The sequence below is a fragment of the Micrasema longulum genome, unplaced genomic scaffold (assembly GCF_059751315.1).
Source record: "Micrasema longulum isolate JH-2025_06_02 unplaced genomic scaffold, ASM5975131v1 h1tg000678l, whole genome shotgun sequence".
Taxonomy (NCBI): Eukaryota; Metazoa; Arthropoda; class Insecta; order Trichoptera; family Brachycentridae; genus Micrasema; species Micrasema longulum.
In genome coordinates this window covers 752254-1328969 of record NW_028277874.1, presented here as the reverse complement: position 1 = coordinate 1328969, position 576716 = coordinate 752254, and the positions used below count along the sequence as shown (strand labels likewise).

Sequence of the window (576716 nt, the reverse complement as noted above, 5' to 3'; positions counted from 1 at the left end):
TTTTTATATTCCTAGCTTTCACCAGCGGCTATGCTCGCGTGTTATTAGGAAGAAATTAGTAAATCAATTAGTTTTGTTGTTGAACATTACAAATATTCCTGATGAAATGATATTTTTTTTCACGATAAAAATAGCCTGTATCGATTGTCGATCGTTCAACTACCACTATGAAAAAAATATAATCCGTTAGTCAATGGCGACGTAGCATCGTAATTTTGTTTTGATGTTTAATGACAAGGATCCTCAGAACAGTTAAAAAAAATTCACTTAACAGTACTGGTCGATTATTTAAGCTGGCGCGTTCGCAAAATTTACACAAACGCATTGTGTAGTATCTGTAATTAAGCGTATGATATGACATCGCACGGCATACGCATTATGAAAATAATCTCTGTTTCTCTCGCGTTCAGACTCACTTATGAGCGTGACATAGACTACTATTGCTTTGTTAGTTGCCAATGATATTGTAGTAAAATATACACAGGTTGCTTCTGCATTCGTCTGGATTTCTCTGGGATTTTAAATAGTAAAATATAATAATATTTATTCAAATCAAAATCACCGGTTTATATATATATTTTTTCTTTTAATCTAATCATGCATAGGTCGATTATCTAATGCTAGCGCGTTCGCAAAACTTAAACAATCACATATTTAATGTACAGAACATTGATTTAAAAAACTTTCATATTCAATTTTAGTCAAATGTGGTATGTTTTTTTTATCATCCCTTTTGAGTTGAAGCAACAAAAAAAACAATCAGTTTGGAAAGTTTGTTAAATTTATTTAATAACGTGTCGCTTCCAAAAAAAAAATCTGGCCAAAATGGCAGCAGAAAACTAGCCTTGTTACGATTCATTTTGTCGAGAATGATAAACATAAAATATTATTCTAAATAAAAAAGCAGGTTGTGTTGAAATAGATTTATTTTTTGCATTTTCTTAATCCATTGTATTATTTTTCATCTACACAACCCTCCAATCCAAAACGGATTTTTTGGAAAAAATATCACATTTGGTTCTACAATATAACCTTTTTAAAATCTACATCCTGTAGATTTTTAATGCGTTTGTGTAAATTTTGCGAACGCGACAGCTCTCATTAATCGACCAGTACTGTTGATGTGTTCCTACAGCAAAGGCAAGCATCCAAGAAGCAAGCAGTGTTATCGTTCCTTTCAAGATTAAACACTTTCCATGTCTGCCTAGATCTTGCCATGAACATGCCTACTGTACTTTAAAATTGTTTCTTTGATATTTTCTAAGATTCCAAGAATGTTTAGATTAAGATTGTTTAGGTAAAGTTTAAATCAATATGCTATCAATAATGCCAATCTATAAGGGCTTCCATAAGCCTGTTGATTGGCTCAGAAAAAATGTCGATCAACTTTCCACAACGAATTTTCCCCAAGCGATGATTTTTTATCGGGATGAAAAGTAAAAAATTCACATCTCAGTTTTTCAGCTATTTTTATGGAAAAAAATCAAATCGATCGGTTGCTCCGTTGCGACGTGAAGAGCACACAAACAAACAGATAAACACACTTTCATTTTTATAATATTAGTATAAATGTCCGTAAAAAGCCACTTAGCAAGAAAAATAAAATAAAATGAAATTTGAAAAATAAAACTCGCCATATTTATGTGTATAAATTAATGAATGTCGAAATTAGACTTTAATTATTGTATAAGGGAGAGGAAAAGAGAAGAGATTTAGGGAGAGAAATGCAAAGTTTATGAAAGAAAGGAGATGAAAAGTATTTTGTCAAAAAAATATACGGGGTCCCGGGTTCAATTACTTGGAAGGTCGTATGAAATTTTGGTTTAAAATATGATTTTACACTGCAGTGTTTTGTACCTGAAACGTAAGGCTGATCAACTGGTTGGCGAACCCACCAACCACTTCACTTTATAAATAAAAGTATATATTGTGACACTATAAACAGTGTCTCCGTAATCAACCAATGTATGTTTTATGTTTTATTAATTTATTTTATACATTTATATATACATTGATATTTTTACTATTATTATTTGTATGTAAAAACAGATGGCTAAGTTCTACGAGAAATAGAATTCTCGTATACAGAGAAATATTAGAATTTACTAGTTTTAAGTAATGGCTGCTAAAAGTTTTAATAGATCTCAATTGATAGATCTAAACGAATAATTGTTTTTATCACCTTAAGTATAGCATATACATAAGTATATTTTATGTAAAGCTAGTACGGTATCTAGCATTGCTAACACAATGATTACTAGTTTTAGGATTAAAGTTGTTTTGCAAATTCTTTTAAAACAACGATTTTATTAGTTATGGAGCTGAGAGATTGTTAAGTTTATTTATTTCCATTTAAAAACATCTGTCGAACAAGATAAAACCGATAATGTTTAAGAGGTATACCTGTGTAGACTTGAAAGGGGGTGTTTCTTAAAAATATCTTTACCTTAAAGCTGAAATGCTGGAAGTCACATTTGGCAAATTGTTCAGGAGAGCGGTTTGAAGTTGTAAAAATGTTTTAAATGTATCTCTCCAAGAAAAAACACAATTTATTGCTGTTTTTCTTGGATTTATATGCTTTTGATAAAAATGTTCAAGAAAAAAACATTTAAAATAGGAACCATCAAATGACCAAGGGACTTTAATGTTTTTTGTTCTAACCGCCCGGCCCGTGCCCTAAAGAAACCTCCTCGGATTTAGATATAAAAAGTAATGTAGAATATTGAATAAAAATCAATGTATAAAAAAAAATATTTGGGCAAAAACATTAAATAACGTGCCATTAATTATGTATGAAAATATTGGGTAAATATAAATTTAATGACACGGTATTCATAGCAATACAACAGTGTTTGAAAGTAAACAGTGGGTGAAAAAAAAGAGAGTAAAATAAAAAAATTACGGCAAAAAAAATGTCATAGTGGTTGAGTATGGTTGATTATGACAATAAGACTTAATCTTGTGCAAAATCCCTCGCTGCGTCAGAGGTAGTTTGTTATAAAAAATATGGAATTTATTCGGTATCCACTGCTTTGATACCACCAAACCGTAGAATTTTATTGAAAGCATAAGTTTATTAATATTGATGTTTTTTGTGGAGATTTCTTGATAAAACTCCATAGTTAATGATTATGATAAAATTATAAATAAACTTATCAACGAAACTTCTCGGTTTCGGTCCGAAAACTCCCAAAAATGAACTGTTTAGCAAACTAGTTGTAAATATTTATGTTTCTGTCCCCTGTTAAAATACTTATTTGATCTTATCTCCAAAATATGTTAAGAATAGGATAAAAACTGTAAATGTTGTAAAAAATTCACCAGTCTTGAAGATCCCTACCAGGCGAAAGCGCTCGTTGGTCAAAATAATAAAAAGTAAAACTAAACCAAGAAGCTTTATTGATGAGTTTATTTATAATTTTATCATAATCATCAAAAAGTATTATTACTGCACTACTGGTATTTTAGAACAAGCTATTTCAGTAGTGGTATACAGGAAGACTCCAATGTTTTAGCATTAATAAAATTTGAATATAAAATTAACAAAATGACATTCATAACTCAATTTTGCAAAAAAGGTGACTTCCAGCCTTACAACTTTAAGGTACAGATATAATGTACTAGTATAAATCAAAAATTCATTTTTTTAGTTATGACTCCATGAAAACGGAGCCATCAGTATACGTATTATAATATAACGCAACAGTTCCATACAAAGAACTAGCCTAGAGATTAAAAAAAATCAAAACATTTTGATTATATGAAATTAAAAAATTAGAAAAAAGATATTTTTTTATTTAAACAATACATACATAATATGTAGATTTAATAAGAAAACTATGCAAAATTTAATTATATTAAATAAAAAGAGAACAATTTTTTCAATGTTTTAAAAAATAAAAATACACAAAAATATACAAAAAGTACAAAAAAGTAAACATAGAATGCAAAAAATTGGATGTTTATTCCCACATACGTAAAAATATAAATTTAAATGTTTGGGTACATAACAATAACCAAACAAATGTAAATTACCGTTCTCCCTTTTTTAAATTATTATATATAGTTGATAATATAATCATATCCAAGACTATGTTTTTCTTAAGTGTGCAGTACGTAGGTACCTATAATTATTTAGATATGCTCACAGGGGGGTCTCTTCTCGTAGTAGAGGGGTGCTGTGTTGTGGAGAGGGGGTTAGAAAGTGGAGGGGGGTCGGCGTCGCAATGCGTCGTCATCTACTGCGCATGTGCAAAAGCCAAGCGTTCCCTTGACCCTAAACCTACATCCAGACCGCACAATCGATACACATCCACGACGACAAAACACACCCCCACATAAAAAAAACCAAACCACCCCTTGAACCAATAAAACAAATTTGTCATTTCGCTACATAATACCATTTTTCCTTTTAATTATTCGCTCGGCGGGAATCAAAGTGCTATCTTGATTCTTTCGAGGATTTATGAAAAGATTGGCGCGGCGCAAAAAAGAATTAAAAAGTCTTTGGAAATAAAGATGCCGTGTTTACGGCGCGTGTTTTTTTCTGCTTATTGGATTTTTTTATCGCCCTTTTCCAAGGGATAAATTGTCAAAGGTGGGGTTTATGAGAAAAGGGGACGAGATAAGAAAACGGCATATTATTTAAGCTCACAAACGACTCGACGTTTTGAAATTAATCCTTTTACTAAGATTTTTTTAATTGTTTTTTAATGTAAATGTTTAATTTATTTGAAACTACGATATTCTAACTTTCATTCTTTGTACAAAATAATTCTTATGGGCTTGTTTAAAGTATTCTATTAAATTAATTATCGTTTAAAATATATTTTACTACATGTGCTTTTGAATACAAAGTTCTTTTTTTTATTTTTCTAATGTTATTTATAAACGGTTTAGTTGAATTACTTATCTTTTCTTTATAAATAGATCCAGAACCCTGAACCAGGTTATTAGTATTGGATTACAAACGCTATGTCCATTGGTACACATCGAGACGGTATAAAGTAAAATCGATATTAATGCACGAAAATAGGTATTTATTTTTTAAAGAATTTTCGGCGATAAACTGTAATGGAATATTTAAAAAAAAAATGGTTTTCACATTTTATTTTGAATAAATGTTAACATCCCATTGTTATACGGACGGAATGTATATAAAATGACGATGATGTAAATTTTCACTTGTAGTTTGATGATCATGCTCACTGTGATTTTAAATAATATATATTTGGTTAGTAGTTCATTAATTGATTTATTTCGCATTTACTAAATTATTTTGGGTTTTTAGATATTTGACCATGTTAAACTATATTGATTCTCAAGGAAAAAAAATACTGCGACTTGAAATAAATCATTTAATTATGATAATAATAGCAATATTTAGAATAACAATCCAAAAAATGAAACAACATCAAATAATAAAATATAACAATTCTGTTTTTAGACACTTTTTTTACAGTTTCAAAGCTATACAAGCTTATTTATCAAGGTATACTTAACTAATGAACTTTATTCTATCAATATTGTGCTTCGTATTGAACTAAATCAAGTCTCTTTGTCTTGTAAGGATGGGAAGCGTAATTTGTGATGGATACGCTCAAAACTAGACAAGAGTAGACTAAAGGAAATATTGTTTATTTGTTTTTTTATTATTTCTTTCTTATTATGAATCACTTTTTTAATTTCTAAGATTTTCAAGTTGTCTAATTTTATTATTTTTATTTTCAACATGAGGAACTTTTAATCCGATGTCTTTATTGCAATTATGATTATTTTCTATCAGATGGATTGCGAATTCAGAAATATTACTATTATTTAGCCACCTTAAGTGTTATTTTACTCTAATATTAAAGATTTTTTTAGTTTTTTCCAATTTAGATTGAATCGAAATTATTACAATTTAATTTATATATGCCAGATTTATATTTGATGTATATTTTATTGTAAAGAATAACCACAAAGTTATTGCTTCAAATAAAAAAAAATATATTTAGCATCAAATACTTTAAAAACAAGAAAAGTTTGCATTTTAGGAACATATGAATTTACAATCGTTATCCAGTGATAAAACAATACGATTCTCCATATAACTATTGTCGTTACGAAAACAAATGTACTTGATCTTATTTTTGTAGTGTATTTTTTATATACACGTTTGACTTTACGTTGATTGGTGTAGTCTATAGCAAATGATTTTATCTTAATTGTGAACATTTTGTCAGCATTTACCGGTTAATGGGGTAGATTCAACCCATCCTTTAATGTTTAACTCCCCACCCGCACTAGCGTGGGGTTGAGCAAGGCATTTAGAGGTGTTTTCACTAATGAATTCCCGTCTTACCAGAAGAAACTTTTCTTTTCATTTTGTTTACGCAAGTGAAAACTGTGAGAGATTGTTTTTTAAAGACATTTAAATACAGACCTTTGTCCGGGAGGAACTAAAAATACAATTCAGCGAGTGAAACAGAACCAGATCCCTGGAAAACCTTTTTTCTCTCTTAGGTAAAAATCGCGAAAAAGTAAATAAATAAATGTTAGTGCGCATCGCTGTCTAGCGGTTGGCTCTTGTGTGTAATATGCATAAGGTTCGGTTCTCGATAAAGTTGTCATTATTGTTTCAATCAAATGTGTTTTCAAATGGTAATATTTTTTTAGTCGCAGGACCGGCACCAAAAATGTATTACTGATTGCCTTCAAAGATTAAAAAAATACCAAGATATGCTGAGATTCCAATTCAATGCCCGATGGTGAATTAAACCTAAAAATTTTACAAGATTTATATTTAAAAATTAACCCAAAAATTATACAGCATATTCAGTAGAAAGTTTGAACAATTCAAGAATAAATATAAAAAACAAAATTGAATAAAAAAACATTCTAAAGTAATACAACAAGAAAATCGAAAAAAAAAATAGCTCAAAAATAACATGTAAGTGCATGTTTAACTTGTTTTCTCAAATTTTTACATTTAGATGGTTTTATCAGTACCTATAGCAACGAACGCTAATGTTAGTTTCTTCCATCTGAAACCATTTTGATTATTATTATCCTTTACTTCTATGCCCATGGGTAGGTGCGTCTCGAAACCAGTAGACAAAGAAAAGTAATTCAGTGGTTAAATACAAATATTAGAGTATTGTAGACATTCAATTTTCTACATCTCGGTTGAGATATGACATTTATAAATTTTAACCTCATCGACGAAGAAACAGAAAAAAAAATACATTTTACCCACAGAAAATACATTTATATGATTTTTTCATTCCGATCATTGTTTTTTTATTATAAATTTTGATAAATCATTGTTACCTATTACTGATGATCATACAACCAGGGTGTATAGTCTATTCAGCGCAACCAAGCCTTAATTTTTAAAAAATGTTTGGGCTATATTCCAAAGCTTTTTTATTTTGTGACTAAAAAACGAATGGGACTATCTCCATTGAAAATAAAACTGATTACATCAACTTTTTTGCCTTTGATTTAATTTTTTTTAATTTTTTTAATTTTTTTTTTATTTCGGAAACATACAGTACAGTTACAAAGTTTAATATTTTATACAATTAGACTTAATTCTAATGGACTAGTGAAGTTTCCATATTATAAAGCTATTATATGTAAGGTTAATTATGAACGTATAAAAAAGAGAAGGAAAAATAAAAACATAAATGAAAGTTTAAAAATGAAAATTTAAGTGAAAAAAAGATATTTTAAAGTTTGTAGTTCGTAGTGAGTATTTACAAATGGAAATAATATTAAAAATGAAGAAAATTTGTAAGAGTAATTAAAAATTAAGAATTGAAATAAAGAATGAAAAACATGCTCAGATGTAAAAATAAAATAAAATAGTAATAACATTTAAAAAAAAAAAAGAAAAACATAAATATACACATTTATTGAAATCAATGAGTTTCTATTGTTTATAAACAAATGTTCCCTGAACATAGACTTAGTAGTCTTTGAACATTTTATTTTTGAATTATGTTATTTATATCTTGAAACGATTAGGGATTTTTATTTATTTTAAGTAGTGGTACACCGTCGGGGAATAATAGAAACATAAATTACACAAAAATAAATCAAAAACTCTCATTTGAATCAAACCACAAAAATATTTATAAAATACTATTACATTTTTATATATATATTTTTTTTTACATTTTTTTTTTTTTTTTTAGCACCACAACAGGCCAGGAGGCCTAACTACAGTGGTGAATTACATCACAGAGCACCCAGGCTTGAGAAAAATCACATTTTAATTTTTGTGTTCTCACCGGGAATCGAACCCGGAACCTTCCGTGCGTGAGTCAAGCGTCTTGACCACTACACCACGGAGGCCACTGTTACTTACTTTCCATCATAATTATAATAGTTTGTGAAGATGCAGTAATTTTAAATAACCGAAAGTGTGACAGCTCTACACAAAACTGATTCCTAGGAGTACTTTTTTTGGGCTTATTACTTAAAAATGGCCGAAAGTACTTAAAATGTCCAAATATGCACTGACAGTGATTAGTTACATTAAATGCATTGGCATATAAGAGACATATAAGTTATTTTACATTTGGAGAAATTTGTACCGCCAGGGATCAAAGGGATTAACTGTTTTCTTGGCAATGATAAAGGAGATGTTGAAACAGAATATTATTTAAAAAATCAATACATTGACAGTCACATGTCAACAAATCTATGAAAACTTAACGTATATACTCAAAAATATTGTTGATTTTCGAAGAAATTGAAATTTCCATAGGTTCAACACTAGAAATAAAGATATGCTAGTTGTGCCCACTACTAGACTGAAAAAAAAAATTCTTTTTTATCGAACTGCATACGATTCTACGATAAGGTACCTCTTGAAATCAGGCTTTGCCAACAAAGAAATTTAAGGATTTTGTAAAACACAGCCTGTTTGGAAAGGGCTACTATAGAGTCGAAGAATATTTGCAGAACAAGACAGCTTGGCATAAGATTCGTGATTATTGAATTTAGTTTTTTGATCTAAATTAAGTTTAACAATATTTTAAGTTTGTCCAAATTTTTGTAGACAAGGACTGGATTCAACTCCCTGGGGAGCTGTAAACATTAACATATTACAACAGAGATAAAGAACATTTTAGAGAAGGTAATATAGAAGTCTAGGCATCTACAGTGCTTATGACCTGTCATTTACTAGTTTAAGTGGCCACTTTACACACTGTGTAACATTCACCATTCTGCCCATATTTGAAAATCTACATTCCTTCAATTATTTCTTCTGTTGATGTTTGTGAAGTTATAGAGCTAAAACCTTTAGTTGAATACAGTCCTTGTCTACAAAAATTTGGACAAACTCAAAATATTGTTGATAAATCCACCTGGTCCATGAAGAAGTATAGAAATTGAAAAAAATATAAATTTTCAGGCGTTGCCTAGTATGTAGGTGAAATAATTTAATTAGATGAATCTCACCCGCATTAATAAAGGTTTGAGCTATTTAACTTCACAAACATCAACAGATGAAATAATTAAAGGAATGTAGATGTCCAATCAAATATGGGCAGAATGGTGAATGTTACACAGTGTGTAAAGTGGCCACTAAAACTAGCCAATTACAGGTCATAAGCCCTGTAGATGCCTAGACTTCTATATTATCTTCTCTAAAATGTTCTTTATCTCTGTTGTAATATGTTAAATTGTGTTGTTGATTTAAATTTTATTCGTTTGATATGTTTAATTTACTTATTATTAATTTATATTTTAAAGTTATAATTTTATTGACGATTATAAGAGATTCGATGAATCCCATGTAAAGAATAATAATAATTTTTATTATTTTTCACAACACAAGCTTAATCAAAAACCTAAAAAATTACGGTGGGTGGAGATAGCCACATTTGTTTTTTAGCTTCGCATTTATATTTTCTTCAATCTTTTATATCAGAAGTTTAGCTCAGCTTAGGTCGCGATTAACGAACGGTGATGAAAACGGCCCGGAAAATGTCGCAAAGCCTCGCGGTTGTTGACAAGACCCTTTTTTATATGTCATACCACAGCGCCATCCGAAGTCGCCGTGACAGTAACGAATATAGATGGGACTGTTATGAATAATGACGTATATAAAAGTCGAGATAAAAGCACAGGAAAAGAACCGTAACAAATAATATATTATGTTTGTAATTAGTTCGAAACAAAACAATTCGCCATAATTGACAGCGTGGCATTGTCGTGGAATTGATCATTTATAATCCTGTCAATTTTACTTTTATAGTGCTGTCAATCATAGTTCTCGCTAGAAATATATTTTAAATTAATTGGTAGATGTATTTTTAATAAAACAACGTAATTTTCAATTAATCAATTTTTTTCCTGTATCGGTAATAAAATCAAACTCTATTTATTTATTTATTTATTTTATAAACATATATGGCAAATCTGCCTTTTACAAACATTTATTATATAAACACATTTGGCTTTATATATATATTTTTTTTTAAACATGAATTTCCTGACACCCAAGATATATAAAAAAAAAAATTAAAAAAAATTATACAAGATTTATATTTTTAAAATTAACCTAAAAATTGTACAGCATATTCAGTAGAAAGATTAAATAATAAAACGTTGTACCGTAAAACAACAAGAAAATCATAAGTACCGTTTCACACGCTAGGCAAAGTGAACAAAAAACTGTATTTATATATATTATGAAATGCATAAATAAAAAAATATAATTACCATTCACCATCTTTGAAAAAGTTCAAAAGGTTTGTTCTATAGGAACAATAACCTACATTAAATATATCAGATACGTGGGAATAACTATTGCCGAGTTCATGAAGTTTATTTAATACGGCATTATAAGTATATACTGTCCGTGAATTGTTGCTACAAAACGGTGGCACCTGTCTAGTCATTCTTCCAGGCACCCTGAAGTTGATGAGAGATAATAGTTCAGGTTAATGTCCGAATATCGAATATTCGGACACATTCTCTGACGAAGCGCCGAATGTTCGGAAAAAGATGTGTGTTTTTCGCGCGTGACAGTACGATAGGTCTCATTATGGTGCGTGTGAGGTGACAGGGCAGGCGCATGTGTTTCTGAAAACTGAAAGCCGAATAATCTACTCATAAATGAGTTGTTTTACGTTTTGGTCTTCAGTTATTCTGTAGATATCGCTAAGTACGTAACTCCGATTTAAATTCAATTACGCCATGTTATGTCGTTTGTTAATACGTCAGTTTAATTTTTATAGAATAGACCAATGTCTGTGGTAATAACTTTTCCTTTAAATTTGTACAGTGATTTGTCACTATTATACAAAATATATTCCTGACACATGCGGGCCAAAAGTTTTAACTTCCCACCGTAATAACCATTATTTTAAAATTTGATTATGTCCTTGAAAGCTTAATATGCTCTTCAAAAATATTAAATACTCTCTGTGAGATAATAAAGAGGTGCCTCTGAGCACACGTCATGCGGGTTTTAAGTATTGCGTAATTAATTTACTGGGAAAACCAAAAAGTAGTCTTCTTATTAAATAAAAAAACGGTTTTTTTTTATATGGTCCTATTCCATATTATACTAAAATATATCGCTAAATAGTATATTGTATTTTTGCGCATTGGCGTAGCGATTGCGTGAAGATAAAATTAAAACGATAAGATTTTAAAATTTAAGTACTTTACTATTAGTTTCTGTGAGTTTATTTTTATCGCCTTTTCTCCGTAAAACACGTTTTCGTTTTTTGATAGGCATAAATATATAATGATAACATTTCAAGTGAAATAGAAAACACGAAGTACTTTAAACAAATAATTGAATGACTTATAGAATAAACGTATTATGTAACTTTACCTAATTTTTATAGGATTTAGTTTGCTGTTGGGGATTGGAGCTTCTACTTCAGTTGGAGATTAATGAAGACGCGAGGTTGGTGTTAAAAGGTGTATTTATTACTTGACGAATACTAATCTTTGTTGTGAAGTATGAAAGTAACGGCGATGAGAAGTTGAACCGGCTGCACTTGGTTCACATGCAGGAACTGAGTGACAGCGTTGAGTTGACTTGATTGATCTGACTCTTCGGGCTGACTTGCATGAGCTGACTGACGTCACCACGCCCTGTGGTCTCATTATAAGCTGCGTGCCTTTGTTCTTCATGTCTTCCTGGTAGGCACAAAGTGCAGGATGTAGCTATTATGTAGACGGATGTTTTAGGTGCAATACTGTTAGTCTTGCAGATATGTTGCAAAAAAAATATTTGGCCTGCAAATAATAAATATGGTTGGATCAAATTTTCTGCAAATATTATGATATTCGGATATAATATATTATGTAGGATTTTTTTAAATGAGTGTTGGTGATGCTTTCCCATTTTGACGAGTGTTGCAGGTGGATATAAGAAATGATGTTTATGTTCCATGGTGTATTAATAACATGGCGAATAAATATACGTAACTGAAGCACGAGCGTAGCAAGGATGATTTGTTGAACTAACTTCACTTGGTCTACATGCTGGGACTAAGTGACTGCGTTGAGATGACTAGGTTCAACTGACTCTTTGGGCTGACTTGCTTGGGCTGACTGGGCGTTATCATGCCCTGTGGTCTCTTAGTAAGCCACGTTCCTTCATTTTTCCATGGCGTGAATATACTGCAGGACGATGCTCTTATGCAGATGTACGTTTAATGTGCTATACTGTTAGTATTGCAGAATACGTTGTATTATATTCAATATAAAATGATGACTTGCTTTATCGGTCGTTGCTCTATATTTCAGGTGAAATCATTTTACGTGTGTGCGTCGTCGATCAATGAACTATGACTCCTTCATACGTAATCGTTTCGATCCATTATCCTTAAACTCGATAACTGCTATCAGGTAAAAACTCCAAAGAAGAGAATCAAGTGATGATATGGTTGGTGCTTTTGTCTACCAATCAGGAAGTTCAGTAGTTTTTAACCAAGCCGGACCAAAGAGGGGGATTAGAATCCCCCATAGACTGATTTTAATTCGATAATTCAAGTATTATTTAAGCTATTTGCCGCATATTTTTTGTAATCGTGAAATTGATAGAAAGAAGCAGTCTCCTGTTAATATTTTTAAATTTTGAAAAAGTTTTTTTTAAAAATAATAAAACAAAAAAAGACGTTAACAATACAAAGGTCAATTTTACTTTATGAACATAAGCATTCGGCAAACTAACAAAAATGAATAAAATACACGAATGAGTAAAATATGTGTAAACGAAAACATTAATAAATTATTGCACGGTCATAAACACTTCCAACGTTTTTTCTCCTGACGCCATATACAAGTAGGCGCTGGAGTCGTTTGATCCCCCCGTTCGGATCATGTGTAATTTTTGGATGTTGGATGAAGAAAAGGTTAATGAAAAGAGCAAACGCGTTCCCACTTTTCCGTAGTTCCTAGTTTCGTACACTATAGATATTTACCATTGGCGTGTATATAATTTTACTATTTTGATAAATTGTTTCTTTCGTAGCCATTCAAAATCAGAGAGGGATTTAAAATTCCATAATAGCGCCCACTTGTATCTCCCGTCTTTAGACGTAAGGTGGTATGATCAATAATTTTGAAAAACGGAAAATGTACTGACAGAAGATTTTAGTCTGACTCTTTCTCAAAAATAAAAATCGGTTCAGTTTGGGGGTGCGGAAAACGGAACAACTCGGAACTTGGGACTACTCGTTAAACATTTCAACCATCACCCTAAAGCCAGACATACTGATTTGAAATGGGTTCAGGACGCACTGGTCACAGGTGCTAATGAAGATTCATCGTCGTTTGATGATACTCCAATAGTGATTTATGTTTTGCAATTTTCCTTAAATTATAAATATTACATTAACACGACCAAATGAGGGGGCTAAGTGATTTTTATTAATTTAATAATAGACTATCGAACCAAGCCATTTTTTTTAAAATATCATTTTGATGCATCGCATCATCAGCGAATTATAATTTTTTAGTTTTGGAATTTTGAAATTACTCCACCTGTGGCGTCACAAGTTCTCTATGGTGAGTTCTGCTAATTGGTCAATTGGCTTCCCGTAATACAGGAATTTTTTATCACGACACTTTACCATTGTTTGATTCACAAGAACTCGTGACGTCATTAAAAGTAGTTAATTTTCATGAATTTTTAAATACATTTTTGTGAAACTTCGCCGTACAAAGAAATGCTTTAATTTAACCTCGTTTGAGGAAATATTTTTTATATCCAATTTCCTGTAACACAAAACTTCCTAATTAAATCATATTTTTCTTTAGTACAAAATAAATATGACTTTTGGGTATATATTAGATATTTTGTTTTTTATGTAAATATCATGAAATTTTCCGAAAATAGCAAAGGCTGTTCAGGTAATAAATAGTACTGAAAAGGTCAAAATGATTTTCTTTTTTTTCAGGCACATTTCAGTACAGTGATATTTACTAAGGCATATTCGTTTTCAGGCAATATGCAAAGTTTGAAATAAATTAATAGGTTTTTCTTTTAACCCTCTTAAACCTGAATTAAATCTGAGAGTTGGGAGTTGTATTAGGTTACTAGGCAGTTGGCATTTAACCTTACATAATGCCAAAAATAACGGAAAAAATCAGGTGCTCCAACTTAAATCAAACTGTCAAAATGTGAATTCCATTTTGAGCGGAATTACGGAATTCAACCTAGCGGACAAAAATAGACGCCATTGCCAGCAATTAGAAAACATAAATACGAAATTAGAATTAGATTTAAATTTTTTGTACAAATTACAGAGTTTGTACAAATTTTTAACTCATGTGTGGCTATGTGGTAACGGATGTCTACCTCGGGTAAAAAACATTTAATAACTCTCTTATTTTTTTAAATAACCAACTCATATTTTTTGTAATCCTTATATGGACTTTTTTACACCAAAATAAGGAAACATTTTTATAAAAAATGCACGGGCTTTTTCTATAAAAAACAATTTCTTCATTTTGTAAAATAAATTAAAACAAACGAAAGAGATGCCAGTATTATAAGTGGTTTATTAAATTTTATAAGAAAGAGCACGAGAATATAGCATATCAGAAGACCGACAAGGACACTATTCGTTAGGGGCGGAGCTTGAGTGACCGAGAAAACAATTTAATTTACAACTGTACATTTACATATAAGTTATTAGTCAAAAATACTTGGTACACTTCCACTCATTTCCACACTTCAGATAATATTTTGATTTCTATAAATCATCCTTACATTGTATAATATTCGCCAGTCTGAAGATGTCCATTAGAGGATGAAAGCGCTAATTGGTCAAACAAATAAGTGGAAGTGTGCAAAGTTATTTCATTTAAAGTGTTCAAAAAATTTGTTCGTAACTAGTTTTAAAAAACGTGTTTACGTTGTCATTTTTGTGTATGTTTAATAATGATTTGATTATATCACGTATTACGTACTATTATTTTATTTCTTAAAGTTTTTATTGCTATTTTTTTAGGTTTTATTTCAATATTATTCTAAGAATATGTTTTAACAGCGTTTTTATTTATTCTAATAAAATCTAGTATTTATTTGCAATAAAAATTTGATATATTTTTTGCATTCAAATAAGAGTTGTATTAGCATAGCATACTTTCTAGTCTCCCGGTTGATCTATTTCCGCTAAATTCAGTCGTAAGTGTAATTCGGATTCGGAATTCAGTCGACAACCAGACGCGGGCGGCAGCGCTTGCTGGCGAGATTTTAAAAGGAATGAACACAATTTCTAACTTTATTTTGCATAAATATGCTTTAATTTTATATTTTTTATGTAACATCTTTGAATAAAGATCATTTTTAACACATACCATTGTAAATAATTTGGTATTTTAGCTTACATTTCAAAATATCTCGACTTATGCTTGTGGTCACATTGTGTTACACCACCGGCTGCAAAGGGATTATTCAGCACAGTCTTTTAAGAGTTAAATACAAGACAATTTTGTGAACAAGACTGTAGATGCCTATGTTCTGTGTTACTTTCTTTAAAAATATTCTTCATCTTTGTTGTAATATGTTAATATTAACAGCTCCCCAGGAAATTGAATCCAGCCTATGTCTACAAAAATTTGGAGAAACTCTAAATATTGATGATAAATCTACCTGGTCCATGAAGAACGATAGAAATTTAAAAAAAATATATTTTCCAGGCGTTGCCTAGTATGCAGGTGAAATAATTCGATTAGATGAATCTCACCCGCATAAATAAAGGTTTCAGCTTTTTAACCCCACTAACTTCAACAGATGAAAAAATTGAAGGAATAAAGATGTTCAAAAATGGGCAGAATGGTGAATGTTACACAGTATGTAAAGTGGCCACTTAAACCAGCCAGACTTCTATGTAACGTTCTTTAAAATGTTTCTCACCTTTGTTGTAATATGTTAATATTATTTGATTAATTATAGGAAAAAAAAATCGCAAAGTTAATGTTATTTTTTTTCATCCCCCCAAACATTAACTACAACAATAACAGTGGTAAATTACGGCACAATACACCCCGGTTAGAAAAAAATTACATTTTATTTTTGTGTTTTCCCCGTAATGTAAGTTTAAAACTAATAAGACCTTAAAGGGTAAAGCTGTGAAATAAAAACTGAATAATTAATCTAATTATTTAGCTTCATGTGCGTGTTTAGAAGGTAGAAGTTAGATAACGAATTTTAACTAGGAAAAAGGATCGATTTCAATTAAAATAAAAGCGGTCGTCTTGCTCCCTTAAAGATTAATGTCAAACAGAAGTCATTTTTTTTCCATACAATTATAAGGAATAGTCCAGAAATCGCAAACGCGCATAAAACAGAAGGCGACTAAATTACTCTCAAAATAATAGTTTTAGGTTTTGACCTATTAGTTTCTTTGTAGACGTCGCTCAGTACGCAACTCCCGATTTGAATTCAAGTATGCCGTGTTGTGTCGTTTTAAAGTGTAGAAATATTGCTGGAATGAGATCACAACAGGATAGGATCACATTTCATGTGTAATTAGCAAATGCATGTGTAAGTAGCAGATGCATTACTTAAAAATTTAAATATTTTTCCATCTGTCAGATTGTCGAAGAAAACAAAATGGACATTTCGTTAGCGTTGCCAGGGTAGTAAATTTGTTTACCCTACTTTGCTCATCTAATGAGAGAAATAATGAAAATTGGACCTCAGATTAATCAACAACGTGGTGGACATTTGACCGACATTATCACTAAAACATCAAATATTATTAAACATGAAATAAGAATATCCGTTTTATGTAAAATAAAATTTGTTTTATATTTTAAGTTCAAAGTTCACAAATTAAATTACTCTTATTAAATGACCCTTTATTTATCTACTCTGTTGTGTCAATAAATGTTTCCGCGTGCACAATAAAATTTCAGAGAAATAACAAATTGTTTTTTTTCCCTTACATTTGTGTTATGATTTTATGTTTTCCCATCTGGCAACATTACGCAGCGACTTCACGAATGCACGCGGCGAAAGTGGGAAGATTTTTCAACACAGTCCGACGTATTCAAATATGATTCTACGCTCTTTCTAGACTATTCTTAATTCTATGTTTTTTTTTGTTTGAACTATTTTTGGGGCGGATTGAAATTTCAAAGTGTTATTTGTTTAGAATAGTCTCCATCTAACATGGCTCAGCCTGATCTAAGATAGAGATTTTTTATTTTAAGTATAAGTAGTTCTTTACTAATATTTATAACAATAAAAAACAACTAAAACTACTTTATTATAAATGCCTAGCTAATTAAATGTAAGAACTTAATAATCGTGATTATACAAATATAAAGTATATATATATATATATGTGCCAAAAATCTCTCTCTCTTCAATCCGTGCCTCATGTCTGAGAATGGTTATTACGCCTGACTCCAGGCATGGCTCGTCTGTAAACAGTGTCCCTCCATCTGGAACGGTCTTGTGCTCTTCTGTAGGCATTCGTCAGTGATGATTCTGATAATTCAGTGACTGTGCCGCTCCATCTTGTCGGTTGACGTCCACGCGACCTTGTCCCTTCGACACTTCCCAGGAGAAAAGTTTTCTCCAAACTATTAGAGTTCCCCCTGGAAATATGCCCAAAGAACGCAGGATTCTTTTCTCGCACATGGATGTTAGTCTCTCTCCTATGTCCAGTTCCTGGAGTATTGATGTATTCGTACGTCTGGCCGTCCACGGAATCCACAGCATTCGCCACCAACACCACATTTCGAAAGCTTCGATTTTTTTTATTTTTAGATTTCTTCAGTGTCCACTCTACACCGTACATGAACACTGAGAAAACCAAGCCCTTCACCAGTCTCTTTTTGGTGTTAATGGTTATACTGCGATTCTTCCAAATCTTCACGAGCCGACTCATAGCACTTTTGGCAATACCTAAACGTCGCCGTATTTCACCTTCACACCCACCGCCCTCGCTTATAATAGAACCTAGATAAATGAAATTGTTGACTCTTTCTAAGTTGCGCAGTAATGATAATGGCGCTACTTTATTAGCTCGATCAATGACCATAAGCTTAGTTTTGCTTATATTCATTGAGAGTCCCAGGTTTAAACTAGCAGCATCTGTTCGGTCAATAAGTTCTTTCATTTCAATCTCTGACGATGCAATAAGTGTGGTGTCGTCAGCATATCTCAGGTTGGATAACTTTCTTCCTCCAATTGTAAACTTACTTGTTCAGCCGTTAAGTGCCTCCAGTCTTGTTTAACATATATGTTCACCATATATATTAAACAAGACTGGAGACAAAATGCAACCCTGTCCAACGCCTTTTCCAACTGGGAAGTGCCAAGAATACATGTTACTTAAACATAAATACAATAGTATGATATATAATAAAAAAAACAAATATGTGTACCAACTATATAAAGTACTACGTTTATTAATCTACATATATTTTTCAAAAAAAAATCTCTCGCTACACTATTTATCCGTGCAGTTATTTTTATTTTAAAACTTGTTTTACATTTTGAGACTTTTATATTTGGCATTAAATCATTAAAAATTATTGGTGCAATTACATAATATTGCTTTTTACTAAAGACGGTTGATGCAAATGGGACAATACAGTTAATTTGAGTTGCTGAATGAGTGTTTATATTTTATTGGGTTCTTAATGATAAATTGTACGTATACCATTATTTTATTGCCCTTGTTTATTTTTGCTGCATGTTTTCATTTTCTTTTATTCAGTTTTTTGTACAAATGTGCATAAGCGCATTTTTGTACATAAGCGGTGCGGCTCTGCAGTTGCTTATACTCGTAGTCATACGTAGTCATAGTTATTGTCTTAATAATCTTTAAAGGAGTACACTCTTTTTTAATACAGTTTTTGTGCACGAGAAGGTCGCATGACTTCGAAATTGTTAAAAAAAAGGTGGGTCAAACTATTAATAACTAATGAAAAATATGACAGATCGCATTCCAGGGCATATTTTTGTCGGATAAGCTATCGTGGCCGCCAAATGACACCGTTTTCCTAGAAAACCACTGTCTAGTCACCGTTACGACGGCTGGCCACCGCATCGTGTTCATTAAGGCCGTTAGATATCAGCATCCCTGTCCTGGAAATTATCTTAAGGGTCATATTTTGAGTATCCAAACTTTAAGGCTACTAAACCTTTTTAAACCCTTTTGTATCCAAATCAAAAAACATTTTACAAATGAAATAAATTTATTTGGATTCAATCTCAATTAAATTCGAAAGACTTTTGCCGTTTGTTTGAGAACATACATGAACCCCACATGAGGGGTCACTTAAAATTTCAATGGCAAAATTGATTATTTTCGATAGGTCACAGACAAGATCCCGGGGATTAGATAGGTTTTTTAGAGAATGGTCATCCTGGTGTGGTGGATCACCATTGACGATATTTTAAACTTTATTAGTGGGCATAATTTGTTATGATTTCAATAATAATAATCATAATTTAATAATAATATAAATACGACAATAGTTGTCTTTACCAATAATATCACTGTTATTTTTATTATTACATGTGAAGACTTTGAAGATAACGAACGGCCCGGACGCCCCAGCACATCAACAACCGATGAAAACGTGGAAAAAGTAAATGATATGGTTATGAACGATCACCGAATCACAATCAGCAAAGTCGCTGATGATGTTGGCATATCGATTGGCTCATGCCATGAAATTTTTCCGAATGTTTTGGGCATAGAATTAAGAATAGTCCAGAAGGAGCGTAGAATCATATTTGAATACATCGGACTGTGTCCAATAATTTCCTTACTTTGACCCAATTTTGCCGCGCGCATTCGTAATGCCACCGCGTAATGTTGCACGATGGGAAAAAAATATAATTATAACACAAATGCAAGGTAAAAAAATAAGCAATCTGTTAATTTCTCTAAAATTTTATTGTGCATGCGGGAATATTGATTGACACAACAGAGTAGATAAATAAAGGGTCATTTAATAAGAATAATTGAATTAATGAACTTTAAACTTAAAATGTAAAACCAATTTTACTTTACATAAAACGGATATTTTTATATCATGTTAAATAATATTTGATGTTTTAAAGATAATGTCGGTCAAATGTCAACGATAGAGTTGTTTAATCCGAGATCCAATTTTCATTAGTTCTCTCATTAGATGAGCAAAGTAGGGTAAAAAAAAATATTACCCTGGCAACACTAACGAAATTTAAATTTTGTTTCTTCGACAATCTAACAGATGGAAAAATAATTAAATTTCTAGTAATGCATTTATTACACATTTATTTGCTAATAACACATGAAATGTGATTGTATCCTGTTTCTTTAAGATCTTAGCAGTATTTTTACTCTTTAAAATCACACAACACGACCAGGGTTGAATTCAAATCACGAGTAGCATACTGAACGACGTCTACAAATAAACTAATGGGTCAAAACTTAAACCTAGTCATTTATGAGTAGTTTAGTCGCCTTCTGTTTGATGTGCGTATGCGGTTTCTGGAGTATTCTTAATTCTATGGTTTTGGGTATGAAACACGTGGCAGTAAAATTTGTTCCAAAATTGTTGAATTTCGAACAAAACCAGCCGCAAATGGAAGTTACTCAGGTGTCACTAAATGAAGTCAATGACTATGCTGATATACTGAAACGTGTTAAAACAGGTAACGAAACATGGTTTTACGGATGTGACGTCGAAACCAAGGCTCAATCGTCTCATTAGGGGCATTCTAGATCGCCAATAAGAAAATCGCCAAACACGCCGAATACGTCTTGCCTTGCGGCTGCCACAGTAAACAATAAATACAGCTGAAAATGTAAGCACACTTTAAAAAAAAATGACAATCAGTCTCCTCAAACCCGCGAAATTTTAAAATTCCCGTTGTTTCCTCTCACACCTCTTATTCGTATTTATAGAAACATTGATAAATATGTTTCCATCAATTTTAATTGACAGTTTCAAGCGAATAATTTGGATAACTTGTGATTAACGTGTTCAATGATACGGATTGAGGAATTTATGGCTTTGGCTGAATAACTAAATGAATGTTATCTTTTCCAAAGATAATATTAATTGAGGGCCATACTTCAGTTGTATTGAGCGCAAATAAATACTTCTAGAATGATGTCATTCTTTCATTACATGCAAAACGCACAGGATCCCTAAACGTTTGTTTCAGAATTAGTTTTGTTTAATTTACCTATGTTATATGTGAATATTACTGAACTGTGGTAACTGCAAATGACAGTAACAACTGCCGATGTCTGTAGCAACAGCAGATGTCTGTAATAACTACAAAGGTCTGTGACAATGTCAGTGACAACTCAAAATGTCGAATGAAAACAACAAATAATGTTTGTCTGTGGCAACAACAAATGTCGGTAACAACTGTAAATAACTGCGAAAACTGCAAATATCTATGGCAACTGCAAATTTCTTTAGCAACTACATAACATGTCTGTGGCAACGCAAATATCTATGAAAACTGCAAATGTCTCTTAATCTAGTCTATCAATCTAGAATCCACCGATCTGCCGAATTCGATTGAAATGCTCACGGCTACTAGATGGACAATATAGCTAGATATTTTAAGTTTGTCAAAATTTTTGTAGACATGGACTGGATTCAACTCCCTGGGGAGCTGTTTATATCAACATATTATATATATATATAGTTGAATAATTTATATAGCGCCATTTTTATGAAAATCACCTCAATATTACAACAGAGATGAAGAACATTTAAGAGAAGGTAATATAGAAGTCTAGGCATCTACAGGGGTTATGACCTGTCAATGGATGGTTTAATAAGTGGCCACTTTACACACTGTGTAACATTCACCATTCTGCCCATATTTGAACATCTATATTCCTTCAATTCTTTCATCTGTTGATGTTTGTGAAGTTAAAGAGCCGAAACCTTCATTTATGAGGGTGTGATCCCGACCGCGCTGCCTTGCTAAGGCTAAATTAAAGTCGTATCTGCTAAATTACAAATTTTACAGGATATTAACTTTATTCTTTGCCGATTTGATTTATTATTTTTTTAATTTTTGAAAAAATCTATCATATTTTAGAAGCAGAAATGACTTGTTAGCTTAGTAAATCTACGAGGATATCAAATATCCATTAGATTGAGTTTTTCTACTGACATTTCTTGGTCGAACTGCATTTTAATTTAACTAAAGGGAATTTTGCTTTCAGAGAGTCACTTTATTACCTCGGGCCCGGGAGACATAGCTGTCGGAGGAACTACCAACCAGCGGCCCCTGTTATAGTTTTTATTAAATGAAATACATATAATATTGTTAATTTAATCACTTCATTATAAATTATTATAAAAATAAAACTTTGTTTTTAGAGTTACACAATTTTTATTATGTTACAAGAACACTACTACAGTTTCGGGAGAGCACTCCTCCCATCGACGGGTGATATAAATAATGCACAGAATAATGTTCACAATGTCATAGAATTAAAACACAAAATAAACATGTTAATGAGTGAAACTTAAAGCAGGGGGGTTTTTTTCCACTTATCTAAGGTATTAGCATGTAAATGGATAGTTATCTAAAGTACAGATATGAAAACATGATCAATGAGGGAAAGGAAGTTAAGTAGAATTTATTAGAAGTAACACTAATAACAAAGTTTTATTTTCATGATAATTTAAATACATATAACTCAAATACATTTTCATTATGAAACTTCATAAAATTATATAATTTACACAAGTTTTTATTAAATACATTCAAACAAAACTTAAATGAATATAATTGTACCTGTGATTGATGATTTCAATTTTAACTGCGTCTTTCTTCAATACTTTCCTGTAGAATACGCATCTTTTTCTTCTTGTTCAATGGCGCTACAGCCCAAATCGAGCCTTGGCCTCCTTCAACTTTTGCCTCCAACTCCGCCTGTCCTCAGCGGCTATTTTCCAATTCGCAACTTGTAGAAGCTAACTACGTACGGTACATGTTGAAAATCTCAAGTCAATAATTCTTTCGCCTTGTCATTTCCGAGATTCGGTAGCAGTCTGAGGTCCTGTATTCGGTTTTGTAATAATGGTGTTATTAGCCTCTCGCCGAACCCCCTACTGGAGCTCAAGGGATTTTCGGTTAGACTTTTCCTTCCCTTAGCTGGTTAATTTTCGGTTTTATGGCGCCCAAAACTCGCCATTGCCCTTTCTCTACTGGCTGTGGCCTATACAGATCATATTTCCGGGGTTCGCGACGAGGACGCTAGAGAGTAGGACTTGATGGTAGTGCTGCTGATGTTATGCAACATGACGTATCTTGGCATTTTTTGACACCTGCCTATCTAGCAAAACAGGTATTCCCTGGACCCTACCAACCCTTTGAACCCTATATGTAAAAAACGCATACGTATTTTTATTTTATTTGCAATTTTCAAATTCCTAATATGTCTCAATTTTGAAATTACTTTTATTTTAACACTTTGTATCGCGGAGCCATGTAAACTCGTGATTATATAACCACGCGTTGTGTCCCGGTCCCGCGTTTTCACGGGATTTACCAGCTGTTCAAAAAAGTGCATTTTGTTGACATCTAGTGACTTTTATTAGTATTTTTTCTCTTCTGGTAAACTGTGTGAAAACACGGGACCGGGATACAACGCGTTGTTTTTATAATCACGTGTTTACCCGGCTCCGGGATACAATCACAAAAAAAGGAATGAGACGCTGTAGGTATATGTGCGAACATTGCAATGTGGTTCTACATAAAGGCCACTGTTGGCAAAACTATCATAGAAAAATGATTTATTAAAGTGTTTCAAATAAATTTGATTAGTTAAATTTGATTGAGCCTTGTATTTTCATAATTGTCACGTTTAAAAAACCCTTCAGAAAGCATGAAATTTCACAAAAATGGGCCGGGCACAGGGTAAATTCTATGTGTATTCGGCCGGTGCTCAAAGTGTTAATACCTATAATGTACTGAATCACACAGAGAAAAAATATTTTTTTTGGACTGTTTTAACAATTTTATTTTCTGTACATTCTTATTTTGTGTATGCACAAATAAATCAAATAAAAAATATGCAATGCAGTAAAAAATATATTATTGTTGCTATACGAATCCTGTTATAAGCAAACTTTTACTTTGAAATGATAAAAAGCTAATGTATTATTTATGTTGTAGGTAAAACGTATATGTATTATGTTTGACTTTATCGATTATAGCGATAGTGTGCCGACTTGGTGAATACGTTTACCCATGCACAAATAATGTTTCGCTAACATTTTTATCATGCAAAAGATAACAATGCGGAATTGTATATCGCAGAAATTATTACTGCAATGCAGCCACGTCATCTTTATTTATATTTTTAAAAGTTGATTCATGTTCATTTATTTAAAACTTCAAATACAAATAATTAGTACTTTGGCGGACTTATTGCTAAAAGCTATTTCTTCCAGCCAACCAAAAAACAGACTGGTCACAAGAAGAAATTGATCAATTTTTTTTGCTAAAAAACCAAAAATATATATCAAAAGATACAAATATATTAAAATAAAATAAATAAAACCTAAATTATTAAAAATTACAGCTGTTTTTTTAATTGGGAGATAAGGCTTGCACATATTAACATTAATATGTTTTTTTTTAAGTACATGTTATACGTATTAAATTATGAGGAAAATGTAGGATCAGAAAATGAGTTTGGAAAGTGAGAGAAAGAGGAACCAGGGAAAGAAAAAGGGATAAAAAAAATATATTTGAGAAAAAAAAATCAGCAAAAACTCAAGGAGTTTAGGACTCTGGGGATATAATAATATCATTACGTTATTTAATAAATGAAACAATCGAAAAGGCTTTTATAAATTATTGTTTTATGTACAGTTTGTCAAATAATGAAATATTGCAGTGTATAGTATTTGTACCTTTGTGGTGTAGTGGTTAAGACGCTTGACTCACACACGGAAGGTTTTGATTCGCGGTAAGAGCGCAACAATTCAATGTAATTCACCACTGTAATTGGGCCTCCTGACCAGATGTGGTGCAAAAAAAAAACAGTATTTCATGCCGACCTTACCAGAAATCGAACCCGGGAAATAGAACACGGCAGCTTCACGAGGCCGACCCTTCTCCATTTGACCCTTTTCGGGATTTTTTACTTGAGAATAGTTATTGATCTAGAATATTTCATAGTTTCTGGACTGGTACCTAAAGCGTAAGACTTGATCATCTTACCTTCATGTAGCAAAAATGATCAAGATACGCAGCGATTGATTACCAATGCAGTGTCGGATGCACCATTAGGTGCGGAAAGGGAATGATGATGATGAGTCATCAATTCCTTGATTCCTCGATTCCAAGTTCAGGGTTCTGATTCTAGTTTACGCACAGAACCCCGACAAGGACGCATATACGTAAATATTCGACTCGTTATCGTTTATCGTTTCGGAATGCACACGAAGGGGCATCGCAAATAGCAGACGTGTCGGATTGAGATACCTGAAGCTTTATCCAACCCAGTAATAGCTGAAACAAACCAAATGATTGTTTTAGATATTTATGGGGTAGCCGATATATTTTTATTTTATTCATTTTTCACGCCTATAAGGCTTTAACATACATGGAAGTTATATAAAACATCAGTATATAAACAACATAAAATTTTGAAAATAAAATATAAAGCAATAACAGGTAGAACAGTGTTTAAAAGTAAAGCTGGTATAAAAAAAGAAAATAAGTGTATAAACAACATAAATTTTAAAAAATCCAATAAAATGAAATAAAATATAGAACTGTGTTTAGAAGTAAAGTTGGTTTAAAAAAAAAGAAAGAAGCTATAGAAGCTGGATATTAAAAATTTAAAAAATAGTTAAACAAATAAATAAAACATATTAAAGATATACATATTAAAGCAGCTAGTTGCATAATATTACAATACAATATAAACAGAATATTAAGTTTAATTTGATATGGAACATATACATTGATTTTTAATTTTTTTTAGTTAGCATATTGGTTCATAAGTACATGCATTCGTACTACTGGTGAATTCGCCATGAAATTGACATACTACAAAAAAACTATGATTTTTATGTTGAGTGACGTTAGCAGGCGCTACACAAGGGGCGATTTCGTGGCGTTAGAAAATAAACAGTGCTTATTATAAACAAGGGCTCGAGTGATTCTTAAACATCCCGTACGGCAGACTTAATAAATAGCGCGTCGGGTATTTACGTATAGGTATGCGGGACATACAAATCATTATAAATACGAGTATATGCCTAAAGAGACGCTGAGGATAACTTCAGAGAGAATAAGATAAAAGTGGTTGCGTTTGCTACAAACTTTCCGATCTCGTGTATCAGAAGAAGAAGATGCATTGATTTAAGTATTTCATTAAAACCCTATCTTGATTATCAATGTCAAGTTGTCAAGTGTTTCCACTTTTCATTTTAATTATCTGTGTTGTTACACAGGCGGTTATCATATTATCTTTTTATAATACATGCAAAATATCATTTTTATATTTCGTAATGGAGAGATACGTAATATGAACACGTAGATCAAGACAATCGTTACATTATGTATGTGCAAAGTGCTAAATTAGACAGAACTGGAATCATTATCAGCACGGATATAAAAAAAGAATATCAGTTGATTATCATATCAATTTATTTATGACCTCGAAATAAAAGTATCTGTTTGTAAAAAAATATAAATGAAAAATTGTTTTTTTGACAAGTTTTTAAACACACTGAACTTCTAAAAACATGGCTATCCTGGAAACTGGAAATCTATTGCCGTTTGCTACCCTTACATAACAGATTTTGCCTGTTCACAACGGAGTCTTGGTCCCGACCCTGATGTAAGGGAGCGAAGTATGGACTTGAAAAAACTGGGATGAAAGTAGGCTGAATGCTATCAAAATGCGATATCTCAAGGCAAATGTGTGGTAAAACTATGTACGATAGATGCACAAATGTTGAGATCCGTACCGTATGTAAGCTGAGACAAGCATTATTGACAAAATCAAGAAAGGAGCTCTGCATTGGTTTGGACCCATAGAACGAATGGACAGCGAAAGAACGGCTATAAATATTTACAATTCGAATGTTGATGGATGCAGAAAGAGAGGAAGACCGAGAAAGACATGGCATGACCAAATCCAACAAATACTTGAAGATGAACTTGTCAAAAGTCGGAATAATCAGCGCGTGCACGAGAAGATGTATGTAGATGTAGAGGAAGCGAGATCTGTATGCAAAGATAGAGTGATGTGTTCATCCTCTCTGCCTACCCTTACGGGAAAACGGCGTGATGGTTTGTTGTTTTTGTTGTATAAAGACCTTGCAAAAAACGCCATGACTCAACTGATCAAAATTTGGCAAGATCGAGAAATCCCGAAGGAAACGAAAATGTTCATATTGCAGACGCTTGTTACTAATATTACCTTATGAGTAGAAGAGAATAGATGCCTTTAAAATGTGTTGCTAGCGTTAAATGCTGAGAATTCTAAGAACAGCCAGAAGAACAAACATTTCTATACTAGAGAACCTCAACGTGAAAGTTCGTCTATCGGCCGTATGCTGCTAACGATTTCTGCAGTTTTTCGGGCACATAGCCAGACGTGTCCTAGAAAATCTGGAGAAAATAATGATCACGGGCAATGTGCCAGGATAAAGAAGCAAAGGCACAGCTGCATCTCGATGGGTCGACCAGGTGAAAACAATGTCACAGGCGACTCTACGTGGAGCTGTGGAGAGGGCGCAGAGCCGCGAAGGTTGGAGACGCATTGTCAATGGAATGGCTGGGGAAAGGACCAACGATCGTGACCCTCAAAATTGAGAAACGACAGAGAAGAAGATAAGTACTTGGTCACTCAAATCTGTGACGGCGCAAAGTAGTTCCTTTTCATTTAAACATTTTTTTTTCATAAATTTTCGAGTAACTACGCCGTACAATTAAATGCTATATTTTTTACCACGTGTAAGAAACCATTTTTTTATTCAGTTTACTGTAATACATCATCATCATCATTATCATTCCACGTCCACTCCCTAGTTGGAGTATATGGTATTCACAAAGTGCTTCCATGCATCTCTATCGGCTGTCAACTTCTTTGCATCCTCCCAAGTCAGGTTTTTGACCCGAAGTTCTGACATAAACTGCCGATGAACGTCCAGGACGTCGAGAACATGATGCCTTGTAAAGTAGGCAGGCGTGGTTAAGGCCCTCGGGAGGCATCCGCAGTATGTGGCTTAGCCAACCGTATAGCCTCCGCTTGACGACAGTTGTCACCGGAGTTTCTCGGTCTCTTATTACTTCATTCCTCACAAAGTCAAACAATTCTGGAGTACGGAGCGGTGTAAATGGATAGGTTGGTGCAAGTGACACAGCGTCAAATTATATATTTGTTCCGCCTGTTTTATTAAAATTCAAAGTTGTATCTCTTTTTAAAAAAATACTACTATTATAATAAAATACATTATGACGAAATTAGTTATACGTAAACACAAGTTCGCTGATAATATTAATAATGTAATTGCTTGACTGTTTTTACGTGACAAACAGAGATAATTCCAGTTTCACGACATCAGTACCACGCCCTAAAATTCAGCAACATTTTGCTCATCATTAAACACATTTTAAGGCAACAAAGCGGTCGCAATGCACAAAATGTAAAGAATATAATATATACATGAAAATAATACTTTATATGTACATATGTATACATGTTCATGCGTTCTGCGTGCAAAGTGTTGCTTGTCGGTGTACTGATAAAACCCTCTATGTAGATAAAGTATGAGAATATTAGAGCTTACTTTTATTATGTGGTCTCCCATTTACGATATGCATAAAAGATAATTGAATCCGTGCAACTGAAATTTCTTAGAACAATTATCTATCGAAACAGTTTAATCAATATTTTAGATAATTACTTCGATAGACTTGAAAATTTTCATACTTTTATCCTGAAATTCATGAGAGCTTCATTAATTGTTTTTTATAAAATTTTATCTGGTAAGATGGATGCTGGTACTAACACTTTATTTGCTGTGGGAAATTATAGAATTGACGCTGGCTTCTTTTCACAAATGCCAAGAATGCTTAGGCTTTACAATAAAGTTATCAATTATTGCTTGGTTGATGTATTCCTACAGCAAAGGGAGTTAAACAAAAGATAAATAATTAGCCCCGTTTCGAAAGATGAAACTTACCGACAGACAAAAATTTCTTGTCTCTTGTCTTCCAAAAATATTTTTTCCTCAGATTATGTTGATTACAATACATTATGTAGTTTTTTCATTATTTTCATAGATTTATTTATTGAACTGTTAATATACTTGTTATACCTATACATGAGTGTTTATTTAACAACCTGTCGAAGGGTTTGAATAAAAATATGTAAATATATATTTTTTTTAAAACCCTCAAAATTCCCCCAGGTTCAAAGTTATCGTGGATAAAAACCCACTAAAAGTACTGTTTTTTTAAAGTACTTTTATTTATTTATTTATCAATATACAAGGCACATAGTACCTTTTACTTTACGAAAAATACGTATTGTGTAGAAATAAACACTTACATCACAATAGTTTCATTCAATGAACACGCTAACATATTGTGTAAAAAATAAAAAGTCATTAAAAGGAATAAAAAAAATCATTAAAAGGAATGTAAAAATTAAAAAGTGCGTCTAATGTTTTTAAAAATAAAAATAAAAAGTTATTGTTAAAAAAAAAGGACAGGTATATCTTTAATCATAATTATATTGAACAAAAAAAATTCAGGTTAAAAAAAAAAATCTTAGACTTTTATCACAGAAATATCAATTGGGTTCCATGCTAAATAATTATGAAAATAGCCTCCAACACTTTAACTTCAAAACTTTAGAAACTAGAAGAAAGGTAAATGACTTGTTATATTTATAAAAGATTGTTAATGGTAGATTGGAAAATTCAAGCTGTTCAAGTACGATAAAAATGTGTGTTCCTAATGGTCATACCTTAAGGAACCCAAAAACATTCCACAGATTCATTTAAGAATAATGCGTCCTTCTTCAATCCAGTGTCAAGAATGTGCAGATTATACAACACCATTGAAAACGTAGAGATCGACATTTTTGACGCTGGGTTGTTTTGGTTTAAGAAGTGTATACAGAATGCGTTTTGATATTTGCGTCTACAGAGAGGAGTCAATACTTTTTTGGCTCAAAGGCAGCAATATTATATAGGCCCGAGGGTATATAACCTTATCCCAGTTTCGTGGAAATGTGGTGAGATTGCCAGGCTTAGGAAGGTGTTGACTGCATTCTTAATCCATATTGGTCGGAGGGAGTCATATAATTTGTTGTCCGATGTAGAAGGACGTAAGCTGGTTGCTTGTTTTACTAGTAATGAATTGGGACTTAGGATATAGAGATTTTGGTATTATTTATGTTTTCTCTGGATATTCATTGTTTACCTTTAAGACTGAAAAAGCACACATTATGATAAAACTGTAAATACTTTTAAATATTATTATAAAATACATAATTTACTGCCTTAGAACGGGGAAGCTATTCCTAGTTAGGCAGTTTAGATGAACCAACAGCAAAAATAAAAAATATGTTTACTTACTTTTACTACTGAATTAATTTGTTGTATAAATAATTACTTGTGTATTGCTGTAATAAATATGTAAAATAATAAAAAAATAAATATAAATAAATAAAATAAATATTGATATATTAATTTTGCACATTCAATTTCGATGGATTACATTGCTGGTTTTGTTTCGATGCATATTTTATTTATTGTTTTTATTAGTATTTTATGAATTGTTTTTATTAGTTTTATATTAATGAATGGTTTTTTTAAAATAATTTAATTTTGATAATTTTTATGGTTAATTTTATTTAAATACGTATTTTATTCATGTTTGTTTTATTATTAATTCGTACAATTTTTGCAATTTTATTTCAATTTTTACAATAATTTATATTTAATTTTATCATTTAATTTGCTCAATTTAAAATAAATAAATATTTAGTTAGTGTTTACATGTAATTGATGAAAAATAAGTAGTGTTTTTATTTATTATAATAAGTAGTGTTATTTTTTAATGGTTTGTAAACAAAATAAATAAATAAATTTAAAAAAAACATTATTTTCGTTTTGCTGATATTGTTTCAAAATCTTACATATTAAAACAATTTAAATGGACTTAGATGGTTTCATGGGTATGTGTCAGTTAGTCTGATTTGAAAAATAACATTAGCTAGCTTTATTTATTCGTAATACACGGATGTTTACTGGAAGTTTTGAATAATGTTTAACTTCACATACCTACCACGTTATAGAATTTATAAAATAAATTGATTTACCCCGTGGTACATTAAGCAACCCGTTTACTTCACTAATTTCATTTCAGTAATGAGATTTGAAGCTTTAAATTACATGCATAGGTCTAAATTGGGTTCTGATAAAACCTCTAAAGCATCACCTTTTCATATAGTTCTGTTTTATTAATGGTTGGAAAAGATTTTAAATAATAATAGTTATTAAAAATATTAATATTAATCACCTTAAATATATCGACGGTCCCTACATATACTATCGAATCTGCATTTTGCGAGGTTTACAGGAGAGTGAAAACAAAGCTTAATATTTTTTAAGAACCTATCAGATACTGTAGAATTGCCAAACATACGTATATTGAAATACGATCATGATTTAAGTCAAACATTCAAGTAGATTTTTCTGAACTTACGCAATAATGCATTTAGATTTAGAGGGTTTTATCAGTTCACCGACGAGATAGGGTTGTATTTATACATTACAAGGGTAGCAACCCGCCTACGTATCACGCAACAGGTTGAATCACTTTACCCTGTGTAACATACTTAATATTGTTGGTAATATATAATACGGTTTTCGAATTCCAGGCCTTTAATCTAATAAATTTCGTGGATTTTCACCACATTATTTTCCAACAATCTAAAGAAAATTCACCTGGAAAATTATGTAACCTTATAGAGATGTTTTAAAAACCTCACGATAAGTTCCTCCATTGTGGGAATCTCTCGGAGAAGTAATCCATTATGTGGTTAATGTTTTCAAAGGTAGTGTGGCGTTTTGCTTACCTGTTGGGGTCTCTCTGTACACGCTGTGTGTAACTTTTGTACTCACCGGCGTGTGCGTGAGGTAGGATTAGGCTATCTTCCTTTTTACCTGCATCCATCTGTTCGGGGCCTCGCGTCCCTGTTGGAGCCTGCAATCGGTCCCGTCGGTACCTTATGACCCCTCGTTCAACACCCTACTACGTTCTTTTCAGAAGGTGGTGGGGAAAAGGATTCATATATATATTTTATCACACAAGAAATAAGAACGGCTTACTTACATGGATAACACTATTTATTGTATAAGAAACTGGCGCGTAATGCAAAGATATTTTATTATACATTCAATAAAATCTAACTTAATTCATCTTTACATCTAACACGTGTTTTATAGAAGACTAATTTTATGTGAGGAAGCACTGCAGTCGAATTTCGGAGAAGGAGAGAAGAACGGACCTTGAACTTCGCGCTTTTTATAGTCTTTGTACTTGTCTCCCTCTACTTCCGGCTGGGTATCGAACCGCAGGCTGGTAACTTAACGAGCTGCGTTCGCTTGTGTGGTTTCGCTCCTCGGTAGGTCCTTGAGGATTGTCTATGACGGAGGCGCCACAGTAGGTAATTATTTTCAATAATTAGTTGTACGAGTATTATGTCGCCGTTGTTGTATTACATAAAACATATTTTTAATGATATAATAACTTAGATTGAAATATAAGTTACAAATTAAAAATACTTGGTACACGTGTTTTCAACAACTCTGTCCCACTAACCTAAATATAGAAATCTATTTTTTTAATTGGTGGCGTTTAGAAGCAATAAGTTGTTTTTTAATGCTTAACTTTTTGGATGTCCTAATTGACGATCATGATGATTAGATAATCAGGAACTTAATAAAAGAAGAGCCACGATAATACTGTCTTACAGTGGTTGGAATGTCAAATCTGACTAATTATAAATAATAATTTTCAAAATATTTTTTAACGTCCATTTGATTAGTTGTTTAATCCAACAATGTTTGAGTATGTCCAAATACTCGCAGACTGGCTGGATTTCCTCCCTAGGAGTTATTCATGCCAGTCTGCAAGCATTTGGACATACTCAGACATTGTTGAATAACCTACCTGGTAAAAGATGAAGTATAAAAATTCATATTCCCTTCTCAAAAAACTTTTTCCTCTCTGTTAAAATAAATTTAAAGTTTTTTAATCAATTACCGATTTGTAATCAGCTTTTAATTAACTATAAATGGATATAACCTTTTTTGCTGCGATAACTGGATGGTTTAAAATTAAATACTTATCCATGCAGTAACATAGAGTTTTTAGCCCATAAATATTAAAAATACTTACTAAAATGCTGTTATGAAAAAAAAATCGCTTGATTATGTTGCATATTTTTATTTGTCAAAAATAAATTGTTTGTTAAATAAATTAAGTTTTTGAATAAAATACTGTTGGTTTTAATTCAAACTGCTTATTATCAAAAGAAGTTAAGAAAGACTAATTCTCGAGTATCTGATATCAGTTTTCTCCAAAAAACAAACAAATAAACCGTATAAAATACTGCATTTTAGGCTGTAATTTATTTATTTATTTATTTATTTATTAATGAAATCATACAGTCTTTATATTACATTTTACATTACATTTACATTACATTTTTTTTGCACCACAACAGGCCAGGAGGCCTAATTACAGTGGTGAATTACATCACAGAGCACCCAGGCTTGAGAAAAATCACATTTTAATTTTTTGTGTTCTCACCGGGAATCGAACCCGGAACCTTCCGTGCGTGAGTCAAGCGTCTTGACCACTACACCATGGAGGCCGCCAATATATAAAACAAGGTGCAAAAGAACAATTTAAAAAAGAGGAACCAATTACAGATTTCACACTAATGAATGCAGGAGGAGAGGGGAAAAATAATTTAATTCTAAAAAAGTAAAAATGAAAATATTACATAAAAAGTTCATAAAAAGGAGAAGACATTGTAAAGTTACTCTACTTTCCTCCCCTTCTCTCTGCTTCCATGAACATTTCAATTTAATTGTAAAAAAATCACAACTAACAATAAATTATTCGATGCAGGTAGTAGATGTAGGTAAGTATAAATTAAGAGTTGAAATCAAATGATTAAAATTAAAAGTAAAACTTAAAATTAAAATGAAAAGTTTAAATTAAATTTAAGTTAAAAGTTTAAATTAAAAGTTAAAATTAAGAATTAAAATTAAAAAGTTAAAATTGAAAGACAAAATTAAAAATCAAATTAAAAGTTAAAAGTCAAGCAGGAGATAAGTATAATAATGAATTTGTCACTATATTTTTTTGTTTGCTGAATCAAATTTTAATACTACATTTTAACTAGTTTTGTAGGTTAGGTAAAATTTTTTTGGTTAAAAATGTACTAAAAAACATAAATAGTTATCTGCTTATCTTCACTCACTTACAAACTTGAATGATCTCCTTACTCTAACGATAAATTTCTAAGACGCATTAACTACACGCTGAATATCCCAAAGGATATGATTAACCGTAAATAATTACAAGCAGAACTAAAACTTCATAGTATGACAAAAGAAAAATGTTTAGTACCATGTTACTGTATACAAAAAGTCATCTCTGTATTGGATTCTCCGGAAATTGTACAATTAATGAGGTTTTATGTACAAAGACGTACAAGGCAACAAATGTTATTCCTGGAAGAAAACTGCCGAAACACGTCATTAGCAACAACATTATTAAGAGTAATAAATAAAATTATACATTTGGATTGTATATATTTACGATTGAAACGATACAAATTTACAACTGGACTGCAATTCAATCATTTTCTCATCACATGCGGCAGCAGTATTCTTTTCCAAAATTCCAATAGAGAATGAGGTCACAGAAGGCAATTACCCACGAATTGAAACGCCATTTTTTCGCACGTGTAACGTATCTTTTAAATTATACGTCACTGCATAATACCAACTGCGGATATGCGGCGAAGAGCTGTTTGACGAATAGATATTTGGAAATCACCATCTCGCAGATGCAGAACAATATTTTCAGGAATATAGAAGGTTGATCATGTGTGCTGTTGATTGAGAACACAACTTTTTAGGAAATCGACCAATTTAACATAGATCCAAGTAAACAGAGTAGACTTATTACAATAACGTGATGGAACGTGTTATGTCAAAGAGTCTCAGAAGAATAAAAGACAGAGAGACAGCATCAATTGAGGCTACGTGATTCGGCTGTATAGGGCCGCGATTATATACAGCTATCTTCATCGGTAAATACTCAGACGGTATAAACTAACATCGATATTTATGTACGAAAATGTGTATATTTGTACGCAAATTTAAAGTATCTGTATAAAAGTGAACATATTCTATATTTCATGCCGAAAACTTAATTTTAATTTATAGATAAACTTGACGATAAATTTTAACTTACCATCAGAATACGTACCCAGGTTAGACGCCGCGTTAGGAGAGACGCCGCACTCGATGTAACTTAGAAACAACGATAGTATTATATTATGACGACCTCATCTCAGCCATATGTCTGCGTCAGTGCCGCTGCGGTTGTCGGTTGTAGTGGATTTTTATATGATTTTTTTGCTAAAATTCTGCGCGTTAAGTCACGACCAAATTTGTGATATACTTGCTTATTTGAATAAATCCAAATAGGGACCAATGTAAACTAAAGTACGTTCTGCTTTTATAGGGGTAAGGGATTTATTATAAGCACATTAAAATTTTATTTTTGTACGTTTTAAATTTCGAACATAAAATGTACAGTGCGGCGTCTATCCCACAAAAATAGGAGAGACGCCGCATTCTATTTCCAATGTGTTTTTTTTACACATTTTTTATATGAGTAAGTGCTCCAGGAGGATAACAAAGCATAATTAACTAAGTTTTGCTGATGAAATGTCACGAAGGTCCGATACCTAAAGATTCCAATGTTTAAGTTGGGAAAGTTACTTTTTTTTTAAATATAAAATTCACTGCACTTTTTATAAAAAATTGAAAATACGCAGTCAGTATAGTGATAAAGAAATCAGAATTAAGATTATTTAATGTATAAATATTCTAAGTCTCCCAGATAACGCGGCGTCTCTCCCTCGGAGTGTAGGAGAGACGCCTTTTTGCACTTTTGCAGTGGTCTGGATTTTATTTCTTTTCATTTTTTATTGTTTAATTTTTTAAAAATATTTATTTGATTTAATAGCATAATTATACATTTTTACAATTTAAAAAATTCACTAGTTATATTTTTACTAAAACTAAAATCCCACCAAGCCACTTTTTGTAGCTTGTTGGTGAAGATTATATTTATACTGACTTAATAATATTATTTACATTTATAAAAACAATGAATAACATATAAAAATTAACAGCCGGAAAGATCAGAATAAACATGTTTATACAAATAATAATATATAAATTTATTTTTTAAATACAAGAAAATACATGAAAAAATAAAATATTTACACCTAAGCTACTATTCATATATAAACTCTTGTTCGAGTAGCCACTCTCTTATTTTGCTCTTGTTACAATGTGAGTTAAATTTAAGTTCTTTTGGTAATAAATTAAAAATTCTAGGTACTAAATATTTGAGAGTTCTATTTCCATATTTATTGCATACTTTTGGTACTACCAAGCCATCATTAGACGTGAAGCGTGTATTATGGTTATGTTTGAGAGGAAACTTGAATGTATTACTATGAAATTGTTCCAAAATGATGCAAAGCCACAGTAGTCCTCGAACAGGCAGAGTTTTGATTGTTTTGTACAGGAGAACATTATTACTTCTTTGTTCGTAAATCTCTGCAGGTACAATTCGCTTAACTATAGAATACTGTAGACCCTGGCTCATTTTAATATTAGTTTTAGTCGAATGTCCCCACGACTTTATATTATATCTTATTATTGATTCTACTAAAGAAAAATAAATAATTTTAAGAGTGATTTTAGGCAAAATAAAAGATAACTACTAGAAAGTACTCACAAGAGTCCGCAATCGATCACAAAGTTTAAATATATGACGATCCCATTTAAAATTATGATCAATAAAAATACCCAAATACTTATACTCCTCCACAAATTCTATGAGTTCACAATTACATGTGTTAGAAATACCACCATGCAAGCAATCTGTGCAATGAGCAATAATATTAGGCAAAACATATTTTTTGGCATGAGGAGATTTTATGTATAAGCATTTAGTCTTTTTTGCATTTATAATGAGACCATAGTCATGAGCCCATTTTAACAATTTATTGAAATCACTTTGCAATATCTCTTGTGATTCTAATGGGTTTTTATTGGAAATAACTAGTGCGGTGTCATCTGCAAAAATCTGCAAAAAATTAATAAATCTTATAGTTTAATTTAATCCCTTTTGTAAAAAGTGTTTAATTTAATCAAATTATTTAACATTTTTTAAATTAAAATATTAACTGAAATGGGCGGCATCTAACCCTTTCAGTTAATATTTAGATTTATTATCAAAAGAACAAAATGACGTAATGCGGTTTCTTATTCATTTCGCACATCCTTTAGGTTTGTCTTATCTTTATAAAATATATTAACTAAAATATCATTTGTGGTTTTCATAAATTCCTTCTAGAATTTACCAGTTGTTTGAGGTTATTTGGTAATTGACCGAAAATTACTTGATCACTAAATACAAAGCTTTATAACGATACGTCCGAAGACCCAGATAAAGCTAAGCGTTTTAAGGAGAACATATTTGGATGGTTCTAGTTCATATAACTAATAATTTATTTAAAAAACTAGCAATAGAACTACGCTAATACTGAATATCTATAGTGTGTAAAAACATCATCTAGTAGATGGTACCACAATTCAGGGATAAAATACGGGAATATGTTTTTAGGAAGAAAAGTCTTTTCCATTAAAATAACATAAGAATACAGTCATGAGCCACGTGTCTATCCTTATCCATTGTGTCAGATAGTCGAAGTAAAAATGTCCCGAACCCCTTTCAATTTTATGACCCTTGACATTTGTAGGGGTTATTCACATATTCCCTGTGGTACGCCGGTCAACAGATCAAAATGTTTCCATGTTGATACAGTCCAACAAGGTAGCGCACAGAACGCTAGTAGAAATAACTATATTGCCCTAGGTAAATATTCAGATTGTTCAAATTTTATTTGTTTCTCTGGGCTGCGTTTGTTTTGGCGTGACTAAATAGTAGAATAATAATAATTTTATCAATGTAAAAAAAATGTATGACAACTATAGCAACAATTTTCTACTACTACTACTTTTCGATTGAGTAAAAACGCTTATAATATAAAACCGGGACGTGTATTATCTGAAAAACACGTAGGGTATATTTCTTTCTTGTTTTTTGTAAATGATTGTAAATGGGAAAAGCATATTTACAAATCACTCAAAACTCTGCCAGTGCAAGGAATTTTGTGGTTCTGCTTCATTTTTAAAGCAGTCTATTTCTAATGTTGTTAAAATTTATCAAAATCATTATCATAAAACTCGCTTTACTTATAACGATGATTTATTTATCCCTAAAATTAGTAATTAATATGGAAGTAGAACATGGAACATATGGAAGTAGAACATGGAACATATGGAAGTAGAACATGAAATGGCTCAAAATTAGACAGCGGAGAGACTATCACTCCCTCTCACTTCTGTTCAATGTACTTCATAGTCCTAACGCTCCTATATACCTGCGTGAAAAATTTCAACGCTTATCAGTTCATGGTTTACCTCTTCGTTCTAATTCTCAAGGCACTCTCTTAATACCCATCCACAATTTCTCTTTTTTCTCTAACTCATATAGTGTCCATGCGGCTCGACTGTGGAATCATCTCCCACCCACCATCAAAGATGTTACTACATTATCTCGATTTAAATCACGTCTGAAAAAACATCTCCTTGCTCTTCCTTAATCTCTCCTCCTTTCTTTTTTCCTCTTTCCTCTTTCCTCTTTTTTCCTTTTTCCCATTGAGTAATAGTTTTGATTTAAGGTAATTTATAAACAAATACGTTTATTTATATTTTTATATACTTTTAGCTTTTTAATCTTTTTTTTCTATTGAATATGTTCTGTAACTTGAATTATAAAAATAAAACTTTTATTTTATTGGTTGGTTGGAAGAAATTACCATTTGGCAATAAGCCCGCCAATGTACAAATAACATTATGTACAAAAAGTTAAATAAATAAAAACACTGAATTATATTGTACCTTACATTTTTATTTATTATGGAAATAACGAACGGGTGATACTTTAATCCACAAATTTGGAATATCCAGTGACCGGTTTCATCGGTTTCGCGACATCTTCGAGGCTGGTATCTTTATTAAGGAGTTCAATGTATGTAAATCAAAACACGTAGTACTTTATATAATTGGTACACATATTATTTATATTTTTATGTATTTCATTGCTTTATATTGTTTTTTTTTATTTTTTGTTATACCATATTATTTATGCTTAAGTAACATGTATTCTCAGCACATATATATACTTTATAGCTGAATAATAACCATTTTTAATTTCTTACATTTGATTAGCTAAGCTAATAATATTGTTATTGTAAATGTTGTCACATAAAAATTATACATAACATATTACTAGAAATGTAAATGAATATTGGTCACACAGTTGCACATTACAATAAATAATACAACTATAGTTGACCATACAGTGTTCATTTATTATGTGCCTACATACAGAACTGCACATCACCTGCATAATATAGGCTGCGGATTCAAGGCGCAACATCATAACTTGAATTATTTTTGGAAATTTCACTTTTAAAGGAAGTTAAAGATATGTTATTAATATCAATACAATTTAATTTCTGATTACACATATTGCAGGTTCTATTTACAAATGAATTTCGAAAAGATTTAGTTTTACATTTAAAAAATTTAAAAAGAGATTGGTTTCTGGTCTGCGTTACTGGGACTCTAAAATTAATAAGTGACAGAATCTTAGGGCAATCTATCATGTTATTCAAAGATTTATACATAAAAATGGCATCAGCAATGTTCCTTCGAGTTTGGAGAGTTTAGAGCATAAGTAGTCATATACTTATACAATTACATAAAAGAAAAACTAAAACTGCTTAATTGTAAATGCCTAGCTAATCAAATGCAAGAAATGAAAAATCGTTATTATACAAATATAAAGTATATATATGTGCCAAGAATACATGTTACTTAAACACAAATAATACAGTAAATAATGAGAAAAAATGGATAGTGCAGGTGGGTTGCACACAGATCGATGAGTGGATCGAGCCAAATAGGTAAAATGTGTTTACTGTTAATGAAATTTGTTCTATTGGTCTATATAAATTGGTTTTGTTTTTTATGATTATTTTAGTTAATATTATTTATTACGTTAATGATAACTAGGTTAATTGGATTAATTACGTTTTTTATTGTTATTATTATGTTAACTTTCTTAAATAGCTAATTTAAGGCATGTTTCACATTTTGTAAAATGTTTCCTCGGCACGGGACACCCCAGTGAGGGAAAATTATTCTGTATAAAAAAAAGAATACAAACAATGTAAAAGTATAAATATAATAAAAAACAAATATAAAGCAATGAAATATATAAAAAATTTAATAATATGTGTACCAATTATATAAAGTACTAAGTTTTTTTATTTAAATATATTTTTCAAAAAAATCTCTCGCTACACTATTTATATGTGCAGTTATTTTTATTTTAAAATTTGTCGAGTCTTTTATATTTGGCAATAAATCATTAAATATTAAATATATTGTGGGCGAGTACTTTTGCTGAGTTTGTATTTGCACAGAACTAGAATCCAGGTAAGAACTTAGAGCTTAATACCTATGTTCCCTTAATGTGACCATATATTTTCCCCTCAAAACGGGACGTCTAGTAAGTTTCAAGTAATAATTTGTATAAATAATATAACTTCGCATTTCCTTTGCGAACTGTCATTTGCTATCTTCCTCCGTACATACCAAGACGGTATATTTAACTTATGTACTAACCCTGACTACCTCGATATGGTCTTGACGTGACTGTCATCCCGACATCATATGATCGAATCCAACCAATGAATGTCCCCGAAAATTTAGTCCGCGTTCCTTATTTAATTAAAATTTAAAATAGTTTTCATTTATTACAATATTTGAGTTTGTCCAAATGTTCGTAGACAAAATACTGGATTTCACCCCCTCGGGAGTCATTAAGATTAACAAATTACAACAGGGATGGAGAAAATCAAAATCAACAAATGGAAGAATTTAAGAAATATGGATGTTCAAACATAGGCAAATGGTGAATGTTACACAGTGTGTACCGTAAGTGTGTACTGTAAGTGGCCACTTAAACCAGCCAATGACAGGTCATAAACCCTGTAAATGCCTAGACTTCCATATTCCCTTATTTAAGGTATTCTCCATCCCTGTTGTAATTTGTTAGTTTTTATTTATATTTTAAATGGGCTTCTGTGATAAAAAAAGCTTCAAAGGGATTACAAACTATAATAAATCACAATTTAGGCAAAAGTTCTCGCTTGAACATAACTTTTATATGACTTTTGACATTTACCAAGATAATATGCTAGAGGATCGTCTGTTTTTTTCTGTCGGCCTCGTGGTGTAATGGTCAGCGCGTTTGTCTACCATGCATGAGGTCTTAAAAGGGTCTTTTACACTAGAATATTTCATAGTCCCTGGAATGGTACTTCAAGTAACAAAAATGATTAAGTTACGCTGTTATTGGTGTACCAATGTAGTGCCCTATGCATCATTGAGTACTGAAAGGGAATGGTGATGATGATGGTACTTACCGAGTGATATAAAAGCCAGCTCTTTTAAGGTCTCGATTCACTCAAATTAATATATATATATATATATATATATATATATATTAAACCAATCGACAGGTTGTTAGATTGGATGGATTTGACTTATGGATTGGTATATAAACAAGTATTTAAAAGTTAATTCGATTAAGATGTAAAAAGTATGATCGAAAAATTTGGTTTACCGATTTGGAATCCTCAATACAATACTTACAAAAATCGTATTGAACATATTCAAAACTATTTTCTTAGACAATTAGATTTCAAAAATAATGTTTTATTTTCAAATAGGACTGAGTCCGCTAATTTTCACATGGTTCAAAATCTCGCAACTCGGCGTACCATGTTGGATATGAGCTTTCTCTACGAAATTGTTAATAACCTAATTGATAGCCCAGAAATCGTTAGAGGCATTTTATATCGAGTCCCTGTCCGTAGAACTCGTCAATCTGTACTCTTCGACATTCCAATAAATAATTATAGGAAAATTAGCACTCTTCGAAGAATACAGACTACCTATATAGACAGTTTTATGACATATTACACTGTAAATCAGATTTGTTAGACATATTAAGTTTATCTCCTGCTTAACTTTTAACTTTTAATTTTAACTTTTATTTTTTTTCTTTCAATTTTAACTTTAACTTTTATTTAAACTTTTATTTTAACTCTTAATTTATACTTATTCATATGTACATCTATTACATGCATCTAATTAATTATTGCTATTCGTGAATTTTTACTAAGAAATATAATAATTGTTCATGGAAGCAGAGAGAGAGGGAGGAAAGTAAAGTTGGAGCTATACAATGTCTTCTCCCTTTTATGTACTTTTTTTTTTTTTTTCGATTGAATTATTTTCTCCCTCTCCTCCTGCATTCATAATAAATTAATGTGAAATCTGTAATTGGTCTTACTTTTTTAAATTGTTCTTTTGTACCTTGTATTTATATAAAGACTGTATGATTTCCTTAATAAATAAAAACATAAGTTACATACAGTAAACGGCATAATATAAATACAAAGAGATAATTACTATAACAGCAAACTTCCGTCATCATCACCAAAGTACTTTCGAAACGACCCAAATTTTTACCAGACACGGAGCTTTAAGAAACTATCTATATAGGTTTAAACTAAGGAACGGTGACTATTGTCCATGCGATGATATTTCTTCACAGAGTATCGAACATCTGTTCTTTCAATGCCCATTTTTCAGTTTACAACGCCATAATCTTGAAGCAGAATGCAAGAAAGATGAATATCCTTAACAGATATCCACATTGTAGTTAAAAGTAGTTATCACGCGCCATTGTTCTTGAACTTTGCAACAATGGTGATTGGACTCATAAAGGTAATAAACCAAAATCAGTGATCGAACATCCCATTTATAAGACAAACAAAAACGTTTTTTTCCGAGTATCTTAACCTAGTCTTCTTCGCAGTCTCAATCCTGGGGATTGGTTTGCAGCAAAGTCCTGCATCTCGTCCTCCATTGGTCTCTATTTTCTGCAGCCCTCTTCAGCTCGACATATGAGGCGCAGTTTAAATCTTCGCACACTTGCTCCAAATATACCCGTCGAGGGCACCCTCTATAATTTGTCCCCTCGGCCATTCCATCTATGATGTCGTGCAGGAGACCCTTATGGCGCATAATGTGGCCGATCCATCGGGCTCGCCTCTCTGAGATGGTTTTAATTAGGTGCCTACCTTCTTCGATTCTGTTGAGAACCTCGTCATTAGTGATGTGGTCTCTCCAGCAAATTCCTAATATTTTTCTGTAGCACCACATCTCGAAGGCCTCTAGTCTTTTTTTATCTCTTTTCTTGTACATGACACGTAAGGCTACTAAATACAGGGGTCCAAATACATAATAAAAAAATATTTAAAAATACTGTAACAAAGTGACAAGAGACGAGACATTATTGGCCTGTTGGCAAGTTTACATAAATTCCCTTAGAAACAAAATTCTAACAAAATTCTTCAATTTTGAGGGCACTCTAATCCGCTAGATGTGCCGTCATCGCCGCGCTACTAGGCGCTCCGTCAGGTGATATATTTATTTTTCGCACTTTAAAAAAAAAAATTACCATGGCTTGATTTTTTTCTGAAAGCGGGACATTTCGGCGTCCCGAAGCTGCGCTTGTGGGCAGCGGGACAGGCTACCTAAAAACGGGAAGATCCCTTTCAAAACGGGACGTGTTGTCACGTAATTTATGACCTATTAAACATTCAATGTTGCCTATGGATTAATGAGAAAGCACGCCTGCTTTAACACGTCCGTTTCTTTGACGTTTCTGTGACGTAAAGGCGCACAGTGGGCCCAAATTCACAAAACACCGTTTTAAGGTTCTGCCGTAAAAATAGGCAACAAAGTAAGTTTAAACAAAATATTTTTTGTCGTTTTTCTCATATTTTAATATGTATAACGTAACGCACTGTTTTTAAATTTTTGAAAGCCTTATCTCTCAATTAAAATACGGCTGTTATATTTTTTAATGTATGTAATTTTTTTATATATATTTTCGTTTTAAGTAGAAATTTTTGATCAACTCTTCTTTTGATCAGTCTGATTTTTGGTTGGCTGGAAGATATTATTATTGCTTTCAGCAATAATTTTTTGTACTTTGTACTAGAAGTTTTCAAATCAATTAATAAACATTATTGATATTGTATTAATTATTTATAAATAAATATTTATTCACTATTGGTTGAATAATGTTACAAACATTAGTCTCCATTTCGACATTTACATTTTTTTAATGTTCTATTATTATCTTCGTTTTTTGCTTTTTCTCCACAACTCTCTGTTTTATTTTGAAAATTTGGAAGTAAAAGCAGATCTGACGCTTCCGATGTATTTTTTTTAGTAAATCTTGCAGAAAAGATAAATAGAAATCCGATGATAAAAGAAGCATTTTCCAAATATATCCTCGTTGGATTCTTCTTGAATTCTCGAGGATTTTTTTGTTCTTCGCAAAACGTCTACGAAACCTTTTACGTCCTTATTTTTCGCCTCTTTCTTGCTTCTTCCGTAAGTTCTCTTAAAGCTTATTCTATTACCCAAAGATCATGAGAAAATATGTCGGTAAAAAAGATATAAAAAAAGACGAAGAAGAATTCTATCATAACCAAGGATAATTTTAATTATTTTGGCTGTTTTTTAGGCATGTATTTTGAACGTCTTTATCTCAATATGATTTACTTATTATTTGTGTATCGCATCTGTTTAGCATAAGCTGACTCATGTACTCACGTTTTATATTTCAGTTTTTTTAGATTGATCGCTAAGATCTAAAAAATCTGCTTTATTTGACCCTGCTTTATTCAAATTTGTACTTGTTGTTTTAGGAAAAAAATACTTTAGCTCCATTCTATATTTCAATCATTTTTCCTCTTTTTCTTTAAATATATTAAAACTGAAATGACTTACAATCCATTTTATCAGTTAATTACAATATAAATCGTGACGCATTATGATCAATATATAAAAATAATCACTGTGTAGACAATAAGTCCGTATCTCCAATTTTCTTCGTAAATACTTGCACTGCTTTCATCAATATAATTTTTTTATTTGTATTTTCTTTTATTATAAAGCTCTTCTCGAGATATGATATGATATTTGTGATATATAAAGCTGTAAGATAAAATGATTAAACTAAGTAAAAATTCATAAACTCTGATCCGATGAAAAATACGTGAGAAAACCAGACTGTCTCGTTTACGTAAAAAAAATATCTCAAAAAGCTGGATGAACATGGATATATTTTTAAAGGTTTTTCACTAGATGTATTTAGAAATATTTCTGCTAAATTAGTTGTCTAAATCAGGGAGTGGAGTGTATAATGAATCAACGCGATATATTTTTTTCGTAAAAAAAGGTACAAAAATTTGCCTGTATTGACTAGAATATTTCTTTATAAATATGTGTATTATATTTATTCAAAATATATAACTTGCTTCACAATTTAATAAAAAATACGCTTCCACTCACGATTGCAATATGACTGAAGCAACGGGCCAACGCATGATTTTACAGTGTCTCCTTCCACTCCATGACCGCCATTTTTTTGTTTTAAAAGTGCACTTAAATAAAAAATTTACCTGTATATAAATTAAAAATAATGAAAAACTCATTAAAAAAACCTAACGTTTTTTAACAATATTTTGAGTTTATCCAAATTTTTGTAGACAGGGACTGGATTCAACTCCCTGGGGAGCTGATAACATTAACATATTACAACACATTCAAATATGGGCAGAATGGTGAATGTTACACAGTGTGTAAAGTGGCCACTTAAACCAGCCAATGACAGGTCATAAGCCCTGTAGATGCCTAGACTTCTATATTACCTTTTCTGAAATGTTCTTCATCTCTGTTGTAATATGCTAACGTTTTTTACTTTTTATCTTAAATTCTGAATTTGCTTCCACTGTGCGGCATTGCAAATTGCGCTTAATTAATATCTCGGCAAGAACTACGAATATTACACCGATTTTTGTTCAAGTTAACCTAACACGTTAGAAAAAAAAGCATCACTTGTTTAGATATTTGATAGGTGATTTTCAATTAAATATTTTGTGCATCGAGGTCTCCGAAAATGACAAAATATCGAGTGCCCTGAAACAAATTAATATACCGGTTGTTCTTTAAACCCTGTCACATCCGAAACCACGATGTTCAGTATGACCAAGAAGACATATTGGCACATTAAAATAAATTTTTAGAACTAATAAAATTTACAAAAATAAAATATTTAAAAAACAAACGGTTGCTTACTTCTGCAAGGGAGAAGCGAGGAGAGGGGAGTCTGATTCACCGTCAATAACATAGCCCGGCCCCCTTTGCTTCTCCCCTGCAGAAGTAAGCAACCATTTTATTTTTAAAAAAGTTCTGCCTTCTAAATATTGTTTAAAATATGCTAGTTTGTCTTCTTGCCCATTGTGATCATCGTGGTTTCGGATGTGACAGGATTTAAAGAACATCCTGTATATTATAATGTGCAACTGTATGACCAATATTCAAAAGTAGATACATTTTCAATAATATGTATTACATTTACATTTTTAGTAATATTATAAGTTTTGTATGATTAGTTATTTTATGTAATGTATAATTTTTATGTAACAACATTTACAATTACAATATTATGTGGAAGCCTCTAATTGGAATTTATGACTACTACTACTACCATCACGCCATTTCCCCGTAGGGGTAGGCAGAGAGAATGGACCGCCACACACGTCTCTCCTGGCATACAATCCTAGCCTCTTCCACATTCATACATCTTGTCATACATGCCCTTCGGTTCTGTCTGCTTTTGACATGACCAGACTTAAGATTTTGGTTTATCTGATCATGCCACGTCTTCCTTGGTCGTCCTCGTCTAACGTTGCCGTTCATTTTCGCCATATATACTTGTTTTACCATTCTCTCGTCGTCCATTCGTTCTACGTGACCAAACCTTATAATATAATTGTATCCTATAAATTAATAAATGTCTGTTGGCTTTTCAATGAAATAAAATAAATAACCCCCAAGTCTTTTGCTACAATAATTTAGACATTGAAATATAGGTTTTTAACTTTTGAAAACTTGGGGCAACGGGATAGGCTCCTAAAATGGGACGGCACCGTTTAAAACGGGACGTTTGGTCACGTTATCAGTACCATTATGTACCTGGTTTTCGTGAAATAAATGTTTGCATAGCGAAATTCAAATCCCGGGATTAAGTACACAGTTTGTCGGGTACTCCCGCCATTTCTAAGGTTCTCGTTTATGGACTTATGAACGTTCAGTTCAGAAGCGAACTTTCAAATTCCAATGTTATAATATGCCTGAGAATGAAAGTGTTCCATCAAATACTGTTTTATCAAAACATTCTAATTAATGTATAACTTATGTTTTTTTTATTGTTTTTTAAATATATATATTTTTTACAATATACATAAGAGGTAAAACAGAATATTCAAAAACAAAGAATAGTTACATAGCAATGAAATACTAATTAATAGTAAAAATAGTTTTTAAAAAATCCCACAAAGGCATGGCCTGTTTGTAGGTATACAAGAAAACGTTAATGAATTTTTGCTCTAATAAATAGACAGTTATAATATTTTTGTGTAATATAAGAAAGAGAAAATAAAATATTGTGTAAAAGATTGTATGGTATTCTTTTCATAGTGATTAAAAGGAAATAAAATATATAAAAAAACATAAAAATATTCCTTTTTATTAAAGGGCAACAAAATACACCATAAAAAAAAGAGTTCAAATCTTTAGTTTGAATTCAGGATAGAGCGTGTTTTTTAAAAGAAGGAAAATTTTGAAAGTTTGGAATCAATGAAATGTTATCAGTAAAAAAAGATATTTTTTTGTTCTTTCGTGTGTTATCTGTTCATTGAGTAATTCTTATAATAATAACAAAGTAATCTACGCCGGGTTTATTTTTTAATCTATTAATTTCGAAAATTTAAAGTTACATTTTTAATTTAATTCCTACTGACATTAGATTTAATAATATATGTATTATAGTAGGTATTTGAAAGGGATAGTGAGGTTACTGCCTGCATTATAAATGTAAACAACGAATGTCTCGAGCAAGTAGAAGAATTTGTGTATCTTGGAAGCATGTTTTCAAGAGATGGAAGAGTAGAAAAATATGCTGAAAGAAGAGTGAATGCGGCTGACAAAATAAACGGCGCACTAAGCACAGTAATTGCTAACAAAAATATGTCAATCGAAACTAAACTGGCCAATGCACAACGGAGTTTTAGTCCTAATACTAATGTATGTAAGTGAAACATAAAACAGCAGAGGAAGGTTGAAATCTGAGTAAACGCGGTCAAAATGCGACCTCTTAGACGAATGTGTAAGAAATCAATGTATGAGAGGGTTACGAATGATGAAATCAGGCGATAATGTAAATCTGAGTCAGATATAATTGATAAGATTAAGTAAGGGTCTCTGAGATGGTTTGGTCATGTAGAACGAATGGATGACCAAATAATGGTAAAACAAGTATATATGGCTAAAATGAACGGTAACGTGAGACGAGGACGACCAAGGAAGACGTGGCATGATCAAATATACCGAAATCTTAAGTCTGTTAATGTCAAAAGCAGGCAGAACCGAAAGGCATGTATAACAAGATGTATCTATGAATGTGGAAGAAGCTACAAATGTATGCCAGGATAGATGTGTGTGGCGGTCCATTCTCTCTGCCTACCCCTACGGAGAAATGGCGTGATGCTAGCAGTAGTAGTAGTAGTAGTAGTAATAATATTTAATGTCTTATTTGCTATAAATCAAAACCGGGACCTCAAGCGTGGTAAGGGAACGCGCCAACCACTGCACAACGAGGCGGACTAATATTTTAAAGGTTTTTTATGTACAGGCGTACGAATAGCCATTAGCCGAATAACAGTCAAAGTCGTCTGGTTCTTTTTAACAGGCAGAGCTGTATTCTTCAGCCGCCGACACAGAAACATTTATTCCGATACTCTTTTTAAAAAAAAATAAAAACAACTAAATCGGTTCGGTTTTGGGGTACGGAAAATGGGACAGCGAAACGAAAAGACAGGCGCCGTGGCGCAGTTAGTTAGACGTCCAACTGTAAAACTGGCGTCGCAGATTCGATTCCCGCCAGTTGTAAGAAAAAAATACGAAAAATATTTTTTCTCAATCGGTCTTAGTTTTGTGGTGTATTCAATCCATCTAATCTTCATATTCGTTTAGAAATGCCCTGACAAGGCGAAACAATTGTCACGAAATTTTTGTTTTTATATTTGTAAAAATAAAATAAAGTGTTCAGTGGACTCAAATCAGTGTTTGATTTCTTATATTATAAATATAAACACATTATTAGTTATGTACAAACAAGATGCAGTATCGGGTTGTGGTCCCGTGGCAAGTGTCTTGGACACACGGATCAAAGCCTCGTGATTCGAATCCAACTCTATCCCAACTTGATTCCCATTTTAAATAGTGAGTTATTTACAACTCGTTGAAAATTGCCCTCTATATGAAATATTTGGATGAATCGTAAGAACGCAAATATTTTTTTTTTTTACAAAAATAATAAAATGTATCATAAATTCATTAAAAAAAACAGTTTTTAAAATATGTTAAAACCTTTAAACAAAAATCAGCCCGATGTGAAGTTGTCGTGTTTTCCCTTTAATATCGGGGAGGCATTTGCGAGATAGTGACAGAAAAACAATATTCAAATACTTATTCATCAAAATTCCCTGACGACGCCTATCCACTTAATCATTCATTGGCCGATCAACCAGTCATTCGTCTAAATAATTAGCCAATAGAATCGCTTTGCCACAAATCGTCAAATTCAAAACTAACGTACTTTATTGCGTATTGCGAGTTGTAACGGTCAAATTTAAAACCAGTTTTCCTACGCTTCTTTGTCCTATCCCGTCTTATTTGACTTAATTTTAAACAATTATTTGACTTGTCATTATATGACAACAAGTAACTATAAACAGTATTTTGATTTTGTCCAAATTTTTGTAGACAAGGACTGGATTCAACTCCCTGGGGAGCTGTTAAAATTAACATATTACAACAGAAATGAAGAACACTTTAGAGAAGGTAATAAATAAGTCTAGGCATCTACAGGGCTTATGACCTGTCATTGGCTAGTTTAAGTGGCCACTTTACACACTGTGTAACATTCACCTTTCTGCCCATATTTAACCATCTATTCAATTTTTTCATCTGTTAATGTTTGTGAAGTTAAAGAGATGAAACCTTTACTTATGCGGGTGAAATTCATCTAATTAAATTATTAGACCTACATACTAGGCAACGCCTGATTTATTTTTATTTTTATAAGCCCTGTAGATGCCGGTTAGATATGGTTCCATTTTGCCTTCTCAAAAATGTTTTCCTCTATGTTGCAACAAACCTAAATGTAACACTGCTTTAAGGAATACATTTTTTTTCCGTACATATATTTACATAGAAATATAATTACAAAAATATATCTTAAAATTAAGCTAAAACATGAATTGGAAAAAATGCCCCCAGAGATTTCAGCCTTTTGAGCGTAGTTTTTTTAATTATTAATAAGTGTATAGCATATAAATATGATACTTAAAATTAAGCTATAACATAAATTTGAAAAAATGCCCACAAAGACTTCATGGTCTGAGCGTGGGCCATTAATTTTTATATTATCAATAAGTTTATAGCATATAAATATGATACTATTGGTATTTACGCATTTTTACTTTAAGAAATAACATTATTCAAAACATTTTTGCGTTATTGTAGTAAGAAAGGTAATAGCATTCTCTCGCATTTTTAATATTTTTTTTAATTAAAAATTATGAATATGAAAATTCTTTCACCTTTTTTGGTCTTTTTAGTACTTTTTATACATCAAACTTAACAGCGAAGCTAAATAATTGATCTTATTATTTAAAAATACGCTTAGGGAAATATCACGCTCCATGAATACCGATTAAAATATGTGAAATGGTTTTACAAAAATTGATTGTATTTTCAAAATCAATATAGATATTGTGGAGAAATATTTTCATATTTAACTGTTTAAAAAAAAATGTTGAAAAAAATGCCTCCACAAAAACCTGAGGACGTTTTATTTAAATTATAACGGTCATGTTGAAAATTTAACCGAATCGCGAAGTTTTAAGGGCGTGGCAATGCAATGAACCGTTTTCCCGGAATTTAAAAAGTATAATTTAAATATATTTTTTAAGCTTCTTTTGAGTACAATTTTTTTATTTATTTGCAATCAACCTGCGAAAATAACAACATCAAAATTGTAAAAGCTTTCATTGTACCCATCACTGCAGCATTTATTTATTTATACTTTTACAACGTTTGTATTCTTTTTTTATACAGAATAATGTTCCCTCACTGGGATGTTCCGTGCCGAGGGAAACATTTTACAGTAAGTAAAACATGACTTAAATTAGTTATTTAACAAAGTTAACATAATAATAAAATCAAAAACGCAATTATTCAAATTAATCTAATAATCATTAACATAATAAGCAATATAAAATAAAACAATCATAAAAAACAAAACCAATTTACCTGTAGACCAAATTGCATAAACAGTAAACAAATTTTTACCTATTTGGCTTGATCCACTCATCGATCCGTGCGCAACCTAACTCCACTATCCAGTAGCAATATCAGTTTTATATTGTGAGTATTTTCAATCTGTGATTAATCAAATACACATGGTCAGTACAATTACCTTTTTATTAATTTCCCAGCATGACAGTGAAGGAATACAGTGTTAGTTCCAAATTAAAACCGCAGCCGCATGCTCCAGATCCCGTTTCGAAAAGGAAGAAGAACGTAGTAATAAAAACAAAAAAAATAACGACAGAAAACCCAAATACAATAGAAAACATCAGAAGAAATGAAAGAAAATTATGAAAAATACACTACAACACCCAGATCAGTCGAGGAAAAATCAACTGGCGAGAATCGAACGCGGGACGCCAGTTTCATTTAGTCTAACTAACTGTGCCACGATGCATGCCATATAAAATAAGAACAAATATTGCTTTTTTATACGTCATACACGAGTATAAAATACGAGTAGTTATTTTTATGATTTTCAAAAAGTGAAATCAATTGTTTTTTATGTCGGCCTCGTGGTGTAATGGTCAAGGCGTTTGCCTGCCAAGCAAAGGTTTCGGGATAGATTCCCGACATGGTTGATATGAAATTAACTAAAAATTTTTTTTTCACACCAGAATATTTCATAGTCCCTGGACTGGTACCTGAAACGTAAGACTGATCATCTTAGCGTCATGTCACAAAAAAAATAATCAAGACACGCTGCGATTGTTGTACCAATGCAGTGCCCTGTGCGGAAAGAGAATGATGATGATGATGGTGAACTAGTTTTTAATTTTATTAACAATATTTAAAAAGGAAGGCAACAAGTTTCGGGTACTCAGAATTACCCATCATCAGGTGTAGGCCAATTATTATCAGCACTTCTGAAAAATAGACTTGAAAATGAATGCTTTAAAAACTAAAGTAACGAGTGATGTAAATCAATTATGTCACGTATTGGTAAATGAAATCATAGAAAAAGTTAAAAGTTTGGGAAAGATAATCAAGAGGTGGAAATAGAAAGAAAGCGAGGTCTAGCATGGGCTGTTTTTGGTAAGCTCTCGTTTATCCTCAAGTCTCCGAAGTATCCATATTACTTAGAGAAGAAACTTTTTGGTGCGTACTGACATATGGCTGTGATTCTTTTGTGTTCACGAAAAAGAAATGGCACAAATTATCAGTGACACGAAGAGCTATGGAAAGGAGAATGCTGGGTATTTCGTTGAGAGACAGACGAACAAACACATGGATAAGAGCGAGATTAATGGTCACCGATATGGTTCACAGTGTTTCCGACTAGAAATGCAGCTGGGCTGGTCATACAGTCAGAACAAAAGACTCTAGATAGACTAAAAAAGTCGTGGAATGGCGATCCAGAACCGGCAGAAGAAGTGTCGGCAGGCCTCAGACAAGGTGGTCTAATGACGTGAGAAGGGTTGAAGGAAGTGGTTGGATGCGGTTGGCTAAGGATAGGGTGACACGGAAACTTAAAGAGAACGCCTGTGTTCGCCGTCGGTCAAGAGACGGCTGATGCTGATGATGAGGTGTAAATATATAATATAATTAGCGGACCTGACAGACGTTGTCCTGCCCGAACGTTGGCTTGCCTGCTATTAGCTTGGAAAAAGACTTTTCATTGATAAGAAGGTACCCAGTTACGGCAGTTCCTTGCTTATGATTGAATTCCAAAACTAAAAATTATTACTATTCAAATATTGCATTAAAGGTACCTAGGAACGTTTTTACAGTTGAGTTCCAAAACAAAAAATATTTTTTTTTTAAACATAGAATTGCTTTTGCAAATGTCAAACTCTGCTCTCCTTACAACAGGGGCGCACTTTATTTAGGATTACGTTTTTCAAAAATGTATTGAATGCCAATTAATATAATTTTAGTATTACCAAAAATTCAGTGAAAAGAAATAAATGGGAAGAAATTATACGGAATTTAAGGAAAAACTCTGACTGGGATCCATAAAAAGATGAAAAAAAGATTTATACTCCTAATTTTTTTTTACAGATTAGATTGAAAAATTTATATCTACGAAACATGCGCAGCGCAAAGACCTACATTTTGCTAAAAACCGCACCTAAATCGATTAAACCGTTTAGAAAGAGTTTCGTGAGATCACACGTACAAAATAATTATATATATAAAAATAAAGAAAGTAGGTACTTTGTAATTAAAAACAAAATACATATTGTGAGTAGTGATTTTTTTCTCCCCTGCTTTCAATATTGTTCGCATATGCGTTAAAACAAAACATAACACAAATATAATATGGCTTCTTAGTTACTTTAGAATCTCGTAACAATATTATAAAGAAGAAAATTGTATTGATTTATGATTAAAGGCTATGGCGATTCATAATATTGTGGTCGTAGACTATTTAAGTATCTGCTTTGTCTTAACAATAGATAATATCGTTATACCTAAATACAGTATAGAGTTGTCCATTATGTAGGTATAACTACTGAGCTCAATAAAATTAAATATCCCAACTAGAAACCTCAGACGAAACTTACTATTTCAAACCGATAACCATAGAACTAACTATGGTTTTTATTCCCCTATGCCCATAATTCTTAGGTCTGCCAACAAACAAACCAGTCTTGATTTCTTTGATAACAAGTTGTCTTCTTTCAAATGATCACTGAATCAAATTCAATTATAAACACCTCTCTCGCTTTTACTCCCACAAAGTCTACTATATACCATTGTGTCTATCTACTTTTCTTTATAATAATTTCCTATGTGTAAATATGCCCTTAAAAATTCCCATTGGGCATATATATAAATAAATATGAATTAAACATTATATTTATAATAATATTAAATTCTACATCGCTTGTTTATCTGAGAGAGCTCTTCCAACCTCTATCACAGCATGGGCTATCTCTTCGTTCAAGTAACGAAAGATCCTTTATTTTCCTATTCACCGCTCTATTTTTTGCCTTTTCTTTCGCAGTAGTAACTGCTCGATTGTGGAATAATCTACCCACTAATGCTAGAGACGCCTCTTCTATATTTACATTCAAATAACGTATGAAATGTCACTTCCTGAATATTTGAGTTTTCTGTTCTCCCCCTCTTTCTTTCCATTTTTACCCCCTCCGCTCTTCGTGGTATATTTGGTCAATTTTTATTTCTTAAATAAAAAATTGTACGTCAATGTTCTGTTTCATACTGAAAATATTATAGCATACCTACAATATGGTCATATGCCACTGATTTTTGAGCAATTAAACGGTTTGGGTAGGTAAGGTAGGAAGAAATTCCCTGAAGGCAATATCCCCACCCTTATGCATATGTATGTAAACTGTAAATGTATATAAAGTGTTTAAATGAATAAATAGAAATATGTATATTTTTTCCTTTGTTGAATTATTTTACGAAAACATGAGAATATCGAGGAAGAATGAGGAAGATCAGTATTTTTTAAAAGTTTATTTGTTTAGGCTATAGTCCTTTAAAACGCACGAAAAATTAGGAAATCATACGATTTTGCCATTTTAAAACGATTTTTTTTTTAAATCGCGCTATGATAAAAAAAAAACATAAATTAGATTAAAACAATATTTCTTAAAGGTATTTCTATTTAAAAAATATACTTCAAAGTTTTATATAACTAAAATATAATTACTTTTCGACAGGCAGATTACGCCTTTTATGCAGATTAGACTTTTTGCGTGGTAGGAAAACGCGCTGACCACTACACCACGAGGCCGACTAGTAATTTTAATCAAAATAAACTTTCTAAACTTTAGTAAAACTTATAAATCAACTTTATTTTGATTTACTTTGCATAGATTTATAAAGATCATCGCAAGGGACATGATCATTACTGATTTTAAAAATTAATTATATACGTATATTGCAAAATGCAAACACATGCAAAAATAGTAATTTTGTTTTTTTTACGGCGTTTAATTCGAAGGATTACAAACTTAGTGTTCACTATTAAGTAACCAATTAAAGGAGAAGAAAATATTCGTCGAAATTAAATAAGATTTTTTTTGTCTTTGATACATGGAATTAAGTATTTTATTAATGTATTTAATTAATTAAATGTCTCGTCAATCTGAAATGGAAGGAAATTAATTAAATTGTGCTGTTTAACCAATTATTATACGGCTACCTATGTGTACAGTAGATCTCCGTTTATCCACAGTCAAACGGATTGCCAAACTTCCGGATCCCTATCGGAAAATAAAAAATAAAGAAGATTTTGTTAAAACAAATAAAAAGGGTAAATAAGTTTCTTCGTTTGGACTTGTTTAAGCAAGTTTTAAATATGATTATAATTCATTGTATTATATTATATCGAAGCAAAAAAAAGTGACCTTAGAGTAATTTATCGTTTTTTTTTTTAGAAACGTAGCCTTCATTTAATGGTTAATCCAATTATTCGTCATATTACACATAATTATGACGTCATGTAACACAAATAATGACGTGGTGTAATCGTGTAATATATAAATAATATTAGATGAATTTGTCTTACGATTCATTTAAGAGTTTTTTTGCTGTAATATTATGTCAATATCCAAAATTCATCAGAAGATTATATCAATGTTTTCTACATTTTACTCGCTAAAGTAAAAATACAAAATTAATACAAAATTATTAGGCAATTCACGAGAATCGTGTATCGCAATTTACTATGTATGCAAAGAATCAACAGGTCAAAGGCCAAACCCAAATGCTTGCTTAGGTAATACCACTATTGCGAACAATAATGAAATAAAAATATCGATATATTGTTTTGATTCTCTAACAAATCTATTTATGATTAGATTTGGTTAATTTGTCAATAAATATTTTAATTGTACTTTATGTTGAACATTTTTACGCTGTTGTCTGATTTATATGTTGTTTCTTTAGGAGCTAATAAACCAAAAAGCTATATCATGCCCAACCGTGGCATTAACGTAATCCTTACGTGATCAGTTACGATGTTATGACGATTATATTATTTGCACAGCCCTAAACTTTTTGAAAAGCTCGGCAGTTGAATTTGCCGCATAATTTAACTTGTCAGGTTAGGAAGGAAATAGTTAGCTGCACGGCCGCCAGAGTGCTGCGCGACGCGCTAATGTTCGGATCGTTTGCCGCCATCTCTAGCGCCGGTTAGCGCTTGACGCATTGCAGGTGCGTGGCAGCCAATCAGCGAGCGAGATCCGCAGAGGAAGTCTTGTAAACAAGCCGCACCCAGACCCTATAAAACCGACTTACTTCCTCGGATTAAATTAATCCCCCGCGAATCTTCCTTGTCGATGCAGTGAAAAGTGTTTGCAAAATATTTTATTCAATTTTTTTAAAAATTGTTCAAAACGGTGCCTGGAAAGACATGAAAATCGAAAATAAAATTTAAAGTAGTTCGTGCGCCGGTCGCGGAGTAATACGTTTTCGGCTCGGACGGTCGTGTCAGGGACTGTCGGAGCTGCGGAGCGGCAGTAGTGTTTTACTCATCGGCCCGTACGTTCGGTTCAGTGCCGTGTCTCGCGATCTTAGTGTAGCTCCGGTTTATCCACCTTAATCTACCATGGTGAGTGTTATTTTTCGCCATCCGTGTCAAATAAGTGGTTTAGGGCATCATCGCTACAGGAATACATTAATATTTTTCGGATTGTTGTGAATTTTGTGCGCGTCCCAGAGAAGACCATTACCTCAACGGTCATTTCTCTTTGCCGCAATGCGGGGCATTATACCGCTCTTCTGTCTTCATTCTCAATCTGTGTTATCCGCAAATAACCCGGTTGGCGTATCTGTTTCTGTTATGTGTAACGAGTCTTTAATTCGGGGCGGAATGTATATTTTGACATTTGCGCAAAATGGAATTGTCCGCTTCGAGATATCGGAGTAACGGATTTTCTAGGAATCATTAGGTGGTACCGGTTAAATGACGTTGCTCAGCGGATCATCTCATTGCTTCGCAATGACGCATCCTTTATAAGTGTAATCCAATGTTCCATTCCTGCGTGTAACACCTTTACGTGTCTGCAATGCAGGCATCGGTGAAGACTGGACGAACGACCTAAGTGACCCGATCACTTAATCTGTTTTGGCGGTCTTGTGTCAAAATTCGCATTAGCGTCCTCCATTTTCCCATCGCATATTGTTTTAGCTGTTTGTTCATAATATTTGATTTTAACAGTTGTTCGCGTGACAATCCCGTAAAAACTACGCGCGTAATGTCAGTATTTAGTAAACATTACTCGCCTGTAGGGCAAACGTAACACGCAGGAGAGTTCTATTTATCGATTTTCCGCAAAATATAAATGGCTTTGCGTTTTCGTCATAATAATTCGTATCAGATAAATCTAGTTCCGTTGTTGCATACGGAAGTCAGGGAGTATAGCGACCAGCTGGGCTGGTATATTCTGAACGGTATAGCGCGCGAAGATATCGCTCTGTTAGCGCGTATTTCGTACGTAAATACGCGTTAAAAATGCGTTCTCTACGCGCGATTTTGCGTTCAGAATACCACCCCCGGTGCAGTACATATTATTGTTCACCGGGCGCTACACGGATGTAGAGATAGATTCCCTGTAATAATGTAACGCCGCCGGCGGACATACGATGTGAAAGCTATTCTAGAGAGTACGTGGATCAATCGAGGTGCCGCGTATTGATAGGGAAAAGTTATGTTTTCCGTTATCGGCGACCACCATAACTACTAACCTTGTTCCAGATAACAGTATTTTTACACGGGAAGTCGCAAGCCGCACTGATATTGTATCAACCAGAACCAGCGAATGGGCGTTGCGCGAATAACGCCGATGTCACCGCTATCACTTAAATCTTCCATTAACTTCGCCGTGTTATGTTCTGGCGCGCAATAAAATTGTGCTAATTTGTTTTCTCGGAGCCATTTCGTTTTGTTATTTTTTTATTGCTCTTATCTTATCGCGGTTTGAATACATTTACGATGTGTTCTTTTCTTATTGTGACTGTTAATTTCGTTGCCCCAATAAAGAAACAACTGTTCAAATATTTGGAACCGCCACTAGCCGCCACATCCTACTTACAATCCTTCCTTTTGGAGATTTAGTAAACCCAGTGGGAAGAACTATTAAACCAATTTGGTTACGCCTACGTCAGGTTCGATGCATTTACGTAAAGCGTTATGTGTCATTATCTGTCGTTAGCTCTATTAGTGTGTTAACTAACACTATCCACTTTTGTATCGAAAATGCGATACACTTCTCTGAAAAATTATAATTTTCTTGCATAATCTGAGAAAATGAAGGAAAATCGTAAGATTAAATATGATTGAATTGCGTCAATGAGTTATTTATTTTATAATTTATTCTATAAACGCGTATAAAATGCTCGTGATGACCTACCTACGTTATTTTACGATTTCCTCGATTATATTACTTATCGACAAAAAATACAACAGGAAATTGGTTTAACAAGAAGTCAATTTACATATAATGCTAAATGTAATTATATTCTAGAAACTGACGTCCAGTCTTTGTCTACAAGAATTTGGACAAACTCAAAATATTGTGTTGATTAAACCAACTAACCATTATCATCATTCCCTTCCGCACCTAATGGTGCATAGGGCACTGCATTGGTAACCAATCAATGAAGGTAAGATGATCAGTCTTACGCTTCAAGTACCAGTCCAGGGACTATGAAATATTCTAGTGTAAATACACACTTTTAAATAAATATTTTTCGTATCAACCATGTCGGGAATCAAATCCGAGACCTCTTGCATGGTAGGCGCTGGCCAGTACACCGCGAGGCCGACTAAAACCAACTAACCGGTCCAAGTATAAAAATTATTCAGTCAGATGAATCTCACCAGCATCAATAAAGGTTTCAGCTCTTTTACTTCACTAAAATCAACAGATAAAAGAAGTTAAGAAATATGGATATTCAAACATGGGCAAAATGATAAACGTTACACAGCGTGTAAATTGGCCACTTAACAATACAATGACCGGTCATAATCCCTGTAAATGCCTAGACTTCAAAATGTGTTAACATTATGTGCCTCTTTAGGGAGAAAAAAAAAAACTACAAAAGACATTTTGACACATTGCTACTCGTATTATATCCATGTTTTTAATTTTGTATATATGTATATTAATGGGGGGAAAATACACCCTCATTTTTGTCACAACTGCACACAATCAATAATTCAAACAAATAAAAAAATCGTTAATTTGAAATAACAATTATCTCGAACATTCTCAAATCGATTTTTAGCACATTTGAATAATGAATTATCATTTTTTAACAAAAATGCAGACGTAATTAAAGAGTTGAACAGATGCAAAAATGACTTAATTTTTAATGGGCACACAATTATGTCAATGGTAACACTGCATAATATCTATAGAAAAATATTTGAAATTCAAATGTGTTCCACTTCTTATTTCAGTGTTGTCAGTTATCTGAACATTTTTCTGTGTCAAACAATATTATTTTATTATGCAGGTTTTACCTGCATTCCTGCACATATTTTTTTATATTTCATACTAATTTTAAAGAGACACAATTATTTACAGCAAATTGGAATCACATTAAAAACTTACTCAAACATGTCCAGCAAAGTTAATTGCACAACTAAGTAAAAATTTAAAATTACTTTATTTTTTATTTCCTGGTAACAATTAGGATATTTGGTGAGAAAAGCTATGGAAGTCCAGGCATATACAGGGCTCACGATCTGTTATTGGCCACTTTGCGCACTGTGTAACATTCATCATTCTGACTGTATTTGAATATCCATATTCCATACATATTTTTTGTTTGTATTAATCTTAAATCCTGAACTGAACTCAATATTGCTTAAGGCACTAGGTTAAAACCTCAGAGTAATAGCGCTCTACCGCTTATAGAGCCGCCCTTATATGGACAATAACCATTCTAGGGTTATCAGTCATGAAGTTAGCTACAGTTTACAGCAAAACGATGGGCACTAGGTACTCAGGTTGAGAATCGCAAGCACAGCGACGAAACCGTCCATTACACGTCTGTTAAACCAAAAATTTGCCAGCTTTTGTTTTATGCAATAGAGCGAAATCACATTTTTATAAGCGGGTCGCGCATTTTTACCCCGGGGTTAAATAATTACTTTCCTAGTTGTCTTGCAGAAACAACTAACCACAAGAGGACATTAAGCACAAAAGGTATCCTCTTATGTGGTATTCATTCCGATTTCTTCATGTGTACTTTTTCCTTATCACGTATTTCTTTCGTGAGAAAATTGTATCCTATGAAACATTTCAAATAAACAAAATAGTTTTTGTAATCTGGGATTAGATATAAAATTTTGGGTGTATGATTTGCTATAGGCTGCCCTTTTTTAAACCTACATCATGTATTGTCTGAATCTCACCCGCAGCAATAAAGGTTCCAGCTCTTTTACTCGACAAAAATCAACAGATTAAAAATTTGAAGAAATATGTATTGTTAAATATAAGCAGAATTATTATTGTTACAAGGTGTGTAAAGTAACCACTAAACGAGATATTGACAATATAAAATGTAAAATCTGCCATGTTCTCTTAAAATGTAATTTTATTGAAATCATTGTATTATTATGGATAACTTATATAGCGCCATTTTCTCTAGGGCGCTTTACAAAGTGATTCTATAAAATCCATAATTCCATCATTTAAAATAAATTATAACGTAAATTATGTTTATACTCGAATATTACATTCTCATGAATTATGCAAAATAAATTTGCCATAAATATATTTATGAATATTTTTTTTACTATCAACAAATTACAATTTAAAAAAAAAGAATTCAATTATTCATGAAAACATGGCAATACAAGTTCAAAGCAAGTAAATTTTAAATTGCTTTTTTATTATCCCTTTAAATAAAAACCTATTATTGTACTGAAATAGACAAATATCTATACATTAACTCTTGCTTAATTTTATAAATTAAATCCTTAAATGCGGAAATGTGAAGTTAAATATCCCGATAAATATTGGTCTGTTGATTAAACATAGGATCACTGTGGTAGACAGGCGTAGACATTTGCCTCATACATTGGTGTTTTGGGTGAGATCACAATACTCAAAATGTATTTTTCTTGAGCCTTGGTCGTCTGTAATTTAGTTCACCACTTAAATTCAATCTTTTGACCGATTGTGGTGCTAAAAGTACTATGGTATGATTATAGCTTTATTTATTGTATTGGCAACTTAAAATCTTGTTATTTTCATATAAAACCCAACGCCTGTTTTTATTATATAAAAAAATGTACGTGCTACAAAAATACCTTCTTTTTTGCATGTTTATCTAGAAATGTCAATAAAATATATTCATTTCTTGTAATATTTAGACATACTAAAAATAATGTTAATTAAACTAGCTTCCTTGCTGAACCTAATGGTGCATAAAGGACTGCATTGGTACACCAATCGCAGCGTAACTTGATCATACAAATAAGTATACTTTGATGAAGAAGCTTATATAAATAAGAAATAAGTCATTAAAAACAAAGTTGTTTTGTTAGTTTTTTTTTTATATATATAAACGTAACAAACTCACTAATTTGCCGAAGTATGTGTGCTTCATATTGGAGTTCATTTCAAATGGTAATATTTTGGTTTCAATCCACGGGGGTTTGCAATAACACCCTTTAATTCTTCACAATCCTTTTTTACGGTCATATGATGATGAACCTTTCTCGATTCGATCAAGGTGCCCTCTACCATTCCTTCTAAAATAGTTGGGAGGAGATATTCATAGCATTTCGGAAATCGACAAGGGTTGTAGGTCTGTGTTAGTGTCGTGGACTCTGAATTAGGAGGTCCAAGGTTCAAACTCAGTCTAAAAAATTCAAATATATGTGAATATTTCATTGAATTCATTTTCAAATCTTTCTTGTATCAGGTTCTATGTCGCCTTATTCAATTTTGTATAATTTCCAGGCGGATCAACTCACAGAAGAACAAATCGCGGAATTCAAAGAGGCGTTCTCATTGTTCGACAAGGATGGAGACGGCACCATCACCACTAAAGAACTCGGCACAGTCATGAGATCACTCGGCCAGAATCCCACAGAGGCAGAGCTTCAAGACATGATCAATGAGGTGGACGCTGACGGTAAGCGCGCACTCTGGGACACAAAACAGAGATATAACATATCAAATATTTAATTTATTTATTATTTTACATCAATATGGCTATACCAAGCTCTCGCAGGTATGCAATAATAATATTTTTAATAGCATTTTATTTTAAAAACCTGCTGTTAAAATCGCCACTATTGATTTTAGCCTACATCAAATTATTATACATCCAAACTTTATTAGGTATTTCTTTTAACTGTAAATTGATAATTTTAACACCCTGAAGAAATTATTTGTTAAGATTAGGGATACTTTTAATTTAGGAGAACAATAACTATTGATTATGTAATGTAGCTATACAATCTGTTTTTAAACGTCAAAATCAGAATGCACGGGAACGCAGAGCGCATCATATATATAAGTATATATATTGACAGTTACCCTGGTTTGAATGCTGCAACAGATTTGATGTGCCTAACACCGAAACAATAGTCACAAATATTAATAAATAAATAATACCCTACTTGGTAAAAAAACATAAGCTTTCATCTTAATGTTTAATCTATCCTATCGGTATCTGAAATGAGTATACCTAGCTTAAAGTTGTTTTTTCTTAGTTATAAACCCAGCTCAATCGATACACCTTCGAATGACCTTATTCTCGAGTATTTTGCAATAGTATTTATAACCGCTGGGAAAATGGAATTTAATCTAAACTATTGTGTTCGCTGGTACCAGTTCATTACTATTCAGAAACATAGACATAAAAGCAGGGTGGTTTCAGACTGGAATAAATTGCCAAGCCTAGTTGTCCATTCCATTTCAGACAACCGGTTCAAAAACCGAATGCTTTTTGGAAGAAAGAAGAACTAAGTCAAAAAGCAGTACACGAGATATAGGCGCACCAGCAAAGGCTGCCTGCCTATAACGAATAATAATATCATATTTTTTTCCTAATATAATGTTAGTAGAAATCGGAAAAAAATCATATTTGTAATGTTACATTTTTATTTATAACCCAGTACAATAGAATAACCGCCTTTCAGTAAATAAGTTTCATTTCGTCGTTACGCCTGCAATATCTGTTAAGTGAACATTCTTTTTTAATTTTCGCCAAGATTATTAAATTTTCTCTCAACAAAATATCGACTCTGGAAAGAAAAAAGTTAACGGTTTATTTAATTGGCACATCCGTGATGTAGCGGTCAAGACGCTTGACTCGCGCACGGGAGGTTCCGGGTTCGATTCCCGGTGAGAACCTAAAAACTAAAATTTGACTTTTCTCAAGCCGGATGTTCTGTGATGTAATTCACCACTGTAATTGAACCTCCCGGCATGTGATGCAAAAATAAATGAAAAAAAGAAAAAGTAAATTAAGAATCTCGTATTTTAAATTTAAATTATGTAGGAATCACGCCAAAATAATACATACGTATGAATTTTTTTTGTTAATTAAAAATAAAAATGATTAATTGGTTCTTCTGTATAGTAACTATGTCGCTCGGTATAGTAACTATTCAGAAATAGTAATACATAGTATAGTAACTATACTATGTATTCCCCACTGTCGATATGTATACTTAAATATTTTCTTAAAATAAATCTACCATCGAAAGGTGCATTGTTTTATTGATCTCCTTAACATTCTTAAATGTTTTATAACAGATATTGCCATCGCAACGACAATTTTCTGGAAATTCATTTTTGGTTTTCGAATTTAAAAAAATCTGTTTGACAATTAAGTTTGGTCCATTTATCTTTATTGCGGTCCTTTAGCTTAGGGTAGGTCAAGTAAGAATGACTGTCGGAAATTTGCATGACAGAAACACCGAATAAATGAGTCTCGACTATGTAAATTTGCTACGGTCACTAAACAATAACTTACTGAAATAGAATTGTATTGAGATGTATTCATTAGACCTCAAAGGATGATTGTATCGGAAGACTGGGATGAATAAGTTTCCGTCTGCATGTGGCTAGTATTGTGTGTGAGGCAATTCCGCTGGTAAATATATATCCCGCTCGAGTTTGTTGTTATGTAGCCAATACGGGTGTTGTTTGATAAAGATTCTAGCGCTACATTTGTTTACACACCTGTTACACCAGTACAAACACCGAAAACCTTTTATTATCTTAAGTTTTCTTACTGGCGAATTTTTCAGTATAAATAAAGCCAAGGCTGCTTCAGTAGGAAACATTCCGCTTTTATTATTTACATTGTTCAATTTTAGAATTGAAAATGTACTGTTTATGTAAATCACAAACTTTTCTCTGTTTCAAATTTGTATCTGTTACATAAACAATCCGCTGTTTTCCGATGGTCAAACAATTATTTCTTATCACACTGTTTTACCCTTAATTTTTGGTCATAGATCTTAACCCTTTCACCCCGGGTGTTCATTCAAGTATACACAAATTTTAAGATGTTTTTACTCGTACCTACTGAAATTCAAAAGCGGCGGGTTTATTAATTAATTACTGGAACTTCTAAGGATGTCTCTGTTTTTTTTTGTATACGTCGGTAATCAGCATTACACAGAAAAATTTTGTTTTTACTTTTAACTTTTGCTGGTTTGTTTGTTTTGGAGCAAATTCCCATCGTCCTAATAAATGATACGTTATGCAAATTTTAAACATATTTCAGCAAAATTAAATTAATTGAATAAACGTATATTGTAAAATTTAATGCCAAACAACAACAAAAATCATTTAAACACACTTTAAATGATTTTTGTTGTATCGGTCTGAGACCCATTGTTTGTAAAAAATTATGAAATTTTCTGAATACTTTCAAATCATTTCCGTAGTACACCCAGAATAAAAAATATTTTTTATATCCGCGGGAATTGATTCAGGTCTGAAAGGGTTAACAGCAGATGGACTTAATTATTTTATTAATTTGATAAAAAACCTCATAACTTTTAGCTTATAATTGTAAGTCAACAATGACTTTAAGATATAATTATCATGGAATTTTTACGCTATTTAAATTTATTAATAACGTTTCTGTGTCCGGGCGGGTAAAGAATACAGTTATGAGTGTGAAAAAGAACCGGAACCCCGAATGAGTTTTTTTGACTGGATAGCTAAACTCAGCTAAAAATCCTCGAGGTCCTGGGTTTGATTCTCAGCAGGGCTGGCATGAAATACTGTTTTAAAAGGTGGTTCTAAGCTGCATTATTTTAATGTTCCCAGACCGGCATCCAAGCGTAAGACTGATCACCTTGCTTTCCGCGTAACAAAACTGATCCAGATACGCTGCAATTGCAGTGTCAATGCAGCGCCCTATGCTGCAATAGGTGATAAGGAAACGATAATGAAGAACGGCTTCCCTTGCTATTCCAAATTCAACATTGTTTAGATTATTGAGTCGTTAAGGCTGAAGGAAACACCATTTTTACTGCTAATAAACACTTTTTTAGCGTTCTTCGTGTTGCACATCGCTGTAACTGAATGAAGAATATTGTTTCCAGATAAATTACTGGATGATTGGATTTGAAAAAAAATAGTTAAAAAGTAATCTCACTTAACAGATCAGCGCAACTACGTGATGTGAATCAATTTCTTCTTGCTTGTCAATTATTTCTAGATAGTCTCCAACACAAATGTTTTCTGCCAAGCAAAGACGCTTTTCCGATTGCTATTCTTTTCACAGCGATGATTAGTTGCGCTTCAACAGTCGTTTATTCGTGATCTGAAGGTGACTTGAAGATTACACGAGGGATTCTGGTCATGACTGCAGTCCTATTCTTCCAACGGAATACATTCACGTATGCACATAAATATTTTAGCATCCATAATGGCCGTCACTTACTGCATTCATTAGTCCAGATCTATTTTTACCACTACTCATAATTAACGGCAACTTCCAGCTGTAGTAAATCTGTTGTTATCAAATAACTTTGAACACAAAATTTACATTAAATTACCATAAAACATTCCTGGGTTTATTATTAGGTATTGTTTTTAGTATACAAACAAAATCATGGTTATCACATGACAAACATTAAATAGGTTAATTTTTTAAAAGGTACCTATTTTAATAAAAAAACTATGAATATAAATTCTACTTTTTATTTTATTTAAACATACTTTTAGAGGTGTTTCATCTTAAGACATTTTCGAACTAACTTAAATTATTACATGTGAATCCTTATGTACTAAAAACCAACTCCACTTATATCTCAATTTTTTTAACAAAATTTACAATTGTATATTGATAATCTAAGTTTGTATGTGAAAATTCTTGATGGAAGTTTATTGTGATTTATTATAGAAATAAAAGGCGAGTCATACTTTATTCCGCAAATTTGGAATATCCAGTGACTAGTTTCATCGCTTTCGCGACATCTTCGAGACTGGTCGAAACCGGTCACTGGATATTCCAAATTAGTGGATAGTATCGCTCGTCTTTTATTTCTAGTAAAAATATATTGATCAAGTCAGTCTATGAACATCTGCTATAGGAAATATTTACATAATTAAAAAATTTATACTAACATAATACATCGCCATTGCTTTGACTTTAAACTTAAAATCAAAAGTGTACTAAATAGCAAAGCTACGAGTTTGTGTCTATGTAGAAACTTCAATTTTGATTTACCAACAAACAAGAACTATTTAGCCAGTTTTCATTGTATGCCCACGAAATATCAATCTAGTCGAACTAGCCAATTTGTATTATTGTTTTATTGTGAAATAATAAATTTGTAATTTATTAATCAAAGACGAACACAATAAATTAATTATGATAAATTTCCCTTTTTTCTGAACATTGCAGTAACTTGCTGATTTTAAATTATGTTCCGAATAAATTGTGAACAAGACAAGACCTCATTGGGTCTAGTAACACACTCAGTGAGCTTATTTCTAGCCAATATTTTATAACAAGTAAATGTCACTTGTTTATTTATCTCTTTACTACCTTTCAGGGCCTTTATTTAACTGTATTGCCTTTAGCGGACACTTGACATCAATCATATTGATGTCACCATGGAAGTGGAACACTTATAGCTTTTACCTAGCCATATATATTTTACAACTAATGCGTGATACGGTTTTATTTGTAATTTAAAAAGAACAAATTCCTAAAGTAACAAATATCTGAAACATTCACACGGTGTATCAGGTGTTTTCAATAATATAATTAAAACCATCATCTATATTAATTACCCACCAATTTGAATGCCATTTACTATGCACTTGTAATGTGTCTTATTTAATTATATCTTATTAGCTGAATCATTTAAATATTAAATAACACATTAAGTTCCTAAAAATTAATGAATCAATTAACTCAATGAAAGATGAATGCATTAAAACCCTATTAAATTTATTTAATTTGTAAGCTTCGATAACCTTGTCTGAAACAAATTATTTTCCGTAACGAATGTGATGAAAACAAGTATTTCCTGTTTTTGGAATGCCAATGATCAATATGTAAATTTTCCCATAGTTTTGTCTTCAGGCATATGTAGTAATGCCAACTTCACCCGAGCCTAGTATTGCAGAGTTTCATCCAATATCTCCAAATAATCTAATGTAATATATCTTATGATAATCTAATTAAATCAATGTAATACAACACAATTGTGCCAAAATTTACTTTATCAAATTAAATAAGTATGTATTGCGTCAATGATTTTGTTTGTGACAAAACTGCGGTTGAATTTTCTTAACTAATTTAACACTACACATTGTGTAAATAGATCTACATAGAATCCTAAATGAACGTTTTCTTGAATCCTAAATGAGGCTGCTCTCGGGTAAAAATCCTGATTTCGTTGAGGAAATCAAAATCGAGGACAGATAAGTCCGCCTTATTGAAAAGTGATTGTCGCGTTCGCATACTATTCTTGAGGTCCTGGGCTTAATTGCCAGGAGGGTGAATGTGAAACATTGATTTTAAAGGTTGTTTAAACTTTCGTTGTTTCTGAACTGGCATTTGAAGCATAAGACTGATGATTACTTTGTCCCCATGTAACAGATGATCAAATCTTATGCACCACTGAATGATGATGAAATAATGCATTTTAGTCGCATCCTATCTATAATAATGTCTTGAACAATAATTCTCGCATACAAAGTTAATAAATTCTTTAGAAATTTTAATGGAACCAATGGTCCGTGAAATTTTGTATTACAAAATTGCCTTAATTTATTTATTTCATTCATAAAACTACCTCTTAAAACTAATATAGTCAATTCTACCGTTGAATATATCGAGGTTATACTGACAGAATGATTAAGTCGACAGTCGTTGTATATTTCAAATATTTTTTTATATAGGTGCGAGATGTTGATTTCAAATTTTACGCTATGCCTAGAACAATGATGACTTTCAAAGCTTTAAAAATAAAATAAAAAAATCTAATTCTGGAAGAAATAATGCTTGGAAAAAATAAAAAAGCTTTAAATGCGATTATCTCGGAACTTGTTTTAATGACTTAATGCATTATGTCAGTGAAGCCTCGATATGTTAAAAATTACCATATTTTAAACAGTGCATCATATTTATTCTTTTGACACCATTTTTTTAATGCCCTCCAACTCAACAATGAGTTATGTCGATTCAGTAAACTTAATAAAGAGCTGTATTTTAATCTACACCAGCTGTCATTGGTATAATGAATAGTAAGCTAATAGTATTAGGTACAGGATTGCATACAAATGATGCATGCGCCATGCACCATACAAGGCAAGCAAATGGATTTACAGTTAGTAGGGACTTTGATTTATACAATGAAACAAGCGAGAAATTGCACAGCAGTTATTCAGTTTATGATTTGATCATAAATATATGCAAAATAAATTATATTGCTTATAGAATTACATGTTGCAAACAGTTACCCTGTCTTTTAACAAAATTCTTGATACAATGTAATGTATTATATATGAGGGTTATCAATCAAAATCGGATTACAACATTTATGTAGGATTGAAAAATGCTTATATTTAATTGAAATTCACAGGATAATTCACAATTGTTGAAAAATCTATTAATACATGTTATTGGGATATTAAAGTGCACTGAAATCTAATTTGGCAAACAAATGTTTGTCGCAGGAGGCAAAACCAGCGGTTCATAATGGAGTTCTGGTGCCGACCCTAATGTACGGGAGTGAAGTATGGAATTGGAAAAATAATTATGAAAGTAGGTTGAATGCTGCCAAAATGCAATCTCTCAGGCGAGTGTGTGGTAAATCGATATATGATAGGTTCACTATATAAGGCTGAGACGAGCATTATTGACAAAATCAAGAAAGGGGCGCCGCGTTGGTTTGGGCGTGTAGAGCAAATGGACAGTGATAGAACAGCTAAAGGGATGCGAATGTTGATGGATGCAGAAAATGAGGAAGACATGGCACGATCAAATCTAACAAATACTTGGAAGATTGACATGTCAAGAGTGGGAATAATCGGTGTAAAGATGCATGGATGTAGGGGAAGTGAGGTCTGTACGTAATACAGAATGATATGGCATTCTATCCTCTCTGCCTACCCCTATGGAGAAACGGCGTGATGGTTTTGGGTTGTTACATTATTTTTTAGAATAAGTAGCGATATTTTTTTTACCCTACATTATGCCGAATCATTCTTTTTATGTAAAATGGTGTCAACTCGTGGCTTGAGAATTTATGTTTGAGGAGTAGGACCCAATTATTTTCCTCAATCAATATAAACCTATAAATATTTTTTTTTTTTTTCCTTGATAAAGAAGCTTTTATAGCTTTGAAACCGGTCGGTAAAAAAATTAAGTCATTATAAACAAAGTTGTTTTTATTTATTTTATTACAATATATACCTATTTGATTTTTTATGTTATTTTTAAAATAAATTATTTGTATTAGACCAAGAACTATCATATCCCAATATTTTTGTTTGATTTGAAATGCAGTATCACTGTAATGTAAGTACATCAATATCTAGTTTCATAGCCTATTAAGCCTTTATAACTTAGCAGGGAATCAAACCCAATACTTTAATATGAAATCCTACCCAAAATTTAGGTTTGTGTACAATAATTAATTTACTTAGATTTTTTTTTAAATATTGAAGTGGTCTAGAGAGGAGTCTCTCAAATATCCATACTAAAATCGTTCATTGATAATGTTATAAAATATTTCCGATGCATTATTTATCATATTATTTATTATAATATGAATCGACAGATTCTGTTAACCGGTTCAAAGGCAAATACCTATCCCTGTCACTCGTGCGACATACGAGGTGTGTTGGGTTACACTTCATTGATCTCTCCTCCCGCTCTGGCCCGGCCCAAGGCTGACACGAGTAATAAGATATATTTGCATACATTTTCATCACAATCAGAGTGCCGCAGCTGTGAGAATATAGCGTATTTGGATATGCACAATTAATATACTCTTCAGGCTGAGAATTAATATAACTTATAGAAATTCAAGTTTACGGGACACATGTGTAATATTCTATTGAAACATCGCATTTATAAATTAGTTATTTAAACACATTTAATACGGATCTCAATCTAGAAGAGTGCAGTGCTTGCTTTAAAATTTAAATTGACTTAAAATTAAACAGTATACCAAACCCGTTTTACACAGATTTTTTTTTAACAGGGTCCTAACTAAGTGTAATAATTTACAAGAGAAACCCTATAGCTTTAATGCATAAAACAAGTGTTCCAAATTTTTTATTTGTTTTTAGTTTAACAACAAATGTGTAACGGACAGTTTCGTATGCGCTTGCATTCGCGGTTATGCCGGCTATAGCCATCCAAATCATGTTTCTTATTTAGGAAATGACGACTATTGCCGTCAGTTCAAAATACATTTGTCAGTGCTGTAAGATGGCTTTAGCCCATGTGAAACTGAAGTAATTATATTCATATTTTTTCTCTTATAAATTATAATTAATAATAAAAAAAAATATAATGTGACCTCCTGGGGTTACTCGTGCCGAGGACACTTAACGATATACTTTTAAAAAAAATATTTTTACATTTGAGAACAAACAAAGAATACTAACTTAATAAACAGAGATAATTAACAAAATGTTCAGGCAGTTTTAAACACTACGTATTTATGTACATCTACATTATTTATATTACAAAACGCACAACGAAAGAACAAAAACCTAACATAAGCTATACACTTGTGGAGCAGTTGATTCAATATTGGTTTGGGCGAATGTGACAATCCATTTTACTCCTACCTAGCTCCACTATCCATTTTTTTTATAGCCTTTTTGAACATTTTCTCGTTACTAATGGTTTTAATAGATAGTGGAAGTAGGTTGTGGTATGGATAACTGTAGGTTATATACGGTAGGAGATATTGACTGACCCCCACCTCTAAGAATATGAACAAGAATGTGTCCAATAAGTGTCCGCGAATATGTTAAGTTTTTTTCCGTTTTAAAATTAGCACAATAAGGAATGTTTCTGCAATTCTTCTGTCCAATAGCATGTTGCCAAGCGAGTTCTTCATCGTCGATTCATAAGTCAATATTTTATATTATGTACATTTTTCTGTTTAGAATTATAATCATACCATATTGAATTAACAATCTGTCATTCACATCTCTGAGTAGTGTGTGTGATATTGAGCGCACACTGAGCTTGATTGATTATATTTTATATTTATGGAGGTGCCTTGGTCCAGATTTAACTGATAATGTTGCGCCCGCACTTGTAAATTTAATTATTCAATAGAAGAATTAATCATTTGAGATGTGACCTGAAATAATAGCCGGTTTTTTAATGAAATTTAGTCTCTTGTAAAACCCACTAACCAAAGACGATGATTGAAACGTAAAAAATACAATTGCAGTAGATAAAATTGATGAAACTATATTATTCATTAGCATGCATACTGATATGTTTTTTCTTGCGACTATTGTAACTTGTCTTTCAAGATTTTTATATATATTTCAATAAAACACTATTTCTTTGTGAATTATCCTAAAAATGTTTTTTTTTAAGTATTCCTTACCGAGTACTGTAGTTCATTAAACAAAACGTTAATAATTGCCCTTTTAGAATCATTCTTTCATGGATTTTTATATTTAGTTATGGACTTATTCACTCCATTCAACAATGGCAAACACATCATTTTAATATTCACAAAACAATGTAAATTATACTTTTTATAATTCTTTATATATATATATTTACTCTTAACACTATTCACTATTAATTCACTAGTAACGTTTTTATCATTATTTAAACATTATTTTTAAAGTCAAAATAAGTACTTAAGAATAACCTATAATTGAACGTAGTTATGCAGAAAGCAGCTAGTCCACAATTTTTATAAAATTTGATATTGGTTTTATCGGGTGCAGTAAGGTCAATTCTATGTTCTTCTAAAAATAGCCCAACCGCTTTCATACAAAAAGCTGTAATAATCACGTTCCAAAAATAGTGTCGATCACATAAACGGCATTTCTCAATTCGCAGAAAACACCCATATCACAAAAAATCTTATGGTACAAAAATCATTAAAATTAGATTCTTGTTAAGCAAAAAAAAAATGTATTCATTGTTTATCATTTGTCAAAGTCAAAAACATTCCAACCACTGTGTAGATTAGATTATTCACTCTTTTCAGAAAGGTGCTATTATCTCAGTTTCACTTTTCTATTGTCTGCATAAAACTATTTTATAATTAGTGTATATTTTATTTTTGTTTAGCGAATTTTTGTTTTTCAAAACTCACCAAAGGATTTATACCAATATGCTGATATAAAGAATAAATTCTAAAGGTTCATTTGTAATATTATTTATTTTACAATAAATTCACTTTCAAGCCACCGAACAGGTTATACCAAGTATTCTTTCAATCGAACATCCTCGTTGAGATATAATACATTCGTTATCTCTTTATCACATAAAACCGGTGCGTATAATGCTACATCCCCTACACGGTCGTAAGTCAATCAGTTTTATTTTAAAGAATAACAGCCCTCATGAAGAAGTGTTGAAAGACTAAATTGCATTTAGGTAAGCTGCAAGATTTACCAGTAATCATAAAAGTAAATTTTCTAGCATAAATCTAAAGTCTGGGATTTAAGGACGTATTTAAATTAATATTTTATCTTTGGTCGCCCAAGCTCGTGTAATCCAGTATTAATGATTTTGGCCGACAGAGGCGCACTGGCTCGCTGTATGGAATGAAGTTTTAAACTAAATGTGATTTTAATTCACTAACCCAAGAAATACAAACGATGGCATGTGATGTATTTTTTCCCAACAATAATGTACCATAAGACATTACTTTCGCGTCTAGATTACTGTAATGGAATATACGCTAATCTCCCAAAATATCAAACTAATAAACTTCAATCTGTTTTCAATGCAGCAGCAAGGCTTATTACGGGAGTAAAAAAATATTCTCATATCTCACAACGTCTTCGAGATTTGCACTGGTTAAAAAGCCCAGAGATAATAAAATACAAGCTTTGCTGGACAGTATTCAAATCCCTTCATGAAATGGCTCCAAAATACCTATCGGACCTTTGTATTAGGGAAAATACATGTCAAAGAAAATCTACTCTTAGGTCAGCATTTGATTCAGGAAGAGGAAAACTTGTCGAAACCTGGCGCTCCCCAAACACTAGATTTGGAGATCGTGCTTTTGCCGCCGCCGGCCCATCTGCCTGGAACCAATTGCATTCAAACTTACGAATCATCGACAGTCCCTGTCAGTTCAGATCCCAACTAAAATCCCACTTCTTTAGACTATCATACCCTCAATTTTAAATCTGGAAATATAATATATCGCTCTAGTTTAGTTAGAATGTAAGTTTAGGTATATAATTGTAAACCGCCCTTGAGGTGATTTTTTACAAAAATGGCGCTATATAAATCACCCAAATATTATTATTATTACTTTCGATGTCAAAAAAAATATGTTGCGCAGTTACAAATGTTTGTTTTGTTAATTAACTCTTGGTATGAAATAACTTTGCTGCTTCATTGATTCGATGTTAGCATTCTTATCCAAGAATGTCCGTAGTTTTGAACTTGTTTGTAAACAGAGGAGGTCAACCTCAGTGTAGATTACGTGACCTTCGCAAGTACTAAGACCCCTGACAAACCACTTAGTGTAATCATTCTGAATTGGTTCAGAATACCTCACAAAGGTTGAAGACCCGGGTTCACTTATTAATACATCTGTTTGAGGCAATGGACTCCCATTTATTACATCATACGTACTGAACTAAGTAATTCATCATTTTGGATCCCTTTAAACATAGTGTATACTCCGTGTCCGGGCGGTTTAAGAATACAGTTCTGTGTCTGTAAAAAATAGAACCAGAACCCTGGTGGAGTGTTTTCTACTCGATGGCTGCTCTCGGGTAAAAATCCAGAGCAAGGAAATTATGTGGAGATAAATCTGCAATATTTCATTGTTTCTGGGCTGTCACCCGAAGCGCAAGACTGATCACCCTACCTTCAAATAACTAGATGGTCGGAATGGCTGTGGAACTGGCGTCGCGGGTTCGATTCCCGCCAGTTGCAAGAAAAAAAATCCTAGAAAGATTCTTTCTCAATTGGTCTGGGTGTTGTGGTGTATTTTTCATTACCTCCTTTCAAATACCCCCTATCCCACCTGCTGACAAGCCTCAAATAGAGGCTTACATTTCGTTTATCAATGGAGTGCCCTGGGTGCTGGGTGCAAAAAGGGTAACGATTGATAATAAATCTATTATTTTTCTTTTGGAATAGTAACTATGAGCCTTTAACCTTTATTCAGTGTATCTGATAATTGAGTTTTAAAATAGTAGGATTTGCAAGCTTTGGACATTTTGGATTTTAAATGCCTGCTTGTCAACTTTATGGTTGGTAAAGAAATCGGCAGGAAGTGATAAATTGTTGATTAAATTTTATGTTTATGGTAATAATGGTTATTTTTGCATTCTTGAATAACATGTATGCATCCACTTTCCATTATGTTATATCCCAACTCAACACGGGGCTCTTAGCCTCATGTAGTTAAGGAATACATTTTTTTTTGTAATATGTACCTTGGTATAAATAAATAAATTTGTGACTGAAAAGCGCCAAAGCGAAAACTATTATTTTATTTTTTGTACATTTAGAAGATATTCCTCGTGTACTTTTCTTTTTCATTTATGTTTAAAAAGAAATGTGACATTAGCTGTGGTCTTAGTCATTTAATATAAAAAACAAGCCATAAATGTTTGGAAGCCATTTTGCCAAAAACTCGGTAAACTTCTCTTCTGGCTCTCGGCATCTCAACTAAGGTACAGGGCGAGGTTCCGTTTTCTTCCAAAACTGGTACATTTATTTAAATTATTTTCAAATGTTTAATAATTTCTCTTTTCAGGCAACGGCACGATAGACTTCCCCGAGTTCCTCACGATGATGGCGCGCAAGATGAAAGACACTGATAGCGAGGAGGAGATCCGCGAGGCCTTCCGCGTCTTTGACAAGGACGGGAACGGCTTCATTTCGGCCGCTGAGCTGCGTCACGTCATGACCAACCTCGGAGAGAAACTCACCGATGAGGAAGTCGACGAGATGATCAGGGAGGCCGACATCGACGGAGATGGCCAGGTTAATTATGAAGGTGAGCCGACAGACTTGTTGATTCCCATTACTTGTGGAATGCACAAAAACATTTTATCACCATACCAGACATCGACACTTTACTTGTTGCTCTTGTAATATTTGCCGGCATTTTTAGATCAATAAGATTTAAATTCTAATAAAAAATATCGGGTTTTTAACCTCTAAACCATCAAATAATTACGCAATGTTATTAAGATGTCCGGTTTACGTGTTTGTATTCACCATTGACCGGGTTTAACTCATCCGCGGTAATGTCTGGAATAGCTGTCAAAATTGTGTCTCTCATTTAAGAAATGATGACTGGCTGTCAGTCCAAACCAAAAGAGTCCATTGGTAGTGAAGACTGCTATAGTCTACGTGAAACCGAAGTAATTATATGGTAGGAGGAGATATTGTGTCCCTATAACAAAACAGTCTGAACAAGAAATATAAGTGGATTCAGTGAGAAAAGTTTCAGACGGACAGACTAAATGCGGTTTTTTTATTAATTATAATTATCTTAAATAACTCAATGATTAATTATGGTTAGTCAATTTTTCAGAGATTTGCTGCTAGCCATTTTAGTCAATTTAAAGTTTAATGTGATTTTATTTTTCCTACACTTATTTTTTTATCAAAACAACCCATTTTATTACTTGCTTTTCAAGAAATTTCTAAGCATAACTTTTTTTAAAAATATATACCTTTAATATAATGTTTTTAATCATATCGAGTTTAAGTCGTTTTTAAGGTATTACAAGCGTAACAACAATCACAAATTTAATTAATGTAAGGGTATTCATATACTATATCACTAGTGGACATTACCGCTTCTATCAAAAATCTTAGCTGCGCAACTCTTAAAATTGTCTTTTTAATTCTCATTTTTAGAAGATAAACCAGTTGGTTTTAACATGTGTAGTAAATTATATAAAGCACCGATATATAAGAGCAGAGTATTGCCAAGCCTCTCGAGCGATGCGATTTCATTGATGCTATTTACAGTCACAACCGAACACTTCCTCTCTATGTCAACAACTTCACATTACAGTGTTGCCGTAATAGAATGTTTGTCCACCGCCGGTCTTTAACCGGTCTGTGTCACCTCAAACCACATATCTCACACTTCAAAAGGTTCCCTAACCGCAGTGGTGTACCGAGAACTAGCCAATACATCCCGCACTTGTTCATATTGTGTTCTTTTGTGTGATTAAAAGCTTTATCCCGTGGCCACTAGTTTGGCACTCTGCCATGTCATTTTTTGCATATCTTAAAATCCGCCGTAATCAAATATAAATATATGTAGTCTGGTTATAATTATTTATACTACGTTTCACTCGCTGTGCATGCAAAGCTATTACATCGAATGTAGAAGCTGTAGAGACGAGTCTTAGTAATGGTGTGTATTTACAAGTAAAAAGCTTAAGTTAATTATGATGCACTGGCATTGTATTTACACGCTATTGCACCGAGCGCTATCGGGAGGGGAACTCAACCAGTGTGCGACGCTTCCACATGTTGGCCACTAATCATCGTACCTTTACGAGTAAATGAATAAATATTGTATTTACAGGGGAAAATGATTTTCTTAAATTTAATGTTGATGCATGTATTTTTTTTACTTCGTTTTTATGAATTAATTGGGCTTTATCCAAAGCCGATTGTGGAGTGCACCACACTGAACGAAAATAAAGTCCATGAATGCAGTATGCATATTACTGTATCTGTGTTTGTAAATACCTTTCATTGTGTTTGAGTTTGGCAGAATGCCATCAACCTAATATATATCTCACCGTGCTGATATGTCGCTGCGTGACCCCCCCCTCCATCTTCCTTTTGCATTCTGAGGGGCAAGTGTCTGCGGATTCTTTCACCTCTTGTCACGGGTCATGGCCGCCCTTCCCCCCTTTTGACTTATTGTCCGACACTTGTGTTTTGTATTCTCTCAATGTGTTCTTAAGTATGGGCTGTGGCCAATTATTGTTTACGAGCTCCCGTCAGACAAATGGGTTTTCCGTCTGTCTACGGCTGTCCACATATATTTACCCCCGAGAGATATTTCTTTTCATTTCGTTGAGTAATCATCGATGTTAAATTAGTTTGACTTTTCTTTATATACAAATATTGTTTGATTTTAATTTTGATTCTGTTGTTTCCAGAATAAACTGTTTATTCTGGACACTAATTTATTTCTAAGTAAATGGTAATACAAATTATAATTCCTCTAGATCCATTTCTCATTATAACTCCATTGCCTCTGTGTTATCTAAACAATTAAAAAATATCCCAAATACACCCGTATACTTTTTGATTGTTTAATGTTTTGTTTTTTTTTTTTTTTTTAATAAATGTGATTTTTTCATTTTGCAAAATTGAATATCAATACAAGCTACTGATCTGACTAGAGTTGGTTCACTAGAGACTAGTCGCACCCGATGATCCAGCGGTTAAATGTAAGGCCGTATTGTGACTTGGTCCTCCTCTTCTTCCAGATTTCCATGCTCTAGCTAAATTAATTTTCTTGAGAAGTGACAGCGAGTGCTAGCGCCACCTAGGCCTGTCCTATGGCGATATAGGACATTATTAACAGGTTTATAGATCGGGGTTGGTAAGACCCACGGACCGTCGCGAGCTCCACTACTATAGGTACTCCATTCATTTATGTTGGATTATTATTTGCTGCTCGATCTGTTACTCACCCCCTCCCTCTAGTTGCCTTCGTTTCCCCTTCTTCGGTTCCATCTCCTCCTCGGACCGCTCCCCTGTTCACACCCGCGACCTAGTTGCGGCCCAGTCCGACTTCACTTTACACTCATCTGTGCATTTAGAGATATTCACCGAGCTCGCATCTGCCTGCTAATTCTTACTACACTCACTCTCGGTGTATGCCTCCCCCCTCGTTAGATGTTAAACCCCTCAAAGTTAGACGCAACTCAAACCGTAAATAGAGATGCAGTTTGATTTGGGCGTGCTTTGAAGGGAACGAAAACAGCTCTTCGCTGGTCCGGTTTGCGGAACATCCCTCGCAACAAGAACAGACTATACAGTGCACACTTGTAAATAACAATCCTCTCTAACCACTCGATGTGACCCGCTCCCTCTGTGTTGTCTAAGCGCGGCCCGGCCGGTCGGCGGGGAATGGAGACGAAGCCGGCGGCGATCGTGTATCGAGCAAGGAAATTTGGAAGTCGTAGATCGGGCGGATGCCCCGGTAGCCGTAGTAGCGGTGTACGGCATGTTGTGTAGTGTGCTAGTGTAGCGGCATGGGTAGTAGCAGGCTTCGCGAGTGGCCGACCGACTAATCTCCTTTTGTTTCCTTCCAGAATTCGTCACCATGATGACGTCGAAGTGAGTTAGCGACGCTTAGAATGTTGTAATAAAGAAAAACACATTTTTCATGACACACAGTACCACCATTGATTGGACCTGCATTTCTCTAGTGTTTGTGTGGGGAATCCAGAACAAGAACCAGACCTTTCCGACCTCGAGCCGTTCTATACATAGACCATAGACTCTAGACTGGCATTCCCCAGTGCAAACTGTAAGTGTATATTATAAGTGTGCGCGTTTCTCCCCCTCTGCTGTGAGTGCAGAATGAGTGATTCAACTACTTTATTAAAAGAATATTATAATTGTAAAAGATAATTTTAATTATTTTAACACCATTTTATCGATTAAGTATGATTAAAGGAAAGTACGAATAGGGAGGAGAGATGTAACCGTCAGTATCATCCTACTTGTGTAAATTTTTTGTAAGATAATGTGTTTCAGGGGTCGGGCATTGCCCCCCAGCTTATTCCCATATTTCTCTAATTGTTAATTTTAAATCCTACCTTTATATTTGGGGCCCATCGCCTTCTCCATTTATTGTATTGTAAATGTTCTTTTGATTTTCTAAAATATCCAAACATAGACTAATTAAGAAAAAAAAATATTCAAAAAAAACTTGAAAAAAATAAGATTGATGAAGAATAGGAGAACACACCTGTATTGTATTGTAATTTTTGGCATGGCAAGGTAAGGCTAGCAGATTGGATTACAGTGTTTACATTCTACAGAACTATAAACTGTACTCTTTATATTGTTGGTACTCTTCGCTCCACTCCTGCTCTGTTCACCTACCACACGGATTCATTCTGTTTATAAATTATACAAAAGACATACTGAAATAAATGTTTCTTCATTTTTAGGTCAATACATTTGTTGTTTTATTTTTCCCACTCAACTCAACCCGCCCTTTGATCCTGTCTGTCTAAGTTGCAAAACTATAAACTTAGTCTGAAGATGTTTAAACGGATGTTTTATTAGTAAAAACAAAAAGGAAATCAAGAAATTATATGATTACTCACTCTCTTATGTTTTTAGTTTTTGTATTTTCTTTAAAAATATTTAATTGATTTAAAACATGCGACCTTTGATTTCACGCAGCAAAAATGTGTTTTTATTTCTTTATCATCACAATGCATGCAATCATTATAAATGCAATATTCTTATACCCATACAAACAGTCGTCAATCTTAGTCAGCAAAATCGCAAAAACAATTACATCTTCACAGATCATTAATTGGCTGTTATGCTGCTAATGAAAATTTGCATTAAAAAATGTACAAAGATATGTTTCCGTCGTTTTATTCCCTGGTGGGATATATAATAGCATTCTGTAACCACTTCCTTTCAATGTGATATTATCTACGAATGATTGGACGATTGTTTCTGTTGCCATGGAAGAATAATCATTGTAAAATGATAATCAAAACTGCGTGATGATAAAATAAATCTATCGTAATCATTGACATCCTTTCGGGTTTGCAGGGATAGATGAGTTGCTCGCATGAGAAATAGGCCTTGCTTAATTTTTTTAAGTAAACCTTAACTAAAATGTATATGATGGCATTTGAGGTCCCTGCAAAATTTTAATCTAAGAAAAATGCATAAATTTATTAATGATCTACAAATTGGTTTCAATGCGGGCAATGCCTAGTCAAAGAGACAAATAGAAAATAAATGAAAATGTAATGATGTCAGATTTTTATAATAAAAAATGTACAAAATAAAAATATTAATCTTATTCGGAAGCAATGGTGGGTTTAAAAATAATTTAACTCTAAATAAACAAGTCAAGTTTTATTCTTCTACCTGTCCTGATTCTACGATTCTTTTTTTATTGTTGAAGACAACCTGCATAGCAAGCACAAGATTCAGTGTTTGTGAAAAACAAGAATGAAATCTAATTTTGAAAGAGTGAGAAAGTTGAAAATAAACTAAGTTATTCTTAAAATTAAAATAAAACAAAATTACTTTATTAGAATTATAATGAATAACCACAAAGTTAGTGCTTTAAATGTACATTTTATAAGTTATTCTTGCCCATATATTTAACCATCACTGGACCACAACCTGACTGGATTTGTTGCAACCGTTTATGAGAATTTTCAGTGGTTTTTTTTTTTGTTTGTTTATGGACTACCAAACTAACCCAAAAAAAAATTTATATTGTCGGCTGTATGATTTTTTTATGTTTTGAAATTTTGCGATTACTCCGCCCGTGACGTCACAAGTTCTCTACGGTGCTGACTGGTGAACTGGTTTCCCGTAAATCTATCAACCCACTATCATTGGTTGATTCACAAGAACTCATGACGTTCAGCCATTTTTATTACTTAATATTTCTTTATACGTTTTTGAGAAACTTTGCAGTACAATTAAATGCTCTAATTCTTATTGCATGTAAGAAAATGTTTTCTTATCCAATTTCCCAGTGCACTGAACTTCCTCACTATATTTTGTGGTACAAATCACCTTGGGATGGATTGCCTTTATAAAAGAAAAAAACTAATTTACAATTGACAAAAAAAGTCAGAGTTGAGTTGTAGTAAGTATTAATTGCATAAGACCAGAGAAATATACAATATTTTTAAAGGTAAAAGTATAAAGGATTGTATTCCTTATAATTCATGTCTATAAACCAGTGTTTACTTATATAACAAATTATTTTCAAATTGGATAAGAAATACAACAAAATTAAGACTTCTGTTTACAGCAGAGACAACATTTAAAAGAAAGAAATAAAGAGGTCTCTGTGGTGTGGTAGTACTCTTGACTCGCGCACAGAAGGTATGAGTTTGATTCCCGGTTAAAACAAATTAAATGTAATTTTTCTCGAGCCTGGGTGTTGCGTGCTATAATTCACCACCGTGTTGGGCCTCCTAGGCTATTCTGCAATATATATCGAAGTCTAGGCATTTACAGGGCTTATACCCGTTATTGACTGGTTTAATTGGCAACTCTGCACACTGTGTGACATTCACCATTCTGCCATGTTTTAATGTCAATATTTTGTTGATTTTGTGAAGTTAAAAAGCTGAAACCTTTATTTACGCTGGTGGAATTTTTTTTTTTACCAAATCATTTCTCATACACATTTTTTATTTATTTATTTTAGTTTATTTTTAATCTTGAAGTAGGGCACACCTAAACATATTCTTTTATGTGTTCTAATATATTAGGCAATCTGAAAATATTTATTTTTTTTGATACCACTTCTTTGACAAGTCGGTTGAATGGTCAATATTTTGAGTTTGTCCCGATGTTTGCAGACATGGACTATATTTCACCCTCGGGGAGTTTGAGAGAAAGAAGTAGGAAAACATTTACCGGACAGGAATAATTTGAAAGACTAGGCAAAACAGATTGAAGAATTGAAGAAATATGGATCTCCAAACATAGGCAAAGTAGTGAAAACGCCACTCAAACCAGCTAATGAAAGATGTTGAAAGAATGCTGAAAAAGGCTCTGTCAATGCCTAGACTTCCATATTCCCTTCCCTAAAATGTTCTCCAACTCTGTTGTAATATTTTAATTAACTCAGGGGGCTAAAATCCAGTCTGTAAACATATGGACAAACTCAAAACATTGCTGACTACAATCTTAAAAAGGTAATGTAAGACAGAAATTTTAAATGAGGATATAAATATTCAAAAGGATTATTTTTTTCAACCATTTTGTATTTGTGGGCTTACCTCGAAGTCTTATATGTTTATCGTGTTTACTGAAAATATTGTATACCATTATTTAATTGCCCTCGTTTGTCTTTGCTACATAGTTTTATGTTCATTTTCTTTTATACCTATATGTTTCTTCATGTAACTGTTGTAATTGGCGTAGGCCGTGTATGTAATAAATAAATAATTACACTGTCATTCCCTCATATTCATCTAATGGTGCATAGAGCCTTTTATAGACGGTCTACGTTCAAGGCATGCAAAAGAAATGCGGTATTGTTTTGTGATGCTGTCCGGTATTACGAATTCACGGATTTATTATTATATTCTCAAACAAATTAGTAATATATTTGTGATTATTAATGATCCAATTTTTATTAAAATTCAGTCAGACAGCGTCAAAACGCATTAATCGTAGATCCCATCTATAGGTAAGATGAGAATATGAAATATTACATTGCTAAAACATCTTATTGAATAAATATTTAAAGTCAACCTTACCGGGAATCAAACCTGAGACCTCATTCTAGTTAAGGAAATGGGTTAGCCACTAGAAAACGAGGCATCTCCACTGGAGGGTCCGATATCTTGCAGGGCACCCGCTGGTACAGCGCGGGTTTAAACTGTTCAACTCTGTTATAAGCTTAGACCCTGCGTAATCTATAAGTGTGAAAGCACTACAATAATTAATTATATAAATTATAAATGCATAAAACACTTTATTTTCTCTTTCAGGATTTTTACCTGAGAAAAGAAATCGAGTGGGAAGCACTCATCTATGATTCTGATTATATTTCACATATATTTTAAATTTTGTTTATTCATAAATATGTACATTACAAAATGGAATATCTTGATTCATACATATAGAAATAATGAAATGTAAAATAAGGTATGTATAAAAATAACACAGGTATACATAATATCCAGAGAATATGTTAAAAAAGTAGGATAATCTTGTAACGAAAAACTCCCTCAGAGACGTGAAAATGTCAATGTCCAATGTTATATTATTTTACATAGAGATAGCCCTTCCAACAGGCATAAACATTTGCAGGTTAGTACTGTATTTAAGAATGTGAAACAGTCTATGCTGACGCTGTCTAAGGAAATAATCGGGAACATAAAAGTTAATGCTCTGCATAATTTCATGGTTGTCAATAATACCGTATAACAATCGAAAGAAATGTGTAGTTGAATACACATTCCTTTTGGTCTTCAAACTGCTGTAACCGAGCATACCCTGGAAGAACTCAGTGGGATAAAGCCATGGATAATATCCGCACTCCCTGATGTAGAGAAACCGAAGAAATTTCTTCTGAACCCTCTCCACTTCAACTTACACTGTCCCCAAATCATCGAGCCACTCTTAAGTCTACTTCGCACCAACGAGTTACAAAGAATTCTCAGTACTCGTGTATTACCAAAAACCCTGGCAGTAGACTGGACGAATCCTAACATTTTTAAATATGTAGAACTATATTCTTTATTCCGCGTATGGGAGTCATAAATTTTTTATTCATTCACATAAATTAATTTTTTACATTATTCTAACTTTTTCCCCAAAGATCTAAAGATAATATGTAAGATAATATAATATACAAATATGTAAGATGGGATAAAATGAATATATTGTCGGTAATTTCTCCGAGATTGGACACGTGCGAACCACAAGCCCACTGGGTGATATCACAATATTGACCCATTTCACACCATGATAAAATAACATAGGGTGGATTGATATTTATTATATTGTCGTATTTTTTTTAATCATTAATTTTAATGCCAGGCAAACGCAATGTCACTTAAGTTTCTCCAAACCCGTCTTTGTCGTATTGTTAACTCAATACAAGATCTGGACTTTTTTGGTATAAGTTTACAACGATTTAAACGAGCACTAAATAAATAGTCTTTTCTTGGTGTCCCTTTTGTTTGTCAATGCTTCTTTTCTTCTTTTTTTAATGTTTTAAAGTATTCTTTTATTGTAATATTTAAACCCTATAAATTGTATACATGGACAATGTCCGTTAATAAATAAATAAGTTCATTTTTGTCCAACTGACCATTTTAACAAACGAAAAGAATATGTTTTTAAAATTGTTTAAGGGGTTTTTTTAAAAATAATTTGGCCTTAAGTTGTGGTAATTTTTTATGCCCATTTTGTAAAAAAAAAACTTTAAAGATCTATTTCTGCAGATTTGCGTTTTGGTTTGTTGGGTAAAAACGAATTGAAGCAACGAATAACCGGTACATCATGGAGCCGAGTCTCCACTCTCCTTTTGCAGGATTTTTACCTGTTCTCGGGGAATAGGCTCAGAATAAATATTTAATAAATGTAAATGCACTCTTATTATACCATGCCGTGTGGAATTGGCCAAGCTCTGTGTGATATCACGTGGGGAGTTTATTTTTTGGAAATTCTAGTAGTAATGAATTAACACCACCTAGATCTAGTAGGTATAGAATGAACGGACTTGTTGATCAAAATGCATACTAAAATGATTACTACTGCCATCTATTATTTATATTCACAAACATCACAACTAGAACTTTGAAAGCACACAAAGCATTTTCAACAGGGTTTTTTCGTTCCTATAAATATTTTACACAAATTAACCTCTAGGCAACTGCCCGTAATTTTGGTACCTCTCCCCCTGGAACGACGTAAATTTTTGATATCTGTCTAACTTTCTTTTTAATTTTTTTATGCATTAAAAAAACGTTACGAAATTGAAGAAAAAAATATCGATTGAACGTTTAAGCCATACCTTTAAAAATAAATTATTATAAATATGTTTTTACTTTAGTAAAAAAGATTTTAGAGCTATAAAACAAAAATAATTACCTTTATTATACATCATCCAGCGAAAGAAACACTCACATTAAGTTCAGGAAAAATATTATGGTAAAAATTCTTTGGTGTGATCTGAGAACAAACTATTTTCTAGCATAATAGATCCTCTGTTTCAAGAATTTTAAAGTCAATAATAAATAAAAACGATTTACACTAAACAATTCGATATTATTCCCGCGAGCACACACACAATCATAGTACGCCGTGTCAGCATATAAAACAGTGACCACATGTTTATATTGTTTTGTTGAACTAAATGTAAATATAATAAAATCTAAAATTTTTGGAGGGTATGATAATTTTCAAAACATGTATCTGGACATAAAGGAATTTGACAGTGTCTGCACCAAAATCTAGTTTGTACACGTCGTTTTGGTCGTAGTTTGGTTTTATTGCAAACGTGACATTCACGGAACGCGGATTTTCTTTTAGCATCAGGAGGCAGTGGTATAAATGGTGGAAAATGCCGAGCAGTAAGTCTTAGCGGATGATCGCTCGGTCTGCTGGTCCTCGGTTTATGAACGGGGTCATGGTATTTTTGCAAAAGTTGTCTAACGAGTTCTTTATGAAATTTTGTTAAACTTACTTTTTTATTCGTTTTCAACTTATACATTACATGCGCATTTAAAACTGTCACATCAATTGTCCGAAACGTAATTTTTTTATACCATTTTATGGTTTTTCGCACACATTCGATGAATGTAATAAGCATATCGGATCGATCGACTGAACCCATATGCTTATTATAGTTTATCACGCATGACGGTTTTAATCTCGGGGTCTTCGTCGTCCTATCCTCTTTGCCAGTACTTATTATTGACGTATCATGTGCAGTGGTCAGCATGTGAACCTCCCCTTTATCGTGCCATTTCATAGCAAGATTGCAACCTGATTGCTTCCACTCGATGTCTCCCTTTTTAACTGTTCCGAATTTCGGCATATTTTTCCGCGTTTTCTTCACCGTTCCGCAAGCATTTGTTTTATTACCATGAAGATAATTAAACAGCAGTGGACTACTGTACCAATTATCCACATATAGTATATGTCTTTTATTAAGATAATTGTTCAATAACGAAACTACTACTCTCCCAGATATACCTAATTGCGTCGGCACAGCTTCTTCTACATTATTTAGTTCTATATTAGTTTTTGCACCACTGTATATAACAAATTGGAGAATAAATCCGGTTTTAACATCACACAACATAAAAAGTTTTATACCAAATCGATGTCTTTTCATCGGAAGATACTGCTTTATTTGAAGCCTACCTTTGAATAAAACTAGGGACTCATCAATACACAGATTTTTGTACGGGTAAAAATATTTTTTTTAGTTATTGCAAACAGAATTTACTAAGTCCCTTATTTTGTATGTCGAGTCGCCCGCTACTTGTTTTTCGTTATCTGAAAAGTGTAACATGTTGAGAATTGATAAATATCGATCGCGCGGCATCGTTTTACCAAACATAGATGTAAACTCCAGTTTGTCTGTTGTCCAATAATCACTTATTTTACCTTTTTTAAGCCTAGCCATTAGCATGGTGAGAGCGATGAATATATATAATTCCTTAATATTTACATCTTTCCATTTTCGGTACGGAGAGTGTGCTGGAAATTCTTTAGTGGCTTTCACATTTTGAAAATATTTGTTTGTTTCTATAACAACCGTACTTATAATATCGTTGCTTAAAAAAAGTTCAAAAAAATCTAATTCACAACTTTCCTCATTCAACTCGCGATTTTTTAAACCCGATTGTTCGTCAAAATCAAATAAAATAGGATTAAATATATTGCCACATTCCCACTGAGGCGAATAAATGTCGCAGTGTAAGTCTTCTAAAGGTAGTAGATCACTCTGGAATTCTGTAAAGATTGAGGAACACTGTGTAAAGTTGCACTGTGTGAAGTTTGAGGATCATTACAAATATCTGTTAGAGATTGGAGCTCCGTAAATTCGGATTCATCAATTTCTCCGCCATAATCATGATTATCTTTATCTAAATCTACAACATTTTTGGGTAAATAATCTTCATCGTCACTCATGGAATAATCGGAATCTTCGTCTAATATGAAACTTTCAATTTCTTCTTCATTCATTATGGCGTGTGAAAATATAAATGTCTTTTTTTAATAAACACTACAGCCGTTCACAAACCAGCTTTGTTTTTTGAGTTTAATATGTGCAGTCAATTATTGAAAACGAAATGTTTACAACTAATAATTACAAAAACTATCTCACAGTTCTTCTAACAAATCAATCCGCACCCGTATAAACAAAACGTATGGGTACCCGAAAGATAAAACAAACATTGAAATCTGACTCGTACCGATAATCGACCGCGATATGCCGGATCCCGCGTGTGACTGTGTGTGTGCGCTCAGTCAGATGGACGATATCTGAATTATCCACGTCTCGGAAAAAATAATATTTAAAATAAATCCTGGAGTAAAAAAATATTTTGACTATACCAACATGCGAACAATACCCTGTTTGATAAAGTGACATTTTTACTTTTGTCTTTAAGTCACGAGGAGAGCTAATTATTAAGTTCAAAAGTACACACAACTCGGACACTGCAATCGCAGGGTATCGTTCTGTTGGCATGATTTTTTGCCACTGCTATTGCAGGGTATCGGGTCCTACGGGTTAATAATACGTATTTTTGTACGAACTATTATCAACACAAGATGTTAATAATTTAGAAAATTAGAAACCACTCTTTTGGCATTTAGGTATTTTTGGTTGTAAGACTAAGTAGGTAGGTTTTATGAAAAAATATTGAAATATAAATATTACACCTACCTTAGTACTGTTAAAATTAATTAGGTACGTTAAGCTCGGGTTTCCTAGGACAGCGGTGCCCGTATTTTAACGGCCGTAGTGAACATTAATGCGGTTGACAGCCGTCGTAACGGTGACTAGAGAGTGGTTTCCTATAAAAATGGTGTTGATAACACCGTTAAAAAATAAAACCACTCTCTAGTCACCACTACGACGGCTGTCCACCGCATCACCGTTCACTACGGCCGTTAAGATACGGGCACCGCTGTCCTAGGAAACCCTAGCTTTATTAAAGTCCTTAAAATATAGCTTGATTAGAATGACAGCTGTCAAACTAATTGTATTAGTCATGGAAATTACCGATCACTGATCAAATCGATTTTATCAGTTATTTCATGCAATCATGAAACTCTGTTTCCGAACATTGATATAAAAAAACGCAAAAACAAGCCTATTATTGTGGGTTTATCACAACTATTCACCAAAAAATGAGACATTTATACTTTTTTCATGAACAACATCAAATGAATTACCGCGAAACCGTCCAATTTTGCCCTGGATGGATATTTTGCAAAAAAACAGTCTAATCTATGATCAACCTTTAAAAACATATTTCCATTTGATTTCGGTAAATTTGGTATCAAATTTATTGTATATATTAAAGTATACAAATTTATTGTACGAATTTATGATATAGTAAATATATATTATATATTTAAAAGGTTGATCATAGATTAGACTGTTTGGGCAAAATATCCATCCAGGGCAAAATTGGACGGTTTTGCGGTATTGTTTTATTCGATCAATTTACATTCATCGCTTTGTCCCATCTCCAACGTTTTCGCAAAATTATGTAACGTCGTCAATAATTAGGTTTATTTTAGTTTTCTTTTAGTTTTAAAGCTGATTTTATGTATTAATGTTGATTTATGTTTCAAGCATTGTATTAAAAAAATACAGATACTAATGCTTTTTCGTGTGTCAATAATAATAACTCCTTTGACGTTACTACAAAGTTATGTCGTCACTTTTTCTGACAACTGTCATTCCAATCATGTTACATTTTAAGGACTATAATAAAAAGTATATTATAGATTGTTTGGTGAACATTTTTGACAATTATAAAATCAGGAAATGTTCCTGGCCCAAGCCTTCTTCTTCAAATTTTTTTATTTCACCCGATAATTTTATTTGGTATTGATTAGAGATTACTTATTTCTTTTTCGTTTTTTAAATAGGCTTCTGTGATAAAAAGTAGCCACCTCAAAACTTTTTAAATAAATCGGAATTAAAGCGCAAAGCTCACGCTTCAACATATTTTTGTCACTTCCAGCTTACGATAAATAGATATTGAATCATGTGTACCGTAAGGTAAGGGTGCAATCGCACTCGATGGCTATCGATACTTACCTCAAAACTCGAAGATACAGAATCTTAGTTTGTAGTAGGTATCTTTTTAATTGCTCTGGAGAATTTTTCTTAACTATGCCTACCGTTATAGTAAAGGTATGGCATATCGTATCTCCTGATTGTAATTGCCCCCCAGGCGTAGCTTTACTATAATTTATTATCTAACGAGGCATGCTTTATGAATCCCTGAACGTAAATAGAGCATCTTATCATTGTTAATTTGAATCAATAACTTCCGAAATTTGAATTATGTTAAATTTGAAAATTACTGTTTTGATTGTTTCTTTCTATTTATATTTTAGTCACTTAAATTTATTTAGGTAGGCAATTCCGTTTGTGTCTTATTATTTAATCTTCAGGTACATTTTCTTTCTAAATTCACTATCCGTATTGATATCGATATCGCCGATACGTTTCTATAAATATATGTATCGTATCGGCAGAAGCGCGTACCGATGTATCCTTGGTATCAATACACTATGTATAGAATATTATAGAAATACTAGAGATGGAACGGTATCCGACCTAATTTTACTGCCCGGCCGTATACCGGATAGTAACTCATCCAGCGGATACCTAATATTCATAAGATTGCGAAAAATTCATGAAATCACGCCACTAAATTGGTTTATTGAAATCGACCGTGTTTTAAAAAAAGGAAGTAACCATCATTATTTGAACAATTGTATTTTTTTTCATAAAATCGTTCGTCAATGTTCAGTATACAACTAAGAAAAATAATTTAACCCGCAAATTAAAAATGTTTGTCAAAAATAGTTTTTTAATTAATTAATTATTTGCTTGAAAAAAAACAATTGTATGGGATGAAACTACCCAAAACCGTTATAATTGTCGCTTTTTATTTTATGGACGATATTTTTTCTGTTTTTAACTATGAGAGAAATTCGTAGTAATGTATCGGGGTGTTTTTATTATTTTATTAGATAATGAGCCGGATATTTGGTATCCGGCCAATCCATTATCAGTTCATCACTAGTAAATACATTTACTGAGACTTGTATATCTGGATTATGCTTGTGCTAGCGTAAGCTTTTCTTAAAACTGGTCCTTACAATAAGTTGGTCCAGCATACTCAATCTAGATTTAGGATGTTTGTAACGGAATAATCTTGAGTTTTTGCATCGTTGCATACCCGCCGATCATGAGAAAGAATGAAAATATCCAACTTAATTTCATACAAACTTCTAAGCTCAAGGTGAAAGGGGAACAATGAAGGCAATTAGATTTAATTGAAATTGCGGTTTGAGATTTAAAAAAGCAACTCGATTTTGGCAAGGAATTGAAGATTTACCATAATTAAATATTTACATGAATAAATAGAAAGCTTTAAAATATTTAAAATTAATTTGAAATAATATGTTCATGAGAAATTTTGATAAAAATTGTAATGAATACATTGCTACAGAAATGAAGAACGTTTTAGATAATTTAATGTAGAAGTCTAGGCATCTACAGAGCTTATAACCTGTCATTAACTGGTTTAAGTGGCCACTTTACACACTTTGTTGTTGATAAATCCACCTGGTCCATAAAGAAGTATAGAATTTGAAAATTTTTCAGGCGTTGCCTAGTATGTAGGTGAAATAATTCAATTAGATGAATCTCACCCTCATAAATAAAGGTTTTAGCTCTTTACCTTCACAAACATCAACAGGTGAAAGAATTGAATGAATATAGATGTTAAGTGGCTACTTTAATCAGCCAATGACAGGTCATAAGCCATGTAGATGCCTAGACTTCTATATTATCTTCTCTAAAATGTTCTTCATCTATGTTGTAATGTGCTAATATTGACAGCTCCCTAGGGAGTTGAATCCAGTCCTTGTCTTCAAAAGTTTGGACAAACTCAAAATATTGTTGAAAAGTTGGTCTGTTATCAAAAATTTATATTAGTTCTTAAGATGTTATGAACTAACTTAATAAAGCATAAGTATTTTTTTTATTTTTTTATTCCGATGAAAAGACCCTCGATCTTTAAAGGGGATTTTCGGGTAAGTATGTGTATGTGATCGGCCAGCTCGTCGGCCTCGTGGTGTAATGGTCAGCGCGTTTGCCTCCCATGCAAGAGGTCTCGAGGTCGATTCCCAACATGGTTGATATGAAATATTTATTCAAAAGGGTACACACTAGAATATTCCAAAGTCCTTGGACTACAACCTGAAGCGTAAGACTGATAATATTTTATTCATGTAACAAAAATAATCAAGATACTCTGCGATTGATATACCAATGCAGTGCCCTACCCACCATATAATGCTGATGATGCGGATCTGAATGGAGTGCTTTCTCCGACTATTTGACAAGATTCTCTGATCTCATCTTTTCACCTGCACAAAAATTAAACGTTTCACCCACTCATTTTGCCTGCACCTTGTGACTAATTGTGACGTCATTTAATTTTAACAGGTAGATTACACAAATACAACATGAACCTACACATTATCAACTCCTTCATAAAGGAGCATCTTCTAAAAAATAAATGGTGAACGGAGGCACGCAAAATAATAAAAATAATAATTATCTTATGCAGGTACAATGTAAATATCGCTAGCCCAAAGCAACATTGGAATAAGCCAGACATTTCGGATTTTGAGATACGAATGCAGATAATATAATTTACTATATAATACAGATAATATAATATAAATAAAATATACGAATATTTTCAAACGATGAAATATTGAAGTAAGATAGTTAACTCTTTGAGTACCGGCCGAATTCACGTAGAACCTGTTCCCGGCCCATTTTTGTGAAGTTTTATGCTTTGTGGAGGGTTTCTTAAAAGTGTCATAATTATTCAAAAAAAAAAGTTCAATCAATTAAAACTTCTCATATTTATTTGACACAATTTAATAAGTCATGTTTGCATGATAGTTTTGACAACATTGGCCTTTATGGAGAGCCACATTGCAATGTTCGCACATATGCAGGGTCTCACTCGTTTTTATGTTCTTCGTATCCCGGAGACGTGTAAACACGTTATTATATAACCACGCGTTGTGTCCCGGTCCCGTGTTTTCACGTGGCTTACCAGCTGTCTAAAAAAGTGAATTTTATTGACATCTAGTGACTTTTATTAATTCTTTTTGCTGCTAGTAAACCACGTAAAAACACGGGACCGAAACACAACGCGTGGTTATTATAACCACGTGTTTACACGGCTCCAGGATACAAAGCACAAAAAAAGAGTGAGATGAGAAGTTTCAATCAATTTAACTCCGTATTTTTTTGTAAATATGACACTTTTAAGAAACCCTCCATAAAGCATGAAATTTCACAAAAATGGGCTGGGCACAGGGTAAATTCTATGTGTATTCGGCCGGTGATCAAAGTGTTAAGCAAAAAATCAATATATACGATTGAAAATATTATTTCCGCTTTTCCAATACCCATTTTATTTAACGATTTCATTAATTTGTTGTTTCCAAAACATTTTAAGATAATTACAAAATTTCACGATCGTTCATCATTTTCACTCGATCTACCCATTGACGTAACTTTAGAAATTATCTCCTACTCGTACAATATGAGCAATTTACTAATTTATTCGTCTGATCTCCTTGAAATGCTTAGTTTTCGATTGTTCTCAATTAATTTATGATGTTTTAATGAAGAAATGTAGTGCTAGATGCCGAAGTTTTATTTATAAAAAAATGCGCGTAGGCACCTATATTGTCATGATACCTAAATTACAAACATCGGTGACGGTGCCAAAAAAATCACAAATTTCGTAGAACAACATTTCAGACTCTTTCCGAATATAATAATACATAAATCATTATAATATTCTCTTTTCACGACTAAAGTCAGGGTTACATTGTTACGTCGTGTTGTGGAGTGGTGTGGAGGGAAGACTGGGAAGCTATCTGGCGCGTACCACTTCTATTTATTTATTATTTCACGTTTTACATAAAACTTTTTTTTAAATATGAATACCTCACTGGGCACAACCCGTGTCGAGGCATTCATTTACATGATTTAATATTTTATACTTATAGTGTCTAAAAATATATATAAATTACATATAAAATATTATATATTAACATTTAAATCCACACAGATATATATATACATATATAATAGTAAAAAAAAAATAAAAAAGAAAAAAAAAGAAAACAACATTATATTATTACTACAGCTCACACATTTAACTACTGTGCAGAGATTAGGTCAAGTAACAAGCTACTGTCAGCTCCCGGTGCCCCAATATCCGCACAAATGCCAAATATACGAGTATACGACATATAATCATAGAGACTGTGGATACAAATACAAAAACACGAAAAGCAACATGTAGGGGAAACGTGTACAAAATGATCCCTCGAGGTAAAACGATCAATTTGAGATTTTAGCGAAACCACTAATGCCATATACTGTATAATTCTATAAACATAATATACATAACAACGTTTTAAACATTTGACAGTAATGGTGGACAGACGCGTGCAGTGAGAAACAACATTATAAAATGATACCTATCTCCTTCATTATTCATATGTCAATTTTTTTAATATATAGTAATTTTATTAGTAACAATAACTCTTGAATGATCCTGTGAAATGATCCTCAAGGGATCATTTTGTTCACGTGGTAGGGCAAAATTATCCTTTGGTAGGGTTTCGCTAAAATCGGTATAAAAATAACACGTTGAATAAAAATACAATTTGATAAATTGTGGTAAATAAAAAATAATTACACCTTTTATATCTAGTCAAATTATCAACAAAAAAATATCGATTCTCCCTTAGAAGGGGTCATTTTGGACACGTTTTCCCTACGTATTTTATATGGTTAGAATTACACTGCTCTATAGTCCTTAAAATAAAGCATGATTAGAATGACAGTTGTCAGAAAAACTGACTACATAGCTTTGTAGTAACGTCTAAGGAGTGATTTATATTGACACACGAAAAATTATTCGTATTTGGTAAGTTAATTTATTTTTTTAATACAATGCTTGACATATAAATCAACATAAATATATAAAATCAGCTTTAAAAGTAAAAAAATACTTAAACAAACCTTATTATTAACGACGTTCTTACAAGGTTACATCATTTTGTAAAAACGTTAAAGATGTGACAAATCGATCAAATAAAAAAATAATTCGTTTTATAATATTCACGAAAAAAGTATAAATGTCTTATTTTTTGTGAATAATTGTATTCAACACAATATAATAGGCTTGTTTTTGCGTTTTTATATCAATTTTTGGAAACAGAGTTTCATGTTTGCATGAAAAAACTGATAAAATCGATTTGATCGGTACATGATCAACGATCAGTAATTTCTCATCACTATTGACATGAGTTTGACAGCTGTCATTTTAATCAAGCTAAATTTTAAGGACTATAGTAGTATGTATGTCGTGGCGCGCTACGATGCAGTCCCGATCCAACAATTTCTAAGTCTGCACCAGAGTGATGGAGGGGGTTATGGCGCGTCAAACACAGCACAACAATGTTTCTAGAAATGTTTCCTTAAAGGATTAAGTCACTGTTCACAGCTACGCGTGCACGTTAAGCTAGTTAACAAACACGATGAATGATCAATAAAAACGACAGAAAAGCCCTCAACACCTTTCCACTACACACTATGACACAACAATGAAATCATGCCTTAACTCGCCATCGGGACAGACCAAACCTAAACACAACACACGAGAACAGTGTATAAAATTTTCGCGTCTACATAGTTTCAGACTCGTTCACGGTAACATTTTGGGCAACACTTTTAGAGCGTCCTGTTTTTCAGATTATTTCAGGACAACAGTCATTGGACTTTCTCACTCTTTCAGAACAGCATTTAGAAGCATCTTAGAATTTATTCCATTTCGGACTCTTTTCAGGACTTACTAGTTTTGATCAAACGTTCTCTATTCTGATGACATTTGCTGGCGACATTTTGAACCATACTCGTATTTAACTCTTCTAGTACCAACATTATAAAATTCACTATAATTCGTTATCATCTTTTTAAACTTTATCTTTTTCAGGCTCTTTCAGTATTTTTCAGACTATTTCAGAACAACATTTATGGGACTTTCTAGTTTTGATCACACGATCTCTTTTCTGGCTCTTTTGGGACAACATTGCCGTATTCAGATGGCAGAAGACGCCAACTGTATTTTTTCCACTTGTTTTTTAGTTTTCATCTGTTCTAATTAATATTACAGTAAATACGCAGAGAAAAAAAACACCAACATTTAAAAAATAAATTAGTTATTGAAAACTTGATCAAACACAAAAATCTGTTACTAAATATTTGTACATAACCACTTAGCGACTTTTCTTTGTCTACCGGTTTCGAGACGTACCCGTCTCTTCGTCAGGAAACTAATTAAACCAACAAGCAAAACCCACTATACACCTTCACCATAGTTGTTTCACAAAAATATAAAACCAACACGACATGCATTTTTATAAGCATATGCACTGATTAGGACAAACATGCACTGATTCTATTATGAAAATATTTTATTTGGTTTGAGAAACTACATAGTTGTAAAAAAAGAGAGAGGGGATGAAGGGAGGAGCGGGAGTTTAATAGGTTTAGGGTGACCATTAAAATGGAACATTGCATCATTAGGCCCATTGGCCATATTGAAAGGTTGTTTGATTATTGATCAAAGGAACATTTTTTTTACAGCTTTCCAATGGGAAATATTACTATATTATTTACTTTCAACCCTTTATTATTTGTATGTAAGATTTTAAATTCTGTATTTTTATTAAAGTCATAATTTAAATTGTTTAGGTGATTTGCGAATTTAGAGAAATTGTTATTGTGATGACACCTCATATGTTTTTTAATACGAATATCTAAATATATTGACGTTCTTCCAACGTAAACTGAAATATTATGAGTTTTGCATGTTGATTTAATAAGTGTCCTGACGAAGAGACGGGTACGTCTCGAAACCGATCGACATAGAAAAGTCGGTAAGTGGTTATATACAAAAATTTAATAACATTTAGTGAATTTTTTTACCGCAAGGTTAATAATGCTTTGAATATGAAAAATATTTTAGTTTGTAGATTAAACCAAAGTCTTGAAAAATACAGGTAGCCATTTCAGCCATCTGACTGCCGATTTATTGGACTTAGTAGTTTATATAATGCGTTCTATTTTCTGTCTCTTTCAAAACAATGCTGACAGCAAAAAATGCTTTTCGGACTCTTTCAGGACTCTGCTAGTATTGATACTGCGTGCTTTGTTTTTTTGGCTCTTTCAGGACAACGTTTTCAAAAGAAACGCTTTTCAGACTCTTTAAAGACTAAATTTTTGGGACTTGTGTACTGTATAACCTTTTTTACTATACGGACTATCACTTTGTTCTAGTAACGAGAGAACCCTTTTAATACCCTGTCATCGCTCTAATTTTTTTGCCTCCTCTTTCACAGTAGTAGCCGCTTGACTGTGGAATAATCTACCCACTAATGTTAGAGACGGCCCCTTCTTTATTTACATTTAAGTCAAGATTGAAATGTCATTATCCAAATATTTAAATTGCTCCTTTATCCTTCTTCTTTCCTTCCCATCCCCTCTCCTCTCTTCATAGTATATTGTTAATTTTTTATAAATATTTTTATTTTGTTAATATTTGTTTTTAATTTGTGTATAAAATTGTAAGATTTAATATGTCCATGTGTTTATAATTTTCTCAAACTGAACGGTTTGGGTAGGTAGGAAGAAATTGCCTTAAGGCAATATGGCCGCCCTTATATGTATATGTATTGTATATGTATATAAAGTGTCAAATAAATAAATAAATATATATTCCGATTTATTAAAATACGTCATTGCACAAAATATTAATTGATATTTGCTAGAAAATGTTTTTTCAATGCACACTAAATAGATTATTTAGCTTGTTATCAAAGCGAAAATTGTGTATTTTTTATGAAAATTAAGAACAATAAAATGTTTTAGGCGAATAGAAAGAATTCAGACCTAAGTAACATAATATGCAAAGTACTTAGTTTGCATTTTATCAACAGTTGATCATGCATTACGGAACTATCCTCGATGCTTATAAAGTGCATTCGAATTTGAATCCTACTATCCATGGTATTAGGAACATTATTCTATCCAGCCTTAAATTGACGTACGACGTGGTAAACCTTCATGGCCATTGTGTAAATTGAGTGTACTTATATTGGTGAGGTTTTAAAGTAATAAGACTGAATTTTAGTTATAGTGGACGAAATTAATTATGAATATAACTGTCATTTGTATGCTGATGATGCCATGCCTCTTTATTTCATTTATTTATTTAAATCTTCTTGCCAAAAAAACTTAATCTTATTTCTAAAAACAATACCTTTTAGCCAGCCAAAAAACAGACCGGTCAAAAGAAGAGTAGGTCAAAAAATTATATTTAAAAAAAACAAAATATATAAGTTCTACGAAATAACCTTCTTCTTCACATACCTCTTGTTTCATCTAATTATAGGCAAAATTCATATTTATGGCGAACTTTTAATAATTGTAATGTAATAAATAAATCATTTAACATAGATTTATTTGCAAATAATCTTAATGACGTACGGCGTTTGCTTTTGAAATAATTGGTAGAATTTTTTCTTTTCTTTTGAATTTACATTAAATTACCATTCATTTTGGGTTCGGGAATCTTTTTTAACTTACTGTGATGCCACTTGTGAAAACCTGTAATTGGCTTTTTTGTAATAACAAATAACAAATAACAAATATGTTTTGTTATAAATATAAGATAATTATAGCTGTTGGTTATCCAAATAAATAAAATAAAATAACATAAAATAAAATAAAATAAAATATCAAACGATTCATACATGAAAACTACAAATTACAGTTCAGATAACAAAGAAGGTATTTTTGACAGATTACAATAGTGTTGTGGTAGTCTTTTTTCTATCTATATCGATTTTTAATTATTTTCCGTCAGATAGGTTTTCATGACTAAATATCTTAATACGTAATAGTTCAACGTCAAAACTACCGTCGCGACGATCAATTTTAATTAATCGTATTGCAAACTCCTTAAAATGAGCACGTACAATATAATTCAATATTCAATATAAAGCCGATATTGTCGATCGATAGTGAAGTTTCCTGGTGGTACGTCACAATTGCGGCGACTCAACAATAAAGTACGGCATTTGTTTCCTACACTAAACTGTCGATATTTACAGAACTTCATGAGCGTGCAAACGTCAAAAGTCTCTTCTTAAGTTGACTGTAGAATAACAAAAATACAGCTGTTTTTTAATGGGGTGATAAGGCTTGCACAAATAAACTGAAATAATTTGTTTAATTTATTTTTTTATTTTATTAGGTAATTCAACAGAGATACATACTAGAAAACATACAATTTGAATGCATTCGTCGATACAATTTTAGATGCATATTTATCTTCAATTATAGAATTACACAAAATAGATATATATATTAAGTTATAATACATATTTTTTTATACAGGATACAATGCAATAAAAAATAAGTTGTATGTGTGTACTTATTGAATAAGATTTATTCCTAAGAGATTATTTGCAAAAGCTGAGAGAGTATCATAAAAAATGACAACTTTATTGTTTCGGCAGTATATATTATATTCCCGACACATGCGAGCCATGGGTGTGTCGTATGTAGCATTATTTGAACACAAAGGCAGTTTAAATATTTCCCGATGTCTGAGTGTCCTCAATCCCGCATTTATTTGTATTTTATTTAGGAGGTTTTACATATTAAAGGATGAGAAATGAAGTGAGTTTGGAAGGAAAGAGTAAAAGGAACCAGGAAGAATTTTTTTTTAAAATAATGTACAGACGGGAATTTGGGGTTCTAAGAATATGTATAAAGCAATGTTTTAGGAATTTCATTGGCCAGAGAGGGTGCATGTTTTATATGAAGATCATTCTTGTTAGGAACAAAAAAAGACAAGCAATTATTGATTTCAAACGTCTATGGTGTAGGCAAGAAGAGCCTCTAGAATAGCTTTGTTTTGTTATTTTTGCGGTTTGGTTGTAAAGAAAGATTACATTTTCTCTTAGTAAGTTGAAAAAATAATATTGGATATGCGAAACTGAAGAAAGATATGACTTTAAAAACAGTTTCGGGAAAGGGGTGGGTGCTTAAAAAAGGTGCGAAAAACAATAATGAAAGTAGTCTGAATGCTGTCGAAATACGATCTCTTAGGCAAATGTGTTGTAAAATTATGTACGTTAGGTGTACAAATCTTCGCTTTAGTTCGTTTTTGTCCTACAGACCAGAAATAGGAACAAATATTGACCACTTCTTAGGACAAAATTCGTTAAAAAACCCCCTGTCAGCCTCGTGGTGTAATAGTCAGTGCGTTTGCTTACCATGCAAGAGGTCTCGGGTTCGATTCTCGGCATGGTTGGCATGAAATATGTACTATGAAAAGTTTTTAAACTAGATTATTTCATAGTCCCTGGACTTGTACCTGAAGCGTAAGAATGATCATCTTGCCTTCTTTTAACAAAAAATGGGATTCGCAGCGATTGGTGTACTAACGCAGTGCCCTTTGCACCATTAGGTGCGGAATGAGAATGATGATGAAACAATAAAATTTAAAAAAATCCTGAAGCGTAAGTCTGATCATCTTACCTTCGTGCAACAAAGAGAATGATGGTATTGATTTTTTATTAATTTAAGTTAGATAATAAAAACAGTTGATATTATTATCATAGCAAAGTATCGTTTTAAAGTGTTAAAAGAAAGATACACATCTTTACATTGGTAAATAATGTGATAGTACTCGTATTATGAGGAAGGAGATCTCGTGACATTAAACATTAGTTAGCTTCTAATATAGGAAAGCAGTGCAGTGCCTAAATAAATTCTTAAGTCGTTTGTTTTTATTTTTTAAATACATAAAGGCGTAAAACAAAAACCCGTGTCGAGCCATTACATTTACATGATTCAATACATACTTATGATGTCTAAATAATATATATAAAATAATACACTATGTATGTTTCTTTTTTTGGGTGATACCGTGGGTCTTACTCATAAACTCTGCGTAAAGTTGCACCTAAGTATAGTGGTATAATTCGGATAAGAATACCATCCTAATTCTACCACTATAATAAGGATCGTATTCCCATCCGAATTATACCACTATACTTAGGTGTAACTTTGTGCCAAGTTTATGAGTAAGGCCCCGTATGTGTTGGATTTGTTCCGACGTTCCAGCGATAAAAGTTCGGAAAAGAAAACCAAAATAAACGAAAATTTGAGAAGCTTCAAAAGGCGCAAACAAAGATCAACAAAACTTGGATCCAAATACGGTGGTTAAAAATTTATCTTATCATAAATTAAGCGCAAGTGCAATAGAAGTATTAACAAAGGGGTTAAATTTTGCCATAACCCCAAAATCTATCCCAGTTGTAGATATTATATGTGGAGTTGAAGCATCTCTACGTAAATTACCTACAGTTGTAGTGGAAGAAATTCGCCAAGATACGAGTATCATTCTACGACGAGCGAAGCCTCCAAAATCTAATTTATCAGCATCTCAACGACAAGCCCTGAAAGAATTACGAAGAAATGAAGACATAGTGATATTCCCAGCAGATAAGGGCAATGCAGCTGTAATATTGAAGAAAACAGATTATGTACATAAAATGCACGTACTAGTGTAAACACCTACTTACAGGAAAGTCAAAAAGAACCCAACGGATAAAGTTGATCGAAAAACAAGAGAATTAGGAAAAACAACAGAAATACCCAAAGAAGTGCAACAGACACTATTTGTTAAAGCCTCAAGGACACTTTCTATATACGGCTTCCCAAGATACATAAAAGGATATGCCTCTTAAGTCTATAGTAAGCACTAAAAGAATCTCCAACCTACAAACTAGCGCAGTATTTGTCGAAACATTTGCAATTGCATACTAGGAAGACTAGCTGAAAGATTCGGCTCATTTTGTAAGCCTTCTTAACAAAATATTAGTCGCAGAGAGGGATATTTTAGTAAGCTTTGACGTAGTCTCACTGTTTACAAATGTACCAATGGGAGACTCTATAACTCTTCTAAGTGAAATTTTTGATAAAGGCATGTGCGATATGTTTGAACATTGCCTTAAAAGTGCTATTTTACATTTCAAGGTGAAATTTATCAACAAATAGAAAGAGTAACCATGGGTTCTCCACTTTCACCAGTGATAGCGAACTTCTTGATGGAAATATTTAAAGATACAGCATTGGATACGGCAAATTTAGTACCCAAAGTGTGGCTGAGGTATGTAGACGATATCTTTGCAGTTTGGCCACATGGAATGAATGAACTGAATATTTTTCTAGAACATATAAATTCATTACATCCCCTGATAAAGTTTATAATGGAACTACAAACTAACGACTCTCTTCCATTCTTAGATGTTTAAGTAAAAAGAAAATCAAACGGCGTCTTGGGCATACAGTGTATAGAAAACCAACCCATACGAACCGATACCAACACGCTGATTCACATCATTTTTTTTTTTTTTTTTTTTATACGCCTCCACTCGTTTGCGAGTGATTTTGAATTCACATCATTATCCAGCCCAAAAACGAGGATTAATATATACATTGTTAACAAAAACGACACAAATATGCAAAGATTCCGATAAGGAAGAAGAGGTCAACAAAATTACAGATGCGTTGGAGCGTAATAGATATAAGAAGAAGAAAATTGACAACTTTATTAAATCGCAAGCTACCAAAAAGAACTAAAAAGAAGATATTACCAGAAAAACTGCATACCTACCATATATACATAATGGTTCTGACAGGATAGCCAAAGTGCTGAAGAAACATAATATTGGAACAACGTTTGGAACTGTGGGAAAAATAAGAACCATTTATTGAGCCCAAAAGCTTGTAAAAAGTAATCACCTCAATGAACTAATGCCAACCCTGTAAATCGCACCCGAGCGACAATAATGGCGCAAGTTCAAAATCTGACGTTTTTTTATTTAAGTTTCTAAAAATGTTCCTGAATTTGATATTTTCTATTTGCACAATCAACGGCATGGGTCTTAAAAGATAAGATGACAATTTTGTACCATATTTTTAATTCAAATTAACGAAATAACAATGGCATAATAATCATGATGCCATTGTTTTTTTCTGAAAATATTAAAAACAACGTGGCAGTGAAATTTAAGTTGTCAAAAATCAAAATTTTGTTTATTTTTGGTAACATGGGATGCCTAGCATACAAATTTGTGTATATTTTTGCTATTTTCTATGCAAAAACGTCAAATTTATTAGCATCAACGCTGTGACCGCTCGAAATCACTCCTAAGATAAATGATCCCCTTTGAAGCTAAAAGCTGTTCATTTTTTTTAATTGGCACTGAAAACACCTCAAAGCACAAATTCAATTTTTTTTTGTCATCCGGACATTTTGTCATTCCTACAAATTTTTCATCCATTTTTTTTCCTTTAAATTTTTTACAGATGTCAAATAATTCAGTTGGAGTAAATTTTTTAACAGTTTTTGAAGAATCTGCAGGAAAAAATAATAAAAATGACTTGATTGAAAAAATGTACCCTTTTCACGCATTAACTTTGGAGCAGAGTTTACCACGGTGAGGCAATTCAATTGCTTTTATTAAATGACTCTTTCCTTATCTACTCTGTTGTGTCAATCAATATTTCCGCGCGTACAATAAAATTTTAGAGAACTTAAAAAAATATGTAATTATCTTACATTTGTGTTATGATTATATTTTTCGCGATCTGGCAACATTACGCGGTGACTTCACACATGTGCGCGGTGAAAGTGGGGCAAAGTGAGGGGATTTTTGGACACAGTCCGATGTATTCAAATATGATTCTACGTTTCTTCTGGACTATTCTTAATTCTATGATTAAAAATCAGTCTGACGCCTTTAGTGTAGGTACGAGAGACGGTGTACCTGCGTTAGGAGTTGGGAGGTTGCGAGTTGCGACTGTTGCGAGTTACTCCCACAGATTGGCCTTTTGCGATCTGTCAATGCGCCGCCATTGCGCCGAGTAAATTTAGACTCTGATCTAAAATTTGATGTCAGAAGCAAACATCGCGGATTAGAGCCAACATTAATGGCTGACGGCAGTCTCCTAGTCTACTCCGCGCGGTTAGCGCGTCCCTTTCAACCGAACGTTTTATAATAATTTAATATAATAATTTTCACTTCCCGCTCAAATTGACGGGAAAACGATACGCTTTTGTTTCGCGAACGAAAGCGTGTTTGCGAGTTCGATTTTTTAAAATAGAGCATGAAAGTGACGCGCGTTCGTATCTTCAATTGTTTCGATTTTCAAAGGTGTTCGCTATATTAATATTTTCATTTCTTATCGCGATCGAGGAATATTTATGAACAAGTGAAGTTGTGAGCTTTGCCGCCAATTTAAGGCAATAGGAAAATTATTGTGATAATTGCGGTATTTATTTTGAGGTAAAATTTTTTAAATATCCATTTTTTTAAAAAGATATGCGTATATTTATTTTAATATAATTAATGTTTGATTACTACGGCCCGGTTGTGTGATCATTAGTAAAACAAATGAAAGCGATGTAACAGAATCTTTTTTGTATGAAAAGGGGACCAATTATTTCTGATGACTAATGATCAATGATCAAGCAACCGGCCCATACATTTTTATTTTCATTATTCTCACCTCTGCTATCTTGTGGTATTTTAAAACAATCATTAGCTACAAACCAAAAACATTATAATTATATAATTATGCCGGATTTAGAACACATTGACATCGGGACATGTTCAAAATTGCTTTCGTTTTCAAGTAATTCAAAATGCGACTAATTATATACCTTTAGCCCGCATGTGTCAGTAAGATAACATTTAATTTGCTGCCGTAATATTTAGGCATTTCAGGATCCTTTAACAACTTTTGTGAGTAATCTTTAAGCAAATATTCTAAAGTACACGTGTACATCTTTTAATACCCTGTCATCGCTCTAATTTTCTTTCCTCCTCTTTCACAGTAGTAGCCGCTCGATTGTGGAATAATCTACCCTTCTTTATTTACATTTAAGTCAAGATTGAAATGTCACTATCTAAATATTTAAATTGTTCCTTTATCCTTCTTATTTCCTTCCCATCCCCTCGCCTCTCTTCATAGTATAGTTATATATATTTTTTAATATTTTTATTTTGTTAATCTTTGTTTTTAATTTGTGTATAAAATTGTAAGATTTAATATGTCCATGTATTTATAATTTTCTCAAACTGAACGGTTTGGGTAGGTAGGAAGAAATTTCCTTGAGGCAATATGCCCGCCCTTATATGCATATATTTTGTATATGTATAAAAAGTGTCAAATAAAATACATTTTATTAAGATATATTTTTTTTATATCTTGTACAACGTTAAATGTACTAATGGGCTCATGGGTAAATGAGCTAATAATATCTACAATTTCAATTAATATCTGATAGCTCCATATAAAATAAAATTCACTGATAGGAATCAAATCATTTAAGTAGACCGGGGTTCAAAACCTTACTACGGGACTACAACCCCTTTTTATTTTCACAATTTTTTTTGCGTTATTTATACTTTTAAATCAGTTCTGGGAGTGTGCAAGTAAATAAATAAATAAAATACGGCTATTCGATTATTCTTTTTTATATCTTCGTTCAATTCCGAAAATTATTTTTAGGACTTAAAAGTATTTATTCTTTAATAAATTTATATTTATCTATGTGCACACAGTGCTGTTGATATTACATAGAAATTATTACTAATAAACATAAATAATACGGATGAAGAAGTTTAGTGCTACGGGCAATGGGGTATAAAGATGTTTTTTTACATGCAGTAAAAATTAGTGTTTAATTGTACCATAATTTTTTTCGAAAATGCATGAAAAATTAATAAAAATTAACTTCTTTGAAACGCAAGAGGTTCGAACAATAACGAATCAATGATAGCGCTATTACGTGTTGTGAAAGATTGCCTGTTAGCCATGTATTTCAACGTTTAGTGTGTTTTGACAGGTTCGGGGTTCTCCTTTAAAAAATCGCCGATTTGAGCTCGTGACGTCACGGGCGTCATTTAAAAAATAAAAATAAATGAAAAATTATAGTAATAATAAAAAGATACGTAAAAAAAATTGACTTAGTTCGATAATTTATAAAAGATTTTTTTTAAATATGTATATAGAACTATCTCATTACATACACAACTCAATATGCCTGTATCGATAATACAAATTTATCAAAATAACAAGAGATAATGAGAATATAAACAATTAATATATTACAACAGAGATGAAGAACATTTAAGAGAAGGTAATATGGAAGTCTAGGCATCTACAGAGCTTATGACCTGTCAATGGCTGGTTTAAGTGGCCACTTTACACACTGTGTAACATTCACCATTCTGCCTATATTTGAACATCCATATTCCTTCAATTCTTTCATCTGTTGATGTTTGTGAAGTTAAAGAGCTGAAACCTTTATTTATACGGGTGAGATTCATCTAATTGAATTATCTCACCTACATACTAGGCAACGCCTGAAAATATTATTTTTTCCATTTTTATACTTCTTCATGGACCAGGTAATTTATCAACAATATTTTGAGTTTGTCCAAATTTTTGTAGACAAGGACTGGATTGTAGGTGAGATAATTCAATTAGATGAATCTCACCCGTATAAATAAAGGTTTCAGCTCTTTAACTTCACAAACATCAACAGATGAAAGAATTGAAGGAATATGGATGTTCAAAATATAGGCAGAATGGTGAATGTTACACAGTGTGTAAAGTGGCCACTTAAACCAGCCATTGACAGGTCATAAGCTCTGTAGATGCCTAGACTTCCATATTACCTTCTCTTAAATGTTCTTCATCTCTGTTGTAATATATTAATATAAACAGCTCCTCAGGGAGTTGAATCCAGTCCTTGTCTACAAAAATTTGGACAAACTCAAAATATTGTTAATATAAACAATCATCATCATTCCCTTTCCGCACCTCGTGGTGCATAGGGTACTGCATTTGTACACCTATGTTTGTTACATGAAGGTAAAATAATCAGTCTGACGCTTCAGATACCAGTCCAGAAACTATGAAATATTCTAGTGTAAAAACACCCTTTTAAATAAATATTCCATTTCAACCATGTCGGAATCGAACCCGAAATCTCTCACGAGGCCGACGCATATGTACAAATGAGGTGTTTATTTAAATAGTTTATTTAATTTGTTTTATTTAAACGCCTTGTAGGCTTTTACATGTTTAAGATATATATATACATACAAAGACAGACATATATTTTAGACAAAAGTAACAAAAAATAAAGAAAAAAAATAAAGATGTTTGCATATTAGTAAAAAATATATAGGTTAACTATTTATATTTTATAGTACATACATATATTGCAGCGGAAAAAACAGAAGTGCATTGCTAAATATAAAGATAGACATGTATTTTACACAAAAGTAGCAAAAAAATAAATAAAAATGAATTAAGAAGAGTAAGAAAAATAAAAAATACAAGTAAATAATCATCTTTACATAATAAGACATACATATATTGCAGTGGAGAGAACAGAAGTGCATTTTTTCGTATCAGTTATATTAAAATAAATAATAATTTAGAATACTGATATAAGTCAATAAACGGTACACAATTAAAATCAACATAATATTATTTAGGTATTTCAATTTGAAGATAGTAAATTTATACACTGAATTTTAAAATTCACAGGTGTTACATTAAATATATCATTTGTGTATTCGTTTGCAAACGCATGAATTCTCCTTGCACTGTAGTTTGTCGTAGATACATTTACATAGAATAGTTTAATAAATCGGGTAACCCGATTGTGATGTTATTGTTTTGTGAGTTTGGAGTATGGTGTGTGAAGTGTGGTATATGAAGTAATGCGTGTGGAATGTGGTGTGAGTATTATTGTAGTTGATTCAGTTTTTTTTGGTCTAAATATTAAAACATTAATATTTCTCGGCGTCTGTTTGTAGTGGAGAGCGGAGTTGTCGAACAAGTCCGAACCGTACATCTATGAATCTTTTTTAGCGTACCTGGGCGTCCATGTCGGGCTAATTGAATTTTTCAAGCTAAACGACACCAGTTGTTGATGCCTGCCAATATGTTTTTGTCGGATGATGACACAATATTCGCTCAGTGGGCGTGTATCCACGTAAAGTACACAGTACCTACCTACCTACCTAGGCGCTGGCTGTGCGCCGATAGCACTGAATCACCATCATGAATGGGAGTTGCCTCTTACAGGATACAGACAAAAATAAAAACAAACAAAAATTATAAACAGCTGTTTCATCCAAAGATCTAAAATATGCCGTGTGCAATATTTTGAGTATTTCCAAATGTTAGTTGACAAGGCTGAATTTTAGGGAGTTATCAACTCTTAAAAAACTGTGGTAAATAATTCCGTTGCGCGCGGTGATCTAACATCGTGTTACCACAAGAAGCAAAAGGCGAAATATTCTAAAGTTCAGACCTTTTTTAAAAAATATTTATTGACTCTTAAAAGGCTGTGGTAAATAATCCCTTTGCGCGCGGTGATGTAGCATCGTGTTACCACTAGTAAAAGACGGAATATTCTAAAGTTCAGACATTTGAAAAAAAAACGTAGAGATATTCTGTTTAATAATTCCTTTTCCATAATTTATGTAAATAAACATATAATTTAGCCCTGTTATAGAAAAAAATAAATCATAAATAGATCGCTCATATAACGCGCGTGCGTTTCCCATCACTGTCTTCAACCGACTTAATCACAGAACACAGAACAGCGTCTCTGTCTTCCTTGTTTTGACTTCTATCTTCGTCCATTCTTTTTCTAATACAGATATGTTGCTGAATTAGCGGACATTCATTCTTCGCGAGGCAAGGATAAATATTTTTTCTATTAACATCTAGCATAGTTATACAAATTTTACTTTCAGTCCATGCCTAGCAAAGTCAACTGCATAATTAAATTACAATTAAAAGTTTTGCTTAATTTTAAATTTCCTGAAAACGATCTGGATATTTGGCTATCCGGATAACTTGAGCTCGGATAAACGGAGTTCTTCTGTATTTGTACCCAAATTTCAAGTTTTTTTTACTCTTGTACGTACCGAAATTCAAAAGCAGTGAGTTTACTTTTTAATTACTCGAACCCCTAGGTACATCTCTATTTTTTTGTATACGTCGGTAATCAGCATTACACAAAAAAGCTCGTTTTTAACGTTAACGGCTGACTTTTGTGTGTTTGTTTTTGGAGCGAATTCCTGTCGTACTTGTAAATGATATGTAAGGCAAGTTTTAAACAAATTTCAGTCAAATTAAATTAATTTCATTAAATAAACATGTATCGTAATATAATATATTACATATTTTTAATTCATGTTGTGGGTTGATTATCAGCTTGAGACCCATTATTTATGAAAAAAATAACGTTTAATAATTTCTAAAGTATAAAAGATAAAAAGACATTAAAAGTACCCTTTTTTATGAATGATTTGTTTTGTAAAGACAGATTTTTTTTTATATCCTCAGGAATTAACTGAGGTTTGAGAAGGGTAAAAAAAGAACTTGTTTATACAGGTTTAGATTTATATCTGGTTTTAGTAGGCACTTTGCAGACTGTATAACATTCACCATTCTGCTTATCTGATCATCCAAATTTCCTCATTTTTTCTATATGTCACTTAAAAAGAGTTGAAACCTTTATTTATGCCGATGAGATTCATCTGACTTAATTATTTCACATACTAGGCCACGCCTTAAAACACTTGAATTTTTTTTGCTACTTTTTATACTAGTTAGTTTAATAACAATATGTTGAGTAAATTTTTGTAGACAAGGCAGGATTTACTCCCTAAAGGATAATCAAGATTTAAATTCATTGCAACAGAGTGGAAAACATTATCAAATACAAATATCATTTTATTTATTAATTAAGTTACAGTTATATAAACTTTTTGTGGAATGCATGATACTTGTAAGATACATTTAAATATTATGCAAATATAATGTGCGTTTACGAATTCATACCCAAAAAATGTAATTTTTAGCAGTGACACCATTTTAAGGAGAAAGTTGAATCGAATCATTTTTCCTTTTATAGATTCCAGAATTTAGTTGCATGCAAAACGTCCATGATAAAATTTAGTGCTGTATGAGACAAACACCTGAAAATGAGATGTAACAAACGTCTTATTCAGTTTTAAGTGTGTTGCAACGAAGAGTATGGATGTTTTGGCATTTACATGGCTTATGACGTGTCATTGAATCGTTTAAGTGGCCTTTTTATTCACCGTGTAACATTCACCATTCTTCCATGTTTTAGCATGAATGTTTTGTTGATTTTTGTGAAGTTAAAGATTCCAGATCAAAAACTTCATTCGGTACCAAAATAACAACATTATTTAGCCTTTTAAAATCTAGTTGTTTCTTATTTTAGTGATTCGTCAATTGATTGTATTGAGCCATTAGAGGCCACGTTCTGACATCCACGTTCGAGTACCGGCGACTTAATTCTGTAGTGCGGGGGAGTATTTAAATGGATACAGTTACCGACCAACTGACTTGAAATAAAATCATAAAAAAGTCAACGGCCTACCTCATTATCATATGCCCATGTATTCAGCCATGTTTAAGTAGAGGTTTTCCTTTGAGAGCTGTCATTTCAAATATCAAAATACACGAAACACTCATCAATATAATTAATTCCAATCTTGACTCATCATTTTGCACAGAAAAAGCAAATCTGAATATTCCCACTAGGCGATTCAGAATGTACAACACGTTTTCCCTGACAGTATTTAATAGAAATATTGTGCATCGTAACTCAATATAAGAATCATGAGACATGTATAATGGTGTAAATGAATTTGATTTTGATGTATTTTGTGATAGCCACAGAAATTTAAAAAAAATCTTGATTAAAAAAATTAAATCATACCTCTAATAAAGAGCTATAAAACAAATACGGTATACCAATGGAAACGCGTGTCAAAGACATTACATGACAAACTTACTGACATTCTCTCATTTTTGGTCATACCGTATTATAGAGATTTCAAAAACGGTGCTTCAAGGCGTAAATGAAGACTCTTTCACCAATATTAACTATACCTTCAATCGTGACGTCCACCAGTATAATACGAGACAGAGTCAAAATATTCACGTACCTGGATCACGCACGACAAGGTATGGTCTAAGGTCTCTGCTGTACCTTGCTTGTAGTGAGCACAACAGGCTACCGGAGTCCTGTAGTCGCACTTATACAGGGCCTCACTCCTTTTTTTGTGTTTTGTATCTCGGAGCCGTGTAAACACGTGATTATAATAACCATGCGTTGAGTCCCGGTCCCGTGTTTTCACGTGGTTTACCAGCAGCGAAAAAGTACTAATAAAAGTTTATAGATGTCGATAAAATGCACTTTTTTAAACAGCTGGAAAACACGGGACCGAGACACAACGCATATTTATATAATCACGTGTTTACACGGCTCCGGAGTACAAAGTGTTAACTAAAAAAAACACAAATTTGCACTCAGAATTTGCTTCCAATCGATGTTTAAAATGTACTGACAATCTTCGCTAAACAAAGAAAAATCGTAATGAATAGTCTTCCTTATTACTAAGTGTGGATTATGGACCTCCCAGTACTAAACACAGTAAGCGAGTCAACAAAGTGGGCTGTTCGGAAACCACGCGAGTACAAATATTTATACTAACGGTCCAACAAACTATTTTATTGATCATCTTCTGCCATATGTGATTTTGAAACATGCCTTACTAAATAGGCAGCTGCATAGAATAAGGATGTCAAATAAAATCATCATCCCACTTCCTGAGAGGCTACAACCTTTTCAAGGACTCTTACTTAACTCTTTAAAGGCTGTTCTACAAAATTCCTTTACATCCGGTGATGTAACATCGTATTACCACAAGCAAAAGACAGAATATTCATAAACAGAGGTTCAGACATTTAAAAAAAAACGTAAAGAGATACTGTTATTTTTTTTCCATGATTAATTAAAATGATCATACAATTAAGGCATGTTATAGCAAAATAAATTCAAAATGATAAATACGCTGGTCATAAATTGATTTGAAAAAATATGTTATTGAGAAATTTTGATAAAAAAATTGTATTATTATTAAAAGTTTATATTAGTTCTTAAGATGTTGTGAATTAACTTAATAAAGCATAAATAAATAAATAAAACTAGTTTGCACTCTCGCCTACTGCCAATAACTGACTGATTGTACGAATATCTTTTTTGTCTCTTTCACACAAACACCGGCCACAGAACAGCGTCTCTGTCTTCCTTGTTATAAGTTATATTATCGTGTTCTTTCTTATAGAGTAAAATAGATTTATTGTGGTATCAGCACCATATTCATTCGTATAACTATTCTTCGCATAGAAAATGTCACAAATTCGATGAGAAAATGTCCATTTGAACTTCATCATTTACATAAATAAGAGAGATATATCAAGTCTTGTATATTATGTAGACTCGTGTTTCATAACAGTCACACAAGAGTTAATTTACTGAAATATTGTCTTTCAATGTGTTCAGATGTACGTGAAGACGATTTTCAGCCCATTAGAAAAATTTGCCAAAAAAAAAATGCTTCTAATTTTTCTTTTGGCAAAACTAAGGGGAAACTCGGCAAAATCAGGAGCTGTCTTTTTAAGCGTAGCTTCCCGAGCCTTTTCATCTGCTCTTTCATTACCTATAATTCCGCTATGTCCTTTTACCCCTCCAATATATACATTTTGAGATCTAATTCTTAATTTGAGGACTTCGGAATGGTTGACCATTACAACAGTGTTAACCGAATTCCGATCAGTTATTCCATGCACACCGGACATACAACCTGTGGGGATAGTTATTTGTTTTCATTAAATAGATGCCATCTATATTGTGTCTGTATTAAATTTTATTTATCAAACGTATTATTCAAAACTTGAGCTTTTAAAATAAAATTTTTACATACGTATAATGCAAAACGAATCGGTCTGATTTATGTACAATTTCATTATTTTGTTATTTCTATATAACGCGGTACGAATAACCTGATTTGTACTATTGTGCATGTTTAAAGCATGAACGTTGTGGTCATACATTTAAATTAAGAGATTAGTTAATTAGTTTCAAGACGTACCTGTCTCTTCGTCAGGATACTCACTACACACGCAAATACTAAAATACGCTTTTACCTTTACATAAGAAAATTATCCATCTTGAAACCGGTAGACATCAAAAATGTCGGTAACTTGTTATATACTAATATTTACTAACATTAATTATTTTTATTCATTTCGAGTTTCTTACAGCGCGGTTCCCATATAACGCAACGTTGATTTTTATTAAAAATGGTACGATTAATCTGATTAGTTTTATCAACAATGTTTTGAGTATGCCCAAATGTGTGTAGAAAAGCTGAATTTCCGGCCTAGGGAGTTTTTTAGATCTTTCTAATACTTACTTATCGGGCCCGTACTTTAGATCTTGCCACTCCAGTGTGCAGCGACGGATATCGCCTTGTCAGTGGCCATCCTCAAATCATTATCATCACAAGTTAACTGCATTTGTGGAAGATCATCCTGCACCCCTCCACAGTCGCAGTTCATGTCATCTCCCTCCAGAAATCCCCATCTCCGCTGGTTGTATTTGCACCTAGACACCCCTACCCTTAGTCTATCGAGAACTTTCCATGTTGAGAGGTCCAAACTGTGGGCGGTGTTTGTGCTTTTGGGTGGCTTTATCCAGAGCCCATCGCCGAGTTCCTCTCTCCACAAATCCTCTCAGCGTTTTTCTGCTGAGGTCTCCGAATCAGTTGTGACTTTGAGGAAACTCCTTCTCGATCTCAAAAGAGCCATTCGATGATCTTAAAGGTGGTGTTTAGGGTCATGTTTTGATTCAGGGTTTTTTATAGCGTGGTGTCCATATGATTAGGTACGAATTAATCACGTTATACGAGGGTTGAATGTACCACTATACCCGTATTTAATTAAAAACTGTATGAGCAAAAAAGCATAATACATACATACAGTTAAAGATGGATAAGACCAAAAGTTAATTCAGCTAATATAATTCACCGCCTACAATCCCAACAGGCTCTCTTTTTATATTTATTTTTATATCTTTCCATATCGTCTCCGAAGAAGATGTAGTATTTAAATTAATATTCAGGTGTACGAGATGACTCAACGTTATTACCTGTGGACGATAATGGGAGGAGGCCATAATATAATATAGTCAGATGAAGTAGCAAGCTATTTGCGAAATATGAACAAGACGAACCGTAGCGTTGTTGGTTATACGTTACAAGTAATAATACTTTAATCAACTGTTGTTGATTAAACTTACTGGTATGAGAAAAACAAAAAATTGAAAAATTATTTTCAAGCGTTGCCTAGTAGGTGATTTGGCTTAGTCGAATGAATCTTACCCACATAATAAAGCTCTTTTACTTCACAAAAGTCAACGGATTTTTATTTTATTTGTTTAAGCGTCTTGGAGGTTATTATTTAGTAGAATGGCCGAATACCGAAAGTTATTGTGTACGGAGAGTTTTATGATGCTAAAAGATCCCACGGTGGTCAGCGATTGCGATTTAAAGATGTCTGTAAACATGACATGAAGACTTTTCGCATTGACGTTTTGCATTGATCATTGGGAAGATCTTGCCAGGGATGGAGATGTGTTGAGAGGAGCCGTAAAGGAGGGAAAAGCGGCACACGACGACCTCTAGCTGGAAAATCTGAGGCTTAAAAGACTCCGGGAAAGACAGCTACCCACGGGAGCCCCCCTTACGACCTGGAAGTGTGATAAACGTAGCCGACTGTGCTGGTCCCGTATACTGCCGTCATAAGAAAGAAGGACGCATCTAACGTTTTTTCGAAAATTAGTCAATACATATTCGGAATCAAAAAAAAAATACGCATCTACTTGTACTTGAATTATCTTCCTAAAATAACCACAACCCTTTTATTTTTGCTAATAAATGAGACTAAACAAAAAGTCTTGAAGATTACTAAATATAAAAGGCTGTTCTGGCTTATATATTTAATAAAGACTGATTAAAACACTTATTTTTTCTTCTATTCCGTTTTCAAAACATCTTAAATGAATGTACCTACTCGTTTTCAATTAAATTAAGGATCTGCTGGTAATTTTGAAGTTGATTGATTATAAAGTCGGCGTTACTAGTTTGAAAAACAGTAAATGGCCAGTAACGTCTATTTTATTTAGTTGAGTAGAATAAATTGGCATATTAACACTAAAAAAGAAAGACGTTTACTTAATTACTAAATAAAAGGGGCGTTTTTAGCTAGAAATGTCTTTTCATTGAAGTATAACATATTTTCTTGTATTTTTTTTTACTAAAAACAAGATGGAAATGTTAATTTTTAAATACATGACGTAAAATTTATTAAAATCTACATATATATTCCGTTAGGGCAAACCATAAAACATATTGTCGCATAATAATATACTTATTTTTGTCGTATTTTTCATACAGCGAATTTTTCAGATTCCGAGTTACAAAATGTTTATTTTCTTCGTTTTTCGTTATATGTAGAAACGTCCTTCTTTCTTATGACGGCAGCATAAGACTAAACAGTCACCGGAAAAGCTGTTTTTCCCAGTCTTCAAAATAAGTATACGTCACCATCGTCTTTTGAAGACGGACGGTTGCCATATAGATAAATGTTTTTATCGATGTAAAATATTCCAGTTAATTTCTTCAAATATAGCAACACAATAATATGTTACATATGTGTAACAGTTTTTAATGTACGCTGTTGAAACATTAACTTATTCACTATGCAGGAATTACAATTTTTTTTTATATCTTAGAACTACAAGCTATAGTCAACAAATCACAAAATCAGTCTAGTTTTTATTTTTCATGTTGGACAATGGCAATACAATAACTAATTATTTGAATGGACAACAATCCAATATCTCTAATTGTGCTCGTTTTTCACCCCAGTACAGGCGAACCTCCGATACATCCCGACCGCAGGCTTCGACTGAGCCGAAGTTTCCCTAAATTTTTAACCGAAACCTAAACCGCAGCCGAAACTGTTCGAAACCGAAACTGAAACCAATACTTCGGTCGGTCACTATTAATTTCACTTCACCTTAAATTATGACGTGTGAAACGGCACATGTGCCAAAAATAACATATTACGAAGCAATGAATATGTTCGTCTTCGAAAAATTCATTAATTGAGAATTCACTCGTCATTGGAATTCGCTTTATATTTTTAGGAACTCACTCAATGCCCCATATATATTTTCCATTTATTAATCTTTGTTTTGTGCTAACCATAAAATTATATCTTCCAACTGCTGCCATATGTTAGAAACTTCTCTTTCTCTTGGTTATCGATCCAACTCAATCCATTTAGTGTCCAAAATTTAGGTATGATATTAGCGAGAATATCATATCTTCAATATTGATGTTTGTAGTTGATATTTCTTGATAAAACTCCATAGTTAATGATTATGATAAAATAATAAACAAACTTATCCATGAAACTTCTTAGTTTAGCTTTACTTTTTATTATTTTGACCAACGAGCGCTTTCGCCTAAGTAGACATCTTCAAGACTGGTGAATTGTTTACAACATTTACAGTTTTTATACTATTCTTAACATATTTTGGAGATAAGATCAAATAAGTATTTTAACAGGGGACAGAAACATAAATATTCACAACTAGTTTGCTAAACAGTTCATTTTTGGGAGTTTTTAGAAGGTGCGTCTCTAACATTAGTAGGTAGATTATACCACAATCGAGCAGCTACTACTGTAAAAGAGGAGGCAAGAAAATTAGAGCGATGAAAGGGTATTCAAACGGTTTTCTCGTTACTAGAACGAAAAGATAGTCCGTGTTGTGATAGATGTTGGAAAAGCTCTTTCAGATAAACAGGCGAAATGAAATTATTTAAAATATTGTGAAGAAGTGATAGAATATGAATGTTTCTTCTATGCCTGATACTGAGCCAGTGTAATTGCGTGCGATATTCGGTTACGTGGTTGAATTTGCGAAGATCAAAGATATATTAATTTATGTTTTGAGTAGTCAAAAAAATTTACTGTTAATAACATTGATGCACTCATATAAATCGCAAATTTATAGGAAAAATTGCGTACAAACTAGGAATCACAAGAGATCACTATAACTATACCGACATGGAACTTTTTCTAGATATATCCAGTCTCTCATAACGTCGATTTTATGCAGATTTAATTTGTATGTTTAAAATACTTAATAGTTTATTTGATGTCCCGACTATTTTCCAACAAATATCTTTTAATGTTCGTTCACGTAAACTCAGAAATAATGAAATTCTGTTCATCGGTCATCATAAGACTAATTATGGTTTCCATGCGCCTCTACCGAGAATGATTAGATTTGTAAATACAAATCAAGATCTCAATTATTTTGATTGTAAATTGAGTTTTTTTACAAATAGACTGAAGAAATATTCCCAATAAATTGACTGTATATTTGTAAAATTAACCTGGATTCCATTATGCCTGTCTAATGTCTTTGCTTTTCTTTGTTGTGTTGCTTCTATTATTTGTTACTGTATTATTATTGTTATTCTTTTTATGATTTGTTTAAATTAGACATTGTCCGTAAATTTGTTAAATAAAATAAATGTACTTGGAACATTTTCGCTTATAAATCACAAAATGCAGTGCATTCTTTTGTCCGCCCATCAAAGATTTATTTGTAAAGTTTACTGTAATTTTTTCTTCAATTGTGGTCTTATTTGTCAATAAATAAATGAATTTTAATGCAATCGATTTATGTAATAACAGCACTGTCTCATTCAAAGTGAAATTTATGGTTAAGATTGTTATTATATTACCAAGTAGGTGTTTCGAAGGATTCCTTGATCAGCTGCCTCCAATATCTAATATTTTACCGACAATACCAACAGCTGGTGTTTCCACATCATTTTTGGAAGTATGTTCGCTCATTAAATCTAGTAAAACACCGCCCTGGTGCTACGTTACCTGCATATTAGTTCAATGTACACATATCGACTCAATTAGGTCAATCCGGTGATGGAATGTATACATACACAAATTTGGGTTACCTAAACGAAACGAAACAAACGAATCTATTATTTATTTGTTAAAGCTCAAAGCAGCATGTAGCTATTATGCCGGTTTTAGGGAGCGCTCCAAATGATTTCATAGTGAAATAATGTCATTTATTTCTTTATGTTGACCCAGCTGGGAATATTCCTGCCAACTTTACAAGGTAGAACACACCTATAGACTTAGAGTATAGATATATATACTCTAAGCCTATAGATAGGCAGTTGGTATTATAATCATGTAGAGTGCCCGCCACTTAGCCTTTCCAACACTAATATTTGAACAAATCATTTGTGGAATACGCAGGTATGTAAATGTGTTGATTCACCATGACTGTATAGTTGAAAAAAAAATTCTCCAGCAATTACGAAGATACACTACCAATCCCCCCCCCCCCCCCCCCCACCTTCAAGTTTTGAAGTAGGTACATCAGTATGTATCGACGGGTCTAGTACCCCTCGGTACGCATTTCTAAGCATTAAAAGTGACCAAAATTTTGTTCTACCTAGCAATTTTTCCTATTATTACGTTTTTTTATCGTTCTGAGACTGGCACTTTTTTCTTAAAAGCCTATTTAAAATATGAGAGGGAAATAAGTAAATTTTGAATGATGTAATATTGATGTATGCAGAAATAGAGGAAGACCGAGAAAGACATGGCATGACCAAATCCAACAAATACTTGAAGATGGATATGGCAAAAGTCGGATTGATCGGCGCGCGTGCATGAGAAGATCTATGCATGTAGAGGAAGCGAGATCTGAATGCAAAGATAGAGTGATGTGGCGTTCTATTCACTCTCCTTACCTTTACGGGGAAACGGCGTGATAGCTTGTTGTTGTTATTGTAAAAAAAAAAAAATTCTAGTGTCATAATTCAGAGAGAAAATACGTGAATACGTTCGTATAAAGAAAAGTCGGACCGCGTTTCCTCTTAAGATTAAACATAATTAAGTATACTTACAAAACTTTACTACAAAATCTTTAGCAAAACCCATTCGGATAAATGTAAAAAAGACGTTGGAACTTTTCATTGGTAAGTAGGTACTTGTTTATGGTTAAATTCCAAATCTAAAAATAATAGCTATTTAAATATTTAATTTAAGTAGGTACCTAAGTACTTGTTTAAGTTTGAATTCCAGAATATAAAATAATCTATTATTTTCAAACAAAGAATTCTTTTGGCAAATGTCAAACTCTGGTCAGGGATGCACTCTATTCAGGAATGCAATTTTCGAAAATGTATAGAATGCCAGTTAATATTATTTTAGTGTAACCAAAAATCTAGTAAAAATAAATAAATTAGTAGAAATTATAAGGAGTTCAATGAAATAATCTGACTGGGGATCCATAAAAAAACGAATGTTGTTTGTAAACATTAAAAAACAAACTTTTTTTTATACACAAAAAATAACATCCATCCATTTTTTTGTATACGCATTCTCGGCGAATGCAACCCTGGTGATGAATAAAAAAAACATTTACGCTCGTATCTTTTTTTGTACTTAATAAATTGTAGATTTTGTGAGCTATAAACCTTCTCGTGGCAAAGATGTACATTTATCTGAAAACCGCACATAAATCGGTCCGGTAGTTATTCAGTCCATCGAGGACAACCATTTGAACATTGCCTTTTATATATATAGATAGAAGAAGATAGAAGATTGAGTAACGATTCTCTTTAGAGGCTTATTAATTAGTCAGTTGGTAATGAATATTATTAGTGTAACCAATCCAGGAGGACATTCATTCTTGACCATGCAACGCTAGCCCAGTATTTGGCGTAGTTCCAGTAAAAATATTTACATCTAGTTTCTTATACGCGTCAGAAGACTAATTTTACACGCTTCCATAAAAAAATTAGAGCAAATATTTCACAAAAATGTGTTACTGTTACAGTTTTGTACTATATATTTTTATGTGAATAATTGCCAAATGTCACAACACAACTTAAAGCAGAAAAAAACATAAATCTTTCCTCCAAAAAGATTAATGTATATGTATCGCTGTGGGTAAAACCAAAAACTAAAACTTACAGATTTACAATCTATACTATGCCTATACATACTTTGTTGTTGATAATAATATTTTGAACGCCTTTTAAAAAGTTCGTCTAAGTCTTTTGTTTAGTTTTGTCTGGTAGTTTGTTGTATAAAATTCAGTCCCTGATTTAACAGTCTAAATTTTTCTTGTTTTGTTTTGGAATATTGTATGTGATATTGTTCTGATATTCTTGTAGTATGTCCATGTTTATTACAATGAAGAGGTTCAGTGTCTTTTTTATATTTTTTTATTTGTTGATAGACTATTAAACTAAGCCCAAAGTTTTTTATTACATATCGTATTATCAGCGCAATGATTTTTTAAGTTTTGTATTTGTGAAATACCTCCGCGTGTGACGTCAGAGGTTGTTCACTATTAGTTCTTACCATTGGTCCATTTACGGTAAGCTAACCGGACATCGTTCACAGCTGTCACATCATTGGTTGGTTCATATGAACCAGTGACGTCAATCAAAGTAGTGCATTTTTATTGAAATTATTTTACTATTTTTTCGTACATTTTCAAGAAATTTTGCCGCACAATTTAATGCTTTACTTACTTTTTGTATCCAATTTCCCGTGGGGCTGAAGTTCCTAATTGTTTTCAAGTTTTAGTTCCATGTCTATGATGATATCAGTGGCTAACTTATGAATAAATTTTAAAGATTCTAGTTGAAAAAGTTCATTAGCAATTAATTGTTTAATTTTCTTAAAGAGTTCTTTAGTTGGTGTTAGGGGAGGTCATAGCCTAGATTCAATATTTTATTTTGCTGTCGTTGTAGTCTGTTTATGTCATTTTGGTTTCCAAGTTTATAAAGGCTATAAATTGCTATTTTCATTCATAAAATAATTAAGAGGATATGTGGCAAAGTTAGGTTTAATAAATAAGTATTTGAATATATATAGTTTTTGTCACTCTTTCGCTGATTCCTTCACGAAGGCTGTGCGAAAAAAGCAACTTTACAATGGGCCGATTACGCCTAACTAAAATCGAGGAGTCATTAAATGATATGCAAAAACAGCAATCAAGCAAAAGTAGCATCTTCATCGTACACTGAGCAAATATCGCGAGCAGCTTTGGCAGCTTTACGATTCGACCCTCGATTGAACGCGAACAGGACACCACTTTCGCCCACTTTACATTCAATTTTGAAGGATTGTAATCAAATAAAATAATATATTATGTAACGTAAAAGCAAAAACAATATTTAGATCAAAATTTAATTTGAATGACTTTTGCCATTTTGTTTTCCTTTTGGTACTCATTTTTCAATTTGAGAACAAATGGACACAATTTATGTTAACACATAGTACATATATGTATTATATGGACTGGTGACTGAAGCGTAAAACTGATCATATCATCTTACCTTCATGTAACAAAAATGATCAAGATGCACTGCGATTGGTGTACCAATGCAGTCCCCCATGCACTATTAGGTGTGGAAAAGAAATTATGTTATATTATGTGTGTCGTAAAAATATTAAGGCTATTTATTTATTTATTTAAATGCCTTGTAGGCTTTTACATGTTTACAAAATATATATTTATATTTAAAACAGACATGTATTTTACACAAAAATACCAAAAAATCAAAATTAAGTAATAAGAAAATAAAAATATATAAAAACTAATCTTACATATGTACATACATACATATACTCCATTAGAGAGAACAGAAGTTCATTTTTTCACATCGGTTATGTTAAAATAATCTTAAAATTAGAAGAACTTAGAAAAATAATAATTAAGAATACAGATATAAGTTAATAAAAAGTATACAATTTAAAACAACATAGTAATATTTAAGTTTTCAAATTTGAAGATAATAAATTAATACACTGCCTTTTAAAATTCAAAAGTGTTATTTTAAATATATTTATATAATTTGCGTATTCATTTGCAAACGCATGAATTCTCCTTATAGGCGAGTGTGCACTGTAGTTAGTTGTAGATACATTTATATAGAAGAGTTTATTGAATCGAGTAATCCGGCCGGGCATTCGCAAATTAATTAGTCTTAACAGTTCGGAACAGTCAAATATTGAATTTAATATTTTAAATAAAAATTACAAATTATTATGTCGGAAAAATACCAAAGATTTTTTTTTTTTATTATATTGAAAACATATTATACATAATTATATACAATATTCCCAAGGAGTTTTTTAAAAAAAAAACTCATTTAGGGACATACAGATAAAAAATTTTTAAAGACGTTTTTAAATTTTAAACTATAATATTATTTACAAAAGCAGAAAAATTAAAATTATGATATACTACAAATTAAAAAGGGTATAAAAAATACTTGAAAATAACAAAATAAAACAGAATACTAGGCATGGAAATAAATTCAAAATAATGTTTACATTATGCAATCTGGGAAAGAAAATTGAAAAAGTTTAAAAATTACATGTATGTATATATACATACTGAACTAGTACAAGATAAAATCATATTTTTTAATTAACAAAATATGCGCACACCCGCAGATCAGCTTTATTATAAATCTAAACGACTCAGGTGTCGGCTCATACGACGCAATTTAACTCTGTAAAAACTAGTATATGTGTACGACTCTGGTGCATAAGGCGCATAAGTCACCGCTTTTTACTGTCGATATTACAAATTTATACTGCAGAGAGTTAATACTGCATTCAAAGTGAATAATTATTTTTGCAAATGTTTGGAATGATTAACTCTAAGGTCAAATTTGCTAACACAAAAATGTAGCAAGGACGCATACTAGACATTAAACACAGAAGACAAAGGAAAAGTCAATTAAATGTTTGATCACCTTATTTCACGTAGGCTTTTTTAGCATTTACGTGGGATTTTTAAGGTCCAAAGAACGTAAAGACTATTTTATGAGATATTTATTATAATTTGAATTACTTTCTTTCTCTTTTTTATTTATTTAATATTTTATTTATTTATTAATCATATTATTTATTTATTACATCACGCAGTGTCTTTTACCCTAAAAAGATACATTTTTAAAATAATATAAACATTTCAATATAATGTGAAAAACTTAAAAATTAAATTGAAAAGTATTATTTTACATAAATTCTATATATATAACACAGCAGTTTTGTATAAAAAAAATATTTAGATATAAAAAAATAATTAAACAATGTGTGCAGATAAAATTTTAAAAAGAAAAGAATTTATTTATATTTTTCTTTAAAAGGTACAAAGTATAAGTATATTAAATTAAATTAAATTCGTTTGTCACAAAATTAAAAAAAAAACTGTTATAATAATGACAATTAAAGTAATTTAAAAAATAAGTATACACGTAAATATAGTACACAATAGCACTACAAAAGTTAACATAGAAAGCTCTATAATCTAAAAAATGAAAATTACTGTTGAAATCTTTGAAATGATTAAATAGAGTTGATTTATATAAGCCATACTTTATGTGAATGGAGTCGATTCAGAATATCATTATTATTATTATTTTTGTACGTAGTATAAATTTTACATTGGCATGCCTAAAACCAAATGCCAATTTCTTCGAACCAACCACTAGAATAAAGGTGTTGCCTATATATTTTAAGCTTCAAAACCTGATAAATAGTAATGAAAGTTGCGGACACAATTATAACTTCAAATTTTTGAAAAAAAAAACAAAGCAATAACCCTTTGAACTTGAGCTAAATTACTCTTTTGACAGAATACGTGCAACTGACTTGAAAAAAAAAAAGAAATTTTTTACCCTGGTGGCAACTTTTTAAAATAAATGATTATGGCTTATATATAATATGTATACAATATAATAAACTATTCGCCGGGTGATAAACATGTTTGAAATCACTTTTATACACCGATTATCGGAATGTAGCAGATCGTCTACATTGGACATTGTAGGGTTAAAAATTGTTCAAACTACAATATTTCATTGTTCTTGAACGGCATCTGAAGCGTACTCACCTTACCTTATAATACGCGGGCTTTGGTTTCCTAATGCGGTGCCTTATGCACCAGTGGGTGCGGTAAGAGAAATGATGATGAAACAATTATAATTACGCAAAATTGCGATACTTATTTTATATGAAAACATACAACTTTTAATTCCCGCTAATATAATAATAAATACGTCTGTTACCCGCCCACTAAGCTTTATAAATATAAATATTTTAATAGAGATGTCGGTGAATTTAGTTTTGATCATCAAATGAGTTACTATTTTTAAAATTGACGTAAAGGATGATACTAGAAAATTGCAAGATTTATTAACTGGCTGGCGTTATTTTTCCGAATGAGCGATAATTTCAATAAAATAATATTGCGAGTATTAAATTTCAAAAATGATTATTTATGTTAGTTTGCTAATTAGGTAGTTTTTATTCCCGAAAGAGACTAATAAGTTCATGTTGAAACAAGTTGATTTTTTATATGGTAGTAATTTTCTCAAAAGATGACAAATTCACGTGTTTACACTTGTAGTAATTATTTTTTTTGCACCTATTAGGGTGTGGACGGAGCCGACGGAGATAAAAAGTACTAACAACTTTTCTGATATCTGCAGTCAAATATTTACATAAATAGCTTTAAATAAATAGAATTCGTATAGTTGACCAAATAAATAAATACGCACATTATTATTTAAAAAAAAAAAAACAAGACACAGTCAAAGTATCCGATTTCAATTACCTATGTGTGTTGAATAATAAAAATACTACATTTTTTAAAATTAAACGCTTTGTTAACCTTTCCGATCTGGAGGTGTAAACAATCCTATAGTTTCTAAGGAATACCCCAGCTTAAATGCGTCTTGAAAAAAAAAAAAAATAATTGTCAAGGTAGTGTTCATAAAACTATTTCATGACATTCGCATCTCGCTGTTGTCTCTGTCACACGTTAAATAACACTGATCGAAAATCTCGCTACGTGTTAGCGCGGTGGTACGCGGGGAGTTGGAGCGGGAATGCATGTAAAATGTAGATCATCAAATCCGGTTTTTTGTGGTTATGGCTAAAAATTTGGGCTCAAATAACAAAAATACATAAAATGTTATTAAATTGTTAAGCGATAAATTGTAATGTTTGCTGTTTGCACGGGGGTAAAGCAAAGACGAATGTGTACTATAATTGAAAGAATTCGGAAGAAAAATGTTTTGAAATTTTGAAATATTCTTGGATAGGATTACTAATATTATAGGATAGGATTATGCAAAAAATGAAATAAATATTATGAAATGAAGATAAAATATGATTAACAAAAAAATTATTGAAAAAATCTAAGCTTTGTGGGATTTACATAATTAAATTTTAAAAATCAAATACTTTGTTATGAGACCGTTATTCAACTGGTATCTTAACCCTTCCTAACCTAAGGAAGGCATCTAGTGTAAAATCTTTTCTATCCTCTAGAAAGTAATTAATTTGAAATTTTTTATTTATTTATTTGCTTTATATAATGGCCACACTGATGATTAAACGTCAATCGAAGGATTAACCTGCTTCGAAAATGAGAAAAAAAACTAATAGTGTTTGGTCAATTTAACCTAATTAAGTGTTTTGGATCCATGCTTAAGGTCGCAATAATGGTCTAAATAAACATATTTTATCATATTTGTTTGACGTTCAATCATCAGTGTGGCCATTATATGAAGCAAACAAAAAAATCTTAAAATTAATCACTCTCTAGGGGATAGAAAAGATCCAGAATACCACCCCTGGGAGACCCTAGATACCAGTTGAATTATGGTCTCATAACAAAGAATTTCATTTTTAAAATTTAATTATGTAAATCCCACAAATTAAATCAATAATATAAAAATACAATATTGATGCGTTGTTCTTATGTATTTTTAAGTGTCTGAAACCAGAAACTGATTATTTTATTTTATTTCAGATTTTCCGATAAAATTTTCCGAAGAAATTGATCGAATAAAAAGAAGCGATCTAAAACAAAGTCAAGCTAAATTAAAGCTCGAACAGATCACAATATTAGCGAACGATCGAGAGAGATAGCGAATCCGAAGAAACGAACGAGAACCGCAGACTCGAGAGACCCATTAGTATTAAGAAAACGAATCCAAAAATGGCTTCTGCCAATCAAACGACCTCCAACGAAAAAATAGAAACAGATATGGCCGATTCTACAGAATCGAAGAGTTCGTCGCCAGTACCGCCAAAGCGAAAAATAAGGGCGAAGGGCGATGACATTACAGCAGCACAAGACAACGTACTCAAATCAGATCTGCAAACATCCGATACCTCAAGGGTGGTCTTCGTGGACAATGTGATTACCAAAAGTGAAGTTCTTATTTCAAACTCTAGTGATACCAAAGACTCGAGTAGTGAAGTGACGAATGCGGATAACGTAAAAGTTAGTGAATCCACTGACCAAAATATAAATCCTGACTGCCAAGTGGTTGCGGGAAACACGAAACTTAAGATAGCCAGCTTTTTAGAAAAGGTCCCGCCTAGCACCGGCGGATCACAAGTCAAAATCGTTCTATGTAAAATCAATGTTAGTAATCAAGCGTCTTCCACAGAAAACTATCAAAATGCGATTTCAAAAGAATCAAGCGCGTTTTCCGTTGAAGAAAAAAGTATTTCAACGTCAGAACAAAACAAAGAAAGCGTCAATGTTTCCGAAAAAATTGAGACAAGTTCTGAATCACAAACAAGTCATAAAACCGAAAATTCTGCATATGTTATACAAAATGTTCAAAATTTAATTCAGCAACCGCCCACTTTACCTGTTGGGGAAACTTCAAACATAAACGGATTGATTTTGGCGAAAATCTCAGCATCTGAAAATTCAGTTCACACCGTGACTAACAATGTGGTTGAAGTATCCAGAAATGAAGAAGTTTTTCAAAATAAGGACGTATCACAAATAGAAGGAAAGTGTATTTCTGTTTCTACTTCTACTTCTTCAATCCAGACAAATAATGTTGCAACAACTACAAATTTACACAATATGGAAACCACAGAAAATTCGGATCATAAGATCCTCAAAACTTCACTTAATCATGTAACAGAGGCAGTTTCAGCAGAAACTTCTTCACATGTTATATCAACAGAAACAGAAAGTGTTTTCGCAGAATTAAAAACAATCGAGTTTTCAAAAGACGAGTCATCGCAATTGAGCGTTGAAAAATTGACATCTCAAATAAATACAAATAACATTGATCAAAACTTAAAATCAACGGATACTTTTATCGAAAATATAAGCATTAGTAAAAGTCAAACGATTGCGACACAAACAGTTGATTCTACGCCAAAGCCGGCACAAGAAGTAACTCCTAATAAACATCCAACTGCAGTCAAACCATCACTGATGAAAAAACCGACCGTCATTTCACTAGACAAAGTATTGCCACCGACAAAAATACCTCCATCGTCACAAGAAAAAACAGAAAAAGCGGAAAAAGATAAATCAGAGGTGTTCAAAGTCAAGAAAGCCAAGGGTATTGATAGGAATCTCAGTTTCGATAATGAGCCCAAGCTGACGAAGAAGCAGCGCACTTCCAGCGAGCAGTGTCTCAGCCTATCCAAGTCAGATAGCGAGCAAGCAACCTCGAAGAAGTTGAGGAGTACGTTGGAGCAGCAGCAGCACGAGATTGCGACCTACAAGAGGCTTCTGGAGAGCGAGCGGAGCGCCTTCAGGGAGCACAGGGCCGTGTACGAGACGGAGGCGAGGAAGGAGAAGGCGGAAGCCAAGAGGAGAGAAGCCTCACTGGAGAGCCAGCTGAGGGTCGCCCTCAAGGGCCAGCCGGCCTTGTCGAGGAGCGCCAGCGCCGGAGACTCGGCATTCCCCGATATCGCGAAACTCGCCACCGCTCTGGAGAACGCCAAATCCGCGAACAAGAGTCTGCAGGAAAAGTTACAGGTGAGAATTGGATCGTAATTGTAATATGCATAATTTTGTTGGCTAAATAATTCAGCGATATGAATCTCAACTACATAAACGTACTGCCTAATTGCAACGGTGAGTGGTGAAATATAGGACGCGTTTGTTCAATAAAAGCCTTTTCAAACCTGCGATCCTCCCTTCACAAAACCATTCGCCACCGGCTAGGCCACAACGCTAGAGCATGATAGGCTCGAAGTTTACCATACAAAACACAGAAATTTATAGAGGCAAAATACTTTAAATAAAACACTTGCTTTAGAGTATGTGACTATAATATATACTCATAAAGGCCCGAAAACCGTTTTATAGACCGTGAATCTTCCAATGAGTTCGTTCATGCAAAAAATTCATGGTTAATTCTGTGAGTTTGTCAAATTATATGGAGGGGAGATCATTCTTCTTTATGATCATATTGCAATAACACGAATGCTAGCAAAAAATGTGTTTACTTGTATTAAATTCAATATAATTCCACTGCATATATTTAGATAATTATTTTCATTATTTTGAAAAATTCCTAACTGACGCCCTTCACACAAATCACAAACAGTTTAATTTCATAATCAGTCAACAGAGGGGAGATTTATGACAAAAATATTCAGTGTGTAAACCAGCTAATGTCAGGTCATAAGCTCTGTAACTGTCTAGACTTCCATATTTCCTTCTCTAAAATGTTTTTATTCCGTTGCAATAAATTACATTTTTATTGGTACCTAGATTAAGTTTGTTTTACACGACACGCCACATACATTAAAACTAGAACACGAATACTTAGTAAGTTTTAATTACTTTGTCCAACCGGCGGAAATCATCAGACACAATGTACCCACATAAAATAAAATATTCATCCGCAGATGCACCGGACAAATTAATATATTAATTAATTTTTCAGCACCGAGAAGACTATAATGTGTAATGTTGCTCAACTGAGTAGAGCAAAATCCAACAATGTTTTGAGTATGTCCAAATGTTTGCAGACTGGCTGGATGTCCTAGGGAGTTTTATTTTTATTTTTTACAATATGTATAAAAGGTACCTAGTAGAGGTAAAACAAGTATTAAAAAATAAAGGATAATTACACAACAATGAAATACATATTAACAGTAAAGTATAGTAAACAAAAAAAACCCACAACGGCATGGCCTGTTCGCGGGTATACAAGAAATGTTTATGAATTTTTGCGTTATATAAGAAAAAGAAAAGAAAATATTCCGTAAAAGATTATAAGGTACTTTTTTATTTTATGGTATTATTTTATGGGATAGCTGGCTGGGGGGGTTGTGCGGCATCCATTTTAAAGCCTCTCATAATTTCACAGAAATTATTATTGAGAATAATATTCCGGCACCATCCAACATACCCTTCAGAACAGTTGTTCCAATACATGAAGACGCTGGATCTGAGACAACTGTACCTAAAAGAAGCACTTACACACTTCTGGTCGAACAATAAGAAGAGGTCTCGGCAAAATGTCCATACAAGGTTTTCCCAGAGCATAAATTATGTCATACCCAAAACCTGTACGACTTTTGCTAAGAGACATATCTCGTTTATCGCACTGAGAGTGTTCAATATTTTGGGAGAGCGTATTAAGCTCTCAAGGACAAAAACTATTTTCAAGAAAGTAGTTAAGGACTAGATTTTCCTTAGTGGGAGGGATTTGAGTAGGAAACTCCTTGATGATTTTACAAATGTTTGAGCTTACTGTTTATCATATTGATGTGCCATATATATATGTTCAAAAAAAAAAATTGTGTTTCTCATCCTATATTTGTGGTGATATACTCATGTGTCTGTGTCAACTTATTGCTAGTCCCATCGCAACACAGGACTTTTTGTCCCATGGAGTTGGGACTTATGTTTAAAATAATGTACAATAAACTTATGTATGTAAATAAATAAATAAATACTAATTGAAAAAGGAAATAAAAAATATACAAAAACATAAAAATATTCCTTATTGTTAAAGGGCAACAAAATATATCATAGATAAAAGAGTTAATATCTTTAGTTTGAATCCAGGATAGTGCGTGTTTTTTAAAAGAAAGAAAATTTTGAAAGTTTGGGATTAATGAAATATTATGAGTAAAAAAAGAATTAAACATTTTTGGGCCTATAAAATATGCATGTCTCTGTGCTAGCCTCGTTTTACAATGTGATTTTTCTAGCACACGATTCCTTCTTTGACTTGATCAATTTGAATTACTTGTAAATACATTTTGGTTCTTAAATATATATTTTAAACATTGAAAATAATAATATGTTTGTCTTATTTCAAAAAGTTTAGCTCTAAGTTTATTTAGATCTAACTTTGTTGCAACAGAGAGGGAAAACATTTTTGAGAAGAGAATATGGAAATCTAGGCATTTACAGGGCTTATAACCTGCCATGGGCTGGTTTAAGTGGACACTTTACACTGCGTAACATTCACCATTCTGCCTATGTTTAAACATCCACATTTCCTCTACCTTCCATCTGTTGACTTTTGTAAAGTAAAAGAACTATCAAAAATATTCGTCTCTTGTTTTTTCCTGGTTCTGGGTTCCATTCCTGGGAGGATCAAAATGAAATATTTGTTTTAAAAGTTGTTTTACAGTGGCGTAGTGGTGGCTTCCTGTAACACGTGATTGAGATACACTGCATGGAATTTATAATGCAGGGGCCCCATGCATCATTTAGTGTTTGATGGTGGAGATATAATTCATAAACCATTGTTTTTTGTACACATGTATTCATTTATTTCAGAAATAACATTTTTATTAACAAGAGTTTACTTACTTCTTTTGGGAGATTTTTCAAAAAAAAAAATTGATTTTAAATAAATATTCATAAGTTATGTTACATTAATTTGTATAAATAAGTACCCTACATTATATTATTGATGTACAAATTTGAATGCTCAACATAAATACTACAGTGACTTACACTAACTTAAAATACAGTTCAAAATTATTTTAAACATGCAGCGTAGAGACATCTATGAACAAAATATAAATTAATTTTGGTTTGCGTCATGACTAAAAAGCTTCTTGTTTTGTCCGCTAGGTGGTGTCAGAGGCAGACAAGCGGAAGGCGGGAGAATTGCGCGCCCAACATGACGCGCACGCAATCGAAGTATCGCAAATGGAGCGAGATTCGCGCGCTCAAGCAGCAAAATTGGTATAATTATTTGTCGTATTTTTTATATCCGAATATCATCGTCTTGCCGGTAAAAAGAATTTAGACACAATATCACAGTTTTGACGAAAATGATTTTTGAGTTGGCAAAAATAAGACATTCCTTTGTGATATCGACATTTATTCAGCTAGATTTTTTATGGAAACGCTCAGAGAAAAAATCTTACTAAGCGCGTTTTATGTATTTTTCAATAAGGTCTTTTTGCAACCAAGATGTCGATATATACCTATATATGATTTACTTATTCGTTGGCATAAGCAGTTTGCAAAAACAGATAAACATAGTGTACCTACATATTCTAATTATAGATTAAGACTGCCTAACTGAAATGTATTAGCTTTTCAACTCTTAAAACTCTTTACTCTTACACTAAGCAAAAGGTGACGTGTTTTTTAAAAATCTGTTGGTATTTAAAAATATAAAAATAAATCATTTTTTTTAAATTCTTTCTGTTTTTCATAATTTAAAAAATAATAACATTATGGGAAAGTAAGATATGAAAAATGTATTTTTACGCGCGGTAAAAATAAGAGCAATCATTATTTTTGAAGCGATTTTTACGTTTAAGTCCCATATTACTAGCATTGTAAATAAATCTACTAAGATGCTTGGATTTATACTTCGAAACTCTAGATATTTCAATAATACTACAGCAATTTGCACATTGTATGATACACTGATATAGACATACACCAACTTTTGACTTCAAACAAGCATATGATAGCATAGATCTAGAATGTCTATACGAAATAATGCTACAGTTTCAAATTCCCCCAAAATTGATTAGACTCGTCAAATCAACCATGTCAGATTCAAGATGTCTACTGAGATGATACACTAGTCCGCAGCATACTAGAATATTGTTTCATAATTTAGGGCCCTTCTGAAACAAACCACATCCTTGAGATAGAGAAGGTTCAAAAGCGATTTTGGCGAAAATAATAATTATCCATTCTTGTATCCAGCATTATTTCTAGCAGAGATGCTGGATTACAACACCTTCGAATATTGTCGTCATTTTTTTTTTCGGAAACATTTCTATGAGCACATTTCTGGAATTATATACTCTGCAATACAAATATACTGAAAGGGATCAGTTTGTATGTTCCCAATAATTATATTAGAGCGAGATCTCATGTACTGTTTTACACACCCAGAAGCCGTACAAATGCAAGTTAGAATTCACCCACCAATAGAGCAATTCGCATATTAAATACGGCTTCTGCGGATAATAAGATGACGTGTTTTTAAAAACAAAACATTAGTCCAGAGCTTACTTCTTCCACTCCTTGACTATGCGGATAAATGTTATTCAGATGCTAACTCTGAAATACTTGATAAGTTAGAACGATTGCAGAATATTTGTATTCGTTATATCTTTGATCTTCGCAAATTTGACCACATAACCGAGTATTGCACGCAAGTACACTGGCTCAGTATCAGGCATAGAAAAAACATTAACATTTTATCACTTCTTCACAATATTTTTAATTATCCCACTTCGCCTGTTTATCTGAGAGAGCTCTTCCAACCTCTTTCACAACACGGACCATCTCTTCGTTCTAGTAACGAGAGAACCCTTTTAATACCCTGCCATCGCTCTAATTTTCTTGCCTCCTCTTTCACAGTAGTGGCCGCTCGATTGTGGAATAATCTACCCACTAATGTTAGAGACGCCTTTGACACCCTGTGATCCTTCACGGAACCCCAGAGTTCCGCAAAACACCTTGGCCGTATCGCTGTCCTGTGTCGTTGTAATATATCCTTGCCAAGAAAATGCTAAAATAAATAAATTTAAATATATAGATTACTCCTTTGAAATAATATTTAACCTAAAATGTACAGAGAAAAACGAAAAATTTTAATCATTCCCTACTTATTACCAAGCTGGTGTAATCTAAGAATCGGAAAGCTGAATAAAAAAATATTAAATATAATATGTATGTTGGTTGTGGTCCCGTGGCTAACGTCGCAAACTCACAGGTCAGAGGTCTAAGGTTCAAACCTCACTTTACCCCAACTTGATTACCATTTTCCACATACTTTGAATCAACTCATAAGATCATTTATTTTATTATTTTTGTGACTTTAGGTAGAGTAATATTGATGCATCCTTATTTGTCTGATGTCATAACAGTTGTAATGAGAGTGAAAATCTGGTACGCGTTTTTTATAATCTGAAAATTGAAAAAAAATATAAGTTAACATGGTATAGATAATAAAAAATTAAAGTTAACATCGATATAGACCAACTGTTATAAGAAGATGCCCTGAACTAGATAAAAGAAGGATCTCCTGTGCGGCTACAAAGATACACTATCGACCTCGTATCTTCGAGTTTTTATGTATATAAATCGATAGCTAGCGAGGTCATCTGCACCTCACAGCACACTTATCTACGAACTGAAGGCTCGCATAGATTCGTTCTTTTTTTGCTTCATTTGCAAATTATTTTAATCGTTTTCAGGTGGCTACTTTTTATCAAAGAAGTCAACTTAAAATACGAAAGAGAAATAAGTAAATATTAATTTGACATTTAGTGTGGAGTAAAGTTTGACAGTTAAGACAACAGTGAAAAAAACAGTTTGATATGACGTAATGCGCATGTGCCGTAATGTGCAATGGAAACACTTTGGAAAGCATATTGCTACAATGAAGTATAAATCTTTGATGGGCGGACATAAAAGTATAACTTCAAAAGTGAACTTTTCAGGAGAGCAAATGAACGTTATTATGAAACTGTGCCCACCAAATGTGCGGTTTGTTTGGTCCAGTAACTTTACCGAAAGGAATAGTCGGTTTGACATGGCTGCGAAGTTCCCAGCAGTCAGGAACACGGGACGTTGCGCCTTTTGGAGAAGAATGGACAAGAGGTTTGTCACCCTCTTGTCTGTAGAGTACCAGCGACACGCGTAGGCGCTGGAGGCCACCTTCTCTGCCTAGTAAAAAGCAATTGATAATATGTTATAATTTATTGTATATTACATTGCAAAACATTTGATAAACCGAACAATAACTTTCCTACATTCAAGTCTCAAAGAGGTTATCAGGGATTGATCATGTAAAGAGGATTAGATTTTTTGCACAAAATTCACGGATTTTTTTTGTATTGTTAGGATCTATATTTTACTGTCAGAGTTTTGTCAGTATTTTAACTTTTTTTTTCAGATTTGACGGTAAAAGTACCTTTTACATACATATATTTATGTAAAAATAATAATATTTTGCACATATAGATTACTGTAAAGTGTACCAATTCAATAACTTTAAATTAAATTAAAATGAACTTAAATTTGCGAAATACTGTATAAACCTAGAAACTACAAAATATGGGTTTATTTGAAGAAAAAGAGATTAAGAAATAAAAATCATAACATAATTTTCACTTTATTTTGTATTTATATCTTTTTATTTTTGTGTATATTCGAAATTACATAAGTTCAAGTTACTAAATAACTATAACCGTGTAATCTTCGCAAATTCGACCACATAACCGAATATTGCACCCAGCTACTGAGGCTCAGTATCAGGCATAAAAAAAACATTCACATTCTATCACTTCTTCACAATATTTATAATAATCCCACTTCACCGGCTTATCTGAGAGAGCTCTTCCAACCTCTATCACAACACGGACTATTTCTTCGTTCTAGTAATGAGAGAACCCTTTTACTACCCTTCCATCGCTCTAATTTTCTTGCCTCCTCTTTCACAGCAGTAGCCGCTCGATTGTGGAATAATCTACCCACTAATGTTAGAGAAGCCCCTTCTTTATTTACAATGAGGAAGTTCAGTGGTTTTTTTTATTTTTTTTATTTGTTAATAGACTGTTAAACTAAGTCAATATTTTTTTTTTTAATTTTTATATATCGCATTATCGGCGCTACGATTTTTCAAAGTTTTGTATTTCTGAAATAACTCCGCGTGTAACGTCAGAGGTTCATTTCCGCTTATTCTCATTCAGTTCTTCCCATTGGTCCAGAAGCGACAAGCAGACCGGAAATCTTCCATAGCTCTCAGATCATAGGTTGATTCACATGAACCAGTGACGTCATTTAAAGTAGTGCGTTTTTATCAAAATATTTTTTATTATTTTTTCTGTACATTTTCAAGAAACTTTGCAGTACAATTTAATGGTTTAATTTTTACCCCGCGTAAGAAAACATTTTTTGTATCCAATTTCCCGTAGGGCTGAAGTTCCTCATTTAGTCAAGATTGAAATGTCACTATCTAAATAATTTAGTTGTTCCTTTATCCTTCTTCTTTCCTTCCCACCCCTTCTCCTCTCTTCATAGTGTAGTGTTATTATTTTATTTTGTTAATCTTTGTTTTTAATTGTGTATAAAATCGTAAGACCCAATATGTCCATGTACTTGAAATTTTCTCAAATCGAACGGTTTGGGTAGGTAGAAAGAAATTGCCTTATGGCAATATGCCCGCTCTTATATGTATATAAAGTATTGAATAAATAAATAAGCCATTCTCCAAGTATAAGAGCTAGTCTCTTTTTTGGAAAGTTACAGTTTTAAGATTAACTAAATATATAAAAGCAGATTGAAATAGGAAAAAAAACATTTATCATTTTATGTAACTATATTAAATTTAAAAAATATGGTTATAATTCGCAATACAGAATCAAGAATGTGATAAAAATAATCAATAAAATTAGAAAATATATTCTGTTGATATAAATTAAATTCAAACCGTCATGCGTCAGTAGGGTCGCAGTGGGTCATATCTTGCTAGAGGGTGTGATTCAAGCTGCGAACGCCCAGTTGCATTCCACCGGCAACACTACTGACTAGTCCAACTCGTTAGCGTCCACGTCGCGAAGCCTGGGCAATGTGATCACACTCGTAGCTATGTGATCACACTCGTAGCTATGTGATCACAGCAGATAACAAGGGGATGAAAGGCGAGTTTCTGGCGCCTCCAAACCCGAACCAACCAGCTAAAGGAAGGTAACCCCGACAGAAAAATCCACCAGAGAAGGCAACGAAAAACCACTTAGGTCATATTTTCCCAGGAATCACTATGGCGAGTACATCCAATAAGCAGTTGTCCTGGCTGCGGAGTAGCGTAGGACCGAGATCTTTTATTTAGTAAAGATCGCCGCCATATTTATTGAATTGGCTACAAACACCAGCACACATTTTTCCAACACAGTAACAACATTTTCAGTGCTCACTGCTTACTAAGAACGTACTTAAAAGATTGATTCTACACTGAAATGTTTTGTAAGTAGGTAATTTGTTATAATATGCCTTAAATTAGTATAACTATATAACCGATTCAGTAAAGAATTGCAGGAATATATTTTGATATAATTGTTGCAGTTATAAGTTAAACATGCCTTATTACTCTCACAGGTACTTTAAAATTAATGAGAGCCAAAAGTTCACGGCTGTCAAATATAGAATTAACGATTTTTAATAAAATTAATACATCGTTAATAGTTCGTCTGTCACTTAATTTAATCAAAATCATAATTGTGAAATTCATTTCGCATTCCAAACCTAAAATTAGCATATCTCAAAAACTTATTCTTAACTCTTTCTTTAGTAATCTGGTGTAAGGCAAAAAGGGAGTACATTTGAAGAATTACACTCCAAGATACTTCTCACCAGAGAGGAGTAAAAAATCATTCAAAAGTTCACATATTAAAGTTCTTTTTGATACGCAAAATAAACCCAAATATCTTTCTAGCTTTGTCCTGATAATTTCGTCGGGTTTCTGGAACAAGTTGGTAACTACAAATTTTCTAAAGTGAGATCTCTTCATAACTAGCATCAAATAATCTTTGTTTAAATAGTAAATATAAATATTTCGTATTTTATAAATAGAAAAATACTTCCGGATGATATTCTACTACCGAATGAGGGAGTTCAGTGGTATTTGTTAATTGATAATTAAACTAAGACAAAAAAAAATACGTTTCATATTATCAGCGCTGTGACTATTCATATTTTTTTAATTACCCTCCGTGTGACGGCTTATGTTCTCTTCCTCTTCTTCTTGATGAGCTTTGCTTATTGGTCAGTTATCCTAAACCATAAACCGGTAATCTATTCTCTCATCATTGGTTGATTCGGAAGAATTAGTGACGTCATGCAAAGTAGTTCGTTTTCATTAAAAAAAAAATTTTCATACATTTTCAAGAAACTTCGCGGTACAATTAAATGCTCTAATTTTTTTTTAAATACATTTTTTATATATAATTTCCTGTTGGGCTAAACTTTCTCACTGTTGGTTTGAGATGAGCTTTTAACTTTAAAGCTGCAATATTTCACAACTAGTGAAATTTTAATTACCAACTTGTGCCAGAAACCCAAGGATTTGATTTATGTATTTTAGATTGAAAAAAGTGGTCCTTTTTTATTTGAGTGCATGTTATATTAAGCCAATCCTGTGAATGTTTAAAGTGTATAATAGGTAGTTGTTTGTTCGTTGGAATGAGGAAGTTCAGTGGTTTAAAATAATGTTAATATAATATTAAGCTAATTTAAAAATATATTTTTAAAAAGTCGATGTGAAAGTTTAGGGTCTAGAGGTTTACAGTGGGTACTTGTTTATCGGAAGTCAGAACTGTCATCGGCTGGTTTGAAGGATCACCTACTTTACACACAACTGTAACGTACGCGTTACCACGATGAAAGTTTCGCCGGTTCGTCACCCGCGTCTGCCGCAGTCAAGCTTCCCGGCGTAAGTGGGAAGCCGCCCTCCCAGACAGAGCCAAAGACAAAGTCGGAAGGTAGGAGCACAGCTGCGCCGACCGCAAGTCAACCTCAATAGCCCTGAAAAGGACTTTCCACCCGGTCCAAGTGGTGCAGAGAGGCGAAGGCAGTCAGCAGGCAGAGCGGAGCGAAGAGCGAAGTGCAGGAAGGCGAACAGGACGGAGAACGGAATAAAACACGTGTGAACTGTTCAGAGTTAGGAACTCAACTGATTTAATATCTCCAATTGACCGCCTTATAAAGCGGTGCGCGTCGGGCTCCGTGAGTCGGCCATCCCACCCGCGCCGGCTGCCTCGGAGTGGTGGGGGTAATCTTTCCCCGCCACTCGCTACATGCCGCCGGCCGCAGGTGGCGTAAATACGGGCGCTCAATGCCCGTACGGGCCATTTCGTCGGCAGCCGCGACGCGCGCAACATGACATTTACATAATATATTTTTGTACATTTTATTCATTTTAACCTAGCTATTTTTCCCCGGTAATACTGAGGCCAGGCTCGAAAGTGACCATTTTATCTTTATTGAGAGCCCAGCCATCAGTTCTATACATTTACCGGGGATCCTTTCTAATTAATGTATTATTTTAATTTATTCGATTTTACGCGTCCGGAACACTCCCCCCGTGCAGCTAGTCTGTACTATTTTCCTGCTGGGCGCGTTGTTCCTCTTCCTTCATTAGTACGGCGATCTTCACCGCTGGTCTGGTGTAGGTGCCGTTGGTGGTCCGCACCTCGACGACTCGTACTTGTCCGTCAGCTGCTGGTTCTGCACGGGTGACTCTGCCGCGAGGCCAAGAATTCCGCGGCAGATTTGGGTCCATGATGAGCGCGAGGTCCCCGACCTGTATTGGAGGCGCGGGCTCGCGCCATTTCTTCCTGTGCGCCAAGGTGGGAAGATACTCCCTCAGCCATCGGCGCCAAAACATGTCGGCCATTTTCTGGGCGATCCTCCATTGCTTATGAAGGCAGGCCCCTTCTTCCCTTTTGTTATAATATGCCAGAGTTGGCTGTGTGTTGGCTGACCCGAGCAAGAAGTGGTTCGGGGTCAGCGGTGCTTCGTCGTTGGGCTTGGTTGACACATGCGTGAGCGGGTGATTGTTCACGGTGTACTCTGCTTCAGCCAATATGGTTTTGAGGGTCTCCTCTCTTGGAGCCTGCTCGTTGAGGGTTGCGTGGAGGGCTCGTTTTACAGATCTCACGAGTCTTTCCCACGCTCCCCCCATATGAGGTGATGAGGGCGGAATGAATTTCCACTCAATTTTGCGAACTGTAAGTTCGGCGAGCATTCTGGGGTCCGCCAGGAGCTCGTCTACGGCCTGTTTCAGCTCTTTGTCCGCTCCCCTGAAGTTGGTAGCGTTGTCCGAGTATAACGTGTGTGGGCAGCCTCTGCGGGCGGCCATCCTTCTTATGGCCATTATGGCGGAGTCGCTTTCGAGGGACGACGCTAGCTCCAGGTGGATCGCGCGTGTGGTGAGGCAGGTGAACAGTGCCCCATAGCGCTTTTCTTTTCTTCGGCCGTTGGTGATCATCATCGGTCCGAAGAAGTCAAGCCCGCAGTGCGTGAACGGCGGCGTCCTGAAGGCCAGTCGGGCCTCAGGCAGTTGCCCCATCAGCGGGGGTTGGGGCCGGCTGCGCAGCATTTTACACAGCGGGCACCATCGTGTTATCTTCCTCACAGCCCCGCGGAGTCGCAGGATGAGGTAGCTGGCTCTCAGGTCGGCGATCGTCCTCTCGACTCCCGGGTGGCCACCCTTCCGGTGGCTGTGCGTGATCAGCAGCCGGGTGTATGGGCAGGTCCCGTCCATGATAGGCGGCGCGCTGCAGTCCTCTGCGAAGCTCTGTGCCGCTTGGATGCGCGTTCCCATCCGGATGACTCCCTCTTCGTCTAAGAAGGGTGCCGCTGCATGGAGGCGGCTGTGCGGCGGGATAGGCGCCTTTCGTCTCAGGAGCTCCAGCTCTTCTCCGAAAGCCGTCTCCTGGGACCGCTTCAGCAGCATGATTTCTGCGGCCCGTGTTTCTGAGGCGTGAAGTTCAAAGGTCCCCCCTGGGGACGGCAGGGACTCGTGGCGGCGGCATCGTGCGATGAATCGCAGCACCCATGCCGTCGCCCTGACGAGTCGGGTCCACGACGAGAAGCGCTGCACCTGGGGTAGGGCCTCCGTCCGTCTGATGTGGCCCACGAAGTGGCGGGGTTGTTTCCGCTCCAGCGTCTTCTCGTCCGGTTGTTGTAGTAACTTCTTCTCTTTCGGCCAGTCGGCTTCCCCTTTTCTCAGGAAGCCGGGGCCTCCGAACCATAGTCCCGACCTCGCAAGGTCGGGTGGGCCCTTGTCGCGGGTCCCTATGTCGGCTGGGTTGTCCTTGGTGGGGACCCATTTCCAGTCCCGTACGTCTGTGAGCTCGTCAATCTCGCCCAGCCTGTTTGCGACGAACGTGCTGTACCGCAGTGGGTCGGTTCGCAGCCAACACAGGACCGTGCTCGAGTCCGTCCAGAGCACGGTTTGGGTGATGAGAGCTCGACTCTCTTTTTTTATGGTGGCGGCCATCCTTGCCGCTAGTAGCGCTGCCTGGAGTTCTAGTCTAGGCACTGACAGAGGCTTTAGGGGGGCCACCTTGCACTTCGCCATTGCGAAACTTGTGGTATCGGCCCCCACAAAGTATGCCACTGTGCAGCATGCCTGCTCTGACGCGTCGCAGAACACGTGCAGTGTCACGGGTTCTTTCTGCCCTTGCAGCGAGCATCTCGGTATTGTACAGCCGTTCGCTGCCAGCAGGTCGCGCCATTCCAACCACTTTTCGGCGTGGTCCGGTTGCAGCGGTTGGTCCCAACCTGTGTTTGTCCTCCAGATGGCTTGCAGCAATATCTTCGCCCGTATCGTGAGGCACGCAATGAAGCCTACTGGGTCGAAGATACTCATGGCGGCGCTCAACATGCCGCGCTTGGTGGGTCGCTCCGGGATGGCTGCACTTTCGGCTCCGTGCCGAAATATAAATAGGTCGCTCTTGGGATCCCATACGATCCCGAGGACCCGCTCCGTCATTACTTCTTCCCCTATGGTGACTGCTGTATTGGCCCGGTCGTCGGCCTTTACTTCTTCCAGGACATCTGGTTTGTTTGAAGCCCACCCGGTGAGCCGGAACCCGCCATTGCCGAGTACGAGGGTAACATCGCGTACCAGGCTTGCAGCTGTTTCTTCGCTGTCTGTGGCGTCTAGGTAGTCATCCATGTACATATTGTGCTCGATCGCCTCTGCTGCGGCGGGAAATTCTTTCGCGTGTGCTCGTGCGACTGTGTTTCGCACGAATTGCGCGCTGCTGGGTGAGCACTTCGCTCCAAACATCATGGACGCGAAGACAAACGTGTCGGGCTCCTGCCCGTCCTGCGTCCGCCATAGGAACCGCTGCGATTGCTGGTCGGCTTCCCGGATTCTTATCCGCAGGAACATCTCCCGTATGTCGGCCGCGATGGCTACTCGTCCCTCTCTGAAGCGGATCACGTTTCCGAGGAGGGATGAAAGCAGGTCAGGTCCCGTCAGTAGATGGTCGTTCAACGCCGTCCTCTGGAACTGGGCGGCGGCGTCGAACACGACCCTTATCTTGCCAGGCTTGTTGGGGTTTGTCACCGCGAAGTGGGGCAGGTACCATTTGCGCGAATGGTGGGCGTCTACCTCCTCGCGGCTTAGTTTGACGGCGTATCCCTTTTCAATGTAGTCCGCCATCTTGGCGCGATATGCGATCGCCAGTATCGGATCCTTCCGTAGTTTATTTTCCAGGGAGTGCAGCCGCTTCATGGCTGCTTGCCGGTTGCAGGGCAAAGAATCTCCGTCTTTCGCCCACAGTAAACCGGTCTCCCATCGTCCGGATGGTAGTTGTGTGGTTGAGCTGCTCATGAGCTCCGCCGCTCGCACATCTGCGGCGCGGCAACGTTCCAGGGTGGTTACACCTAGCGAGTCAACGGCGAAGCTCTTCTTTACCAGTTCCGCTAAGTCCCTTTCACCCTGGCCGTCTGGGGGTAATTCAAAGGCGGGGTGCACAGCCCCGCCGTAGGTGACGGCTCCTAGGGCCGTCTCGATGGTTAGCCGCCCGTCCTCTTGTAGGACTGGCGGGCCTGTAGATACCATTAGGGTGGCGTAATCAAGACCGATTAACATCTTCGGCTTGATGCCTGGCCCGTGTGTCTTGGTGCTCTTTCGGTTGCGGTGCGGCAGATCCATGACCCGCACCGTCTGTGCCTGGACACCAAATTCTCTGTTTCCTTTAACGAGGATTACGGATACACGCTGTGATTGTAGCGTGTCCGTGTTCCCACTGGCACCGATGAGTCTCAACTCCTCGCAGGCCCCGGTGGCGCCCACTGCACGGGCGACATCCTCCTCGAGGAGAGTTACCGATGAACCCTCGTCTAGTAGTGCGTGGATCTCCATTGACCCACGCGGGCCCTTCAAGGTTACTGGCACTACCTTGAAGGTCACTGGGACTTCCGTTCGCCTTGTCAATAAGACTTGCTCGTTCGGCGTACTGTCCACTCTCTCGCGGTGTAGTGACCGATGATGCCGCCCGTGGCACTCGTCGCACTTCGCCGCTTCACAGGTGGTCGTTTTGTGTCCCGGTTCTAGGCATCCGTAGCACACGAACTTGGCACGCACAATTGTCCACCTCTCCTCTACCGTTTTCCGGAGAAACTTCCGGCATTGTCCGAATGCGTGTCCACTCATGTCGCAGAACAGGCATTTTTTGTCCTGAGTGAGAAACACGTGCCTTTCTTGGGTACGCCTTTTCTCCACTCGGGCGGGTTCCGTGCTGATCCCGATGCAACCCGCATTCGGTATTGCACCGGTCAGTCTCGCTAGCCACAGTGCCAGATCCCTGGGGGTAGCTTTTCTCACGGTATCCGCTCGTGACATAATCCACATCATCCTCTCGACTCGTGGCAGCTTCTGAGTCATCTCGGACAGAAGCTTCGGGGAGGAGAGGTGGCTTCCATCGAGGCCCTCTACGGTCGATACGACGTTTCTTATCGCGACCGCGTAGTCCGTCAGGGCCTCCAGGGATGCGTTGTCGGCCAGTTTAGGGAGTTTTCTTATCCGCTCCAGTACTCTGTCCACGACGATCTCCGGGTGTCCAAAGGCGGCCTCTAACATCTTCACAATGTCCGGCACATTTCGGGGATCTACCAGCAAAGACGACACTGTGGCCTTGGCCCGTCCTGTGAGGGCTCGTTGCAGACGGAGAATGTTCTCCGCGTTTGTAAGGGAGCACATCTGTGTCGATTGATCAAATTGTGCCTTAAATATTCGCCATTCTAGCGGGTCGCCGGAGAATTGCGGTAGATCCCTAGCGCCGGTTTGCCTCGCCATGAACGTGTGCCACTCCGGCGGCTGTCTGTATTTTGTCACAGGCTCGCCGGTGGCACCCGGCGGCATGTATTCCGTGGGTAGCCCCTCTTGTACCCACGCGCTCACCGGGTCACGAAACTCGTAGCCCCCCAGTGGTATAGTACGTGCCGCTACGGGCTCGCCTGGCCCGGCGGCGTAGCGTACGTCGGCGTCCTCCCTTCGGCTGTGTGCGGGTGGCGCCTCATTGTCCCGATGCCGCTCATTGTAGCGGCCTTGTAAATGTGCGTTTGTCGCTCCGGCGTAGGCCGGCTCAGCGGCGTAGCGTGTGTTGGCGGGCTCCTTCATCCTGGAGTCCGTCTCTGCGACCGGGTGCCTCCGTGGCACCCCGTCTCTCACCCGGCCGCTGTCGTAGTGGCTCGGCGGAAATGTGTACGCCGCTCCGGTGTCCTCCGGATCAGCGGCGTAGCGTGTGTTGGCGGCCTCCTTCGTCCTGGAGTCCGCCTCTGCGACCGGGTGCCTCCGTGGCACCCCGTCTCTCACCCGGCCGCTGTCGTAGTGGCTCGGCGGAAGTGTGTACGCCGCTCCGGTGTCCTCCGGATCAGCGGCGTAGCGTGTGTTGGCGGCCTCCTTCGTCCTGGAGTCCGCCTCTGCGACCGGGTGCCTCCGTGGCACCCCGTCTCTCACCCGGCCGCTGTCGTAGTGGCTCGGCGGAAGTGTGTACGCCGCTCCGGTGTCCTCCGGATCAGCGGCGTAGCGTGCGGTGGCGGCCTCCCTTGCTCTGAAGGCTGCTTCCGTGTCGGCGACAGGGCGCTTCCATGCGGCCCCGTCTCTCACCCGGCCGCTGTCGTAGTGGCTCGGTGGATGGATGTACGCCGCTCCGGTGTCCTCCGGATCAGCGGCGTAGCGTGTGGTGTGGCGTGCGGCGGCGGCCTCCCTTGTGCTGAAGGCTGCTTCCGCGTCGGTGACAGGGCGCTTCCAAGCGGCCCCGTCTCTCGCCCGGCTGCTGTCGTAGTGGCTCGGCTGCTGGATGTACGCCGCTCCGGTATCCTCCGGATCAGCGGCGTAGCGTGCGGCGTGGCGTGCGGCGGCAGCCTCCCTCGTACTGAGGGCTGCGTCGGTCCTAGACGCGTCTGACGTCAGCGGCAGCGGCTTGTGAGCCGGTTCCGACGTCCCGTGCGATGTGAGGTCCCTCTCGATGGTGGGCGTGAGGGGGGTTGCCATGTCTCGTCTGGCGTCCTCTCTCGCGTTGGCGGCCTTCAGCGCGGCGATGATCTCGTTGAGGCTGCTCACCTGCCTCTCGTGATGCGCCTCGCGTTCCTCCATCTGTCGGCGAAATGTCGCCGATGAGATGGACCGCTCCGAGGGTGCGGATCCCTCGTCCGAGTCCTTTTGTTCCTCCAGAAGTCCTTGATGAGGCTCCTCCTGGCAGTCGTGTGAAGGCCCTGGCTGGGGCTCCTCCTGATGTGCTCGTACAGACCCCGGTTGGGGCTCCTGAAGCTCCTCTTCGTGCTCCGTGCCGGCGTCTCGACGCGTTCCCGAACGCGTCGACACAGGCGATCTGTTGACCGGCATGCTGTAGGTGTGTTGTAGACTGGAGACCACTGGCGACGATCCTTAGCTCCGAAGGACCAAATGTAACGTACGCGTTACCACGATGAAAGTTTCGCCGGTTCGTCACCCGCGTCTGCCGCAGTCAAGCTTCCCGGCGTAAGTGGGAAGCCGCCCTCCCAGACAGAGCCAAAGACAAAGTCGGAAGGTAGGAGCACAGCTGCGCCGACCGCAAGTCAACCTCAATAGCCCTGAAAAGGACTTTCCACCCGGTCCAAGTGGTGCAGAGAGGCGAAGGCAGTCAGCAGGCAGAGCGGAGCGAAGAGCGAAGTGCAGGAAGGCGAACAGGACGGAGAACGGAATAAAACACGTGTGAACTGTTCAGAGTTAGGAACTCAACTGATTTAATATCTCCAATTGACCGCCTTATAAAGCGGTGCGCGTCGGGCTCCGTGAGTCGGCCATCCCACCCGCGCCGGCTGCCTCGGAGTGGTGGGGGTAATCTTTCCCCGCCACTCGCTACATGCCGCCGGCCGCAGGTGGCGTAAATACGGGCGCTCAATGCCCGTACGGGCCATTTCGTCGGCAGCCGCGACGCGCGCAACATGACATTTACATAATATATTTTTGTACATTTTATTCATTTTAACCTAGCTATTTTTCCCCGGTAATACTGAGGCCAGGCTCGAAAGTGACCATTTTATCTTTATTGAGAGCCCAGCCATCAGTTCTATACATTTACCGGGGATCCTTTCTAATTAATGTATTATTTTAATTTATTCGATTTTACGCGTCCGGAACACACAACATTGTTACATTAACTTTAAATAATAATTCCAGGCGAATTACCTCAGAAGTGATTTCGTTGGCGGTGTAAGTTTGAATAAAGAGTTGCCAAAGTATGGACATCAGAAATCCCAAAGTATTGAAAAACCGCAAGCTTTTGATGTTTGAAACGTCCTAGAAAAAAATCCATCGCTCATGAAGCAACAATAAATATGAATATAAGTAATGGCCTGATGTATGCTGGTCTTTTTAAGGAAATGAAGAGACGCCCCTTCTTTATTTACATTTAAATCAAGATTGAAATGTCACTATGTAAATATTCGAGTTTTTCCTTTCTCCTTCTTCTTGCCTTCCCATACCCTCTCCTCTCTTCATAGTATATAGTGTTAATTTTTCTAGTTAATTTTTGATTTCAATTTTGTATAAAATTTAATATTCAGTATAATTCCTTAGAATATATCCATGTGCATCTGATTTTATCAAACTAAACGGTTGGGTTAGGTAGGGAGAAATTGCCTTTTTGCCCGCTCTTTTATGTATAAATATTGTTTATTTATATAAAGTGTTAAAATAAATCAATAAATAAATTAATTCTTTCAGTCAAAAACCGCCCAGATTCATTTGTCACACACAATTAAAGCAAAAAGTCATTTTTTTGTAAAATTTCTTCCAGTATCTTAAAACGCTATTTCTCATTTGGTGATCCAGGCCCTTTTGCTTTTGCAAAAATCTAACCTCAGTAAGCTTAAACTGTAAGAACGGGTAGTAAAATAAAAATTCAAATCGAAAGATTGACCCTTGAATTGAACACTTTTAAACATATATGTAAACCAATATTATGTATCTTTTTTGGGTGATACCGTGTATGTTGGATTTGATGCGACGTTTCGGCTACCATTGCAGGAGCCATCTTCAGGGAAAACTCGCATCAAATCCAACATACACGGTATCACCCAAAAAAGATACATAATATTGATAACAGTGACCGTGAAAACCTTCGCACCTATATATGTAAACTATTTATTAGTCTTGTCGACGATTCCAAACTCAAGCTACGCTGTGATTAGTTATTATTTTTTGCGATTTGTGTTGATTTGATTTCAAGGTATTTTCAAATAAAAGTGAAGCAAAAAAACAAAAAAGGTAATAACCAAAAAGTAGCTAGACAGTAGAGCAAAATATATAACCTACTTCCACTATTAAAACAATTAGTAACGAGAAAATGTTCAAAAATTTCGAATTCAAAAATTTCGATTCGAGAAAATTAATAGTGGAGCTTGGTAGAAGTAAAATGGATCGTCTCATTTGCCCAAACCAATATTGAATCAACTGCTCCACAAGTGTGTAGCTTATGTTAGGTTTTTGTTCTTTCATTGTGCGTTTTGTAATATAAATAATATAGATGTACATAAATTCGTTATAAACTTATGTTCATATACACCTTTAAAACTGTCTGAACATTTTGTTAATTATCTCTGTTTATTAGATTAGTCTTCTTTGTTTATTCTCAAATGTAAATATATTAAAAAAAAAGTATATTGTTCAGTGTCCTCGGCACGGGTAACCCCAGTGAGGTCACGTTATTTTTATTATTAATTATAGTTTGAAAGAGAAAAAATATGAATCAGTAAACAAATATCATCAGAGAATAATGCATTGTGAGAAATGTTTGATGTGATAAATTCAAAAGTATCTCTACCATTGCTGTTTGTACGAGAATAAGTCCTATGACGTAGAAGCTTGATAGTGTTTGGCACAGGAAGGCTTGGCTGTACGCACTTTGTAGGTCTTCAGTAATCCTGTAAAATAAAAGGGTAATCAATCAAATTAAATAATATTTACTCGTATTCACATATACGTCCAATCAAAGAAGAAGTAACATATAATAAAAATGTGTTTTTAGTTCTCGAAAATATTATTTAAAATATGAAGAGGGCGTATCTCTTGGTTTAAAAACTTGAAGAGAGTTGTTCTACTGTAAATCTTAGAGCGGGAGCGTTTGTTTTTTTTAAGGAATAACCCGCTAAGGCTCTTGGCAGTATGTTATATGTATTAATATAATATATGTACAAATAAGAATAATCACAAATAACCAACCTACCTGCCCTGTTCATTTGATCTGAAATATAAAATCGCTAAGGAAATTTTTCGTCTGCAAAAATGGTACCAAGCTAGTGCGAAAGGTTATATGTTCTTAATTAATAGAGCTTTCAAAATATTACACTTAATGTTATTTAATGGTGCAGAGTTTTAACAAATGTAAATATATAATATGAGTTTATGTATTTATTTATTTATTTATTTGTTAAATCCTAATTACACAAAACACTTTATTTTCTAATTACCTGGCTCACTAGGTAACTTAGTATTGAGGCAGGAATTACACCTTTTTTTAGTTAACTCTGAAAAGACTGTGGTAAATATACCTTTTGCGCGCGGTGATGTGACATCGTGTTACCACAAGCAAAAAACGGAATATTCTAAAGCTTTGAAAAAAAATATTGAAAAAAAAAACATGGAGACATACAGTTCAATAATTCCTTTTCCATAATTTATAAAAATAAACATAATTAATCCCTGTTATAGCAAAAAAATACAAATCATAAATTCGCCGCTCATCATTCACGCGTGCGTCCCTCATTACTGTCAACAACCGACTGAGTTTGTTTCACACAGAACCGGCTATAGCGGCTTCAGAATAGCGTATCTGTCTTCCTTCTTATGTGTTCTATTTTCGTGCTCTCTCTAAACAGATGGATCACTGTATTTGCGGACATCTTTCTTCGGGTGGCAAGGTTGAATATTTTTTGTATTAATATCCAGCATAGTTGTACAAATTTTACTTTCCGAATCCGATGTGAAAATGTCCATTTGAAGATTGTAAAAAATACGATTTCATCATTAAAAAAAATAAGAAAGATATTTCAAGTCTTGTATCGTATGTTAACTTATGTGGTATCACAGCCACACAAGAGTTAAATCAGTGAGTATCACAATACAAATAACAGTTATAATATTTTTGATAGATAAATAAAATAAATTTGGTTTATGAACCACTTTATTCATTTACACAACCGACTAGTTTCGGTAACAAAACTTTGCTTATATTTTGAAATGTAAAATACCAGAATGATTATCTGTGCAAAAAATGCGGCCTGACTTTTCATCATACTAGACAATGACACCAGAGCAGTGATTTTTTATACACTGTGGATATTTACCATTGGCATGCCGCTATTGCTTTGCACTTTTGATAAATTGTTTCTTACGGGAGCAAAGACCATCCAAAAACCCATGAAAGCGCTCTTTGTCGTCTAACCAACTCCGCCACGGCGCCTGCCAAATGGGCCAACCTCCACCGTGGAGTGGCACCATAAGAAGAAGAATAAGAAACATAATTTATAATGACCACACACCACACTATACGAAGAATTAATATTTTAATTTGTGATCCAAATACTCGGCTCGCATGCGTTACGGAAGAAGAAATATGATGAAATAACTGTTTCTGTTCTAGACACACGAAGTCATTTTAACCGGTCATAAAGTCATGTCGTTGGGTCTAGTAAATTTCATGACTGATATGCAGGTTAAAGATCTTTCTTGAACCGCGTTCACGAGAATTTAAACGACTTTTCCGTGATGCAACATCGTGTAATTCTCTGATATAGTCTCTAATGACAAGACAGGCTTAAGGAGGCGGTACTAATGGGGTTAGAGCGTCGCGGACCTAAATATATTACGATTCTCGTACGCATGTGGCGCGTCATTTTATGGATGGTTTTAGAGCACTGCATTATTAATTTGTTGCGTCACACCGCCATGCCATCGTGATTTACACAATGAAAGGGAAAGGCTCCAAAAATAAAAAAAACAATAATGCAGGATTTTTGTACGGACATAAACGTAAAAACACATGCGGGATCTCGCAATTCCACGATTGAGGATTGCGGCGAAGAACGATACAATTTTTCCGAGGCAAAAAATTATCTACGCAGGTAAAAAAGGATTGTCTCGCTTGCAGTTGTTATTTCATTTCATGTGTTTTTTTTAGTTACATTGAGAACATTTCAGAGTATCCAATCTATTCTCGACACATTACAAAATATACATATCAGATTTATTAAATAGAAAAGAGAAAAAAAGTCATGTAAAATGCACATACATATTACAATTTGGAAATTGCTCTCCTATGAGAAATCCCACTGTCATGAAATATATCAACATCCAAGGCGATACGATTGAATAACGCGATTGCTCTCCCTACCGGCATAACCAATGGCAGGTTGGTTGTGCATCGTGGTATGTAGAACAACCTGTGTTGCCTTTGTCGGAGATAATTATCGGAGACAAATTGACCGAAGTCATTCAGAATATCGGAATTATGTATGCGACCACCAATGAGTTAAAACAAGTGAACACCCAAATGAATATCCCCTCTCCCCAACAATGATTGGTAGCCCAGCATTCCTAGTAAGAAGTCAGTCGGGAAAAGCTACGGGTAAAATCCATACTCCCTGAGATACAGATAACCCCTCTCTATCATTAAGGCTGTAGTCGGGTAAAACGCATGCTAAATGAAGAGATCATACGATTTTATTGTTTTAATGTTTCTCAAAAATCGTGCAATAATGAAAAAATAAAAAAACATGAATTAGATAAGAACAATAAATTTTAAAGGTATTTCTATTAAAAAATACAATTAAAGTTTTATACAACTAAAATATACCTAATTACTTTTAGACCGGCAGATTACGCAATTTAAATTTAGACTAAACTTAGGTATCTGGATTATCATATAAAGACTAAGTATTGAACTAAAATATTGTAATCATTTAAAGATAATAAATTGAACATGAAAGTGACCGAAGCAAAATCTTAATTTGAAATGGCGTAATCTCCCGGTCTAAAAGCAATTATATTGTTGTTTTATAAAACGTTTAACTATATTTTTTTCCCTTTAAATTTTTTTTTTTTTAAAAATTTTTTTTTTAAAAAAAAAAAAAAAAAAACATTTTTTTACATTTTTTTTTGCACCACAACAGGCCAGGAGGCCTAATTACAGTGGTGTTTTACATCACAGAGCACCCAGGCTTAAGAAAAATCACATTTTAATTTTTGTGTTCTCACCGGGAATCGAACCCGGAACCTTCCGTGCGTGAATCGAAAAATTGACACTGTCTCGCAGATGCCTCTCTGAATACTACGTGAAAAAGACAACTGTACGCTGGACTGATTACGCCTAGCTAAAATCGACAAAATCGAGATCTCACATTCCCGTTTCCACTCCCCAAAAAAAATCATTTTGATTTTTGTAAAGAAAGAATTTTTTATGTTGCCAGGTTTCGCTTTTTTATATTTTTTTATCATATTTGTATTAGAGATGGTAAAAAAATTAAAACAGTTATTTTTTAAACAGTTGCTCTTCTAAAACAACAGAGACAGTTTCACAAAAAAATTACTATTATTTGTTAAATAAATAGATAAATAGTAAGCCTCATAAGAAACTGAAACTGTCTAAAATGACAGTTGAGTAAAATTTTGTAAAACTGTTCCAGCAGTTGCTGAATTTTTTAACTGGACAATATTTTATGGACCTTTATTACGTTAGAAATATAAAAAAGTGATATTTCTTTATTGTGATGTCAAGATTCGTGGCGACGTTTTATTTTAATTTGAACCGTCACAAAGTTCAAAATTCAACCAAATCATGACGTATTAGAGGCGTGACCAATGAAATGAACCGTTTTCGCGGGATTTAAAAAATATTTTTTATGCTACTGAAAAGTACAAAAAAAAAATTCTCCATAGTTTTTCATAGACCCTTATTAATTTACTAATCGTAAAAGAAAAACCCAATATTTCCCTATTCCGGGAGCTGATTTTATGCAATATGGTGGAAAGGTCACAAAATTTGCACTCTGCGCGACGAGTAAATTAACATCACTAAATTAGTTCGCCCGCACCCGTACTTTTGATAATATAATCAATAATGAACTACTAATATCTTGTAATGAGTGAAATGTTCGTGTAATGAGTTTTTGATGCGATATATAATAATATATTAACTTGATGTAATTTGTAAGATCATGTTTTAAATAAATTGTAGCTTTCTCGGTGTAGTTTATTAAATTAAATTAATGTTATCGTGTAAGGGCCGGTTGCATCAAAGTTGGTATAAATTTAGTTTAAAGTTAAATATTTAAACTTAGTTAAGGCTCAAAATCTGGTTACTGAAAAATTTCATTGCATCAACAATATTTTAGTTAAGTTAAAGTTAAGAATGTTGCCACTGTAAAGGTTCAAGTTTCACCCTAAAAATTGTTGGGATTTTTGCGCAAGCGCGTACTTTTTTATTTACATGTAGCAATACACATGCCCCGCGACGGCGACGCGTCTTTAGGTACAAACTTTTAAATTTCATTTCAATTTCGTGTGTGCGAAAGGGCGAAGCAACACTGCGCATTCGAAGAAGAAAAGAACAAAAGGGACATCGTCTTTTTTGTTCTAGATAAAAAATTAAAAGAGCAAAAGCTAAAACAAAATGAAGAACTTTTTACTCTAGAAATAGAGCAAAAAAATGACATTTTTCGGGCAACTATGGCAGCCTTAAATGCTCAGAAAGAGTTGGCTGAGCTCAATCTATCTATATTTAAAAATAAATAAACAGCATTTTAATACGGTGATGATTTAAATTTATTTTACACCACGCCGCTGATGATCAAGTCCTGTGAGTCCTGTGTTTTGAAAAATAATTAACAATTAAAAATTCAAATAATTATTTGTTCTTTACTTTTTTGACATTCGAAATCTTGCGATAAAGTCGGACTCTTCCCACAAAAAATGGTCCGTTCGTGGTTTGAACAGTTTTATTTTCGGTTTAGAATATACTCGATGATAAATTCGTCATCGGAAGACGAAAAATCAGATAAAATTGACATTTTGTGAATTTTTTCACAGATCGATCAATAGATTTCAACACTCACGACGCTTTTTTGACAGATGGCAGATCGCATTTAACTTTAAATTTAACTTTAAACGGTCCCCTGGCGGCCGGTCAAATAAAAATAACTTTTTTGTGAATATTTAGTTAACTTTTTTTGAAGCAACGCATTTTGACATACAAGTAACTTTTATTTGACTTTAGCCCTGACTTTAACTTAACTTTTGTCGATGCAACCGGCCCTTAGTCGTGTAAGTATCACCGCTTCGAAAGTAGTTCGTGGCAGTAGATACACCGAAGATGTACTCCATGTTAATATAATGAGACGTTATAAATAATTGGGTTTGAATGAAGGCTTTGTCGAGAAGTCACATCGCAAGAATGACATGGAATAGAAATTATTATGATAGAAATGAATAAATATGCGAACTATCAACAAATTATATGGAGAAAAGCTGGACTGTAATGGATTGGGCGTGTATAAAAAGAGAAATGAGCGGGAAAGGAAGTTAGAATGGAAAACAAAATGAGAATCATTAGAAATATATAGAAATATTAAAGCACCCTCAAAAAGATATTTAAATAATCTTAACACTTTGTATCCCGAAGCCGTGTAAACGTGATTATATAACCGCGCGTTGTGTCCCGGTCCAGTGTTTTTACGTGGTTTACCAGCCGTCCAAAAAAGTGCATTTTATTGACATGTAGGGACTTTAATTAGTACTTTTTCGCTGTTGGTAAACTACCTTGAGGTGATTTTCACAAAAATGGCACCATATTAATTATCCAACCATAACAATACGTGAAAACACGGGCCTGGGACACAATGCGTGGTTATTATATTCACGTGTTTACACGGCGCCGGGATACAAAGCACAAAAAGGAGTGAGACCCTGTATAGGTGCAAACGTTGCAATGTGGCTTTCCATAAAGGTGAATTTTATCAAAACTATCAACCTCAAATGAGTGATTGAATTGTTTTAAATAAATATGAGAAGTTTCAATTGATTTAACTGAGTATTTTCATAATTATGACCCTTTTAAGAAACCCTTCACAAAGCATAAAATTTCACAAAAATGGGCCGGGCACAGGGTTAATTCTATGTGTATTCGGCCGCTGCTCAAAGTGTAAACGAAGAATTTCTGTGAATATTTTGAAGTCTGTCGTCTGTCTCGGAAAATTGTTATTCGTTAAAAAATTAGATCTTCCTGTGGAAAACTTAATTGAGTAAAACGTGTCTATGAAAAATGTATACAGTGAAATACATTTCTCCGAAAAAAGATGAACAATGAAAAATGATATAATTTGTATTATGATTAGTCGTAAAATATTGCAATACGGGTACAGGACTTTCATTACCATAAAAACTTTTTTTTTTGGATGGTTACGTTTTTATACTGACCAGAAAAATGAGTATTTTTACTGTTAAGGACTACAAGTCATTAATGATGTCTTGGAATAATTTATAGAAAAAAACCCTTGATATTGGGATTATTGTGGATTTGCATCATTTAAGAAAAATTTAATAGTAATACATTCAAGTTTCCTCTTAAACATAACCATTATACACGCTTCACGTATAGTGATGGTTTGGTAGTACCAAAAGTATGTAATAAGTGTGGTAATAGAACTCTCAAATAATCAGTACCTATCATTTTTAATTTATTGCCGATTTAACTCACATTGTAACAAGAGCAAAATAAGAGAGTGGCTACTCGATCAAATGTTTACATATAAATAGTAGCTTATGTGGAGATGTTTTAATTTTTCATATATTTTATTGTATCCAAAAATAAAATTTATATATTATTCTTTGTATATACATGTTTATTCTGATCTTTCCGGCTGTTAATATATATATGTTATTAATTGTTTTTATAAATGTAAATAATATTATTAAGTTAGTATAAATATAATCTCCACCGACAAGCTACAGAAAGTGGCTTGGTGGGATTTTAGTTTTAGTATATATATAACAATTGTTTTTTTTTAATTGTAAAAATGTATGATAATCTAATTTAAATATAAAAAAATAACTTCAAAAGATGTAACGTTACAAGTAAAAGCTTACTCAATTATAAGCTGATGATACTGTATCGCTTCCTTAAGGCTTTTCGTCATAGCTAAATTAAAATCTTCTTCGTTGAAGTAATACATCAAGCGTCGTTTTCTTAGAAAAAAATCATCCATTTCATTAATTACGTCTTCAAAACATTCAAAAATCACTCTGTGTTTGAGTTTCTTCCTGATCATAAGCGAATGTTTCTTTCCCGGTTTATTTTTGTCAAAGCGCTGTTCCAGGTCTTCCAAAGCTTTGTTTCCCGTTTCTATCATCACCTTTTGAACCATTTTGAACTGACCGCTGATATGGGTCATTATTGAAGCCACCATCGTGTCGCACACCATCAGCGTGGTACCCATCCAGTACATCCCAAAAACAGAATAGACAAACCCAGCTAAGTAAGGCAAGTCTTCTTCGGTGCTCCACGGCACATAAGCGGTAAAGGGAATATCTCTTCGGATGGACTCTGTGTAATTTCGCATCCGAAGTTGTTGCTTCCTCGTGATGTCTTCAATCATGCTGTAGATACTCATGCATGATATTGTCACTGTTCCCATGATCAAAAAACCATACGTGAGTAATTTTGTGAAGTTTTGGGATTTTAACAAAGTTTTTTCGTCGACCTTGTATTTCTTCGATTCTATTTCCAGAACGCGCACGATTTTTTGTATCTTCTTATTGTTCTTGATCAGGATTAAGGTTTTTATTGTTGCGAAGCCGTGGACTCCTACCATTGTCAGGGCGAAGAACTGAACGTTTCTGTCTCTGTCGCCTCCCCATTCCTTGTAAGCGTAAAAAGTCTCGGAGACTGTATAGCCAATTATATTAATGGTGGTACATAAAAAGGCGTAGATGGAATACACCGGAGGATAGTTATTGAAATTGTTCTCTTCGGAGTAGTGGAACTTTCCTATTCCCAAGAAACACAACAGCCTGTAGTGAATACCAAAATAATGGACATTGTCGTTGACAGAACCCATATCTTTGTTCGTGTATACCTTCTCAACTAACATATCACCGATCACTAAATTCTAAACGTAATATCCTAGCACCTTTAAGGCAAACGTCGTAATTATCTCAACTGAATTATTCAATCAACTTTTCGAAGGTAGTTCAATCGGTTTGATAGCACATGTTCGTTGGTTGAGATTTCCCAAATATGCCTTTGTTATGCGCGATAATTACATACTAAGATTTCACAGAAATACCTAACAAATCAATCGAATATTCAAGACGTAAATATTTTATGAAACCAAAAAACTTTTCGCGAAGACACTTGATTACTGTGATTAAGTGTAATGCATAAATAATTAAAAACAGTTTCAGGAGGATTTTATAGTTTATAAATTTATTTCAGAATTTTTGTATTGGTTTAATTAATCAAATTGGTACGATGGAATAAACACAATAAATGAATATGGCTGCACACCGATAGCGACGAGGTTGTGGATTTTTTCAAAGTTCAAGACTAATAAAAATTTACTTTCATTATTTAATTAAATAAAATAATTTATTTTAATAAACATAATGATTTGGTGGGTGTTTAAGTAAATGTTATTTGAAATGAATAAATAAGTAATTTGAACAAACCAATGAAAATCATTTTAGTTGAATTTAAATAATAAGTATATGAGCCTATAAAATAAATTGTGATGTAGTTATGTTTTTTTTATGTATTATATTCTTTTTCAATCGCTTTCAATGATACGATTATTTTGTTTTTATTTTTAATACGACTACGAGTATATTTTGCTATTATTTTGTTGATTTTAATGATACCATTATTTTGTATATTTGATTATGTATGAATCTAAATTTGTCGAATTTATATTTAAATACTTATATCTGATAATCTTTTTAAATTGTATTCTTTGGAATTTTACTATTTATTACTTATTGTTTTTCTAGATTGTTATTCTATTGCATCACATGTCATTATAATTCAATCTAATTAATTTTACTTTGTATCTTTATTATTAATTATTATGGCTTGACACGGGCATAGCCTAAAAAGCCTTAATAATTTAATTCATATTTAAACGAGTGTAATTTTGAATGAATAAAAAAAATTATCAATTAAATTACGCAACTTGAAATAATAGACCTGCCATCTTGAAATCATTTTTTATCGGCCAAGGCTGATCATTTTGATGATCAGTGGTTTTCTCTGATTCATTCCATTGTGTTTCGTTACGACAAAAATATGGCTTGAATCATTGCAACTTTTTAAACATTTTTTTATCTAGAAATGTAATGTTTCCAGTTGGAGGAAGTAAAGTCGAAGGAGCGCCAGATAGAGCAGTTGAAGAAAGGGATCAAAGTAGCCCCCACTCCTGCGACCCCAAAAGGACCTACAAAGGTAAGACGAAATATTTCATACTTTTAGCATGCGTCGGTAGTCAGATGGCAAAGGGAACCATCTGTAATTTGTAAAATTTTCAAGAGAGCTCAAAATAAGACTCAATTTACGACTTAAAACAATGTTCTTCCGTATTGTAATTCTTGTATAATTTTTGTATTGTGTTTTTATTGATGATTACAGTGTCAAAGCCATTTAGTTACATAAATGTATTATTATTATATTGTATTTTTCATGTATGCGCAGTCTACTTGAATTTGGTTCAATTATATGGAATCCTATTTATGATCGCCACACAAAAACAATTGAAAGTATACAAAACTAATGTATTAAACATTTTAGTAACAAAACAATTATTTTTTTATATTTACTAGTCAGAGTATGGTTTACTCATAAACTCATCTAAAACACAAATTATGTTTGCGGGTAGTCAAAGATTGCTTGGTAAGCTGGACGTATCTTCACTTAATCCTTTTAATGTCAATGGTACCAATATTCAATACAAAAAATCCGTAAAAAATCTAGAAGTACTAATAGACGAAAATCTATGCTGGAAAGCTCATACTAATAAGCCACAAAATATTTTTTAGTCTACTCACTTAGAAGGTTGTAAAAATTCTTACCCTTTAATACTAAATGCACTCTTGTACAAGCATAACTACTACCCATTCTAGATTACGCTGATGTTTCCATGACTGATTTATGCTGTGAGCAACTCGATAAACTTGAATGACTTCAGAATACATGTATAAGGTACATTTTTGGTCTTAGGAAATATGACCACATTTCTGATTATCGTAGGCAACTGAAATGGCTCAAAATCAGACAGCGGAGAGACTGTCACTCCCTCTCACTTCTGCTTCATGTTCTTCATAGTCCTAACGCTCCTATATACCTGCGTGAAAAATTTTAACGCTTATCAGTTCATGGTTTACCTCTTCGTTCTAATTCTCAAAGCACTCTCTTAATACCCATCCACAATTCCTCTTTCTTCTTTAACTCATATAGTGTCCATGCGGCTTGACTGTGGAATCATCTCCCATCCACCATCAAAGATGTTACTACATTATCTCTGTTTAAATTCTCGTCTGAAGAAACATCTCCGTTCTCTTCCCTAATCTCTCCTTCTTTACTTTTTGCTCTTTCCTCTTTTTTTCCTTTTTCCTATTGAGTAATAGTTTTGATTTAAGGTAATTTATAAATAAATACGTTTATTTCTATTTTGATATATCTTTAGCTTTTAAATCTTTATTTTCTATTAAATATGTTCTGTAACTTGAATTATAAAAATAAAACGATTGTTTTATGGGTTGGTTGGAAGAAATTGCCATTTGACAATAAGCCCGCCAATGTTTAAATGACATTATGTACAAAAGTTAAATAAATATATTTGCATAAAATTTTAAATAACGAAATTGATTCTGCTGATCTATAATTACTCAGATTCAATAGTAGACAAAATCATATTTTTTACCATCTCTTCAACAATTGAATCTGGGTAAAATAAAAAACATTAATCATGAACATACGAATACATACATAATTACTGACATCGTAAAACTAAATGGGTGTACTGTCTTTGAGGAATTTTCTATATTTCATATTAAAGAGATGAAAAATGTCTGCGTGACCGGAGAGAACAGTATTGTAATAATGACATGACAACAATTGCTTTTATAACAACTGCCAGATTTGATTCAGGTTAATTTTTTTATTTCGTTTTATTTATTACGGTTTACGAACAATAAACAATACGTACGACATTGGTATACTAATCACAATAATGGTAATGTCTCCAGGAAGAATGTTTTGCCGTACGTTGACATTCATCAATCTCCCGGACTCCCCACGACCAATGTCAGAAATGGGCGAAGACAATATATTATTTGGCCTAACCGCATAACCACATGCCCATAATTCTGACGTGAGGTTATATATTTTTTTCGAATTTAGTAGTGTAACCTGTGTGCCGAGGAAGTGTCGGCCTTTTCCCAATAATCAATTTTCTGTTGGAGTTTTAAGAAGTTTAATGATTCACGGGGCAATATGTGTGGCTGTTTTTTAATCGCGTTACCCCACAAACCTACTTTATTTCTGCTTTATGGTTATTCATTATAATAATAATAACACTTAAGTATTGTTTTTTACTGTAATTTTATCAATAAAATAAAATTAATCAACAATATGCATTAACCGGCAAGGATGCATTCTGTCTCTTCTCCTTTTTAATATGTACTCGGAAGCCATTTTTAGTGATGCGCTAAATGAACTAACAAACGGCATTAGCATAAATAGACAAATTATAAGCAATATCCGATACGCGGGTGATACTGTCCTAGCAGATAGTATGAAAAACCTGCAGCTATTATTGGACAAAGTTCACATGGCTAGTTTGAATATAGGGATAGAGATGAATATTTCCAAGACTAAATGTATGATTATTCGGAAAAAGCCTCAAAATTTCCCAACGACTTTAAAACTTGGAGGGCAGGCTATTGAGCAAGTCCATCAATCTAAATATTTAGGGTGCGGGCTGAATGATAAATGGGATCACTCGCAAGAGATCAAAGTCAGAATAGAGATGGGTCGAGACTGCTTTTTCGGGATGCGTGGCCTTCTTTGCAGTAGAGACTTTAATTAAGACCTCCAAATGCGCATTGCTCGATGTCACGTCTTCTCAGTACTTTTTTACGGCGTCGAAACGTGGACACTCGCCCAAAACACTTCAAAAAAGATCAAAGCCTTTGAAAAGTGGTGCTACAGGAGGATATTAAAAACCTCCTTGGTGGATATACTTCGAAACGACGATGTTCTCCGACGGATAAAGAGGTACTGAAGACCATAAAGAAAAGAAAACTTGAGTACTTTGAGCATGTGATGAGAGGCGAAAAATATAAAATTTTACAAGTCATTCTACAGGGAAGGATTGAAGGAAGACGCAGTGCAGGTAGAAGGCGCATCTCTCGGCTTAATAACTTGCGCGACTGGTTCCATTGCAGCACTGTCCTTGTTTACGGCAGCTGCAAACAAAGTAAGAATCGCAACGATGATTTTTAACCTCCATTGGAGAGAGGAACCATAAGAAGAAGAAGAACAATATTTTTAGGATATCCAAATTTTTGTACACAAGAACTGGATTCAACCTAGAATTTAATTCAATTAGGAAGTTCAGTATTTTTTTTTATTCGTTAATAGACTATTATTAAACTACGTAATTTTTTTTATTTATTATTTTTAAATATCGTATTATCAACGTTTTGATTTTTTAAAGTCTGTATTTCTGAAATAACTCCGCTTGTGACGTCAAAGGTTCTCTTCCGCTTATTCTCGATCAGTTCTGCCCATTGGTTCGTTGACGGCAAGCAAACCGGAAATCTTCAATAACTCTCTTATCATTGGTTGATTTGTATGAGCCGGTGACGTCGTTAAAAGTAGTTCATTTTAATTAAAATATTTTTTATTATTTTCTTTGTACATTTTCAGGAAACTTTACCGTGAAATTTAATGCTCTAATTTTTACCGCGCGCCAGAAAAAACGGCTGAAGTTCCTCATTCAACTCAACAAATGTTTAGACTTCTTTATTCCATTATATCAAATGTTCTTCATCTCCATTGTAACACATTAAAATGAATTTGAATTATTTTAACCACTTACATTATTAATAATAATTGATACTATCTCGAATTTCCAAATCTTAACCGCTAGATGTTGTCACGGCTGTTTTAACTGCCAAACATTACTCCCACTCCATGTCAAATTCAAATAGCCTAATTTCTCTTTATATTTTATAAACAGTCTTCTGTGATAAACAATAACTACTTCAAAACATTTAAAATTAAAGTCAATCGCTAATAAAGCAAAAATCTCCAGCTTGAAGATGATTTTTGTCACTTCCAGTGTGGGATACGGGTGCCCTCGATAGCCATCGATGTACTTACCTCAAAACTCGAAGACACATGATCGATAACGTATCTCCGTAATCTTGGGATAATTTATATTACTGTAGCGTCATAGTGTAGGTATCAGTGGCGAACGGTGATTTTATTTACAGGTAAGCTATAAAAAATATCATTTAGGTACATAATATTTATAATGTAAGTTATATATACTATAAATTGATATTATTTATGTGTTTCTGTATGATACAACAACTCTTATCTTTGAATCAACTCAAACGACGCAACTTTGTGATATATTATATTGTGTAGCTATATTATCCTTTAATTTAACTCATAATTTATAAAAAAGTTCATAAAAAATAGCACAATGAATTCAGTCAGTAGAAAATATTATCATTATGATTGAAATGTCAACTGGCCGATTTGTTCTAGAAATGAATAATGCCAAAAACGTCATGTCAAAAGTATCATCTCAAAGAAAAATAGTCCTTGAGAAATAATGTTAGAAATACTATTTTCCAAATCGAGAATCTTCAAAGAATTTGTGTAATCTGCAAGTTTATTTTAAGAGAAAAATCCACTTTAGTACACTTATTTGTATGAAGAAATAAGCTGAAGTAATCGGCTAGTTCTCTGGCTGCTTGCTGGCGCTGGGCGCGCTTTATTAATATTATTATTTATATTCGGAGAAAAATACAAACGGTGGCAATGATTTACAAGAAATATAAATAATTTGTTTGTTTTTCTGTAAATAAAGTTACCGTAAAACATTATTATGGATACTCAAATATAATGGCAAGCTGCGCATAATCGCTTCTGGCAGGTATGGTTTACGTATCTTCCGACAGAAATAACATTTTATTGATTGCAAAATATCCCAAAGTTTTATGATGATTGTTGTATTTTCTTCTTCTTCTTTTTCACATCCACTCCTAATTGGAGCATGCGGACATCACTATTTGCCTCCAGGAGACCCTGTCGCCAGCCAGTATTTTCGCCCCTTCCCGCGTCAATCCAGCGCCCCTTCATTCTGCCGAATAAAGTGGAAAGATCGTCATCGACGGCCTTCCAGGACGGCGTGAGCCCGCAGGTTTAAAAAAGAGGCAACTTGAGTTTAGGCTTTCCCGAGGGATGCGCAGCACGTGTCCAATCCAGATCCACCGCCGCATCCCCAAGACGCTCGTGATAAGAGGCTGCTGCGTCCGTCCGTTCTCAGTCAATCAACTCAATGTTAGTTATAAAATCGAAACACCTTATACCTAATATTCTTCTCAAGCACTTACTCTCAAAACTCAGAAGTTGGGTGTTTTGAGCTTTGGTAAGGTGCCAAGATTCACACCCATATAGGAGTCCTGGCATTATACAAGAGTTGAACTTCGTTTTGACCGCGTATAGACTAGAGTTTCAGACAACAAGCATCATGTTAAAAGTTGCTCCAGCAATTCCTAAGCGGGTTGCGAGCTCTTTGTGCATGCTTTCATCCTCAGCTATGTGAACACCCAAGTATTTAAAGCAGTCAACTTTCTCAATCCTCTGTCCATTATTATATTGTATTTTCATTCAGTGCTTTTGCCATTTAATCAACAAAATATTTGTCTTAGCGTTCAAATTTACACAGTCATAAAAGTAAACAGAGTACACAATAAACCAACGAAATTTTTTAAGCATATTATTTTTATCTGCAGTTTTTACGAGTGTCTTTCGGGATTCGGTAGTACGACCATAAATTAAATTCAAAAGAACCATGTCAAAACAGTTGTTCATACACCATTGTACGGTTTTGGGTAACGAGCTTGTTAAAGCTGTTTGGAGTATTCTTCTGTTATTTTTTTCGTAATTAGTAATATCTCACGTATTGAGATTTATTCATATTCATCTGAAGAAGTAATAAACACAGCGGTGGTATGATGTACGAAACGGCCATATAATTGTTAATTTCCTTTTTTCTAACAAAATGAGCGGGTTACGTAAGTACTTTCGAATTTTAAAACGCATGTTGAGTGCACTCAAACCTAGGCACTCAAAAAAATTAACTGAAATAAACCTAGGCACTCAAAAAAATTAAAACTCTAACAAATAAAAATTCTGTCTCTGTCGAATAGTGGCGGGCACTTTCAAATCGTTCCGCGGGCACCATGGTTGGGAACCTCTGCTCAAGAGTATCAGAAGAAAATTGTCATCATACTAGTAAACAGTTATAAAGATAAATAGGAATATTATTTCTAGTTTAACAAGTTTGTCGTTCATGTAAAATAACATTTTATATTTTATATTAATTACATGTTGCAAATCATGAGATTATTAAGGGTACTCTTTTATTTATTTATTTATGGTTACATATTTATTACAGCAATTTACATATTGTTGGTTGTGTAGGTACGTACATGTATTTTATTGGTGAGTAATCTTAATTGTCCAGCTACGGATAGATTTCATTTTCTAAAACAATAAATACATTTTTTTCTATTTAAAGTTTATATTTGAAGCACTAACTTTGTGGTTATTCTTTTTTTAATTTTTTTATTCATAAATTTCATAAAAAGTACGTGTTTTTGTAAAATTCTAAACATACCTACTTTTACACATCTAGTAAATGTTATCACTGTAACTCTCCAAAAAAAAGAGACTAACTCTTGTGCTTGGAGAGTGACTTACACTGTTTTAGTTGTTTATTTAAAAGAGTTTATATAATTTTAAATACGAGTACTCGAAAAAGAAAAATAAAAATAAATACATAGGATATATAAAGAAAAAACATAAAACAATAATACATTCATACTAATTAACATTTAATGTTGTTTTTACTCGAGTTCAAAAAATTTCTTTAGATTAACTATAAATTCATTTATTGATATATTATTTTTAATAGTTTTTGTGAAAATTATTATAATTTTGTACACCTTTGAAGACAAAACTATTTTGACCATGACTTGTATAGAATTTAGGAATTTTAATATTATGTTGGTATCTGAGTGCTTATTCATTTCAAATTCTTTAATTTTTTTCTTTTTTACAAATTTGTACAATATAATTTATTTTATAAAGTGTCATAGAGTTAGTGTTATAGAGTGTCTACTGTATGAACCTTAAATATTTTATTTCGTATTGAATATTGAGGGTCTCTTTAAAATGACTTTAATAATTAATCTTTGTACTATTTTAAGAGGGTTTATTATATTGGCATATACTCCACCCTATCCTACAATACCAAATTGTAACAAAGATTGTACAATTGAGTAATAAGCTATTTTTAATGATTGATTTTTAAAATATTCCTAGTTGACGAAATGTGGATGTTCAAAGATGGGCAGAATGGTGAATGTTACACAGTATAAGTGGCCACTTAAACCAGCCAATGACAGGTCACAAGCCCTATAAACGCCTAGACTTCCATATTCCCTTCTCAAAAATGTTTTCTCTCTCTGTTGAAATAAATTTAAATATGAACAACTCCCTAGGAAGGAAATCCAGTCAGTCTGCAAGCATTTAGGCATACTCAAACATTGTTATAAAATAAAGTGTTCAGTGGACTCAAATCAATGTTTGATTTCTTTTATTTTTAGTTTAAATATATACGTTAATATAATAAGTTAATAAGTACTACAAAATAAACACCAAATCAACCAATAATGTAATATTTTTGCCACACAAATGCTTAATATTAAATAAAAATAATATTTAGCTATTTTATCATGACACAATAATTACACTTTACAAACATTTTAAAATTACAATTCTAATACCTACCAGTTACTTTTTTTTTACCGTTTACTAATATTTTTATCTATGTATCTCAATGACGCATAATTAGGCAGACAAGTTACTATAGTCCTTAAAATAAAGCTTGATTTAAATGACATTTGTCAGAAAAAGTGACGACATAACTTTGTAGTAACGTCAAAGGAGTTATTTATATTGACACACGAAAAATCATTCGTATCTGGCGTGTTAATTTATTTTTTAATACAATGCTTGACACATAAATAAACATTTACATATAAAATCAGCTTTAAAACTAAATAAATCTAATTATTAATGACGTTATTACAAGGTTACATCATTTTGCAAAAACGTTGGAGATGGGACCAATTGATCAATGTGAATTGATCGAATAAAAAATAATTCGTTTGATGTTGTTCATGAAAAGGGTATGAATGTCTTATTTTTGGTAAATTATTGTGTTAAACACACTATAATAGGCTTGTTTTTGCGTTTTTTGTATCAATTTTTGGAAACAGAGTTTCATGATTGCATGAAATAACTGATAAAATCGATTTGATCAGTGATCATTAATTTCCCATCGCTAATGAAATTAGTTAGACAGCTGTCATTCTAATCAAGCTATATTTTGAGAAAAATATTTTGAGTTTGTCCAATTTTTTGTAGACAAGGATTGGATTCAACTCCCTGGGGAGCTGCTTATATTGTAATATAACACATTACAACAGAGATGAAGAACATTTAAGAGAAGGTAATATAGAAGTCTAGGCATTTACAGGGCTTATGACCTGTCAATGGCTGGTTTAAGTGGCCACTTTACACACTGTGTAACATTCACCATGTTGCCTATGTTTGAACATCCACATTTCTTCAATTCTTCTATCTGTTGATTTTAGTTATGTAAAAGAGCTGAACCCTTTATTGTTGTGAAGAGATTCATCTGACTGAATTATTTCACATACTAGGCAACGCCTGAAAACAATTTTCCAATTTTTAAACTTCTTCTTGGACCAGTTGGTTTCATTACAATATTTGAGTTTGTCCAAATGTTCGTAGACAAAAGACTGGATTTCACCCCCTCGGGAGTCATTAAAATTAACAAGTTACAACAGGGATGGAGAATACCTTAAATAAGGGAATATGGAAATCTAGGCATTTACAGGGCTTATGACCTGCCATTGGCTAGTTTAAGTGGCCACTTTACACAATGTGTAACATTCACCATTCTGCCTATATTTGAACATCTATATTCCTTCAATTCTTTCATCTGTTGATGTTTGTGAAGTCAAAGAGATAAAACCTTTATTTATGCGGGTGAGATTCATCTAATTGAATTATTTCACCTACATACTAGGCAACGCCTGAAAATGTTATTTTTTCAATTTCTATACTTCTTCATGGACCAGGTAATTTATAAACATTATTTTGAATTTGTCCAAATTTTTGTAGACAAGAACTGGATTCAACCCCCTGGGGAGCTGTTTATATTAACATATTACAACAGAGATGAAGAACATTTAAGAGAAGGTTATTTAGAAGTCTAGGCATCTGCCTATCCTTATGTTTGAACATTCATATTTCTTCAATTCTTCTATCTGTTGATTTTAGTGAAGTAAAAGAGCTGAAACCTTTATGGTTGTGAAGAGATTCATCTCACTGAATTATTTCACATACTAGGCAACGCCTGAAAACAATTTTTCAATTTTTAAACTTCTTCCAGTTGTCTATTTTGTTGTTATACATTTAATGTAACATTTTTTATTTTGTTTATTTGTTTGACTGACAACAATACAATTTTCAAAATACAACTAATGTTTTTCTCCATCCAAAATTACTCATAAACTCATCCGTAATTAAAAATGCTTTTTAATATTTGATTCCATGTCGCCATGGGATATTTGATATTTAACCTTCGTCAATGTTCAACCAGTTCTTCGAATTAATAACTGACAGTAATCAAAAGATTCATTTTCTATTCAAATTGGAATCATTTATGTAAATCTGGTGTGCGATCAAATGCCTTCATGAAAGGGAAAGTCAATTAATCAAATCACTTCTCGTTTGTACACTACACAAAATATCTACTAAGCTTCATCTATGTACATACTCTCTGGAGCAGGGGTTCCTAACCTTTTTGAACTCTAGAGCACATTCTAAAATACCGGTGGGGTGGCGGGCACCACCTATTTTTAATTGACAAACTCTTTCCATAACTTCTCATTTTCCCATAATTTATTAATAAATAATAAAAAAAAATGTTTCAAATACTAAAAACAAAATATTAAAATTGCATACACACAGAGAAATGTATTTATCATCATCACCATCGTTCCTTTTCCGCACCTAATGGTGCATGGGGCACTGCATTGGTACATCAATCGCAGCGTATCATGATCATTTTGGTTATATGAAGGTAAGATCATCAGTCTTACGCTTCAGGTACCAGTCCAGGGATTAAAAAATATTCTAGTTAAATACCCATTTAAATAAATATTTCACATCAACCATGCCGGGAATCGAACCCGAGACCTCTTGCATGGCAGGCTAACGCGCCGACCATTACACCACGAGGCCGAAATGTATTTACAAAACATAAACAAAGTAAACAAAAAACACAAATACAAAGAAAACATTTTATAAAAAAATATAACATCAAAATGTCAATGTGATCTTTCGCATTGCATATGATTGGCCAGTGCCTGTTAATTAGGAGATTTATCGGCTCAGTTCGTGGCGTTCGTTCACTTCGGGTTTTCTGAGTGTACAAGGAGTGATGTGCAAATAACACTCCCCGTTCCAGGCCAGCGTGAAGAGTGCAGTCCGGCTCGCCGCTAGACAAGTTGCGACAAGTACTGTCAGCAAAGGAACCACTCAGACATACAATGTCGCAAACATACAAACGTATTTAATATAAACCTAGGCACTCAAAAAAATTAAAACTCTAACAAATAAATAAAAATTCTGTCGCTGTCGAATAGTGGCGGGCACCTTCAAATCGTTCCGTGGGCACCATGGTTGGGAACTTCTGCTCAAGAGTATCAGAAGAAAATTGTCATCATACTAGTAAACAGTTATACAGATAAATAGAAATATTATTTCTAGTTTAACAAGTTTGTCGTTCATGTAAAATAATGTTTTGTATTAATTACATGTTGCAAATCATGAGATTATTAAGGGTACTCTTTTATTTATTTATTTATGGTTACATATTTACTACAGCAATTTACATATTGTTGGTTGTGTAGGTACGTACATGTTTTTTATTGGTGAGTAATCTTAATTGCCCAGCTACGGATACATTTCCTTTTCTAAAACAATAAATACATTTTTTTCTATATTAAGTTTATATTTGAAGCACTAACTTTGTGGCTATTCTTTTTTTAAATTTTTTATTCATAAATTTCATAAAAAGTACATGTTTTTGTAAAATTCTTAACATATCTACTTTTACACATCTAGTAAATGTTATCACTGTAACTCTCCAAAAAAAGAGACTAACTCTTGTGCTTGGAGAGTGACTTACACTGTTTTAGTTGTTTATTTATAAGAGTTCATATAATTTTAAATACGAGTACTCGAAAAAGAAAAAGAAAAATAAAAACATAGGATATATAAAGAAAAAACATAAAACAATAATACATTCATACTAATTAACATTTAATGTTGTTTTTACACGAGTTCAAAAAATTTCTTTAGATTAACTTTAAATTTATTTATTGATACGAGTATATTATTTTTAATAGTTTTTGTGAATATTATTATAATTTTGTACCCCTTTGAAGACAAAACTATTTTGACCATGACTTGTATGGAATTTAGGAATTTTAATATTATGTTGGTATCTGAGTGCTTATTCATTTCAAATTCTTTGATTTTTTTCTTTTTTATAAATTTGTACAATATAATTTATTTTATAAAGTGTCATAGAGTTAGTGTTATAGAGTGTCTACTGTATGAACCTTAAATATTTTATATAGACCTTTCGTATTGAATGTTGAGGGTTTCTTTAAAATGACTTTAATAATTAATCTTTGTACTATTTTAAGAAGGTTTATTATATTGGCATATACTCCACCCTATCCTACAATACCAAATTGTAACAAAGATTGTACAATCGAGTAATAAGCAATGTTTAATGATTGATTTTTAAAATATTCCTAAATCTAATAATTCATTATAATAAAATAAATAAAACAACTTTGTTTTTAACAGCTATTTTTTTTTTCTACCGGCCGGTTTCAAGGCAAACAAGCTTTTTCGTCAAATCTTGGAAATTAAAAAAGCGATTCATAATAAGAAAAAAATAATTAATAACCAAATAAACAATATTTCTTTTTTTACATTTTTTTTATTACATTTTTTTTGCACCACAACAGGCCAGGAGGGCTAATTACAGTGGTGAATTACATCACAGAGCACCCAGGCTTGAAAAAAATCATATTTTAATTTGTTGTGTTCTCACCGGAAATCGAACCCGGAACCTTCCGTGCGTGAGTCAAGCGTCTTGACCACTACACCACGCAGGCCGCCAAAGTTTATTCCTTTAGTCCTCTCCTGTCTAGCTTCGAAAATATTGATATCAAATTACCACCCTTGTGAGGAAAAATGGAGGTTATTTTTTGTGTTTAAAAAAGGTGGTTTTTGAATGTTCACAAACAACATTGGTTTTTTTATGGATCGCAATCAGATTATTTCATTGAATTCCTTATAACTTATACCCATTTATTTCTTTGTACTGAGGTTTTGGTTATACTAAAATAAGGTCAGCTAACATTCGATACATTTTTTAAAATCGTATTCCTGACTTAAGTCCATCCCTGAGCAGAGTTTGACATTTGCTAAAAGAATTCTTTATTTGAAAATAATGAATTATTTTATGTTTTGCAATTCAAACATAAACATTCAACTACGTCACAAGTTCACTCGGATAAACCAGTATGTAGTGTTGTGATACATTTTCGGTTTTCGAAACTCAACTCTCCAATCAGCAGAACTCGCCTAAGAACTTGTGACGTCACGTTAGTTTGATAGTCTATTTACAAATAAAAAACCACAGAACTTCCTTATTTTTCATAAATTTCAAATAGTTTCTCTTATGCAATAAAAAGAAAGGCAAGTAATAAACAATAAATAAATAACGTTCAGTGCAACAATGAAGGAAAATACTTTTGAGAAACGAATATCTAAATTTAGGCATTTACAGGGCTTGTGACCCTGTCATTGGGGTGAGATTCATCTGGCTGAAAATCCAGTCTTGTGTACATATTTTTTTAAACTGCCAAATTACAAAAAGTTAGTTTCAAAACAAAACTAGTCGACAATTTTGGCGAAGAAAGCGTCTTTAGCGGAGTAAACACATTTTTGCAATACTGTTATCATGTTATCCACATCTTGATTGATAACATGATAACAACATGATAGTCGATTATTGTAATGGTATCTATGCAGGTCTACCAATGAACAAAATGACTCGCCTACAGTCTGTATTAAATGCTGCAGCGAGATTTATTTTCGAAATCTCTAAGTTCTGTCAAATCACTCCTCTACTTCGGGAATTGCGCTGGCTACGTTTTCCACAGAGGGTGAAATACAAACTCTGTTGGCTTATTTATTTATTTTGTTCATTAACGCCCAAAAGGCATTTACAAAATATGAAAATGAAATATATGCTAACATACTAAATAATAAACACAGAATATACAGAAAAAATATGTGAACTTAGTTACAAAGGATATAATAAAAAGTTTTACAAAGTAAAAAAAATATATACAATATTAAAAAAGGTATGCAAGAAAAAACAGTAAGCATATAAACAAAAAATGCAAAGATATAAGCTTATGAAATAAATTCTGTAAAGCAAACAATAAATAAAGTGTTACGGTAAGAAAGAAAGACATTTTTAAGTTAAATTAATAAACAAGCAAGCATGTATTATCACGAAAAAATAAGAAATAAAAATATGTATCTATGAAATGCTTATGTATAAATCACTTTACAACTCAGCTTCGGAATATCTAAGCGAACTATCATTCCAGATGAACTAGCTGACAGGCGTCTTACGCTTACATCAGCTTCGTCTACAGCGAGAGAAAAAGTAATTATACCTCTACGCAAACAGCGCACTAAATTCAGTGAACGCGCATTTGCAATTGCAGGCTCTATGGCATGGAATGCTCTCCCACAGAGGTGCGAGGCTGTCGAAGTGAAGTGATGTTTCGGAAAAACTTAAAACCCACTTGTTTTCAAAATCATTTAAATAAATCCGTAGCATGTGAAAACAAAATAAATTGTTTTAATTAAATTTATTTATCTAGAGAATCTCTATGTAAAGCGCCCTTGAGGTATTATATTATGAAAATGGCGCTATATAAGTTATCCATAATAATAATAATAATTGATCTTAATACGCAACAATGTATTCCTTAAAGCAGTGTTACATTTAAATTAGTTGCAACAGAGAGACAAAACATTTTTAAGAAGGGAATATGGAAGACTTTGCATGTACAGGGCTTATGACTTGTCATTGACTGGTTTAAGTGGTCGCTTTAAACTTTGCGTTACATTCACTTTTCTGCCTACGTTTAAACATCCACATTTCCTCAACTCTTTCATCTTTTGACTTTTATAAAGTAAAGGAGCATAAACCTATATTGATGTGAGTGAGATTTATCTAGCTGAATTATTACACCCACTAAGCTACGCCTAAAAAAAACCTTAAATTTGTATACTTTATTTTTCAGAAGAAAATATTGCATCTTTGTTGCAATAGGATTGAATCTAAATATCTTCTAGGAGTAAAATCCAGTCTTGTCTACAACCATTTGGACTATTCAAAAGAGATTTTAAGTATTCATGTTGGCATAAGATGGATTATTTCGAGTAAAGGAAATGCGACAGACATCACACGTGTACAATGTACACAGAATTATGATGAGGTGACTTATGCACATAACACTTTTGCGTTATTGTGCACCTTTATATGTAATGTACCGAGTGGAAGGTAAAAAACGAATTTCGTAATAGTGTAGAAAAATAAAAAATCTAAGCAAACTTACCATATTACAAAACAAAACACTAAGAATTATTTTAAAAGAAAAAACCGATGCACAAAAGTAAATTTAATAGTACTTATATATATGGCAATGCGTTAGCTGATTCCCGACAGTAGGTATATTTTTTTTTTGTCACAGCGCAAAATTAAATTCGGAAAAGAATTGAGATGGACTGATCTTAAGTAGTTTTTTTCGTTTTGTAGTTTCATTTAGTTTGAGTTAATTATTAATAATCCTTTTTTAAGCGATGCGTTTATACCGAAATCGATTTGGCGATTAACCTGTATGTTAGTTGAGTTTCAAGCGGACACTGACCCCAGGTGACAAAATAATAAATAAAAAAGTTTTCAGAACTTCAAACAGGTGCGAAAGGGACAGGATTAAAGTTGGCAAATTATTTATTAAGCTATTATCAAACGGCCAAACCATATAGGCAAATAATATTTTAAAATGCGTCAAAATTTGTGTTTAATATTATTAATTCCATATAACAAAGAATTTTGGAAAAAAAATATCAAAGCATGAACATGATCACAATACCAGAAAAATGGTAAAAATCGGCGAACCATTTAGAAAAAAGGTGAAGTCGCAAAATTCAATTTTATTCAAGGCAGTAAAAAAATATTACATGGGGAAAAAACAATTATGAAGATTTTTTTTTTTAAATCAAACAGAAATTTGTGTTAAACAACTTAAAAATGACACATATGTTCATCCGGACAGCTCAGCTCCAGTCGAAAAAATATGATTACAGGTACCCATATTTTTTTTTTTCGTATTTTCATCACTATTTACGTTTCTCTGAAGACTCAAACCATGGGTTTTTTGTATCAACCAAACAAGACAAACTTTAGCTAAACTAACTCTAATGCTCGGACAACGTGCTTTGCTATTTAAATTTGTTGCAACAGACAGGGAAAACATTTTTGAGAAGAGAATTTAGGAGTCTAGGCATTATCAGGGCTTATGACCTGTCATTGGCTGGTTTAAGTGGCCACTTTACTGTTTTCAGGCGTTGCCTAGTAGGTGAATTAGTTCAGCCGGATGAATCTCACCCACATGATAAGGATTTAGTTATTTTACTTCTCAAAAGTCATCAGATGGAAGAGTTGAGGAAATGTGGATGTTCAAACACAGGCACAGTGTGTGAAGTGGCCACTTAAACCAGCCATTGACAGGTCATAAGCCTTGTAAGTGCCTAGACTCTTATATTTCCTTCTCAAAAATGTTTTCCTTTTCTGTTGCAACAAATTTCAATATGAACAACTCCCTAGGGAGAATATCCGTCCAGCCTGCAAGCATTTGAACATACTCAAAACATTTTTGAACGTGCAATTCGTATACTAGCAGTTTTACGATATATATATATATATATAAGACGGCGTACTGATGAAATAAATGCAGCGTATCTCGATCATCTGTTACACGAAGATAAGATATTAGAAAATAGTGAAATATTGCAGCGCAAAAACACCCGTCAGCAAATATTTCATGTCGGCCTTCCCAGGAATGGAGCCCAGGACTTCAAGCATGGAAGGCGAACGCACCAGCCACTGCGAGGCAGACTTCAAATAACGAACCAATAATGGATTACAGACATTATAAAAAAAAATGGAACTCTACTATGGCTCTTATGGCGTTTTGCATTTTTCACTGTCACTAGTCAGTTTTCTTTGGTGAGTTATCCTGATTGGTGGGTTGACTTACCTTGATTGATTCAGAAAAACTTGTGACGTCATGTTATATGCTCGATTGTAGAATAATCTTCTCACTAATGTTAGAGACGCCCCTTCTTTATTTACATTAACATCAAAATTGAAATCTATATGTTTGAGTTGTTACTTTCTCCTTCTTTCCTTCCCCTCCCCTCTCCTCTCTTCATAGTACCATCATATGTGTATACTAGCGGACCCGACATTGTTGTCCTGCCAGAACGTAGGCTTGCCTGTTATTACCTTCGAAAAAGACTTTTCATTGATAAGCAGGTTCCTAGGTACTTGTTTATGATTGAATTCCAAAACTAAAAATAATTCATTTTCAAATATAAAATTATTTTTGCAAATGTCAAACTCAGCTCTCTTCACCAACAGGGGTGCACTTTATTCATGAATGCGTTAATCAAAAATGTATTGAATTTTTGAATAATATTTGAGTACTTCCAAAAATCCAGTAAAAGGAAATAAATGGGAAGAAATTTTAAGGAATATGAGGACAGAATCTGATTGGGATCCATAGAAAGCAAATGTAAACATTAAAAAAAATTTTTTTTTTAAATATCGTTCCATTTTTTTCCCATATGCATTCTCATCGAATGCAACCCCGGTAGGTCGATGAAAAAAAGTTTTATGCTTCGAACTTTTTTTATACAAATTCGATTGAAAATTTTAATATTTACGAACACGCGCAGCGCGCAGAACTACATTTCGCTGAAAACCCCACGTAAATCGGAAGTCGTTTAAGAGGAGTTCTGTGATATCACACGTACAGAAGAATTATATAAATAAAGATAAAGTGTTAAATAAATAACATTGGATGTTGTCCATTTTTATTAATTATTTCACACATTTTCGAGAAACTTCGACGTAAAATTAAATGCTCTCATTTTTACAGCGTGTAGAAAGATATTTTTTATATCAAATTTCCTGTACCACTGAGCTTACTCATATGCTACGATTGAAGTGGCAATGCAGTACCCTATGCTCCATTGGATGTGAATGAGGAAATCAAGAAGAAAGATAAATGATTTCCTTGACAGCCTGTACAAGTGCATCTGGCGAAGGATGAGTTGAACTTACAATACAAATAATCTGCATAGTATTTATATTCGTCGGGTTTCTTAAATACTTGTTTTCCGAATGTTTGTCATAGTACGTGCTTTAAATTAAAAGCTTTTGGAAGCTTACTGTTGACTTTACAACATACACGCAAGTTCCTTACAAGAACGCAAGAGACTAAAGTCAATAAACAATGCAAGGTAATTTGTTTTGGATAATAATTATCATGTTCAAATACAAAGAGATCTTGTTCATTGACCCAGCTGGTAGTTCAAACCTTAAGGAGAGGGAGTAAGTTAGCGAGCACGCGAGAGTTGGGTATTTTAAACGATGCACAAAAACACGCATTTTGTAGGTAGATGTATCGACAATACGTCAAGCGATGCGACGTCCATCCGGCTCCTTTCCATCTCAGACTTAATTTTAAAAAAATAACATATTATTATGAAAGCAAAACTTTGTTCTTAGTGTTACACAATTTTCAATATTTTACAAGAACACTACTACAGTTTCGGGAGAGCACTCCTCACATCGACGGGGGATGAAAAACTCTTTTTTTTTTAGTTGAGTTGAGTTTTATATCACCTGTCGATGGTAGGAGTGCTCTCCCGAAACTGTAATAGTGTTCTTGTGAAACAATAAAAATTGTGTAACACAATAACAAAGTTTTATTTTCACAATAATTAATGAAGTGTTACAAAGTGAATGCCTACGAAGTTAATGCCGATTCAATTAACAATATCAAAAAACTAAGTTTGCGGTCAACAGAAAATAATTGTTCACTCGGCTCACTCCATACAATTTTATATAAAAATCGCGCTCGGCAAAATCAATAAAAATCAATCATGTTTTAGTAAATGATAGAACAAATACACTTTTTTTTTTATTGGCTCATTTTTTTTCAAAAGTTCTTCATGTTTTTAACATTAATATAAAGGTTTTTTTTTATACACTTAGAAGACTTTCAATATTGTGTCTACAGCTAAAGCATTTTTTGCGTTTTCGCCCATAGTAGGTATGTTTATCTGTGTTCACCTTTTACACATCGCAATGTCTACAAGTATTTGGACATATTCAAAACATTGTTGATTAAACGCTGGTATAAGAAGCACAAAAATTTAAAAGCGGTTTTAGGCGTTGCCTAGTAGGTGAAATGGTACAGCCGTGTGAATCTCACCCACAAGATAAAAGTTTTAGCTCCTTTACTTGTCAAAAATTGACAGATGGAAGAGTTGAGGAAATGTCGGTGTTTACATATAGACAGAATAGTGAATATTACACAGCGTGTAAAGTGGCCACTTAAACCAGCCAATGACAGGTCACAAGCGTTGTTAATCCCATGAATTCCATATTCCCTTCTCAAAAAAGGTTTTCCCACTCAGTTGCAATAAATTAAGATTATAATGTTGTGGTTAAAAAACATTTTATTATTTACAGAAATATTTTTTAGCATGTTTTAATACATGACAGTACAAAATAACATAGTAAAAACAAGTAATATGAATTTACTTACCTGTTTCCTAACTGACGTTTGCCTCGTAAAGAACATAAATATATTATTGTTTTATGTTTTTCCTTTATATAATGCTTTTATTTTTTTCTCATGTACTCGTATTTAGAATTATATAAACGCTTATAAATAAACAACTACAACAGTGTAAGTCACTTTCCAAGCACAAGAGTTAGTCTCTTTTTTTTGAGAGTTACAGTGATAACATTTAGTAGATGAGTAAAAGAAGATATGTATAGAAATTTTAAAAAACATGTATCATTTATGAAATTTATTAATAAAAAAAGATTTAAAATTTTTAAAATGTATGCTTCGAATGGCATATTTTTTGAAAACATTAAAGTGTTAGTGTCACTTTTAGTGTTAATGAATTTTGCCTAAACGACGATGATGTTGTTCTTAACGTTTATATTTTCATTTTTTATTATTATTTAATAAATGCTAGTTGTTACATTATTATTATTTTTATTATTTTACATATTTTTTTTTTGCACCACAACAGGCCAGGAGGCCTAATTACAGTGGTGAATTACATCACAGAGCACCCAGGCTTGAGAAAAATCACATTTTAATTTGTGTGTTCTCACCGGGAATCGAACCCGGAACCTTCCGTGTGTAAGTCAAGCGTCTTGACCACTACACCACGGAGGCCGCCAAACCATAATAACCATTGTTACGCCCATAGCATACCTTGTGTGCCTTTTACGTGCCCTTAATCTTTAAATTGCGGCACATACGAGTATTAAGGCTGCTTTTTTATCGCTTATTTTTGTATTATTGCTCTGCTAATATTTATTACTACATAATAAATATCTTTCAAATTTGAATTCGAATTTATTTATTTTACCAAAATAACATTACGAATAATAAAATATTTAAGGCATTACATTGGAACAACGTATCAAACCAGGAACCCTCGAGCAATGGTTCGACATTATTAAGGTATAATACTCTCCAACAGCAAGAGTATTTGCCTCTGAAACTTTAAGGGTCTTTCGTTGTAAGGTTTTCGTTAAAATCGATGAAACAGGTAGCATAACAAATGGAAGAAAACCACATATTTCATACATTTTGACTAAGGGCCAGTTGCACCATAAAAACTTAAGTTTATATACGTTTAAAGTTAAGTCATCGTTGGGCCATCCATATAAGATTTCTTATACTAAGCTTATACTAGGGAATAACTTCACCAGGAATAAGAAGCAGGTTATATTTTCGACCTAGAAAATATCATATCTTTATCCGAGCCATTTAAAAATGCAGCGTCTAAGTTATTTGTCTGTTTCTTGTTCGTAAGCAGATATGACGTACTTGTAAAAATTCACAATAATGTTAATGCAGTGTTTTGTGTTAAAATATGCCATTGTACGTCCCCCGTAGGCGTCTGAAATCACCTGATTCCTTTTACTTTCCAATTTTACAAACAATATGGAACGTTTTAATCCTCTTGCAAGAATGCTAAGAGTCTATAACAAAATAGAAAAAAAAAGTTTATTTTTACATTTAACATGTTACTCTGGGGAGGGTCCGATGTCTTGCAGGGCACGCGCTGGCACAGCGCGGGTTCAAACTGAGCAACTCGGTTATAAGCTTAGACTATACCCTGTCTGCGTAGTCTATAAGTGTGAAAGCATTACAATTAATTATATGAATCATACACGTATATATCATGAAATAATTATAAAAAATATAACTGTGTTTGTAATAATATTTATTTAACTTTATTTTTGAAATTACACATGTTATTACAATATTAATACGTTACACAAAGAAAAATACGAAGTATCAAAACATAAATTTTGTCCCGATTAACTATTAAATAATAGTTTGTCATCGGGTGCTCAGACATTAGTTTTAATTAAGATTAAAATAAAAGTACATGACTACGGTCATAGTTTCGTACACATATTAAATAATTATCAAATATTATTTCGTTTTAGATTATTAAGTATTAAGAAAATAGACAGAAAAAAATATATTAGAACAATCAAATTAAAAATTTCAATTTTAAATCTAAAAAATAGAAATTGAAAATTTTTCTGAAATCATAAGTCTAAACTTTATTTTTGTGTAAGTAAATAAATTTTATTTTCTTTTATTACTCCTTATATTTTTTTATTATCTATTTTCTTTTCTCTGAAAACAATTATTCTTATTTTTGACTTAATCTTCATTATTACTCGAATTGATTTAATTAAGCTACATTTTTGATTTTATATCATTTATGAAAGATGGTGTAGTTCAATAATTAAGGATATTTATTAAGAATGATAGCAATGCTTGCTTACAAATTGTTTTTTTTTGTATCCTTGTTGAATCTACAAATAAAATAATAAAAAACCTTTAATTTCACTTTAGTTAAGAAACAAAGATTAGGGCAATTTTTTGCGAAAACGAAAACTGGTTTTACTGGCCGAAACTGAAACCAAAATGTATGTTTTGCACTAATTCAATATATAACATACAGCTTTTGTAACTGCGTTATTGATGTTTTGTTATTTTACAAGATATAATGAATGTTTCATAGTTATAAGTTATAAACACACTTACGCCAATACAAACACGTAAAACTCCAAACATAAACATACGTTTACCGTTTCCATAAACCCACTCATAAGTTATCAAAATCACCCGTATAATGTCCGGAACGGCCGTTAAGATTAAATAATGCATTATTTCCAATATGTCGAAATCAGAACGTAAAAAATAATTGGCACCTCCGACCGTCGTTAGCTTTCATCCTCAAATGAAAGCCCGCGGCATTTTCTCACGACTGATTAGCATATGGGAGGAAACGAATGCCGAACCCATCAGATCGTGCTCCTACATGTATATCCATTTTACGAATCATATGATGTTACCGATGTTTAATATCGTTTATATTTTTTATTATTTGAAATTTATTTGTTAACCCTTACGGATTATTACATTTATTTTTCAAAAAAAATATACCATTTTTTATTTATATTCTGTTGTTAATATATAATTACAAATTTTAAATATCATTATCAACTTAATATTGTGTTTATATAGTATTTTATAACATTATATACCTAGCTGCTGTAAACCTTTAAACTGCATTTCTTTGATATGTTTGAATTTTATTTGTTTATCTATTTTTTTTATTTTTTTTTAATATCCAGCTTCTACAGTTTATTTTTTATTTTTTTAAAACCAACTATACTTCTAAACACAGTTCTATATTTTATATCTATAAATTGTATTTTTTTAAATTTATGTTGTTTATATACTCATCTTTTTATTTTTATTTTTATACCAACTGTACTTCTAAACACTGTTTCTATAATTTATTTCTTCATATTGTATTTTTTTTTAATTTATGTTGTTTAAATACTCATCTTTTTTTTTATACAAACTTTACTTCTAAATACTGTTCTATTTTTTATTGCTATATATTGTATTTTTTAAATTTTATGTTGTTTATATACTCATGTTTTATATAACTTCCATGAATGTAAAAGCCTTATGGGCGAGAAAAATTAATTTAAAAAATTTAAAAATATATATTTTAACGTCTTTTGAAAAGTTTGTTTGAGTCTTTTGTCTAGTTTTGTCTGGTAGTTTATTTTAAAATTTCATTCCCTGATTTATTGGTCTCGATTGTCCTTGTCTTGTTTTCGAATGTTGTATGTGGTATTGTTCTGATGTTGTTGTATTATGTCCATGTTTATTACATTTTTATTCCAGCTTTAGTTCTTTGTCTACAAAAATATCAGTGGCTAACTTATGAATAAATTTTAAAGATTCTTATTGAAAAAGTTCATTCACATTTAATTGTTTAGTTTTTTCTTAAAGTTTTTTAATTGGTGTTAGATAAGGGAGGTCATAGACTAGCTTTAATATTTTATTTTTCTGTCATTGTAGTCTTTTTATGTCATTTTGGTTTCCTGTTCCCCATAGTTGTTAATATGGCTATGGATCATTAGAATATCTGAAATCTGCCTGCCTTCTACAACAAACAGCAATTAAACGTAGTTATGAAGAAGGCAGACAGACCACAATTTTGAAAAAATGAGACATTTATTTATTTATTTTCAAATACAGTAAATATTTTTTTTTACTCTATAGTATTTCATAGACCCTTTTTAATTTAAAATGTAAATCGGTTAAACCGTTTAGGAGGAGTTCAGTGACATCACACGTACAGAAAAATTATATATATAAAGATGATTATTTACCTAGACACTTCGCTGATCTGTCTTTTATCCATATCTTAATTATGTAATTTAATCATTAAAAATATATATACGTAAATCAAAACCCCCAAATTATTGACTCTAAACATTAACTCTAAATAGCCGTTCACTAAAACGTGTGATGCTTAAAAGAAGTTAATTTATATTTAAACGTGTATATATTTTTTTTCATACGTTTTTAAAAAACTTCGCTACACAATTAAATGCTTTAATTTTTACCGCGTGTAAGAAAACATTTTTTGTATCCAATTTCCCGTAGCACTCAACTCTCACTGTAGCGTGTCTTGATCATTTTTATTAAAAGAAGGTAAAGTGATCGGTCTTACGCATCAGGTGCCAGTCCAGAAACTATGAAACTTTGCGCTTAGAACCACCATTAAAATCAACATTTCACGTCCCCCCTGCCAGGAATCGAACCCGGAACCTCAAGCACAACAGGAAAAAGCGCCAACCACCAAATTACGAGGAGAACTTATCTCCACTCGATTTCCTATTCTGGTTCTATTTCACAGACCGAACTGTATCCCTCGTCCGCCTGGATTCAATTTTGAAATATTCGAATTTTTTAAATTTTCGTATCATTACTGATGATTTAAGACCATCACCATTATATAAAATATTTGATATTTTGTAAAATGTAAAAGTAAAATAAAAAGTACAATTAAACGCAACAAAACGGATGAGCCTAATTTCCTGAATGGTCCATATAATTTAGGGTCTTCATAAATATTGGGATGTTTGTCTGGAAGGAATTCGCCCTAAGGCATCTCTGAATCACGCCAACGGCATACCGACCCAAAAATAAAGCAATGTTCATGAGAAACACGTCGATAAATTCCAACCTGTTACCTTATTTCTACTTTTTATCCCCATTGATTACGTAATATGAACTACCAGCAAATTATTATTTAGTACACAACAGTGCGGGACGGAGTTGGATTGGCATGGTTTAGCTCGAAGTCTTATGTCTTTCGTTTTTATGAACATATTGTTTACCATTATTGTTTTGCCCTTGTTTGTCTTTGTTACATAGTTTTATGTTATTTTTGTTCAGTTTCTTGTATTTATGTTTCTTCATGTAAATGTTGTTAAAAATTGGCTTAGACCGTATATATAATAAATAAATAAAATAATATCTTAATTTGTGGCAACAGAGACGGAAAACATTTTTGAAAAGGGCCCGATGAGCTTAAACAAGAAAAATCAAATAGCAAATCCAAAAGTGTCGCAATTAAAAAATATTACTTAAATCTTTTTGATAGTGATAGTTATTAATGTAACTTATATAGATGGTGTTAAGTATTCTATTTTTTGTTTCTTATGTTAAGTTTTCTTACTATTTCGGATAACTATGTATACAACAACAGCATTTGGGAACCAATAGGAATTGGTGATATTTTTAAATATCTTGAGCTTTTTTTCAATCTTTATTTTCTACTCAATATGTTTTAACATGAATTATAAAATTAAACTTTTATTTTATTAGTTGGGTGGAAGAAATTGCTATTTGGCAATAAGCCCGCCAATACACAAGTAACATTATTTACCAAAAGTTAAATAAAGAAAATAAAAAAAATAAAACCATGACGCAGTTTCCCCGTAGGGTTAGGCAGAGAGGATAGAACGTCATATCACTCTGTCTTTGCATACAGACCTCGCTTCCTTTACAATTATACATCTTTTCTGGCACGCACGCTGATTATTCCTACTCTTGACATATCCATCTTCAATTATTTGATGGACTTGATCTGCCATGTCTTTCTCGGTCTTCCTCGTTTTCTGCATCCATCAACATTCTTATCGTAGATCCTTTTAGCCGTTCTTTCGCTGTCCATTCGCTCTACATGTCCAAACCGTATTCTTTCTTGATTCTGTCGATAATGCATGTCTCAGCCTTACACAGTTCAAGGATATCGACATTTGTGCACCTATTATACATCGTTTTACCACACATTCACCTGAGGGATCGCATTTCGACAGCATTTAACCTACTTTCATTATCATTTTTCCAATTCCACACTTCGCTCTTATTCAGTAGAGTTGGCATTAGAACTCTATTGTGAATTGCTAGTTTAGCCTCCTGCGATAAACATTTGTTTGCCAAAGTAGATTTCAGTGCACCGTTCACCCTGTTCCCGGCACTCCCCCTCCTTTCAATATCTTTCTCGGTCTTTCCATCCCTAGTAAACATACTTTCCAGATACACAAATTCTTCTACCTGATTCATAACATCTCATAATATCAATTCATAAGTTCACACTGATCTCACATATTTTCATCCCTTTCAAAATCCATCACTTTCGATTTATCAACATTCAAAAGCAAATCGCTTTTCTTGCATACATCGTAGACTTTTGTAACCAAGAATAATGTTTTATTTTTATATACGGTCCCAAATGACTTTTTTTTCATTTCTTGGGAGTATAATATCTAGGTATAACTATATGTATTATTGTTTTATTGTTTTTTTTTGTTTTTTTAAATTAAAGTCTATGCATTGACCTTATGACCTGTAATTAGCTGGTTCTTAAACCACTTATGGCCACTTTACACAGTGTACCATTCTAAAAATATTACAGCTGTGATACAAATTATCTTCTTTTTCTTTCTGTCATTCATTCTACTGTTGTTTTCATACACTACTTTATAATATAAATTATAACGCGAATGATTCTAAGTTGGCATAAGTCCTGATTATTAGGTAGAGTCGTCGCCAGATGAGAATGTCTACTTTCACATAGTGACCGTAGTGTAAAAGTATTGGCAGCTTAACATTCATATCTGGCGATGCCTCTAGTAACCTCGAAACCGGTCGTCATTTTACGTTAAGTGGTCTTTACAAATTTGTAAACAAATAAAAAACTTATCAGCAAGTTTTTTACATAAGAAAATATGTATGTATGTAGTATGACTTGGGTGGAAAGTATGTTGCGTGGGAGTAAAATGGTGACCTCTTCATTTCAATAAACACAGCCACAAGTTCATAGAAAACTGTTTATATTTTGAGGTCAATACAAACCGTTCATAGCGAATAAGGTAATTATTTGTTGTATTTATTCTAGAAATTATTTTATTTCACCTACATATATTTTATATGATTTATTTCTACATCCACACCGAACATGTACTAATAAAGTAATGTTCTATAAAAAAAAAAAACTTTAAAAAACATGCCTATGACATATAAAAAATACAAAAGCAATAAACTATTTATTTCAATCAAAACTAAAATTAAAATTAAAATTTTAGAGAAGGTAATATGGAAGTCTAGGCATCTACAAGGCTTCTGACCTGTCATTGGCTGATTTATTTTAATTTATTTATTTATTTACACCTCTTATCAAAAATACAATTTGACGTTCACTTTGCCCAGCTAACAAGGGTACATACCCCGTTCCAAGTTAGGCAATTACATTCTAATAAATGATAATAGTTAACAAATTAATAGTGAGCACAGACTAATAAAATATAAACTTACTCGTATACACATTTTGATACATATACATTCACACATACACATATATATATACATATATATATATACACACATATATACACATGTACATACACACACACGTACATTCACCCATGCGCATACACATACATACATTCATAAAACATAGACAATTCATTTATAATGCGAAACTTCATGGTTGCCATCTGTATTTATATATTTTAAAATTATTCTTCATTTTCATTTTTTATTTTCGACATTTAGTAAGAATCTCCAATCCGTGGCATGCATCAACTTTTTTGACTCCCTACGAACAATGTCATGAAAGAGCGAGGTAAACATCTTCCGTTACTTGACAACACTCTCGTCTTTCCATGGATCTGGCAAAAGGTTATAGACATTTTTGCCTACGCAATAGTGTTGTCTCGATGCCAGGACAGTGTTGACCCCTTCACTTGGTATCAGATCCCTATTAGAGTATCTTGTATTATGGTTGTGGTTGACGCTTGGGTAAATGTCTCTATTTATGCGTGTAACCACTACCGTTCTCAATACATACTGTTGAATAATATTCAGTACTCTGAATTCTTTGAAGAGCAAGTCGCTTGGATAACGAAATGTTTTTTTTAAATTACTCATATTAAGAATTTCTGTGCAATTGCAGGTTCAAGGGCGGTTTATGTGGCCACTTTACACACCGTGTAACATTCACCATTCTGCCCATATTTGAACATCTATTTTCCTTTAATCCTTTCATTTGTTGATGTTGTTCATCATCCCTGTTGAAATATGTTGATATTAAAACCTCTCCCGTGAGTTGAATCCAGTCCTTGTCTACAAAAATTTGAACAAACTCAAAATATTTTTGGTAAATCCACCTGGTCCATAAAGAAATATAGAAATGGGAAAAAAAAATATTTCAGGCGTGGCCTAGTATGTAGGTGATATAATTCAATTAGATGAATCTCACCCGCATAAATAAAGGTTTCAGCTCTTTAACTTCACAAACATCAACAGATAAAAGGATTGAAGGAATATATATTTACAAATATGGGCAGAATGGTAATTCTTACACAGTGAGTAAAATGGCCACTTAAACCAGCCAATGACAGGTCATAAGCTTTGTAGATGCCTCGACTTCTATGTTACCTTATATAAAATGTTCTTCATTTCTGTTGTAATAAGTTAATATTAACAGCTCTCCCGGGAGTTGAATCCAGTCCTTGTCTACAAAAATTTGGACAAACTCAAAATATTTAAAAATAATCTTTGTTTAAAAAGTAAACAAAAATATTTGAAAAATACAAAAAGTAACATTAAACTTCCCGTTTTATTTGAATCGTTAAATTGGGATGAGCTTCCGACTTTAAAAGTGTAATATCTCACAACTAGTAAAATGTAGTTACCAACTTGTGCCAGTAACCCGACGATATGTTTATAATCATTATGAGAGAAAAAAAAATCGTGTTTTATATAGTATCATGTATCATATTCGCAATTTCGCACCCAGTTAATGTGATCAGTCTTGCGCTTCAGGTTCAAGCACGGCCTTTGTTGTTCCAAAAATCTAAAATAAGTTGTAATTAAGCAAGACTTAGATCTTCCTGATCCGGAGTCCAAGTATTTTTTTTTGTAATTAGTATGCGTCAATTTTATATTATACGAATGGCGCATGATTTTTATGTAAATATTTAAGTATAAATAATTATAAAGCTACTTGTATATGTTTTATTTTTGCTGTATTTTTATTAATTTTAATTTATTCATTTTGTTTCGCGTTATAAACAGTAATGAATAATAATAATAAATTGCCCTCACTGGGGTTATTCGTGCCGAGGACACATAGCGAGATAGTTCGAATAGATATTTTTTTATGAGTGAAACCGATAGGAAGACTCACGGTCTTTAAAACGGTTTCGGGTATGTGGAGGAAGTACTTTCAAAGTACTTCTAGATAAATAATATTTAGGTACATTATACTGCACCGCGAAGCCTTCAAAAGAAAGCATATACACTGTTCAACTAAGCTCTTTACTACGTTCAATCAACATTCACCTTTGTAGCGGTACTGCACACTTGTGGCAAATCAAAATATCGTAACAAACATTTTTTTAAATACTCTTTATATCAATATTTTATGTTTGTCAAAATTTTTGTAGACAAGGACTAGATTCAACTCCTTAGAAAGCTGTTAATATTAACATATTACAACAGAGATGAAGAACATATTAGAGAAGGTAATAATAATAATAATAATAATAATGTTTGGATAATTTATATAGTGCCATTTTTGTGAAAATCACCTCAAGGGCGCTGTACAATAAATAAATATCCCAACACGTCTTGCAGCTACAGAGCGCATGGACGGTTGGGATTTTAGTTCCTCGTCTCCAATTATGATATATTACAATTATGATAAATATGAGCTAGATAACAGAACGTCTTGCAGCTACAGAGCGCATGGACAATAAGAAATCTAGCCCCTATTTACATTTTTATATTTAAAAATTTTATTTGACAATGAAGTTTAGAGTTTAAGTGATATTTTAAAAACGAAATAAAAACCAAATTTATAAAATTGGAAGTTAGATAACAACAAGTCCTGCAGCTACTGAGCGCATGGACGGTTGAAATTCTAATATAGAAGTCTATGCTAGTTCAAATATCTGCAAAATTGGTGAACCTTACACAGTGTGTAAAGTGGCCACATAAACCATCCAATTATAATTATTTTTGTGAATAATTTGTAAAGCACCATTTTTATGAAAATCACCTTTAAGGCGCTTTTCAGTATCCCAAAACGTCTTGCAGATACATAACGCATTGACGGTTGGATTCAAGTTCCTCGTTTCGAATTACAATCTAATTTAATAACAGATAACAGGTAGGAGCTAGATTACATCATGTCTTGCTGCTACAGAGCGCATGGACGGTATGAAGCCTAGCCCCCATTTACATTATTTAAAAATGAAAGTTTGGTTTTTCTGATTATATTTTTGTATCGTTTACAAACAAGAGCTGGATTACAACATATCCTGCAGCTACAAAGTGCATACACAGTTAGAATTTTTAACCTCATTTATGAGTTTTAAGTTTGAAATTATTTAATAGTTTATGGCAATGATTCAAATAAAAAAAACATACATTAGCAAGTTGGAGTAGCAAGTTAGTCAAGTGTTCGTATTAAAAAGTAAACAATGACAGGTCATAAGCCATGTAGATGTCTAGACTTCTATATTATCTTCTCTAAAATATTCTTCATCTCTGTTGAAAAATGTTAATTCTTAATAACAATCATGCTTTTCATTAGTTTGTTCTAACCGCGTTTGTTTTACAAAACGCAAATGGCACACTCAAGAACAAACTATGTTTTTTTTTAATCATTAATATTCTCTTTCCGCACCTAATTTTGCATAAAACCTTGTATCGTGATTTAAAAAATGAATGAAAGTTAGATGATCAGTATAACTATTTAGGTGCCAGTCTAAGGACTACGAAATATTCTAATGTAAAAACAGATTTATAAAGAAATTCGAACGTGGAAATGTGCGCCTCGTGGTATAATGGTCAGGGCATTAGTCTGCAATGTAATAGACTTTTTAAAAAAACATACTCTTTTAAAACATATTTTGTTCATTATAATTTAAAATTCGCTTTGCAAGCGCGATCTGAACGAAAATAATGAGATGCAGTAATTAGTGAATTTAATATTGGTATTATCAATATTTAAAGCAATTACTTTGTTATCAAAAATTTATAAAATAGGGCACATGCTACTAGAAAGTAACACCAGTAGCTCAATCACAAATAACTATTGACGTGCTAATAAGCGACGTGATAACAATTTTGCACCATGGTTGTGTATCGTATTCGCAATCATAATAGAAAATCCATGAACACTTTATATTAAATGTCAAAATATTTACTTTTTGCGACGTATAATCCTGCTGCACAATCACATATTTGAATTACACCGGTGTAAATATGGAAAATATTCCAAAACTGTTATATTTATTTATATTTTTTTTTATTTATCATGCTATTTATTGCATTTAGCCGGCGGTTGGCAAGCCAAATGACAAGAAAAGCAGTCGCCATAGTATTCGTTTGTAATTTAATTTCCACTTTTTTGTATTAGATACTCCTTAATATTTTGCAAATGTAATATATTGTATTATTTTTTTTTTGTAAAAGCAGATTTTTTGCCAACGAACTGTATTTATTTGCGACGAAAGCAAAAAACAAACCGACACGAGCGTTTATTTAGAGATTACACTATACTATACTTACTAGAGTAAAAGTGTGTGTTAGGATTTGCATGTTATTCTTATTAGTGTCTTGACAAAGAAACAGGTACGTCTCGAAACCGTAGCCATAGAGAAGTCGATTATATTAAATATTTACGAATGTTTATAAATATTGATATTTATGAATTTTGAAAATTGAGAAAAATCTTAAAAACAAAATCAACTGCAGATAAGCTCGCCTCATAATGTAATGATTCGCGCGTCCGCCAAGGTTCAGCTCACGGAAGGATGGACACAAAATATTGGTTCCGTTTTATTCTAATCTGCAATATATAATTTTCCTGGTCTGGCAACTGGAGTGAAGTGTAATTTATATATTAAAATTATATTGTATTAAAAATACAAACCTAAATGGCGGTTGTGGCGTTCTTATTAACGGGCGACAAGTAGCTCGAAGACGCACCTTTACCTGCCTCTGCCCGCTGCGGACCGCTGCCGAACAGCTACTAAATTCATTCTCATTCGGCGCTAGTCGGCGAGCGGAACGCACGCGCGCATGCGTTCCGAATTCAAAACCCATTTTCAAAATCCGAGTCGTGAGTTTTCCGTTTCAGCGTGCTTCTTACTTTGGTTTCGAAAAGAAAAAGTGCGGCGTTGACGTGTACTCGAATCGGGAACAGTGAAAAATTTTAATATTTACGATCGAAAAGCGAGCGGGAATAAAAATAAAATCGTTGACCGTTAACAAAACAAGTGGTGCTTAATTTTGGATGTTTCGTGACTGATTTTAAAAACTGACAGTTGGAGATAATAGTTTAGCTTTAGTGAGTAAAAGTTTTGCTACCAAGCAATGGTTTTAATTTCGCTTTTGTGTTTTGGTACCTTTCGTTCTACTTAAGAAAATTTGTCCCAATTTTTTTCGTTTAGATTTTTTACAAGCGCAGTAGGTATTTCAATGCAATAACGGTGTTTTCTTTTCTGCTTTGATTTGTTTCCGTTTATTTTTCTCCAAAATAAATAATACCTACATATGTCTGTGTATGAAAAAAAATGTCTGTGTATAAAATATAATTTTGGGAAAACTAGATTTCTACTATAGATGAAAATTTGAAGTCTGTTGCTAGCTCTTAATTCCCAGAGAATTGTGTGAAGTATTTTTTAAATATGTAGTAAAATCGGTAATAGCACAGTAAATAACATTTTCAAATAGTTTATTGGATTAAAAAAAAATTTTTATTTAATAAATCATATAGAATCAATAATTTAAAATGAGATTCTGTAGTGACATCTTTGATAGTGGATGGGAGATGATTCCATAGTCGAGCCGCATGGACACTATATGAGTTAGAGAATAAAGAAAATAAATATGTCCTCACAAATAAAATCAACCTTGATAATAACCATTGTAATGCTATCCAAAACGTCAGAAAAGAGACTCACAGAATAATAAGCCAAAAAACCTATTGTACATGTCTGTAGGTATTTTTTAAATAATTCAATTTATACTAAAATACTGTGCTGTTTATTGTACATTGCTGACCGCAAACCGCTTTCGCTGAGTTATGCATCATTAGCACAGCATGTTTAATTTGTTTAATTAAAAAGTGAGAACCAAAAACAATTTATTATTTTACGCATGTCAATAAACTCATTTTCTCTTTGAATTTGAATTTATAGCTTCGAATAAATTTCATTACATGATTCGATGTATGTTTAATATATATATTTTTTTAGAAACAAAACCACATAATGATAATATTATAAATATTTTAATAGTAACGGAGAACCTTATGGAAGAGGCAGCGTGAAAATCAGAGCTTATGACCTATATATTTTTTTTATTAAAACATTAAGTTTAAAAGTATTTGAACTATGGAGAGCTCATTGCTAAATCCAATTTCTTCCAGCCATCTAAAAAACTGACTCGTCGAAAGTTTTACTTAAAAAAAATATTTTCATATTTATTTTCTAACAACATCTGACAATTTAATGGGCATGCACTGTTTGCACAATATTCAAATTTATTAAAGTATAAAAATACTTAGTTATACTAATTATATAATGAGGAATGTGGGATTAGGTAATGAGGATGGAAGGAGACAGGAAGAGGATCTAGGAAAGAAAAGGAATACAAAGATCGTTTAAATTAAGGGAAGGTTCTAAGGATATGAAATAATGTTTCAGGCGTTTCTTAAAAGTGGCAAGTGGAAGAATGAAATATTATCTGATGCTTTACATGATGTGTAATGATGAAGCAGCCAATGAAGACAACATTTGAACAAAGATCCAAGGATTATTTTCTGCCAATTTGTTTAATAAGCTTTCACACAAGTTAACTGATAACAAACAGTATTTCAAAAGAAAAATAAAAATCTGGCTGAAAAAAATTAGGATAATAGAAATAAAATTTAAAAAAATTGGTGTGACAAAAAATATATTTTTTATGGCTGTAGGTACAGTCTTTTCTAGAACGGATTGATACAGAAAAAAATTGTACAGTTTGATAAAAAAATATATTAAAAAAAATAGCCGGTCATAAACAAACATCCACACTCCCTCTTCGGACAGGTTCTCCCCATATCTGTAGAAATATCTGTATATCTCGATAAACCCTCTCTATATTAAATCCAGTACCTGTCTACAATGATTTAGACATACACAATATATTGATATAAATTATACGTTTTTAAAAAAGAAATTGCATTGAAATCCTCCTTGTAATACAAAATTAATTCATTTTGAGCTGTCAGTGTAGGTACTAGTTAGTTTTTATGGGAAGGGTAAAAATATTTTTGTAGACAATTAATTACTCGCAATAAGTTTATGAATAGTGAAGTGTAATCAAAATTATTCTGTACCGAAGAACATCTATGAAAATACGGTAAGTGCGTTTTTTTTAAACTCAAAAATAATTTATATTCTTGTCAACAAGTTGTCTTCTTTCAAACGATCACTGAATCAAATTCAATTTGAAACACCTCTCTCCCGCTTCCACTCGCACCAAGTCTACTATATACCATTGTGTCTTTCTACTTTCCTTTATGGTAATTTTCTATGTGTAAATATGTCCTTAAAAATGCCCATTGGGTGTATATATATAAATAAATAAATATTGTCCTATGCACCATTAGGGGCGGGTAACAATATAATGATTATTTAATACTCATCATCATTATCAAATTTAAATTTGTTGCAACAAAAAGGGAAAACACTTTTGAGAAGGGAATATGGGAGTCTAGGCATTGAGTTGAGGAAATGTGGATGTTCAAACATAGGCAGAATAGTGAATGTTACATAGTGTGTACAGTTGCCACTTAAACCAGCCAATGACAGGTCATAAGCCCTGCAAATGCCTAGATTCCCATATTCCCTTCTCAAAAATGTTTTTCCTCTCTGTTGCAACAAATTTAAATATAAACAACTCCCTAGGGAGAAAATCCAGCCAGTCTGCAAGCATTTTGACATACTTACAACATCATTATCAAACCCTTATCCGCACCCGATGGTGCATAAGTCACTGCATCATTATTCATTATTTCCTTATCGGCACTATTTGGTGCATAGGGCACCGCATTGGTAGGTATTCCCATTTCAGCGTTTCTTGACCAATCAGGAAGTTTAGTGCTACAGAAAATTGGTTCTAAAAAAATTCTTACGCGGAAAAAATTAAAACATCAAATTGTGCGGCGAAGTTTCTTGAAAATGTATTAATAAAATAATTAAAATGATTCAATAAAACCGAGCTACTTGGAACAATGTCACTAGTTTTTTTTATTTATTTTTTTATTATATTGAAAACATATTATACATAATTATATACAATATTCCCAAGGAGTTTTTTTAAAAAAAACTCATTTAGGGACATACAGATAATAATTTTTTTAGAGACGTTTTTAAATTTTAAACTATAATATTATTTAACAAAAGCAGAAAAATTAAAATTATGATATACTACAAATTAAAAAGGGTATGAAAAATACTTGGAAATAACAGAATAAACAGAATACTAGGCATGGAAATAAATTCAAAATAATGTTTACATTATGCAATCTGGGAAAGAAAATTGAAAAAGTTTAAAAATTACATGTATGTATATATACATACTGAACTAGTACAAAATAAAATCATTTTTTTTAATTAACAAAATATGCGCACACCCAATACAGGTTAATTTTTTTTTATCAAAAAACGTTGAAAAAATTGAAATTATGTATACAAGCCAAAAAAAGTATATAAAAAGAAAAAAACACAAATAACATTTAAATAGTATTAAAAATTACATATACAAGCAAAAACGGTGAAATATTAAAAGGTATATGTTCAAGATGCGCATTCTCTATAAACTAACATTATTTATTCAAAGTACTTCTGGAAAAAATAATTCTTCAATTCGCACGTCCTGTTTCTATATTTTGAAATAGGTACTTTAAATTTTTGTGGCAATTTATTAAATTCCTTGAAACCTATGTATTGTAAAGATCTAGTACCAAACTTCGTAGACTTCACAGATCCAATATATATATTGTTTTTTGATCGAGTACTGTACCGATGGATGTCTCCAATGAAAGCTGGCTTTATGTTACTGTGCATTGAGTCGAGAGTAGTATTAATGATAGTGTCAGTTATCTCGAAATAGGAAAGCATGCTAAAAGGCATGATTTTTGTTTCAAAATAAATGTCCCTTACATGAGTATCATACGGTAGGTGAAACACATTTCTGATCGCTCTATTCTGAATAATCTGCACCTCAGAAATTTTGCTCTTAGTTGCAAAACCCCAAACACAGCATAGGTATGATAAATGCGAATGGACCATAGAAAAATAGATTGCTCGAAGCAGCGAAACTGGAAGCATTCTCTGAAATCTGTACAGTATTCCAGCTACAGGGACAATCTTTCCTTTCACGCGCTCAACATGTTCATTCCAAGTAAGCTGCGAGTCCACTAACAGTCCCAAGTACTTAGTGCTATTTTTTTTCTCCAGACGATTAACACCAATAAAGACATCAATAGATTCATTACTCTTGTTTCCAAATAGAAGGTAGTGAGTCTTTTTTGCATTCAAGCTCAATTTATTTAAACGCAGCCATTCCGCCAGATGTAAAACGTCACTTTCAACCATCTTCTGTAAATCTTGTTTGTTTTTAGTGTGATATAAAATAGTCGTATCATCTGCATAAAGCTGTATTCCTCTTTTGATGCCCCATTTTGTCACATCGTTGATGTATATAAGAAATAGCAACAGACCGAGTATAGACCCTTGAGGTACCCCGCAGGTGATTTTACCAGAATTGCTAAACTTACCTCCAACTTCTACCAAAGATGATCTGTTTGAAAGATAGTCTTTAAAAATTTCTAAACGTATTCCAGTTACACCAATATACTGAAGTTTTTCGATCAAAATGCTGTGGTCCACAGTGTCAAAAGCCTTTTTTAGGTCTATGAAAACACCAGCAGTATAATCACCTTGGTCTAAATGTTTCTGTATCGTAGAAATAAAGTCAAAGGATGCGTTTTTTGTACTTGAATTCTTCCTGAAGCCATATTGTAATGGAGTCAGTTCTTCCGAAGCAATGAATTAAAGAGTGTTGTGATAGATTTCCGGTATACGGGAAGCCAATTCATCAATCAGCTGAACTCACCAAAGAATTTGTGACGTCAAACGCGGAGTAATTACAAAACTTCATAGCGCTGATAATACGGTACATATACATGATGTATATTATTAAAAAATATTAAAAATCAAAACCACTGAACTTTATCACTGTGTTATTCAAAAGGTAAGGTGATCAGTCTTACGCTTCAGGTGCCAGTCCACGGACAATGAATTACTGCAGTTAACCACCTGTAAAATAAATGTTTTTCGTTAACCCTATTAGGAATCGAACCCAGGACCTCGCGCATGTTTGGCGAATACACCAACCACTGCACTACGAGATGGCTTATCTCGACACGATTTTCTTATTTAGATTTTTTACCTGAGAGTAGTCATCAAGTGGAAAACTCGTCAGGGTTTCTGGTTTTTTTTTACACAACACGCAGAACTGTATTTTTCCTTCGCCCGGATACAGAATGATTATTTTCTCCACTATTATCGTATTAAATTTAATATCGTAGCACCTTTTAAAGCGTTAAATTTTTTATTTAATTAAAAAATCCAACAAATATTTTTAATTTGATATGTAAATGTCAGAATAATTGGCTCGCGTGCATATAAAAACATATAAATGTAGAAGAAACGAGATATGTATGCAAAGACAAAGTGATATAGTTCTCTAATCTCTGTCTACTCATACGGGGAAACGGCGTGTTTTATTTATTTATTTATCTATTAGAAAAATCACAAAAGCCAAATTAAAAACAAATATTCTACTTAAACACTAAGGATAAATCAAGCGAGCGAACGAGTGCGGTATAGAGGAATACTTGAAAGGATATATCAGTTCCTTTATAGGCAATGCCTGTTCTAATAAACCGATATGTTACGGCAAAAAAATAATGAAATGGGGCAAAAGTGTACACAGATATAAAAAGTATGAATATAATATATAAGTATGTATATAATATAATAACTATGTACATAATATATAAGTATGATGTACAAATTTATTATATTATGGAGGATTACTCGATTTAATAAACTCTTCTATATAAATGTATCTACAACTTACAGAATTAGTAGAATTTTGTACATTAATTCATTTTCTAATAATATAGCACAAATTTTACCTAACAATATTAGGCCAGCTTTTTATACTAATAATAATACAGGTAAAATATTAACAAATTGTAAAGATAAGGATGATAAATTAAATCGTTCGGAAATTTATAAATTAAATTGTTTAAATTGCCCAAATTTCTATATTGGAAAAACTTCACGTAAATTTAAAGTTAGAATCAAAGAACATATAAGATGTCTAAGTAATAATAATTTTTCGGAATTCGCAAATCATCTTATATCCGAAAACCATGAATTTAATCAAGAAACGTGTGTAGAAATTTTGCATGTCAATAAAAATGGTTTTCGTTTGGATAATTTAGAACGATTAGAAATTAGTAAAGCCATTAATCAAAAACTTCAAATAATAAATAATCAATTAAATTTAACTTCGAGTCCTCTTTTAAAACTATTCCCGTTATGATTTATTTTATCTTCTTTCTCTCTCTTTCTTTCAATTTTCTGTCTCTTTCATACAATATTTTATTATATAAATAGCAACGCGTGTAATTATAAGTTAGTTAAATTCCTGACGATAAGGTAGTAACCTCGAAACCGGTTGAAGTTTAATTTTTTAAAAATTAAGTGGTTTATCCAAATTTATAAACAAATAAGTGTAAAATGTCATACCACAAAGTGAAAAATGTTTTTGATAACAATAATACTCGTATGTATCTACAACTAACTACAGTGCACACTCGCCCATAAGGAAAATTCATGTGTTTGCAAACGAATGCGCAAATGATGTAGATATATTTAATTCAACACTTTTGAATTTTAAAAGTCATTGCTCCATTATCTCCAAATTTAAATACTTAAATAATACTATGTTGTTTTATATTGGATAAACTTTATTAACTTATATCTGTATTCTTAATTATTATTTTTCTACATTCTTCTAATTTTAAGATTTTTTAATTTAACCGATGGGAAAAAATAACTTCTGTTCTCTCTACTGGAATATATGTATGCATGTACTATATGTAAGATTAGTTTTTATATATTTTTATTTTCTTTTTCTTAATACTTCGTTTTCAATTTTTAGCTACTTTTGTGTAAAATATATGTCTGTTCTTTATATATAAATATATGTAAAACATGTAAAAGCCTAGAAGGCGTTTAAATAAATAAATAAATAAACATAAAGGTACAAATTAAGTTATAATTGTTAACAACTTTTCTGACTCTTTGCTTCCCATGCCCATCAACCATTTGCCAATTTTTTTTCCCAAAACATGTTCTACTTTCGTTTTTCCAGATGTAAGGCACTAAGTTATACAGCTTTGGTCCCGTAAAAATAAAAGATCTTTGAAACGCCGCTACACGCGCTGTAAAGATCATTAAGTCATTCCTCACAGAATTTCGTAATTCGTGTGCATGGTGTACCCTGTCTAGGGTATCCTAGTGTTTATGGGTTCCAATATTTTTTTTATTTAATACAAGATTGCCTTACATCAAGAGTTTTAAACAACTCTTCACTCAGGGACCTATATGGCCTTTTTAGAATTACTCTCAAAACAGATGTTTGAGCTTTTATTAGTGGGTCTCATATAGTCCGAGCAGCTCCTCCCCAACCGACACATCCGTTGGCCAAAACAAAATTACAGAGTCTTTAATAAACACTTCGTATGTCTATCATAGACAGTATATTACGTAGCGTTAAGAACACATATATTAGTTTTCTTACTCTACCAATAGATAATCTATGTGCTTTCTCCAGTTGATGTTAGCGTCAATAAAAATCTATAAATATTTTATGTCATCCACTCTTTCTAGTTGATAACAATTGCAGAATGTGGGTTTGTTGCACTTTGATTCATGAATTTTTAATGATAACGTATTTTTATGGACTAAATGTTACATATTCAGTTTTCGTAGTGTTAAGCGTGAGTATTGATGTTGGTGATGGTAATTTTGATTTGTTTTTCGGAACAACACAGGACCTATTATAATAATTGATTTATTTATTTAACACTATAAATACATAAACCATTCAATATATGCATGAGACTGGGCATATTGCCATAAAGCATTTTTTAACCACTTTACTAAACCGTTCAATTTGAGAAAATCAGTGGTATATGAACGTATTATAGGAATATAATATTTTTTTCACTGCAAAACAAAACATTGATGTACATATATATTTTTTTTTAAAATAAAAATTAACTAAATATCCACACTATACTATGAAGAGAGGAAGGGGTAAAGAAGGAAGGAAAGAGGGAGGAGAAAGGAAAAACTCAAATATTCAGGAAGTGACATTTCATACGGGATTTGAATGTAAATAATGAAAGGGCGTCTCTGACTTTAGTGGGTAAATTATTCCACAATCGAACAGTTACTACAGTAAAAGATGAGAGAAAAAAATAGAGCGGTGAATGGGTATTGAAAGGGTTCTCTCGTTACTAGAACGAAGAGATAGCCCATGCTGTGGTAAAGGTTGGAAGGGCTCTCTCAGATAAATAGGCAAAATGGTTTTTTTTTAAATATTGTGAATAAGTGATAGAATGTGAATGTTTCTTCTATGCTGACACTGAGAGAGTGTAGTTGCGTGCAATATTCGGTTATGTGGTCGAATTTACGAATATATATTGTGTAAAAAAATCACCGCTCTAGTACCGTTATCCAGGGAGAAAATACGTTCAAACATTTTTATGTGTAGGGTTTATGTTGTTAAGGGTTGTTGAAGCTCCTATTCCAGTTGGAGATTAACAGAAGACACGAATCTGAAGCGGACATTTTCTGTGCAATACTGTTAGTCTTGCAGAATATGTTGTATTATATTCAGTATGAAATGATGACTTGCTTCATCGGACATCGCTCTTTTTCAGATGAAATGATTGCACGTATGTGTGTCATCGATCAATAGACTATGCACCCTACATATAAATTAACGTCAACGTTTCGTCTATGATGTTTTTTTACCAGTGGTAATCAAATGAATGGCTTACCACCCATCAGGTAAATAACCACTAACCTAACGTACCTGTCAGTACCTGACCCACGCACACCATAATCAGTATATTATAATTTATTTTAACCCAGAAAGAAAAGGGTATAGTGCAGACCCGAATTCATTAAATTAAAGGTTGGACGGTATTTTTAATGTTGTGCGGTCATATTTGGTTGAGAAACGTACCTACTATATATTATGTAGGTACCATAACAGAACCAACCCATACTAGAATAGAATCGACCACATTTACATTAAATATTTCTTGTAAGAGGCGCGCCCATTGACATTAGTGTTCATTAGGTCAGAATAAAATAAAGGTTTGGCGCGAGATACGTAAATATAAAAAAAACTTTTTAACATGCGACACAAAATTCAAAATTACGTATGTCTTAATGCCTATCTACATTATATTAATTTCTCAAAGAATTTCTCCATTTTGGTTGAAGTCTTGAAGTATACGAATATGCGAATATGACCCATTTCAAACCATGATAAAAATCCACATGAGACGATTAAATAAAACAGGGTGGATTCATAATATTTATTGTATTGTATTTATTATCGCCGGAGGTAAAATTATCAATTCACAAGGAGTTCTAGTGCTGACCTGACGAAGTCGGTCTGACGAAGAAGGATTAAGAATATGGGGATTAAGTTTTAAATCTTATACGGATAGAGTCTTGAACTTACAGGTACAAATTTTAAAAATTATCGCACCTGTAAAAATAAAGAATGAGGCAAAAGACAACAATAAAATATTATTTAATTTTGTTAACGTTTTGCCAATTAACAAACAGTGTCAATATAAGATAATGACAGATCACTTCCTCGATTGCAATTTTAAATCCAAAATAAACCACCAGATCATGACCCGACAAGTATCGGCACAGCAGCTGATGGTACCACGACAGAAAAACTACTATGGTGACAGAACAATGGGTAGTGTAGTAACAAAACTGTACAATTTAATACCAGCTGAAAATCGTGAAGAAAAAAACCTAATTTCATTAAAAAAAATAGTCAATAAATTATTAAACAGCAAGTGAAACTTAAGTGTATAAATATATTTTATTCTTTAATTATTATTAAACTATGTACTTACTTATAAATTTTTTTTTAAAATGTAATGTAACCCGCAGACAAGCTTCGGTTTTGCGGGAGCAAAAATACAATTTTGTGTGTTACTTATTTGTTAAAATGAATAAAACTTAATAAAAAAAAAAAAGTAGGCTGAATGCTATCGAAATGCGTCTCTTGGGTGAACGAATTAATTTAAGTTAAGTAAACCTTAAGATTGCTTGTTTAGCTTTAAACTGGTGGGGGAAAAAATATTAGTTAAAAACAAAGTTGTTTTATTTATTTTATTACGCCAATATTTCTTTATTTTTAAAATAATGTATCGATCGAGGCATTTTTATTGATATTTTTACTAAAGTCGTTAATTTGCAGCTTACCCACCACATACCGCACACCGCATCTGAGGACATAAGTCTCCTTGGCGGTGCCCACATACACGGAAAATTTACTCGTTGTCAAACGAGAAAAGCTGCCCGAAGGAGCTCTCTGAAATCTGGTAGCCTTAGCATCTTTGTGCTGAAAGAAAGTAATCCAGAAGTACATAATATGTACTTCATTGGATTAAGAAGAGAGGGAAGTGAATTCTTCACTGACTGGGATTAAATTGATTGGACATGATCAATTCGCCGAAATGATTACATAACTTTTTAAAAGCCTTGAAATTATTTTTAGAAGCCACCAGATCTGTTTATATATAAAGGCGTTAACTGTGGAGTTTTATTTAAAAAAACAAAAAATATGAATATAAGGTACTAACGAATCTAAAAAATGACAATCTATTATAATTTTACTGTACCGTTTAGATTAAGATGATATGTGTGAAATAGGCTATTCTGCGTTGAGTATCACGCGGCTGGTTGGTTTATTTGGAAATTCTTGTAATAACGAACATATTTAAGTTATATTTTCATGAACTAGTTTTAATAAAAACCAACTTATCTAAATTTGTGCCTCTAGACCTCAGGCTGTCAGGTTTCAATTCCCACGATAACAGTTTTATACCATTTATGTATTTTATGTGTGTTAATGAAACAAAACTGAAATCAGTCACAACTCACAACAACGTAAACAAGAAACTGGTTTGTGTTAAGAAAGCTTTGTGAAACTGCGCATTTTACGAGTTTACTCTTTTTGTTGGTTAACTTTACGTACAAACATACAGAATACCTTTACTGTGGTTTTCTAAACCACTTTTCTTTTAGTCTACAACTGGCATTATTTTATTTTGTTTCAATCCATAAAGAGCATATGCTGTATGGAATTATGTTCCTATTGCTTAGAAATATTGCCTACAAAAAAGAAATAGGTTAGGAAATGTTTGTGTTTTTTTATTTATTTATAAGGCTTTTACTTGGGTGTTATTTTTCTTCATGTCTTATACAGATGTAAATTAATTTGAAAATATTTTATAAATAGGGTTCCAAACTGTGTTATTGCGAGATTACAGATTTATGAATCTGTTAAGTTTTAACTATTGTATGCATCTCACATCACACCTCCCATCTTCACAATAACAACATGACAAAAAACTTGACTTATTAGTTTCATATGTTAAGATTTAACATCGAGTAAACACTGTTCACATAAAATATGATAAGATTAGTTACTAAATTATACCTTGATAAAAAAGCTTGTTTCGCTTTAAAACCGGTCGGAAGAAAAAAAATAAAAGTTTTTGTATATGTATTTTATTATAAAGTTATGATTTTTTTTAATTTAAAAAATGTTCGATGTTTCGTAAAACATAATCTATTACACCCTAACAATTTCTAAATTTTATTCCTTATGGAATAAATTGAGATTGATAAAACAAGGCCATTTGACAAAATGCCAGTCAACAGTTTTTATATATATATATTTTTTTATATATATAGGCGCAAGAAGTTGATTTAAAATTGTATGCTTTGGCTAGAATAAAGATTATTCTTTCAAAGCTTAAATTTTTATTTTTTTTAATGTGGGAGAAATAATACGTTAAGTGAATCAAAAATCTTTGAATGCGATTATTTCGGAACTTGTTTTAATGACTTAATGCATTATGTAATTAAAGCCTCAAAATTTTACTAAAGATTAAAATTAACATTTTTAAGGTCTGAATTTGTGATTTATGCGTCACGCCTCAATATTGGATCAAATTTACTACTTGCATTCAACAAACAATTTGTGCATTATATGACACAATATTTTCTGAGGTTTAAATCTGATACAGCCTTAACTTTATGTGCAGAGTATTTTTGTTTTGTTTATCTCGACTTCATCTCCCGAGAGTTTATTAGATCGTTTTGTAGATACGACTTTAACTTTTGATTTTGTTTAATGGACGACCATTAAAATAATAACGTCAGCTATTAAAGAACAAAATACAAGTTCCGATTGTACTCTTGTTTTACGATATTATTAGAGCTTTTAAAGGAACAGGAACACTCGACAAAACCACCGGTTACTTTTAATTGTAAACAAATTAGTCAATACGGCACGTAATACACTTTTTGGTTCAGCACTCCCGAACGGATTACAAAATGATTGTTACCTTCTCGGGGTTCTTTCTTTAGAAATATCAACCTTCTCTCAAATCTTTTTCTTCTACTTAATACGTTCTCGAGGCGAGGGAGGACACTTTTAAGAAGGGAATATGGAAGTCTAGACATTTACAGGGCTACATATACCTCACTCCTTAGAGGGTAGAATCCAACTTTTATCGCGAAATATTTTGACATATAAATATTCTCCCGTCATTATTTTCTATGATCTTTTTGCTTAAATTTACAAGAATTTTTGTGTGTATGTTGGGAAAGGCGGTGGCGGAGTGGTCACTCTTTTGCCAATGCTTCCCCAATATTGTGCAAAAAAGACAACTGCACGTCGGACTAATTTTGCCTTACTAATATCAATTTTGCCTTACTAATTCTCCGAAGATAATACCACTTATCGACCCTTCACTAAATCGACAAAATTAATTATAAATGTCACTTTTTTTTAACAAATGCCAACCAGAACATCACTTCTACTTAAACTCTTACTCATATAGTGTCCATGTGGCTCGACTGTGGAATCATCTCCGATCCTCAATCAAAGATGTTTGTTTTTTTTTTTCAAATAAATATTTAAATTCTGGTGACCATTTTCAGCAAGTTGTAAATAACACACTATTAGAAAATGAAAATCCAGTTGGGGTAGAGTGCGGTACGAACCCTGGACCTCTGATCCGTGAGTCCGCACCACTAGCCATGAGACCATAACCCGATTCAATTTCTGCAGTAGATCTTTTTAGATCACGCCTGAAGAAACATCTCCTTTATCTTTCCTTATGTCTCCTTTTTTCCTATTCCTTAATGTGTCAAACCATTATAGGTTATGGAATAATTACAGGGGGTGGAGCCAGCAAAACTGCTATGCATACCTTGGAAATAGCACAAAAGTACATACTCAAAGCTCTGCTCGGGGTTCCTATCAGAACACCCACAACGGAGGGGTTTGAACGAGTAGGTGTTCTGAACGTCAGGCACTGTACACTCGGGTACTTCTCGTTTATACACATAAAAATGGTGGGAATAAATATAATACAGTCTATGAAACAAGATAAAAAAAAAACAACTATTCGTGCCACCTAAAGTGGCAACATCATTTGGTCAGAGGAGTCAAATGTACCTTGCTTCCAAAATTTACAACACTATACCTGTTGATTCAAAATTAAATATAAAGTAAACAGAAATTCAAATTATTTGTTAAAAAATGGCTTGTGGATTTGGGTCCCGAGAACTACCTTGAAATGCTCACACCACTAAAACAGTAGTCTATTTTTTGAACTCGGAGGTTGCATGTCTGATACTTATAACAATTTATGTTTATATTCATACAGTGTTATTTACTATATTATATTCATTTATTATGTACTAGAACACAATATAAAAATAATGTTAATGAATGCCTCGTTACGCCCAGTGAGCTGATCATATAGAATATAAAAAGTTTTATGCGAAATACTTTTTTTAAAAATGAATATATTTTTTTTTCCTTTTTCTATTGAAGACTAGTATCGATAATTATTTATTGATACGCCTGTACACATGCTAGTTCCATGTTATACTTATTTTTACGTATTGAAACTAAAATAAATACAACATCCTAAATGAGTTTATTTATTCATTAAAAATTACACTCACTTATATATAAGTGAACTTATGAAGACTGTTTAGGCTATGCCCGTATTAAGCCATAATAAATAACAATAAAAAATCGTAGTAAAATTAATTAGATTCTAATATAATGACATTTGGTGTAATATAATAAAAATCCAAAAAAGTGTATAAGTAATAAATAATAAAATTCCAAAGAATACAATTTAAAAAGATAATCAGACATAAATATTAAAATGTAAGTTATAAATTATACAAATTTAGATTCATACATAATCAAATATACAAAATAACAGTATCATTGAAATCAACAAAATAAAAGCATAATAGTAAAATATAGTAGTATTGAAAAAAAAAACTAAATATTAGTTTCATTGGAATCAATAGAAAAAGAATTTATATATATATAAAAACATAATTGAAATGATAATTGAGATATGGTTTCTAGAAACTCACTCTACACTGTAGTAAGAAATAGGAGTAATAAATAATATGCCAAATAATATTGAGTGCTAATTAAATAATACAATAATGAAAAAAACATAAAATACATAAAGAAAAAAACATTAAAATACATAATGAAAAAAACATAAAAGTAAAAGTATGGAAGGAGAGCAGATTTGTCAATTTTTGCTAATTGCTAATCTAGAACTTTAAAAAAATTGACAACCTCGTCCCGTCCTCGTTGTAAAATTAATCAAAATTGAAATACCTTTTTTAGTTTACGTTAATCACCCTCATTGTTTACTTAAATGTATCATTTGAATGCCATATTGTGTAATTTTATTGATGAACACTGCATTTAAAATATACAATTCTAAAGCTTCTTACAAGTCATAACATCGTTGCATTGTATGGCTTCTGATGTCTTTCCAGTGACTAATGCAAAACATTCTCTGGTATTTGTAAGGAACAATATGTATGTTGCACTTTGCAAACCAGAGTTGAAGGATCTCTTAAGTAGATACTAAATCCTTTACGTAATCCTTGGAATCGTTGGAAGATGGTGCTTTTAAATATGATTGTACCTACAAGTATTTCACTTAAGCGGTCACGTTGTATACATAGTTAGCTAAGAATAATTGCAGACCCTTTAAATATTATCTTTTTCGCGGTTTAAGATTTTCATTATTTATTTCTGAAACCAACACAGTCATAGTAATAAACAATACATAAAAAATAACAACAAATAACGATACCAATTATGGGTTTTATATAGGAACAAAAATGTAAAGATTAAAAAAACGTACAGTTCGCTAGAGGGGAAAGGAAGTGGGATGGGAAAATAGGGAAGGAAGAGAAGAAGAAGAAACGACGACCCGGATTACTTACGTCTGGATTACTTACGTAGGAATCTGCCTTATAAAGGTCAAAATTAAGAGGGGATGACAAATTTAGGGGTCTCGTGGGGCATGGGTTAAGCGCGGGTGGCTGAGAGATGTCAGAAGGGCATCGCGTTCAAATACGAGTGTATGCAAACCTACTACACATGTTAGAGGAATTGTTAATACTTAACTATGTTGTAATAGTGGTATAGCAAAATGCGAAAAAATGCTTCTTTTAATTCACTTTTACTACACATAATGTACGTTTGTAATACATGTTTAAACATGCCTCTTAAAAAAATTTGAATAGCGTCGGTATTTTTAAAGTTAATTCTGTATATCAGAGATGACATAAAAACAACATTATCTGAGATTTCTTAGAATATCTAAAGCACGCACGCAGCTAACAAAACATAAAAGCTCATCTTTGTATGGGATTTGTTAATAAATCAAAAAGATAATGTTCAAACTTAGTCGTTATCTCTGCTGGAAATCTGTTAAGAAATACGAGAAAATGTTCATTTAAAGTTATTAAAATATTGTACTCACATAGTTCTTTAAATGATGTCCAAGATTTGTTTTCCAGTGAGATGTATACCTAAAGAAATAAATAATACTGATATTAAAAGTAATACACAAGTTTATCTGACATCTTAATCAAAGTAAAATAATAATAATCAGAAGTTTTAAGCGGGAAACATGCGTCTAATAATAACAAACAAAATTGACAAGAAACGGATAGATCCCTTGGTACCCACACTACGCGCACAGATTCTCATCCATTATTATCTCCCAGGGAACAGCCGAATGTGAACCAAATGTTTTTGCAGTTATTTACTAGGAAAAAGACTACAGATCCTGTAAACTGCATACCTAAATAAAACAGGGACCCTTTGAGTTCGAGTAGCGTCTATCATCTTGTTAACCTTAATAATAGGTTAAGGAATGCTATCATTGTTTAGTTTTTTATCGTTTACTTTTTGTGCTGTTACATGTTCACTTAATTGCCATACTTACTAGTCCTTTGCTCGATGTATTATAATTGTATTTTTTAAATTATTTTTATTGTTCACTTTTTAAATCATTCTTATGTTATTGAAATTCCACTTGTCAAAGCGTTTTGAAGCTGCAAGACTTGTTGTGGTGTTAGCAATCATATTATGTAAATGTTATCAACTATCAAATATCTTCATTTAGTAAATGGGGTCTAGAATTTTAACCGTTCATGCGCTCAGTAGCTGTAAGACTTGTTGTTATCTAACTTCTATTTTTATAAATTTGCTTTTTATTTCATTTTTTAAAATATCGCTTAAATTCTAAACTTAATAGTCAAATAAAAAAATAAAAATAATGTAAATTGGAGCTAGATGTCTTACTGTCTATGCGCTCTGTAGCTGCAAGACGTGCTGTTATCTAGCTCATATATATCATAATTGTTATATATCACAATTGGAGACGAGGAACTAGAATCCCAACCGTCCATGCGCTCGATAGCTTGAAGACGTGCTGGGATATTTATTTATTGTACAGCGTCCTTGAGGTGATTTTCACAAAAATGGCGTAATATAAATTATCCAAACATGTATATATATATTAAAACTGAGTGTGAATTAAATTGAATATTTAGTTGAATATGTAGGAATTAAGCTAAAATAATAGGTATTTATGAGATTTTTTTTATACGAAAAAAAAGTTTGTACAAAAACCACGGTGGATATATATAGTAGAAACTTCCCCTTGAAGTTTAAATTTCACATATTTATTCAACGTAAGTATTGTTTATAACACCTAGTACCTCCTCATAATGGGAAAGTCCATTATACGTAATAAATAAATTATTAATATACTTTTGTATTACAAGCAGTCGAGTCAAAAAATGTATAGTAATTAGTAATTATATTTTAATTAGTAGATTTACATAAGAGAATTAATGCGTTATTTTAAAAACGGGTTTATCTGTATCAACAATCACGATCAGCTATCGCAAAAATCGTTATCAGCTACTCAATTTCGCTTTTTAGCATTTAAAGCATTGCTCAATCCAGCCAGCACAGTGAGACATAAATCCAGTGTATGAATACTGCATGCTATTATATGTATCATAAAGAAACAAGTATCTTGGGCAACGACGTATAAAATATCGAATCGCAGAACAGATCACTATACGTATTACAGATATGCATTTAACCGTTCAAATTCCAGACAAGTTCAACAGATTTTCAAAAGCTTTTGGAAAATAAAAATACTGTTGATTGGAATAAGTAATGCTATAGGATGTCACGTGGAACAAAGGTGGAATGGTCTCTGTATACATTTTAGGCAGTGGGTTAAGTTATAGTCTGATAAAAAGTAAGGAAATCATACGATTAAGCCATTTTAAAACGCCGTTTTTTCAAAATTGCGTATTTAAAAAAATAAAGTCAAAATGCATCGGATAAAAACGATTGTTTTATCAGGTATTTTTGTTAAAAATTTACTTTAATGTTTTATATAACCAAAATATAATTACTATTCGACCGGGAGATCACGCCTCTAAAGATTTAGACCAAACTTTGGTCGATTGATTCTCGTATAGAGACTTTGTATTAAAGTAAAATTCCTTTCAATGATTCGAAATCAATATTGCTTTTTTGATCCATTATCTCTTATGAGAGCTAGGACAATCCAAAGACACACATAAAACTGGGCGCTTTTATAGGTTTTTGGATGGAATGGAAAAAGTAACCACCCAGAATATTTTATTGTGGACACGTCTTTAAAGCAAAAAATCGGTTCAGTTTTGGGGTGCGGAAAGAGGACATCGAAACGTCCATTTTGACGATTTTAGTGAGGCAACATCGGTCCCACGCGACGTGCAGTTCTCTTTTTCGAACAGTATTGGGAGGCGAAGAAAGAGCGAAAGAGTGTCAGAATAACAATGTTTTAATTCATTAAAATTCTCATCTACCGCCTATCTTCTTGACCATTGTGTGGCTATGCGTCTACGTAGAATACACGACTTGATATAAACTATATTAATAAAAATAATAATGAAGACTCATTTTGCTTTAACGAGCCTAAATTAAATTATTATTTTAATAAATTATGAAAAACAGATTATGGAATAGTATATATGTGTTATGTTTTTGTTTTTAAAAAAGTACCTATATTTCTAAATATCTCATCTTTTTCTAGCACGACGCGACGTTACAGGTAGATTATTCTGTCACAATTTCGTTTCGTGAGTTTGTTCGTTCGTCATATATCCATCTCACTCCAACGCAATCAAAATCGTATTTTGCTGTCGTTCCCTCTCATTGGATACGAATAAATTTACGAAACGAATTAGTTTCAGAACAAGGCCACTGCACCGTTTTAAGAGAGATGTTTTAGTGCTGTCTTTAAAGAGTTAATATTTCTCTGGGGAGTGATTTCCAGCCTTGTCTACAAACATTTTGACATATTAAAATACTGTTGAATAAAAACATAAGTACCTACGCCACTGTACATGGATATTATTCCGTGACCAATATAAACAGTTGCTTCATAAATTCATAGAGCGAAATTAATTCACCTAGCTACAGGTTTAGTTATTTCGTTACGATATGAAATTTTTGCTGTTTTAGGTCAAACTGTGAATTTAGCATTTACGTATTCAAAACAAGGTAAAAATAATAGTTGTAAAATACAATGCCCACCCGCATGCAAAAAAAGTTCTAAGCTCGTATTACACAGTTCTGATAATGGTACTGTTTAGTATAAAGCAGCATTTAGCGATATTATTCCTGGCTCATTACTTTTTTTTCCCATCAATATATAATATATTAAAAATTAGAAGATTTGGATTTGGAACAAAACTAAACAATATTTGACATAACATTAGATTATATAAAAATTCTAGGAATCGTCGCGCGTCAATTCAGAACATTAACATCGTATCAAAGGTAGGTCCGTATAATTGTTCCTTTCCTTTTTTCAAATAATTCCAACCATTTACAAAACTGAATGAAATTCGTTTTTTTGCTGCAGCCCGCTTTTCGTTAACGGGTACAAGATGATGTAAAAGATTTGACCCGATGACTATTGAGTCGTGTAAAACACAAATTGGGTGAAATTTATTGTCAAATTAAAAAAAAATTAGAACAAATAACAATTAATTCTAACCAAGAACTGCGTGCGCATAAAAAATGTGCGCGCGCATCCCAGCTTATGGTATTCTCTACTTTCATCATAATTCCCTTTCCGCATCTAATGGTGCATAGAGAACTGCATTGGTACACCAATCGCAGTGTATCTTGATCATTTTTGCTACATGAAGGTAAAATGATCAGTCTTACGCTTCAGGTACTATGAAATATTCTACTGTGAAAACATCATTTTGAATCAATATTTCATAAGAACTATTCTTTATACTCAGTCTTATTAATTTATTCCACTACACGTCCTCATTTTCTGGAAATACAAATTTTATTTACTAAAATTTTTTTGTGTACATTTTTTAACATTTTTTATTACATATATTATATTTATTAAGGCAAAACAATCTTACATAGGCATGACCTGTGAGAGGGTATATTAAATCTGGAATATATTATGAAATCTATGGTGTGAAAGCAAAATAGAGGACATGAAATAAAAATGGAAAGTTGCATTCAGGTTTTTTTTTAATATTCATTTAGATTTATAATAAAATTCACAATCCTTCTTATTTTTCAAAACTGATGTTGATATTTAAAGTCACGAGATAGGTCGTTTTGACAACTGTGAAACTGTCAGCTATCTGTCATGGTGCCCAAAACATTTATATACTGCGCATGCTTACTTCATGATTGCTGTAATCTCAGAAACAGCCTCTTGTAAAACGGAAAATAATACGGCACAAGAATTATGTTACAAGAAACTGCACACGATCTTATACTATTATCTGACTCATGAAATACGAGCTTTATAGAAAATTTGCATTTATCACTTGACCCGCCTTGAAAACTTTTCATTGTATTTCAATGCGTAAATTTGGCTGCCTTATTATTAAAATAGACTAGGGTCAGATGGGGAACAGTGTAACAAAATGATTAATTTAATTTTAGAAAAAATCTGTATATGTTTAATGAACTTTTTTCTTACATTAAATCAATCGCTTGATCTCTATCTTGACCTTACAAAAAAGAAACAATAGACAATATTACAGTATTTTGGGTTTGTCCAAATGTTTGTTAACAAAACACTGGATTTCACCCCCTAGGGAATCATTAAGATTAACAAATTACAACAGAGATGGAAAACATTTTAGAGAAGGTAATATGGCAGTCTAGGCATTTACAGGGCTTATAACCTGTCGTTGGCTGGTTACAGTGGTCACTTTACATACTGCAGACAAAAAACAGCTGAAAGAATTGTAGAAATATGGATTTTCAAACATAGGCAAAATGGTGAATTCATTCAATTTTGTGGATTTGAGCTAAAGTCGATTTTTCGGATTATTTTTTATTTTTATTTTTTGTATTTTTTTCTTAGCATTTTACATTGGGTTTTACGTAAGTTACAAATACAAAAAAAAATATATTTATACAAAAAAAATCCCACAAAGGCATGGTGTGTGGGTAAACATTTTATTTTTAATTGAAATAAAGGCTACTGGAAGAATACGATAGATATCAAAAGTTTAAAAATGAATGTTAATATTAGAACACAATTTTTTTACGGCAAAAAATGAGAAATTATAATAAAAGCATATTCTATTCATAAAAAATAAGCCATTTAAATCTGTTTCTTTTATCCATAATTTCAGCAAAAAATGAATCAATTAATTAAATCAATTTAATTAATTTTGTCATCCCAAACAAAAATATTCGCGTTATATGTTCACAAAATGATTGTGCGATTGCGAATTTAACACGCGATTTTAATAAAGGTATAATTTAAATGTGTGGGAGTATTTCTTAGGAGGTGATAGTCTCGTGCTGAAATTGCTCTAAATACGCCCAGAGTTAAGCTACAGATTACCGATTAAAATTTGGAATATTTATTATTCGTTGCATAAGATTAAATTTATTGACAGATATCATTATCAGTCAACTCAATAATGGCCACTAGAAATAGAGACTAGTATCTAAAAGTCGTTTGAATATCAAGTCTAACATCAAACCTCAATTATTTGACAAAGATGATAACAAAATATATTATCTAAATTGATCCCTTCATATATAACAGCTGATAATCTCGACGATAAAATTATGGAGCCCCAACTGAATAAGTCATTTTATACATATTTTCTTATAAATCACGTAAATTTAAAATTAAATTAATTGAGTTGTGGATTTTTCTGCGTTTCGTAAAATTTCTAAGTAATTAATCAATCGCTAGAAACCTTCTTTATGTCATGGTCTTAACTCTTATTTTAATTGATTTACTGTATATTATTCTAAATTTCGTGCAACTTTTTTTTTATGTCCAGTTGATTTATTTTAAAAACATCACTTTTTTGTACGTAATTTTAATAATAATATATTTTTAAACGTCGACGCATATTTTGCAAAATGTCATCGAAAGTCATGTATATCATTAAATTATGTACATCCTCAATTTTTTCAAAGTTTTCACTACCTGTTTTCCTTCAAAAAATATTATTCAACTTTAATTATATTTTACATTATAATTCACAAACGTCATACTTATTTTTATCAAGAATGCATTTAAGATTCACTAAAAGATAGTAATCAATTTTATTATGTGTGCATTACATAGCATCATCATCATCATAATCATCATTCCCCTTCTGCACCTAATGGTGCATAGGGCTCTGCATTGGTACACCAATCGCAGCTTATCTTGATCATTTTTTGTTACATGAAGGTTATATGATCAGTCTTGCGCTTCAGAACAATTAGGTCTTCTGTATGCTAATGATGCCGCGCTTCTTGCTAGCAGCAAAGAAGGCCTGCACTTCTTGGCAACAAAAGTTAACGGTGTATGCAAGAAAAACGATTTGCTAATAAATGTTGATAAATCGATAGTAATGGTTTTAGAAAGGGATGAAAGCATAAACAATGTGAGATCAGTGTGAACGGAGACATTCTGATAGGAGAATTCGTGTGCCTGGAAAGTGTGTTTACTAGGGATGGAAAGACTGAGAAAGATATTGAAAATAGGGTGAGTACCGAGAACAGGGTTAACGTGCACTCAAATCTACCTTTGCAAAAAATGATTGTCGCAGGTGGTAAGACTAGCAGTTCACAATGGAGTTCTAGTGTCAACCCTTTTGTATGGGAGCGAAGTATGAAATTGGAAGAAAAATGATAAAAGCAGGTTAAAAGGTGTCAAAGCGCGATCTCTCAGGCAAATGTGTGGTAAAACGATGTATGATAAGTGCACAAATGTCGAGATCCGTGAACTATGTAAGGCTGAGAGAAACATTATTGACATAATCAAGAAAAGGGTGCTCGTTGGTTTGGATAGTCTCCGCCTAAACATAGCGCAGCCTGTTCTAAGATAGAGATTTTTTTATCTTTTAAAGTATAAGTTGTTCTATACTAATATAACTATTTAACTAAAAAAATCAAAAACTACTTAATTATAAATGCCTAGCTTATAAATGTAAGAAATTAATAATCGTTATTAGTATATATATGTGCCAAGAATATTTGTTACTTATAATTATATATAAAATCAAATATAAAGTAATGTAATACATAAGAATATAAATAATATGTGTACCAATTATATAAAGTACTCGTACTACGTTTATTAATCTACATATATTTTTCAAAAAAATCTCTCGCCACACTATTTGTATGTGCAGTTATTTTTATTTTAAAATTAATTTTACATTTTCATTACCCCCTCCCTTACCCATACCCCACCATAAACACAATTACCCCCCCTCCATATCCTTATCATCTTACACTTACTCATCTGTTCATTGTTTCTTTTATATAATTACGTACGTTTGGTTATGAAATAACCGTGAAGAGGGCGACGTGTTGTTGCGAAAACTAGTCGGTTTCGTCAATAAATAGAGTGGTTAATATAACAAATTTATTTTAGTTATCTCTCAAAAAAAACAAAATTGCCTTAATGTTTCACTAATCCAGTGAAATAAGTGTCACTTCTGTAACAGATAGATGTATTCTTTAAACTAGTCCACTCAGCAATTTTTCTCAAAACTGTTATTTTGTAGATCGGTTCATTTCATTATCCAAACGACGTTATTATACATGTAGTAGGCTACCAAAATTCTACATCGAGTATACAAATCAGTTACCATGTCACGTAAAGATCTAATTTACTACATTGTCAGAGAGAGAACCTTTTCAGGGGAAACTCTATTCAATAAGCAAAATTCATCTTCAATCATTCGACCACTTTCGTCAGATGACCATGCTCTTATTTTAGGATTCAATATAAGGTTTACTTGACGCTGTATGTTTTTAGTGCTATTGTTTACGTTGTAAATAAGTACCTTACGTAACTTAATTGATTTGACGCCATAAATTATAGAAGGTGTAGAGGCGTTATGCCATTCATTATTCGGACTGATGGAACGAGGTGTAATAAGACTAATCTAGAAAGTGCACACTTTCTGGACGTTTTGCTACACACTTCCAGACAGTTTAAATAATAACGCTTTAAAAAGAAAATTTAAAGCAAAAGCTTAAATTTAGACAATGTAGAATTCTGGAGATGAAAGAAAATACAAACTGACGTAAAACAAATTAATGAACTTGTCTACTCAAACTTAAACTTGAGAAATAAAACATGTTCCATCTGAATACATATTTTGATATCGAGAATGCATTAAGTCAACAGTCTTTATATATTTCAAATATTTTTGAATGTAGGTGCAAGGCGTTAATTTTAAATTTTTTGTTATGCTTAGAATAAAGATAACTCTTTCAAAGCATCAAAAAAAATAATTTTAAAAAAATTGTCGGAGAAATAAAGCGTTGAAAGAATGAAAAAGCTTTAAATGCGATTATCTCGGAACTTGTTGCATTATATCAGTAAAGCTTTGATATATTAGATAAAATTAACCATATTTTGTTGTTAATGTTATGTATTTATTGAGTTTTTGAGTCAAATGTGTAATAACAGTTGGTAAATAATATTGATAAAATGGTCAATTAAATAACAACGAACGTTTACTGCCTTTACAATTATTTTTATTTATTTATATATCCATACGTTACATATTTTACAAAATGGCACAAAAATCACACTGACAAATTCTGCTTGTACTAGGAGTAGGCTCAGTATATGAAGGGTCGACAAGCCAGATATATTAGTGTGCCTAATGTTGCAATCGGTTCCTATATGGGAAAATGCCTGTTCTAAGAAACCGATTTGTTGCGGCAAATATGGTTATCGAATGTGAAAAAACCCGAAAAATCGTTATTGCTGAAATTGCTATTGCTTAGGCCTCGTGATGTAATGGTCAGCGCGTTAGCCTCCCATAGAAGAGGTCTCGGGTTCGATTCCCACGTAGTTGATATGGAGTATTTATTTAAAAGGGTGTTTTCACACTAGAATATTTTATAGACCCTGGACTGGTACCTGAAACGTAAGACTGATCATCTTACCTTCATGTAACAAAAATGATCAAGATACGCTGCGATTGGTTTACCAATTCAGTGCCCTATGCACCATCAGGTGCGGGAAGGGAATAATGATGATGATTAATACAGTTTAGACTTTGTCTATACTGTATTTTTCAATCTTTAACATTTTTTAAAATTAATTACCTAATATACATAGTTACGTGAAATAATACTTTTTTCTTTTTTTTGCTATTACAATCTTCTTAAATATATATATTTAGATAAAATTATAACTGTAATTAGACTAGTTAGTTTACGACTAGTTATGTGAAATAAAAAATAAAAAGAAGAAAATAATAATACAGTAATACCGTTAAAATAAAATGCTGTTTTTACTGGGGTTTAAAAAAATTCTGTTAATTGACTTTATTTTGTGATATATAAGGGGAGATCAAAATATTTTTTTTATTCCTTTTTGTAGAATTTAGGAATCAAAATATTATTTTGGTATCTGAGTGACTTATTTATCTCAAATTCGTTTATTTTTTCTTCTTTGTAAATTTGCATGATATAATTTGTTTAAAGCGTCGAACTGTTAATTTCTTCAAAAATTCTAGACTGACTTTTAAAAACTGTCAAAATTGATAATGATTGAAATACTGCAAAGTTTATTTTTTGTTTTGTATAATTTGAGTTATGTGTTAATAACTGGTGGACTTTTCGTTTCCTAATCATGCATAAACAGTATACAATAATGATTTTAGAAAATCGTTTTCCACTGGCTGCTTTTATTGCCAAGTTAGTGAAATAGTAATTGCCATTAATTTGTTATTCTACTGGTACAAAAGTGTCACCGTAAGGTAGAAAATGGATGTGGGTTAGATACACACAAAGCACACTGAATATTTCCCAATCATGGTGCATGTGGCTAAGTCGACATACATTGGTCTATCCGTTCAAATCGCTAGAAAAATATGCCATAGAAAGTTGAATTGTAAATAATTTAATCCTTGCAATGTTAATTCAGACGCTGTTAGTACAAGTGTTGTAGTTTTGTAAATAGAAAAGTGTTTTAACAGTTGATTCAATATCTGTAACCCAATTATTGTATATCAACATACAGCTAATCAAAAATTTTACAAGGATTCCACTAATAAACAATAATAAAGAAATTCCTAAAAGCGTTTCTGTTTCTTTTTTATATTTTAAAGAAGGTTACTGTTTTAACATTGTGGTAAAACTCATTATTGTTAAAAATCATAATTTGTTTATATAGCTGATTATTTTTTCCTCGCATATTCTTGCTGAAACTTCCTTAAAGCTGTAGTCTGGTAAAACGCACGCAAAATGAGGAAATCTTACGATTTTGGCATTTTAAAACGAAAGTTTTTTTTAATCGCGCATAATGACAAAAAAAAAACTTTTTATATTATTTCTATTAAAAATTATACTTAAAAAAATTATGTAACTAAAATGTAATTACTTTTAGGAGGGCATATTACGCCATTTCAAATTTAGACTAAACTTAGGTATCTGGGTTCTCATATAAAGACTAAGTATTGAACTAAAATTTGTCTAAATAATTTGAAAATAATAAATTAAACATGAAAGTGGCCGAAATAATATCTTATTTTTTTGTTTTTGAAAATAAATAAAAGCTTAAAAATCACTTAAAATTTTTTGTCATTTTCCTTTATTTCTAAGTAAAACTATGCTTTCGGTTATACTTTAAAAAAAAAGTATTTATTGAAATATTTTAGTTGAAACGTTTTTTAAAGAATAGTATTATCCTTTTTTTTAAAAAAAAAGACAATTCTGGTTGTAATATTCAATTGGTAACAATATTTTATTTTCATTTTTTGACCTTCATATCTGCTTTTACCGCTACCGGTCTGGTGGGTTTTACCAGAAACTTAAAAAATATTTTCTTCCATATTTAAATTTAAGCATATTGTCCCACAGACGGTTATAAAAGTTTATAAAAGCTTCAAATCTAAAATTGCTGAAGATTTATGGGGCATGTCAGTTAAGTTGTTATGTTCCGTGATTGATATATCAACCCCATATTTAGCTTTAGTTTTTAATAAGTGTGTGGACAAATGTGTCTATTCTAATTTTATAGAACATAGTAAAGTAGTACCCCTTTTTTAATCGGGGGGATAAAAAAGACTCTAGTAATTTTAGACCAGTTTCGGTATTACCCATGCTCAGCAAGGTTTGTGAGAAAATTTTACTTAATCAATTGCTGACTTATTTCAATAAAAATACTCTACTTCATTAACAACAGTTTTGTTTTACCAAAGGCCGCTCTTCTACTGATGCCGTGGTTATGCTAAAACAGCAAAATTTTAGTGCCTCGGAAGAATCTCGGAATGCTATTGGCATCTTCTGTGACCTATCTAAAGCCTTTGATTGTGATGACCACAGAACACTGTTGATAAAATGAAGACATTACGGAATTGGGGATGAAGCTCTTAATTTGATCAAAAATATAAAAATGTATCCCTAAATCTATGAGGCCAAAAGCCCTGTGTTGAGTTGGGATACAACATTATGAAATATGGAAGTATGCATTTTTTAAACTGTACCAAAAATACTAATTAAAAACATATTTTTCAATTTACGTCTGGACCACACGCTTAATAGTATATAAATCTATAAAATATACCGCAGCAGTCTCCTGCAATGGTCTCTTCCCTTAGACAAAATCCAAACTCGTACATTTCTCCTAAAAATGGTATTCATTTTGAAGAACTTAATATGTTAATCCAGGACATTCAACACTTTTGGGGCCACAAAAAAAAATACGCGAATTCAAAATTGCAAATTTAAAAATATTTTTTAAGCTACTAATAAGTAACAAAAAAATATTGTTTTTACTGGACAGTATTTCATAGACCTTTATTACTTTAAAAATGTTTTTAAAAAATACGTTTCCCTAAAAGGATATAATTTTGAATTCCCACAAAAACGGTCATTCCATTGGCCACCTATCAAGGCCAAACACGTAGCGTTTTTCTAGTGACATATTTTTTACAAATTTATTTTTCAAATTTATACATGAAAACATTTCTCCACAATATCGATGTTGATTTCTAAAATACAACTAATTATTCTTAATACATTTCACCATTCTACGGGTGCATGTATTTGCGAACCAATATGCTAACAACATCGATGTCTTTAACGAAAGTTTTGTGAATTTTAAAAATCAATGTACATATCTGTTCCATATCAAATAAAGGTTAATATTCTCTCTATATTGTATTATAATATTAGGTACCTAGCTGCTTTAAACTGTATTTATTACATATGTTTGTATTTTATTTTTTTATCTACTTTTTTTTTAAATATCTTACTTATGCAAACTTTTCTCTCTTTTACAGCTTATTTTTATTTTTCCATAACAAATCAATTTCTTAACACTGTTCTATCTTTTATTTCTTCATATTATGTTTTTTTTTTTTAGTTTATGTTGTTCATATACTCATGTTTCATAGAACTTTTATGTATGTAAATGTCTTGTGGGCGTTAAAAATTAATCCAAAAAATATATGAATGTTGATAAATATTATTAAATATTATCATCTGTGTCTAGTATACGAGATTTAGGTATTATACTTGACACAAAACATTATTTTACAATTCATTTTGAACATGTTATGAATAAATCCTTAAAACTGCTTGGGTTTATTAACAGAAGCACAACTGACTTCAAAATATCAAAACCCCTAAATCTCTCTTCTGTTCCCTAGTTCGCCTGCATCTAGAGCAGTGGTGGCCAAACCGTGGCGCATGCGTCAAACGTGGCGTATTGAACGATCACAGGTGGCGTATCGCATTTTTGTGGCCACTATTTTTAAATAGGCGTCATGTCGTAAATTAATTAATTGAATTCCGTGATTGAGGTATTCATTTTACTCTCATAAGCGAAGCAGTTCCTTTTCCTATCTCTATTTTACAACCCCAAACGTGAACCCAATAAGGTAAAAAAAGCTCGAGTTGTATGGCGCATCTGACCTCGTATTTGAAAAAGTTGCGCATGGTATATAAAATGCTGGCAACCACTGATCTAAAGTATTTGTTTGTTATCTGGTGTCCATATTATGATGTTCACATTAAAAATATTGAATCAGTTCAACATCGATTTTTAAGAAAGATAGGCTGGAGGTTAGGCTTATCCAGAAACGATTATACGTATAATGAGTTAAAAACTAGCTTAAATATATCTTCTCTTTAAGACCGTCGAAACATACTAGTCTTAATTTCTTCGATAACTTCTTCCATCCGATCACTAAATCAAATTGAATCATAAACACCTCTCTCCCGCTTCCACTGCCACCAAGTCTACTATATACCATTGTGTCTTTCTACTGTCCTTTATAATAACTTTCTACGTGTAAATATGTCCTTAAAAATGCCCATTGGGCGTATATATAAATAAATATAAATGTAATGTACCAAAAATTTTACTAACCGCCTCAACATTTTTTCGACGCGCCCTTATTTAACAGTTAATATTTAATGTTACTAATGACAGACGGAGAATTTATAGTGCACACACGGTAAGCGGCGTAATATTCTATAGGAAATGTGGTTCAGAATTTTGAAACGTCGACTGAATGTACATCGTGCATAATAAGTACATACACAGGTTACTAAATTTACCTGTGCGTACCACATGTCATATTATGTGACAAACAGTAGGTACTGACGCGAAAGCTGACACCAGAACCCAGTACACAAAATTTTATTTGATTTTTTTCTCCACCATCAATGGGTCAAAATTCAACAACTAAGGTGACTTACAGTTTTAAAAATAAATACAACACGCTGTCCTAGTTCTTATATGTTCAATAGACCTCAATAGACCCAGTTTTGATGAGAAAATTAAGTTATGAATGCCAATATGTTCATTATCTTATTACGCGTCCATGTAGCTAAAGAATTATTATTCTTTCGGTTATTAAATAGTATTTTCATAATTTGAGTGCTAATCTCCACTTACTTTTTTTTTTGTTTTTTCACATAAGCATTCTTCTAAACATTTTTTTTTAATTCCCGCCCAACTGCAAAAGCAGTTTTTTTTTATTTTGCTTATTAGACAACAATGTTTTGAGTATGTACAAATGCTTGCAGACTGGCTGGATTTCCTCCCTAAGGAGTTATCCATATTTAAATTTGTTGCAACAGAGAGGAAAAACATTTTTGAGAAGGGATATTGAAGTCTAGGCATTTACAGTTTATTATTTATTTCATTGATAGTATTTATTTCATTGACAATACTGCAGTGAGGGGTACAATGAAAGCTTTCAAAGTTTCTCTGTTTTGTTATTTCCGCGGTTTGATTATAAAAAAATATTAAATTTTCGCTTAATTAGTTTTAAAAAATTCATATTGAAATGAGAAACTGAAGAAAGATTCAAGTCTTTATGAACAGTTTCGGGAAAGGGGTGGATGCTTTCACTGTAGGCATTTACATGGCTTATGACCTCTCATTGACTGGTTTAAGTGGCCACTTTACACATTGTGCAAGATTCACCATTCTGCCTATATTTGATCATCTACATTTCCTCAATTCTTCCATATGTTGACTTTTGTGAAGTAAAAAAGCTGAAACCTTTATCATGCGGGTGAGATTTATCCGGCTGAACCAAATCACTAGTCAACGCCTGAAAACCATTTTCCAATTTTTATACTTCTTCTTTTACCAGGTAGTTAATTCAACAATGTTTTGGGTATGTCCAAATCACATGAATGGGCATTCGCAGCATTTAATGGAATCACACCCTCCAGCAAGAAGTGACTCACTTCGACCCTACTGACGCATGACGGTTCGAACCCCATTCGAAAAGCTTTACCTAATATTTATTACATTTATATATATCTTAAAATTATTAGATGCAATGTGTACTACCTACACATCACTAGGAAGGGACGATATGCAAGGCCTGAGCACTATTGAATGCGAAAATTTATTATTAGTTTTGTTTATGATATATTATGCTTTAATAATGTCAATGGCATACATGCATATATTATTTCGTTAAATACTGCACCTCGCTCATTATTTGTAGCAAATTCGTTAAGAGCGTCCATTCTGTTAGTATGAAATTATGTTAATTTTGTAGTTTATAGAGACTGGGACTGGTTGCTTACTTTTATACGACACGCTATAAGTTTGAACGTATGCAATATGTGTTGTTTTTTTATACATTCATAGACAAAAGTCCGTAACCTTTCTTACAATACATTTGTAACTGTTCTTAAACATTTTTTTCAAGTAACAGTAACACTAAACATTAATTGATTGATTTGGTGTTTATTTTGTAGAACTCTATATTTTAGCTTATAATATTAGAAATCAAACACCGATTTGAGTCTACTGAACACTTTATTTTATTTTTACAAATATAAAAACAAAAGTTTCGTCACAATTGTTTCGCCTTGTTAGGGCATTTTCAAATGAATGTTGTTTGAAACACGTAACTAAAAAATAATTCCTTTTCGGCAGGCATATTTCGCTATATCAAATTTAGACTGAAATTTAGTATCTCGATTCTCATGTAAAGACTAATTATTGAAAAAAAAATAGTTTTTAAATGGCAAAATCGTATGATTTCCTCATTTTTCGTGTGTTTTACCCGACTACAGCCTTAAATTATAGTCCATCCGCTACTTGTACAAATTCATTTAGACGAAAACTATGCAAGTACATTGAACTAAATTGTATTCAAAATTTCTATATTTATTCTTAATATTTTCGAGAAGGAATTTTCGGCTTCGACAGTTTGGTTTGTGGTGTGTGTATACTAGATTATTGGATAAGAACTAACGAACTAGACTAAGTCAAATTGATTGCATATTGACACAAATAATTCTCGTTTCTGTGCAGAATTTCCTTATTGACGGGGTCTAAATTAGACTTCCCATTGTGTAAATATCGATCACAATACATTTCACTTGCACGCAAATAATTATTTTTCAATGTTTAACCAGATGTAGAAAGGATTCTGGTGTAATTTACATATCTTGCAAAAATTGCGCTATTCAAATATGCAACGTGTTGAAATTAGCCTTGCAATAAACTTGATTACGATATAAAGTAAATGTATGTAGTTGTGCAATAAAAACAATAACGATAATATTTACCCCGGCATGATTGTGCCGTGGTGGGTGTAGGAGCAGACCGTCGGCCATATTATTTTATGTCGTCCGATTTTCCTGTTGCCTTCAAAGAGTAAGTTCTATTATTTTTCATAAAAAAATGGAGTCAGTTGAAAGTGTAAACTCCTTAACAATCTTTCATCTTCGTCATGTTACAGTTGACATATTCTTATTTATTTAAAACTTCAGGTACTACTACTACTACTACTTCCATCACGCCATTTCCCCGTAGGGGTAGACAGAGAGAATGGACCGCCACACACGTCTATCCTGGCATACAATCCTAGCCTCTTCCACATTCATACATCTTGTCATACATGACCTTCGGTTCTGTCTGCTTTTGACATGACCAGACTTAAGATTTTGGTTTATCTGATCATGCCACGTCTTTCTTGGTCGTCCTCGTCTAACGTTGCCGTTCATTTTCGCCATATATACTTGTTTTACCATTCTTTCGTCGTCCATTCGTTCTACGTGACCAAACCATCTCAGAGACCCTTTCTTAATCTTATCAATTATACTTGTCTCAGATTTACACTCTCGCCTGATTTCATCATTCGTAACCTTGTTATACATTTATTTCCCACACATTCGTCTAAGAGATCGCATTTCAACCGCGTTCACTCGGTTTTCATCCTTCCTCTGCCAGTTCCATGTTTTAGTTCCATACATAAGTGTCGGGACTAAAACTCCGTTGTGCACTGCCAGTTTAGCTTCGATTGACATATTTTTATTAGAAATTACTGTGCTTAGTGCTCCGTTCATTTTGTTGCCCGCATTCACTCTTCTTTCAACATCTTTTTCTACTCTTCCATCTCTTGAAAACATGCTTCCCAGATACACAAATTCTTCTACTTGCTCGAGACATTGCTCAAGACGTTGTTTACATTTATTATGCAGTCAGTAACCTCCCTTCCAAATCCCTTTCAAATACTATCACTTTTGACTCACTTTCGTTCATCGCCAATTCGCTCTCCAGGCATACATCATATATTCTAGAGACTATTCGCTGCAAATCAGCCTTGCTGCTTGCTAACAGGACTGCATCATCAGCATACAACAAACAGCTTACTGAAAAATTATCCATTTTCGCTCCAATACCCATACATTCTATCTATTTCATGCAGTTGTCCAGGTACAAAGAATTAATTCATTAAAAGTACTTTGGCGGACTGATTGCTGGAAGCAATATCTTCCAGCCAACCAAAAAACAGATTGATCAAAAATAAGAGATTGGTCAAAAGTTTGTACTAAAAAAAACTTTAATATGTACCAAAAAAAGATGGATACGACAAAAAATTAAAAAAAAAACTTATTAAAAATAATCGCTGTTTTTCAATTGGGAGATAAGGCTTGCACATATTAACATTAATAAAATCAAAAAAGTACATTATGTTGTACATGTTAAATGATGAGGAATGCGGATCAGATAGTGTGTTCGGAAGGAGAGAGAAAGAAGAACCGAAGAAGAAAAAAGGGATAAAAATACATATTTTAGAAAAATATTAAAAAAACAGTAAAACTCGGGGAGTTTGGGATTCTGGGGATATATAATAATGTTTTAGTCGTTTCTTGAAGGTGGCTCGAGAAGGTGCATTTTTTATATGAAGAGGTAGCTCATTCCAAAGTCTAGCAGCTTGGACGGAAAGTTCTTCTTAACAGCAATACAATAAATTACTATTGTTCGCCTTTGTCTATTGAAGGGCCACGTCCACAGACTTCTTCCCCTCGATTCTATAATTTATTCGGACCTACTAAATATAAGCCTAATGCACTAAGAATTACACTTTAAGGTAAACGTATGAATCATAGAATACATTAGTACTACTCTACACGGTGTTTGCGTTATCGTCCGATCGTTAAATTACCCTATTGTTACGTTCAGTTTGGATTAAAACTAATCTTATAAGACCATATACATGAAGTTAGAAGTTAATTATTACTCATAACTTGACAAAGGTTAAAAACATTTTTTTATGAATTTAAGAAAATTTTGTACAAATCTATAATATGCGATCTAGAGAAATCAAGTTGTGTAAAGAAGGGAGTGTAAAAAGGGAAATGTAATGTAATGTATGTATACAGATAGCTGTGCAAAAATTTAAATACAAGTATTATTTAACTAATGCTATAAAAATAAAATTGTTATTAATTCTGACTTTCTGGTGATTCTCTACCTACCTATATGGATAAAAAAAATTGTCGCTATCCCATAAAACGATGCGATAGACTCAGCATCCCTTACTTATTTCGACATCATATTAAACATATTTAGTGCTCTATGGTAAAGATTAACTCTAACCTCTGATTTGAAACCTGCAACACTACGTGGGTATCAAGGTTGCTGTGTTCGGGTTCTCTAAAACATTTGAGTTTGTTAGTGATTTTTTTTTTATCGAAGTTCATTGGAATTTATTATAGAAATAAAAAACGAGTGATACTTTAATCCACAAATTGTATAAAAACTTTGTTTTGTATTAATATGTTAAGAGTATATATGTAAAATATATTAGGCTATATATATTGTAAATAGTGAATATATAAGTGTAAATATTGAACAGTTTGAATAATTTAAGTAAGGATAGTAAGTTTAAAATAGTGATAAATAATGTAAGAATAAGTAAAGATGTAAATATTGTGAATATGTTTATCATAGAACTAAGTAAAATAAGCAATAAAGAAAAATACGTTTAGCTTCTTAATTTATTTATTTATTTAACGTTATACATAACATTTGTTTTAAATATGAATACCTCACTGGGCAAAACCCGTATCGAGGCATTAATTTACACGATTTAATATAATATACTTATGGTGTCTAAAAATAAACATAAAATAAATATTATTATTAATATTATAAAAAAAAACAAAATTATATTATTAGTACAGATCACATTCTTAACTTCTGTGCAGACATTAGGTCAAGTAATAAGCTACTGTCAGTTCCCGGTGGCCCAACATCCGCATAAATGCCAAATATACGAGTAAATGACATATATTCATCGAGACACTGTGTGGATATAAATATAAAACATGAAATGCAAAAATAATAATTATGTATGTAAAGATATCAGTTTCAAAGATGTCGCGAAAGCGATGAAACCGGTCACTGGATATTCCAAATTTGTGGATTGAAGTATCATTCATCTTTAATTTCTATAATAAGCTTCTTATATTTGTTTTTAATTTCATTTGTTTTACCGCTTTTTAAAAGGTATTCTCGCTCAGAATCTATTTTAAAGGCTTTTCAGAAGCAAAAAAGAGTATAAGAGGTTTTAGAAGGAAGTTATAAATCGTACACACACACCCAGGCTAATTAAGAAAGAAAAAATTTTGTTTTTTTTATGCAGCTGCCGGGAATGGCAACCTTTGACAATAAATATATCGCTTGTTATAAATTACGAAACTAAATACTAAAGAAAATACGGTTAAATAATAACTTTATGAGATGCTTATTTTACTTTTGTAATATGTTATATATATATATATATATATTTAGTATGATATTTTTATCTAAATTATTCAAAATTTTCGTATTTATCGATGAAAACGCGGAACGTCCATCTGTCAAACTGACGTTTCCGGTACTACTTGACCTGGCTTTGCGGACGCGTTGAGTCGTCAGCCATTCACTTTACTAATGTCTGAACTGAACGCAGCCTTGGGAAGGAATTCCAAATAGGTGCCCATTTTAAAAAACACAAAATACATTATTGTAATTTATCAAATATACTTTAATATGTAACGCAATCAATTACACACATTTTCAGGGTTAAATGTGAATGACACAAACAACAAAAAAAACATTAGTAGCCGTTCTAAATAGTATTATAATTTAGATGCACAGTTATATTATACTAAAATGGCTTTATATTTTATCCATCTTGTATCCAACACATCATTATTGTTAGTTTTTATGTTTACTTTTCCTAACTTAACTAAATTTTACTGGTTTTATTTTATGGTTTCATATATTCTTTTGTGCATTTATTTTTTAAGGCTGCTGTTTTCCTTAATAAACTGAATAAATCAATGGTCAGCGCGTTTTCCTATCATGCAAGAGGTCTCAGACTCGTTTCGCGACATGATTGACATTAAAATAATATAAATTCGTCCATCTATCAAAAAGGCGTATCTCGTTTTTTGTCGAAATTAAGTTATGAATATTTTTCAAAAAATTATGTTGTATTTATGGAATAATTGGGCAATGTACTGTCTTAAAATATTTTGTTTTGAATCAGCAAAATACAGTAATATTTTTTATTAAAGGCGAAAAAAACTTCCAAAATTTTCGAAACAAATTCTTAAAAGTCGTTTCAAAAATTAACAAATTCGAGATACGCCTTTTTGAAAGATGGACGATGAAATGTAGCATAAAATTTTGTTTTTATTTTTATTTTTTGGTTGTGTTTATATTTACAGTTATATTTAATTTTTATATGATTATTATTATAAAAGGCATCTGTGCCGTGTTAAAAAAAAGGTGTTTTTACACTTTTTTTCAACAAATTATAACTAACTAAAACTTCATGTAATAATATCAATATGTACATAGGAAATCGGTATTATAAATCGTTAAAAAACTTCTACAAAAAATAATCGACAGACAGCGGATATTCGGGTGGATTACCTCAAAAACACATCAAGATATTTGAAACGTCAGTTGTTATTTTACGTACAGGGTTATTTTGCTCTTTTAAGTAATTTCCTGTTTTAGAAACCTGATCTGCAGTGTAACTGTTTCAAATAAACCCAGTTTTTGTATTCATTTTTACATAAAACAGGGAACGATACATAGAAGTATTTCTGATCTGTTTTTTTCTCTACAAAATTAAAAAAACATATATCCTCATCTCTTAAAACTTATTTCAATCAACTCTCCCGTAAAGTCAACATGACAAGTTAAACCAAAAAAAATTACAATCCATTGCCGAAAAAAAATTATGTTCAAAACTAGTTTATTTATCATAGCTGCTCCAAATTTCAACTTTAGATATTTTTAATAAAAAAATTCGTGACATATTTTTTTTTTTTAAAACACTGAAAAATGTTTCATTTTTATGTGTAATACGTTTACGTAATTTTAATTATGTTCCTGTTATTATCATATCAAAATTTTGAATCGGTCAACTATATTATGAAAATCCCTTTCCTCCACCCTCCACTCTATTTCCTCATCCCTTAACCTTTATATTGTTGCCTTTGTAGAGGTATTATAACTATACTGAGTGAGTGAGTCTTCTTTGTTTATTCTCAAATGTAATAAAAAAAAACTAAATTGTTAAGTGTCCTCGGCACGGGAAACCCCAGTGAGGTCACATTATTTTAATTATTAATTTATAGTTTGTAAGCGAAAAATATGAATAAATAAATAAAAATAAATACTCTACTTGATAGTAGCTATCTGTTAGTTCATGTAAAACATATTATGATTTAATGGATTTAATGGATTTAACGGATTTAACCTCAAGGAATAAATAAATACTTTCATGTCTTTCAAAAACCATCACATTCGATGATAAATCGAATGTGATGGTTTTTGAAAGAAATGAAAGTATGACTAAATGTGAAATCACTGTGGATGGAGTTATACTAAAACAAGTAGAGGAATTTGTGTATCTGGAAAGTATGTTCACAAGGGATGGAATGACTGAGAAAGATATTAAAATGAGGGTGAGTGCCGGGAACAGAGTGAACGGTGGACTTTATTGGCCTTGGCAAATAAATGCTTGTCACAAGAGGCAAAATTGGCAGTTCAAAACGTAGTCCTGGTCCCATCCCTGATGTATGGGAGCGAAGTGTGGACTTGCAAAAACAGGGATGAAAGTAGGCTGAATGCTGTCGAAATGCGATCTCTCAGGCGAATGTGTGGTAAAACTATGTACGATAGATGCACAAATATTGAGATCCGTACATTATGTAAGGCTGAGACAAGCGTTATCGACAAAATCAAGAAAGGAGCTCTGCGCTGGTTTGGACATGTAGAACGAATGGACAGCGAGAGAACGGCTAAGAATATTTACAATGCGAATGTTGATGGATGCAGAAATAGAGAAAGACATGGCATGACCAAATCCAACAAATACTTAAAGATGGACATGTCAAAAGTCGGAATAATCGGCGCGCGTGCATGAGAAGATGTATGAATGTAGAGGAAGCGAGATCTGTATGCAAAGATAGAGTGTTGTGGCGTTCTATCCTCTCTGCCTACCCTTACGGGGAAACGGCGTGATGGTTTGTTTTTGTTTGTTTTGAATAAATAAATCAAATAATTTAAGTTACTTACAATTTTTGGTTTATTACACACGAAAATACAAAGATTACACAAATAATATTTTACAGTGAATTGAATACTGGTGAAGACAGAGAAGGGCGAGTGACGTGTTACGCGCCCTTATATAGGTCCATTGGGCACTGCGGCACACCTTATATAATATATTATTTTTCTCTTTACTGTGTAACATGTCCTCTCATTATATTCGTTTAAAAAAAATAACTTTACGTATGTACTATTTCATTTATTTTATATTTTTAATATTACAACTGTTGTTTTTCCTAAATAAATCAAATTAAAATAATTATTTAGCATACATGCAGTGAATCTAACATAAAATATTATTTTTTTATTTCTTCTTGATGCTTAGAGTGTAATTATTTATTATGTATACCTTTATTATTCCCATGTTCTATTGCAAACCAGGAAATTCATAATTTGTTAGTCTTAGAACATACTATTATTGTCTAGTTGTGCGACAAATTGTGAATCGCAAATGTAAAAATATGATAAGGATGTTAAAACATTAGCAAGATGGTAAATGTTACACAGTGAGTAAAGTGGCCACTTAGACCAGCCAATGACAGGTCGTAAGCCCTGTAAATGCCTAGATCTTCATATTTCCTTCCCAAAAATGTTTATCCTCTGTGTTAGACTTAGATCTATTATTTTTTTATAAACCTATTGAGATTTTTTTTGCTGATTTTTTTATTTTGTAGAACTCTATATTTTAATCTTAATTTATTCATTTATTTTATTTTATTTGGGAAATCTTAAGAAAATTGATATTTCAATCAAACGCTTATTTGAGTCTACTAATTTCGTTTTTTTTATACAAAAAATCATACAATTGTTTAGTCTTTTCGAACTATTTGAAGGTTAAGTAGACTAAAGATCCTTATTATATTTTTGGCATCTTCAATCTTCTTAATCTTGATATTTGTTAAAAAAAACTATTTTGCAAAACAATATTTCAATTTTTGGTTTAAAAAAAACAAATTATTAGACTAAGATCAGTGTTTAAGTTTTTTAATTTTTGTTAGTAAAAAAATACTTCATACAGATTATTAAATTATTTGAATTGAAGCAAGCATAATTAAATTAGCGGCAGTTATCTAATAAGTAATATATTAGATTCAAACATATCACGAAATTCAATTCGATTTTCAGAAATAAAAATGATGTTACGCCCAAATAATAGTTATTGTTAAATCGTAAATAGTTATCAAACCGTTACGCCCATAACCCAAATTCCCACATACCGCAAATAAAAATGCATTCAAATAAAAAATAGAAACGTCATAAATGTAACACTTACCTACTTACTAATATTTAAATGCATTTTCATTGAAAACTCCGTGGGTAATCGGGCCTTAATGTTGCAATATTTGGCAAGTCGTGACACTTGTCCAATTCGGTTGAATTACAGTTAATCACGATTTGACTTTTTGACTCGAAGAGGATAATTTTGGCATTGATCAAACACAATAAATAGCTTTTAATAGCTTATAATTTTGTTTTTAAAGAAAAATATTTAACCTTCCAAATACACAAATATGAGCAATAAATATTTCATACTTGCATACAAAGATCCGTTTCATATAATGATTCATTGGAAATAATGTGTTTGATTGAAGTGACATTTACTTGGTGAACATTCCTAGATGATAAAGGAAGTCAAAACATGAAATACGAACTTGATGTGATGGCTCTAATAGGAAAATATGACATACTACAAATACCGATAAAAACATCTGAAATGGATTTTTAAAAATTAGTTGCATTATTAAAATCAATATGAATATTGTGTAGAAATGTTTTCACACATGTTTTTTTTTTAATTGTTAAAAATGTATCTTTACAAAAACGCAATGCTTGGCTTTGGCGATGATGATGTCAAGATTCGTGGCGATATTCTATTTAAATTTAAACGCTCACAGAGTTCAAAATTTAACCGAATCGTGACGTATTACCAATGCAATGAATCGTTTTTGCGGGAATTTAAAATTAGAATTCAAAAATTATTTTTTATGCTTTTGAGTACCAAAAAGGTTTTTTTACTCTACAGTATTTATCGTCATCATCAGTAGCGCTACAGTCCGATGTGGGCCCTGGTTTACTCCAGAATTTGTCTCCATTCGTCCCTGCACCCTGCGGCTCTTCTCCAGTTCGTCAGGCCAATCGCTCTTATGTCACTTTCCATATTGTCCAGCCATCTTAATTTTGGCCTGCCTCTGCTTCGTCTGCCTTCCGAAGTGGTATAAAGAATATTTTTTGGGGTACGGTTATCATTCATTCTGTGCACATGGCCCAACCATTATAATCTTCTTATTTTGATGAAATGTGCAATTTTGGGTTCGCCATGGAGTTCCTTTGATTAATGACTAAACCGTCTCCTTCATACCCCGTTTTGGTTGACAGCACCAAATATCTTTCTTAATATTTTTCTTTCAAATACTAATATCATATTTTCATCTCTTTTGGTCATAACCCAGCATTCGGCACCATATACAATGACTGGTCTGAGAGGAGTTTTGTAAATAATGGTCTTAGTTTTTCTAGTGAGCAGTTTGGATTCCAGATGTTTAAACTTATGTTTAAACTACTTCATAGACCTTTAATGATTTAAAATTGTAAAAAAAAACGTGAATACAACAAGAATAATAAGTTTGCGACATAAAAATGTCCAGTTGAAACATGATAGATTTGATTTCTTTAATTTTTCAACAATGTTTTGAGTTTGTCCTAATTTTTTAAAACTTTAACAACTCTCTAGAGAGTGAAACCAAGCCTGTCTACAAACATTTGGAAATACTCAAAACATTATTGATTCTTACCTTCTCGAAACATTTCTGTTGCACTGCAGTATCTGGAAAAATCGAAGAAACATATAAAAGAGAGGATCTAAATATCATTATTATGCAATCAAAGTTATGTCTAGTAAAAATTTATCAGGAGATATCCACAAAAAGAAATGCATTTTCGTATATTCTCTTGTAATCTGTACATAATTGATAAAAAATGTTAAGTATTCAGGGGATTGATGATCATTTATAAAATTAAACTATTAATAAATGATAAACATTTAAAATGGCTTTAAAAATCTTTTGAATATGAGTTATGTTCGTTACAGATTTCCAAGCAATCAATTAACATTTCTCAATCATTACGTTGATCTTTAGTAATTTCAAAGCGAATCACGAATTATCGTTTGATATTACCGCCAATTGAAATATTGATTGGGAAACTGATCATACGTTAAATCTTAATTATGTCATTTTAAAATTATTATTTTGTGATGCTCTAATTTTTTTTTAAATGAATAACGCGCTATGCCTCTATTTTAGAGGTTTTTCTGCAGTTAGGAAGAGACGATATAGAAGGAAGTTATGAAAAATACACCACAACACTCGGATCAATTCAAAATAAAATCTTTCTTGGATTTTTTTTTCTTGTAACTGGCGGGAATCGAACCCGCGCCGCCAGTTTCACAGTAAGCCGTCTGCGCCACGGCACCTGTTTTTTTTCTATTTGCCAATACAGAAAAAACTTTAAGCATTTTACGAACGATATTGGTGATTTTTTTATCAATAACATGATTACTACCGTACGCCACAGTAAAGTTATTACTTCTTTAACAATTGAAAGCAACTTAATAAAGTGTACGAATTTTATAATATAATATTAATTACCTACCTTAGTAATTTTTACATTTTTTTTTTCAAATAAAATATTTCATTCGCTATTAATTCATTCATGGTGCAATTACAAAAAAAGGGATTCTTTTATTTAGTAAGCTATTAAAGAAAAATTAAGTAATCAAAATTGTTTGGTCAAAAATTTTTTTCACATTATCAGTTGTATACTGTTTTTTGTACATTTTTTAAAGTAAATATTTGTGATTCAACCGAATATTTTTTTTGGGGCCATTTTCATCGAATTGTACTTAGCTCACTATTAGAACATGACAATCAATTTGTGGACCCTCGGACCTCTGCTATGTGAGTCTAGATACTACCAACGGGATCACAAATAATGAGCCTTCAAGTTTATAGTCTAGTTTACACTCTACGCATTGTTAAATACGTCTTTAATAAAATTTGTGAGTTTTTGATCAAACTGCGGAAGAATGTCAAATGAAAATATTACGTTACAAAAACAATCTCGTATTTCTACACTACACCGTGGTAGCATAATATAAATATTTTCTTTGTTTGTATTTAATTTGAGACAATCGTAAACATTGTTACAACTCTACAATATAAATTTAGTATCGCGAGGTATCAAATAGCTTGTCACGTATGTTTTAAATGCCGAATAAAATAACAAAGCATGTATTAAGACCATGACTTGTGAATTAAAAATGGATATAAAAAGCGAACAACCCGTTTCTATATTGTATTCTCTTTGTGTTTCACTTAGCAGAATATTGACGAATAGTAACATATTCCTAATGTTACATTCCGCCTACGTCCTGCAACAGTTAGTAAACAGTATAACATGTTATTAGGATTTTGTTTATGTAAATGTAAATTCATATTTTTTATTTTATTTTACTAACATAAACGGCAAATCTGCTTTTAACAAACATTTATAATACTAACATATTTGGCTTAATATATATATATATTTTTAAAAAACATAAATTTCCTTATACCCAAGATTAAAAAAAAAATTAAACCCAAAAATTATACAGCATATTAAGTAGAAAGTTTAAATAATAAAACACTCTACAGTAATACAACAAGAAAATCATAAGTGCTGTTTCATACAGCTGGGCAAAGTGAACAAAAACCTGTATATATTATGAAATGCATGAATAAATCAATATAATTACCATTCACCAGCTTTGAAAAAGTTCAAAAGGTTTGTTCTATAGGAACAATACCCTTCACTAAATATATCAGATACGTGGGAATAACTATTGCCGAGTTTATGAAGTCTATTTAATACGGCATTACAAGTAAACACTGTCCGTGAATTGTTGCTACAAAACGGTGGGGACTGTCTGTCATTTTTCCAGGCACCCTGAAGTTGATGAGAGATAATAGTTCAGGGCAATCCCATATTGAATTTACAATTTTGAATAAATTTAAAAGGTCTGTAATTTTTCTTCTATCGTTAAGTTTTAACAAATTTAATGTTTTCAGTAAAAAAACGTAATTTAAAAATTCATGACTGATTCTAAGTTTAAAGTTTACGTACCGTAAGATTTTTTTTGCACTCTTTCAAGAGAATTTCGGTGACAGTTGTAGTAAGGAGTCCATATTGTAGAGTTATACTCTAACTGGCTTCTCACTAATGAAGTATACATCAACTTCAAAGTGCCTATGTTTTTGAATTCCTTAGTCATGCCTCTTCAAAAAGGTTTTCTATCTCTGTTGAGATACCTGTCAAACTTGAAGAAATCTTTTGTGTGTTTTTCATATAAATAAATTTCAATATTATTGATTAATGTGAGCATCTATACATATCTGAGTTATGGGCAGTGTTGGGAAAGGTAGGAAATTTTGGCTCCGCACCATTATATATTACACTACCAAACCAGACAGACGTTGTCCTGCTAGAATGTTGGCTTGCCTGCTATTACCTTGGAAAAAATATTTTCATTGATAAGAAGGTACCTAGGTACTTGTTTATGATTGAATTCCAATTTTTTTTTTTTTTTTTTCAAATACAGATTTTTTTTGGCAAATGTCAAATTCGGCTCTTCTCAACAACAGGGGAGCACTTTATTCATAAATGCGATTTTCAAAAATGTATTGACTTTCCGTTAATATCATTTTCGTATTACCAAAAATCCGGTAAAAATAAATTATAAGGAAAGAAAGGAAAGAATCTGATTGGGATCCATAAAAAGCGAATGTTGTTTGCAAACATTTAAAGGCAAACATTTTTTAAACACAAAAAAACAACATCGTTCATTTTTTTTGTAAATGCATTCTCGTTGAGTGCAACCCAGTAGGTCGATAAAAAAATATGCTTCTAACTTTTTTTTGAAGATTTCACTAAAAATTTTAATATCTACGAACACGCGCAGCGCAAAGATCTACATTTCGCTGAAAACCGCACGTAAATCGGTTAAGCCGTTCAGGAGTTCAGTGACATCACACGTACAGAAGAATAATGTACGTATGTTAAGATAGAAACTTTTCCGCATTTGCTAAGTAAAAAGAAGCCGGACTATTGATCGACATCTCAGTAGGTCTTCCATTTCAATTAAAAAGATCAAGGCGTTTTATTTCCATTTTGTTTTTATCTTTATTACCTGTACTAGTATCCTCTTGTGATAAGCCATTGTGACTTATTACGGAATTAATGTGCTTTAGATGTTCACCGACGCTTCTGCATCGCTCCGGGTTATGCCTTTCGTCGCTGAAAAGGGAATAATTCATCAACAAGTGTGGAACATGTTAAGTGTTTCGTCATCACATGGATAGCGGTCATTGTCTTTTTTAATTTGGCATTTTTTCAGCAAAATTTAAGCAGCAGCATTGCGGTTAGATGAGGAGGCAGTATTTCATAGTCCCAGACTCATCTTCCTATCTAGTGATCAAGGTACTCTGCGATTGAATAAGGAATGATGATTATAAAATGAAACGATAAAAGTCACAAGGAGTTTGAATAAATTCAATTCATAAATCATTAATTAGATTTAATAAATAATACGTATACCTTTATATTATTTGGTCGAGTAATTTACTGTGATATGCTATTATTCCTTGCATTGTATTAAATTTATATTTAAGAAATTGGAAGCTCAATTAAAGGTATTTAAGTTGAAGGTTAAATATTTTAGTTTCACATGTCTAGTGCAATTCATAATTTATTTTTGTTTTTATATTTTAGTAGACCATGATTAGGATAAGGTCAAGATAAAGATACGTGTCTTTATAACCCACTAATTAGGTACGATTATTAATTATTATCTAAAATTAGATAAAAACTGAAATCCGGAACGGCAGACAATTAATTTATTACGTCAATTAAAAATGGATCTTTGAGATAAATTACAAATTTGTGAAGGAAAATGCTTCATATTATTTAATCAATTTTATTCGATATAAAATGCTGAATATTATGCGATGAGCTACATTCGTAATATGAAAATATTTGTTTAAATGAATTAGAGCTAAAAATATGTTACCGGCACCTCTTGCATGGTAGGCAAACTCCCTGATCATTACACCACGAAACGGGTATTTATTTTTCATATTGTCCGTTTATTGTGGTATTTTTTTATTTATCAAAAATATACAAAAAGTAAAATACAAATTATCAAGTCCTATTGAACTGCATAAAATGCAGTTCGTCAGCAGGTACTTATAGTTAAATTCTAAAATAATATAATCATATTAGAATTTAATTATAATTAACCTAAGAGTACGCAGTCCATAAGAGTAACCATTGTTTTTTATTTATTTTATTTTACTGTGACTATTATTACTATAATTATTGATATACATTTAAAAAAACTTATTATTACTACGAGACTTTATTAATAATCTAGTAAAATTATATTCGATTGTTTAAATTGCACCTATCTTAAATTAAATTTTATTCAAATCAATCTTATATAAATTCTAATTAACTGCTTTAATAACATATAATGAACACTTATTTGTTTATAAATTTGTATAAACCACTTAATTTTTTTAATTACACTTCGACCGGTTTCGGGGTTACTACCTCATCGTCAGGAATTTAACTGGTAGTCCTGACGATGAGGTAGTAACCTCGAAACCGGTCGAAGTGTAATTAAAAAAATTAAGTGGTTTATACAAATTTATAAACAAATAAGTGTAAAATTTCATACCACAAAGTGAAAAATGTTTTTGATAACAATAACATATAATGAAAACTAAATTTTGGTCCATATACAATTTTTCTTTTGTGACTATTGGTGTTCACATATTATTGGTGAATGATGTTAAGTGTTATCATTTTTTATAACTGAAAATAAAATTTAAAAATTAATAAATAAATATCTACATAATCTTATCTCTTAAATTCTATAACAAATAAAAAACTCTTATAACTATAAAAAAGAAAAGAAAACAAGTATTACCATGTGCATCGGAAATATGTTACACGTAGAGAAAAAAAATGTTTAAAAAAAAGAAAAACAAAAAAAAAATTCAAAATAAAAAACCACGTTCTAAAAGCCGGAATTTAAGCGTACGTCTGTCTCTTGAGTCTGAAAAGTTTTTTTGTTTTTTTTATGTTTAAAAAGATAATATTATACATATTTGGTATATTGTACTCTAGTGTTCTTTTCCCGTATTTATTATTGAATTAAGGGAGAGCTAGTCCATCTACACTAGTGAACCGAGTATAATACACATGCTCTAATTTATTTACATATTCAGAAAAAGTCGTATGCTGACACAGCTTGGACCATAATAAAGCTCTAACGGATAAAATATTTTTAGATTTATTCAATAAGGATGTGTATGCATGTATTATAATGTAATATAACTAGTGCTATAATAGCTACGAAAGATATATATTTGTAACTTTTTTTATAACAATCACAAATAATATGGCAACAAATATTTTTTTCAACTGATAGCCAATAATGTTTAATGTAATCTCTGTTTTTTTTTTAAATTGTCAAATTGATTATGGATAAATAAAAGCCACTATGTGGCACTGAACTAAAACTCAATGACATTATGAGTAATTTATATTTGTATTTTTTTGCAGGTAAGTGAACAGACTCTTTAACCTACCTGAATATGCATGCATGGTAAGTGGAAATATTACATAATTTCTCATAAAATTGAGTACGTACATACTTATTTAAATTATATAAATACGCGGATGGGTATATACTTTTTTATCGATTATATAATAGTGTATTGGTATTCACCTGTAGTACAGTACCTGGTAAACCTTGGTTCGAGAACTGCGCGTGACAATCCACCGTGAGAACAAATGTTGGTCGATAGAAGATCACAGATATTGATTGTTTAGTCACGTGTTCCCGAACAATCGTCCGCCATCTTGTAATGGTTTAAGACTCGTGTCACTTCTGCGATTGTGTTTAGAAAACTACAACAATTTTGCTGAAACGGTTAGAAATAGATCCATTGTAAATCATTATCATCATCCGAACCTCATGGTCGTAAAATTAAGAAAAGTCCAGAAGGAGTATTTGAGGATATATACATATATAGATATATATTATAGGAGTATTTGAATAATATTTGATTACATCGGACTATGTCTAAAAATTCCCCCAGTTTGCCTTGTGAAGTCGCCGCAAAATGTTGCCAGATGGGAAAAAATATAATCATAACACAAATATAAGGTAAAATAAAAAAAGCAATTTGTTAAATTCTCTAAAATTTTATTGTGCCCGCGGAAACATTGATTGACACAACAGAGTAGATAAGTAAAGGGTCATCTAATAAGAGTTATTGAATCAATGAACTTTGAACTTAAAATATAAAACAAATTTTATTTTACATAAAACGGATATTTTTATATAATATTTAATGTTTTAAAGATAATGTCGGTTGAATGTCGACCATGGCGATTTTTAATCTGAGATCCAATTTTCATTAGTTTCTCTCATTAGATGAGCAAAATAGGGTTAAAAAAATTTACTACCCTGGCAACGCTCACGAAATTTCCATTTTGTTTCTTCGACAATCTAGCAGATGGAAAAATAATTATTTTTTTAAGTAATACATTTGCTACTTATACATGCATTTGTTAATTACACATGGAATGTGATCACATGCTGTTTCTTTTGATCCCAGCAGTACTTCTACACTTTAAAACGACACAACATGGCATAGTTGAATTCAAATCGGGAGTTGCGTACTGAGCGACGTCTACAAAGAAACTAATAGGTCAAAACATAAAACTTCTCTTTTAAGAGTAGTTTAGTCACCTTCTGTTTGATCCGCGTATGCGGTTTCTAGACTATTCTTTATTATATGCTCATGGTATTCCGATTGCAGACAATCTCGATGAAAAGTTTAAACATGAAGGCAAGGTGTATAAAAAAAATGACAGAAGCTCAATCACAATTAACTATTGTCGTGCTAATAAGCGACGTAATAACAATTTCTTACCATGGTTGTTTATCGTATTCGCGATTACAATGGAACATGCGTGAACACCCAATATTAAATGTCAAAATATTTACGTTTCGCGACGTATAATCCTGCTGCGCAATCACATATTTGAATTTCACCGGTGTAAATATGGAAAATATTCTTGGCTTTGTCTGAAATAAATTATTGGAGGAGTAAATAAAAATAGTCTAGCAAATATACAAATACCGAAAAAACACATTGCTTAACTTAATATCTTAATTTGCAGTGACTATGCTGTAGAATATAAGAAAATGCAATGTTCTGAGTGAGTCAATTCATTGATTACTTTCCGAGATTTGTGACCACAAATATACGGAACCTAAATTGAACGTTGTAATACAGAAAGTAGCCAGCCATAGAAAAGTGAAACTGAGATAATAGCACCTTTATGATAAGAGTGAATAATCAAATCTACACAACAATTGGAATATTTTGGACTTTAACAAATGATAAACAATGAATACATTAGTTTTTTTATACTACAAACAAGTATCTTACTATGTATTTGACCAGTTTTAATGATTTTAAAAGTACCGTAAGATTTTTTTGGTGCTGTGGGTTTTCTGCAAATTGAGAAATACCGTTTTTATGATTGACACTTTTTTTAGAAGGTAATTAATACAGTTTATTGTGTGAAGGCGGTCTAGCTGTTTTTAGCGGAACATAGAATTTACCTCACTGCATTTGAAAACACCAATATCTCATTTTTTCTAACTTGTGGACTAGCGGCTTTCTGCATAACTACGTACAATTTATATATTTATAGACTACAGGGAAAATATTTTTACTTTTGGCTTAAGTTGATAAAATGGCAACACTGTGTAGAAGTGTCGTTCAGTATTGTTAACAATGAAAAATTATGAGTCAATTTAAAATGCAAAGAATTTTCCGTTTCCATTGGAACTTCCAAATAATAAAGAAATAAATTCAGCTAAAATGCAATGAACTGTCAAAATTTTGAGTCAATTGCTTTCCGAGATTTGCGACCACAAACATACCGAGCCTAAATTTATATATATACATATAGATTGTTTCAGTTTACTCGTGTATTTTCGTAATTTTTCTTTGGCCCTATTATAAACTTGGCATAAAGTTACGCCTAGGCATAGTGGTAGAATACAGATGGAAATATCATCCTTATTAAAGCGGTAAAATAAGAATGATATTTCCATCCTTATTCTACCACTATGCCTAAGTGTGGCTTTATACTAGGTTTGCAAGTAAAGCCCATATGTACCAACTACCAACCATAATAGCCTCATGTGAAAATGCCCGCAGGGCGTTAATAAACGAAGTAAATAAAATACAAAGCCGTGAAACGGGTTGAAAAATAAACAGGTCAAAATACCTCTCAGTCTGGAGTCCACAACCTTTAATTTATTTTTCTATCCCACGGTTATCGCAGGAGTCAGTTTACCGAACGTAAACAGAGTATGAAATACCTGACATGCTACTGAGGCGATGGCGAAGGGGTAGAGGAAGGGTGAGGGGTGGATGGGGATGCATTCACTTTGTGGTCAAGAGTAAAATGAGATCCTCCTTAGTGCTACTGAAACAAGAAATTAAATTTAAAAGCATAAAATAATGAAACAATTTTAAGGGTGCAAAATAAGCAAAGATGTACTGTGGACGTAACTATTGGTGTATAGTAAATTATCATAATATTTTTTTTAATATGTATGTTAAGAAAAATAAGTATGGTTTAATTTTAAAAAACCTTTATTTATATATGTAAAACGTGAACACGGATAATCATACCCAAATATGGGCGAAAACTTAAAAAATTACATTTGCTGCTCCCACAATTTGAAGTCTTACAAGCAAGTAAACATTTTTTTTTCTTTGGTATTGAAGCTAATAATATAAAGAATAGTATTATTAATCCAATAATAATAAAATATATATGTGTACTTGTAAATAATAGATCATTTACTTAAACATTTTTAATTTTAATATATTTTATCCATTGGCGATTTTCGTGTAAGTTTGTATGGAGTGAATCTAGTGAATTATTATTGTGTTCTGTCTTACTCAAACTAAGTCGTTAAATTATAATCTGAGATAAGCTTTGGAGCGTTACTTAAGGTATTGTTGATACATATGCATACGAAAAACATGTTTTTATGCATCGTTTAAAATATGTATTTTTTTCAATTAATAATTTTTATAATACACCTCTAATAAACTTTTAAAACACGCTTCTTTTTATGAGCACTAAGATTAGAAATTAAGCTTTTATTACACATACATGTTTCTGCGGAAGCCTAATATCCACATCTCATATAAACTCTAAAAAACTACAATTAAATTTACATTACCGTTAAAAACGAGAGAATTCTCTCAAACCATGAATAAAGTCATTAATTTATATATTCTTAAATTACGAGCAAAGGCAAGTATGAATAATTTGATTATTTCTTAATTAGAACATTAACCCACTTGAGAATTTAAAATGTAAATGAAGCCAATCAATTATCTGTCGGTGTTTGAATTTTATTAAAGCTAAATCCTTATGGTAATCGCTTACCTGAGAATACTTTAAAAGGTGTAATTAATGCATCATTAATAGATCTCTGAATCTGATTAGTTTCTCATACAGATGAAAGTAATTAAATATCTTTGCATGGTTTTCAAATTAATTTATTTATCTGCGCATTTTAAATCATAACTCATTTTTGTGTTGTTTTAAGTTTTTTTTTATTAGTACAACTGATTTAAATCCCCGGTTATTGCGATGAATTATTGCTAAAAATTTATAAATATGAGAAAACACGTTGAATTATTCATTTAAGTTAAGACAACATAAAAGTAACACTCAAAAGAAAACAAAACATTTTGTAAGTAATATGATAGATCAAAAATGATGTAATAACTTATATTTCCATATAAGTTATTAATTTAAAAAATACTTGGTACACTTCCACTTATTTATTTTGGCCAATTAGCGCTTTCACCCTCTAATGGGCATCTTCAAACTTTCACCCTCTAATGGGCATCACCAGTCTGAAGATGCCCATTAAAGGGTGAAAGCGTTAATTGGTCAAACTAAATAAGTGGAAGTGTACTAAGTATTTTTTAAATTAATAACGTATATGGAAATATAAGTTATTACATCATTACAATGGAATTCCATCAAGAATTGTCAATAAATAATTTAAATGAAATAGATCAAAAAGCAAAAATTATAAATACATAAAATCAATATTTATTATTTATTTATTTTACAGAAACAAACAGTCAACAATGATATAATAACATAAAAAATATGGTTTTAAGACAGACCAGCAAAGTTTCTAAATAAAAGTCATACATATTAAATTGTAGTACAAAAAAGGGTGTGTTTGTGTGTATTTGTTTGAGAGTAAATGTAGAGGTGTGTTTGTGTGTACTTGTGTGGGAGTAAGTGTTCAGGTGTGTGTAAGCGTGAGCATCATTAAATAGCAAGTGGGAGCGTATCGCAGCCAGAAAGAATGAGTCTGAATTTATTTTTAAAGAAGGGGCCAGAAAATAATAATGCCTCTGTCCGTAATTTGTTTTTTTCTTTGGGAGCAGAAGTATTGTCTTTTGTCTTTGTCTAGTTTCGTAAATTTGTTGTCCGTCATTATGTCTGTCAGGCTTTTGATAAAAGTGTCTTAAAATTGTTTTTATGTATATTTGCCTTATGTTTAGTACTGGAAATTCTGTAAAAAGTCTGTCTGCAGAGTATTGGTAAGACTTTTTGTTGGCTACTCTTAGTACTGCTTTTTGTGCTTTCATTAAAGGCTCTCATGTGGTTTTACTTGTTCCTCCCTATCCTATTATTCCGTAACGAATAATTGATTGTGCTAGAACATAGCATAGCGTACATTAATTTAATTAGTTTTGCTTAAAATGTTTCTAATGTTTTTAAATAAATATCATTTTTCATAGTTTGTTTGCTGTCTTATCTACGTGTTTGTTCTATTTTAAGTAACTATCAATGTGCATACCTAATTATTTTGTATTATCTACCTTTTCTTTGGTTTATGTATATGTATAATAATTCAGATATATTAAATAAAGTATAGTAAAAAAATATTTGGGAGCATACAACATACAACGTTATCGTGACCTCACTAGAAATTAAACCAATATTGCATTAGCGCTGAATTTTAGTCACATCAACCCAAAGATGTATGTTTATGTATTTATTATATATATATTTTTTTTTGGTTGAAATAAAAGAATTACAATAGGTTAAATTTTCTGGATTTTCCTTTCTGATTTAAGCGAATCATTTTAACATCATTTTGCAATAGCATAATAACAAGTGGATCACAAGATAGAAACATTGACATTTAAAATGTTTTTATTTAATTTACTTGCACTATTGCAGCAATTCTATAGTTCGTGTTTCTGAGCGAAAAATTGTATTATAATAGCCTCCTTACTCAATACTGTTCGGAAAAGAAAAGGTTATAATTGATTTCCTTGCGGTACGCCGGAACACGATCCAGGCCAATCGCACTATACGCAATCAAATACTTCGATTCCAATTGTAAACATGATAGAGCCAATCGCATCTCTAATAACACTACCCACTTATCCAATCTCACATTTCTTCTGCCTGAACTTAGGCATGTGCGTTTATAAGAACAAGAACCGGATTAGACGAAACACGCAACCATTACACAAATATCGCGATCGTGCGCCATTCAACATAACTATTGTTTATGCAAGATTTTTTCACATCTTTGCCATTAACTCGGACCATATTACGGCCGTGATTGTATCTCTGTATGAATAGTCATAAGTAAAGCGTACGATACCTGCTCTTGTAGAACAAATGTCATAGCCTATCTTAGAAATATTTCTCAGAATTGGTGAGATTTATGGATACGCCGAGTGCTTACAGATGCCCACTCGTAGACCAAGAAAGAAATACACATGTAATTTATACACTCATTTATAAAAAGTCTTAGATTCATAACAATAACGGATAAGTAATTACAGCAAAATTATGGTAAGAAATCTATTTTATTTTATTATTATTTTTATCAACTTTTACTCCAACGAGGATTTTACGTACATATAAATAATAAAAACATTTTAAAAAAATTTCAACAGAGAGAGAAAAGATTTTTTAGAAGGGAATATGGAAGTCTAGGCATTTACAGGGCTTATGACATGTTATTGGCTGTTTTTTTAAAAAAAAATATTTAAAATTTAAAAAAACCCGTTAGGGTTACATTAGAAATTTAATATTGTCTAGTCATTTTATGTCTCGTCTAGTCTAGTTAGTTCAGTCATCATGTGCTTTTTCAGATTGATTTTAAATTTGTATCCAGTAAAAGTTTTCAAGTAGTAAGGTAGGTCGTTGTAGTGTTTAAGTCCATTGTGTAGTATTTTTGTCTGACTGTGTTTGTCTTTGCTTTTTCAATATGATAGTGTTGTTGTTGTCTGGTGTTATATTTGTGTATGTCAGCATTTTTGACTAATATTATGTCGTCGTCTTGTATGTTTCCCAGTGTTATTTTGTGCACAATTTTTAAGGTCTCATTTTAGTCAAGTAGTTTATGTCAAACTGGTGTGTTTTTTTGTACAGTTCAGTCGTAGAGGTCAGGTAGGGTAGGTTGTATGTTAGTTTAAGAATTTTATTTTGTTGTCTTTGTATTCTTGTTATGTCTGTCTTGTTACCAGTTCCCCAAAAGACGATCATGTAACTCAATTTATTTTTGACATTCGGCTTCGTACATCATAATTTATTCCTTTCTCGGTATAAAATCTTTAATTTTGTAGAAGAGGCGATGTAGTGATGCCATTACTTTAGTGAGTCCGTCTATGTGTTTTGTCCATTTTAATTGTCTGTCCATTATGAGTCCTAGCTAAGTCACATGTTCTAGTTCTTTAAGAGTTTCGTTGTTTATTTTTATGTTCATGTTATGGTTCTTCTTTTGTGTTTCGAAATGTATTATATTGCATTTCTTGGTATTTAGTGTTAAAAAGTTTTTGTTTGTCCATTCTAATAGTTTTTGCACATCATTGTTGATGGTTTTAGTCGTTTCAATGTCATTTTTGTTTTCATATAAAATTCCTAAGTGGCCACTTTACACACTATGTAACATTCACCATTCTGCCCATGTTTGAACATCCACATCTCCTCAACTCTTCCATCTGTTGACTTTTGTGAAGTAAAAAAGCTGAAACCCTTATCGCGTTGCCACTTATTTGTTGTAATGTTTCCTCTTGTTCTCTTCATTTGGAAAAAAACTCGAAATTTATATGAACACACACACTTAAGGTAAAAGATTTATAATGAAACTCTCATGGCGGTTTTCGGGAAAGGCGTTTTGATTATTTATCGACCACGATAATTTTATTGTTTTCTCTTTTATCCCCTCAATTGAACGCGAACAAAAGGAGGTGTTCAAAATGCTCACTTTCGTCTACTTTTTATTCCATTTGAAGGGTTGTAATAAAATAAAATAATAAATGCAACGTAAAAGCCAAAACAATATCTTGTAGAGATGAAAATTTTCTTTCTAGTGATGTATAATTTTTACCACTTTTTGAAACTTTTATTTTTAAAATTGAAAAAAATGTTTTTTTTTTATATTAACACCCAATATATTATAATTTATGTTTTAAAAACATTTTTAGAGATAATTATTATGCAATCTAAAAATAAAAAATAAAAGCATTGACAAGCACATTTATTTTACATTCAGCGTTAAAAAAATACTGACCTTTTTAGGCGCTATATTTGGAAATAAATACTTTATCAAAAATATTATTAAATTTGTTTTTAATCTGGATTGACCTCTTTAATGATCGATGATAGATGAATGACTTGGTTGTCATTTTCCATTGATGTTGTAAAGGCCATACCCATAACAAAAACTTCACCATCTTTGATGCTTTTTGCCTGACCATATTTTGACCTTTCTTCGTTTATCTTTTGACTCATTAAAGCATGAGAAAACCTTCAAAACCTTTAGAATTCAAGATCAAATTTTTTTATGTAAATGTTTTCCGATATCGATATACTCGTGATCTTGAATTTGGTCATTTAAAACCATTGTAATGTATTTTTAATCCACGCACGGCGGAAAATAAACTAGCCAATGACAGGTCATAAGAACCGTAAAATACCTAGAATTAGGTATTTTCCTTTCTCAAAAAGGTTTTTCGTCTTAATTGAAAAAGTGTGAATAATGTTATGTAAGTATTATATTTAGTTCACTACTACTACTACTACTACTACCATCACGCCATTTCCCCGTAGGGGTAGGCAGAGAGAATGGACCGCCACACACGTCTATCCTGGCATACACTCCTAGCCTCTTCCACATTCATACATCTTGTCATACATGCCCTTCGGTTCTGTCTGCTTTTGACATGACCAGACTTAAGATTTTGGTTTATCTGATCATGCCACGTCTTCCAGTACAAATACATAATATATTCTCCGTAAACATTATATTCAAATATTCTATCTTACAAAAATGTTAATTTTAGTAGATTATAATATAATCAATGTTAAAGTGTAGAAATTATCATTACTACATTACCATCATTCCCTTACTAATCGCAGCGTATTTCAACATTTTTTTTTGTTGCATGGAGGTAAGATTATCAGTCTTACGCTTCAGGTGCCAGTCCAGGGACTATGATATATTATAATGTAAAACACATTTTCAAATAAATATTTCATTTCAACCATGTCGGAAATCGAACCCTCTTCGAGACCTTTTTGAGACTCATCGAGACCTCTTGCATGGTAATGCGCTGACCACTTCACCACGAGGCCGACAAATAACTACAATTGCTATTATTTATTTATTTTATTTTACAAGGTGCAAATATCCCTATATTTTTTTTAGTTTATAGAGTGTTTTTTTTATTCAATAAATAATAATAAATTACTAGTTTCTTTGATTATTTAGTGAAAAATTCAAAATAATGATAAAAATGGAAAACACTTTTCCAGGTGGTATTCATTTGACTACCACTACGCCAGTAAGGAAGTAAATAACTCTTTAAATCAGTCAAGAGACTAGTGATTTATGTAAGCGAAAATATAATGTCAATATACTGTACAGAGCTGCTTGGTTTAATAACAATACATGTGCCAGCCAGGATTTGTAGACGGTACCACCTGTTTCATGTACCAATAAATAAAACATCGTATGTTCAAAATGCTTTTTTTCGTAGGACTTTTTCAATATACAATACAAAATTTAAAAATATAGATTACACAAACATCACTCTGTCAGTTTTAAAATTTACACTAAAAATGCATTATGTAACTTCGTAGACATTATAATAATAAATATGTACATCTCCCCTCCCCTCCTTATTCTCTCTTCAAGCATTCTTGACCTTATCCCGCCCAATTTACAGTAACTTAATGTTCTTAAAATAAATATTAAAAAGTCTTTGATTATTTAGTACATGAAAATAACATTTGTATGTATTTAAATTGTATGTATTTATTTGATATGTAATATATTTTCTTTACTAACTTTGTATACTATGTGGAAATATGTTATTAGTTCTGAGTTTATACACTATATCTATTTGTTTACTAAAAATATGTATGTAGAGCTGTTGATTTCCCAAATAAAATAAAATAAAATAAAATATTGTATTATCAATGTTGTAATTAATATTTCGTCGCTTCAGTTCGTTTTTGTCCAACAGACCAAAACACAAATTGGCAGAAATAGAGCTTTAAAAGTTTTTTTTACAAAAAAGGCATATTTAATTACCACAACTTACGGCAAAATATACAGTTTTTTTCTTAGGTAAATTATATTTTCAATATTACTTTATTGTTATTATTGTATAATATTATCAATAAAATATTTTGTGCTACGAAATCTGATGTTATCTAAAAACTATACACTGAGGTAGTTTTTTTTCAATAAAAGTATTTATCCACGACATTCCTATCGTGAGTGGCAACTTAAAATATTTTTTTTCGGTCAACTGAGATAAATTTAAGTGGTTAAAACGTTTAGGATCAAACACGGTCAGGTTAGGTTAGGTTCATTATTATATTAACATATTACAACAGAGATGAAGAACACTTAAGAGAAGGTAATATAGAAGTTTAGGCATCTACAGCGCTTATGACCTGTCAATGGCTGGCTTCATCTCTGTTGTAATATGTTAATATAAACAGCTCCCCAGGGAGTTGAATCCAGTCTTGTCTACAAAAATTTGGACAAACTCAAAATATTGTTGATAAATTACCTGGTCCATGAAGAAGTATAGAAATTGAAAAAATAACATTTTCAGGCGTTGCCTAGTATGTAGGTGAAATAATTCAATTAGATGAATCTCACCAGCATAAATAAAGGTTTCAGCTCTTTAACTTCACAAACATCAACAGATGGAAGAATTGAAGGAATATAGATGTTCAAATATAGGCAGAATGGTGAATGTTACACAGTGTGTAAAGTGGCCACTTAAACCAGCCATTGATAGGTCATAAGCCCTGTAGATGCCTAGACTTCTATATTACCTTCTCTTAAATGTTCTTCATCTCTGTTGTAATATGTTAATATAAACAGCTCCCCAGGGAGTTGAATCCAGTCCTTGTCTACAAAAATTTGGACAAACTCAAAATATTGTTCATTATTATAGTTAACCTGGTGATAATAGGTTTTAAAAAATAAAAGTTTTTTTCAATAAAAAATATTTATTTGCTTTGGAATGATTTACCTTAGTATTGATATTTTATTTTATTTGATGAAGTAATTCAACAAAGATGCATATAAAACTTATTAATTTACCTATGTAATTTATTTTTTTAATTTCTATAATTCACTTTTTTATTATTATATGGAGTCTTTATTCAATAAAATACACAATATTTTTTACAAAATTAATAGATTATAAAAATAACACAAAGTATTAAAAAAAATTAAAAAAAATAGTTTTTCATCGGGTGCTCAAACATTAGTTTTAATTAAAAATCAAATCAAAGAGTACAGACATAATACTGTAAAATAATTAACGTATATTATTTTGTTTTGGATGCATTGAAAAATTAAAAATATCATAAAAAAGATAGAAAAAAAACCTCAATAAAGCCGGATAAAATGGTTTAAAATGGATTTTTTTTTAAACAGGAAAATAGAGAAAAATTTTACAATTAAAATAAAATAAAAGTAATTTACTTAAATATATTTAAATAGTGTGTGCTCATAAATGTAATCAAAACAAGATAAAAAATAAAACAACGTAAATTGAAAATCTGGAATTAGAGCACACACATATCATTATGTGCGCTCTAGTAATAATACTGTGTGTACGTGAATCTCACTTATAAATCATTTTATATGTCTTAACTTTAAGTTTGAAAACCTATCAAAATGGATAAAAATATTTTATTCAAGTAAATTATATTTATGACAAAAATAACATGAAAAAATACATTATTTACTGCCTGAGAACGGGGAAGCAATCTTTAGTTAGGCAGTTTAGATGACTCATCAGCAAAAACAAAAAATGTGTATTAAAAAAAAACATCTTTATCCCAACCCAATCCATTTATCCCACACTGTTTTAGTGGCAAAGAGATCTATGAAAAGCCGGAAGATGTATTTCAAAGAATTCCAAGTTGTTTGACAAATTGACTAATCTACACATTCTGGACATCGGGACATAAAAACTTGCTCTTAGAAGATTTGTTAAATAGCAGATTTTGGCTTCTGGTGACATGGTTGGGAACATGAAATAAATAAATTTGATTGACTTTTTTCCATATTATTATAAATAACAACTGTTAACGAAAAGGCGGACTGTAAATGAAAATCGAATTTCATTCAATTTTGTGATTGGGAAATATTTGAGAAAGGATAGGAACATGGAATGGATACCTACCTTTAATATGATTTGAATGTTCTTCAATTTCTGGCACTGGATGACCAAATGAACTTTAAAATATAACAATGTTTTATCCGATTTTATGTCAAGTCAAAAATGTTGTTGGATTTTTGTTCTAAATCCGAATCTTCTAATTTTGAATATCTTCTATCTTGATGTTAGTACCATAAGGATGGGTCAAAAGAAGAATGAGAAGAAAGGTAATCAGCCAGGAATAGTATCGATAAATGCTGTTATTTACTTAACAACAACAATGATGAAACAACGTTGACTCACATTAGAAAAAATAACATGTTCCATGAATGGCGCTATAACATAACGGCGCATGCGCATCACGCAATTAGTGCATCGCCATTATTAAACTATACAGCCTGACCTTCATTTCGACCTCAAACTCTTTACAGGCGTTTATTATTATTGTTATGAACTAAACAATGCCGTGTTGAGACACAATCGTCTTTGCCATTAATAACACAGTGGCCATTTTGAATCTTTGACTTCCCAAATTTGTCTGCGGAGCCGTGGGACCCGCCAAATTCGAATCCGGAATGGGAGCAAGAACCATAATATATTTCAAATTCAAACGACAGACACATCAAAAACAAAATATATCTGGGCCTGTAATCCTTTATGATATTTTTTTTCCAGTAAAATGGCCAAATATTGCAGACTTAATTCTACCATATAAAATAAAAACATAACTAACTAACTAACTAACCATCACGCCATTTCCCCAGAGGGGTAGGCAGAGAGGATAGAACGCCACACCACTCTGTCCTGGCACACTTCCTTTGCTTCCTTCACATTCATACATCTTCTCATGCACGCACGTCGATTATTCCGACTTTTCACATGACCACTTTCAAGAATTTGTTGTACTTGATCATGCCATGTCTTTCTCGGCCTTCCTCGACTTCTACAACCAGACACATTCGCATCATAAATCTTTTTAGCCGTTCTTTCATCATTCATTCGCTCCACATGACCGAACCATCGCAAAAGACCTTTCTTAATTTTGTCGATAATGCTTAACTCAGCCTTGCATTCTGCTCTAATTTCGACATTAGGGCACCTATCATACATTGTTTTTCCGCACATTCGCCTGAGGGATCGCATTTCAACAGCATTCAGTCTACTTTCGTCCCTTTTTTTCCAACTCCATGCTTCGCTTCCATACATTAGGGTTGGTACCAGAACTCCATTATGAACTAAAAACATATTTCATATTAATATAACAATTTAGATATAAATAACATAATACGAGAATGTATGATTTATTAATAAAAAAATTAAAAGATAAAAAAGTTTCTGAAAATTTGAAGTAAAGTACAAAACAAAAATAAATAAAAGTAATCAATTTTTCAGGAGAGAAAGAATAAAAAAATAATTACAATAATGTTTTTGAATTTTTGCATAAATGAGATTAAATAAAGTAAATTTTCTAATATAATGTCATTATGCCGGTCTCAGCATTTTCAGCCATCACTCGAACAGGGGTGAATAGATCCACCCTGCAGTGGTTTGGAGAAGCGTGTTGTTGGAGCTTTTCAGGCGTTCCCATTGTCTTTAGGTTAGGCTCTTCGGCGAAGTAGGGCAGTAGGAAGTGCAAAAATAATTTCAAGGCTTTTAAAAAGTTTTTGTCATTTCAGTCAGTGAATAATTCACTTACCTCTTTTCTCAATCGAATGAAGTACATGTTTTGTACTTTTGGATTACTTTCTTTCAGCACAAAGATGCTAAGGCTACCAGATTATAGAGAGCTCCTTCAAGCAAGTTTTCTAGTTTGATACCGAGCAAATTGTAATAAGCGAAGAATATTAGTAATATGGTGGTTCGATTTTAAAGTTGACATTTAAGTCTGAGAACAGACGCAGCAGCCTCTTAAGCTAGGGTTTCCTAGGACAGCGGTGCCCGTATTTTAACGGCCGTAGTGAACGGTGATGCAGTGGACAGCCGTCGTAACGTCGACTAGAGAGTGGTTTCCGAGGTAAACGGTGTTAAATGGTGTTGATAATACCGTTTTCCTAGGAAACCACACTCTAGTCACCGTTACGACGGCTGTCCACTGCATCACCATTCACTACGGCCGTTAAACTACGGGCACCGCTGTCCTAGGACACCCTAGCTTTATGGACTTGGTTTAGACACATGCTGGAGATCCCTAAGCCTTAATCCAAAAATTGAACTAAACGCTGATAAAATAGCGAAAACGTATTTTTTAAACTTGAATATTTAAATAAATTAAAAATTTGTTTTTTTATTGTGGTAGTACTTAAATAAAAATTTAAAAAATATTTGGTTTCCCACAAGTCATGGGTTGCCGACGCCTGCACTAGACCGCAAAGCGGACTAATATATCGAAAATTGTTATTTAAGCTTAGTTAAAATATTCCTCAGGGGACCACCGGTAACCACGTTATGAATAGTGTTAACCTTTATGATCGCAGATGTCAGTAACAGCGGTTTTAGTGATATTATGATCCGCTGCCATTTTAAAACGTTTTTGACATAAAACGCTATGTTTTATAGGCGCAATAAATTAATACACATTCGCAGCTATTATGACTCATGGTGGTCGGACCTTTGAATGTTTATAGTGTGGATTATTTTATTTATAGTTTTGGTTTTTATTTATACACTGGGCCCCGATTACAATGGGATGGTAAGAAATACACCGATGTTTGTCGGTATAGTCTATTCGATTTTTCAATCCAAATACTTCGTACTTGTGTGATGTTTGAAAAAAGGTTCGAGAATTAAATTTAAAAATGTAGGAATGTAAAAACAGTGATATATTGATAGCCAGTGTTCTTCAAAGGGTGCTGTTTTTTAGGTAATAATAAGGTTATCAGAACTAGCTCCCTCGGTATATTTGAAAATCTTAATGTCAAATATATAAAACAACTTTATCTAAAAAATTTGTTACACGTAAATATTATTCTCTGCCTTCCGTTACAAATACAAGGGTTACTAGATACTCCACCCTGATGCTGCAAAAAAAATATTAAAAAATACAACCTTCGGTCAAAGAGGATTGGCCTACTACTCGGTTAAAGTGTAAAATCTACTTCCATTATCCATAAGGACAATTAGTAAATTCTCACAATATAAAATTGCTATTAAGAAATGAATAGTGGAGGTGAGTTGCGCACGGATCGATGAGTGGATCAAGCCAAATAGGTAAAATGTATGCACTGTTTATGAAAAAAAAAATATTGGTCTAAGAATTGGTTATGTTTTTTATGAATATTTTTGTTTTTTTGTTGTTTATTATGTTAACTATAATTAGGTTAATTGGATTAATTACGTTTTTTTTATTGTTGTTATTATGTTAACTTTGTTAAATAGCTAATCTTAGACATGTTTCACATTTTGTAAAAATTTTCCTTCGGCACGGGAAATCCCAGTGTGGGAACATTATTCTGGATATTAAAAATAATACAAACGATGTAAAAGTATAAATAAATAAAATAAATAAATAAATTAGTCTGTGAACATGGAATATCGAAGAGTGCTAAATGACGAGTTCAAAGGACAAGGACTTAATTTGAAATATTTTTTTTAAAAATTGCCTATTAAATAGATTATCAACAATTTTATAAAGAAAGCTCACATGATGATTGTACAATGGTCATGATGAGTGTACAATTTTTCGCAAAACGCGGGCGGCTTATTATTAATTGTATTCCGACGCATGCCCAAGTGGGACGGTTGGCCTAATGAATGCGAGAAGATGGCTCAGAACTTTCTCGAATAACTAACCATAATTGGCTCTACACCTGACGGACATGCGTGACTCCTTGACTTGAACGAGCGTATGAACATTAATTCAATTTAACAAACCCGCCCTGCTACGTCACTTAACATGGTCAATCAATAAAAACGAATAACGTTTGTTCAGTAAATCATCATCATCAAACTCTTATCCGCACACGGTGGTGAATAGGGCACTGCATTAAAATAAATATATATATTTATATGCTTTCTTACGTATTTTTTATTTGTAAATTTTGGCTATTTTTAACGAGTTGTAAATATTTAAATTTATTTCAACATAGAGAGAAAACATTTTTGAGAAGGGAATATGGAAGTCTAGGCATTTACAGGATTTATGATCTGTCATTGGCTGGTTTAAGTGGCCATTTTACACACTGTGTAACATTCACCATTCTGCCCGTGTTCCCTTCTCAAAAATGTTTTCCCTCTCTGTTTAAATAAATTTAAAATGAATTACTCTCTAGGGAGGAAATCCTGCCAGTCTGCAAGCATTTGGACATACTCAAACATTGTTGAGTTGTAAATAGCTCAATATTAGAAAATTGGAATCAAGTTCTAGTAGAGTTGGGGTCAAACCGATTTCTGATCTGTGAGTCCGCGAGTTGCCACTTAAACCAGCCTTTGACAGTTCATAAGCTTTGTAGATATTTTGACTTCTATATTCCCTTCTCTAAAATATTATTTGTCTGTGTTGTAAAATGTTTATATTAACAGCTCCTTAGGGGGTTGAATTTAGTCCATGTTTGCAAACATTTGGACAAACTCAAAATATTGTTAGTTCTAGTAGTACAAATCGACTCATTACTGTCCCATCTTTAATGGTTTTTCTGACAAGTAGAAAATTGTGTCGTTTTTTCCTAACTCAACTCTGATTCCAGTTGATCCAGTGGATTGTAATAAAACTTCTGATAAACAAAACTTCGGATTTAGAGAAATAAGGGAAAAAACTAACCATCACACACATAGTTCACTAAACACCATAAATTTGTGAATATGTTTTCAACAATTTCTTACTAGTTTTAATGCACTTTTTTTTTCATAATAAGTTAACCTGTTAGTTCGAATGCGGTCATTAAAAACAAGTAAGATAAGTGTCGTTTTTTTTTTACCTAAATATACAGAACATTAATCAACAGGGTTTTTGTTTCACTAACTTACAAAAAAATAATCACGTAAAATTTATATAACTGCAAAAAAATATAACAAGTTTATCAAACCACCGGGTATTAAAGTGTTATAAGTAGAGTAGGTAAGTCACTTTTTTACGCAACTTTGTAACTTACGTCCACAGTTTTTTCTACGCTTATGGTCACAAGATGGACAGTGCCTGGTAGCGAGGAATTAGTTAAACGGTTCAATACATAATGAAAGAGTTGGTTCATTGTTCTGTCAGGTATTTGATTGATAATCTATCCTGAACAAGTAATACACTAGGTGCCGTATTTTTTTCTTTGTTAAAAAAAATCAAGGCATGTTTTCTTCAATTCGAAATTGAGATAAATGTGTCACTACTGTTCTTCTTTTACTCTCATAAAAGACATCGTTCCATGTCCGGATCTAATGGTGTATAGAGCAATGCATTGGTACACCAACTGCATTTCTTGATCATTTTGTCGCAAGAAATTAAAAAATAAATATTTAATGTCAACCATGCCGGGAATCTAGGTTTAGAACGGTAGTTAAACACGTTGATACTAAAACAATCAGACAAATCTTTAGCCCCACCAAATAATGCTTAAATATTGCGTCAGCGCACCATTAGGTATATATTTAAATTATACTTTAGGTGAGAGTAGGCTTCAACGACAGAGCATTTTAGAAGAATGCATAATGCTGGCTACGAGCTCACCCAGATTCTCACGGGTCATGGTGGGTTCATGAACTACCTGTATCGCTTCAAGCTCTTCGAGATTGACAGCTGCCCATGCGACGATAAAACTCCTCAAAATGTCCCTAACCTGTTGATGCATTGCCCCTTTTTTCAGCATTCAAAAACAACAGCTGGGGGCGCGATGCGGAAGTCTGGGTGAAGATCTTTACGACATCCCATCGGTGATAGGTAATAAAGAACTCACACGAGAGGTAGTATTGTACTTGGAATAATACTACCTCCACAATAAAGGGGAGGCAATTGTTAAAATAAACCAATACATGGAACAAAATGCCAAACTCTTTTAGTGAAACGGAAGGCCTGTTGACAACTGTCAACAAGCCGGCTTCACCTGAAGAGTGTTAAGTGGTTTCCTCTGAAAATGCTATGAAGTTCCTGATTGTTCCACTTTAGAATATCTTTCCTTATCCTAACAGTTTAGTTAAAATAAAATTGATATAATAGCAAAAAAAAACCTATTTTGAATTTTAAACTTTTTATATTATTAGCAAGGTAAAATATAAAACAACTCCCATAAAAAAACGACAGATCAAAGTAACAATATAAATACTATATATAATGCTTAAATACTTTTTCATCAAAATTCAGATACTATCCTCTTAAATAAATAAAAATTATGAAATAAAAATCAATCCACCCTGATTTTACAGTATGGATTTTTGGCGACTGTACCGCTCAACGATATGAAATCGGCCAATAAATTGTTTGATATGGCATAGCGATGATTTTAATTATAATAAATTATTATTCATAGTTATGTTTATAAGTAAATTGTCGTGTTTTATCTACGTAAGTTAGCCTGTCAATCATTTTATAGTTATTTCTCTCCGCTTGTTAATTTTATTAGAAAGCTGTGAGTTTTGATGTCTTCCGCGTGTCAATAATTTGATTGTAATATTTAAGGTTTTAAGCTTGTCCGACCGTTGGTGTTATTTCTTCCGTGTGAATCTTGACCGGCCGCGGCCACAACGCTTTGAAGTAAAAAGTATTCGCATAGTAGATCAAAGGATCTAGTCTGATAGGATGGTAAGGAAATTTTACATTTTTTTGATTTTAGAACGCCGTTCTCTAAAAATCGCGCCATTAGAAAAAACGTTTATGAACATCAAATAAAAATATTAATTTTCTAAGGTATCTGATAAAAAATATTGATGTGACTAAAATATTATTACTATACGACCGGCAGATTACGCCTCTTGCAATTTAGGCAAAATTTAGATACATAAAATATAATATACATAATGTTTTACTTAAATAATTTGCAAAGGCAAATTATTTAAGTAAAACACGATCCAATGATTTTAATTTCGGCCATTCGACGGGATTAAAGTTTTGATAGAATTTTCCATGAATATTAAATATTTTTTACTGTGGGATTTAAACCTGCTTATATTTATTTAAAAAAAACTGTAATATTTTAATTTAATCTATTATTTTCCAGTCGTTAGAATACTACTTACTGTTTAAAATATATATATAAATAGTTTTTCACTAATTTGAAGCAACGATCAACACAATAAAAATTACATTATTTAGGACAACTAGCGGTAACAAAAGTAGAACTCTTAATAAAATAATTACTTCCCATTATGATAGAAGCTCCATTAACACTTCTTGAAAAGTTATTTTGTATTGATAAATGAATTAAGTTCGTGTTACATTAGAAAATAACGGTTCGCAAGTTACGGCCATGTTCATTCTTAAGTGGTTATTCATAATTTATGTAATTAACTATTGTTTACCAAGTACCTGACTGAACTGTTTCTTCCTCTTTGTCTAGATCTGTCGATCTATTGAAACGATGAGATCCAACTGTCCCTCAATCTTTTAGGTGGTCTACCAGGGAGACGACGACCAAGTGGAATTTCCTTAGCTACAATGGAAGGGGTTCTGGAGTCGTCCATTCTATTTACATGATCTTTTCAAAATCATATTTTTGTTCTGTTCCATCGAACAACACTTTCAATGCTACGGGTCAATCTTATTTCTTGTTGCTGCTTCTTGTGATTGCTCGTATATTTCCGATATTCTAAGCATATTATTTGTCCTGGTTGCGTCAGCTCTTTTTCTGTTATGATCGACCTGACACGTGTCTTACATATCCGTACTCTTCTTTCTATGCGCATGTCCTTATTGTTTCAAATAATATTACGAAGACATCTAGATATGGCGGAGACTTTATTAGTCCTTTTAAAGTCATGTCACAACCCGATTAAACTTGACAGAGGTTTTTTTTTGTTCATTAAATCACATTTTCACTTTCAAATGCTCTAACCACCAATCAATCTTTTAAAGTGCTGACCGTTTATGGTGTGTATGTTCAATTTTTGAAAAAAAAAGCATTGATAATTTTAAGAAAGGCTCTCTTCGATTTAATACTACACCTAAAAATTATATTTTAATTTCACTTCAACTGAGTATTTAAAATCAAATAAAAAAAAAGTCGTGTGTTTTTTGGAGTTGTAACGTGTAACAACGCAGATAGAGAACATTCAGATAAAAAATATTTAACTATCCGTCCGGATACAGAGATACTTTTAAGGGCATTAAAAAAATTAAACACATTCATAACTCAATAATATTTTGAGTTTGTCCAAAAAGGACTGGATTTTACCTTTTCTGAAATGTTATTCATCTCTGTTGTAATATGTTAATATTAACAGCTCCCCAGGGAGTTAAATCCAGTCCTTGTCTTCAAAAATTTCGACAAAATCAAAATATTGTTGATAAATCCACCTGGTCCATGAAGAAGTATATAAATTGTTAGGCGTTGCCTAGTATGAAGGTGAAATAATTTAACTACGCAAATCTCACCCGCATATATAAAGGTTTCAGCTCTAACTTCACAAACATCAACAGATTAAAAAAATTGAAGAAATCTAGATGTTCAAAAATGAACAGAATGGTGAATGTTACACAGTGTGTAAAGTGGCCACTTAAACCATCTAATGACAGATCATAAGCCCTGTAGATGCCTAGACTTCTATATTACCTTATCGAAAAAGTTTTATATCTCTGTTTTAATATGTTAAACAAATAACTGTAAAAATTTGTAAGATTTTGCTACCGAACTTAGCATTTCACTTTTAAAACAAAAACTTTTAAAAGTTTCCATAAATTACGCAAGAAGAATTGAAAATTTATGCTTCATTCCAATTTTCTGCATATTTTTCGCACCATTTTTCTTTGAAAATCCAAACGCCGGTACTTCCGTAATCAAATCAACTTCAAATGTGTAAATCACAGGTCTAATCAATGGTTTACATCCGGTTTTGTACACACATAATATGTGTATATGCGCGTGTGCGCACGTAAATACAAATACATATATAATGAAACCTAATAACAGCACGATAATACAAGTTACCGTATTTAGACATAGCTAATAATACATCTTACTATTTTGAATGGTAAAGTTTATTTAATAGGACCTCTCGTATGCACGAGAATATTAATTGCAATGTATCTGGTTTCGTGTATATTTATGGAAGTGTGACTAAAAATCATAATAACCTGGGCTTGTGGCGTAGCTAATAATATTCATGTATGCTTTTCATTCAATCATGCTTTTGGCTTAGTGGTAAAGCAATTGTTTTTTGATTCACGCTACTTTCTTATATGCATTATTAATTTATTTGACGTTAAACTAGTACGAACGTACATAAAAGCAAAATTAAAATAGATAAATATGGAGAAGGTCTTGTAACCTATCTTTTGCTGGTTTTGGTGATCTCATTTCCCACTGTGTAACATTCTACCAACGTTAAATAATAACAACAGAAATAGAGAACATTTCATATAAGGAAATATGGAAGTTTAGGCATTTTTCGGGCTTATGACCTGTCACTGGCGGGTTTAAGTGACCGTTTTATACACCGTGCGAAATTCACCGTTTTGCATATGAGAACATCCGTATTTCTTCAATTCTTCCATCTATTAATATACGTAAAGATTAGGAGCCAAAACTCTTATTGAAGTTGGTGAGATTTATCTGATTTAATTATTTTATCTACTATTAAAAATTCTTCTTGGACCAGTTTGTTTAGTCAACTAAATCGAATAAAGAATCGAATGAAGAATCTAATAAATATGGACGTTCAAATATAGACAAAATGGTTAATGTTATACAGTGTGTAAAATGGCCACGTAAACCAACCAGAGACAGGTCATACGCCCTTTAAATGCCTAGATTTCCATATTTCTTTCTTTGAAATGTTCTCCATTTCTGTTTTTATTTTTCAATCTAAATATCTCCGTAGGGGGTGAAATTCAGTCTTATGTCTAAAAATATTTGTACAAACTTAACATATTCCTGTATGATCTGAATTTCTTTTATTTATTCATTGGGAAGTAAAAAAATGCCCTAACCCCATGTAACTGCCTTAATTTTAATTTTAATTTGTACGTTTTATAATTTTTGAAAGATGCCTATAAGTATTAAAAAAATAAAAAAGGCGTTTCAATTATTAAAAACAATTTATTTAATTAAAATATCACAAATCGAAAACAAATAATAGCAAGTACAGATTATTTGCCAAAAATTGGTTTGGCAATCGAATCATTTGGATTATTTATTTATTTATTTATTTGACGGACTTATGCAGTCCATTCTTACGATGGTAAATACAATTTCTTATAATTGATACAGGCACTAATAAAATAAAATACAACTAAATAAAATTAAAGCTAGGACAAAAAAATAAAAATTACTACCTCAAGACAAGATCTGGTCTATTTTAGTGAATTTTTAAAACTATAAAGACTTACACCAAAAAAGTCCAGATCTTGTCTTGAGTTTACAATACGACACAATCTGGACATAGGTGCGTGCAAGCCATAGTTTTTGCTGTGTAATTATTATCATTATTATGGGTAATTTATATAGCACCATTTTCGTCATTGAATTAGTCTTTAGTACGCAGAAATAAACACTTTACAAAATAACATACAACACAAAGAAAATTAAAAAGAGAGAATTTTTCTTTATTTTTAATTTTATTTTGTAATTCAACATACATTGGTACTAAAAAGATTATTTCAATTATTGCTAATTTTATTATATATAAAAAAATTGTTACCAATTGTTTGAAAGTCATTTCTTAGGGAGGCATTGGTTCTATCCAATCTATGGACGGATCGCGTATTGTATGTACATAATATAAAGCTACTCTACGAGGCGTGTAATTTAGATTTTAGTAATTACCAGGATAACGTTACATCAGCCTCCCATATTTTGCCATAAATTAAATGCGCATTTAAATAATCATTATAAATTTTCTGATCAATTTATTTACCACCAACACTCGCCCAGCACAGTACACAAGTATTATGTATGTAAGCATAATAGACAACCGCGCATTATTTCTCGAAACATTGTTACAATGAATCTAGTTGTTATATTTTGTGATAATTTGCATAAAATAAAGGACAGGAAGATACTTAAAATACAATGGCGATGGCGGCGTGGGATTCACAATGACTAGAAAAAGAAACCACTTTGATACTTAACTCGCATAATCATAAATACTATTTGACTACTTATTCTACAAAAGCTCCGTGTCCGGGCGGATAAAGAACACAATTACATGAGTGAAATAGAACCAGAACCCCGGGGTGCTGCGCTGTTATGAATATTATCGCGGGGATAGAAAAGAAAAAAAATTAGGAATTATAGCACCCGCTTTTCCCTATAAATTTTATTTCGCATATTGTTATCCCTTTCTTACGAGATAGTTACGTATTAACAACTCCTCTAATATATGGTTTCGGTTTGCATATTCTTACCGCATTCAATGCGATGCCCTCCAGCCACCCGCGCTTACCTCATGCCCCGCGAGACCCCTAAATTTCTCATCCCTCTCGATTTTGGCCTTTATAAGGCGGATTTTTAGCTCTAAAAGTCAGAGTAATTGAACGTAGTTATGCAGAAAGCAGCCAGTCATAGAAAAGTAAATCTACACAACAGTTGGAATGTGTTTGACTTTTAAAAATGAAAAACAATGAATACATTAGTTTTTTTATAAAACAAACAAGAATGCAATTATGTATTTAACCAGTTTTATTGATTTTTAAAGTACCGTAAGATTTGTCTAGTTTTGTGGGTCTTTTTTGCAAATTGAGAAATGGCGTTTTTGAGATAGACACCATTTTGAAAAAATGATTATTACAGTATTTTGTATGAAAACGGTTTGGCTGTTTTTAGCAGAACATAGAATTGACCTTATTGCACCCGACAACATCAGTGTCCCATTTTTTCAAAAATGTGGACTGGCTGCTTTCTGCATAACTACGTTCGATTCGGGTCGTCTTCTAACCTTTCTGCTTACCTATCTTTCTGGTAATTTTTGGTAAAGACATCCACTCATGGCTCTCCTAGCGAACCAGCTTGCTTTCCTTATCTGGAACTTTTTGGTACCAGGCTACGCCCTGGCTCTCATCCTGTACAGTCATTTTATACTGTCAACCCTTGCTAACCTAATTGCTTGCCGTTTTTGGCACATCCGGGTTCTTTGGTCAGACATATAATTTGATTACCCGACCATAGTAATTGGTCCCGAGTTCCTACTCGGTGAAGTACGAATGCTGGCGTTAGGCCCTTTCGCCAACTTCTGAATACGGTACGAGACATCATATTACTAGGAAGAGCTAGTTCGGTTGTCTGAGGCTGAAATATAACCCAACGTGTTATAGAATTTTAATTTTTTGGATGATTACATATCGCTTCATATATGGCCACACTGATGATTCATGTTGAACTATGAAATGTCATTATTACTTCAATTCTTTCATCTGTTGATGTTTGTGAAGTTAAAGAGCTGAAACCTTTATTTATGCGGGCGAAATTCGTGCAATTTAAGTATATGTTACCAAGCACTGTAAGTACTCGTACAAAATGTGTAACGATACATTTTAATTACATAATATAAATATTATGTATGTGAATTAACATAATTATCACCAAGGCAAAATAGTGTGAAATTATTACATGTCTCGTACATTATATAATATTTAATGTTACACAAGAAATTCACAAAATAACTACAGAGACATTTCATTATTTTAATACATTTATTTATTTATGATAATTATATCCAGTTGGCTTTAACCAAAGATAATTAATTTTAACGTTAGGATTGCAGCATAGTGCAGTAAGATTAACAATAACGTTATAAAGTAATATACAATTATCATTAAAAGTAAACTGAGAAATATTAACAATATTTTGAGTTTGTCCAAATTTTTGTAGACAAGGACTGGATTCAACTCCCTGGGAAGCTGTTTATATTAACATATTACAACAGAGACGAAGAATATTTGAGAGAAAGTAATATAGAAGTCTAAGCTTCTACAGGGCTTATGACCTGTCAATGGCTGGTTTGAGTGGCCACTTTACACACTGTAACATTTATCATTCTGCTCATATTTGAACATCATTATTCCTTCAATTCTTTCATCTGCTGATGTTTGTGAAGTTAAAGAGCTGAAACCTTTATTTATGCGGGTGAGATTCATCTAATTGAATTATTTCACCTACATACTTCTATATTTTTCTCAGATTTAATGTTTATATCTTTTTATTTTATGAAAACTTAATTGGTCTTTTATGTTAAAAAATTGTTGTTTATAATACTTATTTTGTATGACTGTATGTTTTCTGAATAAAAAAAATTTTAAAAAAATTTAAAAAATATTACCTTCTCTTAAATGTTCTACATCTCTGTTGTAATATGTTGAGCAATATAAGATAATTCTTCCGTGGACTTTTATTTTTTAAAAGTAGGAAAGTAATGAAGAACGAATAAATAAATCGTTTATACCCGTATGCAGAGACAAACCTTAAGGTGAGGAAAGTACATTCTATTGTCTTCTCCTTCGGGTTATTCTTTGCGCTTGAAATTAGAATGTACTTTCCTCACCTTAAGTTTTGTCTCTGCATACAGGTATTAGTGGCAGTAACAAAAATATCCATATTAAAATTAGTTTTGAAAACAAAGAAAAAAAATGCGTTTCTATGATTTACCCGAATATTTAAATTTTGGTGCCATTTTAAACGAGTTGTAAATATCTCACTAAAAAAAAATGGGAATCAAGTTTGGGTAGAGTGAGGTTCGAGCTTCGAACCTCTGATCCATGAGTACGCAATAGCTACGAGACCACAACTCGATTAAAATGATATATTATGTTAGTGAGTATTTTTATATAACCATTTATCGGCTTTTCTATGTCTACCGGTTTCAAGAGATACCTGACTCTTCGTCAGGAGTCTAACTGAACTAACATGAAAATACCACTTATACACCTTGACCACAGGGATTTGCACGTTAGTGTAATAAGTATCCTAACGAAAAGACGGGCACATCTCAATCATCATATAGGCCGTTCGACTGCATTCAAATTTTGCTTAAAACATACAATATAAATCAAAAATTTACAACCAAAACATCTTTCTTGTCAAAAAAAAACACTTTTCTATAAAAAAAAATGAACTAAAACATTTCAAGTATTTTTATATTTTTAAACGATTGACGAAGAAATTTAAGAAAAATACCGCTATATTTGTGATTTAAAAATCTTCAAATCATCAAAACAATTTTTTTTTATGCGAGTAGCAACGTACCTAAGTTTAGTCTAAATTTCAAGAGGCGTAATCTGCCGGCAGAAAAATAATTATATGCCATTTATATATAACTATTATGTATATTTTGAATCAGAAATACCTTTGAAAATTATTGTTTTTATGTTATGTTTATTTGATTTATTATTTTTAAGGTGCAATTTAAAATAAAGTGGAGTTTGAAAATAGTAAAATCTTATGATTGCCTTTATATTTGTAATTAAATGTATTTTTATAACAGAAAACAAAAGTTAGCGGGACGTTCCACCAGAGGGATTTTTCTCTGTAATATTGTTTTTTGCGGGTAAGGTACTCATACGAACGACTTAATTTTATTAAGTAATAACGAATTAATTCCTGATTACCGTGAATTATAATATGTTCACGTATTCTCTAATTTTCAGCTATCTCTCTGTAATCTGTCGAAATATATACAGATACATATATACACTCAAATGCGTTCTTTAAATAATGTTTTTTTAGAAGTCGCATGGTATAAAATAACATAATATCTACATTAGTATGAATAACAAAGCCTCGCCTTAATCGTAATAATTCGCATCCGTGACATGTCGCTAAATATTTTAACCACGGGAAACATGGGCTTGCCAAACTCAGAAATACTAGCAGATATATAAAACAAAAATGTAGGCATAGAATAATATACTACCATTGAATAGAACATATCATGTTAGGTTTTATTTTTTATTATATTGTAAAACGGAAGCAAGGTGTGGCTAAGTACTCATAAAACCTAACTGCAAGATCAATTTATTACCTTACCTTGATTTGTGGTACACACATAATGGGTTTGGGAGAAAATTATTTTATTATTCACAAAAATTCCTGATTCCTAACCTCATTATTATTCGTACATACATTTTTGATATCGACGCTTTCATTTTAATACAGTGTGAGTCACTCAATAATAACTTTATAGAAGATAATAAAATCTTAATTTTTTATGCATTTGAGTGTTTTTTTAGCAAATATTTTGTTTTTAAGGTATCATGATTTTTAAGTGTTTTGTCGAAACAAACGCAAACCACTGTACTACTAACTTACGCTGTGTTCCAAGAAATATACGTCTTCTCTGAGATAGGCGTTATTCGAAAAACTATCGCTTTTTTTCTAAGAATTTTTACATTAAAATGACAGAGATAGATGCTTTTTTGTATAAAATATATTCAATCATAATCTCAAATACAGAAATAAATTACTTATGTTAGATTCAAATTAAGGCAACGATATACCAATCATAACACAGCACTTTCATAATAATTTCAAAATATTGTAATATTTCCGTCTAACTATAAAGGTACATGATTATATGCAGATTTTTTTTTTTTAATTAATCGAGTTATGGTCCCGTGGCTAGTGCCGTGGACTCATGAATCAGAGGTCCGAGATTTGAATCTTACTCTACCCCAACTTTATTCCCATTTTTTAATAGTGAGTTACTTACAACTCTTTGAAAATGGCCCCCAAAATTTCAATTTATGGATAAATCATTAGAACGCAAATATTCATTTTTATATTTTAAAAAAAGAAATAAAGAACGAACAATTTTTTTCAGTTCTTATAAATAACCTCAGAGTAATAATGCGGAAATAGCCCTCTTTTGGAAACTCTTTTTGTTTCATCTAATTAGACAAAATTTATATTTATCGTAACAACGTGCGGCCGGAGTAATGTGCTTTTTTTTAAATCTTACAAAATTATAAATAAAATCTTTTTTATACATGTCGTCTACATTGACAGTTTTATAATTACAATCATAAAAATTAGCTCTTAATATTGAATATGTTTTTAACATTACTCCCGATTCGAGAAAATATTATATTATCTCAATGCAATTGACCGTTATTTGAGGTACGAACCTGATTACACATTTTCCGAAAATGAAGCTTCACAAAATGGACGCTCACGGTTACTTATTGTTAAGCGAATATCTCAATACCTCACTTAACCATATAATTAAACAGTAGTATCTAGTTTCCCACAGATAATAAGCTGGTTCACATGTTTTTTATCAGTTTACCGTAAGGCCCGCTGAATTTCAACGAAATCGCTCAACGTTGTTTGGTAATTTAATTAATTCAATTCAATTGCGGAATAAAAACGCTATCCGAATTTCAATTGAAAATAGTAACGAACAGTAAGTAGGTAGCTTTAGAGTCTTGTAAATCTTGCTTTGTAAAATTCCCGCGAATACTGCATCTAAATGTAGGATTTATTTTTAAAAATTACATTAAAAATTCGTCACATATTCATTTGTCACGATTGGAGTCAGCATTACTTTATGGATTATTTTAACTCTTTACGTAATACAGACTTTGAAATTTAGGAAGAATAACATTACGAATGCATCTTATGATAGTTTATGAATAAAAAAAGAGACAGCTGCTGAACTGCCGGTATGTACAGAAAAATGTATACATATTATGTGTACTTAGAAACTATCTAGCAAGCGAACTGTCCTATTAATGGATGAATTTTTACTGACTACTTTTGACTACTTATGACTTACTTTGTACAGGTTCTGGGTATGTATTCTGATGAGAAGTTAAAATTAAACTTCAATTTTACCTGCAAAGTAAAATTAAGTTTTCTGTATGAAATTTTTACCTATAAACATGTTTAATTACCGGTTACCGACGAAGATACTTTGAATTTTCATACAAATTTACACAATCTCGTACAAAAATATCGATATTAGTTTATACCGTCTCAGTATATACCGATGAAGATAGCCGTTCATAATCGCGGCCCTGGGTCCGTAAAATACTGCAGGTGATCTCACTCTGGACCTCGATTACAGTGGGAAGTCAGAGTCATCATATCATTAATTATCTATAAAATAAAATGGATATTTTTTTATGAAAATGTGACATTTGTACAGAAATTTTAAGTATCTTCATCGATTACATGTAATTGAACATGCTTTAAATAAAAAAATCATAAAAGCATACACATTTTTGTACAGAAATCTTGATTTTACCTTGCCAGATATATTGATATTACCTGTTGATGTTTTTTGTAGATATTTTATGATTAAACTCAAAACCTTCACAATTAGTTTGAGACAAATGATAAACTAAACTCCTGGGTATAGATTTATTCATTTGTTTACTGACCAAAGAGCACTTTCGCACAAACAGTCATCGCCCAATCTTGAAGATGCCTACATAGGGCAAAGCGCCTATTGTTTAAGAAAAAAAAATATTCTTTGTAACAAATAATCGAGCAACAATACAGCTATTGGTATACAATACACACACACATAATCAGCTTTTGACCCTCAACTACGTGTAAGTTGAAAAAACCTAATGACAATAAAACACAATAAAATAATAAAAAACAAAAATAAAAAAATCTCAGACTAAGATCAGGCTGAGTCATGTTGGATGAAAAAGAACCTAACCAGGGGAAACTACATATTCATTTTCAAATGCACTAATTTTATATAGATTTCCCAGTAATAAATATGTATGTATATGCAAAAAAATATATAAATAAATTACAATAGTTTGAGTTCATCCAAATGTTTGCAGACAGAAGACTGGATTTCACCCCCCTTCTTATTCTTCTTTTTCAGCCTTAGTCTCTCCGCTACCAGATAAAAGCCACTTCTAAACGTCTCCTATCCTTGCTATCTCCCGCTTTTATCATTCATGTTTTACCGGCTATCGAGGTAATGTCATCGATCCATCTTTTTTGTGGCCTTTCATCACCTCTTTGTTTGCCCAGGGTCTCCATTTTATTATTCTCGGTGTCCACCTGCCATCATTTTGCCTCGCCAAGTGTCCTGCCCACTGCCATTTTAATTTTGCTGCACGATCCATGATATCTACGACCTTACTTTTTCATTTCTTATTCTGTCTCTTCGACATACACCGAGCATCTTTCTTTCCATACATTGTTGCATTCATTTTAGTTTATGGCTAATTTTCGGTGTCACTGAAATGGTTTCTAGTCCGCATGTCATCACTAGCAATATATATGATTCATAGACTTTTATTTTTAAGCATAATGGGACTTGTAATTGACATGTAATAACTTATATTTAAATGTAAGTTATTAGTTTAAAAACACTTGGTGCACTTCCATTTATTTGTTTGACCAATTATCGATTTCACCCTCTTATGGGCATCTTCAGACTAGACAATAAAATGGTATTCCATCAAAAATTGACAAAAAATGATTTTAATAAAATAATGGGACTTGTTTATTTCCACCCCCTAGAGAGCCATTAAGATTTAGAAATTACAACAGAGATGAAGAACATTTACGAGAAGAGAATAAGGAAGTCTTGTCATTCAGGCGTTGCCTATATATCAGTAAAAAAACATTTTGCCATTTTCGATTATTTCTTATAGATACTTAAATCTAGTTTTTTAATATTTTTTCCTTATTTGTATAAGTTTTGCTTACTGTTTTTTACACGTGTTAAACATTTAAACGCGTGTAAATAATTTGTTAATAATTTTCTTTTCTACCCGCTTACAACTGTGTATTAGTATATAATACATCATATCATCTTCATAACCTTACTAGTTATTTATTTATTTATACTTTAACAATGCTTGTATTCTTTTTTTTATACAGAATAATGTTCCCTTACTGGGGTGTCCCGTGCCGAGGGAAACACTTTACAATAAGTAAAACATGTCTTAAATTAGTTATTCAATAAAGTTAACATGACTATAAAATAAACACGTAATTAGTCTAATTATTATTAACACAATAAGCAATATAAACTAAAACAATCATTGAAAACATAACCAATTCATACATTTATACCTTTAGACCAAATTTCATAAACAGTACTCAAATTTTTATCTATTCGGCTTGATCCACTCATCGATTCGTGCGCAACCCACCTCCTTGGCATAAATGTTAAATGCATAAATATGTATTTAAATGGACCAAACGCTATATTTTATTTCTTAGTTTGTGTATGTTATTGTTGTATCTATGTACCATACTTGTAAAAGCCCTCCGGCCGTTTATGTAAATTGAATTAATAATTTACATCCACACTCTCATTCAAAATTATTATCGAAGATGGAAATATAGAAGGCAATTACAGGACTAATAACTTGTCATTTGCTAGTTTAAGTGGCCACTTTACGCACTGTGTAACGTTCACAAATTTTCTTATGTTTGAAATTCCATATTTTATTTCCATCTCTGTTGTAATTTGTTTAATAGATAAATTGTTAAAAACAACACCTGTTTCATAAAGTGTCACCACTTTTATTGTACTTAATTATTAATTGCATTTTCATCTGTCTGTTATGCTCCATGCGGGTACATATTGTACGAATGCTTCCTTTCAAACCGTAGCCTTATTCCCACAATACGCTGCGTGAAAAACAAACAATGTATCAATAACCTCACATGTTCTTTGCCGCAACGTGAGTGCATTGTTATTATGCAGCAATATATTTCCGCCATTTTGTGTACATAACCCGCCATTTTGTATTCATTTCACAAAACAGCACACTCACGCGTGGAAAGTGTCTCAGCGAATTGTGAAACGTGTTTTATGTTATTATACATGTGCTGCTCACTCTGAAACAATACTAATTGTACATCACTTTGTAAATTACATATGTAATGATTTATTTTATGCTGCTTGTTACTTTCTTCGCTTCTAAATCACTCTCATTATAAATATACTTTGTCAGTTAAACGGTTTTTCATTGTCACGTTTTCTTCCACTTTCTGTCAGTTATTAATAATAATAATATTTGGCTGATTTATATAGCGCAATTTTTGTAAAAAATCACCTCAAGGGCGCTTTACAATTGTATATCTAAACTTACATTCTAACTAAACTTAAGTGATACATTATATTTCCCGGTTTAAAATTGAGGGTATGATAGTTTAAAGAAGTGAGATTTTAGTTGGGATCTGAACTGACTGGGACTGTCGATGATTCGTAAGTTTGAAGGCAATTGGTTCCAGGCAGAGGGGCCGGCGGCGGCAAAAGCATGATCTCCAAATCTAGTGTTTGGGGAGCAACGGATTTCAACAAGTTATCCTCTTCCTGAATCAAATGCTGGCCTAAGAGTAGAATTTCTTTGACATGTATTTTCCCTAATACAAAGGTCCGATAGGTATTTTGGAGCCATTTCATGAAGGGATTTGAATACTGTCCAGCACAGCTTGTATTTTATTCTCTCGGGGCTTTTTAACCAGTGCAAATCTCGAAGATGTTGTGAGATGTGAGAATATTTTTTTACTCCCGTAATAAGCCTTGCTGCTGCTGCATTGAAAACAGATTGAAGTTTATTAGTTTGATATTTTGGGAGATTTGCGTATATTCCATTACAGTAATCTAGACGCGAATTATTAATAGTTTTATATATTAATAATTTTCAACGTGTCGCAAAATACAACTCAATCATTCATATTAAAATTTCAAAAAAAAATTGCAAAGTTCTCAAAAACTTTTTACACTTACTTGATACATTTTTTTGATTTTATTATATATTCAAAATAATGTACAAAAGTAAACAAAATCTAGATTGCGCCAAACTAAAAATAAATAAAAGTTTATGGGCTCGTTTCTAATACATTTAATTTTTAAATAGTAAATTATCCCAAAATATCAAATAAACACAAAAACAAACAAACCAAAAAAAAAACCACTGTAAAAATTAAACACAAGACTTTTTACTCATTGTTTTTTAGAAATCACAATTGACAAAAATTACACTCACGAAGGATGGGACACTAAAAATAAAATACTGAAACTCAATTAATTAGCATTCTATCAACTCATTAGTTAACCTGAAAAAATGTTGATAATGGTCCTTAAGATAAAAATAACCTGGAGCTCAATCACAGATGGCTATCGACATGCTAAAAAACGTGCTAAGTATTTGAGCAATCACCACGAACAATCATGAACACGCTGAAGTTAAAGCGGTCGCGTTGCAAAACGCCATAGATAAGTTCCTGTGCGAGATTCAACCAATCCTCTTGAACTGACCGAAGTTGAATTTCGTTTTGCAACGCGACCGCTTTAACTTCAGCGTGTTCATGATTGTTCGTGGTGATCGCTCAAATACTTAGCACGTTTTTTAGCATGTCGATAGCCATCTGTGATTGAGCTCCTGATTTAATTTACTTTCATAAAATTTTGAATTCTCTGTCCTTACCTCAGTTTTGTATAAATACATTGAACTCCTTAATAAAGATACCAGTCTCGAAGATAACGCAAAAGCGATCAAACCGGTCACTGGATATTCCAAATGTGTGGATTAAAGTATCACTCGTCTTTTATTTATATAACAAAACACAAATATATTTGAACTGGATCAACACAACTTTACACCTTGATGTTTTGATTCTTGATGAGGGAATCCTTCAATCGTTTGCTTCTTTGCTGCAAACTGGTAAAGTTATTTACCTCGGCAGGAAGCTTATTAAATGGCTTTGGTACAATATATTCTGTCGTCCTGCTTCCATAGAAGTTTTGTGCTCTAAACTCTACCAGTTTCATGGCTGTTATCGATCTTGTTCCATGTTGGTGACTGAGCGGGGTTTTTTTCCTCATCAAAATGCTTTATTATTAGCTTAAAGTGGTAAAGTTGCTTCACCGGAAGTACCCTACAATGCTTAAATATTTTTTCCGATTTATTTTATTTGGGAAATCAACAGTTCTACATGGATATTTAACGTAAACAAACAGATATAGTGTATGAACTCAAAACTAATAACAAATTTCCACAAAGTATACAAAGTTAGCATAGAAAATATATTACATATCAAATAAATACATATAAGTTTATACATATAAAAATGTTATTTTCATGTACTCGTAAATATTTTTTAATGATCAAAGATTTTTTTAATAAAACTTTTAAGAACAGTAAGTTATTGTAAATTGGGTGGGATGAGGACAAGAATGCTTGAAGAGAGGATAAGGAGGATATGTTGAAATAAAGCAATCTCTTAATCGGTCTTCATTATAGAAACGTAGAACGGAGATGGGCCTCTTTTGCATTCTCAAATTACTTACTGTAAGTGATGTCCCAACCGTGTCACCAGAAGACAAAGTTTGTTATTTATCAAATCTTCTAAGAACAACTTTTTTTTGAGCAACAACAATGTCCAGAAAGTGTACAGTAATTAATTTTTCGCACAACTTGGAACAATTTTTTACGAGAGAGATTCCCGCTTTTTTTAAATCTCATCGCCACTTATACAGTGTGGGATGAAGAATAATTGGCATGACTTAGCTTGAAGTCATAAGTTTATGTAATTGTATTTCTTTAAATATAGATCATGTGTACAACGGGTGGCCAAAGTTTTAACCACTACGAGAGATGTGCTTTTGAAATTTTTGACTATGTTTTCTCTTCTGTCCCGGCACCGGGGCATAATGGGCTCATAGGTCCTTTTTTATATTCTTGTTACTTTTATTTTTGATATTTTCTGTGTTTTTAATATCAACAATTATGAAATGTTCTCATGAATAAAAATACTTTTTTCTTCATGTTTTTTTACTGAATTCATTTAGTTTTTATTGACGATTATCTTTTAACAATATTTAAGTTTGTCCAAATGTTTGTAGACAAGGACTGGATTCAACTCCTGGGGAGTTGTTAACATTAACATATTACAACAGAGATGAAGAACATTTAAAAGAAGATAATATAGAAGTCTAGGCATCTACAGGGCTTATGACCTGTCAATGGCTGGTTTAAGTGGCCACTTTACACACTGTGTAACATTTACCATTCTGCCCATATTTGAACATCTATATTCCTTCAATTCTTTCATCTGTTAATGTTTGTGAAGTCAAAGAGCTGAAACCTTTATTTATGCGGGTGATATTCATCTAATTGAATTATTTCAGGTCATAAGCCCTGTAGATGCCTAGACTTCTATATAAAATTCTATTAAATGTTCTTCATCTCTGTTGTAATATGTTAATGATAATCCTTTAGGTGCCCAATGTGCCCCGGTCTCCCCTAGTATCAGAGGGTGCGCTGGAAACATACCATAATTTGGTTCATAGCTATTCGTAACATGCTGCCAAATAGTCATCTGTCAAACAATAACGAAGTTCTGTTTTGATTGCATTAATTGTAGAAAATGTAGATTCGTATAAGAAAGTGGATAAAAAAAAAAGCGGAGTGTAACTAGGAATGGATACGCGGCCACTCATGCTATAAACATTTATTTTATTTTCCTTGTTTGTCTTTGCTACATGTATTTGTGTTCTGTTTATTCAATTTGTTGTGCATATATTTATTTGTGTAAGTGTTTAAAATATTTTTGCCGTAAACGTAATAAATAAATATGAAATATATTAATAAAACTTCCGATTAAAAGCTTTCCACTCACTGAATAAATCTTGCTGATAGACAAGAAAGTAAGACTGTTTATTGCATAACAGTACCTATTGAGATAAATCTAATGATATAGACCAATAAATGAGAGTTGGTGTTTAAAATGAAAAGTGCCAAAAACCATTTTATTCTAAATGAAAAATTGCATACTCAACGGTTCTAACTCTTTATACATACATGCCACCTACGGAGTATATAAAAAAAGTCAATAGTTAGCCATCGTACGCGGTCCGTCTGTATAAGGAGTAAAACAATTGCTTTACTTAAATGACTTGATAGTCAATCGTTTATATTTAAAAAAAAAAAAAAAAAAACATCAGTCAGACAAAATAAGTCCAAAAACCAGTCTGACGTTGTCGGTCACGACGAAACCCGGTCACTGGTAAAAATTATGAATTGAATTTTAATTACTTAAAATAAATAAAGGTATGTATAAGTATATATAGTCGGTGATACCGCAATACCGTGTAACTGTCAATTGATTTTTTTTGGCAGAATAACCTAAAAAGTATTCTGTAAATATATTACTTACGATTTCAATCAACCAAAAATACCGCTGAAGTATCAGAAAAACTATCATTATAGTGAAAATAGCAATAATTTAAAACTAACGGCTCTTAGTCCCTATAACGAATTTACTGCAGTTAAAAAAAATCGTAAAAAAACATGTTACGCGGTATTGCAGTATCACCGAATTTATTTGTATTTATAACATGGTAATAAGACTAATAAATAAAATAAAGCAGAGTAGCTAACCAAAATAATGGAAAGACATTCACATGAATCATCGTAGTAAAAAAAAAGGTAAAAAAAACCTAATATCTATTTTCATAATTGCAACGAAATAAAGATGAATTCGACAACATTCCAACTTAATCGAGTATAAATTTTATGTAAAAAATATTTCCAAAAAGCATCGAGGTACATAATTCAGTTTTTACGAACAAAACAAATAAACATTAAAATTACGTCGTTTGACCTCACAGCAGATTGCATTGCTATGAAGAAATTTTATCCGAATATCAAGTTTCATTACGCGTTATTTAACACAATTTACCTTCACTTGTTTTTTTAGTGTAATGATAATATTTTGTCCATACGATTGCTATATAAATGCTGCCTCTTCAATTTATAATGCCCCCGACCTTCGGTAAATTATTACGAAAATAAAAATTGACGCATTTAATGCCGTTTAAACAATGCAATAAAATGTTCATTTGACAGTTCAGATGGCGTATTATGTAAAATGTGTTTTTAAAATATTTTATTCAGCGTTTTAAGAAGCCTGCCAAGGTTTATTTTGTCATAAGGTAGTACATAGGTTAATCTGGTATCAAGAAGGTTTCAAAATGTGTCTCGCTTCAGTCTTAAAACTCCGTATGGTTGTTATCTTTAGACTATACGGTAGTTCATTGTACATTTTATGTAAGTGCGTTGTTTAGCGGTCGAGATTGTCCTATTTTTGTTTTTGCTGTCTGTATTGTATGGGTTATGAATGATGTGAAGTTCTCGTGTCGTGATCGCGCATGTCAGTTACTTTTGTTAGAGTATTTAAAAATGTTATCAAACGTATTTGCTTACCAACAATATCTTGAGTTTGTCCAAATTTTTGTAAACAAGGACTGGATTCAACTCCCTGGGGAGCTGTTGATATCAACATATTGCAACAGAGATGAAGAACATTTAAGAGAAGTCTAGGCATCTACAGGGCTTATGACCTGTCAATGGCTGGTTAAAGTGGCCACTTTACACACTGTGTAACATTCACCATTCTGCCCATATTTTAACATTTATATTCCTTCAATTATCTCATCTGTTGATGTTTGAGAAGTTAAAGAGCTGAAAACTTTATGCGGGTGAGATTCGTGTAATTGAATTATTTCACCTACATACTAGGCAACGCCTAAAAATGTTATTTTTTCAATTTCTATACTTCTTCATAGACCAGGTGGATTTATCAACAATATATTGAGTTTGTCCAAATTTTTGTAGACAAGGACTAGATTCAACTCCTTGGGGAGCTATTTATATTAACATATTACAACAGAGATAAAGAACATTTAAGAGAAGGTGATAAAGAAGTCTAGGCATCTACAGCGCTTATGACCTTTCAATGGCTGGTTTAAGTAGCCATTTTACACACTGTGTAACATTCACCATTCTGCCCATATTTCAACATTTTTATTCCTTCAATTATCTTATCTGTTGATGTTTGTGAAGTTAAAGAGCTGAAACTTTTATTTATGCGAATGAGATTCGTGTAATTGAATTATTTCACCTACATATTAGGCAACGCCTAAAAATGTTATTTTTTCTATTTCTATACTTCTTCATGGACCAGGTGGATTCATCAACAATATGTTGAGTTTGTCCAAATTTTTGTAGACAAGGACTGGATTCAACTCCTTAGGTAGCTGTTTATATAAACATATTACAACAGAGATGAAGAACATTTAAGAGAAGGTAATATAGAACCAGCCATTGACAGGTCATAAGCCCTGTAGATGCCTAGACTTCTATATTACCTTCTTTTAAATATTTTTCATCTCAGTTGTAATGTGTAAATAATACGTAATAGTTCAACATCAAAACTACCGTCGCGACGATCAATTTCAATTAATCGTATTGCAAACTCCTTAAAATGAGCACGTACAATATAATTCAATATTCAATATAAAGCCGATATTGTCGATCGATACTGGATTCAACTCCTTGGGGAGCTGTTTATATTAACATATTACAACAGAGACGAAGAACATTTAAGAGAAGGTAATATAGAAGTCTAGGCATCTACAGGGCTTATGACCTGTCAAGGGCTGGTTTAAGTGGCCACTTTACACACTGTGTAATATTCACCATACTGCCCATATTAACTTATATTATATTTTAAATTACCTTCATTGAAATGTTCATCATCTTAGTTGTAATATGCTAGTATTTATTTCAATTAAATTATTTATTGACAATTCTTGATGGAATTGGTTGGATAGATAGGTTGAAGTTAGATAGATTGGAAATTTTAGAAATAAATAGGATAAAAAATAAAAGTGATAGAGTTTTAATAAATCAGCAGATAGAATTTAAAAACTCACCCTTATTAGCCCCCTTAGTTAGACCCTGTACATTTTAATAAAACAATAAATATATTTCAAATAATAGAATATTTTCTTAAAGTACACCGCCGCCAACACATGTAACAATAATTTGTCTCACTCTGTTCCATTGCAATATTGCGTATTGTATATTTTTCAACTTATTTTTAAATGTACCTACACTTAAGATAATATTTAGTTTTATATAAATTATCCACACACTGTATAATATTCACCAGTCTGAAGATGCCCATTAGAGGGTGAAAGCGCTAATTGGTCAAAATAAATAAGTGGAAATGTATCAAGTATTTTTTAAATTAATAACTAATATGTAAATATAATGCTAGTATTTGCTTATTATAATAAAATTGAAATTAGCGCCAACGAGTGCAGCCAACATATGAGGAAAGAGGTTAAAACGGCGGTTAAAGAGGCAGGTGGGTTTCCCGAGTGATTACCCTTCAGAGCCAGACGACGAGGAAATAAAACGCTCTTTACGTCAGCAGACGAGATGACATAACAGTCATTGTCAATCCACTAAAATAATGTGTTTTGATGACGGAGAAGATTCATTTACGAATTGCGATCCTACAATCTTCAAAATAGTGCAACAACCAACGCCGATAAAGGCAGCGAAGAGAACAGCATTGTCAGAAAAAATACGAAAAATATATAAAAAAAGGTTCTTGAAATGCAGTTCCACCAAGAAATGTAGTCTCTAGTAAATTTTAAAAATGCACATCAAAAAAACAAGCTACGATATTTGAAAAGGCAGTTTTATATATTTTTTTATTTTTATAAAAACCTTTATTAGCATAAATAAACAATACATTCAGTAAAAAAATGAAACACTTAAGGTTGAAATTGCCAAAAAAGAGTCTGGCTCTTGTGTTTGGCAAGTTTACAAAATAACATAAAAAAGAAAAAAAATGCAAAACAAAATAATAAAATAAATAAAAAATTAAACAATTTTAAAAATTGAGAAAATAAAACACTAAAAAATATTAAATAAAAACACAATGTCAATATAGATTTATATATTCAAAGATGTTTTGGGAATGTCCAAATGTTTATAGACAGGTTGTACAACCTCCCTAGGGAGTTATTTGGATCTAATTTGTTGCAACAGAGAGAGAAAACATTTTTGAGAAGGGAATTGTGATGTCTAGGCATTTACAGGGCTTATCACCCGTCATTGGCTTTCAAAAATAGCATTTGCCTTCTCAAAAATGTTTTCCCTTCTGTTGCAACCAATGTAGATACAACAAAGATATTCTAGTTACTATTTCGTTCATTCTATCGCATTCACACACTCGCACTATCAGTAAACTAATGTTCATTCCCAAAAAACAATGGCACAAACTAAAGTTCACTCACCTCAACTATCTAGTTTTTGATGTTTTTAAAAAGCAACCATACTTACAATTTATGTTATGTACCTTTTTTTCTATGAAGAATTATGCCGCTAACTGTGGAGATAGAGAATAATATCGACGCTGCAAAGGAAAAAATTACCAAGCGACATGTAGCAACTTTACAGAAGAGGCATTTTTTTTTTATTAATAAAAAAAATTCATTCATATGATACGTATTTTGGCGTTATTCCTACACAATTTAAATATAAAAAATACCAAAACGAATAATGAGACTCTTTATGAATTAAAAAAAACTTTGATTGGCTACTCCGTAAAGGTGTTACATTTCGCTTGGTATTTTTTTCCTTTCCAGCGTCGATATATTCAGGTACATTTCTGCAAATTTAACTTAATAAACGTCAATTTTGAACATTTGCCATTATTATCGTTCAAGTACGCTATGTTCATTGCTATTTTTTGTATTATTGTGTTTTGTAAAAAAATATACATCCTTGCTCAGTTATCAATCAACAAATACATATATATTATATTAATTGATAAATTTTGTTTTGATTTGCCATCGAGCTCTTTGCTGTAACTGTTCATTTTGAGGACTCCTCTTTCGGCGAAAGCTCCGATCTGAAACGGCCATCAATCAGCCACATTGTTACTTATATGGCCACGTTTCTTTTGTAAAATTACCAACAGTGATATAACTTCAGCGTTATTTGAGATCACGAACGCCAGAAACGACAGCAGGAAATAAAAAGAACAAATACGATAATTTACGATCCTATCATCATCACTCCGTTTGTGAGGAAGCAAAAATCTTCATCAATCAATTCTGGGGAAATATTAAACCGTGATAAATTCATTGCCTCACGAACTTATCATTCAAAGTGTGTTGAATTTATAAATGCATGGATGTTAGTACTTATGATAAATGCAAAATGATAGAGTGATTTTTGTTTAATCACATATCCTTCACTAAATTTAGTACTTAATTTTTTGTATGAATTATTGTGGACATAATTATTTTTCCGTGCGATTGACCTTTTTCATAAAGTACAGTTTAAGTGAGGTTTTATACATTAAAAAAATCACCAAGTTGCGTGGATTTATTCTTTGTATTATTTTTAAGGAAAATCAACTTTATACAAAACCGGTAATTTATTTTATTTTATTTATATTTATTTATTTATTTAAACGCCTTTTAGGCTATTACATGTTTTACATACATATTTACAAATAAAGCCTGACATGTATTTTACACAGTAAAAAAAAAAATATAAATAAAAAAAAATAAAAAAAAGTGTTCAGTAGACTCAAATCAGTGTTTGATTTCTAATATTATAAGTTTAAATATGGAGTTCTACGAAATAAACACCAAATCAATCAATAAACAATATCAACTAAAATAATCATAAATCAATTTATATAGACCAATAGACCAAATTTCATAAACAGTACACATATTTAACCTATTTGGCTAATATAATAGGGACTTGAATAATTTCTCTTTGTTTCCCGACAGATAGTGTTGTCTGAGCTTTTTTTCATCGGGCAATACGACAGCCAACATCATTACGACTCTTCACCATTAGGTTTGAAATAACAGTATTATATGTTATTCTGCCGAAGCGCAATCAACATTTAACATGTCAAATTCTGTGCCAAAAAAAAAGTATTTGCGAGCAATTTTACTACATTCCTTTTTTCAATTAAATCTCCAGCTGAAACACATAGGATTCTTGTAGAGGCTTACGGGGACCGTGCTCAGTCGGAACATCACCAAATATCATCATCATATCTGCTCTGCACCATAAACAGCTGGGTTTTGAGTATTTTTTTTTTTTTAATATGGGAGCTGCTTTATTATTTACCTCGATTATAATATACAAGGTTTATATTTCAAAACCGGATTTTTCTGCAATTAAATTTCTTTCAATTTATCTAAACTGTTGGGATCAGGAGGGATATGCTAATGTGGGCCAATCAGGATTTTTTTAGCATTTGCTCATGTGGAGAGGAAACCACTTAAAACTCTTCAGAAGAAGCCGGCCTGTTGGCAGTAGTCAACAGGCCTTCCGTTTCACTAGAGGAGTGTTCGGCATTTTCTTCCCTTCTTTGGTTTGTTTTACCAATTGCCGGCACTATTTTGACCATGTATGATTGTATCTCGCGTGTGAGTTCTTTATTTCCTATCACCGATGGGATGTCACATAGATCTTCACCCAAGCTTCTGAATCGCGTCTCCAGCTGTTGTCTTTGAAAGCTAAAAAGGAAGGAAATGCATCAACAGGTGAGGGACATCTTGATGAGTTTCATCGTCGCATGGGCAGCTGTCAATCTCGGAGAGCTTAAAGCGAGGATGTAGTGTATTATGAGCTCCTTAAACTCAACGAAACCATCACGGGAGATCGCTGTCGACTACAATTGATGCGTTTGAGCCGAGCATTGGCGGAAAAACAGTTGCAATACGAGGAGACACGATAAAATAATTTTGCAGCACGTTAATAATGCTCGGCCATACGTTGCAAGGCCAGTCAAAACATATTTGGAAACACTCCAATGGGAAGTCTGACCCCACTCGCCGTATTCACAGGACATTGCTTCTTCCGATTACCACTTGTTCCGATCCATGACTCATAACCAGGCTGAGCAGCACTTCCATTCTTATAAAGATGCCAAAAAATGGCTCGATCCGTGAATAACCACAAAAGATTAGTCGATCTTTCGGGATGGGAGAAAGGAGTCGCTAGCGATAGACAATACTTACGATGACATGTTATTTACAATTAAAGAAACCATGAGTTTTAACGGAAAAAACAGCAAGAACTTTTTAAAGTCCTCGATAACACAAATAAATTTGATTATTACGGTAACCCTGACATAGCATATTACAAATGAACCCACGTTTGATTAATTCGTCGCATTAAAGTTTAATTTGCAACATTTTTCTGGTCAGTGTACTAATTACTATTACTAATAGCTATTACTAATGGCGTTCTTTATTCTGTTACAGGTAAGTGATCACTGGCTTTTTCTCCCCGACAAGTAATTTGACAGATGGGTTTGGTCTGTCAGTTTACCGACAATATTTCTAATGAGGTATTGCTTCCTATTACAGACTTATTAGAAGTTATCTACAAGGTAAGTTGCTTTAACTTTACTTTAACAACACTTCCTGTTTTGTAGGTTAGTTATTTCGACCAAAAATTGCCGTATGTATAAATTAAAGATCTGCAGTCTAATTCTAAAAAACAATCGAACGCTGCAAGAAACAATTAATTTCTGTCAAAATGGCGTGCGCCCAAAAATGCGCCAATCAGTATAATTATTCAAATTATCCCATTTATATGCTTTTTTTTAAATGAAAATATCTACTTTTATTTCAAAAAAATGCATTCCTTTATATATAAATACATGCCTTACACATATTAATTACAAATATTATATTTAATTTTAAATATTTATTAATCTTGAAATAGGGCACACATAAACATATTCTTATGTGTGCTCTAATAAAAACGTACAGATATTTCATTTATAGGTTGTTTAACACATATTTTTTAACCTTCTGTCTGAATTTTGACTGTTTTTTTCTTTATAAATGGTTTTTACTATATCATTATATTTTTAACTACCTTATATACTTTTTTATTATTTGTAAACCCTTACGGATCACATTCATTTAACAAAATAATTAATCTTTTTTAAATTCATATTCTACTGTTAATAATAATATTTTTTAAATGTTTTGTAAAGGTTGTCTGAGTCTTTGTCTGGTAATTTATTTAATAATTTTAGTCCCTTGTTTATTAGTTTTGACTGTCCTTGACTCGTTTTACAAAATTGTGTTTTTTGTTGTTCTGATATTTTCGTGATTTGACCATGATTACTTCATTCAAGTTTAAGTTCTTCGTCTACTATTCAGTCAATGGCTTATTTATAAATAAATTTTAAGGATTCTAGTTGAAAGAGTTCAGTTTTGTTTTATCGTTTAGTTTGTGTGTGTCAAAGTGTAATGAAATCCCCTATAACAAATCAGCATTCGATGGCATTAAAATTTTGCTGTGAACACACTGCATAAATTAAATATTTCCCATAACAGGATTCTTCTTAAAAAAAATAATAAGAAAACCGAAGTTCATAAAAAAGAGTTTGAGCTAAGTTTTTTAAAAAACGATTCTTGAAGGCTCTATTTAATGCAAAAAATAGGAAAAATTACGCTAAGTTTGTTTTATATAAAATGTTTTTATTTCTTTTTGGAAACGTAATTTTTTTATTACTTTTTTATTCAATTCAGTATCTTTTAATCATTACAACAAATAAAATCACTTAGTAACTTTGTCTTTATACTTATATAAGTACCAACGTACCTAAATTTAGTAATTTCAACACGAGTAATTTTTCGGTCATAAAGTAAGAACATTTTAATTAAATTCACTTCGAAGTATATTTTTAATCAGAAATACCTTAGAAAACAATTGTTTTTATCCAATGTTTATTTATTTTACATTTTGATAGCCACGATTTTAAAAGAACAGAGTTTTAAATAGCAAAATCGTATGATATCTTTACTTTTAATAAGACTACAGCCTCAAGAGACTTGAAAAAGATCAACGATCGAAGTGATTTTTATCAACAACGCTCTTCTATTAGGCGCAACCGTCAGCAAGTTGGTCTTGTCAAACAAGTTAGAATGCGAAATTTCAGTATTTAAAATAGAAAGTTATTTGTTAATAGACTATTACACTAAATCAAAATTTAAAAAAAATGTTTTTTTTATATTTCGTATCAGCCATATATTTTTTTTTAATTATGTGATTTTGAAATTTCTCCACCCGTGACGTTGGAAATTCTCTACGGTGGATTGCCTTGATTGGTGGGTTGGCTTCCCCGTAACCATAAATGTATTATAGAACTCTGTCATTGGTTGATTTTGGAGAACTAGTGACGCCGTTCAATGTCAATCAAAGTCGTTCAAAGTGGATTGTTTAATTTATTTTCGAGAAACATCGTCGTACAAAATTAATTCTCTTGTTTTTACCGTGCGTAAGAAAACATAATTATATACGAATTTCCAGTTCCACTGAACGTCTTCATTGCTCTCGGTATGGATGCAAAAACCATTCTACAAAAATAATATTTAAATATTAATGTTTCATTGGTGTGACGCTATTAGGAATCAATACCTATACTTGTATCTCGTTTTGTCTCCATACACTTAACAAAGAACAAACGAGACGTGAATACTTAAGGCCAGTTAGAAGTGCCTACTTTTTGTAACACATTGTTTCGTAACCGTTACAAAACAAAAATTGGATGTCACGGTATGTCACGCTTTGGGTGCTCAGACTTATATTTCTAAACATAATGAATTATTTTGTCTTCATAATGATATTTTTTACGCAAGACCCTTCCGGCCATTGACTGCAAAAATAATTACATGTGATTAAAATCATTATAAAGCAATACATTTTTTAGATATCCATCCGGAATTCTTAATTATAATTATTTAAAAATCGCTGAATAATTTAAGTATAATAGAAATTACGTTTGTGGGCGTGAACGCAAAAACACTAAGGAGAAAGTCTTTTAATAATTTCCCTATTTCCAGCCAATTCTGAATAGGGCACTGCACTGGTACACTAAATTAAGCCGATCTAGAGTCACGGACTCACAGATCAAAGCCCAAGGATCGAGCTTCGCTTCACAAATCGTAAAAATTGGGAATAATTTAAATAATTGGGGAAATCAAAAGAACACAAATATTTATTTTTAAGAAAAGTGATCAGTCTTGCGCTTCAGCCCGTTCAGGAATGGTGAAATGCAGTACCTATAAATCCAACGTGTCAGCAGATGTTATTTTACATAATTAGTTATATCTTTAGAACATATTTTAATAAAGTAACAAATTAATATTATGAACTACGATTACTAAAAAAAAAATACCATGTAATCTTTTACAGAATATTTTATTTTCTCTCTCTTATGTTACACAAAAATATTATAACTGTCTGTTTGTTATAGGAGCAAAAATTCATTAACATTTTCTTGTAAACCCATTATTTGTGGGATTTTTCGTTTACTGTTTTTACTTTTAATATGTATTTCATTACTTTGAAATTATCCCTTATTTTTTGAATACTCTGTTTTACCTCTTATTGTCAAAAACAAAATTAAAATAAATTAATTAATTAAAAAAAACTAAGGAATATGTGTTTGTATTTATCATCATTCTCTTTCCGCACCTAATGGTGCATAGAGCAATGGATTGATACACCAATCGCAGTGTGTCATGTTTTTTTTTACATGAAGGTAAGACGATTAGTCTTACGCTTCAGGTAATAGTCCAGGGACTATGAAATATTCTGGTGTGAAAACACCCTTTTGAATAAATGTTTCATTTCAACCATGTCGGGAATCGAACCCGAGACCTCTCGCATGGTAGGCAAATGCACTGACCATTACACCACGAGATTGACAATTACATGTATTAGAGGTGGTAAAAAAAACTGTAACTTTTATCATAAAACAAACATATATTTATCTATAGTTGTACGGAAGTTTATTTTTCCTAAACAACTAAAGAAACAGATTCACCAAAAATGTAACTGTTAGTTGAAAACAGATACACAAAACAGTTTAATTTGTCAAGTGATAACTGATACTGATACTGCTAATTCTTTAAAATAACCGAAACGCCTATCTCTGGTATTTTGTATATATCGTTTTCACATGAATACCTATCCCTTTTATTTTTTTAGGGCAAGCCATATTTGCGAAATCTTCATTTTTATTCATATATTCATTTATTTATTTAAAATTACACTCATTTAAATATAAGTACACTTATTAAGACTTTTTATGTTATGCCCGTATCAAGCCATAATAAATAACACTAAAAAATACATTAATTGGATTCTAATATAATGACACATGATGCAATATAATAAAAATCCAGAAAACAAGGTACAAGTAATAAATAATAAAATTCCAAAGGATACAATGTAAAAAGATAATCAGTTATAATAAAAAGAAATAAATATTAATAAACGAATTATACAAATTTAGATTCATACATAATCGTAATCATTATACGATCAAAGATAATTCCATATCACGGTGTAGCGAGATTAAAGACTTAGGAGTTATTTTTGATAATCAATTGCTGTTCGGGTCTCATATAAATTCTATTGTTGAAAAAGCTTACCAAATGCTGGGCTTCATTTTAAGAATTTTCGAACCTTTTAAAAAACCAAATACATGAATAACTTTATACAACACTTTTGTACGCAGTAATTTGGAGTTTGCATGCGTTGTGTGGAGCCCACAATACACAACAAACATAGAAAGGATTAAAAATGTTCACCAAAAATTTTTTAAATACCTAGATTATAAAAATAATAAAACGCTTTGTACTTACAGCCAATCTGCCAAACAAAATGGATTTTTTACTCTTGAAAAAAGACGCACTGTATCCAAATTATGCCATTTACACAAATTATTAAATAATAAAGTAGACTCTTTTAACCTACTCTCCAAAATTAATTTTAATGTCCTCTTCCACGTGACAAGAAATAAGTATTTATTCCATCTGCCAGTTTGTAGCACTAACTATGCACAACACTCTTTCCTCTATCGTTCTTGCTCTAACTATAATGGTTTTTTTTCTTCTATTGATATATTTTACACGCCCCTTAATTTATTTAAAAATAAATTTAGACTTATTATTTCTGGCTGCGATACGATCCCACTTACTATTTAATGATGCACACACCTGAACACTTACTCCCACACTAATACACATAAACATACATCTACACTCTCATACAAATACTCATAAACACATCCTTTTGTTACATAATTGACATGATAATTGAGATATTTATCGAGTTAGTTTTTTTTATATTTAAATCTTAAAGTAGGGCACACATATCATACATATTGTTATGTGTGTTCTAAAAATAACATTGCAAATATATTTAATTTATAAGTTGTTTATCACATATGTCTTGAATATTATTTTAAATTTTGATATGTTTTTTTCTTCATAAATATTTTTTTCCATTTCGTAATACTTTTTAATTGCTTTAAATAAAATTGAATTTTGTGACTTTGCCTTTTTCCTAAATGGAAGTCTAATTTTGTTCTTTTCTCTAGTATTGTGATCGTGTTAATGCTGGTTCCGATCATTTTTTTTCCAAAATTCTGTTTTTTTATTAGAGTTTATAATTTTATGAACAAATATCATTGTATTGTAAAATATTCTTTGTTTATATGTTAATAAATTCATTTCATTTACCATCGACTTTACCCTCCTGTATCTGTTTTTTTTCAAAATGATTCCAAAGGCTTTATTTTGTAATACAGTTAGTTTATCTATGTTTTCTTTGTTTGATAAAAATAAAATGCTACTACAGTAGTTAACGTGTGGTTCAATAATTGCTTTGTAAATAGTTTTGCAAAAGTCCTTATCAATAAATCTTCTGATCCTTCCCAAAATTGATATTTTTTTTGCAATCTTATTTATTACCATCTTAGCGTTTTGGTGAAATGTAAGTTTTGAATCCAACATTACACCTAAATATTTAATTTCAGTGACTTCATTAAGTTTTTCATTTTCTATTATAATTGATAGATAGATATAGTTTCTAGAAACTCACTCTATACCATAGTAAGAAATAGAAGTAATAAATAATATGCCAAATAATAGTAAGTACCAAATTTGATAATACAAAAATACATGATGAAAAAAACAAAAATATGTAGCAAAAATGTAAATATTTGCTAATTGCTAATCTCGAACATTAAAAAAATGTACAACCTCGTCCCTGTCGATGTGCAGCAACCAATTGTGGTGCAAAAAAATGAAATGAAAAATGAAATGAAATGAAATTGCAAACATTTTTTTTAATACGTAGTAGATCACTCTTTAATGCAGTTAGTAAAGGAATAACGTGTCTATTTACTATGTGTAATTGGAGAAAGGTTATTAAACGTACCGTTTAAGTTCTCATCATTTGATGCATCTACCGATTTATGCATTCAAATACTTTATAACTAGGTACATTTATTGAGTCTGCGTATTCCGTTTTATGCGCACGATTTTATCGGTAGGTACAATAAAATATAATGCAAGTATCTGTCTGACCAAATAAAGGAAAGCAACCACAAACGCACCGAAAGTAATGATTACATGAAAATGAAAACAAATTTATTTCTGATTGAATTTAAAATTGCTATTTGCACAACAGTAGGTCAATTTATGCTATTTACTCTACCCAAGCAATTGTCAAAACCTATGTAAGGAGTGTCTTTATGTACAGCTGCGAGACATGGGCATCGATTGTGATGAGGAGATAAGGACGCCATACCTTCACCATGACCGTATAGTTGAAGATAAATTCTCTCGAGCGATTACGAAGATATACTACCGACCCCCCGCCTTCAAGTTTAGGGTGGGTACATCTACATGAAACAAGGGGAAGCGTACGTCACGGTACACATACCTACGCACTCAAATGACATAGCTTCAGTATGACGTCATAGTTGAAGATAAAATTCTCCCGACTGATTACGAAGATACACTACCGATTCCCCCACCATCAAGTGTTGATGTAAGTAGATCGGTTTATATCGACGGGTCGAGAACCCCTCGATACGTTTATCTATTTATTTTTTTACACTGAGAAATTTTTCCTTTAATTACGATTTATTTAAAATTTTAATCGTTCTGAGGTTGGTAATTTTTTTCTTGAAAGCCTTAAAAAATATAGGAGAGAAATAAGTCAATTTCGAGGTCGAATTAAATTCCAACATAGCTATCAGGTTTGAAAACGAGTGGCTAGATGCAGTGGCTAGACTGACTAAATGCTACCCTATTAACATACAAGGTCATCCAGCCGTAAAATGTTACCCCCGTAAATAATCAATTCGGTTTTTATGTTTTTTTCATCTGTTTTACTATCTTTCTGAGTGTACGTATCTAGAGCGGTCTTGTAATCGCTCAGTAGATAAATACAGACGATCGTTAAGTATACCGTCTTGGTAATTGTCAAAAGTAATATAAAAATCATGTTCAAACGAGCATTTCTTGCATGAATTGGGATTTATTGGAGTTTATAATCGCTTTGAAGTGGGCACTTTTATCACAGAAGCCTATTTAGAATATAAATGAGAATTATTTTTAATGTTAATGAAGTAAGGAACGCTGACTAAATATTTGGGGTCACTCATTGGTTGATTTCGATCATATGATGTCGATATGAAATAGGTAGAACTTACCGCTGATGTGTTGCCAGATGAATGTCTTGATTAACTAGTCGAAAGATTGATTCAGCATTACTTCAATGGTTTAATCGGTTGATTGCAAGTATCATTTAAATTGGGTAGCTAATTTTTACTTACATTTTGTTAATCAGAATTTACAAGGAGATGACGAAATACTTCCTATTTTTTATGTCTTTGGTTAACGTTATTTTAATGTATTTCATATTGCATCAATCATCAAACTGCATTAAATATGACTAAAATACAATTTGCTGATGACAACAAGATACTTAAACTTATTGAATCTCCCAATGATTGTCTGCTTTCTCAACACGATATTAATTGTTTCAATGAATGATGCGACATCAATTGTCTTCAACTTCACATTGACAAATGTAAAATAATATCTTTCTCGCGACGAAAAAAACCTATACAATTCTACTACAAACTAAAAAATATTTCCGTTTCAATGGTTTCGTTAATAAAGGATCATGGCATTTATTTAGAAAGTAAACTCTCTTATCGTGAACACATTGATAATATTATAAACAGGTCTCTCAAACTTCTCGGTTTTATCAAAAGAATGTCGACGGACTTCAAAAATATTAATACCATCAAAACTCTTTATTGCTCACTAGTTCGAACCCATCTAGAATACGCTTCTCTTGTTTGGTCCCCATTCTACAGGACTCATATTGACCATATCGAGTCTGTCCAACACTGTTTTCTAAGAAAAATGGTATAGTTGCTCGGATTGCAAAGGGGTAATTATACCTATTTTGAAATAGAGCAATTTCTTTATCTGTCTTTATTGTAGAAACGTAGAACTGAGATGGACCTTATATGCATTTTCAAAATACTTAATGCCATAAGTGATGTCCCGCCTCTATTTAATCAAATTTTTTTTAATGTTCCCAACCATGTCACCAGAAGTCAAAATCTGCTATTTATTTAATCTTCTAGGAGCAACTTTTGTTTTTATGCCCCAATGTCCAGAGTGTGTAGATTAGTCAATTTATCACACGACTTGAAATTTTTTGAGAAAGATCTTCCAGCTTTTCGTAGATCTCTTTGCGACTAAAAGAGTGTGGGATGAAGTTGGATTGGCATGGTTTAGCTCGAAGTTTTACGTCTTTCGTTTTTATGGAAAACTTGTGTAACATTATTTTATTGCCCTTGTTTGTCTTTGCTACATAGTTTTATGTTATTTTTGTTCGGTTTCTTGTATTCATGTTCCTTCATGTAACTGTTGTAATTGGCTTAGGCCGTATTTATAATAAATAAAAGGAAACTGTTGTTACTCCTAACAGTACTTTTTATTTCACAGATAAAAGTTATAAATTAATATTAATTACGGCAGACGCCAAATTGTTATTAACAGAGAAAGAAGAAAAGAAAGGCATAGATAAAATAGAAAATAAAAGTAACTACAACGCATACCTAATAACAAGTTAATAGACAAATTAATGATGGTAACACGATACGTTAAATTAATATAAGGACTTCATGAATACGTTAATAAACTTTCTCGTCGCGAAACGGATAATAATTAATATTTATTTTGAGCAGTAGGAAGTGATTAAACTAATTGAACTTGCGAACAGAATTATGTAAATTACATCGCGTGTTATGAATAATAATTATAGGTGATAGGCGAAATGCCGGGAGGAATATTCTGGTAATACGCGTATCTTGATAGAAACATTCTTATGCATGTATACTGCCATCAAAATCCGAAATTCACTTTTGGACAAATCATAATATGAGAAACATCCTATAAAAAATTCAAACCATTTGATATAATGCAGAAAACAGTAAATTTTTTTATTTAAATACGAAAAACGATATTTATGTTTTTTAAACTAAACACGTATTTCGAGATTCATAAGTAAAAATATAGTGAAATTATGACCCATAGTGGTTTTATGCTTAGAAACAATTGAACGTAGTTATGCAGAGAGCAGCCAGTCCACAATTTTGGAAAAATCAAATATAGGTGTTATCGAGTGCAGTAAGGTCAATTCCGTGTTCTACTAAAAACAGCCAGGCCGCTTTCATACAAAAAACTGTAATAATCTTCTTCTGAAAATAGCGTTGATCACAAACATGATATTTCTCAATTTGCAGAAAACACCCACAGCACTAGAAAAATCTTACGGTTAATAATATATAGATGCTGATGGGAAAATTGATGCCTTCAGAAATCTTGTTATGTTAAATAAATTGAAGTGCATAATATATACGTATTTTAATTTAATAAATTCAGTAATTTATAACATTGGTTATATAAAATATGTTTTTATACAAACAATTCAAATTTTAAAAGTTTAAATGAGGTACCATTCAATATAAAATCTGGCTGTTTTCTGCAAAATGCATATTTCAGGTTGTGTTATCTGCCAGACGTGAAAATTCGTCAAAATACCTTTTAACTCATATCTAAATTATGAGTGGAAATTGATATTATAACAAACTAATTAAGTGATTTCTTTACAATTAAGTACCCTTAGTTTAATATAAAATAAATTCTCCAATAAATAATGACACAATATACATCAGAGTTTAACTAGGTCAATTCTGCAAAATACACATCTTAGGTTTTGTGGTGAGCTAGAATTTAAAAATCATTTAAATTAGACAAATGCATAATTAAAGTATTTTTTGTAGTATAAAAAAAACGAACGTATGCATTATTTATCATTTGTCAAAGTTAAAAAAAAAGCATTCCAACTGTTGTGTAAATTTAAGTATTTACTCTTTTCACAAAAGTGTTATTATCTCAGTTTCACTTTTCTATAGCTGGCTGCTTTCTGCATAACTACATTCAATTGACATACTTTGTTCTAACCTTACAGTATATACATCTCTGGTTCTAACATATACGAGTATTGTTATTAAAAAAATGTATAAAGTTGATAAATACTAAAAGTGTCATATTGCAAAATACGACTAGCAAATAGCTGCCTTTTTACTTATCTAGAAGTCTATCTTACTAGCATATTTATTTTGGTACTTATGCATATTGTATGTAGAGCCACAAGCTAAATTTTTTAAACGGAATAACCTGCTAAGAATCCATTTTAGAGGCTTGTCAACAGGTGGAAAAGGGAAAATATCCTTCGACGTTATGAAAAATACACCAGAATATCCAGACTAATTGACAAAAAATATTAGATAGATCGGGTTGTGGTCCTGTGGCTAGTGTCTTGGACTCACGGACCAAAGGTCGATGGTTCGAATCCCACTCTTTCCCAACTTGATTCCATTTTCTAATAGTGATTTATTTACAACTCGTTGAAAATGATCCTCAAAATTAAATATTTGGGTAGGTAAATCATAAAAACGCAAATATTTCTTTAAAAAAAAAAAAAAATCGATTTTGATTATGGATACTTTATATAGCGCCATTTTTGTGAAAATCACCTCAGGGGCGCTATTTTTCTATAATATTAAGCTGGGAAAAAGGTAATTTCGTATTTCACGCCTTTTTTTCAACCAAATATATCTCGTTCATTGCACGTCGGATCATACGATATGGCGTTGTAAAGGTATGAGTGTATACTACAAATGTTTTTTGATGGTATTACGCCTTGTCAGTTCAGTCGTGAACTATCGGGCGTCGGTATGGAGTTCTCAAAGGAAGAAATTCGCCATAGTTTACATTTTTACTACCTGAAAAGAAAAAACGCGACAAAGCGACCAAAAAAATTTGCGATGTATACGGGGCCGATATTTTTTCGGTTCGCGCTGCACAACAGTGGTCCGAGCGATTTTGTTCTGGTGTAATGGAGGTGAATGATGCACCACGCTCTGGCAGGCCTGTCGTCGAAAAGGTCGATAAAACCATCCGAGTTTTTTGCCAACAGGGACAAAGACTTCTACGAGAGGGGCATCATGAAGTTGAAATTTCGTTGACAATAATTTATCAAATAGAATGACGATATTTGATCTCAATCGGATGATTGTAACTGTTTTTATAAAGCATTGAAATAAAACGAAAAATACGAAATTACTTTTTCCCCAACCAAATAATACTTTTTATCTGTCAAGCGCAAAAAGTACGCATTTTTATGCTCTCGATTTAAATACATATTATGCGTTAATTACAATTCCCGTCAAATTCAATGTACAAATATCAAAAAAAGAAAGTAACATTATTACAAATTGCAATTATGAAATGTATGAAAATATTAAATAAGATTGCTGGAAGGTCAATGACGCTAGGTATGTTTGTTTTGTTATTTGTATACCAGATGACGTATTGTATATCTTATACTTTGTGTATAATCTTTGCCTAATACGACGCGGGGTAAAATGATATTAGAATGCTAATTCATATAAAACAAATAATCACGTATTGCTAATGAAATTAGCAAAGAACGAAATAAATTATCTAATAACAATGTGTTAAAACATCTGTCAATGTCAAATACGGCGCGGCGCGGCGTGTCAGCGACGCTAAAGATTACGGATCCTAATGCATTTAACCAACCATGATCGAGCCGTAACCATTATTTGACAAGCTGATTTTTTTGTAGAGCGCTATAATCGGTTGGTGTATCAAATATTACTTAAAAATGATATCAATCTTACTTACGGATGCGTACAAAACCGACTCTTAGGAATGAATCTCGACATTTTTCAGTTCACAACGCCAAAATCTTGAAGAAGAATGCAAGAAAGATGGAATATCCTTAACAGATATCCACACTGTAGTGAAAAATAGTTATCACGCGCCATTGTTCTTGGACTTTGCAACAATGGTGATTGGACTCATAAAGGTAATAAACCAAAATCAGTGATCAAACATCCCATTTTCAAGACAAACAAAAACGTTTTTTTCCGAGTACCTTAGCCTTGTACATGAGACATAAGGCTACTTAATACAGGGGCCCAAATAAATATTAAAAAAATAATTCAAAAAATAAATCTCAACAGGTTTTTCAATAGACTAAGAATACCAACTACTGCTTTACAAAATTATGACAGGAATGGTTGACTGTACAGAGCTGCTTGGTTTAATATCAATACATGTGCCAGCCAAGATTTGTAGACGGTACCACCTGTTTCATGTACCAATGAGTAAAACATTGTATGTTAAAAATGCTTTTTTTCGTAGGACTTTTTCAATGTACAATACAAAATTTAAAAATATAGATTACACAAACATCACTCTGTCAGATTTAAAATGTACACTAAAAATGTATTATGTAACTTAGTAGACATTATAATAATAAATATGTACATCTCCCCTCCCCTCCTAATCCTCTCTGCAAGCATTTTTGTCCTTATCCCGTCCAATTTACAGTAACTTAATGTTCTTAAAATTAATATTTAAAAAATCTTTGATTATTGAGTACATGAAAATAACATTTTGATATGTATAAATTGTATGTATTTATTTGATATGTAATATATTTTCTTTACTAACTTTGTATACTATGTGGAAATCTGTTATTAGTTCTGAGTTTATACACTATATCTGTTTGTTTACTAAAAATATGTATGTAGAACTGTTGATTTCCCTAATAAAATAAAAATAAAAATAAAAATACTGGACGAATACTTTTGTCTGAGGTTTTGGTTCTGGTTTATTCCATGGCAATATGTAAGTAAAAATCCTAGAGAAGGGAATTGGGAAATATCACGTACTACGAACACAGATAAGAATATATTAAATGGATTTAGAATGAATTATTGTATTTTCAAAATCAATATGGCTATTGTGGAGAAATGTTTTCATATGTGAAATGTTTTGATGATGCAAAAACAATTAAAAATTAAAACAACCTTCGGCCAAAGAGGATTGGCCTACTACTCGGTTAAAGTGTACAATTTACTTTCAATATCCATAAGGACAATTAGTAAATACTCACAATATAAAATTGCCATTAAGAAATGGATAGTGGAGGTGGGTTGCGCACGGATCGATGAGTGGACCAAGCCAAATAGCTAAAATTTGTGTACTGTATATGAAATTTGGTCTACAGGTCTAAATAAATTGTTCATATTTTTTCATGATTATTTTAGTTAATATTGCTCATTATGTTAATGATAATTAGGTTTGTTAGATTAATTACGTTTTTTTATTTTTTATTATTATGTTGACTTTGTTAAATAACTAATTTAGGGCATGTTTCACTTTTTGTAAAATGTTTTCCTCGGCGCGGGACACCCCAGTTAGGGAACATTATTCGGTATAAAAAAAGAAAACAAACATTGTAAAAGTATTGATAAATAAATAAATATAACATTAAAAAAGAAAATATATTAAAAAATGTCACTATAAAAACGCAACATTTTTAGCATTGATAATTGTGACGTCAAGATTCGTGACGACGTTCTAAAGAAACTTGAATGGTTTGGAACAAAGTTGAAAATGAACATGAATCGTGACCTATAGGGCGAGGTCAATGCAATGACTGGGAATTCAAAATTGCAAAATTAAAAATATTTTTTACGCTACTAATAAGTAAAAAAAATATTTTTTATACTGGACAGTAATTCGTAGACCATCATTACTTTAAAAACGTGTCCCTGAGATGAATCATCGGTAAGCGTTGCTGCTGATCCCGATCAGCGCCTTATGCACCATTCATTGGCGAATATGGGAATGATGATTAATTATGTGATATTTATAACATTTTGACATGACGATTCTGACCTTTTCAGGCTGTCACGAAATGGAAACTTCTACCAAAACCCTTTACGTCACAATTCGCTACATGTATGGTGGAATTCTTTGCTGAGTGAAAGTTCTGATCGTGGGCGTGATTTGTAGTACTACAACTGTTAAGATGACCAAAAAAATGTAGCGAAAGTTTAACTGATAAATGCTAAAGGAATCCAATTCGGTGATTCGATAAATCAGCGAAATAAGATGGAAGAAAAGATCTTATATTGAAGAGAAAGGTGCTTGTTGCCAGTTTTTCAAAGTAAAGAACGATCGATCATCTTAATCATAGTCAAATGTGTTGTCTAATTTGCATTTTATAATCATTGTTTTTTTAAGAATGTACATTACATATTGTGCTGCTTTGAAATGTCAGAATTTTGACGGTTAGATAATTTGTGAAATTGTAAATTCTTTTGTCATTGTTTTTTTTAACAATTTGTTAAATCAGATAAAACATGTTTTGTTTTTATTTATGTAATGCTGGAATTGTAAATATTTTTAAAAACGATTTCTTCACACGATAAATGAATGATCCATTGTCTGTCTTGCAAAGGCAATTAACACTATTTGTCTCTTTTATCAACTTGTTTGTTGGTATTTTGCGATGCCATAATATTATATGTACATTGCTGTGTCGTTTTCTCCTTCAATAGTCTTGGTATTGTAAAACAACGCTACGCCTTTTCCCGTGAATAAACGTGATAGTAGAAAATTGGTCCTAGGAGACGGCGGGCATGACATGTGACATCAAAATGACGTGACGCCAACTGCTAGCCGTTTTGTGTGAGCTGGTTTTTAAACCCGAAAATTAAAGTTAAAAATTCGTGATTTATACCTTGAAAGTTATATAATTTGAATAGTCAAAATCCACTCTAAATATTTAATTTTCAACGTTATTCTCGATTTTAAATAGAGAGAGGGGAGATCCTTAAGCCCACCATCCACGCGCTGCTGTTATAGAGCCCTCGGGGACTCTCTGTCAGCTGCACATAGAGGAAAGTTATTATAAACATTCCTGAGGAATACAAACTTTATGCATATTAAGGAGGGGGGAGGAGGATGGGCGAACAGAGGCCAACACGTCGTCCCCACCCCTCAGAATCCTCTCAACGCTTCTGTTTTTTTCTTATTCAAAAATATATATTCACACAAATAAACGTTTACAAATATACAAAAACAATGACTTAAAACTAAATTAACACCGCAAATATAACTAACACAACAGACATAATTAAAAACACGAATATTTACAATGGGAGAACGGCCTTGAATAAAGAAAGACCCCTTGGGGATTAGAGGCAGACGATCCGAATACCACCCCCGTAGGAAGCATAGTCCTAACTGAACCAGCATCCCACAGAAGCAGTTGCCTGTCCCATCTAGGCGTCCACGCATCTGAGGAGTTCCCAACGCGATACCCATGCCCGGTTATTCCCGATTTGTGAAAATTCCCTATTAACACCCATACTAGAACATGGAGCGTTGTTAATATTCCACCTTTATTTACTGCAATAATTAAGTTACGCTGTACTTTACAGTGCTATATGCACCATTAGGCGTGAGTTGGAGTAAGTAAAGAAAGGTGCTATTTCCGGTTAGAATTATATGAATTATTTTATGCTGACACAGACAGGAATCCAATCCGGAAACTCTAGCATAGTAGCACGACATTCTAACCACTTTACTATCGAGACTGACAAACTTGTTTTTCTTCGTAACCTTAAAACGCAACTTTGTTTCTCTTTTCTATAATTTTTAATAAATATTTATTTTGATATTTAAGATTTTTTAATGTTGCGTACATAAGCCTTTTTTTAAACTCTTATTATTAAATTGAATTTATTTACATGTAATAAATTATCGCGATACACTGCATTTGGTGAACAATGCAATACCATATGCACCATAAGTTGCAGAGAGAGGTTTGTAATCATTTATCATTTAATGTTAACGACCTTATTTCCCTTCGTAAATTCACCACTTTCTTCAATTTTAAAAGCCTTTTTTTTATTTATTTATTCTGTTTGTGTAAGAAAGGGTTTTTGGCGTATATATTGTTGTGCTATATTTAGTTATAAAGGTGCTAAACTTGCTTTGTTTCTTTGTTGTTCTCAATACGTGTTTTTTTTATGTTAGTTCTATTTATGTCCCGAATTGAATAGTTGTAACTCCTGGGAATATAATGCAATGTATTATACTTGTAAAATACTTTGTGTTCTATGATTAAAAATTTAAAAAATCTTTCAAACAGTTTTTTTTAATCTGGAATTTTTTGCAATTCATCATGAAATAATATTACTTCATTTCAATTTAAACTATTTTCATTATAAACAGGACAGCATTATGAATTAATGCTATAAAATATTTCAATATTACTCACTTTTAGTTTTTTTTTTGCAACATTGATTATTAATAGAAAAAAGATAATGACGATTTTTTTTAAAGGAATTTTATCCTTACTTTCGAATTTCTTTTTAATAAAGGTTTCTTTGATTCGTTTTCAAATTATTAATTACTTTTAATCTATTTCAACAGAGAGGGAAAAAAATATTTTTTTTAAGAGGGAATATGGAAGTCTAGGCATTTACATGTAAATGCCTAGACTTCCATATTCCCTTCTCAAAAAAAAATTTTACCTCTCTGTTGAAATAAATTTAAATATGAACAACTCCCTAGGGAGGAAATCCAGCCAGTCTGCAAGCGTTTGGACATAATCAAACATTATTAATTATTTATTTGTTTTCTTTTGTTTAATCAAACATTAAATTCTAGATTCTTTTAATTCAATTAACGTTCAATGCACAAAAAGTCTATTGTGCAGACAAACATTATCAGTCACAAAATTTTATCTATAATTTTATAAAACTTTCATGGATAAAATGTAATCAGTGTAATGCAGTGATACCGTATAATCAAATTGATAACATGCATTTAAATTCAATATTATTTATTTTAAGATAACAAAAAATAATGATTACACATTATTTGACTGTATGTTTTATAAAAAAACTGATATTAAATATTATCAGTTTGAACAAAGATATTATTTGTAAACAGCTTTCTCTCAATAACAATAATTTTACGTATGTAATTAATTCATTTTAATAAAATTAAAAATAAAAGTGAAATAATACATACAATTGAGAAAAGAAATATATGGAACTTTAAACATTAAATGCGAGTAGATACGAACAAAATATTCCGTATCATAGTATTACAAGATCTTAATTTTAATAGGTACTTTTAATTTTTGGTTTGTAGGTATTAATTATTCTTTTATATTTATTTTTAAACATGTTTTAGTTGCATTAATGAGCACCCACTATTTTTATATTTTATGGTTTGAAATAAATATGAGCGTTTTTATCATTTTTATTTCAAATTTAGTGGTCATTTTCAACGAGTTGTAAATAACTCACCATTAGAAAATTTAAATCAAGTTGGGGGTAAAGGGGGGTTCAAACCTCGGAACTCTGATCCGTGAGTCCGCAACACTAGCCACGGGACCACAAGCCGATTCTTTGCATTTTTAGCCAAAGTTTTAAACATATTCAATGAAATGTTTATTCTTAACTAAATTGTTTTTTTTCTGTTTTTTTCCGTTTTTCTACTTTTGAAAAAATATTTTAATATTTTATCGGGTTTTATTGAGTTTTTTTTCTTTCTTCTTAATACTTTAAACTATTTTTTCAAAACTTCGAAAACAGAATAAAAAAAATATTATTTTATATGTGTACAATATTATGTATGTGTTATTTTATTTGAATGTTAATTAAAACTAATGTAGCACCTGATAGTTCATAATTTTTTAATAGTTTATCGGGACAAAAGTATTTTAAAACTTTATGTTTTTTCTTGCATAATTATTAGCAGTTGATCACACAACAGTTTGCCAAGCGTTTAAAAGCATTAGGAATTATTCAAATACAGTGAAATTGGATGCCGCACTAATTGAAACCGAGAGACGTCGAACGAAGTACAATGAAAGCATCCACCCCTTTCCCGAAACTGTTCATAAAGACTTGAGTCTTTCTTCAGTTTCGCATATCAATATCAATTTTTTTTTTTTTAAACTAATTAAGCGAAAATTTAATATTTCTTTACAATCAAACCGCGAAAATAACAAAACAAATAAACTTTAAAAACTTTCATTGTACCCCTCACTGCAGTTGTGTCAGTTTGTGATCAATCAAATACACATGGTCAGCACAATCACCCTTTTCTAATTTCCCAGTATTACAGTGGAGGAATACAGTGTTAGTTCTAAATTGAGATCCCGCATCGGAAACGAACGGAACGAAGTACAGTGATAACTAATTTAAGTCCCAACATAATCATCACAATTTCTCTTTCCGTACACGAAATATAATATTGAAAATCATTCTTTACATGCAAACGCTCTAACCAGTACACCGCAAGGAGGACTCGAATCGTTTTCTGTTTTCAGGTTTTTTACCTGAAATGACTCATTTAATCGTTAGCTGGCGTCCAGGGTTCTGGTTGTTAATTTATTTTATATTATATTAGTGTAGGACACCCAAGCACACACCAAAAAAATGTTTGCACTAAAGACAATAATAAAAATTATTTCAAATATAACAAATGTAAAAATGAAAAAGATGTACATAATAATATAATTAATTAAAAATCAGCTTCTTTTAATATTTCTATGACTTTTGACTTAAATTTACATTCATTGTCATGAAAAATGTCAGCCTCGGTAAATCTATAATTACATTTATTTTACAGAAACAAACAGTCGACAATAATATAATAATATAAAAAAGATACGGTTTAAGGACAGACCAGCGAAATTTTTAAATAATAATCATACATACTAAATTGTGGTACAACAAAAGGGTGTGTTTATGTGTATTTGTATGAGAGTAAGTATCTAGGTGTGTTTGTGTGTAGGTGTAAGTACGTGTTCATGTGTGTGTAAGTGTGAGCATCATTAAATAGCAAGTGGGATCGTATCGCAGCCAGAAAGAATCAGTTTTAATTTATTTTAAAATAAATTAAGGGGCGTGTTAAATATATCAAGAGATGAAAAAAAAGCATAATAGTTAGAGCAAGAATGATAGAGGAAATAGTGTTGTGCATAGTTAGTGCTACAGACTGGCAGATGGAATAAATACTTATTTCTTGTCACGCGAAAGGGGACATTAAGATTAATTTTGGAGAGTAGGTTAGAAGATTCTACTTTATTACCATTGCTCGCATATTCTAGGTATTGTGGATTTGTTTTAAATAGTTCGTTAAGGTGTTGTCTGCGTAAATAAAAAGATTTTGTCTTGTCGGTCTAGGATGGCACGCGGATTCTAATTCACACTCAGAACTCGATTTCCCCTCGACACAGAAAAAAGACATTAAAAAGAAGAAAACCTATTTCTTAACACTGTCTTAAACTCACATAACATTTTCTATGTAATAATTAAGTTTAACAGCTGATGCTATCTTTTTTTGCCTGAGGATCAATGAACCATAACTGAAGAACATTAATTGCTTTAGGAATTTTAATATTACTTTATCCCTCGTTTGCCAAATGCTTCAATAGTAAAACGTTAAATAATATATCCCAAATTAAATATGTGTACCCATCATTTTTATGATCGTGTATGGATATAATGACCTTTTAATTTTTAAATTTTAAAAAAAATAGTGGTTTCTGATTGCGGCTAACAAAACGCCATGCTAGTTTTCTGAAATTTCTTTCATAGTTTGTAAATATCCTGAAATTATTCAACTAATATTTTATAACATATCGTTGAGACTCTTGAATTTTCCTCATTCCTTTAGGTATGTTTTGTAATCTTAGGTTTTTTATAAATCTTTAAATAAAAATTTAACTTTCATTAACCATTAACATACTAGGTAAAAAAAAATCTTCAATTCACTGCGTGATAATCTGAGGTTAGGAACTGATAGCCTGATAATCACTCTCTCTTTATCTTATGAAAATTAAATGTGTGTCTTGCTCAATGATCTTATTAGATTACATATCTTTCTCTAAATAAATGTTTTACATATGTGTCTAAGGGTATTCGATATTTTGTCACTTTCGGAAATCCTGATCAAACCACTACCCCTCTCCTACCCAGCCGCTTCCCTTGTCCGCGTCCGGCGCGTATTGCTTCGTTGGTCAAATACGTTGTTTTCGCATTTTTTTGCCGGGTAGGGGTTTGCGGAAGGGATGCTAGTCCGAAAATCTAAAGATTTACTACATTTTGAGATTAAACATATTTTATTTTTGTTAAATGACCTTTTGTAAAAAAAATTGTTAGGATTTTTTTTTAAAGCTTACCATGAGGAATGTTCCTCTGAAGTTTTGCGGTCTGGCCCTGAAAAACCATGTATACACACATACACATAAATACATATATTATTATTACGGAAATACCTAAAAAGATAAACGTTTAATAAAATGGTATATGTGTATATGTGTAAATGTATGTATATGCAAGTGTATGTATATGTATCAATTTATAAATGTAAATGTATTAAATATCTTACTGTATACCCATATACTTATGTGGGTACATTTCCATATTTAAACTTATTATGGTTTCTTTTATTTCAATTTATTTATTTTATAAATGTTTATGTACATTACAAAATATTTCAATACATTCATAAAAAAAATAAACAAAAATGGTAAAATAAAAATACCCAGCAATTATAGAAAAAAAAATGCTATCCTCTCTGAACTTCTTTTTTGTATTTTTTCTTTTCTTTCTTTTCTTTCTTTTCTTTCTTTTCTATATGAAAAATGTCAATATCCGAAGAGATACGGTTGAGTAAAGACATTGCTCTTCCTACTGCCATTACCATCGGCAGGTTGGTTCTGCAAGCAGGAAGATAAAACAGCTTAAGCTGTCTATGCCTAAAGTAGTCATTAGGAACATAAAGAAAAATACTCTCCGTTACACCTATGTTGATCGTAATACCACGGATCAATCGGAAAAAAATATATAAGCAAGTATGCATTTCTTCTTTTCTCCAAACTATTGTAGCCAAGCATTCCCAGTATGAAGTCAGACGGGTACAACCACGGATAATATCCGAGCTCCTTTAAGTAAAGATACCTCATAAATTTCTTCTGAATCATCTCTAGCATAAAGCTAGGGTTTCCTAGGACAGCGGTGCCCGTATTTTAACGGCCGTAGTGAACGGTGATGCAATGGACAGCCGTCGTAAAGGTGACTAGAGTGTGGTTTTCTAGGAAAACGGTGTTATCAACACCATTTAACACCGTTTTCCTAGGAAACCACTCTCTAATCACCTTTACGACGGCTGTCCATTGCATCACCGTTCACTACGGCCGTTAAAATACGGGCACCGCTGTCCTAGGAAACCCTAGCTTAAGAGAGTACTTCAATTCGTGGGGTGCCCAGATCAAAAATCCACATTCAAGTTTGCTTCGCACCAATGAGTTATAAAGAAGCCTTAAAACACGAGTATTCAAGAACACCTTAGCTGTTCGGAGAACAAATCCCAACATTTTGCGCGCATTGTCACAGACAGTCCCTATGTGAGTATGAAATTTCAGTCTAGCATCAAACATTTAGTCTTTCTTATGTAATTCTACCTTTTAACTTTATTTATTTATTTATGTTACACTGCTGCACTTGAATGTATTGCTAATAAATGTAAAAGCTCATAGGGCGTATAAATAAATAAATATCAAAAAAATAGTAGAAAAAAAAACATAATTCTGTTATTATGTAATGATTGCAGCCACAAAAAAATATTACATTGCATATCAAATAGGCACTTTGCATTTCTTGCATTAGAACTCACAATCAACTGCGTTTTAAATTATGTAATTATGATGGCGTCTTGGTGCGAAGATTCGATTCGGCAATTCTTCAAACTGTACATAATAGTTCTAATAATATTACATTAATTTAGCTCAGGGTTCTAAAACCTGTGGGTCGCGACCCCCTGGGGTCGATTCAATTTACACTATCAAGGATTCTTATCCAAGGATGCTATTCCGAATCTTCTCTACCCCTTAGGCTTAGAGAGTGGTTAATTTGTGAGTTTTTATTTTTTGCATGCGATTACACTATGCTTTATATATGGCCACACTACGAATCTCTCTCCACTGCAATATATGTATGTGTATGTATGTATGTATGTATATGTGTGTATGGGTGTGTATGTGTGTGTGTATATGTATCAAAATGTATATATGAGTAAGTTTGTATTTTATTAGTCTGTGCTTTCTTGTAAACCATTATCATGTATTAAAATGTAATTGCCTAGTTTGTAACGGGGTATGTACCCTTGTAAGCTGAGCAAAGGGAACATAAAATTGTATTTATTACAAAATGTATAAATAAATAAATAAAAAATATAAAATAAAAAATTAAATCCATATATTTTTTACTAATATGTAAAAACGATTTTATTTATTTTTCTTCATAATTCATTTTGATTTGATACTTTTTTGTAAAATACATTATTGGCAAAAGCTTATAAGGTGCTTAAATAAATACATATTTAGATCTAAATTTGTTGCAACAGAGAAGGAAAACATTTTTGAGGGTGAAAATAGAAGTCTAGGTATTCACAGGGCTTATGACTTGTCTTTGGCTGGTTCAAATGGTCTCTTTACACACTGTGTAACATTCACCATTCTGCCCATGTTTAAATATCCACATTTTCTCATCTCTGCCATCTGTTGAACCTTGTGAAATAAATAAGCCGAAACCTTTATCATGTGGGTGAGAATTATCCAGCTGAACAAATTCACCTACTAGGCAACGCCTGAAAACAATTTTTCAATTTTTATACTTCTTATTCCAGGGCCCCGATTATAATGAGGAATTTAAATTTATCTTTAATTTTATCTACAGAGTAAAATAAAGTTTTTTGTATGAAAAACAGGATATGCATTTTTTTTTCTTTAAAACATGTTCAATTATAGGTTACCAATGAAGATACTTTAAATATTCATGCAAATATTCTCATTTTCGTACACAAATAACGATTTTTATTCATAGACAGTCGAAGATAACTCTGTGAACTTCTCATTGTAATCAGGGCCCAGTTAGCTTAATCATGTAAAGTGGCAATTTAAATCATCCAATGACAGGTCATAATAAATCCCTAGACTTCCATATTCCCAACTCAAAAATGTTTTACCTCTCTGTCGCAACAAATTTAGAACTTAATAACTCCCTAGGAAGGAAATCCAGACTGCCTACAAACATTTGTTAATACTCAGAATATTATCAAGTAAATATTTATTTTTAACTAGAAATTGCCACATCGTATTGACTGATCAAACCGCCAATGCTATTAGATCGCGCATCTTAGTTTCCACAAAGTGGTATTATGGGGTCAGCTGATCAGGTGGTTGGCTGACCGGACGGACGTGTCTAGCAGTGAGTGAGTGCTCTCCGATATGCCGGATTTATCCATTATCAACATCAACTATCCGTTAACATAAAAACACCAGACTTACTTACTGCTGATCGTTTTTTTTACCATGGGTCTTCAAGCGCGGTCAGAAACTCATACCATTAGTATTTCTTCTTCTTTTTTCCACATCCACTCCTAAGCGGAGCATGTGGACATCTCCGGTTGCTTCCACGAGACCTCGTCGTCAGCCAGAACTCTCGCCTCGTCAATCCAGCACACCTTAGTTCCGCCGAATAAAATCTAAAGATCGTCGTCGACAGCCTTCCAGGACGGCGTGAGCCCGCAGGTCCCCATTAGTATAACTGATTTAATATTGACATATTTTTTTTACATTTTTCAAACGTTAAAATAAAATAAAAACATAGTAAATGAGTACACGAGTGCATGCGGGCTTGGCTACCCCGAAAAATCGACTTTGGCCAAACACCACATAGAAACGGGGCATATTTTTTTATTCGAGCAGATAATCTTTGGGAGACCAAATTATCACCCAACTCGATTGTTAAGATTACCAATTGTCACCAAACTCGATTGTAAAGATCGACCCCACCCCCCCCTGCACCATACATTGCCTTACCCCTTTCAACCGACTTTATCAGTACCTAAGTACTTATCTGTGTATATATTTTAGTTTAGATTATATTTACACCTGATGATGGGTAACTCAGAATACCTGAAACTAGTAGTGTTAATAAATAATATATTTAACTCTTATATGGTAAAAATTAAAATGTGTTCTATTTTAAATAAACCCAGAAAAACTTATTGTGCATCTGAATGGTCGTAAAAATCTTAGTTCAATAAATATTGAAAATTGTTTCTTACTTATATTGTCATGTTTAACTTTGTGCGTAAGTTTTGTAGTTGAATTTTAAAATTTCAAAATTATTAGGAATTTTTTTATGTACTGTTTATTTATTTATTTATTTATTTGACACTTTATATACAATATATATACATATAAGGGTAGGCATATTGCCTTAAGACAATTTCTTCCTACCTATCTAAACCGTTCAGTTTGAGAAAATTATAAATACATGGACATATTGAATATTACAATTTTATACAAAAATTAAAAACTAGGATTAACAAAATAAAAATATATTTTGAAAAACTAACACTATAGAGATGGAATGGGAAGGAAAGAAGAAGGGTAAAGGAACAATTTAAATATTTAGATAGTAACATTTCAATCTTGACTTAAATAAATAAAAATAATAAAGAAGGGGCGTCTCTAACATTAGTGGGTAGATTATTCCACAATCGAGCGGCTACTACTGTGAAAGAGGAAGCAAGAAAATTAGAGCGATGACATGGTATCAAAAGAGTTGGATGAGCTCTCTCAGATAACAAGCGAAGTGGGATAATTTAAAATATTGTGAAGAAGTGATAGAATGTGAATGTTTCTTCTATGTCTGATACTGAGCCAGTGTAGTTGCGTGCGATACTCGGTTATGAGGTCAAATTTGCGAGGATCAAAGATATAACGAATACAAATATTCTGCAATCGTTCTAACGTATCAAGTAATTCAGAGAGAAACCAATATTATCTATTCCCCGCGACACACGCAACAATCCGATCGCCCAGTATCTCGGAGATCCGTATTTTTTAGTGTCTCCATTTCCCGCTCTTTTCTCTGAAGCCACCGTTTTCTTTAAGCCAACATTAGCAGACCGGTTTCGCACTTCCTTATAAGGATGAAAGTAAATTAATGGCGAGCCGGTCGTGGAGCGGGGCGGATGAGGGGGAAGGGAAGTAGCAACCGAAGGAAGTTGAACCTGTAACCGTAATTAGTCCACTAACCAGGTTTACTGAATTCGTTTAACTTGGAAACAGATTGCTCTCGCAAAGTTTATTGATTCTATCGAGTGTCTTATTTCGAGAAGACAACAGCATTACAGAAAATATTTTTTTTACAAACTACGAGTCCATATTTTTTTTTGGATGATACCGTATGTGTTGGATTTGTTCCGACGTTTGGGCTACCATTGCAGAATCCATCTTCCGGGTCAACTGCGTAATTTGTAGAAAAAAGTATAAGTTTAAGGCTGTAGTCTGGTAAAGCTGTAGTCTGCGGATGTCCTAACCAATCTTCCGAACACATCCTGTGGTCTTGTCCCTTTCCCCTTCTCTATGGTTACCGAATGGAGCTTCTCGCTACTATCCGTGGCCCTGTTATAGGTCCTGTCGGATATACAGATCTGGTGGCTTCAAAAAAGAATTTCGAGACTTTTAAAAAGTTTTGTAATCATTTCGTCGAATTGACCATGTCCAATCAATTTAATCCCAGTCAGTGAAGAATTCACTTCCAATGAAGTACATATTAAGTACTTCTGGATTACTTTCTTTCAGCTCAAAGATGCTAAGGCTACCAGATTTCAGAGAGCTCCTTCAGGCAGCTTTTCTCGTTTGACAACGAGCAAATTTTCCGTGTATGTGGGCACCGCCAAGGAGACTTATGTCCTCAGATGCGGTGTGCGGTATGTGGTGGGCAAGCTGTAGTCTGGTAAAACGAACGCAAAATTAGGAAATCATACGATTTTGTCATTTTAAAACGAATGTTTTTTTTTTATCGCGCAATAATAAAAACATTTTTTAAAAATTAGATAAAAACAATAAATAAGTAAATAAGATGTTATTTTAAATGAAATATTACAACCAGAATTATCTATAATATTCCCTTCTCTGAAATGTTCTTTATTTCTGTTTTAATATGTTAATATCAACAGTTCTAAGGGGTTAAATCTAGTCCATGTCTACAAATATTTTGACAAACTCAAAACATTGTTGATAAATCCATCTTTGAGCCGTGATAACAAACGCCATCTTCATCTGTACAAATCAAAACAGTATTCACTTACATCGATATAAATGTACAAACATTACAATATTAGTAGTGAAGTTTTCTTAGCATCTTCATCGATAACCTGCAATTAATTATTTTATATTTAAAAAAAATATATAAACATAATTTATTTTTCATACAGAAAATTTAATACTACTTTTATTTCCTTCCATAAAATGGTCTTCATCCCCGCTGTAATATATAAATATGGTTTAATATAACTTTATCGACTGTGGCACGACAAAAAAATTTAAGCAACATGTAGTCAACTTTACAGAAGAGCCAATTAAAGTTTTTTTTTTAATTATGTAGGAAACACGCTTAAATAATAGATATATTTGAGATTTTTTTAAATTAAAACAAAAAAAAATAATTCGCTCTTCTGTAAAGCTGCTTTAATATGTCGCTTATAAATGTTTATTTAATTATTTATTTCATTCTTCAAGTACAAAGAATAAACACTTTGGTGGAACATATTGCTAAAAAGGCAATTTCTTCCACCCAACCATAAAACCGACTGGTCAAAATAATAGTTGATACTCTTAATAATAATAAACGAAAATATATAAATAAAAAGATACACAAAAAACCTAAATAATTAAAAAATAACAGCTGTTTTTCAATGGCGAGATAAGGTTTGCACATATTATCTTAAATACACTGCAGGATGGATCCATTCACCGTTATTCGAGCGATAGTGGGATATGCTAAGACCACCATAAGTGCTGCAAATACATTTTTTTTTTTCATGTTTCAATTTATGTTTATCGTTAAATTTATGTTTATATTTAAATTTATGTTTATATTTATGTTAATGTTTATATGGTAGAATTGGCTCTGCACTATGTAGCCATTTTACTGGAATAAAATATATATTTTTTTAAATTTAAAAGTTCATTATCTTAAACATATGAACGAATGAAGAATCTGGAATCAGATAATCAGTTTGGAAGGAGAGAGAAAGACTTTTGCCTTTCCACGGCCGACATTTGCTGAAAATATTCCATTACCAAAAAGTCAAATAAATTGAACAACTCAAATAAATGTGTACGGGTATATCTAAAACCAGAATAAAACACGCAACATCGGTAATAAATAATATTTTTTATTTATTAAGCGTATGCATAACAAATCGAAATCATGTAGCTTTAATATGTTTGGCTGCATGTGCAGCCCTCTGGCGGTCATAGTAATGGTTATCCCCGTCTACAATGTGTCCCTATTCCGTGTTTTGCCCTAGGCACTGTGTCAGCGGGGCGAATAACGGTACCATCATATTCAGGGCCTGTCTTACTCTCGTCTTTCTGCTATACAAATATATTATATTATATACATCGCTAGCAAAAAATAACAAATATCGTAGGTAAAATTACGAATAAATAATTTGTTTATTGAGCATTTTATCTTCACTGGGAAATCCCGTGACGTGAATACATTTTTTGACACGAAACAGTTTTCTTTAACTACATTTACAATTTACATTTTTAAAATTTAAAAAAAAATTAACTTGTTATATTTTTACTAAAACTAAAATCCCACCAAGCCACTTTCTGTAGCTTGTTGGTGAAGATTATATTTATACGAACTAAATAATAGTATTTACATTTATAAAAACAATGAATAACAGATAAAAATTAACAGCCGGAAAGATCAGAATAAAAATGTTTATACAAATAATAATATATAATTTTTTTTTTGAAATACAAGAAAATATATGAAAAATTAAAATATTTACACATAAGCTACTATTCAAATATAAACTTTTCATCGAGTAGCCACTTTCTTATTTTGCTCTTGTTACAATGTGAGTTAAATTTAAGTTCTTTCGGTAATAAATTAAAAATGCTAGGTACGAAATATTTGAGAGTTCTATTTCCAAACTTATTACATACTTTTGGTACAACCAAACCATCATTATACGTAAAGCGTGTATTATGGTTATGTTTGAGATGAAACTTGAATGTATTACTATTAAATTGTTCCAAAATGATGCAAAGCCACAGTAGTCCTCGAACAGGCAGAGTTTTGATTATTTTGTACAGGAGATCATTATTACTTTTTTGTTCGTAAATCTCTGCTGGTACAATTCGCTTAACTATAGAGTACTGTAGACCCTGGATCATTTTAATATTAATATTAATTAAAATATAAATGCAAAAATAATATTTGGCACGGTTTATTCCCCTGTAATTAGACTTTTTAAAACGCCATCTTTTATTATGAAATAAAATAAAAATTAATTATAAAATTGAATAAAAAAACATTAGATTAAAATAATCATTTTTTAAGATATTTCTGACAAAAAAATCTACATAGAAGTTTTAAATAACTAAAATATAATTACTTTAGGCAGATAACTTCCCTTGAAATTTAAACTAAATTTAGATTCTAAAGTTTAGTATATTATAAAGACGAAGTAAACATGGTGTTTCGGGACCAGACTGTAAAACTTCAGAGAAACATTGCTGACGGTAAGCTTTTTAAAAAATCCCAATAATATTTTTTCAAGAATTTTTTTTTATGAAAAACAAAACATTATTATTTCTTTAATATATAAACGGCCTAAGCCAATTACATCAGTTATGTGAAGAAACAGATGTACAAGTAACTGAACAAAAATAACAAGTTTGAAAATGGAGACAATCCTTAATGTCTCGGACTAACATTCCTTCTACAAACCCCTACTCCTCCACTACCCAACCGCTTCTTTAGTCCGGTGCGTATTGTGCGGTTGGTCAAATTCATTTTTACTTTCACATTTAAAAAAAAAAAAAATGCGATTTACCTAAAAACGTTAGTTTTTTAAAAAAGAACATCATAAAAAAGATTCCTGTAAAGTTTCGCGCTATGGCTCGAATCTCATTCATCCATGCACTTTGTAGCTGCAAGGCGATTAGTAATCTAGCTTCAATAGGAAAATGTTATCAAATATCTTAATTTAGTAAATGGGGTGTAGAATTCTAACCGTCTATGCGCTCAGTAGCTGCAAGACTTGATGTAATCCAACTTCTATTTTTATAAATTTGTTTTTTATTTCATTTTTAAAAAATATCACTTTATTATCACATAAAATAAACTGTAAATAGGGGATAGATTTCTTACTGTCCGTGCACTCTGTAGCTGCAAGACGTGCTGTAATCTAGCTTCTATATATCATAATTGTAATATGTCACTAACTAGAATCCCAACCGTCCATGCGCTATGTAGCTGCAAGACGTGCTGGGATATTTATTTATCGTACAGTGCCCTTGGGGAGATTTTCACAAAAATGGCGTTTTATAAATTATACAAACATATAAATATATGGCTATAAAAACCGTGTATAAGTACAATACAATTTGTTCTCATGATTTGAAGATGAAAGATTACAAAAATAAGATTTTGGCGTAATCTTAAATATTTGTTTTTGAATAGATAAAAAAACATTTTAAAATCACACAAATTTCGTGGTATTACTCTAGATTTTATTATGCTTTTAAAAATAGTTTGAAATTTTGAATCGAATGAAATAAATAGACGAATCTCGAATGCAAGGTTCCGGCTCACAAAAATCAACAAATTAAATAATTGAATAAATAATGTCTTAACGTATGCCTAATGGTGAATTTGGTTCAACGTGAATATGGTCAATTTATTCCACAATAATTGTAAGTTTTTTTTTTACTAAATCCTTGCCTTACCTTACATTTTATCCGTCATGTAACAAATAAAATGTTTAAAAAAATTAACAAGATGCACTGCGATTGGTGTGCCAATTTAGTGCTCTACGAACCATTGGGAGCGGAAAATAATTATAAATAAATTTATTTTAATATATTTTTACTATCGTTTTAATTGATACTTTTTTACTTGAAATCCGTCAACCAACTCTTTCTCGGAGAGGTAGAAAGATAGTTTAATTCTTATTTTTTTAAGCTTAATTTTTTATCGGATTTTTATCATTCCGTAGTTAGCAATTTCACTTAGTATGCTAACAACACTTTCGGATTTGCTAGTTTTAGATTATTGTCTAATTATAGAAAATATGATTGATTAGATCAAAGCAATACTAATCTGTAATTATTCAGTCTTGTGTTTGAACATTTTCTCTTAACATTAAAATAATCAATAAAAATCCTTTATATTTCTTCACAATGCACCGTCGATGAACTTTCTCTTCTTTTGTTTAGTTCTAAACTATAGAAATGCACTTTGTTTTAAATTTGCTGCGTCACTATAATCATACAAAATACGTGAAAAATTAAATAATGTATTTTTAATGTATTTCCGCCTTTTGAAGTATATTTTCATTTATTTTTACGGTGTATTTAACCTTTCCTTTGCTGTCCCAAAAACATCCGCGCGTTACGGTGCTGCGTAGTGATTACACATGCAAACAATTAGAGATTTTAAATCTGAAAAATAGAATATTCATAGGTAACTGCTTTAATTATTTATGGTTGAAGTCAAAAGTGTTAATATTTTTAATATGATTGCTTAAAACATTAAGAAACTATTTTTTTAAACGCCCCTGATGAATGTCGGAGAACTACTAACTGGCGTCTGGGAGAAGTACTAGAAACTTTGCTGTTCACGCGTGTGACACGTGAACAGCAAAGTTAAAACATGGATATTTAAAAAGAAAAATATAAATAACCAAAAATATATTTGTATGTCAGCTTACAAAATAAATAAAAATAAGTCAGTATATTATAAACATAAAATCCGTGTACAGCAGATCATTAGCATAAGTATTAACTATAATCTCTCATCAACTTCAGGGTGCCTTGAAGAATGACTAGACAGGTGCCACCGTTTTGTAGCAACAATTCACGGACAGTGTATACTTGTAGTGCCGTATTAAATATACTCCATGAACTCGGCAATAGTTATTCCCACGTATCTGATATACTTAGTGTAGGGTATTGTTCCTATAGAACAAACCTTTTGAACTTTTTCAAAGATGATAAATAGTAATTAAATTTATTTATTCATGCATTTCATAATATATACAGTTTTTTGTTCACTTTCTTAAAACAGTTCTTATGATTTTCTTTTTGTATTACTGTAGAATGTTTTATGATTTAAAAATTCTACTGAATCTGCTGTATAATTTTTAGGTTATTTTTTTAAATATAAATCTTGTATGATTATTAGGTTTAATTTTTTTTATAAATCTTGGGTATAAGGAAATATATGTTTTAAAAAAAAAAAATATTTAGCCAGATATGTTAGTATTATAAATCAACAATATTTTGAGTTTGTCCAAATTTTTGTAGACAAGGACTGGATTCGACTCCCTGGGAAGCTGTTTATATTAACATATTACAACAGAGATGAAGAACATTTAAGAGAAGGTAATATAGAAGTCCAGGCATCTACAGGGCTTATGACCTGTCAATGGCTGGTTTAAGTGGCCACTTTACACACTGAAATAAATAAATAATGATGAAATAATGCTGAAATAAATAAATGTTTCAGCTCTTTAACTTCACAAACATCAACAGATGGAAGAATTGAAGGAATATAGATGTTCAAATATAGGCAGAATGGTAAATGTTACACAGGGTGTAAAGTGGCCACTTAAACCAGCAAACGACAGGTCATAAGCCTTGTGGATGCTTAGACTTCTATATTACCTTCTCTTAAATGTTCTTCATCACTGCTGTAATATGTTAGTATTATAAATGTTTGTAAAAGGCAGATTTGCCGTTTATGTTAATAAAATAAAATAAAATAAGTAGCTTTTGCAAAATTATCGTTAATCGTTACTATAGAACATCAACAAACATCATTTCTATGCACAACTAGGTATGTATTATATAAGCGAATGATGATGTTGGTGATGAACAAAATACAAAACATATTCTAACTACTGTTTTTTTTTCCAATTTCATCTTGCAACCGTTATACTATTAGAAACAAAGATTTATACTCAAATGTGATCCTTCATGCCTTTATAAAATCAAAATAGTCCACAAATTGAGAAGATTTATAAAAAATACACGTCGTTGGTTTCCGTTGCAAGAAGTGCATTTTATTTCTTTCCATTTTGTAATCAATCAAACCTTCCCGAATCTTCCATTTTAATTTCAAAAGTGGAACAAGACTCGAACATGGAACTATGTATGTTATCCGATCTTATTATTCACAGGAAATATCATTACTTTTGCATACGAGTTATAAGAGGACAACTTAAAAAAAATATTACTCCTGTTATTTTTTTATCCTGTTTATTTGTTACTTTTTCCGTGGACTTTTTTCTTCATCTTCTTCTATTTCCACACCCGCTCCTAAGTTTAGCATGTAGACATCACCAGACGCCTCCTGGATACGTATGCTGATGGGAAGTTAAAATTTATTTTCAGTTTTATACGCAAGGTAAAATTAAGTTTTCTGAATGAAAAATATAATCGTGTTAACAATTTTGTTGTATTAACATATTACAACAGAGATGAAGAACATTTAAGAGAAGGTAATATACAAGTCCAGGCATCTACAGAGCTTATGACCTGTCAATGGCTGGTTTAAGTGGCCACTTTTACACACTGTGTAACATTCACCATTCTGCCTATATTTGAACATCTATATTCCTTCAATTCTTTCATCTGTTGATGTTTGTGAAGTTAAAGAGCTGAAACCTTTATTTATGCGGGTGAGATTCATCTAATTGAATTATTTCACCTACATACTAGGCAACGCCTGAAAATATAATTTTTTTAATTTCTATACTTCTTCATGGACCAGGTAATTTATCAACAATATTTTGAGTTTGTCCAAATTTTTGTAGACAAGGACTGGATTCAACTCCCCGGGGGAGCTGTTTATATTAACATATTACAACATAGATGAAGAACATTTAAGAGAAGGTAATATAGAAGTCCAGGCATCTACAGGGCTTATGACCTGTCAATGGCTGGTTTGGTTTAAATAAAGGTTTCTGCTCTTTAACTTCACAAACATCAACAGATGGAAGAATTGAAGGAATATAGATGTTCAAATATAGGCAGAATGGTGAATGTTACACAGGGTGTAAAGTGGCCACTTAAACCAGCTAACGACAGGTCATAAGCCTTGTGGATGCTTAGACTTCTATATTACCTTGACATGTCATAAGCCCTGTAGATGCCTGGACTTCTATATTACCTTCTCTTAAATGTTCTTCATCTCTGTTGTAATATGTTAATATAAACAGCTCCCCAGGGAGTTGAATCCAGTCCTTGTCTACAAAAATTTGGACAAACTCAAAATATTGTTGAATTTTGTTGTAGTTAATTGTTAATGTCGCGGACTCGCGAATTGAGGTCTTGAATTATCTACAGTTTGTTTAAAATGGTCACAAGTTGTATTTGGGTAAATCATAAAAATAAAAATATTTTATGATACTTTAAAAAAACATGAAATTTCTTCAAACAATACTGTTTTATATTTTTAAAACTTTACTAGTAAAAAAACTGTTATGAAGTTTGAATAGTTTTCAACATTATTCTCGTGGGCCTCGATTATGATGGGAAGATAAAATTTATCTACAATTTTATCTACAAAAATGTTTACCATTTTTTTGTCTAAACATGTTCAATTACCGGTTACCAACGAAGATACTTTGAATTTTCTTACAAATATACACACTTTCGTACATAAATATCGATATTAGTTTATACCGTCTCAGTATATACCGATGAAGATAGCCGTTCATAATCGCGGCCCGGGAGACCCTATCGCCAGCCAGTACTCTCATCTCCTCCCACGTAAACCTCGCGTCCCTTGATGGCCGTTTATACGTAAACAGTACAATGTTGTTTTGTCCTGTCATTATCGACGTGTAAACAGAAATTCGAGGAACAAAACATTGTTCCGAGACACGTCATGGTGACGAGCATGTTATCTCTGCGAAACAATTACATCAGAACTGTGGTTTTGTATGGGTGTGAGGCATAGACACTAACATCTGCTAAGATGCTGAACATAGAGAGAAGAGTGCAACGTAAATTCCTGGGTCCCGTGAATGATGTAGAAACCTTGAAAATTTGATATAACGATGAGCTTCACAACATCTGTGAACCTCCCGCCTCTCTGTACACATACGATTAAATAAGCTGAGATGGGCTGGACGAATGTAGAGAATGCCATCATCACAGGTACCCAAAAGAGTCTTAGATTGGCACTCAGGAAGCAGAAGAAAGGTTGGTAGACCGAGGCTGCAATAAGAAGAAGATTTTAAAAAGGATGCATCACAACTTCTGGAAGTTTCTAACTTGAGAGTTACACCAGATGACAGAAGGAGTTGGAGGGGAAAGTGAATTGAGGCCATGGCTCGATATTTATTTATTAACGGATATTTTCAATGTTTACAATTTATAGGGTTTAAATATAACAATAAAATAATATTATTAATAATTAATGCATTAACTTTGTGGTCAAACATTTTACTAAATGTTCTTAAATATTTGTATATAACCACTTACCGACTTTTCTATGTCTACCGGTTTCGAGACGTACCCGTCTCTTCGTCAGTACACCAATTAAACCAACATGAAGAAGAATACTTTAAAACATTTTTTTTTAAATAAAAGAAGCATTGACAAACATAAGGGACATCAAGACAAGATCTGGACTGTTTATTTAGTGTTCGTTTAAATCGTTGTAAACTTAAACCAAAAAAGTCCAAATCTTGTCTTGATTTAACAATACGACAAAGACGGGTTATAGTGTCATTAAAAAAGAGGACAAGGCTTGAGAAGTAAAAGCGATGGAGAATAATTGGTATATAATAATAATTTTTTTAAATATTGGTTTTAAATCTTGCTCGAAAGCTGGATAATGTCCACCCAAAATGTTTTGTAATTCGAATACCGCTATTGTGTGAATGAATCACCTGCGTCCGCCGGGCGGAAGAAGACGGATGCTGTAATCTCGTAGGGGGAGAGGGAGACGGACGCTGTGACTTATTTCTCCTCATTCACCGCAAACCGGTCTTGAACCCGAACACGAACCCGCCATCCCCACATCCTCAGGTCTCCCGCGCCGGAGGCGGCGATGTGCCGACCAGCGACCTGACATGACAAAGCAGACAGCTACAGTGGTGTTCACAAATCTGGAAACAAAAATAAAATAATAAATAAAAAAAATAACTGTCTAGCTTCGAAAATATTCATATCAAATTACCACCCTTTTACGGAAAAAAGACTTGATTTATTGGCTCCACGTGTAGTATTTAGTAAACACGATAAAAGTAAAATAGTAAAGAATTCATTAGTTACGTAAACCTTGATGATGATGGAAGAATTAAAGAAATATGGATGTTCAAACATAAGCAAACTTGTGAATGTTACACAGTGTGTAAAGTGGCTACTTAAACCAGCCAATGACAGGTCATAAGCCCTGTAAATGCCTTGACTTCCATATTTCTTCTTGAAGGTATATTGTTGTAATTTGTTAATCTTGACGAAGAAGCTCGTTTGCTTTGAAACCAGTCGTTTTAAAAATAAAATAGTGGTTAAAAACAAAGTTGTTTTATTTATTTTATAAAAAATAAACATTTTTGGAGTGAAAATTTTTTTTTGTTAGTGAACATTATTGCATTGGATGTATACGTGACTTTTTTTTAAAAAAAAATATATATATTGTTTATTTATTTTATTTTTTTCTTATTTTAAATCGATTTTTGAATTTCCAAGATTTCCAAGTTATCTAAATAATTTTTTTTTTTTCAGCATATTAAAAAATATTAATTTAATTAAAATTATAATTTCTTTCAATCGGATGGTTTGTGAATTCAGAAAAAAATAAATTATTTAGGCACCTCAAGTGTTCTTTAACTCTAATATTAAAATTTCTTTTAGTTTTTCCAATGTGAGTCAATCGTCTCGTGTCGACCTTGTGGCGTATTGATCAGCACGTTTGCCTACCATGCGAGAGGTCTCGTGTTCGATTTTTGACATGGTTGATATGAAATATTTATTTAAATGGGTTTTTTCACACCCTTTTAAATAAATAGTACCTAGACTGATACCTGAAGCGGAAGACTGATCATCTTACCTTTATATAACAAAAATTATCAAGATACGCAGCGATTTGTGTACCAGTGCGGTGCCCTATGAACCATTAGATGCGGAAAGGGGATAATAATGATGATGAGATTAAACTGCAATATATTTAGGGACTTTGTGATTTTTTAACAATGTTCTAATTTACTTTATCTTAAGTTCGGACACGAATTATGCTAACACCTAATTAATATAGTTTAAGTGACATATTACACTGTAAATACTTTATTTTTATCAGATCCAAGACATTTTAAATTTACTCCTGCTTTTTTTTTTACTTTAAACTTTTATTTTTGACTTTTAATTTTATCTTTTAGTTTTAACTTTTTTAATTTTAACTTTAATTTTTAATTTAAACTTTTAATTTTAATTTTAACATTTAATTTTAACTTTTAATTCATAATTTTTAATTTTCAGTTTTACTTTTAATTTCAACTCTTAATTTTTACTTATTCATATGCACATCTACTACCTGCATCTAATTAATCATTGTTGGTTGTGAATTTTTACCAAGAAATATAAATGTTTGTGAAAGCAGAGAAAGAGGGGAGGAAAGTACAGTTGGAGCTCTACAATGTCTCCTCCTTTTTTTCCGTACTTCTTATTAAATATTTATATTCTTATGCATACATATTGTTTTAAATTTAATTATTTTTCCCTCTCTTGCATTCATAATAAATTAATGTGAAATCTGCAATTGGTCTTACTTTTTTAATTGTTCTTCTGTACCTTGTATTAATATAAAGACTGAATGATTTCCTTAATAAATAAAAAAACAATAATATCCATATCTCTTGAAGCGTATTTCAATCAATTGTCCCGTAAAGTCAACACGTCAGGTTCATTTTTTTAAAATTTATTGGAGAAAAAAAAAACTCGTTTATTTATCGTAGCTGCTCCAAATTTAATTTACTTTGTCCCCATTTAAATATTTTTAATACAAAATTTTGTGACTTCAAAAAAAAAACTTTTTGAAACACTAAAATAAAACATTTGTCAGTGTGTAATAAGTTTATGTTCCTTTAATTATGTTTATTTTATTATAAAATCAAAATTTTTAATTGGTCAACTATATTATGAAAATCCCTCTCCTCCACTCTATTTCCTCATCCCTTAACCTTCTTAAGAGCTCTTTTTTTTCTCTTGTCTTATTTAATATATTATTTTTCTTTTTTTTTAAATTCATTTCAACAGAGGGAAAAATTTTTGAGAAGGGAATATGGAAGTCTAGGCATTTACAGGGCTTATGACCTGTCATTGGCTGGTTTAAGTGGCCACTTTACACACTGTGTAACATTCACCATTCTTTACTGTGTAACATGGTCTCTCATTATATTCGTGAAAAACTTTAACTGGATGTATGTACTATTTTTTATATTTTGTATTCTTATATAACAACTGTTGTTTTTCCTTAATAAATAAAAAAATATAAATATAATAAAACCTGGTAATCTGGTAATGTTAGTCGCATCCTTAAAAAGTTATTAGTTTCCGTACTTATGACCATCAGTGTACATACTGCATCATCTCTCATCTCTCATCTCATACGAGTACAATTCACAGGAATGTCCCTATCTGTAGATGTCCACATTATGGGTCTACAAATCCGCGGTCCGTGAGGTCTACCGTCTGGCGTCTACCCATTAAGTTCTGATATTAAATGATTCTGTCAATACTCTTTTTTTTCCTCGTCTTAAGATGGGTGTCCCAAGATTGATAATATGAACACAGGGTGCAACATAGTGTGTGCTTATTTTTACTCTAAAATATTTATTTATTAAATATACACGGCACGCAGTGCCTTTTTCCGTACAAAAAAAAATATGTACATATTATAACGCAGTGGTTTGATTCAATAAACACTCTAACATATTGTGCAAAAAATAAATCATCAAAAGCCATATAAAAATCAAAAAGCATGAAAAACGTTCTTAAAAAGGAGGACAGGTAGGTTGGTATCGGGGGCGAACCGCGTATAGAAGCGATTATGCGCAACTTATTATAATATTTGACTATCCATAGTCATGTTTTACCGTAACTTTATTTACAGAAAAACAAACAAATAATTACTATTTCTTATAAATCATTGCCACCGATTGTATTTTTCTCCAAATATAAATAAAATAATAAGTTTGTAAGTGAAAATTCTTGATGGAAGTTCATTGGAATTCATTATAGAAATAAAAGACGAGTGATATTTTAATTCACAAATTTAGAATATCCAGTGATCCAAAGATCCTTAAGATAAAATTTTTCGTATTTTATTTACTTTCATACAATTTTGAATTCTCTATCCTTACCTATGTTTTGTATAAATACACTGAACTCCTTAATACAGATCCCAGTCTCGAAGATGTCGCGAAAGCGATGAAACCGAAAAAAATAAAATATATATGTATATATATTTTATTGGTACATAATTATAGCCCAACAAATGTATGTTACCGTTCACCATCTTCTAAATAATTCAATAAAGAGGATTTATATAAACTATATAACAGTTATACTATATGTTTAAAGTATAAACAATGTCAGAATAGTTATTACCGAGTACATGGAGTCGATTCGGAATGAAATTGAACGGTAACCATTTTAAGTGTATACCGTTCTCGATTGTTGCAATATGACAAGAATAACCCTTCATAATCGATAAATATTATGTTATATGGTATTGTCAGGTTTTTTTATAAACAAAAATTGCGATTGTAAAGGTATTATTATTTTTTCCATGCAACGATAAATTTTCAGCAACATACTAAAGACGCGCGTTCCCAATGTTTAAATGAAACGGTTTGAAAATAACAGTTTACGGCTGACTTTACAAAAGGTTTAGTACAAGCAACTACTGAAACAGTTTCACAAAATTAAATAAACTGTGGGCCGTACTTATAAACTTGGTATAAAGTAATGCCTAGGCATAGTGGTAGAATGCGGATGGTAATACCATCCTTATTATAGTGGTAGAATAAAGATGATATTCCTATCCTCATTCTACCACTATGCCTAGGCGTAACTTTATCGTAGGTTTATTAGTAAGGCCATGTTACTTGTAAAGAAAAAGTACTTAGAATATGAGAAACTGTTTTAAATATATATATATCAGTTTCACCTAGTAGTTAAATTTATGAATTAATATCCATATCTCCATTAATTTTTCTTTACAATAACTGTTTTTTTTGTAATTGGTACTATTTCAGCTGTTTCGGAAAAATTTAAAATAACTGTATAATTAACATACTAGTTTAAAATATACATATTCTGAAATACCCGAAAATGAAACGTTTCGTGAACTGTATCATAATCCAGGGAAAAAATACAGAAAACATTTGTATGAAAAAAAGTAAGACCGTGTGTTCTCCTTAATATTTTTATCTAACACGTTATTATTTATCTAAAAACTCCGCCATTTTGTGAAAAGACGCCGTTATTGAAATAATAACAATATTCACAAATAATATCAAATAAAATGGATATCATTAAAATGATTACAGTATTTAAAATTAAGCGTACATTGCAATTTAGAGGTAAACGTACTAATTGTCTAAGAACTGTTGTATATAGCATGCCAATGATTGTATGTTATCATTCCAGGTACTTTTCCAATAATGAATACCCGTTTTTACTTCTGTAGGCTGGGTTCTAGGTTCAGTGCTGGGTGGAGTTTATATTGCAGAAACTTTCTCTAGCTGATTGGGCTTTTCGGTCATTGCCATTGTAACAAGTTACAAGTCCAAACCGCTTAAAACAACCTCATACAGATATTTATTCGATATTAATTCTTTTATCAGTACTGCTGTATTGATTCTTAAAATGCCGCGCAGTATTGTATTAAACGTTATGAATATTTTTTATCCTTATATTTAATTCTGTGTCCGGTCAGATGAAAAATACAGTTTCGTTTCGTAAAATAGAACCGGAACCGTGGAGTGTTTTTCAATAAACGCTTCAGGGCCGCGATCACAAACGCCATCTTCATCGTTAGATAAAATTAAATCGATATTTATGTACGAAAATTTCAAGTATCTTCGTAATATTTAATTGAACATTAAAAAAAATGCGTGCATACTCAAATTTTCATACAGAAAACTGAATTTAACCCTGTATATAAAATTAAAGATAAATGTTAACTTCCCATTGTAATACGGGCCCAGGGCCTCGATAATGAACGGCTATCTTCATCGGTATCAACTGATACGGTATAAACTAATATCGATATTTATGTACGAAATAGTGTATATTTCTATAAAAATTTAAAGTATCTTCGTCAGTTTCAGTCAGTCATGTTTACAATTTGTAGATTTAATTGAAGATAAATTTTATCTTCCCATCATAATCGAGGCCCAGGTAGGAACGAGAATGATGTTGAAAACTATTTAAACTTTCATTTTGTATATAAAATTGGATTGTTTGAATAAATTTTATGTTTTTTTATAGTATAATTAAATATTTTAATTTTTATGATATACCCAAATACAACTTGTGACCATTTTAAACAAATCGTAAATAATTCAAGTAGATGTACACACTATATTGGGTAATAGTAACATGGCAGATATGTTTCTAGTTTGTATATAAGTCACGAAAATCGTGTTTTTTGTACAATGCTACAACCGTAATTTGTTTCATGATTTAATTCATTAATATCCCATACTTAAATTTGACCCCAGGCGATTCGTGGACACTTACCACGTTTTTCAAATGTTATTTTACGAAACAATTTATGATCCTAAATAAAATGGGCTTTCTTAAACTAACACTTTATAATTTATCTGATCAAATTACGAAGCTGATCTATTTAGCCAACGTAATCAATTTATAACAGCTTTGCGCAATTTTATTACATCTAAAGATAACATTAAATTTGATCACAAATTCTAATTGCAGTGCCCCATGCACTATAAGTATCAGATAAATGAGAAAAAGAAAATTAGGTATCAATCTTCTAAAGATTTTTCCGTGCATTTTTGACACAGGTTAAAAACGGCCATCGAATCGATATATTCAACTCCTATTTTCCGTAAGAAAATTAAAGCGTTATATTACAAAAAAAATTGTTACATAGACACAATTATATGTTTTTATGTCCCGACTTGTCAAAAAATTCCGTGTTAAGTCGGGACTCTTCGATATATAAATCAAAAATATTTTTTTACACATTAAAACAACACACAAGTAATCAAAACAATATGCAAAATAATCAAAACAATATTCAAAATAATAATAGAAAAATATTCGTAAATAATAAAAATTTATACATGTCGAAAAATAGAATGTAGAAAAGTTATATAATAATACGTATGACAGTGATGATATACACATATACGTATATGGATAATAATGAAGACAGCAGCGATGTTATATATTTATTCCCGAAGCAATCTCATACAGTGGTGTCTACCCCTCGATACAATCCAATTATAATAAATATAGACGTTGTTTTGGCGAACTTAATATGTTCATCCAAGACGTTGAACACTCTTGCAGCTATATATGAAAAGTGTCTCCGAGCAAACATCGTACGCGTTCTCGGTATTAAGAAGTTTAGGTTACTCGAAAACCTCGTGCGGGCATTCTGTTGGCAGTTGGGACCTCCTTCCGTAGTCGCCTGACCAGAAAATTGCCAATATATTCTTGATATAGATTTGACGAATATCAAGAACTTTTAACAATTGAAATAATAGTTCAGATGGGTAGGTCAGAGGGCACCGAAGCATAACTCTAAGAATAAGTGTTTGCCTCTTGATTAATAATCAATAAAATAGATATAGTCTGTTGCCACAACAATAATAATTTTCATTGCAAGAAAATGCATTTAAGTTTTCCACAAGAAAAACAAATCAAGTTTACCTCGAAAAAACACGAATAAGAATGAGTAAATTTTTCACTTGAAAATCAAAGAAAGTTTGCCGTAAAGAAATTCATACAATTTTTTTTCAAGGATATTAAACTTCTCTATGAGAAAATTCATGTTAACAGAATTACTATATCAATCAGAAAAATAAAGAATAATTATCTTAAAAATTCATCTTTATTGATATTTGAATATACTTACTAACTGACCTAATTGCATAGCTTAAAAAGTTAAAATTACGTGCGTATTAATGTCAATAATTGAACACCTTGTCTGGAATGGAAATTAATTGTATATTTAAATTTGGCCCACCTGATGATTACAAAAACTTTCTCTGTAATTATTCATTCAATAAATTTGTTTGTAAATATAATACAAGTATTAGGTGTAGTTAGTGAGATATAATACTTGAAAGTTTTATGGGTATGGCCTTAGCACGTACAATATCTGACAAAAGCCTGCGTCAGTCTTGATTTGCTAAAAAAATCTGTCTTGTCATTTCCATCACAGATCTTTATAATGTATTGAATATACGGCGTCAAAAATTTCATTCCTCAGCTAATAAATTACGACAAAATTTAAAATCATGTGTGTCCGGGTTCTGTGGGTAAAAGAAAACCAGAAACCTGAACAAGTTTTAGACTTAATGGCTACCCTCAGTCAAGAATCTTGAATAAGGAAATCCGAAGATTAGTTCGCCAGTGATCGGCGCTTTCGCCCATCATGCTAGAGGTCCTGAATTCGATTCCTGGTGGGGTGGAAGTAAATTATTGGTTTTAAAGTTGGTTATACATTGCAACATTCTATTGTTCTTGGGCTGGAACCTAAAGCTATTAGCTTAACTTAACTGATTACAGTTAACCTTAAACGGACCTAACACAAATTATCCATATTTCATTTTATTATATATATAATCTATATTTTATTTTATTTCGCCAATATCTCGGATCTTCTGTATTTAATCTCATTTCTTCCAATTTTTGGTCGTATTGAAAGAAGGATCTTATTGATTATTACATTTCCATATTTTATTTACTCTGCAGCTACATATATATTATGTAAACATCATGCGCGATCCGTCCATATATTGGATGCAACCAATGCTTCCCTAAAAATTGAACCTCTCAAGCAATCAGTATCTATTTTTTATTTTATTTAATAAAATCAGCCATAAGTTAACTAATCCTTTAAATAACTACAGAAATATTTTGTTACCGGTTTGTTGCTTTAACCGTAGCGATCTGGAATGGGTTCGATGTTCTTTTTTTTTTTTTATTTGAAAATTTATTTATTATGGATTATTACATTCATTTTACAAAAAATAAAATGAACATTTTTCATTCATACTCTGTTGTTCAAAATAATATTTTTTACATCTTTTGAAAAGTTTGTCTGAGTCTTTTGTTTAGTTTTGTCTAGTAGTTTATTGTATAATTTCAGTCCCTGGTTCATTAGTCTTGATTGTCCTTGTCATGTTTTAGAAAGTTGTATATGGTATTTGTCTGATATTCTCGTATTATGTCCATATTGACTACATTTTTTTACAAATTTTAGCTCTTCGTCTACAATTACATTAGTGGCTAATTTATGGATAAATTTTAATGATTCTAGTTGAAAGAGTTCAGTAATATTTAATTGCTTAGTTTGTTGAAAAAGTTCTCTAGTTGCAGTTAAGGGAGGTTTATAACTTGTAAAAAAATGGCGACAACCCCACACACGACCTTCCGACTGCGCAGTTATGCGCGGACTAGAATAAAATACACTGCACTCTGTCGGATTCTGGAATATGGAACTGCGTGATTTATTTCCTTTTGGTGGAGCCTCGGGTCCCTCAGTATAGAATTTCACAAGTCCGCGCATGCGCAAATATAGATCTTTAGTATCTCTGAAACCAATTCTAACAAACACTTACAGGTTCATTTTCCATGTATTGTGACGGATTTATAACAAATTTAGCACTTAAATTGGTCGACACGATGATATAATAATATGAAACTATGAAATATAACTCTTTTATGCTGAAATTATGGCATAAAATTGCTTAATTTATTTCAATGTATATAATTTGAATTCCTGTATTAGTAGGCACAAATTTGATCTATGTATGTACCTAGTATCAACTGACTGCTTCCCTAATCAAAAACCTCAATTATTATTGTTTACTACACCAAAATGGAATACTAAATTAATTTAAGATTATTTTGCTTACTTGCACATAATAAATTAAGTATACTCGAATGCACAATTTTGATATGTTTTAATAATCAAATTTACCACCTTTTTAATGGATACTTTCTCAAAACTAACAAAAAATGTTACAAATTCGTTCATTAAAATGTGAATAAACTTTTGAATAGTTTATGTAATGTTTATTACAGCCTCGGGGTAAGTGGAGATTTTTTGCTGTTTTTTAAGTTTTGACCGTTGATCTAGAGAATGCCATTGACCGCTGAAGGTACTTTCTCCTCTGATTGAAAAATCTTAAATATCACGAACTACTTTGATGTATTTATACAATAAAACGTCATTTTAAAAAATCTGTTTTTTTCTCAACTTTAAGATGAGACGAAAGACACGGGAGCGGAATATAAACAATTTGACATGAGTTGAGAGGAAAAATGAAAACGAGCCTTTTAAAGTCCGCTGCCCTTGTAAAAAAATAATTAGAAGTCGTAAAACAACTGTACCTAAAAGCAAATTGCATTTTTTTTCTTAAAAGCCACATTGTTTTTTATGCTCCAAAGTCCAGAGTTTGTAGATAACTCAATGAGGAAGTTTTGTGATTTCTTTTATAATTCTTATTAGTCAAAAGACTATTAAACTAAGCAACATATTACTTTCTTTCATTTTTATGTATCGTATTATCAGCGCCATAGTTTTTTAAGGTTTTGCATTTCTAAAATGAATCCGCGTGTGACATCTTAAAGTCTCTTCTGCTTCTTCTCAGTTGTTTCTGCCGATTGGTCCCTTGACGGTCAGCAAACCAGAAATCTTCAACAAAGTTCTTCTCTTTAGTTGATTTATATGAACTACTGACGTCGTTCAAAGTAGTCCGTTTTTAATTTTTTTTTTTTTTTTGTACATTTTCAAGAAACTTTGAAAACAACGGTTCAAAGTAAATAATATTTCGTATGAGGAAAGATTTACAAAATAATATTTATTTGATCAATAATCAAACAACCTTTCAATATAGCCCATTATACGATGTTCCATTGTAATGATCACCCTATACCTATTAAACTCACGCCCGTCCCTTCATCCCTTCCCTCTTTTTTAACTATTTCTCACACAACACAAAATATTTTCATAACCTAATCAGTGCGTGCAAGGGTTGCTTATCAAAATGCATGTCGTGTTGGTTTTATATGTTTGTGCAACAACCACGGTGAAGGTGTATAGTGGGTTTTGCATGTTGGTTTAATTGGTGTCCTGACGAAGTGACGGGTACGTCTCGAAACCAGTGACATAGAAAAGTCGGTGAGTAGTTATATGCAATTACATTTTATAAAATGTTTGACCACAAAGTTAGCGCTTTAAATATTAATAATAATTTGTTATCAATTTGTTTCCCCAAACCTTGAGAACGCACACAACTATAGACAGAGAAGCCTGGAGCTTCCCATCCACCCAAGTTTTGAATACGAATTAATTAGCGTTGTGTCCTAATGGTGATTATCAATAGCCTGATTCTGATTTGAACAAACTAACGCATCTTTGGGTCGTTTGAAGATATAAGTTTTTGAGCGGCATCCGAGAACCGCCCATGCGGTAAGAAGCTCCAACCAAAAATAAGCGTGTCGACCGCCCGTTCTCGGATCGCTCAAATTTCTTGCTTTAAATTGTCTGGGTGTTGCTAGTGCAAATAACTCGTGTGACGAAGTACTTACTTTATATGATTTCGTCTCAATACATGTGCCCATTCTAGAAGTGTCTATAGAAAGGGAAAAATAAATCTTTCGTTTTTGGCAATCAAGTAAAGTCTATTGTGTAGCAGATACTTTTTCTTTGTCTCAGTATACAACATATTCCCGTACCTGGTATGGGCGTTCACTTTCTTTTGTAACTCGTTTTATATCAGGCGTTATTATCCAACATATGCGCTATAAACCCTCGGCTAGTTCGAATATTTCTCATTTTATTGCCAATCCTTTTTGGCACTTTCTCATTTAATAGATCAGATTTAATTACACGGAACTTTTACTATCGAAATTAAATGTACGAGGGCATAAAACTTATCGGCACATTCTAATTTTTATTCATTCGACGGAGATCTCTTAACTCTCGGGATTTTTTAGTTACGCTAGAAGATAGGCGTGTAAACTTTTGTAAAAGTGTTGCATTAAAATAGTGTAGATTAAAGCTACGTTTATTGCAAAATTAATAATAATAAATGAATGAGTTGATTTCCGCAGAACCACAGAAATAACAATTTGTTCCGACATATAATTACACAGTTTATCATTAATTTATGATATGTTAGTAATATAAAAATATTACTAATATACTATGTAATTATATGCAGGAACAAATGATTCAACATTTTTTGTAGATTACCTATAAAATAAATCACTGCTCGCCACTGACGTCTGGTGATGTCCACATGCTCCATTTAGGGGCAGATGAGGAAAAAGAAGCGTAAGAAGATATTTTTAATGTTACCTGCTATAACAGCATTATTTAATAGGCTCTGTTAGATTAAATTATCAATCATTTAAAAGCGTTTCCGTTCTCAATTAATCAACGAAATTGGATTTGATATTGCAAATAAATATTCTTTAATCTTATGTAAATCGTAAAAAATCCAACGCACCAGTAACATGGCTATTAGCTATTGACTAACCAACTTAATTAACAAACAAATAATATTAAAACATTTTATTTATTTTTATTTTTTTTGTTTTTAGCAATTAATAATGAAACGAAAAACAGCAGTCTGAAGAATACAGGGTATCCACAATGACAGCTTTCATGATGTCGACATAATGTATTTTGTGAATTGTAAAATTAACGGTTTTATCGAGTCTATGAAAGACATCTTAAATGATATAAAATGATTATGTCCTGTACATATTTTTTTACTTTATACTGTTTGATTGGTTAAATTTTTTATTTATTTGGTCACATTTATACTCATATTACAAAAGAGATGAAGAACATTTAAGAGAAGGTAATATAGAAGTCTAGGCATCTACAAGGCTTATGACCAGTCGTTAGCTGATTTAAGTGACCACTTTACACACTGTGTAACATTCACCATTTTGCCCATATTTGAACAGCTATATCCCTTCAATTCTTTCATCTTTTGATGTTTGTGAAGTCAATTAAAAAAATATATAAAATTTATTCATAAAAAATGTAATATTTCTGGAGTTATTTTGTTTATTCTGATTCTGCTTTATTTTTATTAATGTTATCTACGGTGAAAAATGTTGAAGTCAACAGAATATAATTTAAAGATAAATGTATTCGATAAAACCTTGCACATAACAAAAGCAAGGTACAAATAATTTGCAACTACAAAAAAAATAAAATGATAATAATAATTTTAAAAATAAAATAATATTCCATACACAAAATATTCAACGGAAGAAGTCTGACAAGAAACAATAAAAGTTTACGTGTGGCAAGAGAGCCATAGATAAATACGGATTCGTTAGTGTTGTTTTTTTTCTCATTTGTCTTTGTAATTAGATTGTCGGAGTGTTTTCAAGAATAGCATTATGACAAAGCAATCGAGATGCCCAATCGACTATTGTCGAGTGGGTGACAAAATGTCATATCTTCCCAGCATAAGGCTCCTGTAATTTTTATCCGTGTGGACACAGATATACGGACGTTTAAACAAAGGCAACAGGAAGTTAAACTTTAAGCCGGCCAATGACAGGTTATTAGTGAGTGCTTTAAATTTTAGGGTTACATATTGCCTGAAATTAAATATGACAAATACTCACACTCACAACACTAGATTAAAAACAAGGGCTCCCTGATCGTTCCCCGAATTACAAATTACTTCGGAGAGCGAACATTAAATTGCGTTGTTCCAAGGTTGTTCAAGATCTTCAACAAACCATCATTAACATGAAAGATCTTCAGATGAAAAAAAAAGAACTGAAGAAATATCATTTAGATACTTTGTAGTGCCTGTTTATGAATAAATTTATAAAATATAAATAAAATAAATGTAGTATAAACCAAAAATACAGTCATAAAAAAAAAATAAAAAAAATGTATCTCACCGAAAAGTCTTTAGACCTAGTGGGTAACAAATTCTTATATGTATTTTTTAATTATTAAATAAACGCTGCTCTGCAGCACTGAAACTGAAAATATACCTTTATTAACAAAACTATTACAGTTAGCTATTTCAGGTCACCAACATTTTCTTTGCTTTTGTGTATCTATTTTTCTCTAGAATTATTCACTTAAAGATGTTACAAACCGAGTTGATTTTCTGCAATTACATGCGAAAAAATCGAACAAAATGCGAACTGATTGCCTAACGTATTTTAATCTAATGGACAATGGTATCTTCGTTCATCGACACTTATTCTTTCGTGTCACTGATCTCCGATAATATCTGTACCCGTATTGCAGTTAGACGATACAACATATACCGATGTTTGTCGATATGGCCACATTATTTTATTTGCCATACACGTAAAAAAAAAAGAAATTTGAGTAAATGACTATAATGGTAAGTTTTGTGTGATCTGTGCAGCTTCATTGCAATAGGGAAATACCACGTTTTTTTAAAACATTTTTAAAGTAATAAAGGTCTATGAAATACTGTCCAGAAAAAAAAAGCCCGTTATTAGTAGCATAAAAAATACGTTTAAATTTGTAATTTTGAATATATATAAATTAGAAATAAGTGTATTTGTGTATAAATGACTTTAAATCAATATCATTTCTCAATGGGAAAAAGGAAAAAAGAGGAAAGAGGAAAGGAGGGGAGAATAAGGAAGAGAAAGGAGATGTTTCTTCAGACGTGATTTAAACAGAGATAATGTAGTAACATCGTTGATGGTGGATGGGAGATGATTCCACAGTCGAGCCGCATGGACACTATATGAGTTAGAGAAGAAAAATGAATTGTGGATGGGTATTAAGAGAGTTCTTTGAGAATAAGAACGAAGAGGTAAACCATGAACTGATAAGCGTTGAAATTTATCAAGCTGGTATATAGGAGCATTAGGGCTATGAAGTACATTGAACAGAAGTGATAGGGAGTGATAGTCTCTCCGCTGTCTGATTTTGAGCCATTTCAGTTGCCTACGATAATCAGAAATGTGGTAATTTTCCTATATTTTCTAAAACTTATACAGTTCAATAAACCGTTAAAATCAACATTTCACCTGCACCCTGCCAGAAATCGAACCCAGGTCCAGTGAAAAAAAATTTAGCTAATTGTAAGTAGCATAAAAAATACCAATAAAACTGTAATTTTGAATTCCCGCAAAAACGGTCATTGGCTACGCTCCTAATACGTCACAATTCATGTTTATTTGTTCGTGGCCATCGAAATTTGTGTAGAACCATATCACGAATCTTGACGTCACAACAACCAAGGCCAAATACGTCGCGTTTTTCTAGTAACGTATTTTTATTGAATTTCTTTTTTACATTTATGTATGCAAACATTTCTCCACAATATCCATACTGATTTTGAAAATACGATTTATTATTCTAAGTCCATTTCATATATTTTTATCGGTATTTGTAGTTTGTGATATTTACTCATTTTAAGACTTATATTCATCTGAATTAACAAGTGCCAGACGTCATTCGGATTTACAGAAATCCAGATAATTGCATTGCAACCATTAAATTTACAAACGTTTTTTTTTAAAAAACCTAAAATTCTCTGTATTTAGGATATATTTTTTTATTGCTTTTGAAATTATATAGCGAATTGCAATCATATTAAAAACTCACATAAATGTGTCCAGCAAAGTTAACTAATTTGAGAAAGAAACTCAATTACCTTTTTTTTATTTGTAATTATAACATTTTATTATTTTATTTTCTGGTAACAATCAGGACATGTGACAATCCGAATAGGATCGGATAAACGAAGTTTGACTAAATTTACATAATTACATAAATACAAAATAAAATGCAAAAATTAAAAAAAAATATCGAAATTATTAATAAAATAAAATGAAAATTTTTCATGATACAGTTATTGATTATTGACGAAAAACAGATTGTAATAATAATTTTTAAGTTCTGTTGCTTTTGATGTAAGTTTTATTTTAATAAACAGAATTATCAATAAATGTTAGTGGATAGTTGAATCTAACCACTTATCTACCGACTTTCATGTCTATCGGTTTGGAGATGTACCCGTTTCTTCGTCAGGACACTAATTAAACTGGCGTGCAAATTCCACTTTACACCTTCAGCATAGTAGTCGCAAAAAATATAATATAATTCCCAAGAAAAAAGACGTCAAAAGTATAAAAAAAAAAAAATCGCAATGAGTAAAATATCATGATTCAAAAAATTATTCTGGCTTAGCAATTTGTTTTAAAAAAGCATTTATTTGACGCGACGCCTCTGAGGCAACTGAAAATTTCATCAAAACATTCCGATTTCCAGATAGAAAATATAAGTTGACTTTACCTACAATAATCGGTAAATCTCTTACCGTGGTACTGCAATGCGGCCTGGGTACATGTACCAGAGCTACACTTGTGATCACTTAGGTCAAATTGCAAATCACTCAAAGTACGCAGCTGTGCCGAATTTTAATTATTTTTCAGTACAAAAAATGTGATTAGGTTTACATCGAAAAAAGACGCTTAAAGTGTAACGGTATCATTGACTCCGACATTTGTAATGCAGGTCTTTGTTTTCTATGTTTCTATGTCCGAGTGGATGAAAAATACAGTTCGGTGTGTGAAATATAACCAGAACCCTGAACGAGCGCTTTCGACTCGATGGCTCATCTCGGGTAAAATCCCACATTAAAAAATCGGGTGTTGATAAGTCCATGTCGTTTTGATAGGTTTACATATTCGTCTAGCATTCTTAATCAAAGCCCTGGGTTCGATTCGTGACAGGTGGACGTGAAATATTTATTTCAATGATTTTTTGAACTGCAAGATGTCATTGTTCCTAGACTGACGCCTTAAGCGAATATAAGTCTGATCACCTTACCATCATGTAACAGATGATCGAACTATGACGAGTACTTTCGAATCGATGAATGCTCTAGGGTGAAAATCCTGCATAAGAATATCCTCTGATTTTACCTATAATGTAATAATAATAATAATGTATGGATAATTTATATAGCGCCATTTTTGTGAAAATCACCTCAAGGGTACAATCAAAACTCTTTATTGCTCAACTGTTCGCCCTCTACTAGAATATGCCTCCGTGGTCTGGTCTCCATTCTATGTGAATCACGTAAATCATATTGAATCAGTCCAACATCGCTTGCTTCGAAAAGTAGCGTGGACGCTTGGACTAGAGAGAGGTAATTATTCTTATGCTGATCTAGAGTTAATGTTCAATATTTACAGTCTACAAAAACGTAGAACTAATATTGATTCCATATATATGTTTGGCATACTAAATGGTACAATCGATGTTCATCATTACTGGGACAAGTAAAATTCCATATTCCGACTCGTAGGTTGAGAAACAATGAAGTACTATTCATCGATCAGCATAGAACAAACTATAGCCTAAATTCTCCAATGACCCGTCTTTGTCGTATTGTTAACTCAAGACAAGATCTAGAATTTTTTGGTTTAAGTTTACAGCGATTTCAATTAGCACTAAATAAATAGTCCCGATCTTGTCTTGATGTCCATTATTTTTGTCAATGCTTCTTTCTTTTTTTTTCAAATATTTTTAACTATTCTTTTATTGTAATATTAAAACCCTATAAATTGTATAAATGGACTATGTCCGTCAACAAATAAATAAGAAAATCGAATGGAGATAAGTCCGTCTCGTTGTGTAGTGGTTGACGTGTCCGCCTACCATTCTTAAGGTCTTGTGTTCGATCAATGGCAGGGTGGACGTGAAATATTTATTTTGTGAAATGTAAAATATGATTTTTTACACTACAATATTTCATTGTTCCTGGACTAACGCCTAAAGCACAAGACTGATCACCTTACCATCATGTAACAGACGATCAAACTATGCTGCATATATTTTATCAGTGCAGTGTTCTTTGCACCGCTGGGTTCAGAAAGGGAGATGATGATGTATCTTTGTTTAGTTGTAAAAATAATGATTAATTTTTGACTAGGATAACAAACAATAATATTTTATTAATGTACCCACGACGTTCATCGGATCGTGGTTCCGTGGTTAGTGCCGCGGAGTCGCGGATCAGAGGTCCGAAGTTCAAATCCTACTCTGCCCCAACTTGATTCCCATTTCCTAATACTGAGTTATTTACAATTCGTTGAAAATGACCACCAAAATTTAAATCTTTGGGTAAATGATATAAAACACCAAATTTTTTTTCTTAACAAAAAAAAAAATTTTTAACCCAGCGTTCTAAATCCATTCAATACGTAATTTGATTTTTAAAAAATCTATTAAAATATTTCAACATAGATGAAGAACATTTATAGAAGAAAACTGGTTTGAACCGGGTTGTAGTTCCGTGGTAGTATTGTGGACTAGCGAGGTTCAAATCCCACTCTACCACAACTCGATGTCCACTTTTCCGCCACAAGTAATTGATTGCTTTGAGGAAATGGTCTGTAAATTTCAATATTTGAGTAAATAACAAGAACTCAAGTTTTTCTCACTTAAAAAATGACTGTACGACCTCTCATTGACTGGTTTATGTAGCCACTTTACACACTGTGTAACATTTACCATTATGCCATGTTTGAACATCTGTATTCTTTTTATCTTCATCTTTGTTGTCAAAACCATCACGCCATTTCCCCGTTAGGGTAGGCAGAGAGGATAGAACGCCACATCACTCTATCTTTGCATACAGATCTCGCTTCCTCTACATTCATACATCTTTTCATGCCCGCGCGCCGATTATTCCGACTTTTAATATGTCCATATTCGAGTATTTGTTGGATTTGGTCATGCCATGTTTTTCTCGGTCTTCCTCTGTTTTTGCATCCATCAACATTTGCATCGTGAATATTTTTAGCCGTTTTTTTGCTGTCCATTCGCTCTACATGTCGATACCAGCGTAGAGCTCCTTTCTTGATTTTGTCGATAATGCTTATCTTAACCTTGCAAAATGTACGGATCTCAACATTTGCGCATCTATCATACATTGTAATAGAATAATATTAATGACTCCCAAGGGGGTTGAATCTTGAATCCAGTTCATGTCTATAAAAAATTGCATAGACTTAAGATATTGTTGAAATATTTCTTTGACTCGGGTCTAAAAAGGCGAATGTCGTAAACCGCAGCATAACGGCAGAGTTATTTTATAGATATTTCGTTACGTTATAATAAACTATATGAAGGGTTTGAAACTATTTTCAATTAAAAAACACTAACACGTATGTATGCGTACTTTTGTTTTTTTAATATGTGTATTTTTTATTGAAATCAACCCTCTTAAAAAAGTGGGCAAAAAAATAAATTAATCCGACATTAGCTTTTTTAGACCCAAGACACAGATTTACCGTAATTTCCAAACGATAAGGCTCATCGGACTATAAAACGCACCCCAATTTTTGGTTGAATTTTCAGAGTAAAAAAGTGCGTTTTATGGTCCGAAAAATACGGTATTTAATAATAATAATAATAATAATGTTTGGATAATTTATATAGCGCCATTTTTGCAAAAATCACCTCAAGGGCGCTGTACAGTAAATAAATATCCCAGCACGTCTTGCAGCTACAGAGCGCATGAACGCTTGGAATTCTAGTACCTCGTTTCCAATTATGATATATAACAACTATGATGTATAGGAGCTAGATAACAGCACGTCTTGCAGCTACAGAGCGCATGGACAATAAGAAATCTAGCGCTTATTTACATTTTTTTAAAAAAGTTATATTTGATAATGAAGTTTAGAGTTTAAGTGATATTTTAAAAAACGAAATAAAAATCAAATTTATAAAAATAGAAGTTAGATAACAACAAGTCTTGCAGCTGATGAGCGCATGGACGGTTAAAATTCTAGACCCCATTTACTAAAGTTAGATATTTGATAATTGATAACATTTACATAATATGATAGATATAATATGATAGCTAACATCACAAAAAGTCTTGCAGCTACAAAACGCATCGACGAATGGAATTTTAACAACATAAGAATGATTTTAAAAAGTTAGCAATAAAAAATAATAAAGAAAACACAGTAAAAAATCATTTAAAAAAACACAATAATAATACATCTAGCAAAAAACTAGTAAGTATGGCAATTAAGTGAACATGTAACAGCACAAAAAAATATTTATTTAAATCTGCTAAGTCTATAACATATTAATAACAAGAAAATAGGACCAAAAATATTCATTAACGGTGAATGAATGTACTCAGTGAAGCTGCATTTAGAAAAAAAGCTATTATTAATTGGCTAGAAAAAATAATGTTTTTTTCGAGAAATAATTTCAGTGAAATTTTTGTAACAATTTAAAATAAAACAAACATTTGTTTCTAATAAGAAATCTTTTGATATGTACGCCTTATAAAGCAGCGGCTTCCAACATTTATGCTAGTAGGTCTCTCCAAAAAAAAAAAATTTTTTGCGCCACCCTATCTTTAGTTTTTTAAATAGTAATAATAATATAAACACATTTTAAATAATAAAAATTTTATTACAACAAAAAAATCTGTAAATTACAATCAATAGAATAATAACAAGATTATGCTATGGCTTATACGTTCATGTATATTTATTTTGGAGGATGGTACAAATACTAAAAAAATATATATTTTAAATTTTATCGCTTCCCCTGGCAATAAGGAAATATCACATACTACGAAAATCGGTAAAAATATATTAAATGGATTTAGAATAATTAATTGTATTTTTGAAATCAATGTGGATATTGTAGAGAAATGTTTTCATACATACATATAAAAAAGATTTTTTTAAAATACCTTGCTAGAAAAACGCGACGTGTTTGGCCTTGGTAGTAAAACTGGTTGTAAACAAATTTAAATGGCCAAGAACAAATAAACGTGAATCATGACGTATTAGGGGCGTGGTCAATGGAATGACCGTTTTTGCGGGAATTCAAAATTACAAATTTAAAAATATGTTTTATGCTACTGATAATTGAGAGCATTGGAATACAAAGATATCTAACTCCCGTTTTGGCGTTTTCCAGAAATATAACAAAAATTGCTACAATAATGCCAAAGAGAGTATTTATGTTTGAAATGCTATTTTCACTGAACTTAATCTTTAAGATACTAATAAATTAGCTTTAATAGAAACACGAATTCAAAAAACTTTCTTAATAGTTGTATAGAACAGCCATTTTGAAAATTTAAATCTCAAGCATGTCATTGGTTGAATAAAACGGCTGATGGATATTGCTGTTTTGTTCCAAACACTATTTTTAAACCATCAGAAGTATGATTTTAAACTGCATTTGCAACTCAACTCATGGATTTTATAAAAATATAGTTGATAAACTACAGAATGACATCATTACCAAAAAAAATATTTTTTTGGAGGTTGCTATTTTTGCCTCCAATACCCTCAATTAGCAAAAAAAATTGGGGTCGCTATCTTTGCTTCCAATGCCTTCAATTAGAAAAACAAATATTTTTTCGGGGGTCGCTATCTTTGCCTCCAATGCCCTCAATAAGAAAAAAAAAAATTTTACTGGACAGTTTTTCATAGATCTTTATTACTCTAAACATACAAAAAACATTATATTTCTCTACAATATTTTGAGTTTGTCCAAATTTTTGTAAACAAGAACTGGATTAAACTCCCTGGGGAGCTGTTTATATAAACACATTACAACAGAGATAAAGAACATTTAAGAGAAGGAAATATAGAAGTCTAGGCACCTACAGGGCTTATGACCTGTCAATGGCTGGTTTAAGTGGCCACTTTACACACTGTGTAACATTCACCATTCAGCCCATATTTGAACATCTATATTCTTTCAATTCTTTCATTTGTTAATGTTTGTGAAGTTAAAGAGCTTAATCCGTTATTTATGCGGGTGAGATTCATATAATTGAAATATTTCACCTACATGTTAGGCAACGCCTGAAATATTATATTAATTATTATGGCGGCCTCCGTGGTGTAGTGGTCAAGACGCTTGATTCACACACGAAAGGTTCCGGGTTCGATTCCCGGTGAGAACACAAAAATTAAAATGTGATTTTTCTCAAGCCTGGGTGTTCTGTGATGTAATTCACCACGGCCTCCTGGCCTGTTGTGGTGCAAAAATAAATAAACATCAAAATAAATTATTGAAATATTATATTATTTTTCTCTATTGTCCGTGCCTCCCGGGTTGGAAACCGCTGCTATAAAGTGAAAGATAGTAATTATATCGTTGAGAATAGATGATTGATATTTCCAACCTCCTCAATTACCCGTTCATTCGTCATCGTCAGCCAATTGCAGATCGCAGCACACAATCTAGATCACTCGTTATTTACAATTATTACTTTTGCTCTAAACTACCGTTACCATTACAGAAGTTACTATTGCTACGTATTATATTTGCTATTATTCGCTGTAGTAAAATTTTTAGCATTAGCAATAGCATAGTGTAGATGTATTTAGCACTAGCAAAATGTATTAAAAATTATTCTAAATAATAAAATAAATAAAACAACTTTGTTTTTAACCACTAATTTTTATTTTTTACCGACTGGTTTCAAAGCAAACAAGCTTCTAATGAATTGATTCCTTTTTATTTTGTTTCTATCATGTTTACTAAATACTACACGTGGACCCAATAAATCAAGTGGTTTTTACTTACACGAGTGGTAATTTGATATCATTATTTTCGAAGTAAGGGGTATTGGGTCCACGTGTAGTATTTAGTGAACATGATAGAAATAAAATAATAAGGAATCAATTCATTAGTTACGTAAACCTTGACAAAAAAACTTGTTTGCAAAAATTAGTGGTTTAAAACAAAGTTGTTTTATTTATTTTATTATAATAAATAACCACAAAGTTAGTGCTTCAAATATAAACTTTATAAAAATTATTCATTTATTTAACTTTTTGTAGATAATGTTATTTTTAAATTGGCGGGCTTATTGCCAAATGACAATTTCTTCCAACCAACCAATAAAACAAAGTTTTATTTTTATTATTCAAGTAACAGAACATATTCAATAGAATCAAAGCTACAGAATATAATAATGAACATACGAGTACATAGATAATTATTGCAGTCATAAGTCAACGCGTGTATAATCTCTAAGTCAACGCTTGTGTCAGTTTGTTTTTGGTCTTCCTCGTAAATAAATACAGTTCGCTGGCGAAAAATCGGCGTTAACTATAAAAATAATACAATATATTGCATTTGCAAAATAGTAAGGAGTATCTAATACAAAAAAGTGCCAATTAAATTCCAATTACTACGGCGACTGCTTTTCATGACATTTAGCTTGCCAACCGCCGGCTAAATGCAATAAAAAGCACGATAAATAAAAATAAATGAATCAAAATAGCAGTTTTGGAATATTTTAAATATTTACACCGGTAAAATTGATTGGTGATTGCGCAGCAGGATTATACGTCGCGAAAAGTAAATATTTTGACATTTAATATTAGGTGCTCACGGATGTTCCATTGTGTTCGCGAATACGATAAACAACCATGGTGAGAAATTGTTATCACGTCGCTTATTAGCACGTCGATAGTTATTATAAAATTAGCATGCTAATAAAATAACATATTACAATAATAATTATTGTCATCGCTACCACAAATAACGACTTACACTTTCATTCAATCACGACCGCAAAAGGTATTTTGCTAAATTATTAACCATGAAACGAAGACAATTTTTTTTATTTTTTTTTTTACTTTTACTTTACTACTGCAGTATATTATAAATAGTTCCCGAAAATAAATTTTAATCAGATTTCAGTCTTAGTTTTAGCATAGTCTGTGTCAGGGCGGATGAAGAACACAGTTCTCGAATACAGTTCTATTTAACTCTATAAATTCTACCAGATGAATTTGCCACAGAACATTTATTGCCTAAGTAGTCGTTTTAAATAATAATACATGTAATTTAAAAAAGAAAAATCTTCGTTTAGTGTTATTCAAAATTGTTTTTTTTTTTATTAATATGTGTTGCTTTTTTACTTTTTTTTTCTCTTTTTTTTACAGATTCAAAATATTTCTATGACCAAACATTTAATTTTTCAAGTACTTTTATAACTAGTAATATAATTTTTAAACTGTGTATCTTTTTTTTTTTTTTTGACTCCTTAATTTGTAAATAACTGTTTCGTAATAATTTGTTTTAAATACTATGTTTTGCTTATTTTACTTACATGTATGTATTTAATCATATGCAACGTATATTTAAAAGGCACTGAGTGCCGTTTATTTCAATAAAATAAAATAAGGTGATTTTCACTAAAATATTTCACTGTCCCTGGACTGGCACCTGATGCGTAAGACAGATCACCTTGCCTTCCTGTAACAGGTGATCGAGATACGCGGCATTTGAATTAACAATGCCTTTGTTACCTTTACCTTTATACCATTGCCCCACCGGGTGCGGGTTTGATAAAGATGATGATTTTTAAAAGTTATGCATCGCAATTAAAATGTTTTTTTAATGTTATTTAAATACAAATGTATCACTATTTTATAGATTTTTAAGATAATACATTTTTTTCAATTATTGTTCATCCTATCTATCGATTAGGCCATCGAGGGCTTTCGCTCAAAAATGCATCTTCAGGATACCTTAATTTTTTAAACTACTACTACTACCATCACGCCATTTCCCCGTGGGGGTAGGCAGAGAAAATGGACCGCCACACACGTCTATTCTGGCATACATTCCTAGCTTCTTCCACATTCATACATGCCCTTCGGTTCTGTCTGCTTTTGACTTTGCCAGACTTAGGATTTGGGTTTATCTGATCATACCACATCTTCCTTGGTCATCTCGTCACGATACCGTTCATTTTCGCCATATATACTTGTTTTACGATTTTTTCGTTGTCCACTCGTTCTACATGACCAAACCATCTCAGAGGTCTTTTGTTTTGTATGCTAAACAAGTGGGTTTAAGCGTTCATGATTTTTTTCCTTGCAATCTTGCCACTGAAATTTTTAGTTTTAAATTTTTTTATATTCACAATTGTTCTGAGTATTATTTTGTACTTTGTGTAAGGCGTAAGCCATTTAATAATAAAATCAATCACAAAAAAAACTAAGGTATTTTAATGTTGTTAAAGTCCCGAATATATGTTATTGAATATACATATAATTTGCTACATAACTGTACGGTAACTACTTTGTTATATTGTCGATTTATTTTAAAATTGATTACTATAAAATATCATCATTAATTTTTATTATTGATATATTTTCTAATTCATATTTATGTTTCAGTTTTTTAATTCTTAATGGAATATTTTCTGATTTATATTTATGCTTCAATTTTAAATATTATCGATTTGTTTTCTAATTTACATTAATGTTTTATTTTTTAATGAATAATGGTATATTTTTCATTTATAATTATGATTAATTTTTTATTATTACCTGTAAGTTTTCTAATTTATGTTTCCCTTTTCAATTATAAATGGTATATTTTCTAATTTATATTTATCCTGTAATTTTTGTTCTTATCGGTATTTTTTCTAATTTATATTTATTTTGAATTTTTTGATGTTACCATTATTATTTGAATTTTTTAAGCATCAATTAATGAAATGAAAAAATAATACATGTAAAAAGAAGGTTCTGACTAAACACAGGAATTTCCTAGCTAGTCGGGACCTGAAACAATGAACTTATGTATATTTTAAAACTGTGAAATAAATCAAATAAAAATAATAAGAGATTCACTTATGTTACTAACAAATTGTGTGGAAATCTATGAAGATCACCATGGGATTGCGTGATAATGATGATTTTAATCATAGTGCTCCCATAATTAATAATTAGTTATATAAATCTCGCTGAAGCTGTAATAATATACAATTAACTAGTTTGCAAACATCGAGCCTACCATATAACATAATAGTCAGAAGTATAGACAGATACTATTCAGAGTATACAGACCTTGACTTAAATTCATTCAACTTTGCCTTGCATCCGTTTACGAGAAAATAATTCACTCCTTATAACAATCACTTATATGCAGTTACTTTATAATCAAACGAATATCGTCTGAAAACTCCAGGACATACAAGATTGTACTACGAAATCCCTCTGGAGACTGTGCTGTTACGTCGTGTTACATTAAGAAAAAGACGATTTGTTTTTATACATGACATGTTGAGATTTGAAAGTAAAAGTTACGACATAATGCTGTTTAAAATTATATTTTCCATAATTTATAAAAACAATCATATTTATTAACAAATTACATCAGGGATGGAGAATACCTTTAATAAGGGAATATGGAAGTCAAGGCATTTACAGGGCTTATGACCTGTCATTGGTTGGTTTAAGTCGCCACTTTACACACTGTGTAACATTCACCATTCTGCTTATATTTAAACATCTATATTCCTTCAAATCTTTCATCTGTAATATAATAAATCATTTCAGTGTGTAAAGTGGCCACTTAAACCAGCCATTGACAGGTCATAAGCCCTGTAGATGCCTAGACATATTACCTTCTCTTAAATGTTCTTCATCTCAACGACGACCAATTTGCTTTCTTTTACTGATACTATTTTTACAGCGTTCGAGAATAATCTTCAAGCTGATGTACTGTATACAGACTTCTCCAAGGCCTTTGACAAAGTTGATCACAACATTTTATGTGCTAAACTTCGTGCTGTAGGCATTAGAGATCCCTTTTTATCGTTTTTAAAATCCTACCTCTCACATAGAAAACAAAGTGTAAAAATCAATAACTTCATATCAAATAGCTTCCTAGTAACTTCTGGTGTACCACAGGGTGCCCACTTGGCCCCTCTCCTATTTAATCTGTTTGTTAATGATGCTGCTAATGTTTTTTCTTTTACAAAATTCTGGCTTTTTGCTGACGATAACAAGATACTTAAGCTAATTAAAAATATTGATGACTGTGTCAGACTCCAAGAAGACATAAATGCATTTCATACTTGGTGCAAAACTAATAACATGGAACTTAACATCGATAAATGCAAAATTATTTCATACCATAAATGTAAACATCCTTTTATTTTTGATTATAAACTTAATGGCCAAGTTCTTTCGATTGTCACCTCTATAAGAGATCTTGGAGTGATCCTAGATAATAAACTAACTTTTCTGGAACACTTTGATAATATAGTAAACAGATCCTTAAAAATTTTTGGCTTTATTAATAGAACTACGTCTGATTTCCAAAGTATGCTTACACTTAAAACACTTTATTGCTCTTTAGTTCGCCCTATTCTTGAATATGCATCTGTAATCTGGTCCCCTCATTATGCTGTTCATATCAAGCGCCTTGAATCAGTTCAACATCGTTTTATAAGAAAAATTGCATGGAAGATGGGATTGGAAAGAGGAGACTATTCATATTCTGATATGGAGAGGTTTTTAAGCATATCAAGTCTTGAAAAACGCAGATGCATTGCAGATATAATCTGCATGTATAAAATTATGAACTGTCTCATTGATGCCCCTGAAATTTTGCAAAAGATTCTTTTTAACGTTCCCACCCGTAGACTAAGAAATAATGAAATGCTTTTCCTCGGTCACTACAGGACCAATTATGGTGCACAGTCGCCTTTGCCCAGAATGATCAGGCGGGTGAACGATCATCAAGATCTTGATTATTATGGTGTAAGGATGTCTTTCTTTACAAATCAGCTAAAGAATCTGTATAGTTAGCCTATGCTTTTTACTTAATCTAAAAAATCTATCATCTGTCTTTGCTGCTTATTTCTGTTCCTTATATTTTTTTATTCCTTTGTAAAAAATTCTTTTAATTGTAATGTTTATAATGGACTTTGTCCGTAAATAAATAAATAAATAAATAAATAAATCTCTGTTGTAGTATGTTAATATAAACAGCTCCCCAGGGAGTTGAATCCAGTCCTTGTCTACAAAAACTTGGACAAACTCGAAATATTGTTGATAAATTACCTGGTCCATGAAAAAGTATAGAAATTGAAAAAATAATATTTTCAGGCGTTGCCTAGTATGTAGGTGAAATAATTCAATTAGATTAATCTCACCCGCCCAATGAGCATTTTTACGGACATTTTTATACATATAAAATTATTAGAAAGAAAAGTAGAAGACACAATTTTATATAGTAGACTTGGTGGGAGTGGAAGCGGGAGAGGTGTTTATAATTGAATTTGATTCAGTGATCGTTTGAAAGAAGATAACTTGTTATCAAAGAAATCAAGACTGGTATGTTTGTTAGCAGACCTAAGAATTCTGGGCATAGGGGAATAAAAACCATAGTTAGTTATATGGTTATCGGTATGAAAGAGTAACTTTTGTCTGAGGTTTCTGGTTGGGATATTTAATTTTATTGAGCTCACTAGTTCAGGCGCATCAAAGAATGAGATGAGAATTTTAAATAGGATTAGAAGGTATATATTATGATAATTTAAAATATTAATTCTAATATTCTATGTGGACTCATGTGGCATCGTAGCCATAACATCTATAAATGTTGTAGTCATTTTCTCGAGAGAAGTCAAATTACAAATGTAAATTTTACCATTCGTGCAGGAAGCGACTCTCATTAGTGCACTGACTTGCAACAATCTGTCCCAACGTAGACAAAAGAAATATCATAGATTTTCTACTTGTAGCAACAATGCGAAATTTCAGAATATTATGAAATATATACAATACTTAGCCGAAACATGTTTCTGTCACGTACAATTTCCAGTGCCAGAATTCATTCTGAATCTGAACCAAAAAACCTACAGAGTAAAAAAAGCAAGTGAATTAAATAACCATTAAACACTATTATTTCATCAACTTTTTATTTTACGTTTGCGTACAAGAAGACACGTTTATTTTATTTGATATTATTCATGTCAGTTTGTTTTCGACCTAATAAAATTTAGCCGAAACTGAGAGGGGGTTATTACTAGAGCCCTGACGGGGCACTGCTGACGTAATGAACACCTTGCTAGAACGAACCTTTCTGAAACTTCCAAATGTAGGTTCTGCAGTGCAGATGATAGAACACTTATACACAATATATATGAATGTGATGCTTTGTATCACTAAAGAAGCCGATATTTTAGGATCGAGGCTAGGGGGGTGAGATTTAGCAATAGCTCAGTTGCCAGGCTCATTAAAGACCTGGGCTTGGAGGCCGAGAACTAATTATTTAAGGGGGCCCGTCACAATAGATCTACATAGGTCGCAGTGACAGCATGAGCTTAAATAGCACTGACTTCCACTTTTCAGAATAATAATAAGAATGTCCCCTACTAGGTAAGAATATATCGAGGCATTAAATGATTTATTTTTCTGTTTTTTTAACAAATATCAGTTAAAATTGCATGTGTTTATTGTCACTTTAGAAAAAATAATGACAGCGGTAAAAAATTACAAAAAACTTTTATATAATCAAAATTTCTCCTAGGTTTATGTTTTAACGTTTTATTATTGCGTAATCAGCGTTTGAACTTAGTCTTATTAAAGCTGTGGGAAGCAAATTATTAAATTTTCTAATAAATTTGATAGCTGGGGTAATTGAACTTTCGTTTTCCAAATCATGATGACAGTTACCTGTCATCGTGTTATTATCTGTTTGTTTTTGTCAGATTATCGAATAACGAGTTCCGAACTAGAGAAATTAGTGGGGAATTAAGTGGTATTTGTTAGAAGAAAACATAAGTAAAAACGTGAAGAGAAAGTTCTAAAATTAGGATTTCCATCTGCAGTGCCACTAATGAAATTCTCATAAAATACTTAGAGAATTTCTCTTGACTGAGCTGTTTCATAACCACTTTTAATTTGGTATTCAATACCTCCTTGTTGACACCCATAAATTTAACAACTTAAGAAATAACATTTAACCAATATCCACTCCAATTGGTTATTCAGTATAAAAGTATTACACAATCAATAATACAATGTAGCTATGCCATGATGAGATCGTCACCTGGGCATCGTTACAAACGCTGACTTCATTGGTACATATCGAAATAGTATAAAGTAAAATCTATATTTACTAACGAAAATGTGCACATTTGTATAAAACCTAAAGTGTCTTCGTTTAAAACTATAATTAAACATTATTTATTTATTTATTTATTTATTAATTTACACGCCCTATGGGCTTTTACATATTTTAGAAATTACATTTAAGTGCAGCAGTGAAACATGAGTATGTAAATTTAGTTAAAATTAAAGATAACATAAGAAAAGCTAAAAGATACAATAATAAGTAAAAATCAGGAAATGTACCAACATAGGTATATGGTACATAGAAAAATATTTTAAAAATTTACATTTGAAAACATACACGTATACATATACATACATATAAGTTTATACATTATTATAGAGATACATGAGAAAAAAATAAAAAAATAAAGAAAAATATTAAGAAATTTTACACAAATTAATTTATAACCTTTTGAATACTTAACCTATATTTATATAAAGACAGACAAAATATATCAACTTCACCATACTCGTTACCTAGCCGGTGTAGTCTAGGTATTGGTGAATTGTAATAATAATTGTGACTGCCAGGAGATTCAAAAAATAACGTTAGCTGCCGAGTATTTCGAAGAGGTACTTTCAAGCTGATAACACTAGTTAATTCCGGGACGTCCAATACGCCATTTGCTATTTTATATAAATTTAATAAGTCATTTATAATTCTTCTTTTACATATAGTTGACATATTTAGTGTAGATAATAAATTATCATAATCAATATTTTCAGTGGGTATATTAAGTTTGTAATTGATGAATCTAAGGAATTTACGTTGTACTCTTTCTAACTTTAAAATATGAACATTGTAATAAGGTGACCAAATTGTTGAATTGAATTCTAAATTACTTCTAACCAAGGCAGTAAATAGCACTTTGAGGGTATACACACGTAACATCTTATACCGCTACCAATAAATAAGGGCAGGTATGAAGGTCATAAAAACGTTAATAAGATGTTGTTATAAATTGAATATTACAACCAGAAAGTATTCTCTTTTAAAAAAAATAATACAATTCTATAAAAAAGGGTTTCAACTAAAATATTTTTGAAAAAAAATATTTTTTTAAAGTTTTACCAAAAGCATAAATTTACGTAGAAATAAAGGAAAATGTCACAAAAATGTATGTGATTTAAAATGATTGTATTTCTTTTTTTTTAATACAAAAAAAATATTTTGCTGCGGCCACTTTCATGTTAAATTTAATATCTTTAAATTATTTTAACAAATTTTAATTCAATACTTAGTCTTTATTTAGATCCCAGATACCTAACTTAAGTCTAAATTTGAAATGGCGTTATCTGCCGGTTTTAAAGTAATTGTATTTTCGTTACATAAAACTTTTAAGTATATTTTTTAATAGAAATACCTTATTATTGTTATCTTATTTGTGTTTTTTATTTCTTTATTACTGCGCAATTAAAGAAAAACATTCGTTTTAAAATAGCAAAATCGTATGATTTCCTAATTTTACGCGCGTTTTACCAGACTACAGCCCTAAGGTATAACTAGGTGTTCAAATTTTATTTGCTCAACTATCTAAAATAAATACATTGCATTTCTTAAAGTAATAACTTAACAATTTTTTCCGTATAATTGTTTTGGAATAATTATATGTTAAGGATGTACATATTTTCGTAATGCAGGCACATATTAAGTATGTTCAAAAAGGTTTATAATGTAAAGTCATATCTACCAAATTAATATATTTATTTTATGATTCTCGAGAAACTTTCACACGTGGTCGAACCTTTTACACACATCACAACATTAACCATTATCATAAATTATTCAGCACTCGTATCGAAACGCCAAGTTTTCATTTTCGTTTATCGGGTAAACCCATTTCCCGCCAGAAGTGACGTTTGGCAAATAAAACGGCCGCCGATCTTTTGACATGCAAATGGCTGCGCCCGTCAACATACAAGCAAACTAACCTGTATTGTTCTTAATTCATTGTTTGTTGGTTGGCAATGATACTTGTAAAGCGGTGCACGATGTTTTAAGGAGTTTATTTATTACTATGACCTCAACTTTCGCTGAATTGTTTGTAATGAGGCGTTTATATTTATTTAAAAGCGGCCATTTACCTCTAACAGCAAGTTGCAATGTAAATTGTGTATTATCTTAGCATTCCCACTTTCCTTAGCAGAAAATAAAACTCCAGGTTCAAGGGCGAAGTGTAATAAGCGACTTTCACAACATAACTTAAGTTAAATTTGTTTCAACAGAGAGGGAAAACATTTTTTAGAAGGGATTTGGAGTTCTAGGCATTTACAGGTTTCACGACCTGTCATTGACTGGTTTAAGTGGCCACTTTACACACTGTGTAACATTCACCATTATGCCCATGATGTTCAAATATAGGCAGAATGGTGAATGTTACACATTGTGTAAAGGGCCACTTAAACCTGCCATTGACAGATCATAAGCCCTGTAGATGCCTAGACTTCTATGTTACCTTCTATGTTAATATTAATAGCTCCTAAGGAGTTGAATCCAATCCTTGCTTCAAAAATTTGGACAAACTCAAAATATTGCTGATGAATGAACAAAATTAATAAACATGATTTTAATAAAAATGAACTATTTTTAAATGCGTCACACGTTTTTCTAAATCAACCGATGATAGAGTGCTGTGATAGATTTCCGGTTTCCGGGAAGCCGACCCACTAATCAGCAAAACAATAAGATTATAAAAACAATAAAACGCTTTGTGCTTACATTCAGCCAATCTGCCAAACAAAATGGATTTTTAACCCTTGAAAATAGACGCGCTGTATCTGAATTATGCTTTTTACATAAATTATTAAATAATAAAGTAAACTCTTTTAACCTACTCTCCTAAATTAATCTCAATGTGACTCTCAATCTCAATCTCAATTTCGCGTGACAAGAAATAAGTATTTGTTCCATCTGCCAGTCTGTAGCACTAACTATGCACACCACTCCTTTCTCTATCGTTCTTGCTCTAACTTAAATGCTTTTTTTTCATCTATTTATATATTTTACATGCCCCTTAATTTATTTAAAAATAAATTAAAACTCATTATTTCTGGTTGCGATATGATCCCACTTACTATTGAATGATGCTCACACTTACACACACTTTAACACTTACTCCCACACTAATACACATAAACACAGATCTACACTTACTCTCATACAAATACACATAAACACACCCTTCTGCTGTAACACAATTTAATAATATGTATGATTCTTATTTACAAACTTCGCTGCATGTCTTTAAACCGTTTTTTTTTTTAAATGTTATTACATCATTGTCGACTGTTTGTTTCTTTAAAATAAATAAATGAAACCCACGGATGAGAACGTGTGGCGTCACGGGCGGAGTAATTTCAAAATTACAGATCTTGAAAAAATCTTGAAAATGTTGGCTTAGTTTGATAGTACTTTGACAAATAAAACAAAAATATGAAAACCTCTGATCTTCCGCAATACTATTAAAGGTATTACAGAAATGTACCAACATTATTATTGAATTACTTATACCACAAATGACTTCAACGTGTGACCAGCATACATGTAGACTTAAAAGCAAAGATAAGACATATTTAAATTGAATGTTCAAGAAATTACTTTCAATAATTAATTCCTCATTTATCTCAAAGGCTAAGTGCAACTTTCGAATACTCTCTTCTTACGAAATCTCCGCACTTTGGAGCATCTATGAGTTATAATCTATAATCTTCCTGTAAGCCATAAAGTATAAATAACATAAATGCATCTCCCATTAAATCGAACTCTTCTGAAGACGAACCGAAGCACTTTCTCTGTAATTACTCGAAGCGTCGCGTCGTAGAAATCTACATCATACAATATGTAATGTGACCTATTCAAAATTTGCCTCCATTGCGTTTTTATGATCTATAACAGTACAGACGATAATCTATGCTATTAGTTGTGTAACCTCTTATATTATGTTTACGTTATGAAATTTATATCCATAAAATCTACATTCTTTAATCAAAAACACCTATTAAGCTAACTCAATGCATGTTTAAGAGAGTGTACGGACTGATTTTTCTTCTTATAAACGCATTCCCGTATTTTTTTCCTGGATTATGGCACCAGAGCAGTCTTTCTCAAAGTAGGCGACGTCCCCTTGTGGGCGCTGAAGGCCACCAGGGGGGCGGTAGAAGACCCAGAAAAGATTGGGAGGCATTGAGGCGGTTTAAACATCAATATTGCAAAAACCCATGTATTGTGCAACACTTCGTGCCTTGATGCCCACAATCTTCTGACTCATTAAGTCATCGAAATAGGAGCTTTCAAAAATAACTGGGAGTACGCCTAGGAGTAGCAAGCGCCACATTCAATAGTATAAAGGCTGTCTGGGGATCGGATATTTACTCAGTGAAAACCATATACTGCCTATATAACTCCGGCATAACACCTATTCTGCTCTTTGGATGCGAATCTTAATTAAAATAATACTCAAGAGTCTCGATACAGACAGCTACCGAAGAAGTATTCCGCAAATCACAACTTATGACACCAAAGCCATTATACGTTAAAACAATACTCACAGATTCAAAAACTATTCTTACTCAAATGAAAGACACAACCCCTACAATACATCACATACAAATAATATAATCATTCGATCCTCAACACAAAGACAACTTAAACAAATACAAACTTATACCACTATCAGACAAAGGGGTTTTGAGTATTGATCAATTTAAATCTGTAACCTACTTCCACTATCTATTAAAACAATTAATAATGAGAAAATGTTCATAAAAACTTTTTTTTTAAATTGATAGAAGGTACAGGTACCTAGGTAAAAGTAAAATGGATTGTCTCATTCGCAAAACCAATATTAAATCAACTGCTCCACAAATGTATAGCTTATGTTATGTTTTTGTTCTTTCGTTGTGCGTTTTGTACTATAAATAATACAGATGTACATAAATTTATTATAAACATAAATACGTAGTGTTTAAAACTGTCTGAAAATTTAGTTAATTATCTCATTTCATTAAGTCTTCTTTGTTTATTCTCAAATGTGAAAATATTTTTTAAAAGTATACTGTTAACTGTCTTCGGCACGGGTAACTCCCCAGTGAGATCACGTTATTTTTATTACTAACCATAATTTAAAATTGAAAAAAATATGAATAAATAAATAAAAATTAATAAAACGTGGCACCTAACTGAGTTTTGAGAATAGGTGTCTCAGAAGAATCTTGGGTGTGCGGAGGTTTAACTTTGTAAAGAATAAAGTAATAAGAGAACGAACGCAGCAAAACTTCAGTGACAACTGTCATCAAACGGAGACGATGCGGCTGGTTTTACCATGTTCTTCGGATGCCTCCTGAGAGCCTTAACCACGCTTACCTACTTTACAAGGCATCAGGTTCTCGACATCCTGGGCACCCACTACTGACTGTCGGCATGTCAGAACTACGGGATGCGAACCTGACTTGGGAGGATATAGGTACAAGAGCTGTCAGCCGACGCCTGGAGGATCTTCGCGGACACCATATGCTCCAACTTGAGAGCGGACATGGAATAACGATGATGAAGCGGTCTAAAGTGAGAATAACTGATTTAAAAAAAGGGGTTTCAAAAGGTACGAATTTCGGGCCGGTATGGCATTTAATTATGTATCGGCTTCTGCATGGGAACCTATGCACTAGAGCGATGATTTGTTTTACACATTACCAACTATTGGGGTATTTTTATGGTTTTATAAATAGGAAAATATCACAAACTACGAATACCAATAAAAATATATGAAATGGATTTAGAATAATTAATTGTATTTTCAAAATCAATATGGATATTGTGGAAAAGAAAAAAAAAAAAAGAAAAATTTATCACTTGAAAAACGCGACATGTTTGGCCTTGATAGTTGTGACGTCAAGATTTGTGACAATGTTCTAATCAAATTTAAATGGTCAGGAACAAATAAACATGAATCCTGGCGTATTAGAGGCGTGGCCAATGGAATGACCGTTTTTGCGGGAATTCAAAATTACAAAATTAAACATATTTTTTTTGGCTACTAATAAGTAACAAAAAGTATTTTTTTTACTGGACAGTGTTCTACAGACCTTAATTACTTTAAAAATGTAAAAAAAAGGTAATATCCTTATTTTCTTTTATAGGAGCTAGGATCATCCAAAAACCCTTAAAAGCTAGGTTTATCTCCCGTCTTCAAAAGTACGCTATACAAATATGATATCTATTTTTGAATAAAGCAAATCGTGAAGACACAAAAAAAAATATTTTTGATACTTTTTGTTTAAAAAAATCAAAATTGATTTGGTTTTGGAGCGCGGATTACGGGAATACGGGACTTCGATTTTGTCGATTTCAGCTAGGCATATCAGTCCCACGTGCAGTTATCTTTTTTGAACAGTATTCTGGGAGGTATCTGCGATAGAATGACAGAAAATATGCAAATGTATACAATACTTTGTATACATTTGCATATTTTCTATAAATAAAAAAATAAAATAAAAAAGTATAAAAAATACCAGAATTTCCATATTCCTTTAATTCTTGCATCTCCTGATTTTTGGAAATTTAAAGAGCTGAAACCTCTGTTGATGGATGTGAGATTCATCTGACTGAATTATTTTATTCGCAAACTAGGCAACACCTGAAAACATTTTTAATTTTTATGCTTCTTGGGCCAGTTGGTTTAATCGACAGTATTTTGAGTTTGTCTAAACTTTTGCACACAAGGACTCGTGGAAGTCTACGCATTTACAGGACTTATGATCTGTAATTAACACTGTTTAACATTCACCATTCTGCCTATGTCCGAACATCCATATTCTTTCAATTCTTCCATCAGTTAATTTTTGGAAACAAAGAGTTGATGTATTTATGTTTATGCATGTTATATGAATGAATCAATATAAAATATTGTGAAGTATTCTTCCTGTTTCGTCAATGTCACAAAACTTAAAATTACCATAATGTTGAGACACGGTACGATTATGCAATAGATTTGAACAAACGACATTTTGACTAACAATCAGCCACACATTTCATTTTTGGCAAGCGCCATTTTTTGTTATTCATATTATACATGTATTAAGTCATAGACAAAACTGAATGCGGAATGAATTAGCCGAGCATTACAGTGTTTACAAACGGAAAAAAGATCAATGCATGACACACAACAATACAGATTGTATTTTTTGAAAACAACAGGATAAACGCTTGTGACGTCAGTTATTGATATTTTCATGTTATTTTCGTAGTGCCAATGCTATAGAAGTTCCTGACATGCGACCTGTAAAGATCTATTGTTACGAATTCACGTAAATAGTTTTCGCCATCAAATCCCAGGTCAAAGAGCCTTGCTACTGTTGAAAGTCGAGAGTTAAATGAATTAATTTGTGAAATCTCCCTTTTCAAACCCAAATCCGAAAAGTATCGGTATTTTAGGTAAGGGGTGAGCTCCTTAACATCCTCAGATTTAACCAGCCCCCGAGGGTGAGGCTTTTTTATGATGTAAAGCATCTATTGACATATAAGGGTATTAGAAGCAAACTTATAAATCTCCATTGAAGGAGTTACTGAGATATTTGTGAAAAACTTTGAAAAAAATACTGAAACATTTCTAATTATGCTTCACTAACTCAACGGAGAATACTAAGTTGGCGGTGTCAAGTAGTATAATTGAAATCTATTTTTGCAAGATTTAGAGACGATTTTGAATGACGTTATTATTTAGGTGGGTAGGTTTTTATGTATAGTTTATTTTGACATCAATAATTAATTTTTCGTTTTTGGGGGAGATTTCCAAGTTTGCTTCCAATGCCCTCATATGTATTGTGAACACATACTCTGAACACATACTTTGAGCATTGTGAAAATGTTATTAAAAAAGGTGTGACAACGTGTAAAACTAAATGAGAGAATCGAAAACATGATTTTTTTAATCGATAAATAGATAGGCACACAACTTCCCTTAGCCGTCTGTGTTTATTTTTAATCCAATGGTTTAGTTGTTCTGACTCTGACTCCAGTTCAGAAGGTTGCGTGTTCATATCACGTCGGGGTCACCATTTGTATAGATGGGTGCTCATAAATTGATTTGAGGTTAACTGAGAAAGATGGATTACAATTTAAGTTGTTTATTGAGTAGATACACAAGATCAACTTGATAAACTTGAACGACTTCAGAATACATGCATAAGGTACATTTTTGGTCTTAGGAAATATGACCACATTTCTGATTATCGTAGGCAACTGAAATGGCTCAAAATCAGACAGTGGAGAGACTATCACTCCCTCTCACTTCTGTTCAATGTATTTCATAGTCCTAACGCTCCTATGTACCTGCGTGAAAAATTTCAACGCTTATCAGTTCATGGTTTATCGTTCTAATTCTCAAGGCACTCTCTTAATACCCATCCACAATTCCTCTTTCTTCTCTAACTCATATAGTGTCCATCCGGCTCGACTGTGGAATCATCTCCCACCCACCATCAAAGATGTTACTACATTATCTCTGTTTAAATCACGTCTGAAAAAACATCTCCTTTCTCTTCCTTAATCTCTCCTCCTTTCCTTTTTCCTCTTTTCTCTTTTTTCCTTTTTCCCATTGAGTAATAGTTTTGATTTAAGGTAATTTATAAACAAGCACGTTTATTTCTATTTTGATATACTTTTAGCTTTTTAATCTTTTTTTCTATTGAATATGTTCTGTAACTTGAATTATAAAAATAAAACTTTTATTTTTTTTTATTTTAAAAATCTAATTGTCTAAGAAAACAGTTGTGAATATGTTCAACGTGATTTTTATAAATATTATATTGAGGATTCCAAACCGGAGAATCAAACTCTAGGACACTACGTACATACGAAAATAAAGTTACGAGTACCTATTGAGTTTTTTTTTCTGTTATATTTTGTTTTTTATCTGATCGTACTTTATCGTAAAACGCCACACAGTGAATTTTGTTTTTGCTTACAAATATTAATGTTTTGTGTATTTCGTTTTCAGATGGCGGTAGCTGACCAGCTCCATTTTATGGAGGGCCAAATATCCAGATTGGAGCATGAAATTCAGAGACGAGATGACATTATACAGACCCTCAGAAATACTAAGGTGTGTACAGCCATTTTGCTCGTTAAAATAACCCGGTTCGATTTTCAGAGAAATTTTCCTGTTGAAAGATGCCAAAACATGATATGTATTTTTTTTAAATAAATGTTAAAGGAGACGTTTGATGGACTCTGAAAAATCGGAATATCGGTTCACAAACCTAATTCTAGTGTCAATATTAGTCAGTCACTTTATGCAACTTTTTTTTTCACAGTGACTTGTTCACACGAAATGCTGAAAATCCGGAAATACACACATAACTCAATATGCCGTAAAAAAGGACATTTCATATTAAGCCATCTCTCAACATGTTTAAAGCCTGAGTGTTCTAGGCTGCGTTGCCAACCTCCATCAAGGAAAAATCGGTAGATTCTAAAAAATAAATCTGTAGATTCGTTATCATCTCGAGTGTCATGGACGGCATGGTAGGGGTGGCCATCATTGCCAACCTCTTGGCCGACGTTCGAACCTTGCTCTACCACAGATTATTTTTTACTTGCAACTAACCGAAAACGATACCCAAATATGTATTGTCTTAACTAATTATTTATGCGACGAAATGGTTAATCGTTTTTTTTTGTTTTTGCGAACATATAAACACCAACCAGTATCGTTGTACGATAGTTGATCTAACATGAAGACTATTAATATATTTATTTTTAAAAAAAAACATGTTTTGAACGATAGGGTATTTTTAGAAATCGGGAATAACGTTTAAAATATGTAAAGGCTTTATATCGGATTTTTACGATTTGTGTGATATAACTATTAATGTATATAAACCAATCTAATTCATGGCTCTCGGGTTTCAAAATGTGGGATTAAAAAAAAACGTGAAAAGACCCTATCTACACTATGTCGCTTACAGCATTTAAATTTCCCGACGACAGCGACGCGACGCGATGTAAAACACAAATATTTATATTCTAAATAATAAACCTAGCTGACGACAGGCCATAAGCTCTGTTAATGACTGGATTTTTATATTATCAACAGATTCAACCCTGTTGAAAAAATATCTTTAAAAAATCGGTTGAGGTGTCAATCTTTTCGATTTCTTATTGGGTCGGAGCTTCATAAATATTTTTGACGTTTGATAATTTTGAACTGTTTTAGCTCTGTTAAATTTAAAACTTAATAACTCATAAAACTACACAAATTTTACTCATCAAAATAGTTTGTTTATAAGTAAACATTATGAGTTATTGCAAGACGACAAAAAGTAACATAATATAATTATGTAAGTTGAACCACTAGTAAGGCGATTTCCGAAAAGTTCTAAAACGAGCATAAGATGGTTAGTGGTCGTAGGCTCTTTTTTAAAGAAAGAAATATTTGTTTTATCATTTACCCAAATATTACATTTTTAGGGTCATTTTAACGAGTTGTAAATAACTCACTATTAGAATCTGATTAATCAGTTACTAGATTATTTGATCAACATTTATATTTTGTTAGTTACGGATGATCTTAATTGAAATAAAGTTAAATTTCTTATCTTACTAAGAGCTTATATTATTAAAAAACAATAATGTTGAATGAAGTGTGTTTCAGCTCCTTTCATATTTACTTGTATTTCCAGCATCGAATATGCGTCATATTTTAATTCGTTTATTGAATAGTTTTTATTGTTTTATAAATCTAAATAATAAGGAGGTTTCAGAATTCAGTTTAATTAATATATATTGTACAAATGATACGTGTACAAACATTTTTACAAAAAAGGGTATTTTTTAAAATCAATTTTTTTATTTTAGGTGCATTTTTAACACATTATATTTTATTAATTATCATAGTGCACATAATTATCATAATTGTAATTTGTTTATCTTAATGACTCCCGAGGGGGTGAAATCCAGTCTTTTGTCTGCGAACATTTGGACACATTCAAATATTGTAATGAAACCAACTGGTCTAAGAAGTTTAAAAATTGAAAAATTGTTTTCAGGCGTTGCCTAGTATGTGAAATAATTCAGTCAGATGAATCTCTTCACAACAATAGAAGTTTCAGCCTTTTAACTTCACTTAAATCAACAAATATAAGAATTGAAGAAATATGGATGTTCAAACATAGGCAAAATGGTGAATGTTACACAGTGTGTAAAGTGGCCACTTAAACCAGCCAATGACAGGTCATAAGCCCCGTAAATGCCTAGACTTCCATATTCCCTTATTAAAGGTATTCTCCATCCCTGTTGTAATTTGTTAATCTTAATGACTCCCGAGGGGGCGAAATCCAGTCTTCTGTCTACGAACATTTGGAAAAACTCAAATATTGTAATGATCATTGTTATGGTACTAGCGATTTAAACATTTTTTCTTTGCAAAACAAAGAGCGTCATCTCGTCTTGTTTATTTGCAAATTTGTCATTGGATATTCGAACTCATCAATTTGTTATTGCTACTTATCAAGAGGCTATCTGACCTATTTTTGATCAATAGATCTAGAATTTAATTACTCGCAAATTACAGAGTGTAACAGGCCATTAAACCAGTTTATTGCCCGATTCAAGTAATATCAACTAATCAATTGTGTTATCAATAACAACACAATAAGGTATTCATAATATAAACATATAAAACTGCGGCCATGACACATATGAGATGAAATTTTCATATCGCTCTTACTTTCGAAAATTCGTGATTGTAAAAAAATCGCTTGTCTTGTATAATTTTAGATACAAAGATACTATTTTTTATTGTGTAAGTTTGTAAATCGCTGATGGCCGAATTTATTTTCCTTTCAAATCGAAACGCAACAGTTCTTAATATTAAAGATTGATTATAAAAAATGGCCGAAAGGTCTTGCGTTTTGTTGAGCAATTCTGCACAAAAACCAATTTTAAAGCGTGTAGAATAAATTCTACGCGATGATTGGAAAAAAGGAAAAGATTACGTTTTTGCGTACAAAGAACACTAATTAAAGTGACATTTGCTTCGTTATTATAAAATTTATCTTAAAAAACATCATTTAATCTTTGATTGTAGATTCAACACGATGTTATAGTCATTAGCTTGTTTGAGAAGTAAAAAAATAATTTCGTAAAATATTTTTTTGTAATAATTGTTACAAATAAACTCTGCCGTATTGAGAAATTATTTTTATAAACCTAACTGTACAATATTATGTTAATAAAATTTGTATAAAACCACTCACCGACTTATCTGTCTACCGGTTTCGAGACGTAACCCGTCTCTTCGTCAGGACAACAACACTACACCAACATGCAAATACCACTACACACCTTCACCATAGTAGATTTGCAAAAATAAAAAATCGACACGCAGGTTAGACACATGCTTCACTACGCCACCACCGAGGGTTAATGACTTATGAAGCTAATATTTCAAAAGGATTAACAATCTGAAAAGGAGGAAAAAGGGAGGGGGAGGGTAGGGTGACCATTACAATGAAATATCGAATAATGGACTATATTGGAAAGTTACTTGATTATTAATTAATGTAGTGAAGCATGTGTCTAACCTGCATGTCGATTTTATATTTTTGCAAATCTACTATGGTGAAGGTGTGTAGTGGTTTTGCATGTTGGTGTAGTGTTGTTGTCCTGACGAAGAGACGGGTTACGTCTCGAAACCGGTAGACAGATAAGTCGGTGAGTGGTTTTATACAAATTTTATTAACATAATATTAAAATGTTGGACCACAAAGTTAATGCTTTGAATATTAATAATACTAACTGTACAAGATCGCACAGAGGCGAAATTTTAAGAAATCATAGCTTTAACCTGTTTGCAAGAGAAAATTTTTGAAAACAGTATAGGAAGTGAATTAATAACATGTTTCAAACAAATGTATTTAAAAAAAATCAAAAACATATCAAATAAATTATTCCATGCCTTGGGATATTCTCCTGCAAAACCGTTTCGTTTTTTTCTTAAAATATCAGCGATGTAGGGATGCGAGAAAACCAGAAAGTTATGGAACTCATCTTCCGTATTTTGAAGTAATTTTTTTTTCTGGAATGGCATTCTGTAAATGCTTTAATATCCTTATTTTTCGATTCATAAACTTCCTCTGAGAGTTTAACTAATGGGACTTTGAAGTTTTGTATTATTTCGTTTCCATGAAATAAAATTAAATTTACTATCGTAGGCATGCAATACCGCGAGTAGTATTTTTTATGTTCATTTGGTACATTTTTTATTACGTAACATAATTATTTTTATATTCCAAAATAATTTATTGTGATATGATATAATTATAATAATATCGTATCATATTTTTAATATTATTATACTTATTTACTTTATTTATTTTATAAACTTTAAAAACTAAAAATCCCACATTTGCAATTGTTGAAAAAATGTTTCATTTGCGTGCACCGAGTAAAAGTAAATAATGTCCCCATTCACAGGAGTATGACAAATTAGAGATGCATTATGCAATCACATAGTGGTTTAGATTCGTATTGTTTCACACATAATATTTACGTTTAAAAATGTTTTGTGACTTAAAAATCATTTCGATTGCATATTATCAGCTTGCAGCTGGGAAATTAATGTTTGCAAATTCGAAGAAATCTGCGAACTGTCACAATAGAATTGCAAGAACGATGTGGTTATAAAACTTAACTTAAGCATTGTGTCGAATCTCCGATACTAAAATATCAAATTCTCACAGCGCTGACAATAGTGAATATGTGATTATTTGTAAATAAAATGTAGTTTTTTTTAAACCATTCGCAGAAAGACTTTACTGTCAGTATAAAGGTTGTATTTCAAATGAGTTTTATGTGCATATTCTGGACGTCGCCATTGGTTATAATATTATATGGATTCGTGGAAAACGGAAAACTTATTAACGTCGGTTCACGCCATCCCTTTATCGATGGAATATTAATGTATGTATTATTAATATTTCAAGCATTAACTTTGTGGTTAAACATTTTACTAAATGTTATTAAATATTTGTATATATCCACTTACCGACTTTTCCATGTCTGGGGTTTCAAGACATACCCGTCTCTTTATCAGGGCACCAATCAAACCAACATGCAAAACCCACTGTACACTTTCACTATAGTTGTAGCACAAAAATATAAAACCAACGCGACATGCATTTTAATAAGCACATGCACTGATAAGGACAAACATGCACTGATTAAATTATGAAAATATTTTGTGTTGTTTGAGAAATAGTTGAAAAGGGGTAAAGGGGATGGAGGAAGGGGGTGAGCTTAATAGGTTTAATAGGGTGTATTATACATTGAGGAATAATAAGTATAAACTAGAGTAAACATAAGCGTTAGAAATGTGTTGCCTCCGCCTGCGGCCAATTGGTATTTGTTTGATAGAACGGACTTTAGTCTGTTGCGAGCGTTTCCCGGATACTTTTCTCCTCGCAATTACTAAAATGCCTATAGGTACGCTAAGACACTGCACAAATCGATCTAAAAAGGCGATGGTATAACCTTTTACTGGTTAGTAAGGTTCTTATCTTAATCAATACTTAATCGTTTAAAATAGCTATTTTAAAGTCAAAAAACTTCATATTTATATGTTACAATTCGTAAGTTATCTCCTGTCTCCGTCCTGCTCAGTTAGTCGAGCGTAAAGCGAAACGACAAACAAAGGTGACGCGTATGCGGAAGGGAGTGACATACTAAATAGAACTAACAGTTGATCGATGTAAACAGTCCGTGCTTTTTACTGTACTACTTGTTGTGCTTGTCAATGTCGACGTGATATGACGGGACGATACCCGCTGGTCAATCCCTGTCCTTTGGGGACGACTTTTTTGCTTGAATTTGCATGGAGTGTTATCTCTTTATATTATACCTCAATGCGATAATATTATATTTTCTCTAAATACTGCGAATTCGACTATTTTCCCATAAAATCTCATCATCTAGAAACTATACAAACTACGAGTACAATAAACATATTATTTCAAAAATTATAAAATTATTTACTTCTCATATGACATGAGAAAATTATGACAGTCGCGGAAGTAAAATTTCTAAGCATCAAGATAAAAATAACATATTATAATAATGTCACTGAAATAACATCATTTTTAAACTGTTCTTTGGAAAACTATTTATATTACGATCTTAATTCGTGTTTTGAGGATAGAAGACGGAGAAAGGTCCTTATAGTTTTTGCGTTATACGAATCAGACAATATTTTTGTGTTTTTATATTTACTTACAATTTATTAGTATAAGACTATATAGATTATTAAAATCTCCTGGGTATTTTTATACCGTTTATTTTTTATATATGACAGTGTAATAATAATTTTAATTATTAATGCTAATAATAAAGAAATATTATATTTTTGATAAATGCATATTATATTTTATACCATTACCATCAACACATATTGTTTTTGAAAATTGATTTTTATTATTTTTTTATTATTTCAGGTCCGAAGAGACAGACGTCTGAGTGCCCATCTACTGAAAGATAATTTATTCAAGGTTAGAATATTTTTTTTTTCATATTTTTAACAATGCTTCGTGTTTAATTGCCTGTCATTTAATGGCAAAGGAAATGTGCATTGAGTTTACTGTAAATCAATAAATTTCTTGAGATAAGCATGGCAAGCCTTATTTTTCACATTTCCATGAAAAATTGTCAGTCAACTGCCTTCGCCATACTTGAACATTCAACTTTTAGTACAGAAAATTCAAGTTTACTTACTGTACCGAAAATCTTCGGCAAATCACTTGTCATGTAATTTTTAAATGTGAGATGAGGGCCCCGATTACAAAAAAGGGTTGTCTTTAATTTTCTTTAAGGCAAAATTGAATTTTCTGTACAAATATGGGCGTATTTGCGTGAACATTTTTAGTATCTTCGTCGGTAGCCTGTAATTAAATTTTGTTTTAATTTATAGATAGTAAAAGATAACTCTGCTAACTTTCTTTGTAATACAAGCCCTGGTATTTTATGTTTTGCGTTAGATTTATATTTTTACTGGCATTTAGATAGATATTTAGATATAAAAACATTGTTGATAAAGCACATGTTTTATTACTACTGTTTGTGAATTGATAAGGCATAGGACTTTTCACATTGGATAAAATTCATAAAATCAAAAGCCACATTTAATTTATTTATGAACCAAAGAGCAGATAGGTTTTTTTTAAGTAAATACATGCACATTTTATAACAAAATTATAGATAACATATTCTACTGAGAATTAAAAAAGTCATAGTTATAGAACCTTATATTTAAAAAAAAAAACTAGAATACAAAATTCTTAGCAATGGATTAAAAATACTTGCGTTGATTGATTGTCGATGTAAATGAACACAAGAAAAACTAATTCAACGTATTTCGTTTTAAAATTGCTATTAGACAATAGCACGAATGCGAAAATACAGTCCATTTGATAGAACTATTATTTTTTTATCCGTTACGTGACACACAGTGGTGTATTTTTTTATAAAACAAATTTGACAAAATCTTAAAACATAAAAATCTTACAATGATTCCACTAACAATATATGGTACATACGTATTGTAACTACAATCAACAAAATAACAAATATAAGCACTGTAGATACAAACTATCATCTTTAGTCATCGACCTAATAATACACATAAACGCGCCCTGAGCCCTCAAAAATGATGACACATAACTGATGCCGAAACGCTTAGTGATACCCAACGCGTATTTAGTCTTTCTTCGACCTGGCTAGGTATGACGTTAGGATCGAAACCAAAATGCATCCTTGTGCCATGAAAACGTTTAAAAACCTTTCCGATAAACAACTTGAAAATGATGGTGTGACTTTTCATTGGTAAATATTTGTTCAAAGCTTAAAATAATTCATATTCAAATGAAAATATATTTTTTTGTGAACTAAACTACTCCTAGCGGCGTTATTCCGAAGCTGTTCTTACTCACAGGGATGCATTGATAGGAATACGATTAAATTAATTAAATGATCAACAATGTTTGATTATGTCCAAATGCTTGCAGACTGGCTGGATTTCCTCCCTAGGGAGTTGTTCATATTTAAATTTATTTCAACAGAGAGGGAAAACATTTTTGAGAAGGGAATATGGAAGTCTAGGCATTTACAGGGCTTATGACCTTTCATTGGCTGGTTTAAGTGGCCACTTTACACACTGTGTAACATTCACCATTCTGCCCATGTTTGAACATCCACAGCTCTTTTACTTCTTAAAAGTCAACAGATGGAAGAGTTGAGGAAATGTGGATGTTCAAACATGGGCAGAATGGTGAATGTTACACAGTGTGTAAAGTGGCCACTTAAACCAGCCAATGACAGGTCATAAGCCCTGTAAATGCCTAGACTTCCATATTCCCTTCTCAAAAATGTTTTCCCTCTCTGTTGAAATAAATTTAAAGAATTAAATGTTAGGTAATATAATTTTTGCGTTCCCCAAATTTCAGTGAAAAGAAATAATGGGTGGAAATAATAAGGAATTTAACGAAAGAATCTGATTGGTTTCCACCAAAACTAAATGTTGGATGTGAACATTAAAATGCAAACTTTTTTTATATGCCAAAAATGGGTATACTCCCATTTTGGCAGTATACGCATACCCTTTGTATGCAGCAATGGTATAAATAAATAAACTCAGTACTTTTAAAAATATTTTACTCTATAGGGCGCGTCTATGTGTATATACATCTAATGTATAGTAATAATATACAGGTAATCATTAATATACATAAATTTTCTAGTACACTTACTTTCTGAACACAACTGTATCATGTCCAAAATATGTTTAGTCAAACATTTAAAGTGATTTTTCCCAGTATAGCCAATAATGCATTTAGAGTGTTTTACCAGTATACTGACGATATGTTATAATACGTACCACAATACATCAAAAGAATAATGATAGCAGGACCCCGATTACAATGGGAAGTTATCAGAGTTATCTTCGACTGTCTATAAAGAAAATCCAATATTTGTATATGAAAATTAGTATATTTGCATGAACATTTAAAGTATCTTCATTGGTAATCTATAATTAAACATGTTCAGAAGAAAAAAATGTATACATATTCTGCTTTTTACGCAGAAAACTTAATTTTACTTTGTAGATAAAATTGAAGATAAATGATAACTCCCCATTGTAATCGGCGCTTTGGTATTATTATGATTTTTTACATTCTTTTTTTTTCTACCGAATAGTAGGTGGAACTTAGAAAATTATAATACCCATTTGGTTGTGTCCAATGATTGTCATCTCCTTGCTAAACTAATATTAGATTCTTTCGTAACATAATTGTAATAAGGATTTCATTGGTTTCAGGATATTTTATCTGACGTAGATTCAGCTGTCTCATCTGCTCCTAATTCTCTCTCTCCACAACCCTCGCCAGATTTATGGGTAAGATAACAAACAATAATAACATTTTTCTTCATAATAATTATAACCACTGCTTTCACACTAACCTACTGTAACTAATGCGGAATTGAAGTGCCACGTGAAATTTGATTTAAAAAATGTTTTCTTACTCGTGTAAAAATTGGAGCGTTAAATTCTAGGACGAAGTTCATTGAAAATGTGTGAAACTACTTTGCAACGTAAGACGTTTAAGCGACCACGTGTTTGCAATAACCAATAAACAATATCATTGTTATTATTATTTATTTATTAATTTATAAATTTATTGCAAAAAAATAATAAACATACTTAATAACAGGGAATCTATATAAAACAAATTAATGTAAAATGAAAACGGAGTGTTCTCTGTTTATGATAGTCTCCATCTAACATGGCACAGCCTGTTCTAAGATGGAGATTTTCTATCTTTAGAGCGTAAGTAGTCCTATACTAATAAAACAATAACACAAAAAAGAAAAACTAAAACTACTTAATTATAAATGCCTAGCTAATCAAATGTAAGAAATTAAAAATCATTATTATACAAATATAAAGTATATATATATGTGCCAAGAATACATGTTACTTAAACATAAATAATATAGTATAATATATAATAAAACAAATATAAAGCAATGAAATACATAAAAATATAAATAATATGTGTACCAATTATATAAAGTACTACGTTAAACTTATAATTAGAAATCAAACACTGATTTGAGTCTACTGAACACTTTATTTCATTTTTACAAATATAAACATATAAAATGGTTTCGCCTTATTAGGACATTTTCAAACAGCATTCGTTTGAAAATGCCCTAATAAGGCGAAACAATTGTCACGAAGTTTTTATTTTTATTTGTTTATATTTGTAAAAATAAAATAAAGTGTTCAGTAGACTCAAATCAGTGTTTGATTTCTAATTATAAGTTTAAATATGGAGTTCTACAAAATAAACACCAAATCAATCAATAAGTACTACGTTTATTGATTTACATATATTTTTTTTTAAATCTCTCGCTACACTATTTATATGTGCAGTTATTTTTATTTTAAAATTTGTTTTACAAGTCGACGAGTCTTTCATATTTGGCTTTTGTTATAATGTGATAGATCAACGGTTTCCGGGCCAGCCATATTTTTCCAAGTTTTGGGTATTTTGGCGTTTAGCGGGTACAGGGTTCTGCTTTTAAATGTCAGAAAAACTCACCTACTTGAACTTGTGACGTCCCGGGCGTTGTAGTTTCAAAATTTTGGTAGGGATTTTGAAAAATTACAGAATTAATAAAATTAAACCGTTGAGAATACAATGGCGATATCGATGATGATAGCTATTAACAAATAATAAAATCAACCTATCTCTAATGAATTTTCATCATGATCAGATGCGATGCAACGCATAAATATGTCGTTCTGTGTGATGAAAGCTTGCTTTATGGTTTTTAATGGGTTCTGTTTTAGATTTATAATTTTATAACCAATATCTTACTTATTTTTTAAAATGCTAGAAATAACACTCATTTGATTTTATAGCTATTTTCACAAATGACACGTTTTTGTCCAGAGGTACACAAATATGAGTGTACCTGTGAACTCCATCTCTTCCTGAAGTATTTAAGCCAGTCTTTTTCAGCTTTCTCATCACAAATTTGGGATGAAGGAACATTCTCCTTTTTTGCAACTGCCAATTGAAATGTGATTTTCTCACACTCCCAGTTTTCCATTCAAAATGAAGAAAGGCTGCTTTAGCCGAGTAATCGCGAAGCTAATCTTCATCTTCCTAGCTAAAATCTTTATTTTTTGTATAATTGGGAGCCTCGATATATTCTGGGCGTATTTATTGTGCCTTTATAACACAATTAAAAAGGGTTGATTAGGAACCTTCCATTTGGCTGCCGTTACTCTGATGCTCTTCCCAACAATACATTGTCCATAGGCACACTAAAAATCTAAAACTTTAATTTCAACAGGCTTATAAATTTAAGGTTAGAAGTGTAACACATGTTTAAACAAATAAAGAACACTTTCAACTATGCATATGTAATATACAAATAGTAAAAACAGACTTTATCACGTGGTAAAAAAGAAGCAAATATAACATGAAAACTTACTTTTTATATGTTTGACAAGTTTGACAGAAATGTGTTGCCAGCTGATAAAAATGTCATCCCAATATATTTTTGGGGAATTTTTATTTACTATGTTGCCAGAGATATTTTGATTGTCCAAAGGTACACAACTTCCCCCTAAATAATTAGTCACCATTTTAAAACACAAAAATAAATTGAATTGACAGCTAGTATCTTTACTATTGTAACGAATTGCACAGAAATTTGAATCAAGGAAATATGTATATCTCTTTTTCAAAAGATTTTTTGTATCTGTATTAATTTGCTATCTCTTATTTCAAATTGTTGGGGGCAACGCAATATTTGCTATATAATATGCAGTATGCAGTTACTATGGGAATAAGTGTATTTTTACTGTATGTCAGTGATTACTTCCTTTTCATTTTAATAGTTTTCTACATAAATAAATTCAATCCAGAAACACGGCACATAATAGCCCATAAAAACTCCGCATGCGTCTAAACGGCCGTGAAAATCTAATCATTTAAATTTAAACCCTATCCGAAATGGTGTTCTTTGTTCAAAAAGTTATAAATAAATCAAATTATATACGAGCGCCAATGTAGCTAACAAAACTATTGTTTGTGAACCGGATTGTCATTCAGACTTCGAAAAGTCTTCCTCGAAATGATGACAGTATTTTATCTTTATGACTGTTGTGAAGCGGTCACAGAAAAAGCGCTAAATTTTCTAATTCAAAAAGATAATGGAACAGCGAAAACAGCTCTAAACGACATCAAACGTAACCTTAAATTGTCTTTGTCATATTTAGCTTAGGTAGGTCCTACAAGCAAGTACGTACCGAAGTACAAATTGCATAAAGTACAATCCAATTCAAATAGAACATTAATTTAAATTAGAAAACAAAATAACATCATTTTTTTGTCTTTTGCTTTTTTCTGACATTTCTTTGACACCAAGCCATTTTAGTAGAAATTACGCAATGATAAATTTAACTTAATTCATTTTGCCGTAGTAAAAAGTAATACAGTTATGTATGTGAATACTATGTACATAATATATACATCTATCTTTTTCGTCAATTCCTGTCTATCAATTTCCAGCCAATACTATATATGAAGGGTACAGGCATAGAATTAAGAATAGTCTAGAATCCGCATACGCACATCAAACAGAAGGCGACTAAACTACTAATAAATGAGTAGGTTTACTCATAAATGAGTAGTTTTACGTTTTGGCCGTTAGTTATTCTGTAGACGTCGCTTAGTACGCAACTGCTGATTTAAATTCAATTATGCCGTATTGTGTCATTTTTTATTTATTTATTAATATAGACCATCAAAATAGGCCATTTTTTATGTATTGTATTATCAACACTAAAATTTTTCAAATTTTTAAATTATTTCGCCTGTGACATCACAAGTTCTAGTTCTAGGAGTTTAGGGGAGTTTTGCTGATTGGTGAGTTGGCTTTTTAGGAAACCGGAAATCTATCACAACACTCTATCATTGGTTGATTCTTAAAAGCTTGTGATGTAGTTCAATTTTATTTGTTTTTACGAATATTTTCGAGAAATATCGCTTTACAATTAAATGTTTTCATTTTTACCGCGTGTAAGAAAACAATTTTTTGATCAAATATTCAGTTGCACTGAACGACCTCATTCATGCTTTTGCAAAACTGTATGCTGTATTTTAATCGTTTTTCGACAAAAAATATTAAAAATACATTTTTCTTCCCTTGTTTCAGTATCACCCACAAGACTCCTCAAGTGTGGAAGTTGATGAAGGAGTACTAGAAACGGCGAGGAAACAAATACAGGATCTAGAAAAGGCTCTGACTTTGGTTAGTATGATTTGCTAAAATATATTCAGCCTTATTTTTAATTTGCTAATCGGCTTATTTTACTGCAGAGAACAAACAAGATATTGGTCGGTTCTGTTATGGTCAGTTGTACCAAAAAAAGTTAAATTAAATCAAGTTTAAAGTTATCATTGTTACGTTTTTGTCAAAATGTGTAAGATGATTAGTTTTATTTTATTTTTTCGAGCGAAGTCTTTTGTTCATTTTGACAAAAACGCATCAATTATTTAACTTTAAACTTTAACTTTTTTCCACGCAACTGGTCTTTAGTGGTTGTACGCAATGGAGACACTTTTTTGTTCTGAGTTCAGAATTCAGTATAATAGAATGCAGTAAAACTGCACAAATGTTAAATATTTTTATTTGCTCTATTCGGGGGCTTAGGGTCATAAGGGCGAAACTACAAAAAATGCTGTTTTGTGTTAAGTACTAATCTGATATCCAAACAAAATATCCTGTTAGTGACAAAAAGATGAAACTCATCCGATAAGTAGTTACCTAGATAAATTTGTGTGAAACTACAAATGAAGCGTTTTGTTTAAAGTCAGAAGAATAAAACACCTTTTACATCATTTTGTTAATTTACTAATGTAAGCGCAAGTTAGGGTCATATAGACGAAAGCGTAGTTTCATATTTTTGTCTCTAAAACATTTTATGCTCTATTAACTGTATTTTTTATTTTCTTTATTTGTTACCCTTAAAAGACAGTATTATTTTTTGAAAACTGTTTTATCATTTATCTCAAAACTGTGTTTTTGTAGTTTCGCCCTTATGACCCTTAACCCCCGTATTGTACTCTTATTTTTATCTACACATATAAAAATCAATGTTCATGCGCGTGTCCTTGGTAGACTAAATAACTACTGGACTGATTTACGTGTGGTTTCTTTTAAAATAATGAGCTTTGGCCTGAGCATATTTACAGCTCTTAAAGTCTTCAATGTTTTATTCTTCAATTTGACGAGAATGCATATACTAAACAAAGTGGGAGCATGCTATTTTTTACACGTAAAAAAAATTGTGTATTTGAATGTTTACAAACAACATTCTTTTATAGATCCCAATCAGATTATTTCCTTAAATTCCTTATAATTTTTATCCTTTTTTTGACTAGATTTTTAGTAATATTAGAATAATACTACCTGACTGTTAATACATTTTTAAAAATCGTATTCCTGCACCACTGTTGGCAAAAAGAGCAGTTTGACATTTACAAAAATAATTCTAAATTTTAATATTTATTATTTTAAGTTATGGCATTCAAGAAGTATCTTGGTACCTATGCACTTATAAACGAAAAGTTACATCATCTTTTTTATGTTTATCTGAACGATTTTACACGCTTTCAATACACAATCAAGCATTTTGGTTTCGAATTAAATATCAAGCTCACTTCAAAACCTGTCTGGCGGGTTAAAAACGTTTAAATTAAAATTAAATTTGAAATAAATACAATAATTAATTTCAAACTTTCGATTGTGTTCATTTAATCTTGTATATAATTTGGAGTTTATATTTCCTAATGCCGCCCCGCCCTTTATTCAAATTTAAGCATCTTATTTTTCACAGCCGTGTTCATCTTAGGCCCGGTTGTTTGATTTTTGGTAATACATAGTTAAAAAAATAATTAAAATAAAATAAACTATTGTAAGACGTCACTCCCCATTATGTACACAAGAATCGTTTATTTCTTTTACGTAATGGGAAACGTTGATGTAAATATATGTATTTGATTAATGTAAAAAATTGTATTTAGTTGTAATATTGTATTTTTATTTGTTATTAATAGTAAATAAAAAAATAAAAAAAGTTAAAAATCACACTAAAAAATGAAACAAATCGTCACTTAAGCGGCAACATGACCTATCTCATTTTTTTCTACAAAATTTAGAGTACGTAAAAAGTTTTATAGTCTCTCTTTAAATCGACCTGCGTACTCAGTTTCGACAAACTCTCACTAGGGGTCCCACAAGTCGACTCTTATTAGCATGACATATCAAAATTTCCCTGACAACCATTGAGTGATGATTTCCAATTTGGTTTACTAATGACCTTATCAAATCAATCAATAAAAAGAAACGGCCAGTTAAAAAATTTAAAGCCACACAACAGCCAAGTATATTAAACATAAAATTAGCTAAATAATGTGAGAACATGTCAACATTTTGCTACACATTTACACACTAGCCGTATTTTAATTATGGTATCAATGTTTTAATTACAAAAACGTATGGAAATTTACGTAAAAAAACATAAATTACGACAGTAGAGAATATATTGGAATCGGGTCGTGGTCCGTGGCTAGTGTCGCGGACTCACGGATCAAAGGTCTGAGGTTCGAACCCCATCTCGATTTCCATTTTCGAATAGTTAGTTATTTACAACTCGTTGAAAATGGCCCCCAAAATTGAACTACTTAGAAAAATTATAAGAACATAAATATTTTTTTTTTTAAATAAAAATTGATGATCAAATAATCTCGAACACACAAAACATTGTTAATCTTTTTGCTAAATTTTTTAGAGATGTTTACGATAAAAAAAAATATAAACCTGATTACTACTTTAAAAACACTTAGTATTTATCCAACTATTTTATAGCAAATATACAATCTTGTAAAACAAAAATTCGTACTAGACGATTTCTTTAAAAATGATTATTTATTTAAATAGGTGCGAAGGTTTTCATGGTCACTGTTATCAATATTTTTCTTTTTTAGGTGATACCGTGTGTGTTGGTTTTGTTCCGACTACCATTGCAGGAGCCATCTTCAGGGTAAATGCAAATTTTCGGTTCAAATGCATTATCCTAGTGATTACAGTGCACAAATAATAAAAAAGGCAGTTGAAATACACAGACACCCAAATAACATAAACAAAGACGACGGGCTTAAACTTAAACTCAACATGTTTCCCAGCACTACATACTACAAAAATGAATAGAAATGTGCCTACTGCCGACTGCGACACGGTACAAATTACTAGTACTTAAACACACACTTTTTTCTACAAAACACTCAGTTTGGTCTGAAGATGGCTCCTGCAATGGTAGTCGGACAAATCCAACACACACGGTATCACCCAAAAAAGAAACATATTGATTGTTTATTTACAGACTTTTCTAGTCTACTTACATAATCTAAAAATAAACCATTTTTCGTGCTAACCTATTGTTTTCTTTTCCAGTCAACGGCAAGTTATCAGAGTGCCCAACTAAGGGCCACTCAGCTAGAAGAACAGCTTCAGGACTTGAGGGAACACGCGGACCTTCTCGAGTTCCGGTGCCTCGAGCTAGAGGACGCCAGTGAAAAGGTAAAGTTCCAGGTCAGGAGCGTGTTCGTTACTGACCTCTAGTGCATCCTGCATGTGTGTGTGTCTGTTCGATACTTTATATACTTTTACATGTGTAAGTGGAACATAGCGGCTCATAAGTGGAAATTAGTTTAAGTCTAACAAACTTAGTCATAGAAGATTATTGTTAAGCTCAAACACACCGTTCGAGTAGAAAAGTGACACAATTCAAAAAATACATCGCAATGTATTTTTTTTAGGAGAAAAGTATTCGCGTATTAATGAAACGACTACTTTCGAACTATCTTTCAATGAACCACAACAAAATTTACAAAATAACCATTTAAAATTTAAACATTATTAAATTTATAACGTAGGGCGTGAGCCGGTTTCGACCACAACTTTGGAAGTCCATAAATAAGAGATAAATAAAATAACTTTGTTTTATGAACCACTTTTTATTGACACAACCGACTAGTTTGGCAATTACACGTTGTCCTCTTTAGGGTTATTTGATAATTAAATATGCATAATATATAGTATATAATTAAGGACAGTCTACTATGCGTTATGTCAAAGTATAATAGAGTATGGGATCATAAGTTAAGGATCAGCATCTAAAACCGCACTTGATCCCCTAAAAGTAGCTCAAAAAATAATTCTTAAGACAATGTTGAAAATGCCAATTGTCATCAGTTCAGAATATGTGTTCGTAGCAGCGGCTGTTAAGGGTGTTATTCAAATTTTCAATACGGTTTTACTATGTTATTGGTTCAATTACAAGACCAATACCAAGGCCAAAAACATAGGAACCCGGGAAGCCATTGAAGAACTGCAGCCGGTGCTGAGAATGAGAACATATTTTGTTCAATGTGCCCACTTATATCTTGGACCCAAATCCTTCAACAGTCTGCCAAAAACTGTTCGCGACACATCAACATATTCAAAATTCAAAGAGAAAGTGAAAATTATGTAAATGGACAGAAATGAAATCAACCTGGAAACTATAGTCACCCTATAATTCCCTATAATTACACTTAGTTAATACTTGTAACAATGTGTTTGTATTTGAATTAAATTATTTTCTCTATATCTATGTAAAATATCTAAAACAATTCAAAAAGTAAAAAATATATATATTACACTAAAATAAAATTGTAAAATGTCTTCGTCGGCACGGGTTTTCCCAATAAGGAATACATTGTAAATTCAATTTTGTAATATATTTTTGTGAAGTATTAAATAAAAAATATAAAATAAATAAAAGAAATCGTGAACAAATAAGTGGGTATCAATAAGGATATAGTTTCATAAAACAAAGTTGTTTAATTTATTTCTCAAAAATATAACAATGATCCAGATAGTAAGTGCTCCAAATATCCAAAATACTAGAAATAAGACATTGAAAATAAATGTAATTATTTGCTTATGCTAAAATATCTTATCTGTCCATTCAGAAAAGTAACGGTCGTAGCGTAACTGCTTCCTAGTATAAGTGGTAAAATTTTCGCTGTTAAGTTTTCTTAAAGTGGCAAAAAGCGGGGTTCATGTCTATGTGAGATATTTAAGAACAACAACTCAGCAAAAGAAACGACAATTCGGGAATTGAAATTTAATTCATATGAAAAACGTACCTGCAAACCGTGTTTTTTGGTGTGTTATGAATATTATTCAATTATTTCAATGAAGTAAGATATGCAAAGCAGTACCGAGTCTTTCTTGATTATAGCCACATAATTATTCAAAAGTTAAAATTAACATTCGTAAATAACTATGTTACTTTTACTTGTATTGTGGGGAAAAAATCAGTAAATTTAAATTAAATCTTGTAACTTTCTTTAAATAAAAAGTACGGTGATTTTCTACAGTGAAAATTACACTACATTTATATTTAAAAATAAATATTCATATTGTATTATCGCTTAGAACGCAACGTTCCATAGGATTTTAGAATTTGATTAAGTCCTAAATACCATTAGATATTTACAATCTTTTTTGCTAACATAATTAACATTTTGCCGAGTTTTAAATTAATTTTTATAAGTAAAAAGTTTACTACAAACAATATCGTTTTATTTTAAATATTAGTCCAAATCAATTATTTTTAAGAATATTTTAATATTTATTTGAGCAACAGAGACTTATTTTAGTTAACTTATTACTAAATCAAAGCGTCTCTTTAACAAAAAAGAAAATAATATTAAAGGACTTTCATATTATATTTTAAATTATAGGTTTAATATTATTGTCAGTTATACATTCGATGAAAAGTGTTTGCAAAGTGTAGATTATTGTTTTCCGGGTGGCAAAAACAATGAAACACATCAAATGTTCGTATTGTGTCGCTTTTCTATTGACGTGCGGTTATTTGACATTAAAACAGCTGTATATTCGACTAACACATGGATTTTGTGGGTTTTGTTTAGTTTTTGTAATGTTTTGTGGAGTTATATTAGGTATATTACTTTTATTGAATTGACATATTGGTAGATTGCTTTACTTACTGCACAAATGTCTCATATTTTTATTTGCACTGTTGTAATCATATTTATATTTAATAAAAGCCGTTTTACGGCACTGAATCCTATCCCATGCCTCCATTAATTTACATTTATTTCCTTTTGTACCCTTTGCCTTATTTTTTCTGCCAAAAATCGCCACCAATTATTCATTGAAATAAAGTGAAATAACGCTTTCCAAATGTAATAAGAAAAATCCTTCTTATTTGTGATGTAAATATATTTGTTTAATACATATTTTTGTAATCGCATGCTGTGATCATAATGGTAGCCTAAGCGAATATTTAAATTTCAATACTTATTAAATTATTATTTATTAAATTTGTATTTGTTAAAACTTCCTTATAACCGAATATAAATACAATTTTGTTTAATTTTATCTACAATTTATCTCAATTACAATTGTTTTACAAATGACTGCATATCCCAATATAAAACCAAATTAAATAATAATTTACATAAGTAATTTATTATTTTTTTAATATTTAATATTATCCTTAAGCTTTTCTGAAAAGTACAAATAATTCTAATTACTAAATTGTTCATTTTTCTTAAGGTAAACAGCACTTAGTGTCGTAAAAAATATAAAATTTTTCCAGTTAATGGGAATGAAATCTGTGTAAAGCTTTTAAATGTCAGTCTTCTCACATATCGTAAGATGGCATGATATAAATTTGTAATAAAACACAAAAAAGTATATAAAATACGTATATGAAAAAGTAAGAATAATAACTAGATCGTAAAACCAGAAAGTAATAAAAAGTGATTTATGTTTTTTCTCGGTAACAAAATTAGAGTGCATTTCTCATAGTTTGTCAAGAATTTCAAACATGTTTTAAAATAACCTTTATTTCAATACGTAAATAAATTATTTGACATTCGAAATTTCATGACGTTATTTATATGAAAAAGATTATGATATTCTTCAAATTTTATTTCCTGATACCTTCATTTAATAATAAGGAACTACAGCTCTACGAGAAATTGGATACAAAAAATGTTTTCTTGCGCGCGGTAAAAATAGGAGCATTAAATTGTGCTGCTAAGTTTCTTTTAAAAAGATTTTAGTGTACGAAAAAAAAAACGAACTACTTTAAGCGGAGTCACTAGTTCATATTAAGCAACCTATGACAAGAGAGCTGTGAATGGAATCCAGCTAGTACTGTCAAGGGATTAATAATAGTGTCTCGGACTCACGGATCAAAGGTCCGTGGTTCGAATCCCACTCTACCCCAACTCGATTCCATTTTCTAATAGTGATTTATTTACAACTCGTTGAAAATGGCCCTCAAAATTAAATATTTGGGTAAATCCTAAGAACGCAAGTATTTCTTTTTAAAACAAATTTAAAAATCAGCAGAACTGACCGAGAATAAGCAGAAGAGAACCTCTGACGTCACATACGTAGTAATTTCAGAAACACAAAACTTGAAAAAATCGTTGCGCTGATAAAACGATACATTTATTTTCAAATAAAAAAAATGGCTTAGTTTAATAATCTATTAGCAGTTTTTTTTTTAAACACCGAATTTCCTCATTAAACTAGAGACGCCTGGGGTGATATTCCAAATGCTCTCGCGACCGTAGAAAAAGCTTTTAGTTTTTAAAAAAATTGTATGTAAATACGCGAGATAAAATTGTTTTCTATGGCCGCGAGAGCGTTTCAGAAAAGCATCACTGGAGAGATTTGTCGATACCATATACTTACTGGCAGCCTTCGTGGCGTAGTGGTCAAGATGCTTGACTCACACACGGAAGGTTCCGGGTTCGATTCCCGGTGAGAAAGGAAAAATTCAATGTGATTTTTCTCAAGCCTGGGTGTTCTGTGATGTAATTCACCACTGTAATTTAGCTTCCTGGCCTGTTGTGGTGCAATATATAATAGATATTTTTTAATGTGCTTACCTAAAGAACGGACAATGGATTAATTGAGTAATAATAACGTGTGACGTCTCAAGTTCTCTTCCCCTTCTTCCCGATCAGTTCTGCCGATTGGTCAGTTGACTTACCGCCGTAAACCGGAAATCTATCATAACTCTCTTATCATTCATTAATTCGAAGGAACTATTGACGTCTTTCAAAATACCAAAGTAGTTCGTTTTTGTTAAAATCATTTTTATTATTTTTTGCATACCTTTTCAAGAAACCTTGCTGTACAATTTGATGCTCAAATTTTCACCACGCTTGAAAATACATTTTTTTTAACTGTGGCGTTTGTTTTGGATTTTGCAAGCACTGAAACGATTTGTAACAGAACTGTCAGACGATGCTATCAAGGGTTAAAATAAAATATGTTTTTTGCTATAGATTTAAGAATAGTCCAAAATAGTCCATGGATGATTGCATTTGTATCCTGGTTTGCTTTCTCTTCTTTTCAAATTGTTGAGGGCAACGCAATGTTTTCTATATCCTTGATGTAGCTAGTATAGAAATAACGTGTCTATTTATTGTACGTCCTTGACTGTAAAAAAATATAAATTTTAATTTGGAATCCCTACGCAAAAGAAAAGTAATAATGTTCAAATTGACCAGTTAGTAAAAACGGAAGTTCCATAGATAAGCACCTAATATAAAAAAGCTTCTTTATTGAGATATATATGATCTTGGTAAGACCCGTTACTATCCAATCTAAAATATGAACATAAGGATACACTTCTTCTTCTTCTTCTTGCGGTGCCTTGTCAGGTCTCCCCGACGTAGGCGAACACTGCAGCGGAATCATCTTGGTCCTGCGCTACTTTTATATTCCGCGGCCAGGACAATTCCTGGGAAAAGATGACCAGAGTGGTTTCCCGTTGCCTTCTTTGGTGGATTTTTCTATCGGGGTTTCCCTCCCTTGGCTGGTTGGTTCTGATATGGAGGTACCAGAAACTCGCCTTCTATCCTCTCATTATTTACTGTGATCACACCGTTATGAGTGTGATTCCATTGCCCAGAGTTTGGAACGCGGACGCTAACGAGTTGCCGGTGGGATGCAACTGGGTCTTCGCAGAAGAAAAAACTATGTACAATAGATGCACAAATGTTGAGATCCGTGCATTATGTAAGGCTGAGATAAGCATTATCGATAAATTCAAGAAAGGAGCTCTGCGTTGGTTTTGACATGTAGAGCGAATGGACAGTGAAAGAACGGCTAAAAATATTTACTATGCGAATGTTGATGTATGCAGAAATAGAGGAAGACCGAGAAAGACGTGGCATGACCAAATCCAACAAATACTTGGAGATGGACATGTTAAAAGTCGGAATAATCGGCGCGTGTGCATGAGAAGGTGTATGAATGTAGAGGAAGTGATATCTGTATGCAAAGATAGAGTGATGTGGCGTTTTATCCTCTCTGCCTACCCTTACGGGGAAACTGCCTACCCTTGCGTGATGTTTTTTTTGTTTGTTTTTTATTTTTATTATTTAATTGTACAGCGACTTTCTCTACCAAAAAGTAATATTAATATGGTAATCATTCAAAATTGATTATTAATAATTATTTGAACGATATGACTTATATCGTCATCATTCACAAATTAGTTCGCCAATCATCAACGCCCGTTTCAAAAAATCTACAGATTTCATAGAAAAACTGGGCGGACAAGCTGACGAACAGTGAGGTCTCTGGTAAAAATAAAAGCGCAGATTTTTTTTTAATTTAGAATACATTCAGTATAATTTTTTTACACTATCGTTGTTTTTGTGTCATTTTCCAATTCGCATCTGGTTGTGCAGAGGGCACTGCATTGGTGATCAACTTGCATCGTATCTTAATTATTTGATACATGAAGACAAAATGATCAGTCGTACGCTTCAGATCCAGTCCAGGGACGATGAAACATTACAGCTTGTCCACCACATGCCGCACCCAGTATTAAGTCTTCTGGCGGTCCCCAAATATAGGGAAAAGTTGCTCGATGCCAAACGAAAAAAGCTGCCCCAGGAAGCTCTCTGTAATCTGATAACCTTGACATCTAAGTGCTGAAAGCCGATAATTCAGAAGTACAGGGAAGTAAATTTTTCACTGACTGGGATTAAATTGATTGGACATGAAATGCAACAGAAAAATTACATTTTTAAATTCATGTTTTATGCCGACTTTGCCGGGAATTAAACCCGACCTCAGGCATAAAAGGTAAAAGTAACCATTAAACCACAAGGAGAACCAATCTTCACTCGTTTTACTTTTTTAGATTTTTACTTGAGAGTAACCATCGAGTCGAAAACACTCGTTCGGGGTTCTGGATCTATTTCACAAGATGTATTCTTCATCCTTATGGGCACAAGAAAAAATCATAGTAGCTTTAAAACAATGCAAAAAAAAAAATGGCTTATTTTAATACCTAGTACTAGTAAAACTTTCCCCGTAGGGGTAGGCAGATTACAAACCAATCTACATCACTTTGTCTTTGCGTACACAGCTCGCTTCTTTACGTTCATGCATCTTACTTTCTTTCGACACATTTTCCTTCTAATAGGGTTTTATTTGTTACATTTTGTCATGCCATGTCTTTTTCGATCTTCCTCGTTTTCTATGTCCGTCGACAATTTCATCGTAAACTTTTGTGTCGTACTCGCATTTCCGCACCCAGTGCATAGGGGCAGTGCCCTATATATAAGAAACCAAATGCAGCGTACATGAAGGTAAGGTATTCAGTCTTACACTTCAGGAGCCGGTCCAGGGCTGTTATTCTGAACTCTGATTAAATGCTCGCGTAGAGAACGCTTTGTAAGCGTATGTTTAGCACGTAAATATGCGTTAAAAAAGCGTTTTCCACATTCAAAATATCTCCCCTGGAACAATATGAACCTAGGACCTCAAGAATGGAAGGTCAACACAACGAGGCGAACTTGTCTCCACTTGATTTCTTTAGTCAGATTTTTTACCTGAGAGCAGCCATCGAGTCGAAAGTGGCCTAAGTTCCAGGGTTCTGGGCCCCGATTACAATGGGAAGTTAACATTTATCTGCAATGTCATCTACAAAGTAAAATTAAGTAGTCTGTATTACTTTATTAAATATGTTACGTATACATTTTTTTGTTTCAAACATGTTCAATTGTAGGTTGCCGATGAAGATACTTTAAATGTTCATGCAAATATACTTTTTTCGTACACAAATATCGATTTTTCTTTCTAGACAGTCGATGTTAATCGCAAACTTTAAAGCAGTTCGCACTCACTTAAAAGATTGCAGAATTTCTTGCCAATCGATGTTAAGCAAAAATTAGTGCAGAGTTTACTTCTCCCACTTCTTAATTGTGCAGACGTCTGTTACCCAGATGCTAATTCTGAACTGCTTGATAAGTTGGAACGTTTGCAAAATGTTTATATACGTTGTATCTTTAATCTTCGCAAATTTGACCACATAACCGAATACCGCACGCAACTACACTGGCTCAATATCAGGCATAGAAGAAACATTCAAATTCTATCACTTCTTCACAATATTTTGAATAATCACACTTCGCCTGTTTATCTGAGAGAACTCTTCGAACCTATATCACAACATGAACTATCTCTTCGCTCTTGTAACGAGAGAGCTCTTTTAATACCCGTTCACCGCTCTAATTTTTTTGCCTCCTCTTTCACAGTTGTGATGATTGCTGCTCGATTGTGAAAAATCCATAAATATTTCTTGTGTACCTACGAACAGGTCATGCCTTTGTGGGTTTTTTTTATTTACTATTTGTGCTATTAATATGTATTTCATTTCTATGTAATTATCCTTTATTTTTTAATACTCTGTTTTACCTTTTATGTATATTGTAAAAAAAAAAAAGTAAGATAAAAAAATTAAATTTAAGAATTAATCAAGATTAAAATGTCACTATCTAAATGTTTTTTATTTATTTATTAGTTTATACATACATTGTTACAAAAATGGCACAAAAAACACTCTGGCAAATTCTGCTTGTACTAGGAGTAGGCTCAGTATATGAAGGTGAAGATGGAGTTTGAGTTGTTTCTTTATCTTTCTTATTTCCATCCTATCACCTCTCCTTTCCTCTTTTCATAGTAAAGTGTAAATTTTTAAATTAATTTTTGTGTAAAATAAAATAATATAAAAAGTGTAATTTTTGTTTTAAATTTTTGTATAAAATTGTAATCTGTTAAAATATGTTCATGTACTTGTAATTTTCTCAAACTGGACGGTTTGGGTTAGTAGAAAGAAGTTGCCTTAAGGCAATATGCCCGCCCTTATATGTATATAAATTATTTTATATGTATATAAAGTGTAAAATAAATAAGATAAATCTGATAACTTCCTTTTGTAATCGAGGTCCTAGTTCTATTTTATACACATAACTATACCTATAATTTTATCGAAAATACTTGTCTCAGTTTTGATAACTGCTTGGATTTATATCGTGCAACTATCATCTTCAAACATTGTTTTACCGCAAACTATTATAGGTCACCTTTCAAAGGCATTCAGCCCACTTTCATTCTTATTTTTCCAAATCCATACTTTGCGTCAATACATTGGGGCCGGTATCTGGACTCCATCGTGAACTGCTAATTTCGCCTCCTGCGAGAAGCATTTATTTCAGTGCACCATTCACCCTGCTAATAGGATATGCGGTTTCAGAGAAATGTTATGAACAAGTATTTGAACATAGTTTTTCTGTCACTCTCTTGCAGATGGCTCTTCGATATTGTGCGAAAAAGATAACTGCACTTCGGGCTGATTATGCCTAGCTAAAATCGTCGGCCCCGTGGTGTAATGGTCAACGCATTTGCCTACCACGCAAGAGGTATCGGGTTCGATTCCCGACAGGGTTTATATGAGATATTTATGTAATAGGGTGTTTTCACGCTTAAATATTTCATACTCCCTGGACTGGTACCTGAAGCGTAATCTTAAGCGTATCATCTTACCTTCATGTAACAATATATGATCAAGATACGCTGTGATTGGTGTACCAATGCAGCGTCTTATGCACTATTAGGTGCGGATAGGGAGTAATGAAAATGAAATGAAAATCAACAAAATCGAGGTTTTTTTTAATGAAATTTTCAATATTGGTTACCATTTTCAACGTGTAAATACTCGCAACTCACTATTTGAAAATGGAAATTGTGGTAGAGGGGGGTGCGAACCTTGGATCTTTGATCCATGAGTCCATGACACTAGACACGGGACCACAACCTGATTCGTTGTCCCGTTTTCACCACTCCAAAGCTGAACCGATTTTGTTTTTTTTTAGAAAGAGTGTCGGAATGAAATTGTTGGCGTCAGTACGTTTTCCGTTTTTTTAAATAATTTATCGTATACCGTACGTCCAAAGACGACAGATAAAAATCAGTTATTGGATGGTCCTAGCTCGAATAAGAAACAATATATCAAAAAAGTAAAACGATAGAGACACGCGAATGGTAAACGCCAAACGCTCTGAGGCATCTCTATTTGTATATGTGCTTTAATATGTCAATATCAACAATCATGACAAATTAAATCATTGTATTGTAAAACGTGTGTGTGTCTAAGAAAATCCACAAACAATTTTTTTTAATTTTTTTTTTTTTTTTTAATACTAGAACTCTCGTGGGCTTTCCAATTTTAAGTCAATAACGTTATTATTATGTCTAAATATTTGTAGGTCAAAACTAGATTTTTGCGTTCAAAATACTAGAGTCTATCAAAATTGGTTAGTATTACAACAGATATAAATAAAATTATGAAGGAAATATAATAGTTCAAACATTTACCTAGCTGATTAAACTTATTTTATTTATTTATTTTATTTTATTAACATAAACGTCAAACCTGCCTTTTACAAACATTTATAATACTCACATATTTGGCTAAATATTTTTTATATTTTTTTTAAAACATAAATTTCCTTATACCCAAGATTTATATAAAAAAAATAAACCTAAAAATTTTACTAGATTTATATTTAAAAAACTAACCTATAAATTATACAGCAAATAAAGTAGAAAGTTACAATAATAATAAAACATTCTACAGTAATACAACAAGAAAATCATAAGTACTGTTTTATACAGCTGGGCAAAGTGAACAAAAAACTGTATGTATTATGAAATGCATGAATAAATAAATTTAATAACCATTCACCATCTTTAAAAAGGTTCAAAAGGTTTGTTCTATAGGAACAATACCCTACACTAAATATCAGATATGTGGGAATAACTATTGCCGAGTTCATGAAATCTATTTAATACGGCATTACAAGTATACACTGTCCGTGAATTGTTACTACGAAACGGTGGCACCTGTCTAGTCGTTCTTTCAGGCACCCTGAAGTTGATGAGAGATAATAGTTCAGGGCAATCCCATATTGAATTTATAATTTCGAAGAAATTTAAAAGATCTAAAATTTTTCTAATTTTTGTGCCCTATAATTGGCTACAACATTTTGAGTTTGTCCAATTTTCGTAGACAAGGACTGAATTCAACTCCCTGGGTAGCTGTTAATATTAATATATTACAACAGAGATGAAGAACATTTTAGAGAAGGTAATATATAGTCTAGGCATCTACAGGGCTTATGACCTGTCGTTGGCTGGCTTAAATGGCCACTTTACACACTGTGTAACATTCACCATTCTGTCCATATTTGAACATCTATATTTCTTCAATTCTTTCATCTGTTGATGTTTGTACTGAAGTTAGAGTTAGAGCTGAAACATTTATTTATGTAAAATATTTTTTCTGCGTGAAAAATAGAATATGTTTACATTTTTTTTTCTGAATATGTTCAATTACACGTTACCGATGAAGATACTTAGAATTTTCACACGAATATACACATTTTCGTACATTAATATAAGTAAGTGTAATCGGGCCCAAATGTGGATTTATCAACAATGTTTTAAATTTGTCAATTTTTCGTAGACAAGGACTGGATTTAACCCCCTAGAGAGATGTTGATATCAACAAATTACAACAGAGATGAAGAACATTTTAAAGAAGGAAATATATATATGTCTAGGCATCTACAGGGCTTATGAGCTGTCATTGGCTGGTTTAAGTGGCCACTTTAACAAGGTGACACATTCACCATTCTGCCTATATTTAAACATCTATGTTTCTTCAATTCTGACATCTGTTGATGTTTTATATCATTAAAATAATATTAACAGCCCCCTAGGGGGTTGAATCTAATTGTTGTGTAGTGATGTTTGAACACATTTGAAACAATGTTTAATTTTTTTCAGCAACTGAAAAAATTTTTAAAACATAATCATGTAATGGTCACAGATGATGCTTACATTGTATATCAAATAGTCAATGACAGGTCATAAGCCCTGTAGATTCCTAGACTTCTATATTACCTTCTCTAAAATGTTATTCATCTCTGTTGTAATATGTTAATTATAATTGGCTAGTTTAAATAATCATTTCAGACTTTGTGCTCACCGTTTTGCCACTATTTGATCATAAATAAAATTTTAATTTAAATCAATCTACCATTATTTATTTCTTCCACTCCACGATCTAAATAATCATAATATTGCAAATAATAATAAATTATAGTAAAGTGAATAAACGCACTTTTTGTTACCATTTATGTAGGTTATTGCAATACGCGAGCTCAAGTCGGTGAGTTTTCCTGACATTTAAAAGAAAACCCCGTACTCTTAAAAATTATCTTTTTCAAAAAATGCTGACTATACAAGTAAGAAAATCGCAAAGAAGGTATCCCTGTTAGGAAGGATAAGGAATAAATTAGACATTAAAACCTCTCTGCTGATATTTAAAAGTATTATCGTTCCCCACATTGATTATTGCTCCAGTATTTTATATTTAAGTAATGAAGGAGATCTAAAGAAACTCCAAATAATACAAAACAAAGCGATGAGGATAATATTAAGATGTGGGAGACGAACAAAAGTTAAGAAAATGATTCAACTTCTAGATACTCGTATCATGACAATTGATCAAAGAATCAAATTCAATGTTGCTAATGAAATAAACAAAATCAATAAAGGAATAGTTCCGAGATATTTTCAAAATAAACTAAAAAATAATGAGTTTCTTCATAACTATGCAACAAGAGGATCTAAAAATATAAGACTGGAAAAGAAATCAAAAGCAATGTCCCAGAACTGCCTTATGTACAAGGGAATACAACTATTTGAGGAAATGCCAGAAAGCATAAAAAATTAAATAAATGTAAATATATTTAAAATTAAATGTAAAAAGTATATATGTGAAAAATATTAGGTAGTATATAGTGTAAATAGTGAATATAATTAATGAAAATGTACATATGAAACAGTGAATATTATAAATTAAGATATTAAGTGTATAATAGTGATAAATAATGTTAGAATAAGTATAGATGTAAATATTGTGTTGTAAATATATATTAGACTATGTTAATCATAGAACTAAATAAAATAAATAATAAAAAAAAATAATTAAAAATAAAAAAACACGCTAAACATGGCATATCGGGAAAACGGAAACCTATCACAATACATAATTGATTGGCTATTCTAAACAACCCTTGACCGAACTTGTGACTTTTCAACGTAGTTTAAAAAGAATTCATACATTTTCGAGAATCTTCACCGTACAATTAAATGCTCTAATTTATTTATATATTTTATCATAAAAACAATTTAATGTTCACTTTGCCCAGCTAACAAGGGTACAAACCACGTTCCAAGCTAGGCAATTACATTTTAGTACATGATAATAGTTTAGAAGTTAATAGAAAGCTCTGTATTTTTTAAAATTATTCTTTATTTTAATATTTTATTTTCAACATCCAGTAAGCATCTCCAATCCGCGGCATGCATCAATCTTTCTGACTCCCTACGACCAAAGTCATGGAAGAGCGAGGTCAACACCTTCCGCAACTAGACAACACTCGCTTTTCCTCGATTCTGGCAAAAAGTTATGTACCTTCTTGCCAACGTAATAGTGTTGTCTCGGTGCCAGATCAGTGTTTACCCTTTCACTAACTACCTAGATGTTTGATAAAAAAATGTTTGGAGTATAAGCAAAACTGATAAGAATTTAAAGAAATAGAGCGTTTGAAGAGATTTTGGGTGATATTCTACATTCTATCGAATTATTTAAGTGAGTACATCTTGTTTATTTCAGCGGAATTCTCTAGAAGAGCTGACAGACTCCGATTCAGGATGCACATCGCCAGAAAATCGCTTGAAAATTTCCGTTTCCCCCCAACTGCGGAGGTCAGACTCCGGTTACAAGTCTCCAACTCGACCGTCATCCCCAAACATAAAGAATCAAAGGATTCTTACCACCCCAACAGCCAATTTCACAGATTGTGACCCAATATCCTACGAAGGCCACAAGGAAGCTATGAACCCTCTTCTCCTGGAAGACGCGAGCTTGATTCTTGATCCAGAATCTCAAAACGAAGACATCAGATACAAGTTGGAGAGGATGATGGTCAAAACTCACTCGGAGAGTGATAGAAATTGCTTGGAGCAAGTTTTGCAACTGTTATGGAACCTTCAAGCCCTTAGTGGTAGCTTTGCAGATGACGATTATTCTGTAGTAAGTATTTTCATTCAACATTTTTTTTTTCCAACTGTAGATCCATCTGATTGGCTTTTTAAACAAAAGTTCCATTGTCGATTTGTGATTAAATAACAATAATTCAAAATGATTTTCTAATTGTTTTTGATTTATTTTTAGATAAATTAAATAAATATTTGAGAAATCCGTTTTTCTAATGCGTAATTCACACGAGGACAGGACAATACTGTATTGTCCCAGCTTCAGACCTTTTATCCTAGTTTGGATAGAAATTTGGAGGACAGAACAATGGACCAAAATATTGACGTAGAGATTGACGATAGACTTCACAGGGCAATGTTTTACCCCCAACACCGCTTGCAACATCGTGTTAAACCACAGTTGAATTTTTGTATTGTTCCATTGTCCTTTCTTGCGTGGTTAAGGCTCTTCACAGACCTGAGACAGGATAGTATTGTCCTGTCTGTTGTATTGTTCTCGTATGAACTCTGATTTAAATTTCCAACAAACAAATACTATCAAACAAACTAATTGAACAACGTTCTGTTCAAACAATATTAATGCATACATGTTGGTACTGGTCAAAGAGTTTCTGAAATGTATTTTTATTTAATATTGTAACTATTGTTTTTGGTAAACTTAATTATGCTTGATAAAAAATGCCTTATTAAGTTAATTTATTATTCTATTCCAGATTAAGCATAAGAAGACAATAGATAATGACTTCGGCAAAAACGAATTAGAAACAAAATCTAGAAAGATTATAGCGACTATTTCTCCTTACTCTCAGAAATCCTCAAACAAACCGACTGATCTCATTAAATCTGTTTCAAGTATTGACGAAACAGACCATGTAAGCATTTTACTTAAAGAGGATTCTAAAAAACTGCTTTACGGTTTACAAGAGAGTGGCATTTTCGAAGAAGCTGAATGGGAAAGTAAAGAGACCCAAACGGAGTGGTGTGATTGTATTTGCACAGAGCCTGAAAGCGATCTCGCGACAGAAGTACAAAGGCTTAACCAAATAAGAGAGCAGTTAGAAAAGTCCGGAGCTATCCGGAGTAAGAATCTCAGATACAAGCATAGGCCAAATGATATTTTTAATAGCTGCAGTCCAATCGACTTGAAGCAACAGACGAAACGTGAAAAAAATAATCTAGAACTTTATGAGAATCGCATCATTCTCCTGGAAAACAAAATTGCAGTTTACGAAAGCTCAGGCGACATGAGAGAGAAAAAGTTAGCACAAAGACTGCAAAGGGAAATCGATTTACAATCAAAAATTAAGGTAATCGTTTGTTTTATATAAGGCATCTTTGTATTGCAAAGCAGTAACCTCTTTTCAAATATAAGGTAGATTGACTCAATCTTTTTATTTAATTCGATGCATAAAAATGTCTACCAAATTTGAGTCAAACTTTAATGAAAGGCGTAGAGATTTTTTTTATTATGTAGGATCCAAATCTAATATTTATGTATTTTTATAGAATCTAGAATTCGATTTATCGAAATTAAGGAAAAAATATATTATACTCGAAGAAGAACGTTGTGAATTTGAAGAAGCTGAAAATGATACCAGATTACATTGCCAAGAGTAAGTTTATGTAAATTTATTGATAATTATTTCCATTTTGTTTTTAAAATATCAGTATTTCGCTTTTATATGACCAATACTTCAACCATTGTAAAATTGAAATTATTTTATTTTTACTCACACCTTTGACAGAGAGTATTTCTACTTTCTCAAAGAGAATCAATCAGGGGTGGTATTCCAAACGCTCTCGCGGCCGTATTACCTCGTGTATTTACATACAAAATACAAGAGAAAAACTGTTTTCTCGTGCCACGAAAGCGGTTCAGAATAGCACCCCAGGAGCTTTTTACCTTTAGTCCTTCGGAAAAATAATCTTAACATAATTTTTACCTAATAAGAAAATACTTTTTTTGCACCACAACGGGCCTAAAGGCCCGATTACAGTGGTAAATTACAGCACAGAACACCCATGCTTGAGGATAATCACATTAAATTTTTGTGTTGTCACTCAAAATCGAAAAACGGGATTTCGTGAGTGCTGAGATAGATTATTATCTTTTTTACTACAGGTTAGAAGCAGAGTTTGATATCCTGACTGCGAAGCTCCGTGACATGGACGACCAGAGAACTAACGCAAGCAATGATGCCGAGTGTTACAGGGGGCTGGTGGAGGAGTATGAGAATAAGAACATGGAACTAGAACAAAAAATCAGAGTGCTCAGGGAAAAAATAAGGATAATGGAAAAAGCAGTTCCTGCTCTTATCTATTATAATCTATATCAGATTTTCAAAGATTATTCCCAATTACATTTTCAGGTAAGTTTTTTTGTTCTGTGAATAATAGGGAAATATCACTTTTTAACATTTTTAAAGTAATAAAAGTCTATAAAATATGTCCAGAAAAAAAAAAATTTTTTTGGTTATTCACATCCCTGTCTCATCCGAAACCACGATGATCAGTATGAGCAAGAAGACATATTGGCACATGAAAATAATTTTTTAGAAGGAATGAAATTTAAAAAAATAAAATATATCAAAAACAAATGGTTGCTTACTTCTGCAGGAGAGAAGCGAGGACGGCGCGGACGCGTGGTTGGCAGTGTATCAGACCCCCCCTCCCCCTCCTCGTTTCATCCTTAAAGAAGTAAGCAACCCTCTGTTTTTTTATGTATTAAAATATATATATATTACTACTACTACTACCATCACGCCATTTCCCCTTAGAGATAGGCAGAGAGAATGGACCGCCACACACGTCTATCCTGGCATACATTCCTAGCTTCTTCCGCATTCATACATCTCGTCATACATGCCCTTCGGTTCTGTCTGCTTTTGACATGACCAGACTTAAGATTTTGGTTTATCTGATCATGCCACGTCTTCCTTGGTCGTCCTCGTCTCACCTTACTGTTTATTTTCGCCATATATACTTGTTTTACCATTCTTTCGTCGTCCATTCGTTCTAAGTGACCAGACCACCTCAGAGACCCTTCCTTAATCTTATCAATTGTACTTGACTCAGATTTACATTCTCGCCTGATTTCATCATTTGTAACCCTGTCATACATTGATTTCCCACACATTCGTCTTTATTCGTTCTCAAAATTTATTTTAATGTGCCAATATATCTTCTTGCTCATACTGATCATCGTGGTTTCGGATGTGACAGGGTTTAAAGAACACCCTGTAAAAAAATATTCCTCTTCTAACAATATGTCCATATGTCCATTAACTTCCGAATCACTCTTTCTTTCATTCATCTGTTTTTTCTCGCAATATTTCATACTTTAAATACTAACGCGATTGATTCTAACAAAGAATAGGTCTTGAAGATGAGAAGGTAAGTAACCTTGAAACCGGTCGACGTATGGGTAGCAAACATTAAAGAGGTTTATACAAATTAATAAACAAATGCCTATGCGGAATGTGTCAAACCATAATAAAAACATGTTTGATGCTATTTTTTTATTTATAATACGCATATAGCTGGGATTATTTTAATTACAGGAGTTGTGGAATCCTCAAAAGTGCCAAAACTGTAGACAAAACAACAAATCCAAATACTTTGCTAACTATCTTCCAATGATTGGATACCGGGAGACATACAGTTCCAAAAATGGGTCAACTTTAAGAATAGAAAAACAATTGAACAGGTAATTTCGAAGTATATTTTTATGCATGCATTCTCCAAAAATGTTTAATCTACATTTTTTTTTCTATTATTCAGGAAACATACAGTTACATAGTTTTATATTTTACACAGTTAGACTTAACTCTAATGGACCAGTGAAATTTCCATATTATAAAATAATTATATGTAAGGTACGAGAAAGTACAAAAAAAGAGAACGAAAAAAACATAAATGGAAGTTGTTTAAAAATTTAAATTAAAGTAAAAAAAGTCAATTTAAAGTTTGTAGTTAGTATTTACAAATGAAAATAATATTAAAAATGAAGAAAAAAAAATTGTAAAAGTAATTAAAAGTTAAGAATTAAAATAAAGAATGGAAAACATGCTCAGATGTAGAAAAAAATAAGTTTCAAAAAGGAACAACATAAATATACACATACATATTTTATGGGATTCCAAGAAACGATGAGAAAAATGAAATATAAGACAATATATTTAAGTCAATTAAAATCTTTAAAATTAATGACACATTATAGTAAGAGCAGCAATATGCCTATGTTATTTATAATCATTTATATGAAACAGTTATATGACCAAGACAGTCCTTTTATTTATTTGTGTCAGTAAGAATATCAATGTCCAATGTGAAATTTAAAAAAAAAAAAAAAAAATATTTATCCAAAGAAAAAAACAGCCATTATAAACAAAAATACAATGTATTGAGATAAACCAAAAATTTATGCCAATTTTAGTTTTTTATCTATTACTAAATGCAATACCATTGAAAAGCGCCTACGTTTCAAAAATAAAAAGTATTTTGTTTACTCGGTCTTAAAAATATTTTCCCCAGCATACGGAGTAACCCCAGAACAGCCTTCCTTCCTTTCTTCTTTTAAACAAGAGAAAATAATTACCCTATAAAAGTATACAAAAAATAAAACATGAAAAAAAAAATATTTTTTTTTAAATGTTCAAATAAAGATAATACTATCATTTTATTTATACTACCCGTGAATGTGACCTTATTTTTAAACCACAATTTACTTAATAAACTTTATTGTATCGATACTAAAAAAAATATTTTTTTAATATTATAATTTTTATTATTTTTATGGTATATCACTGATCTTTCCTGCTGTTAATTATATCTGTAAATTCATTGTTTTTATAAATTTATATAATATTATATAATAACGTATAAAGTTTTAGGTTGAGTAAAAATAAGAAAATTGAAATGTTGAATTTTTTTTTGTGTTATTTACTATCAATATCTTCTTTGGGTTCTAATAAATCAGAGAAAGTCTAATTTAGATAACCTCATTATTTTTTCCTTATTTTAATAAAATAACATTTTGCAAAAATTTTATGAAGTGGTACATTTTTATTAAAATTTAAAGCATCGACTTTGTGGTCAAACATTTTACTAAATGTTTTTAAATATTTGTATAAATCCACCTACCGACTTTTCTACCGATTTCTACCGATGTCTACCGGTTTCGAGACGTAGTGTATGGTGGGTTTTGCATGTTGGTTTAATTAGTGTCTGACGAAGAGACGGGTACGTCTCGAAACCGTTAGACATAGAAAAGTCAGTGAGTGGTTAACATTTGGTACATTTTTAGCAATTTTTTTGTAGTCAATAATATGACATGTTTTCATAATCAGATAATAAATTTATGTATCATACTATCGCTGAATTATTTCATTGAGTTTGTAAATTAATTGATTTCAACAGTTCTCTCGGTGGAAATGATCAAAATCAAAAAGTATACACAAAAAGGGGTTTACTTAGAACTAACCGAGGGGTAGCAGAAACCCGAACTCCTACAGGACCAAAGAAACAACCAAGCAGTGCAACTCTATCAAACAAGTCCAATCAGGTTAGTAATTTAATATTTTAGCCCCTTGATAAAAAAAATATTATCAAATTTCAGTGTGTTGACTAATGACAAGAGCCACCCATTTCCCCAACTCGAATAATTTGATTAATAAAAATCACTGATCTACTTAATTTATCTCAAATGCCTGGTCTTCTTCTTCGCAGTCTAAATACTGGAGATTGGTTCGCAGTCCAGCATCTCTTCCTCCACTGCTCTTTATTATTTGCAGCCCTCTTCAGCTCAACATATGAGGCGCAGTTCAAATCCTCGCACACTTGCTCCAAATACTCCCGTCGGGGGCGCCTTCTATGATTTGTCCCCTCAGCCATTCCCTCTATTATGTCATGCAGGAGACGCCAATGGCGCATAATGTGGCCGATCCATCGGGCTCGCCTCTCTGAGATGGTTTAGATTAGGTGCCTCCTTCCTTCGATTCTACTAAGAACTTCGTCATTAGTGATTTGGTCTCTCCAGGAAATTCCTAATATTCTAACACCGCATCTTAAAGGCATCTAGTCTTTTTTATCTCTTTCGGTAAGGCACCATATCTTACAACCGTACATCAATATGCTCCATACTTGGAAAGTTGCTTGCGGACCCTTGTACTAAGTCTAAACTTACTGTTCTTTAGGAAACATGCTCTAGATATATTATATTTTTGATTTGATTGAAATTCTTCCTATTCAAAACATTTAATAAAATGCTGTTTTATTGTTAATCTATACAACCATTTTGGATTGATAAGGTAGGTTCTTGTGTCATTTCATGCCCTTTTTTCGGTTTTATCAGTTATTCCAACTTAATTTTTTTTGAGACAATGATCACTAATTATGCTTCTAATTGTAAAAATCTTAATATTTAAACTAAAAGTGAATTTATTTTTTATAAACATAAATTTATATTATTTATTGAATCAGAGGCCGTCGAAGCGCCAGTATGAAGATGATAAAAATCCAAATAAGATATTGTTAGAAATGAAATATTTACAACTAAAATACTCTTCTTAAAAAAAAAATGGGTTTTATAAAAAAAGTTTTCAAATAAAATAATTTAGTTTTTAAAATCATTTTTTTGAATATCAACGAAGCCATAATTTCACGTAGAATTAAAATTATCATAAAATTAATTTAATTTAAAATGCTTGTATTTCTTTTCAAAAATTAATAATTGAGATTTTTCCGCGGCCGTTTTCATGTTGGATAAATAATAAAAACAAATTTTAGTTAAATAGATTTTCTTTGTATGAAATGTATTCATATAAAAATCGATATACCAAAGTTTGATATAAATTTAATAGGCGTAATTTGCCGGTTGAAAAGTACTTATATTTTAGTTATATAAAACTTTAGAGTATATTTTCTAATAGAAATACTTTTTTTTAAAAATTTTATCTAATTCGTGTTCCAATTTTTTTTTTTTGAATTGCGTGATTTTATTTTATTTATTTATTTAATTAATTTTATTTTATTTGGGATTTTTACAGCTATTTCATAAACAAAATAAGTAGAAAAATATTAACAATGCTAAAGCCAATTAAAAAAATCCACTGTAAATATAATGACACATAATATATAAGAAAAGAAGTTTCGTAATTGTATTTGTGTGACGTTTGTATTCATGTGTATGTAAATGTGTGTATGCGTGAATGAATGAATGAGGGAGAGGATACATGTGCGTGTGGGAATGACTGAGGGAGAGGGTGCGTGTGTGTGGGTGCGTAAGTATAAAAAAATAATTGTTTAAAACTTGTAATTGTATTAAAAATGGTACAATAAAGAGCTTAGTAAAAAGTTAGTAACCTTTTTGCTAATATTCTGAAATAAACATCGTTTTAAAATGGCAACATTTTATGATTTCATAATTTTTCGTGCATTTTACTAGAGTATAGCCTTAATTTAGTGGAATAACACGATTTAAAGTTAAACACTAAACTACGAGACCACTCTGCAAGTAGTATATTTCAGCATCATTATTCCCTTTCTTCACCTAATGGTGCATATGGCACTGGATTGGTACACCAATCGCAACATATCTCGATCAATTTTGTTACATGAAGGTAAGGTGATCAGCCTTACGATTCAGGTACCAGTCCAGGGACTATGAAATATTCTCGTGTGAAAACACCCTTTTAAATAAATATTTCATATCAATCATGTCGGGAATCAAACCCGAGACCTCTAGCATGGTAGGCAAACGCGCTGACTATTACACCACGAGGAAGTGGTATATTTAAGATATTTTATTTATTTTTCACAAATATTATTTTCTCCCCCATACAAAATTTATATAAGTAAATAATTCTATATTCTAAAATCACTTACATATCCTATTCCTGCGGTGCTATTCTGAACCGCACTCGCGGCCGTAGAAAACACTTTATCTCGTGTATTCTGTATGTAAATACGCGAGATAAACGTTTTTTCTACGGCCGTAAGAGCGTTTGGAATACCAGCCCCGAACTATTTAATTATAATCTTTCTTGCCCTTTTGCTTAATTTGTTTCAAGGAATTTAATTTTGTTTCAAGGAACCTCAAACAGTTGAACAAGAGAACGTGAACAATCATGTAGAAGAATTAATATCAAACGAAGTTAAGATGAAGCAGCGAATAGAAGAACTGGAAAAGAGAGAATTGGCATTCTTGGAGACCCTCACTAAAGGAGACGAGATGTGGGCAGATATGGAATTTTCTTACAAACAGAAGATCAAAGAAAATGAGGAGAATGAAGCGCATTTAGTTCAAGATCGAAATCGGTGGAAGGGGAAATACGAACAGCTGCATGTAAAAGTAAGTCGCTGCTATTTGATGGGAAGTTATGGTGATTCTAAACGAAAATATGAAACTAATTATTCATAGATGGCGCTTTTATCATTTTTTATTGAAAAATGCCATTTTTACGTTTATTTTCGATGGAAATTTTACAAAACTTGGTTTGCGGAAACTTTACACTATATTGATTGTAACGAATACCATAAAAGTATCATTTAGGTCCTTTTCACAAAATGGTGTACAAAACAAAAAATTGGATAAGTTATTCCTTTAACTCTTAAAATACTGTGGTAAACAATCCCTTTGCGCGCGGTGATGTAACATCGTGCTACTACAAGCAAAATAAGGAATATTGTGAAGCTCAGACATCAAAAAAATATAAAAAATCATAGAGACATAAAGGTTAATAATTCCTTCTCCATAATTTATAAAAATAAACATATAAAAATAAACATACAGGTGGCCTCCGTGGTGTAGTGGTTAAGACGCTTGACTCACGCACGGAAGGTTCCGGGTTCGATTCCCAGTGAGAAAGGAAAAATTTAAATGTGATTTTTCTCAAGCCTGGGTTCTGTGATGTAATTCACCACTGTAATTGGGCTTCCTGGCCTGTTGTGGTGCAAAAAAATAAAAATTTAAAATAAATATATAAATTGCTTGCCTGCCTTGCTATAGAAGAAAAAAACATAAATTCACCGCTCATAATTCACGCGTACGTCCCCTATCACTCTCAACAACCGACTGAATTTGTTACACAACACCGGGTACGGCGGCTACAGATCAGCGTCTCTGTCTTCCTTGTTATGTGTTCTATCTTCATGCTCTCTCTAATACAGATGTATTGCTGAATACGCAAATATGACATCATTCTTCGGGTAGCAATGTTAAATATTTTTTGTACAAAAATTCAGCTTAGTTATACAAATTTTACTTTCCAAATCTGGTATAAAATGTCCAGTTGAAGATTCTAAAAATACAACTTCATAATTTTAAAAAATAAGAGAGATATTTCAAGTCTTGTTTTGTATGTCGACTAGTGTGACATCACACACACAAGAGTTAAATATATATAAAAAAGTCTTGAAAAATAAATATGAAAAATGAAGGTTACTTTCATATACGTTCTTGATTCATTTGAATTATTATTTTAATGTTTTGAAATATAACATACTAATATGCATATTTACAGCTTTACTTTTTATCATAGCATGCACTGGATTATATGTCTTATGAATTTATGGTGAGAACTACTTTATCATAAAATCTATCAAAATCTTATTTATCAGTTTATAAACATGTAAAAATTTATTTATTTTACATTTTTCAACAGATGCAAGAGATAGAAGAGAACGAGTCCATTCATAAGTATGAAAAGAAAAAGATGCAAGAAGAAGTGCGAGATCTCAGTAAACAGAAGGAACTACTTTCTGAACAATTAACAACATCTCAATTAGATCTTCTGCAAACTAAATCTCAAATGGATGATAGCGAACAAGAACTTAAGGTAAGTTAATCTCATTATCAAATTACATTTGAGGGAAAATGATTAAAAGGTTCACGAATGCCGATTTATGCCAGGCAGCGCCGGATCTAACGCCCCATCTCTTACAGAAAAAGGACGGGAATACCTGGACATGTTTTTAAATTAATCATCATCATCATTATAATCAGCCCATGTTGGTCCACTTCAGGACATAGGCCTCCCCCTGCCTCCTCCTCTCCTCCTTGTTCTGTGCCGTTCTCATCCATTGTCTACTGGCAAACCTCCGAATATCATACAACCTTCTCATTGGTGAGCGTCCTTGGGGCCTAGTCTCAGTATCCACTCGAGAACACGGTGCATAAAGTGGCCACTCAAACCAGCCAATGACAGGTCATGCCCAGTAAATGCCTAGATTTCCATATTCCTTTTTCTAAAATTTTCTGCATCTCTGTTGAAGTTTGTTAATTTTAATGACTTCCTAGGGGGTCCAGTCTGAAATTCTGAAATTCAGTATTTTGTCTACAAACATTTGTACAAACTCAAAATATTGCAATAAGTTTAATACATCGACATATTAAACTATTATTACCTACTGAGGAACTGTAAATATGCAGTGTCATAGGACTTTATTTATTTGTGTTGGTGGATATCAAAATTAGTTAAATCCAAAATTGGTAAAAAAATCATTTTTTCTGGAAACACGATTAAAAGTTTAGTTTTACATAGAATACTTATTTGAAAAATGGGAAAATCCAATATTATACCATAATAATTGTTGTCAGAAGTTTGATTTTATATCAAAATCGGCAACATCCACTCAATAACACTCAAATAACACAATAACACTCAAAACTATTCGTTTTAATTATTTTTTACTTCGTAAAAGTGACAACCCTGACACAGACATTCAATGACAGATTAGATCAAAACTGGTTAAATTCACAAATTAATTTTATCAAAACTAGTTAAATCCATTCCAATATATCAAAATGAGTTACATCCAAATTATATATAAGTTTTACACGGAAACTTAAGTCTAATCGATCAAATCAAATAACGTAGAATACTTTTATTACCTACGTCAGACCTACATATAGTCTTAATAACAATTTAGTCGAATAGCAATAATCAGTTTCAGAAATGTGTTCTTTGTGAAAAAATGCTTGGTCTCGATTAAGGAAATCATACAGTCTTTACAAGGTACAAAAGAACTATTAAAAAAGTAAGACCAATTACAGATTTCACAAATTCAAAATTTCAAAAATAATTCAATTAAAAAAAAAAAAAAAAAAAAAGTACATAAAAGGGAGAAGACATTGTACAGCTCCAACTCTACTTTCCTCCCCTCTCTCTGCTTCCATGAACATTTATATTTCTTAGTAAAAATTCACAACCAACAATAATTAATTAGATGCAGGTAGTGGATGTACATATGAATAAGTTAAAATTAAGAGTTGAAATTAAAAGTAAAAGTACGATGTTTGATACATAATTGTTGAAATACACATTAATAATTATTTCAACTCAATAAAATAATGTCAAAATTTCATTTTTTGAAATTGTAATAAATTTAGTTAAGTACAAAGACTGACATTGTAAATTGGTATCCTACGATATTTTTCTTTAATACCTAATATTCTAGCCACAATAATTATAAATTTTTATCACATTTTAGAAGGAATTAGCATCTCAGAAGCGCACTACAGACAATATACATCAAGAATTGTTGGAGCACCAAAAGATCCAGAAGGAAATCGAAGACTCTTGCTCTAAAGAAGTAGCCAACCTGAAAAAAGATTTGGTCAAAGCTCATAAACAAGTTAGAGAACAGGAAGTTACAATTGCAGCATTACTTGAAGAGGTATGTATGCTTACTGGTATATTAGAAGGTTTAAACAGCACTTTCACACTTTATGATCCAACCCAACATGTAAAATCCTGTCAGTAGATTTTATTTATTTGTATTTTTACACTTCTTAATTGCTTTGTCTTTTTAATAATTATTTACGTAATTGGTGAATTTTCTTGATTTTAACAATGTTAGCTAATTCCCCCACTACACAAGCGTTACTAAAACCCGTGGCACCAAGTAATTAACACAATATTTTATAAGATCTGCTTGCCATGATTACATTATCTGAACTTAAAAATCATACCATATTTGTGTAAGCTCTCAAAATTATCATTTAGTTGTGACTTTATAATCCTGATGGCTTATAGTTCCGCAATTTCTTGACAGGTTCATTCTTTAGAGAAGAAGCTAATGGAAGTATCCGATGAACTAATACGACAAAAAACAGAAGTAGATGAAAAAAGTAAATCACTTCTTGATGAAATTCGAAACAAAACTGTTGAAGTTGAACATTTACAAGCGGAATTAGCTAAATCTCAAGAACTGCCTTCCGCAGAAGAGGAATTGAGTCTTTCAAACATGCCAGATGAAAATTGTAACCAATCAAATTCTGAAACAGACTCGAGTGCTAAAATGTTTGAAGAATTAGAACAATCAACACACATTTGTAAATGTTCAGTTGATAAATCTAGTGCTAAATCGGTTGAGTGTCCAAATAGAAGTCTTCACGAATTTAAGAATTCAACAAACCATGCTGAACGGGAAAATACCGAAACAATTTTGTCTCAAACTTCCAGTAAAAATTACATTTCTAAAGATTTAATGAAACAAGAAATACCAAATAGCAAAGTAAATTGTGCAGAGGATATATTTAAAACAGAAAAACCAGAACTTCCTAAAAGAAAACCGAAGGTTTCTCCAAGAATGCCACCAAAACTTAGAGCGGAAGTTATTAAAAAAAGATCTATCAAACCGGAAAACGAAAATAAACCAGAAAATAAGTGTGAAGGTTACAATAGTGAACTTATTGTATCCATAAATAATAAAATGTTAAATAATTATTTGGATAGCAGCGCTAAAAAGAATCTTAACAACCAGGTAACATTGAAGGAATTATTAAAAATATGTATTTCACAATATTTGAAGATTAATAATTCATTATATTACAAGATTACACATTTAAATACTTAGTTGTAAAAAATTGTAAAAGACTGGTCTCATTTTTGCATATTTCGTAATGTGTCAGTGTGTAACACTAAACTAACATTTTTTATTCTAATATTTTACTTTTTTGACTATCCAAATTTCATTATTATTCCACTATTTCAACATGAAATTATTTTTTGGAAATAGTAAAGAATATTTTTATATTGAAGCCATTTTATAATCTTGGGGTTCGGTACAATATGTATAACTAACGGATATTGTTTACATTGATATTTTTAGTAACCAATTCAAAATATTATTTCCCATAATAGTTTCATACATATTAATAAATTAGTAATCTACATGCCTAATGAATTCTATAACATGACTCATTGTACAATTATTTATCTGATTTGATTTAAGTTATTTATTGACAATTCTTGATGGAATTCCATTAAAATTATATGATAACTTATATGTTTATATAAGTTACCAATTAAAAATATTTCCACTCATTTATTTGACCAATTAGCGCTTTCACCCTTTAATGGGCATCTTCAGACTGGTAAATACTGCATAGTGTAAGGAAAATTTATATTAAACTTAATATTATCTTAAGTGCAGGTACATTTAAAAAATAAGTTGAGAGAGATACAATACATAATATTTCAATGAAACAAAGTAGGACAAATTTTAAAACATACCTATGTTGGCAGTGTACTGAGTATTTTTAATTGGTAACTTATATTGAAATATAAGTTATTATATCATAATTATTTATCGAATATATTTTTAGAGAAAAATTTATGTAATGTGTTTTTCATTTCATAATTAATAATAAACATTAAGTTTTCTTTTTTTAATATTAGTGTTAACACCATTTTTATTTATTTGCAGAAAGTATCTGAAAATGGGCAATGTTTTAATAAAAATGGTACCTTTGTTGATGTAATAAAACCAGCACAGGTAACTAATAAAATTACCTACCCACCTATCTTATTACCTTTCTTACTTGTACTTACTTATCCTATCTTATTCATACTTTATGTATATAATAATGCACTCCAATATTATGTATTTCTATTTCAATCTTTATGTTTTTCTTGTAAAACTGTGTTTGAAAGTTAACTTTCATTTGATAGATGATATTTTAGAATCAGGAATATTTATTATAGTAAGCAAACTGATTTCGCTCACTTCAAACACAGAGTTACATGAATCTGTTCACCTACTAATCCATTCTGATAAGAACTAATGTTTCCTTTTCCCTATCAGAATAATAGATCTGTTTCTAAAATACAAAGAAGCCAAACAGAAAGAAAAAGTGATTCTACCAAATCAACAAATTCAAAGACCAGTTCGACTGGTCAAAAAAATCTTATACCATGGAGGGCTTCAGGAAAGTTACACTCGTATATATGTTTGACGAGGCCAAAATTTATGGATCTGTTTTAACAATCCGAGTTTGTTGTTTGAGCAAATAATAGAATAAAAAAATACACAACCAAAAACAACATATTTCGTTCCTTTATAAGAGACACTGTATGAGTAATAGATTATCTAAGAAATGTAAGCCCATTTTGCAGTTTCAACAAAAAGGTAGATGAGCTAAAATTAATATGAATCGATGTGTCTGATTTATGCTGCTTTAGTAAAAGCTCATTGTAAAGTGTCCTATCATCAAGCTTTCTCATATTTTCGTTACCCTTTCTTTGCTATCATCTTCATACATTATGTTATCTTGCAATCATCGCTCGTTATACCTTTCTTCTCTCAATTTTTAAATAAAATAATAAACTTAATCCACTGTTTTGTTCGCAGATCAATGAAACCAATATTCGAGTTCAAATGATGAAGGAATCACCAACACACACTAACCACATTAACATCAAAAGATATAACTCGCTCTCAGAACCGAGAAATGAATACATTAGAGATATGCCACTAGTGATGAGCAAATCAGATTCCGCTGTAACGCACAACAGTTCATCAGCGAAGGAGCTGATAGCCAGTTTCAACAGCATGAAGGAGTTAAATAAACCGGTGAATGGAATGCACGAAACCAAACCTAAATACTTTACTAACCTCTCTAACGGACAGCCGAAAGCAGTAGGAAGTTTGGTCTTTGACAGGGTAACAAAACTAACCAATAGTTTGGGAAACGCCAAGATTCAGATAGGCCTGAAGAGATCTGTATCAATGATTGCAGATAGTAAGACAGCCCCCACAAAAGCAGTTTTTGTGTACTCAGATTTATAGGATTACGTCACATTATATTTATGTGCTGTCCCACCACTTTGTAACTTTGTATACATGTATAAACTTATCTCTTTAGTTCCCAGTGCCAATTGATTTTTATAAAACGAATTTATAGAATTAACGATACTCGAGTTATAATACCGAATGTATTTTAAATTATTTAAGAGTGAATTTATGATGATTTTGTGTAAACACTATTTATACTTGTAATTGTTACATTATGAATACATTTATTTAACAATTATTTTTGTCTTTTTTTCTTTTGTTGTCTCAATATAAAATAAAGAAATACCATAAATTAAACAATTATTTATGTACCTTCTACTTGTATACAAACTGATTTTGACTTTTATCACATTACTTAAGAATATAAACATTTACCTATATTTTTGGCATTTTTATATTGCTTGGGAGAGTAAAAAAAGGGGAAGATATTGCAGAGATATTATCAATATATTCAACAGAGATGAAGACATTTTCGACAAGGAAATTTTTGGTTTTTTATACTTCTACTTGGGCCAGTTAGTTTTATAGACAATATTTTGAATTTGTCCAAATGTTTGTAGGATAAGGACTGGAATTAAAACTGGATGAAAGAAATATGAATGTTTTAACATCGGCAGAATGGTGAATTTTAGACAGTGTGTAAAGTGGTCACTTAAACCCGCCAATAACATATCATGAGGCTTTATTTAAGATATGGGAGTCGCGCTATTTTTTACCTTGCTTCTTATGTACAAGGCTTATGTACCATGCTTCTTATGTACAAGGCTTATGTACAAGGCTATTGTACCTCAAAGAGATAGTTATTTATTTGTTTACTTCAAAAAACAATATTCTATTAAATTTACTTCAATGAAAAACTTCATTTAGTTGGTAAAATATATTTGTTATATGTAAGGATCGGGTGGGAAGTTTCGGCTGTGGCCTGTTTTAGGAGCTTCTACACATTTGCTCTAGTGACAAGGAAACCACAGAAAGCTTGTCAGGTGAAGGCGGACTGTTGTCGTTCATCAACAGACCTTCCAATCCATTTGAAGAGTGTTCAGCATTTGGTGTCCTGCTATCATTGATGCCTTTACTTTATCTGTCATGTATAATGTTACCTCTCTTGATAAGTCCTTATGACTAATTACTACATGAACATCGTGTAATTCCTCATTTAGACTGCTGCATCGCGTCATAAATTGCATTCACTGTAATCTAAGAAAAGGGGCAATGCATCAACATGTCATAAGGCTTGTAAATGTGCAGACTTTTGTAATCCCTTCTCTAAAATGTTCTGCATCTTAGTTGTAATATCTTAATTTAATAACCGTTCTTGGTTAAAAGTGGTTCTTAACCAGAGCACCGTGAGCTGGAGCACCATGAGGCTCATTTAAGTTTGTTACCATCACAAAAACAAGAAACTTGAAAATTATATCTTACTACTTATATCGCACTGTTACATTAAAAATCTCTAATTTCTCTAAAAGTAGCAGCAAAACTACTAGCACTAAAGCCTGTGCTAGAAAAAAATGTAAATATGGTAAATGTTATCAAATCAACCCATTTTAAAACACACATTTTTAAAAAACTCTGCAATTCTACAAAAGATATTTTGACAATTTGATTTTGGAAGCACTGCAATTTTTTCTTATGATTTAAAGTGCACCGTGACTTTGAAAAGACGAAAAGTTTAAGAACCACTGCTCTAGGGGATGAAATCCGATCCTTCTATACAAAAATGTGTACAAACTCAAAATTTTGTTGACATATGAATTCTATGATTTATTTAATCCATGTCCACTCCCCTTGGAATTCACAAAATCATCAATATAAGGTGTAGGTAATTATATAATGCTAGAGGAAGAACTGACACACAACTGTACAATGTAAATGAGAATTTATGAGAATGAATACCTACAAAACTAAGAGTTTGAATTAGGTAAATCAATAAATAAGTAGTCCCCAAAATCAACTACAAATAAGTGGAGAGATTTTGGACTTGTGTATTTCTTGTGTGATTTGGAACGGTGTTGTTTAGTCTCGAGATGTTATGTTTTATGTTATGCAGATATAGTTAAGTTCATACAATTTTTAATTAAAAATAAGTAAATAAAAAAAATACATTTATATTATGAACTTTATCAAAGTACCTACCTACTTTAGAATATTACTACCTACATAAATACATAAAACATTTTGGGGTATATTTAGTCACAAACCTTAAAAAATGGACTGCAATAATTATAGATGCAGATTGAGAATGTATTCACCGTGCTCATAATGAATACGTGTCGTTTTTGCGCGTTGCGATATTGCGATATTGCGATGACAAAGAAAATATGAAAAACGGACCTCATTATTTGTACATGCGCTGTCGTTATCGTGTCTTTTGTCTATGGTCGGTTGCCGTGTCATTTTAAAATGTCCTTGCGCATTTGAAATAAGAAATAATACGAATGGGCAGTAAATTTTAGCATAATATAGATTTTTTACACTTCCTCCAGAAAATGTTACATTTTCTTAGATTAGTATTTGTATCCTATCTATGGATGTAAAATTACGTAATTTTACCAAAAGTCGCGGTAAAATATCGTAATTTACGGTATTTTACGGTAATTTTCGGTAAGAAACGAATTTGACGTAATTATTGTTATTTTTCAAAGATATTACAAATACGAGTAGCTTTGTTTAAGGACACTTTACATGACTGCAAAAACCAGGTTTCGATGCATCTGGTGGTTGTCGAGATTTATTAGAAGTATGGGACGTTCAAGGTCATTCGGTGTGTACTTTTTTCACTTTTTTTTATAAAAAGGGTTATTATGTTTTGAAACTTAACAGGATCGGTGGACATAGGGTTCTTGGTAAAACCTTAAGTTTGTGACCTTGAACGACCACCGCTCATGCCATGATTTTGAAAAAATGGTGCTTTAAATCAGTTTTTGTGTATAATTACGTCCCTGAAGGTTTTATAGAAAAAAAAATATACGAAAGTCTGAAAAAATAAAATTTACTTAAAAATTGTACTAATTTTTTTTTGTAGGATTAATACTTTCCAAGATACACGTTTGAACATCAAATACAATTTATCAAAATAGCCGAAAAGCGCTATTTGCACTAACTTTTTACTATTTGTTTGATAGTTGACCTACCAAAAGTCATTATTATCATCATCATCATCATCATTATCATTTCATGTCCGCTACCTAGTTGGGGCATATGGTGTTCACAAAGATCCTCCAGGCATCTCGGTGGGATGCCAGCTCCTGTGCATCCTCACAAGTCAGGTTCGCACCTCGTAGTTGTGACATGAACTACCAACTAAATTAGCAGCGGAGGTCTAAGACGTCGAGAACTAAATGTTTAATTTAAGAGTCATCCTCATGGAATCAGTGTTGTGATCTTGACGGATTTTTCGTCATATCTAGCAGATTGTAGTGTCCTCGAGGCGGGATAATTTCGTATTTGACGGGATTTTCAAGGTGACGGAATTACTGGCGGAATTGAAGGAAAAAGATGTCGACTGCTCCAAGTAAGATAGCACTAAGTCATAAAATATAGTTTTGCGGGAAAGCATTTGCTTTCAATTTTGAAAGCTTGTTTTTGTTCCATATTCTTGGGTCAGGATTCGTAAGTTTTTAAAAATTGTAAAAATATATTATTGGTCTACACTTTCTAAGTAATCTGGTATTTTATTAGAATTCCTACTATTTTATAGTGTTTTGGGACCTAGTACTGTTTTCTTCGGAATTTGTATTTCAGCTATATGTAGTATGTTGATTTATTTCTCTATTCCAGAGAAAATCAAATAAATTATTAAACTTTCAATGAGCTATTTTATATTAAAAAATGAAAAAGATATCGATTATTAACATAAAAACCACCCAAATTTATGATATGTTTGAAAATCCCAATAAATAAAACTATTCAAAGCATACAGTTGGTCTATAAAAATTAAAACATACTCAAAATATTTCAAAATTAAGAGATTTTAAACATAAATTTATCTCATCTCTTTAAATATCTACATTTATCATGACAAATTAAAAATAATAAATTTTTATCGACATTATTATTTATCGATCGAAGAAGAAAGTAAGTCTGACTTACAACCATAGACGAAAAATATTTCCCGGAGAGTAAGGAAGTAAATCAACTTACTTCTTTATTCCATGAAAAAAATGGCTTTTTGACATACAACTATTTTTTATATTAATTTATTAAACAATTAAAAAGAGATGAAGTTATGAAAGTCTTCTTGGAAGGAAGACAATGATTTATAACCTTCAGAAATGGAAGTAAGTCAAAAACCTCAATTTCGGAGTTACTGCCTTCTTCCTTGGAGCAGTCGATATGTATAAAATAAAAAGTAACTAATTTCGGTCTACGACATTTGAGTAATGACCAACAACAGCGGAAAGTGAAGATGAAGAGGATTTAGTCTAACTTTAATAATTTTATTACAGTTTAATTTAATTTCCTCGTGGTGTAGTGGTCATCGCATTTGCCAACCATTCAAGAGGTCTTGGTTTTGATTCCCGACATGGTTGAGATGAAATATTTATTTCAAAAAAGTTTTTACACTAGAATATTTCATAGTCCCTGGAATGGCACCTGAAACGTAAGACTGATCATCTTACCTTCATATAACAAAAAAATCTAGATATGTTGCGATTTGTATACTAATTCAGCGCCCTATGCACCATTAGGTGCGGAAAGGGAATAATGATGATGATGTTAATTTAATTTTAAGAGTGAACATGAAAATTTAACTAATAGTTTTAGTGTCGTGTAGTTGTTTTAGTTCATAAAAAAAGTGATTAAATTCAGCGGAACATCTCGCGAAAATCCGTATAAGTTTTGACGGGAATTTGAAAGATTAATTTTTTTTAGCGGAAATGTAAATGACAAGGTGGAGATGGTCATTCTATATAAATATATGTAAGGTCTTAAAAAGTTTACACACATTTTTTCAGGGTACTTAAGTATTTACTATACTTAATAAGCAAATAAGTATTTGTTTATGTTAAAGTTCAAAATAAAAAAAATCAATAAAAACCTTAGGGTTGGGGGTTGGGCATTCTTTCACAAAACACAAAAATATACCTAACCTAACCTAACCTAACGGTTTTTTTAAATTTATGACGTTACCTAAATGTCGTTAATGCCCCCCAAAACAAATTCCAATGTCAATACTTTTATTATTTAACTACTAACATATCTGTACCTTAAAGATGAAATGCTGGAAGCTGGAAGTCACATTTGGGAGAGCGGTTTGAAGTTGTAAAACTGTTTTAAATGTTAGGAGGATAAAAATTTAGAGTGGACTGTATTGTTATCAAGGAAGGTTGCGCATCTCCACTAACCTGCTGATGATGAGGCGTGATGAGTGCTGGAACCTGACTGGTGAAGCTGACGGTCGTCAGATGCTGGCACAGCTTGTATGGAGCTGGCGGTCTGAAATGACGCAGGCACAGCTCGCTTGAGGAAATATTAGTTGAGCACTTCACTTGCTTGATTTTGGAAACTATATATTACTGATAATTATAATATTTATTCCGGCACTCACCAGTGGCGTCTTTGATACCAAATTTCTAGTGAAACTCAGATTTTAAAGATAAGTATAAAATGCGTAAATGTTAAGTAGGTACCTATAGTAAATAACACAGTACGGACCATGTTTATAGGCATCTTTGTGCATTTTTATATTGGTTGCTAGTTTTTTACCTTCATAATGTGTTGATATAATGCGAATAGCAATGATTTCTTAGTGAGGCTCAGCCTCACTCGCTTCATATGCTCCTTCGTCCCTGGCACTCACACGTAGAATTATTGTTACATGGAGTGCGCTAGGAAATGGGGAAGATGGGTAGGTAGATATGGATTAGGTTGAGAATTGCTCCGAACACTTTACACGAAATTTATCGGGATTTTTTAAAACTGTACTCTAATTTAGTTTTACAATAGAGATTTTTTTGAAAAAACATAGATAATGTAATATCATTTCTGTGAAAGGCCTCTTCCGTACTTTTTGTCTTCGTTTGTTACACGACATTGCAGCTATAACATTACAAAAGCCACGATGTTTTTTTTGCATAAAGAATAGAGGTAAAGAAGTGGTAGGACTTATGAACATGATAAATACGTTCTATTTTATAAATCTACACCATTTTGCTATAAATCATTACGTTAATAGAAATTTCGCTTCTTACCTACTTTTACCGTTATTCCCAAAGCTTATTTTTGGCCCCTATTGCTCTACCAACCCACCTACCCGTATTCAATCATTTTCTACCCGCATCCACCATCCACATCCTAAACCATGTTTAATTACTCAAGCCTCATAATAAATCCCCTAGGTAGGTACCTATCCAAGTATACCAATTTATTTTTCAAAATAAATATTTCATTCTCATAAGAACATATATAAGATCCCACAGTAACAATTCACCTAAAAACCTAAAAACACTGAGGTATAATTGATTAAAGAGAGATGATGACGATAGTTTGAAATTATGTTCTGAAAAATGGGCGTTGGCTGTCGCGTCAACACTGCCGTGCAAAACGCGCAGTAGAGTAAAAAAGACTATCTGTGAATCTGTTTACTGTGAATTCAAAGCTGTATGTCGCGCATTTTTACGCTGCTTCGCATTCACTACCACAAGTTAAGTTACGGAACATAAGTTGAATGGAACACAAGACGGGTGCTTAGTGCTGCATCTAGTGTGTATTGTATAAATGGCATTTTGGGTCATTTTCAAAATAATCACAAATATCTGTACCTCTTAGAAAATAATCAATGGAATCTATCTGCACAAGTTAAGTTCCGGAACATAAGTTGAATGGAACACAAGACGAGTGCTTAGTGCTGCATCTATATAGTGTATCATATTGTATATTGATGCCTAAAAATGGCATTTTGGGCCATTTAAAAAATAATCGTAAATATCTGTACCTCCTAGAAAATAGTAATCAATGGAATCTAGCTGTACCTAATAGAGTGGATGCCTTCACCTACATATATATTTTAAATTATATAAATTTAATGAATCAGAAAAAATAATAATCACTGTATTTGTAACATATACTCTTCTCGTGTTTCGAGTTTCTGTAATTATTGTAATAGTAGAAATATTGCTAATGCATTACGTACATTCGTTTCTTCAAAATTATTATAATAATAGTATCTCATATCGCACAGTCACTCGTCATCAACAATGAACATTATGAGCAATGAGTTTGAACAAAAGAGCCAAGCAAACTCTGTAAGCGCGGCTGGGCTGTTGACTCTTCGATTTTGATTGACTTTCCGAGATCGCTTGAGCTTTGTTTAGAAACAGTAGCAGTGTGTTAAAAAAACAAGTGAAGCTCACAGCAAAATTTACTATTTTTAGTTATCTACCCATAAAATTATAATTTTATGCATCTACCATTAATTTCATTTGATCATTTGAACTTATGATTAACATAATAAAATTATTGAAAGAAAGTTCTGTGTTTTTTTTTATGTATATTTATTTGTTTTTATACTATATCAAACTTAGCTACGTTTTTTAAATTTTATTTTTGTGTAGCGTATTATCGCTGTGATTTTGAAAGTTTTGTAATTTATATTTTTTTCCGCCCGTGACATCACTACATTATTGTCAGTGACATTTAAAAAGCGAACCCCGTGAGTATGAAATCACACTAAACACATGACTTCCCAGAAACTACCTACTGTAGCTCTAGGTAATTTATTTATTTAATGAGCTGTATTGGGCAGGTTGCAGGTTGCCTCCCGAGAGCCTAAACCACGCTTGCCTACTTTACAGGACATTGTGCAGGTTCTCGCGGTCCTGGGTGTCCACGACTGACAGTCTGACAGTTCGTGTCTGAACTACAGTAACTTGTTACTATAGGTATTATAATCTCTGAACTACGGGACGCGGACCTGACTTGGGAGGACACACGAGAGTTGGCCGCAGACAGAGAAGCCTGGAGGACCCTATAATATGCTCCATCTAGGAAGAAAGTATTGAAATTGAAAACTTAAATAGGTAACGAGAACAACCCTATATTAATATTATTACATAAGTATTTTACTATTCATTTGCCATATACCATATACCAATTCATTTTAATTTAATAGTGAGCACTGTTATTAGAATTTTTGTTTTCGTTTAAAACGTACTTCATAAACGTATTAAAACACATTTTACACATAAACGACTAAAAAATATTTTAATCGATTATCAACGGTAATATTTTTTAAACTCTCTGTAGCGGCTGTCATGTGATCATGAATCGAGTAACCAAGATTCAAAATTTAATGCGCATGCTCGAGTTGTACTCTTCTGATTTGCTAAATTTTCTTTAGTCATAAAAATTGTTTCAACGTGAGAGTACGCATCTTTGGAGCTTGTAAGTTTATACATTCTTTTGTTTTCATAATAATGTCGTTGTTATTATACTAGATCTTTTCCGTGATTGAAGATTTGTTGGGAACTACTCGGTACATGAATTTGTTTAATATTATTTAGAAACAAATAAATATCATGTTATCTCAATAACGTTCTGCACGAGCAAAATTAATTTGTTGTGGCACGGACCCCGTTATTTGCGCTTATTTTCTTGGTAATATTTGTCGATAATTCTACTCCGGTCTTGTTTTTTGACATTGAACTTATCATTAATATTCATATCCCTTTTAATGAAAAATATCCTTTGTTTGTTGATATTTGATATTGAATAAACTTCCTAGATTGCCCTACCTACTAAATTCTAGTATTGCTAATAATATGTTATTGCGTCACTCGTCTTTAAAATGCTAACAATTTAAATCGCCGTAAAAATAATACAGAAATTTTAAATTGAATCGCGAAATAGGCATGTTGTACAGCTTAAATAATAATTCTCGATCGGGTCACTGTCAACATTTAATAAATCGCACTTTATCCTAGTTATCTTTATTACTTTGTTTGCACCTGCTTATGTTTTTCACCCAACACAAAGAAAAATTCGCTTCTCCTAAATAAATGAAAGACTTGAGTAAGTTTATTCGATGAAATGCTATATTTTTTAGAATGTTACAGTATCTTTTTTCAGTAGTCTTAGAAAAAATAATTAGAAAGGTTTTTCTTTGCAATTTCAATGGTTCTAGGTAGATCTAATTCGTAGTGTGTATGTTGCCTTTTTTTCATACATATTATGTTATTTTACATGCATAAAATCAATCAACTATAGAGTCCATTCAAATCTTGAATGGCCTTTGTTTATTTGTGCATAACAGAAAGTTTTCAAATCAAATGTTCTAGTATTTGTGCAAACACAAACTAAATTTGTAGATTTTGGTCCACATTAATATATTAATATGGGCCATTAAACATTCAAACACAGATAAAATTAAAATTTAAAAGAAAGATTTTGCACAAATTAAATGATTTGTTTTTTAAATAAATAGTATAATTTCATATCAATTTAATTGTGGTTTATCAAATAACAGTCATCGTGTTCTCAAACCATTAATCTCGTTTAAAAATACATTATTTGTGAAAGGATTCTGATTTTTAACAAGAGAACATTTTTAACATTCAGAATTATTTTTTTCTTTTTATTATTGCAACAACAATATCAGTATTTTAATAATACATTAATATTTATCTAAATCTTGGAAACCAAACTGTTTCGTATAAAAATGTTTGTAATATAACATTCTCCTAATTTATACTTAATCCACACTTTTCCTTATCACATGACAATCCTCGATGTGGTTTGAGTAAATTATCATGTAACATAAAATCACTGCAATTAGTAGGTTTTTGCAAACAAATATAGTGACCACATACCATATAAAAAATACACATGTAATGTATATTTGCTGTTAAATAAAATCACGGGGGCACTTTTGAGAATTAGGTATGTCATCGAAACAAGCATAATTCTTGCTAATGAGTAATAATCGATTTATTTGTTTGTGTAATTGACATTTTTTTTTGCCTCTTTTACTAAGCAAATCAATGAGACAAATTTACATTCAATATCATGCAACATTTTGTAACCCTCAATATGATTCATTTTTGTTAAATTCATTTAACCTTAAAAAGGACTAGTCTCACTAAAAAATACAACTTTCTGATTAAGCACCTATTCTTCATCATCATCAATGGCGCTACAACCCGTTGTGGGCCCTTCGGAATCTGTCTCCATTTCTCCCTGCACCCTGCGGCTCTTTTCCAGTTCATCAGAGCTATTGCTCTCATGTCACTGTCCGTGTCATTCAGCCATCTTAATTTATAATTATAAGCGCTTATTATTTACGCATGAATATTGTACCCACTCGAGTACTTAAATAATTTATAATCGCGTCACTATCCGCACCCGGTACACCAAAAAAAGCTGATATTGACCATTTTTCAGGTGCTAGTCCAAGGACTAAGAAATATTCTAGTGTAAAATCACCTTCATAAATATTTAACGTCGACCATGTCAGGAATCTAACCAGAGACCCTCGCATGGTAATCAAACGCGCTGACCATAAACTGCGAGGCGGACGCGGTATAAATAATACAGAGCAAAGGAAAAGACGATTTATATAAAAACGTTTTGTTACAAAGTTTGTTAAAACTTTGAATGGACTGTACGTGTACTATACAGGTATAGTACGGATAGATGGAGGTCATTTCAGGATTCCTAATGGGATGGGACTGACTGGGACACGAAACAACTTTGTGTACATTAAGGATATGTGTATTAGTCATGTGTATGTTAGTCATATATATGTTAGTCAACCGACACCGTCAAGTGACCGACCGGAGTTTCTGGTTTGGCCAATAAAACGAGTTTCAGCTCTCAGCCTGAAATTAGCCAAAACTTCGCCTCAGCCGAAACCTATGGTCGGGATGTGTCGGATTACGTTTCGACTGTACTTGGGTGGAAAATTAGCACAATGAGAGATATTGGATTGCTGTCCATCCAAATAATTATTGTTTTGCCATTGTCTAACATAAAAAATAAAAACTAAACTGAATTTGTGATTTTTTTAGTATACTTAGTAGTTCTAAAATCCCTTATATTTTTGTAATTCCTTTATAATTAATAAGTTGAAGTTCTTATTGCGTACATTGAAGAACTGTTACACATAAGTTATGTATATCATAACAATGAACCAAAAAACTTTAACAATAAACAAATTTACTCATTAAATTTACACCTTTTATTTCATATTGTATTTTATTTAAAACTTATTTTGATGAACTCATAAAGTTTAACAGTAAAAACTCCTTATTTTGGACATTTTGAAGTGACCTATTTAAAGAAGCCGAAATTTGGTTTCGGTATTGGCTGAAAATCTAGTTTTGGTCGGTTACTAATATAAATTGCGTAAATTTAATGAAGGCATATTTATTTTAATTCATTTAAATTTGTAATTGTATTTTTTAGTAATTCATTTAATTTATTATTCATTAATTGAATTGGTGTAAATTTACAGACTAAATATGAAATAATAATAATAATAAAATTTTCTTAGTGTTTTTATCTTTCTTGTTTTCAGAATAAATATGAAGTTCCTCATATTCTTTTTTGGCATTCTGGCAGTGGCCCAATGCGTCTCCTTTGTGGATTTAGTAAAAGAGGAATGGTCTACGTTTAAGGTAAATAATTATTTATATTTTAGGTATTATAATCATGCAACGATCACACATTTTTATTTCTAAATCTGTTATTCCATGCAAAACTTCTTAATGAAAACATTTTGCAGCTGAATGAGAATAATGGCACAACTCCAAAATTGTAATTTTAAAGTATGCAAAAATGTATCAAGTCACAAAATCGAAAAAAAATCGTTGGTACCAGAAAAAAATAGTTTCATGAGTTACAGACTTACCAATTTTCTGTAATACCTCAATGTGTTAACCAAAAATCATGCAACCGCACTAAAAACAATGTAACTGCTTTAAGATGCTTAACGCATTGTTGCGAATGAAGATCAATGTGTGGCTAACATGATAACAATATTGCAAAAAGGTGTTGCCTGGCAATGGACGCTTTTTTAGCCAGAATTGCCGACAAGTTTGTTTGTTACAAACGACGGCTAACTTTTTTATAATATAGGGATTCATATTGATAGTAAATTCCAAGCTATTTTAACGTCTAGTTTAGATCATGACGGTTTTATTTAAATTTTATTCCCTTTTTTCCTCTCGAAATTTTTCTTCACAATAAAAAATATTCTATTGATAATTTTACATTTAAAACCCAAATAAAAATTATACCTTTGTATATAATTTTTTTTGGGAAGTAAAATTGTTTAAAACATTTTTACGTTTCTTTTTTCATACATTTTTCTTACTGATTCATTAAAATAATGTTTTCCTTGGAGATTTTCCATAAAAGTCAGTAATAATTGATATAAATGAATAATCAACATTAGCTGACTAAAATGTTTGCTCTAATAATATAATCTACATAAATATTATTTATCAGAAAAGCACTGTTTGTTGATAACAATGAACTTTTGACTTTAATGAGTGCTGTCACATGTTTGCATATTATTAATTACCTCTTATTTTGACATTATTTTTATGAAATCAAAATATGTTATTACATAAACAAAAAAAAACATGTCTCTTTTCATTTATCGTTATGAAGTATTTAGTCCCCCGGTCAAGGTTCTTGTGATATATTTTGCATATCTCCATTTTTTACAGTACCATTATTAATGGTTGATTTTTTTAACTGTTGCATTTTAATCGCTACTTTAAAAAATACATTGTCAGTTTTTTTTCAAATTAATTTAGTGATTTAACTCGAAATAAAAACATTGTTAATTTATTTAACATGAAATATCACAAAGCTAGGTGCTTCAAAAATGGTGGCCTCCGTGGTGTAGTGGTCAAGACCCTTGACTCGCACACGGAAGGTTCCGGGTTCGATTCCCGGTGAGAACATATAAATTAAATGTGATTTTCATCAAGCCTGGGTGTTCTGTAATGTAATTCACCACTGTAATTGGGCCTCCTGGCCTGTTGTGGTGCAAAAAAAAATTATTTAAACAAATAAATAAAATATAATTCTTATGTATAACTAACTATAAATAACTACATGCAATGAAAAAAAAATACAATGAAAATACATAGCTTTCACGGGGGCATAGAGCTTACAAGCATAAATTTATTATTATTTTTTTAGATTCTCCTCCATCTGAATTTCTACCTAACATATGTTTAAAATAATTTTAATATTACATTTCATCATGATTTTAAAACAACAACGCATGTTATTCTCTTCAACTTCCCATGAGAACGGTTTTAAATTTTTATTATTACTTTATGTCACAACTTGGTAAATACAAAATTATATAATTTGATACTTGGGTTAGTTGACACATATTGTTTTTTCAAATTTGGAATATAAAGTCTTTAAATAACATTTTCAAGATCAAATATTAAAGAATGTCAATGTCGCATTTTCCACACACCTTCGTTGTTCTATGATCACAATGTTATGTACCAATGCTTGTATTTTAAAAATATTTTTATTAAAATTATTGTATACTAAATTTGAAATGAAATTATTTTATTGAGCTCGAGTCTTATCCGCTTGAAAAATTTTAATAGTGTATGTGTAAAATTCTTATAAATGTGTTTTATTGCACCGTAAATAATGTTTCATAGCATTCAGTTTTATAGGCGGTCACAAGTGAATTGTATTTTTTTATTTAATTTTTGCAATTTTTTTATTTTGTCAGATGGAACATAAAAAGAAGTATGAAAGTGACACAGAAGAGAAATTTAGGCTGAAAATATTTATGGAAAACAAAAATAGAATTGCCAAACACAATCACAAGTATCAGATGGGATTGGTACCCTTCAAGCAGCGTCTTAACAAGTACGGGGATATGCTCCACCATGAGTTTATCTCTACTCTCAATGGCTTTAACAAGACCAGGTAAGCCATGTCCTTTTACACCAATATTTTGAGGTCTGGATTAAACCCACAAAATTGGACTCGGTTTGATGATGCCTGAATTCGCTAATTAGTACGAAATTAATATAAAATTTATATATAGTTGCAAAACCTTATCAATTGAATGAAGAAGTTCAGTGCTACAGGAAATTGGAAATAAAAAATGTTACACGTGGTTAAAATTAGACCATTTTAATGTTTTTTTTTTTAGGATGTAATTTCTTGAAAATGTATGAAAAAAAATAAGAAAAATGAACTGCATCACAAGTTCTTCCGAATAAACCAATATACGTGTTGTGATAAATTTCCGGTTTCCGGGAAGCCAACTCACCAATCACCAGAACTCGCCGACGAGAATTTCAAAATTAAGAAACTTGTAAAAAAACAATTCAAAAAATTAGCTTAGTTTGGTAATCTATTAACAAATAAAAAATAAATAATTTTAAAAAATCAACTTAACTTTTGCATTGGAGAGGGTGCCACATTTTGCCCACATCTGAAAACCACCCCAAATTTCAGGTATATTACCTAGAAAGAACTAATGCAAATAAACTCTTATTTAAAAAAAAAAATTGAAAATGTAAACTAAAATCTTTCTTTCTACTTTATAAATGTACTCTTTTTTATATTATTTCAGTGTTTTGAATAGGGAAATTGTTCAATGAGTATCTTGATATTAGCAAGTGAAAAAAAAGACTATTTGAAATATTGCGAGAGTCCAACTTTTTATTTTGAAAATAGTATTTTTACCACATTATATTTCTAAAATATTCTACGTAATATTAATACTTGATCTGAAGCAAATCATATGAACTATGACAATGCTCTTTGCGAGCAGTCTTTCAAATAGACTTATCAATCTATGGACAGACACATAACCATTATGTGATTGGATTTAACAATAAATCAACATCTCTAATTAATATATTACTTATTACTCATCACTCAATCACTTTCTAATGCGGTTTTGTTGTGTATCTTGTACTTGTTTAATAATAATTGCATATCAAATATTTTTAGGTCAGACAAATACATTGGTGTGTGCTAATTTCATTTTATTTATCTTGGCCATTTTATTAATGCTTTTTATCTTTTTGGAACACATTTTATTTCAACCCAGCCTAACCTCAACCCAGATACATATTCTACACATACCTAATTGCGAAATCAACAACCCAATATGTCATTTTAGCACTGCTGTGGCTTCCCTGGTGTATGAAAATAAACATTAATTGAATAAAGGTATATATTTAGTTAGCATTACTGTAGTTCATGCAATGAAACCATTAACAACAGCTACAAAAAGAAGAAAAAAAAAATAATGATTTGATTTTTAATTTTAAACTGTCTCATTAAATAACAATAAAAAATCTAATATAACTAATTTTAATTATACAATATTTTGAGTATGCCCAAATGTTTGCAAACCAATACTGGAACTTAACCCTCTTAGGATTTCATCTAAGGAGACCAATATCTCAACAGAGACTTTGACAACTTTTTGATCTTTCGACTTCGTAGTTTTATATTATTATCCTTAATCTTATATGTGTTAAATCCCGGAACAGTAAATAAGCCGCATGTAATAAATGAAACCAAAAACTGAAAGAAATCATACTAAAAATTAGACATTTTACTGTGGACAACAGGGCCTCCGTTAATATGATAATACAGATAATCTTTATTTCTAATAAAGTCATCACTTTAACCAGCCAACAACAGGTCATAAGCCCTGTAAATACCAAAATTTTCATATTTCCCAATTACTCCTCAGTAAGAAATCTATCAAAAAGTTATTTCCTTTGTCTCTGTTGATATGAGTCTTTTTAAAATATACATGTGTTGGGTTGTGTACATTTTGACTCATTAGGTACAAATAGAGTTATCACTCTGGAGGAATTTCGGATTTAACATACTGTACATATATAAATTATTTTTCAGAGATTAGTGTTTCTAAAAGCCCTAATAATCGATAATTTAATTCATAAATTTAATTTGCAAAGTTTGCTATCTCAAAAATGTCAGTTTCGTAATTTGGTAATAAATTTAGTCTCATGAGTCTTCGAGTAATGCATTTATTTTAATGTTGGTACTGCCATAGATACAGAGGCGGATTATCCCTTACTACAGCTAGCACCTGAAAAAAAGAATTGCAATGAAGTGGGGCAATAAAACAAATTGCTGTTTTCTGGATAATCACTTTTTTAGTTTCTTGAACCTTTAAAAGATGACATAATTTCCCATATATTACCGACTGAGATAAAAACTTTCCAAGAAGACGGAAAAAAAGATTTATATAAACTTGGCATGAACTCAAAAACTTACTTGAATGCTCGATATTTTTACAAATTTGCCCTTACTGCAGACTACTCCTCAATAATGTGCAACCTTCCCAGAATTCGGTTTTAATGGCTGAATTATAATAAATTATATTTACTTTTGTAGAATATCACAGCTAAATCCAATTTGAATTAGATTTATATTGTTAAATTGCATTTGAAAGTTGTATGAAATAAAAAATAAAATGACTTATAATGTCACAAGCCGTGAATCTGCAGTTGTTGCTATTAAGTTGGTTAGCTATGTAGTGTCATGCTGAATGTTTTCAGACTGAATATTGAAAAAAACAACTGTGGGCTCAAAATTAAAAAACAGAATTAAAAAATTTTTGCTGATTTTTTTTTCATGATTATATGGAGGGGGGGGGGGGGGTATAATAGTAAGGCGCGGTATAAAAAAACAACCCATAGAAATAGTTAGCTGGTAGACAGACATTTTTAATAAAATAACCAATGACATCACAAACTGCTCGTTTTTCACTTTATTCAAATGACCAGAGTTCAATCATTTCTTTCCTGTTGTCTTGTGATTTTTTGTATTAACTTATTAGCTATTAAAAATAATCCACGAGAATTGCCCATTACGTTTAACTGAAATTTGAACACATTAAATTAATAATTATTTTATCTCTTGACAAACATGATTTAAGTCAAATCAATAATTGGAGTAAAACTGTAACTTTGCAAAATATGATAAGGTCATTAATATTTAAAGCCATGTGTAATTTTTTCTTATTGTATTTTCCTACTAAATACTCTCATGGCTAAATTAATAAGCTTATCTAAATAATGTTTTGTTCTCTTGTTGGCATGTAATTACATATTAATTGCGACTAATGATTAGACAAAAAAAATATTGCGATTCAATATTATGTGTAACAACGTACCTACGTCAAGAATGTTGTATTGAATTCAATAAACATTTGTTCTGATATCAATTCAATGTTTGTCCACAATACGCAGTTTATGCACAATATTTAGTATGAATATCCTGAGTCACTGGACATGTGGTTTGATAAAATTTCGCATAGGAGAATCAAATATTTTCTGGAAAATTGTCATGAATCAGATAAGCAGACTATTGATAATATGTGATGCAATGTTAATGGAACTGAAATATATTTTTTAAATGGTGCTTAATGCAGCTGACAACCTTTTATTTGTAGAGGTGAAAGATACTGGAAATAATATCCTAATTTTTTAAATTACGTATATTAGTTTTATATGTATTATAATATACATAAATAACAATACAATTGATTATCAATGTTAATATGATTAAATTATTATATTATGTTCTTTTTTGGTTGACTTCACAAATAAATTTGACTCTTAAAAGACTTACTAAAAAATCCCTCGGCAAACAGTGTTGTAATGTCGTGTTAAATTAATCAAAAGAGAAGGTATTTGATTTTTTATTTATTTATAATTTTGTAAAACCTGTTAGTGTCATAAATATATGGGTTTTTAAATAATAAAAAAACTGATATTATGTTAATTAAACTTGTAAAAATAATCATATAATATGTAGTTATTTTTATTTCATTACAAAAAATACAGCTTCATTATTTTTTTAAATAAAACAGATATACTCAAGCGGTATTATTAATCTTAACAACCTATTATTTTGCTTCATAAGAACTTTTCAAATTACGTAATTATCAAGTATCAAAATATAAGATAAAATTTTTTGAAGTTATATAATTAGATTTTTTCTTCTCATTAGTACACAGTTTTATTTGTATCTCTCATTTCTTGTTTATGGCATTGTTTGTTATTTTTTATAATGTTTTAACCATGAACAAAGATTGCAACATTAACATTGACAATTTGTTGCACTAGCCCCAAGTTGCTGGGTAGCAAGCAGCAGAAAAAAGACTTTAAGGGTGCCACCTTCATCTCCCCGGCCAACGTAGTTCTACCCGAGAGTGTGGACTGGAGAAATAAGGGAGCCGTAACTGCTGTCAAGGACCAGGGAAAATGCGGCTCCTGCTGGTCTTTCAGTGCTGTACGTAAACATATAACATCAATATTAAAGAATAACTGTCACCAATCGAAGGTGATTTGATTGGCTTAACCACGCTTGCCTAATTACAAGAATTACACCCTCTCACTTCTGTTTACTGTACTTCATCTTTTGGTGACTTATATGAAGGGCGTCGGAGTTAAGTAATTATTCAAAATAATTATAATCTAAATTTATGTTATTATATTTATAAAAATACTTTAGTGGAAACAGACTTTTGTAACTAATTTAATACAAATAAACACAGTTTTCGCTACCGTATGATCATGGAAGAAGAATGAAAATATCCGGCATAAGCCCTCCATATAATTTTTCAAACAATATTGTACATTCAAAAGTGGAATGGACAATAAAGCAGTAGAGTTAAATTCAATTCCAATCGCGATTGATGAAGTAAAAAAAATTTAGGGAGTAACTCGTTTAGCGACAAAAAACATTGCTTTTTAGTATGAGCCAATGCTATCACTCTACTTCATTTCTCCTATATACCTCCGTGAAAAATTCCAGCACTCAATCAGTTTGCGGTTTACATCTTCATTCTTATTCAAGTACCCACTTAATTCGCGTCCACAATTCCTCCTCTAACTCAAAGTGTCCATGCGGTTCGACTGTGGAATCTGTTCTCTATCAATAATTTTTCTCCAGTATCTCTAAATCACGCCTGAAGAAATATCTCTATTCTCTTCTTTAATCTCTCCTCTTTTCCTCTCTCTTTATTCCCTTTTTCCATTGAAGACCTAGTATCGATATTACTATTTATTGTTTGAGCATTTACCTTATGGAATAACATTTTAAATATATTTAAATTAAAACACTTTGTGTATATATATATATAGGTCACAAACTTTTTGTTTTATTTCTAAAATAGTTAATTTATATACACATATTGTTATATATCTAATTTTTTTTCTCACTTACGTTTTAATATTTTAATTATATAAATAAAACCTTTTGTTTTAATTGGTTGGTTGAAAGAAATTGCCATTTGGCAATCAGCCCGCCAATGTACAAATATGGATGCACAAGAAGTTAAATAAATATTTAATTTTCAAATAATCGTACAAGTAAATCTTACAATTTTCTAACCCTTAAATAATAATAGTAATATTAGAATTATTGTTGTATCGCTGTATTGTTATTCCTAGACTGGAGCTTTAGAAGGTCAGCACTTCCGTAAGACAGGAGTGTTGGTATCCCTGTCAGAACAGAACTTGGTGGACTGTTCCTCGGCCTATGGTAACAACGGCTGCAACGGCGGCCTTATGGACAATGCTTTCAAGTATGTCAAGGACAATGGAGGTATTGACACCGAAAACACCTACACTTACGAGGCTATGGATGACAAGTGCAGGTAAATAATTTTTATTTAAAAAAATACATATAAATATTACTGGACGTTTGCGCAGGAAAAGATGTTTAAAATAGTAAGAAAAATGTAGCATAGGAAGATTGTATCTCTTGGCTTAATGAGTGTGGTTCCACTATAGCTTCAAGTGATTATTTAGTGGCCGGGGGAGAAAGTTGGCAAAATTAACAGAAACATAACTAAATATAGACATACTCCGTGTCCGGGCGGAAGAAGAATACAGTTGAACCGGGTTGTGGTCCCGTGGTAGTGTTGTGGACTCACGGGCCAAAGGTCCGAGGTTCAAATCCCACTCTACCACAACTCGATTTCCATTTTTCCAGCACAAGTTATTTACGACTTTTAGGAAATGGTCTGAAAATTTCAATATTTGAGTAAATAATAAGAACTCGAGTGTTCTGAATGTGAAATAGAACCAGAGCCCTGGATGACTGTTTCTGACTTTAAGGCTACTCTCAGGTAAAAACCCCAATAAAAGAAATCGAGTGGAGATCAGTCCACCTCTCGGTGTAGTGGTTTGCTCATTCCCCTACCATGCCTGAAGTCTCGGGTTTTATTTCTGGGACGGTCAATATAAAATATTGATTTAAAGGGTGGTTTTATACTGCAATATTTTATTTTCCCTGGACTGACATAACAGATGATCGAGATACACTGCACTTGAAATTCCAATGCAGTCCTTAATGTGTACCCTCGTGAGCGAATGAGGGTGTGATGATGATATATAGGGAGACACCTTAACTGCATATCTAAACTTTAAATGCTGGAGTTGCAGGATTTGCTCTTTAGTACAATGTATTACAGTTTGTATCATGTTCCGTAATTAGGCTTGAGACCCATTCGTCCAGTTTCTGAGATAACTCCGAACATGTAATTTTTTTATCAGGTACGATCCTAAGAACTCCGGGGCTACCGATGCTGGCTTTATGGACATTCCCGAAGGTGATGAAGATAAGCTGAAGGCGGCCCTCGCAACTGTCGGCCCCGTGTCCGTAGCCATTGATGCCTCCCAGGAATCCTTCCAGTTCTACCATGACGGAGTCTATTACGAGCCTCAGTGCAGCTCAACCAACCTGGATCATGGAGTATGTTAAACTTTAGTACATAATTTTTTTTATTAAAATCGGAATACCGGAAAGTAACCAATTGGTTCTCTAACTGGAAAATAAAAATAATGATTTGTCCAAATTTGTGTCTACAAAATAAACAAGCTGACAGAAAACTCAAAATGTATTTTCATCAAATAAGAAAATTCATTGAAGAGTCCTTCTTCGACCATTACAAACAACTTAGTTATCTTAATTTGCTCATAATTAATAGTAAAATCAACATATTACCGACTAATTTCCCAATAATATGGTAATGGGCACTTGGATCTTTTAATAATTTAATGCGATTCGTAGGTTCTGGCTGTCGGTTATGGTACCGATGAGAGTGGTCAAGATTTCTGGCTCGTGAAGAACTCCTGGGGTGAGACTTGGGGACAAGAAGGCTTCATCAAGATGGCTCGTAATAAGGAGAATCATTGCGGAATCGCTTCATCAGCTTCATATCCCCTCGTGTAGTGCACCAATCGTGTGACATAATACAACCAACTATGTGTAACATTCCCCAAACAAACTAGCCTAGCATCTGTATATAACTCCCTACAATTTACTCATCTGCAATAATAAGTCATTACCGATTACTCGTAATTCTGTTGCAAGATTAAAAAGACATTATTCTTAACAGGGTCAAAATTAACAGGTCACACCAATTGTTAAGATAACTTGTTCAAAAGTAAAATGTGATATAAGTGTAATTAAAGTCACAAAATAATATATCTCCAGTTGGAGCAGACTTAAAACTAAAATTATTTTTAAAGTCACAGCATTATTTTATAGCTTTTTAAAAAAAGTAATATCCCTACGAACAAATATCTGCAGTTGCATACATATTCGATATTTTAAATGCAATCCTTTTTGTTATTTTAATTAATTTTAAGAATTCTTTCTTTGTGTGACATTAAGTAAAACAATTTCAAACATTTTTAAGTTAAGAAATATTATTAAAAATCGGGAAAAAGTAATTAAAAAACTATGCTTCTAATTAAATCTCATTTTTACTTAGAATTTTATTTTACTTATTTTGTATGTTTTATTTCAATAAATATAATTAAATAAATATTCTTTCGTATTATTCTTTATACCTATTTGCTAATACAGTGTGTCCGCCGGCAGATTTGACACTTAAAATTGCAGTCTCTAATTATAGTAGCGGCAGCGGAGGGGAAGGGGGGGGAGGTATTATTAAACACTAGAGTGTTGCAGATTTTTTATTAATCGCGATTCCTTGGACAAGGGCCCATCAAGCTTTCGCGGTTGAAGCATATTTTGCAAACAAGCATTTGACCAATGTGGCAAGGCGATGTTTTTGATCTCAGTTCGATTGATATGGATGTGGGTGCAGACATTAAAAAAAACAGGATCAGTAGGAAATGAACCTCGATCCAGTCCTTCAATTTCTGTTTTGTGTCTGGAAAACTTAAACCGTATGAGACATAATTTTCCAAAACCCTAAAGTTGTAGCACATACTGAGATTAAAAAGACTTCAATTTACAATGTTTTTTATAAAGATTTGAAATTCCATCCCTATGAGCTACAAATTACCTAACAGTTGAAAGAAAATGAAAACATGAAACGGACTTCAGAGCAATATTGGAACTACTGCAACATACATAATAAATTACACAGCTAGAGCACCAATGAGTAAGGTGAGAGCATTTTTTCTGGAAAACTAATAAGCCGCTTTATACAATTTTTTACATTAATCAAATACATTTATTTACATTAATGTTTCCCATTACGTAAAAGAAATAAAAATTTCTTATGTACATAATGGGGAGTGACGTCTTACAATAGTTTGATGACAGACTGGCTCCCAAGATCACCTGATCTTACTCTACGCCATTTTTTTTAATGACCACAAATCTCACATACAGCAGCAGTACAGCAAATCACCTTCAACAATGAGCACCCTACAGGAAAATATCCGACGCGAGATTGCAGCTATCAGTCTTATACCCGTATGCAGAGACAAAACTTAAGGTGAGGAAAGTACATTCTAATCTCATATGCAGAGAATAACCCGAAGGTGAAGACAATAGAATGTACTTACCTCACCTCTTTTGTTTTGGTTTGTCTCTGCATACGGGTATAAGTCTCTGCAAGCGAGTTCTTGCTCATATTGGTCTAGATTGCAAATGGACAGCATCTGTATCCGAAAAGAAATAAATTACATTTAATACACAGGGTGTTAGGCAGACAGTTGTCCAAACGGAATAGGACGAAACTAAAAGTGATTAAGATCTTCAAACTCTCTAAAAACTTATGAAATTTATGCTCGTTTTAATGGTATGCCACATGCATTTCAAACCTTTCATTGAAGTAGAGTAATTCATTGATTTTGTCCATCCGGGTGGAAACAGCACAAGTCCAACTGTTATTGTTTTCGGTTATTTCAGCGGACATCCTGAACTCGTATGGGATGAAATAAGACCAACATGTGTGGAGCCATTCCATATAGCAGCTATAATTGCATTGACACAATGTTACATCGATAGCAAACAAAAAAGTGACAACTGTTTTAAATTTAAGTTACATGGATGATTACTTACTTAGCGTGTCCGGTTGGATTATATCCTGCCACTCCAATATGCGGCGACAGATATCGCCTTGTCGTTTGCCACAATTAGGTTCCCAGGAGTGCAGCCTTCCTCCGTGAGCGGGCATGTCAATAGGTGGCTGTCGTCCTGGGTCACACAACATATCATCACCAGAGAGGTACTGGAGATTTTTTTTACATCGTGTAACACCCACCTGTAGTCTATTGAGAGCGATCCATAGAGTATGGTAGGTGTTCACCTCCTTGGATACCCTCATTTAGATCCATCCACGGTCTCACTCCAAGATCGTGTTTCCATAGTTCTTCTCTCCACTGTTGTGAGGATTCAACGGGGGAGGTGGCTTTGATAAAACTGTTTCTAAATCTCAGACGCGAGGCCGTCGGTTGATGGTGGTGTAGGGGATGTCTAGGATCGTAGGTTTGTTTGTACCTCTCTGCTTCTGCGGCTGTCCTTCTTCGAATAGAGCGATTCCGATGATTGGGTATACCCATTTATGGATGATTATAAAAGTCAAACTCATAAATAAAACAATTTGGTTTTATATAATATTTAATTCAATAAATTACACAACCATCTACTTAAAACTAATATTAAAATTATTTTAACCTAAATAGCCGTATTATAAATGATTTGCAACTCCATTAAAACCTTTCTAGCGCGCGACTTTCTGTGAAGATTTTCACTAATTTGAGTTTACCAACGAGAAAGGGTGATGATTTGACAAACACTATTTGTTTATAGTGTTGGTTAGGTAGTTGAATCCCATAATTATAGAGAATATTATCAAAAATTAAAATACTGTATGAATTCTGTTATTTAAAACAGAATCCATTGAAATATCTACCATACAAACAGTCGTACATATATTATAAATTATAATATATGTATGCTTCAGAAATAATATCCTAATAATATGTAATGTAAGCATGAGAAAGTATTACTAGTCGCTTCAGAACAATAACGCGCTAGTCTGTGAATTTTATCATTTTGTATTGTAGAAATTCACCAACAATGTCTTCTAAACATATTAAATTAAGTCTCTGTAATTGGCACATTGGGGGGAAATAGTATTTTTACCATAACTATTTTAAAATATAATATATACACATTTTTCATTAACCTCCTATCTTTAAAAAAAATTGACACACATGTAAGATAACTTTTTAAAGACATTTTATAATAAATTGTTGGTTCTTAAAAGAATTGTCAGAATGATATAAAAAATGTGTTTGTATGAATTAACAAATCAAAAATATTCTAATTAGTTACCCAGCGATAGACTTGTATCCAAAAGAAAACTTTTGTGCGATTTTAAGCTTTAAGTTTCAAAACACTATCTAACTTGAAGAACGTAGTTTTGTGTTGGTACAATAATGGTTGTACAGTAAAACCGCGATATAACAAAACGCGATATAGTGAAAAATGCGGTATATCCAAAAAAATCGAAATTTATTACCTAAAACCAATTTTTCATACAAAAATGTATTTATATAAAAAAAAACCCGTTAATATGTCTAACAAAATCATTTTTGTCCCGTACGAAAAAATGCCAATACATTTACGTAAATTTATAACAGAATAAAAAAATGTTAAAAGATTAAAATATTATTTCGCACTTTCAAAACCGCGCCGCCGCTGCATCTGCCGTATGCAAACGGTTTTATGGCCTTTTCGGCGGCGCGCGGCGGTCTGTCAGCACCCATAACTGTCAAAGTGCGTATCCAGTGTGAGTGTGTATATATGTAAGCGAGTGTGTGAAGAAAAACCTCCGAACCTCTCCGAGTACGTCTGTCCGTGAGTCTGTCTGTTTTGTTTTTTGAAGCCGTGCAACATTTTTTTGCGATGGCGCGTAACATATACATACCTAGTTTGATTTTTTTGTTCGTTATATGTGGGAATTCGTTGTTTAGAAATTTTTTTGGTCCCTTGGATTTCGTTATATCGCGGTTCTACTGTACACGGTTGTGTTCTGTTGGATGCAATGGCCTTATAAATACAAAAAGTTATTAATAACTGAGGGTTCTCTTTGGTCATTCATAAATTTAATTCCAAATTAAAAAAAAGAAACTAGCCAAAATCTAATATTTAATTGACAAGTTTTAACAATATTTTTGAGTGTTTTTTTTTTCAATGTATCTATTTGTTTCACCAACTTTTTCACCGCAAAAAAAGACAAAATTTTCGGTTTAGTAATGCCTATTACCTGTCTACTAAAGAATGCTTTTACATTTCGCTCAGTGAATAAAAAAACATGAATCGAGTGAGGTCTTCATTGTTTTCTATTAATTAAAAAGTGATTATGCCCTGGAGTAATAATTCGCTAAAGAAGCCCTTCAGCTCTATTGCACAGAACAAAAGTGTTCCAAATTTTTGGTTTGGTTTGGTTTTTGAGTTTAACAACAAACGTGTAACAGACGGTTTCGGTTTGCGCTTGCAATTCTTGACTTGAGTGCCTACGGCCAGTTGTATTGCTGTAAACTGTAAATAACTTCGTGGTTGATACGCATAGAATGGTTTTTGTCCGTATGAGCAACTCTATAGCCAGTGGCGTATTATTACTCTAAGGATTATGCCCTATAGAGAAGGGTTTACATACACAACCAGCTATAGGAAAATTTTATTTTGAACAAAAACCACCATTTTCCATATTTATGGCATATTTTGTGTGTAACATTTATAAATAAATTACAATATTCTTCATGTACACCATTCTGAAAATGAAAAAATCTTATTTATTTATGATCATGTAACTGCTTGAATAAAAAATTGTAAATGGATAAGTTATTATTTACACGTGAAAAAACAAATGTATTTCCGAAATTAGTTACAAAATTTATATCTCAATGAGATTAATTCTTACAGATCTTATTTAGTTACCACAAGACATTCTTAATTGGTACATATTGTACAAATACATATTTATATTTACAGAGGAAATCCAACATTACAACGTTTAACAATAATGGTTAAATTAAACCTTATACATATGCGTCTTACACTCACAATAATCTATAAGTCATATGACGTATATACCCAGGAAAACTTTTACATATTAATGAATGAATGTTAGTAAATATTAGTATGAAACCACTTACCGAATTTGTATGTCTACCGGTTTCGAGACGTACCCGTCTCTTCGTCAGGACACTCACTACACCAACATGCAAATACTAAAATACACTTTCACCTTCACCATCACCGCAGTATACGATAGTATAGTATTTACAAAAAAATACAAAAATTACATGCAGAGTTAAAAGTGGGCAAACACCACCATGTCCGCAATATTCACAATAAAAAAAACTCATGAAATGTTTAATCAAAATTTTTCAGAGATTGCCAATCATCTCATAAATTCAAATAATGATTTTAATAAGGATACAAGAGTTAAAATTTTAGATTCAAATAATAAAAAAGGACATAAATAAAACAACATGGAGGTATTTCACATTGAAAATGAATATTCCCTTAATAAATATAACCCACTTTTTAATTAAAAATTAACCTATAGTGTAAAGTTTAACCCCTAAGCCCTTCTCCTTCTTAATCTCCACCACCACAGATTCTGCAACATATCGCTGAATATTATTGAAATCATTTTAGAGCATGTTCGGACATGGTGGTGTTTGCATCCTCTTTAACCCTGCGTGTAATTTTTGTATTTTTATATAAATGCTATGTATACTACTGCAATGGTAAAGGTAAGTGTATTTTAGTATTTGCATGTTGGTGTAGTGAGTGTCCTGACGAAGAGACGGGTAGGTCGAGAAACCGGTAGACATAAAAAGTCGGTACGTGGTTAAATATTTACTAACATTTATTCAAATGTTTGACACAAAGTTATAGCTTTGAACATAAATAATATATTAATGAATTTAAAATTCCATCGCAAAATAAAATATCAAAGAAAATGATTTTGTTCTCTGTAATATATTAATATACATTTTCTAACCAACAAAACATACTTTCCCTCAACATTGGATAACAAACAGCTAAAATTTAAAGTTTTGTGTCCAAGCGGATGAAGAATACAGTTCTGTTTGTAAAAATAGAACCAGAACACTGGACGAGTGTTTTCGACTCTCGGGTGAAAACTCTGAGTAATGAAATCGAATGGGAATAAGTCCACCACATTGTGTTGTGGTTGGTGCGTTCACTTACCATTCTTGAGGTCCTGGGTTTGATCCTTTCAGGGTGGATGAGAAACATTGATTTTAAATGTCGTTTAAGGTCGCAATATTTCATTGTTTCTGGAATAGCACCTGAGGCATAGGACTGATTTACATTAAATGCAGTGCCCTATGCATCACTGGATGTCGAAAGAGGAATGATGAGGATGATGATGAAAATTTAATCTTTTGGAATGTTTTTTTTTTTTTTTAAATGCTGGAACATAAATGTATTAAAATATTTTAACCTGCAATGGATTTTACATTTATATTGTGTATTTACATTTTAATTGAGGTTTACTATTGTGCAACTATATGTTACATAAAATAATAAGTGCGCAGTTTTATGATATAAAACAAAAATAACTATACAATATTGATACCCGAATATATAGGTAACAGATACGATTAAATTATTGAAATTTAATAAACTATTGACTAATATTTTTTGTGTAAATTGAAGGATAACATTTATACATTTATCTGACTATGTATCATAAACTTGCAGTGTGATTTGGACTGATGAGAAAAATATATTTGGAAACTTATTTTTCAAAATAACTATTGACTTATAAGAACATTTAAATTTCAAATGAACTCTTTAATTTATCACATTACGACAATTTTATTATGAAAGCAAGAGAGCTTATAATTTATAATAATTTAATATTATTTTAAGATTCATGAGAACAGTCGGTAAGTGACAAAACAGTGAAACGATTTATGTTTGGGCCCTTGGAACAAATATTAATTAAACAATTATTATTTTTAGTAATAATTTATAATAATAACTTGATTGCTGCTTTCAAAATAATAATATGTATATGCTGTTTTTGATGCAAAATGAATTTCATATGCAAATGTAAAACTGATTTTCTCCCATAAACTTCAGAGTAAATACTTTTTATAACCACTAAAAATATTAATTAAATTCAAAATCGCTCTGTAAAAATAAAGAATTTTACATCTCTTATTATTTAAAGCTGACAAGATGCTTAAGAAAAAAACAATGTTTGTATGGAAGAAAAATACACATGTTTAAATAAATGTGGGTTTAAAAGACATAGGTTTATTACCCGTTTCAAAGACAGTTCCTTAGTATTCTACGACAGTATATAATTTGACATTATTCTTCATTACTACCGTTCAAAACATGCATGTTTACAAAATATGAATAAACTCAGTGTAGGAGTTCTAACAGAGAAATAAAGATTAAGTACAAAGAAAAATGCTTAGTATCAGAATATGGGTGACTCAGACTAGAGACGGAACTATTTTTTCTTGGGTTTCTTGGGATTCCTGGAACGACTCTTGGCTTTGCACAGCGGACAGATGGGTGCGTTCCGGTGAATCTGCTGATGGCAGGACAAACACGATTTCATCGGAGGAGGTTGCTGTCTGCTTCAAACAAAAAAGCATTATTGGACTGTTATGCAAAATTAAAATTTAAACACCAATACTGCTAATAAAATCAATATTAGGTTTTTTATGATGTAGACAAATATTTCAATGTTCAGCTACATAGTAAGCGCTTTAAAAGTGGGAAGAGTCTCGGATCTCCATTCCAGTTTCCACGAGACTATTAAAGGACCATATTTATTTTAAAATAATGTAACAAAAACATGTGATTCACATAATGAGATTCTAAGAAATGAAATGTGAGAAACTGAAAAATAAACATTTTTTAAACATAGACAGAATTTTCAACAGACGTCTGACTTATTAGGTTACTTAAAAAAAGTTTATTAATAAATTACTTCATTAAAATAGACAATCTAAGTTATATTTTCTATTTGAAAAATTCTATTACATAAAAACAAAGAATGAATGTCAAAAAATGTTTTTTTTTAAAGTCGGTACACATTACAGTATCTAAAGTATTGAAAGTATTGGATGTGTCCTTTGAATAATATACAATACAAAATAATATATCGTCGTTTACACTGCAATACCGTGTAAACATTTTTTTTTTTTTTACAAAAATGTTTTACTGCAATAAATTCATTATAGGGACTAAGAGCTGTTAGTTTTGAATTATTGCGATTTTTACTCAAAATGATAGATTTTCTGATACTCCAGTGCTATTTTTGATTGATTAAATTTGTAAGTAATATATTAACAGAATGCTTTTTAGATTCCCCTGAAAAAAAAAATGATAGTTACACGGTATTGCAGTATCATCGACGATATGAAATCAACGTTAAGTATTAATTATTTCAATGAACTCTCTTTTTTTAACAGGACCCTTTATCCAAATTCATTATTTTTAATTCCTCGCCATATTAAACTTTCAACAAGGCTTAACTTCGTTAAAAAACCAGATTCCTGACATCCCTCTATCACGTATAATATACATATATGTATAAATAAGCACATAAATAAAAATACAAGATTTAAAATGAATATAACCAAATAAAAATAGAATAAATGTAAAACAACTGATAGTAAATAAATAAAATAAATACTAAATTGGAAACCCTACAAAAATAAAGGGAAAGTGGGGAGGACCACAGAGGAGATGGACTGACAACATCGCCGAATCCCTGGAACATGTGTGGAAACAGAGCGCCGAGGACAGAAAAACATAGAAAAATTTGGAAGAGGCCTATATCCAGCAGTGGAGAGAAACGAGCTGGTAAGAAGAAGAAAACAACTGAATTAACATTAAATAAAACAGTATGTCCTGAATTTAATTAGGGGTATTTTTTCAATGCTCTGTGGACATTTTGTTGAGAATTTATTACATATTTAGCTACCAACCAGGCAGTTTTTCGTATTTTTTTTTCAGTTTTTTCAATTTATTTTATCAAATGCCAAAATTATTGTTTGGAATTTTTATGAATGTTTTTTTTTATGTCTTCTTTCACAAAACTCTTTAAAGAGAATCTCCTTTTCTATTGAGATACCTATCTTGATAAAACATCTCTTCGACATTAAATTTAATACATTATCCATAAAAATTTAATAAACGATACTTAAAAAATTACAAATTTCTATGACTATCAAGATAAAGATAAAAATTGTCCCAGTCAAAGAAAAAAGGTAGCATATGGTAACAATTCATACAATTAAAATTATTAGAGAGACAAACTGGAAGAAAATAAAAACAATTTCATGTTTTTCAATGCCTTAACCCTTGTGGGGTGTGACTATGATGTCACAAGTGTCTACATAAAATACAAGACTTGATGTATATATCTTATGTTTTAAAATAATGAAGTCGTATTTTGCTATAACAGGCCAAAATTATATGATTATTTTACAAATTATAGAAAACATATTTTTAAACCGTATACATATGCGTAAAATGATTGTTTTTAAATACCTGTATTAAAAACATGTCATCTTTTGCTTAATGAAACACGATGTTATAGCACCATTTCCAGATGGATTTTTTAGAAGTCCTTTAAAAGTTAAAAGTGGTATAAAACTCAATTACATTAAATAGAAAACATTTTTAGATAAATAAAGATAAACCCAAAAGATAAAAACTTAACATAAAAAAAAAATAAAACTGAAAAATAAATATCACACCTCAACGATACAGTGATAAAATCATCAGCGGCAGACCTGAAGGCCGGGGGCGGCGGCTGCAGGTGAGGGGGAGGGGGCGGGGGCTGCTTGGGGGGCGGAGGGGGCGCGGAGGGCGGCGCCCCTGGGAACAGGGGGGCGGCCAGGGGGCGCAGCGGCGCGGGTGCGGCCACTGTGCTGCTGCTGGCCAAGGGGAAACGACTGGAAATAAACGATTGTAATCTTATTATTATTTGTTATCCGCAGGCACATTTTGCTGGGCCTGTATTTAAATGGGAATTCATTTTGTTCAGTTCATTAGTATCTCATATATCCATTGCGCGCTAACGCAATCAAAATCCTTATACGCTCCGTTCCCCCTACATATGATACGAACGAACTTACGAAACGAAGCAGTTTTGTAAGTTTGTTCGCATCATATGTTTTCATTACTTACGAAAATAGCATCCAAACGCTGGCTAACCAAAATGGAATGGACAACTAAGCTTGCAAATTTATTCCAGTCTGAAACCAGCCCAGCCTAGAAAGAAAGTTTTTCTTGGGATAGAGTTTAGAGTTTCCAGTTATGACTTTATTTATATTTTCATATTCACAAGAAAAAAACTAAGAATATTACGATAGGTCATTACCGAATTCAAGTGCGTGGGAAGATTTGAAACTGCTAATGATTTAGACTTTAGATCAACTTAAGGCTCGACATTAAAGCTTTGTTTGATAAGCAAAGGACTTCGTCTGGACAGATATCACAAGACGCCAGTAGTGCAGATTGGAGATTTTTCACGTATATATAGTTTGTGGGTCAGAAAACCTCGCTTGGGGGTCGCGGTCGCAAGTAGAGTAAAAGTAAAAAGCAAGGATTTTAGGTCCTACACTATATTAAAAATAATATAATTTCAGTGAAAAGGCTGTGCCTATTTATTTTTAACATGTCCAATCGTAGTTTTATTTTTGAGACGCAAATATCAAAACTATTTTCTAATAAAGGCATGCATCTATTGTTAGTTTTTATAAGCAATATTGAAGAGAATGTTAGCTCACATAGGTAAAATGTGGCAAACGGTCTCTTATAATTTCAAAGCTTTCCTTACTAGCCCTAAATATTATTATTTTCTCTTTATCCGGAAGACGTCAATCTTATACGATTTAAATTACATTTTAATTCTATTCTTGGTACAATGAAAAAACATTTTTTTTTAAATTTGATGGTTGAAAGGGCTTCAGAATCCCAAACAAAGATATGATAAAGCAGAATGCTGTTTTAGTTCAGGAGAAAAAATGAGATCATAATATGTATTCTATAGGATACATTGCTCAGAAAAGGGTTAAGCATGCTGTCAGTAGCAAGATCTATAAATCTTACAATGGCCCTCTCTACACACACTCTCTACATGCATGCGCTTAATTATAGAATTAAGGTCCTGGGGGTCACCAGATTTTTTTAACTCGTCAATGGGCCACCACTATAAACACTGTTCTAGTACATTTTCACTTACTATGGCGGAAGAAACTTGTGACTTGTATATGAATCATCCACGTCCAATAGGAGAATATGACTAAAGTTTTGACTTACTCCGGAGTGACCGGGCTGCCTTCTTCCTCGTGGAGATCTGGAAGGCGCTGTAGCCCGAGACAGCGGCGCCTCAGGGAATCCACCTCCGCCTTAAGGGGGCGCCAGTCCTCATGAAGCCTCTGTGCCGCCGACAGCTTGCGAGTTACACTCTCTTCTGTCTGTTTGATTACTGTCTCCATCTGCAATTCATGTACATACTTTTCAGAAATATATTTTAATATCAACAATAATAATAAACATCTTATAAAGACTCAGTCTGTTGTTTGTATGTATACTTTCATGAAACCAAAAAAAAAACACAAATACACAGAACTAAAATCAGTAATTATGGAAAAAAATGTAAATACAGCGAAACCTCTATGTATCCTTCCTCGAATAATCGTTTCCTCAGTTGTGTCATTTATTTTTACTAACTCCGAATTAATTTCATACAAAACACACAAACATAGAAAGCATCTCTGTACACCATTTTACTGCATTAATTGTTGGAATTATGCTGCATAATTTACATATTTTGTCTAAATGCTTGACAGAACTCATAAAAATGCGTGGAATATTAGAGAGAGAGAATAACAGTTTGTCAGCACCGATGAAGAGGATCCGCCACTTGTGCTTTCATTTTCAAAAGCATGCACAATCTTTGATAGATTAAAAACTTCCTAGTATGCACATATAATAACTGATGCCATAAAAAATTACATTTGCGTCAAAAATATATTTATTTACTTTACATAAACGGCATAAATTGCCTTTAACATATATTGAACATAAATATGAAAAAAAAAATACATGTATAAAAACATAACAAAAAAATATAAAATTGCATAACTACAACAATAGTAACAAGTAGGTAAATACACATAAGCAACCAAAAATATTAACGAAATAAATACATAAATATGAAAAAACAAAAAAAGGAAAAACATTTTTAAATATAAAGAAAAGTTTAAGAATAATATTGCGAGAGAAAAAAAGAAATCAGACTCGTTTTATAACTATCAAGTCCAGAACCAAATATATCAGCCTTGTCCTCATACTGATTGCCATATCTATGGAGCCTAGGGATAGGCGAGTGCATGTGATTGTTGTTGACTTGTTGAAAAATAAAACAACCACAAAACAAATGTCGATAAAATATTATTTCCGATGCAATAAAGTTTTCTTTTTAAATTTAATTACATCAGAAGCTTATATCTTTTTAGAATATTCATCTGCCAATGGTAATGCGAATTGGGAGAGCAGTATCTTTACCCAATCAAATCTTGTATTGACCTCTTATTCCCAGTCACTGTATTTTTTTTTATTTCAAGTTACATAATTTCGAATACATGAGAATTTTTTTGAAGTAGGCAAAATAAAAAGAAAAACAGAAAATAATTATATGGTAATACTAATTAAAATAGAGAGCTGTTTTTACTCGGGTTCAAAAAATTTCTTTAAATTTGAGGAAATTATTGTAATTTTTTTATTCCTTCGAAAACAAAACTATTTTGACCACGACTTGTGTGGAATTTAGGAATTTGATATTATTTTGGTATATGAGTGGCTTATTCAAATTCATTTATTTTTTCTTCTTTGTAAATTCGTATAATAGAATTTATTTTGTAAATAGTGTCTACTGTATGAACTTTCAACAATCTATCTGATCTTTGATAAAAAAAAATATTTTTCATTTCCTTTTTTTCTCTTGTGAACAATTTACACTTTGTCCCTTACAGCATTTCAAATTACTGGTAACAATATGATATGAAAAAATAATAGAAAAAAAGATAATTGATATATTTTTAACATCAAAATTATTTTTGACCCATAATGGTTGACATTTTATACATATTTGGAAGTAATCAAATGTGTATCAAACATTTAAATTTTCTTTTGTACTTTTCAGTTTCAAGCTTACTACCACATAGCCAGAACTAATGGTATAATTATACTCAAAATCAGTTGATGTTTAACCGAAAATTAAGGTTATTTACACAAAGTAAAAGATAATCGATGTTGATAGTTTAAGTTCACATTGTTGTATAAAAATGTAATAAATAGCCCATTACTGCATCTCCTTTGCCAATGAGGACGTTCAAACTACAAGAAATTAGATATAAAGACTGTTTTCTTACATGCGGTAAAAATTAAATTGTTTCTCAAAAATGTATAAAAAATATATTGAAATACGTTTTATTAAAAACAAACTAGTTTAAAAGGTCGTAGGTTCTACAATGTTTTGAGTACATCCAAATGTTTGCAGACAGGCTGGACCTCCTCCCTAGGGAGCGGTTTAGCCGGATAAATCTCACCCACTGATAAAGGTTTCGGCTCATTTACTTCACAAAAGTCAACAGATGGAAGAGTTGAGAAAATGTGGATGTTTAAACATAGGCAGAATGGTGAATGTTACAGTGTGTAAAGTGGCCACTTAAACCAGCCAATGACGGGTCATAAGCCCTGTAAATGCCTAGGCTTAAATATCCCTTCTTAAAAATGTTTTCCCTCTCTGTCGCGACAAACTTAATCATAGGTTCTATTAAACAGCTGTTTAGAACAGCCAATCGGAACAACTCACTGACTTGAACTCGTGACGTTACAGGCAATTTAATTACGAAACACAAATCTTATAAAAATTATAGATTACAAATCAATAAAAAATTATGCAATACATATATTTAAATTAATTATTTTGCTTAGTTTGATAGTCTATTGACAAATATGTATTTTTTAAAAAACCACTCAACTTTTACATTGCAATAATTTTGTAACTTTTTAAAAATAAAATATGTGTACATTGGATATGCTGCATGCTGTGGACTGCTTACTGGTGCGGTAATATTTTGTTTTATCCATGTCTATGAATGTTTGTATTATGTGGTAATCAGTTATTTATTTTATAATTAAATAAAATGTTTAATCCATGATTACGTAACTACAAATAAAAGGTAGTTTTTTTTCCAAGCTTCATCGCTCTGAACTTGCGAAAATTAAGGATTACATTTCCAAATAATCTATGTTTAATTTTAATGAAGTAAAAATGATATAAATAGTAGCGTTCTAACAATAAAGACTCGAATGTTTGTGTTAGACTTGTACTCAGTTTACTATAAGAGAAACATGGACCACCTGGTGAGAACTGTAAACACTTAATATAGAACAAGAAATGTAGAAGACCGCTTCTCTAATACCTCTGTACTATAAATACTCTAAATTACACAAGAACACTCATATATGAGAATAAACGTAGGCTACCACCATTAGAAAAATACAAAAAAACTCAAAATGACTCAATGCACAAAGCTGTTGAAATTTATGAAGAAATAGATATACCAACAGCAAAAAATGAAGAAACCATAATTCGATTTCAATATAAGTTTAATGAGGAAGTTCGGTGCTGTTTTTTATTTGATAAAACAACTAACTAAGCAGAATTCAAAAAATATATAGATATTTGTGTATCGTATTATTGCAATGATTTTTTATTGTAAGTTTTGTAATTTTGAAATTACTCCGCCCGTGATGTCACAAGTTGTAGTCGGTGAGTTTTGCTGATTGGTGTATTGGCTTTCTGGAAACCGCAAAACTAACATTGGAAGTAGTTCATTCTAATATTTTTTTTCATACATTTTTAAGAAACTTCGCCTTACAATGAAATGCTCTAATTTTTACCATGTGTAAGAAAACAACTTTTATATCGAATTTCCTAGTTAGAATATGAGTGCAGTCAACAATAATTGGTTATTTTTATGTCATAATCATCATATCCGTTTCCAAACTCAGTGGTTTACTCACTCAGTGGTGCCCTATGGCACTGTACAGAAACAATACAATATTACAGTGTAGAACCACCTTAAAAACCAATATTTCATGTCCACCCTGCCAGGAATCGAACCCAGGATCTCATTATTTTTACCTGAGACTAGCCATCCAGTCAAAAATACTCATCCAGGGTTCTGGAATTTAAAGACAAATATAAAGGTTCCGCTGTAAATTTGTTACAAATTTGAGTACATCATTTTTGTAAATAATAAAACAAACTAAGTATTCATGAAAACATATCACAACAAATAGATGGTTGGTTGGATCAAGGGGATTTTTTTTTTCTAAAATCTGCATCATAAATATTATGATGCATATAAAATTGAAAATAAAGCAGCATGAAAAGTGATCATTTATTAAATAATAACAGATCATAAGCCCTGACAATACACACTTCCATGTTCCTTTCTCAAAAAGTAATATATATCTGTTGAAATATCTATTGATTTTTAAATCTAGGTTTTTATTTGAAAAAAACAGAATTCAGACTAATTATGCTTTGTTATTTTCCTCAATCGAACCAATAAACAATGGCCCTGAACAAGAATGCTATTTGTTACGCAGTAATATATTATAATAGACGTGATATTTAAAAAAGTATTACCGCATTGATATCTGCGTGTATTTGTCTGAGTTCTTCTACATGACTCATTTTCTCCTGCTGCAGCAATTCCATCTCTCTTCTGTATTGAGCGAGGCATCTTCCTTCTTGATCCCCGGATCTTACTTCGTTTAATATATTTCTTTTCAGGCGCTCCAATGCTATTGTTTTATTCCTAAAAATACATATTGTAATGTAATTATTGGCAACGATTGAATATGCCGCATTATAAAATTACAATTCAATCGGTGTTATAATATTTAAAAAGTAGGGTAGCATGGGTAACAGTGGATTACGGGTTACAGTAAACCGTTTGCAATAGCTTATTGTGTATTGCGCACACGCACACACACACACTTTTGTTTTATTGACACTTTTTCATAACCCCTTCTGCCACACTAGTATCCTTCATGAAATTAGAGCTGGATGGCATACTGCGATGCTTCGGTCAATACGCTGGAACAAAACTATTTTTTATGAGTATTTAAAAAATGTTTTGTTCTAATATGGGTTTAAAATGTGAAAGATTCTATTTTTCCCTTTGTTATATTTGACCTTTCCCTCACTATCCTATAAACAACCATGCGTTACGGTGCTGTGTAGTCACTACAAATTAAAAAAATAAGAGATTTAAAAAGGGAAAAATGGCATATTTATAGGGAATGGCTTTAATTAACCATAACCTTATTCAAAGATGATAATATTTCAAATCTAACTGCTGAAAACATGATAAAACAATTGGGTATCGCTAACGACTCGGGCGAAACGTACACCCGCGCCAACTTTGCGAGAGCTACTAAGTAGCTAGTACTGGACTACGTGACTGGACATGTAGTGGACGTGTAACGCCAGGTGCTATTGGTATACTGTGAGTATACTTTTGATGATATTTGTAATTTATCCCTGATTTCCGATAAAATGCTTTTTTGTGCTTATAAGTACTTGTTATTTAATAACAAATTATTTCAGTCGATACGTAAATGTGTAATGGAGGAATACTGAAAATCTAAATATGTATATGGGTATTATAGTTATTAGACGCAATGTGTACTAGCTACACATCACCGGGGAGGTTAAGTACACTATTTTAGTTTATTGGAAGAGGAGCTTGCTAATTTTATTTATTTACGAAAACTGTCATTGGATTACAGTGAATCATTTCATCTTGGGCCACAGAGGATCGTTTTTCTTCATACAAATAAAAAGTTGGAAGTCATTTTCAGTTTTGTGAATTGCCAAAGGCAGGTTCAAGAGAGAAGAGGAAGAGCATCAAGACAGGAAGGGAAGACCATTATTGCAACCGATATCCCAAATAAACTCGTAATGGAAAATGTGATACTTTATATTCAAAGCCTGATAGAATTTACATTAAGTAGAAATATAAAACAGTTGGTTACTTACATTAACACCTTTTATTTTATTTTAATAGCATAATTCAGTTTATTCCAGTCTGATCCCCTATAACCTTAAGGTTGATCTTGGCCCACTTCTGGGTCACAATAGATCGATCATCTTTAACTAATAAAAAAAAGTATCTAATTAAATGGGCTATTAAATGTCAAACTGAAACCGTTACTTTGAAGGATATGAATGCCTCTTTCGATTTTATCAGAGAGACCATTATTTAATGATAAACTTCAGAACTGCAGAGGTTTAAAAAATAGTGATCCACTGTAACCGATGCTCCCCTACAGTGTATTTATGGTTTATGATTTTGGATAGTAATGGATTTATTGTGAGCATTAAACTGGGTAATATACTAACTATTAAAGTTTCAAAAATCCCGAATGTTCAAAGTAATATGATAAATGATAACCAAATCACATCAAATGGGTCCACAGGTGGGCGCAAAATAATATTCGACAAAAAATCAGGAAAATGTTTATCCGGCCATGATGCTCTTGCACAAATCAAGTAAACGCCGCGAAGCTTCATAAAAAAAAACAATATAGAAACTTACCTTATATCTTTCATTGCTTCCAATTTGTGATATATTTCTCTTTCATTCACTGCTGTCATATTATTATGAATTTTTAGTCTCACTCAAAACATTGGTGATCAAATCCCTAGACGAAAACGATGGTACAAAAATTACATTAATCTTTATTGTGCTGCCAGATGCCAGATCGATAAAAGGTTGATAAGTTTTTACACTTGGATATCTATCCCAATTATATAATATAAAAGTTCTTGCCCTTCTAGTTTTTGACGTTTTCACCATAGATATCAATGGTATGAAATTAGCGGGAGATGTCAAATTTTGTAAATTGGTTCTTTTGTTTATTTTATTTTACTAATCTGTTTTCGTCGTACTTTGTATTTGATATGTCGATAAACTCATTTAAATATTTGACCTCTACTTAGTTATAACGTGTTTATAATATTTGTGTCCATTTATAATTACGTCCCGGCTTTTATATTTACGACCACAAGATGATGGGTGATTTACTACCGGTAATTTGGGTTTATACAATAGTATCATCTTTACTTATCAATCAATTGTTATTTTATGTTAACTATATTTTTAATGATAGGAACATCCGCGAGTCTTAATTCCTGAACTATGTAAGCAGTTTTATCATCTAGGATGGGTTACCGGTACAGGAGGTGGAATATCAATCAAACTTGGGTAAAAAATATATATCTTTTCGCGTTTTACTTCTCCCCAGTGTTACAATGCATGTCCAGAAAATATACCTAATAACGTAAATATTTACTTTCAATTCCTCCAAAAATTCTCTGCAAGTAATTTCCACAATTATTGTAGCACAAAGATCTTCATAGCTCCCTCCGGAGTACAAAAAGAAAGAATGAAGCCGGACGACATGTTCGTTCAAACTATAGACGATGAAGATCTTGAACTACCACCTCCCGAAAAGAAGTATGTAACACACCACTTATTTGTTTCCTTTTATATGTTATATTTTTGTTCGTTGATTTCACAAAATCCGTACCCCCTTCAGAGCTTTACCTGCAAGGTCCAGTAGTCTATTTTTTCTTCTAAACATGTTCAATTATAGGTTACCGACAAAGGTACTCCAAATGCTCATGCAAATATACTCATTTTCGTACACAAATATTGGTTTTTCTCTGTAGATAGTCGAAGATAACTCTGTTAACTTCCCATTGTAATCGGGGCCCTGGTAATGTGATTATGTTTATGTTGGCTTTGATATTTTTTTTCCTAAATTCTGTGTTTTTTTAGAATTTATAATATTGTACACAAATAGTATTGTAAAATATTATTTGCTTATATGTTAAATATTATTATGTCTTTAAAATAATTACTCATACTCTACCTTATTCTGTTTGTAATTGAACATCCTTTTTACTATCAGTCCCAATGGTTCATGGGGGTTCTGGATTCAACTCCTTAGATCACAATACGATGGGTTGTCCTGTGGGTCGTATCGCCGACTCTGGATTAGAAGGTCCTAGGTTCAATCCACACTCTGCCAAAACTTGTCTCCCATTTTCTAATGCTATTATTTATGACTTAAAGAAAATTGCCCTGAAATTGAAATATTTTGGTAAATGAGAACTAGAGATGAAACTAACACCCGGTAACTGTTCAGTATCTCCAATTTCAACTTAATAAAGTTGTAACGGAGACGTTGAGGGAGACTAAGGTAGAGAAATTGTGTATATTTATTGATTGCACGCACTTTTCTGCCCTAGATTTTGATTAAAATTATTTGGAGAAAAAAAAAATTGTAAACAAAAAGTAAATTTATTAAAATAGCGTGGCTGACAGAGAGTCCCCCAGGATTCTATAACAGCTGCGGGTGGAGGTAGGTTTTCTCCCTCAATATATTCCTATCACCATCTGTTAGGGTACATATTACACAGGGTTGTTACACCATATGTTTTTCATTCTATACTTTTGAATAATGCACATGGAACCACAACCCAGAAAAACATAATCACTTTCTGAAAAACCAAAACAACTAAATTTATTTATTACTAACCTTGAACCGGGCTGTGGTCCAGCGGCTAGTATCGCGGGCTCAGGGATCAAAGGTCCGAGGTTCGAACCCTGCTCTACCCCAACTTTATTTTTGTTTTCTGGTAGTGAATTATTTACAACATACAGTTGAAAACGTCTCCAAAATTCAAATGTTTGGCAAATCGTAAGAAGCAAAAAAAAAATATTAAAAAAAACTGGTTTGACAATTTTTTATCCCATTTTTACACAGTGGATACTTTCCCAGCAATACCGTTTATAAAACGTATACTAAAGTAAGGAATAATGATGGATTATTTTCTTTGTATAAAAAGCGATCCAGTATATAAAAAAAAACAATTTCATTATTGTTTATTGTATCTCCATTTTATTATTTTTTAAAATTGTAACAAAGAACTATAAAAAATATATGTTATCACTATCAGACGATAGACATACTCGTTTATGCACATTTTGTGTAACATCATTTTCTCACTTGAGTTATCCAGCGTCTTCCGCATAACTCTCAACGCCTTATTAGTTATAAGTACACGCAAGGGTGTAAAAAAGTCTAATAATGAATACCAACTGTGTGAAAAAAAAAAACAAGTAAGCCGCGAGGATGTATTTCCTTCCATTTCTATTATATGCCCTTTTATATACTCTTTTTACACCACCTTAACACGTTCTCATTTATGTCGGCTGAAACTGTGAAAATCGTGTCTCTTATTTAGAAACTGATGGGTAAAGCCGTCAGCCTATGTGAAAATGAAGTAATAATATGGTAGGAAGAGATATTGTATCCCTATAAAGAACAATTAGCAACAAATGTGTCCCAGTATGTTAGTCAAATAAGATTTGCTACAAACTGAAGGTCGTAAAAAAATTAAACAGTTATTTTAAAACAGCAAACAATATTTTGCGAATGATAAGATGCATCGGACCCTAAGACACACCCCAAAATTTATCTATAAATTTTTAGGAAAAAAAAATGTTTCGGACGATAAGATGCATCAAACCATAGGAAGCACCCCAATTTTTGGTTAAAATTTCAGAGTAAAAAAGTGCGTCTTAAGGTCCGAGAATTACGGTAATTTGGAAAATGGTTACTCTTACTGTTACTCCTTTTAAATAATCGAAATGCCCATCTCTTCTTCAAACCTTCAACTACGGTCCAATCGGAAGTAAAATATATTTTAAAATAAGAAAGTTATGATATGTGTTCATATGAAGTGATCCTATGATAGATGTGTCGGCTGAGGGGATCCTACGAGGAAGAAGTGTCCGCAAATGTATTAATTATCGAATTATGTCAACTGGTTGTATTATGTTCTACCAAAGTGTTATCAATCTACAAAACATAAATAACATCATTTTAGGTTGAAAAAGAGCCAGTGTACTCCTCTGTTTATGTTGGCGTATCGAGAGAGAAATGCTGGAGCTGTAATTCACACTCACTCTCCACACGCTGTGCGAGTTACTCTACTCTGGCCTGGGAAGGAGTTTCGCATCACGCACCAGGAAATGATCAAAGTAATTAACTATTTATAATTTTAGTATTTATCACGAGGCTATTAATGGGATGATGAAAAACGAGACCTAAACTGAGGTGGTTTAAATAAAAAAAATTGTTATTTTTTTATTTTTTTTTTTTACACGGTTCTGCATGGAATGTATCCACTATGTAAAAAGAGGTTCCAGTCTATATATGTTTACGTAAAGACATTTTTGCCTTGTTCACCTAATAAAATAAAATAATAATAAGAACCCAAATGAAAATTAATAGTACACTAAAATAAAAAATATTTCAAATAAGTTATTATAACCTTTATGAAATAAATGTAATGTAAAAATGTGTCTTGTTTCAGGGTATAAAAGACAGTTCACTAAACAGATATCTGAGGTATGATGAAGAGCTGATAGTGCCAATAATAGAGAATACTCCGTTCGAGAAAGATTTAGCTGCAAGTATGGCCTTAGCACTGGAACAATATCCGGGAACTAGCGCGATTCTGGTTCGCAGGCACGGGGTCTACGTGTGGGGTGACACCTGGCAAGCTGCTAAAACTATGTAAGAAAATAATCAGAAAAGACCCAAATGCTTTGTTAATATGCAGCAGTGTTTTTCAACCTTTGTAAATACGCGACCCCTTACGAGTTAAAAAAAAATATGGAACGCTTTGTTAGCGTGTATTTAGTATGTAAATATGCACTAAGAAAGCGTTCTCTATGTGTGCTTTGCTTCATATGATGGCCACACTGATGATTAAATGTATAAAACTGTTTAAAAATTTTAAAAAACAATTCAGCCAATTAAGTATTTTTGGTAAGGTTGCAATAATGTTCTAAATGTAAATTGTCATGTTTGATTCGCATGTTCATATTTATTTGCTGTTTAATCATCTGTGTGGCCAGATTAAAAAGCAAATTGTAAATGCATGCAAAAAATAAAAATCCCCAAAAATTATCACTCTCTAGGGGCCAGAGAAGATTCAGGATAGCACCCCAAGACCTTAAGACTCGTATGCCAGTGGTTCCAATGACAACATTTTTTTTTTTTTTAATGTTTTTTATTACACTACGAGGTGAAATTTTCTCTTCCCAATTTCCTTTTTTGTGATTTTTAACAGAGAGCAAAAGTAGGAAACACTCGTCCAGGATTCTGGTTCTATTTTACCTGTATTTTTCTCTGCCCTATTTAAAAAAAAGTGTACCTATCCAAGAAATGTATTAAGAATTGCCTTTTATGGTTCTTTATTTCACCCAGAAACTATTCTCAACATAAATCTGATGATTTTATAATGTACCCTACTATTCCATAAATAATTGTATCCATAATTATTTTACTTGGTTCCATTTTTTAATCAGATATCTCTGAAAACAATTTCCTTATTTTTATTTATTCGTATAAATGATGTAAAATTGTACTTTCACTAAATATTTTTTTAGGTCGGAATGCTACGATTACCTTTTTGAGATGGCTGTGGAAATGAAAAAGCTTGGTCTTGATCCTGAAGCGAAACCCAAAGAATCTAAATAAACCATATTATTTTTAAACTTACAATGCGGCAAAATATCAATTCGGATCTAATTAACAGTTTATTTTTTTTCACCATACGTAACTTGTTTACCTTTACCTCAATATGTTTTCAATATAATAAGTTTTTCAGTATAACTTAACAAGAGGTACCATTTATTTTAATATGTACTACAGGGATGAGTAGCAAAACTACATATCAAGTCATTTATTTAAGTAATAATATGGATTAATATTTGTCATCTATAAATTATGTCAAAGCAATGTATAGATTGTGGTAATACCTATCAAAGATTAAGATTATCGTAATATAAAAAATAAAAAGCCTAAAAAATGATATTTTTATTTTTATTAGGTTCCCCAAGTCTTACCAATATCTTTTTTAAGGGAAGTAAATGACTTTTAAATATTTTTCTTTAGTTATAAACTAGAAAAAAACGTCCATTGTTACAGTGTGTTCAAATGTTTAAAAACCCTATGTTAATGTGTTAGTGCCTGTCAGTGAACCAAGTAAACATACACATTTTGTTTGTGTTCATAGGCACACTAGAATTATGTACATGAAAAAATATTATTACGCACACATAAAGCAGAGGTTATTAATTAAATTCATATGCATTTGATCTTGCTTGTAATACTGTGAAAATGTTATTTATGCGAGTTTTCACAAACTTTATAAAGTTTTAAAAAATACTCATTGTGCCCTGTGAGGAAGGTCATAAAAAAAAGTATCATGTAAAATAAGATAGTAAATAAATGATTATACCAAACCACAAATCACTGCGTAGCAAAAAATGTAACAAAATGCCTTTCCATAAATACATCCATTTTGTATTGAAAAATCTAACCTTTTTTTCTATCATCTTGTCTATGGTTACAATAAAGTTATTTAAAAAAAGCGCGGAATTTAAAAAACAAAATAATCGTCTTTTCTTTTCCCAGTTGTCAAATCTGTCAAATGTGTTATTGTCTCAGGGTAAGTAATAATTTTCTAGAGAAGCCCTTAAGCTTCCAAATTGTTGGTTTGGTTTTAGTTTGAATTATAGTTTAATAACAAACTTGTAACGGAGGGTTTCGGTTAGCTCTTGTAATTCTCAACCCAAGTACCTACGGCACATTGTATTGCTGTAATCTGTAGCTAACTTTGGGGTCAAGAATTAATCATATAATGTTTTTTCTTGATCTGGGCGACTTTACGATGTTCTCTCTCTTGTTGTTGTTACTACATACATAATATCTGATTACAAAAACTTGTTCCATATAATCTTTTATTTTTTAGTAGATATGGATGTAGGTACAAAAGTATTAATAAAAACAGTGATATTTTTTGTTGTTGTAAATATCTGTTTTTCAATTCGTTTATGACGTTAATTAATCATTACAAAATAAAATGGTGTCCAATAATCATTTAACTATTCATATTTTTTATATCTAAGTACATCAATAATTCTTTATTTTATTTATCTTTTTATTTATTTATTTGACAATTTTAAAATGTTCAGAGGAGCCTTTTTTTTCAGGTCCCGACAAGCTAGAAAATGATTGTGTTTAGGCAGGACCTTATTTTTACATGTGTTTTTTTATTATTATATGATGCTTAAAAAAATCATATAATTATAATAATATCAAAAATTTAAAAATAAATAGAAATATGAAAACATACTGATAATAATAAAAGTTAAAGCATAAATATAAATGAGAAACTATACCATTAGCAATTAAAAAATTAAACATTTATATTATAAAACGTACCGATAGTATTAAAATGATTATTTATGCCCCTTAATTATAGTCCCCTCCCGTTGCGATTTTTTTATCCTTAGTTGGAGTGTATGGATTATTTAATATTTTAAATTTAAAAAATATATTTTGATTATTATTTGTGCTGAAAATTATCACTATTCCGATTTTTAACTTCTAGGTACTAACATTGACATATTAATACACATAGACATGCCCTAAGCCCTCAAAAACGCGTATTTAGTCGTTCTTCGACCGCCAGCCGGGCGTGACGTTTAGAACCGAAACCAAAATGCCTGCTTGTGTCATGAAAGCGTGTAAAAATCTTTCGGATAAACATTGAATTGTCTGTCTTTTTATTGGTAAATATTTGTTCATGAATGATTAACAAAGATTAAAATAATAAATATTATTTTTCGTAAACGTCAAACTACGCCTATTGGCGTAATTGCGAATCACTTGTTAGTTACAGGGATGCACTGATATGCATACGTTTTTAAATTTTAATAAACGTGATTTAATACTATTTTAGCATTCCCCAAAATCCAGCGAAAATAAACAAATGAGGTGAAATTAAAAGGAATTGAAGGAATGGATGTGATTTGGATCCACCAAAAACGAATGTTGATTGTTTACATTAAATTACAAGCTTTTTTGTATTTCAAAAATGAGTATCCTTCGATTTTTAGTAGCACGTACATGTTCGTTAAATGCATCCCCGGTATAATATATAACCAAACTTAGTAACTATGGGTACGTTTTCGTGTCACTACTTTTAAAAATATTTTACTCCATAGGGCGTGTCTACGTAATATACGTCACTGATTAGGCACTAAACGTCAAACGCACCATAAAATATAGTCAGAAATGGAAGGGTGATTGCCGAAAGTAGAAGGTAGGTAAGTATACATAGGTATGTAAGTACTTTGGAATTTTAATAAATACTTTATTACGACAAAATTTGAAGCACCTAGAAGCTTTTAAATGTGCATTTGTATGTTCATTATTTCAATTATTATTTTATGTTATTCTTGTACTTATATTTTTGTTATCTAATGTTTCTGCCCTATATTGTTATTCGTGTTTTTCTTATGTTCATTGTAAATTAATGTAACTTGTTTTTGGCCGATATTTTTATGTTATGGTAGAAGGCCCTAATAAAGGGAAAAAAATATGGTCATATGTAAGTCTTAGTTATTTGCGTTTATGTACAAAAGCTTTTTTAATTCCATAGAAAAATTTCCCGCAATCGTGAAATATCGCCTTTAATACCCAAACAATAGTAACCTTGAACATTAATTAAGGGAAATTTATTCATAAAAATGTTTTTAAGGAACTTAATGTAGATATTTCAAATCACATTGAACAAAGTAGGTGGGTATGTATTTTGTGGTTTTATTACATATCAGCACGCGACCACCATGAGAGTCACTTTCACAGTTTCAAGAAAACAAAAAAGTAGAAGTGATGACATCAGCTTCTACGTCGTTCTCAAAATTCGATCTTCATTAAAAAAATATGTACATGTAAAAGAATACCTTGAATACGCCAGTCAAGCGGACAAGCGATTTCATAAAATTAATCATATCAGTATTTGATTTTCCCCTAAATATGATTTTTCCTATCGGAATATTGTGAATTGTTTTTACAGTTTTTGATATCCATACACATACTTATTTTTCCCTTAAAACACTACACTTACCCTTTTTAATACTGCTATTCTGGCCATAAATGCAATTGAAGTTATTTGGTTTGCGAACAGCAAATTCTGTGCAAACTAAAGGTAGGATTACATTTTTCTAGTGTGTTGCGGAGTGGTGTGTTGGGGAGCTATCTGGCGTTCATCACTTCTATGGATATTGCATGGGTAGAATTACATTACGCTAGTGTCTAGTATGTTGTGCCGAGGCGCCACATCAGATCCAAAGAACGGGCATCTTTTTATGTCAATGTGAGAGACTGCTATAAACTTATTTTTGAAAAAAATACTTAAAATTAATAGCCAATATTCATTGACATATTAATACACATAGACATGCCTTGAACCCTCAAAAATGATAACACTTAACTCATGCCAAACGCTTAGTCATGCGTCATAGCCAACGCGTATTTAGTCTTTCTTCGACTGCCAGGCTTGGCGTTTAGAATCAAAATCAAAATATAAATATTATTTTTTGTGAACGTCAAAATACGTACAAAACAGCGCAATTGCGAAGCTCTTGTTAGTCTCAAGGATGCACTAATAGGAATACGTTTTTAAAATATAATAAACGTGAGTTAATATAATGTTTGCATTCCCCAAAATCCAGTGAAAAGAAAGAACCTGATTGGGAGTACCAAAAATGAGAATCCTCTCATTTTTAGGAGCATCGTATGCATGATCTTTCAACGAAACAAACAAACTTTGTAACTATGAGTTCATTTTCGTGGAACTACTTTTAAAAATATTTTACACTATGGGGCATGTCTATGAATTAATACGTCAATGCCAATTCCTAATGTCAAACAAATTCATAGGTTTATTCAACAATATCTTTATTATGCCTCTACAGTTGCTCAGCCTTCCTCATCCAACCAATTTTCAATCCAATAAAGTATATTGAATGTACGTACAATATTTTCTTTATATGTACCTACTAATGTAGATTATAGCGTGGAGTTTGTATTTGTGTTGGGGGTTGGGGTCGGGGGTAAGTAATGGGGGCTCTAACCACTACAACACCACAACTACACACTATAAGAGCCGATACAGTCCAAGGTGGTTGGGTTGGTCCACGCTTTCTATTCACTCGGGGAGAAATATTGACCTAGCGTTAAAACGTTTAGAAGATACCGAAAATAAACGAAATGTCAAGATCACCATGCTCTGAATTTCTCGCTGAAAATTCAGCTCGTAGACGCCTGAAAACGCGCAAAGTGGGAGGTTTTCGCCACCTAAAGCGTATTTTTTACACTGAAATACGCTAAAAACTCAACAAAAAAGTGAAATTCCAACAAAAAATACACAAAATTTTCAGTGTCATGGTATAATAGACATTCGAAACAAATTTTTTCGCGTTTGAATTATGCCCAATTTCTGGGAAAATTTCGGATTTGGACGTAATCATGATAATCATCACAAACTACAAGATGGTTTGTTTCAAATAGCATCACAGACGTGCAGTATTTTAGTTAAAGTAAATAATACGAATAATATTTGCTACGGAAATAATTCCACAAATGTGCATTATGAGTTTCCGCGCCGGGATAGTGACGCTGACCACATGAAAATTTTGATACCTAGGACAAAGAAAACTTCTTCCTTTTCCGGCTATAAGAAAAGGCTTTCGGTAAGTTAATACTTAATCGTAATTCCAAAATCTACTTTATAATCCATTTCATAAATAATAAAAACATTACAGTGGATTTTATATTGTAATAAAAAATATTGTCTTTATATCTCTAAAAAATATTGTACCTATATGAGAAAATACAAGCTAAATTAACTTCATATTTAAATTTATTTCAACAGAGAGAGAAACAATTTTGAGAAGAAAATATGGAAGTCTAGGCATTTACAGGGCTTATGACCAGTCATTGGCTGGTTTAAGTGACCACTTTACACACTGTGTAACATTCGCCATTCTGACCATGTTTGAACATCCACATTTCCTCAACTCTTCCATCTGTTGACAGTGTGTAAAGTGGCCACTTAAACCAGCCAATGACAGGTCATAAGCCATGTAAATGCCTAGACTTCCATATTCCCTTCTCAAATTTTTTTCTCTCTCTGTTGAAATAAATTTAAATATGAACAACTCCCTAGGGAGGAAATCCAGCCAGTCTGCAAGCATTTGGACATAATCAAACATTGTTAAATTAACTTCGCTCATTTGTAAAAGTTTCAATAATGGTGAAAAGTGTTTAGTTATTTTTATTGGCTTAAGAAAAGCTTTTGATAGTATATTTCATGACATACTAATTAGTAAATTATTTTTAATTTGTATTTGCGGAAATGTTATATTTTGGTTTCAAAGTTACTAAAAAATAACGTCAACAGATAGTGAAACATAATAATACTTTTAGTAATGAAATAATCTATTCAGATTTTGGGATACCTCAAGGAACAGAATTGGACCTACTTTATTCATTATATATTATGTTAATGATATTTTTAGTAGGTATACAGAATATAAATGGTGACATAATTTCATATGCTGATGACACCGTACTCATTATAAGAGGGACTTCATGGGACGAAGTAAATTTGAAATCAAATATAGATATTAATGAATTAATAGAATGGTTCGATGTCAACATTTTGTCTTTGAATACTGAAAAAACATATTACATCGCTTTTACATTGAAAGAACAAGGTACACCTTCTATGAATATTTGTATCCGCACTACAAAATGCATTGAAGGATATCGGTTTCATACTGATAATTTCCTCCAAATCCATGAAAAAAATAGCATAAAATATTAAGGCATAATAATTTATAAAAACATAAAATGGAAGAAGCAAAGAAATAATATCATTAATAGAATGAGAAAACTTACGTATGTATTTATTGGATAAAGAAAAACATTGACTTTCGAAAAATAAAAATCAATTTACTTTGTATTAGCCCAATCCATATTACAGTATGGAATAATTGGATGGGGTGGTGCTTTTAAAACAAATATTTTACCGGTCGAAAAAATACAAAAATATTTTTTTCAGTTGTATTTAAAAAAAACTGTCTACTTTTCCCACCCTCCAATTATAAAATAAATGTATGGTTTTAGGCATAATATCTTTATTTGAAAAGAATTGTTAACTTCAAATCCATTAAGACAACATAAATAGTAGTGTCTCTACGTCACTAAATGTAAGCACGAGACCTAGAATAACCAATCTTGATTCCAAAATTAAACACAACTACAGCACCACATCATTATACTTATATATTAATAATTTTATTTCGTAAAATTAACAAAGGAAATAAAAAGTGCAGTCAGGAAGATACAACATACTCGTATTTGAGAAAGAAGTGAAATGTTATATTTAAAATTATTTTTGCGTAGCACTGATTGAAAACACCGTTTATTTATTTTTTACGTTAAACTAAAAATATTAATAATTAAAAATAAAAGTTACAAATTATTAAATTATTGTAAGACGTCACTTCCCATTATGTACACAAAAATTGTTTTTTTTCTTTTACGCAGTGGGAAACTTTAATGTAAACATAAGTTTTAAATTTTTATAAATATTTTATTTAGTAATTACGTAAACTTATATTTTTCATCTGAATAAACTAAAAAAATATTGTTGCCAAAACTCGATCATAAATATTGTTCATATTTCGCATTGTTTAAATTTCAGCATTAAATGAACTAATTATATTTTGAAGTATTTTCAAACAATCGTTTTTTAAAATGATATACCAACAACATCGTTTTTTTAATCAAATTAATATGGAAGCTCATCAAAAAATATAAAATGCGTTCACCAAAGTACTTATTTTTTGTACTTGAAGATTTAAATAAATAAATAAACACGCTAAATAAACGTAAATAAAAACACTTACAAAAACTTAATAAAACGCATGCCAAATCTCAAAAATTTGAAGTATAAACTGGTCAAGACAATTTTCCAATTTCCAATTCCGATAGAAAATTTTGCGGTGATTTCAGAAATGTCAAAAAAATCTAGGACGTCGGGTTATTGTGAAATTGTATTTTTTTTTAATTCCCCAGTCAAAACCTTCCTCGGAAACCATTTTTTAAAGAAAAATAAGAAATACTTGAGTTCTTATTATTTACACAAATATTTAAATTTTCAGACCATTTCCTAAAAGCCGTAAATAACTTGTGCTGGAAAAATGGAAATCGAGTTGTGGTAGAGTGGGATTTGAACCTTAGACCTTAGTTCTATGAGTCCTCAAATACTACCACGGACCACAACCCGGTTCAAAATAAAATCGAAGCCTATATCAGCATTGTATCCGAAACGCTTACGGCCTTCAAAGATATGGGATATGATGTGTCTTTGAAAATCCTCTTTCTATACTCTCATCACGATTCCTTCCCGGAAAATTTGAGTGATATCTGCGAAAAACACCGAGAGCGCATTCATTAGGATATTGCGATACCAAGGAAAATGGAGACCGTCTATGCAAGATACGTACAAGCGCAAATCTAGGGCAAAACGGATAAAATTGAGTTCGTTTGTATGGTTTTATCATCAAGTACTTGCCATCCTATGAAAGAATTATGTTATAAACTTTTCAAAAAACAAAAAAAACTGACTTCTAACACCATTGACATATTAATACATAGACGCGCCCTATATAGTACAATATGTTAAAAAGTAGTGACACGAAAACGTAATGGTGACATATTTCAATAGTCTAGCGGACTGGATGAGATTAAATAAATTAAGTCTGAATGTAAAAAAAAAACATCTTAAACGATTTTTGGGAACAAACAGGACTTAAATATCGACATTTCTCTCGGAAATGGCTACATTGAAAAGATCAATATTACTAAATACTTGGGACTATTTATTGACTCCCAACTTTCATGGAGCTATCAATTTGAACGTGTAAAAAAATTGCACCTGTAACTGGCGTATTGCATAGACTTCGTGGCTTGCTTCCTCATTCCGTTTTATTTCCCGTCTACTACGCTATGATACATTCCCACTTATCCTATATATCATGTATATGGGGTTTCGCCAGCAAAAATCATATCTCAGAGATACAAGTTCTTCGGGACAGAACTCTGAGAAACATTCTTGGACTGAAATGGAATTCCCATGTCTAGGATATCTACCGACAGACAAAAATACTTCCTTTCAAGGTGATGCCACTGCATGACATAACCAATACTATTTTAGTATCATAAACTTTACTGCTCGCACAAATTCGAAATACACATTTGGTCCTGATATTTACAACCATGTCACCAGAAGTCAAAATCTGCTATTTATAAAATCTTCTAAGAGCAACTTTTGTTTTTATTCCCCAATGTCCAGAATTTGTAGATTAGTCAATTCATCACACGACTTGGAATTCTTTGGGATAGATCTTCCGGCTTTTCGTAGATCTCTTCGCGACTAAACAGTGTGGGATGAAGTTGGATCGGCATGGTTTAGCTCGAAGTCTTATGTCTTTCGTTTTTATGAATATATTGAATACCATTATTGTTTTGCCCTTGTTTGTCTTTGATACATAGTTTTATGTTCTTTTTGTTCGGTTTCTTGCATTTATATTTCTTCGTGTAACTGTTGTAATTGGCTTAGGCCGTATATTTAATAAATAAATAAACTACAATACGCGCAACTCAGGGAATCTTCGTGTATCTAAGTTTCGCTCAACAAATTTTTGCAACCGGTCTTTGGAAAATATTGGCCATTGCGAATTTAATAAACTGCCCGATGAGCTAAAATACGAAAAGTCGAATAGCAAATCCAAAAGTGGCGCAATTAAAAAATATTATTTAAATCTTTTTAATAGTGATAGTTATTAATTTAATTTGTATGGATGGTGTAAAGGACTGTGTTTTATGTTTTTTTTTATATTATGTTTACTTACTATTTCGGATGTATTAACTTTGTATGATATAATATTATATATTGTCACAAAAATATTTTCTTTTTATGTACGGTCCCAGATGAGATTTTTTTTATAACTTCTGGGAGTATTTTTATTTATTTTTTGGTTAATTTTTTTAATTAGTCTTAACATAGTTACAAACATAATAAATGAATCTCCTAATATTAACTTTATTTTTAAAACATATACTAATTATTAACATTTCTAAACAATATACGTACACTTAAAAAGAAAACTTCTATAAAGCTAACACGAATAAGATTACTTTTTCAAAACCAACTTATCTGCTAAACATATGTTTTTTTTAACTGACATTTAAATGAAATAATATTTTTTTGGTCTCTTATTTCTAATGGTATTTCCATATAATATAACTGTACAGCTCGGTGCATCAACGAGTTCTGTGTATTTGTCTAATACAATATATAATATCTACTATATGTATGGATATTATGTTTTATTAATAATAAAAATAAAATAAAAATTGTAAGAGTTACTAAGTTTGTTTATTTATACCAGGACTGCATACAACGATCATGCATATGCTACCAAAAATTGAAAATGATTATTTTTGGTACATGAAAAAGTTCGTGTTTTAACACTGTCAGATTCTTTCCTGAAATTCCTCATAATTTTGACCCATTTATTTATTTTCACTGAATTTTGGGGAATGCGAAAATAATATTAACTCACGTTTATTATATTTTAAAAACGTATTCTTATCAGTGCATCCTTGTAAGAAGAGCTTCGCAATTGTGCCGCTAGGCGTATTTTGACGTTTATAAAAAATATATATATATATATTTGAATGTAAATTGCGATGAGCGTTGTACTCATAAACAAATATTTACCAATGAAAAGTTACACAATCCTTTTTACAATGTTTTTCCGAAAGGTTTTTACACGCTTTCATGACACAAGCACGCATTTTGATTTCGATTCTAAACGCCACGCCGGGCGACGAAGAACGACTAAATACCCGTTGGGCATGACGCAATACTAAGCGTTTGACATAAGTTAAATGTTATCATTTTTAGGGCTCAGAGCATGTCTGTGTGTATTAATAGGTCAATGCCTAACACAAAAACTCTTTCACTTTTTACATACCGTCAAACATGACAATTTTGCCCAGCTATGACAATTTTGCCCACTGCCGAAATCCTTAACAAAATCATGTATTAAAGTAAGAATTGTTACTGATATCATTAAAATTATATTTGGTAAGTATAGTTCCATGGCAAAACTAAATATTCAGTTTACCGCCAGTTTCAGTTGATCACTTGAATTTGAAGTTAAACTTGAAGGTCTATTTTTGTATATCTATAAATAGTGTCAAAACTTTTGCTGTTGCGGAGTTTGTGTTGAAACGAGGCAAGTAAGTTTTATAAATTTTATTGCATAAATAATAACAACGCTATAGAAAGTATTTCTGTATATCTATTTGAACAAACACAATAGATATTTAAGTGGGCAAAATTGGCAAAACACTAGCTAAGAAATCTAAGACACTAGCTAAGACAATTTTGCCCACGTCTAGGGTAGTCGATACATACTACTTTGAAAAAATATTATCCAAGACAAAAACCAGATTACAGAAAAAGAATACATCAGGCGACCCAAAGAAAATGCTTTTGGATCTGCCTTTAGGATCAAAAGATACCTACATCTTATAAAGAAAAACATTGAATAAATGTCATAGCGACACGGAAACAACAGACTCTAATGTCTACTCAGTTAATGAATCAACGGATTTTGAGACATCCATCATAAGTCATCACGACGAATATGAACAACGTGCCTCCGAATCTTCGGCCGAGGAAAACTAAAAAACAGTATCAGTGTCCAACACCGATGTAGATCGGTATTGGTCTGATCCGCTTGAAATTAATAACGGTAAAGAAGGCGCTTTCGTTTTAGTAATGTTTAACACTGTTGATACGCAAAACGACAAATATGCTCTCGGTTAAGTTATCAGCCCATCAACAACCACAACTTTAATATTGTTATGTCATTTGTAAGACGCAAACGTAATGGAGCTTTGTGTGGTCTCAAGTTGAGGATATTGCTGATGTATTTAATTGGAACATAGTGAAATCTTTGCCTGAACCTGTCATCTTGCATCATGGTTTTCATAAATTCAATGTTAACCCTAAAAACTGCAAGATTGAGTCATTTTCTCTGAGTAAATTAAAAATGGTAATACAAAAGCCAATTTTAATTTTTACCCTTCAAAAACAATTTAAACCATTTTTAAAAATGTATGAATATCCGACCACATTTTAAAAAGTTTTACTTAATTAAATTTGCCAGATTTTTGTGAAATTACGAAGACTTATTTTTTTATTTTAAATGTTTTTTGTATAAATATTTTTAACAGTCTAAAGAAGAAAATAAAACAGAAAATATTATGAATTCTGTACATAAAATACAATTCCAAAGTATAGGTAATCTAGCAAATAATCGCACTGCGGTGCAAAAAAAATACAGAATCGTTTTTTTTTCTACATACACATTTAAAGAGAAATCGTTTTGAGAGCTTACCCCCTTAATAACGAAAATCGCATCAGAACTGAAATGGTTTGTAAAAAAAAATAAAAGCGATTTATAATTTATTGGCTTATGCATAGTCAAACACGAACAAATTAAAAGGTTAGAGATAAACTTCTTTGGTTTTGTTAAAAATCCAATTATGTGCCAACCCTGGCCCACAAATCCGAATTGTATACAAAAATTGAGGAAATAGTTGACAATTTTGCCCACCGGTTTTATGCATTGATTTTATAATGGTGATGCCTCAGTGATGCTATTGTTTAAACGTAAACAGTTTTTTTCGCCCAAAAAGTAGTAATAAACCGTATGATAAGGATGATAAAACCAAAAATAGCAGTTAATTACCAAGAGGGCGAAATTGTCAACAAGTGGAGATAATTTTGCCCGGCATGTTTTGTCTTCTAAAATTACAAACATAAATAAAAGAAAACCAAACGTTATGTACTTGTAAAAATGCCCAGAATAATTAGTATCACCATTCAACAAAATGGATAGGAGTAGTCCTATACAAAAAATGTATGATATTGTAAAAGTTTGGTAAAACTGGGTAAAATTGTCACGTTTGACGGTAATATATATAATTTTAGAAAAATTTGTTTAAACGAAAGGGACAGTCCATTCTTTAAAATTTGTCGACCAATGTAATTTATATTACGCGATATGTAGGTATTTTATTTCATGTGCAGAATTGATAATTTATACGTTTAAATAAATTAAGATAAATAGGTACCTTTTAAGTTGTTGATCGAATGGGTCAAATTTATACCATAAGAACAAACATTTTTTAATTGTTTCTATTATTACTTTGTGTGGTATTTATTCCATTATTATGTAGATTTTATTCTAATCTAATTTATTTAAATTCCATTTTTTTATTATTAGTGTGTTTTATGTTTCTTGTACAATAATATTTTTTTACTATTTCGGATCTATTAACTATGTATGTATGTACTATGTTGTCAGAAAAATGTTTCTTTTTTATGTACGGTCCCAAATGAGTTTCTATGGGAGTATAATATGTACTTTTTGTATTATATGTTTAGTTATAATAAAAAAACATGCTTGCATTTACATCCGTTAGTAACAATACTGCTCCTTAAATACTGCAATATGACGAACACAGCTGAATTAAAATTATTGTTTATTTCACATAAAACATTTTTTTTTCTTTTTTATATAAACACCTCACTGGGCATAACCCGATTCGAGGCATTCATTTACCATATTTTTATTTTATTTTCTAGAACATGATAAATATAATATAATATAATAAATTACACTTATTGATATAAACCATATATAAACATAAAACATAAATAGCAGACATGCAACAATAATTCCGAATTCGAATAGACTACTGTTTTGGTGGGGGGGGTACATAGGTTTCAAATCAGTCTACGAAGTTAATAATTAAATAATAATAACAAACCTTAAACTTTCGTCATATTACACAATAAATTTTATTTTATAGACTAAAGTAATGTCTACAAAAAAAGATTATTTTATCTCAGAATATCTATACATATGTATTACGTATCTACCTATGAGAGAATATTTTTATCGGCCTTAAAGGGAAATTCATTTGAACTTTTGTGTCAATAGATAATTTATAAAACATGTAAACAATATATCACCAGATTTTTCAATAATATATTATTCAACTTTCAAAAACTCAATACCTATCAAAAAAACATTTTCTTGGCTTAAAATTAATTTTAACATTTGTGTCGATAGACAAATTCCACAACGTATAAAATAAGATGTCGCCACATTTTTCTAATAATATATTATTCAATTAATATGAAAACGCCGTACTAATTTCAATGTTTTGAATTTACACCCTGGGTTAAAATACTATAAAATAAACAATGTACCTATAAAAGCATAACACAATGTTTTATTAATCGGTAGAAAATGTATCGAGTAGCATCAAAAGTTAGTAAATTGACGTGATGAAATATTTTTATTTACCTTTGAAATATCGTTATACTTAATGTGCATTACATTTAATTCGTACCTTTTTAAGGAGGTACTTTATATTTTGGGTGATTTATATTTTCAATTAAGTGGTCAGAAAATTACGCAAAAGGCTAATTAGCATTTTTGTAATAAAGAAACCTGTGGAACCAAATCACCCCCCTAATCTCGAATATCATCAGTAAGCCCTACCTTTCATAAAACACCCTAATGGCGAGTTTAGACGAAAAGGTATTACGAGTATTTTCTTTCCACTAAATATTGCTTCCTAAAAATGTTCAAATGTTCTGACCGTTGCTAAGATTTATTAGTTTTATCCTTAGAGTATATACATCTGGTTTTATCACAAAACAGAAAGAAAACATTGTTTGTCTTTATCCATAAAATGAGATTATTTGACTGCACCCCATTCGGTAATAAAAAAAAATAAAGACCTCCACTTCTTACTTACTCTTTTTACCAAATTTGTATACCCACAAAACAACCAATATTACACAAATGGCTAAGTATATATTATCTTTTATTTATTTTCCATTTTATTTACTGTGTTAATTTGAATGTCGTCGGCAGTCAAGTTATAAGCAAAATATTTATGAGAAAGTTCAGTTGTTTTATATATAAAAAAAAAAAAATACACTACTAAACTAAGCAACTTAAAAAAAATATTTGTGTATCGTATTATCAGCGTTATGAATTTTTTTAGTTTTGCATTTCTGAAATCGCGCCGCGTGTGACGTCTCAAGTTATCTTTCGTTTCTTTTCGGTCAGTTCTGCCGATTGATCCGTTGACGGTAAGTCAACCGGAAATCTTTCACAGCTCTCTTGTCATTGGTTGACGTCGTTCAACAAAGTAGTTAATTTTTGTTAAAATATTTTTCGAACATTTTCAAGAAACTTTGCGGTGCAATTAAATGCTCTGTAATGTTGTCAATGTAACTAAAAATAAATAAATTAATAAATAAACAAATAAATGAATGCTCTAATTTTTACCGCTCGCAAGAAAACATTTTTTCATCCGCTGAATTAATTTATGTACGCTGTTTGATTTCACAATAAAAAATACAGCAATAATAATTACATGCCTACAATAATTGGCCTTTATTATTTTATTATTAGTTTTTTACAAAAACATAATATTTGAGTGCTTATAATGTAAGTACCTTCACAGATATTTCAATTTTTTTACCACTGCCTGAATTTCGTAAATAACTTGTGTGGGAAAATCAAGTTGTGGTAAAGTAAGATTTACACTGGAGTCCACAATACCACCACAGGACTACAACCTGATCAAACAGTTTCAACAGTTACATTTATACTGGACATTTTAAGGAAGTGAGTAATATTATTCAAACAAACATTTTCATGTTATCTAAACCAGGGGATAAATTTTCAACTAGGTACCAATATAAAAAAATCAGGAAAGAAACATAATTTACAATATGCATTCAATGTATAATAGTAAAACAAAAAACAGCGTGGCCAAAAATCTCGGGGGAAATAACCAAATTGTTTTTTTTTTGTACTTATATTAATTTAGCTTATTACTTATTACACATTTTAATCATAATTTCAATTGCAGATTTAAATAAACAAATATTGTTTTGTCTAAAACACTACTGAAAAAAGTTTTGTCGATACAAATAGCACACAATCGCATTCATATAAACTCTCTTGTAAATGAAAATTTCGAGTAAAACTTGCGTGTTCCTAAAGGTCGCTTATAAATTATTTATACTACCTACCTAAATGATGATTGCCTCCTTATTAAATTCCGAGAAACGCGTCATTCATTTTACCATTGTATGAGTGGTTATCTGATATTTTATAGAAGTAATTAACTACTGTAAATTATAATTATTTATGTATATGTGAAAGAATTCGATGAGTTACTTACTAAAAATAGACACGGCCAACTATTCTGTAATTTATAATAAAATAGGTAGCTACATAAGTAATAATATCCGTTCCATATAATTTCATAACAACAACGAAATAATTTATGTTTTTAATGTTCACCTAACTTAATTGCGTTATCATAGCATTATACATTTTCTTTTTAGTATATAAATATTTGAGTTTTTATGCTTCACCAAAGTATTTCAAATGTTGAGACCATTTTCAATGAGTTGTTACATCACTATTGGAAAATAAGAATCAAGCTTTGGTAAAGTGGGGTTCAAACCTCAAACCTCTGATCTGTGATTCCACGACACTGCCACGGGACCACAATATGGTTTCGACACAGTATGCCTGCGGTAAATAAACTAAATATTTGTTCATGAGTGATCAACAAAGGTTAAACGGTTGATATTCAAATGTGAATATTATTTTTTAATAGGCGCAATTGCGAGGCTGTTTTTACTTACAGGGCTGCACTGATAGGAATACGTTTTTAAAATAAAATAAATGTGAAATAAATGAGTCGAAATTAAGGTATTAATTAAGGTATAGTTAATAAGGTATTTAACCGAAGAATCTGTCTGGGATCCTTCAAAAACCGATGTTGATTGTTAACGTTAGAATATTTCAAATAAATATGTACTTAAAATGAGTAACCTCCAATTTTTGGTAGCATATGCATGATCGTTGAATGCAGCCCTGGTATAAATAAACAAACTTTATAACTATGGGTACGTTTTCGTGTCACTACTTTTGAAAATATTTTATTCTACGGGGCTCTATGTATTAATATGTCAATAGTGTTAGAGGTCAAGTTTTTTTTTGTTTTTTGAAAAGTTTCTTAACATAATTATTTCATTGGATAGCAAGTACTCGATGGTAAAAGTATTTATGTATCAATATGTCAATGGGTGTCGATAATAATTATTACCCCCACCACATTAAATCAATATGACACAATATTATGGCGTATTATTGTATACACATTCATACACATATAAAATATAATAGTAACAGTATATTATTCGGTATGTTGCATGAAATGGCGTTTATACCTATATTTTCACTGCAAAATATTAACTTGCATGCGAAGGCTTTATAAAGGTGGGTTTATCATGCACTTAATGGCCTTGCTTTAGCCTTAGTGCACTTTGATTGTCGTTTCCTATCGGCCGTCGAAACATCTCCTCGGGGTACGGAAAACATTTAGATTCGTTTTTCTTTTATTTTTAGGTGTATCTGTGCAACCAATTTTTTTTTTTTAATACAGAAAATAAATTAAAGTGTTTGTTAAATATTTTGTGCGTAAATAATATTGTTCATACTTTTTAAATATTTAATAACAAAATAATAGACTAATAAATCCTAGACATATTTACGTTTCAGAATTTGTAACAGTTTTTACGTTATTTTCTTGTTTATTAATTTACCAAAAGCCTGTTTTTTGAACCCTAGATTTTTTTTATTATGGTTGAAAGAAGATAAAAAGAAATGGAAAATGGGTAATATCCTTAATTATAATTAATTCATTATCCTTTATTAGATAGCGTAATTTTGTTTTGCCTGACTGGGTAGAAATAAATAAGTATAACGCCAATAAAAACTTGAACAAAATTTCTGAGGGTGAGATGTTTCATCTCTTTTAATTTAGTATACGTACCTCTAATTCACTTTATATTTTATAATGGCAACATAAAAGGCTAACAAGCGATCACAGACTACAGATATCTTCAAGCGATGAAAAAAGTCAAAAGTCAAAAGTATTGTTGACGTTATTGTTTTGACGCTCTTGACAGTTCGTTTAACTCTCATTTTACGTAATTTTACTTACATAGGTGTTTTAATCTTTTTTCAAAAAAGTATTATTTCGTTACTTGTGTGTTTATTAAATTTGAACGGGAACTCTGAAATGTTTTGGAAAAACATGTTCATAAAAGTAAAACACGATAAAAATAAAGTGAGTGTGTGTATTTGATTTTAAAAGTAATATTTTTGTTACTACATGTTTCGTATGGCTAAACATAAAAACATTTCGTTAATTATTTTTAAATTGTTATTTGCACTCATATATTCTGAAAGTTTTAATGCTTCAAGATTCAATTTAAGTCAGTGAATCAACATTATGCCGATGACTCTTTGTTAAATGATTTACTATTAGCTATTAGTCATAAATCATATTACTATCTTGTTGAAGAATTTTAAAATTGAAAACATTTGTGTTATACTTTGATCTCATTAAAAAAATGTAAGAGTTTCTTGCTTTATAATAAAAATGTTTTATAATCTCATTATAAATATACAAATAATCTTAGCAAAAGTATTTTACTGTTTTTTTTAAAGAATTTTAGATTTTCGTCCTCTGATCCCCATTTAATTTATGACTACTTTTGTTGCTTGTCTCATCAAAACCAGTTATTGGTCTATCAAAAGTGGCTTGAAAATGTCAACCTGTCATTCATTAAAAAAAGTTAATTAATTACAATAAACTTCCATAAGTTTTAACATTTTTTTTTTAAATGTTCAACACATTTTTTTTATCAAATATGCTAACATGAAAAGTTTTTTTTCTCAGTTTTAGTATTGTAAAAAACTAAAAAAATATATAAGGTATTTTTACACTACAATATTTCATAGTCCCTGAGCCCTCGATTACAATGGGAAGTTAACAGAGTTATCTTCGACTGTCTATAAAGAACAGTCGATATTTGTGTACGAAAATGAGTATAAGTATTTGCATGAACATTTAAAGTATCTTCATCGGCAACCTATAATTAAACATGTTTAAAAGAAAAATATGTATGCATATTCTGCTTTTCATACAGAAAACTTAATTTTACTCTGTAGATAAAATTTAAGATAAATATTAACTTCCCATTGTAATCGGGGGCCTGGACATAAGACTGATCATCTTACCTTCATGTAACAAAAATGATCAAGATGCACTGCGATTGGTGTACCAATGCAGTGCCCTATGCATCATATTTTTTGGAACGGAAATAATTATTAAAATCATCAGATATGTGTATTTTTTTAAAATTATCAAACTTGTGAATTATTAACCAATGTAATTTACTTAGTAAAGGATTCACCGGCTTTAGTTTAATGTGTAAATTCAATCATGTAAAGAGTTAATTTTGCACAGATACATAATATTGAATTGTAATCTAAATAGGTATGTTTTATTGCCCTAGTCCTCGGGGCTGTGTTTTAGTGTGATATGTATTCTAATTTGTTTGAATATTTGTGAAGACAGTTTTGGAAAACAGCAACATTGGGAATGCGTCTCCCCCAGACGAAGAGTTGGATCAGTGGGAACAAAGCTTTATGTTGCGCCAAGACTCGTCTTCTGGCATCAAAAGGTATGCTTTTATTCCTCACTCCTTTGCCAACTTTCTGCTGTCCAGATATTAAACCACCACAATTGTCATTTGTCCATTTTGAGTTACTTTTTATTGATTTGTGATCAGTAGATAACAGACTATAAGTGTATCTGACTAATTTTGTGATGGGATAACTGGAAGTTGGAAAATCTAAAACCCTTCCAACCAGTTAAATTAAATTACCAGCCCGTAAATAACCATCAATACCAACTAATATGCAGTAACATCAGTTACGTTTGTTCATTAGTCTTGATTTTTTGTTAAAATGCGGTAAAATAATATAATGAAATATTTACTTGACATAAAACCACTATTTAAATCACGTCTGAAAAAATATCAGGCGCCGTGGCGCAGTTGGTTAGACGCCCAAGTGTGAAATTGACGTCGCGGGTTCGATTCCCGCCAGTTGCAAGAAAAAAAATCCAAGAAAGTTTTTTCTCAATTGATCTGGGTGTTGTGGTGTATTTTTCATTACCTCCTTCCATATCCCCTCTATCCCACCTGCTGACAAGCCTCAAAATAGAGGCTAAGCGTGTTATTAAAAATGAAAATAAATCTCCTTTATTTCCTTAAACTCTCCTCCTTTCCTCTTTCCTCTTATTCCTTTTTTCCATTGAGTAATTTATATACAAATATGGTTATTTCTATTTTGGTTATTTTTTAGATTTTTTAATTTTTATTTTCTATTGAATATGTATGTTTTGTAACTTGAATTATAATATCATCATCATTCCCTTCCCGCACCTAATGGTGCATAGGGCACTGCATTGGTACACCAATCGCAGCGTATCTTGATCATTTTTTTGTTACATAAAGGTAAGATGATCTGTCTTACGCATCAGGTGCCAGTCCAGGGACTATGTAGTATTATATGCAGTGCCCTATGGAATGAGGATGATGATGAATTTCTCCTTGATGTTTAGTGTAATTTTTCTTTTGTACACCTTTATTATTACTATGTTCCATTTCAAACCAGTAAATTCACAATTTGTTAGTCTTAGAACAGACTATTGTCTAGTTGGGTGGCAAATTGTGAATTGCAAATGTTTCAAAAAAATCTTTGTAAATTGTTAACTGTTTCTTCTTGTTTCTCTTCTCTTCAATATATATAAATATGTATGTAAATCTTAATAATAAGTAACTAAATTTGAAATTTTTATACGGTTTATTTAATTAGGTGGGGAACAGACACGTGGTGCCGACCTTCTTGTATTCCGATATCATTCATCTTGATCCTGATAATTCTGGTTGTCTTAGTACCACTCTTGGAACACACTAATGCCGTGGCCAACATTATACTCAGACAGCAGAATCCACCAGAATGTTCCGAGCAGTGCAGGTATCGCGTTTTCTATTCAATATTGATTGCTAAACTGAAAAATTTTAATGTATAAAAAATAATCTTAGACTTAGGATATAGAGATTTAGGTATTATTTATGTTTTCACTGTTTATTTATTATTTACTTTTAAGACTGAAAAAGCACACACAATAATAAAACTGTAATTACTTTTTAATATTATTATAAAATACATAATTTACTGCCTTAGAACGGGGAAGCTATCCCTAGTTAGGCAGTTTAGATGAACCAACAGCAAAAATAAAAAATATGTATGTTTACTTTTACTACTTAATTAATTTGTTGTATAAATAGTTCATTGTAAAAAAGTTTCTAAAAGAATCAGTCAATAAAACTAATTACAAAATCAATTACTTTCAAAAACATTATTTAAGAATGATTTTTTAATAGTTTGTAGTGTGTAGCATAAAAAGTAAACTGATAAAACTAATGACGTTTATTTAAATAGACCAATTACTAGTACGAGAAAATGACATTTAAATTTGTGCCTTCATTCTTTAGTTGACTTTCATCAAGATCAGACGTAACACATGCAGAAATATATCATCATATGTGACAAAAATACTTTAATTGCACTGCAACTTTGAAAAGCAGAACGGATTATATTTCCTCGTTCGTACATGTTCAAGTACATTTTTAAACTTTGACAGCTACTGGCTAGTGTCCTATCTATGATAACGAGACGCTTAAAAGATATTTATATATTTTTCGTACATGAATGATTGCATGCGTATCATGATTTGCCGTCACATTTTTCAAATTGTTGAGGGCAATGCAATACATATTTGCTATATCTTAGATGAACTAAGTGTAGGAATAACGTGCCTGTTTATTGTACATCATTAGATACAACAATAAAACTAAATTATCAACAATAAGGTCATTTAAAAAATGTATTACAAAATATGAAAATATTTTCAGATTTTTTTGTATGATACTTATACAAAGTAAATAATCTGTAAAAGTACCTAATTTTTTTGTTAAATAACAGCAAAAACTTTAACTTTCAAGCACTCACTCTGTGGTTAATTCATTATAATAAAACAAATATAAAACAACTTTGTTTTTAACCACTTTTTCTACCAACCGGTTTCAAAGCTACACAAGCTTCTTTATCAAGGTATAATTAACTAACAGTAGAAAAAATAAAATTGTTTAATATTTATTTTATTAATAGTAAAAACATTGCAAGTGCGTTTATACATTGCATAGTATCTGTAATTAAATTAAAAATTGTTTTTTATCAAATTGATATATATTTTTTGTTTTTTTTTTAAATGCTATATTATTTATGAAATATAAAATGACTACAAATTATTAATAACATATTGCCATGTATTATTATATAACTTTTCTGCATTCCATTTTTCGACATGTATAAATTTTTATTATTCATATTTTTCTATTATTATTTTGTATATTGTTTTGATTATCTTGTATATTGTTTAATATATTAATAAGTGTTTTTGATTTATATATAGAAGAATCCCGACTTAACACGAAATTTTCTAACAAGCCGGGACATAAAAAATTATAATTGTGCTCTATGATAAAATTGTGTATATTGCGCATTAAATAAAAAAATAAAATTTTCTCAGAGTATCTCTAGTGGAAACCATTCCTGAGGGTCTGCTGTTTCCCGCAAACGCAACAAGACATAAAGAAACCCAAAAAGTTTGGCTGGAACTTATCAAATCCGCCACAAGCACTATAGAAATCGCATCCTTATACTGGACACTCAGAGAAAATGAAACCTACGCACATAAATCTTCAGTTAAGGTACAAATGGCAACATATTTGAAGCACTATAAACTGACTTTGCATTGAAGATTTTAACGTTGTATTAATTGACAGGGCGAGGAAGTGTTTCAAGCGTTATATCAAGCGGGAACTAAACGGCAGTTAACAGTCAAAATTGTTCAAAGTGCGCCGACCAAAAGTAATCCTAACACAGACACAGAAACATTGCTCAAAAAAAAAGCTGCTCAGGTTAGAACTCCTTTAGAAACTTCCCGTATAATATTTCTACTCCTTTGATTTTATATTACATTTTTATATATCTCTTGTCAGGTGCGTAGTGTCAATTTTCCAAAACTATTAGGGGGTGGAGTTCTGCACACTAAATTATGGCTTGTAGATCGGACACACTTTTATATTGGAAGTGCAAATATGGACTGGAGATCTCTAACACAGGTAATTTTTCTTTTTTTAGTGTGTAAGTATTTTCAATTTCTCGTTAAGATTATTATACAAAACACTTAAATATTTTTTCAAAATAAAATGACGTGTTTTTCCTTTTTGACAAAAAACAACAAAAAAATAAAGTTACAAATAAAATCCATTGTCATTGTTTAAATTACCTTCTTATTTTTTTTTTCAAATGTTTCTTATATTGCCGGCGCAACGATTATACGTTTATTGAGATGGAATATAAATTAAAATTTTTGTTTGATTAGTATTAATTACCTAATTGAAAAATTAATAAATGTTTATATGTTTTATGATTAATTTATGTAGTTGTTATTTATATTTTAACTGCATACTCTCATTTATAAGTATCATATTTACACAAGTACTATTTTTCATGCATCACACATATCAATTTCCACCTATTTTTTATTATTTAACACTATATTTTTTCTTTTTAACACAATACCTAAAATAACAACAACACTTACCAATCACAAAATTACGCAACTAAATTTTTTTTCTGATTCATATCTATTTATTGTTTTATGGTACACTTAGTATAATATATCGATGGAATTATTTGGTAACCTAAATATCGGTACACAGTATAATTAAGCTGTGTAAATATTCTATTGTGTTTACACTTTCTTCAGTTTGACTAAATTATTCAGATAGCAAGTATTCTTTCCTTTGTACTATCAAGGTCTAGTGCAGAATCAATACCATCTCTATTATTCTATTTAATTAGCTCAACTTGCTTCGTTTCTCTACTCCGTTGTTCATTGGTCCTCTAAATGCCTTTATTTAACATTTTCTCTTTTGATTATAAAACTAAATCAGAAAATACATAATAAAATGTTTGTATGTATAATATCTTCAACATACTTTAATAAATTTTTACAAATATCTTCTAAAATGTAATTTAAATACGGGTGTCATAAAGTTATTGTTTTTATTTTTGTATTTTACTAACCCAAACATCATACTTACCTTATAAACACATAAAATTATACCATTAATATAAAGTTACTTTGACTTTCTAACTAGGGTAAGTAACCCTGTTTCAATTCAACCAAAGAATATTTATTTTACTAGCCATAAACACTATTCATTTCATTATTTAAAAAAAATTACTTTTTTAACAAAAATGTACTAGATTTCGTTCAAAAGTTGTACCTATAGAGGATGGTAAATAATGTTTTTAACTTGATATTATATTTGTAGTGATTGATTGACAAATAAAAAAATATTCTTTGCAAATCCAATGTTCAAAAATAAATTTGAAGAAAATATTTTACTTTCTTAATCTGTTGTTTTTGGTTAATCACAAAATATTTATATGAAATGTTTTCTCTTTAATCCAAGTCCCTTCAATTCAAGAAAAATGATTACTGTTTATTTTATAAATTAGAAATGATTTTTTTCAGGTGAAAGAATTAGGAATCGTCGCATATAATTGTTCCTGTTTGACACAGGATATTGCAAAAATATTTGACGTGAGTAAAATATACTAGAATAAAACTTTACAAATGAATATAACACCATTAAAGCATACTAATACCTAATTTCCATAATTTCCGTGACTACTTGTTCTGCAGTGTTAGTACATTATGTAGCAATGCAGTCCTAGCTTACTTCACTATGTAACTTCAGTAGATCTAGGTACCGACTGCCGTATACTGCATGAGGCGTTATAGCGTTCATGATGCATTCAAATATTGCATATTTGTTGTGTACTTGTTTGAATTTTTTACACGATTTTTTTACAGGTTTAAATTCAAAGCTATTTAATCTTTAAATATAAAATATGTGTAACAAGGATTTAATCACAAGTCAAATTCCATTATTTATTTATCATTGCATGGTACCTAAAAAAATTATACTGACTTAACACAGGAATGTTTTAGCTAATCAGGACCAGGGGCCGTATTACAATAGAAAGTTAACAAAGTCATCCTTTTATCTAATTTTCTGTATGAATAATTGAAAATTCAAATAAAATCATATTTGAAATATTAAATTTCAGGTTTCAAACGAATATACAAATTTATCAGAATTTGAAGACAACTCTTTTAACTTGCCATTATAATCGCAGCCTACGAACAAAAACTTGATCTATTTACTCTATCTATTTAACTTTATAAATTTAAATATTTTCAGGATTTATCACCCGGCCACATGAAAGTCTCGCAACTAAGCAACATTAAAAAAAATAAGATGTTAACCTTTGTATTTATTTTCTTAGGTTTATTGGTCCTTGGGTAAGGATGATGCCACAATACCTGATGAGTGGCCACTCCCACTACAAACTATGTTTAATGTTAACTCTCCATTCAACATAAGCCTCAGTGGACATCCCTTCGAAACTTATATCTCTGTAAGTATTTATATAATTGATTTACTAATGTCCTAAGTGTATTTCTATCGTAAATTATATAACATATTATAATTGTTTTATAAACTTTTTATAAACGTGCATAAAAATGTTATTTGTCATCACATGTCACAAATTTATTTGCAAATCATAAACGCTTGTTTAATCGCAGTAGATAAAATCCACATATTTTATAAAACAACCAGAAGAGAAATGTGGGGTCTCTAGTAAAAAGTAAGGATTTTTAAAATTGTCTTTGAAAAATCACTGTACATGTTTTACAAAATAACATGTTTTTTTTTTTTTAATTTGGCATAGTTAAACATTTATTCAGCGAGATTAAGAGCGAGCAATAGACAAATAAGGTATACTGTGGGCGTAATTACTTGCATATAGTAAAATATTAAAGAGAAAGAGAAATTACCCATTAATAGGGCAATTCGCTTGCTGAATACGGCTTCTCCGGATAATATGGATCTATTTTTCTGTATACATCGGCAGTTTAGCTGCTATCTACTTTCTATTCATTGACTTTATGCTTATATTTACAGTCTGCATTACATGATGGGTTAAACAGTCCATAAAGTAAAGCAGACTACAATTGTCAAATAAATAAAATATTTGAAAAATATGTAAGTTAAGAAAAGAGAGCAAAGTTTACTAGTTTACTATTATTTTTATATGTAATACGTGAACACAGATAATACCTAAATTACAGCAAAAATGCTAAATAATGCCTCTTAGCTCTATACATATAGGCACAATTAAAAGTCAAGAATGTCAACTTATTTTTTTCCCTTCATTCATAAAAATACTAAGAACATTATTAAGCCAATAAAAAAAAATACATATGCTTATTCGGTCATTTACTTAAACATTCTTAATTTTAATGGTTTTTTTTTGAGTGAGCCAAACTTAATCTTTAAAAATTGAGACGGACGGATGTCGCGTCGTTTGAGGCATTGTTGATACATCTACCTACAAAAGACATGTTTAAGTGCTTTGTGTAAAATACCTAACTCACCATGAAATGTTTAAAATATCTACAAATTTCAAAAGAAAATATTATGAAAAAGTTTGTTACCCAAGATAAATACGTATTAGATATTTTTAATTTGAGTTTTTCACCTCTAAGGTGATGATATATTTTGATAGAAATATTTATGTCTTCATAATGAAACCGTGAATGATATTTCATTTTCTTAGCACAAACTCGCAGCGGTTTTATTGATTCTACTGTCATTCTAAAAATGAGTACGATGCATTATGATTTGATATTGAAAATATATAAATAGTTTGTCAATCATGATAGTAAGGAGAGCGTATAGGCTCAGTTAACCTTTGTTTGTGGCTGTATAGGGTAAGAGGGAGGATACTAGAGTGTGTCATTGTGTGTGTAGTCAGTCTAGAATGGTAGTGAAGTTTGTATGTGTGTGTAGGTGTAGTATTATTGATTATTTCTGTCCAACACCATTTTAATATGTTTGGATGGGGAGGTGCAAGCCACATTTGAAATGTAATAACTTAATCAAATTAATGCCCTAAAAGACCTTATAAATAAATGTTGATATTTCAACAGAGATAGAAAACCTTTTTGAGAAGGGAATATGGAAATCTAGGTAAAAAAAATAAAAATACATAAGTCTATAAAATATATCATCAATTAGGTTGTGGTCGCATGGCTAGTGTAGCGGACTCACAGATCAGAGGACCGAAGTTTGAATCTCGCCACAAGCTGATTCCATTTTTCAAATAGTGAGTTCTTTACAGCTCGTTAAAAATGGTTGCAAAATTTAAATATTTGCATAGAAGAACGCAAATAATAATAATGGTTTATTAAACCCATTGCACCACCAATAAATATGACATAATTTGTTCATACAACACACTGTTTAATTTTTACATATTTTTTTTGTTACGTTATTATTTTTTTATTATTATCAAGACTAAACCAATATATTGTAATAAATTGTGATCATTACATTTTATTATGAAATCATCTACCGAAATATACTTATTTATGTCATTTTTATGAATAAAATTATTGTTATTCAGTTTTAATGTAAAAAAAATCACTTCAAAGACAAACCGGTGAATCGCTGGTTTTGGGGGTCAGTGACAAATTGACTTTGGCCGGCGATTCGCCGGCTTTGTGTTGCAATGGGTTAGCATAACAATTACTTTAATCTACCTACTACATTTCTGTGATTGTATGTAGTCTGCCTAACTATGTACAACCTTTTTTAAGGCAGACATTTTTATATGCAGTGCAAAATAATAATAAAACATTACTGTATTAATTTTTTTTTTAAATAAATATTTATGTTAAGTACAATAATACCTCGATGAGACCAAATTCAGATTAAGACATCCTTCAAAGATTGGAGATACTGTTGATAAAAACCGACTGGTCTTGAAAAAGCATAAAACATATTTTCAGGTGTTTTCTAGCTCAACTGACTAAGTTCTTTAATAGATAAAAAAAATGGAAGAAACATGAATGTTGAAACATAGACAGAGTGGTGAATGTTACACTTAACCCTTTATAGAACACTTATTCATTTTAAGAGGTACATCTTACTGTGGTACCACTTACGACAGAATTATTGGAAATAAAGAACATAATTCTGGATATTTTTATATGTAAGTGTCCTATAAATGGTTAGACCAGCCAATGACAGTTCGTGATTCCTGTAAATGCCTAGACTTCCATATTTCCTTCTCAAATAGGTTTTCTATCTTTGATAATAAATCTATCAATCTTAATAAAATTCCTAGATTAATGAATTCAGTATGAAAATTTAAACATTTGTGCTCAAATTTTTTTATCTCTACATTTTTAAATATTAAAAATGCAAATTTTCATAGTTATAGCCTCAATATTACTGTACCTTATGTTTACAGAGTTCCCCAGCACCCTTAAGTCCCGAAGGCCGCACCAATGATATTGATGCCATTGTAAATGTCATCAAAACTGCCGAGAAGTTCGTCTATATTGCTGTTATGGATTATATTCCCTTAACTATTTACACACCCAAACAAAAGTAATTGCCGATTTCAAAAATATTTTCAAAAACATGCATATATTGAATAATTTTTATTTAAAATAAAATAAATGGAATCTTTATTTTAAAATTATATTATCAAACTAACATTACATTGTAATTGATGTGAAAACGAACTTATGTAACAAAATAATACAGAACAATTATTTATTAAAAAATAAGACATTAAATACTTTTTTTCATGAGCAAAAACAAATTAATTATTTTTTATTCGATCAGTTTACATTGGTCAATTTGTCCATCTCTATCATTTTTGAAAAATGACGTAACCTTGTAAGAACGTCGTTAATAATTAGGTTTATTTTTAGTTTAAAGCTGATTTTATATAATTATGTTGATTTATAAGTCAAGCATTGTATTGAAAAAATACATTAACATGCCAGATACGAACGATTTTTCGTGTGTCAATACATATCACTCCTTAGACGTTACTACAAAGTTATGTCCTCACTTTTGCTGATAACTGTCATTCCAACCAAGCTATATTTTAAGGACTATAGGTACATAGAAGAGTAAAATGACTAATTAGTAAAAAGGGTAAATACATCGGGATTGAAGTCCTTAGCAACTTTGAACTTATTGACATCTAGTTTTATATTTTTCCGCAATATTATAAGTGTCAAATATCGAAGTAGTGAGCCGCGGTGTTCGCAAAAAAAAGAAAAAACTGAAGGCAATGAACCTCTCGAAGCCCCTTCTTGTGTACAACGGGGCCTCTGTTAAATATGATAATTATAATATAGATTATGTTGTATGACTTATTTATATTGATTTGTTTATGCTATTAAAATAAAATAATGACAATAATATAAATTTGCTATGACTGTCTATATTGTTTTTAGATTTTGGCCGCACATAGATGATGCTATTCGGGCGGCAGCAATAGAAGAAGGGGTGAAGATCCGAATGCTAATTAGCTGGTGGAACCACTCACGGCCTGCTGAAGACTACTTCCTGCGCTCACTAACTGCCCTCTCCGGATCTTATCCCAAAGTCGATATTCAAGTGGTAAGATTCTCTTTCCTTTTTCCAAACGGCAAAATCCATCCACACACCCGAAAACTGCATTAAAGACCCGGGGTCTTCTTAAACAATTTTTTTATCAAAAATCGAGTTACTTTTCCAGTTCATAAAACCTGATCGTAATTAAATTTAACACTACCGCTGTTATGGTCCCTTTCACTGTGAGCAATTGGCAATTTGTATGGAAGATTTATTTTTAACAGGTGTTTTTTCAGTATATTGTAGTTATAAAGTGATTAATGAATGTAGGCATTAGCATTTATTGTAAATTGAAACTGTTATGCCTGTATTCAGAGACAAAACTCAAGGTGAGGAAAGTACATTCAAGTACTGTCACTATGAGTTCTGTCTCTGAATATGGCCATTAGTATCATTGCCCAGATTTTATTGGTATATATTTTGTTAATTTACATAAATATGTTACAATTTCGACAGTTAAAATGCTGTAAAGGGCATGTGTGTTCAAATTATTCACCTTTTATTATACTGATAGATTTATGTTGTTATTTTTTGTGATAAAGTTTCATTTAAACTTATAATATAAGAAATCAAACACTGATTTGAGTCTACTGAACACTTTATTTTATTTTTACAAATATAAAAACAAAAATTTTGTGACAATTGTTCCGCCTTGTTAGGGCATTTTCAAACTAATGCGATGAAATTTTAATTTACCTTTTACGTTCATTTAATTCAGTACATAATTCAAGATAAACTATGTTTGAAAAACAAGTTTTTAAAGTAATTGATAACACCATACATTAAATACTAATACCCGTATGCAGAGACAAACCTTAAGGTGAGGAGAGTACATTCTATTGTCTTCACCTTCGGGTTATTCTCTGCATTTGAAATTAGAATGTACTTTCCTCACCTTAAGTTTTGTCTCTGCATACGGGTATAAGCAATCAATAAAGCTGCAATTTATTATTGTAATTTCAATAAATGTTATGTCAATTTTTGATTTTCTATAAAATATTATAAAAAATTTAATTTCATGTTCTTTTTTGTAGAAGAGGTTTGTAGTGCCGGCTACAGCGGAACAGCTTAAGATTCCATTTGCCCGTGTGAATCACAACAAGTACATGGTCACTGACAAAACTGCCTACATAGGCACCTCCAACTGGTCGGGAGACTACTTCGAGGATACCGCGGGAGTTGCCATAGTCATGGAAGAACCAGACTCCTCGGATGTGGAAAACACTACAGTGGGTGTGCGGCAGCAACTTGAAGACGTATTCCATAGAGATTGGGAATCTCCATACGCAGTAACCTTAATTAAGGGATACTTTTAGCATCGCAGGAGTATTCATAATCAAAGTGCCTAATAAAAAATAAAATTGTAATGTGCTCACATGGTATTCTATATATTGTCCAAAATGTACTAAAGATTTACCAGTGTCAGCGTCACTATACGTAATATTGATTACAAAACATATTGAGTTTCTAAAAGTGTATGTGAATTAGTATTTTCGAGTTAACTGACTCATCGTTTCAAGATACTAAATCATTCTTAGATACTTCAAAAGTAATTTGGTTCAGTTTGATTGATAATTTGTGTGTGCGAGGTCTTACAATAAGTTTTGTTTTCAATGAGGTTTTCAGTGGTTTTTAAAAATAAATATTTGCTGACAGACTAAGCCAAATTTAAGAAATATATGTTTATATGTATTGTATTATCATCGCTATGATTTTTTTTAACGTTTTATAGTTTTAAAACTATACCGCCCGTGACGTTACGAGATCAAGACGGTGAGTTTTGCTGGCATTAAAAATTGAACCCTGTATCTGTCAAAACATGCTAAATGTTAAAAAAACGTGGCTACCTGGAAACTGTAAATCTATCACTACACAACAATGCTATAATTTGATGGTTTTTGTTCACCTGAACCTGTGACATTTCAAAGTTTTATAAAAAATATCTTTATACATTTTTGAGAAACTTCTTACAAATAAATATTTTTCTTACCGCGTGTAATTAATAAAAGAAAACATTTTAAAATCCGATTTCCCATAGCACTGAACTTTCTCATCAGTGCAACAAACTGCACATTTTAAGAGCTGAATAATATTCCAATGCCACAAACCAATTACCATTAATTTGGCTTTGCGTCCTTTCAGAAACAGATATTTAAACGAACTCCCACCAAGAAATTATTCATTGAAATCTTTCACATTGGCAGGAATAAAGAGCAGAATTTCGCACAAGTCGGTTGTTATTTTTTTTCTAGTACTTAATATATTTCACCTTTATTATTGAATAAATGTGTTATTTGTAACTGGGCACAATCTTTTTAAAAACCAATTATAATGACACAATACAACTAAGATAAAATAAAAATATCTATAAAAAAACATTGAACTTTTACAAAGATTTTAGATTAAACAAAATTATTGGTTCAGGGGTCGATAAGTTAGGCGAGCATAATCTCAACACAAAAAAAAACATCTCTAACCGAGTACGTATTTGATCAAGTTAACGCTACAATTAGTAATCCAGTTCATTACCTAATGTGTACCATCATATTTAAAAAATGCACGATATCTAATTTTTTTATAAATGCAATGACCAAAAAGTGCCTTCGTGTTGAAATTTGAGGCCGTCCATGGAAAATAAAACATGCATAATAAATCATTTGGTGCAAAAATGCTTACAATTTATTATTATATTGCATAATAATTAATAATACTGAATCTTCCGCATATAATTATGATTTCTACTGTTTTGTATTATCATTATTGACTGTAAATCTTGACCTGCGGTTTTTCATTTTTATTGTTGGCTGGTTGGAGGAAATTGCTCCATAGCAATTAATCTGCCAATGAACTTTGTACCAAAGTTTAAAAAATATTTTAAAATGCATCCTCACATAAGGATCAATGTAAAGGTGTATCTATAAAAACCTTTGAATTATTTGTCAATATAAATTACCCCGTAATATACAAATGCTTTATGTCAAAACCATTTCTAACCGTTTTCCTTAACCGATTGCTTAAAGAAAGGAGGATTAAAGTCTTTAATTAAAAACAATTAACAACTATATATATATTTTGTGCCTGGCGAGAAAATTATGTTCATAAAACTGTTAATTTCCTATATTTACTTTTAGGCCCGTTTTGTGTTCAAAAAAATATGTATGAAACTGTGTTTTCCATTTGATTGAAATAAATTTATAGTCACACAATAAAAATATTAATCCGTTGCACTTATTTTCAAGATTTGCATTAGTAAAACTTATTTTTTATGGTACAAGTAAATATTCAGTATAGTAATTTGATCTCATTATGGCTGCATAATGAAGCTAGTTAATGATAAAATAATGAACTTGTGTTTGTGAAGCAATATTTGCAGTCATAATCAATAACTGTGTGATAAATCTAATAAAATTTAATGTAATGTAAGTCATAAATATTTTTTATAATAAATAAATTGTGCTTTTATTTACCTAATATAAAAATGAAAATAAGTACATGTTATGGAGTTTAGTGCTACGGGATCACATATCAATAAATGATAGACATAATCAATATATTGTACATACTATTATTGTATTAGATGTACAACGTTGCTTCCACCGTTTTTCTGTAGATGGCTTCAGCGGTAAGAAATGGTCGAAAAAAATCGATCATAAACTTGGGCATTTGTCAACATAACCTCACTGAAACATTAAAATGTCAGTTTACGAGCCAAAATCTCGTAATTTGCGGGAGGTTTTAATTTTCTGCTTCAATATAAAGAAATCTGCGGCTGAGGCTCATCGAATGCTCAAAATACTTACAGTTAGACCACTATTAGTGAAAGAATGTCTCGTGAGTAGTTTCAACGCTTCAGGAACGGTGATTTTCACATCAAAGACAGCCATAGTGGTTGAAGAGAGAAGATTTTTGAAGATGCATTACTTGGTGAAAGCTTGGGTCCAAAGTCAAGAAGAATTGATCATTGGGAGTGACTTAACAAGGAATTTCAAAACCATAGGAATATCGTACTCTGTAAATGGGACCAGCTCGGCGTAGTGTATTATGAGCAATTAAAACCGAGTGAAACAATCACAGGCGATCATTATCGAACGCAATTAGTGCGTTTGAGCCGAGCATTGAAAGACAAACGACCGCAATACAACGAGAGACACAATAAACTGATTTTTCAGCATGACAATATTCGACCCCATGTTGCGAGTGGTCAAGACATACTTGGAAACGTTGAAATGGGAAGTCCTACCCCACCCGTCATATTCTCCAGACAATTTTCCTCTATCACTTGTTTCGATCAATGACACACGGCCTGACTGACTAAGCACTTCCAGTCTTATGAAAAAGTAAAAAATTGGATCGCTTCAAAAGACAATAAGTTTTTTCAAAGCGGGATATGAATCCCCCTAGCGTATGAACGCTGCCCGAAAGATGGGAGAGAGTAGTGACCAGTGATGGACAATACTTTAAATCAGAATTGAGGCCTCAAATTTCAGAAGAAAAAAAAACAGCGGAAGCAAAGTTGTACATCTAATACGTATTTTTATTTTTAGAAAACTCTGAACTGATCGCCCTTACGCTGGCCATATCTGTTCAGTAATCTTCTATCATTGAGTTATTTACAACTAAGTAGTTGATGAAATATTTACTTTTTTATTAATTTAAGTTATTTTATATAGGCCGCATTATTTCATTGTTTTAATAAAGTTTGACTAGGTGAAGGTCAAATAGTACTTATTCTGTAGTTTGAAAAAAAAACTACCCTGGGACCGGTGTACGCTAGCTAACATTCAGAAAGGATATAAATATAGATTATTAAGGTTTATTCACCTCAAAAGGTGCTAGGACTTTATCATGCAAGAGAATCACCCCCAATCAATACTTACCTCCTGGTACTTCTATTACAAATATGTGTATATATATATCGATGCTGGAAAGGAAAAAGTTACCAAGTGTCATGTAGCAACTATACAGAGCAGCCAATTAAAGGTTTTTTGTTTTTTTTTTAAATAATAAAAAATCTCATACATACACACATTATTTTAGCGTGATTCCTATATAAATAAAAATTCAAAATACGAGATTCTTTATTAATTAAAAAAACTTTAATTGGCTCCTCTGTAAAGTAACTACATGTCGCTTGGTAACTTTTGACTTTCCAGCATCGATATATAAAAATAAAACAATTTTTTTTTTAATTTTACAATTTTATAAAAATATGAACCTTTTAGACATATTTAACTTGGGACAAAATTAATCACTAAGGAACATACAAAACTAAATAAGTTTATCATTTGAATAAGACAACGTACTCAATCCAAATACATAATCTGTAGTAGCAGTACAAAACTCGGAGATACAAATAATTATTTTAATAATATAATCCAGTTAAATTTCTTATGAGACCACAATAATCTAATGTGATTTTTTTAAAGCCAAGATGTTATTTGCCGCAATTCACTAATAATTAGGTCTCTTAGTCTGTTGTGATTCTGTGTGATAATAACAAATAACATATATCAAAATGAGGCATATTTACAGATTCAATACTAAATGTGACTTGTAATGCTTATGTAAAATCCAAGTTGGATGAGTTACAATTCTTTAATAAATATACTCTTTAAATAAAAAAAATTAAGTAATACAACAGATTGTGTATATTTTTGTTAAAATATCGAGAAAACTTTTGATTGTTTTAAGTTTTAATGAGATACCATTTTATTATTTAAGTTCACTAGGAATGAAGGTTTTTAGTAAAATTAAGTAGGATATACAGGCTACAGATTAATTACTTCCAAAACTGGTATTGCAATATACAAAAGTGAAGTTTCAAACAAATCGTACATTTATTTATCTATGGCAACTAAAAATCAAAGGAGTTGTGATTGTTTCTTAGATACATACAGTAAAACTCAAATTATCCTAACTCAGACTATTCGAATCGCTTTCCGAATTTCAGAAAAAAAAAATTAAGACAGAAACGTACAGCAATTTGCAAAATAACGACTTGGCTGCTTGAAAACGGATGATGACAGTCAAACAGCTTACTTTGACCGAGATGTTCAGCAAGCAATGACTTTCATTTCCAGTACGGTACGTACATACTGTACTAAGGTACACAGCACTTGCAACTATGCTTAACATATAAAAGTGACGCTTTTTCATTTAATTAATCAAAAGCTAATTTTTCATTTTAATTATTTTATTTTATTTATTCTTCACCACAACAGGCCAGGAGGCCCAATTACAGTGGTGAATTACATCACAGAACACCCAGGCTTGAGAAAAAACACATTTTAATTTTTGTGTTCTCACCGGGAATCGAACCCGGAACCTTTCGTGTGTGAGTCAAGCGTCTTGACCACTACACCACGGAGGCTGCCAACAAACATATAATTAATTATCATAATTTTCAACAAACATATCATAATTAATTAAAATGGGCCCTTTTTTTCGTAAAAAAACAAAGTATCTGAACTTTTTACTATCCGAATGGAGTCTGGTCCCAATTTATTCGGATAGTTGGAGTTCTACTGTACTTATTCCTATATTATTTATGCTACATTACACACTAAATGAAAGTTCTTATTTTTACCAAAAAAATTAAGCTACTGTAAAACCTCATCGAGCCTAATTATTATTACACCTTTGATTATTTGTAACATAATTTTTACAACGTGTAAAAAGCATACAAATGTTTAAATAAAATAAAAAAACAAAAGAAAGATTTATCGTTCTGACCTTTGGAAAAAAAAGGGTTAATGGTGTCTTACAGTGAACTTATTGTGATTTTCAAACCTTCACTCCTAGTAAATATAATAGTACCAACTACATATTTACACTTTTAACCAGTTACAGAAGTATACGGAAAATATTAAAATAATTTGAGATTTAAAATGTTCGCTGCTAATAAATTTATACCCAACAACATTTAAATTTACTAAATTGCAAAAAAATCTACCCTCAATTTTTGCATAGAAGAAAATCGAGTGAACTATAATAAATTTTTTGCCAAATATTTATTTTTAGTTATTTTTGTAGCTAATTTTTAGATAAATCAATTCTGGTAAGTTCTAAGTTTCTTAATAACTATGGAATAAGTATTTCCACATTGTTGCAATGAACAACCTGCAATAATGTGTTTTGAAACATTTGAGGGGGAACATTAATTTACTCATTTTGCATTAGATTTTTTCTTTTATTAACGATGATACAATTACAATAATATATGTACACATAAGGCTAAATTTGTCTTCAAAATAAAAACCTATCAGCGTTGAATGTGAGAAATTGTCATAATCATTACTTTGGCAGAAGTAATGTTAAAATTAAAAATAAATTTTAATAAATTAATGTGAACACAGGCAGATAAATTCTTAATATATATATCTTTCAGTGTTATTCAATAGAAGATATATACAGGGTTTTCTTTAAACCCTGTCACATCCGAAACCACGATGATCAGTATAGGCAAGAAGACATATTAGCATATTTAAAAAAATATTGAGAACGAAGAAATTAAAAAAAAAACAAATGGTTGCTTACTTCTGCAGGGGAGAAGGGAGGGGGGCGCGGCCGTGCCGTTGAGGGTGTATTAGACTCCCCCCTCCTCGTTTCTCCCCTGCAGACGTAAGCAACCATTTGTTTATTTAACCTATATTTTATTTTTTGAGATTTCAATAATTCTAAAAATTAATTTTAATGTACCAATATGTCTTCTTGCTCATACTGATCATCGTGGTTTCGGATGTGACAGGGTTTAAAGAACACCCTGTATATCAATACACTAAATTAAAACTTCAGTCACCTTAACTTTTATTTTACAATATATTTTAAGAAATTTAACCTTTAGCCCTCGGATTAATATCTGGCGAGTTTTCAGGCGAATCGAAGATTCGCCTTATTTAAAAAAAAAAATAGTTCAACAACTGCAAGGAAACATGACATAGTGCTGAATAAAAATCCGTTCTCCAACGGCTTGTTTTGAATATCTCACGAATCATTAACTATAACTCAATGCAGAATAACAGGTTATAATTATATGAATATTTTTTTAACTGTGCTAATATGTCTTCTTGCTCATACTGATCATCGTGGTTTTGGATATGACAGGGTTTAAAGAACGCCCTGTATAAATAGTTATCGAAATCGTCTTGCAGAAGTGTTTCTTATTTTTTAAAGATCTCTATAAAAAAATAAGGAATTCCTAAATAAATGTTCAAATTAATTCCCACAATACTGTAATCTTAGGAGAATATTTCACTCATTAAAGGAAGGATGTTCAAATAATAAAAAACACTATGTAATAATTACATTAAAAACTGGTGATTCTTGATTAACATTTATAATATTGGTAACACCCATTTAGGGTATATAGTACTCTTCCAAAACTACAGTAGTGTATTTTTTTTTACTAGGGTACTTTACGTAATCCAAGTAAAATCCCGAAATGCTGCACTCATTTTGAATTTAGTTTGAGATAATAGTTAACCCTATATTTGTCCTTCACCCGCTTTTATTCTTCAGTTTGGGGCACAAGCGGCGCGCCGTGTCAATTTTATTTCGGCATAACTTTGTCTTTTTTAAAACATCAAATGAATTTTCAAAATGTTCAAAAGTAAAACCGGAGTGATGAAAAATGTAAAAAAAAAACACCAATGGGGGAATATTTGTAGGAGAATGTATGGGATAATGGGACCTGAACATTTCGGTGTAAAACGCGGTAAATTTTAAAATTAGGGTTGTAAAAACGAGGTTTTACCGTATTTCTTTTGTACCCAACTTTTTCAGAATATTTGCTTTTGAAATTTGTAAATCCATAAATAATATTTTTTTGTTGAAAGGTGATTGATATCAATGTTTAGATATTTTTTTAAAAATAAAAAAATTCTTGTTGTCTATCTTGAAAACTAATACAATATAATGATTTCAGATCTACAAAAACCCCTTTCAACAATAGATGTCTTTTACGTCCAATCATAGAATTTGGAATATGTTTTTATTTTGTTGTTGTAATGTGTATTTGTATGAATGAATCAATAAAATAAATAAATTCATACCTTACTTCCATTATCTATTACAGGGTTTCCCAAACTATTTTCTGTATACTGGTGTTCTGCGGAACCTGAAAAGGTGTTCCGCAAAAAAATTAACATCATCTACCAAAGTCGAAATGGTCTATCTCCACTGATATTTACGACGTCAAGTATCTATTAGGTACAGGGCAAAGATTTTCGATAAGAATTGGATACAGCAATAAAAGTTGTCAAATTTTTGTTGCCGAAGGTGAAGGACTATCGCTCACCATGAGAGATGGGTTTATTATTTTTACCTGACCCGCCGACAAGTCTTGTCAGTTCAACTTGTTTATGCGAAGCGTGATTTCCTAGTCAAGCTGCAAAAGTTAAAATGCAGGAACAGGCTCGGTGCCACAACAGATATAAGAATTCAGCTCACCAATATTGTTCCTGATATTGAAAATATTTGCTATTCAAGAAGTCCAAATCATCATAGTCATTAAGAGTTTTATTTACTCATATCTTTAAGTGACAAGTTAATAATTAGTAAATAAATAATAAATGTTTTGACAACATTTTTGATTTATTACAAATTACCCAAACCAGAAAATAAGCTAACTGTTCTGTTGCTGAAACCCTGTTTTATGATAATCCAACACGCATGCATGGGTATGTATTAGCCAAACGATACATATGGTGAATGTTACGGTGTTTAAAGTGATATCTCAACCCAGCAGATGACAGATCATAAGCTCCGTAAATGCCTAAACTTCCACATTCTAACAGCTTCGTCTCTGTTAAAAAAATATTTAAATAACTCTAGTTATTTATTCTCAAAACTCTGATATTCTGGCTTGGTTAAATAGGTGCGTAGATTTTCAGTCACTGTTATAAATTTGTATCATCTTTTTTGGGTGCTTCTGTATAGGTAGGATTTGTTTCGGCTACTGTTGCAGGAGCCATCTTCGGAGTAAACTAATTAACAAAACTAACCGCCATTAAAACTAAAATAACCATCCAAAAGAAACAATACAAATTGTCACTCAGTTTGTTTCACCACCGAGACGGCAATGCCTTTACATGAGATAGCATCTCCTTTCTGGTCATTCAGTGCCATACTTTGGTCTCTCTATCCGTGCGTGGTGCTGTCTTCGACAAAGTCACGCGCCTCCTCCTGCGAGACACACTCCACGTGGGACACCTTGTTCCGGAACTTAACTCCGTAGAACTTGTGCGCGTGGTCGAGCAGCTCGGGCCGGAAGGTGGTTGTGATGAACTGGGCCGAAGAACTGAGCTCGTGGATCATGTCGGCGATGGCGCGTCTGTGCTGGGCATCTAAAGCCTAACAAAAATGATACAAATTGCCATGATAAATTTTAAAGCTTATTTATACGAGGTATATCCGAAAGCAAGTTAACCCTTAGAACTCCTTCGGCGGGAGTCACCCGTCTGAAACGTAAAAAACGTTAATCAGGGGAATATTTGACTGAGAATGTATGGGAAAAATGGGACCTAAACATTTCGGCGTAAAAAGCGGGAAAACGTAAAATTCTGGAACGTAAAAACGAGGTTTTACTGTATTTTTCTTTAAAAATATGGAATAAAATATATCGAATTTTTACAACTATTGTTCCATGTCATTCAATGTGTAAAAAATGCTCTCCCCTGTCACGTAATATTTTTGACGAGGAAATAAGATGAAATGCAACACTTCTTAGTCAAAAGAGAAAAGTGGATCCAAGCACTGTACAGTGTGCAGTGACTGAAAAAAAGGAAAGGAGAAAAGAAGAAAAAATGTGGTTCTGCTAAACTTGTACACGAAAACCTGGTCTGCAGCCAGGATCGTGTTTTAAAAATTATCACAAGAAGAGAAAAAAATTGAATAGTCATTAAATTACCTAACCTATTAATAAGGCTTTTTGTTTTAAATAAATCTGTTGATAAATAATTTTATCGTTAGAAACGGTTAACGATTCATATAACTTATGGAAATTTTATTGTTTATAAAACCGGATGCAAATAATCTAAAGTGAATACTCGAGCATTATGTTACCTGATCTATTTCATCAAACAGATAGAATGGTGCGGGGTCACACTTTTGAATGGCGAAAATTAACGCTAACGCCACAAGAGACTTCTGTCCACCGGAGAGTTGGTTCATCTCTCTCATCTCCGCATCTCCTCCAGTAAAGGACACCTTGATACCGACTCCGACAAACTGTTCCGCATTGGCGTGCTGTGAAGGAACAAATATACATTACGAATATAGAAACCATTTAACTAAGTATGTACACTCCAATCAAATATTTCATTATGCTTGTTTTTGCATAGGATACAGTTTTCATATAAATCATTAAAATATAAATAAAATATTGGAAACAAAACAACAGAGGGTGTTGTGAACCACCAAAAAATAAATACAAAGTTTACTCACTTCTGGCCTGATTTCCACTCCATCCTCATTAGCCGTCCTCATAATAAGACTGCCTCGACCTTGTGGAACTAATTTCTTGAAAACCTCAGTAAAGTTTTTACTAACTTGTTTGAAAGTCAATTGGATCGCTTCTAACTTTCTGTGCTCGAGTGTATCAATGAGTTCCCTAATTTTCTCACCTCTGAAAAAGTCAATTTTTTACATTTTTATTATTGTGCTACTTCATCATACCTCCGTCTACACCTGATGGTGCATATGGCACTGGATTTGTAAACTAAATGCAGCGTATATCAGTCATCTGTTACATGAAGGTAAGGTGATCAGCCTAACGCTTCAGTAGCTCAATCACAAACAACTATCGACGTGCATTCATTCTTCGCGTAGCAAGGATAAATATTTTTTTATATTAAAATCCAGCATAGTTATACAAATTTAACTTTCCAAATCCGGTGAGAAAATGTCCATTTGAAGATTACAAAAATTACAACTCCATAATTTAAATAAATAAGTGAGATATAACAAGTCTTGTATCGTGTGTAGACTAGTGTGACATCACAGGCACACGAGAGTTAATAAAAGATTTAAATAAACATTTAATGAAATATATCATTTGGCTAGTAATCTCAATATCTTATACATACTATATTTTGCCAACATTGACTTAAGTAATACCTGTTTTTTTTTAGAAAGGAACTGCCTTAGAGCTGTTAATGAATTAAATGGTTGCTTACCCAACATCCAACTCTTCTTTTCTTCTGTACAGTTTTTCTTTTTGTTCAGAAAAACTTAAAAATTGGTCCAACGCTTTTTTGTTTACGTGATTATATTTTTTAAGGTGCTGGTTGGCTTTTTCTAATTCTTTAAATAACTAAATTACAAGAGATAAATAAACAGTTAGTAATTGTCTGATTTATTGATAATGGAGAAATTTAAAGTGCATGAAGAGATTTGATAATATAACTTACATTTTTGAGGGACATTTTTTGGTATTTGTTATGAAGATCGGGGGCGTGTGGTAATGTTCCTAAAGCTGCTATTTTATCTAAAGATTCTTGAATCTTTTCTTGAATTAAAACTTCCTTCGAAGCCATTTTTTCTAGTCCTTTTGAATCCTCTTCCATTTTATCTTGAGCCTCTTTTTCCTAAAAATAAATGGAAGAACAATTATTTTAAATATCAAAAAAACTATTGAGTGAATTATTGTAAAGTATTCTGTGTTATTATTGGTGGTATTTTGAATGCAAAATCGCGTGTAGAAAACACATTTTACATGCGTATTTACGTACTAAATATACGCTAACAGAGCGATCTCTTCGTGCGCAATTCCGTTCAGAATACCAGCCCAGTGAGTTGAAATTTCCAATGGCACCACGAAAATAAAAAAAAATTACTTAATGCTATAAGTGACGTCCTATCTCTGTTGCAATTAATCTCTTTTTATGTTCTCAACTGAGTCACTAAAAGTCAAAATTTGCTATTTATTGAATCTTCTAAGAGCAAAGTTTTCATGTCCCGATGTCCAGAATGTTTAGATTAGTCAATTTGTCGCACAACTGTGAGTTCTTTAGGATACCATTATTTTTTTGACCTTGTTATTACCTTAATTTTCCATTTCTCTAATTCTGTTTTGAGGCTTTTCTCTTTCTTAACAGCGTCTTGCACTTTCTTGTCCATGTCCTCCAGGTCCTTGGTGATGACCTTAATCCGCTTCTCCGCAGCCGCCACATCGGCCTTACTGTTGGACAGCCGGCGCTTGCGATCCTCTACCGAAATCTCCTGCAGAGCCTGCACCAACTCATCTTTACGTCTGAGATGAAAAAATAAACATTAGGTTACTAGACCAAAAAAAGACTAATTAATATGTCCACTTTATTCGATACTAGCGCTAAAAGATCTAGCGAGATCGCCTGTAACCGACAACTTTCTTACCTAGTCAGCTCTCGCATGTCCTAATCGTTACTGTCCATATTTTGTTCTGCACAAGCTTGAATTTAATACAAAAGTGTAAAATATGTGTTAGGGAGGGAGATGACAACACACATAATCTGCATAGTGCCGACGCATACGCAGATAGTTGATTCATAACCTCATTTTGAACAAAATGCAAATAAAAGCAATGGCAGATTTAAAATTCTCATGTGTGGACATATTGCTCATTTACAACACCTGCTAGACTTATTCGATTATATTATTATACCTAATATGTAATACCATGTTTATAAAATATAAAGAAATGTGTACTGTCAGTATTTTTGGTCAGGAGACACCTGCGAACACAATACTAACTACAGTAAAACCGCTGTTTTATGTTTTTCAAGGAAGCAGCAAAAAAGTGTTAAACTGAGGAAAACGCTAAAGTGAGGAAATAAAAAACTGCAGAAAAATTGTCATAATTGGGGATTATTTACTTTACCTTTGATTTCATTAAAGATATTTTGTATTTTTTCAATCAACAATTTTTTTTACAAAATTTAATACGGAATTCTACCAATTGTCTGCATACACAAAATACTACAATGTGTTTTTTTTATTGAATTTAAAAAAAAATATGTTTAAATAATTTCATGTAATAAAATTTTTAATTTGACTGCAATGATTTTTTCCCTAAATATTGGAAAATTTTATTTACATGGTATCACTTTTTTTAGTATGGCACCACAGAATTTCAACTGTCATTTACATCGCAGCAAAACTGTTTCACACTTTTATGAACTGTTTAAACGATCTTCTTTCCATATTATGTTTATAACTTCAAATAATTTAAATTGAAAACATATTACACGTAATTTTATATAATATTCCCAAGGAGTTTTTGTAAATTTCTATAGCCAAATTTTTAAACTTTCTGCATTATAATTTATTGATGTAGACTTTATTCTTCCTAAAAATGTGTCAACTGCACCTCACAATTTAGTAAAATGTCAAAATTAGACACTTAAACAAAATGGCCTATTACACTGCACCTACTTTGAATTTAGTGAGACAATAATTTACACATTTTTTTTACAATAATTTACACAGCTCGGTGTCTTTTGACAGATCGAATGAGTTTTGAAAATTTTCAACGTAAAACTGGGGTTGTGAAAAACGTTAATTGGGGGGATATTTGAATAAGAATGTATGGAACAAAATGATACCTAAACATTTCGGCATAAAAAGTGGGAAAATGTCGAATTGAGGAACGTAAAAACGAGGTTATATTGTATTCATATAATAACCGCATACCCATATACCCACATGCAAAGGCTTGAAATCAATTCAGTGATTATTTAGACCTGTTTTATATTACCCCCGTTAATACTTCCATGTTAACGTATTGTATTGTAGGTGTTTCACTGTAGAGATGTGGAAAGTTCAAACATAGAAAGAATAATGAACGAAACACATTGTGAAAAAGAATCACTTAAAATAGGCCCTGCCTACCACTAATTCATAATTCCCTATCTCTGTTGAGATATAAAAACGGTATCATTAACCTGATAAGATTGTTGGTCAGTAGGTTCTCCAGCTTGTTCTTTGTAGCCTCCAAATTCATCCTGGCACTGAAAGCTTCCTTGTTCTCCTGATTAAGTCTCCTGATGGCATCATTCAACTCGTCGACTTTCCCCTGATCTGCTGTGGACAGCTGCTCCATCAATTCCTAAACATGAGCATTGCATTCACAACTTTTCAAATGAAAAAAAAAGGATTTTTTTAATGTTCATATAAATGTGGATATTTTATCAATTCGGTGTTTTATTTGTTTTTCTATTAAATAACTAATTTACTACAAAGACGAAGAAAAAATCTCCTTTCTTTGTTCAAGGCGGGGATTGAGCGCACAACCTACTGTTTCATTGCACTGCGGTCGCCATCAGGTAAGTCTTCTTTTGTACCCCCTGAAGTTTTTGCCACTCACCATTACTGGTGACCACCAATCAATTGAAATAATTACCTGATGCAGCTCAGATTCTAGGCCTTCTTTAGTGGCCTGCATGGCTTCCAGGCTGGAGCGGCACTGGGCCAAGGACCTCTCCTTGGGACCTCGGAACCTCTCTATAGAGGACAGCTCTTCCTTCATCAGTCGAATATCAGCCTTAACTTTATCAAAGATGTCCCTGTAAAAAGTCAGTTGATAAGCTTATTAAATAACTCGTGTGTTTACCAATTAAAACGCGTTTCTTGTCCTTAGGTTGACATTGGAAGAACATCAATAAATTTTGATACTGGCTTTAAAGGACACGTGGGTGTCTCCACAATGAGGAAGTACAGTGGTTTTTATAAATTTGTAAATAGACTATTAAAGTAAGCCAAAAGTTCTGCTGATTCATGAGTTGATTTACCATAAACCAAAAAATCTGTCACAACTCTCTTATTATTGGTTGATTTGGAAGAACTAGTGACGTCATGCAAAGTAGTTTGTTTTCATTAATTTTTTTTTTTCATACTTCTTCAAGAAACTTCGCCATACATTTCAATGTTGCTCCAAATAAGCAAGTTACCTAATTGTTTTTAATAATGACTAATAAAGATACAGGAGACAAAATCTGAAATAAAGGCTTAAAAGTAAATATGGAAATATTTCACATTAATAGGGCTTTGAAAAATAATGTCCCTTTAATTAATAATAACCTTTCAATATATAGTCTATTACGTGATGTTTCATTATAATGATCACCTTATAGTAATTTCAACCCTGGGCATTATTTGATTTAATTTACACTAAACAATTTTCATTAAAATCGATGAACGTCGGTATCAGCTTCTGCATCAGCATGTTGGTTTTATATTTTAGTATAACTACTATAGTAAAAGTATATAGAGGGATTTACATATTGGTGTAATTAGTGTCCTGACATTTATGCAAATATTTCACACCACCAGAGGTACACTGTGCCATTTTACAGCAGAGCAAAAACAAACTTTTGAAAATTTATTAATGCTCGTTACTTTATGTATATTGACTTTATAATGCCTAATATTTTTTGTGGTATTTGCTCATTTGATATCTCGCTATTTGCATTCATAACTCAAAACAGCCAAACTTAGACTTATGACAGTGTACTTCTGGGGGTCAGATTTCATGATTTGATTATTTTAATATATCACTTATTAATATTGGAAATCTAACTTTTGTAAAAAATTGTAAATTCGCAACTTTTGTGAAAAACTAAAGATGTAATCACTCACTTGGCTTTCCCTTGCTTGGTCTCAGTTTTCTGCATCTCAGAGACGATTGTGTTGATGCTGGCCTCGGTGGCTTGAAGTTCCTGGCGCAAGGTGCCCAGTTCCTTCTCCGACTCGGCTATCTGTTCCATCAGTTCTGATCTTGTCTTCTGCATCTCTAGGCGCGAGCGGGCTTGATTGAAATATCCGCCCGTCAGAGAGCCCTTGGATGATACCTGCACCAATCATAGAACGGATGAGAGAAGAGATTATTCAGCCTTGCCCACAAACATTTGGACATACTTAAACAATGTTAGTTGATTAACTGGTATAAAAAGAAGCATAAAAATTGAAAAGTATTTTCAGGCATTGCCTAGTAGGTGAATAATTCAGGCAGATGGATCTTAGTAGTGGTCAGCGGGTTTGCCTACCACACTAAAGGTCTGGGGCTCGATTCCTGACATGATTGACATGAAATATTTATTTAAAAAGGTGTTTTTACACTATAATATTTTCCAGTCTCTGGACTGGCACCTGAGGCGTAAGACTGATCATCTTACCTTTATGTAACAAAAATGATCAGGGTACGATGTGATTGGTGTACCAATGCAGTGCCCTATGCACCATTAGGTGCAGAAAGGGGATGATGATGAATCTTACCCACATCAAAAAAGGTTTCAGCTCTTTTACTTCACAAAAGTCAACAGATGGAAGAGTTGAGGAAGGGTGGATGTTTAAACACCTCTCTCCTGATATGTTGGCCGTACTCGTTGGCGCTAATTTCAATTTTATTATTATAAGCAAATACTAGCATATTACAACAGAGATGATGAAAATTTAAGAGAAGGTAATTTAGAATAAAATACAAGTAAATATGGGCAGTATGGTGAATGTTACACAGTGTGCAAATCGGCCACTTAAACCAGCCAATGACAGATCATAAGCTCTGAAAATGCCTGGGCTTCCATAATCTCTCTTTAAAAAAAATCCCTCTTCCGTTCCAATAAATTTCAATTGAAACATCTTTAAGTTACAAGAATTCAAATGATCAGCTAAAATCTAATATTGATGATGTGTGACCATTTCAATTTATAATCAGCAAGGCAGTACGGTACAAACCTGATCGCCTTCCAAGGTGACACAATCAAGGTGAAAAGTTTTTCCCAATTCAGTGGCACACTCCAGGTTTCTGCAAATCAGTGTCTTCCCAAATATATACTTCATCGCTTTGGCATACTTATTATCGTATTTAAGCTTATTTACCATGGCAATAGCATTCTGCAAAAAAAAAACATTTTTTTGTAATTGTGGCTAGATTTACGTGGAGAAAAGAATGAAGCTGTTGGAAAAAATAAGGGTACACGGCAAAAATGGACTCATCCACAAATAATTCATTTTGCAGGAGAGCAAACGGCTCAAAATATTCCACTCTCTGAGATCTATCATATGGCATTTAAGATTATTTTTTAAGGTTTCCTAGCCAATTGGCAACTGGTGTAGCTACAGAAAAAATCTTATTTTTATGTCAGAAAGTATTTTAAAGGTGATTAAATAATCACCAATAATTAATACAAAAAGATGAATAAAAATCTTATTTGTGGGAAACTGGATTTATATACATATTTAATAAAACATGTTTTCAATTAATTTAAGATATCTTTTTTACATATAATTACAGAAAAAAAATTACAAAATCTCCTCGTTAAATAAAAAAAAATCCTTCCAAGCAATTTTTGACTGGGTTTTTGCCAGCCGTGACTACATATGTTTTTCCTACAATTTATAAGTCAAGAAGTCAAATTTTATTAGTTTTGAATATTCCATTCCATTGAACCCAATCAGAAGAAAAAATGGCATTGAAATGCTGAAAATGTAACTACGGTTTTTACTGTGTAAATAAGAATACAGAAAATAGGCAACTGGTTCTCTAGGGCACACATTGCAGATGCCTCCCAAAAGCCTCAACCGCAGTTGCCTATAAAGGCATTAAGTTTCCATCATCACAACAGGAATAAGATTAAGAAAACTAAATAGAGGTTAAGTTAATATACATACGTTATCATTAGGGTACGTCATATCCTTGACTTGAAGCCTGTTCAGCGGCATGAACGTAACTTCTCCCGGAAGATTCTGTTTATTCATTTCTTTCAAAATTTTAGTTCCCACAACGTCAGACTCGACAATGTGGTGGAAGAGCCGGTTTCCAGCAGTAACCTAAAAAGATGTTAAGTTTTATACACATTTTTTTAACAGAACGAAGTATTTGCATTTTTATGATTTACCAAAACATTTCAACTTTGAGGGCCACGAGTTTTAAATATCTCTTACGATACTAATAACTATTAAAAAATGGGAATCGAGTTGTGGCAGAGCGTGGTTCGAACCTCGGACCTCTGATCTGTGAATCTGCTACACTAGCCGCGGGACCGAAGCCAGGTTCCAATGAATGCGTAATAATGATGAAACCCTTCAGCACAAATATGAAAATGAAAAAGTGTGTGGTGGCAACTATATAGGTATAGTTGTTTTATTGGACCGAAAAGGTATAATCTGCCACCAGTTAAAATTATTAAGGATGAAAAACCAAAGAATATTAAGGTTAGAGTAAATATGGATGAATTGATAAGCCTCCTGCTTACTCATAGTTTAGTCTACCCTTTTGTTTCACTTAACCTCTGAAAACATAGACTAATTTAATGTGTTTGTGAAGCAAGTTCCCAGAATGGACATCTTTTCACGCCTCTTAGAGCCTACTCCCCTTATATTCATGTTAAATAATAAATTTTTAATATAAATAAATAAATACATACTGCAAGAGATAACATACCTCAACAGCTGTGTATATAGTTTTCTCACAGCTGAAATTTTCAATAACTGGTCCATAGTACGCGACGGCTATTTTAGCCCATTCTCCACCTCTGTCTACAAATGTATCTAGAACTTTCCTTACACTATCCCTTCCATTTAAGATAGGCTGAAAAAGAAAACAGTATATAATCAAGCACACTCAACTCTTGGATTTAATTTTATTACTTAGGCTTGAAAGCAATAAGCAGAAGCAACTTTGTTCATGGTGAGAATATTGGGTAGCCAGAAAAACCTTGGTTCTCCAAAGTGATTCTCAACAAGTTTGAGACAACCTCTACATACATGTAGAATGCGCATCATACACTGCAGCAATGGTTCTCACAAGTTGAGAATCCATGTCCGGGATTCTGCCATGTGGGAATGTCAGCATTTTTTTGGCTACCCAATAAACCATTGTTATGCTGAATTCCTTTCAGACCTCTCCAATATTAACATTCCACTCCCTACCAGTATCCTAACTCTCTTGTCCTCACCCAATAATCTTGTATATAAAATTTTATGTGAACATTTTGTTATAAATTGACGGAATTAAGTTGTAATGTGTTGTAGATAGTGTAATATAAGTTATTAAGATACTAACTGTATATATGATATACTAACATAAACATGTGTAAATATGCTAAACAACAACAAAAAAACACTACACAGTCTAGAACAACCCAATAAAACCACAAAAAAAGAAGAAGATAAAACAATAAACAGAGACAAGAATAAGGAGTTTGTAAAACACACCTTTCCTGCCATAGATCTCAGGGCTTGGTCCGCCTTAGCGAGGTCTTCTTTGAGTGAAGACAAGTTTTGGGTCATGGTTGTTTCCTTTCGCCATAATTCGCTGAAGAAAATATAACACATCAAAACAACATAATTTTAAAGGCAATTTTCAATTCAGAAATGTGGTCCACAATTTTTGTTTCTTTTTTAATAGACATATACTTACTTCCTCGTGCTCTGTGACTGATCCTTGGTTTTCTTACATTCGTAGTACTGCCGATTGTGTTCATTGATTGCCTCTCTTTGTCTCTCCATATCAGCGCCGGTCTCGGACAATTTTTGCTCCAATTCGGTCAATTTTAACCCATCTCTTTTCAAATCCTCTTTGAGCTTTACTTCGTGATCTTTTTTGTCTTTAATTTGTTTATTTAGGGATCTAAAATAAAAGTTTTTTAGTAGGATTAGAGTGATTAAATAAAAACAGACTAATAAAGTGTGTAATATGTTAGAAAACTAAATTTTCTTTTCTTTTCAATGTGTTATTAATTTGTTCTTAAAGATTAAAACTTTAAAAACGTTAGTTACTTTAATTCTTTTTCGATCCACTTATCCCTATCTCCTTTGGAGGTGAACTGACTGCCGCGACCTTGCTTGGCGTACAGTTCCTGCCGACGTTGCTCGTTGAGGGCCAGAGTCCGAGTGCACTCTTCCTCCCTCTTCTTCATCTCCTCGTACTTGGGCTTCAGGGCCTCCAGTTCTCTCTCCTTCTCCGATATAGTGAGGCGCAACCGCTCCAGCTCTTGCTCAGCCCTTTCCTAAATCATTAAGAAAGGGTTAAGAAAGACAAATCAAGTATTATATTATTAGCATTACCAAGGTAACAATACAATTACCGAAGAAATAAATCGCACTCCATAAAGTACACTGTGGTATATCTAAATCGTCCATTTTGCAGGAGGGCAAAAACAAACTTTTTTAAATTTATGAATGTTCATAACTTAATATATATTGACATTACAATGTCCAATATTTTTGTGTTATTTAAAGAAATATTTGCGTTTTTACGATTTACCCATGTATTCAATTTTAATGATCATTTTCAACGAGTTGTAAATAAGTCACTATTAGAAAATGGAAATCAAGTTGGGGTAGAGTGGGATTCGGACCTTTGAGCCGAGAGTCCGAGACACTAGCCACGGGACCACAGCCCAATCCAAATTTGGCTCATTTGACAATCATTTGAAAATCTCATTTGATTGTTAAAATATGAGAAGAACAGTGTAGCATCGTATTTATTGCAGTGTTCTTATTTAAATGTTAGTCAATTGATTTCACAGAATACTAAAGTTTGTTGTGTCTTGCAAAAAAAAGTTTAGAGATCCGTGAGTGTTCATCAAAAAGAGAAAAATATGTGGTCAAACTGCATTCTTAACTCAAAACAGCCAAATTTAAACAACACAAGAGTATACTTCTGGGCTGGTATTCTAAACGCTCTCATGGCCATATTATCTTGTGTATTTACATACAAAATACACGAGAAAAACTGTTTCTCGTGCCACGAGGGTGGTTCAGAATAGCACCCCTGGGGATGTGAACTAAAGATTTAAAAAAACATTAATTTAATTATATAATAAAGGCAATTTAATTCTACTATTCGTTATTGTAATTCCCTACAAAGCTCTTTTACTTACTTGGTGTATAATATCCTATGGTTTCTGGTATAAGTTGGTAACTATGTTTTACTAGTTGTGAGATATTGCACTTTTAAAGTTAAAAGCTCATCCCGAATCAAAAATTCAAATAAAACTACAAGCTGAATATTATAAAATATTTCATTTTGTATATCTAAAGTACAGAATATTTTTATTTGCTTTTTGATTAAATACTATCTGATGCCATTTATGAAGACATGTCATTTTTCGAAAATTTGTAGTTTTCAACTTGTGCCAGAAACCTGATGATATTAGTAAAGTATCCTCTTTACGCGGTACTGTGTAAAACGTATCACCCATGTAAAGAGGTTCCAGTGTATTGCAAAAAAAAATATTTGGCGTTCGTTCTCCTGGATCCAAGAATTTACCTTTGACTTGTTGTCTCCGTCCACGTCGTCCGTGAGGTCCTTGATGGTGAGGTCCAGCTTGGTCTTCTCGCGCAGCAGCTGCTGGTGCTCGGTGGATAGCAGGTCACGCGTGTCCTTGGCCCCGCCCAGCTCCTTCCGCGCGTCTTTCAGACGCCGCCCTGCCTCTCGCACACGCTCCCCCGCCTCGCGCACCTGCTCCATGTACTGCTGCTGCTCGCGGCTGCTCGAACTGCGCAGACGCTCCAGCTAGAAGCGGAGAAGTAGATTGTTAATGTGAAGACATAGATGTTTCAACATCAACATATTAATACACGTTGTAGACATGCCTTACAGAGTAAAATACAGTCAAACTCGGTTATAATAATCACGGAAATAGTGAGGTCTGGGGTGTAATGAGGACTGTAATAAGGAAAACTAATTGTTTAAAAACATGATTTTCGAGATAAGAACCTAAGTAATAAAATCTAAATGAGCGGTTAACTTTGGAGCGACGCGGCTGGGCCTCGGAATGAGGAAGTTCAGTGGTTTTTTTTAAATTTTTCTTTGTTAAAAGACTGTTAAACTAAGTCAATTTTTTTTTTTTTAATTTTTATATATCGTATTATCGGCGCTACGATTTTTCAAAGTTTTGTATTTCTGAAATAACTCCGCGTGTAACGTCAGAGGTTCATTTCCGCTTATTCTCATTCAGTTCTTCCCATTGGTCCAGAAGCGACAAGCAGACCGGAAATCTTCCATAGCTCTCAGATCATAGGTTGATTCACATGAACCAGTGACGTCATTTAAAGTAGTGCGTTTTTATCAAAATATTTTTTAATATTTTTTCTGTACATTTATAAGAAACTTTGTTTTACAATTTAATGCTCTAATTTTTACCCCGCGTAAGAAAACATTTTTTGTATCCAATTTCCCGTAGGGCTGAAGTTCCTCATTGGATTACGTTTATGATGTGTCCAAGTCCCTAATTGGTGTTTTCACTGACAACATTGAAAAAATATTGCACATATTTTGTTTATTTCATTATTTTTTTCTCATAAAAACAAAACACAAAATAAAATTTACACAATGGTTGAAATTGCCTAAAAAAAATTTTCCCGCAATTACAACGCTTTTTCGCACAGTTTCCGAGGAGACATCTACGAGAGTGACAGAAAAAATATACTCAAATACCAATTCATCAAACCGCTGAATTACACATCCATACTGTTCAACTCATCTCTGTTTTTTATAATTATTTTCTTAATAATATTTTATTAGTGGAACCACTTCGAGAAATACAAAAAAGTTTTCAACTTTTTTTTTTTTAATCATTATTTTTTTTTTTAATTTGTTTATTTTTCCATACACATATTATGAAAACAATTTGTTAGTTACGAACCTCTTCAAGTTTTTTCTTATTTTCTTTGAGTTCCGTCTCGTGAATGATGAATTCTAAAACTCTCCGAGAGCGATCCCAGCGTTGATATTCCTTCAGTTCCTCTTTCTCTTCTTCCAATGTCTTCAGACGCTCCTCAATCGTGCGTAAAAATTCGTTGATTTTCTCAACCTGTAAAAATGTACAAAAATACAAATGGGCAAAATAATAGCTCAGAATAATAATTCTCTAGAGAAGCTTTTAAGCTCCATTGCACAGAACAAAAGCGTTCCAAATTTTTGGTTTGGTTTTAGTTAGGATTTTAGTTTAACAACAAACATGTAATGAACAGTTTCGGTTAGTGCGGCCAGTTGTTTTGGTGTAATCTGTGGCTAACTTTGTGGTCAATAATCATAACATGGTTTTCTCCATATGGGTGACTCTATTAGGTTTTAACTCTAATGTTAATAGAGACAGAAACTCTATTAGGTTTATTTTTTCGACTTGAGGTGTTTAATTTTGTTTCAAAATCAATAGAAATATATTCATATTTTGAATATGACAAGCTACTTATTTAAGCCGGCCAATTTTTCCCCACGAAAATTGGATTTACTGAGATAAAATCCACATCTACCATTCTTGAAGTCCCGGGTTCAATTCCTAACAGGGTAGATGCAAAATACTGATTTTAAAGGTAGTTTAAACTGCAAGATTTAATTGTTCCTGGACTGACCAGAAGCGTGAGACTGATCACCTTACCTTCACGAAACAGATCACGGAAATACGCTGCATTTGGTTTACCAATGCACTGGCGGGCGCGGGAAGAGGAATGATGATGAATTTGGTAAATTAAATATACCTTTCCGACTGTTTCTCGCAAAATGACTACGGACTCTTCCCTCCTTTCATCGTAAACTCTAGTTCCTGCTACTTCCCTGAGAAGTTTTAGTCTTTGAGAGTCGGGAGCTGTCGCCATTTGATTAATCTGCAAACATTAATATTTTCATTACATGTTCCATAATATCAATTCTTGGTGGAATTCCATTGCAGTCTAGACAGAAAATGTAAGAAGTAAAAAGTGATTATGTAGGCAGAACGGTGAATGGTGTTTGAAGTGGCCACTTAACCAGACAATGTCAGGTCATAAACCCTGTAAATGCACAGACTATGCTTCATAAGTTATTCATCTCTACTAAAAAACAAACATAACCAAAAAGACCATTGATTGACTAGATTGAACGCCACATCATTCTGTCTTTGCATAAAGAACTCGCTTCCCCTACATTCATACATCTTCTCATACACAATGATTATTCTGACATTTGACATGTCCATCTTTGAGTATTTGTTGAATTTGGTCATACCATGTCTTTCTCAGTATTCCTCGTTTCCTGCATCCATCAATATTCGCAAAGCAAATCCTTTTAGCCGTTCTTTTGCCGTCCATTCACCCTAATGCCCAAAATAACGCAGCACTCCTTTCTCAATAATACTTGAAGTATATTGTAACATGTTTAATTCAGGCAAGTACCGTAAACTAAATAAAAAAGCCATTTTTTGCACATATGGCGATGCTACTGCCACCTAGCGAGAGAATCGAAAAGCTAGATGGTGTGCTTGACCATTTTGTCAAAAATTCTGAACGAAGAACAGAAACTATACGAAAAATATAGTTCCGTACAATTTCTGTTTGTCTTCCCACAAACTTTTTTGACAAATGGTTGATGCACGCTGTCTAGCTTTTCGATTCACTCGCTAGGTAGCAGTAGCATTGCCATACGTCGAAAAAGTGGCTGTTTAATTTAGTTTATGGTACTTGCCTGAATTGAATATGTTACAGCATTGCTATAACTAAGTAAATGTTTTATAGAAGTAAATTATAAATATGATGTACCTTTCCCTGCTTGACTATGTAGTAAGGATTAGAATTGGATAATCCCGCACTTTCCAGTAAGTTAAGTACTTCAGTTCTGGGGACCACTTTCTTGTTCAAGAAGAATTGATCCTTTTTGGAACCAATCACACGACGCAGGTATATTTCATCTCGATCAATCTAAAATGAATGATTTATTAATTACAACAGTACGTGCAATCGATAAAAGAGTAAAGTATCCCAAACTCCATAATACCGAAAGCCCTCTGTATTGAGTTGGGATGAAACATATTGAAAAGTGGAAGCATACATATCGACACTGGAAAGAAAGGGTTACCAAGCAACATGTAACAACTTTACAGAAGAGTCAATTAAAGTTTTTTTTTTTTAATTAATAAAGAATCTTAATCTTATCTTAAGAAGTTGGTACGCCGCCTAAACACAAAACATCCTAATGAAAAAAATAAACCCGTGGAATTTTTTGAGCGAAAATTAAAAGCTCTTGAACGTCGAAAAACTGCTATAGGACAAATATCCAACCTGAATGAGAAAGCGTTGCTCGCTAGTTATCGAGTATCTTTTCGTGTGGCTAAAGCAGGGAAATCTCACACTATTGCTGAAAATTTGATTTTACCAGCGGCTTTAGATATAGCAGATTATGTTTGGCAAGCAAGAGGTCGAAAAGCTCAAAAGTATACCTCTCTCTGACAATACCATTCAACGCAGAATAAGCAATATGGCGGCTGATGTTCGTGATCAAGTCATAGAAAAAATAATGAAAAGATTAGCCAGTAACCAAGCCAGTGCGCGCATGACCGCGCAGATGAATAGATGTGTGTGGGGAGACCGCTGCCATATTAAAAAATTTATAAGGTGGCGATTTTAAAACTCCACAGTTTATCACGGCTATTGACAACATTATTACTGTATTTGTTTATAGTAACATATATGTTAAGGTATTATGACAGATAATTAATTTATCAAGTATTTTATAAACATTGATTTAATGGGTAAATTTAGGGGAAGCGATGGTTCCATGCGTTATATGGACGGACCGCCCATGGTGTGCACCATAATAACCAAATGTCTCGCAGCAGTCTCCTGCAATGGTCTTTTCCCCTGGACAAAATCCAATTTGGAATGATAGTCTAAATAATAAAATCCAAATTAATAAACAATAATAATATAAAATTGCTGTTTATATGTATTAGAAAAAATTCTACCTACATCAGATTTTTTTTTAAATACGAAGGGTAAAAAACATTTTTTTTTCACATAAATAGACATATTTTTTTTAATTTTTCAAGCCAGTTTGCTTGGAATTCGCGTGTACAGTATCTATAATGAAGAAGTTCAGTGCTACGGGAAATTGGATACAAAAATGTTTTCTTATGCGAGGTAAAAATTAGAGCATTTTATTGTATTGCAAAGTTTCTCAAAAACATATGAAAAATTTACTATTTTAAAGGAATAAATAAAATTACTTTGTTTTATGAACCACTTATTTATTATCACAACTGACTAGTTTCGGCAACTGACGTTGCCCTCTTCAGGGTTATATAATGACTAAATATACATACGTGAAAGAAGCAGTGAACAGTGGGTGACGAAAAGGATAGAGTAAACACAATTACCCCCTCCTCTAACCTTTTCGATTATAAAACCCTGAAGAGGGCAACGTGAGTTGCCGAAACTAGTCGGTTGTGATAATAAATAAGGAGTTCATAAAATAAAGTAATTTTTTTTATTCCTTTAAAATATAACAATGAACTACAAAGTTAGTGCTACAAATGTCCAAAATAAAAATTTACTACTTTAAACAACGTCACTAGTTCTCCGAAATCAACCAATGATAGTATTGTGATAGATTTTCAGTTACCGGGAAGCCAACTCACCAAAGAAAACGGGTAATGTCACACACAGAGTAATTACAAAACTTTAAAAAATCATAGCGCTGATACATAAAGGCATATTTTTTTTTAATTGGCTTAGTTTAATAGTCTTTTAACAAATAAATATTTAAAAAAACACTGAACTTTTTCATCCTAAAAAGATTGGTATATTATGCTCATGATGGAAAATTGTGGGCATTTGATGAATTTCGTGATTATTTATAGCAGAAATGGGGTACATTTTATCGTATAAAAAAGCACATAAAGAGAATAGCTTTGACAACTGTTTAGGAACAATCTTAAAAGAGAATGTTTCCTCAAAAATGGTAAATATTAATAAGCTTTAGAGACGATTAATAAAACTTAGATGGTCACATTTGCAAGCAGACATCATTTCAACTCACTGGGACTCTGTTGTCAGAGTTGTCGAAGATGATTTCCACATAAGCCGTGATTACCCGGGGTCCTGTGCCCTCGTGAAGAAGGGCCAGTCTCTGTTCCGGCCGAAGGTGAGAAAACTCATCGCTAAGCACGAACTGTATAGCTGCAAATTAACAATAAAGATTGCAAATGATCTGTCAATGGAAACTAACCAAATCTAAAAGCACAACATTGCGCAAATCCATACCATAAAAGAAGTTACTCTTCCCGGAGCCGTTCCTCCCGACGACAACATTGTGACGCCTGTCGAATGGATCGACGACTATTTGCTCCCTGTAACTTTTAAACCCTTGAATTATCACCTAAAACAGCAAAACAAATCTTAATTTCACATTCTCATCTAAATACTGACAACTATGCAGAAATAATTCTAAAATTACTCGACCTGTTTTATGTGCATTGTAGAAATTTACTATCTAGCAACGAATTGCTTCGTGTCAAACTATTAATTCAACATTTAACCGATAAATTTCACTAAATTTGACAACCCGTATAGCAATCCGCAACAAAACATACAAGATACAAAATGGCGGAGCGGCGGGCTCTGGCGAATACCATAAACAAATTGGCGGCAAACAATAAACATTTATTATTTCAGCGGTTTTTTACTTTTATTGAGGTCTTTTTACAAAAAACTATCTAGGAATTGAAATTGAGACCTCACAGATGCTAAGCAAACACATCGACCACTAATTACAACCCCAATAAAAATTATCGTTTCCTTTTTTTTTTCAAAAAAAATATAAATGAAATACGAAATAACTCATTTGACAGAAATTATATTTATAAAACTTTCCTGTGCAATATTAATATCAATACATTTTTGTATAGTCATTTACTTTTGTTATATGTGATTCTTCTAAAGTGTAACTGGTACAAAAAAAAACACTTTTATTTTTAAAAACATGGAACCTGATACGAGCTATACATACCTGTCTAAAATATTCACGCATTAAAACATTTTTTTCCCGTAAAACAAGCAGACATTTCTTTATTCACCGTAGAATCAACCTTTGGTTGTATTTGGCGATGGCTCGCGTACACAGTGGCGGTCGCGCGATCGGGCGTCGGGCAGTGCGCCGCGAGGGTCTTATAATGAGCACACTTTAAAATAAAGGTCAGTTCGCTCAAGGCAGTTGTATCGTGTTTTACTCTTCGCCTCCTCACCCTCCGCTTCCCGCTGAACTTCGTGCTTCGCTGCTGGCTTTCGCCGTGACTGCCCTGACTGCGCTCGCATCTTTACACCAACAGGACCCATTGGAAAGCCCTTTTCAGGGCTACTGAGGTTGACTTAGCAGTCAGTGCTTTCTCGGTGCGCCGAGCTCAGGCCCCCCATTTACGCCAGGTGGGCTGATTGAGTGGAACCAGGGAGACGAAGCCGCCACCCCCTCTGTAACGGGTCGGTTATAAGATTTATGTTTCCTTTATTTTCTTTAGGGCTTTAAATTCATTTAGTTCTTATCTTAATTGCATTATCATGACGGGGAAAAAAATGGAAAATGCATGGCAAAATAAATTTCTACACCACATATCCAATAAGGCACTAAGAAAACGCGATCTTGTAATTCAGATTAAAGTTTTCGTTCGCCGGATGTTCCCGCTTTCTCTTAGTTAGCGGAGAGACGGACAGCTTCCGTCTATTCATACGCGCGAACGCGGAACTTGATTTTTACAGCCTCCGAGATAATTCCTTTTCCCTATTTCATGTTTTTTTTATTAAGGGATAGGCATTAATTTCATATTTTCTTTTGCTTTTTTCCCCTTTTTTATGTGTTGGAGTGCGTGATCATAAATAATACCGAACGGCACTGAACGCTATCTTGGACAAGAATGACAACATGTCAAAGAATACGTCATTTGTCATTCGATTTCTATGGTCTCTCTTGACTGCGATTCGCAATATTCGCAGATGTGAATCTTGCATATATCCCCAGATCTTTTATTTTTAATATTTAGCATTGTACATTAAATCAGAAATATGGATCTAAATATTTTACTCGCAGTTATCACTTTGATTTTGCTTATTGGAATGGGTTTAGTATTGTTGAAATACCCATTTACCGTTAAACCAGGTAATTAAGCTGATTCAAACAGAAACAAAAAAATAACTTCTACATATGTTTTATGTTTGTAATGATGAATCAAATTTTGTAGCTGAAAACAGGAAAGCAGAGGCTGTGGCACCTCAAGCTGGCGGAAGATTACAGGCAGCCAGGAATCAGAGGGCTCGCATGAGAGCGAATGGTGAGTTGACATTTCATTTTGACTGACTTAAATGGAAGAATGAAAAAGTAGATATCTGTAAACTTGTATTTCTAATTCTTCATGCCTCGCTTTTGTCATTGTTATACTTGTAATCCGTTTTTTCCACCAAAAGTTAACTCTAGTATTGGTTACCATGTGTTGTAGGAGATAATATTTTTGAAAAGGGAATAGGGAAGTCTTGGCATCTACAGGATCAGACTTACGACCCGTCAGTGGTTGGCTTAAATGATCACTTTACACACTGAGCATCATTTACTGTTCTGCCTATGTTCGACCATCAATATTTCCTGAATTGTTCCATCTGTTTGTATTTTTATTTATTTATTTATTTTTGCACTACAACAGGCCAGGAGGCCCAATTACAGTGGTGAATTACATCACAGAACACCCAGGCTTGAGAAAAATCACATTTCAATTTTTGTGTTCTCATCGGGAATCGAACCTGGAACCTTTCGTGTGTGAGTCAAGCGTCTTGACCACAACACCACAGAGGCCGCCAAATTATTTTTTTTATTTGCCAAAGCACACTTTTATACACACCTATAAAAATAATTATAAGAAAATACCTTTGAAAAAAACCTAATTCGGTAGATATGTATTTTTTAAAATTCAAAAAGAACATTTATCAAATAAAAGAAAATAATAAAAGCAAACAAACAATCATGCCGTTTCGCCTAAGGAGTAGGCAGACCTCATCGTCAGGAATTTAACTAACTTATAATTACACGCATTGCTATTTATATAATAAAATATTGTTTCATACAAATGTAAAATGTAAAAAAAAATTCATGTAAAATGTCATACCACAAAGTGAAAAATGTTTTTGATAACAATAATATATTATTATTGTTCCTATTTTTTATCTTTTATATTTATGATCTCCACATCTTACAGCGGCTCGGCAGCGCCAAGATGCTTTACCTGAAGAGAATCAGCCCGCTGAAGATGACCACCACGAAGAAGAAGATGAAGTGGATATATTTGCAGCCGACGCGAAGATGGGGGCCAAGAAACGTGCAAAGCTTGAAGCCAAGGCAGAGAGGAAGATTGCTCGGGAAGCGGAGGAACAAATGCGAGAAGAAAGAAAAGCTAAAGAAGCTATCAAAGAAGAAGAAAGAAAGAAACAAGCAGAATTAGAAAAGGTAAAAGTCCATTAAACATTTTATTTATTCTGTGTTAATATTGTGTTCAAATTAAGTGCCTACCTATCCTAACAATATTCCTATATATTTTTAAAAAAAGAACATTTTCTGGATAAATTACATATTGTCCCTGTAATTTGAATAGAATGTAAGTAATTTTTTTCTTTATTTGATATTATGATTGAATATTTCTATTGCCAATGTACAAATAACATGATGTACAAAAAGTAAAATATATTTTTTTTTAATTTTCACTGTACAAAATAGCATCTATCTTTGTCATTTGAATGAATAAATTGTTGACAGAAAAAAGATAAAACGCGTTTTTCAAATAACGCGTATCTCAAAAAAGATTTATATTCCTTGGTATGCATCGTAAAGCAGTAGATGGTCAATAGTACAGTAGTTCAGTAGTTTACTTTTGTGTACCTTAATATTTGGTTTAATAAAACAACTAAAGTTTAACAATGTTTGAGTATGTCCAAATGCTTGCAGACTGGCTGGATTTTCTCCCTAGGGAGTTGTTCATATTTAAATTTATTTCAACAGAGAGGGAAAACGTTTTTGAGAAGGGAATTTCAACTACCTGGTAAAAGGAGAAGTATAAAAATTGGAAAATTGTTTTCAGGCGTTGCCTAGTAGGTGATTTGGTTCAGCCGGATGAATCTCACCAACATCATAAAGGTTTCAGCTCCTTTACTTCACAAAAGTCAACAGATGGGAGAGTTGAGGAAATGTGGATGTTCAAACATGGGCAGAATGGTGAATGTTGCATAGTGTGTAAAGTGGCCACTTAAACCAGCCAATGACAGGTCATAAGCCCTGTAAATGCCTAGACTTCCATATCCCTTCTCAAAAACGTTTTCCCTCTCTGTTGAAATAAATTTAAACTAAAGTTTAGTTTAAAATTACTGATCGATGATGTTTTTATTTTCTCCTGTAAAGTTATCATTTAGTGATCTATGTTGTTTTCAAACTAAGGCGACGGTTTGTTTATTTTAATCTTAGAAGTACATGTTATATTAAACATACCTTAAAAAAATCATGTTTTTCAAAATTTCCATAACTGACTTCTCTCACTAAACGAAGAACTATTTCTGACATGAGCTTCCTATTCAAAATCTTGAATAATATAATTAAAATGACTTATCTCTTGGAAAACATACATCTAAACTTCCCTACCAGATCCACCAGCCACGTTTGACTTTTTTACAATCCTGCACCATCCGATAACTTCGCTCAAAATTCCTTCATTAATCGTAGCGGCACAAAATATAACAAGAGTTGTTCCTCCCTTGATGTATTTGAGTCTAAACATTCTAATTTAAAAAATAAATGATTAGAACTACTCTAATTAAATAAGTATCACTGTCACATTATTCTCTTTCTTTATAGGCATTTTTATGGGTTAACTCGTCAACAGAATCCCCTCTTCTTCCTATATTATCCTAATCATAATCTTTCCTTATCCTTTACATCCCTCCTGACGTCTCGGGAACGTACATAATTATTCTTTTGTAATTCTTTTATATATACATATATTTTTTGTTATTAGTATTTTTACAAGTGTCAATTAGTTGTGAAAAACTTGAATTGTAATTATACAGTACTATTGTTACATAATTGTTTATAAATCTTCTGTTGTTTTTCCAAATAAATAAAAATAAAATTTTAAATAGCAGAGTGATATTAAAATTAATTTAATATAGGTATATTAAAAATATTTTAAAAAATCAGCTACATTCCATTATTCTCTCTTAATCTTTTGACAGTGAAACTAAAAATATTTTTACTATAACAAAAATGCAGTCCACCGAGAAATGTCAATAAAAAAATCAATGGACATATTTGTTTTAAAACAGGTAGTGTTTTTTCTGTTGCATTGTTTCAATGTAATTTTGCACATGTTTATTTTCTCTAGGCAGAAGAGTTAAAACTCGAAGAAGAAGAACGGAAAGAGATTGAAGAAAGAGAGCGAAAGGAACAAGAAGAGTACTTGCAGATGAAGGCAGCTTTCTCTGTGGAAGGTGAAGGTTTTGAAGAAGAAGGAGATGATAATAATGAAAAGAATTTGCTGCAAGAATTCATTCAGTATGTGAAGGTAATTATCGTACATTTTATTTGGCTTTAAATATTTTTACGTGATGTATATATTAAAATAATTTTGATGATTTTAAGAAAACACATTATCCTAAAATATAAGTAACTAGCGGACCCGACAGACGTTGTCCTGCCCGAACGTTGGCAAAAGACTTTTCATTGATAAGTAGGTACCTAGGTGCATGTTTGTGATTAAATTCCAAAACTAAAAATGGTATATATTCAAATATTGAATTCAAGAGGTACCTAGGTACTTATTTATGGTTGAATTCCAAAACATTTTATTTTTTTCAAATATGGCATTCTTTTTGCAAACGTCAAACTCCGGTCTTTTCAACAACTAAGGGGTGTAGTAATGTAGGAATACGATTTTTAAAAATATATTGAATATAAAATTATTTAAGTATTACCAAAAATCCAGTAAAAAGAAATAAATGGGTAGAAATTATAAGGAATTTAAGGAAAGAATCTGATTGAGATCCACAAAAAACAAATGCTGTTTGTAAACATTCAAAAACAATCATTTTTTATGCACAAAAAACCAACATCTTTCCATTTTTTTGTGAATGCATTCTCCTCGAACGCAACCCTGGTACATCGATGAATAAAACATTTATGCTCCTTACTTCTTTTTTAATATCTAAGAACACGTACAGCACAAAGATCTATATTTCTCCGAAAACCGCACATAAATCGGTTAAGCCGTTAAGAAGAAGTTCAGTCTCATCACACGTACAGAGAAATTATATATATATAAAGATGATCAAGATAGATAAGCTCACGAGTAGCTGGTTCAAAATGGTCATTTAAGTTTCCTTAATAACAAATAATTAGAAATATTTCAAAGCATCCCAAAACATGTATAAAATAGCTGCAAAAATGAGCAAATCACACATGTGAAATGAGTATTATTGGTATGAGTTTGGGGAATCGAGGTCTTATGAGGTATATCGAAGCATAACATTGTTTTCTTCCATCACCTCTAATTGGAAGAGCAGCTCCCTGCATTCACAAGCATAAATGCTACACACATGTTATAATAAAACTAGATAATTTTTTAAAGTTATTTTTATAGCTTACGTATTGTAGTCATTTTTGTTCCGATTCGTTTGAAACCTAACCAATGTGTTAGTAGTTTACTTAAGATAATTATTTATGTTGAAATGCCGTATGAATTTACTATCGTGTCTATCGTTTATTTATTATTTCAGGCGAACAAAGTAGTTGTAATCGAAGATTTAGCGGGACATTTCAAGTTGAAGACACAAGCAGCTATCGACAGGATAACAATTCTTCAGACGGAAGGGCACCTCACGGGAGTTGTGGATGACAGAGGAAAATTTATCTACATATCGCAGGAAGAGTTAGAAAATGTTGCCAAGTTCATTAAACAGAGGGGAAGAGTCTCCATTACCGACTTAGTCGAAAGCAGTAACCAACTAATCAACTTAGTACCTGTGCCATTACAAAGCTAAATATGTAATTTATTTATTTTTATTTAATAGCTTTTATGTATATATTTAAAAAATTAAATAAATGTTATTAAAATTAAATATCTTTTGTTTTAACGTAGCAACAACCTCACATTATATAGTAAAGTTATGTTGATTAAAATATTATAAAATTGCCACTTGCGGTTTATAAAATTTTGCTAATTATAAAAATATTTGTGTAATTTGTAAATATGTTCATATCATCGTTGCGTCTTGAAAACCGGCTATGTGAATTAGTTTTACTAAATACGTTTTTTACTTTAAAAAATTGCAAAAAAACATTTTTAACCACAATTAAAATGATAACCTACTAAAATTAAGTATTCACTTTAAAAAAAATCAATGCTCTCAGACATTTCCATTAAAATCTGCTATGTTTTTTGTTTCTATAAACAAAATTGTTTTTATTTAAAAAATATGTATTTAGAAGGGACACGTCAATTTTAAACAATACTAAAAGTTTAAAAACAATATTAAAGCAGCCAACAGATTTTATTATAGGTCATAAATATATATTATATCATATCATCGAGAGACGTGTTTTTTTTTCCACAGTAAAGATGTTGATGTTTCCATATTTTTCCATTTGAACACATACTATAGAGCAAACACAATTGTCATTAAATGTTTATTTTATATTAAAGAAAATTGTACATAGGTTTGAGTTCAGTAATTCGGTAAAACAGCAATAATCTAATTAAATCACAAAACTAATTATTAACACAGTTTGACATTCGCAAGGTTTACAGGTTGAGAATCAGCGGGATTCTGTTTACACTTGACGGATGAGATTTATGACATGCCCTGGACTTCGACAAAGGGACAAACATCTGGTGTCAAGATTATGCTCGGGCACTGGCTTCATAGGAATGGTTGATAAAACTACCTAGCAAGTTAAATACGGAAGGGCTCAAATAAGAGCGCACATTCGTAATAATTGCTCAGTATGTATTATGTAACTCATTACTTGAATTTCCGTCAAGAATAATCTTAGGAAGCTGACTAAGTACATGAGCTGTTCCAAAATGCATGAAAGCGGCTGCTTGTAGCTTAGTCAAACCTCCATGGGATTAACCCTTTTGGAGTGCTGAGAGCCATCTCCCAGTACCAGAACTGTTTCAAAATACATGAAAGCGGTCTGATAGCTGAGGAGATGAACTCCCGGTTTGAAAGCAGATATCTTGTACCATGACTGTTTCAAAATACATGATAGCTGAGATAAATAACTCTGCCTTCCATAGCGGGTGCACGACCTTTTATAGGTGAACTTTGGCGACTATTCTGGTGGGGATGATTTCCTTCAGGCCTCCGCGGGGGATGAAACGCGCAGGGGTAGCCGGTCAGCTGCGATGTTAGAAGAGTAACGTTGTGGGGCCGAGATAGTGATACATGGACAAAAAAAATCGTAGGTACCCATTTCGGCCGCACGTTACAATACATATTAATATGTATATTCACACAAGGAGATTTGTGAATAAATAAAATAAACTTTGTTTGGTAAATTCTCTTTTATTACAATTTGTCACATTCATTGTTCCATCACATTTTATTATTACAGCTAATTGGATTATAAAAAAATAAATGGTATTGTTAATTAACACTGTTCCTCTTTATATAATAAATGTGGATACTATTTTTTTGACATAATATCAGAGATCTTTATGAACTTATTGAATAATATAAATGTTTTTTTTAGTCGAAGGTTGGGATTTTTACAATTATTAGAACGAAAAGTGCCAATTTACATCATGGACTATTTTTATGTTTATCAAAAGACAATTTTGATATTTAAAATGACCCTTTAAAAAAATCTATTTTGTATTCAAACTACATAATACACATAGACCTATAGAGTAAAATTTCAAAAAAAAAGTAGTGTCACAAAAACATACCCAGAGCCGGCTGGCTTGAAGAACTACTAGATACGCATTGGTCATGAGTTAAGTGTCATCATTTTTGAGGGCTCAGGGCGCACCTGTGTATTAATAGGTCAATGATTATTATGTATCATATTAAAAAGGGTAAGTACTCTAAATCAATGTTTTAAATGGGTTAACCTTCCTCAAGATTTGTGAATTTATAGTACTTAAACAAACAAGCAAATTTTTATTGTATCAAATTCAGTTCGATTTCTGTATCATTTGGCACATTTAAAAAAGAAAATGGAAATTTGGACCAGGAATGACTTATGTAATAAATAAAAGAGCATATAAACATAATTATTCTTAATAAATGCAGTTGAATATTAGTGTACTGTCAAAACTTTCTTACTCTTAAATTTACACAATATTTGCACCATGTTTGACATTTAAGAGTCGCTTTTCTTTTATTGTTAGACAATTTCCAACAGAATGGTTGCCTTAAAAACAATAAACTGATACGTCTACAGAAAAGAAGTGCTTTGTAACTGATTCTATTTGAAAATGACAATATATTAATACTTAAATTACCTAAATATAAACCAGAAATGTAAAAATTTCTATAAAAAACATAATTAGACATTTTAGAATAATTTTACTACGTATACAGCTTTATTCGTCAAAGGGATGACATAGGCCTTAAAACCATAGTTCCATTACTATAAATATACACATTTGTTAGTAAATATCTCATTGCCCTCAACGCAACGGTTGAAAATAAAGGGATAGCAAATGTTCCTATCTTTTATTTCTTTATATTGTATTTTTTTAAATTTATGTTGTTTATATACTCATCTTCTTTTTTTATACCAACTTTACTTCTAAACACTGTTCTATTTTTTATTGCTTTATATTGTATTTTTAAAATTTTATGTTGTTTATATACTCATGTTTTATATAACTTTCATGCATGTAAAAGCCTTATGGACGTGAACAATTAATAAAATAAAAATAAAAAATCACAATACACATGCAAACATTCTGTGTGAGAAAGAGTAATATATTTTCTTAGTTCTTGTTTCTGCATAACTCATTGCTATATTTACTCAGTGTTTTCTGATTTAATAAAAATATAATTATCTACTTTTGTAAAAATTGGATTGTATTTTCGAATAAAACAATATATTTGTTGTTTTTAACAGTTGCTGTGTAATTAAAGCACTTTCTCAACACACAACTGCATTTTTCTGCGTAGCGTTACGTCTGATCAATTACCCACAAATTTAAATGCATCGACTTTTAACTTCTAAATTGTCTATTATAATGTCATTGATGTTACCTGCATTTTTTTAGTGAATGTTTAATTTATTACAAAAGACTACATGCACCGGAAAAGCAATGAATTGAATAAATGAAAGTGACTTGTTCATGGCAGATTTTTTCTTCCTTAACTTATGTAATATTTAATTAGTTTTATAAGTAACGCAATTACTATGAAATATTTGTGCATAAGAAATATGATTATGCAATGATACATTATGGTAGATGGTATTAAGAGAACTGCTAGTGACCAGTCATTCTGATGCAGAAAACACAAGACAGGAATATAGGGGAAGATCTAGCAGTGGATAGAAATGGCTGTATGATGAAGATGACATAATACATATAATTAAAGCTACAAGATCGATATTTCTTTGTAAAGAAAAAAAACTATGTACACACATATTTAATGATTCCATGGATTGGTATCGCTTTGTCTAATATATCAATTTACACATGTTACATCGAAACATTTAGAATTTTTCACTTTGTTTCCAATCAAAAAGATTTGTTAATAAACTATTGTTCAGATTATTGCGTATGCTATAATAATACAATCATATCTGAATTGTAAACGATCTAATGATAATCTTATATATGCGTACAGACTCTTTAGCAAAAGTTACCACTGTAGTATATCACAAACAATTTAGAATTGTTATTAATTTACAATTTTACCAGTGTATTGTCACTCAAAACTGGGCTATAATTTTAAGATATTTCGATGGTTTGATGTAGTATTTTAAAAATTAAACATTGGTACCTACACGCATATATAAATCTATGCGTTGTGAGTAAAGTATAACTGATAACCGATGAGTATATGTGAAATTTTGTTTTCTTATGAAACAAACTATTAACCCTTTCACTGCGTGTATGACTCTAACTAGCTGCACCGGTATGCAGCAATATGTTTGGTCAACTATGTTTTAGTTTCGTGGAATCTCTACATGTTTGAAGCATACCAGCTATGTCTGGGATTGCATTTATAAGTCACACACGGAGAAAAGGTTAAACACATAAAAAATATGAATTTCGTTTGATATTTAGCATGTGATACGAAATGTCACTAATGGACCACAAAATATTGTATGTGAGAATTCAGGTGCCCAGCAAACAGAGGCTGAAGAAGTTTGAACATCAATCAGACATGTCTTCAACGTCCGGCTCATCTTCGCTCATCCCTTCGATGCTTGTCTCATCAGGGTCACCCGCCTCGCTCAGACACTTCTCACACGTGCATGTGAAGAGATAGTTAGTCGCCAATTCCTGTGAATTTTCAGATATGTAGATCATGTTACATATTCAATAAACACTTTAACCAATGTATGTTTTGCCAATCCACGGGTTAACTTTATTATTGTTCTATGGCATGGAAGGGCAAAAAATATACAACAATAACCTAAACAGTATAAAAACTAAAGGTATACAGTACCGATTATGTTGTTAAAAACACGGCGTATTAGTTCAATGGAATCTTCAGTTAGTGTGAGTATGGGTGACCAATACGTAAAATTATATTGATGTTTTTGTTGATATTTCTTGATAAAACTTCATAGTTAATGATTATGATAAAATTATAAATAAACTTATCAATGAAACTTCTTGGTTTAGTTTTACTTTTTAAAAGTTTATTTTTAATTAATAAATAGTCCAGATCTTGTCTCGATGTCCCTTATGTTTGTCAATGCTTCTTTCTTTTTTTAAAAATGTTTTAAACTATTCTTTTATTGTAATATTTAAACCTAATAAATTGTATATATGGACAATGTCCGTTAATAAATAAATAAATAATTTTATCATAATCATTCAATACGTAAAATACAAAAAATAAACTGCAATTTATTTGTACATACTATTTGTTCACTTTAACTTTGATTAAGGATATTTAGTATGTATATTTTTATTACTGTACTATTTAACTAAGTTAAAATATTTTTAATATTTAAAGCACTTTGTGGTCAAACATTTTAGTAAATGTTATTAAATATCTGTATATAACCACTTACCAACATTTCTATGTCTACCGGTTTCGAGACGTACCCTATACCTATTAAACTCACGCAACTTCCTTCATCCCCTCCCACTGTTTTCGAAAATTCCTCCCAAAACATAAAATATTTTCATAACCTAATCAGTGCATGTTAGGGTTGCTTATTAAAATGCATGTCGTGTTGGTTTTATATTTTTGTGCAACAACTATGGTGAAGGTGTATAGTGGGTTTTGCATGTTTAATTGGTGTCCTGACGAAGAGACGGGTGCGTCTCGAAACCGGTAGAGACAGAAAAGTGAGTGAGTGGTTATATACAACTATTTAATAACATTTTGTCAAAATATTTTTTTACAATTCTGTGTCACTTTGATGCAACTATGATTTAAGATTAAGATTTTTTTAATTCTTGCCCGCTTGTGAGATCACCATGCGTCATCCTTTCTGCCTAGTTTTTCTTTTAAATCTGTGGAATGTTCAAACGAGCTATTATGACTGACTACCGTATTTTGCGGACGATAAGACGCATCGGACCACAAGACGCAACCGAATTTTTGGTTGAATTTTCAGAGTAAAAAAGTGCGTCTTATGGTCCGAAAAATACGGTAATTCAAAAATAATGATGACATACATAGTTGCATGTATTAAACATTTTGAATTGGGTATTTTTTAGTACCTTCATAGAAAAGTTTTGCCATACAATTAAATGTTTGCTTTATCAATATGCACAAGAAAATATTTTAAAAATACAATTTTGAGGAGCACTAATTGAAATCGTAACAGATTCATGTATTTAAATATTACGAACCTTCTGCCTGGAATGTCTGGATCTAGATAACATGCAATCATCCACATAACTGATGAAGATTTCTTCTCCGGGATTGATATCTGCGAGAGCCTTCAACTGTAGGCAGTGATTTCCGTGGGGAAATGCTGGTTCTGCATTTGGTACACAGCTGTGGTTGCAAGTACTCTGAAGTTGATACAAACCAGAGCCTTCGGAATTCAAGAATGTATCTGATTCTAAAATGTTAATTTTTCATAATTATTATACTAACAGAAATGTGTACATTAGGATTTTTCAAATTCAATACAAAGTACCAATCAACATATCTTAGTTTGGTTTGGTTATTTTTGTTTAAAAAAAATGTTACTAAAACAAGAATTTTGTCAAAATGTTTTATTGAAATTAATCAATTTTTTTTTTGCTGTTATTTTCTGCAATGTAAATGCAAAAATATAATAGAACAAATACATATCGTCGGTGATACTGCAATATCGCATAACTTGTTTCTTTAATGAAAATGTTTCACTGAAATAAATTCGCTAGTTAGTTTGGATAGCTGATAGTTTTTAATTGTGGCTGTTTTTATTATAAATAATAATAGTTTTTCTGACACTTCAGCGGTATATTTGGTTAATTAAAATCATAAATAGAACACTTTTTAGGACCCCCTGCCAAAAAAAAATCATTGATAATTATGTGGTATTGCAGTATCACTGACGATTTGTAAATATTTAACAAATTATAACAATAAAAATATAAAAAGTGGGAGCCAGCTTTCAATTAAGTGTTTGTTCGAAATTTTATAGGAAGTAAACAAACCCTTTTTACTTTAAATGATTTATATTTGGATAGAATAAATAAAAAAGTTATGTATAGTAATGAAGAGAATCGGAAATTATTTTCTTACCTGCTTCCATGTACTCGTATACTTTGTCAATTAATTCATCCAGTTTTTTCCTTTCTGTGACTTCCAAAGGAATTTCAGTCGTATTGTTTACCCACTGTGCCACAGGACTTGTGCCAATACCTTGACCATTAGTGCCTATCAATGCCAGTAGAGAACAAAATCCTTCGGGTGTGAGGAACTAAAAATGAAACATTAAATAATACTTTCATTATTTGAGTTTGTCAACAAAATGTTTAATCCAACTGCCAATTCACAGAGAACAGTGGACATTTACATAATACTAAATACAAACAAATAATTAAACATTCTTGTTGTTAGACCTGATACCACACATATCAGTCAAAAATATAGGCAATAAATATTTTTTTTTTGTTTTGTAACATATACTCCTTATACATACATTATTTCGTAACATATACTCCCAAAACATAACAATATAAATCATATTCAAAACCAAACAATGCTGAACTCTTTTTTTAATTTGAATTGTGATGTAGCACCAATTATTCTACGCCTTTGAATTTAAAAAAAATAAATAGGGAATAGGTACATCCTTTCTTTTTTTAAATTTAAAAAGCAAATGATACCCAACATTCCAGAATTGTGAGTCTTATTTATTTCATAAAACAATAATAAAATAAAACCCTTGCACACCCAGTTGGGATTTTTTTTTCCATTATTTTCTATTTTTCATTGGAGGGACGGATTTGAGTCGGAAATTCCTTAATGATTTTTCAATTACTCGAGTTGGTTATTTTATGTTAATCAAATGCTTGTCTTTGATTGTTGTTTTTACATTTTTTAAATATATTTTTTAATATTTAAATAAATATAAGAAACAAAAAATAAAATAATAAGGACAAATAAAAACTCAATATTTCCCAAAAACAGTATCTCTAAGAAATTCTTGTATCTCATTTATAAAGACTTTACTATCTAGAGACGGTGAACGATATATAGCGAGGGTTGAATATATTTTTTTCATTTTAGTAAAACTTATATGAACGGCATTTGAGCAGTAAAATATTTTTCTGTTAAAAGAGATTGTGATACCGTCGTGTGAGGCATGTTTGGCAGGTTATGTATACATAATATATGTACCTCAAGAGATAGAAGACAATGATTTCTTTTTTTAATTTTCTATCAGTACTATTATTGTCTTGTGTTTTTACTGAATTCGGCAAAATACAGTATTCACCCAAAAAACATTGATGTGCAATGTGTTATTTTTTTTATGATATTAATGTTTTGTATATTATTATTGCTGTTCTATATCGTTTATGTATCATACATTATTTGTCCTAACTCAATACAGGACTTTGATCCCATGGAGTTGGGATTTGTGTCCCAATAAATGTAAATAAAATTATATTGTGAATAAATGATTATGTACGAGTTTTGCTTCGTTTTTAATTTGTACTTATGTCCTAACATGTACTTACATCTTTTGTAAAATGTATTTTATAAATTAAACAAAAATAAAAAATATTAATTTATACTAATGGAGTTTGACTTTGCAAATTATTTCACCTCTTTTATGTGTTCTCCTGACATTGTTTTTGCAGTCAGTTCTCTCAACATGTCAATTTGTCCGAGGAACTTGTCTCCCAAGAGTTTGTGGGCAAGTTGAGCATCATCATTCACTGTTCGGTGGCAGAACTGCTTAAATTTGTTGCATATTGTCTCTGGATCTGATGACTGATTGATCATTGCCAGGATGCGAACTAACAGCATGATGTTTGTCGTCTCTGGAGGATAGTGAATCTGTCTAAATAAAAAACAAACAATAAAAAGGGAACAAAAATAAATTACATAAATAGATTTATAATTATTATGAGTAAAAGGGCAGCCAGCTATTAGCAGATATACACCAAACCTGTCTTACGAATGTAGTATGTTTACAAAATAAGTAGATCCAATTTAGATATTACAACAATGCATATGTAAGTTTTATCATTGTTGTGTAAAAAAGGTCTACCATTGACAAAGGCATTTTAATTTTCTATCTTTGCTGCTGCATAGGGGGGGAGGCCCGCGGAATGTTGCTGTAAATATTTGGTAGTTTATATGTTTTTTTTTTAATTTGTAGTAATTTGGTATATTTATATTTTTGAATTTTGTATTAATATTTATATGAGAATCTAGTAAGGTACGCTTTGCTTATTTGCCTATATGGAATGCACGTCACTGTAGTTTACAGGTTACATATTCACATAGAGTTAAACTTTAATAACTTATCTTTAAAACAATAAAATCAAAAAAGTTACCATTACTACTGATTTATTACTATTACTACTATAAAGTAACATTTAAATAATTCCAAATTAGCCAAATTAAAGTATGTAAAATGATATTTTTCATGTATTATCTTACTTCCAAGCTTCTAGCAGCAATGCTATTGGGTGTCCAGAATCCGAACTCCTTCGGCACACCATCTGGTGGTAGGTATTAAAAGCGTTCTCTTTACATGACTGGGAGCAGTACTTGACTCCGCAGCCCTCACAGTTGACTATGGTATCAAGTCGAGTATTGCAGCATTCGGGGTACGGCAACTCTAGATCTGGCTTCACGGCCAGTCGCCGGACATTCTGTTGGGCTGTTTCTAAAGGTCTGGAAGAAATATGCATGGTATTTAATATGATTTGAATACACTGGAAGAGAGGAGGCAGCGTAGTGAATTGATTGAAACATTCAAAATCTTAACAGAGCTACATTATGTACCAAGGTTAATAACCACCTTCACAGAGATCGTTCATTAAAATGAAACACTACCTCATTCACATTCAACCCCAGAAAGAACTTCCTGATAAACAAAGTCGTAGAGTAATGGATTAGCCTTTCCAGAAGAGTTATTGATGCTCACTCAGTTGGATGAACACATAACTTTATAATGTTTTCTATTTATATCTTCTATATTTAAAACATCCATTATATGTACACACATCAACTTAATAGCTGCTGGTGTATAAATTAATAACACAACTTCAATATAGTTGAATGGCATTATGTGACCAGACAGTGTTCGCTTAGTTACAATGTATGTTACAAGGCAAAGAGATTCAGTGTTATGATGTTAAGTTGATAAGTTATTAATTTAAAAATACTTGGTACACTTCCACTTATTTATTTTGAGCAATTAGCGCTTTCACCCTCTAATGGGCATCTTCAGACTGGTAAATATTTTACAGTGTAAGGATAATTTATATAAAACTAAATATTATCTTAAGTGTAGGTACATTTAAAAATAAGTTAAAAAAGATACAATACGTAATATTATAATGGAACAGAGTCAGACAAATTATTGAAACATGTACTTTAAGAGAAGATTCTATTATTTGAAAAACATTTATCCTTTTATAACAATGCACAGGGTCCAGCTAAGGGGGCTAATAAGGGTGAGTTTTTTTAATTCTAACTGCTGATTTATTAAAATTCTTTCGCTATTATTTTTTATCTATTTATTTCTAAAATTTCCAATCTATCTAACTTTTGATCTTTATGTCCTACATGTAAAATGTACATGTTTTTTGATTTGTCAAAATTATGTTTTAATTCACTTAAATGTGATGAAAAGTTTGATATATCATTATTTAATCTATGTGAAGTTAAATTTTCTTTCAGTCTATATTTAATTGCTCTCCCGCTTTGTCCTATATATGAACCAGGACAAATACATGTTAATTCATATATTCCGCTTTTTTCAAATTAGTCGACCTGATCTTTACTATTAATTAATGTTTGGCCCAAACATTTTTTATTATAAAATGAAACTAAAAGATTATTTTATTGTAACACTTGTTTTATTTTATTGCTAGTATTTCCGATATTATTTAATTTTACCCACTTTTTATTCTTAATTTTGTCGATAGATGTAAGTCCTGCACATGATTGAGACATTGTATTTTTCTTTTGTTTTTTCCGTATTAAATTATTAACTAGGGATTCTTTGTAGTTATTGTTACGTGCTAATATTTTAATAAGATCAAGTTCTTTTTTATAATTTTTTGTTGACATTGGTACATTCAATAATCTATGAATTAACTAATGGAATGTGGACATTTTGTGCGAAATATGATGACGTGAAGAATTATGGATTATGTTATCGCTGAATGTGGGCTTTCTAAATATACTGAAATCTAATTTACCGTTAATTATTTCTATTGTTAAATCTAAAAAGTCAATTTTATTTCCGCCTAATATTAATGTAAATTGAATAGATTTATATAAAGAGTTTATAAGATTGGAAAAGAGATCTAAAACGCCTTTTGAATCATTGAAAATTATAAAAATGCCGTCCATATATCTATAATAACACAAGACATGTTTAAATAAGCTAAGTTTTACAATTTCTTTTTCTTAAACATCCATGTAAAAGTCCGCTAAAATTGGTGAATCTGGACTCCCCATAGCCAGTCCATTTATTTGTTGATAAATTTCATTGTTAAATTAAAAATAGTCTGATCTATACATATGTATAATAAGTCTTGAATTTCGTATTTTAAATTTGGGCTTATATTTTTCTCAATCATATACAAGTCTAAAGCATTTTTTAAATTGACAGTTGGAATGTTGGTGAAAAGATTGATACATCGAATGAAACAAGTAAAGAGTTTGAAGGGACAGTTAAATTTTAAATTTTATCTAAAGAGTTTTATCAAGAATTGTCAATAAATAATTTAAATAAAATAAAGATTCAGTGTTTTTGATAAGTAATTATAAGTTTCACATTTCACTTTTAAATAATAATATCAGGGACTTGAATAAGTTCTTGCTGTTTTTTCGTTAAAATGAATGGTTTTTTTTTTTTTTATTAGTAAAGAATATGTCATTTTAGGGTATTGTCCATTGCTAGCGACTACTTTCTCCTATTTTTCTGGCAGAAAAGAAAGACTCATCTTTTGAGGTTATCCACAAATGGAAGTGCTGCTCAACCAGGCCATGGCCTCGATTATGATGGGAAGATAAAGACGTCATACCTTCACCTTGGCGGTATAGTTGAAGATAAATTCTCTCTAGCGATTACTGAGATACACTACCGACTTCCCACCTTCAAGCTTTGGGTAGGTACATCGATATGAAACAAGGGAAAGCGTACATCACAGAACACATATCTACGCACTAAAATGACATAGCTTCAGTATGACGTCAAAGTTGAAGATAAAATTCTCCCAAATTAAATGTGATTTTTAGGAAGAAAACAGTAATATTAAAAAAAAAATATATAAAAATCTGCCTTAACTGTTGATAAATTATATTTGCCTTAAGTGATTTACGTTTATTGAGATTTTATTGCAAGTCATACCACTGTTTTTCAACAACAACAACAACAAACCATCACGCCGTTTCTCCGTAGGGGTAGGCAGAGAGGATAGAACGCCATAACACTCTATCTTGGCATACAGACCTCGCTTCCTCTACATTCATACATCTTCTCATGCACGCACGCCGATTATTCCTACTTTTGACATGTCCATCTTCAAGTATTTGATGGACTTGATCGTGCCATGTCTTTCTCGGTCTTCCTCGTTTTCTGCATCCATCAACATTTGCATCGTAGATCCTTTTAGCCGTTCTTTCGCTGTCCATTCGCTCTACATGTCCAAACCAACGCAGCACCCCTTTCTTGATTCTGTCAATAATGCATGTCTCAGCCTTACACACTTCACGGATCTCGACATTTATGCACCTTGTATCATACATCGTTTTACCACACATTCGCCTGAGGGATCGCATTTCGACAGCATTCAACCTACTTTCATCATTATTTTTCCAATTCCATACTTCGCTCCCATACATTAGAGTTGGAACTAGAACTCCGTTGTGAACTGCTAGTTTAGCCTCCTGCGATAAACATTTGTTTGGCAAAGTAGATTTAAGTGCACCGTTCACCCTGTTCCCGGCACTCACCCTCCTTTCAATATCTTTCTCGGCCTTTCCGTCCCTAGTAAACATACTTCCCAGGTACACAAATTCTTCTATCTGATTCAGAATATCTTCGTTCACGCTGATCTTACATTTAGTTATATTTTCGTCCTTTCACTAACAAATAAATTTAATTTACGCAACTTTACTCTAAGTATCCTTGATGACTTTTGCCTTTTGAAGAACATAATTTTACGCTTTGAATGCATAATATTCAACTCGAAACTGACTTTTGCCTGAACAGTGATGACATATTGTCATTTCAAGCCTAATGGTGAAGCTCCAAGATGAAGTTGGCTATAGTATTGGCTGATGTAAAAAGACTAAGATAACATCATCTGTCGGAAAACAGCGAGAACTTTTTCAAGTCCCTAATAATTTTAAAAAATTACCAATTTCTTCAATATTGAATCATGAGGAACTTACCGCATGCACAAATCACATGCTAGATATTTAAATGCTTCATTCCAAGCAAACTGACATGATACAATGGGGTATTCTTCAAATACCACATCACCCTCCTTGAAATGTCTGGTAGCGAAGAGGCCTTTACCCTAAAAAATATTAATTATCTAGGTCAAATTAACAACAAAGAAAATTCAGTTATTTTTTATGCGTGCCATCGGCAAATTAATTTCAAAATAATATCTAGTCAATGTACATCTCTAGTTAATTATGTCAGTTGCAAAACCGTAAGTATTTATCATTTAAATTTACACGTGGAAAAATAACGTAGATGGCTTTACAAAAAAATACTAACAATGAAAGTAAAACTAGAAACATTATTTTTTAATCATTTCAATTTAACTGAAAAATTAACCGTGATCTTAAAACATACCTTCTGATTATCAATAAACCTTATTTCATAACCGGTCATGACTTTTGTTTGGAATTTTTGACGAACCCTGACACTGGTAGAGAATGATGCTTATGAAAAGAAAAAAAGTAAGGTTATTTTTTGACGTTATCGAAACATTGTTGCCATTCGTGTTGGCTTAGAACAAGACAATTATAACTGTTTTTTCCGAATATCTCGGACCTATTTATGAAATTAGTGTCTGCGTATCAGTATTTTTATCAGCCTTATAGTTTAAAAAAAAGTTAAAACAACCGAGCTGACGTGTGTATGTTATTTCGTATTCGTAGGTTATTTTAATTTTGCCGAAAAACAACTTTCAATATGCGAATTTTAATTTTTGCATTTTTTGTACTTTTTGGAGCGTCTTCGGCCCTGTATTTTCACATAGGAGAAACTGAAAGAAAATGTTTCATCGAGGAAATTCCAGATGAGACAACTGTCATCGGTAAAATATAGTTTAAGTTCAAAAATGTTTATATCTACGTGGTTATTGATTTCGTGACTACTAATATTATGTTTATTAGTTAATTATAAGGTGGAGCTGTATGATCCGAGGTCTGGTGGCTATATGCCGTCGTCTCCTGGTATTGGAATGCACGTTGAAGTCAGGGATCCTGATGACAAAACGATGTTAAGCAGAGTATATAGTTCAGAGGGAATGATCTCCTTCACTTCCCACACTCCCGGAGAACACGTGATCTGCATGTATTCCAACAGCACAGCATGGTTCAGTGGATCTCAACTCAGAGTATGTGTTATTTATAATATAATTTAAAACAAGGTGCCGACTTCAGAGACAGGAGGGATGTCTGCGATAGAATTGGAAAGAGAGGGAGACTCTATTAGCACATCTTTTCCCCCCAGTTAACATTAAAAATTCACCCATATCGTGGGGTAATTACTAGGACTAGGTGACTTTAAAATCATCATTTGTGAGTTACCCACTAAGAATGCATTTTTTTTATCCCCCTTCATGAATGCTACAAAAGGACAAGTCATGCATTCAAATCATAAAATGATTATAATGAATCACTACTATATATTTCTCCACACGTTTTGTAGTGGAAATTTGGAGTTTTAACCTTTCCCTTACTGTCCTAAAAACATCCGCGCGTTACGGTGCTGTGTAGTCACTACACATGCAAAAAATTATATATTTAAAGTCGCAAAAGTGTAATATTCATCGGCAATTGCTTCAATTATTTATAGTTGAAGTCAAAAGTGATGATATTTTTAATCTGATTGCTAAAAACACGAAAAAAAAAATCATTCATGCTCTCAGTGCGCGCAAAAAACCGTCCCCAACGAAAGCCGGGCAGCTACTAACGCAGCTAACGTACGTCCTGGAGAAGTACAAGAAACTTGGCTGTTCGCGCGTGTGACGCACTAAAATTGTCTCACTCCCTAATCTACCCGTATTATCGAGAGTGAGACTTAAAGAGTGTGCGAGACAATTATATATTAGTATTACTCTTTTACTAAGAATGCAACATGTGACACATTGGTAAACTTTCTATTGTATCGGTGATATCTCCGATTTTTGATAAAACGCTTTTTATGTTCCCATAAGCATAAATTACTTAATAAAAAAAACATTTTTATCGATATGTAAATGTATAACAATGGAATACCGAAAATCTCAACCCATCATTTATTATATTTATGGAGACATTAAAGTTATTAGATGCAATGTGTACTAGCACATCACCGGGAAGGGAGAGTTAATTTGTTTTAGTCATCACCTTTGCTACAACCCATTGTTGTTTTGTTGGTCCTGCATCCTGCCAATGTCTACGGAACTTCTCTCCTTCCTCCGGCTGTCTCTCTGCAGTTCCTGATGCCCTGTTCACTTCACACAATCCAAAAACTTTACTTTAGGTCTCACGATACTCGGTTGTCCCATTGCTTTATTATATAGGAGTCATTTAGGTAGTCGGTTATCCTCGACCTCTGCGACATGCCCTGCCTAGTTTAGTCATCATAGTTTGATGTGTGTAATATAAATTTGTTGATAAAGATTGTATCGGTGGAGTTATTAATTAAATGTGGTTTTATTTCAGGTCCATCTAGATATCCAAGTGGGAGAGCACGCCATTGATTATGCAAACATTGCTCAGAAAGAGAAATTAACAGAGCTGCAATTACGTATTCGACAACTTCTGGATCAAGTAGAGCAAATTACAAAGGAACAAAACTATCAAAGGGTAAATAACTATAATACTTCACTAAGCAAACAAACTTGTTGTTTCTGGGGTAGGCAGAGAAGATAGAACGCTTTACCACTCTGTCTTTGCATACATACTTCGCTTTTTCTATATGCATATATCTTCTCATAAACGTATGTCGATTATTCCGACTTTTAACATGTCCATCTACAAATGTTTGTTGGATTTGGTCATGCTATGTTGTTCTCAGTCTTCCTCGTTTTCTGCATCCATCAACATTCACATTGTCATTTTTTTTAGCCGTTCTTTCGCTTTGCAACCACACGAACGCAGCACTCTTCTCTTGATTTTGTTAATAATGCTTGTCTCAGTCTTTCAAAAAGCAAAGAATCTCGACATTAATTTACAGATTTTTAATAATTCCGAATACAAAATCAAATATGAAGGGTACACGGCTAAAACAGGCTCATTGCATTTTTTGATTTTCGAGATATCAATGCCATGTTTTTCTCCTGGAGCTTAATCGCAATGGCCGCACTTGTCAGTTATAACAGACGCGATAAAATTTTCTTCGTTTAAGCGATCCCAATGGAACATCGACTGAAATTTATCGGAATAATTATATTTTTTAATATTGCTACGCATCTCAACCTCATGCGTGGCGACACTAATATTAAATGGCATCACTCAAAATATTTATGTTTTCCAAATTATGATATTTGGCACCATTTAATTATTGTATTTATTTATTTATGGCCATAGACAATTTAATAAAGATAATTTTTATTTAAGAATGGAAAATACTCTAAAGAAATTTATCATGTTGTACATATTTTTAAACTCAATTTGAGACGGAAGTAAAATGAAACATTAGTTAAACATGGTACATAATATTATGATGATAATGTTGTGTATAACATGATTGTAAATGAATGAGTCAAGACAAAACAATTTAACTAAACATTTTTGTAATTTAATAAAACACTTGTAAATGTAGTTGTAATTAAGTTCTTTCAGAAATAAAACCTCGCAATGTGCGAAACAAACCTCAAAAGTACAAACTAAAACTTGCACAGATCATACAAAACTTGAATCGCGTTGACTTTGACATCTGCAATTGAGCTACTGAATGAGTTCAATACAAAAGAATATTCAAAACTAACAAAATGTCGCTCCTGTGTCTTATGGCTGGCAAAAAAAGTCAAAATGCGACGATTGCTCCATTAAGCTCGTTTTTGTCAGTTCAAAAAAGAAGTTTTTTAAAAATATGAAGTATAAGTTTTTGTTTATTCTTTTCTATGATTGTATGTAAAAATATATATTATTTTATTAAATTCACGAACCCTGATTCTCACGAATAAAACGTTTATTCTTCCTTTTGCTCTCCCGTAAAATAGGGTCTTCAATTTTTATAATTTTCAATTAAGCAAAAAAACATGATGGTAACGGTGTTAAATTTTTATTTGTGCAACGTCGAATATTATCTGTAAGAGTTTAAAATATGCATATTTTTAATTACCCAGAAATGAGACGTTTCGCGCCCTGTGGAAATAACGGCACAAATGACGTTTTAGCGCCAAACTTGAACAAAATGTTTTTTAGAAGCGCAGTCGGCGGTCATAACGTGTGACGTTAAAACTATGTGATGCCAACTGCGAGCCGTTTTGTATATGCTCATTTTTAATCCCGAAATTATAAATGAAAACGTGTTTTGAATACATTGTTAGTCATATATCATTAGAATCGTAAAAATCCGGTTTAAATTTATATTGTATTTTTGACGTTATTTCCATGTGAAAATACCCTAATAATTATTTCTTCGTGAGCCCGTTCTTGTCATGAACCCTTCATATGTATAATACTGCTATATAATATGCTATATTACTTGTTATTATTATTTATTTCTTGAGTTTGCATGCTAGTATACACATAAATGTTTACATTATTTATATGTATATTATATTCTATATCAAATACAGTAAACCCGACACTTCTTATATTATTTTCATTCATAAAGATGTACAATAAATACATTTTATTTTACTTACATAAACTTATGCTGTGGCTCCACAATTGGATTAGTATTTTCTATATGAATATTCATTTCTGGTTAGAAATAACCCATAATTTTTTTTATGAATTTTTTTTTTATAAATGATACATGTTTTTTTTTTCTGTTACAGTCTACTTATAATCTTTTAACTTACTTTCCAAAAAAGAAACAAGTTCTTATACTTGAAGAGTAAATAAATAAGTATTTTTAATTGATGTGTCGGAAACATCATTATAATGCTACTTTTTATAAAAAAAAATGTGCCTATTGTGTTTTTTATTTGCGCCGAAGTACAGTGTCGCTTGTTAAAAATCTTCTATTGAATTTATTTATAAAAAGCACATGGCAATGCCATCTATGGTTGATGGTGTAAATATTTTGAAGACAAATCGTCTATTCAGTTCTCAACTATCCTAAATGCCAAATCATAAAATGTGCAGGAAAGCGATTTTTTCGACTTCATAAATGGTACGATCCAGAGTATTGTAAACCCCATGTTCTCGTAAAATTGTTAAAAGCGAGAAAATCCTGTGACAAATTAAAAATATTTATAATTTCCTTACAAGAGTATCCTAGGGGTTTAGAATAGTTTAGATGAATGATTTTGAGTGTTCGGCGTTTAGGATAAACGGAAATTATTGAATAACTTAAAACGTATCGCATATTTAGCATTTTAGATTATACAAAAATGAAGGGAATTTCAAAGAGAATCGTATTCTGTAAAAAAGCATTTAGAAAAATTTAGAATAGTTCAGAATTGAATAGACAAAATGTAGATTTCTTTAATTTTTAACCAAACTACAGCAATTAATTTTTCTCTCAAAAACTAAAAAAAACTTACAGGTTAAGATAATTAATGCTTAGAATCAATGAAATTCTATTTGTTGGTTATCACAGAATCAATTATGACATTCAGGCACCCCTGCCCAGAATGATCAGAACGGTGGATAAATTTTACAATTGAGTTATTCGATTATTATTAATATTTTTCATCAGATAATCAAAAGATCTGTCATGCTAATTTATGTTATGTATTGTTACCATTATTTCCTTACTTCTATATATTTGCTATTTGTTTTAGTTTAAGTCTCTCCATTTCATTGTTTTTCGTGTCAACGCATATGAATTGGACCGTGTTCATTAAAAAATAAAATTGTTTCAGTACCGAGAGGAAAGGTTCCGTCACACTTCAGAGAGTACAAACCAACGTGTCTTGTGGTGGAGTCTTCTTCAGACCAGTATCCTTGTGTCCATGGGAGCGTGGCAAATGAAGCATCTCAAGAGTTTCTTTGAAGCCAAAAAACTAGTTTAAATATATTATTGTGATGTGATATTGTCATCTTAACGATAAAATTTATGTGTTAGTTGTATATTTGGTTGTTTCCATACGAATTCCTGTATAGGTTTACTGAGGTGTATTAAATTATGTAATCAAAACAGAAGTTTGTTTTTCTGTCAACAATTTTTAAGAATGATAGTTTTAAAAATAGTGTTTTTTTTTTTACCTTAAGTGGACACATGTCCAACTCCATGGAGCTAAAGTCCCGTGTTGAGATGGAAATAATTAAATAAAAAATCATTATCTAGACCAATATCTCAGTAGAGACAACGGAAGTAACATTGACGGCCTCCATAGTATAATGGCTAAGCCTCCGGATTTGATTCCCCCTGAGAACACAAAATTTAAATGTGTTCTGTGCTGTAATTCACCACTATAATTGGGCCTTCTGGCCTGTTGTGTTGTAAAAAAAAAACAACAGAGATTAAGAAATAATAATAACCTGTCGTTAAGTGATTCAATTAATCACTTTACGCACTGTGCATTCACCATTTTTCCTAATATTTTTGATTTCCAAATCCCTGTAAATGCTCAGTTTCCACATTCCCTAATAAATCCTTCATCTCTGTTTAATCAATCTTATTTCTTTCATCTATGTTGAGCTCTCTGTCTCTTTAAATGAAATGTAATAAGGGTTGAATTCTAGTTGTTCTACAAAATAATGTCATTTTATAGAACAAAACAACCAATTTCCTTCGAGTACCTATTAGAAAACTCCAAAATTGATGTAGTCAAGTCCATCAGAGATTTAGGAGTTGTTTTGGACTATAAACTGACATACAACGAGCATATAGATAATACAGTAAATAAATCACTGAAATTACTTGGCTTCATTAACAGAATATCCTCTGATTTTACTAATGTCCGTACAATCAAAACTCTGTATTGCTCAACTGTTCGCCCTCTTCTTGAATATGCCTCAGTGGTCTGGTCTCCATTCTATGTCAATCGCATTAATCACATTGAATCAGTCCAACATCGCTTGCTTCGAAAAATAGCGTGGATGCTTGGACTAGAGAGAGATAATTATTCTTATGCTGAAATAGAGTCAATGTTAAATATTTCTAGTCTACAAAAACGTAGAACTAATATTTGACTCCATATATATGTTCGGCATACTAAATGGTATAATCGATGTTCCATCATTACTGGGACAACTAAAATTCAATATCCCGACTCGTAGATTGAGAAACAATGAAGTACTGTTCATCGATCAGCATAGAACAAACTATGGCCTAAATTCTCCAATGACCCGCCTTTGTCGTATTGTTAACTCAAGACAGGATCTGGACTTTTTTGGTTTAAGTTTACAACGATTTAAACGAGCACTACATAAATAGTCCAGATCTTGTCTCGATGTCCCTTATGTTTGTCAATGCTTCTTTCTTTTTTCTTTAAATGTTTTAAACTATTCTTTTATTGTAATATTTAAACCTTATAAATTGTATACATGGACAATGTCCGTTAATAAATAAATAAATAAATAAATTCCAGTATTATAACACAATGATTTGAACTCACTAAAAATATTGACAATAATTGTTTATCATTTAAAAATATAAAATCATAACATTGTTCATAACATGTTAAAAAAAGTAACAAGAAAAGTATGTAACATACATGTTCTGCAGTGCAGATGAGGAAACACCTATACACATTCTAAGTGGATGTGATGCTTTACATTATAAAAGAAGCCACATCCTCGTGGGACTACTGGTTAAATCTGAGGATGTTAAAGAGCTCGCCCTCTACCTCATAGCCATCTGACACCTTACAGGTCTGGGCTTGGAGGGGTAGATTTAACAAAATAAGAACTCTCGCCTTCCACAGTTCCGCCTTCCTCTCGGCTTTTTAAAGACCTGGGCTTGGAGGGCGAGAACTATTCACGGGGACCCGCCACAATAGATCTTCACAGGTCGCAGTAACGTCAGGAGCTTATATAGCACTGACCGCCACCTTTAAGAATAAGAATGATATAACCTAAAATCATATAATATACGAGGGAAAAAACAATAATTATAATTTCCACATATCATTCGGTAAATATTTTTTTTGTCATACTACAATAATTCATGCCAACCGGTAGTAACCCTTTGCTGTAGTAAATAAATAGCCTATTAGACTACCAAGCATGTGGTCTCAGGTTCAATTGCTAACTGGTCAAGGATAAATGTTTATTGATGTGGTTTAAACCAATTGGGTAATTTGCATACATATTTTGGCAATAGTTAAATTTCTTTTGCTAGAATGTGTATAAGACCTTCGCAATTAGTTTAAAACAAACTTGAAATAATGAAACAGCTTTTTCCAGAATTGTGTTCGAAGTCTTTGTCCTGAACACAGTCGGTATGTTACCATCTGAATATTGACCATTTTATCTTCATATGATACTAAATCAAATTTTGCGTCTTATATTGTGGTATCAACACAGTGCTTTCCGCGCCATTTAATACTGCTTTATTTTTTATTTATAATTCTACTATATTCGTGGATAAAGAAAATAAATTAAAAAGCTGGTTTTATAGCATTATTTTATTTTAAATAACTGGATGTATTATATAATTATCCAAATATTTTGAATGTAGTATTTATACAATAATAATAAATAAATAATTAAGTGTTACTTATTCAGAATCTTTATGATGAAACTTAAGCTACCTATACGGATATTTTATTTTAATGAAAACCATCACCATTCCATGAAACAATACAATAAACCCAGCATCCCTAATCTTTTTTGACAACTCATTGATCATCTTTAGTTCTTTATGGTACTGATTGTTCCTTGATTCTTATTTTTGTGAGTCTGAAACATTCACCTCTCCTCGTAGGATAGCAGTGAATATCATTATTACGCTGAATGTTATTGAAATCTCATTGCTATGCACGGGAATGTGACTAAAATAATTTTTAATGAAATAAATTCCAAAACATTTGTATTATGACTTATTTAGAAATGAATATTCTAATATTTTCTCTTTAAAAATGCAGTATTATCAGCATCGACCTAGTAATACACTGAGCCTTCAAAAATAATGATGCCCAACGCGTAATTAGTCGTTCTATGACCGCAAGCCGGGTGTGACGTGAGCTCGATATTTAGAATCTAAACCGAAACCAAAATGCCTGCTCATGTCATGAAAACGTGTAAAAACCATTCAGTTAAGTATTGTAAAAATAATGGTGTAACTGTTCATTGTGAATTTTTCTGAGGAGAATAATTATTATCCAAATATATAAACCATTTATTTTAAATGTCAAACTACACTTAGTGGCACAAAAAGGACGCTCTCATTTCCAACAGGGGCGTACTTGTGGGAATACAGTTTTAAACATATAAGAAGTATTAGTTAATATTATTTTAGCATTCCACAATACTCAGTAAGAAGAAATAAATGGGTAAAAATTTAAGGAAAGAATCTGGTTGGGATCCAAAAATCTAATGTTGTTTAGAGAGATTTAAATACAAACTTTTTTATGTACCGAAAATGAGTATCCTCCCAGTTTTTGTAGTATATACATTCTGGCCGAAAGCAACCCAGGTATTAATAAATAAACTAACTCGGTAACATGGGTACGTTTTTGTGTCACTACTTTTTAAAATATTTTACTCTATAGGTCTATGTGCTCTATGCGTATTAATAGATCTATGATTATCAGATGACTTATCATCCTCTTTTAGTTTTAAATCCCAGAGTATGATCCAAATAATCAAAAAAATGTTTGGTATTCGCTTTAGGATAAGGCTTCAAGATGGTGAAATCTACACTTTGTAAGGTATCAGCAAGCGTATCACATGTGCAATAATACAAGTGCCCGTCAATGTGAAGTTGTTCCGCTATTTCGATTTGATGATTGTCCATTAGGTTAGAGTTAATTACAACCAAGAGAGGTTTATTCAAATCTAAAACCTCTAAACAAGATCCGGCACCAGCGTGGCTTATTACTAAATCTGCATTCTTTATATCTTCGATAATATTATCCTTGAATCTATAAGTTGTCACGTCAACGCCAGACTCACAAAAACTTTCGTCATTGCTAAGGCTGTTTCCAATTTGAATTGTAAGTTTTGTGTATCCAAGGTTCTTCAGAACGTCTAATGTTTTTATGTTCATAATAGTATCGCATAATTCATCGAATTTTGTCGTTCCCACTGTCACAAAAACGTTTTTAGAAGTCATATTGCACTATTTTTAAAATTCACATGAAAGTTTTAAAAGTATTTGGAAGTTATTATCCTTTTAAGATTATTACAAAATACTGCTCTTTACCAAAATTCTGCACCAGCATCTGTCAATGTGTCAAAAATGACAATATTGTGATGTCATTGTGATTGTTGCATGTGTGAAATATTCATTCGTAATTTGTACGATTTTTAAATGGATTCAGAAGAAAAATACATAAACTCATTTTTTTAGTAAGTTCAACGTTCAACTCGAGTGTTCACATCTAGCGGTGTTGGTTCACGATACTTCGTCTACTTATTGAGCCCAGTCTAGAAAAATGACCTCCCGTTAGGACCTCCACAATGAGAAAGTCCGGGATTTTTTTTGGTATTTTTTTTATTTGTTAATAGACTATAAAATTAAGCCAAAAAGGTTTTTTAAAATAGTTTAATGCATCGTATTATCATCGCTATGATTTTTCAAAGTTTTTTAATTTTGAAATTAATCTGCCCGTGACGGCACGAGTTGTTTTCGGTAAATTTTGGTAACATCAAAAGTAGAACCCCGTAGTTATCGAAATACACTAAAAGTTTTTAAAAATTGGCTACCCGGAAACCAGAAATTTATCACAACACATGACAACGCTATAATTGATTGGTTATTTTGTTCGCAAGAACCTGCGACGTTTCAAAGTAATTATTTTTTTTACATTTTCTATAAACTTCACCATACAACTAAATTCTCTAATTTTTACCGCGTATAAGAAAACTGTTTTTATTTTCAATTTCCAGTAGCACTGAACTTCTTTATTCTCTGCCAGTCACCAAGTTGAAACTAGTAAAATCATGAAATGCAAAATATGCAAAGCCATTTTTTTTAATACTTGAACAGCGCCGCTTTATTTTTTGATTGCATGGTTGTTTTAATTATATAATACATTACAATATAATAACTGTTTGTGCTTGTAAGTACGTTTGATGGGGATTGTAGCTGACAAAGAATTGTGGAGGTCTAAACGGGAGGCTTTTGTTTATCACTGGACTCGAGAAGAAGGCTGAGTAAGTAAGTTACATACGTTTAACACTACTTTTATTTTTTTAGCTTTACATTGTAGGTATCTATTATAGGTAAAAGCCAAAAAAGTAATTGGAAGTAAATGAGATTTGATAAGACTCCTTAAATTTTACTCCTGGAATAATATCATTCTAATGGTGTACCTATAAACACATTTTATAAATGTTAAAATGTAGTGTGACATTTTTTATTTAGGTTCCTCATGTGGTGGGAATTTATGATAAATAAAATGGCGATTTTGACGGTGGTACCTATCACGATATTTATATTTGTGAGAGATGTATGATTTACCAATAAGTATTAAACCTACCTACCATAGTTTGCTTACTTCCATGACTGGCAAGATTTATTCTCTAATAGTCTTTTCTAGAGAGTAACAGTTTTCGGCATAAAATTCATAACAAATTTGGTAGGTTATACATATTTTTTTAGAATCCTAATTTTCAAGTATCAATATTATCGTTTAAAAATCTTCACGAATTTTTTACTTTTTTTAAATGCAAAAGCCCCAAAAATACAAAATGAAAGAATGCACAGGTATGTTATTATTTATTTGTGAATGACCTTTTAACATTTAATATACATATTTACTAGGACATTGTATTAGAGCGAATATAATGTTAGCCCGTCGATGAATTGAGTTTTTAACTTTGCGATAATTCTAAAGCTTGCAGATATATTTCATTCCAAATGGAGCGACCGAGTCAACTAAAAAAACAAAACTACCTATGTTATGGTCTATACAGGTAACTAAATAAGTAAAATTATTTCCTATTAACCTACTAATACTAATTTCTCTTTTAACTACGCGAAGTATCTAAAATGACCTTTGAAGAGCATTAGGCATTCAGCTTCCGTGTCTGAATTTCTAGCACAAAAACCTTATTTTTACACTCGTATTTTCTTGCAAAGTAGGAGCATTTATCACACGTGTGTTGTATTATAATAACATCGTTGTTAGAAATGACGCTCAACAATAATAAATACAAATGGATAGTAATGGAAATAACTCGCACCTGTGTTCTTTTAATTATGAACGATTCTTTATATTACGAAGAAAATGGCGCACCCGAGTTCTAATCTTTCAGTTTTGGGCGAAGTGAAGAATGAAATGTATCAAAGGGGTTTTATTTGTTACTTTCGGGGTGCTGCTAGTCAGTGTTTCTGGAGCCGAAGATTTTCCGTCTTTGATATCGGCTAACGCTTCAATTGGTAAATATAAAATGAATCAATATAGTTACATTAATTGAGTAATATTAATATTATATCATATTTTACAGCCTTGTTCTCTTCATTGCTGGATACAGGCATCTTCCAAACGTTTCCACTCCTTCTGTCCCCCGCCTTTTTCATCCGTGCTCATCCGTCCATCAAGGAAATGTCGGATCATCTTTTTTGCGGTCTTCCATCGCCTCTTTTAATTGCCCATGGTCTCCACTTTATTATTTTGGGTGCCATTATTTTGTCTCGCCAAGTGTCCTGCCCATTAGCATTTAAATTTTCCTTTACGATCTATGATATCTACGACTACGTTTATTCGTCTAATTTCTTAATTTCCTATTCTGTCTCGACACACAGCGAGCATCTGCCTTTCCTTTGTCTATGTATTAGATATGGAAAATCTATTTTAATTACCTACATTACTTTCCAGCTATTGTTCTGGATCGGGACTACCTTGGAGATGAATACACCTCAACACTGGAAAGTATCAAAGAATACATGAAAGAGCTGACCCGAGAAGAATTGAAGTATGGCGGAGTTAATGTCCATTATTACTCTTGGACAAGTATCACGTTGAAAAGCGGTATGTTTGAGTACAATATTTTATTTCGGCTAGTTATTAATAACGGATTTTAATTTTGGGGAAAATACCCACTTACCTACTACCAATAGTCTCATTATTTTTGGGGTTTGATGTACCTACATAAGTCAGTTAATAAATAAAAAATTAATACTCATGAAAGAAAAGGAAAGAAAAGGGGATTTATTCTCGGTTTATTAATGTCACATGATATAGGTGGTGTACCTACTCGTATTCTAATATGTAGGCAAACCAACTAGAATACACAGTGTTTCAGGGCCAGACTGCGATACTTCAGAGGAACATTCCTCACGGTAAACTTTTAAAAAAAAACTGTTTTTTTACTACTCCTAAAAAAATTAATGAAGATTTTCAGAGGGTTTCCTTACATTTTTTTCATTTGTTAATAGACTATTAAACTAGGACAAAATTAAAAAAAAAAAATTACTTATCATTTTATCAGTGCTACGATTTTTTAACGTTTTGTGTTTCTGAAATTACTCCACATGTGTCGTCTCAAATTCTCTTCCGATTCTTCTCGGTCAGTTCTGCTGATTAGTCCGTTGACGTTCCGTAAACCGGAAATCTTTCACAACTCTCGTATCATTGGTTGATTCATATAAACTAGTGATGTCGTTCAAAGGAGTTCGTTTTTAATTTAAAAATATTTTTTTTTGTATGTTTTCAAGAAACTTTGCCGTACAATTTAATGCTCTACTTTTTACCGCTCGTGAGAAAACTTTTTTGTGGGTAACGAATTTCCTTTATTTCAATTTTCTCGGGTGTTGGAATTTTCGCACGTTATAACCGCCCGAGTATACTCGGGCGGTTAAGAGCTAATGAAGTGGTTTCTCCGTAGATCTGACGGCCATCCTGAGCGTGGCGTCGTGTCGCGCCACGTGGCGCCTGCACGCCGCGGCGCGCGCGGAGCGCGTGGCGCTGCTCGCCGTGACGGCGGCGGACTGCCCGCGCCTGCCGCGCGGCGGGGCGCTCGCCGTGCCGCTCGCGGCGCGCGGCCAGGAGCTGCCGCAGCTCGCGCTGGACGTGCGCTCTAGCCGCGCCTTCGGATGGAAGGCGGCGGTCGTGCTGCACGACGATACCCTCAGTAAGACAATATTTACAGTGGACCCTCATTTTTAGCCATATAGAGGCAAGAATACATAAGTTACATACTATGTATTGTATATATTGGGTATATATGCATATTATATGTATACATACATATTTATGTATGAAGATTTAGATTAATTTTGTATTTTTTTTAAAAAGTGCTATATTTTTCAACTTTTAATTGTTGCATATCGATTGTTTTTTTTAGCATATTTTATTTTATTTTGTTTTATTTATTTCGAATACAAACAGATGTACAGGTTTAATCCTTTCACATCCAAAACCACAATGATCAGTATGGGCATGAAGACATATTAGCATATTAAAAAATGTATTTAGAACAAAGAAAATTAAAAAAAAAAAAATACTTAAAAAACAAATGGTTGCTTACTTCTGCAGGGGAGAAGTGAGGGGAACGCGGCGCCGTATCAGATTCCCCCTCCCCCTCCTCGTTTCTCCCCTGCAGAAGTAAGCAACCTTTTAAGCTTAAATAAGTTAGCTTTTTTTGATTTTTTTTTTTTTTTTTCTAGTTCTAAAAAATATTTTAATGTGCCAATATGTCTTCTTGCTCATACTGATAATCGTGATCTCGGAAGTGACAGGGTTTAATGAACACCCTGTATATAAAAATAGTAGGGCCTGCCATCCAATAATATTTTTTAACGTTCTGTCCTCTCAGAAAAATTGAGTTATGGTTTATTTATTTGTATCCAAAACTGATTCGTATTACTATGTATTTAGATAGAGACATGGTGAGCCGCGTTGTGACAGCCATGACCGTAGAAATTGAAGACAAATCTGTATCATCTGTTGCCGTATCTGTCTTCAAAATGAAGCATGAAAATGATGATTTAAAACGCCGAAATGAAATAGGCATAACGCTTTCTAAGCTGAAATTAAAGTTTACAGGTAAGTATAAATTAAATACATTATTCAAATTTGTGCTAACATTACGAATTCTGCTTCTAAATATGTTTGAATTGCAGGAGAAAATTTTGCTGTAGTTGTAACTACAGATGTAATGCTGTCAGTGATGGAAGTGGCAAAATCTATGGGAATGGTCCACCCTAAGGCGCAATGGCTTTATTTTATATCAGACACAGATGGCAGAAAAGATAATATTTCAAATATTGCTAGTATAATGGGCGAAGGAGAAAACATCGCCATCATCTATAATGTTACGCGAGATGATCCCTCTTGTCAGGTAACTGGTGTATAAGAATAATTTTCTATGTCAAATTATAAAATGTAGTATCAATGGTATGCGTATGCGGTGCGTAAGTATTACGAGGATAAGTACGTAAAGGATGATGTTGTTTATATCGTCATAATAAAAAATGCCATTACCAATCTTCTTCTTCACGTGTCATGTCGGGTCCCCCCGACGTTGACGATCACTTGGGAGAAAGCTTCCCTATCCTGAGCAGTGCGAAACAGCTCCTCCACAGTTCTAATCCTGGTCCATGCTCGGATGTTTCGAGGCCAGGAAAGCTGTTTTCTTCCTACCCTTCTACGTCCCCTTCACGACAAGCTGAAGTATGGCATATTTATCACCTCTCAACACATGACCAAAATATGAAATCTTACGGAGCTTAACAGTGGTGAATAGTTCCCTATTAGTATTGGCTCTACGTAATACTTCATTGTTGGTTATCATATCGGTCCAAGATATTCTTAACATTTTACGGTGGATCCACATTTCAAATGCTTCAAGGCGGTTTATAATATTAACTTTTAGAGTCCACGCCTCTACTCCGTACAGTAAGACAGACCATATATAACATTTGACCATTACCAATAACGGTAATATTATTTCAGAGTGGGTTGATCTGCCAGTGCAAAGAGCTTCTTAGAGGCTTTGTACTAGCCCTAGATAATGCCATCCAGGATGAAGTTCAAGTTGCATCTCAGGTTTCTGACGAGGAGTGGGAAGCTATCAGACCAAATAAGCAGTTGAGAGGAATTTCTCTAGTGGAGAACGTGGAGGTTCGAATAAAAAAATATCTATTCAACATTATCTTTTATTGTTCTTTCCGATTTATACCCAACTATTTGAATTTTTGGCAGAAATATTTGTATGCCAATAGCGTATGCAACAATTGCACTTCTTGGAGAATCCGATCTTCTGACACATGGGGGAAATTCATTCAAAAGAGGAGTATGCCAGGTGATACGAATACTTCAATGGTCCAATTGCTTCAGGTTAATTTATTTTCTTCTCTTTTCTGTTTTGCATGACGTAAGTTTTTCTTTTGATTTTCGAGTTGACTTATTGCAATCATACCAACAGGTTGGATATTGGAGACCAGTGGATGGATTAAGAATGCAAGATGAACTATTTCCGCACGTTGAACATGGATTTAGGGGTCGACATATGCCTATTGTCACCATTCATGTGAGAGATTTTATTTCAATATTTGTAGCGTATTTACGGTCCTTCCTTTATACTTTGTAATTTTTAATGCCTCAAATATTTGAGCATATGCACTCATTTGTATTCGTCGAGCGGTTTTCAAAATATACAGTTTAACGTCTTGGAAAACTTAGATTTGAGAAAAACGCGTTCAAAGTTGAATGCAAATTTACTAAATTACTCAAGTTCAAGATACGTCTATTCCTAGACCATGTATAATGGACTTCTAATAATTCTGCCGATGTGCTAGCTTCCAAATCATCGATTTGTCGTTTTCTACCTTTCATTCTGCCCAATAGAGTATTTTCATTATCACGCTGATCTGCAAGTTTCATAAACCAGTGAGCATTAAGCCCACAGCGTATTTTTGTTGCCCTTAAGTTATTATAAGATATCATTTGAACCATTTCTCGGATCAACGTAACATTATAAAATAATGTTTTTTAAGTATCGTGCTTTAAGAAAATGCAAAAAAATTATGAATTGTTTAAAAAATCAAACTACCTGTAACCCTTTAAGAGATAACTCGGTCTGACTTTTCTTCATATAAACGTATTCCCGTGTTTTCTTCCTGGATTATGGCACTAGAGCAGTGATTTTTTGTACACACTATAGATATTTACTATTAATATATCCTTATTTTTTGTGGGAACTAGAACCATCTAAAAACCCTTAAAAGCGTCCAGTTTTATCAGTCGTACGGTATGCAAACTATTTTTAAAAAACGCAAAAGGTACCGGCTTAGAAAATTACGTTTTGATAATCTTTCTTCAAAAAAACACTTAAATCGGTTCAGTTTCAGGGTTGAAAAAACGGGACAGCGAAACGTCGATTTTGCCGATTCTAGTTAGGCATTATGAGTCCGAACTGCTATTATCTTTTTCGCACTGTATTGGGGAGGAATTAGCGAGTGAGTGGCTGGTTCATATAAATTCTCAACCACGGCATGCATATCCTGTAAACGCATTTTAGAATTTATGATTTTATAACCAGTTAATCTGATTTTAGAATCCACCATGGTCAATTATAACACTGAATGAATCGGGATTTTTAGGAGAACACAGAGGTCTTGTATTTGATATTGTCAATGAGTTGTCAAAAAATTTGAATTTCACGTGAGTAAAACGTTTTTTTCCAACCAATCGTATGATCCAAAAGAGGGTAGTAACAAATACAATAATTTTTAAATATTTTTTATTTGTTTTAGGTATACCGTAATATTACCAGCTCAATTACGAGATGAGTTTTCCAACGATTCATACGATACTACGAGCATAACAGTAAGCAATAAATACTTAGTTGTTGCATAATAACGGGTGATAATGAGCAAAAATGGGTGATTTAACTGTCAATTGTCTTTTGAATGCGGACGATGCCGTGGTTCTTGTTAACAACGAAGAGGAACTGCAATTATTCTTGGTAAAAGTCTACGATGTACATACATCGTAAGGGAAGCGATGCAAGGGAAGCGATTTGCTGATGAATGTCAATAAATCAAATGTGATGGTTTTTGAAAGAAATTAACGTATGACTAAATGTGAAATCACTGTAAATGGGGTTATACTAAAACAGGTAGAGGAGTTTGTATATCTGGGAAGAACGACTGAGAGAGATATTGAAAGGAGGGTGAGTGCCGGGAACAGAGTGAACGGTGCACTTAAATCAATGCAAGAGGCAAAATTAGCAGTTCACAATGGAGTCCTGGTCCCGACCCTGATGTATGGGAGCGAAGTATGGACTTGGAAAAACAGGGATGAAAGTAGGCTGAATGCTGTCAAAATGCGATCTCTCAGGCGAGTGTGAAAAAAATATGTACGATAGATGAACAAATGTTGACATCCGTACATTATGTAAGGCTGAGATAAGCACTATCGACACAATAAAGAAAGGTGCTCTGCGTTGGTTCGGACATGTAGAGCGACGAATGAACAGCGAAAGAACAGCTAAAAATATTTACAATGCGAATGTTGATGGATGCAAAGATCAAGAAAGACATGGCATGACGAACTCCAACAAATACTTGAAGCTGGACATGTTAAAAGTCGGAATAATCGGCGCACGTGCATGAAAAGATGTATGAATGTAAAGGAAGCGAGATCTGTATGCAAAGATAGAGTGAAGTGGCGTTCTATCCTCTCTGCCTATCCTTACGGGGAAACAGCGTGATGGTTTATTTGTTTTTGTATAATACACAAAATACCTACGTACACTTCAAAACACAGTCACAGGCATGGTGAATAACTAAGCTTATGGCTGCCAGTTCGGATGTACCGCTTGATCGGTTCAAACTCCATAAAATTCCTGCAATATGAAACAAGAAATTACCCAAGTCTTCCAAAATCTTAAAAAAATTAACATTTAAAAAATAAAAATAATAATTTCAATGCAACTGATACTTCCAATTTGGATGAAACTATAAACGAACCAGTTTTTTATTCTGCTACATACCTTGTATACAAATCGGAGGCTTAAGATAAAGTATACTATATGCTTAAAGATTTCACACATGCTCATGGTCCATAACTATTTTGTTTGTCTTTGTTTGAGCCGTTATGCAGTACATGACTTATAAGATGTATAAGAAGGAAAGAGTTGACACAATGCTTGTGATGCATATATTGTCTTCGTTCTAGATTTCTGATCCAGACGCTCGCAAAAAGGCGTCTATGGAGGCAGCATTGAGGATATTGGAGTCGCGGAGTGTTTTGCTAGCTGCCAGTGCCTTTACAGTGACGCAAGACAGGAAGAACAGAGTAAACTTCACTATCCCCGTCAGTGTGCAGCCTTACGCCTTTCTGGTATCCAGGCCGAGGGAACTTAGCAGGGTGCTGCTATTCATGGCGCCCTTTGCCTCTGACGTAATTATTTTACCCACCAAATTCAGCGTGATTACAGATGCAATTATTGCTTTAGATGTTTTAACCACCCAACGTTGAGATGTTTACTTTTGAAGAGGTGTTCACTTTGTGTTTCAGACATGGTTGTGTTTGGGGGTTTCTGTCATCCTAATGGGACCAGCTCTTTTTGTCGTCCACCACCTGAGTCCTTTCTATGATGAAAATATCAACATAAAGAGAGGAGGTCTGGCTACATTACATAACTGCCTTTGGTACATGTATGGCGCTTTACTTCAACAAGGTTGTTACAATTGATTCATTTGTCTACTTCTTTTTTCTCGTAGTAACAAAAAATTGTAATTAACTGAAAAACGACATTTATTGAATTTTATATTCTTTCCCGAGGAGTGATTTTATAGTGTGTATCGCGATACTTAAAGTTTATATCACATGATGCAAGGAACTAATCCTTAAAATGTTTTTCGTAAATCAGATTATTATTTTATAAACATACCCTAGCTTTAGTTTTCGAATAAGGGTTTTTTTTCGAAGAGTATCATGAAGGCACATCGGAGTTTGCTTCTGAAACAATTTGAATTTTTTAGTTTTTACCGTAAAATAATCAGCATCCTATTTTCCATACAAGGCGGCATGTATCTTCCCCAAGCTGACAGCGGACGACTGGTCGTGGGGACTTGGTGGCTCGTGGTACTGGTGGTGGTCACTACATACTGCGGGAACTTGGTAGCCTTCCTCACCTTCCCCCGCCAGGAAGCTCCCATCACCAGTGTTCATGAGCTACTGCAGCACTCCGCCACCATAACCTGGAGCATGCGCAAGGGCACCTTCCTTGAAGACTGCCTCAAGGTTAGATTGCGAAAAATAATTGCTCACAATCCTGAACACAATCATGTGTTTTTACATTTTGATTTATTACTGTTGATGCAGGAGCTCCTACACCAGTTGGAGATAAACAGAAGAAACGGTGTCGAGGCTCAATGCGTTTTTATTAATATTGAATAAGATACGGAACTTGGTTATGAAGGGTGAGAGTAACGGCGATAACTTAATTGAACTCACTAGCTTGACTGACTAATATTACCACGCCCTATGGTCTTTTTAAAGGTCGTGTCATCTTGCTCTTCACGTGTATATGGCGGAAATGATGTTAATGTACTGCAGAACGTTTTATCTGATTGCGTTATTGAGCTAGAAATCATCCAATATGCAATAATGTGGATATTGGACAATAAAATTTACTATATTAAACAGGAAATGCTGAGTTGCTTCTTCGGTCGACGCTCTAGATTTTTGGTAAAATCATTAAGCGCGTGTGTGTCATTAATCTATGGATGGTGTACCCACATGTTAATTTCATAGTGTAAGGTAGATAGTCGTTACGTTATTAAAATTGATACTCGTCTTACGGGTATCGCAAGGGTTGTATCTGGGTCAACATTTGTTTTCTATTGAGACTGAGACATCCAAACCTCGATATCAGTAGTTTTTTAATGTATTACATATCTAATAGAGAGCAGTGCAGAACAATTTATAAATAAGGATTATTAAAGACCACAAGATGCTATTACCATACCTATTGGAGTTCAAAATAATTCCTGAGAACGTTTAGGTTAAGTTTAGACGACGTATCTGAATTTAATTTTAAAGATAATTTTTTGATGCCAATCTATAAGAGACTTTGCTGGCCTGTTGATGGGCTTAAAAAACAAAACATTAATTAGTGATTGGTAAAGATTTAAGTGGTTTATTATTATTATTTCCCTACCCGTACCCAGAAATACATAAGGCACTGCGTTATTACTACAATTAAAACGTATCCGGGTCATATGAAACAGTTAAACATTTTATTTTATGAAACAGGGAATAGATGATGAAAAATTCAGAAGTCTGTATTCCGGAGCCATTTTGCATCACGGGGAGACGGCAGAAAACGTGGAGCTAGTGCGCCAAGGAAAACACGCCCTTCTGGACTGGAAAATCAATCTGCAATACATCATGAAAAAAGAGTTTCTGCGGAATGACAGATGTGACTTTGCCTTGAGTAAGATTTGATTTCTACCTAGTACGATTAATGATTTCAGAACATCGCAAAAATAGTTAATTAATTTTCATAACCATATTATATTAAAACAAATTAAGAAATTGTCACCCCTGGTTAAATCAAATGAATATACGATGAAAAAATGGAAAAACAAGGGTAAAATAGAGATGAAAGCATTATCATAAATTACTGAATAAGAAAACCTTTTCGATAGTGATTTTTTTTTCCCTTAAATCGCTTATTTGTGAGCAAATCCAACCATAGCCTTTAAAAAAGCAGTAGTATTTACCAGTAATAAATATGACAACATTAACATAAAATTAGGTCTTCATCACAAAAAACATATTGGAACAAGACATGACCACATAATGCTGGGTGAATATTAGTTGAAAATGGCCAAGAAAGATTTTGTATAATCAAACAAATCAAAGAATGAGATGGAGCACCTAATCTTTGAGAAAACATTAAAAATGTTCAATGATTGGCAGATATTTAACGAATTTGTAAAATGTCACGAGTGAATGATAATATTATAAGCTACAAGCGTTTTTTTTCACGATTTTCCATCATTATTTTTTACTTTTTATTTCACTTCAGGTTCAGAGGAGTTTGTTGATGAACACATGGCCATCGCTCTCGGAAAAAACAGTCCTTATCTCGCCATGATTAATGAAGAGTAAGCACTATGCACTTTATTAGTCAAAGTGAGACTACTATAATAATATTGAGTATTCTTATTTTACAGGATTAAACGAATGCATCAGGTTGGTCTGATAGAAAAGTGGCTGAGTGAATATTTGCCTAATAGGGATCGCTGTTGGAATGTGGGAAAAGTTGCAGAAGTTAACAATCACACAGTTAATATGGATGATATGCAAGGGTGTTTTTTCGTTTTGTTTTTGGGTAAGTGACCTTTTCGGAAATAATCTATATTGCAATAACTGGATGTCATCAAACAGACTCAAACTCAATCCATCTTAAACTGAACTTCTATTGACAGCAACAAAAAAGCGACAACACCTTTTAGACCGATCTCCAATATCAATCACCGGTTGTGATCTTACCCCTAGTATTAATGTTAAACCACTGGGTGTTCATTTAGATTCAGACCTTTCTCTTCATTCTCAGGTCAATAAAACGGTAAGTGCTGGTTTCTTCCATCTCCGACAGATCAAAACCGTACGGAGAAATATTCCCATGGACGCAACTAAAGCTCTTGTGAAATGCTTATGTCGTTTCGCGTCTAGATTACTGTAATGGAATATACGCAAATTTCCCGAAATATCAAACTAATAAACTTCAATCTGTTTTCAATGCAGCAGCAAGGCTTATACGGTAGTAAAAAAATATTCTCACATCTCACAACATCTTCGAGATTTGCACTGGTTAAAAAGCCCAGAGAGAATAAAATACAAGCTTTGCTGGACAGTAGTCAAATCCCTTCATAAAATGGCTCCAAGATATCTATCAGACCTTTGTATTAAGAAAAATACATGTCAAAGAAAATATACTTATAGGTCAGCATTTGATTCAGGAAGAGGAAAACTTGTCGAAATCCGGCGCTCCCCAAACACTAGATTTGGAGATTGTGCTTTTGCTGTTACCGGCCCCTCTGCCTGGAACCAATTGTCTTCAAACTTACGAATCATCGACAGTCCCAGTCAGTTCAGATCCCAACTAAAACTTCTTTAGATTATTATAATACCCTATATTTTAAATCAGAAAATATAATATGTCACTTTAGTTTAAGTAGAATGTAAGTTTAAGTTTACAATTGTAAAGCGCACTTGATGTGATTTTTCACAAAAATGACGCTTTATAAATCAGCCAAATACTATTATTATTGCAACACTTTTTTTGGACCAGCTGGTTTAATCGATAATAAAGGTAAGTGTTAGTCGACAAAGACTAGATTAGGATTAAAGGGGGAACAGCGTAGGTAACAAAAAGGTTTTATTTAATTTTAGAAAACTGTATATCCACTTTATAAACACTTTCCATAAACTAAATTTTTTCAATATTTTTTTCGTCTTCGCTTCTTGTTATTGTTCATATTTTCTGTAGTGTTTGTGTTGATGTTAAATCAATAGCTAATCCTTTAGCTTGACTTTATTGTTTTAAAAACAATAGAAAACATACTTGTAAATTATAATATAAGTGATTTTCAAACACTGTACCGCAGATCACGAGGGCCCCAGAAAGCATTAAAATGATTTCATTGAAACAAAATAAAACAAAAGATTAGAATAACCGGCAAGCTTGTTTGATTTGCTAAACGGCTAAATTAAATAAGAAATATGTTTACTTATTTTCCGAAATGACACGTTTTTTTAAATCACTACTTAACACTAACAAAAACAATATTTTGCGATTTCTACACATAAATAAAATACATATAAATAAAATTTTCAGGCGTTGCTACTAAGCATGTAGGTGAAATATTTCAATTAGATGAATCTCACCCGCATAAACAAAGGTTTCAGCTCTTTAACTTCACAAACATCAACAGATGAAAGAGTTGAAGGAATATAGATGTTCAAATATGGGCAGAATGGTGAATGTTACACAGGGTGTAAAGTGGCCACTTAATCCAGCCAATGACAGGTCATAAGCCCTGTAATGCCTAAACTTCTATATAACCTTCTCTAAAATGTCCTTCATCTCTGTTGTAATATGTTAATGTCAACAGCTCCCCGGGAGTTGAATACAAAAATTTGAACAAACTCAAAATATTGGTTTTGTTACTAAATATTATATCCGATACGTGGGAATAACTATTGCCGAATTCATGTAGTCTGTTCAATACGCATGTTTAAATGTAAAGTGTAATGAAAAATATAATAATCAATAATCTGGTATAATTTTTCACCGTAGAATTGTAGTTTTAAAATTGTAGTTTTCACCTCCCCGGACACAGTCACTTCATATTCACTAATATCACTTCATTATTAATTCACACATCAGGTGTTAATAATGAAGTAATGTTTTGGTCTGGTATATTTAATTAACTAAAACATAATGCATTGTACGTGTACCTACTAACTTAAATCAATATGTAATTTAATATTCTTGCTTCTTTTACATTGTATTTATTGGAAACCACTCAATGTGAAAGATTGAAAAAATGAGAACAAGAGATATTCATAGTTTGAATTTAAAAACTGGCCCCTACCGATCACGCAAGTGCCACGCATTTCGTTTGTTTATTTTCAGGATCTTTTCGAAATGTATTCACTGTAGTAACAGTTATTTTTTTCATAAAAACGTTTTAGCTCTTTCGGAATAATAACTGTTTTAAAGTAAAACTTTCTGTTTTGATTACCACCTTCAGTATATACCCACGTATAATATATATTTCCTAACACTTATGTCTAGGCACTCGAAGATAAACTAAGTTGATAGTTTATCAGGACGAAAGTTATTTCATATTTTTAAATAATATATTTTATTATATAAATAAAAGACAAGTGATACTTTAATCCACAAATTTGGAATATCCAGTGACCGGTTTCATCGCTTTCACGACATCTTCGAGGCTGGTATCTTTATTAAGGAGTTCAATGTATTTATACAAAACAGAGGTAAGGATAAATAATTCAAAGTTGTATGAAAGTAAATTAAATAAAGTTATTTTTATCTTAAGGATCAGTACAGTCGTTACAATTAAGAAGGTAAGTTCCTAAGTTGGAAAACTTATCTTTTTTGTCTTTAGTATTTACCAACAAATTAGGGAAGGAATTATTATTGTAAAAGGCTGCGATGCATTTATTTTTATTTATTATTTGTCCAATTTTATCACTAGTTTTTCCAATAACAAAAGTTTTGCCCAACGGATTCGGTCTTTATTATTATTATTTGTTGTCAAACTTTGGGTTAATTTTTTATTTTAGACGCTTTTGTTTCTTTCTTATTGGGTTATCAACTAATGTATTATTATATACGTTATTTATTTATGTTTAACTCATTGTTATAATTATGTTTGTTAAGCGGTACGAATAACAGTCTATGAATAAGGAATGAAATATAGACAATTTATGTAAAATATAATGTCGAGAATTATTATGTATAATGTTATCACTATACGTTGGTTTCCTAAAAATATTAAAATGTATTTTGTTTGATTCTATATTTAATTTTAAGTCTAAGAAGTTGATATTTCCCCTCCTAACTCCATTGTAAATTGGATTGACTTATTAACTGAGTTTAATTCTATAAGGAACATAGCAAGCTGGCGTTTTGTTCCAACCCACGAAATAATGATATCATCGACATATCGACGATAGAATTTAACATATTGAAATAAATTTAGGTTTACTATTTTATTTTCAATTAAGTCCATAAAAATTCTGCAAGTACGGGTGAGATCGGACTCCCCATCGATAATTCACAAGGTTGTATATAAATTGAACTCCTTAATAAAGATACCGGTCTCGAAGATGTTGCAAAAGCGATGAAACCGGTCACTGGATATTCCAAATTTACCTCGTCATTTATTTATATAATAAATGACAATGAACTTCCATCACGAATTTTCACTTACAAACTTAAATATTTTAAATAATATCTTACTAAAATGTGTATTAAAAAAACACTCAATAAATGTTTACACGTGTTATATAACACGTCTGCTATCAATCCATATTATAATCGCCTAAACTTTTATGTAAATTTTTAGTTTTGAGGTAAACAAGTCTACTTTGAAAATCAATGTCAACTGCTTTTCGTCAAACTTATAATGAAATTAAATAATACAATGTTAACATATTTAGATTTGAATACATCCAGATTATTTCCGCAATTTTTGTTGAAAATCATGTTTATATTTGCACTACTTAATTATAAGTCTTGTCTGTGTCCCGGCAGATGTAGAATACAGTTATGTGTGTGCAATATAACCAGAATCCTGGACGAGTGTTTCTGACTAAATGGCTGCTCTCGGGTAAAAATCCCGAAAAGGGAAGAGTGGAGAAAAGTCCGCCTTGTAAGATAGTGCTTAGCACGTTTACCTACTATTCCTGAGGTCTCGGGTTCGATCGGTATTTATTGTGTATACACATATGTTTTTTTTTCGTTTATCACATCGTTTATCACATTATCGAGTTGGTGTGTTTCCGTGTACCTGGTCGACATACCCGCCACAGATCTCCTTTTTGTTCTGCAAGTTCTAGAACCAACTATCACATGCACTCGCCTATCCCTAGGCTCCATAGATATGGCAATCAGTATGAGGACAAGGCTGATATATTTGGTTCTGGACTTGATAGTTATAAAAAATTTAAAAATGTTTTTTCCTTTTTTGTTTTTTCATATTTATGTATTTATTTCGTTATTATTTTTGGTTGCTTTTATGTATTTACCTGCTTGTTACTATTGTTATAGTTATGCAATTTTTATAATTTTTTGTTATGTTTCTATATATGTATTTTTTAATTTTTTTTTCATATTTATGTTCAATATATGTTAAAGGCAATTTCTGCCGTTTATGTAAAATAAATAAATAAATTTTGTTTTACCTAATCATAGAAGCAGTAATTTATTATAGAAATAAAAGACGAGTGATACGCTTTCGCGATATCTTCGCGAAAGCGATTTAAGAATCAATCATCAAATTATAATATTATGCTATTTTCGTTCTAATGAGGAAGTTCAAAACTACTGGAAATTTGGTATAAAAATGTTTTCTAACGTGCGGTAAAAATTTGAGAATTTAGTTTTCCTGCGAAAATTCTTGAAAATGTACAAATAAAATTGAAAAAAATATTTTAATAAAAGCTCACTACTTTTAGCGGCGTCACTAGTTCTTCAGAATCAACCAATTATGCAGCGTTATGATAGATTTCGGGTTTACGTGAAGCCAATTCACCAATCAGCAGAACTTGACGTCACACGCGGAATAATTTAATAATCCCAAAACTCAAAATAATTATTGCTCTGATAATTCGAAACATATATTTTTTTTTCTTTTAATTTTCGGTTTGGTTTGCTAGTTTATTAACATTTAAAAAAAACACAGATCTTCCTCATTTATTTATTTATTTACATACATAAGTTTATTGTACATTATTTGAGACATATGTCCCAACTCTATGGGACTAAAAGTCCTGTGTTGAGATGGGACTAGCAATTAGTTGACAGACACATGAGTATATCACCACAAATATACTAATACGATGAGAAACATTAAAAAAAATAAAAAAATATTTCAACGGAGAGGGATAACACTGTTGAGATGGGAATATGGAAGTCTAGGCATTTACAGGGCTGTGTAACACACTCTGTAACATTCACCATTCTGACCATGTTTGAACATCCACATTTCCTCAACTTTTCCATCTGTTGACTTTTGTGAAGTAAAAGAGTTTTTTTTTAATACATATATATATATGGCACATCAATATGATAACAGTAAACTCAAACATTCGGAAAATCATCAAGGAGTTTCCTACTCAAATTCCTCCCATTGCATTGTATGTACACTTTATCATGTACCTACCTCTAGGCGCTAAATGTTAAAACAATAATATATTTCTGTTATGACATTTGAGAAATTTGTTATTATATTTATAATTTATTTAATATATTTAACATATTTAACATTTCAGGTTTCTTGGCGGCATTTTTTATTATCGGAATCGAGTGGCTTTGCAGAAAATATATGCGACGACTTGAAAAAAAAGCTGTTAGACCATTTGTCAATTAACATTATAATAAATTAAAAGAATACGACGTATTGTTATATAAGCAATATTTTCTGTAGTGTTTTTTTGAAACACGCATATACAAAAAAAATACCTAACTTTATTTAACAAACTTTATATTATATACTTTTAACTTTTTTTGTGTTTTATTTGAATGTATTTTTTTATACAAGTACACAAGTATACTTTTTTGGCATTGTATTTAGCAATATGTATAAAACAACAATGAGAAAGTTCAGTGCTACGGGAAATTGGATATAAAAAAAGTTTTCTTACTCGCGGTAAAAATTAATGAATTTTATTGTATTATTTATTTATTTATTTTAAAGAAACAAACAGTCAACAATGATATAGTAACATTAAAAAAATACAGTTTAAAGACAGACCAGCAAAGTTTCTAAATAAGAATCATACATATTAATAAATTGTGTTACAACAAAAGGGTATTTATGTATATTTATATGGTGAAGTTTCTCGAAAACATTTTAAAAAAAAATATTTTAACAAAAATTACCTAGTTTGAATTACGTCAAAGGTTCTTAAGAATCAATCGGTGATATAGTGTTCTGATAGATTTCCGGTCAACTCACCATTCAGCAGAACTCTACAACTCGAAATTCAAAATTACAAAACATTGAAAAATCATATCGCTGATAATACGCTATTTAAAAAAGAAATCTCGCTTAGTTTAATAATTTATTCACAAATAAAAAAATATATGAAAAACACTGTAATTCCATATTGGCCTATAATTTTGGTTTATAGTAATTACTGTTTTTTTTTAAAGACTTGTTTTCTTAATAGTAAAACAGTAAAACAATGAAGTGTATTTAATTATTATGTTTTGTCCAACAATTTTTTGAGTATGTCCAAATGCTTGCAGACTGGCTGGATTTCCTCCCTAGGGAGTTATTGATATTTAAATTTGTTGCAACAGAGAGGGGAAACATTTTCGAGTAAGGAATATGGAACTCTTGGCATTTACAGAGCTTATGACCTGTCATTGGCTGATTTAGGTGGCCACTTTACACACTGTGTAACATTCACCATTCTGCCTATGTTAAAACATCCACCCTTCCTCAACTCTTCCATCTTTTGACTTTTATGAATTAAAAGAGCAAAAACCTTTATCACGTGGGTGAGATTCATCCAGCTGGATCATTTCACCTTCTAAGCAACGCCTGAAAACAATTTTTTTTATGCTTCTTATATTAGTTAGCTTAATCAAAAATGTTTTGAGTATGTCCAAATGTTTGTAGATAGGCTGGATTTCCTTCCTAGGGAGTTATTCAGATCTAAATTCATTGCAACAGAGAGGAAAAACATTTTTTAGAAAGGAATATGAAAGTCTTAGGAAGTATAGGCATTTACAAGGCTTATAACCTGTCATTGGTTGGTTAAGGTGACCATTTTACACACTGTGTAACATTCCTAATTCTGCCTATGGTTAAACATCCCCATTTCGATCAATAAATTTAGATCTAAATAACCTATCTATAAACGTTTGGACATATTCAAAATATTGTTAAGATACATATTTATAATCTCCAATGAGGAATTTTAGCGGCTTTTAAAAAAAAATGTTAATAGATTAAAAAAACAAAAAAAATTTAAAAATATTTTAAAGAATTGTATTATAATTGCTACGATTTTTTTTAAGTTCCGTATTTTTTTAATTGCATCGCTCATGACGTCACTAGTTCTCCTTGATGAGTTGTCCTGATTAATGGGTTGTCCCGGAAACTGGAAATCTATCACAACGCTCTATCATTGGTTGATTTAGAAGAACTTGTGACGTCATTTAAAGTCATCATCATCATTCCATGTAAGCTGCCTGGTTGGAGCATATGGTGTCCACGAAGATCCTCCGGACATGTCTGTCGGCTGCCAGCTCCTGTGCATCCTCTCAAGTCAGGTTTGCGTCTCGTAGTTCTGACATGAACTGCCGACGAACAGTCAGCAGTGGACGTCCAGGACGTCGAGAACCTGATGCCTTGTAAAGTAGGCAAGCGTGGTTAAGGCTCTCGGGAGGTATCCGTAGCACGTGGCCAAGCCGAGAATATCGCCTCCGCTTGATGACAGCTTAAAGTTGTTAATTTAAAGTGGTTCACATTTATTGTTACTGAAATAATTTTAATTCATTTTTTCATATATTTTCGAGAAACTTTACAATTAATACTCTAAATTTTACCCCCTATAAGAAATCATTTTTTATATCTATGCAAGAGGTCTCTGGTTCGATTCCTGACATGGTTGATATAAAATATTTTATAAAAGGGTGTTTTAACTCTATAACATTTCATAGTCCCTAGACTGGTATCTGGTGCGTAAGACTGATCACCTTACCTTCATGTAACAAAAATGATCAAGAGACGCTACGATTTTTGAACCAATGCAGTGCCCTATGCATCATTAGGTGTGCAAAGGGAATGATGTTGATATCCAATATACTGTAGCACTGAACTCCCTCACTGGAATTCCAGTGCAGTGACCTATTCACCACCGGGTGCAGACAGAGAAATGACGATGATGATGATAATAATCAATAATTTTACCCTTCTTTGCCCCCTCCTCTCTTCATAGTATAGTGTAGATATTTAATATTTTTTTATTTCTAAAAAAATTTTATGGACATTAATGTTTTGTTTTATAACGAAAAGGTTATATTGTACTTTCTGTTTTACCACTCATATATATATTTTTTTTAATTGAACGGTTTCGGTAGATAGGAAGAAATTATAATATGCCCGCCTTTATGCATATGTACCTTATGATAAACAATAAACGGGAATTTGGCAAAAAAACGCAAAATTTAATTTTCAATAAAAAAATATTATCCCCTTTAAAATACTTGCCATTTGCGACGATACATTGATGCCAACCCTTAATCTAATGAGGAACTTCAGCCCTACAGGAAATTGGATACAAATAATGTTTTCTTACGCGGGGTAAAAATTAGACCATTAAATTGCAAAGGAAAGTTTCTTGAAAATGTACAGAAAAAAATAATAATAAATATTTTGATAAAAACGCACTACTTTAAATGACGTCAATGGTTCATGTGAATCAACCTATGATCTGAGAGCTATGGAAGATTTCCGGTCTGCTTGCCGCTTCTGGACCAATGGGAAGAACTGAATGAGAATAAGCTGAAATGAACCTCTGACGTTACACGCGGAGTTATTTCAGAAATACAAAACTTTGAAAAATCATAGCGCCGATAATACGATACATAAAAATTTTTAAAAAAAATTTGACTTAGTTTAACAGTCTATTAACAGATATTTTTTTTTTAAAAAAACACTGAACTTCCTCATTGTCCGTGCACTTTTCATCGGCCTGCAAAGGTATGGTATGGAGGGAACAAAATGCCGAACACTCTTCTAGTGGAACGGAAGGGCGGTTCACAACTGGCAACAGGCCGGCTTCTCCTGAAGAGTTTTAAGTGGTTTCCTCTCCACACGAGCAAATGCTGAGAAGTACCCGATTGGCCCACATTAGAATATCCTTCCTGATTCTAATAGTTTAGCTAAAATAATGTAATATTATTGCAGAACAATCCTCTTTTTGAAATATAAACCTTGTATATTATAAGCTAGGTAAAAAATAATGCAACTCCCATATAAAAAATAAAAAAAAGGTATGGTCTTTAGCTCTCGCAACGAACTTTCTTTTGTGGCATCAATCGTCTCAAAGCGAAATTTTAGTCTTGGGAAAAGAAAAAAGTCAGACGGGGCCAGGTCTGAAGAATACGGTGCTTGGCTGATGAGATAAGTCGAATGTTTGGCAAAAAACTCCGTAACAATCACCGCTGTATGAGACGGCGTTTTATCCCAATGTAAAATCCACGAATTGTCCTTCCACATTCCTCCAGTGTTTTTGGGACAAGGGGGGCAGTGACGCGTTTCATACCCAAAACACCTCAATGATGAGACACAGAAAGTTCTCGGATTGGTACACATCGATTTTTCAACACGATTCGCTTTGCCGATTCGATGTTTTCTTCGGTACTTGACGTTGCTGGACGTCCAGTATGTTTATCATCATCTAAGCATTCACGAACGTCTTTAAACCTCTTATACCATTCGTATGCCCGTGTTCTCGACATACACCATTCTCCAAAGGCTTTATTCAACATTATCAATGATTCGGCACACGAAATTTGAGACACGCTCGTTGCGCCAGTTTTTTATCCTTTGTAAAAATCGCCTCACAGCAATTTTTCGACTCACTAAAACAGGCGCTGAAAGACTGACAGAATACTGAGCATCCGATCGCCGTCAAACTTTGACAGATTGTCAAACATATTGCTGTCAACATGGCTACAAAAAAATACTCATTGGTGCAGCGTGGGCATGTCAAATTAGAAATTAGAAATTCCCGTTTGTTTTTTATTATATGGTGTGTACTGTATGTGTATATAAAGTGTTTAAATAAATAAATAATTATTCAAATCAATCCTCTAAATATTATTTACCATTCCGTATAATGTAGGTATTAAGTGAAATCAGTCACGTAAAAGCTTCATCTTTTTCTACAGATTTTCTTTAAATAAATTATCAATAAATCAGGGTGTGGTCCGTGGCTAGTGTTGCGGACTCACGAACACCAAAATTTAAATATTTCGGTAAATTATAAATCGCTAATACTTCTTTTTTACCATATAAAAAAAACATGATTACAAGAACTTTGGTTAACAGTTTTCTCCTTATTAAAACTGTTTTGATATTTTGAATTGTATTTGTAACGATATTAAAATTTACTGTACGAGAATAGTTTGATTTGTCTTTTATTATGTAAGAAAATTATTATATTATCTCGTTTTCAAAGGAAAGCAGTATTTTAATAATATTGATGTTAAATTAATAAATACGAGCGAAACTGTGTTAATTTTTTAAATTTATGTATTTAATAAAAAACACTTATAAAAACAAATTGTTAGTTCTTTTGATTAACCTTTGCAGCCCGGGTGTATTTTTAAAATTTACATGTAATTGAAGATTTATTTACCCGCGTATCCACCAAATTTTTTAATCGGCTAGTTTATTTTTTGATTACTTGTATTCCTAAGTACGTCTCTATTTTTTTCCGCTTATTTTGGCCGTCGGCATTAAATAGAAAAAAAAGTTTGACAGCTGGCTTCTGGCTGGTTTGTTTGTTTTCAAGCAAATTTATGTCACCTTTTCAAATTATTGTAAGAAAATAAATAATACATTTTTTATGAATTTTTTTGACAAATTATCGGTTTTAAGGTGTTTATAATTATTTATTTATTTGTTTACGAACTGACTCAGTGCTTGGCCATGTATAATAAATACCGGTGGCGTATGGTGATTTTATTTACAGGTAAGCTATAAAAAAATATCATATATTTGTACTTACATAGAAAGTACATAATATAATGTAAGTAATATATACTATAAATTGATATTTTTCTGTGTGATAGAACAACTCTCATCCATGAAATCAACTCAAACGACGTAACTTCGTGATATATTATATTATATAGATATATTATCAATTACTTTATTACATAACTTATTAAAAAATAAATAAAAAATAGCACTACGAATTCAGTCGATATTAAATATTCAATTAAAATGTCAACTGGCCGAGTTGTTATAGAAATTAATAGTGCTAAAAACGACCGCGTCAAGCTCCATATGTCCTGCAATATGACGCATGAAAGTAAATGGTCTTATGTCTAAAGTACCATCTCAAAGAAAAATAGTCCTTAAGAAACAATGTTTGAAATACTGTTTTCCAAATCAAGAATCTTCAAATAATTTGTGTAATCTGCAAGTTTAATCTAGGAGAAAAAACAAATATAGTATACTTATTTGTATGAAAAAATAAGCTGGAATAATCGGCTAGTTTCTTGGCTCACCGCAGGCGCTGGGCGCGCTTTATTAAAATTAATATTTATATTAGGATAAAAATACAAACGGTGAAAATAGTTTAAAATAAATAGTAATTATTTATTTGTTTTTCTGTAAATAAAATTACCGTAAAACATTATCGTGGTTAGTCAAATATAATGGTAAGCTGCGCATAATCTCTTCTATATACGGTTCGCCCCTTATAAATACATGTAGCTTTATAACCGGTATTACATATTGTATCTAGTGAAGCTGGGAGGAATACTTTCTTGTATTTTTTACATTTCAAACACTTGTTTTGTTTTATTATATATACATATATTTTAAGTACATTATTATTTTTTTGCCGATAAACGCCGTATTTTGGCACTAAACTTAACTTAATAGTGGCGAGCGTTTTGCGGCGCGGTGCAGGCGCGGTGAACTCAACCATATGGTAACAAGTGTAGTGTCCTGAGTGACCGCGCGGCGTCGCGCGCTGGCCACTGTGGCTAAGCACTTGATTTCTTTTATGTACTTAGATACATAATAAAAAATAAACCACAACCAAAAAAATAAAGTAGGGATAAAAAAAATACGTTCATAAAATATAAACGTAAAATAATTTTGGATTTTTTTTATTTACTAGGCTCCTTAGTCTCATAGAGTTAGGGATACGTTATTTTTTTTAACATGTATCTTTACGTTAATAAATTAATTAACAAGTTTACAAGTGAAAAAATAGTTGTGTTTTTCTTTTTAGAAAAACGCTTGCTGCAGCACAGTATAAATTTAGATTCTACGACAAAAATGTACATTTAAAAATTTATTTTCCTGGATCAAGATTATCAATGCACTATGTATGTAAATTACAGTCCCTTAGTTGATTTTTTATAAAGGTATATCTCGTCGGCCTAGCGGTGTAATGGTCAGCGCGTTTGCCTACCATGCAAGAGGTCTCGGGTTCGATTCTCGACATGGTTGGCATGAAATATTTATTTAAAAAGGAGTTTTTACACTAGAATATTTCATAGTCCCTGGACTGGTACCTGGAGCGTAAGACTAATCATCTTGCCTTCATGTAACAAAAAATGATCAAGATACGCTGCGATTAGTGCACCAATGGACTGCCCTATGCGCCATTAGGTTCGGAAAAGGAATGATGGTGATATGATATCTTTTACTCGCAAATTTAAAAATAATTTATGAAATGTCATTATGTAAAATGAGGTGAAGTCACTATTAACGTGGAGTATAATGTATTTATAAATGTATATTATCTACTTACAAAAAGATGATGCAACTCAAACAAAATCTTGCGTTTGATAAAGCAGTGATTTTCAATCTCTGAACATGGGTTGATACTTAAATGTTTGAGTATTGCAAATATTTTTTTAATTTTTTTTTTTTATTATATTGAAAACATATTATACATAATTATATACAATATTCCCAAGGAGTTTTTTTAAAAAAAACTCATTTAGGGACATACAGATAATATTTTTTTTAGAGACGTTTTTAAATTTTAAACTATAATATTATTTAACAAAAGCAGAAAAATTAAAGTTATGATATACTACAAATTAAAAAGGGTATGAAAAATACTTGAAAATAACAGAATAAACAGAATACTAGGCATGGAAATAAATTCAAAATAATGTTTACATTATGCAATCTGGGAAAGAAAATTGAAAAAGTTTTAAAATTACATGGATGTATATATACATACTGAACTAGTACAAAATAAAATCATTTTTTTAATTAACAAAATATGCGCACACCCAATACAGGTTAATTTTTTCTATCAAAAACGTTGAAAAAATTGAAATTATGTATACAAGCCAAAAAAAGTATATAAAAAGAAAAAAACACAAATAACATTTAAATAGTATTAAAAATTACATATACAAGCAAAAACGGTGAAATATTAAAAGGTATATGTTCAAGATGCGCATTCTCTATAAACTAACATTATTTATTCAAAGTACTTCTGGAAAAAATAATTCTTCAATTCGCACGTCCTGTTTCTATATTTTGAAATAGGTACTTTAAATTTTTGTGGCAATTTATTAAATTCCTTGAAACCTATGTATTGTAAAGATCTAGTACCAAACTTCGTAGACTTCACAGATCCAATATATATATTGTTTTTTGATCGAGTACTGTACCGATGGATGTCTCCAATGAAAGCTGGCTTTATGTTACTGTGCATTGAGTCGAGAGTAGTATTAATGATAGTGTCAGTTATCTCGAAATAGGAAAGCATGCTAAAAGGCATGATTTTTGTTTCAAAATAAATGTCCCTTACATGAGTATCATACGGTAGGTGAAACACATTTCTGATCGCTCTATTCTGAATAATCTGCACCTCAGAAATTTTGCTCTTAGTTGCAAAACCCCAAACACAGCATAGGTATGATAAATGCGAATATTTAAATAAAATAGTCTGATATAACTTAAAAACGGTAAAACTGCCGTCTGAAAAAAAAATTACTTTTTAAAAATGGTATTTACAACACATACAATCCACATCGAGGAATGTAACTAGAGTAAACATGAACGTTTGAAATATGTTCCCTCAACCTGCGGCCAATTAGCATATGTTTGATGGAACGGACTTTAGTCTATTGCGATCGTTTTCCGACTACTTTTCTCCTCGCAATTACTTAAATGTCTATATGTACGCTAAGATACTGCACAAATCAATCTAGAAAAGCAATGATATAACCATTCACCGGTAAGTAATATTTTTATCTTAAAATAGCTATTTTAATGTAAAAATACGATTTATTAATTGTAACCAGCTATCTCATGTCCCTGTCCTGCTCAGTTAGTCGGGCGTATAGTGGAACGGCAAACAAAGGTGACGCGTATGCGAACGGGAGCGACATACTGAATAGAGCTTACAGTAGACCGATGTAAACAGTCCGTGCTTTTTACTGTACTACTTGTTTTGCTTGCCAAAGTCGATGTGATATGGCGTGACGACACTTGCTCCCTCCGGTGGTCATTCCTTTCCTTTGGTGACGACTTTTTACCTTGGATTTGTATGGAGTGTTATTTCTATATATTATATCTCAATGACAATCCATTGTTTTTTATATTTATGTCCCGAGTTCTATTATATATTTTTTTGTTATTGTGCTTTGAATGTTGTGTTGTGTTATAAATTAAATCCACGTTTATTCGGGACATACCAGTAGAATGATAAATATTAGATGTGAAACGTACCTCCGGTGACCATCCGGTATCCGGCCTAATTTTACTATCCGGATATCGGATAGTAGCTGAACATTCGGCGGATACCTAACATTCACGACATTAACGCCACTAAATTGATTAATTGATATCGACCGTGTTTGGGAAAAAAAAGGTAACCCTCTGAAAAATTATATTATTTTGCACAAAAACGTTTTGGATCTACTTAACACGTCGCGATAAGTCATGGACAGTGCGCCTGATATGCGGTTATTTTGCGAGCCCCTAAGCAGGATATATCCGGTATCCGGCCAAATCATTATCCGTTCCACCACAAATACAGAAATACATCACAGATGAATATAAATATACTAGTTATTTTATGACTATCCCGCAAGATCTTCACACAATAGTTAGAGTGGTTAGAAGGAACATACCTTTTGTAGTAAATATAAATCTTGTACATATTAACGTCAACATAATAATTGTAACGTCAGAATTAAGCAAGGCAAGAAATAAGCAACTCTCACAAAAAAAATTGCTTGCATTACTATATTTTAAAAATTATTATTAAATAAATAATTCATAAAACATGCATAAAATGAACAAATATACCACAGACATAACCTGTGCGAGTGGTGGGCTGACGTTATCTTTTTATTGTAAATTGAACATTAATTTAATTGTAATAAAATAAATAAAACAACTTTGTTTTTAACTACTAATTATTATTTTTCACCGACCGGTTTCAAAGCAAACAAGCTTCTTTGTCAAGGTTTACGTTAGTGCTTCAAATATAAACTTTATATTAATTTAATTAATTTAATTTAAATGGGGTCGTGTTCCCGTGGCTGATCTTGCGAGCTTACGGATCATACTAATATCTTTTCATTTAAAACTTTTTTTGCTTTTATAACAAATACCGGTCGAAAAAATACAAAAATTACATTCAAAAGTTTATTTTGAAAAAACCGTCTACTTTTCCCACTGCTCAATTATAAAAAAAATGTTTTCGATATTAAATTGTCATATAAAAGGAACTGTTTGCTTCAAATACATAAAGACAAAATAAATAGTAGTGTTTCTAGGTCACAAAACAACATAGAACAGGTGGTAATATTCCTAAATCAAAAACAACTACAGCACAAGATCATTATACTCGTACTTACAGAGAAATATTTTTCTTTAATGAAATGAACAAAGATAATAAAAAATGAAGTCGGGAATACAATATATTTAAGAAAGAAGTGAAAAGTTACATTTATAATTCTTCTTTATGTAGCACTGATTTTTTAATTTACGTGTTTTTACACCGTTTATATTTTTTTGTTATTTATATGTGTTATCATAAAAATATTAATAATTAAAAAAAAAACAAACTATTATAAGACGTACTATGTACACAAGAATTGTTTATTTATTTTACGTAATGGGAAACTTTAATGTAAATATATGTATTCAATTCATGTAAAAATTGTATTTAGTAGTAATATTGTATTTTTATTTGTTATCTGAATTTAAAAAAAAAATCAAAAAGTTTTTCAATAGGTACATATTACTCGCAGAAGTAATTACAAATTGAACCAAAACGGGTTGTGGTCTCGTGGTGGTGTCGCTGACTCCAGATACCTGATCAGACCACCTAGGTCTGAGGGTATAACCCCGTCCTTTCACGGCTTACTTTCTATTTTCTAAAGCGGTCATTCATGACTAAAATAAAATGGCACAAAAATCGAAATAAAAAATTCAGTCTCTGCTGTAATTATAGATATGCCATGTTTTAAAAATAAATATTATTTTACTTTTCAAACCCCTTTGATAAACGAATGTGCAACCCCTGCACTGGGACTGAATATATAACAACACGATTTCAACGGAGAAAATAACAAACAGGTACATTTTGTAGAAACATTAAAGTAGGTAACAGAAAATGCAATATTTTAAATAAATTATGGGTTAATTACTTTTTTATTGTAAATAATATTATCCTCTAGATATCGTTGCACAATTAAAATTAGCAATGGTAACTATTTTACTTCTTTGATGGGCGGACATGAGAGTATAACCGCAAAATTGCAACTTTTCAGGAGTGCAAAAAAACGTTATTATGAACCCAATTTTTTAGCTACAGCACTCGTATTTTGCGAAATGCGTTATTTTGTATAACCGCGTTTCAGTCATTTCTGCAAATAACATAATTATTCCAGACACACATACTACTTGGACCATTAAAGATGGGACAGAAATGAATCTATTTTTTTTTCACAAAATGGCACAAAAAACACTGACAAATTTTGCTTGTACTAGGAGTAGGCTCAATATATGAAGGGTTCGGCAAGCCAAAATATTAGTATGCCTAATGTTGCAATCGGTTCCTATATGGGCAACTATGGGCACTTTCTGTGACTTGTTGGTAGAGATTTATATTAATACTAACTTATATAATATTATCTAAATTAATAAAAACAATTAATTTACATATATAATTAACAACCGGGAAGATCAGCTGTACAGATACAAATAAACGGTTTTTTTATCCAAGTACAAGAAAGAAAATATACGAAAAATTGAAAAGGTTTACACATAATAAAAGCTACGAGTAGTTTAATAACTATTTAAATAAAAACTTTTGATCAAGTAGCCACGACTTTTGATCAAGTGTGTTAATTTTTAAATCTTTTGGCAATAAATTTAAAATGCTAGGTACTAAATAATTAACCGTTATTTTACTTTATTATTATTATTATGGATAACTTATATAGCGCCATTTTCGTAATAAAATACCTCAAGAGCGCTTTACATAGTGATTCTATTGTTAAATTAATTTAATTGAAGCTTTTAAATTTGCAATTTAATTTAAACAATTTATTCTGTTGTCACATGCTACGGATTTATTCAAATGATTTAGAGAACAAGTGGGTTTTAAGTTTTTTTCGAAACATCACTTCACTTTCACAGCCTCGCACCTCTGCTGGGAGAGCATTCCATGCCAAAGGGCCTGCGACCGCAAATGCGCGTTCACTAAATTTAGTGCGCTGTTTGCGTAGAGGTATAATGACTTTTCCTCTCGCCGTAGACGTAGCTGATCTAAGCGTAAAACGCCTGTCAGCTAGTTCATCTGGAATGCATAGTTCCCTTAGATATTCCGGAGCAGAGTTGTGCAGTGACTTATACATAAGCCAACAAAGTTTGTATTCGACCCTCTGTGGAAAACGTAGCCAGTGTAGTTCCCGAAGTAGTGGAGTGATATGACTGAACTTAGAGATTCCGAAAATAAGTCTCGCTGCGGCATTCAATACAGATTGTAGGCGAGTCATTTTGCTCATTGGTAGACCTGCATAGATACCATTACAATAATCGACTCTAGACACTACAAACGCATTTATTAATTGACGGGCGTCATCAACCGGCAAATTTTTGCGTATGCATTTAATTTGTCTCAGCTGGTAGAGGCATGAACTTATCGTTCTACTAATTTGAGCGTCAAGAGATAGGTCAGAATTGAGTAAAACTCCCAGTAGTTTAACTGTGGGTAAAGCGGTACTCCCTACATTGGGTAGAGCCGTATCCTGGATCAAATTCTGTCGTCTGGCTGAAGCCACCCACAGTTGTTCAGTTTTTGATGGGTTTAATGTTAGTCTGTTTTCAGCCATCCAGTTTCCTATTTTCTTGATGCATCCATCAATTAAATTGACGAGCACACTTCTCTCGCCTGGTTTGAAATAAAAATAAATCTGCGTATCATCTGCATAGCAGTGAGACCACAATCCACATTTTTTGATAATGTTCTCTATATCTTTAGTGTAAAGGAGATAGAGAAGTGGTTCGAGTACTGACCCTTGAGGCACTCCTGTAGACACCCGAAAGTTGGTTGAGCTTTTACCCTGTAACACAACTGCATATTCTCTTTTATTAAGATATGAACTGAACCACATATGTGCCTGATCACGGATACCATAAGTTTTCTCCAGACGTTCAAGCAAAATATTATGGTCTACAGTATCGAATGCAGCACTCATGTCCAGAAGAGCCATCAACACCAGATTACCAGAGTCCACCGCCGTTATAATGTCAGACAGTACTCTTATCACTCCCGTCTCCGTGGAATGAAAACGTCGGTATGCCGATTGCCTTACCGAAAATAAAGAATTCCGCTCGATATAGTTAACGAGCCTATGAGAAACTATTTTTTCTAGTATTTTTGATACGTGGGAAGATTTGAAATAGGGCGAAAACTGGAAAGATCTTCCACATCTAGTTGTGATTTTTTTAAAAGTGGAGTTACATTTGCTTTCTTTATGGCTCTCGGAACAATGTTGCGCTCCATGGGTGTATTAAATAAATCTGTTAAAAATGGAGCTAATACGTTAATACATTTTTTCAAAAACCATGTTGGCATCGGATCTAATATACATTGTTTGTTGGGTAATTGGGGATCTAATAACATTTTTTTGGTACTACGAAACCATCATTATACGTGAAACATGTATTACGGTTATGTTTAGGACAAATTTTTAAATAATTATTTTTTAATTTTCTAAAATGATGCAAAGCCACGGTAATCCTAGAACTGCCAGAGTTTTGAGTACAGGAGAACTTTATCACTTCTTTGTCTCTAAATCTCTGCTGGTAAAAACCGGATAGTAAGTACAAAGTGAAAATGTGCGGCATATAAAGAATAAAAGATAGAAGTATGACATTTCTAAAAAAACATTCCTGCATGATGGAATACAAAACTACTTATTTTAATTGGCTTCACATGAGAAGAACGTTTCTATTCAGCTATATTGTAATACAAAAAGTATTTCGGTGATTCGGATGATCTGGAAATTCGGTTAAACAGGATTCTCGGATACTACACAATGTATATGTGCAAGTATAGCACACGCGCCAGCTTATAAAAATCCACCAATAGGCGATCTCCGTAGGACAATGACTTATTCACAAAATCGCGCGCGTCTTCGTGTGTATCCATGAACTACGGTAGAATAATTTATTATTATATTGTCCCACTGCCACTGTCCTGTCCCGTTCTAAAAGTAGTTCTACACCGCTATATTTCATTGTTCCTGAACTGGCTCCTGAAGCGTTAAACTGATCACCTTGCCTTCCATGTAACAGGATCGACCAATGCCCTGCCTTACACACCACTGGATATGAAGAGGGAAATGATATTAAAATTATAAAGCATTACAAATTTCAGTGAAAAATTTTGTACAAATTTGTTTGTTTGACCTTTAGACTGAGTCTCAAAAATGCATAAACTGGAAGTTTGAACCATAAAAATGTAGCATTTTTGGTAATTTGTCTTAATGGTTAGCGTGCTTGCCTACCATACAGGTAAGGTAAGCAAACGAGATGGGCCCTGATTACAATGGAAAGTTAACATGTATCTTCAATTTTATCTACAAAGTAAAATTAAGTTTTCTGTATGAAAAGCAGAATATGCACACAATGTTTTCTTCTAAACATTTTCAATTAAAGGTTACCGATGAAGATACTTGAAATATTTATGCAAATATACTCATTTTCGTACACAAATATTGGTTTTTCTTTATACAGTCGAAGATAACTTCGTTAACTTCCAATTGTATCCGGGGCCCTGATCATATCTATGAGACGCACTGTTATAATATATAGCCTACTTCAGGTAAAAGTTCTGAAAAGGGAAATCGGTGGGGATAAGTCTGCCTCGCAGTGTAGTGTTTGGGGCATTTGCCTACCATGATTAAGGTCCCGGGTTCGATTCCTCGCAGGGTTGACAAGAAACGTTGATTTTAAAGGTGGTTTAACACTGAAAGATTTAACTGTCCCTGGGGTGTTATTACAAACGCTCTCGTGGCCGAATAAAACGCTTTTATGGCGTGTTTTTTTGAGTATGTAAATACGCGCTATAAAAGCGTTTACTACGGCCGCGAGAGCGTTTAGCACTGGATGGTACCTGAAGCGTAAGACAGATCACCTTACCTTGATGTGACAGACGATCGAGGTATGCTGCATTTGGTGTTCCAATGTAGTGCCTTATGCGCCATCGGGAGCGGTAAGGATGATATTATATAAACTCGTATCGATGATGATTATGATATTATATAAACTCGTAACTAAATAATAAAATAAATCTTATAGTCTAGAGATATTTGTTTATGACCACGATTTTCCCATTAATTATTTAAATCTTGATGGCTTTCCCTAAATCTGTAATTATTATTCATGAGTTTATTCGCATGGCAACAGAAATATTTTTTTTAATTCACCTATTGATTGCTTGTCTAAAATTTTCCCTTCAAAATTATGCGTTAAACGTATCTGTTTATTTAGAAAAGAAACTATGGATTTCAAAAAAAATATTGATCAAAATTGTTTTTATAAAATATGAATAAAATTACATTAAGTATGTAAATACACAATTAATAATAATGTTTCTATCTCTCTAAAAGAGCAAAAACTTGTGTTTAAAGAGGGAGTTCGTTTTGCATTAATTTTTATCTTCTAAGCAAGTTTCTTCAAATTAAATATTACATTTTATGGAGATCAGGATGGGGTGAGGCTGACGTGTATTTTTGCATTTAAGATTTAATTTTTTTCATACTTGTATTGATTTTAAATTAAAGGTTTTCTCCCCGCATTTGTATTTAAAGCTGCAGTTGTATTGCATCCATGCAAAATTAAATTATTTGCAAATTAGTGGGTTTGATTTACTTAAAAGTTTGATGAAAAATGCTTTTTTAAAGATGTCTTCAATTGAGGGTGCAGATCTTCTAAAACTAATTTCGAAGGGTAAGTTTTAGGCGTTTTTTGGAAAATAAAAAGCGGACGTAACTTGAATATCTTTTTTTCTCATTTGAGCAAATACATATTGAGTGTGTTCCAATGTTTGTAGACAAGGCTGGATTTCACAGTTTAGAAAGTTATTAAGATTAAAATTTATCGCATTGATGCAATCAATTGTAATCCTAATAACCCTCTCTTTAGATTCTCTGAAGAAGGAAAACCTTTTTGACTAGCGGATATGGAAGTCTAGGTATTTAGGAGTCTTATAACCTATCGTTGTCTGATTTGAATTGAATTATTCATTGATTCATTAACAATAAATTTCTTCTTCTTGCGGTGCCTTGTCAGGTCCCCCCGACGTTGGCGATCACTACAGCGAAAGCGTCTCGGCCCTGCGCTACTCCGAGGCCAGAACAACTGCTTATTGGATGTACTCGCCATAGTGATTCCTGGGAAAAGATAACTAAAGTGGTTTCCCGTTGCCTTCTCTGGTAGATTTTTCTGTCGCGGTTACCTTCCCTCAGCTGGTTGGTTCTGGTTTGGAGGCGCCAGAAACTCGGCTTTCATCCTCTCGTTATCTGCTGTTATCACACCGTTATGAGTGTGATCCCATTGCTCGGGGTTCACGACGTGGACGCTAACGAGTAAGACTAGTCAGTAGTGTTGCCGGTGGAATGCAACTGGGCGTTCGAAGCATTTTATAGAATCACACCCTCCAGCAAGATGTGACTCACTGCGACCCTATTGACAGTTTGAACCCCAACTTACAATTTACATATTCACGAACTTATGGCTTTTTAGACTTGGCCCTTGTCAACCCTTTATAGGACACCTAGAACAAAATGGTATATAAATATACCACCAGAATAAGAAAGTTCAATGCTACAGGAAATAAGATAGGTATGAAAAACGTTTCCTTGTGCACATGATAAAAATTAGAGCATTTTATTGTACTGCGAAGTTTCTCTAAATTCTAAGAAAAAAAAAGCTGTTTTTGATAATTTTCTGCTCTACTTACAAGATATTGTGTTTGCTCTTACGTTACATATATTATTTTATTTGATTACAAGCCTTCAAAATGAAATGTCAAGTAGACGAAGGTTAGCATTTTCGGCACCTCCTTTTGTCGAGGGAATAAAGCTGGCAAAAGTGCTAGCGACATTTGCGCAGCGTAAGGTGAAGATGATATGAATTATTGACTAATTTGTTGTATTTTTTATTGTTGTGTCCCCTTGTTCTCTTTATTTGGAAAAAATGGACGCAACTTATGTTGACACCAATATAATAACCTAAAAATGAATACAAGCTTTGCTTAGATACCTATCTACCGTACCGTAACGTTAACATCAACTGTAGCTCAATCACAAATAACTATCGGCGTGCTAATAAGCAACGTGATAGCAATTTCTCACTATGGTTGTTTATCGTATTCGCGATCACAATGGAACATCCGTGAACACCGAATATTAAATGTCAAAATATTTACGTTTCGCGACGAATAATCCTGCTGCGCAATCACATATTCGAATTTCACCGGTGTAAATATATAAAATATTCCAAAACTGCTATTTTTATTTATTTATTTATTATTTATCATGCTATTCATTGCATTTATCCGGCGGATGGAAAGCCAAATGTCAAGAAAAGCAGTCGCCATAGTAATTGTAGTTTAATATTAACTTTTTTGTATTAGACACTCCTTACTATTTTGCAAATGCAATATATTGTATAATTTTTTTATAGTAAACGCCGATTTTTCGCCAATGAACTGTATTTATTTACGAGGAAAACAAAAAAATACACCGGCACGAGCGTTGATTTAGAGATTACACACGCGTTGACTTATGACTGCGATAACATAAGCATGTTCATTATTGTTCATTGTGATCGCTCAAATGCTTAGCATGTTTTTAAGCACGTCGATAGTTATTTGTGATTGAGCTACTGGCCTATTTGGCAGAAGCGGAGAACATTTTAAAGAAGAGAACATGGAAGTCTAGGCAATTACAGGGCTCGTGACCTATCTGTGGCTTATTTAAGTTACCCCTAGCACAATGAGAAGCATCAACCATTCTGCTAATGTTTAAATATCCCCCTTTCTTCAATCTGTCGATTTTTATGAAGTTAAAAGGCTGAATCTTCTGTTGATACGGGTGAAATTAATATTATTAAATTATTAAACCCACATATTAGGCAACGCCTGAAAATATTTTTCATTTTTTATACTGCTTCTTGGACCAGGGCTGGTATTCCAAACGCTCTCGTGGACGTATTATCTCGTGAATTTACATACAAAATACACAAGTGTTCTCTCGTGCCACGAGAGTGGTTCAGAGTGTTCAGGGCTGGTATTCCGAACGCGTTTACAGCGCGCTATAATGCGTATTTAGTACGTAAAAACGCGCTATACCGCGCTATAATTTCGTTTGGAATACCAGCCCAGGTGGATTTGTTAACGATGTTTTGAGTTTGTCCAAATTTTTGTGACTGAATTATTTTACCTACATGCTAGGAAAAGTCTTCTTCTTGGACCGGTTGGTTTTATCAACAATATTTGAGTTTGTCCAAATGTTTGTAAACAAAACTAAATTTCCTTATTCGATCGATCGACTTCACTTAATTTCCCTTTTCGGGATTTTTATCTGGGGTTCTGGTTTTAGTATACGAGTATTTGTATAAATTTATTGATAAAATTAAATAAGTCAAGAGTCAAGACTGACATATACCTACATACATTCCAACAGAGATAGAAAGCATCTTTAAAATAGAATATGGAAATAAAGGTAAATGCCTGTCTGTACACATATGTGTAACGGATGGTTTCGTCGCTGCGCTTGCAATTCTCGACCTGAGTACCGACGGTTCATTGTTCTTCTGTAAACTATAACTTGCCTACCACATACCGCACACCGCATCTGAGGACATAAGTCTCCTTGGCGGTATCCACATACACGGAAAAGTTGCTCGTCGCCGAACGAGAAAAGCTGCCCGAAGGAGCTCTCTGTAATACGGTAGCCATAGCATCTTTGTGCTGAAAGAAGGTAATCCAGAAGTACATAATATGCACTTCACGGGATTGAGAAAAGAAGGAAGTGTATTCTTCACTGATTGATATTAAACTGATTGGACATGATCGATTCACCGAAATGATGACAAAACTTTTTAAAAGCCTCAAAATTATTTTTGGAAGCTACCAGATCTGTTTATCCGACAGGACCTATAACAGGGCCACGGATAGTAGCAAAAAGCTACATTTAGTAACTATAGAGAAGGGGAAAAGGACAAGACCACAGGATGTTTTCAGAAGACTGATTAGGATATCTGCAGCAGCACTAAGGGGAATCAACGGTATTGAAAACAAATCATGTCATTAAATTTACCATGACCTAAAAAACTGCGTAGTCCAGTGATCTAGAATAACCCAAGAAGATTTTAAGCGCTGACGGATTGAAGGAAAAAAAGAATGGTAACACTCCCTAAAGGGAAAGATTCCCATCGCAATTGCCAAGCATCAAGAAGAGCATTTAAATACATTTTTTAAATATCTGATTTAGACATTCCTTCAATTGAGAGTAGGCGGACGCCACAAATAACAGAGGAGCGCTTTCTTTTTAAGTGTAAATTTGCGGATCGTCGCTGGACCGAAGGGAACAAGCCCGTTAGAGCCAGGAGTGCATCCATTGAGCATATCCTATAACCTAACCTAACCTAACTTTGTGATTGATGAACCTAGAATTATTTTTGCCCATATGGGAGGCTCTATTGCGGTAGCGCCTTATTACTCTGAGGGATTATGACTTGGTGTTGGCTGGTTAAAGTGCTAATATAATTTGTGAATACAGACACGTACCTTCTTAAAATACTCTGAGATCGACAGCTGCTCATGCGACGATGAAATTCCTCAAGATGTCCCTTACCTGTTGAAGCATTGTCCCTTTTTATCTTTCAAAGACAACAGCTGGAGGCGCGATGCAGAAGCCTGGATGAAGATCTATGCGACATCTCATCGGTGATAGGTAATAAATAACTCACACGAGAGTTAGTATCATACATGATCAATATAGTGCAGGCAGTTGGTAAAATAAAACAAAGTAGGGAACAAATAGTGTAACGGAAGGCCTGTTGACTACTGCCAACAGGCCGGCTTCTCCTGCCGAGTTTTAAGTGGTTTCCTCTCCGCGTGAGCAAATGCTGAGAAGTTCCTGATGCTAGCCCACATTAGTATATCCCTTCTGATCCCAATAGTTTAGATAAATTTAAAGATATTTAATTACAGAAAAATCCACTTTTTGAAATATAATCCTTGTATATAGCAAGGTAATTAATAAAGCAATTCCCATTTGAAACAAAAAATATATATATATATTTTTTTTAATACTCATAACAAAATTAAACACTTTTACGTTTGAACAAATTGCGCTTTTTTCAATTAACGGATTCACAAATAGTATAACTTATTTGAATATAATAGGAGCTAATGCTTGTTAACTATTTTTTTTAAAAGATAAAAATATTGTTTCGATTGAAAAACAAGAATATAATTTTCAAATTATAGTTGTTGTCGTGCAGTTAATGTATTTTGAAAACCCCTATGCGTCACGTAGCTAATCTAGCGAGGTAGGTTGAACATCATGGTATTCAGCGATGAAAAGTTTCCTATGGGCTCAGAGCCGTCTGAGGGAATTATTATTTATGTTTTTTTCTTCTATACCTACGCTGTATACCAAATCAAAGATTATTTCCAATCGGCAATAGGAAAATATCACATACTACGAATACCGATAAACATGTATGAAACGGCTTTATAATAATTAATTGCATTTTCAAAATCAATATGGATATCGAGGAGAATTTTTTGGAGAAATAAAAAAAAAAAAAAAATTTAAATGTGTCACTAGAAAAACGCGACATGTTTGGCATTGATAATCGTGACGTCAAGATTCGTGACGATGCGATGTTCTAAAAAATTCAAATAGTTTGGAACAAGGTTGAAAAATACATAAATCGTGACGTATTAGGGGCGTCGTCAAGACAATGACCGTTTTTGCGGGATTCAAAATTGGAAATTTAAAAATATTTTTATAGTAGATACTAATAAGTAGTAATTTTTTCTCTCTACAGTATTTCATAGACCGTTATTACTTTAAAAAGTTTAAAAAAACGTGATATTTAAATTTAAAAAAACGGACAGTAAAATATATTAATGGTGTTATGTTTCTAGTTTCAATACCTACGTAACAGGAGGAGTGTTTAAAGGAAGAGATAGGTAGGATTCATTTTTCATGGGTTAAGTCAAGAGTTAAGACTGTGAACATAGAATTAAGATCTTAATTCAGGATTGGTTCAGCCAGATGAATCTCACCCACATGATACAAGTTTCAGCTCTTTTACTTCACAAAAGTCAACAGATGAAAGAGTTGAGGAAACATTTCCTCCACAAAACGTCCACATGGACGTTCAAACATAGGCAGAATGGTGAATGTTACACAGTGTGTAAAGTCGCCACTTAAACCAGCCAATGACAGGTCATAAGCCCTGTAAATGCCTAAACTTCCATATTCTCTTCTCAAAAATGTTTCTCCTTTCTGTTGCAACAAATTTAAATCTAAAATATTATTCAGTTATTAATAAAATAAATATAAAAAGTGGACACGATGCGCAACGGGAAAAACCGCAGTGTTAGGCATAAGAAAAATGCTACACGATTGAACAAAAGATAAAGTGTTCTTCCCTATTTTATTCGAAAAAATGTTTCCATAATTTTGAGTATTCAAAGAATGCATAAAGATCACCCCGGAAATAACTGTGTTATAACCTCAATTTCTATGAAAAAGTACCTACCTAATTATATCAGACTGTTATATTGATTGGTAGACATACTCATGAATTTATTAAGTTTATGTTGGTAATTTATGTACGTATAGTTCCTACCTAAACGCAACTCGAAAAATTTAATAAAAACCTACTTGGTAATTCACTAATTAAATATTTATGCATTCAAGATGTCGATTTTATTTATTTTATATTACAACCCATGGATATCCTTCGTGTAGTTAAAGGTAGGTAAATTGTTCGAACGCAAAATGCGAAACTGTCTGACATGTTTTTGCCTACCCTTCGGGAGTAAGAAATATTCAGCCTTGCATTTGGGTATTGTTTTGTTTCAATATTATAAATATAATGTAAACGAGCATACGTATTTCTTACATAATTTATTTTTATTTAAAAATTTATTTTTATTTAAAAGATTAAATTCAGTATTTGACTGTTCCGACTCTTAAAACTAATTAACTTGCGAGTGCCCGGCCAGATTACTCGATTTAATAAACTTTTCTGTATAAATGTATCTACAATAAACTACAGTGCACACTCGCCTATAAGGAGAATTCACGTGTCTGCAAATGAATACGCAAATCAAATAGATATATTTAATATAACACTTTTGAATTTTAAAAGACAGTGTATCAATTTATTACCTCCAAATTTAAATACTTAAATAATACTATGTTATTTTAAATTGTACACCTTTACTAACTTATATCTGTATTTATTAAGATTTTTTATATAACCGATGGGAAAAAATGAACTTCTGTTCTCTCTACTGGAATAAATTTATGTATGTACTATATGTAAGATTAGTTTATATATATTTTTTTATTTTCTTGTTCTTATAAATTCATTTCAATTTTGTGTTGCTTTTGTGTAAAATACATGTCTGTTCTTTATATATAAATATATTTGAAACACGTAAACGCCTACAAGGCGTTTAAATAAATAAATAAAATAATGTAGACCATCAAATTTAGTTTGGATTTAAATATTATTATTAATACCTACATAAAATATGTTATATGGAGTTGTGGTCAATAGGACATTATGAAAAAGACGAAAGCATTGTATGATAATACTCGCTGACACCTGAATTACCAATAATTATCAATGTTTTGATGATTTCTCTTACTCATCAACAGAAGATTTATGCATGAGTAGGTTTGTCATTATCATTTGCATTACTGGGTAAAATTGATTAAGGGTTTTACGAATATCCATTATCTATATAACATCCATTCAACTAATTTAAGCGTGATTTTCTTATATTAAGTGACACGATCTTATGACAACACGCTCCTGGAGACGGACCTGAACCCATATCACTCGGTCGGATGCTGATCGCTATTTTTGAAATTACAAATTCAATAAAATTGTGGCAATGATGAGAGAACAGGTTATGTTAGGAGACCTGACCGGTCCTATTTAAAGCTGGCGAGAAGATACTTGCCATCAGTTTCCAGCTCGTCTTCGTACTTCGAGGAAACATTCTGAAAATCTTTTGATTGCTTTTTTCTCTTATCGTTTATCTAAAATTCATGTGTCAATGACAAAATTCCGTCCAAAATTCGCTGCGACCGACAAATTTCTTCCAAGGTAAGAAAATGCGACTTCGTTTTTCTGCCAATACTGTTTAGAAATCATGTAAAAAATACAGTTACAAACTTAGCAGCCGAGTTCTTGACAACCTAAGCTCCCAACAAGAAATAGTTTTTTAGCAGTTGAAAATGGTCGAAATTAACCGCGTTGTTTCGTTGAACAAGAATCATAAGAATTTGAGAAATTAAAAATCTTGTGTGTGTTTTTCATTGGTCGTAATTAATTCTTTGGCTGGTCAATTGAATTCATACTTTTTGTAACACAACGCTGTCGTATGTAGTTTGGTACAAAGTACAAGTTTGTAAAAGGTTAAAGATTTATTAAACCATTATTAAATTGTAATCATTACGACCGTTGTTTTTATTCGTTACAGGTTAGCAAAGAATTTATGCACTCGTAAAGGAAGCAGAAGAGCTAATACTGGAAACCGTCTAGAGCATCAAGTACTAACTCAACTTCAGCACGTACCATAGTTCATCATTATCTGCACCACACTCTAGAAAAGGAACTAAATTGTCAACACATTGAAATTCGTGTTTGATTTCCGCAACTGAAAATTGGATAAAGTCATCGGAAAAGTTTGCCAGAGAGGATATATCGAGGTTTTGATTTTTGATTCAATCTACATATCGTCATCAAATAAAAATGGCCGGTGGGGAGGAATGTAAACACGTTTCCGCTGTTAACGGAAAAGTCAACTTGGGCCATAATATCAAGTAAGAATAATATTACTATCCATCTACTTATATTTAAAAAAATAATTACAATTGTAAATAAGTCAAAAGTAACTATCTAAAAAAATTGCTTTGCTCATTTATAAATTATTGAGTTGTATCGGCACTGTCCACTTAAAAATATTATGGAAAATATTGGAAATATTAATTTGAAAGTTGGCAGATGCATTTTTTTCATCGAGGTTTAAATTTGGGAATTATTTTAGCCATTCTCCTCAGTTTCAGATATAAATGGTTTAATGTGAGTAATTATTATTTGTTCATTATTTAACTTTGTCGCTTTAAGACATTAAGATATGTTTAGTTTCCGCAGTAGGCAATAATGTTTATGTATGTTTAACACATAGAATTTTGCCTTTTTTCAGGAACCAGACCAAAGAACATGATCGCAAGTACTCCCAAGCAGACAAAAAACAGGAGAAGAAGGATTATGGATCGTGGGGATCAACTTATAAGAATAAGGAAAATTTCACGAATATGCACTGGTGTTAATTACTTACTGAACAATAAAGAATAATATGCTATAGTTTCCTTTAAAAGGTTTTTTTATTAACGCTTTTATAGCCCTTATTAGGACCCTTGATGCAATTTTTTTTTTTTTTTAAACACAGTAAACAATAGAGATATTGATTTATTTGACTATAACACAGGAGGTACATACGTTGAATACAACTTAACCCTTTTTTGGGAATGTTACTAAAACACGACTGTTGTTGAACTAAAACACGACTAAAACAGCATTCAGTTTAAACTGCTTTACCATATTTTTCATTCAACTGCATTATCACGATTTATAATAAACATTGATTAAAACAAACAAAAATATTTTCGTTTGGGATTTTGAAGCCTTATCAACCATTAAACGCGTAAAATATTTTTTTTTCGTTCTGCCAAAATGAGGGTTAAAGTGACACGATCAGAAATGACCCATGCCTGAGAACTTGTCCCGACTCGCTAGAAAATCCATGTTGAGTCGGGTACTTGTAATGCATTCCTAAATATACAAGAAGTGAAAGCCCGTTTATACAAAAAATACAAGACATGTACCTACACACAAATATTCATTAATTTATAATTATTCCCTTTACGCACATAATGGTGCATAGGGCACCGAATTGGTACACCAACCGCAGCATATCTTGATATTTGTTTGTTATATGAAGCCAAGATGATTAATCTTACGCTTCAAGCGCCAGTGCAGGAACTCTAGTGTAAAAATACCCTTTAAATAAACATATCACGTCAAGAATAGAACCTGAGACCACTTGCATGGTATGGCAAACGTGACGACCATTTAAACGCGAGGCGGACACACATACAAACACACACACACACATGACATGCATAGAAATGAATAAATAATTACTATTGTGACAATGGTAACGATAAAACCATTTGTTTAGGGCTCCAGTTGAACCAAAAAAAGTTGTGTTAAAAAAAGATTCAAGTGAAATAATAAATGGGCTTTACGTACTTTTTTATGCAACATACTCGTATTTTGTCCAATTTGACGAAAACGCATAAAATATTTGACTTTTAATTTTTTTGGTGCAATTGACCAAAAATAACTTTCCTCCGTCTTGTTTTATAAAATTGTGAATGCCATTCAAACATCGATTTATTATTTGAAGAATTTAATATTTTCAAAGATTTAAATTTAGGTACGCTATTTCAAAGTTGTTGAGATTCTATCCAATCTGTGTTTATATTTATTGCAATTTGAAATGGCAGCCAGATATTAAAGATACAACGTACTAAGATCGGGTGTACTGAGTTCGATCCCGGTGAGGTCACAAAGTGATATATTTTAGTCTGTTGCGCAAAAAATAAAATATGTATACCTAGTGAGTGGTCGAAAGAGTCATGAATAATTTCAATTAAAAACAATTTGTAGTAATAAAACATGATTATAATATAACTTACGGACCCAATAAAAATGGTGCACCAAAACAAAATAAAAAAAACTTGTTTAAACCGTTAGTTGTTTTTAGAAGCTCTTTCGAAAAATCCTTTTAACAAATTAATGCATTTGAATATTTATTATTGGCCTATACCGTTTCACTTTTATACCATACATCAGCCCAAAGAGTGCAAATTATATATCGGCTAATATAAATAACAGGTACACAAAACAATTATTTCCTAACCCAACCAAACATTGTGAATTAAAATATTTACTATACAATACTCCCCAAAAAGAGCCATTATCTAACATTTACCAAAAAATATGATTTTGTTGAAAGGTAATAAAATTGGATCCTACGTTATTATTTAATGTGTATAAAAATACAAATAATTAAGTTAAAGAATGGAAGTGTTTTTTGAAAATTATTTATCATACAACCATTGCTGCGCTGACAAAACATTGATGCCTGATTCTGGATCAAATTTTTACCTATCTTCGGTCTTTTTTCTAACTATTAGCCCCGTTAAAATATATTTATCTATTAAAAGAATATCTTTTTTGTAGTGGCAGCATCATAAATTCTTCTCACCCGAAGCTAGAACTACTTCTGTTCTCGAGCCAATATTTTAGGTGCACGTGACCATCGTAATAATTACTAATATCTAATATTTTTTCGCCTGATAAATTAGTTTTCTTTTTTTTAAAACTTACTTTTAAATAAATTCAAACATCCAATCTTTTTTATTATACGTTTTAGTAAAACTAAAGGATTATTTGTGTCTTAAGACAATATCAATAAATGTATTCAAAAGCAGTCTTTGTACAAAAGTATTTTAAAGACTATAATTGCATGACAAAATAAAAATGTGCAGATAGTCTTGCATTCTAACTTTTGTTTCGATATGCCATCTCGCGGAAGTTTGCCGGTGTCAAACTGAAAGGTGATTAGGAATATCAGAAATATTTGGTGGGCCGTGATAAAAATGGATAAATTTACGTGAAATGGTACTTAAATTGGTAACAAAATGGGTGGTTGCATAGGGGTAACTCGCAGTAGAAGTGGTGCTATCGACGATTCTTCAGGCAGTGTTTCCAGACCAAATTCAGGTACATTTGGCTGCATCATTATCAACCTTGGAGTGTTCATGTGGGTCGCAAACTAAAATTTTCTTCCAATAATTTATTGTGGAGGTAAAGTTTTGCTACCCTTATATTGCGAACAATAAAATTCAATTGGTGTCGATTCTTTTGTTAATTCGATGCGATATGACGTGACAATTAATTATGCTAGGTTTCGGGAAGAAAACATATTTGAACAAGAATATCGTTCATCTATTAGGCCGATGTCAAAAGTTTATAAACTCTATACTGGCGTATAGCTATCGTTTTTTAAAATTTTAACTCTGTAATCCAACCTAAAATTTTGATTTCCATAATGATTTACCATGTTGTTGCTTAGTAATATGAGCAATTATTTCCCTTGATTTATTATTTTAACTATCATATTCGTAGAAAATATTTTAATTTAGTCTGATTAACAGTGTTGTAACTTAAAACAAGCTATACTTACTCGTGTACTTGTAGTTTTCAAACACATATCACAGTTTTCAAACACATATCACATTTACATCATTGTGGTTTTGTGTAAACTTAACATTACTATTTATTTATCCACAGTACATTCTATAGCTAACGGCTTGTGTTTGAACTACTACTATGTAGCAGATAGCGTTGTTTTACAAAAAGTATGAATTCAACTGACCGGCCAAAGAATTAATTACGACCAATGAAAAACACACGCGAGATCATTCATTTCTTAAGTTCTACATTGTCTCTCTAAAAAATATATATTGTCTCTCCCTTTGGAGTAAAGACAGCAACCCTTTCTAAATGTTAATAAGTGTCAAATAATTAGATTCAATCGTTCAAAAAAGACTCCCACTTTCCATATTCACTCGGCAGTGTTATCCTTGCTTCTGTAAAAGAAATTAAAGACCTCTGTATTATATTTGATGAAACACTTTTAATAGTCATATTGATCATATATCAAATAAGGGTAAGCAAATGCTTGGATTTGTATTGAGGCCAGCAAAATATTTTAAATCAATATTATCAATAAAAAAATTATACTGTTCATTGGTTAGGAGTCGGTTAGAATACAATTCTTCAGTTT

The 576716-nt window shown here is 32.2% G+C and overlaps 14 protein-coding genes and 2 long non-coding RNA genes across 33 annotated transcripts in view; 10 read left to right on the top strand and 6 right to left on the bottom strand.

Annotated features, from left to right (window-relative positions):
- The first annotated feature begins 57979 nt into the window (after window positions 1-57979).
- Window positions 57980-81333, top strand: LOC148279713 (calmodulin). Its single transcript, XM_088229559.1, has 4 exons — window positions 57980-58072; window positions 63441-63615; window positions 76913-77155; window positions 80460-81333. The coding sequence occupies exons 1-4, from the start codon at window positions 58070-58072 to the stop codon at window positions 80486-80488; spliced, it is 450 nt and encodes a 149-aa protein (XP_088085685.1). The 5' UTR covers window positions 57980-58069; the 3' UTR covers window positions 80489-81333.
- A 23911-nt stretch (window positions 81334-105244) lies between these two features.
- Window positions 105245-399621, top strand: LOC148279711 (uncharacterized). Of its 18 annotated transcripts, XR_015822800.1 has the most exons (23): window positions 105245-105633; window positions 127227-129215; window positions 132285-132398; window positions 158084-158179; window positions 353650-353754; window positions 360140-360193; window positions 363016-363093; window positions 366933-367028; window positions 370233-370358; window positions 383923-384342; window positions 385019-385612; window positions 385812-385918; window positions 386428-386674; window positions 386922-387002; window positions 387866-388011; window positions 389724-389868; window positions 392395-392655; window positions 393968-394141; window positions 395796-395981; window positions 396360-397070; window positions 398016-398084; window positions 398394-398717; window positions 398940-399621. XR_015822800.1 is itself a non-coding variant. In XM_088229544.1 (22 exons), the coding sequence occupies exons 2-22, from the start codon at window positions 127416-127418 to the stop codon at window positions 399375-399377; spliced, it is 6048 nt and encodes a 2015-aa protein (XP_088085670.1). In that variant the 5' UTR covers window positions 105245-105633; window positions 127227-127415; the 3' UTR covers window positions 399378-399621. The 18 variants fall into 18 exon arrangements, 14 of the variants coding, with proteins under 14 accessions (XP_088085670.1, XP_088085671.1, XP_088085672.1 ...); XR_015822801.1 differs by lacking the exon at window positions 386922-387002; XR_015822802.1 differs by lacking the exon at window positions 396360-397070.
- LOC148279712 (odorant receptor coreceptor-like) lies at window positions 134532-156833 on the bottom strand. Its single transcript, XM_088229571.1, has 5 exons — window positions 155830-156833; window positions 148514-148613; window positions 146878-146988; window positions 135201-135356; window positions 134532-134594 (listed from the first exon to the last, which is right to left on the bottom strand). The coding sequence occupies exons 1-5, from the start codon at window positions 156831-156833 to the stop codon at window positions 134532-134534; spliced, it is 1434 nt and encodes a 477-aa protein (XP_088085697.1).
- An 829-nt stretch (window positions 399622-400450) lies between the features above and the next one.
- Window positions 400451-406639, bottom strand: LOC148279710 (uncharacterized). The gene is made up of 3 exons (XR_015822804.1): window positions 406519-406639; window positions 404732-404822; window positions 400451-400580 (listed from the first exon to the last, which is right to left on the bottom strand). It is a non-coding gene; the product is annotated as an uncharacterized LOC148279710 (long non-coding RNA).
- Window positions 406640-407722: 1083 nt separating this feature from the next.
- On the top strand, window positions 407723-421206 carry CtsL1 (cathepsin L). The gene is made up of 7 exons (XM_088229563.1): window positions 407723-407768; window positions 410899-410998; window positions 413095-413294; window positions 417494-417659; window positions 418823-419028; window positions 419930-420128; window positions 420447-421206. Exons 2-7 carry the CDS (start codon window positions 410906-410908, stop codon window positions 420606-420608), a joined length of 1026 nt encoding a protein of 341 aa, XP_088085689.1. The 5' UTR covers window positions 407723-407768; window positions 410899-410905; the 3' UTR covers window positions 420609-421206.
- Window positions 421207-427889: 6683 nt separating this feature from the next.
- On the bottom strand, window positions 427890-438722 carry LOC148279708 (zinc finger C4H2 domain-containing protein). The gene is made up of 5 exons (XM_088229561.1): window positions 438344-438722; window positions 436387-436558; window positions 431979-432157; window positions 430412-430609; window positions 427890-428275 (listed from the first exon to the last, which is right to left on the bottom strand). Exons 1-5 carry the CDS (start codon window positions 438400-438402, stop codon window positions 428149-428151), a joined length of 735 nt encoding a protein of 244 aa, XP_088085687.1. The 5' UTR covers window positions 438403-438722; the 3' UTR covers window positions 427890-428148.
- LOC148279707 (putative methylthioribulose-1-phosphate dehydratase) lies at window positions 438419-444283 on the top strand. The gene is made up of 6 exons (XM_088229562.1): window positions 438419-438837; window positions 438918-439012; window positions 439151-439264; window positions 441706-441859; window positions 442195-442397; window positions 443276-444283. The coding sequence occupies exons 1-6, from the start codon at window positions 438817-438819 to the stop codon at window positions 443364-443366; spliced, it is 678 nt and encodes a 225-aa protein (XP_088085688.1). The 5' UTR covers window positions 438419-438816; the 3' UTR covers window positions 443367-444283.
- Window positions 444284-460795: 16512 nt separating this feature from the next.
- LOC148279706 (5'-3' exonuclease PLD3-like) lies at window positions 460796-474841 on the top strand. Its single transcript, XM_088229570.1, has 11 exons — window positions 460796-461066; window positions 462359-462468; window positions 463667-463828; window positions 465447-465627; window positions 465703-465837; window positions 465919-466041; window positions 467466-467534; window positions 468284-468415; window positions 471317-471456; window positions 472320-472485; window positions 473514-474841. The coding sequence occupies exons 1-11, from the start codon at window positions 461019-461021 to the stop codon at window positions 473793-473795; spliced, it is 1548 nt and encodes a 515-aa protein (XP_088085696.1). The 5' UTR covers window positions 460796-461018; the 3' UTR covers window positions 473796-474841.
- A 6624-nt stretch (window positions 474842-481465) lies between these two features.
- SMC3 (structural maintenance of chromosomes 3) lies at window positions 481466-500847 on the bottom strand. The gene is made up of 22 exons (XM_088229569.1): window positions 500671-500847; window positions 500473-500587; window positions 500249-500388; window positions 497974-498132; window positions 496939-497064; window positions 496104-496271; window positions 494726-494971; window positions 493231-493460; window positions 492872-493081; window positions 492667-492766; window positions 491894-492040; window positions 491122-491280; window positions 490186-490344; window positions 489091-489302; window positions 487856-488018; window positions 487398-487561; window positions 485521-485728; window positions 484887-485063; window positions 484653-484789; window positions 483922-484102; window positions 483541-483723; window positions 481466-482829 (listed from the first exon to the last, which is right to left on the bottom strand). The coding sequence occupies exons 1-22, from the start codon at window positions 500683-500685 to the stop codon at window positions 482617-482619; spliced, it is 3612 nt and encodes a 1203-aa protein (XP_088085695.1). The 5' UTR covers window positions 500686-500847; the 3' UTR covers window positions 481466-482616.
- Window positions 500848-501928: 1081 nt separating this feature from the next.
- On the top strand, window positions 501929-507345 carry Ddrgk1 (DDRGK domain containing 1). Its single transcript, XM_088229568.1, has 5 exons — window positions 501929-502357; window positions 502440-502529; window positions 503445-503692; window positions 505614-505793; window positions 507004-507345. Exons 1-5 carry the CDS (start codon window positions 502264-502266, stop codon window positions 507265-507267), a joined length of 876 nt encoding a protein of 291 aa, XP_088085694.1. The 5' UTR covers window positions 501929-502263; the 3' UTR covers window positions 507268-507345.
- Window positions 507346-508774: 1429 nt separating this feature from the next.
- Window positions 508775-521045, bottom strand: Smyd5 (SET and MYND domain containing, class 5). The gene is made up of 7 exons (XM_088229565.1): window positions 520910-521045; window positions 520498-520625; window positions 516523-516759; window positions 515680-515917; window positions 514150-514327; window positions 513264-513478; window positions 508775-511733 (listed from the first exon to the last, which is right to left on the bottom strand). The coding sequence occupies exons 1-7, from the start codon at window positions 520946-520948 to the stop codon at window positions 511605-511607; spliced, it is 1164 nt and encodes a 387-aa protein (XP_088085691.1). The 5' UTR covers window positions 520949-521045; the 3' UTR covers window positions 508775-511604.
- Window positions 521046-521213: 168 nt separating this feature from the next.
- Window positions 521214-526587, top strand: eca (transmembrane p24 trafficking protein eclair). Its single transcript, XM_088229566.1, has 4 exons — window positions 521214-521375; window positions 521455-521678; window positions 522991-523134; window positions 526311-526587. Exons 1-4 carry the CDS (start codon window positions 521252-521254, stop codon window positions 526458-526460), a joined length of 642 nt encoding a protein of 213 aa, XP_088085692.1. The 5' UTR covers window positions 521214-521251; the 3' UTR covers window positions 526461-526587.
- A 3427-nt stretch (window positions 526588-530014) lies between these two features.
- Alg13 (Alg13 UDP-N-acetylglucosaminyltransferase subunit) lies at window positions 530015-530811 on the bottom strand. Its single transcript, XM_088229567.1, has one exon. It carries the CDS (start codon window positions 530666-530668, stop codon window positions 530156-530158), a length of 513 nt encoding a protein of 170 aa, XP_088085693.1. The 5' UTR covers window positions 530669-530811; the 3' UTR covers window positions 530015-530155.
- Window positions 530812-534607: 3796 nt separating this feature from the next.
- On the top strand, window positions 534608-548783 carry Ir93a (Ionotropic receptor 93a). Its single transcript, XM_088229564.1, has 14 exons — window positions 534608-534633; window positions 535380-535547; window positions 535625-535842; window positions 536457-536624; window positions 536706-536840; window positions 536929-537033; window positions 538060-538166; window positions 538259-538331; window positions 539685-539909; window positions 540027-540189; window positions 540535-540755; window positions 541770-541950; window positions 542548-542853; window positions 548553-548783. Exons 2-13 carry the CDS (start codon window positions 535388-535390, stop codon window positions 542628-542630), a joined length of 1839 nt encoding a protein of 612 aa, XP_088085690.1. The 5' UTR covers window positions 534608-534633; window positions 535380-535387; the 3' UTR covers window positions 542631-542853; window positions 548553-548783.
- A 23597-nt stretch (window positions 548784-572380) lies between these two features.
- On the top strand, window positions 572381-573176 carry LOC148279699 (uncharacterized). The gene is made up of 2 exons (XR_015822794.1): window positions 572381-572619; window positions 573003-573176. It is a non-coding gene; the product is annotated as an uncharacterized LOC148279699 (long non-coding RNA).
- A 2266-nt stretch (window positions 573177-575442) lies between these two features.
- The window catches only part of LOC148279698 (ubiquitin domain-containing protein 1), a 10290-nt gene continuing 9016 nt past the window's right edge, over window positions 575443-576716 (top strand). Inside the window, exon 1 of the mRNA XM_088229541.1 lies at window positions 575443-575650. Coding sequence (XP_088085667.1) covers window positions 575569-575650 — 82 coding nt within the window. The 5' untranslated portion in view covers window positions 575443-575568. The remainder of the gene's footprint in view (window positions 575651-576716) is intronic.

Coding starts and splice junctions, on each gene's coding strand:
- LOC148279713 (XM_088229559.1), top strand. Junction 63,616..76,912: donor CAATGAGGTGGACGCTGACG/GTAAGCGCGCAC, acceptor TTCTCTTTTCAG/GCAACGGCACGATAGACTTC. Junction 77,156..80,459: donor TGGCCAGGTTAATTATGAAG/GTGAGCCGACAG, acceptor GTTTCCTTCCAG/AATTCGTCACCATGATGACG.
- LOC148279711 (XM_088229544.1), top strand. CDS start 127,416: ATGGCTTCTGCCAATCAAACGACCTCCAACGAAAAAATAGAAACAGAT. Junction 384,343..385,018: donor CAGATGACGATTATTCTGTA/GTAAGTATTTTC, acceptor ATTCTATTCCAG/ATTAAGCATAAGAAGACAAT. Junction 397,071..398,015: donor AAAAGAATCTTAACAACCAG/GTAACATTGAAG, acceptor ATTTATTTGCAG/AAAGTATCTGAAAATGGGCA.
- LOC148279712 (XM_088229571.1), bottom strand. CDS start 156,833: ATGTTAGTTGAGAAGGTATACACGAACAAAGATATGGGTTCTGTCAAC. Junction 148,614..155,829: donor TATCATCAGCTTATAATTGA/GTAAGCTTTTAC, acceptor TTTATTTTACAG/GATTACTGAAGACCTACAAA. Junction 135,357..146,877: donor CCAACGAAATCACTTCTGAG/GTAATTCGCCTG, acceptor GCTTTTTACTAG/GCAGAGAAGGTGGCCTCCAG.
- CtsL1 (XM_088229563.1), top strand. CDS start 410,906: ATGAAGTTCCTCATATTCTTTTTTGGCATTCTGGCAGTGGCCCAATGC. Junction 417,660..418,822: donor CCTGCTGGTCTTTCAGTGCT/GTACGTAAACAT, acceptor TGTTATTCCTAG/ACTGGAGCTTTAGAAGGTCA. Junction 419,029..419,929: donor GCTATGGATGACAAGTGCAG/GTAAATAATTTT, acceptor TTTTTTTATCAG/GTACGATCCTAAGAACTCCG.
- LOC148279708 (XM_088229561.1), bottom strand. CDS start 438,402: ATGACAGCAGTGAATGAAAGAGAAATATATCACAAATTGGAAGCAATG. Junction 436,559..438,343: donor GAAGCAATGAAAGATATAAG/GTAAGTTTCTAT, acceptor ATGTATTTTTAG/GAATAAAACAATAGCATTGG. Junction 432,158..436,386: donor TACACGCAGATATCAATGCG/GTAATACTTTTT, acceptor CATGAATTGCAG/ATGGAGACAGTAATCAAACA.
- LOC148279707 (XM_088229562.1), top strand. CDS start 438,817: ATGATGGGTGATTTACTACCG. Junction 439,265..441,705: donor CTACCACCTCCCGAAAAGAA/GTATGTAACACA, acceptor ACATCATTTTAG/GTTGAAAAAGAGCCAGTGTA. Junction 442,398..443,275: donor TGGCAAGCTGCTAAAACTAT/GTAAGAAAATAA, acceptor ATATTTTTTTAG/GTCGGAATGCTACGATTACC.
- LOC148279706 (XM_088229570.1), top strand. CDS start 461,019: ATGTTTTGGAAAAACATGTTCATAAAAGTAAAACACGATAAAAATAAA. Junction 462,469..463,666: donor TCGTCTTCTGGCATCAAAAG/GTATGCTTTTAT, acceptor TTATTTAATTAG/GTGGGGAACAGACACGTGGT. Junction 465,838..465,918: donor TCAAAAAAAAAGCTGCTCAG/GTTAGAACTCCT, acceptor ATCTCTTGTCAG/GTGCGTAGTGTCAATTTTCC.
- SMC3 (XM_088229569.1), bottom strand. Junction 493,461..494,725: donor ACGGAGACAACAAGTCAAAG/GTAAATTCTTGG, acceptor TTAATGATTTAG/GAAAGGGCTGAGCAAGAGCT. Junction 484,103..484,652: donor AAAGAAGAGTTGGATGTTGG/GTAAGCAACCAT, acceptor TGACTTTTTCAG/AGGTGAGAAAATTAGGGAAC.
- Ddrgk1 (XM_088229568.1), top strand. CDS start 502,264: ATGGATCTAAATATTTTACTCGCAGTTATCACTTTGATTTTGCTTATT. Junction 502,358..502,439: donor CCCATTTACCGTTAAACCAG/GTAATTAAGCTG, acceptor CAAATTTTGTAG/CTGAAAACAGGAAAGCAGAG. Junction 502,530..503,444: donor GGCTCGCATGAGAGCGAATG/GTGAGTTGACAT, acceptor CACATCTTACAG/CGGCTCGGCAGCGCCAAGAT.
- Smyd5 (XM_088229565.1), bottom strand. CDS start 520,948: ATGACCGGTTATGAAATAAGGTTTATTGATAATCAGAAG. Junction 515,918..516,522: donor TTGCTGCTAGAAGCTTGGAA/GTAAGATAATAC, acceptor TTTTTTATTTAG/ACAGATTCACTATCCTCCAG. Junction 513,479..514,149: donor ATACGAGTACATGGAAGCAG/GTAAGAAAATAA, acceptor TTAACATTTTAG/AATCAGATACATTCTTGAAT.
- eca (XM_088229566.1), top strand. CDS start 521,252: ATGCGAATTTTAATTTTTGCATTTTTTGTACTTTTTGGAGCGTCTTCG. Junction 521,376..521,454: donor AGATGAGACAACTGTCATCG/GTAAAATATAGT, acceptor TATGTTTATTAG/TTAATTATAAGGTGGAGCTG. Junction 523,135..526,310: donor AGGAACAAAACTATCAAAGG/GTAAATAACTAT, acceptor AAATTGTTTCAG/TACCGAGAGGAAAGGTTCCG.
- Alg13 (XM_088229567.1), bottom strand. CDS start 530,668: ATGACTTCTAAAAACGTTTTTGTGACAGTGGGAACGACAAAATTCGAT.
- Ir93a (XM_088229564.1), top strand. CDS start 535,388: ATGGTGAGCCGCGTTGTGACAGCCATGACCGTAGAAATTGAAGACAAA. Junction 536,625..536,705: donor CTCTAGTGGAGAACGTGGAG/GTTCGAATAAAA, acceptor AATTTTTGGCAG/AAATATTTGTATGCCAATAG. Junction 538,332..539,684: donor ACGATACTACGAGCATAACA/GTAAGCAATAAA, acceptor TCTTCGTTCTAG/ATTTCTGATCCAGACGCTCG.